At 52.7% G+C, this 539,285-nt stretch overlaps 10 protein-coding genes and 6 long non-coding RNA genes across 58 annotated transcripts; 8 read left to right on the top strand and 8 right to left on the bottom strand.

Annotated features, from left to right (window-relative positions):
- The first annotated feature begins 120,067 nt into the window (after positions 1-120,067).
- Positions 120,068-133,474, top strand: LOC139176116 (uncharacterized). The gene is made up of 3 exons (XR_011560610.1): positions 120,068-120,307; positions 120,788-120,968; positions 128,323-133,474. It is a non-coding gene; the product is annotated as an uncharacterized lncRNA (long non-coding RNA).
- A 61,254-nt stretch (positions 133,475-194,728) lies between these two features.
- LOC139187213 (uncharacterized) lies at positions 194,729-197,983 on the bottom strand. The gene is made up of 2 exons (XR_011570804.1): positions 196,230-197,983; positions 194,729-196,111 (listed from the first exon to the last, which is right to left on the bottom strand). It is a non-coding gene; the product is annotated as an uncharacterized lncRNA (long non-coding RNA).
- Positions 197,984-203,909: 5,926 nt separating this feature from the next.
- On the top strand, positions 203,910-227,853 carry B3GAT1 (beta-1,3-glucuronyltransferase 1). Of its 5 annotated transcripts, XM_070767562.1 has the most exons (9): positions 203,915-204,207; positions 208,063-208,373; positions 210,811-211,283; positions 217,187-217,279; positions 217,388-217,534; positions 222,870-223,378; positions 223,922-224,218; positions 225,053-225,152; positions 226,124-227,853. In XM_070767562.1, exons 4-8 carry the CDS (start codon positions 217,276-217,278, stop codon positions 225,137-225,139), a joined length of 1,044 nt encoding a protein of 347 aa, XP_070623663.1. In that variant the 5' UTR covers positions 203,915-204,207; positions 208,063-208,373; positions 210,811-211,283; positions 217,187-217,275; the 3' UTR covers positions 225,140-225,152; positions 226,124-227,853. The 5 variants fall into 5 exon arrangements, with proteins under 5 accessions (XP_070623665.1, XP_070623663.1, XP_070623662.1 ...); XM_070767561.1 differs by lacking the exon at positions 210,811-211,283; XM_070767560.1 differs by lacking the exons at positions 208,063-208,373; positions 210,811-211,283.
- A 1,546-nt stretch (positions 227,854-229,399) lies between these two features.
- Positions 229,400-269,480, bottom strand: LOC109569945 (beta-galactosidase-1-like protein 2). Of its 2 annotated transcripts, XM_070767559.1 has the most exons (20): positions 269,343-269,480; positions 259,115-259,162; positions 258,556-258,753; positions 256,838-256,906; positions 256,365-256,460; positions 254,301-254,409; positions 245,497-245,589; positions 243,903-243,984; positions 240,247-240,317; positions 238,363-238,447; positions 235,962-236,099; positions 235,506-235,586; positions 234,923-235,029; positions 233,765-233,905; positions 233,536-233,607; positions 233,277-233,355; positions 230,902-230,989; positions 230,607-230,718; positions 230,253-230,369; positions 229,400-230,124 (listed from the first exon to the last, which is right to left on the bottom strand). In XM_070767559.1, the coding sequence occupies exons 1-20, from the start codon at positions 269,423-269,425 to the stop codon at positions 230,038-230,040; spliced, it is 1,956 nt and encodes a 651-aa protein (XP_070623660.1). In that variant the 5' UTR covers positions 269,426-269,480; the 3' UTR covers positions 229,400-230,037. The 2 variants fall into 2 exon arrangements, with proteins under 2 accessions (XP_070623660.1, XP_019831310.2); XM_019975751.2 differs by lacking the exon at positions 259,115-259,162.
- An 8,659-nt stretch (positions 269,481-278,139) lies between these two features.
- On the bottom strand, positions 278,140-311,324 carry GLB1L3 (galactosidase beta 1 like 3). Of its 13 annotated transcripts, none has more exons than XM_070767552.1 (23): positions 309,982-310,261; positions 309,456-309,835; positions 305,519-305,632; positions 304,956-305,087; positions 304,590-304,802; positions 295,625-295,693; positions 295,044-295,139; positions 294,382-294,490; positions 293,587-293,679; positions 292,141-292,222; positions 290,999-291,063; positions 288,105-288,189; positions 286,545-286,682; positions 285,789-285,869; positions 285,153-285,259; positions 284,074-284,214; positions 283,709-283,780; positions 283,197-283,275; positions 282,717-282,804; positions 281,894-281,914; positions 279,969-280,085; positions 279,802-279,860; positions 278,140-278,746 (listed from the first exon to the last, which is right to left on the bottom strand). In XM_070767552.1, the coding sequence occupies exons 3-23, from the start codon at positions 305,539-305,541 to the stop codon at positions 278,607-278,609; spliced, it is 2,010 nt and encodes a 669-aa protein (XP_070623653.1). In that variant the 5' UTR covers positions 305,542-305,632; positions 309,456-309,835; positions 309,982-310,261; the 3' UTR covers positions 278,140-278,606. The 13 variants fall into 13 exon arrangements, with proteins under 13 accessions (XP_070623653.1, XP_070623652.1, XP_070623655.1 ...); XM_070767551.1 differs by having other exon boundaries at positions 281,890-282,005; positions 309,982-310,260; XM_070767554.1 differs by having other exon boundaries at positions 281,894-282,005; positions 309,982-310,259.
- Positions 279,795-281,738, top strand: LOC139176114 (uncharacterized). The gene is made up of 2 exons (XR_011560609.1): positions 279,795-279,892; positions 281,084-281,738. It is a non-coding gene; the product is annotated as an uncharacterized lncRNA (long non-coding RNA).
- Positions 305,625-308,509, top strand: LOC139176113 (uncharacterized). Its single transcript, XR_011560608.1, has 2 exons — positions 305,625-306,058; positions 308,089-308,509. It is a non-coding gene; the product is annotated as an uncharacterized lncRNA (long non-coding RNA).
- Positions 311,325-313,888: 2,564 nt separating the features above from the next.
- On the bottom strand, positions 313,889-348,023 carry LOC109569186 (beta-galactosidase-1-like protein 2). Of its 6 annotated transcripts, none has more exons than XM_070767545.1 (21): positions 347,817-348,023; positions 345,851-345,949; positions 345,567-345,764; positions 339,198-339,266; positions 335,078-335,173; positions 333,627-333,735; positions 330,578-330,670; positions 329,579-329,660; positions 328,668-328,732; positions 322,476-322,560; positions 321,378-321,515; positions 320,379-320,459; positions 319,860-319,966; positions 319,210-319,359; positions 317,486-317,554; positions 317,015-317,102; positions 315,825-315,912; positions 315,390-315,501; positions 314,859-314,975; positions 314,691-314,754; positions 313,891-314,173 (listed from the first exon to the last, which is right to left on the bottom strand). In XM_070767545.1, the coding sequence occupies exons 2-21, from the start codon at positions 345,946-345,948 to the stop codon at positions 314,166-314,168; spliced, it is 1,917 nt and encodes a 638-aa protein (XP_070623646.1). In that variant the 5' UTR covers position 345,949; positions 347,817-348,023; the 3' UTR covers positions 313,891-314,165. The 6 variants fall into 6 exon arrangements, with proteins under 6 accessions (XP_070623644.1, XP_070623646.1, XP_070623643.1 ...); XM_070767540.1 differs by having other exon boundaries at positions 313,895-314,173; positions 319,860-319,903; positions 347,665-347,856; XM_019974487.2 differs by having other exon boundaries at positions 313,900-314,173; positions 347,665-347,855.
- Positions 348,024-363,236: 15,213 nt separating this feature from the next.
- On the bottom strand, positions 363,237-377,060 carry ACAD8 (acyl-CoA dehydrogenase family member 8). Its single transcript, XM_019974867.2, has 11 exons — positions 376,900-377,060; positions 372,865-372,965; positions 372,307-372,476; positions 371,626-371,735; positions 371,237-371,313; positions 370,841-370,978; positions 367,673-367,808; positions 367,494-367,591; positions 365,071-365,223; positions 364,799-364,901; positions 363,237-363,706 (listed from the first exon to the last, which is right to left on the bottom strand). The coding sequence occupies exons 1-11, from the start codon at positions 377,009-377,011 to the stop codon at positions 363,654-363,656; spliced, it is 1,251 nt and encodes a 416-aa protein (XP_019830426.2). The 5' UTR covers positions 377,012-377,060; the 3' UTR covers positions 363,237-363,653.
- A 45-nt stretch (positions 377,061-377,105) lies between these two features.
- On the top strand, positions 377,106-381,761 carry THYN1 (thymocyte nuclear protein 1). Its single transcript, XM_070767539.1, has 7 exons — positions 377,106-377,432; positions 378,589-378,770; positions 379,704-379,772; positions 380,110-380,202; positions 380,630-380,725; positions 380,934-381,126; positions 381,576-381,761. Exons 1-7 carry the CDS (start codon positions 377,399-377,401, stop codon positions 381,620-381,622), a joined length of 714 nt encoding a protein of 237 aa, XP_070623640.1. The 5' UTR covers positions 377,106-377,398; the 3' UTR covers positions 381,623-381,761.
- A 328-nt stretch (positions 381,762-382,089) lies between these two features.
- On the bottom strand, positions 382,090-398,847 carry VPS26B (VPS26 retromer complex component B). The gene is made up of 6 exons (XM_019974868.2): positions 398,419-398,847; positions 389,920-390,076; positions 387,121-387,285; positions 385,175-385,350; positions 383,965-384,107; positions 382,090-383,571 (listed from the first exon to the last, which is right to left on the bottom strand). The coding sequence occupies exons 1-6, from the start codon at positions 398,639-398,641 to the stop codon at positions 383,425-383,427; spliced, it is 1,011 nt and encodes a 336-aa protein (XP_019830427.1). The 5' UTR covers positions 398,642-398,847; the 3' UTR covers positions 382,090-383,424.
- A 111-nt stretch (positions 398,848-398,958) lies between these two features.
- On the top strand, positions 398,959-459,588 carry NCAPD3 (non-SMC condensin II complex subunit D3). 4 transcript variants are annotated; one of them, XM_019975430.2, is made up of 34 exons: positions 398,959-399,592; positions 400,528-400,682; positions 403,258-403,420; positions 404,720-404,904; positions 405,466-405,633; positions 405,740-405,801; positions 405,991-406,078; positions 408,237-408,370; positions 409,999-410,071; positions 410,793-410,918; positions 411,045-411,297; positions 411,665-411,721; positions 412,016-412,066; positions 422,700-422,773; positions 423,298-423,432; positions 424,184-424,404; positions 432,446-432,637; positions 432,948-433,045; positions 433,133-433,248; positions 441,310-441,417; positions 443,443-443,557; positions 443,849-443,959; positions 444,617-444,855; positions 444,961-445,040; positions 451,071-451,208; positions 451,352-451,485; positions 452,196-452,395; positions 453,958-454,068; positions 455,686-455,808; positions 456,232-456,368; positions 456,483-456,604; positions 457,876-457,974; positions 459,053-459,221; positions 459,298-459,588. In XM_019975430.2, exons 1-34 carry the CDS (start codon positions 399,529-399,531, stop codon positions 459,401-459,403), a joined length of 4,407 nt encoding a protein of 1,468 aa, XP_019830989.2. In that variant the 5' UTR covers positions 398,959-399,528; the 3' UTR covers positions 459,404-459,588. The 4 variants fall into 4 exon arrangements, with proteins under 4 accessions (XP_019830989.2, XP_019830988.2, XP_019830987.2 ...); XM_019975429.2 differs by having other exon boundaries at positions 422,697-422,773; XM_019975428.2 differs by having other exon boundaries at positions 411,977-412,066.
- On the top strand, positions 425,522-429,754 carry LOC109569749 (histone PARylation factor 1-like). The gene is given in 2 exon segments (XM_070767522.1): positions 425,522-429,137; positions 429,140-429,754. Coding segments are annotated over 2 exon segments (1,299 nt in total). The 5' UTR covers positions 425,522-428,350; the 3' UTR covers positions 429,652-429,754.
- Positions 459,589-459,762: 174 nt separating the features above from the next.
- On the bottom strand, positions 459,763-491,283 carry LOC109568748 (uncharacterized). Of its 17 annotated transcripts, XM_070767524.1 has the most exons (11): positions 490,546-490,684; positions 489,871-489,960; positions 489,093-489,213; positions 486,334-486,431; positions 485,104-485,247; positions 481,371-481,427; positions 475,704-475,823; positions 471,189-471,306; positions 468,517-468,673; positions 467,978-468,166; positions 459,763-467,863 (listed from the first exon to the last, which is right to left on the bottom strand). In XM_070767524.1, the coding sequence occupies exon 11, from the start codon at positions 462,164-462,166 to the stop codon at positions 461,222-461,224; it is 945 nt and encodes a 314-aa protein (XP_070623625.1). In that variant the 5' UTR covers positions 462,167-467,863; positions 467,978-468,166; positions 468,517-468,673; positions 471,189-471,306; positions 475,704-475,823; positions 481,371-481,427; positions 485,104-485,247; positions 486,334-486,431; positions 489,093-489,213; positions 489,871-489,960; positions 490,546-490,684; the 3' UTR covers positions 459,763-461,221. The 17 variants fall into 14 exon arrangements, 15 of the variants coding, with proteins under 15 accessions (XP_070623625.1, XP_070623630.1, XP_070623624.1 ...); XR_011560604.1 differs by lacking the exon at positions 490,546-490,684 and having other exon boundaries at positions 489,871-490,247; XM_070767529.1 differs by lacking the exon at positions 489,871-489,960.
- Positions 490,691-500,052, top strand: LOC139176112 (uncharacterized). Its single transcript, XR_011560607.1, has 3 exons — positions 490,691-491,072; positions 497,294-499,456; positions 499,965-500,052. It is a non-coding gene; the product is annotated as an uncharacterized lncRNA (long non-coding RNA).
- Positions 496,745-532,127, bottom strand: LOC109569233 (uncharacterized). 2 transcript variants are annotated; one of them, XR_011560606.1, is made up of 7 exons: positions 531,841-532,127; positions 530,770-530,823; positions 524,863-525,006; positions 517,784-517,840; positions 506,431-506,547; positions 499,908-500,151; positions 496,745-496,943 (listed from the first exon to the last, which is right to left on the bottom strand). It is a non-coding gene; the product is annotated as an uncharacterized lncRNA (long non-coding RNA). The 2 variants fall into 2 exon arrangements; XR_002182320.2 differs by having other exon boundaries at positions 500,034-500,151.
- Between the last annotated feature and the right edge of the window lie 7,158 nt (positions 532,128-539,285).

The following is a 539,285-nucleotide window of genomic DNA, read 5'->3' as shown; positions in this document are numbered from 1 at the left end:
GTGGGGCTGTTCATGACAGCTGCCCTCAGGAAAGGACCTGGGGTGAGTGCTGCAGAAATCAACTGCAAACACAACCAACTTTGAAGAGGCCAACTGCAAGGTTAATTTTCCCCACACCATTTAAAGTAAAAACAAAAATAATAAAATCCCCAAATGGCCAGAGAACAAGATGGTCTATATCCCTAAATAGGACAGGGTGACCAGTCAAAGCGACAACAAGAGATCCAATCTCACCTGTCAGAACGGCCATACTCACGATTCTACAAACAATAAACACAGGCGAGAGCTAGGGGAAGAGTGAACTCCTACATGCTCGTTGGAATGGACATTAGCAACAGCTGCTGGAAAGCCTGTGTGTCCACACTCCAGAAAGCAAGATGTCAAGAGAGCACAGCCCATGATTTGCCATACTCACACCTGGGCCTATATCCCAAGAAAACCACCATTCAAAAACACACATGCACCCCACATACACTGCAGCACTGCTTACAATAGCCAAGACAGAGAACCAGCAAGATATACCTGGACAGATTAAAAGTTAAAGAAGATGTGGTACATATATACAATGGAATATTGCTCAGCCATGAAAAATGGCCATTGAAATTATGAAATTATGCCAGTAATAATCACAAGGATGGACCTTGGAGGAATATAGTCTAGGCGAACTCAGCCAGACCAAGAAAGAAAACAGCATATGATATCATCTCTTCTAGGCAAAATAAGAATAATAAAGGAACAAATTTACACCACAAAAGAGACTCTCAGAATTCAAACAGAAACAGAAGTTTCCAAAAAAAAAAAAAATGTGAAAGAACAAGGATGAATTAGGAGGTCAGGGATAACATATACACGGAAATCTGTATCAGTAATAGACAATCCAGAAGGATTCTCTCTTTCCTTTCTTCCTTCCAAACAGACACAGAAATTTGTATTTCTAACGTATACAGAGAAATCTCTATCTGTAATGGATAATCCAAAATCATTATTTCCTTCCTTCTCATCACATGTACACAGAAATCAGTATCTCTAATAGATTTTCAGGAAGAACCTGATATTCATTCAACACAGGATACTTTGCTCAACCTTCTGCAATAACCTCTATGGGAAAAGAATCCAAAACAGAACAGATAAGCTGCATGTATATGTCATTAGTGACTCACGTGGCTGCCCTGATAAGCCATCTGTATATGTCATTAGTGACTCACGTATCTGTGCCCTGATAAGTTGCATGTACACGTCATGTTTGACTCACGTGGCTGTGCCCTGAGAAGCTGCGTGTACATGCCATTAGTGCCTCATGTGTCTGTGCCCTGGTAAGTGCCGGGAGCCAGCGTGAGGAACTCCGCCCATGGCAAAGGTCATGAGGAAGGAGACTCGGCATACGCAAAGGCGGGCTCGGCATACGCAAAGGCGAGATCGAGCCTCAGGAGTCCCCCTGGAAATTCTCGAGCATCTACCCCCAAAACCAGAGTCTGCCTACTTTACTGCTTTGTGCTCTCACCTACTCCTCTGACAGTCACGGGGCGGGGGGAGCGGGGGTGGCTATCCCCGACCACCTTTTCTCTGAAGGAAATCAACTTAGAGCTCTAGCTAATTAGCCTCCTGGGCATAATAGGAGTGTTTAAATCCAAACCCCTCAGATGGCTCTCTAACTGGCCTGACAGGTTTACCCAGACTACTATAGCTATGCATACGGTTGTTTGCAGTCTTCCAACCACAAGAGGCATGGGGAGCTTAAGATATTCAAATAGTATAGAGCCTCTCAGAGAGTTAGAAATTGTCAGAATATAAATAGTAGAAGATTTCATTGTTGAGCCAATGCTTGCTGCCAAGTTTCCACATCCCCTGTATTGTATCCTTGGAAGTGTATTAATTAATATAGTTGGTATGGAGAAAAAATAAGTAGTGGCCTTGGTGTAAACAACTTCAGACCCTTAAGGTAATAAATTCTTTCCTTTGTTGTAAGCCCACTGCACCTCTGCCCTATAGGAATGCAACTTTATCTAACACCTTTGGAGGATGGCGCCAAACTTTAAAATAATTACTCTTAGAGAAAATAAGTCTTATGGTTGACAAACCTTTGTCAGAGTCATAAAATGTTAACAGGCCTTCTGGCCAGAAGATGATGTAAATCACCTAAACCATTTGTATACGATAAGTTTGCAGAAAAGAAACCCTGGTTTCGATAAGGATCAAAGACTGCTGACTTTGCATGATTTCACACCCCCTATTATCCTCTATGTGCAACTTACGGTATAAAAGCCCCTGTTGAAAATAAAGCTACAGACCTTGCTCACCAAAGCTTGGTCTCCCCATGTCATTCTTTCTCTCACCTTCTGGCTGAATTCCCATGTGGAGCGTAGAGGCTCGCCAAGCCTACTAATTTTGCCTGGGCTTCTAAGATCTGACCGGGGAGGCCTTAGTGTCTCCTCTCCTTCAGGAGAACTAGAGGACGCCTGTGGCCTACGTGGGTGGTGCAAACTCCTTGTCTTGGAGTTCTATTGGTTTTCCACGTAAACCAAGTTATGCAGCCTCTTTTCTCCACTGAATTTTCTCACTGAGCTATCCCTATTTAACCACTCTTTATATCTCTAATTAACACTTAAGTAAGCTATTGTCTCCTGATCGCCGACTCCGTCTCCCCTTCGAATTCCCTGGATCCGCTGGGGCTGGACCCCGGCAGGTAAGCTCCATGTACATGCCATTAGTGACTCACGTGTCTGCACCCTGATAAGCTGCATGTATATGTCATTACTGACTCACGTGACTGCCCTGATAAGCTGCGTGTACATGTCATAAGTGACTCGCGTGTCTGCACCCTGATAAGCTGCGTGTATATGTCATTACTGACTCACGTGACTGCCCTGATAAGCTGCATGTATATGTCATTATTGACTCATGTGTCTGCACCCTGATAAGCTGTGTGTATATGTCATTAGTGACTCACGTGTCTGCACCCTGATAAGCTGCATGTATATGTCATTACTGACTCACGTGACTGCCCTGATAAACTGCATGTACATGTCATTAGTGACTCACGTGGCTGTGCCCTGAAGACAAGCACAAAACTACACATCAACTATACTCCAACACAGCACAGGCAGGAGACTAGAGCAAAGGAATAGAAAAGCAATGCCTAGCTTATCCCCTCCAAGCTCCCTGACTTGGGCAGCTCTCCCCTTCAGGAGCCTCAGCAGGCTTGTGTCTCATGTCTGGACTCATCTGGGGTTGAGGCAGATGGGTTGAGACAACCAAAATTTTAAGAGATGGGCAACCTTGAAATTTTGGCTGCACTATGTACAACGCCACCGCCGCCAAGTCGCTTCAGTCGTGTCTGACTCTGTGCGACCCCATGGACTGCAGCCCACCAGGCTTCTCCGTCCATGGGATTCTCCAGGCAAGAACACTGGAGTGGGTTGCCATTTCCTTCTCCATGTACAACAGCCAAGACCAAAAAAAAAAAAAAAAGTTAATTGTAGAAGCACAGGTGAAGGGATACACAATGGGGTACACATACATAATGGAATACATCTCAGTCATAAAGAAGTAGGAATAAATGCCAAGTCCAGTGTCAGGATGGAAAGCAGAGATGATCATTCCAACTGAAGTAAGAGAGACTAGGATAGACTAGTATCATATGACATCACTTCCAGGTGTAAAATAAAGATGGATACAAATGAACTTACTGCCCAGAGACATAGGCTCACAGACTTAGAAAAGAAACTTCTGGTCATCAAAATATAAAGATGTGGGGCAGGAAGAAGAGAGCTGCTTTAGAGCAACATATGCACACTACTACTGACAAAACAAGCGACCAGGACCACCACGTAACAGAAGGAAACATACTCACGCCTTCATTACCTATAAGGAAAAACCCGGACAAATCATATATGCATCTGTGTAGAAGCGAAACAATTTGTCATAGAAGGAAAAGGAAAAAACAAAACACGAGACTGTAATTCACCTGTATGCTCCAGATCAAATGAAGGGATGAAAGCAGATGAAGCAGAAAGGATACCCCAACGCTATTCCCCTCAGGGCACAGTGACTTGCAGTGCCACATCCCTGGAGCCCAGCTGGTTTGGGTGCCAAGGCTGGAGTGTCCTGGGGCAGAGCAAGCTGGGAGCATGTGGCAGGCAGTGAAGTTCCTGATTCCCTCTGGAGAGACCCCCCACCTCCAGATACAGGCAGAATAAATGAAAAGATTGGAAGTAACATATGCACATTTGTATCTATCATATAGAGGATAAAAGTATCTACTGAACAGCATAGGGAAGTTTACTGAACACACTGCCATGACCTATATGCAAAAAAAGAGCTCTAAAGAGAATAAGCATCTATGTATAACTGAATCAAGTTCCTGTACACCTGAAACAAACACATCATCAGAAATCCACTCTATTCCAATAGAAAATTGCAAGGAATTTACAGATTGAAAAAAAAAAAAGCATGCAGCATGAACAAGGGCTGCCGCCTTGTGGCCATTTTCTGTAATAACACCATGAAGAGCTGTGCAGTTGATGTGCTCAGTCTTGTCTGACTCTCTGTGACCCTATGGACTGTGGCCCGCCAGGCTCCTCTGTCCACGGGATTCTCCAGACAAGAACACTGGAGTGTGTTGCCATTTCCTTCTGCTGTTGGGCATTTAATATTCACAAGTACCCAGGGACTGTAAGTAAAAACAGTTGCCCTCGGAAAATGTCCTAGGGGTTGTCATCAAAAAGGAATCCAAGAGAAGGCAGGCATTAAAGAAGCCAATTTCAAGATGTAAGTTTAATTCAGTTTTTTTTTTAAAAATCACATGAAAAATGTCAACATCATTTAACACTAGAGAAATACAAATCCAAGCTACAGCGAAATATTACATCACACTGGTCAGAATGGCCATTGCCACTCTACAATCAATGATAGAGAGGGTGTGGAGAGAAGGGAACCCTCCTGCAGCATTCTTTGCAATCACACAAGTACATCCAATTGGGACCACAGTACGGATGTTCATTTGAAAAATAACACAGAAGTACCTTAGGACCCAGCAATCCAACACCTGGAAATAAATCCAGAGAAAACCTAAAATTTAAAAGCATGGGTAATCTTCAATCTCGGTTCCACTAGGCAAGACAATAAAGCAGCTAATCAGAGAAGGACAGATGAATGGATACAGAAGATGAGATACACACGCAGAGCAGCATCACTCAGCCGTAGAAAGGATAGTATCATGCCATGTCCAGCAACAAGGAAGGAAGTAGAGATGATCACAGAACGTGAAGTCAGACAAAGGACAACTACCATAGGGCATCACTTTAGAGGCAGATTCTAAAAACAGACACAGATAAACTTCTTCACCAAATAGAAAGGGCTCCACAACACAGCAAAGCACCTGCTGCTGCAAAGGCGCTTCAGTCGTGTCCGACTCTGTGCAACCCCATAGACAGCAGCCCGCCAGGCTCCTCCATCCCTGGGATTCTCCAGACAAAAATACTGGAGTGGGTTGCCATTGCCTTCTCCAATGCATGAAAGTAAAAAGTGAAAGTGAAGTCGCTCAGTCATGTCTGACTCTTCATGACCCCATGAACTGCAGCCCACCAGGCTCCTCCGCCCATGGGATTTTTCCAGGCAAGAGGACTGGAGTGGGGTGCCATCACCTTCAAAGCACCTAATGGTTACCAAAAAGGAAAGGTGGTGGGCAATGAGAAATGAGGTGTAATAATCAGTAAGGACCCTTCATCAACCCTGCATAATAAACTATATGGGAAATGAACCCAAAAAAGGACATGTCCACATCTCTGCAAAGGGAATCATGTTGATGTACACCTAAAACAAAGATAAACACAACACACACACACACACACACACACACACACACACACACACACACATCCTACAACATTGTAAGTCACTTATACACCAATATGAAATACAAATTACAAAAAGAGCATGCCGACTCTATTCCCCTCAGGCCTTGGTGACCTGGGCTGCTGGCACATCCCTGAAGCCTGGGTTCCCAGATGGACTGTTGTGGGGCTGACAGAGCTGGGAGAGATGTGCTGGCCAATGAGCCCTGCCCCACAGGCCTGCGTGCCTGCTCCCCTCTGCACCAGCCCACAACCTCCAGATCCAGGGGGTCCTCCTGCACCCAAAGGATGTGGAGCCTCTGGGCTGGAAGAACTATGAAAAGGCCCCTGGGCTCCATGTCTCCCAGTGTTGGGGTTCCCACCTCCAGCCTCCTTCCTTGGGGTTGCCCCACCTGTGGTGAAAGCACCCTCCAGAGAGTGGTGTTGCAGGAACTGGGATGTGTCCAGGGGATGGGGGTGAGGAAGGCAGGAGGAATGGGAGACAAGCCTTGGGTGTTTCTTCCAGCACTTTCCATTCTGACAGTTCAGGAACAGGACTTTCCCTAAGGCTCTGGTTCCCCCAGACAGGGTTGAGCATAAAGATATGCTGCCACCTTGTGGCCATTTCCCATAACAACAACTTTGAAACCATTGCGGATGGGCACTTAATGTACATTAACAGGGCCTGCAGGGCTGCAAGTAAAAAACACCTGCCCTCAAGAAATGTCTTAGGGGAGGTCACTGGAAAAATATTCAGAATAGGGCAGGATTTCAAACTCACACAGTTTCAAAAATCATGTCAATATCGCTAAATATGAGAGAAATGCAAATGAAAACTTCAAGTTATCACCTCACACCAGTCAGAATGCCTACAGTCAGATGATACTCTACAAACAATAAATACTGGAGAGGGTGTGGAGGAAAGAGAGCCCTCCCACACTGATACTGGGAATGGCCAATGGGAGCAGCTACTGTGGAGGACACCGGGCAGAATCCTTAGCAAAGAAAATCAGACTGAAATTACAATACTCCTAATGCCACATACAAAAATTAACTGCAAATAGATTAAGGGTCTAAATAAATGGACAGATACAATGAAACTCTTAAGGAAAAAAGCAGAACACACTTTGACATAACATGCAGCAAGTTCTTTTTTGATCCACCTCTTAGAATCAGGACTATTTAAATAAAACAGAAATAAACAAATGGGACCTAATAAACGTTTAAAGCATCTGCACAACAAAGGACACCTGCAGTGAGAGAAAAAGACAACCCTCAGGATGAAAAAAAATTCTGGCAAAGGAAGATACCCACAGGAATTTGTCTCCAACACACACAAACAACGTCTGGCAGGAGGAAAGACCAAGAGCTTACCGCAGCACTGACCCCTGGGAGGGCCATGCGACCCACTCAGAGAAGAGCACGTTACCAAGAGAAGCCCACCTCAGCCCCAGCCCCCGGACCTCTGAGCACTGACATCCAGACACAGGCACAGAATTTTCTAGGCCAGAGGCCAGGCCAGGTCTCTACCCAGGTCTCCATTCCCAGCGCACACAGGACAAGGCCAGGCCTAAATGCTCTCACTGTAGAAGCACACAGTCTCATCTAAACATCATCAGTGTGGACAGCACCTGGGCAGGTCTGAACCTACCTCGTAGACAGACCTTCGTCAGGGTTCAGTTCAGTTCAGTCACTCAGTCGTGTCCGACCCTGAGACCCCATGCATCGTAGCACACCAGGCCTCCCTGTCCATCACCAACTCCTGCAGTTCACCCAAACACCTCCATCAAGTTGGTGATGCCATCCAGCCATCTCATCCTCTGTCATCCCCTTCTCCTCCTGCCCCCAATCCCTCCCAGCATCAGGGTCTTTTCCAATGAGTCAACTCTTCGCATGAGGTGGCCAAAGTACTGGAGTTTCAGCTTTAGCATCATTCCTTCCAAAGAAATCCCAGGGCTGATCGCCTTCAGAATGGACTGGTTGGATCTCCTTGCAGTCCATGGGACTCTCAAGAGTCTTCTCCAACACCACAGTTCAAAAGCATCAATTCTGCGGCGCTCAGCTTTCTACACTAGCTTAAAGCTGCTCTCCCAGGAGGCACAGGTCACACACATGCAGGGTCTCTCACTGTTGAAGGGCGCTCACCCTTGCCTGTGAATTAGGATGCACATTTCTTGACCAAGAAATAATCAGCAAGCTCCACCCTTCACACACATCAGGGGAGGGTGAAACTGGAAGAATCTGTGTCATTGAACATTCCAACTGGCAAAACAAAGTTACCAATTGCTTTGGCCACGTGAAGGTCAGTGTCTCGCTGTTTCTCACCGTTCGTTGCACTGAAGGCAGGCAAGGCACGAGCAGGGAAGCTGGAAGAAACCTTGGGGAGCGTAGGAGCCACAGACTTGTTCATTCTCTCCTGACTGGCACAGCGGCTGTAACAGCAGACGCGCTGTATCCTCTGGTCTCCTGGAGATTCAGAGGGCGCAGCCGTATCGTAGCCGCAAGGGTGTTTCTCCTGGAACTTACTGATGTTTACAGAGCAAAAGTGGTCTGCGGTACCCTGTGAAGTGCGTGCGCTGTGCTGTGAGCGTGCTCAGCTGATACAGAGCCGTATATTTAAAAAACGTGGGGCCAGAGTGAGAGGCAGTGGGCGAGAGAGCCTGATTACCACCAGCTTGGCTCGTTTGCTTTTTCCTTTGTTCAGGATCCAGGAGCCGGGAATTTTTTAGAGTGCAGCCCAGTGTCGTGTAAAGACACACAGGATGTGGCCTGATTCCAGCATCCCAGCCTTCCAGCAGGAGGTGGCCCCTCTGGAAACCTTTTGGAAAAGTATATTCTTTATCAGAATAAAAATGTGTTGTTGAAATTTCAACCATACTAGTTATTATTTGCAACTTAACACATTCTTAAAAGTGTGGCACCCTGATTTTTACAGTTCCCATTGGTTCCATTGATTCAAATTTTCCAGGTAGAAACAAGCCATCATTTCAAACTAGTTTCTTCTAATTCTGTTATTTGTTACTATTTCACACTTGAAAAAAAATAAAAGCAAATTCCTGCAAACAATGAGTGACTCAAAGAGCACAGGAGCCGCAGGTACTTTTTCTTCTAACAGTTTCATTTCTCTTCATGAAGAAAACAGAAAAAAATGCCACCCTCCCCAATTTTTTGCTTCTCTGTTCAAAATGAGCTAAAATGAAATTGATATTCATATCAACAAATAACAGTTTTTGAGGTTTGAAATGTCATACCAGGGAGACAGGGTCTGGAGAAAAGGGAACGCTCCTACACTGCTGGAGGGAAACCACATCCAAAAAATAAGGCTAAAATTCAAACTGGATTTAATTATAACAGTGTGTGGTTACATGGAGTATGAATCAAGGGTCTACATATAGCAGGCAATATGTGAAGGCAAATTTGATATCTCCTATGTGAGAGTAATTGAGTATTCCAAATCCTGAAAGATGATGCTGTGAAAGTGCTGCACTCAATATGCCAGCAAATTTGGAAAACTCAGCAGTGGCCACAGGACTGGAAAAGGTCAGTTTTCATTCCAATCCCAAAGAAAGGCAATGCCAAAGAATGCTCAAACTACCGCACAATTGCACTCATCTCACACGCTAGTAAAGTAATGCTCAAAATTCTCCAAACCAGGCTTCAGCAATATGTGAACCGTGACCTTCATGATGTTCAAGCTGGTTTTAGAAAAGGCAGAGGAACCAGAGATCAAATTGCCAACATCTGCTGGATCATGGAAAAAGCAAGAGAGTTCCAGAAAAACATCTATTTCTGCTTTATTGACTATGCCAAAGCCTTTGACTGTGTGGATCACAATAAACTGTGGAAAATTCTGAAAGAGATGGGAATACCAGACCACCTGACCTGCCTCTTGAGAAATTTGTATGCAGGTCAGGAAGCCACAGTTAGAACTGGACATGGAACAACAGACTGGTTCCAAATAGGAAAAGGAGTTCGTCAAGGCTGTATATTGTCACCCTGCTTATTTAACTTCTATGCAGAGTACATCATGAGAAACGCTGGGCTGGAAGAAAAGCACAAGCTGGAATCAAGATTGCTGGGAGAAATATCAATAACCTCAGATATGCAGATGACACCACCCTTATGGCAGAAAGGGAAGAGGAACTAAAAAGCCTCTTGATGAAAATGAAAGTGGAGAGTGAAAAAGTTGGCTTAAAGCTCAACATTCAGAAAACGAAGATCATGGCATCCGGTCCCACCATTTCATGGGAAATAGATGGGGAAACAGTGGAAACACTGTCAGACTTTATTTTTCTGGGCTCCAAAATCACTGCAGATGGTGACTGCAACCATGAAATTAAAAGATGCTTACTCCTTGGAAGGAAAGTTATGACCAACCTAGATAGCATATTCAAAAGCAGAGACATTACTTTGCCAACAAAGTCCATCTAGTCAAGGCTATGGTTTTTCCTGTGGTCATGTATGGATGTGAGAGTTGGACTGTGAAGAAAGCTGAGCGCTGAAGAATTGATGCTTTTGAACTGTGGTGTTGGAGAAGACTCTTGAGAGTCCTTTGAACTGCAAGGAGATCCAACCAGTCCATTCTGAAGGAGATCAGCCCTGGGATTTCTTTGGAAGGAATGATGCTAAAGCTGAAACTCCAGAACTTTGGCCCCTCATTCGAAGAGTGGACTCATTGGAAAAGACTCTGATGCTAGGAGGGATTGGGGGCAAGAGGAGAAGGGGACGACAGAGGATGAGATGGCTGGATGGCATCACTGACTCAATGGACGTGAGTCTGGGTGAACTCTGGGAGTTGGTGATGGACAGGGAGGCCTGGCGTGCTGCGATTCATGGGGTTGCAAAGAGTCAGACACGACTGAGCGACTGATCTGATCTGATCTGATGCGAGAGTAAAGGTTTTCTGTCAGATCTGCAGCTGATATGCACAGATTCTTTAGAATACTGCAGGCATTTTTTAGAATTATAGCTTTGTCTTGATACATTGCTGCTGCTGCTGCTAAGTCGCTTCAGTCATGTCCAACTCTGTGTGACCCCAGAGACAGCAGCCCACCAGGCTCCCCCGTCCCTGGGATTCTCCAGGCAAGAACAATGGACTGGGTTGCCATTTCCTTCTCCAATGCATGAAAGTGAAAAGTGAAAGTGAAGTCTCTCAGTCATGTCCGACTCCTAGCGACCCCATGGACTGCAGCCTACCAGGCTCCTCCATCCATGGGATTTGCCAGGCAAGAGTACTGGAGTGGGGTGCCATTGATACATGGCTAGGAGTGGGATTACTGAATCATATGGTTTAACTCTAGTTTTTTGAGGAATCACCATGCTGTTTGTTCTCTACAGGGACTGCACCAGTTAACATTCCCTCCAACAATGTGGGAGGGTTCCCTTTTCTCCACACCATCTGCAACACATGTTATTTGTAGATTTCTTAGTGCTGGCCATTCTACCAAGTGTGAAGTAGTACCTCATTGTGGTTTTTATTTGCATTTCTCAAATAATTACCAATGAGGAGCATTACAGGATGATTCTTTAAATGTCAGATGTGGGAAGTCCATTAAGTGTAATATGTCAACGTGACAATTTTTCACAGATAAGGATTTATTAAATAGTTATTTCATTTCTTCTTAGTTAACTATAGGGACATAAGTTATCATGTTAATCAAGATGATGCATCAGTTATGCATCTCTGAGCAGTTTTAAAGATGTGCATTGCTCCCTTCAAAGGGAAGGCTTGTGCTGGGACTAAGGTCCACCTCCCAATGAAAGCTGTTCCTTGAGCAAGTTCAGTCAGTGCAGGGGGTAAATGGTGAGACCACCATATCACCTGACACTTCCCGCATCTCAGGCCTCAGTCTGACCATCCCATCTGAGGTTGAACAGTTTGTCCTGGTGATATAGTTTGAACTCTTTCTGTATGTCTAGGTCAATTGTTAATAATTTAGGATTAAACTCAGGATTCTATAGGATTCAGTTCAGTTCAGTTTAGTCGCCCAGTCGTGTCCGACTCTTTGAGATCCCATAAACTGCAGCATGCCAGGCCTCCCTGTCCATTACCAACTCCCAGAGCTTACTCAAACTCATGTCCATCAAGTCGGTGATGCCATCCAGCCATCTCATCCTCTGTCGTCCCCTTCTCCTCTCCTGCCCCCAATCCCTCCCAGCATCAGAGTCTTTTCCAATGAGTCAACTATTTGCATGAGGTGGCCAAAGTACTGGAGTTTCAGCTTTAGCATCATTCCTTCCAAAGAAATCCCAGGGCTGATCTCCTTCAGAATGGACCGGTTGGATCAACTTGCAGTCCAAGGGACTCTCAAGAGTCTTCTCTAACACCACAGTTCAAAAGCATCCATTCTTCAGCACTCAGCTTTCTTCACAGTCCAACTCTCACATCTATACGTGACCACTGGAAAAACCATAGCCTTGACTAGATGGACCTTTGTTGGCAAAGTAATGTCTCTGCTTTTGAATATGCTATCTAGGTTGGTCATAACTTTCCTTCCAAGGAGTAAGCGTCTTTTAATTTCATGGCTTCAGTCACCATCTGCAGTGATTTTAGAGCCCAGAAAAATAAAGTCTGACAGTGTTTCCACTGTTTTCCCATCTATTTCCCATGAAATGGTGGGACCGGATGCCATGATCTTCGTTTTCTGAATGTTGAGCTTTAAGCCAACTTTTTCACTCTCCACTTTCATTTTCATCAAGAGGCTTTTTAGTTCCTCTTCCCTTTCTGCCATAAGGGTGGTGTCATCTGCATATCTGAGGTTATTGATATTTCTCCCGGCAATCTTGATTCCAGCTTGTGCTTTTCTTCCAGCCCAGCGTTTCTCATGATGTACTCTGCATAGAAGTTAAATAAGCAGGGTGACAATATACAGCCTTGACGAACTCCTTTTCCTATTTGGAACCAGTCTGTTGTTTCATGTCCAGTTCTAACTGTGGCTTCTGACCCGCATATAGGTTTCTCAAGAGGCAGGTCAGGTGGTCTGGTATTCCCATCTCTTTCAGAATTTTCCACAGTTTATTGTGATCCACACAGTCAAAGTCTTTGGCATAGTCAATAAAGCAGAAATAGATGTTTTTCTGGAACTCTCTTCCTTTTTCCATGATCCAGCGGATGTTGGCAATTTGATCTCTGGTTTCTCTGCCTTTTCTAAAACCAGCTTGAACATCATGAAGGTCACACTTCACATATTGCTGAAGCCTGGCTCGGAGAATTTTGAGCATTACTTTACTAGAGTGTGAGATGAGTGCAATTGTGCGGTAGTTTGAGCATTCTTTGGCATTGCCTTTCTTTGGGATTGGAATGAAAATTGACCTTTTCCAGTCCTGTGGCCACTGCTGAGTTTTCCGAATTTGCTGGCATATTGAGTGCAGCACTTTCACAGCATCATCTTTCAGGATTTGAAATAGCTCAACTGGAATTCCATCATCTCCACTAGCTTTGTTCGTAGTGATGCTTTCTAAGGCACACTCGACTTCACATTCCAGGATGTCTGGCTCTAGGTGAGTGATCACACCATCGTGATTACCCGCACTCTAACAGCAAAATATGTTTTAAAGTTACACCAGGACACAGGGGTTACACCATGAGCCTAAGGGAGTTTCTGCAGATTTTTCTGTTCTGACATCAAGGCCCCTTCCCCAGTTTTACAACAGCACAATTGCCAGAGACTGGATGAGCTACATCATTGGCAGGGATCAGGACAGAATGAAAATGCAGGAATCCTTCTGTTAGGATTACTAAGACTGTCATGCTGACAGCACAGCCTTCAACCAAGCACAGAGCCCCTCTAAGTGCAGGCGCCCCGGACACTGAGCGTGTGTGTCCATGAAGACAAAGGCTTCTACTCGCATAGAGCCAGTTTTGTGTAATGGTGTGTTAAACTGAATTATAACTCCAAATATTTGTACTAGGGACATGTGGACTCTTTTTTCTATTGAAAACTGGGGTATTTCTAATTGAAGAGTAGTGTTTTACGTTGTGTTAGTTACAGGTGTTTAGCAAAGGGATTCAGTTATATATATATATATATATATATATATATATAGTATATAATATACATTATATATATCGGTCCATTTAGTTCAGTCGCTCGGTTGTGTCCGACTCTGCGACCCCATGAATCACAGCACACCAGGCCTCCCTGTCCATCACCATCTCCCAGAGTTCATGTCCATTGAGTCGGTGATGCCATCCAGCCATCTCACCCTCTGTCGTCCCCTTCTCCTGCCCCAAATCCTTCCCAGCATCAGAGTCTTTTCCAATGAGTCAACTATTCACATGAAGTGGCCAAAGTACTGGAGTTTCAGCTTTAGCATCATTCCTTCCAAAGAAATCCCAGGGCTGATCTCCTTTAGAATGGACAGGTTGGATCTCCTTGCAGTCCAAGGGACTCTCAAGAGTCTTCTCCAACACCACAGTTCAAAAGCATCAATTCTTCAGCGCTCAGCCTTCTTCACAGTCCAACTCTCACATCCATACATGACCACTGGAAAAACCATAGCCTTGACTAGATGGACTTTGTTGGCAAAGTAATGTCTCTGCTTTTGAATATGCTGTCTAGGTTGGTCATAACTTTCCTTCCTAGGAGTAAGCAAATATAACACAGGTATGTGTAAATACATACATGCTCTCAGATTATTAGGTTTCAGTTGTTGCTGTTGTTCAGTCGCCCAGTTGTGTCCAGCTCTTTGTGACCCCATGGACTGGAGCATACCAGGCTTCTCTGTCCCTCACTATCTCCCAAAGTTTGCCCAAGTTCATGTCCCTTGCATGAGTGATGCTGTCCAGCCATCTCATCCTTGGACATCCTCTTCTCCTTCTGCTCTCAATCTTTCCCAGCATCAGGGATTTTTCCAGTGAGTCAGCTCTTCTAATCAGATGACGTAAATACTAAAATCTTCAGCTTTAGCATGAGTCCTTCCAGTGAATATTCAGGGTCGATCTCCCTTAAGATTGACTGGTTTGATCTCCCTGCTATCCAAGGGACTTTCAGGAGTCTTCTCCAGTACCAGAGTTCAAAGGCATCGATTCTTTGGCATTCTGCCTTCTTTCCAGTTCAGCTCTCACGACCATATGTGACCACTGGGAAGACCATAGCCTTGACTATACGGACCTTTGTCAGCAGTGTAACATCTCTGCTTTTCAACACACTGTCTAGGTTTGTCATAGCTTTCCTGCCAAGAAGCAATCACCTTCTAATTTCATGGCTGCAGTCACCATCCACAATGATTTTAGAGCCCAAGAAGAGGAAATTTGCCACTACTTCCACCTTTTCCCTTCTATTTGCCATGAGTAATAGGACCAGATGCCACGATCTTAGATTTTTTAATATTTAGATTTAAGCCAGCTCTTTCACTCTCCTCCTTCACCCTCATCAAGAGGCTCTTTAGTTCCTCTTGGCTTTCTGCCATTAGAGTGATACTGTCCGTGTAACTAAGGTTGTTGATGTTTCTCCTGCCTATCTTGATCCCAGCTTGTAACTCATCCAGCCCAGCATTTCTCATGATGTGCTCAGTGTATAGGTTAAACAAACAGGGTGACAGCAGACAGCCCTGTTGTACTCCTTTCTTAATCTTAAACCATGCATGGTTCTAACTGTTGCTTCTTGACCCACACACAGGTTTCTCAGTAGACAGGTAAGATGGTCTGGTATTGCCTTCTCTTTAAGAGCTTTCCACAGTTTGTCATGATCCACACAAACTCTGGGAGTTGGTGATGGACAGGGAGGCCTGGCGTGCTGTGATTCATGGGGTCGCAAAGAGTCGGACACGACTGGGCAATTGAACTGAACTGAACTGAACACAGTCAAAGGCTTTGGTGTGGTTGAAGAAACAGACATAGATGTTTTTCTGGAATTCCCAATTTTTCTCTATATCCAGCGAATGTTGGCAATTTGATCTCTGTTTCCTTTTCCTTTTCTAAACCCAGCTTGGACATTGGAAGTTCTTGATTCAAAAAATGCTGAAGGCTAACGTGCGATATTTTAAGCATGACCTTACTAGCATGGGAGATGAGTGCAATTGTCCAGTGGTTAGCACATTCTTTGGTACTACCTTTTTCGGGAACTGGAATGAGGATTGACCTCTTCCAGTCCTGTGGCCACTGCTGGGTCTTCCAGATTTGCTGACACATTGAATGCAACACCTTGATGGCATCATCCTTTAGGGTTTTGAATAGCTCTACTGGAATTCCATCACATCCACTAGCTTTATTAACAGCAGTGCTTCCTAAGGCCCACTTGACTTCTCTCTCCAAAATGTCTGGCTTTAGGTGGCTGACCACACCATTGTAGTAATCTGGTTCATTAAGCTCTCCTTTGTACAGTTCTTCCTTGTATTCTTTCCATCTCTTCTTGATCTCTTCAGCATCTACTATGTGTCTACCATTTCTGTCCTTTATTGTGCTCATCTTTGGACAAAATGTTCCCTTGGTATCTCAAATTTTCCTGAAGAGATCCCTAATCTTTCCCCTTCAGATGGTTTCCAGTTTCATACACTGTTCATTGAGGAAGGTCTTCTTGTCTCTCCATACTCTTCTTTGGAAATCTGAGTTCAGGTGGATATACCTCTCCCTTGCTTTTCTCTCCTCTTCTTTCTTTAGCTGTTTGGAAGGCCTCCTCTGATAACCACTTTGCCTCCTTGCTTTTCTTCTTCTCTGGGATGGTGTTGTTCACTGCTTCCTGTACGTATTATGGATCTCTGTCCATAGTTCTTCAGGCATATCGTTTACTAGATCTAATCCCTTGAGTCTATTCATCACCTCCACTGCATATTCACAGGGGATTTGATTTGAGTCGTACCTGGCTGGCCTAGTGGTTTTCCCCACTTTCTTTACTTTAAGCCTGAATTTTGCTATGAGAAGCTGAGGATCTGAGCCACAGTCAGCTCCAGGTCTTGTTTTTGCTGACTGTGTACAGCTTCTCCATCTTTGGCTACAAAGAATGAAATCAATTTCATTTCAGTATTGATCACTTGGTGAAGTCCATGTGTAAAGTCATCTCTTGTGTTGTTGAAAAAGTGTATTTGCTATGACCAGTGCATTCTCTTGGCAGAATTCAGCTAGCCTTTGCCCTGCCTCGTTTTGTTCTCCAAGGCCAAACTTGCCTGTTACTCCATGTATCTCTTGACTTCCTACTTTTACATTCCAACCCCCAATGATGACTGGAACATCTGTTTTTTGGTGTTTGTTCTAGGTCTTCTAGGTCTTCATAGAACTGAACAACTTCAGTTTCTTTGGCAATAGTGGTTGGGGCATAGACTTGGATTACTGTGATACTGAATGCTTTGCCTTGGAAACAAACCAAGATCATTCTGTCATTTTTGAAATTTCTCCTAAGTACTGCATTTTGGACTCTTTTGTTGATTATGAGGGCTACTCCATTTCTCCAATGGGATTCTTGCCCACAGTAGTAGATATAATGGTCATCTGAGTTAAATTCACGCATTCTCATCCATTTTAGTTCACTCTTACCATCTTCTGCTTGACCCCATCCAATCTACCTTGATTCGTGGACTAGTATTCCAGGTTCCTATGCAATACTGTTCTTTGAAGCATCGAATTTTACTTTCATCACCAGACAATCCATAATTGAGTGTCTTTTCCGCTTTGGCTCAGCCACTTCATTCTTTCTGGGGCTATTAGTAGTTCTCCTCCACTCTTCCTCAGTAGCATATTTCAGACCTAGGGGACTCATCTTTCGGTGTCATAGCTTTTTCTCCTTTTATACAGTTCATGAGGTGCTCACAGCAAGTATACTGGGGTGGCTTAGCCATTCCTTCCTCCAGTGGATCATGTTTTGTCAGGTTTTGTCAGACTTCAGATTATTCGGTTATTCCTGTACTACAGAGTAAAGTGATGTGTTACTCACTCAGTCATGCCCAACTCTCTGTGATCCCATGGATTGTAGCCCACCAAGCTCCTCTGTCCATGGGATTTTCCAGGCAAGAACACTGGCATAGGGGGCACTCCCATCCCTCTTCTGATGTCTATGTGAGAAGCTTTCTCTGTCCCTTTTATACTTTAATAAAACTCTGCTACTCAAAAGCTCTTGAGTGATCAAGCCTGGTCCCTGGTCCCAAAGCTAAATCTTCTTCAGAGATCACAATCTGACATCGTTCACCATAAACTATCTTCTTAGGAGCTCATCTGGGATCTTCAGGACAAGCTTTCAGCTTTTCAACCTCCTCATCAATTGAAGACTTCCCATGGTGGGTTTCTCCACTTTAAGGAAAGGACTTTCTCCAAGTCTGTGAACACCTTTGACAACAACAACCATACATGATGTCTCTTCTTAATCTGATGACATCTAACACTCCTAAAATGGACCTAGTGCAACCATTTGAACCTTAACTATGGACCTAATGGTTAACTTTGCTTGTTGTTCTGTTTTTGCTGTTTGCTACCTGCATCTGTAACTGTGTAACTGGATTTCTTTCCAACCATCTGAAAGCTTTTAAGTTACAAATGGTTGTCCAGGCTCCTACAAGTGCCACAACCTCCTCCAACTATTACTTGGGGCCCCTGAATCAGAGACCTTCAATATGAGGGTTAGGAGAACATGTTGTCTCAACAACTTAGGGATGATGCCACTCAACAGCAGGAAGTAGTTATGGAATGAAAACAATGCCCCTTTCCCTTGGCAACATAATTCTCCTAAAAGAAAAAGGGGGAATGAGAGAGTCAATTCCTAGGCAGGTTGATAAGAAGTCCAGAGTTTCTGAGGAGGAGAGAGGAGTCTGGGGTTCTTGAGGAGGAGATAGGGGTCTGGAATTCTCAAGGAAGAGGAAAGGATAAACTTTTTTTTCTACATTCCTTAGTCATAGTAAGGATTATGTAACAGCAGTGTATCTTGCTGAAGGATATGTTTCTCTTTAACAAGGCCTTCTGACTAACCCTGCTGTCTTACAGTGCCTGCTGTGGGAGTAAGTCTGATAACAGCATATAAGCCCTTGCTCACACTGGCAAGGGGGGCACTCCCGTCCCCCTTCTGAGTCTGTGTCAGAAGCTTTCTCTGCTGCTTTTCTTACTTTTATAAAACTTTGCTCCACAAAAGCTTTTGAGTGATCTCGAATGATCCCTGGTCCTGCAGTTAAATCTTCTTCTTCAGAGACCACAAGTCTGGTGTCGTTCACCATAAACTATCACTAGAAAAGGGGAAACTGGAGACAAAGCAAAGGCCAGTGGTTGTGGACTTCCATGGTGGTCCAGCGCCAAGACTCTGTGCCCCAGTCCAGGGGGTCCGGGCTCAGCCTCTGGTCAGGGAGCTAGATCCCGCATCCGCAACTCAGAACCAGCACAGCCAAATAAATAAATATTTTTTAAAAAGAGAAAAGATCAATGGTTGCTAGGAGTGAGGTGAGGGGTGGAAGAGGGATAAATAGGCAAAGCACAGAGAATTCTTAGGGCATTGAAACTATTCTGTGTGATACTATAGTGATTGATACACATCATCACACATTTGTTCAAAATCACAGAATGCATAATTCCAATAGTGATGCCCAATGTAAACTGTGGAGAAGGCAATGGCACCCCACTCCAGTCCTCTTGCCTGGAGAATCCCAGGGACGGGGGAGCCTGGTGGGCTGCCACCTATGGGGTCGCACAGAGTCAGACATGACTGAAGTGACTTAGCAGCAGCAATGTAAACTGTAGACTGTGGGTGATGTACTTTAGTTAATTATAACAAATGTACTACTTTTGTGCAGGATGTTGACAGTGGGGAGGCTGTGCATGCACCAGGCGAGGAACCTTCTGTACTTTTGGTTCAATTTTGCTGTGAACCTAAAACTGAATTAAAAAATAAAGTCCTTTCAAAAAAAAAAAAAAGAATACTGGAGTGGGTTGTCATTCCCTTTTCCAAGGGATCTTCCAGACCCAGGGATCAAAACTGGGTCTCCTGCATCGCAGGCAGGTTCTTTACTATCTGAGCCACTAAGGACACAGAAGAACTGCACAAAGAAAAGGTCTTCATGACCCAGATAACCACGCTGGTGTGCTCACTCACCTAGAGCCAGACATCCTGGAATGCGAAGTCAAGTGGGCCTTAGGAAGCATCACTACGAACAAAGCTAGTGGAGGGGATGGAATTCCTGCTGAGCTCTTTCAAATCCTAAAAGATGATGCTGTGAAAGTGCTGCAATCAACACGTCAGCAAATTTGGAAAATGCAGCAGTGGCCACAGGACTGGAAAAGGTCAGTTTTCATTCCAATCCCAAAGAAGAACAATGCCAAAGAATGCTCAGACTACCACATAATTGTAGTCATTTCACTCACTAGCTAGGTAATGCTCAAAATTCTCCAAGCTAGGATTCAACAGTAAATGAACCAAGATCTTCCAGATGTACAGTTCGATTTAGAAAACACAGAGGAACCAGAAATCAAATTGCCAGCATCTGCTGGGTCATAGAAAAAGCAATAGAATTTCAGAAAAACATCTACTTCCACTTCATTGACCACGTTAAAGCCTTTGACTGTATGGATCACAACAAACTGTGGACAATTCTTCACGAGATGGTAATACCAGACCACCTTACCTGCCCCCTGAGAAACCTATATGCAGGTCAAGAAGCAACAGTTAGAACCAGACATGGAACAATGGCCTGGTTCAAAATTGGGAAAGGAGTATGCCATTGTACATTGTACTTTGTCACCCTGCTTAGTTAACTTATATGTAGAGTACATCATGTGAAACGCTGGGCTTGATCAATCAAAAGCTGGAATCAAGATTGCTGGGAGAAATCTCAACAACCTCAGATATGCAGATGACACCACCCTAATGGCAGAAAGCAAAGAGGAACTAAAGAGACTCTTGAGGAAGGAGAAAGAGGAAAGTGAAACAGCTGGCTTAACACTCAACATTCAGAAAACCAAGATCATGGCATCCAGTCCCATCATTTCATGACAAGTAGACAGGGGGAAACCGGAAACAGTGACAGATTTTATTTTGGGGGGCAGGCAGTGACTGCAGCCATGAAATTAAAAGACACTTGCTTCTTGGAAGAAAACCTATGACCAACCTAGACAGCATATTAAAGAGCAGAGACATTACTTTGCCAAAAAAGGTCCATATAGTCAAAGCTATGGTTTTTCCAGTGGTCATGTATGGATGTGAGAGCTGGACTATAGAGAAGGCTGAGCACTGAAGAATTGATGTTTTTGAACTGTGGTGTTGGGGTGTAGGAGACAGGCCTATTAAAAGGTCTGGCAAAAGAATTAAGCAATTTCACTGAGAGGACCTGACTCAGCATGTGACTTCTGAAGGAATCCAAGAAGGAACAAAAACATCTTGAAAGCAGGATGTATGCCTGGGTATAGAAAGCCATCAACAGACTGTTCCTATCTTTGGCACTTATGAGGCACAGAGAGAGTGACTGGCTCTTTGTCCTTGAGGCAGAAAAACAGGGAACAAAAGTGTTAACTGTGAACTGCACAGGGTTATCACTGATGGCCACCTGGCCTGCTATGCTCACAGAAACACGTACAAGCAGGTCTCAAAAAGTATAATAAAGCAGACTTGAGATCAGTTTGGGCACCTTCACCTTGTGGGGGTGTTGGTCCCCTAATTCCCCCTTTAATTTTCTTGAGTGTTTCTCATTCTTTTGCCAAGCCACACTTTCAGGAACCTGTGTGGTCGGGCTGGACTCTACATTGGGGAAGACTCTTGAGAGTCCCTTGGACCACAAGGAGATCAAACCAGGCCATCCTAAAGGAAATCAGTCCTAAATATTCATTGGAAGGACTGATGCTGAAGCTGAAACTCCAATATTTTGGCTACCTGGTGCAAACAGTGGACTCATTAGAAAAGCCCCTGATGCTGGGAAAGACTGAAGGCAGGAGGAGAAGGGGACGACAGAGGATGAGATGGTTGGATGGCATCACCGACTCAATGGACAGAGTTTGAGCAAGCTCCAGAAGATGGTGAAGGACAGGAAAGCCTGGCGTGCTGCAGTTCATGAGGGTCAGACTCCACTGAGCAACTGGACAACAGGGGGCAACAGGGAGGGGCTCCATTCTGGGTGGCAGGCACAGGGCCACTTGGCCCTCGTCACCCGCAGGGCCTGAGGTCAGGTCCCTGGGCTTTCCTGCCTTCATCTCCAGTCCCAGGGATTGCTCTGGCCTGGGGCCCCTGCCAGCCTGATTTCTTGCCTCTTCTTTCTCTAAGCTCAATGAAGTACAACACGTTTAAGCCAGGGCTGTTTCTCTTTCATAGTCTTTCAGTGCAGCTCCCCTCCCGACCTCACCCCACTACTTTAAATTGATCAGCTCCCCGAAACCAACACTGGCCGTCTGTCCATGTCCTTGGAGTTCCACCAACTCCATCTCCACCCCCATCTCTCTCTGGGCCCAGAGGTCTGGCCAAGGAACCTTGCGGGGGGTGGCGGGGGGAGGGGGGAGGCGGCGCTCCACCATGCTCCAGCCCCCTCTAGCGGCCTTCTGTGCTAACACCAACTCTCAGCACTTTCTCCTACCTTTGTACCCATCCCCAGGGGCTGCCCTGGCCTGGGGCACCTGCCAGTCTGATTCTGGCCCTCCTCGTTTGATCCAATCAAGGATACAAGGAGGGTGGCACCCCACTCCCTCCAAAACCCTGCCCTTCCTGGGAGTTGAGTGCACAGTTTGTACAGTGGGTCCAGGTGTGAAGGCTCAGTTGCCCCCTTGGCTTCTGCCTGCTCTGTGCAGGGAATGCCCTCTCCAAAGCACTGGTGTAGGTTGGGGCTGGCGCGCCCAGTGGGGATGACTGGGATAAATAACTGCCAGGGGCCCCCAGTGTGAGGGAACAAGCCGAGGCCGCAGGGAGCCCAGGCTGCAGATCTGAGTCCACGTCACCCCCAGGTGGCTCTGGCTGGAGCCGAGAGGTCGTGGGCCTGGACTGCCAGCTGCCTGCCTGGAGACTGCCTCCTCGAGGGGTAGTGGGCTGGAGCCATGGAAGTCACCCTGGATGTGGGGGCTGGAAAGGTCAGGCAGCTGTCTCCTGGGAGCCGTGCTCTCAAGGGAGCCACGAGAACTATCCCCTGGCACTGCCCTCCTGCTCAGGACAAGGCTCCGCGAGGTGATCAAGGTCCCACAGCTGACAGGCAGATGGAAGCTGGCACCCCTCATGCTGGGTCCAGAGGCGGACAGCCTAGGGTCGGACCAGGAGGCTCCTGTCCCTGACGCCCTGTCGTCCCAAAGGAGGTGCCTTGTCCACACAGGCGGACAAGCCTCAGAGCTCCCCTTCCCAGCGGCAGGGCAGAGGGGTCTACTTCTCTCTCCTAGGGCAGATTCTAGCGCTTGTACAAACCACGCCCTTCCCTTCTGGAAGAAGAGCTTGCTCGCACAACCAGCCTGGCTGCAGAGGAGGTCAGGCACATGGCCAGCTGAATGGCAGGGTTCCGTGCCCTGGGATCCACCCTTCTAATGTTCCTCCACCCTCAACCACTCTCCACCTGGAAGCCATGTTTTATAAGAGATACAATTGCATAAAGTGACTTATAATTTAGGAATCAATTGAAAATCACGGGCTGGCGGGTGCCTTTCGTGAGTTTTGATCACAGATTGCTGGCAGGGCTGCGTTACTGACACGGAGGCTCCCCCAGCCCCGCAGAGCCCATGGGCATCGGCAGCCAGAGGTGTCCTGTCCGGTGGAAGGCCCCCGTGTCACCCCTTGCTCCTCTGCTCCCTCAGTCCCTGTGGGACGGAGCTGGGGACAATGAGAGTGACCCGAGGCAGCCGCAGCCCCACCAGCCCAGCCCAAGGCTCACAGAAGAGCAGCCAGTCTCCTGAGCCCAGTGTCTGTCATGGGACTGCCTTCCAGCCCTGAGCTGGGGGGTGTTTCAGTTTGGAGACACAGAGCACAAAGCGCCAGCTGGGGTGGTCCTGGAAGAGAGGGAGCCAGCCCAGCGCCCACTCCCCGGCCTCAGTCCTGTGTGCACCGGACACTCCAGCTTCGTCCTGCCCGGATGCCTATTCTCCAGTCCCTGTGGTCAAACCCATGCATGGGGACCCACTTCCTTCAAGCAGCTGCCCTGACCCCACCCCTGCAGGGAGCACGTACTGTGCTGTGTGTCCTCCTGGGTCCCTGGACTGGTGACTGCACTGTCACTGGGTCCGTCTCATCTTCCCAGCTGGACTGGGACCTGCACGGTGGGCCTGCAGGGGCCGGCCACAGAGGACCCCAAAACCCCCGTGAGGAACTGGGACTCACGGGGAGGGGATGAGAGCTGTGGACAGACTTCAAGGAGTGCAGCACTGGTTAACCGCACACTGGGCTGCTTAGCGCAAAGAAAACCAGAACTGGGAAGACAAGGGGGTACAGCAGGGCCCCCACCACGTCCCAGCCCTCCTCTTGCTTCCCAGCCCGTCCTCAGGGCCTGGAGGAGGGCCCTGTCCGACTGGTCCGGTGTGGACCCGTGGGCAGCGTCACTGCGTGGTGACAGCCGGGCACACAGAGCCTGGGCCATGTGCAGCCGCCCAGGGCTTCCAGGAGCCCATGTGCAAGCGCGGGGACAGACAGCTGACACACAGACTCACCACCTAAAGTGGAAACACCTCTTCCTGGCAATCTGGAACTTACCTTTTTAAAGGCCCTTTCCTTGGCCTTCAAACTTCTGGGCTGCTGTGTCTCCTCCTGACTCCCCCTGGGATATGTGGCTCACAGGAGCATCCCCAGGACCTTAGTTGCTCAGCAGCTCCCACCATGGTCCAGCCTCTCAGAGGGGCTGCTCCACCGCCCCTTATAAACAGGGGAACTCGCCGTGGAAAGGCCCTCTGCGCGACGGTCAGGAGACAGCTGCGCAGGGACGGCCACGCCCACGCCGCCTTCTCCACCTGCCCACGCAGCCTGGTTCACAGACTCTGTTTTGCTAGTAAAGGCCTGGGAGCTCCCCTCAGTCCTTCTGAAAATGTTCTGGAACACGAGCGCAGGAAGCTAGCACACTTTCCGTATTCCTGTCCTGCAGTGCAGCTCAAGCCTTTCCCCTCTGTGGCTGTGTCGGGAGTCACGTGATAATTTTCTCAGGTAGTTTTTTCCGTTTAGTTGCTCAGATTAATTCCAAGGACCACTTGGCGTCTCTAACTGGAGCATGCACGGCCCAGTTCCACACAGGGGGAGGCAAAACAAGAGTGTCTGCAACACAGCTTCCTGGGGCATCATGTTTATTCCCCATGCTTTAAAAGGACTGTCCCCTCCCCGACTCGGAAGAAAAGACTCGGAAGAGCAGGGGAGGGGAGACGTGCTGCCGGAAAGGCCGTCCAGCCTCTGACAGTCCAGCTCCCACCCAGGTGGGCCTGTGTCAGGGCAGCATCTCCTCTAGGCCCCAGGCAGCGCCAGACCGTCCTCTGAGCCGGTCAGGTAATCCAGATATGATACTTCTGAAGACCGTGGTGGTGCGAGCCACCCTCCTGATGTGAATCCAGGGCAGAGAACACCCCGTGTTCCCCTGGACCACATCCTCTCCACGGGCATCAGGCACACACAGCGCACGCCGCCGGCACCGCCCCCACCTCGGGCTGGGCTGTGTGCACCAGCCTTGGCCTCCAGGGGCCGGGGTTCAGCATCATCCTGCTCTCCACTTCAACGCACAAGGTGTGGCCTGACCTTCCTGCCTCGCCAGCCATGAGGAACTACCCTGGGCTCACTTTGTGGTCAGGCTTCCAGCTGGCCAGTCTGCAACAGGAGTGTTTTAAAGTAAAGTTCTAGAATCTCCCAGGCACCCCTGCTGCCTTTGGCTGTGGCCGGAGTGGGGCTGGGACACTCTAGGGCTGCCCAGCATGGGGGGAGCTTCTGGAGGACAACACACCCAGAGCAGCCAGAGCCTCTGGGGCCCCAGGCCTGCTGGTGGAGGGGGATCCCCAGGGCCTCACCGGATTTGGGGGCATGGACCGCTGGCCCTCCAGGCTGCTGCCCCTCCTCCTCACAGAACTGTCTGCCCACCTCAGAGCCCAAGGGGCTCAAGCCATGCTGAGGTCAGCAGAAGGGGAGGGCCTCGGAGTGACAGGATGAATCCTGCCTGTGGCCGCACCCCTCAAGCCCATGGTCATCACCTCTGTCACCCGGGGAATCCTTGTCACAGGGCAGCTCACTGGATGGCCCGAGCGGCTCCTCCTGGCCCACGTTCACTCACAGATGCCTCGTGGGTCACTTCAAGTGACCCCTCTGTCATCGGGGTCAAGGGTTATCATTGTTTCAGAGATATTTTTCTATCTCAAGTGAGGGATAAAGTGGGAACACGGTGTTGCCCACTCAGGATCCGCTGCTGCAGCTCCCAGAAGTCCGGTCCCATGAAGGGCAGGGACCCAGGCCCCACAAGTACAGAACCACTCCCAGGCTCCATGCGTCCTGGTGAATGACCGTCACAGAAGGTATTGACTGAGCGGGAAAGTCTGTGATTCTTATGCTCAGCTCAGCATCAAGAAGTAGGGTCCCTGGCGTCAGGTCTCGTCTGCGGGCAACACCTTCTGGTGGCAGCACTGCCCAGCAGGCACCAGCTGCTGGGACAGGCCTTGGCCGCCTCATCTGCCCGGCAGCCACCATGCAGTAAACAGTCAATCGCGTCTCCTCCACTCACATACTCCATGACAAGGAATAATGTTTCTTCAGTGTCAATCACCTGGAGGAGCTTTCAAAACCCTGATGCTCTGGACTTTGCAAGAAAAGTCTCTGGAGGCTCTTGTTAATGGCCTCCTGAAAAGAAGACCACCCTCATCATATTTACCCCAATAAGGTCAGCAGCAAACTCATCATTAGAAAGCTTGGGAGACCAGGAAACAGTGGGCTGACTTATTCAAAGCACTGAAGGAAAAATGTGTCAACCAAGAATCCTGTGGCTGGCAAAACAGAGCATTAGGCCTGCCTTGCATAAAGGACACTGGACATTAACTCAAAAACAAGTGTACATAAGGGGAAAATAGGAAGTGACCACATAAGCCAAGATTCAGAGAAGACCTTAGAAGCCTTGAAGGGTACACTTCAGGCTGGTCCTCATCTTGGAGACTGCCCACAACGATCAGAAGCACAAAAACAGTGTCGGCAGACAGCAAGCCTGGGGAAAAGCAGGAACCTTATTTCCACGTTCCCACATTACTGCACTCAAACGTCCAGTTTTCAACAAAAAATCACAAGGCAGAGGAGAGACATCATCAGAATGGTGGGGCAGGAGATTTCTACTATCTTCCCCCAAAGAAAACCGATTTGAACGATTGCCCACAGACCAGACAGCCTCTGTGGAAGGCCCGGAGTCTAGCGGTGGACCTTGCCAGCGCGGTTCTGGACAAAAAATCAGATACTGGATGCACTGAGGAGCCTAAGAGTCTAACTTTTCCCATGTTGACCCCCCAACCCCCAAGGTGACGTTTCAGGACTAAAGGTAACCAGGAAGGGTTAATTTTAAATATACACTGGCTCTGCTCCAGTGACCTGAACCCTTTATTTTTATGAAGAAACATAAGGGCCTGCCTGAGGGAGTAACCTGAGCCGCCCACCTGTGAAGGAGTGTGAGGAAGTGAGGCTAACACACCTCCTGCCTGAGAGAAGCCATTCTTGCAAAGACGGATTGTCTTTTTACTCTTTCCTCACCTCCCCCCATCTCTGATCCATAAAAGAACCTGGCAACCAGGCCCTGAAAGACAGCGGTTTTGAGGCACAAGCCTGCTTTCTTCTCCGCACACTGCTGCTGCTGCTAAGTCGCTTCAGTCGTGTCCGACTCTGTGCGACCCCATGGACTGCAGCCCACCAGGCTCCTCCATCCATGGGATTTTCCAGGCAAGAGTATTGGAGTGGGGTGCCATTGCCTTCTCCTCTCCGCCCACTGGCTTCCATTAAAATCTCTTCCTCGCCTCAAACCCGCTTCTCTGGGAAGGAGCGCCCCGCCTCCCCGCGCATGCGCTGACGGCCGGGCGGGCGCGCTCGGGCATCAGGGAGCCTGGGCGGAAAAACTGCGCGTCAGCAGGCCTGCGGGAAACCGTCCACTGGACCGCGGAGCGGGCCCCGGGGGCACAGGGGCTATCGGCACGCTGCCGGGTCCTCCGGACCGACGGCCGCGGAGCTGCAGCGTTCGCCACAAGGGGCGGCGTGGAGCCGGCGCCCCCGCAGTAACAGGTGAGAGTTCCCAGCACAGCCCCCAGAGGGCGCTTCTCTCCTGAAGTTAGCCGGGAAGAGGTCACTTTGTTCAGATGTCAAGGCAGCAACACAGGGCTTCAAGGAATATGAAAAATCGAGGTCCAGTTATCAAATAAATGTCACAAGGAGGCACTGTACGGCACAGGACACAGGGTCAATGAAACTGCAGTAACTGTATGGTGACAGAAGGCTCCTGCACTTATCATGGTGGTCAGTTCTTAATACACAAAAATGCTGAATCACTCTGCTGTACACTCCAAACTAATATAATACTATATGCCAACTATGCTTTAGTTTAAAAAAAAAAAGTGTTTTTAAGAAAATTTAAGGAACATGACACCATCAGTGGAACACAGTAACTGTGTCTAATAACTGACCCCAGAGAAATGGAAATCTGCCATTTACCCAATAAATAATTCAAAATAGCTGTTTTAAGGAAGCTCAGTAAACTACAAAAAACAGAAGGACAATTCACCAAATTAGGAAAACAACACGTGAACAAATTAGACGTTCTACTGGGAGAAAAATCATTAAGAAAAAAAAGAATCATGTAGAAATTCTTAGGCTGAAGAATACAATGGATGAAATTATTTAAAATGCAATGGACAACATTAACAGCAGAATGAATCAAGAGGAAGAAGTTGTGAAGTAGCAGACAGAACCTTGAAATTATTCAAAGGAGAAGATAAAAGAATGAAGAGTGAAAGTCCTGTGAATTATTCTAACTCCCTTAGATTAAGAAAAACAATCTAAGAAGTACTAGAGTCTCAGAAGAAGACAAAGGTCAGAAAGCATATTTAAAAAAATAATGACTGAAAACGTCCCAAATCTGAGGAGAAATTTTGATATCCGAGCTTATGAAGCTAAAAGGTCACCCAAAAATGTCAATTAGTTCAGTTGCTCAGTCGTGTCCGACTATTTGTGACCCCGTGGACTGCAGCACACCAAGCCTCCCTGTCCATCACCATCTCCTGGAGTTTACTCAAACTCATATCCATCGCATCGGTGATGCCATCCAACCATATCATCCTCTGTCGTCCCCTTCTCCTCCTGCCTTCAATCTTGCCCAGCATCAGGGTCTTTTCAAATGAGTCATTTCTTCGCATCAGGTGGCCGAAGTATTAGAGTTTCAACCTCTGCATCAGTCCTTCTAATGAATATTCAGGACTGATTTCCTTTAGGATTGACTGGTTGGAGCTCCTAGCTGTCCAAGACTGGAGCGTCTTCTCCAACACCACAGTTCTCCAGTACTCTTGCCTGGAGAATCCCATGGAGGGAGGAGCCTGGTAGGCTACAGTCCATGGGGTCCCAAAGAGTGGGACGCGACTAAGCGACTTCACTTTCATACAGCCCTTGGGGATCACAGAGTGATCACTTTCATCCTCCTTCCAGAGCCCCTGGATTCAAATGCTAATCTGTTCTGAAATACTACGACAAACCCAACCAGAAAGTTTTACTAGTTTTCTGGGCATCCCTTAGCCTAGTCTAGTTACCACCTGAGACAAACGGTCTCAGCAAAGCCACCCTCTCCGGCCCACTCCGCTCTCCCTCTTTGGACCCCCCACCCCCACTCTGGACGCTCAGGGATGCAGTGAGGCCGCCCTCACCCGGGGACGCACACTGGCCAGTGGGAACGCAAGCCCGCCCTGGGTGCACGGCCCAGTGGAAGGGGCGGGGACACTGTGGAGGGCGAGGGTCCCGGGAGAGGGCTGGGTGCGGGGAGAACCCCGAGGCGAGCAGTTGGGCCGAGACAGAGCGCCCTACCACCAGCCGCAGGAGACCCCGGCGGCAGGCTGTACTCCGGCTGGGCGTTTAACGGGAACGGCCGGTACCTGGGGCGGAGCTATAACCAGGGTCAGAGGGCCAGGCCAGACTCGTGCCAGGGGGCGGGCGTGGCCTGGAGGAAACGTCCGCGTCAGCCCCTCCCTCACACCTGGGCCTGCAGGGCAGGGGCGGGAGTGCCCGAAAAAGCAGGTTTGAAGCGGAAAGAAGACGTATTCCCGCTTCCTACACAGCCCGAGTGAGGGAGCCTCGCAGCGCAACGGCTGGGGCTGGGCCGCTGGACGGAGCGCCGAGTCGCGGAGTCTGCGAGGGGGCGGGACCCGCTGGACCGAGGGCCGAGCGGCGAAGCCTCCGGGGCGGGGCCTGCGTGAGGGCGGGGCCTTGAGGGGCGGGGCCTGCGCGTGGCTGAGCTGCCCACCCTCTCTTTCCCCTGGAACAATTCCAGCCTGGGCCCTGTCCACTTGGACGGTTTGTTGGGCAGAGCTGCCCCTATTATACTCAAGCTGTACGTTTTAACCAACATCAGGTACCCTCTTAAGAGTTGTGAGAGGCAGTTACAGTAAATCCTGAGTTTTCTTCATTAAATTCTGAGGGTTTTTTTAAACCGTTTAAATGTGTTTATTGGTGCTCGGGGTTTAATTTTTTTTTTTTTTTTGGCTGTCCTGGGTCTTCGTTGCTGCGCTGGCTCCTCATTGCTGTGGAGCATAGGCGGGCTCTGATCTGTGGCCACATTACAAACACGGGTTCGTGGCTCAGAGGTTCAGGTGCATGCCGCTCCTGCTGTGATGCTGGCTGCCCGTGCCTGTCCAGCCCAGCGTGCCTCGCCTGCCCTTCTGGGGGCTGCCCTCAGCCTGCACAGGCCAGTCGGTGTGTGGTTCTGAAAGGTTGTTGCTGAACCACGAAAGACACCAGGATTCTTGGCCTCCGGAGGAAAGGAATTCGATCCGGGGCCCATGACGAGGCTTGGTCACTCAGAGCTTTTGTGTGATAAAGTTTTATTAAAGTATAAAAGAGATAGACAGCTTCTGACATAGACATCAGAAGAGGGCAGAAAGAGTGTCCCCTGTTAGCCTTTAGCAGCATGTTATATACCTATCAGCAAGCTGTTAATTAGAGAACGGAGATGTCCCTCACCCACAACATGCATTTTGAGATAACTTGGCACCAGGTGAGTCATCCCAGGCCATAAAACTATTGATATGAATCTTGAAGAAAGGCAGGGTTCCAAGCAAATAGTCTCATTAACATAGCTTAAGAGAACATTTGCATGAGTAAAACATATTGGTTTGTCAAGTTCTGAGTCTTAGGCGAGATTGATTTGAAGACCGAGTCTAGGGGAAATGCATAGTACATTAACATAGCTTAAGAAAACACCTCCATAAGAAAAACGCATTGGTTAGCTCAAGGTTTGAGAAAAGTTAAGTTCCAGTGTTAAGTTGCCAGGTGTCGTTATGGCAACACAGAATTTTAAGAGAAACCTCTTTTTAAATTTGTATAGAGAAGGGAAAAGTATAACACTAGATGTTTCCTCCTGCTACTTAAGAGCGTGATTAAAACAAATCTGACACCTGCAGCCTATTTCCTCCGTTTGGAGACCCCTGGCCTTCCTGCCTGTTACTCTCAGTTCCCTGGGTGACGGTGCAGCATTCCCATGGAGCCCTTGGGACAAGGCTGAGCTGGGCGGCATGGAGAGTCCACCCAAGACCTCCAGGGAGAGGCCAGCTCTGCACCAACACCTTGATGGTGCCAGCAGATGGATGCACCCACACTGACCCGACCACTCACGCCTCCTGACCTGCTCCCCTCTCTGCTGGGCCCCCCACAATTGGTCACCCTCCCACTGCCTGCACCCTGGGCCAGCTCTCATTCTACAAGGAAAGCCCAACTGCATGACTCTGGGCACTGGGTATTGCATCTGTTTTTCAGTAGAATCTATTCCACAATAGAGGACCTGGACTCGCTGAGGGCCGGCTGTCAGAAGGGGTCCCACAGAACTTTCTGTGTGGGGGGAAGCATCCACGACACCTCCTGGGGTCCCTGTCACCCTGAGGATAAGCCACGGCCTGGCCCTGCTGGGGCCCCTCCTCGCGCCTGGATTTGCTCACAGGGGCAGGGTCACAGTGTCAGGGAGGACCAGCCCTAAGTGACCAGGTGTGGCCAGTGTGAATTCTGCACCTTTGAGGAAGTCCTGCCAGGCCGACCCGTGAACACACACATGTACTCATATACATGGACACACTCACACACATGTGCACACAGGCATCTGTACTCCTACATTGTGCATATACACACTTATACACATCAGCACAAGGCACACACAGGCACACCCTGACCTTTCAGGCCCTTTCACCTGAGTCAGCTCTTGCACGCTGACCCACTGAGTAAGCCTCACTGGCTGGCAGGGTCCTGCCCTGGTCCCCGACCTCCTGAGCTGGGCCTGACCTCATGGGCAGGCCGTTCACTGCGAGCCTGGGGTCTAGTCTGAGTCCCCACTGTGCAGACCCTGCCTGCAGCCCCGGGGATGGAGGAGGGCGGGGTGTCACAGTGTCCGCCCTTCCTCAGGCCACCCAGTTTCAGGGCCGTTTTCTGATGGAGCCACCAGGGCCACAGGGCAGAGGCGAGCTGGCGGGAAGGACCGATCCGTTTCTGTCCTCACTGTGCCGCTCCCTTCCCTTCCTAGGATGTCAGAGGATAGATTCTGTCATAAATTCTTAGGACAGATTTGGAGCTAGCAGAGCAGTTTTTCTAATGCATTATTTAACCAGAGTGCTCACTCCGAAAACACCCCACACTACAAAATACATCTTCTTTGTAAGGGCATCTGCTGTTTCTTGCAGGCAGTTAGCGGCCACTGAATTATCTATTTTTTATTTTGCTATGTGCCTAAGACTGTTTGTTCTAATTAAGGACCACTCATGCACTCAGCAAACGTGCCTTATTTGTAAAATGAGACTTTGAGCCCTGCTGGATGAGTAGCCCCCAGGAGGGACATGTCTCAGAGTGCCAAGGCCTCACAGAGCGAGTCCAGCCCGAGCTCCCCTCCTGCCTAGAGCAGCCCTGACCCTTGAGGATGGTGTGCACAGGGAGCAGCCCACTGTCCCACTGCTGCCACTCGGCCCCCAAGGGACTCAGGGCCGCTGTGCCGGGCCCCTGGATGCTGGGCAGGGAGGGAGGCTGGGGCCAGGGGACATCAGGGCGGGGAGAGGCGGGGATTCCTTCCTGAGGCCTCATCCTGAGATTCCTTCTCACCTGTGGACTACGCCCAGGGTTCCAGCACAGATGGAAGGGGGTGGTGCTGACTTACAGTGGTGGACACTTTAAGAGAACAGCTAAGACAGGGAGAGAGAGGGGCTAAACCCTGTTCGAGTAAAATATCCAGAAGTCACACGTCTCCCACCCTTGGGACAGGGGGACATTGCACATGTGCACAAAGGCTCCTCAGTGGTCAAAAAGGAGGGGGCACCACACCGTAATATGTGATGCTAAGGGTGTCCCATAGGCCTCTGGGCTGAAATCCATCTTGGAAAAAAGTTGTGACTGCGTATCAGGGAGGGTCCTAGGGCAGGTCAGGTGTGGAAAAGAAACCAAATAATTGGCCAAAGGTAAAAAAAAAAAAAAGACCTGGAATAACTTTCCTATAAAGAACTCCTCTGGGACACCCACATCCTTTCTCTGTGTGCGTCTCTGCCTTGTTTCTGTCTTAATAACCAACTGTTTGTGTGCTCTCCCACATGAGCTGTGTCTAAATAAACTTTGCATCTGTTTTTAAGTTTTTGCCTCCTTGAAACATTCTTGCTTTCAAACCGGGGCAAGAGACAGGGGAACTTTGCCTCTGGTCTCTTGCCCTTTGCTGGTCAGTGGACAGGAATCCTGGTGCTCACCCCGGCCACCCAGGCCCAGCTCCTGGCAGGAAGCTGAGCTCTAGCATCAAGTCGCCACTCACTGGTGTCTCAGCGAGATCATGGGCAAACCCCAGGGCTTCACGAAAAAACAAACTCCCTTCTTCCCTGGGAGTGTGGTGATAAGTGCACCCCTCCTGTCTCCACTGCTGTGAGTCTTCATCTGCCCTGAGGCCCGCCCACTGGGCTGTAGAGAGGGGTCGAATGAGCTGAGCTTGGCCCTCCCTGCCCCCTGCAGTGCCACTCACAGCTCGGCTGGGACCGCTGGGCACAGGACCACTTGTCCCCAGCTCTGGACAGGCTGGACCACAGCTACCCAGCCAGGCCGGCCTCAGCCTGTCCAGCATGTCGACTGCAAGCTTCTGAGACCTGGATTTGATTCGGAAAGTGTATTAATCACTCAGTTGTGTCCAACTCTTTGCAACCCCATGGACTGCAGCCCGCTCCTCCTTCTCCAGGGGATCTTCTCGACCCAGGAATTGAACCCGGGTCTCCTGCACTGCAGGCAGTTTCTTTACTGTCTGAGCCACCAGGGCAGCCCCACATTCAGAGGACCTGCGTAAACCACGCTCCAGATGCTCCCCCGACACTACGAGGGACCATAATAAACAGCTGCTGAGCCCTGCAGGAACTAGTGGGCTCATAGGGAACCACGCCAGGGCTGAGGCCGGAGAGTGCATGTGTCCACGTGGTGTGGCCCGCGGCTCGCAGGACCTAGTGCTGCTCTGGCAGGTCTGGGCTGAGGCCGGGCCTGGGGGTGGGCCCAGGCATAATGGGCGCCGTGGCATCCCCTGGGCCCTCTGCCCCTTGGTCAGGTGCTGTGCCTGCTGCTCTGGGGGCTCCCCTGTGGGCTGCGCTGACCCTCGGGAGGGAGGAGACTGTTGGTCATCAATGCCAGGGGTCTGCGTCCGGCCCCGGCACGGTTGTGCCCCAGGCAGCAGGGCCCGGGGCGGCTCTATCACAGCTTCATTCCAGGATCCCTTGGATCAGAGCGTCTGCAGCTGCGATTTGAAAACTGTTCACGGAATAATTACACATGTAAGTCATTTCTGTTTCCTTTTTTTTTTAAGTCATTATCTTATTGCTTCTAATTAGCAGTGAGGAAATACAATTATTTATCTGCACAGTCTGGGTTTGACATCTGCATCTGGCTGTCTCTGCCAACCCTGGTGGCGGAGCGGGCCAGTGGCCGCCCTCCCGGCCCCCTGACCCCAGCGGCCCATCCACGGCTCCCTGGTATCCCAGCCTTCCTGAGCTCTGCATCCCCTTCCTGAGCTCTGCAGCCCCTCCAGGACCCTCCCTGCTGTCCCCCTACTGCGATCTCTGGGGCAGGGACTCGATTCAGTTCAGCGATGGTGTGAGCACAGCGGAGGGCAGGGAAGGAGCCTGAGCAGGATGGCCCCGCGGCCTAACACCGGCCGCCTCGCCTCCTCTCCCTGGCTCCCCGGGTGCCTGCCCTCCCTCTCCTCACTCTCTGCCACCCTTTCCCTCTCGCATCCTTGTTTCTCCTGGCTCTCTCTCCTTTCACCCTCTTTCTTTTGTCCTTCTCTGTTCCTTCTCCTGAAAAGACAAAAGCATGCCATCAAGAGTCCATGTAAATTACAAGTTTGCATTTATGATCACCTCATCCCATTTGCTATAAATGAATGTAATGTGGGCAGAAAGCCATTTGATTGAATCAGTTATACAACTGCAGCAAAGGATGGATTTGGTACCTCCATTTATAGCCAATGTTAAATCTGTGGGTGGGACAGAGCATTCCGCGTCCAATCACAGGGGTGATTTCCATCTTTCTGTGCATTAACAGTGTTTCCAAATGAAGCCGTTTTCCCTCCTCTCCTGCACACGCACCCTTCTGCTGGCACCTTGACTGCTGACCCCACAAGAAGGATGTAAGCAGTGCGCAAAGCTGCTTGGGACAGAATGAACCCAGAAGACGCTGCTTTCAGAAGAGGCTGTTTTTTCACGGCCAGTTGTCTGCCATGTGAACGAGAGTCTGACTGCAGGGCCTGTGATGCGCTGGTCTCAGGGGCGAGGCCGAGTGGAAGTGCTGAGCAAAAGGGGTGATAAGAAGGGACTCAGTCTGGAAGCTGTGGCCAGAGGGGAGCAGTCCCGGGCACCCGCCTGCAGGGGGCAAGTCTGCGGGCTGCCATGCCTACGCGTCCAGTGTTCTTTTTCTCTTGTTTTTGTTTATTGATGTTGGCATGTAACTTTGTGTACGTTTAAGGCATGCCACATTGCTGTCTGACCGCTGTGGTCGTGTTAGCTAACACTGCTATCCCATCACACGGTTATTAAGTCCTGGCCTCCTAGCGCAAGTGACGCTTATAAGCCAGTGCTGTTGCCTAGCAGCGCCACGCCGTGCTGCAGGTCTCCAGGACTCCCTTCCCTGCTTGGTGCAGTGCATGCCTGTGAACAGCATCTCTGACTGCTTGAGCCCCCAGCCTGGTAACCATCATCCTTTCTGCTTTTATGAGCCCAGTGTTTTGAGATTCCACGTGGAATTCCAAGCACGGCACTGTTACTTCTGGCCTTTCCTGAGAACGAGCCCGGCCTGGGGCTGGGGCCCTCCCTGCTTCCTGCTGCCTGCTCCCTGCGGGCTGCCCCAGGTCTGAGCGCCTTTGCTACTAGGCCTCAGGCCCCGCCCTCCTTGACCCCTGGCCTGGCCCACCATCGACGTGCACACTCAGACGTCCTGCTTGGCCAGCCCGATGGAGCTCGGCAGCTGCATCGAGAACTGGTCACACCCTGTGTTCTGGTCCCACCTGAGCAGGCGGGCACAAGGGCTTTCTGTGTCCCACCTGGTTCCCTACTCGGCCCTGGTCTCAGGCCGGTTCTGACGCACCCCAGATAAGATCTAACAAACGAGTTATTTAACTGGATTCCTCTGTCTACTGCCTCCTGGCCCTGCCTTGACGCTGAGGCCTCTTGCCCTCTCCTTCCATGTGGGCTTGAGAGGGAGCGAGCCCATGGACAGGCTGTGGCCTGGGTTTGGCTCCAGGGCATCTACGACCTTGGGCTGCCTCTGCCCCACACCTGGAAAGCCACTTTAGGCTCAGACAGGCTGCTCGTCCCCCCGGAAATGAACACAGGACAGGGGATCACACAAGTGACAGAGGCAGCAGAGGGGCCTGCGTGCGAGAACACGGACACGAGGCATCTGAGACACGCCTGCACATTACAGCCTTGTCTCAGACGCCGCGCGTTATCCAGAGGGAGAAGACAGCCCTGGCAGAATTAACTAGTGCCGGGAAAACAATTTCACACCAGCATAAACAGGACACAGACACACTGCAGAGTCCAGATATCAACCCAGACTTGACATTACAGAAAAGCAAATCAGTTATTTTCAGCATGACTGAAAATCCCGTTATTTAACCCAGTGAGGAAAGGCGAGTGTTTTGGGGCAGAGAGCTAGCTGTCTGAGGGCACAAATAGCTCCCGTCCATCTGGGCCCCTAAGAGATGCCAGGCACCTCCCCTCCGTCTCTGGGAGCAGACGACAGGGACACGGGGGCTCCCGAAGGACAGACGCAGCGCTGCAAGGGGAACGGGGTGCGATCCACGAACACCGAGAGGGCCAATTCAGAGAGAACCAAGAGGCCACAGTCCCGGGCCCCGGGAACGGGAGGTCTGGGCTCTGCCCTCACTCCGAGGGGCCGTTTCCCTGGAGAGGCAGGGAGACCACAGACCCGGGGGTCCAGGGGTCTGCTCTGGTTCCGGCATGCCTGTTTGGTTTCTGTCTGATTCACTCCAAGGGGTTTCTTTTTTCTGGGTCTGACAGGTGAGTTTCGACAGCTCCCCACTCTGCTTGGTGGCCAGAGATGGGGGCCCAGCACAGGGGAAACCCCCATGCAGACCCCTGCCCACCATGGGCCCCGCTTGTTCTGCGGAGCCTGCAGGCAGACTCTGGTCTGAGTTCTGCCCCAGGACCACAAGGCCAGGCAGAAAAAGACCACCAGGACAGGCCCCGCGTGTCCTTCCCTGTGTCTACAGCCCTGCTGCCTGCTGACTGGGGCCCAAAACAGCTGCCTTCTTCCTTCTGGCCAGTTTCACAGCTGCTTATGCCAGGAAAGTGAGTCCGCTGCTGGCCTGAAGCGGAGCCCTAAGTGTCCCTATGCCCATGAGGGCGGTCTGAGTGTGCACGGAGGACAGACGTGGGTCTGAGTTACAGACGCAGGACAGGCGGGACGGCCTCTAACTCAGAATAGGAGGCTGAGTCGTGGTGCAAGGGCTCTGCTGTCATAGAGACAGGGCTGGGGAGGCCCCAGCCTGGCCCCCATGTGACGCGAGGCTCTCAGGGAGGACGTGGGTGGCACACCTGTGATGCCCACCCAGGGACCAGAGTAGAGGCAGGAGGGAGCTAGGTGCGCGGGCTGCTGGCCCACACCCCAAACATCACACTTTCCAATGGGCAGACCCAGGGCCCTTGACCAACCCTCTCTCTGAGCCCACAGCCCCTCGCAGGCTCGGACAAGTTTCTTCCATTTCTAGCATCTTTGAGAGGTGGAAGAAACTGAGGCTCCTGGGAAATGAGGGCTGCTCTGAAGTCAGGAACGAACCTGGGGGCATGGCTAGGGGTCTCCCAGGCCTCTGCCAGGGTCTCCTGCTGTTGATGGAGCTGCAGGCGGTGGGGGCGAGGAGGGCAGGGACCACCCGCAACTGGCCCAAGGTCTGCTGAGTGCTAGCTCTGCCTGCCCACTCCTCTGCACCGAGTCTGTGTGAGCCCTCAGCTGCCTGTCAGGCCTGGAACCCTGCCTCTTCTGTCTGGACTGTAAACTAAGGGGAGCAGGAGAGGCCATTTGTCATTTTAAGGAGATCCTCACATCAGATGTTAGGGGCCTCTAATTTATTGGTGCTTCAGGATAAAATACTAAGGAAATCGTTACCTTCTGCAGGCAGCTGGTTCTGTGAGGCCTTTTAAGGCACCCAACAGTGGGAGCCTCGGATAGACCACCCGTCCCCACCCCGAAGTCCTGGTGGACCTGGCCCGCCCCTCATCACACTCTGGGTGCTCTGACCGCTCAAGGTGCAGATGCTATGAGGCGGAAGTGGGCTGCGGGGACCCCAGGCCTCTCTCCACCACACGGGAGGAGGGGTCCTCCCTCCAGCTGGTGTGTCCCCCAAAGGGGCCTCCTGGAAAAGGCCTCACAGCCAGTCATGAATACGAAGGAACATCTTCTTTCTTTTTTATCTATCTGTCTTTGGCTGAGCCAGGTTTTAGTCGTGGCATGCGGGGATCCCTGCACTGGGAGAGTGGAGTCTCAGTCACTGAATGAATAGGAAGGCCCAGGAGGCCAGGCCCGCAAGCATGGCACCTGAGTGTGTGCGTCCGGGCCTGGCACCTCTCACGCCCCAGGAGACTCACCTTGGAGACTCGGAGTGGACTCAGCCCAGGAGACGCACTTTTATGTTGGTTTCCTGAGCCCTGGACAAACCCCTCTCCCCAACGCAGATCACACCGGCCCTGGGGTGCCTGACCCACGATCATGCATAAAGCTTACTCAGAGGTCTCGTCTCCGGGGGACAAGTGAGGCCGTGTGCGCGCTGACCTGGGTGCGCCCGGATCACCTGCTCTGCCTCTCCTGCCCCAGGAAGGACCACCCCACGCCCGGGGCCCCATTCCGCTTGGCAGGAGTTGGCTTTCCTCACACCGGAGGTGCTGCGAGTGTGCTGAGTCCCTCTGCTCCACACCCCAAAGCCCTGGGCCTCCTGCGTCCCTGGCCCGCTTCCTGCCCTGTGACCAGCTCCTCCAGGGAGAGGCTCCTCCCTGCGAGGCCGCCTCCTGGACCGCACACTGACCCTCTGCCCACTGGGGCTGACCTCAGTGAATCGAGGCGCCTCCACCCGACTTCCGATCAGCGTCCCCGCAGTAATTCCTGTCCACTGACACCCCTGCTCTTTGCCTGTGAACATTCTGCAGCCTCTACTGCACCTTCAGAGCTGAGCTCAGTCCTGCAGTCGAGCTCAGGCCTTGCCTTGTAGGCAGGGCGCTTTCCTTTCCCCTCTTCCTGCTTCTCTGGCTCGTCTCATAATTAAATTGATGTAAGAGAGATGAACTGGAGAAAACGTTTAATTTGTATGTACGGGAGCCCAGAAAAATATGAGACTCAAAGAAGGGACCAAAGCAGGTAGCTGTTATTCTTTTTAGACAAAGAAATAATGATTTGTGAAAAACTGACAAGGCCAAAGGGTTTGGGCCGTGGTAGTAAGCTAGTGCGGAAGAACCAAGGTTTGTCTGTGAGTCCCCAGCTGTCTTCTTCCAGGTACGGGGCCCTTCCCGTGGAGACTATTTCCTGCTTTCAGCGGATGAAGGCGGGTCAGAGCACCCTGATTGGAAATAATCAATGTGCACAAATGGCACGTTTTGGGGGCCGGTCCTGAGCCCCATCACCATTTTTAACAAGTGTTCACTTCAACATTTTTCTTTTATAAGACCAACAGAAAGATGAGAGAAACATACATCCATCAGGCTTATTTTCTCACATCCTTTCCTAGATTAAAAAAAAAAAAGTTTCCCAACCATTTGTCAAGGCACAAAATACCCGCAGATATGCCTCTGGAACGGTGTGGTGCTGAGACTGCGAGAGAGCAAGTTCGTGTGAAGGTTCTGGTTTCCCACGCATACAAAAGTCATGCTCACAGGATGCTGTGGTCGTTAGCTCTTGAGCATCGCTGCGTCTAAAGCTTACTGCACACTCCTTAATTAAAAATGCTTTATTGCTAGAAAGGGCTAACAATTACCTGACTCTTCAGTGAGTCGTGGTATAACATCAGATTCATCATAACAAATGTCGGTTATTCATCATAACAACATAACCGACCTTTCTAACAGAAGTGGTAACAGTGAGGAAGCCCGAAATGCGGACGTGCCGGGGCAGACGCTCCCTGGAGAAGCGTCTCGAGAGGCCTGCTCCAGCGGGGCCGCCACCAACGCAGCCCGAGACTGTGAGGCGCACAGCGCCTGCGGAGCACCGCGACGCGGGCCTTCCTGTGACACGGGGCACGTGCCGCGTGCCGCCTGGGGACTCTGCAAAGCGACCTCGGCTGCCCATTCAGGGCGGGAGAGAACACGAGGGCTTCTTCCTCCCCAGGGGGTTTCCTCAGAGGCAGCCTGGAGGGAGGGCCGGAAGGGGGCGGGGCCCAGCCTGCTGCGACCCCCCAAAAGCAGGCATTCAGCCAGTGAGGCCCCGCGTGCCCCCAGATTACACCGAGGTCACAGGACCGCACCCCACAACAACTGCTGTCCTGAGTCCTGATCTGAACCAGCGAGCTCCCTGACCTGAATTAGGTAAAAATAGGCACCCTCATCAACCACCTAACATCTATTTCTGCTTTATTGACTATGCCAAAGCCTTTGACTGTGTGGATCACAATAAACTGTGGAAAATTCTGAAAGAGATGGGAATACCAGACCACCTGACCTGCCTCTTGAGAAACCTATATGCAGGTCAGAAAGCAACAGTTAGAACTGGACATGGAACAACAGATTGGTTCCAAATAGGAAAAGGAGTTGGTCAAGGCTGTATATTGTCACCCTGCTTATTTAACTTCTATGCAGAGTACATCATGAGAAACGCTGAGCTGGAAGAAAAGCACAAGCTGGAATAAAGATTGCTGGGAGAAATATCAATAACCTCAGATATGCAGATGATACCACCCTTATGGCAGAAAGTGAAGAGGAACTCAAAAGCCTCTTGATGAAAGTGAAAGAGGAGAGTGAAAAAGTTGGCTTAAAGCTCAACATTCAGAAAACGAAGATCATGGCATCTGGTCCCATCACATCATGGGAAATAGATGGGGAAACAGTGGAAACACTGTCAGACTTCATTTTGGGGGGCTTCAAAGTCACAGCAGATGGTGATTGCAGCCATGAAATTAAAAGACGCTTACTCCTCGGAAGGAGAGTTATGACCAACCTAGATAGCATATTCAAAAGCAGAGACAGTACTTTGCCAACAAAGGTCCATCTAGTCAAGGCTATGGTTTTTCCTGTGGTCATGTATGGATGTGAGAGTTGGACTGTGAAGAAAGCTGAGCGCCGAAGAATTGATGCTTTTGAACTGTGGTGTTGGAGAAGACTCTTGAGAGTCCCTTGGACTGCAAGGAGATCCAACCAGTCCATTCTGAAGGAGATCAGCCCTGGGATTTCTTTGGAAGGAATGATGCTAAAGCTGAAACTCCAATACTTTGGCCACCCCATGCGAAGAGTGGACTCATTGGAAAAGACTCTGATGCTGGGAGGGATTGGGGGCAGGGGGAGAAGGGGACGACAGAGGATGAGATGGCTGGATGGCATCACTGACTCTATGGACGTGAGTCTGAGTGAACTCCAGGAGTTGGTGATGGACAGGGAGGCCTGGCGTGCTGTGATTCACGGGGTCGCAAAGAGTCGGACACGACTGAGCAACTGAACTGAACTGGTGGCTCAGACGGTAAAGAAACTGCCTTCAATGCAGGAGACCCAGGTTCAATCCCTAGGTTGGGAAGATCCCCTGGAGAAGGAAATGGCAACCCACTCCAGTATTCTTTCCTGGAGAATACTGCATGGACAGAGGAGCCTGGTGGGCTAAGGTCCATGGGGTCACAGTTGGACACAACGGAGCGACTAACATACACACACACAGATACAGAAACGAATGTCGTTTTCTTTAAACAGCCAAATGCCAGGGGCCCACCTGCCCCCTGCGCATGCACGTCAGGAGGTTGCAGAGCTGACGTCAAGACGGCAGAGGCTGTCCAGGTTTGCCGCCCAGCCCGCTTGGGAGATTTTAGTTTCTGAGCCTCCACCTGCTTACCTTTAATGGGAACCACAGCTGCAGGTACTGCACACGATTGTGAATGTCAAATGAGATTACGTGCAAAAAAATAAACTCCTAGTGAGCATCGCCTGTGTTTCTTAATTACAACAAAAAGCTTTTGTTCACAGAGCCTGTCAAGAGCGAGAAAGACGTCCATGGCAGGGGCATCAAGGGTGGACTTCGAGCAGCAAGAAACGGAGACCGGGCCCTCCTGAGGGTGAGGGTGAGGGCCCTCCTGAGGGTGAGGGTGAGGGCCCTCCTGAGGGTGAGGGTGAGGGCCCTCCTGAGGGTGAGGGTGAGGGCCCTCCTGAGGGTGAGGGTGAGGGCCCTCCTGAGGGTGAGGGCCCTCCTGAGGGTGAGGGTGAGGGCCCTCCTGAGGGTGAGGGTGAGGGCCCTCCTGAGGGTGAGGTTGAGGGCCCTCCTGAGGGTGAGGGCCCTCCTGAGAGTGAGGGTGAGGGCCCTCCTGAGAGTGAGGGTGAGGGCCCTCCTGAGGGTGAGGGTGAGGGTGAGGGCCCTCCTGAGGGTGAGGGTGAGGGCCCTCCTGGGTGGGACCAGACCAGGTGCCACAGGACGGGGCAGGGAGACCGCCCTGGGGGCCCGGGGGTGCTGCTGGCAGAGAAGAGAGGGGGTAAACTTCCAGATGTCTGGGGAGGGAAGCTGGTTCCCTGGCGCCAGAGGAAGGTCTCAAAGGAAAACAGAGAAGGGACGGAGGACAGACAGGGCTCCCTGCACACCGCAGACCCGCTCCGGCCTGGCAGTGATGCTGCTGTGTCCTCGGGGGACCTCTGACGCCAGCTCTGAACGGAGCCAGACCCTCTGGACCCCGGCCTGAGCGCAGGCTGCTCTCAAAGAGCCTTTTTTTTTTTTTTTTTTTTTGCCTCAGAAAGAGCCACAGTGAGGGTATCGATCACAGCCGGCCCTGGGGGACGTTTTTGTGGTGGAGGGATGACCTGGAGGGGGATTGCCCCCTTCCCTGGGGGCAGCATCAGCTGAAAGGCGGGAAGTCACCGGCTGGTGGGCCTGGGGGGTCCCTGCCGGGACACACAGACGGCCTCCTGAAAATACAGGGGTCCAACAGGAGCAAAGGCCTTGGGGAGCCCCCCTCTCCCCACCAACAGGGCTCTCCCTAAGCAGGCGGGCTGGGAAGTGGCTGTGACGGCGGGCACCGGGCCCTTACTTTGAAAAAGATCTCTTGCAAATATCCCGCTTTTTTTTTTTTTTTTTTTTTGGCTGCACCTGGGGGCATGTGGGACCTTAGTCCCGAAACCAGGGCTTGAACCCACTACTCCTGCACTGGAGCCAGAATCTTAACCCCTGGAACGCCAGGGGAGTCCCATGGTCCTTACCTTTGGAACATGCAAGACCACAGTCAGAGCTAACCCAAGCTTCCCTCTGCCAGGGCCGGTAAAGCGCTGGTCGTGAGGACTGGCTGGACTCTGTGTCTCACACTGTCCAGTGGGAAATGCTTCCTTTGGTTGACCTCCCAACCACACACTGGAGCTCATGTTTCACCCCCTCCCTTCTCCTCTGAAAGGATTTTGAGCTGGGAAAATGCTGCTCTTTCCTGATTAGAGGTTTGCTTCCAAACAGTAAAAAGAAAGCCATAAAGTTAAAATCCATTCAGCAAATTAATTGGCATTGCCTAGAAAAATTAACAAGGAATATTGGAGATAGTACCTTCTCAACCTTGCAAAAAGGTTAGGACAAAGTAAGTGCCAGAGGAAATTGTCTTGTCATTGAGATGCCACGATGTATACATTTGCATTTTATTAATACAGATTGCTTCCTGAAATGACTATGGAACTTGAATATCAAGTGCAGGAACCGTGCAGTCAAAACAGCAGCTGCGTGAGGAAGGCGGCTGGGGCAGAGGGGCCTGGGAGCTGCCTTTAATGGGGTAACTGTTCCCTTCTACCCAGTAATAATGAACTTCCTTATTCTGGGTCTGGGCCAGCTAAGCTGGTCTGTTCTGGATTAGGCTTGAAGTCAGGGACAAAGAGACCTGATTAAGCAGAACAAAGACCTCGCCTGCTCCCGGGCGGGTTCTGTCCTGTCTCCGCTGGCGTATACTCGCTCCGTCCCCTTCTTTAAACACTTGTCACTGCTTGGTGTCAAAAGCCGCTGCCCTTGTCCCACTGTCCCGCGGGGGGCTCCCCATCCACGTGCCCACTTAGCAGCCTCAGTGCTCCCCCCCCGACCCGACACTGGTCTCTGGCTCTGCTGGGCAGTGCCATCCAGGCTGCAGCCGCCGGTCGTGAAGTGAGGGCAGCGGACCCTTCTGTCCACGGCCTCTCCGGATTCCGGCCTCACCACCCTCAGCATGACCTCCTATATCTGATCGTGTGACTTTCCAGTTTCCTATATTCATGGTATAGGCACTTGATTTACTCTAGGACAGATAATTTCCTCCATAATCTGCCTTAAGTCAGTGGTCTATATTTACAGTTGCTTGGTTAAAACAAAGACTCCACTTTTGGTTCAAGGGCCCAGGAAATCTGCACCAAGCTTTCTTCACCACGACACTGGTGCAGTTGAGTGTTATTGAAGAATAAGTCACACAAAAGGACAGACTGGTTCCACTACAAATTCACGACCACCCACCTCAACCCAAGTTGGCAATCTTGCTTGTTTCTTGAGTAAACACCCTCCTCTGTTTTGCTCCAATATTATGTCTGTATCCTCTACTTTTTTCAAACCTCCTTCCTGTTCTGAAGGAATTCTCACCACGAGAACTAAGGTCAGGAAGCAGGGATTCCTTCTATGCCCCACAGGAGGGCAGACATTCACTTTGCTGCATCGTCTGGGCTCGGGGTTTCAGTGGTGTCTTATTACTATTCATCTGTGAGAGTTTCAAATCTAGCCCTTCTCTCCTGAGTATAACAGCAGACCTCACTGACAACCCTAGGCCCGTTTATAATCCACGGGTCCAGCCCTGTCTGAGCCCAAGGTCGCAGCGGCTCCAGGAACGGAGGGGGCGTTAACCGGCCCTTCCTGACCTGCTCAGCCGCCTCTGACTCCGCCGCGGAAGGAGGGGGCGGTCGGCGTCCCGAGGGGGTGAAGGAGGAGGCCCGGGAGGGCGGCTGGTTCGCTGAACCCGCGGACCCCAGGGGTGGAGCCCCCGGCCCTCCGCCCCCAGCGTCCACTCAGCACAGAGGCGCTCCTACCCCGGACCCCGCGTGCTGTGACGGGCCGGGGGTCCGGGCGGCCCAAGGGGCCGCTGCGCCGTCTCACACGGAGGCCACGAGTGCCTCCGACAGCTGCTCTGGCGCCCACGAGCGCTGACGATGCTGCTGACCGTCAGGTGCCCTCAGCCAGGGCGCCAAGGCCCAGGCCACAGCCTGCCCGGCTGGAACGGACTGCTTCCCAGACAGCCGTCCCTGCCATGCCACAGCCCAGGTGCCCACGGGCGAAATATGTGGTGGGCTGACAACACGCGGGGGCAAGCCACCATTTCAGGTCTCCTCACTGTGGAACAAGCTATTTTTGTAAAGCATGCTCAGTCATCTCCATGGAAACCACATCCTCAGCTGGGTCTCACCTCAGGGATGCTGCAGTGGAGTTTGGTTTCAATATCCTTTCAAAAACGTGACTGGGGGTGTGCAGATATGTGTGTGTGTTGATTTTCAAACAAGCACATGCACACACATACAAGCATGCACACACGCACACACAGAGCATGTGTCCTGCTCTAGTCCTTTTTCCTCAGGGCTTTTACAAAGCAGATCGACTGTTGCTCCGGAAACCGGTCATGCTGCACCGTCTCCATCAGCACAGTTTCTGCGGCCTTGAGGGCGGGCTTGCATCCAAACAGGTTAACAAGAGACGGTGGGCGCAGGGGTGAGACAAATACAGAGAAGGGCCAGCAGGTGCAGGTGGTCACCGTTGATCAGCAAACTGAAGCAAAAAGGACACATTTTGGGAACCCAGCCAGTTTCAACCTCCAAGGACACTGTGTCTCCTGAACCATATTCCCTCGGCTCAAAAGCTTCCTCCCATCACCCCTCAGCTCTGGACACGGTCCCCTGCTCACACACACATGCACACACACACACACGTCTACTTAGCACATTGTTCCCTTGCTCACATGACATATGCTCACACACATGCACACACACATCCACTTAGCACGTTGTCCCCTTGCTCACCACATGACACATGCTCACACACACGTGCACACACATCCACTTGGCACACACTCCACTCAGATCTCACACATTCACTGATCCTGTGTACAAGCCCCTGAGAAGGGCTTGGATTGTAGAAAACTGGAAAGGGAAGGGACATGCCCTGGAGCATGGTAAAATGAACAGGGAAGATGCACATACAAACTCTGGGTCTACAAGTCCAGGTCACTTCACAGGAAGGCCGTAGACAAGATGGTAATCTTTCAGTGTTTCAGTTTCCTCATCGGAAGCTGGCAGTGGTAAAGACACACAATGGTTTCAGGGAATGACTAGGAATGGCCGCACACCTTCTGCAGGGGCTTCAGAAGAGGCTAGTCATGGCGGCCGAGCCAGGCCGTAGATCCCAGCGGCGTCTGTAACAGAGCTGAGGGCCTGTGACAGGCACAGGGACAGGGCACAGTGCTGCCTGCCTGGAGGAAGCGTCAACACGGTTGCCAGGAGTGAGAGAGAGTGCTCACGGGAGAGAGGGAGAGCGCGGGGAAGGCAGGTGGGAGCCGCTGATGGGGAGAGAGAGGCGGGTGCTTCTACAAGCGAGCTAGGAGACACTGAGATGCACAGGCAGGACATGGCCCACGGCGGGCACAAGCCCACGGGCTGCAGGCTGGGGTCAGCGGGCAGGAGTGTCGTCTGCTGAAGTGTTACTCTCATTTGAAAGCGACCTTGCTCGTTACTTGCGGGGTCTGCTCACCTTCAGTTGGCTACAGAGTCACCATCCTACTGTTTTATAACCACACACACATGTAACAGCATCATCCATCCCTAGAAAGCACATGAGGCTTTAAAGTCTGATTTAGTATCAAATTTTGAGAAACATGATGACTTCCCTGATGGCTCAGACGGTAAAGCGTCTGTCTACTATGTGACAGACCTGGGTTTGATCCCTGGGTCGGGAAGATCCCCTGGAGAAGGAAATGGCAATCCACTCCAGTACTATTGCCTGGAAAATCCCATGGACAGAGGAGCCTGGTAGGCTACAGTCCATGGAGTCGCAAAAAGTCGGACATAACTGAGTGACTTCACTTCACTTTGAGAAACATCAGTCTGGTGCCAGGATGCAAGATGCCACGGAGGCTATAAGACGACACGTGTGTCGGGAGGGCGGGTCTCACGCCAGCACCTCCGCCTGCCAGCCTTATCCCTGGGGGCAGAGCCTGGACTGCGGCATCGCAGCCTCGACCCTGGGAGGCCCAGGTGGGGGGCTCAGACCCCGGACTCACGGGCCCTGCACTTGTCTAACGATCAGCTTTGACCCCTCGCCCCAGGCCTAGTCCTGAGGGCATGTGGGGTGCACTCTGTAAGGAGGGGCTTGCCAGGTGTGGGTCAAACCAAACAATACCCCTTTCTCGTCCAGTACTCCATGTGCTGCAGGAAACCCAAAGGTGTGTACCGCGTGTGTGCAGCCTTCGAGAAGCTCATGGTCTAGGTGAGCAAGCAGGACGTAACACATGACAGAAATGGCTTGGAGGTTTCAGTGACAGCGGCGGCAGCGTCTTCAATCAGCGTGACCAAGTACAAAGGGAGCCCGGACACCGGCATCTCTGCTAACTCATCGGCTACGTAATCTCAGATGGGCTGCTTGATCTCCTTGAAAATGATTTTTTAACTTACAACCTCAGAATTAAAATGATTATCACTTTTTTCCTACCTGTAGTTGTGAGAATCTTGTGCCTCCCTGGTGGCTCAGATGGTAAGGTGTCTGCCTGCAGTGCAGAAGACCTGGGTTCAATCCCTGGGTCGGAAGATCCCCTGGAGAAAGAAATGGCAACCCACTCCAGAACTCTTGCCTGGATAATCCCATGGACGGAGGAGCCTGGTAGGCTACAGAACATGGGGTCGCAAAGAATTGGACACAACTGAGCGATAACTAGATAGAATAAAACTGTAGAGTGTAAGGGGTCTTCACAGCGTCCAGCCATCTCTCCAATTTCCAGGTGACGGAGATCGAGATGTGAGTTTCTATGAGCTATTTTCCAAGGTTACTGTGTGCTCATTCAGTCGTGTCCAACTCTGCGACCCCATGGACTGTAGCCTGCCAGGCTCCTCTGTCCATGGGATTCCCCAGGCAAGAATACTGGAGTGGGTTGCCATTTCCTTTTCCACCAGGGTTATCAAGCTGGCCACAATAATTGACATTATAAACTTATCGTTTACTACACGCACTCCTCCTTGAAATCCTGTGTCTAGGCCCTCCCTACTCCAGGCTCTGTGGACGGAGCTTGGACAGGGAGGATCTCAGATCTTATGCCCCTAAGAAGTCACATGGAGAAGACAGACTTTGAACACAGAGGTACAAGTGCAGTGGGGTTGCAGACAGGACCCCATGATGCCAGGAGAGACCATGCCAAAGTCAGGGAGGCTCCTGAGGTGGGACCAAGGCAGCACGGACGTGATTTTGGAGAAGCCGAGGCTAGAACGTGCCGTTTGAAGTGAAGGTCAATGTTCATTCTGTAAAAGCACCTTTCAGACTTTGGACTTAACCTCCACCCATAAACAACCACAAAACCACACATAATATATATGAACAATGAATTTCATGCACTAGGCGACAGGTGAAGGATGACTGATTCCTGAGATGTGGGAAGACGTGGCTTTCCATCTGGCGATAATTTCAGGACCTCAGCACCAGCAGACGGGGATGACAGAGCCCGGGAGCCGTGCTGCTGGGGAGATAGAGAGAGCACTGGGGGCAGGGAGAACTGCTGGGGCCAGGACACCAGCACTCAGGCCAGGAGAGCACAGGGAGACCAGCAGTTCAGTCACTCAGTCGTGTCTGACTCTTTGTGACGCCAGGCCTCCCTGTCCATCACCAACTCCCGGAGTCCACCCAAACCCATGTCCATTGAGTGGTCATAACTCTCCTTCCAAGGAGTAAGCGTCTTTTAATTTCATGGCTGCAATCACCATCTGCAGTGATTTTGGAGCCCAGAAAAATAAAGTCAGCCACTGTTTCCACTGTTTCCCCATCTATTTGGCATGAAGTGATGGGACCGGATGCCATGATCTTAGTTTTCTGAATGTTGAGCTTTAAGCCAACTTTTTTCACTCTCCTCTTTCACTTTCATTAAGAGGCTCTTTAGTTCTTCTTTGCTTTCTGCCATAAGGATGGTGTCATCCGCATATCTGAGGTTACTGATATTTCTCCCAGCAATCTTGATTCCAGCTTGTGCTTCCTCCAGCCCAGCATTTCTCATGATGTACTAGGCATATAAGTTAAATAAGCATGGTGACAATATACAGCCTTTTCCTATTTGGAACCAGTCTGTTGTCCAGTTCTAACTGTTGCTTCCTAACCTGTGTACAGGTTTCTCAAGAGTTAGGTCAGGTGGTCTGGTATTCCCATCTCTTTCAGAATTTTCCACAATTTATTGTGATCCACACAGTCAAAGGCTTTGGCATAGTCAATAAAGCAGAAGTAGATGTTTTTCTGGAACTCTCTTGCTTTTTCCATGATCCAGCAGATGTTGGCAATTTATCTCTGGTTCCTCTGCCTTTTCTAAAACCAACTTGAACATCTGGAAGTTCATGGTTCACATATTTCTGAAGCCTGGCTTGGAGAATTTTGAGCATTACTTTACTAGCATGTGAGATGAGTGCAACTGTGCGGTAGTTTGAGCATTCTTTGGCATTGCCTTTCTTAGGGATTGGAATGAAAACTGACCTTTTCCAGTCCTGTGGCCACTGCTGAGTTTTCCAAATTTGCTGGCATATTGAGTGCGGCACTTTCACAGCATCATCTTTTAGAATTTGAAATAGCTCAACTGGAATTCCATCACCTCCACTAACTTTGTTTATAGTGATGCTTCCTAAGGCCCACCTGACTTCACATTCCAGGATGTCCGGCTCTAGGTGAGTGGGAGTGATTATCTGGGTCGTGAAGATCTTTTTTGTACAGTTCTTCTGTGTATTCTTGCCACCTCTTTTTAGTATCTTCTGCTTCTGTTAGGTCCCTACCATTTCTGTCCTTTATTGAGCCAATCTTTGCCTGAAATGTTCCCTTGGTATCTCTAATTTTCTTGAAGAGATCTCTAGTCTTTCCCATTCTGTTGTTTTCCTCTATTTCTTTGCATTGATCGCTGAGGAAGGCTTTCTTATCTCTTCTTGCTATTCTTTGGAACTCTGCATTAAAATGGGTATATCTTTCCTTTCCTCCTTTGCTTTTCACTTTGCTTCTTTTCACAGCTATTTGCAAGGCCTCCTCAGACAGCCATTTTGCTTTTTGGCATTTCTTTTCTATGGGGATGGTCTTGATCCCTGTCTCCTGTACAATGTAATGAACCTCCGTCCATAGTTCATCAGGCACTCTGTCTATCAGATATAGTCCCTTAAATCTATTTCTCACTTCCACTGTATAGTCATAAGGGATTTGATTTAGGTCATACGTGAATGGTCTAGTGATTTTCTCCACTTTCTTCAATTTAAGTCTGAATTTGGCAAATAGGAGTTCATGGTCTGAGCCACAGTCCGCTCCCAGTCTTGTTTTTGCTGACTGTATAGAGCTTCTCCATCTTTGGCTGCAAAGGATATAATCAATCTGGTTTCGGTGTTGACCATCTGGTGATGTCCATGTGTAGAGTCTTCTCCTGTGTTGTTGGAAGAGGGTGTTTGCTATGAGCAGTGTGTTCTCTTGGCAGAACTCTATTAGCCTTTGCCCTGCTTCATTCTGTAGTCCAAGGCCAAATTTGCCTGTTACTCCAGGTGTCTCCTGACTTCCTACTTTTGCATTCCAGTCCCCTATAATGAAAAGGACATCTTTTTTGGGTGTTAGTTCTAGCAGGTCTTGTAGGTCTTCATAGAACCGTTCAGCTTCAGCTTTTTCAGCATTACTGGTCGGGGCATAGACTTCGATTACTGTGATATTGGATGGTTTGCCTTGGAAATGACAGAGATCATTCTGTCATTTTTGAGATTGCATCCAAGTACTGCATTTCAGACTCTTTTGTTGACTATGATGGCTACTCCATTTCTTCTAAGGGATTCCTGCCCACAGTAGTAGATAGAATGGTCATCTGAGTTAAATTCACCTGTTCCAGTCCATCTTAGTTCGCTGATTCCTAGAATGTCGATGTTCAGTCTTTCTATCTACTGTTTGACCACTTCCAATTTGCCTTGATTCATGGGAATATTACTCTCAAGAAAACTGAAATGGCCGTGATAATATTGGAAAATGTATAAACAAAGAAAGGTCAAAGAAAAATATTTATAGAGGCGTGAAAAATCAAGAAGACATACCACTTCTAAATATATATGCACCCACTAACAGAGATTCAAAATATATGCAGCAAAACCTGACAAACTGAAAGGAGACATTCTCAATTATACTTGGGGATTGAAATATTCTTTCCCAGTAACTGATAGAATAAGTAAACACAAAGTCAGTCGGGATGTAGAAGGCTTAAACAACTCTATCAACTAAAATGACCTAACTGACATTTACAGACACTCTATCTGACAAATTCGAATACTCATGATTTCCAGGTGTCCATATAACCTTCAGCAAGAGAGACTGGAATTAGGTTATAAAATAACTAATAAATTAACAGAATCAAAGTGTTACAGTATTAGTTCTCTGATAAAATGGGGCTAGATTAAAAATCAATAAACAACAATTCAGAGAACACACAGACAGAACGAAAGTGTGGTTGAGATCTCAGCAAATTGGTGGTGAATGTGTCACCCAACAGAGCTCACTGCTGGGTGTCCAGCCCGCGGGCCGGAAGGCCACATCTCACCCCTCCTGGCTCATACTCCATCTCTATTTCTCTACAGGAAAGCCACCCACAAGTGTGCGAAAATCACCACCACATGATTCCATACACAGCAGCGCCCTAAGCACCTTCAGGTGCTTGGGGTTCAGGGGAGACGTGACCTTGGGGATGAACAGACCTCCTGGAGGAGACCCGGCAGGACTCCAGCTCCTCGGATGTGAGGAATCTGCTTGGAGTCTCCAGCGCAGGACCCTGCAGGATGGCACCAGTGTGGAGCCGAGTAGGACCCAGTTGACAGGTAAACGCGGACCCCTATTCTACCCGGAAAGACCTAAGTGTCTATGACTCAGACGTGTCAGCTAGGACTAAGATTTGAGTGTCATTTCCATAGATCTAAAGATTGTTTCAATTTGATTTTTATACTTAAAACTTCAGTAGATAATATTGAAGCATATAAAATACACAAGAATAACACCATAACTACCATGAACTCATCACACAACTTAAGAAATAAAACCCTGTCAGCATAGTTAAGTCCTGACCATCAACCCCTATGTGACTCATCTCCCAAAGGAGTAACCGTCACCCTGGGTCATGGTACAAGACTGTTCACCACATGTGTATTCTTTGCATTCTTAAAGTGAACATGAATGCCATTACACTGTTACCCAAAGAGTGTGTGGGATCTGGCTGCTCACTCGCAAAAGCCAATAAACAGGTCAAGTTGGTGGAATGGAAAGTTTGCTTTATTTCAGATGCTGGCAACTGGGGGAGGGGGAGGGCAGACATATGTCCAAAGACTGAGTGCCCTACTGACAATCGGGGTGAGAGCTTTTATACAGAGTTGGGGGGCTACAGGCAGAAACAGCACAGTCATCTCTGACACTCTTCCTCAAATTGGTCGTCGGTAGTTTCAAAAGTCTAACCTAATTAAGACAGTGGTGGTGGTTTAGTCACTAAGCCAATGTCCTACTCTTGCAACCCTATGGACTGTAGCCCACCAGGCTCCTCTGTCCATGGGATTCTCTGGGCAAGGTTATTGGAGTGGGTTGCCATTTCCTTCTCCAGGGAACCTTTCTGACCCAGGGATTGAACTGGGATCTCCTGCGTTGTAGGCAGATGCTTTACCAATTGAGCCACCAAGAAAGCCCGATCTAATGAGACCTCACTGAGCAATTATCAGAATGGCCCACATCGAGCACACTGACATCACCAAAAGCTGATGAAATGTGGAGAAACAGGAACTCGCATTCTCTTCTGGTGGGAATGAAGAATGCTGCAGAAGTTTGTTGGCTTCTTACAAAGCTAAACATACACTAACTATATGATCCAATAATCACAATCATGGTATTTACTCAAGTTAAAAACTTGTGCACACAAAAAACCTGAACACAAATGCAGCTTGATGTTATACCAGCTTTATTCACAATTGCCCCAAACTCGGAAAAAACCATGATGTCTTTTAAAAGGTGAATGGGCCATCCAAACAATGGGATAGTTCAGTTCAGTTCAGTTCAGTTCAGTCGCTCAGGGATGTCTGACTCTTCGTGACCCCATGAATACCAGCACGCCAGGCCTCCCTGTCCATCACCAACTCCCAGAGTTTACTCAAACTTATGTCCATGGAGTCAGTGATGCCATCCAGCCATCTCATCCTCTGTCATCCCCTTCTCCTCCTGCCCCCAATCCCTCCCAGCATCAGAGTCTTTTCCAATGAGTCAACTCTTCGCATGAGGTGGCCAAAGTATTGGAGTTTCAGCCTCAATATCAGTCCTTCCAAAGAACACCCAGGACTATTCTCCTTTACGATGGACTACTTGGATCTCCTTGCAGTCCAAGGGACTCTCAAGAGTCTTCTCCAACACCACAGTTCAAAAGCATCAATTCTTCAGTGCTCAGCTTTCTTCACAGTTCAACTCTCACATCCATACATGACCACTGGACAAACCATAGCCTTGCCTAGACGGACCTTTGTTGGCAAAGTGATGTCTCTGCTTTTGAATATGCTATCTAGGTTGGTCATAACTTTCCTTCCAAGGAGTAAGCATCTTTTAATTTCATGGCTGCAGTCACCATCTGCAGTGACTTTGGAGCCCCCCAAAATAAAGTCTGACACTGTTTCCACTGTTTCCCCATCTATTTCCCATGAAGTGGTGGGACTAGATGCCATGATCTTCGTTTTCTGAATGTTGAGCTTTAAGCCAGCTTTTTCACTCTCCTCTTTCACTTTCATCAAGAGGCTTTTGAGTTCCTCTTCACTTTCTGCCATAAGGGTGGTGTCATCTGCATATCTGAGGTTATTGATATTTTTCCCGGCAATCTTGATTCCAGCTTGTGCTTCTTCCAGCCCAGTGTTTCTCATGATGTACTCTGCATAGAAGTTAAATAAGCAGGGTGACAATATACAGCCTTGACGTACTCCTTTTCCTATTTGGGATAGTACCCAACACTAAAAAGAAATGAGCTGTCAAGAGAGGAGCCAATCTGAAAAGACTGCCTACTGTATGATTCCTACTCTGACTTTCTGGAAAAGGTGAAGCTATGGAGACAGCAAGAAGACCAGTGGTTGCCAGGGTGTGGGTGGAGGGGATCATGGAGGATTTTCAGGGGGGTGGAAACACTCTGTGTCACCACAGTGGTGAATGCATGTCATGTCCATTCATACAAGCCCACAAAACGGACACCAGAGAGACCCCCGGCTCGTCATGGCCTTGGGGTGCCTACAGCGTGCCAGCGAAGGGGCCCTGGACGGACCGCCTGGCAGCCTGAGGGGGCTGCGTGTGTGGGGGGAGGGGCTATAAGTGAACCTCTGTACTTTCCTCTCACTTTTGCTGTTAATCTAAAAGCTAGAATAGAATATCAATTACGTGTTTCTAAAATATCATAACGTCAGCCTGGGCCCACGGGGAGCTCCGAGGCCGCACCTCAGCAGCCGCCCCCGAACCCGGCCTGCGCAGCCCCGGAGCCCCGCGGGCGCCCGGCGACGTCCCGTCGTCTGCTCTCCAGCAACCCACGGGGCCCCGCACAGGCCTGGCGTCCGCCTTCGGGGACTGTTAACACCCCCTCCCCGCTTCCAGAGCAGGCGGGCGGCTCCGGCCCTCGTCTCCCACCGGCGGTCGCAGCTCGCAGCACCCGGCTCTGCTAGAGGACGCGCGATTTTAAAACTGACAGGTATTAACTGAGCACGATGTGCCACGACCCTGTCGGTCGCTTAAGGTGAGTTGTTTCGTGAAGTCACATGTTCCTCTGGGGAATCGATTATTTCTGAGGCAGGAAGGAACCCCGGAAGACGAGCATGCACATCCTGTCTTTCCTCACAGGATGTTCTGGAAAAAACCAACATACATAAATCTAGCTCCAGCAAAACCAATCCAGCATGGAAAAAACATCAAAGGAGGCTTTGTCTAATTATGGTGGGTGGAAGCATCTGGGGAGTCATGTAGGAGGCATCCAGAGGGAGAGACTGTGAGCAGTGGTCGAGATATTTTAATTTTGATAGAGATTAGGGTCATGTGAGAGACCATGTTTGTCAAACATCAGATGTTCATCTAAGTTCTTTAATACTTAAATACATTTAAAGTCTTTAATACTTCATTGAGTATATAAAACTATTATCTCAAAAAAACCCAGTAAATATTAGTGATGTGTTAGTCACTCAGTCGTGTCCAACTCTTCCAACCCCCCTGGACTGCAGCACACCAGGCCTCCCTGCCCTTCACTGTTTCCTGGAGTAACCATCTCATCCTCTGTCATCCATTTCTCCTCCTGCCTTCAATCTTTCCCAGCATCAGGGTCTTTTCAAATGAGTGGGCTCTTTACATCAGGTGGCCAAAATATTGGAGTTTCAGCATCAGCATCAGTCCTTCCAATGAGCACTCAGGACTATTCTCCTTTAGGATGGACTGGTTGGATCTCCTTGCAGTCCAAGGGACTCTCAAGTCTTCTCCAGCACCACAGTTCGAAAGCATCCATTCTTTGGTGCTCAGCCTTCTTTATGGACCAACTCTCACATCCATACATGACTACTGGAAAAACCATAGCTTTGACTAGACAGACCTTTGTCGACAAAAATGATGTCTCTGCTTTTTAATACACTGCCTAGGTTGGTCATAACTTTTCTTCAAAGGAGCAAGTGTCTTTTAATTTCATGGCTGCAATCACCGTCTGCAGTTGTTTTGAAGCCAAGAAAATAAAGTCTCTCACTGCTTAACATGGCCCACAACATCTACTGCTCACCCAGCAAATACCAGCAGCAGCATTCACGTTAGGTTTATAGAAAATATTTGGGCAAGAATCTGTTTCTATATACCACCTGTCTCCCTTCACATGTTTTGCATCTGTGTGGGATATTACTTACAGGGGATGAAGCAGCACTGGTACAGTGTTACTGATGTGAGGGCTCCACTCCACTTCCTGCTCATCCCATCCCCTTGCCCTGAGTCCCTGCAAATAACTGACTGATCCTTTCACCATCTCTGTGATTTGGCCTTTCCCAGAATGTCATACAGTTGAAATCTTGCAGTAGCCATCAGACGGGCTTCTTTTGCGTTGTAACAGGCTTTTACGCTCCCCCTTGTCTTCTCAAGGCTGGATCGCCCATGTGTCTTTGTCTCTATTCCTGATCATATTCCATCGCACAGGTGCACCAGTTGTATCCATTCACACACTGAAGACACCTAAGTAAAGCTGCTGTAAGCACTGGCGGGCAGGATTCTGGCTGGACATAAGCTTTCACCCTATTTGGGTAAATACCTGGGAGCCAGGAAGACCGTCTTCTGAACCATCCGTGTCCCCAGCAGTAGCACGAAGGCTCTGCTGCCCCCAGCCTCGCCGGCACTGCTGGCGTCAGTGTTTGGGTCCTGGGCCTGCTAACGAGGGAGCAGCGACTTCACGCTGCTGCGTCCATCTGAAATCCCCTGATAACATACGACGAGCACCACTTTTTCATACATGGACTCACCGTCTGTATAGCTGGTTTGGTGAGGTGTCTGTTCCCACCATTTGCCTATTTTTAAATTGGGTTGTTTGCTCATTGTTGAGTTCTTTGTGTGTTTTGGAAACAAGCCTTTTATCAGATGTGTGTACTGAAGTGATTTTCTCACAGTCTGCGCTTCATCTTGTCATTCCCGTAACAGCGTCTTTGCAGAGCACAGCTGTGTTCTGTATTTTAATAAAGCCAGTCTTTCCTTTCACGGGCTGTGCTCTCGGTGTTGTATCTGAAGCACTGTCGCCAAACTCAAGGCCACCCACATTTCCTCCAGGTGCCTCTACAAGCTGTTGTTCACATTTTGCATTTAGACTTGTGCTCCACTGAGGTAGTTTTTTTTTAATAAAAGGTTTAAAGTCTGGATTCTTTTTCAGTACTGTGAATGGCCAGTGGTTCAGGCACCATTTGTTGAAAAGACCACCCCTCTTCGCTGAATCACCTCCGCCCTCTCGTCAGAGACCATGGGGTGCAGCTGCCTGTGTCCCTTTCTGGGTGACTATCGGTCAGCTGACCTCTGCTTTCTCTGACTCTAAGCTGTGGCTCCGTAGCGACTCTCACAGTCGGGCAGGGTCAGATTTTGACTCTTTTCATAGTTGTGCTGGCTGCCCTGGGTCTGTGCCTCTCCACATGCACTGTGGGATCAGTTGGCAACAGCCGCAAAACGACCTGCTGGGATTCTGACTGATGTGAGTATACTGAATCCCTGGCAACTGGGAAGGTGACCTGATTCAGAAACAGGGCCTTTGCCAGTGTAACCAAGTCAAAGTGATGTGGACAGGGTGGGCTGTGATCCCACGCGAGGCTGACCTTACTAGAGCAGAAATCTGGCATAGGACAGGCGTGTGAGAGGGAGGTCATGCAGAGATACCCGGGGCTGGGGGCAGGCCCTGAGGATGGGAGTAGAGGGGAGTTAGTCATGTCGCCCCAGGCTAAGGATGCTGTGAATCCCAGGAGACACAAGGACCAGAACTCGCAGACTGGACTTGGAAGGAGGGTGGCCCGCCAACACTCTGAGTGCAGACTTTCAGCCTCCAGGACTATGAGAGGACCCACTTCTGTTGTTTTAAGACATCCAGCTTGTGCTGCTTAGTTACAGCAGACCTGGGAAGCCAACATCCCTGGAGAAGGGAACAGCTACCCGCTCCAGTATTCTTGCCTGGAGAATCCCATGGACAGAGGAGCCTGGTGGGTTATAGTTCATAGAGTTGCAAAGAGTCAGACATGACTGAGCAACTGAGCACAGGAAGCTAACGTAATCGGGATGGCATTGAAGGATGCTGTACATCAGGTTAGGAAGAATGACACCTGAACAACATTAAACTTTCCTACCAATGAATATTGGCTCTCTCTCATTTAGATAACCCTTGATTTCTCTCATGAGTATTTTGTAGTTCTCCTTATATGCATCTTACATTTTACACACACACACACACACACACACACACCGTATTTATACTTAAGCATTTAATTTTGGGGTTAATGTAAATGGTGCCGTTTTTTACTTTCCAGTTCTTCACTGCTAGTAAAGGAAAGCAACTGGCTTGTGTATGTTAACAGTGTATTCTGCAACCATGCTACAATTATCTATCAGTTCCAGGAGTCTTTTATCAAGTCTTTGAGATTTTTTTATGTAGACAGTCATGCCATCTGTGAACAAAGACAGTTTTATTTTTTCCTTCCAGTCCTCATACATTTTCTTCCATTATTTCTTTCTCCATTAATCTTACATTGGGTAGGCTTCCAGTATAATGTTGACTACGAGCTGGGGGACAGGACATCTATGCCTTGTTCCTAATGAACAATTTTTAATTTTAATAAATCATTTTATATGCTTTCTTTCCCTCTCCCCAGTCACCATATCAATTACAATTCTTTTTTTTTAATGGTTAATGGTGGATTTGGTGTTGTATCTAAGAAATCTTCACCTAAATGAAGCTTATAGTGTTCCTTTTCATTATCTCCTAGAACTTTTAGCTTTAGATTTTGCATTTAGGGCCAAGATTATTTGTTTTGAGTATATTCTTTTAAGAGATCTGGGTTGAACTTCTTTACACGGATGTTCATATAGATATTAATATCCAATTATCCAGTACTAGTCTTTGAAAGACTCTTCTCTCTCCAGTGGTTTTCCTCTGTACTTTTGTCAGAATTTACTTGTCCATATGTATGTGGGTCTATTCTGTCTCTCTGTTCTGCTCCACTGATATTTGTATGTGTTGGTTACGATACAAAACGGCCTTGCTGCAGCTTTATGGGAAGTCTTGAAAGGCAGGTCATGTTCACATGTGAATTCTCAACTCTGTTCTACTTCAAAGTTGCTGTGACTGTTGCTGGTTCATCTTCATAAAACTTTCAGAATCAATACAGCAGTTTCAACAAAGGGCCTGCAGGGATTTTTGTTTGGGACTGCATCCACCCTAGATCAGTTTTAGGGAAATTAACATCATAACAATTCAAGATCTATACACAGTAAATGCCTCATCTGTTTGTGTGTGTGTGCTGAGTCGCTTCAGTCTTGTCCAACTCTTTGCAACCCCGTGGACTGTAGTCCAGCATGCTCCTCTGTCCACAGGATTCTCCAGGCAAGAATACTGGAGTGGGTTCCATGCCCTCCTCCAGGGGATCTTCCTGACCCAGGGATCAAGCCCATGCCTCCTGTGTCTCATGCATGGACAGGCAGGCTCTTTACCACTGTGCCACCTGGGAAGCCCCTCATCTGCTTAGTTTTCTTTAATTCCTCTCCAAAGTGTTCTGTAGCTTTTAGTGTACTGGTCTTAAAGATCTTTTGACAGATTTGTCCCTGTTTCATATTTTTTATTTTATATGGTATCTTAAAATTTTAATTTTTTACTGCTTATTTTTAGTATTCAAAAATATAACTGCTTTTAGTATACTGACACTATATTCTATAACTTTTCTAAACTTATTTATTCTAATAGATTTGGGGGATACAGATTTTATTGGAGCATCTACATTGACTATTATGTTTGTTTCCAAATAAAAATAATTTGACTTCTTTTCTAATCTGGACAATCCTGAATAAGAGTGGAGACATTAGGTATCCTTGCCTTATTCTTGCTCTTAGAGGGAAATTATTCAGTCTTTCTCCTTTAAATGTGTTGTTAACTGTAGGTTTGTTGTAAATGCTTTTATCTGTCTGCGAAGTTCCCTTCAATTTGCTGATAATTTTTATTAGGACAGAAGTAGGATTTTGTCACATGCTCTTCCCGAAACAGCTGAATGATAATGTGATTATTCGTTTTTACTGTGTTAATACAGTTAATGTGAATTACAGGAACTGATTTCCCAGGGTTAAGCCAAACTTGCATTTCCAGGTAAACCCTACTTATCACTTGGCTTGGATAACTACTTACAAGTAGTATGTATTCTATTGCGATCGTGGCTGCTTTGGGATTGATAGCACAGTTTTCATCCATCACTATTCACCCTCAAGTGGCATTATTCCATTTCACTTGTAGTATAAGAACCTTACAATAGGCAACAGCCAGCCTTGTTTGGCTAAGTGAGCAGAGCCCTAGAAGACATAAAGATATACTGCCGCTAGGAGGTGGCTGTAAAGTATAGAAAGAAAACAAAAATACAGCTATTTTTCAGTGAAAGCACCATGTTTTCTCCACGCATCAGCAAGTTTCTGGCTTTAGCTTTCTGTGTAGCGTCTTGAAAAGACACTTGGTTTTCAGGATGAAAGCAAGAGTAGGAAGATGTACTTGTTTCTCAGATACAAGGCCGGTTGCTTCTAATTTCACTCTGCTGACTGGTTGGACCCCCTGCATCTGTGTTAAACCACAAAGACAGAAATTAACACTGTACTCTGAGTTGACTGGGGCATCATCACTTCAGACTGTTGGAAACTGAAGTTGTGTTGGCGACACAGCCCCCTGGGTGTCCTGGAGCTGTGAATATGACTGTGCGATGGTGTCTGGGCAGTGGGGGGGCTGTAACAGGGCCGATGGCTCCGTTGCAGAGCATGGAATGCAGGGAACAGTAGGGGATGTACTCGGTGCCTCCTGGCGCTCAGGTGTTCCCAGAAAGAGCTCAGCGTTCCTGACAGGCTTGGTCTGAGTTCCTTCCACGCTCTGTAACCTAAGCTCTAATCCGTCTCTTCCCAGGGAGGCACTCGGTCACTACGGAGTGTCCACCTGAGGACAGGTTCAGCACCACGCTGTCCCAGGTGACGTCTGAGGGTTACACCAACTACTGGTCTCACAGTAAGCACACTTCTGAAGACGGAAAATTACACTGGCTCATCCAAACAAAGTAATCTTCTGTGGACGAGTGACATGAAAGTGGTTTTTGTTCGTCTGAACTGCGTTCTAGGTTCCCATCTCCATGGGCTCAGAGACCTCACGGGTCTAACATACCAGCGTTGACCAGCCCCTGTGCCCAACTCAGGGCAGACCTGCGATAAATGCTGATGGTCACCTCGGTCTGTACGGCTGTGCGCCGGCTGTTTACTCTTCATCCGGTTGTCAACTTCTGACTCTTAACTGGTACAGACCGTTCACACATCATGTGATTGTCGACACACTGGATTAGATCCACCACCTTGCTGTTTTCTATTTGTTCTGGTTTCCTCTGCTGCTTTCCCTCAGGTCATTTGAGCATTTGTTAACCTTTTTACTCTCTGAATTGATTTGTATTTATACCTATGTGTGTGTATGTACATATACCTCTATACGTATGAACACATGCATGTATCATACATATAGGCATGTGGTGTATTATGCTTATATACATATGTATACATATATGTTTTTAACTAATTGCCTTAGGGTAATTATATGAGGTGATGGAAGTGTGGGGGAATAATTGTGAAACATATAAGTGTATCAAATCAGTACGTTCTACACCTTAAACTTACACCTTGTTGTGTGCTGATTTTACATTCATCAACCTGGAAAATAGGAATCAGGGGACAGGCAACAGCACTGTCAGCCCCTGGGCACTGGGGAAAGCTCACTGCAGCTCGCAGGAAGGGGCAAGAGCAGCAGCCACCCCGGGGTGCAGCAGAGATGTGTCCACACTACACCAGGCAGACAGGACCACCTCAGAGCTAAGAGGCTGCCCTCCCATGACCGAGGGGCCAGGGCCTCTCCGTGGCCAAGGCATGGCTTGACCAGAACAAAAGAACCCCTGTTCACCCCCAGACCCCGTCAGCACAGGATCCATGGCACATAGGCTGCAAGAGACAGACCGGCAGAGGGTAAAGGGTGAGGACACAGCAGGCACCAGGAAACGCATCCAAACCAGCCCTCACCCTAAACACACCCTGAACACCCAGACTGCCAGGGGAATGTGAATTGCCGCTGAGCCCTGAGCATTACCATAGCAACAACACCTCCAAATCCAGCCTAGCACATAATTAGATTTGCTCAGACCCTTGCCTAGCAGACAGAGAGGTGAGCCAACTTTCAGGTCCATACGCTATTTACTTCTGTATCTACCATGCTACCCAAGAGGTCCAGATTTCAACAGGATTCCACAAGGAAGATGAAACATCCGGCAAAATACACTTCAAGGAGTCAAAGTAATCATGAGAACCAGACTCGGCTATGAAACAGATGCTAGTACTATCAGAGAGGGAGCTAGGGTAATTGTGATTAGTATGTTAGAAACTTAGCTTCTCCCAGCGCATGAAAGTGAAAAGTGAAAGTGAAATCGCTGTTGTATCTGACTCTTCGAGACCCCATGGACTGCAGCCTACCAGGCTCCTCCATGCATGGGATTTTCCAGGCAAGAGTACTGGAGTGGGGTGCCATTGCCGTCTCCGATAATGAAAAAATGGGTAATGTGCATGATCAGAAGGTTAATTTCAGCAAAGAGAAACTGAAAGAAACAAGGAAAGGGGCTAGAAGCGAAAAATAAATGACAGAAGAGGAAATCCTGTAACAGGATAATCAGAGAAAGGAACGAAGGAAAGGGAAAGGGAGGATCCAGGGATGCAAAGATAGACCAGCAGAAATGTCTCAAACTGAAAGCAAAAGACAAAAACCTAGTGTGTATGTGCTGGAGGAGGGGCGGGAGCTCCAGACGTGCTTGCTGTGCAAGGAGGTGTCTGCATAATCGGAATCCCACATGGAACGAGTGGGACAGAGCAGGAGGAATATTTAATGTAACGGCAATGGAGGGCTCTCCCAAGTGAATGACAGACACCAAGTCACACACTCAAGAATCTCAGAGAACACCAAGAGAGATGAACACAAATGAACAAATACATTCCGAGGCACGGCACAGCAAACTCCTGAAAACAAGAGACGAGGAAATCCTCACTAAAGCCTGCTGGGGGCAGGAGAACAATTGGAGGAGCAACTATGGAGTTACCATGACTCAGAAACAACACAGAACAGAAGATGGTGCAGAGACATCTTTAAAGGAGAAAAGGGGGGAAATTCTGTCGATCCATAAACCCAATTAAAATATTATTCAAACTTGAAGAATCAATAGAGACTTTTGCTGACAAAAATAAAAAAGGGGCAGTGAAAATTTATTTCCATTAGACTTAGAATCCAAGAAAAGTAAAAGGCAATTTCTCAGGTATAAATAATATGGTATCAGACAAAAATTAGATCTACGGAAAGAAATAAAGAACACAGGGAACGGAATAGTTGAAGGTAGGTGAAATTTTTTTGCCTTATTTCAGTCGTTGTGACAACAATGGACTGTTTAAAGCAAAATTATTCGCAGTGTTTGTGGTTTTACAGATTATGTAAAATGATACGTGTGAGAACAAGGAGAAAAGGATTAGTGAGGATTTAGGGATAAACCTAGTCAGCGGTCCTTGTGCTAATGTGAATGGCATCATATTACTTGAATAAAGGGCTCCAATTAATTAAAGGTATATACTATACACCTAAGCCAATGAGTTAAAAAATATATATGTAAACATATGTATATATGCATAATAATTACACCATATGCCTACATGTATATGCATGCGTTCAAATGTATAGATGTGTATATATATAAATACACATATATATAAATACAAATCAATTCAGAAACTAAAATGGTAAACGAATACTCAAATAACCTGAAGGAAAGCAGGAGAGGAAAAAACAGAACAAATAGAAAACAGTAAGATGATGGATTTAATCCAGCGTATCAATGATCACATTACACGTGAATGGTCTGTACACGTGTGCCAGCTAAGAGTCAGAGGTTTACAGACTGGACGAAAAGTAAACAAGAAGGCCCAGCACACTGCTGTGTCAGAAACCAACTTCAAAGACGAAGACACAGATAGGTTAGAATGGAACAGTCTGCAAAAAGACGAGTCCTGCAATTGTACTCGAAAGGCAGCTGGAGTAGGTCCGGGGACACGACCGTGAGGTCCGCGGGAGAGCGCCACCAGCAGGGCGCAGAGGGCACGCACGCGGTGGGAGGTCTGCTCCCCAGGGAGACAGGACACCGGTGTGCACACAGCCAGCACCCGAGCTTCCAAACACGCGAAGCAAAAGCTGCGGGAGACCGAGGCAACACAGGGCTGTCCACAGTCACAGACCTTATTCCTTTCCCAGTAACTGACGGAACAGGAAAATTGAGTATCGGTGAGGGTGTTCCTGGATCTTCTGAACACGACCATCAACGAGCACAGCTAAACTGATTTTCATAGACTCCTCCACCCAGCAAATGGAGAACACATGCCTCACACACGTGTGGGGCTTCCATCAAGACAGATCAGTTTTTTAGCATAAAACAAACCATGACAAATCTAAAAGCTCAGAGTCAAAAGACATATGTTCTGAGACCATAAGAGAATTAAACTAGAAATCAATAACAGAATGATACCTAGAAAATCCACCCAAAATGCGTGTTGGAGAAGGGAGAAATTTTCCTTACCAAAAATTTACAACCAATGAGTGTAAAAAAAAAAAAATGAGGGAATTAAAACCATTATCAGAACATCACAAGAATAATAGATACAGGCAAGTTCAGCCAATGAATGTTAGAACCGGTTGGTAAAATACAATCTAGAAACAGATGTTTGCGTAATGTGGACGTTCTTCTATCCAAAAGGTGCTGGTTTACAACAAAAAAGGTAGTGTGTTGGGGGCCAGAGTGAGGTACTCCGCCCGTGACAAAGGTCATGAGGAAGGAGGCTCGACATACGCAAAGGCGGGATCAAGCCTCAGGAGTCCCCCTGGAACTCCTTGAGCATCTACCCCCATAACCAGAGCCTGCCTACTTTACTACTTTGTGCTCTCACCTACATCTCTGACTTTACAGGGGGCTGTCCGCCACCACCTCTTTCGGAGAAGCAGTTAACTTAGAGCTCCAGTTAATAAAAACTCCTGGGCGTGATAAGAGTGTTTTAACCTACAAACTCCTCTGTAGGTTCTCTAGCCTGCCTGACAGGCTTGTCCGGCCACATGTGATTGCTCACAGCCTCCCAACCGTGAGAGGCACGAGATGCTTTAAACCTTCTAAAAACAGGTTCCTTAGAAAAGTTAGAAAACTATTAGTATAAGTATAATGGGCTGATTAGAAATTGTATTGGTGAAGGGTTTTTCATTTGTTGAGCCAATGTTTGTTGCTAAGTCTCCACATCCCCTGCCCTTACACACGTTAACGAATATATAGAAGAAATAAATATTAACCTTTGATATTAATCACGTTAGACCTTAGGCTAAGTAAATTCTTTCCTTAACTAAAACCCACTACACCGTCACCCTATAGGAATGTAACTTTATTTGGGTGGTGTCTGTTTTAAGAATAATCACCCCTGGAGAAATAAGTGTCCTGGTTGACTGACCGTTGTCACAAGGAGAGGGTCGTAAATTGTCAGCAGGCCCCCCCTGGCCAGAAGATGATGTAACACCCCTAAGACCTCTGTATACATTTGTGTGAAGCACCTGACTTTGATAAAAGTCAGGACTGCTGTCCCCACGTGACTTTTGCATAACATCTCAGTGTATAAAAGTAGACCATGGAAAATAAAGAATTGGGATCAGTTTCTCGAAATACTGGTCTCCCCATGTCTCTCTCTCTTTCACTCTGGCTGAGTCTCCATCTGGAGCGCGGAACCCACCATGCTTACTAATTATGCCTGGGCTTCTAAGATCCGACCGGGGAGGCCTCAGTGTCTCCTCTCCTTCGGGAGAACGGAAGGACGCCTGCGGCCTACGTAAGTGGTACAAACTTCTTGTCTTGAAGTTTTATTGGTCTCCCGCGTAAACCAAGCTATTCAGCCTCTTTTCTCCACTGAATTTTCCTACTGAGCTATCCTTATTCTATTACTCTTTATATTTTAATTAATATCTAATTGAAGCTATTGTATCCTGACCCTCGCCGACGCCGTCCCCGCTTCGAATACCCTGGATCAGCCGGGGCTGGACCCCGGCAGTAGTGCTTCCACCTTCTCAGCTTGGCTTCGTGTCACGTAAGGAGACACAGCAGTGCTGTCATACATTATCTCTGTGCAATCTTCCCCAAAATTCATCACCTGAGCTTAACCTCAAGAAAAAGAAAACAAACCCAAAATGAGGGCTATTCTTCACTCCCTGATCAGCACTGGTCAAGAGTCAGGGTCACCAGAAACAAGCCCACAGGGAGGAACTGTCAGTTATGGGGAAAAAGAGAGAAATGGCCACTCAAGACCAGGCGAGGCTCTGGGCTGGACCCCGGGACTGTGGGCAAGCCAAGTCCACTTAGATTCTGTTCACATGTTAATTCTCAAGTGTGAGATGGTAACAGACTCGGAGCTGTGTGAGGAGCATGTGTTATCTCCGCAAGGGCTCTGTAGTCTACAATACTCTCAAAACAAAAAGTTTAAAGAAAGAAGACAGAAAAAAAGAAAAGGTAAAAAGCCCAAAAGTGACACATGGGGAACACATAGCAATATAATATGGGCGCACGTGTGCACAGCTGCTCAGTCCTGTCTGACTCCTTGTGACTCTGTGGACTATAGCCCGCCAGGTTTCTCTGTCCAGGGGATTTCCCAGGCAAGAATAGGAGAGTGGGTCTCTATTTCCTTCTCCATAATGTGGGTACATGAGCCTAAACAGAGTGATGTTTTTATTTAGTATTAGTGATGACCTGCCAATTAAGAGACAGTGATGGTCACACTGAACAAAAAGCAAGACCAACTTACAAGCTGTTTACAAAAAATGCACATTAAATAAAAAGACACAGATGAAAAAACAAGAGTGGGAGAGTGTTTGCTATGCCAATATTAATCCTAAAAAATACAGTGAAAGTATTAATATTCAGTACAAAGAATATTACCAGGGAAATAGAGAGACATGTTGTAAAGATGAAATAGATGGTAAATTCATCAAGATGACACAATGATTTTAAATATGCATGCACCTAATACATAAGTGAAGTGAAAGGCAAAGGAGAAAAGGAAAGATATACCCATTTGAATGCAGAGTTCCAAAGAATAGCAAAGAGAGATAAGAAAGCCTTCCTCAGTGATCAGTGCAAAGAAATAGAGGAAAATAGAATGGGAAAGACTATAGAGATCTCTTCAAGGAAATTAGAGATACCAAGGGAATATTTCATGTAAAGATGGGCACAATAAAGGACAGAAATAGTATGGACCTAACAGAAGCAGAAGATATTAAGAGGTGGCAAGAATACACAGAAGAATTATACAAAAAAGATTTTCATAGCCCAGATAATCACAATATTGTGATCACTTACCTAGAGCCAGACATCCTGGAATGCGAAGTCCAGTGGGCCTTAGGAAGCATCACTACGAACAAAGCTAGTGGAGATGATGGAATTCCAGTTGAGCTCTTTCAAATCCTAAAAGATGATGCTGTGAAAGTGCTGCACTCAATATGCCAGCAAATTTGGAAAACTCAGCAGTGGCCACAGGACTGGAAAAGGTCAATTTTCATTCCAATCCCAAAGAAAGGCAATGCCAAAGAATGCTCCAACTACCGCACAATTGCACTCATGTCCCACACTAGTAAAGTAATGCTCAAAATTCTCCAAGCCAGGCTTCAACAGTACATGAACCCTCAACTTCCAGATGTTCAACTTGGTTTTAGAAAAGGCAAAGGAACCAGAGATCAAGTTTCCAACATCCGTTGGATCACTGAAAAAGCAAGAGTTTCAGAAAAACATCTACTTCTGCTTTATTTACTATGCCAAAGCCTTTGACTGTGTGGATCACAATAAACTGTGGAAAATTCTGAAAGAGATGGGAATACCAGACCACCTGACCTGCCTCCTGAGAAACCTGTATGCAGGTCAGGAAGCAACAGTTAGAACTGGACGTGGAACAGACTGGTTCCAAATAGGAAAAGGAGTACATCAAGGCTGTATATTGTCACCCTGCTTATTTAACTTATATGCAGAGTACATCATGAGAAACGCTGGCCTGGAAGAAGCACAGGCTGGAATCAAGATTGCCGGGAGAAATATCAATAACCTCAGATATGCAGATGACACCATCCTTACGGCAGAAAGCGAAGAAGAACTAAAGAGCCTCTTGATGAAAGTAAAAGAGGAGAGTGAAAAAGTTGGCTTAAAGCTCAACATTCAGAAAACTAAGATCATGGCATCCAGTCCCATCACTTCATGGGAAATAGATGGGGAAACAGTGGGAACAGTGAGAGACTTTATTTTCTTGGGCTCCAAAATCACTGCAGATGGTGACTGCAGCCATGAAATTAAAAGATGCTTGCTCCTTTGAAGAAAAGATATGACCAAAATAGACCACATATTAAAAAGAAGAGACATTACTTTGCCAACAAAAGTCCGTCTAGTCAAGGCTATGGTTTTTCCTGTGGTCATGTATGGATGTGAGAGTTGGACTGTGAAGAAAGCTGAGCGCCGAAGAATTGATGCTTTTGAACTGTGGTGTTGGAGAAGACTCTTGAGAGTCCCTTGGACTGCAAGGAGATCCAACCAGTCCATCCTAAAGGAAGTCAGTCCTGAATATTCATTGGGAGGACTGATGCTGAAGCTGAAACTCCAATACTTTGGCCACCTGATGAAAAGAACTTACTCACTGGAAAAGACCCTGATGCTGGGAAAGATTGAAGGCGGAAGGAGAAGGGGACGACAGAGGATGAGATGGTTGGATGGCATCACTGACTCACCAGACATGAGTTTTGAGTAAACTCCAGGAGTTGGTGATGCACAGGGAGGCCTGGCGTGCTGCAGTCCATGGGGTTGCAAAGAGTGGGACACGACTGAGTGACTGAACTGAACTGATCCACCCAATAATATATTTTCAAAATAAAAGAAACAAAAACAGTTAAAATAGAAAGGTTATATAGACAGCTACAAAATTATCATTAGAATTTTCAATATTCATCTGTAAGGAACAGAACAAGGAGACACAAAATCAATAAGTAGAAAGATGACTTGAATAGCACTATCAAACAATTAATTTGATCTAACTCAAATTAATAAAATGCTGCACATAGTGGCAGAATTGCATTCAGTTCAAATGCACGGGGAATATTCAATTTGATAACCCTTTTGTCAAGTTCTAAATCTAAAGAGAAAATAAATCAGTCTGAGAATATTTGTTGACCACAATATAATTTAGAAATGAGTTATGAAAATATATGTAAAAATATACAAATATATGAAAATCAAACAATATAATTCTAAGTAACCCATGTGTCACAGAAAGAAAAGCACAAGGGTAACTAGAAAATACATTGAAAATGAGAACACAGCATACGGAAACCTGTGCTATCTAGTTAAAATAATGCTACCTGGAAGTTTCTGTCTTTACATGCTTATAATTGAAAAAAAAAGACCTAGAATTGCATAAATTAAGCCTTTACAGTGGAAAAAGAAGATCAAAGTACCCAGAGGACATAAACTGAAGGGAAGAAAGGGAAGAGTGGAAACCCTCAGACTGCGCAGACATTAACACCGTAATGACTCATCATGAACAATTTCATGCCAAAAAGTTTGGTGATTTCAGTGAAATAGATTAATTTTGGGAAGGACAAAAAGAATGAATCAATATAAAATATAAAATTTGCATAGTCCTACTGCTACTGCTAAGTCACTTCAGTCGTGTCCGACTCTGTGTGACCCCAGAGACGGCAGCCCACCAGGCTCCCCCGTCCCTGGGATTCTCCAGACAAGAACACTGGAGTGGGTTGCCATTTCCTTCTCCAATGCGTGAAAGTGAAAAGTGAAAGTGAAGTCGCTCAGTCGTATTGGACTCTTAGCGACCCCATGGACTGCAGCCTACCAGGCTCCTCCATCCATGGGATTTTCCAGGCAAGAGTACTACACCTATTAAAAGTATTAAATCTACAAAAAAAAATTTCCCACAAATAAAATGTCAAACCCAGACAGCTTCACTGAAGAATTTTTTCCACATAAGTGTGAAATAATACAAATAGTACTCAAATTCTTTGTTAAAATAGACCAGGGAGAACATTTATCCAATTTATCTCTAAAGCCAACATTACAATATCAAGACCACAAAATTGTTAAAAAAAAAAAAAAAAAAACTATAGAAAGATATCCTCCATTAAATGGAAGCAAGTACTTAATAAAATATCAGCCAATGCAGTGCAGTAAACACACAAAGGAACAGGAAGCGCATGCCAAGCGGGGACTTGTCTGGGCGATGCAAGTGGGGAGGCCTGAACCCAGAGTGGGGTCTCCTTCTCAAAGGGTGCCCCCCACAAAACGTCCCTGACACGCAGGCAGCCCCTGCGGACGAAAGCCATCACCACACAAGGGCAGAGTCGCAGGTCACCGTGCAGACCAGGGAGCCAGAGACGGGAGGGCTAGCCTGGCGGGGCCACAGTCTCCAACTGCCAACTGGAGACTGGGGCTCCCTCCACCCCTGGCCCCTGGGGCCCAGACCAGCTCTTGCCTGGGTCCTGGAGAGAGGGGCATGGGCACCTCACCCCCACCCCAGGGCCTCCTTCCTGGACAGGAAGCCTCACAGGGCTGAAGCTGCCCGCTGCCCTGGGGGCAGGGAGGGGGCGAAGCTTCCAGTGACTGGAGCTTCATCCTCCCCTCACCCAGATCCCGAGCCTCCCTCACCTGTCGGTGGTCCCAGGCTTCCTTACTTTCCAGACAGTAATTCCAAGTCATCCAGACAGAGTGACCTCTCCCACGCTGGGTCCCTGGTGGAAGGCAATTTGCATCAAAGACAAACGAGAGTAACCTCAGGGCCAAGCAGCAGCAGCTGCCAGTCACCCCGCCCGCACAGTTAGCCTCATTAGTAAAAGTCAAATGTGTCAAAAGTGTTAAAATTACAACATTAGGTCCAATTATCATGTCACAGCAGTTCGGGAGGTTGTCCAGGGGGTATTCATTAGCTCAGAGAATTTCAGGGGCTCCCTCCATTGCTTCGGAGGCATTACTTTCTCTTCCTCCTGAAGATTAAACACTTCCTTCCAGGCTCTGTCTGTAGGCCGTCTCCTCCCTCGACTCTGCTGGGCCTGGCCAGGCTGGGCTGAGCTCGGGTGAGGGCGTGAGGCAGGCAGGCACCAGCTCAGCAGCCGTGTCCCCACGGTGTCCTGGATCCTGGGGCGGGGGTGGAGGGGTGGTCAGTACGCCAGCACACCCAAGCTCGCAGCCCCGCTGCCATCCCCGAGGGGCCCGGGCCTCTCTGTGCAGGCGGCAGGCGCCAGCGCAGCCTCAGGCTGTCTCCACCTGGACAGAGCGGTCACCCTAGGTGTGTGCTGGTGAATGAATGGAATCCCCCGATGAGCCCTGTGCCGCAGGGTGACAGCTCATGGCCCCAGCGATGCAGGCAGGGGCTTCAGTCTCCAGGGTGGGCACAAGCCCTCGCCCCTTCAGAAGGAGGCTCTGCCTGGAGCCCACTGCCCGCCCCGTGAACACCCATGGAACTGAGGCGAGGGGTGCTCACGGGGGCACAGAGCAGGGGTGCTATTAGCCCCCCTTTTCCGAGGAGAAAACCAGTGAAGAGACAGGAGGTGCTGGTTGTTACAGAAGCTGGAACCAAGGGTCTTCTGTGCCTCACCCAAGACCAGCGCTCGGGGGCCAGCCACATGGCTTTTGCGTGTTTGTGGGGGTTGGCTGGGCCTGGGTCGCCCCTGACATGGAGCCAAAGGGCCCCTTGAAGATTCAGGGATAGGGGAGCAAGAGCCACATGGCCCAGGGCCCTCTGCCCCGCGCCCCGCTGGTCTCCCCAGTCCTGCACGCTGCATCCAACCCAGCAAAGTCCACTTCACACCACACCGCGAGCCAGGTGAGTGCCCGTGGAAGGCGGTGCTCCTGACGAAAAGGCGCCATGGGTCAGGCTGGGCAGGGATCCGAGAGCAACAGGAACTGCATGTGAAGGTTTCTTGTGGTTTGCTTGGGATGCAGATTTGAGAACGGTGAACCCTGCTGCCTTCCTAAATCTCCACCTGTGGGGACAAGGAAGGTCCAGGCTGTCACCCGGTCACCAGGGACAGCAGGCCTCAGGGGAGCCCCAGACCCGCTGTTTACAGTGCCTGCAGCCTCAGGGGCAGCCAGCCCGCCCCTAGCACCTCTGCCCACGTCAGGCCAGCCTGGGCCACTGCCCCACCTCCTGGCCCTGAGGGTCCGGACAAGTGCTGTGTGTGGAGGGGGTTTCTCGGTCTTCACCTCATGGCCAGGCTTGACTCCTGGAGCTTACAGAGACGCAGCCAACCTGAAATGCAGTAACACAGGGGAGGGCCGGGGCACGGCCTCCTCCTCCAGGCTCCCACACTAGCTCCTCATCACCCTCTCAGGCCTGCAATCACTGCCCAGGCCTGTCACCAGCCACTCTTGGGCACACACTCAGCCTCACCTGCTTCCAGGGAGCCCATCCCTGATTCTGAGCTCCCTGAGCCTCTGGGGTCCAGGCAACCCTCGACGGGCCTCCCCTCTCACTGTGAACCTGAATGACGTGCTGCTCACCTGCTCTGCCTGTGAGCTCAGTTCAGTAGCCCCGGCCCCGCACCCCACGGTCTGTCTGCGACAGAAGACAAGTGAACAAGCCACAAAGGTCACAGTTCACGGGAGGAAGTCGGGAGCTTGTTTTTCTTCCTTACAAATCACCTTGTCTTTACATAATGGCTTTTTTCCATTTGGGAGATTACTAAGCTAAAACTTAGTTCATGAGAGATCCTTTCTTCAGAAAAACAAAACCAAAACATATTCACAAACATAACATTTTCCATGGAATAGAAGAGCTTCCTTAAGTAACCCATCCCCATGGGGGAGAAGAAAGCACCTCCTTAGGAACCCTGCTCCCCACCCTTCTCCCATCACCACCAGGTCAGTCACACCCCACCCCACCCCACCACCATCACCAGGTCAGACCTGCCCTGCCCCCTATCACCACCAGGTCAGCCCCGCCCCCATCATCACCGCCAGGTGAGCCCCGCCCCACCCCCATCATCATCACCAGGTCAGCCCTGCCCTCCCATCACCACCAGGTGAGCCCTGCCCCCATCACCATCAGGTCAGCCCCGCCCCACCCCCATCATCATCACCAGGTCAGTCCCGCCCTCATCACCGCCAGGTCAGCCCCGCCCCACCCCCATCATCATCACCAGGTCAGCCCCGCCCTGCCCTCCCATCACTACCAGGTGAGCCCTGCCCCCATTACCACCAGGTCAGCCCCGCCCCATCACCATCACCAGGTCAGACTTACCCCGCCCCTCATCATCACCAGGTCAGCCCCGCTCCCCCATCATCACCACCAGGTCAGGGCCGCTGTCTCCTCTGTGCTGACCCTCCAGCCTCATCACTGAAGCGTCCAGTGGGAACTACCAAGGGGACAAGTCCACCTCGCACGGCTGAAACTCAGCTGTCAGAGGAGCTGGCGTACCTGGAGCAGCCCGGGAGGTTGGCCAGCTCTGCCCGGGGCCCTGCTCAGACGTCCCGGCTCTGCCCAGGCCGAGCCTCCAGGCCCTCCCTGCCCTGCCACCACCAGCCCAAACCCGGGAGGCAGGGCCTTTGGCACAGCCTTGGGGAGGGGGCTTCTGTGGACCACCTCCTCCAAGTGCCGAGTCTCTCGCCCACCCCTGAGGTCCCCACAACCTTCTGGGAGAGCGATGGCTGCTGAAAAAACGTAAAGGACGGCAGACCCTTCCCTCCAGGATTCACCTGACCATGTTTCTCAGCAGTGGGCTCTCAAGGCCTCCCTCGTTTCTAAGGCAGGTCACCCGCCCCTTCACTGTGTGCCCGCCTGCTGCAGTGATTCCCGAGACCCTGCCTCATTTCCACACAGGAAAATGAGGGAGGTGGGCGGGAGACCAAGGGAAACGAAAAGGAAGTGAGCAGCTGGTGGAAGACTCTGAGCTGGGGCCTCCGGGACGCAGGTGCTCATACCTCCCGGGAACCGGAAGTGCTGTGCTCCCCGCAGCGGCCTCAGGCTGCTCTCCCAAGCTCTGCAGCCTGGCCCAGCATGGCCAGCAGCTGCCTGTGTGGTGGGAGCACCCCAGGCTCTAAGGAGCCAGGCTGCAGCCCTGTGCTGCCCGCCCCTGGTGCATCCTCCCGGCCAGCTGTGGCCACCTGCACCGAAGGGGCAGACACAGGCGTTTGTGGACAAAGCGCCTGAGGCAGATACGGAGGCGGCAGGTTGGGGGCGAGGGGCGCTGCTGACGGGGAGGCGCCCGCCCAGGCCCACCTGGAGAACCTGTGCAGCCCAGGGTCTCCATCAGCGTGGAGGCAGGCTGCACCCAGGCGCCTCCAGCCAGTCTGAGCCCACAGCCTTCCAGCTGGCCACCCGCACCAGGCCCCTCTCCAGCATTCCACCAATGGACTAATGTTTACCTTCCCTTTCCACTCAGAGCACGTGCTCACTCTTCCCACCTGGCAGCTAAGTTAGGGTTTCTGGGTCTGGGGTGTTTCCACGTTTCCAGGAAGCAGGGTCACAGCCCACTTGGTTCTGCCAAGTGACCCCGAGCCATCCTCAGCTACGATGGTCCCGGGGCAGAGCCATCACCTGCAACCAGGGGCAGCCCATCTTCAGGGACACGCGCTGCCTAGATGAGGGGAAGTGAAGCTGGCTCAGGGCTTGCAGACTCAGAGCTTTCTCCCTTGCTCTCCTCATCCAAAACAAACTCATCTCGGAGTCAAAAAGCCTCTGCTCTGCCACTCCCTGTGTCTCTGAGATTTAGCCATCACGTCGGAATCTGTTTCCTCCTCTAAACGGGGGCTATGAGGTCCCCGTCAGGCTCGGCTCAGACGACACAGGTGGAAGCAGTCTCTGTGCCCCGCAGTGCTAGTGTGGTAACAGCCGCACCAAGACGATCCCCAAACAAGGCCCTGGTCCTGTGTCGCTCCTGGGGCTGGCGGCACAGGTGGGGAAGAGCCAGGAAGAAGGCCCCACAAGGCCACAGTCTGGAAGCACCGGCGAGGTGGGAGTCAAGGGGATAAAAGTCAAAGATAATGTTAGCTCTAGTGACACGTGCTGCAGATTACACACACAGGTTCAGACAGCCCCTGGGCTGGGGTGGCCTGAGTTCCAGCAGGTCTGTGGTGTTGTGGTGTCAGAGCCGAGACCCTGCGGTCGGTCAGCTGGTGGACAGGAGCTTGGCGGGGACAGGGTGGGGGAGCAGGGACCACAGAGGGAGAACAAGGCCAGACTCAGGGCCTCAAGGACCCTGCGACAATTGAGTCTGACACTGAATGCAACCCCACGAATCTTTCTATGTTCTATGGGAGAGCGAAGGAGTCTAAGAATGTATTAAAAATTCCCATGAATTTAGGCAAAGGTGGTTCCTTAAGCATGGTGACAAATAGCCCCCAGAACCAGCTCTAGTCAGTCAGTCAGCACAGGCTGGGCGCTCAGGGACACCTTCTCTGGGACAAGCTCTCTCTCTGGAGTTTCAGAGCAGGAGCGCAGCTGCAGGCCGCAGGTAAACACACGGCCTGCTGTGTCCTCGCAGAGTCTCGCCCAGCCTCTCGGCTGGTGAGACAGGCCCCAAGGGCAGGAAGTTTTCAAAGTTCGATTTTAGATTGTTTTCCTCCTGGAGAAACTTCTGGCTCCTTGATAAAGTTTCACCATAATCTATAGTCTTGTGCTTTGCTGGGAGATAACAAAAAAAAGCAAAACACTGACTCTGTCTAACAATGGCCATTATGGGAAAGGTGTGAAAGGTCAAAATCACTATGCACAAGTTTACAAGTATTTCAAAAAAAATAGGAATCAAAACACCAAGCATTTAACAGCCAGCTGCCTAATGGGTATGCGGGGGTCTCAGTGCTCCAAGTCCAGGACAGCCCACATCAGATGCTGTGCCCTGTCCAACCTGCTCTCATCAGTTCTCCTCTAAAATACCGAATTTCTTTACATTATTTGTTTTATAGTTCAATCGTCAGTCCATCAAATGGGGAAGACAGAGACATAAAATTTAAAGTTCATTTTAAGTCCAGTGAAAGGCACTTCTAACTTCTGAACAATGGATGCATTTATGCTATTTGAAGCCATTATGTTTGGGATAATTTGTTAGAGCAGACGTAGAAATGAATACAGCTACATAAGGCAGTTTTAGAAAGCTTTCTTTGAAGAGCAGACTAAACAAAGATTTGAATTTGTAACTAAATAAAGATAAAGTGTTTTCTTCAGAAAATATTCAAAATGCATCCTGGAATAGATCTCACAAGGGAGGTGAAGAAGCCTTATCCCCCCCCTTTTTTTTTAAATAAATGTGCTCAAATCTGATTTAGAAGATTCAATTATCAAATAAATTCAAATATGAATTTTCAAATTTAGAAAATAGCCAATATATAACTAGACATTCCCAGGTAGCCTTAAACAGTAAACAAGCTAGAAAAACAACTGGGCAGCCTGGAACCTCTGTGCTGGCCTCTGGAGGGGAGAGCGGCCTCGCTGCCAGTCACGCTCCAGAGGAGCTTCCTGGGGGTAGCCACCCCTCAGCACCCACCAGGTCCCCCAGATCCAAAGGCCACTCATAACCTGGCTAAAGCCCTGCTTTAACTGTACCATCCAAGTGCCTCCTGGACACCTCAGAAGACAGATTATTTTATAAATTCTTAAAAGCACATGTGGAAATATCAGAGTGATCATTATGACATTATTCAGTCAGTTAAGAGTGCTTGGGGGAAAAATAACATGAAATAAATCTTCATTGCAAGGGCATCTTTCATTCCCAGCATGTGATTATCTGTCACTGAATCATCAGTTTTATTTTTGTGTGTGGCTAAGACTCATTTTTTCTAATAAAAGCAAAGTGTGGCGTGAAGCGAACGAGCCTGTTTCTGTAGAAACGGGGCCTTCTGCCCTGCTCTGTGTAACCCCCACCACAGCCCACCAGGACTGCCAAGGCCTCTCAGGGTGAGTCCAGCCTGAGTCCCCCCCCCCCCCCCCCCGCCACCTGGAGCAGCTCTGACCCTCGGAGTGTGGTGTGCAGAGGGGCCCTTGCAGCCCACTGTCCCGCTGCTGCTGCTGAGGCCCCGGGGTCAGGGGGAAGGACCACCCGATGCGTGAGCCTGGCCAGGGTGGACAGTCAGGGCTGGCTGGTTTACATGGTCCCGGTGGGCGGAGCCTGAAGGGAAGTGGGTGCAGGGCCGTGGGCACCCCAGAAGGATTGAGGCCAGCACAGGCATGCTGCACACAGACAGTTCTCTGCTCTCAGCCCCGCGGGGCAACCTCAGCCTTCGCCCTGCTGCAGCCACACTCGGGGTGGCCTTGGGAGAGGCTGGCGGGGGAGACCCTCCCAGTGAGCAGAGCTCCAAAGGGCACGGGGGTCACCCAGGGTGCGGGAAAGAGAAGGGACCTCAGCACAGGAGTGGAGGACGTTATGGACTGCTGGGAAGGGCTGGGCCCACTGGGTAGTGACCCTGGAGATGGGGGAACTGAGGACAAGCAGGTCTTGGGCCGAGGTGTGTGGTGGGCAAACGGGGCAGCTGTGATGGGAGACCTCCTGACTGGGAGGCGCTGGACGGCCAGGCAAACGCGTGGCCAGGCCCACGGATGTGCTTCTGCTGGAACAGAGGCTGCGGCAGGGCTGGGGCAGCTCAGGGCTGAGAGCAGGTCCCCGGGTCCCCGCTGCTGCACTGGTGCTCTGCCCAGCACCCACGCTGCTGGCACCCGGGCCCAGCTACGAGTGAAACCCGGTGACTGAGCACAGGAAGCCCACCCGCCAGAGCCCACCAGACGCCCGCCAGCACTGGGACCTGGCAGAACAGCCTGTGCTATCTGCCTGGCCCTCCTGCCCGCCCGGCCTCAGCTGCAGCGTTTCCCAAACCCCTGGGGAGTGTGTGGCTCACAGCCGAGGGTCACACACTCACTGGTCACACCAAGACGTTTACTTTCCAATAAAGCTGGTGACCACAGGGCTCCCTGATGTGTGCACCCCTGCCACTCAGAAACCACCAGGCAAACAGCTGAAATGGACTGTTGGCGGCCCACTGCGGTGCCCACCTAGAGTGGATCTTCCTGAGGGGGGCGCCCCAGGAGGCGGAGCAGACTTGGCATCACAGCCTGTCGCAAGCCCTGCACCCCAGCAGGCAGAGCGCAGGCGCCCAGGAGCCGAGCAGTGGGCAGAGCAGCTCCCAGAACTGCAGGACTGGGGGCCCAGCAGCTGGGCCTCTCAGAGGCCAGGCTTCTCCAGGGACAGAGCGGGAATCCCACTGGCCTGTTTCCAAGACTACCACCAGGCGCTTGGGGCCTCGTTTTCAGGGGCCCGTGTCCCCCGTCAGGCTCGGGCTGGGCTGCGGCTGCCTGCCCACAAGGCGTTGCCTGGGGACCCACTGGGATGCTTCCAGAAGGCACTGCTCTGCCCAGTTTTGGTGGAAATGGGGAAGGGCAAGAACTGAGTGCCAGAGCAGCAGGGGCAGCAGGGGACAGGAGCCCACGCCGGGCTGGGCGCCCAGGCCCTCCCACCGCCCTCCAGCTTCAGGGTCCCCCCAGTCAGAGGACCGCTGGGCGCGGCCGAGCTCCTCCCAGAATTCACAGGACGGGACGGGTCTCTGACGGCAGGAGTGACTCGGGTTTTGGCAGGAGGGCGTGGAGAGGGCAGACAAGGGGCAGAGCTGGGGTCTTTGGGGTAGAGGGAGGAGGGGAGGCTGGGAGGGACAGGCGCTCCCCCTCCATGGCCTCCTCCTCACCTTCCCCAAGTCTTCAACATGTGGGAAGACGCCGCCTCAACGTCCACAGCGAGAGATGGAGACACGTGAGCCAACTCAGAGCTGTGGGCCCACAGAGCTGCAGCTCAGGTGGCAGAGACAGTGAGGACCCAGCACGTGGACTCGAGCCCCAAGTCCACCGGCCACCAGGTGGACATCCAGCCAGTGACTCAGCCTCTCTGGGAACTGCACTCCTTAACAACAAAATGTGAGTGATGAAACCAGCCACCGACAATTCCTTTGCGATGAAGATCAGAAGGGAAATGTGTGAACATGTTTGAATGTGAAAATGTTAGTCGTTCAGTCCTGTCCAACTGTTTGCGACCCCATGGACTGCAGCCTGCCAGGCTCCTCTGTCCATGAGATTCTCCAGGCAAGAACACTGGTGTGAGTAGCTGTTCCAGTCTCCAGGGGATCCTCCCAACCCAGGCATCAAACGGAGGTCTCCTGCACTGCAGGCAGATTCTTTACCATCTGAGCCAATACCATTCTAGAATATTCTCCTGCCATTCCCAGCCCCAGGCACTCCAAATTTTAAAAGCCTTGGGAGTTTCCTATTGAAACCACCTTGAATCTGAGAGCTAAAAAAAAGAAAAAGACATTCCAGTGACTTACGGAGTGGGTGGGAGAGAGACTGAGAATACCTGAGGAGGTTTCAGCGCATGGGAGGCGATTCCAAGTGCCCAGCAGGGAACAGGATCTTCAAGTCTCATGGTAGTATGTGTCTGCTATTTTTAAAATTCTACCTAGTATATAACTAGAGAAAAGTTTAAATTGAAACAAGGAAAAGACAGGTTAAGGAGAAAACAAAAATCACTTTATGTAAGAGCAGAGTGAGGCTCTGGAGAAGATCACTGAGCTTGGGAAGTTCCTGCTGCAGAACATCTGTAAAAAGAGAAAAAGGCAGTTTTCTTGGAGCAGGAGGAGGGCTGCACGAGCAGGTACTGTCCACGCCTACGTTGGGGACGCCAGGAGCAAAGGGGAAACAGGCTGGAGCAGCACAATGATTTCGCTGTTTATAGTTGGTTCTAACTTGTTTAGATGAGTTCGCAGCTTTGCCTCGACACAACTACTTGAGATAACTTACAGGTTAAAGGCAATTTCTAACTTGGACTTGGGTTGGCGGGAAAGACTGGGTCATGATGCTGACCAAACAGTTCCAAGATTAGGTCCTCTTCTCGGAGTGCAGAAGGGCCTGTCTGCTCTCTGCGGGCCTCGTCCCCTAAAGGCTTGGTCCCGCAGAGCAGCAGGGAGCCCCTCACCCTGTGAACACTCCCTCCCTGATCGTCTCTGTCTTAGGATCCGAGTGGCATGATGCTAAACCCTTCTGTAGTTTCTATGGAAACCATGGGCTCTGTGGATTCTCCAGGGGCCCTGGGGCCAAGGAGGCTCTGCAGAACTGATTTTTCATGCCTCAGAACTCACCCTGGGTGCAGAGAGGTCTCTGACAGTTTCCTGGGTGGCTTCCTGGGTGACAGTACCTTTTGCTCCATCCATCAGGACACGCACAACATCTTGGCCCCTCTGCTGCACCAGCGGCGGGAGAGCGAGGGTAGGACACGCCTCCTGCAGCTGCACGGGCTTAACGTGACTTCCTGAAGGCATCGCACAGTCCTCAGGGTGACAGCCACCACGACAGCCAGGACGGCAGACAGGAGGATGGAAGGTCTGGTCCACAGACCCAAAGACGAGAACTAAGGAGTCCCCTGGAGAGCCTGTGCTGGGTCCCCAGAGCGCCAGGGCTCACCACTACACGGACAGCTCAGGTGCTCAGATCAGTCCAGCTCAGTCACTCAGTCATGTCCAACTTTTTCCAACCCCATGGACTGCAGCACGCCAGGCCTCCCTGTCCATCACCAAATCCCAGAGTTTGCTCAAACTCATGTCCATTGAGTCAGTGATGCCATCCAACCATCCCATCCTCTGTCATCCCTTTCTCCTCCTGCCCTCAATCTTTCCCAGCATCAGGGTATTTTCTAATGAATCCACTCTTCACATCAGGTGGCCCAAGTGTTGGAGTTTGAGCTTCAGCATCAGTCCTTCCAGTGAATATTCAGGACTGATCTCCTTCAGAATGGACTGGTTGGATCTCCTTGCAGTCCAAGGGACTCTCAAGAGTCTTCTCCAACACCACAGTTCAAAAGCATCAGTTCTTTGGTGCTCAGCTTTGTTTATGGTCCAGCTTTCTGATCAGGGGACTGAAAGTGTCAGGCGGGGAAGACTCCAGGGCTACTGCGTCAGCAGGGACTGGAGAGAAGGCCACCCAAGGTGACTTTGGTTTCAAGTCCTTGAGAGTCATGACATTTTAGATGAAAGGGCACATGTGGAAGCAAGTGATTTTTTTTTTTTTTTGCACGCCTGTGTTCTGCGCTCACATGAGTAAAACTGAGCTGATAGGAGGGAACTTCTGGACCATGGAAAGCCTCCAGGCTCCCCAGCCCACACTGACTCCAAGAAGAGCTAGAAATACAGTCACACACCCTGTGTTTTTAGGTCAGTTCACTGAGGCGACTCTAGACCTGGCTGCCCCTCGAAGGACACAATCTTAATTTCAGTACAATTTCCAATGATCCCGTGGCTTTCACACTTGGTGCAGCAAAATCACCTATGGATTTTTGTAAACAGGCCTGTGAATTACACCTCCTACCTTCTGATCAGAATTTTCCAGGGTGAGGCCTGGGTACAAACACATAAATCTCCTCCGATGACCCTGAAGCCCGGAGATGGGGAGTCCCTGATCTCATCTGAATCGTCCTCGGCAACGCCACGCGGAGCCCCAGGCTGTCCCTGGTGGACTCAGATCCCTGACATGACGTCTGTGAGGTTGTCAGACGGACCTGCACCCTCAGCGGAGGGTGGAGGGTGGTGCTGGGGTCTCTCTAGCACGGTGGGGGCTGGGCAGGACCCGGACGGAGCAGGGGTCTGCGAGGAGGCAGCTCAGGCCTAGAAGGGGGTCTGAGGAGCCCAAGATGTACAGGGAGGAGGCGGGGTGGTGGTCTCCTGGGCTGTAACCTCTACTCTGGAAGCCTTGTCTTATTTCCTCTTTCAAGGCGGTACTAGATAGAACTGACCCGGCAGGTGCAGTCAGGGCCCGTCTGAACGCGCGGGGAGTCCAGGCTGCTCCCGCAGCTCTGGGGAAGACTCCCTCTTCAGTCTGGACAAGCAGTGACCCCTGAAGGGGGGCGGGGAGGGGGGGGGTCTGGGTCCTCTCCTGTCTCTCCCCCTCAGGTGGGATCCACAGGCACAAAGCGAGTTCCGGCCCCGACTGCATCTGGGTGCGCCCGGTGCAAGGCCTGTGGGGGGCTCCCCCGACCCCGGGCCGATGCCTCGCGCGTCAGAGTCACAGAAACTCGGCCGGCCCAGTGGTGCCGCCGCCCACAGTCCTGCCCCCGCGTCCCGGGGCTGGGGGAGCCTGAGGCAGGCGAAGCTGGCTGGCGACCCTGCAGAGAAGCAGCCCCGCTGCTCTCCTGGAGGCGCAGCCCGGCAGAGCAGGGGGCCGCCGGCCACCCTCCCCTCCTGGATGAAGGCCGCGCCGGCCGGAGGGCTGCGGACCTTCCGTGCAGACCGACTCCCCCGGCCCCATGCTCCTGGCCCCCGCGGCCTTTGGTCCCCGGACCGATGAGGACTTTTGCTGCAAGAAACGCTTCGCAAGGAAGGGCAATTTCCACCCCCTACCCTCAAAGGTCTGAGAAGGTCTGGGCAGAGCCAAGCTGGTAAACAACCGCTTTGTAACAGTTCTGAAGGGGGTGAAAGGGTGAGAGAGAAGTCTGAGGTGCTGCCTGAAAATACCACATCTGCCGCAGAGACTTTCCCTGGAGCTGCCCTCTGCCCCGGGATTAATTTCTTTCTGCCTCCTTTGGCTCACGGGGGCTTCCCTGGTGGCTCAGACGGTAAAGAATATGCCTGCAATGCAGGAGACGCGGGCTGGATCCCTGGTTTCGGGAAGATCCCCTGGACACACTGCTCACGATTTTTCTTCGTCTGAGCGCTAAGAACAGCGACTTCGCCCTGTAGCCACCCCCTGAGAACGCCCACGTGACCCTGAGACTGAGGGTGGGGGCGCCTTCTAGTCTCAACGATCCGCAGGATCACTCCCTCCCCGACAGGACGACACCGCGGCGCGGTCACTGCGAATCCCCAGCCCGGCCTCCGGAGCTCCCCCAAGACCACCCGCACGAGAGGGCGGCCCCCACGAGGGGGCGCCTGTGCGGCCGAGGAGGGCGGCTCTGCGGCGCTTCCGCCTCAGGAATGAGGCGCGCGGAGGACCGTGCGCTCCACCTCCCAGCGCCGCCCTTCCGGGCTGTCCGGGGTTTTCAGCCAGAACGTGCGCCTGCGGTCGCTGAGGCGAGGCCGGCTCCTGACGGGCGGGCCTTTGATCAGAAGGACCGCAAGGGCTCTCGGGGCTCCAACTTCCTCAGCTTTCAAGCCCCATTAAGTTTTAATTGAATTGTCGCGGCCCCTTGCTGGAATTGTGTTTTATGAACACATTACGAAGTTGAAGGCTTGTAAAACAGAGGCTTCTGAAATAAAAATAAAAGGCTACTCAGATCCAGTGCTATTGCCAAGTGGGAACCGGGGGCCCGGGCGTGGCTGCGTGCACCCAGCCCCTTTTTCGCTCTGGAGGCTGAGCTGGGGAAGGTCCCGCCCGGGGGGCCCAAGGAACTGCTTCTCAAATCAGCCCAGCGCACTGGCCTTCCCAAAGATGGTCAGCATTTCTCAGTGGTCAGTGATGGCTTCCCTGGTGGCTCAGCTGGTAAAGAATCCGCCTGCAATGTGGGAGACCTGTGTTCGATCCCTGGGTTGGGAAGATCCCCTGGAAAAGGGAACGGCCTCCCACTCCAGTGTTCTGACCTGGAGAATTCCACGGACTGTACAGTCCACGGGTCCCAAAGTGTCGGAATCGACTGAGCGACTTTCACTTCCCTTGACCCTTGGACCCCTGCCTGCTCCCCACGCCTCATTCCTTCAAAAGGGAAACAGTCAAGGGCATGCCCCTGTGCCAGAACCTCCTACCTGAGCTCCTTGTGAAGACAGTTTACAGACTGTTTCACAGGGTGTCACGAAGAGCCAATTAGATACAAAGATACAAAGAGACAAAGATGCCGAGCGGAGAACGGGTCAAGAAATCTCAGCTCTAGAAAGGGTGAAGGCAGGAAGCAGGCAGAACCAGCGCCCGGGACCACGACTCTGGACAGACGGGCCTGCAGTCCTCCAGGTCCCAGGTCCCAACCCCCACGAGGTGGTCTCAGGGAAGCAGTGGGAGGGTCACCCGTCCAGGGGTGAGCATCTGTGCTCAGTCTTCGCTGGAACTTGTCTGATGCCCAGAGCTCAGAGCAGGTCAGGGGTGGCCAGGAAACCACATGAATCCAAGGGCAGGGCCGGGAGCTTCAGGGGGAGGCTCTTCCCAGCTGCTGTGTGAGGACCTGCTGCTGCTGCTAAGTCGCTTCAGTCGTGTCCGACTCTGTGCGACCCCAGAGACGGCAGCCCACCAGGCTCCCCGGTCCCTGGGATTCTCCAGGCAAAAACACTGGAGTGGGTTGCCATTTCCTCTTCCAATGCATGAAAGTGAAAAGTGAAAGTGAAGTCACTCAGTCGTGTCCGACTCCTAGCGACCCCATGGACTGCAGCCTACCAGGCTCCTCGGTCCATGGGATTTTCCAGGCAAAAGTGCTGGAGTGGGTTGCCATTGCCCAGGGAGCAAGAAACAGAGGGCTCCTCCAGCTCAAGGAGCCCCACCTGTGTCTCCAAGCAGGGGGGACACACTATGAGCTGCCCCAGCTTTGATGCACGTGGTGGGGGGCGGCCAGCTGCGGGTGGGGACCCCGAGACATCGGTGGGAGAGGCCCTTAGACTATGGAGGGAGGGGCCTTAGACTATGGAGGGAGGGGCCTTAGACTATGGAGGGAGGGGACCCCTTAGACTGTAGAAGGAGGGGGGCCTTGGACACGGGTGGGAGACGCTGGGGAAGGCGCAGAGCGGGGACACTGTGACCCTCGCACTGGGTGAGAGAGGAGCAGGGTCCGTCTAGACAAGAACCACGCGTGGCTTGGGGTCCTGAGCGCTTCCAGACAAAAGCAGACACATCCCGGCCCCCAAGAAGAGAAGAGGAATACCTGACTTCGAGCTTTCCCTGTGGTTACCGGCAATGAGGGTCTCCTCAAGGGACCCCGGCTCTGAAAAGCTCTGCACCAGGAGGCACGTTGGAGGCCGCTGCAGGCTTAACCCTGCGCGGAGCTCTCCCAAGCCCAGGCCCCAGTCCTGAGCATCTTTCCTGAAGATTCCGAGGCTGCAGGGAGGCAAGGGCGGAGCAAGCCCCGGGGAGGTACCAGGGAAGACCGTCTGCTGATTTCAGGGTAGATTTCCTCCCTGATTAGCTTTTATCTCACAGCCATTAGGGTAATGTTGCTATTCTTTCCCCATCACCACCCGCGGGCCTCATCTGCATGTTGTGTGATCACCTCCACTCCTACAGGAGGAGGGTGCTGGCGAAGGAGCAGATGAACCTCCCAGTCCCTCTCATGGGCGGGGTCTCCGCAGATCCCAGGAGTGCCCCCAGCCCACCTCAGACAGATGGACTGTGGTGGTCAGCTTCAGACAGAACAACCACTGTTACCTCAGGCAGGCAGAGTGGCAGAGAGGGCCCCCTGAAAGAGCTCAGGTTTGGGGTCAGGTGTCAGAAAAAGAAATGAGTTCAAATCCCATTCTGAGGGGTGAAGCTAATCCAGTTTCTCAGGCTGGGGATGGGGTTGATAGCTTCTGTCCCCTTGGCTTTGCAGAGTTGTTGTAAGGATCAACCGAGAGAATGCAGAACAGAGGGAGCTGCAAATTCTAAACAAACACCGGCCATCAGGTGGCAGAATGGTGTGGTGGTCGTGAGCGTGAATGCTGTGGGCTAGGTGTCTGGTTTGAACCCGAGGCCCACCGCTGGCAGCTGTGTGACCTTGGGTGAGCTGCTTAAGCTCTTGTGCCTCTCATACTAACTTGTAAACTGCAGGTAAATGGTACCGGTGTAAAAGGTTTTATACAGGTAAGGGCATGATATGCGCAGAGCCTGACCTGTATTAGGTGGTTCGGGGGTGCCTACCCTCATTCCAGGCCTGCTCTGGAAGAGAAGGGCACCTGTCCCGCTGCCCCACCCTTGGGGAGTTCACAGCTCCCAGAGTCCCATGGACGCAGGGTCCCGCCATCTTCCTTCCTGGAGTTCTGGTGGCCCTAAGATGCTGACACCGAACATACAGCATCTACTCTCAGAAAACCCCAGCAGAGCCAAGGCCCTGTGAAATGCATCTGGAGACGCGAGATGGGAGGATAAGGGATTCTTGAGGGCTTGCATTCAAGATACTCTGCCTGGGTTTCCTACAAGTTCAAAGATCCTGTCCCCAATCTCTGGGCATGCCATGGGTAACGACGCAGCTCATAAGGGTAGAACAGAGGGGTGAGTTTTTCCAGGCCCACGGAACACTTGCCACTATGGAGTCAGTTCAGTCTAGCTTCTCAAGGGTCAACTCAGGTTGGCCACACCGGGTGTGCCACTGTGGACAAATACGTATGGATATTAGGAAACGTGGGTGGAAATAGTTATGACAATTATCAAAATCTAGGTCAGAGTTTCATCTCAGTTCCAGACCCCAGGCAAAATGGGCCCTGAACACTTATAGTGAGAGGAAAAATGGAAGCCAAACCTCAGCTATAAATATGCATATTAACACTAAATTCCAGAGACAGTCCTGTGAGGCAGGGACACCTGCAGCTGTTGCTAGGAGTATCAGTACATTTCTATAATCTTTCCAAGAAACAAATAAGCACATTCATTAAGAACCATGAAAATATTTATATCTTGGCCCACAATGATCATACTGTTTCCTTCAAAAATTATTAGTGATGCTCTTCATGCAACATTTAAATGGAATTACATAGAAACAGCCTAGAGGAAAACAGTTACATAAATTACAGTGAGGCCACAAAGCATCTAAAATGATGATTTGTGCAAATGTTTCATGACACAGAAACAGTCACCATATAAAGTCAAGTCACGGAGCACAGGAGCAGGGTGCTCTCACTGCCAAGGGCGTGCCATTCCCAAAGGTTAGACTCTGTCGGTGCTCCAGGACAGAAGCCCTCTGTGGGGAGGACTCCCTTACCGGCATTCGGGAATTACCACATTTCCTGCAGCGTGTGTGCCTCCCCCAGAGGGAGACTCCCCAGGCACCACTCCTGGGAGGGCTGACTAACTCTGTCCTGTTTGGAGCCCCCGTGCTCCTCACGGGTCGGCTTTGTGGAGGGCAGCCAGGCTTACGCACCACCGCATTCTTCACCCAGAGGAACAGAAGTGACCATTGTGGAGAGTCCGCCAGGCCTGTGGGTGGAGACAGCTCTCTGACACCTCACCCCACCCCACCAGCCCGTTCCTGCGGCCTACTCTTCCTCTCGTGGTCCACATCACAGGAGAGGACCCTTCCTGCTCTCCCTCGCTGTGTCTTCTTGACCAGGCCTGTACATCCCCAGGGAAACAGAGCAAAGTGTGTCTGGTTCAGATTCCCCGGATGACTTCTGACGAGTATTTTCTCTGAATTGCACGCCCTCTCTCACCCATCAGTTTGCTTCTTCCTTGTAACTCCGTTGATATAAACACACTTTATATAAACCTTGGTTATCATAGAAGAGACACACATATATTGAGGAGTTACTTAATGACTATTTAATCAGGTGTTTCATGAGATTTTGTGGTCAACATGAGCAAACTCACTGAAACCACCACCACCTTGAGATCTGTGGCCACATCCAGCCATAGCTCAGAAACTGTGAACAACAGCAAAAAATATACATGCGGCCTGAGGAGTCCAAAAGGAGAGAGGAGATGTGGGAGGAAGAAGAGCAGGAAGAAAAGTGAAGAAGATACTTTCCAAATGTGCTGAAAATTCATCTCACAGATCCAAGAAGGTCAATGAATTTCAAACACACACACAGACACAGAAATCTACATCTGGGGAGCAGGCTAACCAGGGATGAGGAAAAAGTCTTAAAAGCAGTCAGAGAGGGGAAATACGGTATATTACATTCAAAGAATAAACACAGGAAATACACACAACTTTATTTTCACAAACAATGCAAGCCAGGAGACAGTGGGATAATGTTTTCAAATTACTGGAAGAAAAAAACTGTCAAGTCAGAATTTCATACTCTTGAAAACCATCTTTCAACAATGAAATTAAAGACATTTTCAGACATACAAAAGCTGGAAGAATTCACTACCAGGAGAACTTCACTATAATAAATCATGAAGTTTTGCCAGAAAGAATATGAGACCAACACGAGGAACTGAAGACTGATGTGGTTGAAATAAAACATCCCTTTCTTCTCACTTTAAAAGCCAAGAGAGTTAAAGTAGAAGTATATAAGAATATATGGTTCTCATGCTGTTACTGCAATTATGTAATACCCACTGAAGGTGGAATGTGATGTGCTAAAAAGGTATACTACAGAACCTAAGTTTTGTAACAAAAAATGGTAAGTTACAAAGCAAAACAGTACAGCTGACTGGGGGGTACGTGTGTAGGAGAGGGGAGTGGGGTGGGGCACAGGATGTCCAGGACAGTGAAACTGCTCAGTGTGACCCTGTGATGGAGGACACACCTTATTACATACCTGTCAACACCCACATAATGTGCACCCCAATGCGCCTGTCAACACCCACAGAACGTGCACCCCAATGCGCCTGTCAGCACCCACAGAATGTACACCCCAACGCGCCTGTCAGCACCCAGAGAATGTACACCACAACGTGCCTGTCAACACCCACAGAATGTACACCACAACATGCCTGTCAACCCCCACAGAATGTGCACCACAACGCGCCTGTCAACACCCACAGAATGTGCACCCCAATGCGCCTGTCAACACCCACAGAATGTGCACCACAACGTGCCTGTCAACAAGCAAACTGTGGTCTGGTAAGTAATGATGGATCAGTGCTGGTTCATCATTGGTAACACGTATCGTGCTAATGCACAGTTTTAACAACAGGTAAGTAATGATGGATCAGTGCTGGTTCATCACTGGTAACACGTATCGTGCTAATGCACAGTTTTAACAACAGGTAAACTACTTGGGGTGACAAGGGGCGTGAACAGGAATTCTTTACACTTTCCACCTGATTTTTTCACAAACCTAAAACTGCTTTATAAAGTAAAGTCTATTAATTAAAAATAGCCTGCATGTGCTCTGATATCAGGGCATGTGTTCAATACAGAACCATCCCCTTCTTACCAACCAGCCCAGGGAGTGACCCACTGCTAATCAGAAGCTGCGGTAGGGCCAGTGATCCTCAGGTTTTTCTGTGGCCTGATGCATATGTTGGCCTCCTTACAGTGTTGATTTGCTCCCGTGGCTCAGATGGTAAAGAATCCGTCTACAATGCAGGAGACCTGGGTTTGATTCATGGGTCAGGAAGATCACCTGGAGTAAGGGAATGGCTACCCACTCCAATATTCCTGCCTGGAGAATTTCATGGACAGAAGAGCCAGCAGGCTACAGCCCATGGGGTTGCAAAGATCAGGACATGACTGAGGGACTAACACTTTTGCTTTTTCACTTTACAGCTTTACTTTAAAATACTTGACTTCACTTTACTTTAAAATACTTACACTTCACTTTAAAATAAAACTAATTCACTACTTGATTAGTCGGTGGGTGAGGAGAGAGTAGGTATTCCAGGTGGAAATGCTCACAGATGCTCTGTTCCACTTGGTCTTGGAGTCCCACAGATGGGCACCCATGTGGAGCCTGGCTTCACTCAGCTCTAATTGGGAAATTTAGGGCCTGAGGTGACTCTGCCACAGCAATGATGTGCTCATCAGGTGATGTCGTTGGTAACAAATGTCTATCTTTTATTTCTAATTCTACTGCATTAATCATATTGTAATTGTTTATGTTTTGTTTTGCTTTTATTTCCCTAAGATGCTGGTAATCATTTTCAAGATAGATGGGTCCTGAACACTGAATATACTAATTAAGTCTCATGAGTAATTCACACACAGCCCCAGGTCGGGTTTCTCCAAGGGTCTGACATCACATGAACAGGTACGAACCTACAGCAGGACATCCAAGCCTCTCTACCACTTTTTCTAGAACTGTTTTAACAGCATTAGACAAGATGCTGGTTTGTAGGGACTGCCAGGACCTTTGTGGAGCAAGGGTAATGCATTTTACAGACAGTTACAGTAACTTTAACTTAAGTCATGAAAACAATTTTACATCACATTAAATACACTTAGAGAAAGGATCCCAGAGCACAAGAAATCTGAAAAGTGAGTCAAGGGTGAGTCAGCAGCCAGCACAGGAGGAACACAGTCAGGGGGCCCCTACCTCTGTCTCCAGCTTGAGGAGGTTCTCTGCCTCTGAGTGTGGTCGCAGTTCGGAGCTGGAGGAAAACAGAAGATGAGGAATCAGTGGAGAACATAGAGAACCTCATGTCAGCCAAATCGGGGACCAGGGGGTGCTCTCCTTAATTACATGGTGGTGACAAGGCTGAAAGTAATGGAAGTTAAGAAATAACAGTTTCCAAGGACTGGAAACAACCGTTCGTGTGCTGGTCTTGTTTCAGCCCCCTCTCCAGCAGGTTGACATGGTCACCTCTTCCTGTTCAGGGTAACGCTGTCCTCCTCTTTACCCGTCCTCTGCTGCTCCTTGCCCCCTCCAAGCCCTGGAAACTTCATCCCACTGGCTGGTGTCCAGTGCTGAAAGCTCTTCTAGCCCAGAGCAAGCCCCTGAGTATGATTTTACTGAAAACCACAGGCAGCGAGACTCGGCATTTACCTTCATCAGTTCAGTTCAGTCACTTAGTCCAGCTCTCACCTCCATATATGACTACTGGAAAAACCATAGCTTTGACTAGATGGACCTTTGTCAGCAAAGCAACGTCTCTGCTTTTTAACATGCTGTCTACGTTGGTCATAGCTTTCTTCCAAGGAGCAAGAATCTTTTAATTTCATAGCTGCAGTCACCATCTGCAGTGATTTTGGAGCCCAGAAAAACAAAGTCTGCCACTGTTTCCACTGTTTCCCCATCTATTTGCCATGAAGTGATGGGACCAGATGCCATGATCTTAGTTTTCTGAATGTTGAGCTTTAAGCCAACTTTTTCACTCTCCTCTTTCACTTTCATCAAGAGCTCTTTAGTTCTTCACTTTCTGCCATAAAGGTGGTATCATCTGCATATCTGAGGTTGTTGATATTTCTCCCGGCAATCTTGATTCAGCTTGTGCTTCATCCAGCCCTGCATTTCGCATGATGTACTCTGCATATAAGTTAAATAAGCAGGGTGACAATATACAGCCTTGACCACTCCTTTCCCAATATGGAACCCATCTGTTGTTCCATGTCTGGTTCTAACTGTTGGTTCTTGACCTGCATACAGATTTCTCAGGATGCATGTAAGGTGGTCTGCTATCCCCATCTATTTAAGAATTTTCCAGTTTGTTGTGATCTGCACAGTCAAAGGCTTTAGGATAGCCAATGATGCAGATGTTTTTCTGGAATTCTCTTGCTTTTTCTATGATCCAATGGATGTTGACAGTTTGATCTCTGGTTCCTCTGCCTTTTCTAAATCCAGCTTGAATATCTGGAAGTTCTTGGTTAATGTACTGTTGAAGCCTGGCTTGGAGAATTTTGAGCATTACTTTGCTAGCGTGTGAGATGGCTGTGTCTATTCCAAACAATAAACTGAACATATATCCATTATCAAGAAAAACTTAAAATTTATAGTCATGAGTATCATTTACAATTTCCAACTGAGTGGAGTTGCGTCAGAAAGAAAAATCCTTTGGGAAAAGAACCAGGGTTTGGACAGTGATGAAGAGTCATTGCCAGCAGAAAAGGTCGGGGCTGGGTGTCTTCTGCCTGAGTGATAACTCTATTTCTTTCAAGTCCTTTGGGCAAATAGGGTAGCTCATTCGCCCAATTTTATCCACAACATCTCATTCACCATGTGTCACAGAGCTAGGAATTCACTTATTAAACAAGTCTTCATTTTATGGCTTCAAATTATTCTTATTTAAAGGCAAATGTCCTTGAGAAAGGGCTTCCCTAGTGGCTCAGCTGGTAATGTAGAAGTGCAATGTAGAAGTGCAATGTAGAAGCGCAATGTAGAAGTGGGTCAAGAAGATCCCCTGGAGAAGAGCATGCAACCCACTCTGGTCTTCTTTCCTGGAGAATCCCATGGACAGAGGAGCCAGATGGGCTACAATCCTTAGGGTCACAAAGCATCGGACACGACTGAGATAACTGAGCATGCACACGCACATCCTTTAGAAAGTGTCATTTTAAGGACTATCTGTAGGGTAAGAGAGTTAGAGAAGGCAAGGTGCAGAAAAAAAATGAGACCGGCACTTTACAGGAACAGATCACCTCTAATGAGGTGAGAAAGGGCAGCAGTCAGATTAGTGAGCTGCTGCACTAACCCAAGAAAAGAGTTAAGTATATATAGGCATGTATGCGGAAAGCTACTGTCTTAAGGGAGCCTATTCATCCCCAAGGTTGTTCGGTATGAAGTTATCTCTTAAACGGCTGGGGCAAGGAATTTTAGAGATCGGCCAGAGGCTGGACCAGCTGGGAGCTAGGTATAATCAACCTTAATGTCCATTTTTTTTCAGAGAGTTTTTTGTTTTGCATAGAATGGTGGGGAGGACCTGGAGGGAAGTTTTAACTCCAGGCTATTTTGAGTCAGGTAACTTTCCTTCACTATCCAGGGGCTTCCCTGTGGCTCAGTGGTAAAGAATCCGCCAGCCAATACAGGAGGCACAGGTTCTATCCCTGACTTGGGAAGATCCCACATGCCGAGGAACAACTAAGCCCGTGGGTCACAACTACCGAGCCTGAGCTCCAGAGCCAAGACACAAGAGAAGCCACTGCAATGAGAAGCCTGTGCAGCAATGAAGACCCAGCACAGCCAAAATACATAAAATAAATAAGTAAATAAAAATTATTGGAAAGGACTATCCAGTTAAAACTTGGACACATAGGGAATGATGGGCTGTAGGGCACAGGGGTGACAGGCAACTGAGAAGAAGTTATTCAGGAATAGATCTCAGTGGAGTAGAACAGCAGGGGTTCTGAAGTAAATAATAAGAAAGAAGAGTGGAGAGCAGGGTGGCCTCGCCCCAAAGGACAGCTGCCACATTCCACTCTTTGTTATAGACACAGAGTCATTCCTCCTCCATTCACCACCCACCCCGTGATCAGGTCACTATGTCTTCTGGGGGAATAGTCTCAGGAAAGAAAGTGACACGACTTAGGTCTCAGGAAAGGAGGAATCTGATAGGTGGTTCAGATGGCGGGGAGGAGTGCGACAGAGGAGTTACCACTACGGAGAATGACGTCGGCGGTGCAGGAAATAACCGCCCTGTGCTGGCCTCTCTTAGGTCTAATGAGAAAGGAGCAAAAGATTCAAACAGACGCTTCACACAAACGACACAGGGACAGACAAGATGAATCGAAGGGGAACATTATCCGTCATCAGGAAAGTGTGACCGACAACTACAGTGAGACGGCACTTCAAGGACTCACTAGGACAGTGAACCCCGAGACGACCCCACCAAGGCTTGGCTTGCATTTGGAGAAATCACTGGATTTCTTGTATGTTGCTGGTGGAAGGTAAGGCAGTGCAAACATCTGGGAAGACAGTCTGGCAGAGTCTTGTAAGTAACACACACTTGCCATGCGACCCAGTCATTCCACGCTGGGTACTCATCCGAAGGAAGTGAAGCATATGTCAACCCGAACACTGGCACACAGATGGTTCTGGAAGCTGTACTCATTTCCTGCGGCTGCTGTAACAGGGCCCACAAACTTGACGGCTTAAAACAGTACAAGTTTATCCTCTGATCATTCTGAGTAAGACACGCACGTTCAGTTCCTCTGGACTGAAACTGAGGTTGTGAGTACAACAGCTACGCTGAGCGGGGAGGGGTCCGCGAGCCGCTCCTCCACAGGCTTGGCAGGTGCGGTGGGGGGAATCCGCTTTCCGGCCTCTCCAGCCCCCAGGGCCCTCCTGGCCCCCTCAGTCATCAGGCTGATTCAGTCTCTGCTCTGCCTTCACAGCTCCTTCTCCTCCACGTCTCGGACTCTGCCTGCCTTCCTTACAAGGACCACTGCACTCACCACGGCTCAAGTGCCCATCAGCAAAGAAACAGATAAACAAGATGCATATCCATACAATCGAATACTTTTCAACAATAAAAGGAATTACTACCTGATACAGACCAAACGTGGATGCATCTCACTAACATTACTCTGAGTGACAAAAACCAAACACCAAAGAATTCATAAGTATGATTTCATTTATATGAAATTAGAATAGGCAGAACTAATCTGTAGTCAGAGAAGTCAGATAATTGATTATTTATCGTGAAGGGTATCAGGAGTTTTCCACAAAGGTACACAGAGACATTTCTGGGGAAATTAATTTTTACCTTGATAGGGTTGCATAAATTTGTCAGAATAATTGCACTGTACATTAAAAAGTATAGATTGTGTTGTCAGTAAATTATACCTCAATTACATTGATTAAAAAATAAAAATAATTGGCTTGTTCACATCCCCCCACTCCTTTTATGCCTTTCACGCACGGACTGATCGGAGGAGAAAGGCTCTAAGTGGGGGACTCAGAGCCAGCGGCGTCCCTGCTCCGTGGGGGCTGCCGGCTGTGGCTCTGGCTCCTATGTGCAGCAGGGGGCAGCCCACTGTCTGGTTCTGACCACGGGCTGCTCCCCCCGCAGGGGCACAAGCAGGCCTGGGGTCTGGAGGCACTGAGCCACTGCGGTGGTCTCCAGCCCCCCACCTCGGGCAGTGAGGCTCCGTCCACAGGCACTGGGAGTGCGAGCAGGGGCAGCACGGGAGGCTGTGGCAGTGTGAGAGGCATGGGGACACGGGGCACCCTGTACACTGAAGCTTCTGGGAGTTCAGCAGTAGAGATGTTTCAGATAATCCTCTGTGGGAACACCACTAACAGAATATGCAACCATAGAGAGAATGATAAAGGAATGCAATGGACAACCCTACTCACAGATATTGAAAACTTGGAATGTATCCACTCCTCACAAAGTACAAACTTACCTGATATAAATCATTTGAAAAAGACATATAATTGCTTAAGAAATTAAATTCACAATTTAAAACTCCCTTCAAACAGAAATCTTCAGGCTCAAATGATTTCATTGATGAATTCTACCAAACGTCTAAAAAAGAATTAATACCACTTCTACACATTCTCTTCCAGAAAATAGAAAAGAGAGAACCTTGAAATTCATTTTACAAAGCCTATGTTACCCAGATACCAAAATCAGACAAAAGACAGTTCAAAGATACTTGAACAAGATGGAAGAATAAAAACCTCTTAATTATACCAAACACGTGTCAAAACTAAACACAGATTCAGTTCATGAGAAACTTCTCGGAAAGTCAAGAGTAGAAAAGAACTTCCTGAACTTAATACAATTGTCTACAAGATGCCAATAGCTCACATTACACCTGATGCAAGAGACTGGGCGTGACGTGGTGAGGGTGCCCGCTTCCACCTCTGTTGCCAGTGCCAGCCGGCAAAGTCGATCAGGTCCCGAGAACGTGCACGGTGGGGCTAAGAAAGAAACTAAAGCAAGAGACTACAACAAAGATGGGGTCGAGAGGTTCAGACACGTCCCCACGAAGGGACGCAGTCTGACACCAACTTTATTCAGCACCTCATATTTATACAGAAGAGCGTGAGAAAGACAAGACAGTTGACTTTTTTTCTTGGTTGGCCTATACATCTTACAAACAGTCACAAGAAATCTTGAGAGCATGGGAATGGCTCCCTGTTATTATTTCTTACACCAGATAACATTTCTCTGTGCGTGAGAAGTTTGCACAGAACTTCAGGTGCCTGCAGTAAATAAGCGCCTAATCTCTGGGGTGGCGGGACAGAGAGCTATGTTTGCAAGCAAATCCTCAAGGACTGAGGCAGCTCCCAGAACTGTGTCCTTCGGACAAAGGACCCCGTTCTCACGGGCAGCTCCCCGCACTCTGTGGTGCCACATTTCAGCGGAGGAAAGGACACAAATGTTACACAGATCAGAAAGGAAGAAACAGCACCCCATGTAAAGCATAATACCATTTACAGTCTCAAAGAACCTGCAATAGTTATGTGCAAATCTAATAAAATGTACGCAGGAATTGTATGCTGAAAATAACAAAATGCTGACAAAAGAAATTTCAAAAGATTTAAACAAATAAAGACACAGCATATTCCTGAGTTGGAAGCCACGACATAGTAAAGATGTCAATTCTCCTCCAAATTGATGTATAAGTTTAACACCATCTGTACTAAAATCTCAGCAATGATTTCGTGGATACTGACAAGATTGTTCTAAAATTTGTATAAAAATGAAAAGATACTACATAGAAGAGCTAAAACATTTTGGGAATATAAAAACAAAGTGGGAAGAAAGAAATAGGTGCAGGAGATTAAGAGGTACAAACTTCTAGTTGCCAAATAAATGAGCCACAGCTATGAGATATACAGTATGGGGAATATCAATAACTTTGTATGGTGACATGTCCTAACCAGACTTATCATGGTGATCATTTTAACATTATGGAAATACTGAATCACTATGTTTGTAACAGGAACTAACCTAGTGTTGTAGGTTAAGGATGCTTCAAAAACAAACAAATGCACAGGAAAGGAGATCAAATGTGGCTAACAGAGGTTGGGTGGGGGTACGGGGGATTGCATGAAGGCAGTCAGAGGGTGCAAACATCCAGTTATAAGACAAGTAAGTACTAGGGATGTGATGTACAACGTGAGCATATAATTAACACCTCTGTGTGTTCCATAAGAACATGATCAAGAGAGCAAATCCTAAGAGTTCCCATCACAACAAATTTTTTCCATTTCTTTAACTTTGTATCCACATGAAGTGATGGATTTTCTCTAATCTTTTTGTGATAATCATTTCATGCTGTATGTAAAGTCAAAGCACTCTGCTGCGCACCTTAAACATGTTCAGTGCTAGATGCCAGTTACATTCAGCAAAACAGGAAGAAAAAATAATGAGCACCTCCAATATTTGTGGGGAAAAAACAAAGTGGGAGGAGTCCTAAAGTAACCAAGACACTGTCACCTTGGCAGAGAGACAGACACATGGTCAGCGAGAAAGACACCCCAGAAATAGAACCACACAAATACGCCCAATTTATTGTTAATACAGTTGCAAAATCAATTCAATGAGGAAAGGTAGTCGTTTAAACAATGATGCTCAAGCAATTGAATTTCGCTGGGCAAAACATGACCCTCAATCTACACTGCACACTTTATATACAAAGGTGTGTATAAACCATACAGTTTTTATACACACGGCAATGAAAATGGATCATAGGCTTGCTTGTAAGATGGAAAACTATAAACACGTTAGAAGAAATCACAGAAAAATTTCAGGACCCACAGTTTGGTAAAGAATTACTGGATATGGCACCAAAATCACCATCTGTGAAAGAAATAAAATCCACAGATCGGGCTTTTTCAGAGTTAAAACCTTTGCTCTGCAGAGACTGTATCAAGAAAAATAAAGTTTAAGCTACAGAATGGGAGAAAGCATTTGTAAACCACAAGTATAATAAAGGACTAAGATCTAGAATATATAGAGAACTCTCAAAACTCAACAGCAAAAACAGAAATAATTCAGTTAGACAGTGGACAAAAGATGCGAGGAGACATTTCACTGAAGAAGCTATAAGATGGAACACACACATATAGAAATTCACTGCAAGGAACCATCAGAGAAATACAAACTGAGACCACAGTGAAGCATATCCACACGCCTATCACAACAGTTATCATCAGAGTCACCACACCAACTGCAGGTGAGGGTGTGGAGAAACCAAACCTCACATACACTTCTGATGGGAACGCAACATGGTACAGTTACTCCGGAACACAGTCTGAAAATGTCTTTTAAAGACAAACACTCTGGGGCCTCCCTGATGGTCCAGTGGTTAAGAGTCCACCTTCCAGTGTACGGGGCACACTGGTCAGGGAGATAAGGTCCCTCATGCCATGGGGTGTAGCCAGAAAGTTTTTTTTTAGTTAAAAATAAATAAATAATCAACCTTGGCAAGTTAAAAAATAATAATAATACTTAAAAAATAGCATTTGCTGCCTCTGGGCATTTGCTCCAGAGAATTGCAAACAAACATCCACACAAAAAACTGCATAGCTGTTTATATCAGATTTATCTATAAGATAAATAGATTATTTTTACAGATTATGTTTATATCAGATTTATCTATAAGAGCCAAAAAAACGGAGGCGAGCAGACGGCCCGGCAGTGAGTGAACGGACTGACCAACTGTGGTTCGTCCACACCCTGGGAACCGTTTGAGATGGTGCATGGTTGTCAGTTCACTCCTCCGAGGGAATAAAAGCCTGTCTCTAAACGTTACGGACTGTATGATGCCATCTAGATAAAAACATTCTTGAAATGACAAAACACAGACGTAGGAACAAACCAATGGCTGACAAGGTGGCTCAGAGGGTAAAGAATCTGCCTGCAATGTGAGAGACCCAGGTTGAATCCCTAGGTCAGGAAGATCCCCTGGAGGAGGGCATGGCAACCCACTCCAGGATTCTAGCCTGGAGAGTCCCACAGACAGAGGAGCCTAGCGGGCTACAGTTCATGGGGCTGCCAAGAGTCGGATATGAGTGAATAACTAACACTTTCACTTACTTTTTCACTTAGGGTGACTCAAGAGGGACCCTTGTGATGGTGCAACAGTCTGTCCTGGGACAGCAGTGGTGGTCACACGAATCCACACGTGGTACGCTGACAGCCCACACGCGCCTTCCAGCACATTTTGTACACTGTTGCATAAGGCATGACCTTTGGGGAGACTGGCTACAGGATACATGGAATCTCTCTGTAATATGTTCACCATTTCCTGTAAACCTATAATTATTTCAGTTTTTTTAAAAATTAAGAAAACCATCTAAGAATTACACTCTTCCATGTGTCGACTGGAGATTACCATTGACTCAAAGCTTGAGCCTCTGGGGTTTCATAACCTCAGTCCCTGAGTAAGGCCTCAGAGGAGGGCACATCCAGCAAGGAACAGGTAAAAGGGCCCAGGCACCAAGGCCCACAAACCCCTCCAGCGAGGAACCAGACACAAGGAGCAGGCACGACGCGCTCCAGCCGCGGACCTTCAGGGAGAAGAAATCTGGTACAACCACCAAGCCCGGGAGAAGCTGGACCGCAGCAGAGCAGCCTGGACCTGGGAGCTGTCCAAGGTGCTCGCGCCAGGCTGGGTGGCGGTGGGACGCTTTCCAACCCAGCACCACACAGAGACCAAGGCCGTTCAAACTGCAGGTACAGATGAGCAGCAGGGTCTGAGAGTCTTTGCACCAGAAAGAAATGCCTTTGCTTGGTCTACAGAAGCCAAGAGCGTGGGGAGACGTGGTTCCCAGATCTGGGTGTCACCGTGTATCGATAGACTGTTTATACACTCACTAAGCTGTCATCACACGCACTCAGAGACGGTTAATTTCTGAGTCTCACAAATGCTGTAACTGGATTTACTGCCTCGGTGGACACCCGGGGGCATGCAAGCCACTTGTCCTGTTCTTGCTTCACCTGCATGTCCGCTTTCTGTTTCCTTTTTCTCTCGCTCATTCCCCTTTCTCTGTCCCCTTCTTCCCCCCTGCCACACCCCCTTCTTTCCCCACTCCCTGCCTCCCGCTTGCCCCCATTCCTGAGCTCTCGTTCCCTCGAGGGATGGCCTTCAGCCTCGTCAGGTAGTGAAGGCACCATGCTGTTCATGCATCTCATGTGACAACCGTGCGTCTGAGGCCACGGGAACCAGGAGACCTTGATGTTCTTCAAGGATATGAGAAGGTTAGGGGGAAAAATATGATAGGAGGTTGCCTCTGCCAAGACCTTCTGAGATTCTCCTGCCTGGCAGGTTCATTACTTTAAGAAATGGTAACGGATGGGCGCCTGAAGTGGCAGAGAGTGACTTAATCGAGTCCCTGACCTGCCGGGAGCCAAGAGAGGAGGCCCTAGGGCTGGGCCCCTGGGACCCCCATCTGCACTGCAACACGCACCCTCTTCCGGGAAATCAAAGTGTGGCTCATGGTGAACGTCAGTTTTTTCCACTTTCCTTTCTGTGGCTGCTGCCATTTTGACTGTCTGAGTCCACAGACCCTGCTCAGCACAGGGATCCACCGTGAATAGAGGGCGGGCTTCCTTCACCGCTGCAGCTGCTCAGGTGGGAGCCCACAGCCCAGGCTCTGGACACAGAGCCTCTGATCACTTGGAAATCAGAACGACCCATCCTCAGGAGAAGTGCGACCGTGGTTTCCCTCGGGCTGTCGGTGCCAGCTGCCTACTTGCTGAACCAAAGAGTCACACCCAGCACAAAAACTACACCCTCTCCCCACTCACCGTTCTGCAGCCCAAACATCCACAAACACACGGGCAATTTCTGATAGTTCTTTTAGACCCTGAAATCAGACTTGGATTGATCTTATGATTAAAATTTTAATGCATGAATGTCCTGGATGGACAAAGGTGACCAGAGGCCTCACAGGGCCTGTGTGCATAGCCGAAGTCTTGTACACATAAGAATGTGCCAAGAAATGAGCTGATGCTGACCATTACGACATTGAGAGCCACACAGGAGGAGCAGCAGGGCTGGTGTGTTTCAGGTTTCTATGAGCTGGCGAGGGCGCAGGGGTCTAGAGATCGGAGTGTAAGGGGAGGCCCTGGCTCCACTAGAGGACCCGCATCTCCCAAACACTGGCCCCAGCTCCCCGGGTGAGACTGTAGTTTGCAGGAGGTGATACGAAGGCCCTGGCCTCGGGAGAGGAGGTGGCAGACTGACAAGGCTTGGGCAGCTGGGCGTGGGCTCTTCAGGAGCTGACCTGCCACATGCCCTTTGTTCAGAGGTTGGGGGCGCAGCCTGGCCCAGGTCTCCGCAGGACACCCAGGGAAGGTCAGCAAAGGAGAGGCACATGCGAGGGGCGGCCGAGGCAGGACAGTCTCCCAGGGAGGGTCTGGGGCTCGATGTGGAAGGGGCTGGAGGCTCCGGCAGGCCTTGAGAGGAAAGGGCACACGGCAGAGAAAGATGTTCTTAAAGGCGAGCCTGTATTTTCTGTGGAGAATCCCGGGGGTGGGGGATCGGGGAGGGGCCACAGTGACCCCGGTATGGGTGACAGGGTTCTGACCGCAGCTGTGCAGGCAGAGACGTGGGGAGGTGAGAGGTGGGTCTGGAGGCAGGTGACAGGAATTACCTAGATTGGAAGTGAGGGGTGAGAACAGGAATTGTCAAAATGATTCATTTATGGCTCAGCAACTTCTGGCTGGAGACCTTACATGACTGCCTGGTATTATTTTCTGAGACAATAAAAGTAGAAGTAAGAACAGGGTGATGAGGGAAGAAGGTTCACATTTATATAATTTCAGGTCTGCATATCAGAAGCATCTGGGCAGGCCTGGCAGAGGGCTGGTCTGGAAGCCACGGTTGGGGGCACCCCCGGGGTACCCACCCCCCATAACGTCCCCATGTCCAGCAGATGCCCCTAGATTTATCAGACGGGCCCTGGTTCCGGGTCTTGTAGGAGCCTGCTAAAGCCTGTCCCAACCTCTCAGAAGAGTCAAGAGTCAGGAAACAGGGGAGGAAACCATTGCTCAGGGAGGCTAATGCGTGACACCTGGCTGCTCAATCACCTCATTAACGAACAAACAACCAGCTCACACTTCAGAGGCCTCGCCTGTTAATCACATTTGCATCGCTGCTCTGTTTCCGAGGACACCACCAGGATAACTCGGAGCGATCCATATTTATGATTTGAAAATTGCTGACGGAATAATTACACATTAAGTAACTTCTGTTTCCCTGTATATTATTGTTTCTAATTAGCAATGGGGAAAATAAAGTCGTCATTATTTATGGATACAGTTCGCCTCGGCATTTACACCGGGCCTGCCGACCTCACGTCCGCCCCGCCGCTGCCCCACCCGTCCTGGCGGCCCCTGGAGCTCCTCAGCCCGGGGATGGGGGCAGCAAGTCCCCTTCAGCCTCCCCCGGCTCCCGCTCTGGCCTCCTCCCCCTCCTCCCAGCCTACTTCCTCAAACACTCCCTGAAGTCTCCTCCCCACCGACCCCTACCCGGCCCCCGTCCTCATAGCAATCCTGCACAGTCTCTGCCATAAAGGGAAACAAAACCCCTTCATTCTGAAATCCTGAACATTCTGACACCTTGCTACATGAATTCTTTCTTTTCATAATATGTTACTTAACGTTAGAATCCTTTTTGTGTTTGATATTTTTATTACAGACAAACGTGACTGGGACCTTTTTCTTAACAGACCTCATTGCTTTCCCAGCCCTTTTAGATCCTGCATAATAAACAGCGGGTAAAGAATCTGCCTGCAATGCAGGAGAGACAGAGAAGATGCAGGTTTGATCCCTGGGTCAGGAAGATCCCCTGAGAAGGGAATGGCAACCTACTCCAGTATTCTTGCCTGGAGAATCCCACGGACAGAGGAGCCTGGAGGGCTATAGTCCAAAGAGTCACAGAGTAGGACATGACTGAGTGGCTAAGCACATGCACACAGTAAACAGTGGGCATCCAATAATGTACAGAGTGTACTTGGATTTATTAAACTGCAACTGAACAAGCAGAGGGGAGCCGGCCCCCAGGTAACTGAAGGGATCCTGAGCTAAAAACAGTGTCCCATCCCTTCCAGGTCCCTGCCTGCCCAGTCGACAGCCTGTCCCTCCAAGCTGACCCAGCTCTCAGCAGATGAGGCATGTGGCTGAAAATTATATTAAAAAATTAGAAACCGCTGCCTCTCTCACAACAGCCAGTCTATCCAGTTAGTGTGTAACGCATTTTACCTCTCTGATCCTCAGTTTCACTTAAATAAGAACTCTGGCCTAAATTAACCTGGGAGTTGCACCTGATTAAACTATGAAATTTTTAATAAAACACAAAAGCCTGGCCGCATGGCCAGAGTGGGGCCCTGAGGGCCTGCAGGGGGCCCTGGGCAGCGGGGGAGGTTAGGCTGCGTGGGCACCGGGGGAAGTAGGCTGCGTGGGCAGAGGTAAGGCTCTGACGCCCACTTGGGTTGACAAATGCTGTTATTCTAGAAGTTTCTCAAGCTTGGAAAATAAAATCACCAGGGTCCAAGCTGGACCTGTTTGTGTTACATCCCCTTCACAAACAAGCGGAATATTCCCGAGGCCTTAAGTAACGTGCTGTGGCCACGACTAAGTGTGCTGACCTCTCTGAACTTCAGAATTTCCATCAACTACCAGATACTAGATATTTATAGTAACTATATTTCAAGGTCACTGCAAAGATGAAATGAGGTCATGTGTTCCACACACCCAGATTCAGGACTATGAAAGCATTTTCCCACTGGGAGAAGCCAGGAACCCTGCAAGAAAGGTCTGAGTCCAGGTCGGGGTCAGGAGCTGTACAGGATAAGTCTGAGATCAACTGTTGCACCAGAAAGAAGAAAGATAAACAACAATGCAGGTTCCAAAATAAAATGTTTGAAAACAAAGACATGTCACTTGCTGAAGCAACTGCCACTGGTCTAAGATGGAATGATTTTGGGCAATAAGCAAATAATGTTTGGAACAGCCTGAAATACCTCCAGTTGTCAACTATATACAAATCCATGAATTCTTAATGAAGTTTTAAAAATGACTAGAAATCAATTTTTAAAAATCAGTAGGAAAAAACGGTTGTTATGAAATCAACACATTTAAAATTTGAAATGAAATACACATTTAAATTTGAAATGAAATACACATTTGAAATTTGAAATGAAATGAAAAATTTGAAATAAAATTTTGAATTGAAAAACACATGATTTAAAAATGAAATAAAAAGAACAAAACTTTATTTTGCCTTATCTATACAAGCTTATATTTCAGGACAGAGTTAGTGAGGAAACTTTTTGGAAGAATACCAGCTTAGAAACACCAAAAGAAGGTAAAATTTGAAAATTAACACCTGAAACTTGAAATAAAAGGATGGCTCCAGTCAGTGGTCACTGATGGACGTGAAAACCACCAGTAGAAACAGCTGAGGGTGACGAGGAAAAGTTAGAATTTTACGTAACCTCCTGCTCGTTCTGCCTCTATAACTCAGCTTGCTCCCTGCAATTCTAGACCACGTAGGTCACGTGGTCTCAGAAAGTGGGGACCGACAATACTAGGAACTGGAGCTTATCTCACTCACCCTGGTCTGCTCTTTGCAACTGCCCAGTCCCTGCAAACCTGCTGAATCGTGCCTGTCCATGTAAAGGTCAGGCAACGCCCCACCCCAATCTGGACTGCTGTTCCCATGTGAAACCCCTTAGTTTAAATCAGCCTATTAACAGCTGGCGTCGTCCACTATCAGTTCAGTTCAGTTCAGTCGCTCAGTCGTGTCCGACTCTTTGCCTGTCTATAAAAACTCTGTAACCCCTTTGGGGCTCAGAGCTTTAGAGTGTTAACTCCTCTGGGCCCGCTGGCATAAGAAACCTGAGTTCTCCAACTCTGAGTTGTGGTGCTTGGGTTCTCGAGTACTGGTTTCTGCAACAATAGGAATTTTATAATGGTGGGATCAGATCAGAAGAATGATGCCTCCTTGCATTAATGGATCAATCTTTGCACCACTGGCAGCAGAGCAAGCATGAGGCAGGCTGATCCACACCACCATGAGGGTATTCCAGCCCTTAAACACGGAACCGAGTCAGAGGATTTCACCCTAATGATCTGTTTAGAGTAAGAGGGGCCAAGAGACAAGCTAGAAGCCTAAGAAGGAAAGCAAAGCCGGAATCTGTGACCTTCTACATAGAAAACAACTAAGCTTTTTCAAGAAAACAGTGGCACTGAGGAAAAACAGAGGGACCAGGGACTCTCGGAGAGACTGAAGGAATATCAAACAGTACAACCTGAGGCCTGGGCTGCTGACTGCTCCACCAGCCTCAGAAAGACGTTTCTGAGACAGTGAGAGACATCAGGAAAGGACCAGGTATTAGATGCTGCAAATAAAATGATTCTTAAATTTTAGGTGCTATAATGAAATGGAATGGAATTTATGGGGAAACAACCTGACATAGTGATAAACAATGATCTATTTTCAGAATAAATGATACGATATTGAGGATCTGCTTTCAAATACCCTGGAAAAAGAACTGTGGTGATGCCAGCTACATGGGCTAGAAAGACACACTGTAACGGCTGGAGCCAGTGGACAGGGACACAGGGAAGCATGGTCCTGCTCACTCTGTTTTTGCTACTTTTGAAGAGCTCAGTGATGCAAGCTTTAAAACAGGGAAATTTCCTGCAGCGAATGCATTTAGCAAGAGTGTAGTATATGGTACACCTTACTATAGGAAGGTGTAGTTCCGGCCGAGGCAGAAAGAGGAGAGACGGCCTCAACAGAAGTAGGTTACCTTTATTCAGGCAAGGAGGGGTGGCGGTTGGCCTAACGACCAGGCTGAGTGTGGAGAGGGATCAGGGAGGCTCCATATTTGTAGGGAGGTTTGTGTAAGCGATAAGGGAAATGTTAATCCGGCGGGATGTTTTGGGTATACTTTAGTCGAGATGGCATTTGTAATTGGGCAGGGGGTGATAAGTCTTCTGGGCAGGTGTAGGGGGTGGAAGGTTTCTGGACAGGTGGTGATAAGTCCCAGATAGATGGGACTGGCCTGGAGCATCAGGGCGGGACCTAAAGTTCTGTTTTGTTTTCTCCAAAGTTAGATGATTCAGCAAGGGCTTTTGAAACTGTTGTTTTCTTTTCTAGGCCCAAAAGACTCCTTCAAAGAGAGTTCCAGAAGAATATCTATTTCTACTTTATTGACTATGCCAAAGCCTTTGACTGTGTGGATCACAATAAACTGTGGAAAATTCTTCAAAAGATGGGAATACCAGACCACCTGACCTGCCTCTTGAGAAATCTGTATGCAGCTCAGGAGGCAACAGGTAGAACTGGACATGGAACAACAGACTGGTTCCAAATAGGAAAAGGAGTACGTCAAGGCTGTATATTGTCACCCTGTTTATTTAACTTATATGCAGAGTACATCATGAGAAACGCTGGGATGGAAGAAGCACAAGCTGGAATCAAGATTGCCGGGAGAAATATCAATAACCTCAGATATGCAGATGACACCACCCTTATGGCAGAAAGTGAAGAGGAACTAAAAAGCCCATTGATGAAAGTGAAAGAAGAGAGTGAAAAAGTTGGCTTAAAGCTCAACATTCAGAAAACGAAGATCATGGCATCTGGTCCCATCACTTCATGGGAAATAGATGGGGAAACCGTGGAAACAGTGGCTGACTTTGTTTTTTTGGTGATTTTTTTGGAGTGATCTTCAAAATCACTGCAGATGGTGATTGCAGCCATGAAGTTAAAAGATGCTTTCTCCTTGGAAGGAGAGTTATGACCAACCTAGATAGCATATTAGGAAGCAGAGATATTACTTTGTCAACAAAGGTCCATCTAGTCAAGGCTATAGTTTTTCCAGTGGTCATGTATGGGCTGTGAAGAAAGTTGAATGCTGAAGAATTGATGCTTTTGAAGTATGGCTGGAGAAGACTCTTGTGAGTCCCTTGGACTGCAAGGAGATCCAACCAGTCCATCCTAAAGGAGACCAGTCCTGGGTGTTCATTGGAAGGACTGATGCTGAGGCTGAAACTCCAATACTTTGGCCACCTCACGTGAAGAGCTGACCCATTGGAAAAGACCCTGATGCTAGGAGGGATTGGGGCAGGAGGAGAAGGGGACGACAGAGGATGAGATGGTTGAATGGCATCACCGACTCTATGGACATGGGTTTGTGTGTACTCTGGGAGTTGGTGATGGACAGGGAGGCCTGGCGTGCTGCGGTTCATGGGGTCGCAAAGAGTCGGACACGACTGAGTGACTGAACGGAGCAAGTGCCCTACTTTTGTTATCAGGCAGCTGAGAACTGGGGGCTTCTGCTCTTGCAATGTGCTGTGTTTCACAGAACCAGACTGCGGGCCTTGCTCCAGAAGGATCTTATCAGTGCTCCCCAGAACCACACCACAGCATCACACAATGTCCACTCCAGGCTGGGGCGAATGGCTCGGCGGAGATAACCCTGCCCCTACGTCTCTGCCCAGACAACAGGGTTTGTGAGTGGAGGCAGGAGCAGCCTTGACAGGGTCTCCCTGGGGCATAGCGCTCCAGAGTGGGCTGCATCGCTCCACCTGGAGGGGGGTCTGTCTGCCCTGGGATGGAAGCCACCTCTCCCAGGCCCATCCTAGAGATGTGCAGGCACCTGGGCTGCACCCTCTGCTGCTGGCTTCTGTGTCACTCTCCCCTCATCAGACCCTCAAGCCCCTGTGAGTGTGTGTGAGTGTGTTTGTGGCGGGCGATGTTAGCGGACACTCATAGTCTTTATTAGGGAAAATGCTATACATATACACAAGTGGAGAGAATACTGCAATAAACTCCAATGTCCAACCAACCCAGCTCCAATAACTATCAGCTCATAGCTTATCTTGTTTCAAATATATACTCACACATTCCTAAATTATCGTAAAGCAAATCACATCATCTTATTTTGAAGTATTTCATTATGCAGCTCTAAAAGATATGAATATTTCCTCTCAACTATTATTTAAAATTAAAACATTCTCAGTAAGTTGGTATAGCTGCTATGGAAAACAGTATGGAGGTTCCTCAGAAAACCATGGAGTTACCATATGTTCCAGCAAACCCGCTCTTGGACATACACCCAAGCAAAGCCATAATTCAAGACACGTGCAGCCCAGTGTTCACAGCAGCTCTATTTACAGCAGCCAGACATGGAAACAGCTTGAACGTCCACCGAGAGCTGAATCAGAAAGACTGGTGCACACAGTCCGCAGGGCACTACCCAGTCACAAGGAGTGAAACACCGCCGTTTGCAGCAACAGGGGTGGATCCAGGGGCTATTCAGTGAAGCAAGTGGGGTCAGTCAGAAAGAGAAAGGCAAATACCACATGCTATTGTCAGGGGAGTTTGTAACCTCCTTGGTTCTATCTCGTTGCAACAAAAATGTGAAGCGATGGACGGACCAGTGTTACATCTCTGTGTTACAGCTCAGTTTTATTTAGAAAGTAAAGGAAAATACATCCTCGAGGCGTGAGGGCATGCTAACCCAAAGACACGAAGAGAAGAGAGGCCACCAGCCCAATTTTGGCCCCTCTTTTTATATGTTTTTTCCTCCCCTGGGCCTGCCCCATGTAAACTGGGCTAGCCAGGAGTGGTGTTTGTTCTACCTGAGGTCCTCACTCCGGTTCTCGGACCTTCCTTTGTTCTATTTTTCGGGCTTTTCCCTTCCTTGTCTTTTAGCCACCACCATTCTGGACTCCTTCCTACTCTAACTGCCAAACAATATCACTTACATGTGGGATCTAAAATACAGCACAAACGAACCTAGCTATGAGACAGAAACAGGCTCACAGACACAGAGCAGAGTGGCCGCCAGTGATGGGGAGGAGAGGGAGAGGGACGGACTGGGAGTCTGAGGTTGGTAGACGCCAACTATTACGTATAGAATGGATAAAGACTAAGGTCCTATTGTATAGCACAGGGAATTATATCCAGTTTCCTGGGATAAAGCATAATGGAAAAAATATAAAAAAGAATGAACATATGCGTATATAATTGAGTCACTTTGCTGTACAGCAGAGATTGGCATAACGTTGTAAATCAGCTATACTTCAAAAAACTAAAACATCTCCATGAATATAATTATCTTTCTGAGCCATCTGTAGTTACATACAAAGGATGATCCATCCCTAAATGCTGGAGCACTGTCTCCTAAAGCAAAGCCATCCTCCTGCATGACCAAATTTCACTGGTCCCATCAGCACATCTGACACTGATATTTGCATATTATTTACATTCAGTTTTTCCCAATTGTTCCCAAAATGTCAACTAAGACCTACTTTATGAACAGAATCACAATATTACTACCACACCTATAATTACTAGCAGCAATTCCTGAAAATCAAATATTTAGTCACTCTTAGATTTCCATCACCTTTCTCTTTCCAAATTCTTTCCTTTCCTCTCTCTTTGTAGAAGAAACCTGGAAACCTGTTCTATAGAATTTCCCCAAATATAGATTTTGTTGGGTGCATCTTTGTACTCTGTTTTGAAAACACATTTCAAAGCAGCTAGACACAAGAGACTAGATATACAGTTAAATACAGATATATAGCCAGACACAAGAGACTCTTCACAGAAACCAGATATGACTTTTCAGAAATCCCACTTCACAGGTGGTACTACATATTGGGGTGGTTAAAAGTTCACTCAGATGTTTCTGTAACATCTCATGGGAAACCCAGATGAACTTTTTGGCCAGCCCAATACTTATGTCAGGTGGCTTGTGATGTCCAAGTGTCATTTGAGACTGTGCCAGGTGTTAGCTAGAGCCATTAATTTATTGAGTTGGAAAATAATAATATTCTGCAATATCATTTCTTCCTAATCATCATATACTATGCATAACTATCATATACTATGTATAAGCATCATATACTGTATATAACTCTCATATACTTCAGTTTATGTAGGAAAGGTGGAATAAATGCTTGACTTTCATCAGTGTTCAAAAGAATGGTTTTATTCACAAGCATCCTCCATGACCAACCAATTAGTTTCTGTAATGCTTTTTAACATTTCATTATGAAATCATAGATTTTAATATATTTGATATGTTTTATTTACTACAGTTATTAACCCTATTGAAGCTTAAATTGTCCCATTTTTCAGTCTGTGGGAGTCTCTTTTCCTCCTAAGTCTTTCTGATGTGATTGTATTATTCTGTGACAGCTTTCTTGTTTTCTAGGAGAACAAAGTGTTCCAGGCTCAAATGGTACATTTTCAGCCACAGCCCTATAATCAGCCATTTTCCCAAGGAGTCTTGGCTGTTTCTAGTGATAAATAATATTTAATGACAATAATTTGAGTGCTACAGATTTTCAATGCTACTGAATTGTCCATTGTCTCTAAGACTTTCAGTAGCTATAGACAATAAGTATTTATGTTACAGGGTTTGTTTTTTTTTTTAACCTAATCTCATCCATCTTACATCCGTTTCTTCCTTATGCTAAAAATCCCGGTTCTCAATGACATCGCTTTAATTCATCATTTTCTGTTCATCACTATCAGCCACAAAACAGTCAGCCAGCAGTCTAAATTAGAATGGCCAGCATTAAGAAGAAACAGAACTACTGTCTATGGGTGAGAACTGGTTTCAGCCCTTTTCTTCCCAGGATACAGCCTGTTAAGGAGATGCAATAGAAACACTGGTTCTTCAGGCCACCTGGGGCTGGGCGCAGTCACCTAAGCGCTGTTCTGCTGTGCACACGCCCCCGTCCCCTCTCAGGGGCGCACCGGAGGCTCACCCAGGGTGCTGCCTGGAGGAGGGGTCTGTTCCCCCCACCCCACCCTGCGTTTTCCAGTTACAATGAGCAGTGACCACCTCTTTCTTCAGCAGCAGCGAGGCTGAGCTAATGGGACACGGACTTGCCAGCAGGCTGCAAACCTTCAGAAGTCCGGTTTCGGACAGGTAGGTGACCAGCCCGGTGGTCAGAACACCTGGCGTTCAGTGTCCCCACGGTGAATGTCAGGCGCGCCATATGTTTCTCAGTTAAAATGACTGAAAGTTTCTGTTCAGAAAAGTGCGTGAGACACGGGAAATCACTCAGGTTCCTGTCTTTGGTGACTAGACCGACGGGTTCCGACCCTGTTCCTCACACAGTGAGCTCACCGGGCCCTGGTCAGGCGTTTGCTGTCTGGGGCCTGAGCTGCGGGTCCCCAGAGGGGCCTGGTAGGCTGCACATGCCCCCCTGAAGGGCAGGAAGGGGAGCTGGAGTGGGGGGACCAGCGTGGGGCCCCTGGTGTGAGGAGGAGAAGGGGCACCCACAGGCCCCCCGAGGGGCAGGAAGGGGACCAGCGTGGGGCCCCCGGGGTGGGAGTGGGGGGCGCAGGGGAGGAGCGCCGGGAAAGGCGCGGGAAGCTCTCCTGCCCGAGACGGAGGCCGGCCTCCAGGGACGTCGGCAAGGCCCCTGACCGCGTGGACGCAGTCTGCAGACGGTGCAGACCACCTTCCTGTCTGCATCCTCAGGACGCAGCGGCCGCCACGTGGTGGCGCCTGTGACCCCAGCACGAGCTCCTGCCTCAGGAGTGCAGCGCCAGAACTGGACTGGACGCGCGGCCCGGCGCGGCTCCAGACTCGGGAAGGGTCGCCCCGTGACGACCGCGCGCTCTGGGGCAGCCGCAGCCCTCTGCGTCTCGCGAGACCAGACGCCGCTCCGCGAGGCCGCCCGCGAGAGCATCTCGCCGCCCGCCTTCGCACCCAGGGATCGAACCCGTGGCTCCGGCGCTACCCGGCGAGTTCTTTATCGCAGAGCTGCCATAGACAAATCCCAGATGACGTTTAAGAAAGATGTGCCCACTGTTTCAGTATTTTTTCCTGCTTCTGTTTCTTTTCTCCTGAGAGCGCCAGTGATGTGTGAAGTGAAGTGAAAGTCGCTCAGTCGAGTCCGACTCTTTGTGACCCCATGGACTACATAGTCCACAGGATTCTCTAGGCCAGAATTCTGGAGTGGGGAGCCTTTCCCTTCTCCAAGGGATCTTCCCAACCCAGGGATCGAACCCAGGTCTCCCGCATTGCAGGCGGATTCTTTACCAGCCGAGCCACCAGGGTGATGTGTGTGTTGTGCATTTCATGGTGGCCCAAGGGTCGCTCAGACTCTCTCCTTTTGTTTCTTTTTTCATCTTTTTTTCTTGGCTTTCCTGGTGGCTCAGCTGGTAAAGAATCCGCCTGCAATGCGGGAGACCTGGGTTCGATCCCTGGCTTGGGAAGACACCCTGGAGAACGGCTACCCACTCCAGTATTCTGGCCTGAAGAATTTCACGGACTGTATAGGCCATGGAGTCCCGAAGAGTCGGACAGGACTGAGCGACTAACACTTTCTTTTTTGCTTGTTTCTCCTTCTGAGACTGGATGCTTTTAACAGCCTTGTCTTCCTGTTCACCGATTTGTTGTTTGCCTTCTGGCTTCTCAGATTGGCATTTAACCCCTCTACACAAAACCACAAAGCCGTTGGAAGTAATGGATGGCAGAAGACATCACAGCCACAAGAGCTGGGACCGCTGTATTACGACCAAAGAAAATACATTTAAAATCAACAATGGTTTTATAAGAGAACAGTTTTGCAAACCTGTTTCCAATTTTCCTTATACTTTATTTTTAAGAAATCATTTTTCTTGAAATAAGTTCTATTCTTTCTTCCCCAGTATTATTGAGATATAATTGACACACAGCCCTGTATAAGTTTAAGGCAGGCAGCGTAATGATTTGACTTACATACCTCATGAAATCATGACCACGGTAAGTTTAGTGAACATCCATCAACTCACATAGATAAAAATTAATGGAGTAGAAAAAATATTTTTCCTTGTGAAGAGAACTCTTAGGATTTACCCTCTTAACAACTTTCATATATAAATATAGCAATGTCAGTTGTATTTACCAGGTTGTAGTTACATCCATAGTACTTATTATTTAAACTGAAAGTTTGTACCTTTTGATTATCTTGATCCCATCCCCCTGCCTCTATCACCCACATTAGTAACCACACTGCTAGTGACCTCTTGTTCTACGAGTTTGTTTTTGATGTATAATTGACCCACAGCATTAGGCCGGTTCCTGTTACACAGCAGAGTGATTTGATATTTCTATAAATTTAAAGGTGATCACCATGCTGAGTCTAATTACCATCTGTCACCATACAAAGATATTACCTAAGTACTGACTGTATCCCCACACTGTGCATGTCATGCCTGTGACTCATTTATCTTACCATTGGGAGTTTGTCCCTCTTAGCCTCTCTCACCTGTTTCTCTCCTCCCGCTGTTCTGTTCCCCTCTCGGCAACTGCCTGTTTATTCTCTGTGTGTAATGACTCTGTTTCCATTTTGCTGTGTTTGTTCTCTCTCTCTCTCTCCCTTTTTTTTTTTTTTTTTTTGTCTTTCTCTAAATTTTTTAGCCTGGTATCGTCTAGGTCTATCCAAGTTGTCACAGATAAGAAGAGTTCATCCTTTTTAATGACTGGGTAATATTCCGTTGTATATTTGTACCACATCTTCTTTATCCTTTCATCTGTTGATGATAATTTGGGTTGCTTCCATGTCTTGGCTATGGTAAATAATACTGCAATGAACATAGAGGCGCATATACTTTCAAAAAAATAAGAAGGAAAACGTTGATCAAGCCCTGTCTCCAGAGCCTCTTTCAGTCCTGGAGCAATCCAAGCAGACGGCAAGGGTACTGGAGGTGGATGACCGCCTCCAAAACTCATGGTCCAGAGACATGGACCACTCCCATCTAATCTGAAGAGGCTGCCTTCCCACCAGGCTGGACCAAACTCCTACTTCAGTTCAGTTCAGATGCTCAGTCGTGTCCAACTCTTTGTGACCCCATGAACCGCAGCATGCCAGGCCTCCCTGTCCATTACCAACTCCCAGAGTCCACCCAAACCCATGTCCATTGAGTCGGTGATGCCATCCAACCATCTCATCCTCTGTCGTCCCCCTCTCCTCCTGCCCTCAATCTTTCCCAGAATCAGGGTCTTTTCAAATGAGTCAGCTCTTCACATCAGGTGACCAAAGTATTGGAGTTTCAGCCTCAACATCAGTCCTTCCAAAGAACACCCAGGACTGATCTCCTTTACGATGCACTGGTTGGATCTCCTTGCAGTCCAAGGGACTCTCAAGAGTCTTCTCCAATACCACAGTTCAAAAGCATCAATTCTTTGGCACTCAGCTTTCTTCACAGTCCAACTCTCACATCCATACATAACCACTGGAAAAACCATAGCCATGACTAGACGGACCTTTGTTGGCAAAGTAATGTCTCTGCTTTTCAATATGCTATCTAGGTTGGTCATAACCTTCCTTCCAAGGAGTAAGCGTCTTTTAATTTCATGGCTGCAGTCACCGTCTGCAGTGATTTTGGAGCCCAGAAAGATAAAGTCAGCCACTGTTTCCACTGTTTCCCCATCTATTTCCCATGAAGTGATGGGACCAGATGCCATGATCTTCGTTTTCTGAATGTTGAGCTTTAAGCCAACTTTTTCACTCTCTTCTTTCACTTTCATCAAGAGCTCTTTAGTTCTTCACTTTCTGCCATAAGGGTGGTGTCATCTGTATATCTGAGGTTATCGATATTTCTCCCGGCAATCTTGATTCCAGCTTGTGTTTCTTCCATCCCAGCATTTCTCATGATGTACTCTGCATGTAAGTCAAATAAGTAGGGTGACAATATACAGCCTTGACGTACTCCTTTTCCTATTTGGAACCAGTCTGTTGTTCCATGTCCAGTTCTACCTGTTGCTTCCTGAGCTGCATACAGATTTCTCAAGAGGCAGGTCAGGTGGTCTGGTATTCCCATCTCTTTAAGAATTTTCCACAGTTTATTGTGATCCACACCCCCAACCTACTAGAGGAGGAGGAAAAGGGCAGGACTGAGATGCTCCCCCTTTTTCAAGTCCTGTCCTAGTCACTCAGTTTTGGAGTTGGTCCCCCCCCCCCATAAATATAACAAAAGGATAAGGGCAGCAAAAGCACAGACCCCGGTGTGGAATCCACAGTCCGACCTCTTCCATCCTTGCCCTGCCGCTTCCACACCTGTGTCTCCAGCAGGGACTCATTCCTCCAGCCTCCTGCCAGCATTTCCTAAGACCACAGGATGCTACCTGCCTCCAGGGGCACTTTCAGTGGGAAGAACTGGAAGGTGGTACCTGAGCCTGCTGCTCACAGGAGCACGAGGACCACAGTGCTCCTCCTGTGGCCGAGCCCTGCACGCGGACCTGCCAGGCTGGGAGCCGGCACCGCCTCCCCGGAGCCCTCAGCGCTACCCCAGACAGGGTGCAAGAGGGCACTCGGGCGGCTCTGTTCACAGCCTGGACGTAATAGACATGACCAGGGTGTGGCTCTCCACAGTGGAAACAGAGGTCAGCAGTGAGAAGCAGACTGAATTTCTAGAAACGGTTCCCGCTGGGGAATGCTCCCCTCACTTCATGAGCCTCACAGTGGAATTCAAATCCCAGCGTAGTTTTAAAGGGTCAGATCTTTAAAAAGTCTCACCCCCTTCCCCTCTAAGATGAGTTCTGAGCTGGGAAAAAATTCTAATCCCTTGAAAACAGGAAATTTACTTCCAAGCCATTGATGAAAAAGCGCCCAAAGTTTTATTCTATTCAAAGGATTGATTAGAGTTGCTTAGGAGAAATTAAAATGAATGTTCAAGAGATGTTTTTAGACTTGCAAGAATATTGAGGCAGTATAAACATCAGTGGGAGAATTAGTGAGAGCGCGCTCAGTGCATTTGTGTTTTTTTGAATGGAAAATGCCGTCTGGAATCACCATAAGACTTGATATCAGCAAAATAAGTATGTTGTCAACATACTTATGCCCGTGTGGAAAGGCGGGCAAGGCTGGGGGAAGGAACCCTATGGCTCTCCACCCGCCTCCATCCGGCAGTGCTGGGCGCCAGGCAGGTGTGAGCTGCTCTGCTGAGCAGGGCCAGGGAAGTAACTGAAAATAAGCTTGTGGGTCAGGACCCTCCCCTCCCTCCTGTGCACCTGCCTTCCTCCTCCCCAGACTCACCATCCCCATCACCCAGCCCCTCCTGCTGACGCATAAAGGTGTGGGCACCTGCTTCCCCTGCCCCCCAACTCGGGGCTCCACCTGCTGTGGGACCCAGGAGCCTTACCCCTATCTCGAGGGACCTTTGTCTTTAACGTCGCCACGGCCCCCACTGCCACAGTCACGGCCTCACATTCTGTCACCAGAACCACTTGGATCCTAAAATAAAGCCACGTAACTTCAGTGGTTTATCAAAACAAACATTAGCCGTGCTCTTGCTGGAAGAATGAAGGCTTACTTTGGCACCAGTGAACTTCAGGGGGACCGTATATGTATCTTCTGTTTCACTTCCAGGCAGTAAGTTTTCCTCTAGAAAACTACTCACTTTGTCACAAACAGGACGATGACTGGGGAGAAGCTATGGTGGTGGAGCCGGATGCTCAGTCCCCACAGCAGCCTCGCCTTCTCAAAGGCGTGTCCCCTCAGGCCGAGGCTTCTCTGGGGCACGTGAGCTTTCCCTGAACCCTGGGGAGTGAATTTGAAGAAACTAAGAAGCAAATATATGGTTGCATCATATTTATCCAAAAAAATTTTAATGTGTTTTTAATTCTAAGTGAAAATCACTCAGTCATGTCCAACTCTTTGTGACCCCATGGACTATACGATCCATGGAATTCTCCAGATCAGAATAGTGGAGTGGGTAGCTGGTCTGTTCTCCAGGGGATCTTCCCAACACCGAGATCAAACCCAGTCTCCTACCTTGCAGGTGGAATCTTTACCAGCTGAGCCATGAGGGAAGCCCAAGAATACAGGAGTGGGTATCCTATCCTTTCTCCAGTGGATCTTCCTGGCCCAGGAATCGAACCGGGGTCTCCTGCATTGCAGGCAGATTCTTTACCAACTGAGGTATCAGGGAAGCCCCAGTTCTAATTCTAAGGATCTTGGCAAAGTCTCGAAGAATTCAGAGAGATCCAGGTGGGGAGAGGTCTCTAGGGAAGGGGTGATCAGTTTTCTCCTGGAAGCACTGGCCTGGCTGAAAGCCATGGGTCTAGCCCTTGACCCACTGAGCTCAGGCCAGACCTGCTCACAGGCCCCATGAGGAGGACTGAGCCCCGTCTTGTACCCAGAATGCTCTGTGACCTCGGTCCTGATGAAGCACGCAGCCTGAGGAGGGGAAGCCTCGGGTCAGAACCTGGATGGTGGAGTCAAGGCCTGTGGACAGCAGACCCCGGTCGCCCCATCTGCCCCTCAGGTCATCAGCAAGGACCCAGTGTCCAGAGATGGCCGGCCTGGGTCGTGTGGGGCTGGGCAGCCCCGATGCCAGACTCAGCCCAGTCCCCACCCCCCACCCCCACTTCGCATTTCCCACAAAATGGGGTCCTGGCCCATCACAGAGGATGCTGTGTGTGGGGTCCTGGTTACCCCACACACAGAGGGCAAGGTTATTTAAAATTTAAATAAATTTTAAAATTTATTTAAAATACGCTAACCGTGCTCCCCTACGGTTAGCGGTGTGGTCATCGATGCACTTGTCCTCGGGGAGGTGGACTGAGAAACAGAGGCAGGTGTCCATGAAGGTGGACAGTGCAGGCTGGAGGGCAGCTGTTAAGCGGGGATACTTGGCAAGAATACCTGTCCATCAAGCCTGCTTAGAGTAGACCACCAGGGAGATAGGGCTTTGCTTCCTGGAGGGTCGGAGGAGCAGAAAGTCCTCCGTCTTCACCCCATATAGGCGTGGGTGTTGGGGGAGGGGCCGTCTCAGATTGGGGGTAACCTTGCCCTCTTGGCAGATGGGGCTGCCGTGGAGCCCAGCGCCAGAGTGTCCCCTCCCTGCAGCCCCCAAACCTCTCCCTGCTCTCTCTTGGCCCCCACCCGCCACACTGCAAGTCACCCCACCGCCCCCAGGGAGAGGGGATCCCTAAGGAGGGATTATTACACCTCAACTGGCCACTCTTGGGTCACTTATGTTATATCCCTGTGTCTTTGGGTTCTGGGTGTTTTCATGTAAGAATTTTCAATGAAGCCGTTTCACTGCACAGCTAATTGGCTGTAAGACAATTTTGCTGTAAAAAAATAATGAAAATAAACGAGGTATATTAAAAAGGACATAATGAAACATGAAAAATTAACAATAAAATACTTACAAGATTTTATCGTAAAAAATGAAACTACCAAATCATATCTGAACACATTTAAAATACATGTGCTCTAAATCTACATCTCCACTGCCGCCCTGCAAATGAGAACAGCCCTGTGGACCCAGTGGCGGGGAGGGTGGGACGAACTGAGAGAGTAGCGTACAAATGCATGCATCACCACGTGTAAAACAGATTGCAGGTGGGCATTTGCTGTGTGATGCAGGGAGCTCAACCCCACGCTCTGTGACAACCTAGAGAGGTGGGATGGGGTGGGAGGTGGGAGGGAGGTTCATGAGGGAGGGGACATGTGTATACCTGTGGCTGGTTCATGCTGCTGTCCAGCAGAAACCAGCACAATATTGTAAAGCAAATATCCTCCAATAAAAAGGAAAAAAAAAGTGCTACACCCATATGATGGAATATTATTTGGCAATAAAAAGAAAAAGATGTGTGTGGATTCATGGTTACGGTTTTATTTGGGTATATCTTACAGAAACTGGTGATACTTCCCTTCTCAAAGTCTGTTATTGAGGATTTAGGATCTAATGGTGGAGGTAAGTTCTTTACAATATGAAAAAAATCCACTGAAGTCTCTAGATTTCCCTGGAAGTGAGATGAGGGATGCTGCTACTTCTTGCGAATGTGTAGAATATATGCTACGGATGATGTGTATTTGGGCTGCACTGAAATGTTCCTTCGTACGCCCAGTCCTCACAATTTACCAAATCAGTTGAGCCAGGTTTGTGCCAAATGCGGACATTCTGTCTCCGTCGCATTCTCCACCATCAAACAGGAAAAACTTTTCACCATTTTCAAGAAACGTCAAGAATCATGTCACCATTCATTTTGGGGAGCAGGAAGCACTTGGCTCTTCTCTTGCCTCCCACTTCTAACACCGTGTGATGAATTTGGTAAAACAGCGTGAGAACGCGCCTTGTACCTAAGATTAGCTGAAGAATCAATCATTCCTGCTCTTGAAGACTGCGGTGAATCCCTCGCCGCTGCGTTCACATCTGCATGGCTTGGGAAGCTTTTGCTTGTGTCCGATGGGAGGGGTGGCCGTGTCCGGGTGATTTGCTGACTGACCTGGGCTCGCTCTCGAGTACGATGGGTGTAGGATGCAGCCTGGCTGTGCAGCGCTGAAACCACACTGTTTGCCTTTCAGGACAAAACTCCTTCTGGCTGAGCAGCTGTGGGGGGAGGACTGCAGGCGGCCTCTCTGGCAGGGCCTCTGGTCCTGTGCTGCGTGCTGCCTCCCAGGGGTCGGGCACCCTCACAGGCTCAGGGCAGTGCCCACAGGGAGCGTGGCCAGCGCCAGAGGCACGGACCGCCGCCCATGCCCAGCTGCCGGGCTTCCCGGGCGACTCCTGTGGTGGCGGAGCGATTTCTCTGCAGCCTACATTCTGCCCCCTCAGGAAACTGACGGTGGATCCATCAGGGTCTTGGCTGGCTTGGCAAAGAGAGAGGAAGGAAAGAGGGGCCCAAAGCCAACTGCCCAGGGCCCCTCTGGGGGCCTGGGGGCCTGGGGTGCCCTCTGACCTGAGCCTGGCCCCCAGCTTCACAGTCAGCAGGTGCCCTGCGGCTGCAGGGAGCTCACTCTGCCCGTTTCCCGTTGCACACATTGCTTTTAAGATTCCTGAGCTGAGGGCGGTCTTCTCTGCCAGGGTGTTGTGTTGGCCTTGGGGTCACATCGTTCCACGTTGGACACAGTGGTCCTCGAGTGACCCTGTGCTCACGGGGACAAATGTAACTGGTGTGAGGAATAAGTGAAACAAGTATAAGAAAAGACTTGGAAAATCCACTAATTTTTTTTCCTTCCGAATATAAGAAACACTGAAAAGAAGAGGTCTTTGTGCGAGGCAGTTCTCCCCCTTGTCATTTCTCTGGCTTGTCTGAGTGTGGGAGTGGAATGGATCTGTACAAAGCAGAGGACGAATTGGCTTCTTTAACCAGAACCAGAGGCAGCGCACCTGGCCGGGCGCCCGAAGCATCACCAGGCTCCTGTGAAAGGCCTGCCCCTCCGGATTTCCAGCAAGTTCATCGCCGTGACGTGGAGACTGCACTGGCCACTGGCCCTGCTTGCTGTCCACCCAGCTCGGTGCTGGGTCGGCAGGACCGCCTTGTGTACTGGAGAGTAGCTCAGGACGGCTCTGTAAGTCCCTGTGCACCTACTGTCTAGCATGGCGGGGGCAGCAGGCGCACACGGCCAGAGGGACCAGGGGTGGGCGCGGGGCCAGCGAGGCCACCGGGGCAGGGCCAGGAGGACAGAGAGTGACGGGGATGCCAGGGCCAGTCCGAGCGGGAGAGGAGGAGACGTGCTGGGGCTGAGGGCCCCAGGAGGGGCCGCCCAGTGTGTGTGGGAGGCAGCGGGGGGCGGGAGGGTCGAGGTGGTGGCCCCAGGCTGTGCCCCCCTTTCCCGAGCAGCCCGTCCTGCCAGCCCCACTCCTCGGGCACATGCCCCTCTCTGCCCTGCGCTGGCGCAGCAGCCCAGCCTCCCGCTCTGCTCCGCAGCGGCCCTTCCCTCCCCCAGCACCCAGAGGTTGTAGAATCAGCCTCTCATCTCAGGGCCGTCCTGAACCGCAGCGAAGAGAACCGCACACATGCAGACTGGGTGCCTTGGCTTCACACGCAGGCCAGCCGTCCAGACGAACGAGGCGCATCGCGTTCTCTTCCCAACTGGACACAGAGGAGGGGAGGGAAGTGTTTGTGGCAGAGAGAAGTGCTCCGAGGCTCCCTGACCTGCAAAGCTCCCGAAGAGCGAAGAGTGCAAGCTGTCTGCTAGGTGCTGCCAGGAGGTTGGGTCTGCATTTCGAGTGAGTCATCTGAAATTCAGGACTTCCCTGTAAATGTTTTATAATTCATTTCATTAAATAGCTTTTTCCTTGCATTAAAGGCATTTACATCACATGCAGTGGGAGCAGCAGAGAGCATGTAGGATACAGGGACGTGCTCTGTGGGGTTCGAGTGACCTTTCAAGAGACAGTGCAGCAAGGACAGGAGGTGGCGGGAAGGCCGGCCCTGACCCCATGGCCCGAGGCGAGGGGTGCAGACCCCTGGGGAGAGTGCGGGCTCCCCAGAGCGGGCAGGCTGGGCTCCAGGCGGGGTATGTCGTGTGAAGTACCCGGGGTTTGCCTGCAGCCCGCAGCTGGGACAGAGGAGCACGTCGATGGAGCACTGACCAAGAAAAGAGGGCCAACAGCTGGAGGCCACAGCCCAGGACCCTGCCCCGCTCCTTGAGCCTGCAGTCACCCCACAGCGCACACCCACGAGCCCTGAGGGCACCTGGGGTCACTGCAGACAAACCTGCCCAAGGGGACAGGCCGGACTGCAGGGGCCTGGGGGCTGGTCATCCAGCTCCCGGGTGGTGTCCTTCCCACCCTCCCAAACCCTGTCAGCACAGAGAACGGGTGAGTCAGGGGTGCCAGGGACCCAAGGGAGCCCCTGTGCAGGGGAGCAGAAGAAAACGCCCACAGACGCCACGCCGGGGCGTCACGGGGCCTGGAACCTGCAGAGCTGGGAGAAACGACGTTATCCCTCATCTGCGGATAAGGAAACAGGCTCACAGAGTCTGGGTGCAGATCAAGGCAAGTCTGCAACTGGACACAAGACAGGACCCTACTCACCCCTCCTGTGACCCAGGGGCGGACAGCACCTGCAACATCACAGGCTTCTCGGTCATTGTCTGTGAGGGAGCAAGTGAAGTGAGCCAAGGGCTTAGAGAGCGCTGAGGATGGGGACACTGCCCCTGAGAGCTCTTTGCAGGACTGGCAGTGGCAAGGCGCGGAGCAGCCCCTGCCAGCCCTGAGCTTGCTGAGGTCCGTCTCGTTTGTTTTCTCAGCTGCGTGACAGACTACGTTTAGCAGCCCTGTTCTGTGCAGCAAGCTTTAGACAGAAATAAACAGGATGGACACGGAGAGGACACAGTATTTAACTGTGGACCACAGAGCCTGTTACGGGTCGCTGATAGACTGGACCACAAAATAAGGATTGGAACTCAGTGCAGAGACGATGGGCTGGACCTCAGAGCTGATATTCCCAAGGCTGAGCACAGAGTCACAGCACAGGGAATGGCCCCTGGGTCTCAGGACTCACGCTCCCTCCTGGGGCTGCAGAGATGCTGATGTTTGAGCTCTGTTGTCAAGAAACAAGCAGGCTTTCTCGGCCAGAGGCAGCAGGGTAAAGCTCTCGGGAGGGGACAGTGGGCGGGGTGACCCAGAAGGCCCAGGACATGCGTCTGGGGATGGGGAGCTGGCCGTGCCCCTGTTTGTGACGTAAATGTGCCTTGAACGTGCCCAGGTGCCAGGCGACGGCTCCATGAGGAGCTGCCACTGACAGAGGAAGCGTCTCGTTTGCAGAGAGTGGGGTGTGCGTGTGCCGATGGCTGTGGAAGGAAGGGGCAGAGTAACAGGGCGATTTGAGGAGGTAACAGCAGGGACGGCACTGATGTCTCGCAGAGCTGGGTGTCCAGGAGGGCGTGTCTGGGTTCCCCAGGCGGTTCCTGTTCCAGCCCCCAAAGCCCTGAGTCCTGGGATGGCCCGGATGGGTGGGCAGCTAGCAGAGAAGGCTTCTCGGAGGAGGTGGCCGCCACCCCTAAATGTCATGGGGGCCATGGACCAGCTCCCCAAGACTCGGGGCAGTTTGAAGAGGCCGCGCTGTGAGCAGGAAGGCTGCAGGAGTGCCCTCCACGCCGCCCCATGAAGTCTCGCCCCCGTCCATGCCCCAGCCCCACCCTGGGCATCAGGACAGCAGCGGGCAGCTGGGGGCCTCTGGGATGTGGTGGGGCTGGGGCTGTGCCTGGCCCCCTCCCTGGAGCAGCAGCCCCTCCACCTGCCCCTCTGGAGGGCCCCCTCACGCCTCCCTACTCCCCTCCAGCCCCAGCTCCTGATGCCCTGGGCACTGCCCTCTGTTTTCCCCACGGGCGACAGGGTCCCGTGGACGGCACTCCTGGCAGGCCAATGCTCTCCCCACTTATGGGCCACACAGCTGCCCCACCTCCCCCAGCGCTGTCCATACTGGGTTGCCGGGCTCCGTAAGGATAGGCCTGAAGCCTGACAGGACCTGGGACCCGTTCTCATCACCACCGAAACCCAGAAGCCTTCATGTCCCTCCTGGTCCCGTAGGTCCCAGGTCCCGAAGCCCCTGAGCCGCCCAGAGGTGCCCTCCCTCGGGACGGAATGGAAGAACAGGCTGACTGCCAGGAGCCCAAGCACTGCCTAAGCTTGGGGCTCCAGAGAAGCTTCTAGAAAACAGTTCCAGCCCTGGAAGCTCTCAAGATAGACTCAAGCTGCCAGAATTCAGCCACTGGAGTGGACTGTCCATCCCAGCAAGAGCTGTGGAGAGGGCCAGGGGTGGGGTCAGGGGTCGGGGCCAGGGGACCCCCAGGTCGATGTGTCAGTTCTGAGCATTCCCAGCCCGTATGGGCTCTCTGCTGCCCCAGGACTGAGCAGGCTGTGTCCCCTTGTTAACTGGAGATGGTGGCTAAGCAGCTGCCCGCTTCCTGCGTCCTGGACTTCAGAGAGGCTCAGCACCTTCAGAGAGGCCCCAGCACCTTCAGAGAGGCCTCAGGACCTTTAGAGAGGCCCCAGCACCTTCAGAGAAGCCTCAGCACCTTCAGAGAGGCCCCAGCACCTTCAGAGAGGCCTCAGGACCTTTAGAGAGGCCCCAGCACCTTCAGAGAGGCCCCAGCACCTTCAGAGAAGCCTCAGGACTTTTAGAGAGGCCCCAGGACCTTTAGAGAGGTCCCAGGACCTTCTGAGAGGCCCCAGCACCTTCAGAGAGGCCTCAGGACCTTTAGAGAGGCCCCAGCACCTTCAGAGAAGCCTCAGGACCTTTAGAGAGGACCCAGCACCTTCAGAGAGGCCCCAGGACATTTACAGAGGCCCCAGGACCTTCAGAGAGGCCCCAGCACCTTCAGAGAGGCTCCAGGACCTTCAGAGAGGCTCCACGCCTTTAGAGAGGCCCCAGCACCTTCAGAGAAGCCCCAGGACCTTTAGAGAGGCCCTAGTACCTTCAGAGAGGCTCCAGTACCTTCAGAGAGGCCCGAGTGCCTTTAGAGAAGCCCCAGGACCTTCAGAGAGGCCCCAGCACCTTCAGAGAGGCCCCAGCACTTTCAGAGAGGCCCCAGGACCTTCAGAGAGGCCCCAGCGCCTTTAGAGAGGCTCCACACCTGTGATGCTCGCTAGAGACTCGGATGTGGACAGCGTGTCACGATTCCCGACAGGCGCTGCCCAGGGTAGGGTTTGAGGGTCCCACACGGGGGCAAGTGGGGGACAGGCCCTGGGTCCCCATGTCTGGCCTGCACACGGCACAGAAGCACACGTGACAGGAGCTGAGCTGGGAGATGGGTCAGAACACGCGTGGTGTGGGCCGTGTTCCTTGTCCTTCTCTACTCGAAGCCAGCAGCTCTGCCAGGCACAACAGGTTTCCATGGAAACCACTTGGTCAGCTGGGCCGTCTCAGTGCTGCTGCCATGGAAGCATGTTGTCCTCTGGGTGATGGGCCACATTACGAGTGGGGGAGACTGTGGGCTTCCAGCTCACGTCCGCTCCCGCGGCCCACCCCCTCCTGGAGGCTGTCTCTGAGCTACTTACCGCTGCATCACCAGGCCTGGTGTTGGGCGCTTTACAGAGAGGAGGAAAGATGCTGTAAGCTGTCAAGTGCCTGGTGCGAACAGGCCAGCAAGAAGGAGCCGGTGGTCATTGTGGAATCAGAGGCTGGGGGTGGGGGGAGAGCCGCCAGGGAGGGGCCCGTAACCACCGCCTACTGCCCACCACCCGCCAACCAGGGCACGGAGGAGGCCCGGGCCCCCAGAGCCCCATGCAGACCTGCCTTTGGCGTGGTCCCCCCGTCTCCTGGCCCTGCTCCCCATCCACGCCCCCCAACACCACACACACTGCACACACCACACACATTGCACACAGCACACACATGTACACACACATTGCACACAGCACACACATGTACACACACATTGCACACAGCACACACATGTACACACACCACACTTACCCGACCCACATCATACAGACACACATCACATCCAACATGCACACCACGTAGACACCCCCACATCTGCACACACATCGCAGACACAGAGCCCACAGTTTCAGACAGGACAGGACACGCTGACCATCCCTGTGAACCAGCTTCACAGGAAGCGCCCTGGGGGTGGTGATGAGTGGAACACAGTCCTTACCGGCCACACAGGGCACATACCCAAGCAGCCTCACGTAGCTTTCATGTAATTTCGAGAAGAGCTTATTTGTTAATCGAGTTTCCAAAGAACCGCAACCAGCAACCAAACAGCTGTCTCCTGAGCACCGGCAGGCATCCTCCCAACCCCGCCCTCTTTTAAGCCTGGGGGGCTGTGGGCCCCTTGCGCCTTCCCAGTCGGACCGTTTAAGGGCACAGGGGAGCAGGGTCCAGCCAGCTAAGTGTTGGTGTCAGCCAGGAAATGTCAAAAATATGAGAGGAAAAACTGGAGAGTGAAAAATGGAATGTGAGGGCTGAGATGATGGAAGGATGGGAACTGCCTCCAGGGAGAGGAGCAGGTCTCCTTCATCGACGTCAGTCTCAGATGTGTACTAGTGTGTGTGCACTAATGCGTGTGCGCTAACGTGCAGGTGTGCACAGTGGGTGGGTGTGCACAGTGTGCGGTGTGCACCCGTGTGTGGGTATGCTCCAGTGGGTGGGTGTGCAGTGGGTGGGTGTGCACAGTGGGCAGGTGTGCACACTGGGCGGGTGTGCACCCATTGGTGGGTGTGCAGTGTGTGGGTGTGCACAGTGGGAGGGTGTGCAGTGTGTGAATGTGCACAGTGTGTGGGTGTGCACAGTGGGAGGGTGTGCAGTGTGTGGGTGTGCACAGTGGGAGGGTGTGCAGTGGGTGGGTGTGCACAGTGTGTGGGTGTGCTCCAGGGTGGGTGTGCAGTGGGCGGGTGTTCACCTGTTTGTGGGTGTGCGCACTGGGCGGGTGTGCACACTGGGCAGGTGTGCACCATTGGCGGGTGTGCACAGTGTGTGGGTGTGCAGTGGGCGGGTGTTCACCTGTTTGTGGGTGTGCACACTGGGCGGGTGTGCACACTGGGCGGGTGTGCACAGTGTGTGGGGTGCACCCATGAGCAGACGTGCACCCATGGGCTCTGCGAGCATGTGCCCTCAGCCTGCCCCCAGGCCCTGGCATCCCCCTCCCAAGCCCCTGCCCCCGACTGGTCCCTCCCTGCCCCCCGGGCCTTCACCCCCGTCACTGACCTCAGCCCCAGCTCCGCAGGTCCCCTGTGACCCTCTCCTGTTGGGAGGGGTTGGCCCACAGTGTGAGCGTCTCCTAGACCCTGGATGTCACACGCCAGCTGGGGGGACCCCTGTGAGCGTGGATGCAGGAGGCCCTGGGCCTGGGCAAGGGGGTCCTCCACCCCATGGATCCTTGGGTGAGAGAGGAAGAAACGGGAGATAAGCTAAGAGTGACGAAAGCCCTTCCATTTAGGAAGAGACGTCAGCGTTCTCAGGCTCTTCAGATGCCCGTCACCCTTCTCAACCTGCCTCTGGGTTCCACCAGGCCCTGAGAACAGCGCCCTCAGCCCTGCCCTGACCCTGGGCCCTAGACCCAGACTCGTGCCAGGAGCCCCCCAGGTGGGGAGCGAGCAGCCTCGTGAAGCATCGTCCCCACACCCTTCCCTCCAAACCCTCAGCCACGTGATAGGGAAAGGCCTGGCCGTGCGCACGGGGGCCCGGAGCTTGGCAGGTCTCACTCTGGACTGGGCACAGGAGAGGAGGAATGGAGAGGCCGCAGGGGCAGGACAGGCGTGGAGAGCGTGGAGGGCACCTGCTCCTGACTCAGTTAGACCCCAAGGGACAGCAGGGGGAGAAGGGCCCGGACTCTCAGCTGTGAGGATGCCTCCTGTCCTGAGGATGGTGAGGAGGGCCGGGGACAGGCCCCGCTGGGGGTGAGATTACAGGGGCCGGGGCCCCGCACCCCTTCTGTAGACACCTCACTCCTGGACAGACTCAGAGCCTGGTCCACATGACACCCTGGCCAGAGGAGCCCTGTGTTCGCAGTCAGGCTCTGGCAGGCACAGCAGGATGAGGGCCATCAGGGAGAGAGGACAGGCCCCCGTGACGGGGAGGATGGGCCCCAGTGACGGGGAAGATGGGCCCCCAGTGATGGGGAGGACGGGCCCCCAGTGATGGGGAGGACGGGCCCCAGTGATGGGGGAGGATGGGCCCCCAGTGACGGGGGAGGACGGGCCCCAGTGATGGGGAGGACGGGCCCCCAGTGATGGGGAGGACGGGCCCCAGTGATGGGGAGGATGGGCCCCAGTGACAGTGAGGAGGACGGGCCCCCGTGACAGGGGAGGACGGGCCCCAGTGACAGGGGAGGATGGGCCCCCAGTGATGGGGAGGACGGGCCCCAGTGATGGGGGAGGATGGGCCCCCAGTGATGGGGAGGACGGGCCCCAGTGATGGGGAGGATGGGCCCCAGTGACAGTGAGGAGGACGGGCCCCCGTGACAGGGGAGGACGGGCCCCAGTGACGGGGGAGGATGGGCTCCCAGTGATGGGGAAGACGGGCCCCAGTGATGGGGGAGGATGGGCCCCAGTGATGGGGAAGACGGGCCCCATTGATGGGGGAGGATGGGCCCCCAGTGATGGGGAGGACGGGCCCCAGTGACGGGGGAGGATGGGCCCCAGTGATGGGGGAGGATGGGCCCCAGTGATGGGGAAGATGGGCCCCAGTGATGGGGGAGGATGGGCCCCAGTGATGGGGAGGACGGGCCCCAGTGACGGGGGAGGATGGGCCCCAGTGATGGGGGAGGATGGGCCCCCAGTGATGGGGGAGGATGGGCCCCTAGTGACAGGGAGGACGGGCCCCTAGTGACAGCAGGGAGGACAGGCCCCAGTGACGGGAGGACGGACCCCCAGTGACAGTGGGGAGGATGGGCCCCAGTGAGGGGGAGGACGGGCCCCAGTGACGGGGAGGATGGGCCCCAGTGACTGGACGGCCTGCACAGGAAGGACCTGGGGGCAGAACCCAGGGCAGCGATGCTGGTGAGGGTCAGCGGGACTGGGAGCGGACCCCACATGCCCTCAGGGGTCCAGCTTTCTTGTTCTCCTAGGGCAGACCTGCCCCATCCTCCCCGGACGCCACAGCAGAGTCCTCTCTCACCCTCCACAGCTCACAGCTCCATCAGAACCATCACGCCCTCGGGAAGACCGACTTGGAGAAGTGATCTTTCCAAGGTGGCAGGGGGACATGGAGCCACCCCTCCCTTCCAGGCATGGAGCAGCCGCTGAAGCGCCTCCAGGGTGGGGCACACACAGGGTCCTCTCCTCTCACCCCAGCTTGGTTCTCCAGGAGTGGGCATCTCCTCGGGGACGCTGGTGACGTCTGGAGGCAGTTTCGATCATCAGAGCCTGGGGGTCCGGGGCTCCTGCTCCCAGGACTCCTGGAGGCAGTGTGGGTGCTGCTGAGTGCTCAGAGGGGCCCACGCTCAGCACCAGAGGCCTCAGGGTGAGAAGCCCCCGGCACAGTGAAGCACGCCCTCCCAGCCGGCGTGTCTCCCCCAGGGCAGCCCCTTCAGGCTTTCTGCTCCCCAGGGGCTGGTCCATCCCTCCAGGAACCTTCCTGGGTCGGCGGCAGGCATGCGGGGACAAGGCTCACCCACAGATGCACGTCTGTGCTCACTCGCCCGCCACCCAGCCCAGAGGCAGCACCCACGACCATTCACTATCAACCAGTAGCCTTGGGGGTCCCCTGGTGGGCCACTCCACGCTTTCTACAACAGACAGGATGGTGGGGCACTTCCCATCATGGGTACAGCCCCCGACCTGCCCAGGGACCCTCCTTGTCTGGCCAGCAACCTCCTCACTCTTCCTTTCTGAGAAGACAAGACATCAATCACTCCCCAGAGCCTCCCTCGGAAAATGAGCGAAGGACGCCGGGCTGGGCTGAGTGACAGAGGACGGCGCGGTGCTGACGTGCGACAAAGCCTCGCCAGCACCGTGACGGCAGGTCGGTGCAGCCAGCAAACTGCCCGCAAGGGCAGACTGTCTCGGCGGGATCAACCACCCCCTGGAAAACAATTTCACACTAGAATAAACAGCAGAGTGAAGTAATAAATGCGTCGCATTGTCCGGTTCTCAACCTGGGCCTTGATATAGATTAAAAACAAGTCAGTTATTCTCATCAATGACAGAAGCTCACCGTGCTTAGCAAAATAAGATGGAGAGGTCTGGGTGGAGAGCGGCCGTCCTGGGATGACCCGTGTCTCCCGGGGAGGCCCCAGTCCCCTGGCCCGAGAGCAGAGGAAGCAGGGGGGCAGCGTTTCAGCTGCAAGGGCCTCATTGTAAAATACAGACGCAAAGCACAAGAATGCAGGTGACTTTCAGGAAGCACCCCGCCTCCCCAGGGATTCAGTCCTGCCCTGCGTCCCGAGAGGGCGCTCGCCTCCTACCGCAGAGGAAGACGCACCTGCCCCCAGGTCAGGGCCGGGCCGCTGTCTGTGTCTGCAGGACATGAAACCTCCCGGGAGGCCTTGGGAAGATGTCGCCTGAATCCTAGACGCGTTCTCGTGCCTGTCAACCCGTGACGCAGACGGAACTACTTCACTTCTGCTTGTGGGGCCGATGCACTCCGGGTCTCTGGATCACTCAGGGCCGGGAGGTTTTGTGACAGAGGGAATTGCTTTGCTCAGACAAGGCCATGGTGCTCGCGGAGGGGAACAGTGACCTTGATGATGGCTGAACGCCCTGCGCCCAGTGACCACGGCCTCAGCAGTCTGCTCCCCCAGCCCACCTGTGTGATGCTGGGGGAGCGTGACTGCCCTCCCGAGCTGCTGCTCAGCCCACCTGTGTGATGCTGGGGGAGCGTGACTGCCCTCCCGAGCTGCTGCTCTGTGCCAGGCCTTGCCCACGCCCCTGCTTCCAGAGATACCCCAGCCCCGCGAGCCCCAGGCCCTGCCCCTGCAGACGGCCAGCCGCCCCCCGGCCTGTCAGCTGCCCATTGGTCCCTTTAGAGGGTCCTCACATTCAAGCCTTGGACCTCTCATTCATGGCCCTCGACGATGAAAGACCAGGAGATCAGCTCTGGCTGGTCCTGGTGGGCCCCGGGCACGGCACCCCTGGCCCATCGGGGTTCTGGGGAGCGGCCCTCCCCCTCCCAATCTGCTGGCACCCTGACCACCTGTCTGTCCGTGGGCACTCCTGGAGACACCCCCGTCCCCTACGAACGGCCTCTCATTTGCAGCCTGCACAGATGGGGAGCCCCATCTCCTGGGCACAGCCCCTGCCCTAGCCCTCCCCATGGGGCTGGTGGTCCTGCCGCCTGGCCAGGCTGGCCCTCTGAGGCCGCCGCAGGGCCGGCCACAGCCCTGTGGTCCCAGGGCCCAGGGATAGGCGTTGACGGGGCCTCAGCCATGGCCTCTTGCTTTGGAGCGCGGCCGGACGGGGCAGGGTGGGGACCCTGCTGGGGCCCCGTGCCCCCTGGTGGCCCTATCGCTCCGCAGCAGTTGGTCAGAAATGTGCCTGTGTGTCCACGAGGTCACAAGTGCCATCAGGGGCGCCCCTTCTGGGGACGAAGGAGGCCATAGGCACCCACCTGACTGAGCCCCAAAGACCTGCTCTGACCCTCCTGTCCCAGAGGGACTGTCCCCGACCTGGGCCTGGCTGCTCCCACACAGCCCATCCCGGTCGCTCCCTAGCAGGGGCTGCCGGCTGGTGCACCCCTCCTGCAGGGCTGGGGGCGACTGGGGCCCCAACATCTTCAGGCACCATCAGCCTGCGATCTCCACTACGACAAGGGACCCCGATTCTTCAAAGCTATAGACATTTTTTTTGTAGTTGTTATTCTTCTTTTCCCCATTTTGGGAGCCAGGAATCTAAAGATTAGAACATTGAAAAATAACTCCAGATAAGGGAGAATTTAGAAACTCACCACAAGGAGATGCTCAGGCTCAGGAAAGGCCTGAGGGAGCCTCGCACTTTCAGTTCTGGGTGATTCTGGGCGAAGACGCAGCCTCCAACCTTCAAACAAGAAAGGAAGGAAGACCAAGGCGGGAGCTGACCTCCAGACTGACCACAGTGTAAGAGCCAAGGGCCCACTTTTCAGCAGCAACAGCAGATCATCAGGGAAGCGAAGAAACACGAAAGTCAGTCCCATGCAAGGGAACACAAGAAACAGAGAGAAAGCGCCCGAGGAGGCCCTCACTGCTGGAGCCGCCTGCGCGCTCTGTGTCCGTGGGCCTGGCCACTGTGCTGTGTCTTTCGGTTCTAGGGGCAAGTGAGTTGAGACGGTATTTACCTTTCTCTGTCTGACCTACTTCACTTATCCCTCAACTTATCCACGTTGTCACAAGTGGTCAGATCACATTCATTTTTTATGAGTGAATACTATTCTGTGTATATGTATTTGCCACACTCCTGAGTCCATTCAACCATCGATGGAAACTTGGGCCAGTTCCATAACACGATTACTGTAAATAACGCTTCAGTGAACATGAAGTGCCTGTCTTTTCAAATTACTGTTTTTGTTTTCTTCAGATATATTTACCCAGGAGTGGAATAGCAGGATCTCATGGTAGTTCTACTTTGAATTTTTAAAGGAACCTCCGTCCTGTTTTCCATAGTGACTGCACCAAGTTACGTTCCCATCGATAGTATCCGAGGGCTCCCTCCTCGCCAAGTCCTGCCCAACTTTGATTGTTTATATTCTTTTGGATGGTAGCTACTCTGACAGGTAGGGGGTGACATCTCATTGTGGTTTTGATGTGCAGTTCCCTGGTTATTAGTGATGCTGATCATCTTTTCATTGAGTTAGACAAGGCTGTGGTCCTAGTGTGATTAGAGTGACTAGTTTTCTGTGAGTATGGTTTCAGTGTGTCTGCCCTATGATGCCCTCTTGCAACACCTACCGTCTTACTTGGGTTTCTCTTACCTTGGACATGGGGTATCTCTTCACGGCTGCTCCTGCGCTTTACTTTGGACAAGGGGTGTCTCCTCACCGTCGCCCCTCTCGACCTTGAACGTGGAATAGCTCCTCTAGGCCCTCCTGCGCCCTCGCAGCCACCACTCCTTGGACGTGGGGTTGCTCCTCCGGCCACCGCCCCTGCCCTCGGGCGTGGGGTAGGTCCTCCTGGCCGCCACCCCTGGTTGACTCATTGGAAAAGACTGATGCTGGGAGGGATTGGGGGCAGAAGGAGAAGGGGACGACAGAGGATGAGGTGGCTGGATGGAATCACTGACTTGATGGACGTGAGTCTGAGTGAACGCTAGGAGTTGGTGATGGACAGGGAGGCCTGGGGTGCTGTGATTCATGGGGTCGCAAAGAGTCGGACACGACTGAGTGACTGAACTGAACTGAACTGATCATCTTTTCATGTGTGTTAGCTGTCTGTAAGTTTTCTTCAGAAAAATGTCTGTTTGGCTCTTCTGCCATTATTTAAAATTTTTCACTGTTGTTTTGATGTTGACCTATATGAATTCTTTAAATGTTTTGGATATTAATCCCTTATTGTATATATCATTTGCGAATATCTTCTACATTTTGATAGGCTCCCTTTTCAATTTATTGATGGTTTCCTTCGCTGTGCAGAAGCTTTTCGTTTAGCACCTGATGTCCTAGACAGTTAGAGTGGGGGCGAAGGTGAGAGACCGAATGAGGATGAAGGACAAGCCCAGGGTGCTCGAGCACGGATGCTGGCAGGATGACAGCCGAGACCAGAGAGCGATCTGGACTCTCTTCCTTGTGGTTCTCGAGGATGACACGTTCTGGGGGCAACTGCACAGTGGTACCTGCCTCCTCTCAGAGGTTACTGTTTGAGGGTCTTGGGTGGGTGACAAGGCCTCCAAGGCCTCCAAGGGGCAACAGAATGTGAGGACGAGGGGTGTCTTCCGTGAGGGAAGGGAGAGACCAGATGTCAGTGGACAAGAGCCAGGCACAGGGCATCTGCATGTCCAGTGGGGGAGCCTTAGAGGGTCAGCAGAGCCTCTGTGCGAATGCATGTGCACGCATGTGTGCATGTCTGCACACGTGCACGTGTGTGCACACGCATGTCTGCGTGTGTGCCCATGCCCGCACATTCATGCACGTGCGTGTATATGTGCATGCCTGCATGTCTGCGTCTGTGTGCATGTTTGCATGCATGCATGTGCGCACATGTGTACACGTATGTGGGTTAGAGGGAGGCAGATGTCTCACTCAAGAGGGGCACAGCAGCCCCTCCCTCTCCCCAGTCCCCAACCCCTGCCTTTCCTGCACAGTCTCACTTGTGTTTTGTGTTAATTGCACTTAATATGCAAGTTTCATGATAACTTCAGGAAATAAGCTCAATTAAATGTAGATATATTCAGCTTACTGTTGCATTTTACAAATATAATTTTTCCATTGATGTTTAATTGCCTTAAAATTCTTTCAAGGTTAAAAGGGAACTATCTCTTGAACATTAGTTATTAAATTATGTAATGCCAATTAACTTGCTGAATTGATTTGAGCTTTATGACACTTTTTATTGATTGTTTGAAAGCAAGCTTCTAATTATCAAAGGATTGGATATTTTCAACTCAAAAGTCCTCTGAGACTAACAGAAAGCTGGCCTGTCATTTTGAAGGTCTTGGTTCCTTATGACCAGTGACCTGAACCCCAGTGTGGGCTCAACCAAAGGAAGCATTTTCCTGGGTGGAGGGTTCCGGGAAGCCTTGAATCTGCAGCTGGTTTTCCACGGTGTTACCCAGCTGCTCTCCAGATCAACAGCGGCACCCAGAAGTAGCCATGTGATCTTCATAGGCAAAGAGCTGCTATTTCCTCCATTTGTCCTGCTTGGAGATAAAGCACCCCGCCCCCAGGGTCTACCCCTGGGTAAACACCAGGGGTCTGCGATGGGTCCCTATAACCAGGGATGTGTCCTTGCTGTTGAATGTCCAGTGCACTCAAGAGCAGGGATTCTACAAAAAGGCATGAAATAAACTTAATTATGTGTTGAAAGTGAAAGTCATTCAGTTGTATCTGACTTTTTGTGACCCCATGGACTATACAACCCCTGGAAATCTCCAGGCCAAAATACTAGAGTGGTAGCCTTACCTTTCTCCAGGGGATCTTCCCAACCCAGGAATCGAACTGGGGTCTCCTGCATTGCAGGTGGATTCTTTACAAACTGAGCTAAGAGGGAAGCCCCAATTATGTATTAGTCATAATCTTAATTAAAAGCCACCAAGGCTTAAGCAAAAGCTAGCAAATAGCATGTTTTGAAATTGTGAAAATTTTATTTTTAATTTGTTAAATTAAAATTTATATTTAAATTATGGAAGTTTATACTTTTATAGCAGCATCATTAAAATCATAGGGAAAATTCAATGAAATGTGTGTAAAGTCATGCTCTAAAAACTACAAGCACTGTTGAGTAATTAAGCACCGAATCGAGCTATGAAGTTAAAATAATATCAGTCAGCTTCTCGTAGTGATCGTGTTTTCCACGTTGAACAGATTCATGAGATAATTATTCTGTAAAGCCTTTGGCTTCCAGAACGTGGTTTAAAATCACAGCCGAATTAATTCAGCCTTTGGCTCCTCCTCCAGCCCTCTTTTATTGACTTTTCTCTCACTTCCCAAATATACAGATTGCATTTCTGGTTTTATTAAAACTGCCCTGCTGCAGAATACTTAATGGGATTCAAAAATGGGTCTCATTTATTATTGCATAATTAACACACCCAAAAGTTTCCTTTGCCACAAAACCCTGAGTGCTTTATTACTGTATTTTGCAAAACAGAGAAGGGAAAATGATTGCTGGAGACTCTCCAAGAAAAATGTGCTAGACTCCTACTGCTCATTTATGTGAGCTGATGTGGGATTTTGGCCCTTAGTACAGATGGTCCCTGACTTACAATTTTTCTACTTTACAATGGTGCAAAACCGATACAGCTTTAGTAGAGTCTGTACTTGGAATTTTGAATTTTGGCCTTTTCCTGGGTTGGTGATATGAGGCTGAATCCTCCCCTGGAGTGCTGGGCAGTGGCTGCAGCTCCCAGTTGGTCACGAGATCATGAGGGTGAACAACCAATACACTTAAACCATCCTTAAACTCTAAGGGATTATTACTTTCATCATCATCACTGTAACCATCAGCACCACCGCCATCACGACCACGATGTCCGCCATCGCCTCCATCACCTCCGCCACCGCCACGTCACCGTCGTCCTCAGGGGATAAGGCGGCCCTCTGCGCCCCTCTGTCCCGCTGCCTCCATGCTCTCTTCACAGTCGTCAACTCAAATGTCAAAGCTGCCTCTTGTCCTGATACCTTTAACTTCTTTTCCGTGCTTATTTCTTCTATCCGTCAGCCAGGCTATCACAATCTCAACTCATATAAACAGCAGACTAATTGCATTGTTTTTAACATTTTGAGAAAAACCCTCAAATGCTGCACCTTTGTTGCCCTGACAGTCTCTCATCATTTTTAATTTTTATTAAGTTTATCTACTTATCAAAAAACATTAAAAATGAATAGACATGTGACACTTTGGAACATATTACATAGATTTAGAAATAGGTGCAGATGTAGATATGCAGATATAAAAAGGGAGAGTCATTCTGTACAATTCAACAATTAATACATGAAAAACCCATTGAAAAATGCAAATAGGCATTTCATGAAAAGACATTTGAATACCAACAAGCATATGAAATCATGCTCAACATCATTATTTATCAGGGTGATGCAATTAAAAACCACAGTGAGATACCATCTTCAACCCACTAGAATCACCAAAATGAAAAACTTCTGATGATTCTCATACCAAACACTGTCAAAGGCATGAATTAACTCAGGCATAGCTGAGCGAGTATAAAATGAAACACTCACTTTGGCAAACACTTTGATAGTTTTCTTAAAATAATGTCAAATACACATCTGACCAAACAATTCCACTGCTAGTTCTTTAGCAAAGGAAGTTAGGAATATGTGTTCACAAAATCAATTGTACAAGAATTTGTACAATTGTTTTTTTACAGCAGCTAGAAACTGAAAACAACCCAAATATCCATCAACTGAAGAATGAATACCAAATTATGGAATATTCCAGATGCAGTGCTGCTTAGAAATCGAATGCAACCCATCCATAAATGGAACAAACATTATTCTGAGTGGAGTAGGCCAGACGCAAAGCACGTGTTCTGTATGATCTCACTGACATGAATTTGAAGGACAATCGAATAAGTGAGTTAGTGAAAGTCGCTCAGTCCATGGAATTCTTTAGGCCAGAATACTGGAGTGGGTAGCCATTCCCTTCTCCGGGGGACCTTCCCAACCCAGGAATTGAACTCAGGTCTCCCGTATTGCCGGCAGATTCTTTACCAGCTGAGCCACAATGGAAGCCCAAGAATACCGGAGTGGGTAGCCATTCCCTTCTCCAGCAGATCTTCCCGACCCAGAATCGAACCAGGGTCTCCTGCATGCAGGTGGATTCTTTACCAACTGAGTTATCGGGGAAGCTCCACCGAGTATGGGCTTTGGCTTTGGTATAAAACTCAGCAGATTGGTTTCTTGGTGTAAGCAGGAAGTGTTATCTTAAACAGCCCAAGCAAGCTTTCTGGGGTGATGGAAAAGTCCATGTCATGCTTTTGCAGTAGTTTTATGGGCATGTGAAATCTCCCAAATTTATCTAACTAGCAGTTAAGATAAGTTACGAGCTTAATAAATAAACAGCATGTGTTCATGGGGAACATGATCTAACACCGGCCCTAAGTCTTTTCTGAGCAAGATGAACTGGCAAGCTGGATGACCACCAGCCACACGGGTTTATTTTACGGTTCAGCCTGAGATATTGTCTGCTGACAGCCGTGGGCATGGTCTATCACCCCTTCCCCCCGGCCAGTCACAATCGGCAGTCATCTCACAAAATAATGAGTCTGCCAGGACAGAGAATCCCAGAAGATCTCGAAGGAATCCACTTCTTGAATTTCATTTCTAACTTTTCCTTCCCCTTGAAGTGTTTCAGACCCCAGTAGCCCTCCTCACAAGACAGTGACGCGAAGTCACAGCAGGAGAAAAACATCAGCAGAAGCACCGTGACCAGCTGCCATCGGCCGAGGAGGGACGCTCAAGGGTGAGAACAGAGGGAGAAGGGGACCAAGGGGTGCCCGGGGCGGGCGGGGCACAGAGGGCAGCTGGAGAGAGGGTGGAGGAAACACACACAGGAGCCAAGGAGAGCCTCAGACCGGGATGGAAATTGGTAGTTTTGAACTAGGTTTCTGTCCCAGGCAGCATCATGACTTTGTAATAAAAGAGACGCCCAGGTATCCCCAGTAGAAACACATTGGACAGAGAAGGCCCAGACTGCTTTATGTTTTGTTTTTGGCCGAGAGGCATATGGCATCTTAGCTCCCAGACCAGGGATCAAGCCCGCACTCCTGCACTGGAAGGGAAGTCTTAGCCTCTGGGCCACCAGGGAAGTCCCTCAGTTGATTTCATTTTGTTTATTGGGATAGAGCTGCCTCAGAGCCTTGTTTTACAATAAGCAACTCCTTCCAGGATGAACACCTTTCTCTGAGACCTGTAATCAAAGCTTTTCTTTGAGGTGTGCTCTTTGTATTTAATGATCCCGGAATCTGTGACCAATTCTTCCTCTCAGAACTTTGTGGTGACATCAGGGATCCTCTGTCTCCTGCTGCTTCTGTAGATTTTCATTTCTTGTACATATATGTATGAGGAACGGGGAAACTCCTTTTGCCCATTTTAGTTTTCATTTGATTTGTGGGTAATATGTTTTCTAGAGGACTAATTTATCCAAAACATTCTCATTACTGACTCTTCAAACCCTGAACGGTGTGCAACAGGGGCAGCAGGGCTGCCGCGTGAGCCTCCCGACCGCGTTCTGGGGCCAAGAGACAGAAGGTGAGCAGGGGCGGCTGCACGTCTGTGGGCCGACTGGGGATCTTCAGCCGCGTCCTCACCCTGCCCTGGGCCAGCGCTCCGGGACGGCCCAGGAACCTGGTTCTAGGTCTGAAACAGCCTTCTTGGTCTTCAACAGTTTTCACGGGTCAGGCTCTGTGAGCCCCACTCCAGAAAACCTCAGAAGAGGAAGAGAAGGACAAGCCGTGTAAGGGGGTGGAGGGAGGCTGGGGAGAGCGCCGGTTCCAGGGGCATCCCTCCTCAGTCCCGCTGACTGCGGCCTCGGGCTCTGCAGCGTCTGTCCTAAGGAAACGCCTTCCCTGTCGCAGCCAGCGACACAGGTGGGGGCGTGGACGGGGCACAGGGCTCAGCCGCTGTCCCTGGCCCCCCGCCTGCTGGAGCGGAACCCGGGTTCTTGGGTCTGGGTGACAATATTTGGGATTGGTTCCTGGGGCTGAGAAAACTCACGCTGGAAAGAGGACTGGCCAGTGTCAGGGCCGAGTGGGCAGTGACCCGTACAGGGCCGTCTTTCCAAAGAACCTAAGTGACTCTCTAGTGAATGGGAGGTGTAGGCTGCTCCGGAAAAAGGATGCATGTGAAAAACAGCTTTGTATGACGCAAATCTCTCCCAGGATCGTTGTCATAATTTGAGAGCTGAAGAAACCTGGTGACATGCGCAACTTTTATTCTAAGATAACTTTCATTCTGTCCACTTGACAATGGCTTTTATGAGGCTCAAATGAGGTCACACACAGTTTGAGAGTAACGTTAATCTGGAAACACTTTGCAAATACTGGCCATGGTCTGTGTGACATTATTAGTATTAATCCAATCAAAAACTTTTTCTTGGAACCTCCTGAACTATTTTCTAGTGCATCACAAAACTACATGGATAAATTAGATTTAATTGTTTCCATTTTATTCCAAGGCACAGAGGGAAAATACTTGGAAATTTATGACAAAACTGGGGCTGGAATCCAGGTCAGTTGTCTCCTGAGATGGTGTGTTTCCTATTATGCTGCATTACTTCTATTCAGAGAAATTTGACCGGGAAACCACAGCGCCCTGGCTCCGTGTGCAGACAAGGGACATGGTCCCCTGGGGCAGGAGGGCTGCCCGTGGGAGCCGGGTTGGCAGCTTCTGGTGCGGGTCTGTGGGAGACGGCACAGCGTCTCGGTCTCTCCAGCACACACGGGCTTTCAGCTAACCCCAAAGCCACCAGCAGCACAAGAACATTTAACCCTGAAAGCGCCAGGCCCTCTGACAGGCGGTGACTAAGACGTGAGCGTGCTGGGGGCGTGAGCTCCGTGACACCACGGCTGGGCCTGGTCTGAAGAATCTCCACTCGGCACACGCCTGCTTATTCATCCGATGCTCCCGGTGACGAGTTCCAGAGAGAACTCATTCCTTCGTCTCCTTTTCAAGAGTCACTTCTCGGGACCAGGCCCTGTGATTTCTTGTCAACCCACAATGCGGAGACTGTAAATGATGCTGACGGCCTCGCCCCTTTCAGAGGTTGTTTATTTTTCTTCCTCATAAGTGCCCAGATGGCCCTGGCTCTTTGCCACAAAGAGCATCGGGAGTGAAGTTAAGAGCAGGGTTTGTTGGCAAAGATTTTCCTCAGCAACATGCTCACAAAGAGCCTGGAGATGGGATCAGGTGGACGGATTCTCCGCATTGGTCGAGGGGGGCTGGACGCTGGGGCCAGTGAGAAAGACACGGAGCAGAGAGGCCGGGACTCGCGTGGCAGGAGGCGGACAGATAAACTGACCGGAGAAGGAGAGGAATCGGGGCTTTATGTCAGTTGCCCTCTTCTCCCGTGTCGAAGCGTAAGTCCGTTATTTTAGGACCTGTTGTTGCCGTGTGATAAGACCGCTTCCTCCATCCTCCTCACAGCAGCCTTTCCTCCTTGTCTGACAGCAAGTTTCTCAGAGATCTGAGAGTGGGTTTCCTGTCCTGTTTTCCCACCACTTCCTCCTCTGACTTGGCTATTCCCTCCCCTCGACCTCTCTCTAAATCTGATCTCTGTCTCAGGCAGGAAATCCTCCCAAACTCAAGAAAAGCCTCCTCCTCTGCAGAAGATGGGCGGACCACGTCGGCTGACCAAACTCCAGGCTTGCGACGGCTTCTGCTGCACCCAGTGTGTTTCATCTGCTGTAAAAGTGTTTTCATGGTCGCAGTTGAGGTTACTGTAAATGTTTAACAATACGCATTTCTTGGTTTTGCAGAGGCCTGGACGGTCTCTATGCAGATCAGTGCCTCGTCTAATGTCTGTAAGCACGGTTTCTGGAAGAGCAATGGCTGGAGTCATGGATAAACTCAAAGGGGGATGAGGAGACAGGACCAAAAGGAAGCAGAGCCTCTGCAGTGAGAGGACGGACGTTCCTGGAGACATGTGCTCCACCGCCGCCTGCAACCTCGTGGGGAGATGAGGAAGCAGATTTCATCCAAACCACTGGGCGTGCTCCCCTGTCTGGCTCGGCCTCAGTTCAGGTCAGTCGCTCAGTCGTGTCTGCCTGTTTGCAACCCCATGGACTGCAGCACACCAGTCTTCCCTGTCCAGCACCAACCCCCAGAGCTTGCTCAAACTCATGTCCATCGAGTCGGTGATGCCATCCAACCATCTCATCCTCTGTCGTCCCCCTCTCCTCCTTCCCCCAATCTTTCCCAACATCAGGGTCTTTTCCAGTGAGTCATCTCTTCGAATCAGGTGGTCAAAGTATTGGAGCTTCAGCTTCAGCATCAGTCCTTCCAGTGAATATTCAGGGTTGATTTTCTTTAGAATGGACTGGTTGGATCTCCTTGCAGTCCAACAGACTCTCAAGAGTCTTCTCCAACACCACAGTTCTAAAGCATCCGTTCTTTGGTGCTCAGCTTTCTCTATGGCCCAACTCTCTCATCCATACGTGACTACTGGAAAAGCCATAGCTTTGACTAGATGGACCTTTGTCGGCATAGGAGAGCATTTTTTTTGATTCAGGTTCATCAGGGGAACCATGTTTTAGGTAGAAGGCATGGTGCACACGGGGGCCCCCAAAAGATATAGACCATGATGTTGTAAGGAAAGGGAGTGAGGAAGGACACTGCCCAGCAACCGTGCTGAACACTGCATTTATTTCTTGTAACCCTGGCAGCAATTCTGTGAAGTCAGATGTTACAGGCTGGGGTTCTCTGGACGCTCCCACTGAGATGGCATTTACCCCGCAGGATACTGATAAAGGATGATTATTATCCTGATTTGTGACAAAGGCACACAGGCAATTCAAGGGAGAAAAGATAGTGTCCTCAGCACCTGGTCCCAGACAAACTAGACACACGTGGGCAAAAGAATGTACCTACTGTGCGCTTAGAAAGGGAAACGCACTGTTTCTGTTTAACGTTTTACGCCACAGCACGTATTCTAATTGAAAAGTGAAGATCTTAGGTCCTACAAAAAGTTAACTCAGAACACGTCATAGAACTCAACATAAAATGCAAAACTGTAAAACTTCCAGAAGAAAATAGAGTGAAAACCTACCTGACTTCAGATTTGGTAATGAAAGATCAGATACAGCACCAAAAATATAATCCATGAGAGAAGGAACAGGCAGGCTGGATTACTGACATTAAAGAGTGGACCGGTGAGGCCCTGTGGGGGCAGAGCATGGTAGGGGGGAGGCGCAGGTGACCCCACAAAGGTTAACAGCACGTGGCAGAGCACCTCTCCCACTCACCAGAAAGAAAACAAAGTTCTGGGCTCTGAAAGCTTACTTTTCACCTTCTGAACTGTGAAAACCAGAATTTAGTTCCCCTTTCAGACAGAAGTGAGAACCGTGTGCACCCCTTCTCAGATTAGGATGCTCCTAGGGCGTCTGCTGAGCCCCCGTGGGACCGCTGACACCCAGGAGCCTCCGTCCCCACCCACTTCCCAGGCATTTCCAGGGAAGCCTGCAGCTGTGGGCTCACAGCCTCCCGGAACCTGGCGTCCTCGGCCTTCTCATCTGCCCTGTTAACCCTTGACACCCTCTCCACCTTCACCGGCCTACATGAAAATGGCTTTCTGCCCCACAGTTTTAAACCAAAAATGAGACATTTTCCTCTGCCCATCTTCCACTCCGCATCTCATCCTTGGAAAAACTGTGACTTGAACCCAAGAGAGGGTTTGCTTTTCAGAAGAGAGGTGGTCCTTTGTCCATGAACGTGAACAACGGAGGCTGACTGCAAATTCAAGTTCAGCCCAAGCCTGCTCTGAATGGGGCCTGCGCTTCTTGCAGATGCAGGTGAACGAGACCAGGGGTTCCCGGAGCTGAGCTCAGGGCCCTGTGCAGTGCCCCTGCGCCCAGCAGCGGGTTCCCCTCGGGCGCAGCTCTGAAGGGAACCAGGTCCCCGACATTGGGGGCCGCGGCCTGGCAGGGCGGGCAGGGAGGGCAGGGCGGGCAGGGCGTGCGTCAATGAGCCGAGCACTGCACACCGCTGTGCCGGAGCCCCAAGGCTGCTTTAACAGCACAGACCTCTCCTCTTTCACACGCATGTTGTTTGAAGCGGGTCTGAACCGGGGACGCAAGTGTGCGTCTCCTGTGTCATTTCAGATACAATCACACAGGCGGGTCTCGAGACGATAAGACACCTCACAGACCCTTGGGGTGACTCCTGTCCCTTTAATTCACGAATGTCACCTCCAATATCTCCTTCAATTCATCTTCCACGCTCTCCTGGAATTGCTTCAGTGAACTGCGTGACCGTCAGTCACCTAAGCCTCTCTGGAAAGAAGCGTGGACTCCTCACGGGTGCCCACGGCCTGTTTCTGCCCAACAACCAGCTTCGCCCCAGCGCCTCCTCCAGCCGCCCTCCTGCAGGTCAGGGCTGGCCCTCGGATGCAGGGCGTGGGGAACAGACGTCCCCTGGGCCCCGGTCTCCCCCTTCACCCAAGGGGTGACCTACAGCTCCTCCCCCAGCACCAAGAGGAGCAAGACTAGCCAGAGCCCCCAGCTCCCCAGGCCTCGCCTGTCCATCACGACCCCAGGAAAGTCACTCACGAGCTCCATCCCAAGCCTCAGCCCCTAGGGGCCGACAAGGCGGCAGGAGAGGGCCTGTGGGGGAGCCCTCTGTCCCCACACAGTGACGGGGCAGGGTCCTCTCAGGCACAGCCCTGCATCAGCCTGCACTTTCCTCCCTAGCTGAGCCCACTGCCAGGCAGCGTGTCGGCCTTTCTCACCCGGAGGAGCCGGGTGTCCAGGAGCTGCCCCGTCACCTGCCCCTCTGGCTCCCCTGTTCCGTGGCTCTCACACCCACGGGCAGTAGGAGGCTGGCCGGCCTGCCCCAGCTCAGGGGAAAGTCCTTCTCACCTCCCGTGGGTGTTCTCCTAAGGAGGAAACTCACACCCTGCCCCCGGATCTGTTGGTGTCATTCAGTCACTCAGTTGTCTCGACTCTTTGCGACCCCATGGACTGCAGCACGCCAGGCCTCCCTGTCCATCACCAACTCCCGGAGCTTGCTCAAACTTACATCCATAGAGTCAGTGATGCCATCCAACCATCTCATCCTCTGTTGTCCCCTTCTCCTCCTACCTTCAATCTTTCCCAGCATCAGGGTCTTTTCCGATGAGTCAGCTCTTCGCATCAGGTGGCCAAAATATTGGAGCTTCAGCTTCAGCATCAGTCCTTCCAGTGAATATTCAGGGTTGACTTCCCCGGGACGTGTTCAGCCCTTATTTAAGGGGTGGTTTTATCATCTGACTCAAGTATGATCTTGCTGAAATTAAAACTTTGCTATCTCCCCCTAAGCCTATCCTCCAGCAGATCTGTAAACAGAGGCTGCTGCCAGTTGCTGCCAGAGTCTGGGACACGCCTGGGGGCGGATTGCATCCGTGGTGGGAGCAACGCAGGTCTGGGGTCCTGGGAGCACTGGCACCAAACACCAAGGCCTCCAAGTCTGGGAGCCTCAGTGCAGCCAGGAGCCACCTGGCCATGCCGCTGGGAAGCGCAGGGACCCAGCGTTCCTTCTCCCTGTCCCGGGTGGACCCCGATGCTCAGGGCCCCTCGCCCCACGAGATGCTGTTCACAGCAGGGAAGGCCAGGAGGGACTGGAGGCGCCCACGTAGCATCCGATGGATCTGAGCCCAGGAGCCCCGCCCCTGGGCCCAGCGGGCTGCCGCAGGGCCTCCACCACGCCTGCCACTCACCATCACCATCCCCGAGCCCCAGGCTCCTCTCAAATGCTCCCACTGGTCACACCAGCCAGACCCTGCAACTCGTTGCGCCTCTCGTGGGGAGAGCGTGCGCCCTGGCCTGGGAGATCCACAGTGGGGAGGAGCAGCTGCAGAGTCCCTGGCACATGTCTGCCGTCTGCCGGCTGTGTGCTTCCTGCAGGGCCTCAGATGACGTGTAGACGTCGGCCAAGACCACGCTTGGCGTGTGTGGGAATCTTCTTTTTTTCTTTCTTTTTAAAATCAAGCTGAGTTACAATGTTCTGCTAGTTTCAGGTTTACAGCAAATGATTCAGACACACACATGTTGAGTGTACGCTCCTTCTCATCCTCTTCCGTTACAGGTGATTGTAAGATGCCGAATACAGTTCCCTGTGTTGTACAGTAGGTCCTTGCTACTTACCTACTTCATGTAGTGTTCAGGTCAGTTCAGTCACTCAGTCGTGTTCGACTCATTGCGACCCCATGAATCGCAGCACGCCAGGCCTCCTTGTCCATCACCAACTCCCGGAGTTCACTCAGACTCACGTCCATCGAGTCGGTGATGCCATCCAGCCATCCCATCCTCTGTCGTCCCCTTCTCCTCCTGCCCCCAATCCCTCCCAGCATCAGTCTTTTCCAATGAGTCAACTCTTAGCATGAGGTGGCCAAAGTACTGGAGTTTCAGATTTGGCATCATTCTTACCAATGAACACCCAGGACTGATCTCCTTCAGAATGGACTGGTTGGATCTCCTTGCAGTCCAAGGGACTCTCAAGAGTCTTCTCCAACACCACAGTTCAAAAGCATCAATTCTTCGGTGCTCAGCCTTCTTCACAGTCCAACTCTCACATCCATACGTGACCACTTGAAGTGTGTGCATGTCAATTCCAAACTCCTAATTCATCCCCCTCCTTTCCCTTTTGGTAACCATAAGTTCAGTTTTGAGGTCTATGGGTCTATTTCTGTTTTGTAAATAAGTTCATTGTATCATTGTGATTCCACAGATAAGCAACATCATATGATAATTCTCTCTCTCTGCCTTGCTTCACTCGGTACGATAATCTCTACATCCATCTGTGTTGCTGCAAATGGCATTATTTCATTCTTTTTCATGGCTGAGTAATATTTCATTATATATGTGCCACTCCTTCTTCATCTGTTCAGCTGTTGATGGACACCTGGCTGCTTCCATGCCGAGACCATATTTTCCTATTTATCACTGCATACACGTGAATCAGGGGCCATCACCACTCGTATCCCGAAGCCCACCCGTCTTCCTCACTGTCTCTCAGCCGCACCCCCTCCTCGTTACTGCAGCAAGTCCCCTCACATGCACATGGTAAAGCCTGTCTCTGCCCTGGGGTGGAGGGGGGCATGGTTCTGATGCAGGGTGCCCAGCATGGGCCCAGCAAGGAGAACGGGCAGCTTTTGCTCGAAAAGACCTGAACTGCCCACGGCTTTCGGACCAGGGTGTTGGAAGCCAGGTTGAGGGGGACGGTTGTGAACTTCTGAAGGGTTGGTGGTGAGGTAACAGGGTGATGTCTTGAGGATCTTCAGTGTCGGTCGGCAAGTTCCAGCCGCTCGAGGTCTGCGGTGGGCAGCGCACGTTTTCTCCCTGCTGCAGGGGGTGTCAGTGTCTGCGGCTCACAGTATTACCCGCAGTCCTTGAGGACAAAGTAAATGTCCTTGACTGTATTTAATGGCTTAACTATTATTATTTTGTCTTGCTTGATTGTCTTCCTTTGTTTTGGATTTTTCTCACCTCTCTGTTTCGATTTGCTCTCTGGAACGTGGACAAAGCCTCAGAGGCTAAAGCTTGTCTACAAACAAGAAGGGTGGTCGGGCACACAATCGGGTGGGGTCCCATCCCTGAGATCAGGCCTCAGGGAGGAGTCCCCGCCTCTCCCCTCCCTGGTCTCCCACAGCCCAGCCTCCCTCCCCCCAGTGTCCAGGGGCCCCGCACCATGCCCCTGCATCCCTTGGGAGCCTACGCGGGACAGTGGGCTGCCCAGGCCCCTCTGCACACCGTCCTCTGAGGGTCAGAGCTGCTCCAGGCAAGAGGGTGTCTCCGGCTGGACTCGCCCTGCGAGGCCTCGGACCCCCACCTCTCTGCCCACCCCCTGAGATGAGTCCCTCCTGGGGGCTGCTCGTCCAGCATGTATAGCAGGGCTGAAAACCCAGTTTCCACAGAACGAGGCTAGTTTGCTTTGCTTCATGCCTGGCCCTTAATTAGAATAAATAGCCTGAGACACACAATAAAATAAAAAATTGATGATTCAGTGACAGCTAATCGTTTGCAAGAAACAACAGATGCCCTTACAATGAAGATGTATTTCATAGTTTTTTTAAAGCACATTTAACTAACTGAATAATGCATTATAATGATCATGCTGATGTTTCTAAATACGTTTTTAAGAATGTATAATACAATTTTTCCTTTGAGGATGCCAAGGAGTTTTACTTAATTGGTGATGAAGTTAAAGCAGGAGTGGGTGCTGGCTTTTTACACTTGCCCATCACCAAGCTCCAGACAGAGGAAGGAGGACGCCCTGAGGCGGGAGGGTGGGGACATGCTGTCAGGGAGGGCAGACACAGCAGGGACTCACCGCAGGCTCCCTGACCCTGGAGGGCGGAGCAGGAGGCTGTTGGCACAGGCCTCGGAGGAGACGTCCTGACCCCAAGCAGGGCCCACACAGCTGGAGACTGGGCGAGACCCTGCAAGGCTGGGCCCAGGGCCAGGCGTCTCCAAGCAGGCATGCCCGACAGCAGGGCAAGGCTGGAGGGCAGGAGAGGGCCTCTCAGCTGGCCTGCTTCAGACCCAGGGCAGGAGCGGACTTCCCAGCTGTCCAGAGCCGCCAGACACCAGCAAACGTGGGCTAACCACCTTGCAGCCCGAAAGAGGGAGAGGGACCAGGTCTACCGAGGTCGTCCGCTGGGTACACGGGGGCCTGAATCTTTCAAACAGGCAGCAGGTGTGGACCCCTCCCTCGAGCAGCAGCCAGGCCCCGTGGCCAGCCCACCCGGGAGGCTCTGCCCCCAGGTGTGAGCATCACAGCGAGTCACTTGACCCAGAAGCACCACGAATCCTGCTGATTCTGTGATGACCTCATTGTAACTAATTAAAGACAGGAGTTCTGTTCTCATCTCCTGTCTGTTCATTTTATAAATGAAAACCTGATCCTATGACTCTCCAAAGTCTCCCACATCTTCAAATATAAACCTAATCTTTCCCGTTGCTCCAGTCTGCCCACCCCACCCCGGCCTGCGCCACCCACCTGTCACTGCTCCACCTGAGGCCGCCTCTGCTAGGACAGCCCCCCACCCTCCGCCATGGGCCCGTCTCCTGAACCTGGGGTCTCAGCACCCTCCCCAGCCCCCAGCCGTGGGCCTGTCTCCTGAATCTGGGGCATCAGCCCCCCACCACCGTGGGCCTGTCTCCTGAATCTGGGGTATCAGCCCCCTGCTGTGGGCCCATATCCTGAACCTGGGGTATCAGAACCCTCCCCCACCACCATGGGCCTGTCTCCTGAACCTGGGGTACCATCTGAGTCCGCATCCATCCTTAGCGACTGCAGACAGCTGGTGAGATGCTCTGGCATCAAAGCCCGCATATTCTTGAAAAGAGGGATTAAGTGGCTCAGATTTCATGTTTCTTGGCCAATATATCAAACTGGCACGGCCAAGAGCTCGTGGGTTTCTGTGAGACTGCGTCTTGACGGTGAAGGATGAATTTCTAGCCGAACATCCTGAGGCTCTGACTCACAGAGAGGCAGGGGGCGGAGGTGGGGGCGGGGGCTGGGCTGCTTCCCAGCTCCGTGGCCTCTGCCTGCGAGGCTCTAGCGGCCTTGGCCGTGCAGTCCCTGGAGGCGCTGCTGAACCAGGAGGAACCAGGCCGGGGAGGAGGAAAGAGCAAGGGCTCCAACTGGGGGGCCGACACCCCTAACCCTGGTCCCGAGGCTCAGAGGGGCGAGGCTGGAGGTCACAAGTGTCCAGCACTCGCAGCGACTCCTGTGGGTCGGGGTAGTGACCTGTGGAGTCGGCGCCCTCTGACTCCTGGCTCTGGAAAAGGGTCCCTCCCCTGAGGACAAGGCAGGACATTTGCTGGTGCTGATACTGACCCTGATGCTGGGAAAGATTGAAGGCGGAAGGAGAAGGGAACAACAGAGGATGAGATGGTCAGATGGCATCACCGACTTGACGGACATGAGTTTGAGTAAGCTCCAGGAGTTGGTGATGGACAGGGGGGCCTGGTGTGCTGTAGTCCATGGGGTCGCAGAGAGTCAGACACGACTGAGAGACTGAGCAACAACAGATACTGAGTGCATGTGAGGGATCTGGAGACGCTTAAAGGGAAACTGGTTCATAAACCGCTGCTCAGCACCACCCAGGACACACAGCCTAATGAACAGGGGCCTTGGGAAAGGGGGACCTGCCTCCCTGGACAGGGAGCACAGCTGCGGGGGGATGAGCTGAGGGCGGGAGTGGCCTCCCTGGGCTTAGACACCGTGAGGGGACCAGCCACACGCAGGTGGAGGGCCCGGGGCTGAGGGCCAACGGTCAGATGCAGGCGCACACAGGCCTCAGGCCTGGAGGTCTGCATCCAGAGCCAGAGCTGCAGGGCGTGGCCTTCCAGCTGAGCCTGCAGGCCTGGGCGGCGCGGGGAGGTTTCAGTGGAGGAACGGGGACCCTAGAAGACAGAACTGTCTGTCTCTCGAGGGCTGGGACCAAGAAGTGAGCCACCTCACAGGCAGGAACCTGGAGGAGTGCCCTGCAGGGCCGGACGGGTCACCCTCAGGGACCCCACGGCCGCGCCGCAGGCTGAGTCCCCTCTCGCCTCCTGATGCAGGCTCTTCTCTGGCCTGGCCGATGCGGACTCTGCTCTGGAGGCCCCAGGCCTTCTCCAGAGATGCCCTTGTGGAGGAGGAGCCCCGCGGAGGCCCTGAGGCTCAGGAATTCCTGGGTCGGCCATGCTGAGCGTGTCCTCTCAGGGCCGTTCCGGGAGCCGCCCTCCCCCTCCCATAGTGCGGTCAGCTCCGAAGCCGCCCCGCGCACCCCGCAGCCTCAGCCCCTGCCCAGAGGAGATGCCGCGGCTCCTAGTTCCCCCAACAGCAGGGTCCTCACGGGCCCGTCGGGGCGCGGGGCCTGTTCGCCCTTGTCACCCCGTCGGGTCTCACATCTGGCTTCTGAGTGCGCGCTGTGGAAGCAGGCCCAGAGCAGGTGCCCCGGGGTCTGTGCAGTCACGGAAGGCGGGATGGCGGCCCTCCTGACCCGGGGCCCCAACTCTGCTGCAGGAGAGGCGCCTGAGAGCTCGACGCGCTTCCACACCCAACGGTCTCCCCTCCCCGTTCTGCAGCCTGGTGTGGGGACAGGGTGGCCCTGAGAGTCAGGCCATGGGTGTGCTGTGCCCTGGCCACAAGCCCACTTCAGTCCCATTCGGGGCCCTGCCTGACTCCTCAGTGGAGACCCCAGGCTCCCGGCTAACCCTATCGGGCAAAGACTTGGCTGACAAAAGGCGTTGCAGGGGTTGGTGACCACTGACTCTGTGACTGCTTCTGTCTCCTGAGAGCAGAATATAGAATTAACCAGCCTTTAGGCATCATAGTTACGGGGCCTTGGGAGATCACCTGTGGCAGGAACCCAGCTCTGGAGCCCACATCCTGTCTAATGCTGCCCGATTGGGATGCCAGCCCTGGAGTGAATTCCGCCTCCAGCCCTCAGCCGTGGGCAAGTCACCCAGGCCGTGGTGGCCGGCCTGCTGCCCAGTCGCTGGGAGCTTCTGCTGACACAGTGGCATCTCCAAAACAGACGTGAGCAGATGTCCCACAGAGGGCAGGGAGTGCACAAATCTTACAGAGAAGGAAGCCTTGTGAGTCCACAAGATGCAGGTCAGTCCCATTTCGCGCTCATTCACTAAGATCTTTTATGATTCAAACAATTAGATCTGGCCCCAGCTGACATCTGCGGATGCCTCTTTGTTGAAGCCAATCAAGGCTTCAAAGCAGCTACAAAAGGAGGGGAGCTCGCTGTCCCTGAGGGATCAATTAACACCTCGAGTTTTTATCTCAGAGCTTTCTTGACGCAGCTGTCAGCTCCAATGGGACTGGTGGTGTAACACTAAGAGTTGCTTGGCCGGATTGCTAGTCTGTACTGAGCAGCAGTCAGAGGACAAGAAAGAATCGGGGTTAGTGAACACCTGCAGCTGTGCACGGAAAAAAACCCCAAAGCATCCTTAACAATCCTCTTCTAGCTCATGTATGCAGCCATAAACCTTACCCGTGATACGACACGTGATTAAAGAATGTTCAGAGACACAGATGGGTTTTCGCATAAGCTTCTACACTAACAGAAAGCATCAAAGAACTCAGCTCTGTTTGTTGCAGGCACCGCTCCCTCGGAAGGAACGCTGCCCTGGCCGCGGGGGCCGTGAGTCCCTGGTGGCCATTGTCTGGGCGTGGAGCGGGAAACACCCTGCATCTGGCTTTTCTGCGCAGTATTTGCTTGGCCAAGCATCCGTGTCGCAGGGCGGAGCAGCAGCTTCTCTTCTTCGCTGCACGCTATTCCATTGTGTGGAAGCATTACAAATCATTCTGCTGCTGATGGATTTCAGGATTTCATCTGGCATGGAGAGAGACCCCCAACAGGAGCCCCGGCTCCATAGAGGCAAGGCCAGCCCAGGAGAGGAGAGGGAGGGGTGGCACCGGCCTGTGCCCTCCCGGCAGCCAGAGCACAAGGGCCGACAGGCGGGCACGGCTCCCAGGCCTGGGTCTGGAGGGTGTGTGGACTCAGCCGGCAAGTGCAGGCATGCAGCGGGGCAAGGGCCGGGGCTGGCGGCTCCCTGAGCTCTGCTGGACATCTGACGGCAAACTGCAGCCCTGCTCCCGGGAGCCCCGAGCCTGCTGCCGTCAGCCGAAAGCAAAGGCCACCCCACCACATCCGGGTGCACCAGGCGCTCCGCTGCTGGGGCCGCCTCTGCCGTGGCTTCAGGGAGTCTCTGCGCTGAGCTGGCAGACCCTGAGGCTGCAGCACAGCAGGCAGACAGTCACAGCATCGAAAGAGCACAGCCTTGACTCTGAGACCTTTTGGGGGCACTGGGAGGTTAAGCATGGTTTCCAGAGCTGCACAGCAAAGTCACCTTTAGGGAGCTTTGGGTCATAATACATAGATGACCATAAAGAAGGCTGAGTTCCGAAGAACTGATGTGTTTGAACTGTGGTGTTGGAGAAGACTCTTGAGAGTCCCTTGGACTGCAAGGAGATCTAACCAGTCCATCCTAAAGGAGATGAACCCTGAATATCCATTGGAAAGACTGATGCTGAAGCTGAAGGTCCAATCCTTTGGTCACCTGATGTGAAAAACGGACTCATTGGAAAAGACCCTGACGCTGGGAAAGACTGAAGGCGGGAGGAGAAGGGGACGGCAGAGAATGAGATGGCTGGATGGCATCACCGACTCAATGGAGATGAGTTTGAGTGAACTCCGGGAGTTGGTGATGGACAGGGAGGCCTGGCATGCTGTTGTCCACGTGGTCGCAAAGAGTCAGACACGACTGAGCGACTGAGCAACAACAACAGACAGACAGATACGCCAGTTTTCAGACAGGAGAGGTTATTAAATTGTGGAACAGGTCCTGGGAAATCTGAATTCTTCCCAAAAAAGTGAACCTGAGGCTGACCGTTGAGGCCGAGGCTGTCTGAGGCTCAGGTGATGGACTCGAGTGGCGGGCGGCTCAAGCGGTCCCAGACACGGGTCTGGGGCAGGGTCTCCTCTGACTCCCCAGGGTCCTTCCCTTCCCACCTGGGCCCTGGGGCGACACCCCATCCAGTCCCGCCCAGTCCTCCTTGCTCCCATTCCTGGATCCTGAAACGCTAAGTGAAGCCGAGTTCTGGCTGGTGGGTTAGCGGACTACAGGGGATGATCCTGGCGCAGTTACTGAGGACGTTCGCATCTTAGCAGCCTTTCCAGAGAAGCTCCCGCCCGCTCTTATGGGGTCAGTGGTAGCCTGTCTGCCTGGACTCCCCACCCTGGACCTGAACTTTGCAGAAGCGGGCGCTTAGCCCAACGCTTCCCAAGGTTGTAACTGGGCCACGGATGAGGCAGGACCTGGACCCCTGGACGGGCAACCCAGAGACCACATCCAGCCTCGGGAGCACAGAGGACAGTAGGAAAGTGGGGATTGGAATCGTGCCTGTGCATTTTTACTTTTAATTTCAGACCCAGCTGTCTAATTGTTGTTTAGTCGCTCGGTTGTGTCCAACTCTGTGACCCCATGGACTGCAGCCCACCAGGCTCCTCTGTCCATGGGATTCTCCAGGCAAGGATACTGGAGTGGGTTGCCATTTCCTTCTCCAGGGGATCTTCCCGACACAGGGTTTGAACCTGCCTCTCCTGCACTGCAGGCAGATGGGTTCTTTATGGCTGAGCCACCCAGGAAGCCCCAGGTATCTAACTGAATGTCTCTTGTTCGGCAATGCTGGCTGAATGACAACGGGGGTCAGGACATCTCCAGGAGAAGAGATGCCGGTGTAAGAGATAAATTTTGGCTGCCAGTCTCCCATGCATGTCTGCCTCCCGTGCAGGCCCATCTCACACACCATTTCCCTTCCCCGACCGTGTCATGTCGCGCTCAGGTCGGGGTGTCCCTGCGCTTGCATGCAGGGCCCTGGGCACCTGGCAGCAGCCACCCTCATTTTTCCTGCTCAGAGGTGAGAGGAGGTCATAAATCCGTACTTCAGCCGTAGTAGAAACACACGGGGGCAGAGCAAAGGCTCCTGTGGGAACTAGGAAAGCCCATCACAAATCATCTCTCTGGAAGGATGGCTGGACCTCATCGGGGCCGGGAGTGACAGAGGAGGCGTGTCTTTCAAGGGACACGACACGCCTCAGCCAGGGGAGATGAGACTCTGGGTCTGTGACACGTTGGTCCCCAGGCCGTGCCCCACCAGCCCCCAACAAGGGCGCATGTGCCAGTTCCAGGCGGGTCACGCACACCAGTGTGGTGGGGGACACTCGCTGAGCATGTTGGGACCACGGGCTGCAGTCGGGAGAATGGGCTCGTCTTTGGTTAAAGGAGAGGGGCTGTACGTTTAGACCATCACTTTCTCATGATTCAGGCTCTGAACACAGAGTGTGAGTCAGGACAGGGTGTGTGAACCAGGAGGCCTCGGTCCATCCACCTCAGATGGCGACCCCTCCGCTCGCTGGACGCTGGGACAGGCTGGAGGCAACCCGGGGCTGTCTCCAGCCCTTCCTGTCCTGTGTGTTCAGGGTGGAGGGCTTCTGTGAGACCTCACCATTTTCTGCTCATGAGATGACGGACCCACGGGAACAGCCTGCGGTCTGGCACAGGCGATGTCCCCCGTGTGGGAGGGGAGGGCTCTCTGTCCCCTCACCTCAAACCTGGCAGGAGCCTCCTGGCCTCACGGGACTCCCCGGGTAGGGGGATGGTGGAGCCGGCTGTGAGAACAAACAGGGTCCACGTGGCCGGGCCGGGTGCCCACAGTGGAGACAGGTCCAGACCCTGGCGAGCGCCCCTCACATCTGCTGAAGTGCCCCTGTTTCCCAAATCTCCTCTCACCCTCCCATTAGGCAGCTGCAGCCAGTGAGGATCACAGGCTCATCAGACGTGGACGCAGAGCTGACCACACGCGCAGAGCAGAGGCCCCAGCCTCGTCATCCCGATGCGTTCATGGCCCAGGTTCCTGCAGGAGAACCACTGACCAGGGGACAGGGAGACCCAAACCCGCCCTCTGTAAGCTGGAGGTGCAAAGTTCTAGAGCCTGCAGATTCTGACACAGATAGAGCGTGACCTCTTTGGCCACCCTTCCCAGTCTCGGAGTTCAGGCAGCGTGTTCCCCTCCCTCCACCCAGAACAAGCTCTGAGCACTGCGCTCCCGTGACACTGACCAGCAGGGCCAGCACGGCTGAGGCTGCACCTCACCCTGTGTGGGGCCGGCCAGCACTGGACCTTGGCTGAGCATCTGCTCTGCCCTCCGTCTCTGCACCCAGGAGACAGCCTGGACTGTCCGAGGAAGCCCTGATCTGGAGGCGTTTCCTGTCCGCCTGCAAGGGCACGAGGCCCTGTCAGGCCTCCTGAGAGTCCCGTTCGGTCCAAGGCACGGGCCCCTGACAAGGCGTGTGTGTGCGAGGTCACTCGAAATGACCCCTGGGCCTCCCACCAACCTGCCCGCTGCCCCTGCCCATCCCGACCACTGTCCCAGTATCAGGGGCTCTGTGGCAGGCCCTGGGGCCCAGCCCATCAAGAGTAGGGAACTCCAGGCTGCGAGGGAGACAGACCCCCGGCCATACCAGATGTCATGCTCCCTGCGGAGACGCTGCTCACAGAGCTGAGCTGTGGCCAAGAAGTGTGGGTCAGGCTCCAGAGATGAGAGCAAAGCAGGACCACTGGCGAGAAGGGCGGAGGGAAGTGAGGGCAAGACACAGACTAAACAGCCCCCCTACGGCAGGCCGGGGTGAGTCGGCAGGCCGGGGTGAGTCGGCACGCGCAGCCAAGAAAGAGAGTTTGATCCGAGGGCGCGCTGGTCCTTACCATCTCTGGAGGTGCCCTGTTTACAGTGAGGAGGGGTGACGACCGGCTCCTTTTCCCCAGTCTGCTCTCCCTGCTCTGCCCAGCAGCCCAGCTTCCTGGGGTCTCCTCCTTGTCCCAGCGGACCTGTCCCGGCAGGGTCCCAGAGGAGGGGGGTGCCAGGGCGCTTTGAGGGGCTGTGAGCCCTAGACCTGCACAGGGTCCCGCCCTGAAAGCCTCTGCTTAGGTGTAGCCATCCCAACGCGTGACAGCTTCACTCCCTGCGTCGGCCACGTGCCCACCGGCACAGGGGAGGCAGATGCAGCTTTGGAAGGCGGGTGCAGATACCCTCTCCAAGTTCGAACCTGACGCGCAGCACCCAGGCTCCTGGCTGGCTCTGTGTGCCCCCTGAAGCCCTCTGCCACAAGCCCGCTTGCCCAGACAGCTTCCATTTGTCAGAAAGGGCAGCTTTGCCTGGTTAATCACATCGGTGCACTCAAATATTTCCATAGACTGAGTTGGGGTAACCGGCTGTCCTCAGACACCCCCCACCCCCACCCCCGTCCCAGCAGGGCTGGCGTCCTGCCCCTCCTGTCCTCGGGGTCCGGGGCAGGGGGAGCGTCTGGCTGAGCCCCAGGCACACCCTCCCTGCGAGCAGAGTCCCCGGGCCTCAGCGGGTGGACAAGCCCTTAGCGCAGGGCAGCTCCGGGATGGCAGGGGCCTGGCTGGGCGAGGGGCCAGCTCACCCCTCAGAGCCTCCCTCTGCCTCCCTGGCAGCGGAGACTGCTGAACGCCGGCCACAGGAGACGACCCAGGCCTTTGAGCACCAGCCAGAGGGGACCTGCAGAACAATTCTTTCAGAAACACCCCCATTTGGAGCCTCGGCTGAAAATGGGTTCCTAAAACTGCAGGAGAAATTGGACTCTCTGTTTTGGTGAGGAATAACTGGGCTGCTGAATCGCGGGGGAAAGGCCTCATTTCAGCATCTGGGCTCAGGCGGCAGCCCCCGTCACTGCCCTGCAGGAGACTCCCTGGTGGGGGGGGAACCTCCGCATGCCGCCCCCATTCCCTCGTGAGGGAGGGCCCCCCACCTGCCGCCTGGAAAGCCCCACCTCTGAAAGCTGGGTGCTGAATCGCATCAGCTCTGGAGCAGACCCCAATTTAGGACAAGGAGACCGTTGCTCCGTCCTCCTCCGGGGCTGAGTCTGCTGTGCCCTTGGCCTGAGCGTCGGATGTGGGTGCTCTAACGGCCCAGGGCTTGGTGCTCCCCGGGGACTGCACTCCACAGGTGCTGTTTGTGTCCAACTCTCTGCGACCCCATGGACTGCAGCATGCCAGGCCTTCCAGTCCTTCACCAACTCCCAAGGTTTGCTCAGACTCGTATCTGTTGAGTGATGCCCTCTACTTCAGAGAGACCATCCTAAACTGTCATGTTGGGTCCTCACACAGCCTCCAGAGGTGTTTAATTCTGCTTTCTCCATTTTCTCCGGAGAAACTGAGGTCACTAAGCTCTTACACCTGTTCCCAAACTATGCCTCAGCAAACGCAGAGCCACAGACCTGCCCCGAGCCCTGAACTCAAAACACCAGGCCGGCTCTTCCAGCCAGAAACCACCTCCTCTCCAGGCGTGGACGGAATGTGAATTCCAGGAGTCAGCACCTCCTCCCAACCCGCAGCTGCCATGGAAGGTTCTGGAAAGACCCTATGGCATGGAGCTGATGGATGTCTACCTCCTTCATGCACGCCCAGGCCCTGAGGTCTACCCAAAGGGCCGTCCACCCCAGCATGCTTATGCCCCGCCCACAGAGGTGGTGGGTCCCAGGAGAGACGTGTTCTGCAGAAAGTGAGATCAGTGGGGTAACTAGGAAAAGGAACAGGTCATAAATCACAAATACTGCATTCTTTAAGGCACAGATTCCAGGGAGAAAAGAATGCAGCCAGGTGAGCCGAGGACTGCATGCTGGTTTTCCCAGTGGGCAAATTTGCTGATTCTGGGCTCAGGTCAATGGCAGGAAAGAAGAGCCAGCAAAGCTGTCTGCCTTTGCTCCAGCACCAGGGGGAGGCTGGCTGTTTGAGACGCTCAGACACCGGGATGTCTGGGGGTCGGGGCGGAGACCGGCTGTGGAGGCGCTTGGAGCCCGAAGTGTGTAGGAGTCAGGACAGCACCTCCTTGCCGTTCTCAGGGAGCCAAGCCCTGCCCAGGGAAGAGGCCTCCTCCTTGGCACGTTGGCTGGCGAGGCTCCTCGTGGCCTGGGGCTGGAGTTGGGGCTCTGACCGCACTGGACGCCCACAGCCGCTGCTGAGTCATGAGCCCTGCTGTCCCTTCCTTGTGCTTCGGCCTGGGATGTGCCTTTAAAGCGCTGTCCTTCCCTCGCAATGGCGGTAGCCGGAGGTTTCATCCAGGCGGCTGCCCCTGCTCTCATGTGTGGACGGGCGCGGAGTGGGTGGGTGTGGCTGAGCTGCGCTTGCCCCTGCAGGCGGGTCCCCGTCGGCTCCGGCGTGCTTGCCCCGTGCTCGCGGGCATGTCCTCCTGGCTCCATCCTCTGTGCAACTGTTGTTACATCTTTTCCCTCCACGTCTCAAATCCCCAGGTGACTATCATCACTTTGAGTCATCACTTTGAGTGAGTCATCTGTCTGCTAAGAAAATGGACTGAAGAAAGCAGACGGCTTCTGTCTTGACCCACATGTGTAAGTTTCACAGCTCGTCACTTCCTCCTGTGGAGCCCGGCGTTCATCTGGTGCAATTTCCCTGAAGCCCAGAGAACATGCTATAGTTTTCCTTCCAGGGCAGTCTGCTGGCAACTCATGCTCACAACTTTCGTGTATCAGAAAGTGCCTTTATTTTTGCAGCCACGTTTGAGGGGTGTTTCACTGGATATAGATTCTGCGTTGACATCACCCTGTTCTTCCTTTCATTCCTTACGACGTTGCTCCATTACCTCTGACCTTCACAACCCCTGACCTCTGCTGCCTCTGACCGCCACCTTCTAGATGTGATGTTACTGTCGTGACATCATGGTCCCTTGTATGCGGTCCATTTGCTCAAACTGCTTTGGGAATTTGATCTCCATTTTTTATTTCCAGGGGTTTGCCTAAGTGTGGCTTTCTTTGTTTATGTCCTTCTAAGGGACTGCTAAACTTCAGCCTATTGGTCAAGTTTGGGGCTTACTTGGCCATTGTTTCCTCAAAGAACTGTTGCGACCACACTCCTACATCTGCTCCTTCTAGGGTCCAGTTACTCATTACGACGTGCAACATTGTCTGACTGGTTAGTGACAGCTTGCTCTTTCCTTCCCTCTCCTTTCCCCCCTCTTCTCTGTGCTTCAGGTTGCATCATTTTCACTGAACTGTCTCCTAATTCATTACTTCTTTCTTTCTTCCACTTCCAGTCTGCTGTTCAGCCCATTCGGTTAATTTTTTCATTTAAGTAACTCTGTTTTTAGTGCTGAACTTCTTTTTGATTCCTGCTTGTAATGTCTGCAGCTTTGCCAGCAATCCCTACCTGTCCATCCATTAACATTAATTTTGTAAAGTGCTGTAACAAATTGGCAGTAACCACTTTGAATGTTTTGGCTGCTAAACCCAGCACCCAGGCCATCCCAAAAGGTTTTATTCACTGATTTTACTTCTTTCCAGTGGATCAGGTTTTCCCGTTCCTTTGTTTCTCTAATAGTATTTTATTGTACGCAAGGTGCTGTGCTCACTCACTATGGGGTTCCTGGGTTCTGTTACGTTCCTCCGAGGACTGTGGGTATTTGTTCTAACAGTTAGTGTGATAGCAGCTGAGACACCTTGACCACAGTCCAGGTTCCATGTGCTGTGATGGGACCCCGTGGAAACCCCAGCCCTTTTCACAGGCAGAACCAGACTCCAAACTCAGAGTTAGAATCAAAGTGTCTCATTAACTTCATGCTTTGTTACCTTGAGGAGGACTCACCTTTCCCAAGGGGTGTCTCCCCCAAAGCCACGGCCTCCACGTGCCCTCCAAGTGCCCGGGGCACAACTCATTCCTGCTCTGGCTCAGCTGCAACGCCCCACCCAGGGCCCCTCGACCTCTGCACGCCCTTCACCCACGAACCCACGACTGTTCGGTTCACTGGTCTCACCACCCGTGCACCCCAGGCTTTGGGAGGAGCCCCAAGAAAGCCCCCACATGGACATGGGCCACCTCCCGCGGGGGTCTCTGTGCTCCAGCCCTGTAAGCAGAGTCTTACCAGAGCTCAGACCCAGCCCCAAACCAGCCCGTTTCACTGCTAGAGGGAAGCCCTCCACTCCTGCCCCACCAGGAGAGGAGACCCCAACGTGAGGGGTAAAACATCAGCTGGAGTCGTTAGATCTCCTTACACACAACGTGTGACGCAGAAGAAAGCAGACCTCACTAGGCAGGCAACGAAGTAAAAAAAAATAAAAAGCCTGCTGCTGCTGCTGCTGCTGAGTCGCTTCAGTCGTGTCTGACTCTGTGCAGCCTTAGAGACGGCAGCCCACCAGGCTCCCCCATCCCTGGGATTCTCCAGGCAAGAACACTGGAGTGGGTTGCCATTTCCTTCTCCAGTGAAAAAGCCTACTAATAGGATGAAAAGCAGACCAACAACTCAGATACGGGACTTAGCAGCAAAAAGTTTTATAGTTCAGTTCAGTCGCTCAGTCGTGTCCGACTCTTTGCGACCCCAGGGGCTGCAGCACTCCAGGCCTCCCTGTGCATCACCAACTCCCGGAGTTTACCAAACTCATGTCCATAGAATCAGTGATGCCATCCCACCACCTCATCCTCTGTCGTCCCCTTCTCATTCAGCCTTCAATCTTTCCCAGCATCAGGGTCTTTTCCAGTGAGTCAGTTCTTCGCATCAGGTGGCCAAAGTATTGGAGTTTCAGCTTCAGCATCAGTCCTTCCATTAAACATTCAGGACTGATTTCCTTTAGGATGGACTGGTTGGATCTCCTTGCAGTCCAAGGGACTCTCAAGAGTCTTCTCCAACATCACAGTTCAAAAGCATCAATTCTTCGGCACTCAGCTTTCTTTATAGTCCAACTCTCACATCCATACATGACCACTGGAAAAACTACAGTTTGACTAGATGGACCTTTGCTGGCAAAGTAATGTCTCTGCTTTTGAATATGCTGTCTAGGTTGGTCATAGCTTTTCTTCCAAGGAGCAAGCGTCTTTTAATTTCATGGCTGCAGGCACTGCAGTCACAAAATCAGTTCATTGGCACTGATTTTGGAGCACAAGAAAATAAAGTCTCTCACTGTTTCCACTGTTTCCCCATCTATTTGCCATGAAGTGATGGGACCAGATGCCATGATCTTTGTTTTCTGAATGTTGAGCTTTAAGCCAACTTTTTCACTCTCCTCTTTCACTTTCATCAAGAAGTTCTTTAATTCTTCTTTGCTTTCTGCCATAAGGGTGGTGTCATCTGAATATCTGAGGTTATTGATATTTCTCCCTGCAATCTTGATTCCAGCTTGTGCTTCATCCAGCCCAGCATTTAGCATGATATACTCTACATGTAAGTTAAATAAGCACGGTGACAATATACAGCCTTGAGGTACTCCTTTCCTGATTTGGAACAGATCTGTTGTTCCATGTCCAGTTCTAACTGTTGCTTCTTGATCTGCATATAGGATTCTCAAGAGGCAGGTCAGGTGGTCTGGTATTCCCATCTCTTTAAGAATTTTCCACAGTTTGTTGTGATCCACACAGTCAAAGGCTTTGGTGTAGTCAATAAAGCAGAAGTAGATGTTTTTCTGGAACTCTCTTGCTTTTTCAATGATTCAACAGACGTTGTCAATTTGATTAATAAAGTTGGCAATTTGATTAATAATAAGTCTGATTAATAATGCCATAAACAGTAGAGAAGATCGACAGTGTAGATGAAAAGATGGGCATTTTGACATGTATAATTGGAGCCTATGAATAAGTGAAAATGTACTGTTTGAGTATTAATCAAATGTTAAGTATTAATATTTAATTGATAGACGTGAAGTCCTACAGGATGGAGCCAAACACAAGGTTAGTGAGCAGACAGAGGAGTCAAAAGCTTGGGAATCACACCCAGGGGAGTGGGATCAGAGCCCCAGGGCGGCTCTCCGGCTCTGAGGTGCAGGCCCCGCACTGCCGCGGCCTCCTGGGGCAGCTCGGGCGCCGGAATGGGGGCTTGTGGCCTGCGGGCTCAGTGCCCGCAGCGGGTGGAACCTTCCCGCACCAGGGAGCAAGCCTGGTCCCCTGCTTGGCGGCAGATTCTTAACCCCTGGAGCATCAGGGAGGTCCTTCAAGGCTCATTTTTTTAAATTGTCTTTGTTTTTACAGGGATCACACTTTTTTTCTTCTAATGCTTTAAACATCACGTTCCATTATATTTGCCGTAGGGAGCAGAGGCACCAGCCAGCGTGGGGCTCGGGTGGGCTCCTCAGAATCAGGGCCAGGGTGTGAGGATGATGCCCATTCCCAATTTAGGGGAATGTGTGGAGAGGAGGAGAGGAGTGGGGTGGGGAGGGGTCTGGTCCCAGCCAGAGGAGGGAGCAGCGAAGACCCCACACAGCAGCAGTGTGAATAAACAAGTAAATCTTGTAACAAGCCCCTGGAAAAGAAGCACATCCGGAGAAGGAGCCTCCAGCCGCCCTCCTGAGCACCTGCCTGTGATGCCTCCCCGGGGGATGTGTCCTCCTGCTTGATTCTGCCGCCTGCCCGGCTCCAAGTTGAGAACAGAAGCAGAAATAAAGTCCATCAGAAACTCTTAGCTCCAGGGAGCCCTGAGAAGGCTCCGACGACCTGTCATATTCTACCCCGCCCCGCCGCACTCCGCCCCCCAAACCGGGCCTCCCCAGCAGGGTCAGCTGCCCCAGGCACTGCAGGCTGCACGCAGCAGAGGCTCCTGGCTGTGAGCATCCCCCTGGGCCCCCGGGGAAGGGAGCAGCTGCCTGGTCCTCATTGGTTGAGAACTCTGGACGCTCTTTGCAACATCTCAAGAGAGAAACGACTCCATTCAGGCCAGTGGAAGGCTGTCTGGGGCTTCCCTCCCCTGGGGAGGGCCAGGACAAGGCTGGGCTGGGGGAGGGACAGGCGGCCCAAGGCTGCTTCAATAAGGCTGGAGTCCAGGAGCCCCCGGTCTCCCCTGTCGCAGCAGGAACGGCTCAACCTGGGCGTGGGGAGAGTGGGTGCGGGGAGAGTGTCTGCACTTAGACGACCTGCAGACGCCTAACCCCTCTCCCCAGGCCGGGACCAGACCCCTCCCCACCCCACTCCTTCTATCCTCCCTTCCACACATTCCCCTGAATTGGAAACAGGCATCAGCCTGCACACCCCTGGGCCCTGATTCTGAGGAGCCCGCCCGAGCCCCACGCTGGCTGCTGCCTCTGCTCCCCATGGCCATCAACCTGACAGGTCACTCGGACCTCCCCTCCCCCAGTCACCTTCCCCTCCCCCACTGACCTCCCCCTCCCCCAGTCACCTTCCCCCTCCTCCACTGATCTTCCCCCCAACTGACCTTCCCCCTCCCCCACTGACCTCCCCCTCCCCCACTGGCCTTTCCCCTCCCCCCGCTGACCTTCCCCCTCCCCCACATCCTGGGCTGGCCACCCCACCAGGTTGGGGCCCCTGCAAAGCCAGCCCAGGATGAGGGCTGTCCCCTAGCAAGGCGGCCGGGGCTTTGCCCTGGGGTCAATGCCAACACCTCCTCCCCAGGTCCCCATCCCCATGGGGAGCAGCACCCCGAGGCTTCCCTGAGACCTGCTGGAGCTGTATCTCAGGCCATGTCTAAGGGATCCAGGGCCCCTGCGGGACACGGGGACCAGGCAGGTGCCAGCCTTCCTGACCCCGACATGGATTCCAGGGCAGAGCCGGCCCAGCCCCCACTCCAGGCCTCATGGCAGGCAGCTTGGAGTGTCTTTAAGAGAGAGGAGGGTGGAGGGTGGGCACACAGTGAGGCGCCTAGCCCTGAACTGCACAAACTAATGAATAAACCGCCCTTGACAGCCTCCCCCACCGCAGACAGGATAATTGTGCCTAATTTCTTAATTTCAGCGCCGTTGTTGCATTTGGCTTCTGCTAATAAGATGTAAGTATGTGTTGCGGGTTTGCGGATTTGTTTAATTGCAGGGCAGCTAAACTGCGATTGGCCAGAAGGTTAGACTTGTACTCGCTTTACTTTTGTTTGCACGAGGCCCCCAACGGCAACGGCAAGAAGGTGCCGCTGGGAAGGGCAGGCGTGCCAGCAGCCTCCCCCTGTGCCCTCTGCTCGGAAGCAGCGGAAAGCAGGTCTAGGGCGCCAGGTGGGGGCTTCCAGGCTGGGAGGGGGACCGACGGGAGGGCTGCCTGGACCGCGTCCCTCTCTGGCCACCGTGCCCTCGGGAGCCGCAGGGGCGTCCAGACCAGAGCCCTCGAGAAGCGCTGACGCAGCCAAGATCCCAGCCTCCAGCTCCTCCGGAGGGCGGGCCCCCTGCCACCGGGCCGCCCTGCATTCTGCGCTTCTGACTAGACCCTGTCCTGCAGTCTCAGGGCAGGTCTCTGCACCACCGTCTGTCCAGGAGCAGCCTCTGGACCTTTAGAGGAGGACACGAGGTGCCAGCCTCCTGCCCGCGGGGACGAACAGTCACTGCCTCCAGCCCTGCCTTCCATGGTTTCTCTGAGACCGCCCGCTGCCCTCCTTGGGTCCTGTCAGGGCTGCAGGCCCCTGGCTGAGGAGGACGCTGTTTAGTCAGGGTCAGAGCGGCAGAAGCGTCCTGTTACTCTGGGTCTCAAGGATGATGACTCTGAGAAATGGACGGTGTGCCTCTCAGGATGCCCGCCTGACCCTCTGCCCAGGTCCTCCCCCAGAAGACCCTGGAAGGAGCTGGCAGGCATCAGGGCCACTGGCGTCAGGGTCAAGCCGTCCTGACCCCAGCACAGAGGGTCCCCCCGCCCCGTCGGGCCCGTGGAAGCAGCAGCTTCTCCAGCAGCCCCTCTTGCCTCCAGCAAATGTTAATTATACATGAAGCTGCTTCCAGCAGAAGGGTTATAATTAATTTATGTCGGGACCATAATAGATTCCAACACAGACGACTCCACTGCACCCAGCTGATCTCTGCGGCTGCAGGATCCCGAAATTCATCTTTCGGGCTGCCTCCGCCTGCCCGCCCTCCGGGAGCCAGGAAGACATGGCTCCCTCTCCCCAGCTAGGCCGCCCCGGACTGTGCACCCCGCACGGGAGCTCCCGCCCGGTGACCCTCTGTGGGCCTCAGCTCCCTCGCGTGTAAAGATGGAGCCGTGGGTGTTCACAGCATCTGTGAGCACTGAGTCAGGCAGACTTCGGCAGAACAGTCAGCACAGCGTCAGAACATGCCGGGGATTTAACGAACGAGGCGCAGCAGCAGCTCAGCCCCGATGCTCCTTTCCGTGTGTGGGGGCCCTGCCGGGGCCTTCCACTGGCTGGACGCCCTGTGGGTCAGGCCCCCGAAATCGCGGCAGAGCTGTCCTGGCGGTGGGCCCTTCTTCACCCCATGGGTGGGCGTGGAGGACACATCCAGATGCTGCTGCACGGAGCCCCCTCGGGGAGCAGGGGGAGGCGGCTCCCTCCGGAGTCGGGGCTTGCGGTCCCCCAAGGCCTCGGGGATATGAGGAGGAAGGACCTCAAGATGAGGGAGACACGCCCAGGCCCCTCCGTGAGGCCCCACCCCTTCCCTCCGCCCCTCCCCTGCCCCCGCCCGTCCCGCTCCCCTCCCCATCTGCACTTCCCATCCCCGTCCTGCTCCCCTCCCCTCCCCCTCCCCTCCCCCTCCCCCATCTGCACTTCCCTTCCCCCTGCTCCCCCTCCACTGTCTCCAGCTGAGTGATTCAAGGGCTCCTGAGGCTCTGAGATGGATGCTGCCCTGTTCTGGATGCGCAGGTAATGGACGTGTGAGGCCGCCTAGGGGAGCTGCCCTTATCTCACCTGCAGAGGCGCGCTCTTCATCATCTTGAAGAATGGGAGCTGTGACCACTCTTCAGAGCCTTCAGTGGGCTGATGGATGGATCTCCGCTCTCGGCAAAGAGAGACTGTGAAGCAAGGGCTTCTCTGCTGGGCTCTGCCGACTCCCTGCGAGGAAGCGCGGGCCCTGGAGGCTGGAAGGAGGCTTCTGCCCAAGAGGACAGGGCCGTGGATGAGGCGGGGCGGGCGGCAGTCACAGACCTCCAGGGCGGGACGGATGTGCGAGTCTATCGCTGCAAGCCTTCCTCCCGGGGAAGCACGCAAGAGGAGCCGGGCCTGCGGCAGAGACTGGCCGGCGGGCAGCAGCGCCCTGCAGGCCGGCACCCCAGGGTGGGACCCTGGGCACAGAGCTGGTCCTAGACAGCACCCCCGCCAGGCCCCGGCGTCTCCCCCGCGTGACCATGCACGTGCCTGCGGCCCAGGAGGAAGCCAGGACCCAGAGGCCTGCTGTGCTGAGGGCAGGCTGATGCTCTGCTGGGGGCTGCGGGACTCAGGCAGGTGTGGCCGGGGTCTGCTTGCAGGGGGCGGGGCCTGAGGCAGCCGCGTGGACGGGGATCCAGGCTTGGCTGGTGACCTGGGGGCGGGAGGGCCCTGGGCAGCGTCTGAGAGCGCCCCTCGCCCGTGTCAAGTGAAGGAGGAGAGGGAGGCCCACTGGGCTGTCCCCCAGGGCCCGGGGGAGGGCTCACTGTCCTGACTCCCTGGGGACCCCAGCCCCGACCCCCGCCTCTGAAGCACCGGCTTGGATCCCGCCCAGCACAGAGACGCCTCTTGCTGATGGCCACCCAACTCCTGTGGCTTCGCCCCGTTTCCTAAGAGGAGGGCAGGGCCTCCCCAGGGAGGCAGGCCCCCTTGCCCACACGCGGGCTCCACGTCCTCCCCCCGGAGCTGGTCACGCCTCTTCCAGCCTCCCAGCCCGCAGACAAGCCCAGTGCGGTCATCCTACGTCAGCCACGGAGAAATCGAGTCCTTTGGTTTTCTCCTGACTAGAGATGGAAGAGCACAGGTCACAGGAGCCCCGGGGCAGGGGGCCTGGCCTGCTCCCCGGAGGCCAGCACCACTGAGCTGGGATCCCAGGGCCCCGCCTCCAGCCTGGGGGGCGGGGGGAGCAGGACCGCTGCTGTAGAGACCTTCCCGCCGGCGGTAGCCTTAAAGGATTTCACGGGAGAGAGAATTCGCAAACAGGCGCAGGGACAGATCAGGTTGCGAAGCCTGACCTTTACCCGGGTGGCTGGGGAGGATGAGAGGCCAGAAAAGATGCAGGGGCCAGCGGGGAGGAGGATTGAGGGGGAGGGGGAGGGCCGAGGGGAGGGGGTCGAACTGGGAGGGGTTGAGAGGGAGGGGTGGAGAGGGGAGGGGCGGGGGAAGGGCGGGGGGAGGGGATTGGATGGGGAGGGGAGTGGTTGAGCGGGGAGGGGCGGGGGAAGGGGGAGGGGTGGAGAGGGGAGGGGGATGGAGGGGGAAGGGGAGAGGATGGAGGAGGAGGGGGGAGGGGGGGAGAGGGATGGAGAGGAGAGGGGGAGGGGCATGGGCAGCCGTCCTGAGAGCTGCTGTCTGCCCTGCCCTGAATGGAGGAGGACTCTCAGGTCCGGTGGCCCATGGACGCATCCTAAGTCTCAGATGGGAAAAGGATGCAGATGGAGTTGGAACGTAGCTTCTTTGACTCCAGAATCCTCAACCCTTCTCCCGCTCTCTGGTCCTGCTGAATCGGCCGAGTGACCCAGCTCCCAGTTGTGCTGGGAGCCGGGCAGACAGCAACCATCTCCCTTGCGGCTCACCTGGCCCTGGGTTCCCCAGGGTCTGTCCCCTCCAGCCCTCCAGGACAGAGCCTCTTACTCAGGACTAGAGATCTCTGGAACTCCAGTTTCCAGGGACAGAGCTTCAGCTGCAGAGTGGCCCTAAATTCTGGAAGCACAGGTCACAGACAGTTTTCTGGCATTTCATTAAATATATGATCTAGGTGAGGACTCAAATAGATGATATGCTAAGTGAAGGAGGAGGCGTTGTGGGGGAAGTACAGAGTTCTTCAGGGACCACGAATATTCAGAGGCCAACAAGTTGCATAAACTGAAATACACAGACACATTCCTTGAAACATACAATCTACCAGGTCTGAGCCATGAAGAAGCAAAAATATCTGAACAGCCCAATAATGAGTAAGGAAATTGAGTAAATAATCCAAAACTTCCCAACAAAGAAAAGTCCAGGACCTGATGCATTTACTAGAGAATTCTAGAAAATGTTTAGAAAATTGGTACAAATTCTTCTCAAACTCATCCAAAAAATTGAAGAGGCAGGAACGAACATTTCCAAACTCATTTCATGAGGCCAGTATTACCCTCACACCAAAACCAGACAAGAATACTACACAAAAATAAAATTCCAGGCCAAAAATTTCTGATGAACACGGATGCAAAAATTCTCAACAAATATTAGCAAGTGAAATTCATCAGCACTTTAAAGGGATCATGTACCATTGATCAATCCTAAAGGAAATCATGGGGTCGCAAAGAGTCCGACACAACTGAGTGACTGAACGGAACTGATTGCCCAAGTGTTCTGGCTACAACTTACAGCAACGTGTTGAATAAAAGCATTGAGAGGGCAAGCTTGTCTTATTCCTGATCTTCAGTTCAGTTCAGTTCAGTGCAGTTGCTCAGTCATGTCTGACTCCTTGCAACCCCATGGACTGCAGCAAGCCAGGCTTCCCTCTCCATCACCAACTGCCAGAGTTCACTCAAACTCATGTCCATTGAGTTGGTGATGCCATCCAACCATCTCATCCTCTGTCGTCCCCTTCTCCCGCCTTCAATCTTTCCAAGCATCAGGTTTTTTCCAATGAAAAGTTCCACTTTTTTGCATCATGGCCAAAGTGTTGGAGTTTCAGCTTCAGCATTAGTCCTTCCAATGAATATTCAGGACTGATTTCCTTTAGGATGGACTGGTTGGATCTCCTTGCAGTCCAAGGAACTCTCAAGAGTCTTCTCCAACACCACAGTTCAAAAGCATCAATTCTTCAGTGCTCAGCTTTCTTCATAGTCCAACTCTCACATCCATACATGACCACTGGAAAAACCATAGCGTTGACTAGATGGACCTTTGCTGGCAAGGTAATGTCTCTGCTTTTCAATATGCTGTCTAGGTTGGTCATAACTTTCCTTCCAAGGAGCAAGCGTCTTTTAATTTCATGGCTGCAATCACCATCTGCAGTGACTTTGGAGCCCGGAAAAATAAAGTCAGCCACTGTTTCCCCTGTTTCCCCATCTATTTGCCACGAGGTGACTGACTGGATGTCACGATCTCAGTTTTCTGAATGTTGAGCTTTAAGCCAACTTTTTCACTCTCCTCTTTCACTTTCATCAAGAGGCTCTTCAGTTCTTCTTCACTTTCTGCCATAAGGGTGATGTCATCCGCATATCTGAGGTTATTGATGTTTCTCCCGGCAATCTTGATTCCAGCTTGTGCTTCCTCCAGCCTGGGGTTACACACATACACATATACTCATATAGTCCAGGATGCACACATACATATACACGTAAGTGATATATGGATAGATTGTGCAGAATAGCTACCCTAACAGGACAAAAAGTACAAAAGTCATAAAAATCAGTGAAAACATACATTTTTAAAATGAGCATGAAAGTGCAATTGTGCAAGAGTGCAAAACATAGATTTTCACACTTCTGTGAAAATGAAACATGCCAGGGCTTGTTACTGGCTGGGACAGCGGGCTGGGTGAGCAGGGCGGTGGGCTGCACCAGCGCCTCCTGCCCGTCTCATTAACCCCACCGCCTGAGAGGACCTAATCCCACTGCCCATTTCTCAGCAGAGCAAGGGGCCCAGAGAGGCTGTGCCGCTTGCTTTAAGCCACACAGTCGGTGAGAAGGGAGGGCTGAGCCGACTGCCCGGGCCCGTAGCCACCCCCCTGGAAATGTGCATGGGTGTGTGAGGGGAGCTCTGCAAACCCTTGCTGCACAGCCTCTGGCCTGTGTCTCCAGCTGCCCGCTCACCTCAGTCCTCCTAATTAACCTGGAGTCTTGGCAGGAGCCACAGTCCCTGTCCTGCCCCCGCTGTCGGGAGACGAGGTCCTCAGGGGAAGGCGCAGTTCCCGAGGCCACACGCGGCAGGGCTTCTGTTTCTGAGCTCACCCACCCCCTGCAGTCTTCGTGGCAGGCCTGGGGGCGGGGGCCCCCTCCACCTCTGTACTGGTAGACCTGCTGGGACCGTCCCGGGGTAGCACCAGACGGCCGGCAGCCAGCACCCCCTTGACAGGATGGGCCGTTCTCGGCCAGCAGCCCCGGGGGGCCGGCGTGAGAGGCGCCGTGGGCTTAGAGCAGGACAGTTGTCCGCGGGCTCTGGGGTCCAAGCAGGGGCCTGGCCTTGAGGCCCGCAGATGTGAGACTGAGGGGTGCCTTGCCTCCCCCAGAGGCAGGCTCCCCCACACGGGGCCAGGGGCTGCACTCCGCCCCTCGGGTGAGACTGGGTCTCACTGGACTCCTGGGGCCAGGCTGAGCTGGGCGACTGGAGGAAGCAGGCCGCCCATGTGGTGGTGCCACCGAGGGACCCCAGGGGCCCCTTCGTCCCCCTTGCTGCCCCCCCACCGCGGGCCACTTTGCTCCAGGCTCATAACCCACTTTATCATGAGCTTACAAAGGTCATAATGAGGCAAGCCCAGCACGCAAGGCGGTTTCCAGCTTGGGGGACCCCCTGCTCTCTGACGGGTACAGACGACCCCCGCCTGCCCCCACACCCAACGCAGCAGAACTCTGAACTCTCAGTCACAAGTGTGGGAGCTCCGTCAGGGCTGCTGAGCATAAAACAATAAATCCAGGCTCCAAATCTCAAGGGTGTTCAGGTCTAAATTTTGTCCTTGAGCCTTAGAAAGCAGACAGATCTCAACAACAATTTAGTGCACCCAGGGGCATTGGAAAAATACCCCCACGTGGGCCCTGGGAGCAGGCAGGACAGGGGCCAGGAAGCAGCTCAGTGTCTTGCCTTCATGACCACACTTTGACCTGGGTCCTACTGTCTCCATTTCACAGATGAGAAAACAGGTGTAAGAAAAGGAATAAGCAACTCACTTAAGGGTGCACAGGCCATGACAGTGATGCTGGCCTGAACCCATCAGGCTGATTCCCACGAGCTCCTTCCTGCCAGGCCTTTGGTGGAGGGAGCCCTGTAGGTCATGGAGGGCTGTGGTGGCTCCTGCTCTGCCCCTCCGAGCTGTGTGTCCTTGGGCCAGTGGATGAACGTCTCTGTGCCTCAGGCTCCTGGATAAAGAGATTGTGAGAGTAGTGCGCACCCTGCGGGGGTTCACGACAGCCCTGCAGAGGGCATGTGTGAGGTCTGGATTGCACTGCCCCGGCCGCGTCTGCCCTGCAGAGGGCATGTGTGAGGCCTGGATCTCGCTGACCCGGACGCGTCTGCCCTGCAGAGGGCATGTGTGAGGCCTGGATCTCGCTGACCCGGACGCGTCTGCCCTGCAGAGGGCATGTGTGAGGTCTGGATTGCACTGCCCCGGCCACATCTGCTGGGCAGTGGGCATGTGTGAGGCCTGGATCTCGCTGCCCCAGCCGCGTCTGCCCTGCAGAGGGCATGTGTGAGGCCTGGATCTCGCTGCCCTGGCCGCGTCTGCCCTGCACTGGGCATGTGTGAGGCCTGGATCTCGCTGACCCGGCCGCGTCTGCCCTGTGGCCCCCTGGCTGCACGCACAGTGCCACCCATGTGAGGACCTTGGTGCTCTCCCGAAACGGGGCCTCTGCCCCGGATGGAGGCAGGATGGGGAAGGGTGGCATGCTCTTAGAAGGAAAGACCCCGGAGGGGACCCTGCTCCCTGGGCTCACCCGACCCTGACCTTGGCTTCAAGATTCATCAGAGATAACTGAGGAAAGGGCCAGAGTAAGTCCTGCGCCCAACCAGAGCTTCTGAAGGTGGGACTGTCCCGGGAGAGGCCCCGAGCCCGCCCTGCTTTAGCTGAGGGCCCTGCGCTGCCCCCTGGGGACCCAGGCCTGGTCTGAACGGGCCCCATCACGGTCCTCCACTCATGCCCAACATCGGAGGGCCCGCAAAACACCAGCTGCATGCTTATGATTTCAGCCCTTCCCCAAGGGGGGCTCCCCAAGTCCCCCTCCTTGGAGAAGAGGCGGACCCCAGCTCCGGGCTCCCATGGGCCCCCATCGGGGCCCAGGCGCCCCCTGGGTCCCAGGGCTGAAGCAGGTGCTGAGTCAGGGACGGGACCCACTGCTGAGTGTCGGCCTGCGCTCAAGTGTCTGCGATAATTACCCTCAGAGCGCCAGGCTATCTCTGTCTCCAGCAGGAGGATGGATGCGGGCAGAGTCCAGAAATAGCAGAAGCAGTTAGAGGCGAGCTTCTCAGGGCATGTCTCTCCGTGAGGACCGGGGCCTGGCCAGGCCAACCTCAGCCCCGTCTCTGGGTCGGGGAGGCAGGGCGTCATCCCCCAGGCCCTCGCCTGGCTTTGCAGGGCCACCAGCTTCGGGGGGCCTCCTCCCCGAGTCCTCTGGGACCCAGCAGCCCCCGCTGGGCTGAGGGGCTCTCGCAGGGCAGGGGTCTTGGGGGCTGGAGGGCACGTAGCGCCCTCACCGGCAGCCCCGCGACTCCACCAGGACAGCCAGGTCCAAGGCCTGGAGAGCAGGTCCGCAGACGGGGTCAAGCCTGGCAGTTCACCCCTGAGCTCCACGAGCTGGGCTGAGTCACAGCCCGTCCAAGAGTCCGTTTTCTCTGCTACGCGATCAGTGGCCTGAATGTCAGCATGAGCGGGGACAGGCTGGGCGGCCCTGTGGGAAAGGCCCAGACTGGCACGGAGGCCCGCAGGCTCGGAGCGGATCCCCTGGCTGTGGCATCTGCAGGGGCCTCGGACAGCAGGGGAGCCACCCTGGAGACACGTCCACTCATGAGGCTGTGTTCACAAGGGCCAGCCAGGTCTCCACCTGCAGAGACCTCCTCTGGCCCCTGCTCTCATCCTGAACCTGGGGCCCGTTTGCTGTTCCTGTAGGTTCGGGGTTAGCAGGCCTGAGGCAGAATTCTGCCACCAGCCCGCAGGCAGCGGTTTGGGCCAGGCAGAGGCAGGGAAGGAGACCACCAGAGCCTTGCCCCCTCTGCCCCCTCCCTGCCTCGAAGGGCTGCTAGAGAGAGCTGGGATCAGTGCTGTGCAGCGTGAGCCCACAGGAGCCCGAGGGTACCAAGCGATGGCGGTGGGGGAGAACCAGGGGTGCTTCCTGGAGGCAGCATGAGCCCACAGGAGCCAGAAGGGACCCAGCAATGTGGCGGGGTGGGATGTGAACCAGGGGGCTTCCTGGGGCAGGTGCTGCCAGCCAGCCTGCCCAGGGCCCCGGCTCCCACCAGGCTGGCTCCAATGCCCCGTGCTCCAAACCCAATCCCTATCTTGCTTCTGAGCCTGGAGGGTAAGCGTGTGCCAGCCTGCTCTGCCCCTGGGTCCCCCCTCAGGCCCAGCGTTACCACCCTTCTTTCCACCCAGGGCAGAATTGAGGGGCAGCAGTCAGGGTGCGGGGAGCTCTGCCAGGCACAGCTGTGGGCTCAGGCCGACCTGGTCTGTGCAAGCTCTGGTCTCCATACAGAGGCAGGTCCGTGGCTGTCACGGCCCCAGTCCGTCTGATCTGGGGCCCCCGGGGCGCCTGGTGCCTCTTCCTAGACCGTGCTGTGCTTTCCTCTCTGGTTTAGGGGAGGGGTGGGGTGAGGCAGGGTGGAGATTAAAGGGGGTGCCGGGGGCTGGCTGGCGGCTCGGAGCTGCAGAGGTCTGTGTGGGGACCACAGGGTTCCAGCGTGGGCTCCTCCCCACCCAGGCCCAGGGTGGGGGCGGCGCTCGGGCTCCCTCTGAAGGGAGAGCCCACCCCCTTGTCTGACTCTGAGCCCCTGGTCCCCGCGCCTCTGGGCACCAGGCTCCCGGGACGGAAGGGGAGTGGGCAGCCAGGCTGGGCCTGCCTCCTTCGGCCGCGAGGCTGGTTTGGGGCCAGAAGCCAGGGGAGGCGCCGTATGCTGGGCTAGCTTCTCCTTCCCACGAGCAGCTGCACAGTCTGGCTTCTCAGAGGCCCAAGCTCTACCCCTCAGTCATAGGGCAGGCAACTGAGACCTGGACGCGGAGCCTCGGGGCTGACACCTGCCCATCCTTCCTCGAGGACCAGACCGGGCAGGGGCTGCTGAGACCACCCACGGGTGCCAGCGGCTCCAGGCAGACGGGCCCCCAGAGCAGCAAGCCCGGGCAGAGGACAGGTGCCCGAGACAGTCCCCCCCTCCCCGGCCCTCAGTGGGGAGCAGGCTTTCCTCGGATCTCCCAGGAGACATTGGAGCCAGCTATTGGAGATTCAGGGAGACAGATTCTGAGGCTTTGTGTTGAGTCAGTCGCTCAGCCATGTCCGACTGCGACTCCATGGACTGCAGCCGCCAGGCTCCTCTGCCCATAGGATTCTCTAGGCAAAGATACTGGGGTGGGCAGCCACTCCCATCTTCCCCACCCAGAGACCAAACCCAGGTCTCCTGCGTTACAGGCAGACTGTTTACCGTCTGAGCTGGCAGGAAGCGGCTCTCACGGAGGCCTTGAGAGGAGGCCTGTTCCCAGAGTCTGCTTCCAAAGGAAGGCGCGAGGCTCCTGCCGCTCGGGAGTGCCCAGGCCCGAGGACCACAAACAGGAGATGCAGGCTGTGCTCACCCCTCCTCACACCCCACACACGCACACGAGTGTGTTACAGCCTGACGTGCACGCCTCACCCCTCCTCACACCGCCCCCGCACACGCGAATGTGTTACAGCCCTGATGTGCACGCCTCACCCCTCCTCACACCGCCCCCGCACACGCGAATGTGTTACAGCCCTGACATGCACGCCTCACCCTTCCTCACACCCCCACACACGCACACGAGTGTGTTACAGCCCTGACGTGCACGCCTCACCCCTCCTCACACCCCACACACGCACACGAGTGTGTTACAGCCTGACGTGCACGCCTCACCCCTCCTCAAACGCCACACACACACACACACGAGTGTGTTACAGTCCTGACGTGCATGTCACACCCCTCCTCACACCCTCACACACGCACACAAGTGTGTTACAGTGCTGACGTGCACACCTCTTTCCTACGAGGAGGGGAGTGGTCTCGACCCTTGAAATTCGACCACATCCACACCACAAGCTTGGATTTAGGACCACAGGTATTTCCGAAGATAGAGAAGCTGAAGGAAGAAGCCTTCGCTCGTGGGAGATGGAAAGTGCCCGACACAGGATTAGACGCCCGCAGAGTGGAGCAAGGCTGCGTGTTCTCAGCGGATCCCAGGGCGGGGTCCAGCAGACACTTGAGAGTGGGCGGGGGCCCTGACTGCGGGGGGCCCAGAGGAGGAGACCCCAAGACCACAGAGGCGGGGGCTGGGCTTCCAGGCCTGCGGGTCCAGACTCACAGCCAGGCCCCGGAGGCGGGGAGGCCGAGGCCCGCTGGGGTCCCTCCCAGGTCCTTCACGTGCTCATTCACTGGTTCATTTACAGGTGGGCGCTCGGGCCCAGGCACAGGTCGGGGGATCTGCACAAACCCACCTGGCCGCCTGTGCAGCAGGGCCCCAGGCCGGGTTTTCCCTGGGACACAGCCCTGCCTCCTGACTGCCCGCCCCAAGCTGGTGGGGGCTGGCCCTGCCCTGGGTGCTGAAGCTCCCTCCCCGAGATGAGGACATGGAGACCATGAGCAGAGCCCCGGGCCGCTCCGACAGCAGAGGAGCCCCAGGCTTCTCCCCCACAGCAGGGCTTCCCCGGGGCGCCCAGGACCCCCACCGAGACCCCTCTGTTGGCCCTGCCACAGCCTCTGGGGTCTCCCTACAGGGAGGAGGTGCCCTGGGCAGTGGCGGGGCGTGGACAGCAGGTGTCCAACTCCTCCCTTCATTTAATGCTCTGAATAAAACATTATTCACAGATTAACTGAGCAGTTTCAAGCGAACAACCATTTTCCTGTGCTTTACTTTTTCATGGGTACTTTCCTGAAGAGCAAGTGCATTAATAATTGAGGGGAAGGAGCCCTTGCAAATCTCGCCATGTTTCCGTAAGGTCCTATGCACTCCCGCCCTTTTTGTCTAAAGCAATTTCAGTTTTCCCCAAAGTTGCTTCCTTTGAGATGAGTCCTGGTGGGGCTGGCTGGGGGGATGGGGACCTCCTTGTCCAGGAAAAAGCCTGGGAGCTGGTCTTGGGGATCAAGAGCAGCTGGAAGGGTGTGGGTCAGCACCAGGGGTCGGGAGGGGGCCGGGGAAGTCACAGCCAGTCCCAGACCCCGGGGCCGGCAGACCCGTGGGATGGGGCAGGGCCCGGGGACTAGCAGAGGATGGAGCCCCATCGGAGGGGTGCGGAGGGCGGGGGCGCTGTTCCCTGAAGGCCCCTCCCCGGCTCCAGGGTGGGCTGCAGAGGGTCTGTGGGGAGCCCAGCACCAGCCATGTTCTTGACCCTATGAGCTGGGGCAGCAGCCCTAGCGCTGCAGCCAGGGGGAGTCCAGCCTCAGCCAGCAGGGCCCTGGGGTGCGGAGCTCCTCGGGGCCCCGGGCCTGGAGACTCACTCCCGGATGGAGTCCGGGGCTCTGAGCACAGACCAAGCAGTGATGTGGGCCCATCCCCCGGAATCTGCCCTGCAGGCCGGGCCCTGCGGGGGATCTGAAGTCAGGGCCCCCCAGGCCGCCTTCCCCAGGGCCCCCAGCCGCAGAGGTGGGGGCCCCACACGGCTGGGAGTGTGGCCTGTGGCTTCATGCCGGCCCTGGACACTGGCCCGAGGAGCTGTGAATGCAGCCCAGGTGATCAAGCCACCCCCAACCAAAGGCAGAGGGCGGTCACGGCCACCTTCTGGGGGGCCCTGCTGGGCAGGCCTCTCAGCCTCTGTCTTGGCCTTTTCCTCCTTGGCTGAGCCCATATGTCCAGCAGATGGAGCTCCTGGAGGCCAGTCCTGGGCCTGGGGTGAGGCTCTGCCCACACTGAGAGGGTGGCCAGCCGCGAACGGTGCTCACGGACATGGGCTCCGAGCCGGAGCGGGCACCCCCACCACCTCGTCCTGTCCGCCCCTCCGGGCACCCCTGCACTGCCCCGGCCACGGGTCGGAGCCTGATGCCCCCTCAGCCTCTGCCCGCCCAGGCCATCTGCTGGGTGGCCTCACACACTCTTCCTTTCTCTTCCTAAAGTATCCACAAATAGCCAGGGATGACTTTCATGGGTTAAATGACTGGAATCCCGATTTCCTTGTGGTGCAGTTGAGCCATTCCCCACGTTTCCTGTGCAAAGTAACACGAGCCACGAAAACCCAGGCCAGGGCTGCAGCTGCTGAACTTGGAGGCGCTTCCAGCGTCACCACGCCTGTGCCTGAGTGGCCCCCAGAGCCTATGGCCGGCCCCGGAAGGAAAGTGAGTCAATCCTGCTGTGGGGATGTGTGTGGGCAGGAAGGAGGCCAGCTGGACGGCTCCTGACCTTTCAGGGGGCTCTCGACATCAGGCGGCTGGTGGCCCGTCTCCCCCAGCTCTCCGCGTGTCCTGATGGCCAGCTCATTACTGTTGACAGGACTACAACGTGCATGGTCAGCAGAGACTGGGGAGCCCACAAACAGCCGTGTGAACCTGAAGAGGACACAGGGTCTTCAGGGAAGGCGTGGCTCGTGGGCTTCTCTAGGTCTGAGTGAGAGGCGTGTTTACCCTGAGCCCCAGTATAGGCTCTGGAACGAGGCCTCTCTCTCAGATGTCTGGGAGCTCCCAGAATTTGGAGCCAGAAGATCCAGATTCTACCCCAGGCTCTGATGCCCACCAGCTCTGTGACCTCACAAAACCCACTTGACCCTGGGACTCAGTTTCTTCATCTGTGAAAAGGGAACAACACCCTTCACAGGATTGTCTCAAGGATTGAATGAAATGGTCTGTGTCATTAGCGAAATGATGGCTGGGGGAATCTTCTGTCTCACGAGTGACAGGCTCACGGGTGTGCCGACCAGCCCTCGTCCTGGGCGTCCTGAGTCTCAGGCCGGAGCTCTGAGCACGCAGAAGGGCGGAGGTGGGGCTGTCGCCAGCATCGCCCCAGCCCGGGTCAGACGCTGTCCACCTGCCGTTCCCATGCCTTCTGCCCTGTCTTTGCCAGAATCCCTCCCCTTGGCTCTAGTTCCTAATGCTGGGAGCTGCCAGAGCCCCTGTACCCCATGTCCCCAGTACAGGGGTGGGCATGGTTACAGGGCAGGCATGGGGCAGGTGGACCCTCCTCACGAAGTGGCACAAGCCAGCCATGTCCTGGCTGCTGCTGGGCCCCAATGGGGTCAGAGCGTCAGTGTGACCAAGTGGGAGCCAGGCAGCCGGAGGCAGAGAAGGCGGGACCCAGTCACCTGCTCACACCAGGCACCAGCCACACTCACCAGCAGGAGGCGGGGTGGGGGCTGGCTGAGTCTCCAAGTAAAGCGCATGGCCCTCCGGAGACACGGGGTGGCCAGCCTGCAGCTGGAGACGGCCCTGCTGTCTGCATCCTAGGGGGGAGGCCGTCAGTGCGGGACTGATTCCTCAGAGCCCGACTGTCTGCTGATAGCGTGGTGAAGCGAGAGATAAATCGTCACCCTTTGCAATCAAAGATGCTGTCGCCCTGCGGTCACCCTCTGCTGGAGGAAGAGGACCGGGGTAGAATCACCTGCCGTGTGAGCAGGGTCCAGTCCAGCTGGCTGAATCCAGGGACCCAGCTGCATGTCCACCAGCGCTTTACTAGGTAGGGTCGGGGTCAGTGTGGAAGGGGTCTGTGCTCTCAGGCTGTGTGGCCTCGGGCAAGTTGCAGAACCACTCTGAACATCAAGCTCTTCACCAGCAAAATGAACATAAGAGTAACACCTACCTCATAAGACTGTGAGAAGGCAATGGCACCCCACTCCAGTACTCTTGCCTGGAAAATCCCATGGATGGAGAAGTCTGGTGGGCTGCAGTCCATGGGATTGCTAAGAGTCGGACATGACTGAGCGACTTCCCTTTCACTTTTCACTTGCATGCATTGGAGAAGGAAATGGCAACCCACACCAGTGTTCTTGCCTGGAGAATCCCAGGGACGGGGGAGCCTGGTGGGCTGCCGTCTCTGGGGTTGCACAGAGTCGGACACGACTGAAGCGACTTAGCAGCAGCAGCAGCAGCATAAGACTGTTGGCTCAAGAAATAATGTACATGTCTGAATGCAAGTGCCACAACTGAGCACCGGGCCCCACCAGCCGCGATGACCAGGGCCCTAGCAAGCTCTTCAAGAGGACACACTCACCTTATAAAAACATTTTAGTAAGCAAAATGTTTGAGGATCTTTTTTGGATTTATGTTATTTATTCCAAAACTGAATCCAGGCACTTAACTAAATACAGTTACCAGAAATCCACATTAATGCCAGATTTATAATTTAAAGAATTATTTAAAAGAACATAAACATTTAAGAACATTTAGATATAAACCATACCAACTTTCAATTTCTGCCCTTTGGGGTGTTCTTCAGTCAGTCGCGTTCCACTCTCTGCGACCCCATGGACTGCAGCACACCAGGCCATCCTGTCCATCACCAACTCCCGGAGCTTGCTCAAACTCATGTCCATTGAGTCAGTGATGCCATCCGACCATCTTGTCCTCTGCCTCCCTCTTCTCCTCCTTCCCTTTGGGGTGAGCTAAGCAATTTCCTATTTGCAGGAGCTGGCCCTCCTTCCCAGCCCATCTGGGGTCTCACATCTCCCCTGGTGTGCTGGCTGCAGGCAGGGCTCTGACCAGCAGCGCCTTCGCTTCCTCAGAATGCGTCTCATTTGCTCTGGTCAGATGCTGTGATGGTTCCCAGTCCCCTCCTCTGGTCAGATAGTGGTGGTTCCGGTCCCTTTCTCTGGTTAGTCAGATGCTGAGGTGCCTGCCGCTCCCTTCTTTCATTACTCCGGACTTGCTTGCTCCTGGGTTCCCCTCTCGGGTGAGGGCAGTCTTCTCTCAGCCCCGTCCTGTCAGCCCCTGGAATCTGAAACGGGGCCAGACTCTGCCGTTGAAAACACTCGCTCTGATGCTCTGCCATCAGCTCCCTTCAGCTCTCAGGGAGTCCACGTGGGCACCTCCACTCAGGACTCTCTGTGCTCCAGACACGCAGGCGGAGGGAAGAAGGCTCAGACCGTGACGGGAGCGGGTGCAGAGCCCGGTCCACAGCGGGCAGCGGTGGCCCGGTGGGTGGGGTGGGTGGGGTGGGATGGGACCCCTGCTGCTGGGCCTGCCCAGATGTGGCTCTGGCCGCTCCCCAGGCAGGCGCGGGCCCCAGAGACGTGGGCAGGCAGGCCCGCCGGACCTCAGGGATGCGGGAGCCCCTCCCAGGAGCACGGCGCCCCCCACCCGCACCCCTGGGCCAGTGCCTGAGCCCGCCTGGATGGGACGGGAGACAGCGGGACACCCCCATGGCTGTGCCCCTACGTCCACTCCTGGTCTGGGCAGATGCGTCCAGAGCCCAGCTTCCCGTACCTGTAGGTCAGAGTTTATGAACCTGCTTAATTTAGCTTTTAATTCCATACAGGTTCAAATGACTAGCAATTGATTTTCATAATGGATGTTTCCTTCTCATTCAGAGAGAAGGAAACAGCTCGGGTCCTTGGGGCAGGTGGAGGGAAGGAAGGGGCACCTTATCAGCCAGAGAGCACACGCGTCACCACATCAGGGATTTGGGAGTCACGTGGCCAGGCCACCAGTCCTGCAGCCTGTACTATTTTCGGTCCACTTTAGATCAACCTTCCTTCTCCCTTGGGGACCATCAGGGACCCCTCCCCAGTAAAATGCACCCATGGGAGTCAATTCTTGACACTTGGGAAGGTCTCACGGAGGACAACTTAAATCCGCCTCGCTCTGAAAGGTTATTCTTCTCGCACTTCATCCCTATGGAGCAGGCCCCAGCTGTTATTTGATGCTGAAGACTAGAAAGTGTGGGCTTAACTCCTATGTGAAGCCCCAGCAGTAAATTTCAAAAGGAAACAATTCCAGTAGCCATGAGTGCTGTGAGGGGCCTTTGTCTTAACTGAAGAATATCTTTCTCAGAGCCCATCTGCCACCCCACCGCCTCCCTCAGTTTCTAGGTGGGAGGGGAATAAGGAGAGCTTTGTGCAGAAAGGAAACTTGGGCATGGAGACAACCTCGCGTGTTCTGCTACGGGAGATATTAACAAAACTGCACTCAGCGCAAAGCCCTCCTCTTAGACCAGCTTAAGGCTGCAAGAAGGAGCCTCCCAGGTGTGAGTGGAAGCAGGCGTGTTTACAGGGGGTGACACATGACAAAAGTCAAATCTAAACTAGGGAGCGGAATCAGTAGTTAAGCTTTAAGTGAAGATGCTGCTGCCTGGGAGCTTAGGTGACAAAGACTTCTTGGAACAGGGGCTCCGAGGAGGTGCCCACAGAGGGGAGGACGGAGGGGCCTGACTGCCCAGAGGAGGACGGAATGGACAGTGCAGGCAGGGGTCCCAGGAGCCGCGGACCCCAGCATGGCAAGAGCACCCTTGTCAGCCTTCATCTTGGGGCCTCGGAGTTTCCACCAGGGAGAAGTGACCCAACAAATGGGAGGTGGTCCTGGGAGGGGAAGGGCAGGTGCAATCCTTTGCCCACAGCTCCGGGGGCTCAGGCTTCCAGACCTTGGACCCCTGATTAGGGTCAGGGTACCGCCTCCTGAGAAGTGGGCAGGACCCTCTGGGGAGGGCCTCATCTCTTCCCCTTCCCCCTCCCCTCCCCCTCCCCCTTCCTTGTCCCCCTCCCCCTCCTCTCCCTCCCCTCTCCCCTCTTCCCCTTCCCCTCCCCCCACTCCCTTCCCCTCCCCTCACTCCCTTCCCCTTCCCCTCCCCTCCTCCCTTCTCCCCTCCCCTCCCCCTCCCCTCCTCCTCCTGCCTCCTCCCTGCCCTCCACCCTTCTCCTTCCCCTACTCCTTCCTCTCCTCCCCTCCCTCCCCCCTTCTCCTGCCTCCCCCTCCCCTCTACCCTTCCCTCTCCCCGTCCCCTCTCTCCCCTTCCCCCAGTCCCTTCCCCCTCCCCTCCTCCTCCTGCCTCCTCCCTCCCCTCCCCCTCTCCTCCCACCCCCTCCCCTCCCCCATCCCCTCTCCTTCCTACCTCCTCCCTCCCACTCCCCCTCCCCCACTCCCCTCCCACTCCTCCCAACTCCACCCTCCTCATCCCCTCTCCCTCCTGCCTCCCTCTCCCCTTCCCGTCCCCTCCCCCTGCACTCAGCTCTCTCTTCCAGACCGGATTCCAGGCCCAGGCTGGGAGCAGAGCCAGCGAGCACGTGGGTGGCATGGGCTGTCTTCCGGCATCTGCCTCCTCCCCGCCTCCCCCCAGCCCTGCTCCTCTTCGGTGTTCTTTCTCTCTCTCCTCTCGGGGTCCTTCCTCAGTGCTCCCTCCCCCACCTCACAAAGCTTGCAGACCCCCTTCTGTGGCGCCACCCCTCTGGCTGAAACTCCACCGAGGTGGCACCAAACTGTCCTCATGTGACCCAAGCCACTTCAGTCTGCACCCCTCTGGGGGAGCGCTCACAGCCCCTCTCCCTCTCCAACCTCTGAACCCTCCTGCACTAGGAGCAGCAGAGGTCACAGTGCAGCCCCAACCTCCCTCCCGGCTGTGACCTCCTCCTCGGGATGTCAGAGTTCCACGGGCCCCCTCCCCACCTCCAGCACAACCCCTGCCCATGTGGACCGGGTTCCCTGGAATGACGCCTTGCCTGGTTTTCAGGAGCTTCCTCTGCTGGACAGTTCCTGCCCCTCCTGCCCATTTGTCACCAGGCACGTCCCTTAAGAACTTCCCCAGTGGCTCAGCAGGGCCTGCAATGCTGGAGCCACACGAGGTGCAGGCTCGATCCCTAGGTCAGAAGATCCCCTGGAGGAGGGCATGTCTCCTCACTCCAGTGTTCTGACCTGGAGATCCCATGGACAGAGAAGCCTGGCGGGCTACAGCCCACGGGGTTGCACAGAGTCAAACACAACTGAGCACGCACACACACACACAGTCCCTTAGATGTGCAGGGTCCTTGCACTTCTCCCTGAGAGGACAGGTCCACAGTAGCCTCAAAGGCACGTCTCCTGGGTGTCTGGGATCCCAGAGGCCAATTTACCTGACTTCCCCCGCAGCCTCTCAGCTCCATCACTTACCACCTCTGGCCTCCCCACCAGGGAAGAACAAAGACCAAAAACGATGAATCCTGGAGATCTCTCCTCCCTGAAGGCTTCCAGGACTCAGGATGTCAGGAGTGGGGAAACCCTGAGAAACCAGCCAGTGCACAACCCACAGTTCACAGCAGGGAAGCTGAGGCCCAGACTGGCCTGAGAACCCAGAGACCACCCAGCAGTGGGTCAGAGCTGAGGACATGGCCCCCCGAGACCACTCAGAGGTGGGTCAGAGCCCAGTGGACGCGGCCCCCGAGGCCACTCAGAGGTGGGTCAGAGTCCGGTGGACGTGGCCCCTAAGACCACCATGCTGTGGGTCAGAACCAAGCACGTGGCCCCTGAGACCACTCAGAGGTGGGTCAGAGCTTAAGAGGCGGTGGGGCGTGGCTCCAGGACCCTCTCTGCACTCCCCTGTCCCTGGCTGCCCGCCCCCTCCTCACCTCCCAGCCAGGCCGCCTGAGAAGCACAGTGTCTTCAGCCTCAGCAAGCAGAGCTGGGTTCTGCTGCGGGCACACTCAGGCTGGCTGTGACTCCAGCATCCAGCCACGGGCAGCTGTCCTGCTGGACGGCCCGCCCCAGCTCCACCGGATCCCGGCACTGCCTGCGTGCCTGGGACGCTGTTGTGTAAAAGTTCTGGGCCCCGCCCCCTCCTCCAGTGAACCAACGCAGAGACTGGCCGTCACCCCTGACCCTGAGGCTGAGGCTCTTAACGCAGAAAGCACCTCAGCTCTGTGTACTCAGACCTGCCCTGGACAGTGGGGACCGCTCTCCAGCCTCACCCCCAGCCCCTTCCACCAGGGAGGCCAGCCCCTCCGGAGGGAGGCCCACGTGTGGCCTGGGGGCCGGCCTGCTGCTGCGGCCCGCTCTTTCTCTGGGCGCCTTTCTCCGTCAGCGCCATGCTGACCGCTCAGGGCCCTGGGGCTGCCACAGGAGGAACCTCCCAGAGGGTGGGGGGGACATGCACCTTGACCTCTCTCCACCGCCCCACCTCCACGTGTCTCCGGGCCAAAGGGTAGCGAGGAGGGTGGTCCCGTCACCCTCTTCTCCAACCCTGCAGACTTCACGCCAAGTCTAGAGCCACAGTCAGGGACCCGGCTGGCTGGGGACAGACACGCCCGGCCGCATGCAGTGCAGGGCGCAGAGGGCAGATCCACGGTCAGCGGCTGGGCCAGGCCCGCAGGGCCCTGGGCGCTGACCAGAGAGGGTGAGCGGCCCTGGTCCAAGGTGTCCCTCCTGGGAGGCTCGGAGCCGGCTCGTGACCCAGAGGCCCCTCTGAGAACACAGCCTCTGTCTCTGGGCAGTGGGGTGGTCATGAAGGCCTCTGTGCAGAGACAGCCTGGTTCAGAGCTAGTTTTAGCCAAGTTACTTCAGCAGCGGAGGTCTGAGACACCAGGATGCTCCAGGAGAGGCTGCCAGGGGATGCTAGAGTCCTGGCTTGCAGCCCATGTCCCAGCCTCGGGCCCTGAAGCCAGGGTACTGTGGGGAGCCCTGGGCCAGATGAGGGGAAGGCCAGTGCCCACCGCCCGGGATTTCCCGGGGAGCAGAGCCCGCGGGGGGCTCCCCCATGGCCCACATGACTCCTGGGTCCTCCTGTCCCATGTCCAGGACCACAGCCTTCCATGCCCTCGGTGGGGAGACCCAGCTGACCCCAGCCCGCAACTCTGGTTCCCTGCTGCCCATCTGGCGTCCAGAGCTCAGCCCCGGCTGCCTGCCCTGTAAGACCCCTGGGACTTCTTGGGCACTTCATTCCAGCTTCCGTGAGAAGACTTCCCAGTCCCTGCAGGACGGGCATGGCCCCTCCTGACTTCCTGGCTCACCAGGCCGCTTCAGTGTCAGTGCGGGGAGGACAGCATCTGGGTGAGGGAAGGATATGGGGAGGAGGAGATGGAGAGGGTGAAAGGGAAGAGGCCAGGCTGTCCTCTGTGACCTGTAACCTTGTCCTGTGACCTTTGACCTTGTGACTTGTCACCAGCCGGCCTGCAGGCGTTGCTCTTTCAGATCTGACCTTGAAAGCTCCCCTTAGACACAAGTCAGTTTCCCAGAGGAGAAAACAGTAATGGCAACATCCTGTGTCTCCGAGACCCTCCCACCAGACTTCGCTTAGTTCTCGAGCAGCCCCTCGAGGCGGGAGAACTTGCTGTCTCCTTCGCAGGAGAGCGCCTGCCTCCAGTGACGGAGGAGGGGGGCGATGCCTGTGCCGCAGGGCCATGGGGGGCGGTAGCTGGCCTCAGAAGGGGCGTCTGCACAGTCCTCAGACCCTCACGGGCTTCACCCGGCTGTGGCCAGGGCCTGGCAAGAGCCAGCGGCTGACCGTAGCGAGCCCTGCGGTCAGACGTGGGCTTGAGGCACAGACCCCCACCTGGGGACAGGCCGCAGCTGGGGGCCTAGGCGGGGTGGCGGGCACGAAGCCGGGGATGGGTGGGGATGAAGACAAGGCTCCTCTCCCAGCGCTGTCTCCACCGTCCTGCAGGAGCGCTGGGCCGCAGCAGAGCCGGCCGGTGCCTGCTGACGGGGGCGGTGGTGGGGGTGGGTGTGCTGCCTCCAACACAGAAGCTAGATGGGCATTTCCCAGAGCTGAGACCCCAGGAGCAGGGCCACCCCCAACACTGAGACTGCCAATGGGGCTGTGCAGCAGCCCTGGCAGAAGAGACACCACAACCCAGCCTTCATCAGCCCTGTGGTGACGAGTCCTGGCAATGGTGCAGTCTGGGCCTCGCTGAGGTACGATAAGGGGTTATCACCAAGCTTACCACTAATTTACAAGCTTTCCTCAAGCGGTAAAGCATCTGTCTACAATGCAGGAGACCCAGGTTCAATCCCTGGGTCAGGAAGATCCCCTGGAGAAGGAAACGGCAACCCACTCCAGTACTCTTGCCTGGAAAATCCCATGGACGGAGGAGCCTGGTAGGCTACAGTCCATGGGGTGGTGAAGAGTCGGACACAACTGATTGACTCTACACACACACACACACACACACAACGCTAATTTACGAGCTAAGGCAATAGGTCAAGCTTCAGGGGCCAGTAAGTAAGACACACAAATATTCCGACTTAAAAGTTCTGTCCAGACGTGAAGGACGTTGCTGAAGTGATTTTCTCACCGAAAATCAAAGCAAAGACTCCAGATGCTGGTTGGGGTGGAGGAAACCAAGTCTGCAGAGTTCGGCCTCCACCTGCCTGAGGCTGGGAAGCCCAGCTCCTGGCCCCAGTGCCCAGACGCGGCGTTGGAGCCCTGCACCCAGCGGGACCACCTCTCCAGGGCTGGGTCCACGAGGTCAGGACCCTCCTAGGCTGCAGCCAGAGACGCAGGGCCCGGCCCGGGAGCCTCCTGGAGGCCGGGGAGCGACTTCCTCCATCCCTGCCCAGCGGCGTGGCCATGCCGGCGGAGCAGCCATCGGCTCCTCCTCCCCCTCCTGGATGGCGACGGGATTGTTTTCCCTGTGGTTTCGTCTCCTTGTCTACGCAGTGGAGTCTGAGGCGGCTGGAGAGACGAGCAGGCTTTCTGTCCGTGGTTCTCCAGGCCCTCAGGAAGGGCCAGGCGGTGCTGGTCACAGCCCTGAGGGCTGGGCGGCGGTGACTGGGCGGGACCTGTAGGGTGACGCGGCAGACACGGCGCTGGCATCATGGGCATCCACGTGCTCAGCATCAGGGCCCTGCCCAGCTCGGGTGACGGCCTGCAGAGGACTCCACGGCCAGCCCTGGGCAGCGGTCACAGCCCCGGAGGCCAGCAGGTTTCGTGTGACGCTTGTATGGAGACGCGGGTCCTCTTCCCCTCGCCCCTGGGGTGGAGGGCAGTGTAAGCCCGTGTGCCCTCCCCAGCGTGAATCGCAGAGTGAGTGTGAGCAAGTGTGAGTGAGGCCCGCCCCATGCAGGCCCGGGCTCTCCATCCCGGGGGGCATGGCTGCAAGTCATCTGAGCTGTGGGTTACGCCAGGGACTCCCAACTGCTGCAGGCACATCGCTTGTTCTCTCAGCATTCTCAGCATCTGTAAGGTGGGACAAAAAGGATTACAAGCAGGAGTTTTTCTGAGACTTTAACCAGGACCAGCTGTTTAAAAGGTGCAGCCCGATGCTTGTCAGACGCCAGTTGCTGAGGTAATAGAAACGGGCCCTGCGTCTCCGAGACGCCCTGCATCGTTATCATCCTGTGGCGTTGGTGACCGGCCAGAGCCACATCCCAGCACAGCTGCTGGGCCCGCCACAGCATCTCACTGTCTCTTTTGTTCTTAGCTCTTGGTGTCGGCCAGAGGGACTCAAGGCCACAGCAGAGGACGGGTCAAGAGCCAGGCAGGTTTGCTGCTGCAGTAAGGGAGCTAGGGGCAGGCGAGCCCCTCCTGCTGAGGGTAGAGAGCGGGTGAGGGGCCCCGAGGCTGCAGCCCCAGCCCAGCTCCAGTCCGGGCAGCTCAGGCGCAGCCCCAGGGTGAGCCAAACTCTCTTCTGATAAAGTTTCATTCGGGCAACAGGCTGGATTTGACTGGGGGGCAGGGGGTGGGGGGTGCGGTTTGCTGGCCGCCGGCCTTGGGGGTGAGGAACCGTGGGGAGAGATGCACGACAGACTTCAGGTTCTTGCATCTTAAAATCCTCATCTTGAAAAGACATTCTTTTCAGACCAAATGTCCTACCAGCCTCCACTCACCGCAGGCCTTCACTTCCTGCCCCAGGCTGCTCACTCTGCATAGCGCTGGAGGCCCATATCACGGTCAAACGGGGGTTCCTGGGAGACGGAGCTTAGGGCTGCAGGCCGCCTAATATGGGGGGTGGGTGGGAGGGGGCACCCCCGGGGTCACAGGGCAGGACAGGTGGGCTGGGGGTCAGTCCTGAGCCCTCTAGGAGCCGGCGTCTCCAGCAGGCTTTTAACCTTGGCAATGAAAAACGGGACTGGATGAGCCCCGAAAACTGGCTCAACTCATCAGGTTTATTCCTAATAGAAAACTCACGCTGGTGAGCGAGCCGGCTGCAGAGAGGGCCCCTGGTTCCAGATGTGAGAGAAAAGGCAGAGCTGTGTCCTGACGTTGACGGGTGTTTTCTCCTTCACTACTTCACAGCAGACGTGAGTTTTAATCATCTTCTCTTTTGTGAGGAAGATGTAGCTCTCCAGCCCCATGAATCTCATTCTTCTCTGGAGGAGGAAGTTGTTCAGTGGCTCAGTCGTGTCCGACTCTGTGACCCCATGGACCACAGCATGCCAGGCCTCCCTGTCCATCACCAACCCCCAGAGCTTGCTCAAACTCACGTCCATTGAGTCGGTGATGCCATCCAACCATCTCATCCTCTGTTGTCCCCTTCTCCTCCTGCTCTCAATCTTTCCCAGCATCAGGGTCTTTTCCAATGAGTCAGCTCTTCGCATCAGGTGGCCAAAGTATTGGAATTTCAGCTTCAGCATCAGTCCTTCCAATGAATATTCAGGACTGATCTCCTTTAGGGTGGACTGCTTGGATCTCCTTGCAGTCCAAGGGACTCTCAAGAGCCTTCTCCAACACCACAGTTCAGAAGCGTCAATTCCTTGGCGCTCAGCCAGGGAACAGCACCCTTGTAAGACTTTGTCGTCAGTAAGAACTGCATTGCAGAAGCGAGCAGGGCATGCTCACCAGGCGCGCGTGCCCGCACACACACAAACACACACACACACACACACACACACGATGGCTACAGGCTCGGCTCCTTTAAGAGGTCGAGCCAGCACTCCTTGGAGAGCTCCTTGTGGTCGGCAGTTTGGAGAGGGCAGCCTTGTGAGACGCAGCAGGTGAGCGGAGAATAAACATCATATCTGATGACACAGTCTGAGCAAACTTGTGCAAGGCCACTTTTCAGAAGATGTATTTGTCCAGTAGCACATTTAAGATCGATAGGAATGTTGCGGTGTTTATTGAAGGAATAAAGCATTAATGATTTTGTGTTGGTTGAGGCGTAGGTTCTTTTTCTAACCTACTGACATTAAGAACACCCTCGTAAGGGGAGGAGCTGACGTCCTCGTCAGAGGCCTCCCATCTCCAGAGAAGGAAAAGCAGAGAAGCGATCTCCAAATTCTGCTCATGCATTTCCACGGGGTTTGTTTTGGTCAGGAAAGCGGGCCCTCCTGGGGGGCAGGGACGATGATGGGACCCTGCGGGAAACAGCAGTACGGGCTGGGCACTCCCGCCCCCGGGGTACACTCGCCCAGGGCAGTGCCGCAGCCCCCCCGGGCCTTCCACTGGGTGTCGCCACCCCGGCTCCTTGCCACACAGACCCAGACACCCAAGGCTCCAGCCTCCAGACCCGCGTGCGGCCTGGCCTAGCCAGATGCCCAGAGGACCGTGCAGGCAGGCTTCCTGACCTAAGGGAGTCAACCCGCACTGGGGCGGAGGATCAGGCGTGTGAGATCTTCCAAAGCAGAAGCTGGGGTGGGTCAGTTCTGCGTGACCGCAGACCCGCCCCGGAGTCCCAGGCCTCCGGTCCTGATAGATTCCTCTGAAAGTGTTCCGTCAGCTGAGCTTGTGACGGTGCAGATGGGACCCTGCAGAAAACCTGAACGCCCTGGCCCTGAACTGGGAGAGGAGGGGTCCAATGGGAAGTTCTGAGAACATTTAACCAACGTACCAAATTGACAGCTTTCTTATTACAAATGTGACAGAGCAATATGATCAAAAATCACTGCACCCAAACCTGGCGCTCTGAGACAACCTGGAGGGGCGGGATGGGGTTCAGGCTGGAGGGGACGCATGTCTCCTGTGGCTGACTCACATCAATGCATGTCAAAACCATCATGACATTGTAAAGTAATTATCCTCCAATTACAATATAAATTAATTTCTTTTTAAATTGCCAAAATAAACCTCTCTCTCAAAGCTACTCAGTTGCATGCAATTCTTTGCAACCCAAGGCAAGAATATGGGAGTGGGCTGCCATTCCCTTCTGCAGGGGATCTTACCAACCCAGGGGTAGAACCTGGGTCTCCAGCATTGCAGGCAGATTCTTTACCATTTGAGCCACCAGCCTAAGCAGCTCTTTGAACAAATAAAAATTACTGCATAAGAATGCATATTGGCAGACTTTTTTTAAATACACAGTACATAAAATAAAAATATGATACAATCTTTAGTGTTAAAGTCAGTGAAATATGCGTTAGGTGGGTGAACAGGATCTGTGGTTCCTTTAGGGAATTCCCACAGGACACAGTCTCACGAAGGTGTGTTCCCTCTTCTGATTGAGTTTGGGTTGGTTCACCAATGTTTTCTTTGTGATGATTAATCTTTGTGTCAACTGTGGTGTCCATCGGTCAGTCAGATGCTAATACAGACGCTGGGGGCTGTTGGGTAGATGTGATCAACGTTTACCTTCAGTGGACCTCAAAGAAGCAAGATGTTATCATCCATGATGTGGGAGGGGCTGACCCAGCGAGCCGAGGCCTTCACAGAGGGAGGGTTGTGCTCTTCCCTGGGCTCCAGCCTGCCCTGCAGACTTGGGACTCCCAGGCCCTGTAGTCCCGTGAGCTGGTGCCTTAGAAATCTCTCCCTCTTGGTTCTGCTTCCCTGGAGAGCGCAGATGAATGCAATCTTCTAACACGTGGTGGACAGCTGAGCGGCGTGGCCCCATGAAACAGGGGGCACGTTAGAGGTCAGTGTGGAGGGACCGTTTCTGCACCCGTGGGCTGACTGCGCTCAGCGGCTTATGCTGCAAACTCCACACCTCCCCCTGGGCCCCTTGGTTAGGCAGCCCCACAGCAGACCTGTGTCTCCCCGAGTCACCCGGTTTCCATGTGTCTGGCCCGGGCTTCAGGCAGCAGGTACCCCCCCGGCTCACGGCCAGGGCCCAGCCACCCCCGGTCTGTGGTGTGTATGACCCGGGAGGCCGAGCCCCTGTCCCGGGCGGCAGGCGGGGCATCCTCAGGCGGCCGGCCACCCCGGGGCACTCAGCATCACCGGCGCCTCCCACCTGGCTGTGGGAGGGCGGGGGGAACGCGCGTGTGAGCAGGACGACCCATCACTGTCAACCAGGCCTCGCTGACAGTTCCTTAGAATCCACAGAGTGGGTACCGGACGCGGTGTGTCGAGTGACAACCGCCGGAGATCCGCGGGGCAGCGCCCGTGGGCCTGGACACCTGCCTGCTCACTCGCAGCGCATCCTTCCACCCAGCACTTCAGACGCCTTCCTCATGTCGAGGGCCTGGCCCGGAGGCTGAGGGAGGGGAAAGTGCCCGCTGGAGGCTGAAAGCCTGCCTCTCCCAGGGCTGCCCTGATGGGGACGGAGGTGGGAAGGACTTGACCTTCTGACCCCAGTGGGGGCGGCTGCCGTGATGGGGGCGGGGAGTGGGAGACGCCCTTGGAGGACACGGGTCCATGGGTCCCCCTGCTTGTCCCCGGGGCCCTGCAGCCGGCCAGGGAGGCGGCTGGGCTCTGTCCGGACGCCCAGCGCAGATGAGGGCTGAGGCTGCAACCCCGCCGCCCTCCACCCCAGCCGTGCTCAGCACCATGGCTGAGCCCTAGGCAATCTGGGGCTGAGCTGCAGCCCAGGGTCTCTTAGACCTGCTGCCTTCCACTCCACGTCCCTGTGTCCCGTCCGCAGCTCACGGCTGGGCGTGGACGCAGCCCCACCTTCTCAGATGCCTCTCCATGTCTATTCGGGGGCCCCACTGGACACAGGCAAGTAGAGTCCAGGAGCGTCTGAGGACCTCACCACTCGGGGCCCAAGGAGCCTGGTCCCTCCCGTCCGCATAGGGCCCAGCACCCGGGAGCTCAGTCCTCCTCTGCTCCAAACAGCGGGGGGTGGGCAGCCCGGCATCTCAGGCTCCTGGCCAGCTGGGTCTCCATGGTTCCGTGCCCACCCCAGCCCCTCCCCAGTCCTCTAGACCAGCGACCTACGAGCCCTGCCCGTGGGAGGCTCCACTGCCCACCCGCTCTGCGAGGCAGGAGACCACGCACCCCAGAGACTCATGTGGAACCGCCTCGCCTCAGCCTCACGAATCAATCAGGCGGTCTCAAGCAGGCCAGGATCGTAACGAACGTCCCCGAAGACAATAAACGGAGGCTCCTCAGCCACCATCACATGCATCTTGATCCGCCTGCAGCCCAGACAGGCTGGGCCCCACCAGGCCCCAGGTCATGAGCCCGGGAGAGAAGGGTTTCCAGCTCTCTCTGGAGCGGGGAGATGGCCTTCGGGCCTGAGAGCGGCCCCTTGCTCTGCAGGGATTGCAGCGTGGCTGCACCGCATGCCTTACCTGAGCTGAAGGGAGGGGAGCGGAGGCCTTCTGTTCGCTCAGGGTCTCTGGGGCCAGTTGAAGAGGCAGCGTGGCAGAGGCCAAAGTCCTGGGTGAGTCACGGACTTGGTCCAGCCAGGCCAAGGGGGCTGCTGGTGAGCTTTGCTGCGAGAGCAGAGCAGCACCCTGACCCGTGCCTGCAGGGTCACTGAAGGTGGAAGTGCTCGTCTGCACAGGGCCCCCCAGGGACATGGGGTGCTCTCGTGAGTCAGTGACACCACGGGCCACCAGATGCACCCCAGCCCAGACAGTCATGTCCTGGAAACGGCTACCCTGTTCTTCACGGCTCAGCCTGCAGGTTGCAGGCATGTGGGGACCCGGGGCCTCCCCCTCCACCACCTGTCCAGAGCCGGGTCAGCCCACCCGAAGTCCCCGGCCATCTGCATGGATCTCGTCCCCTGGAGCCAGTGGAGGAGAGCCACGGTGGGCGGGCTGGGTCCACCGGAGGAAAGGTGTTCAGCACCTACGCCCAGACCGCGTCCTGCAGCGCGCCTGCCCACAGCCCCACTCACGGCGCCCTGAGTCACTCCTTCACATCAACAATGCTGACTTATACCCACTTTACAGATGGAGAAACTGAGGCCCAGACTGGGTAAGTGTCTTGGTCGAGGTCACACAGCGAGCAAGGGTCAGAGCTGGGCTCTAAACTCAGGGAGGCCGACTCCAGAACCCACCAGATTGTTCTTATTTCCCAGGGCCCACATTCCTCTGGAAGGGCTGGCTTTTCCATTATCACCACGTGTGATAAAGCCCAGAAGCAACAGGGCTTTAACAGAAAACAAGCCCTGGTAGCCCAGCCCAGCAAGTCAGATCTGGTCGCGGCTGGGTCTCCGATCAGCCCATCGCTGAGGGGTGCATCTGCGTCCTCACCAGTTGGTTAACACCTGCTGCTGAAGCCTGTGCACCCCTCCCACCCCAGCACCTCCCTGGGACTCCCAGGCTCCCCACCCAGCAGCTGACAAGAGACTAACACCCCACGGCCTCCATTTCTAACCTGGCATGTGAGGCCTTTTGCGGAGGGTGGTGTCCAGGGGGAATAACTGCTTGTCCCTCCTGAGTGAATGGGCCGGGCTGTGTGTGGACCCAGAAGTGGCCTGAGGCGGGCCCGGCCCACGGCCTGTGGTTAGCCCTGGGAGAGGACATCACCCACAGAGCTGGCCCCACCTCGAGTCCCCGCTATCCCCGGGCAGGTGCTCCCGTGGACGCTGTAAACGTGGGACCTTCAGGACCGGTGACAATTTTGATGGGCTGCACTAAAAATTCTGTAAAGATTCTTAAGATTTAACAAGACTGACTGCCTAACTGCTTCTTTTTATGTGTCTATAAAAGCGATATCACCAAAGCAGAGCCTTGGACAATCAATCTGCCTGTGGTCAGCGGGGAACCCAGGGTGGGACCACTGCCCAGCAGAGGTAGCCAGAGGGCTGGGGCCAGAGCTGGCCTGTGGGAAGGACATGAGGCTGGGTGGGCAGAGGGCGGCCTGGGGTTGCAGGTGACTCTGGGGGGGTGACCAGGGGAACAGAGCCCACGGGACCACAGGAGGGTTGGGAGGTGATGAGCTCCGTGTTGGGCACCAAGCGCTGAGCGTGCAGGCAGCCTGGTGCCTCGGGGGAGAGGAGCGCGACCATTATCCTTGGTGGGCGGGGCCCGCGTGGCTTCCCGGGGACCCTCAGAGCCTGAAACTGCAGGGGACGAGTCCCCTGCGGGAATGTGGGGAGCAGACATGTCACCAGGCAGCCCCCCAAGACAGACAGAGAAGGGGAGACACAGGGAGTCTGCGAGCTTTGAGCTCCACCCTCCCTGAGCCCCTGAGGATGCACCACCCCCAGAGCACTGCGGGTCCACCGCGGACTCTGCAGAGGCCACCGCTGGATGGCTAAGGCAGAGCGACCCTCGGGAGGCGGATCCAGTGCTCCTCCCTGAGTCCCTGCGCCGGGGCGGGAAGACCTGCCTGGGGACGGGCATGGGGCTGGCCCCATCCTGGGTGGGCACCTCCTTCCCGGCCTGCAGGCCCTGGGTTCTGACCTTGAGGCTGGGCGGGGATCTGCCTGTGAAGGGCTCTCCACCTGTTTCTTTCCCACCCTTTCCTTAGACCCATCAAGTCTCATCACCCCTCCACTCACCACTGGGGGAGCAGGAGGGGTCCCCAGAGCAAGCCACGAAGCTGTGGATGCTGGTGGCAGGAGAGGGCCGCACACGGGGCGCCCCGCTGCCCTGGGTCAGTGGCATGAAGGTCTCCCCGAGGGCCCGCTGCCCCAGATCGTGAGGCTCGGGCGGGTTTGTGAGGACTTGGCAGGAAGGCTGTGGGTTTCAGGATCACCCAGGAAATCGTAACTTTCTCAGGTCAAGCAGAGAGGCAGGAACACACCCAGCCCTCCCATCTTCCCATCCACCCATCCACCACGACCCCCACGTAGACAGCCCTCCAGGGGCTGACCCTGGAGTCAGACGGTTCACAGAGGCGCGTCAGCTCACCAGTGTGTGCAAACGGCTATACAAGCCTCAGAGAAAGTGCAGACAGAGACTTGATTCACCTGAGGGGCCGCTGGAACCCAGAGGGCTGGCTCAGGCCAAGACTTTGGACTCCTGGGACTAGAGGGTCTGGACCTCCCAGCCCACGTGCTAGGGGAAGTCCACCCCCAGCCAACTCCCGACCCTCTGCCCCAGGCTCACAGCACAGGCACGGGCCTCACCACCGAGGGCAGGCTTTGGTTTTCCATGCTTGCTGGGATCACAGAGGTGGCTCAGAACGGCCAGGTAGAAAGGTCCCCACGCTGCCATGCTGCCCTGGAACCTGGCCCAGGGCCTCCCAATGGGGCAGCAGGGCCCGGAGGTCACTGAATGGCTCCCAGCAGGACGGCCTAATCGGAGAGGGACTGCGGGGGCTCCACCACACTGAAGGGACCCTCAGGGAAGCAGACACTGGGAGCTCACGTGGGCTTTCCAGAAAGCAGGCAGCCTTGCGTGGCCTAGAACCCAGTAGAGGGGCAGGAATGAAGCAAGGGGCTGGCCCAAGGGGCCTGGAGATTTTGCACGGCCTCGGAACTGAGGGAGAGGCCGTGGAGCTAGGTCCCCCCGAGACAGCCTGCCCAGCCGGGTCCCTCCTGGGTCGGGGGCACAGCACCTCCCGAAACCTGGCTCGGAGGCAGCCCAGCCTGAGAAGGAGCAGGCCCAGCTCCACCGGGAGTCCCGGACTCCCCACCAACACACGCGGGCGTGGTCAGACCACGTCCCTCCAGGGGGCAGTTTGGGAGAAGAAGCCATGTGCGCCGCGGAGCCCACCCCTCTCTGCCCCGCGCAGCTTGCTTCCTGGACGGGTTAGGGCCTGCCCTCTGTCCTACTGCTGGGCACGCTACCCCCTCCGCCTGAGCCCTGCCCCAGGCCTTGAGCAGCTGTCCCCCAGCAAGGCTCTCTGCTAGGACAGGGGGACCTAGGCCATCACCCATGTGCTTTCCCGAGAGCCAGGGCTGGCGGGCTCAGCGGCTGCAGGCCCGGGACCACCCTTAGTCAGGGCTGGCGGGCTCAGCGTGGCCAGGGGCAGGGACCACCCTCATCTTTGCCCATGACCAGGCCCACAGCCGAGGGCCCAGGACGCAGCCTAGGGGCCGTCTCCAGGTGGAATCTCCCCCCAAACAGCGTTTCCTTGGCTGTGACGCCTCAGCGACTTTAAAAATAAGTTGTCTCTGTGTCTCGCTTCTCTCCGAGAATGTTGCGATCAAAAGAACAGCTTTATTCGGGAGAAAAGACACGTGACGGGACCGTTAGGATAACCTGTCTAGGCACACAGCCCTGCATCTGGGGCTCGTTTTCATTTCCTTCTGTCCCTGAGACGTCCGGTGGAAGGCCTGTGAGCATGATGGGATGAGCCCCCGGCTCTGAGAGCGTCACACAAGCTGCCGGGGGGACCAGGCCCAGGGCCCAGACCGTCTTCACAGCGAGTCAGGTGGGAAAGAGGGTTCCCCACTCCCGAGAACGGTTCCGGCACCAGGGGTTCCTGGACACTCGTCTCCATGGCTGAACACACACCTGGGCAAGCGGGAAGACGGAAACACACCCAGGCTGGGCTCCCCCGCCGAGGGCCCCGGGGCGTGAGACCTGGCGGAAGCTGAGGTCCTGCAGGGAGCTCGTGAAAACACCTGGCCATGGAGGCCGCTGGACGCCAGCCAGGGCACCGACTCCAGACACGGCCAGGCCCGATCCACCCTGTGCACAGGGGCAGCTCCGGAGGGTCCTCCCGGCCAGACAAGATGTGGACCAAGCCCTGCCTCTCCCCAACGACTCTGTGCCCGTCGAACAGAGTGCTAGTCCTGGTGCCGCCAACACAGACATCGCCGCTGAGTGCTTCCTGCTCCACAGACATCGCCGCTGAGTGCTTCCTGCTCCTTCAGCGCCTGTTTTGGTCACAGTGCTTCCTACTAACGGGGGTCAAGGCATTGCATGCAGCTAACCTATAACCTCGGATGCACTGAACAGTCCCTCAGACATTCCCAGGCTAACTTGGCATTCATCACACCATGCTGAGTGGGGTGCCCGCGGAAATGCGGAGCTAAGTCAGATACACTTGCTGACCTTGCTGGGGGTTTACTCCAGTGAATGAACGTGGACTGTGATTCACAAAAACCCAGAGGGGAAGCCCAGGGCAGGGGGGCTGGTGAGCTGGGCCTGGGAGAGCCGCTGGGGGCCTGGGGAGAGTGCAGAAGCAACAGATAATCGGAAAGAAAGGGCAGAATGTGGCGGAGGTCAAACACGTGTTTGGACAGCAGATGCCACACAGGATGGAGAAAAACACCTGTTTGAGTTGGGGTGGTTGGGAAAGACCACTCGGCCTCACAGAGAAGAGAGGCTTCTCATAGGACCCTTGGAACGAGCTGGCTTCCCGGTGCGGTTGGAGAAAGGGGAGGGAACTCCTGCCAGAGGACAAGCCGGTGATGGTGGTGATGGTGGAGATGGTGGTGATGGTGGTGATGGTGCAGAAGACGGTGATGGTGGAGATGGTGACGATGAGGACAATGCAGGTGGAGCGGCAGTCACCCTGGAAGACGCTGCTGTCCAGTGAAAGATCGATCTTTGCCTTGCTCATCCTGCCTACGAGCTAAGAGAGATTAAAATGCTTTAGTACAAAGTAAACAGTATACATATTTTATGAAATACATTTCTCTGCCTGTTTAATTGTGGGATCTTCAATAGAGGCAGAAAGATTCACTGCTCACCACTGGCATGAATGAATAGGGTTTCAGCCTTCTGCCTCAGGAGGCCCCCTGACCTCTGGCTCCTGGATCCTGCTGCAGGGAGACCAGTGCTTCCACGATGTGGTCTTGGCAGCTTTCTTTCCTCTGTGCTCCTCTGTGGGCTCAGGCGTAAAAGTAAAATGTCCACTTTTTATTGCTGAAGGCTTCTGAAGCCTGGTTATCACAGGTGAGCCTGCTGAGTTCACAAGATGATTGCAGTTCACCAGGAAATAAGGAGAACTGTCCTTAGGAATGGTCATCCCAGCATCTCTAGTGATCCTCCCAGAAGCCCTCTCATTGCTAGGATGCGTCCATCCTTCCCCTGAACTCTTAATCCACAGTGTAGGCATCCCAGTCCCTTCCAAAAAGTGCTAGGAGCTCTTAAGGTGGCTTCACGCTGGGACCTGCTGGGCTTCGCACACAGCAGTCATGGTGTTCTGCCAGGTGGTGTGTGGGTGACCACAGGTGGCCAGGCAGACTGTCAACACTGATAGGCAAAAGCTACTTCACAAGGTAGGTTTCCAGCAGCCTGATGGCCTCTGGGGACCTCTCTCCTGGATCCTGGAGCTGAGCCATGGGCCAGGTGGGCACTGACATACAGAGGGGCTGGAATCCGACAAGAACCACTTCCCACCCCCCGGCACCATGCCACCCGCTTCACAGCAGTGCCCTGGTCCCGTTTCGAGTCTCTTTAACGGCTCCTCTCCCTGGTGGACCGTAAGCTCATGGAGGGCAAGTCAGCAAACTGTCTGGAGACCAGTGGACGCCCCGTAAATGGCAGCCGGACGAGTGAACAAATGAGGGTGATTTTTTTCAAAAGGAAGCAGGAAAAGGAGAGGACACATGAGCCACCGATCTTTGGAGCTCAAACAAGGACTCAAGATGCCGCCCAGTTGGCAGAAGTGGCCACTCCCCTCCCTCCGTTCACGGCAAATGCCTGCAGAGGCCCGAGGCACGGGCCCTGCTCAGCCCATTCAGCTCAGACTCTTCACACCGCTGCTCATCTGGCTGGCAAGCCGCCCTGAGCCCCCTCCACCTCGGCAGGAATGTGGGCCCAGCCCTCCCCTGGGGCTTCCCTGGTGCCTCAGCTGGTAAAGAATGCGCCTGCAATGCAGGAGACCCCAGTTTGATTCCTGGGTCAGGGAGATCCCCTGGAGAAAGGATAGGCTACCCACTCCAGTATTCTTGGGCTTCCCTGGTGGCTCAGCTGGTGAAGAATCCACCTGCAATGCAGGAAACGTGGGTTCAATCCCTGGGTTGGGAAGAGCCCCTGGAGAAGGGAATAGCTACCCACTCCAGTATTCTGGCCTGGAGAGTTCTGTGGACTGTATGGTCCACGGGGTAGCAAAGAGCCGGACACGACTGCGCGACTTTCACGGTCAGACCTCCCCTAACGACCTACTCAAAGCCTCGTCTGCCTGTCACTTTAAGGAAGGTCCTGTCCTTTTAAGCAAACAGCTCTGGGGCCTAGAAAGGGCCGTCTGTGGATGAGAGTCCAGCCTGGTGATGTGCAGCCCTCCTGCCAAGCCCAAGGGGCTTCTGGAGTCCAGACACTGCTGGCGTCCTGATGCCCAGCACAGATGCCACTGTGGGCGGCCCTGGCCTCGGTGCTGAGGCCACATACACACACGTGAGGCTACACTGAGGGGGTGCGGGGGCTTGCTCTGCTGAAGCAGGGACTGGAGACCGGGAAGTCCAGAATGACCCTCCGTTTGCAGACAGTGGGACTGGAGAACTAGGACTGTCAGATCTGTGCTTGGACCCCGAGGACCCCCCCCAGAGTGCCCCCCGAAGTGCTCGGACCCCAAGGACCCCCCCAGAGTGCCCCGTGAAATGCTCGGTCCCCAAGGAACCCCTCAGAGTGCCCCCCGAGGACCCCCTCAGAGTGCCCCCCGAGGACCCCCCAGAATGCCCCCCGAGGACCCCCCAGAGTGCCCCCCGAAGTGCTCGGACCCCAAGGACCCCCCCAGAGTGCCCCGTGAAATGCTCGGTCCCCAAGGAACCCCTCAGAGTGCCCCCCGAGGACCCCCCCAGAGTGCCCCCCGAGGATCCCCCAGAGTGCCCCCCGAGGACCCCCCCAGAGTGCCCCCCGAAGTGCTCGGACCCCAAGGACCCCCCCGAGTGCCCCCCGAAATGCTCGGTCCCCAAGGACCCCCTCAGAGTGCCCCCCAAGGACCCCCTCAGAGTGCCCCCCGAGGACCCCCTCATAGTGGCCCCCGACTCCTGTCCTCTGCCCATCACCGCTGTTCCAGGACAGGCCACCCGACCCCCTGCAGAGACCCCACGTGCGTGCAGGCAGAGGCTGCGCTGGGTGGAGGCCTGGGTGCAGCCATCCTCAGAGGACCTGGGGAGCAGCCCCCGTCTGGGCAGGGCTCGGGGCGGCAGTCACAGGCTCTCACTGATGGGCCACTGCCGGGCTGTGTTCAGGCTTCTGCCGGCCTCGTCCTGTCACTTCTCCCCAACGTCGAGGAAAAGCTTGGTCCTCAACGTTCACAGCCCTTCCCTGCCGCTTCCTTCTTGCTTCCCAGAAATTCTGACACTTGGTTGCCTCATCGGGCCCAGACCCTTCAGCTTCTCAAGACCAACGAGGCTTCGGGGAGCTAGTGTGAGCTCCCTTTCCTAGTCCCCGAAAGTAGAGAAGGCCACCTGCAGGGTGACAAACAGCACCAGACCACGAATGCTGGGCATTCCCTGTGCGCTGCGTCCCCATCCCTTCTCTAGGCTCCGGGGAAAGAAAGAGAGGAGGGGAGGGGGAAAGGAATTCACAGGCCCAAGGAATCCCAAGGGAGGAGAGAGCCTGCTTCTGACAGACTGAGCACAAAGACCTCGCAAGCCTTTTAACACAAACGCTCTCTTTGAGAATGTGCCTGGTCAGAAAAACCTCCGAGTCTGAAAGGTACCTGTAGCTGTTTAGTCCCCTGGTTCTCCTCTTCCCCCAAGCCCCCATCACACCCGCGTTGTGAGCGAGACAGAGAGGCGGAGGCCTTGCCCACGCTCAGCGAGCTCCACAGCCACCGTCCCTCGGGATTTCTGCAGGTCTGCCCTTTCCTTCCAAAGAGAAGAGCAGACGTGGGGAGAGCCACCGGCGGGAAGCCGGAGCCGGGCCTTCAGCGTCCTTGCAGCGCGAGCGGAGCCGGCGGGTGACGGGCTGAAATCCAGGCTCCCCCGGGGCCCGCAGCCTCCTCACCTGCGCTGTGCGTCCCCACACAGAGGGTGGGCGTCGGCCCGGGGGTGCTGCCCCGGGCGTCTGGACGCCCCCTCCCCAGGGCCTGGGCAGCGGACTCAGGAGCACCCGGCACGTCTCCTGGCAGACACGAGCGTAGACGGGAGCGCGGGCCGGTCAGGCACATTCGCCTCAAGGCCCACCTCCTGCCACACTGACCCCCGCTTGCTCAGTCTTCTTTCTCAGACACACGGAGCGCCCCCAGCCCAGCTCCGTCAGCTTCCGTCCCATCACCGCTGCGGGCCTGGGGGGCCGTGACCCCGTGAGGGTCTGGGGGGCCGTGACCCCGCTGCAGGCCTGGGGGTCCATGACCCCATGAGGGTCTGGGGGGGCCGTGACCCCTCGCCTGACCCACTCACCGCTGTGGGTCTGGGGGGCCGTGACCCCGCTGCAGGCCTGGGGGTCCATGACCCCGTGAGGGTCTGGCAGGCCGTAACCCCTCACCTGACCCGCTCACCACTGCGGGTCTGGGGGCCCGTGATCCCACACGGGCCCCCTCTGGCCCCAGGATGCAAGGAGCCCCCCTGGATCCCCCTAAGCTCTTCGCCCACTGATTCTGCCGAGTCCTGCAATAAGCCTGCAGCATCAAACGCCAGCTTTGTCACTTCCTGCACACGCGGCCTTGATGGAATCCCCTGAACACCACGCCCCAGACTCCTGACCTAAAGAGGTATTTCTAGTAGAGCCTCAGCATACCAGTGCCTCATAAATGACACCTCACATCATGGAAAGAGTTCCTGCTGGTAAGGCTGCAGGTCAGTGCCCGGTGTACGCAGACGGCTGGGTCCAAGTCAGCTTTCCCGCCGGATCCCCATCACCCTGCGTCCGGCACCCAGGGCAGCAGCAGATGAGCACAGGGCCATGGGTGCGGCGGGATGTGAGCACCCGCAGGCAGGCAGAGCAGAGCCTCCCGTCAGCCCAGAAGACCCGCAGGGGGCGGGGAGGCCACCACTTCCCCAGACTGGAGCCGGATGGGCTGCAGCGGCCTTGGGCTCGCCAGTGACTGACCGCGGCCGGTTGAGGGGGGCTCCAGAGGGCCTGCGGGCGGGTCCGAGGGCAACTTGCTGTCTCTCCCCGTGCCAGCCCAACGAGCTGGCCCTCCAAGTCCAGGGTCCTCCCCACCTCCCTCAGCTGCGGGAAAACACGGCAAGACTGAAATTCCATTACTGAAGCCCGGGGCAGCCCCTTCTGTGGACTCAGGGGTTCGCTGCAGCTCAGGAAGAATGCTGGCCCCTGGACGGGGCGGGGAGCAGGTGGCTGAGGGCCTGGAGACTGGAGGGCATTCCCACTCATCAAGGGGGATGAGGACGGCCCAGAGCTCGGACCCGAACTCAGCGGAGGGGAGGCATCGGAAGGCTGCCTCCTCGAGCTCTCTGCGCAGGAGCTCAGCCAGCCCTGGCCACCGTGGGCAGCCAGCCAGCCCACGGCCCGCGTGCCCATCAGACACCGTGCGCCACGGCCGGGTGGGGGTGCACTCTGGCTGGGGGACGGCTGTGCCTTGGAGAGGCCTGCACACCCACAGCGTCTGACCTTCAGTCACGTCGGCCAACCCCCTGCTGTAGATCCCAGGGGCCGGTGGACGGCTCCCTAGAAACGGGGGTCTCAGCAATGAGACAGCCAGGGATGTCCCCCAGGCCGGCAGTGGCTCAGCTGCCTCCTGGCATCGCGGCGTGCGGCGGGGTGGGGTGGTGAGCTGAGAGGGAAGGGCCGTGTTCAGAAATCAGGGGCTCCGGCACAGAGGGAGGCCGGGCAGAAGGAACCGTCAGCTGATAAGAGCACAGTAGCTGTTGTTCATACTAAATTGGGCCCAGGTGACTGGGAGAAAACCCACAGACCATCCCAGAGGTCTGCCGGGTCTGCACTGCAGACGGAGGCTTTACGGGACCCTCGGGGGCGGCTGCAGGAGCTGGGCAGGGCTCCCGTCGGGCCAAACTGCACAACGGACACTTACTGGCTTGTCCCTGAGGACAGACAGGCCTTGCATACCAAACATGTGCGGTGGCTTTGGGGGCCTCTGGGCAGCGGGGCTCGCTCCCGAGCCCCAGGGGCTGCTGCAGGTGTTTGGAGCGAGGCTCTAAATTCAGAGGGGGAGGGAGACATTCTCACAGACCCGTCGGGCCGACAGAGAGACACGCGCGACCACCCGGTGGGGCTGGTGTGTGCACACGTGTCCACAGGGTGCGGGTAGCTGCCCCGGAGCAGGGAGGGCGTGGGTGTGTGCGTGCGCGTGAACCTGCTTTTGTGTGCATGCTTTGTGTCCACAGAGCTGTGTGTGTCCACTCACTCGGGGTGTTGCCCAAACTTCCCGCGGAAACGGGCAGGTGTCTGTCCTCAGGGAGCCTTGGCATGCTGATTTTAATCCCATGTTATGGTGTTCAGCTGCTTCTAAAAATTAAAGTGTAGAAGTTCCATAAGCAGAGCCCAGGGCTATACTGCAAGGCGGGCCCTGGGAAAAGGGTCTCTTGTCACCTTGCTCTTCCAAGAACGGTGAGCCCGGCCCGTCTGGCCACTCTCCTGCCGGACAAGGGAGAGCCCGGCGGGCCGCAGCGGCGAGGACCGTCGCGACACAGCCGGTTGGTCCAGCCCCTCCGCTGACTGCTCCTGGGAGACGGCCAGCCAGGAGGGGTCTCAGGCAGGGCCTTCAGAGTTGGCCTGAAGGCCTGGCTTCTGTACAAACTCCCCCGAGCTCAGCGCCTGGGGGCCGTGACGGACAGCCGCAGTCCTCACACAGAGGGTGACTCCTCTCTGCTGGCATGATGAGGGCTTGGCTTGCGCTTGTACTCCTCGACTCCCCAGGAAGGAGTGAAGGCCCAGTCCCTCCTCAGGGCTGCTCTGCTCCCTGCCCCCCCCACGGGAGCACACAGGGGAAGATGTATTCTGGGAGCAGGGTTGCTCCAGCTGGGGAGGAGGAAGCAGAGCAGGCCCCTGCCATTCTCGTCTCATCACAAGACCAAGAAGACCCTGCATGCAGCAGGCGGTGCTCGGGCTAGGTTTGCCATGGCCTCCGTGACGGCAGAGCGGGCTGTGAAACACGCGGATGGGAGAGGGGGTGGGGGAGGGCAGCTGGCCCTGGAGGCAGTCACTCGCCCTGTTTTCAAATGTCCCTGAAGCAGCTTGCACGGGGACCCCCTCCTCACCTCAAGACCTCAACCAAAGCAGCCGATCGCGAAGCCCCTGCTCCCGCCTGCCCCCACCGCCTCACACCCTCAGCACAAGGAGCAGGGCCGGGCTCCGTAGTGCCCAGGCCAGAGAGGGGCCAGGAGAGGGCCCCATGGTCCCAGTTCAATGCAGAAACACCCAACAGAGGGCCGGGAGGGGGCCACCAAGGGAGGGAAGGAGGCCCCTGACTGCCTCAGTCCCCTGGGGCCGGGAGGCCCCCCACTACTGGAGCTGGCCCCTGTGCTGTGGGAGAGACACAGCGTGGCCCTAACTGCACGTGTCCAGGAGGACGGCCACCTGGGCTGCAAACTCTTAAAACATGTACAAGGAAGGCCTCTCCGTCTGTGGGAACTTGACCAAAGGGCATTTGGAAGGCTCTCCACCGAGGGCTACAGCCCACACCCTCACGCACACACGTGCACACGCAGGGCTGACACCCCTAGACCGTTCGCAACACACAGGCAAGGAACAAGCAGCCACTTCCTGGCCCAAAGAGCCCTTGAAACTCTGGGAGCCTGCGCCTCTCTGCTCCTGTGACCCCTCTGCCCCCCACACCGCCTGGCCCGCGTCTTTCTCCGGGGAAGTCCAGGCTCCTCTGACAAGGAAGGTGGGGTCTGGCCTCCGACCAGGCAGCAGCGCCCCGACGGGGGCCCCCTGGGCCAGACCCCGAGGAACCCCATCTCCACGCACCAGGCACCCCTGCGGCCGGGCAGGCGCCCCTTGTCCCCACCGGCCATCTCCCTCTCCGCCCTCGCGCTCAGCCTCCCAGGCCCAGAGAACCGCCCCCGACTGCCCGCCCGGAAACAATCACCCTTTGAGAAAGGCAGCCAAACTGGGCGCCAGGAACGGCCGGGATGGAGGCGGGGCTGGGGGCGGGGGGCTCTAACTCCCGGAGCGAGGCCTGGCGGTGTCGCCCCCTCCCGCAGCCCCGCTTCAGAGCACAGAGCCGGGCCGCCTGCGCCTGGGAGGGCGCGGGGCGATACCCACCCGGGGGCCCGCGCCTCCTCGCGCCCCCGGCCCCGCCCGCGGGGATGTATAGACGGTCCGCGGCGCGGGTCCCGCCGGCAGCTCGCGCGCGGGGCTGGACGCGCGGGGCGGGGCGCGGGGCGGGGCTAGCGGTGGGCACCAGCGCCGCGGGCGGGCCGGGGGCGGGCCGGGGGCGGGGCTGGCGGCGCTGTCACAGCCGCGGCGGCCGGGGCGCGTCCGCCGCCGCCGAGGGGACTGCGCGCCGGCCCGGTCTGCTGGCTCCGGCCGCGCGCCCCGGCCCCGCGCCTCCGCCCTGCGCCCGGCCGGCTCTGCTCGCTCTGCCGCGCCCCCGTCCTCCCCGCCCGGCTCCCCGCCCCGCGCCCCCAGTGCGCTCGCGGGCTCGGCCGCCGCCTCGCCGAGCGCAGAAGGGCCGGGCCGGGGCGGCGCTGACCCCGCGGCGATGAAGGGGCCTCGGGGGACCCGCAGCCCGAGAGCCCCCGGGGCCGGAGGCGCGCGTGGCCGGGGCCAGCAGCCCGGGGGCGCGGGGACCGGCGCCTAGGGGCCGCCGCCGAGATGGAGCGCGCCGGGGACGATCCGGACTCGCCGCCGCAGGTCAGTGGCCCCGCCGCCGCCGCGTACAGAGCCCCTTTATGCGTCCGCATCGGCGCCCGCGGCATGTGCTACGGGCGCCTGTGCGCGCGCCCCTGTGTGCGTGTGTGCCTGTGTGTGTGTGTGTGCCTGTGTGTGTGTGTGTGCGCGCGCGCGCGTGGATGGTGGTGCGCGCAGCGGGGCGGCTGAGAGTCGGCCAGCATCGGGCCGGGGCCAGGAAGCGCCGCAGTCGAGGGGCTGCTGCGAGACAAGACCTGGGTGGTGCTGGCCCTCCTCGCATCGAGAAAGGGAAGCTGGTTCTCAGCCCCTGCCAGCCGCAGGCCAGGCTCTTAGCTCCCCGGGGCCCTTCCTCCCACCTCAGCAGGTGGTTCCTGGCGACCTGGAGTTGGGGGTCAGCACCAATGCTCCGGGTCCCCCAGGGTCGTCCCCAAGCCCAGAGGCTCCAGCCAGTGGCAAGTTAAGTGTCTACAACTCTCCCGCGAGGCAGGGGGCTGAGCAGTGGTGAGGGGGCCCAGCGTCAGGACAGGTGTGCAGGGGGCAGAAGGAGTCAGGACCGAGTTCATTGCCTGCCCTCCACACCCGGACTCAGGCCTGGGGCCCCAGTCCCTCCCAACCAGAGCCCACAGCTTAGGGGAGCAAACTGAGGTGTGAGGCAGCAGAGGATGGAAGGGAGGCCAGGAAGGAGGTGACGACGGCCTGGGGCTGGAGCTGAGGTTGAGAGAACCCGCCCCTGCGCACGCAGAGGCAAAAACAAGACCCTCTCCAGCCCTCTGCCTGTCCTACCCCGGCCAGGCCTAGTCCCAGCCCGGCGCCGCTTGCGTGGATTCTTGTAGAAGCTGGGCAGCAGGGCTCTGGGGCTCTCTCTGCCTGGATGCTGAGGCCGGCCTTGCAGACGGCTGGTCGCTCCAGGCTGGTGGGGGCAGCTCTGCGTGGGTGGGTGGGGTACCCACCGGGGGCTTGACATGCACTGCTGCACAGGACTGGGTGGGGATGTCCCCGGAGCAGCCGGTGACATCTTGTGTGTAGCTGTGTCAGGGTGGGGCTCACGGCTCCCCCAGTTACGGGGCTGTGGGCGTGTGACTTTACCGGATGGAGGCTCCCGCTTCCCCAGATCCACCTTCTGTCCCCCAGGGCTCCCTGCCTCCAGCACAGAGACAGAGGCATCCCCTCCAAAGCTGCTGAGCTGGGGGCTGTTAGTGGCCTCACTGGACCGAACATCGAGTCCCCTTCCTTTGTTTAGAACAAAGACCCTTCCCTCATGAGACCCTCAAAGAGACTGCACTGCACCCAGTCCATGCCCAGCACCCCCAAAGCTTCTGGAGCTGCATTCATCCCCCTCTCCCCATCTTGGGGAGATGCAGAAGGCTTGCCCGGGTGTGGAGCAGGGAGGCTTGATGGATCCATGCCCCCTTCAGTGCCAGGCGGCTGCTGTGCCCGTTTTGTGCCTGCCCATGGCTGAGCCCCTCCTTGTTGGGGTGTGCTGGCGGCTCACCGGCACGGGACTGAATGCACGCACAGAGGTTCCGGATGAGCAGCAGTGACGGGCCCACCTGAAGGGGGGCTGGTGGAGACTGGGGGCTCCAGAGGAAGAAGCGGAGGGCCAGCCTGCCCCTGGCCGCCGTCTCTGGATGCACCTGGGTTTTCCCCCATGGTTTTGAGGGGCGAGGGGAGAGGGGACACGGGTGGCTGGCCTTCTCTGGCTGTGAGCACAGGGTGATGAGGAGGGCGGAAGCTGCACAAGTGTGGCGGGTCCAGCGGTGAGCTGACCGCAAACCAGGCTCTAGGGTCAGGGAAGCGTGTTGGTCCAGCTTGGTCAGAGGAGGGGCTGAGCGGGCCGGGAACTGCCCGAGTGCCCCCCTCTGCTGAGCGCTGGACAGGAGGAGAGGCCGGGCTAGGGAAGAGAATCTGAGAGTCCGAGGCAGGTGGAGCAGCTGCGGGAGAAGGCAGACAAAGACGCAGAAGCGTGGGCGCCGGGGGTCCAGCAGAGTGGGGCCACCTCGGGCCTCCTTCCGAGATGCCCGCCTGTGTCGGCAGCCAGCGGCCAGGGCAGGGGGCCGGCCCCCAAGGAACGCGGGGGAGCGTGGGCTTCAGGGGAGCCCCGGGCAGAAGGGACTCTTTTGCGTGTGCCCACCCCCACGCCTTCTGGGGAGAAGAAGAAGGGAAGCTTGCTCGCAGCCCAGGCCTGCAGGCCAGAAGTCCTCTGCGGGGCCTGCTGAGCGTATGGGGTGAGCACGCGGAGGTGGTGCCATGCAGGGCACAGGCTGGCCAGGCCGAGGCTGCCTCGGTCTCTGTGATCGGCTGGGAGGACTTTGGGGAAAGCGGAGGCCTCTAGGCCCTGATTCCTGAACGTCTGTAGACCCAGGAGCCTCTCTAGCCAGGCTGTCTGTAGGTGAAGCACTCGAGAGGCATCAACATCGTGTCTGCATCTGTTCCGTCCCTGTGAGCCCCTGGCATCCGGAAGCCTCTGAATGGAGTAGCCGTTCTCCCACCCTGGGGCCGCCTCACCGGCCTTGCTGCCGGCTCTCCGTTCAGACCTCCGCCTCCAGGCCTGGGGCCTGGTCCTGCCCCTGCCGTTCCACTGAGGGAGACACACTGAGTGTCCCCCTGCTGAATGGCAGCAACACGGTTTCCGTGCGGAATCAGTGGTTGGTGCGATCATTGCATTTCTTGGCCAGTGTCCCCCCAAAATACGTGCAACCGACAGGAACCCCAGGCCGGTGGCCCCTTGGTGTGGGTGCTGCCAGCTGGCCAGGTGGGCGGGGGCCGCTCCAACCCTGCTCCACACTCGCTCACTGAGCACCTACTGTGTCCCGGGCCCCGGGCCAGTCCCAGGGAGGTAAGGCGTCAAGCGGGCCCCAGTCAGATCAGGTTTTCTGTTTAGCTTAGCTTTGGAAGGAAGGACTGTGTGGGTTGCCTTTTTTTTTTTTTTTTTTTTTTGCAGCTACAGCAAATTTACTTTCCTAATGAGGTTTAGCTGCAGCCAATATTAAAATGAATCTGTGCTCCCCGAGCGCAGCAGCTGACGGCAGGGCAGTGGCCTCCCCGCCAAGCGCCTGGCAGGGCTTAGGGCTTTGCCGCCCAGAAGCTCAATGGAGGGGAGTCTCAGGGTGGACCTCTAAGAGCTGGCTGGACTGGGGATGTCTTCCCTGAGATCAGAGCCCTGAGCAGGGGGTCTCCCGCCCCGCAGCTGGGAGATGGGGGGCCCTGGTCGTTGTTCATGAAGGAGGGGGAGGGGGCAGGGCCATGGGGGTCAGAGGGCAGGTGTCAGGAGGGACCCAGCCTGAGGTCCTCATGGACCCTGCGCGCTGCTGAGCGAGTGCCGTCGCCTCCTCCTCCCCCTGCCCCGTCTCGCTTCCTTCCCTGTCTCGCTTCCTTCCCTGGGGAGTGGTGAGCACTGGTCTGTCACTTGCCCGGCGCTCGGAGCCTCAGAGCCTGGCGGGACGTGGCGCAGCTGCCCCCTCCCCTGGTGGGCATCCCCCAGTCACGCCAGCGCTTTCTGCAAGCTCAGGCGCGCACGGGGCTGTGGCTGCCCCGCAGGATGGCACAGACGCGTTCGGGACGAGCCCAGCGTCCCTGAGTGCCCCTGGCAAGAGCTGCCCCGGGCTTGGCACTGCGCCTGCGAGCGCGGAGAGCGGGGCCTGCGGACGCGCGTGCTGTGTGCCCACGCTGTGTGCCCTGGGGCCACCCCTGACCCCCTGTGCCCCCGCGTGTCTTGTCTCTGAGTGGGATGATAACAGGATGCTTGTGAGGTGGGAATGAGAATCACAATGAATCGTGTTACTCACTTGGAACAGGAGCAGTAAGTGCTTTGCTCAGCAGGTATTTTTGCCTCTTTTTTTTTAAATTTGGCTGCTCCAGGCCTTAGTTGCGGCATGCCGGATCTTTGGTTACGTCGTGCAGACTCTTCGCTCCTGCGTGTGAGATCCAGTTCCCTGATCAGGGTGGAACCAGGGCCCCTGCATTGGGAGCGTGCAGTCTTTGCCACTGGATCGCCAGGGAACTCCCAGCAATTTTTAAATCATTCATTCCATGGTAGTTAACGTTCCATCTACCTACATTTGGACGACACGAAGTCTGCCTGGCACACGGAGGGGCCCAGCTGTGGCCTTGCTTCTGTCGCCCACCGCCCTGAGCCTGTCTCCTCCCTGTGGTGGGGCCGTGGCCACACGGTAAGCCCGGCACCATCTCGGGTCGTGTTCGCCTTTGCGAGTGAGCACAGCTCCCCCTCCTGCCCCCAAAGGGCCCTGCTTAGCCCCGTGCGTTCAAGATAAAGGAGCACACGAGGTTCCGGCCTCCAGGGCATCTGGGCAGGCAGGGGCAGCCAGGGTCGGGAGGGCTCTACCTGGCTCCCAGCCCTGGTCCTGAGGGAGAGGAGCCCCTGGCCAGGCAGGCCCAGCAACCAGCTGCTGTTGGCTTCCAGGCCCTGCTGTGTCGGCCGCTCGCTGCAGACTCAGTCCCAGGGGCCTCGTCTCCTTATCTAAAATGACAGATGCGTGAGGCATGTGCCCGTGTCTGGCCCCAACCACACTGCTGCCCTCGGTCAGCCCCCGTGATCAACACCCCAGGAGCAGGGTGGGGCGCCCACCTGCCGAGAGGACAGGGGGCAGAGCAAGCAGGTCTGGGAGCCAGCAGTGGCCGGGGAGACCATCTGCCCAGAGTTAGGGTTCTGCATCTGTAGATGCAGCCTTCTTTCTGCAGATCAGAAAGCTGCCCGCAGAGGTTCTGCTTCTGTTTTGGGTCATGCAGGACCTTGTTGCCTGGCCCCGCACTGTGGCCTGAGTCTAACTCTGCCCTCCCTGTCTCAGGCCCCCAGGCAGGGGGCGAGAGGCCCTCCCCCACCAGCCAGCCAGGCCTCCGCTGTCCTCCCGTGACAGCTGGCGGGAGGACGCACCTACACTGTCCTGCCAGGGCCCCAGGGAAGGTCAGCTGGCTCAGGCCACAGGCAGCGCATTGGAAATACACAGGAAACTTTAATTAGATCAGTGAATCAGCAGCCTGCATGGTGTGTGCACATAGTCTGACCACACTCTGACCACACGGTGTGTGCACACCCTCTGCCCCCAGCCTCTGTGCTGAGCAGTTGTTCTGTTTCCTTTCATCCTCTGAGCCTCTGAGGTGAAGGGAAGTGTTGCTCGCCTAACTCACCCTGTGCTGACATGGACTTTCTCTTGTCCCCGTGAACCTCCTGCTGGGAGCCAGCATCCACGCCTCCACCCCTCCCCACACCCCTGGCTGGAAACACCAGCTCTGTGTGCATGTGTGCGTGCACGTGTGTGTGTGCTTGCCAGCCTCTCACCATGCCCTGCGCACGCCTAGAGCCTTGCCTGGAACCCCTGGGGCGCGTCCCCTGGACGTGCCCGCTGTGTGTCTCGCCATGGAGACCCCTGCCGGCCAGCAGGAAGGTCTGGCGCTGGGCCCACACAGGTGCCGCCCGGCGCAGTCCCCAGTGTGTCGCTGCTGACCCACCCACGCACGGCTGTTGGGTGGCAGGTCCTTTTCTGTGGCAGAGATTCATAGAATGCACAGTTAGGTGCACCACCTTAACGGCTCTCAAGTGCTCAGGGCGCCCAGGACATCCCCACTGCGCACCTGTCCAGCTCCAGGACTCCTCATTGTGCACGCTGGAAGCTGTGTGCTTCCCTAGCCCCCGTTCTGCCCGAGCCCGACCACCTTGTGCCTCTGTGAGCGGGTCAGGGGCTTGGTCCTGTTGTGCCGTGCCTCCCTGAGCCCAGAGTCCTCCAGGTCTCTGTGTCAGAGCAGCGTCAGCGCTGGTCTCCGCTGGGCTGGGTCACTCCATGTGGAGCGTCTTGCCGGCCCGGTCCTCAGACAGGCAGGCCGTTTGCTGCCAGACCGTGGGGGGGAGGCAGTCCACGGTGGCGTCTCCCCACTGCCCTTCCTGCCCAGGGATGCAGACGCCTCTGTGCTCTGAGAACCAGGCGCCTGGAGCCCCACCTTCCCCGACAGTCCAGTGCCGACCGCAGGGCCGGCGTGCTCGACAGCCCCCGGGAGACAGGGAAGCAAGAGCATGGCTGGCTGAGGCTACAGGCAGGGCCAGCAAAGGGGCAGCCCAGCCAGGACCCCAGGCGAGGAGCCGGCCCCTTGCAGAGCCTGGGGTGGGGCCACTGGCCCCAGAGCCCGTGCATGGGGCGGCCCTCTGCACGCCCCTCGTGAGGCTCAGCCTGTCTAGACCACCGTCTGGGGCTGGCACTGGGACCCTGGGTCCCTCACCCCCCCGGGGTGGGGCCTGGGCTGAGACTAGGGACTCTGGGTCCATCACCCCCTCCCCAGGGTGGGGTCTGGGCTGAGACTGGGACCTTGGGTCCCTCACACCCCCAGGGTGGGGTCTGGGCTGAGACTAGGGACTCTGGGTCCATCACCCACCCCCCGAGGTGAGGCCTGGGGCTGAGACTGGGGTGCTGTCGCTGCCCGTTCGGGCGCCGCACCTCCTGCAACACTTCTCCCAGTGTCTCTCCCAGCGCGGGGGCGGCTGACCCCAGGGAGGGAACGGGGCGGCAGGAGAGACAGGCGGCAGAGGCAGTGAGAGCAGCCTCAGAAGCCTGGCAGGAAACGGGCAGCCCTGCGTCAACCTCCCACCTCCGAACTCAGCCCCGAGCCCGAAGGAGGAGCCTCGGCTTGCCTACCCTGGAGACGGAGGGAGACGGGGCACCCTGCCCTCCCTGGAGTCCACGCCACGGGCACCACCTGCAGGCACAGCCTCGTCTAGGGGAGGGAGGAACCGCTGTGAGAGCCGCCTGAGGCTGGCCAGGCCCAGAGGAGCCAGGGACCCTGCGTCCCGTCTCTGCCAGACGCGGACGCTCAGCTGGAGTCACGAGCGGGCTGCTGCCATCCCCGCTACGATATTCCACGTCTTGCAGCCTTCGTGGCGCTCTCTGCGGGGCAGGCCCTGCACTGGGGTTTTCCACAGACCCCTCAGCGGATCCCAAATTGCCCAACGAGCGTTGGCGAAGGAGACTCAGTGCCAGAGACACAGTGCAGCCTCCACAGCGTGCAGGGCCCAGAGGAGTCCGGAGGAGCCCCTGGCCTGGGGGCTGCAGACGGACACAGAACCAGCAAGACCGGTGGGTTCACGCAGGGTGTGGGCTGGCCGCAGAGTGTGTGGGGCCTGGCAAGCTTCGGGGGTCAGGCCAAGGGCTCAGAGCGCCAGGTGGCCTCCCCGGGAAACTTCAGGGTGGGTGGGACCCCCATGCCAAACCGCAGGCCACCAGCTCGAAGGGAAACAGGCAGAGAGAAGCAGGATGCCCAGACAGCGGGGGAGGGCAGTGGGGACAGACGGCCACGCGCTGCCACCCCAGCAAGGCTGAGCGCACCCTCGCCGGGGGCCTGCAGGCTCTGCACCCTGTCCTAGGCAGCGCGTCCTCGGACGCCCAGCCCCCGGGCCCTGGCCCCCGGCCCCTGCCCTCCGTTTCCTATCAGAGCCCCGACTCCTGCCCCCGCCCACCCAGGCCGGTGCCCGGGGGCCCCACGCGCTGAGTGCCAGCATGTCCTGAGCTGCCCCAAGCCTCCAGGGCCCGGGGCAGTGCAGCGAGCCGGGCGCTGAGGGGCAGCATGCTCCAGGGTGTTTGCTGCGGCCGCGCTGGACTCAGGCAAGGCCGTGTCCCAGGGCCAGGGTCACCGTCTGCTGCGTCCACACAGCCTCTCCTGGGGGACGTTCCTCAGAGGCCTCTGCGCCCTGAGGCCACGCGTGTGCCCAGGAACTCACTCAGAGGCGGTCCTGGCCGCGAGCTCACGTGCACACATGATGATATCACCTGGGGAGGGGGGGCTGGCTCCGAGTGGCTCGCAGAATGGACCTAGCGCCGCCGCCTCCCGAGTGAAACTTCAGCCTGTGTCCGGGGGCAGGGAGCTGGCGCTTCGGCCTCTGTGGGGCTGCATCACAATCGATGGTGCTGAGGTGCAGCGCAGTGCCCAGCTGGTGCCCAGGCTTCCTGCAAGGTGGCCAGCGGGCTCGGGGACACTCAGACCCCCGAGCAGGGCTGTGACAGGCCTCGTGGACGGGACAGCTGCCCAAGGCCCTCCCGCGACGGCTCTCATGGGGGCGCTCACCCAGGCCGGCCGCTGTTGGGTGGGCCACTCTCCCTCTGGTCTGTGTCCCCACCTGGAGCCACGCTGCAGGTCACGCATGTGCCTCGGGCCCAGCCCAGGACACCCAGGACACACCCCAGGTGACACCCTCCTGCGAGGGGCCGTGGGGCACGTGGACGACCCTCCGCATGAAGACGGGGACGTCAGTCAGGCCACTGGTGCCGCGGGTTTGTGCCATTCGGACTCCTGCAGCGCAGGGGACCACTCACATCAGACCCTTCTCCATTCTCTACTGAGTCAGAATCCAAACCCGATCCCAAGGCTATTTCTGAAAAATCGGAAGAGAAACCAAGGAGCCATTTCATACACGACCGACGGACTGTTGTTTCCTGACTCCTGGGTGGAAGAAACCTGAAGCTGTCACCGCAGCCTGTGCTGAGCGGGTGTCCTTCCGCCCCGGCCAGGGGCTGGGGTCTCGGCCAAAGCGGAGGAAGATGACACCAGGCCCGGGGTCGCTCCAGCCCCCACCGTGTGAGCCGGTGGAGAGCCCCTCCTGGCTGACCCGAAGATGGCACCAGGCCCGGGGTCGCTCCAGCCCCCACCATGTGAGCCGGTGGAGAGCCCCTCCTGGCTGACCCGAAGATGGCACCAGGCCCGGGGTCGCTCCAGCCCCCACCATGTGAGCCGGTGGAGAGCCCCTCCTGGCTGACCCGGACCCTTGGTGCTGCCCGAGGGGCCAGGTCTGCCAGCAGGAGCAGTATGCATGGAGCGGGTGTGAGCGCTCTGAGACTCTGACCCAGGCCCTCCAGGCCTGTTTCCTAGCCTGTGAAATGGGGCCAAGACTGCCCTGCCTGTCTCAGAGGCCGCCGTGGCTTGCAGAGAAGGAACCCAGCCTGCCAAGGCAGGGCTGCAGCCCCGGGGGTCGTCCGAGCCCTCCTGGGGTGGAAGGCCCCCTCTTCCACCTGCTCCGGGGGTGAGGGCAGAGCCGGGGGTCAGCAGCTGCCACGTGCTGCCCTCTCCCCGCAGAGCCAGTGGGGTGGGGAGGCTGGGGAGTGAGGCATGGGGCCAGCTGATGCATGTGGACCCTCAGGGAGGGAGCCAGTTAGCTGTGGCCTCAGGCTTGTCCTGCGCAGGGGCTGCGGGGTTGATGCTGAGTCCTGTTAGGGCTCGTGGGGTCCCATTAGGTCTCAGAGACCATCTGAGGCCGAGGGTGAGCCGGCCCTTCCCAGCGTCCTGCCCGCTGACCTCTGCTGAACTCTGCTGACCTCCGCTTGGCTTCCCTAGTCCAGCCCCAGGGCATTCGGCTCCCAGGGACAGGGGGCAGCTGCTCTCCTCACGGCCCAGCAGGGTCACCTCCACCCATTCAGGACCAATGCCCTGGCCTGTCTGTGTGGTGCAGGCAGGTGGGGGGCCCTCTCGGGGCCAGGGAGCTGCGGCCTCCCCAGAGTATGTAAGGTTGCTCCTCATCCGTCCGCAACGGCCCTGCGTGCTCTCGTCATCTCTGTGCACACTCAGTCATGTCTGACTCTGCAACCCCACGGGCTGCAGCCCTCCAGGCTCCTCTGTCCATGGGGATTCTCCAGGCAAGAAGACTGGAGTAGGGTGCCATGCTCTCCTCCAGGGGATCTTCCCAACCCAGGGATTGAACCCGAGTCTCCTGCGTCTCCTGCACTGTAGGCAGATTTTTTTACCGTTGAGCCACCAGGGAAGCCCCTTATCATCACAGAATATGGCAGAAAAAAAGAAATACAGGCGGGAAAGGAAGAAAGCCCTCGTTTCTATGAGAATTACGTTGAATGCTCTCCAAAGCTTCCATGAGGCGAGTCCGGGAAAACGTTCTCCAGGAGAGGTGAAGACCGGTGGGAAACATCATACGAACGCTGAAGGACGCCGTGCAGGTCACTCACTGAGCGTCCCCGGGTCGCGGACCACTTTGGGGAAGTCAGGTCGGGGCCGCGGGCGCTGTGCCCGGGGGACAACTCCCCGCGGGCCGTGAGCTCCCGGGACATCCTTGGCCTTGCAGGCAGAGTCGCACTGGCTGGCAGTGGGCGCTCGATCAGGGAAAGGACTTCGGCTGGGCGGTGGTCAGGGCATGCGCAGCTTGTACACAATACTCTGGGGGTTCTTCTCCCCGTGGCCTCCTGCGACCCGCCTGCCAGCCACGATCCCAGGCCTACGGGCACCATGGCCCTTGCCCTGCTCGAGGGCTTGGGGGGGAAGGTCTGTGTGTAACTGACCTCCACCAAACACACACACGTGCGCACACACACGTGCACATGCATACACATACACATGCGGCACACACATGCACACACGTACACACACACGTGTACACCTGTGCACACGCACACACGTACACAATGTACATGCACAGCATGCACACGCGAACACATACGCGTGCACACACACGTACACATACACATGTGTACACCTGTGCACATGCATACACGCACACAATGTACATGCGCAGCATGCACACGCAAACATACGCATGCACATGCATGTGCACGCACACATGCACACACGTGTACACATGCTCTCACACACATGCACACACACGTGCACATGCAGCACACACATGCACACGCGTACACACACGTGTGCACCTGTGCACACACGTACACGCACACAATGTGCATGCACAGCATGCACATGCACGCACACATGCAGACACGTGTACACATGCACGCACACACACGTGCACGCACCAGCTCTGCAGATACCTCCCTGAGTGGCAGGACAGAGCTGTGTGAGCCTCCCTCCCTGCGGGCCAGGCGCATCCAACCCCCAACCCACCACCGCCACCACCACATGGCCCCTGAATCCAGCAGGGCCCTTCCCACCACCAGTGGGACTAAACCAGCTCCTCCCCAGGTGTGGGGCGTGGGCAAGCTTTCTGCTGGAATCCCTGCAGTCTCAGAAGGCAGGCTGCCGTGAGCCTCAGAGCCAAGTTCGCCCAGCCTCTTCCGGGCAGCCTGCTTGAGGCTGGACCCCAGGCCGGCTGCCCACCACCCCTCCCGGGCCACAGCCCGCGGTCATCCTTGCAGTCCCCTCTCAGACTCGGGCCTCTGCGTCTGGGGTGCTCTGCCTGCCCCACTCCACGCCCCCACCCCAGGCCCCCTGATCCCCGCTCCCAGCCACCCAGCCCCAGGCCTGCCCCGCACAGACCCCTGCTGGCCAGCTGGCTCCCTCGGAGGCTGGGGGCTCCCCGCTTCACTTCATAACCGCCTGGTAATTAGCTTCATGACTTCGCCGCCGTGCTTATAATAGCCTCCATTAAAGTTATGGGATTTTCAAGCCGTAATGGCTTCCAAAGTAATTAATGCACAACTGGGTTTATGGCTAAGTTTATTTTTAGAGCTTTCCTGCCTCTCCCTCCTTCCCACCATAGATGTTTTGACCAGATAGACTGGACGGGATCAGAGCATCGTCCCCCTCAGGCCGTTGCCTCTGTCCCCTCCTACTCCACGGGGGATCGGGACCTGCAGGGGGCTGCCCCCCAAGGGGTTCTGGGGCCTGACCCCCTTCCCCCACTCCTGTCTGGGTTCAGGCCTGGCCCCAGCACAAGCCGTCCCCTGTGGCCTCGGCAAGCACCAGGAGGAAGGGGATGCAGGAGGACTCAGAGAGCGGCGAGTGATCCCTGGGGGAGGCCACGGCGGGGGCCGGGTGCCCAGGCCAGGCCAGCTCCCACGGCCAGATGCCTGGAAAAGCCCCAGGGGACCCCACAACCCAAGGAGGCCTCCCTGTGTGGCCTGCGGCGGCCAACCAGACCGAGGTCCCAATCCAGTGTTTGGCGTCCTACCCAGGGGCTCGGCACTGGTGGGGCTGGCCGGGGAGGCGGCCCAACACCCAGACGGGCAGGCAGCGTGGCCTCTGGGCTCCTCCTGCGGGGCCGCGGCCAGGAGCGCGGAGGTAGCTCGGGGTCCAGGAACCCGCCCTGAGCCTGCATCGTTTGACCCCAAGGCCTATCCGCCATCTGCTCCAAGCAGGCCGTGCAGACAGGCCGGGGCGGCCACTGGCGCGCACCCACCCGCCGGGAGGGCTGCAGGCCAGAGGACCAGGTCGGGAGGAGGGACGCAACGCCTCCAAGAGTCCTGCTCAGCCTGGCTCTCAGCCAGGAGAGACGGCCATCCGCCTGCCTGCGGCCTGGTGGGCGTGACCTTGGGGGCTCGGCCTGCCAGACGGGACACCTGGGGGGCCCACGCGTGGGGACAGGCGGGCTGCCATGGCTGTCCTCCCCCCAGGCCGCCCCTGTGGACCCAGAGGTGTCTTGCAGGGCTCTCAGCACAGAAGTGGGGGCGGGGGAGGGGGTGACAGCTCCCAGGAGGCTGGGAGGCAGGGCGCCAATCCCTCATCATGAGCTCAGCCGGCCCGGAGGGGAGCTGTCGGCACGCGACCCCCTCAGCTGACTCCTGAGCCCCCTCGGCTGGCCCCTGAGCTCCTCGGCTGACCCCCGAGCCCCCTCGGCTGGCCCCCGAGCCCCCTCGGCTGGCCCCCGGGGCGGCTGGCCCCGAGCCCCTTGGCTGGCCCCCAGCCCCCTCGGCTGGCCCCCGGCTGTGGCTCCAGCCTTGGCCCTGTCCCGTCCAGGCTTGCTGAGGGTGCACCCTCCCAGAGTCCACTTCCAAACACTACTGGCCAGTCCTCTGAGGACTCACTCGGCACAGATGCCTTCATCCAGGCTGTGAAACGAGGTCCGAGCACAAGGCTGTGGCCGTCACAGCCACCTCAGCCTGAGCACTCTCTGCGTCCTCCCAGAGGCAGGCTGCAAGGCCCATGGGCGTTAAAGCCTTGGAAACTAGGTGCCCTCTTCATAAACGGGCCCGGGGGTAAGCCGGGGGAACCCAGGCAGGGGTGTCTGGACCGAGGGGGCACCGCCTGTCCTCGGCCCCACGGGGTGGCACCCCAGGCCTCTGGCCAGCCTCTCTGTCCCCTCTTGCAGGTGTTCACCCCGCAGGGCTCCTGACCCACTGCAGACAGCACCCCTTCCCAGACTCTGGTCGGGCTGGACTCCGCAGAGCTGCGTCGGCAATGGGTGGGTTGAGCGGTCAGGCCCGTGGGCTGGCGTGCGGCTCCCCGTGGCCCCGTGCCTGGCCCACCCGGCCCACTCGTGTGCTTTTCTCCCTCTGCGGCCGCTGCCCAGCTCACGAGGAGCTGTGGGCCCAGCCAGCCTTGGAGATGCCGAAGCGACGGGACGTCCTCGCCGTCGTGCTCATCGTGCTCCCCTGGACACTGCTGGTCACCGTGTGGCACCAGAGCACCGTCGCGCCCCTGCTCGCCGCACGCAAGGGTGAGTCCCGCCCCGCCGGGAGACCGCAGCCTGCAGGCCTGAGTCTCCTGACGGGGTGACCGCAGCCCGGAGGCCTGAGTCTCCTGACGGGGTGACCGCAGCCTGGAGGCCTGAGTCTCCTGACGGGGTGACCGCAGCCTGGAGGCCTGAGCCTCCTGACAGGGTGACCGCAGCCTGGAGGCCTGAGCCTCCTGATGGGGTGACCGCAGCCTGGAGGCCTGAGCCTCCTGATGGGGTGACCACAGCCTGGAGGCCTGAGTCTCCCTTAACAGGGTGACCACAGCCTGCAGGCCTGAGTCTCCTGACGGGGTGACCACAGCCTGGAGGCCTGAGTCTCCCTTAACAGGGTGACCACAGCCTGCAGGCCTGAGTCTCCTGACGGGGTGACCACAGCCTGGAGGCCTGAGCCTCCTGACAGGGTGACCGCAGCCTGCAGGCCTGAGCCTCCTGACGGGGTGACCGCAGCCTGCAGGCCTGAGCCTCCTGACGGGGTGACCGCAGCCCGGAGGCCTGAGCCTCCTGACGGGGTGACTGCAGCCCGGAGGCCTGAGCCTCCTGACGGGGTGACCGCAGCCCGGAGGCCTGAGTCTCCCTTAACAGGGTGACCGCAGCCCGGAGGCCTGAGTCTCCTGACGGGGTGACCACAGACTGCAGGCCTGAGCCTCCTGACAGGGTGACCACAGCCTGGAGGCCTGAGCCTCCTGACGGGGTGACCGCAGCCTGGAGGCCTGAGCCTCCTGACAGGGTGACCACAGCCTGGAGGCCTGAGCCTCCTGACGGGGTGACTGCAGCCTGGAGGCCTGAGCCTCCTGACGGGGTGACTGCAGCCTGGAGGCCTGAGCCTCCTGACAGGGTGACCGCAGCCCGGAGGCCTGAGTCTCCCTTAACAGGGTGACCGCAGCCCGGAGGCCTGAGTCTCCTGACGGGGTGACCACAGACTGCAGGCCTGAGCCTCCTGACGGGGTGACCACAGCCTGGAGGCCTGAGTCTCCCTTAACAGGGTGACCACAGCCTGCAGGCCTGAGTCTCCTGACGGGGTGACCACAGCCTGGAGGCCTGAGCCTCCTGACAGGGTGACCGCAGCCTGCAGGCCTGAGCCTCCTGACGGGGTGACCGCAGCCTGCAGGCCTGAGCCTCCTGACGGGGTGACCGCAGCCCGGAGGCCTGAGCCTCCTGACGGGGTGACTGCAGCCCGGAGGCCTGAGCCTCCTGACGGGGTGACCGCAGCCCGGAGGCCTGAGTCTCCCTTAACAGGGTGACCGCAGCCCGGAGGCCTGAGTCTCCTGACGGGGTGACCACAGACTGCAGGCCTGAGCCTCCTGACAGGGTGACCACAGCCTGGAGGCCTGAGCCTCCTGACGGGGTGACCGCAGCCTGGAGGCCTGAGCCTCCTGACAGGGTGACCACAGCCTGGAGGCCTGAGCCTCCTGACGGGGTGACTGCAGCCTGGAGGCCTGAGCCTCCTGACAGGGTGACCGCAGCCCGGAGGCCTGAGTCTCCCTTAACAGGGTGACCGCAGCCCGGAGGCCTGAGTCTCCTGACGGGGTGACCACAGACTGCAGGCCTGAGCCTCCTGACGGGGTGACCACAGCCTGGAGGCCTGAGTCTCCTGACAGGGTGACCGCAGCCTGGAGGCCTGAGCCTCCTGACAGGGTGATCACAGCCTGGAGGCCTGAGTCTCCTGATGGGGTGACCGCAGCCTGGAGGCCTGAGTCTCCCTTGATGGGGTGACTGCAGCCTGGAGGCCTGAGTCTCCTGACGGGGTGACCACAGCCTGCAGGCCTGAGTCTCCCTTGATGGGGTGACTGCAGCCTGGAGGCCTGAGTCTCCTGACGGGGTGACCACGGCCTGAAGGCTAACTCTCCCTTAACGGGGTGACCGCAGCCTGGAGGCTGGAGGCCTGACTCTCCCCTGACGGGGTAACCACAGCCTGGAGGGAGGCCTGACTCCCCTGACGGAGTGGCCACAGCCTGGAGGGCTGACTCTCCCCTGATTGGCCAGTGGGGACCTGGGGCCAACTTGGCTGATGACTGCACCCTTGGGGGCTGACCTGGGGCTCGGATGGTGCCATGCACCCAGGCTCAGAGCCTCGCGGGCTTTCTTCTGCACCCACGCCCAAGACATGCACCATGGAAGGGCTGGGGGGGTACACCATGGGAGGGCTCAGGGGTGGTGGGCATGCACCGTGGGAGGGCTAGGGGGTGCATACCCCACAGGAAGGCTGGTGGGTGCAGCATGGGAGGGCTCAGGGTTGGGGGGCATGCACTGTGGTAGGGCTTGGGGTTGGGTGGTGGGATTTCCAGCCTGTGTTACTGAAAGCCTTTCAGGGCGAGTGTCTTCTTTTCCTGGTCAGGAAGCCCTGACGCAGCCCCCAGCCCCCAGAGCAGGCAGGGCCAAGAGCCCCAGTCTGGTGCGGGCAGCCCTCACCGTGACGCTTCAGGCTGCTCATCGCTGCAGGGGCCTGAAGCTTCCTCTAGGAGGACTGGGCCGAGCGTGGCTCAGCGCCCACTGTCCGTCGGGCGCCTGGAGCTCTCCCAGCATTTCCTCCCCTCGCTCCTTGGTGCTGTTATCTTTTTTTGGCTGAGCTGAGTGGCTCGTGGGATCTTAGTTCCCTGAGCAGGGACTGAACCCAGCCCATGGCAGTGAGAGCGCCAAGTCCTAACCCTGGACCGCCAGGGAGCCCTGCTGCTTGTCCTTGTAGAGCCGTCACCGCGGCACCTCACGAGGTCTGTCGCGTGGGATGTAACACCACGTGCTTCTGTTCTCAGCGGCGCTTTGGGCTCAGGGACGCCAGGCTGCCGCGCTCAGCACGGCCGGTCATGCCTAGAGACGGGACTTGGCGCCCTGGCCCCAGGGCAGCCGCGATGGTGACACAGGCAGCACCAGAGGGCGATGGGGGCCCTGAGGACCGGAGGCGGCGGCAACCCTGACCCAGCCCGTCTTAGGCTCGCAGACCCTCCAGGGCGCAGAGCTGCCTGCGGGGGTGTGATCACAGGGCAGGGGGAGGGGGGGGACGCTCAGGGTCCTTCCCTAGCCTTGGGCTCCAGAGCTCTGCTCGAGGCAGGATACACTAACCCTTATTTATGTCCTGGTCTGCAGCTGCTCTCTGGAAGCTTGTTTTCTTTTCCCAGTTTGACTTAAAACTCCTGCAGAAAGTCCCCTTGGTTGCCTGTGCCGGTCTCCCCACCCTGCACCCGCAGCCCGGGGGCAGGCTCCCACCTGGGCTGTGTGTCCCCAGTGGGGGTCATTAGCCCGTGGGAACTCTCCGAGAGCCGGGGACTTGTATGTCACCGCGGAGCCCAGTGCCCAGCCCCAGGCCAGCACCCACATCCACACCTGCGTGCTGACTAGAGCTGTAGGAAGCCCAGCCTCCCGGGACCCCCTTCACCCCTGCACGGGATTGCCCCCACTACCCTTTCCATAGTTGGACATCTTACTGTCCGCCTCTGCACAGGAGAGATGCTGTGAGCCCGGGCTGTGTTCCGAGCCCCTAAACCCACAAGGAGATGCAGTTATCAGCTCCCCTTCGCAGCTGCCAGTAGTGACCAGAGGCCAGGCCCCTGGCTCAGGGTCCTGTGGTTAGTGCAGAGCTGGCCGGGTCTGAGCCTCGGAGCTCGGACCCCAAGGTCTGGCCTCCAACCATCCCACCTCCCGCTGAGATGGCCCCGGAGCAGCGAGCACCCAGAGTCCTTCACGTGGCCAGACAGGCCTCGGTTGGGGGCGGGGGGCGCTTTCAGAACGGGAGGGGTGTGGGCTGGTCCCCCCATGAGGGGCTGCTGGCTCCCCACGGGGATGCAGATAAGGGAGAAAGCCTGGCCATCAGAGCTGCCCTGGCGGGAGCAGGGCACCTCCAGGGGCTCCCATGCCTGCGTGTCATGGAGGTGGGCCTCTGCCCGGCTCCACACACACCCCTCCTGGGCGCACGGCTGGGCAGGGGCACAGGCAAGGCCCCAGGGGCTGTGAACGCATGACAGGAACGTGCACGTGAGGAGACACACAGGCCCAGAGGAGCCGAGGCGGGTCTCCACCCCGCCCTTTGGCCCAAACATGGGACATCGACGGTCAGAAGGGATGGGCTCGGGATCCAGAAGCATCTTGCCCACCATGGACAGCCCCCAGGACAGAGTGCTGTGGTGAAGCCCCACACTCCACAGCGAGGTTCGGGAGCTAGATTCTGGGTCAGGCCCCAGAGCGCCTTTGGGGCAACCCCCACAGGTCCCTTCCCCCCGGGGGAGCAGGAGGGGGACAGGGAGGGGAGGACGGGGGCAACGGCCTGAGAGGGAGGCTCTGATCCTGTCCAGTCTATCTGGAACCCAGGTGAGGTGCTCCTGGACTCTGGGGCCACAGGCCGCGTGGCACCAAAGCACTAAGGTTGCCCCAGGCAGGAGCGCTAGTGCCCCAGGCTCCTCAGCAGCTCTGGGGAGAAGGGCGCGGGCAGTGTGGTGGGCGCTTCGCCACACAAAGCCTGGCACAGACGGGAGCCCCGGGTGCGATGCTGCAGCTTGGCCAGCTGCCCTTAAACCGCTCAGAGCTGTCGAAAGCCAGGCATAGGGGTCAGAAAGAGGAGGACCCAGGGCGAGGGTGTCAGGCAGCCAGCCTTAACCATCAGCGGCAGCCCCCAGGACCCCAGAGAGGTGTGCACTGACTCTCCCACAGGAGCAGAGGAGAGCCGGGCGGGCTGGTACCTGTACCCAGTACACCTGTACCCAGTACCTGTACCCCAGTACTCCTGTACCCAGTACCTCTGTACCCAGCATCTGTACCCAGTACCCCTGTACTCAGTACTTATACCAAATACTCCTGTACCCAGTACCTTTGTACCCAGTGCTCATACCCAGTACCCTTATACCCAGCGTCTGTACCCAGTACTCCTGTACCCAGTACCCCTGTTTCCAGTACCTGTACTCAGTACCCCTGGAATCAGTACTTATACCCAGTATTCCTGTACCCAGTACCCTTCTACCCAGTACCATTGTACCCAGTACTTATATGCAGTACTCCTTACACAGTACCCTGTACCCAGTACCTCAACGCTATACTCAGTACCCCTGTATCCAGTACCCTTGTACCCTGTACCCAGTACCCCTGTATCCAGTACCCTTGTACCCTGTACCCAGTACCCCTCTACTCAGTACCTTATCCAGTACCCCTGTTCCCAGTACCACTGTACCCTGTAACCAGTACCTCTACCCAGTACCCCATACCCAGTACCTTACCCAGTGCCCCTATGCTCAGTACCTTATCCAGTACCTCTGTACCCAGTACCACTGTACCCAGTGCCTCTGTGCCCAGCACTTGTGCCCAGTGTCCCCACACCCCCTCCTCTGATCTGCAGATGACAGTGGTGACCCCCGGCGCGAGGCGCCCCCTGGCACGGACCCCAGGGAGTACTGCATGTCCGACCGGGACATCGTGGAGGTGGTGCGCACAGAGTACGTGTACACACGGCCCCCGCCCTGGTCTGACACACTGCCCACCATCCACGTGGTGACGCCCACCTACAGTCGCCCGGTGCAGAAGGCAGAGCTCACTCGCTTGGCCAACACGCTACTGCACGTGCCCAACCTGCACTGGCTGGTGGTGGAGGACGCGCCGCGCCGCACCCCGCTGACGGCACGCCTGCTGCGCGACACCGGCCTCAACTACACGCACCTGCACGTGGAGACGCCACGCAACTACAAGCTGCGGGGGGATGCGCGTGACCCGCGCATCCCCCGGGGCACCATGCAGCGCAACCTGGCGCTGCGCTGGCTGCGGGAGACCTTCCCGCGCAATTCCAGCCAGCCTGGCGTGGTGTACTTTGCGGACGACGACAACACCTACAGCCTGGAGCTCTTCGAGGAGGTGCGGGCCGCGGATACACAGACCAGTACCTGTACTCAGTACCCCTGGGACCAGTACTTATACCCAGTACTCCTGTACCCAGTACCCTTGTACCAAGTACCATTGTACCCAGTACTTATACGCAGTACTCCTTACACAGTACGGAGTACGCAGATACGCAGACCAGGGAGGGCGGGGAACCTGGCGAAGGGGGAGGAGGCCTGCATGGGCTCCCAGACCGACCAACCCACCGCAGCCCTGGCTTCAGGCACTGTCTGGAGGAGGGCTTCCAGTGGGGGAGGGGAGGAGGGTTCCCCGTCCACCTTCAGTGTCCCCCCAACTCCCATCCCCCGAGTTTGGGAATCAGGACAGTGGGGGAGGGGAGGGAGTCATTTCAGACTCTAAATCGGGGAGACAGAGCTTTTGCAGCAAAGGACAAAGCACAGGTCACGTGACAAGGGAAGCACCAGCTGCTTGCAGGGTGGCCTTGCTCACAGCCCTGGCCAGTCCTCTGCAGACGCCCGCCCTGGGCGGCCCAGGTGTCCTGACTCTTCTCCCCTCTAGATGCGCAGCACCAGGAGGGTGTCTGTGTGGCCCGTCGCCTTCGTCGGTGGCCTTCGGTACGAGGCCCCGAGGGTCAATGGGGCAGGGAAAGTGGTTGGCTGGAAGACGGTGTTCGACCCCCACCGGCCGTTTGCCATAGACATGGCGGGATTTGCAGTCAACCTGCGGCTCATCCTGCAGCGGAGCCAAGCCTACTTCAAGCTGCGTGGCGTGAAGGGCGGCTACCAGGAGAGCAGCCTGCTGCGCGAGCTCGTCACCCTCAGCGACCTGGAGCCCAAGGCGGCCAACTGCACCAAGGTGGGCGCCCGCCAAGCTCGCAGCGCGGCACAGGCCAGCTCCTGCCCGCGAGGCTCCCTGCTAATCAGGGACCTGCACAGCCAGTGGACAGCCAGCCTCCCTCCAGGGTGGCGGGTCTGTGGCCCTTCAGGCAGCCACACTAAAGGTGGGCAGGGGGACGAGGAGGGGGCCCCCAGGCAGGCAGAGCCTAGGAATGAATTCCTCCCTCACCACGCATCAGCTGGGCTCCATACTTCCATGCCAGACACACCTACATGTGTGCACACACATGCACACATGGGCACATGTGTACACATGCACACACACACATGCATATGCCAGTGCACATGCACCGACATGCACAGACACGGGCACATGTGTGTGCATGCATGTGCACACACGCCCATGCACGTGCACACGAGCACGAGTGTATGTGCCCAGTACACACGCACACACAGGCGTGCACACACATGTTCGTGCATATGCTCATGCACACACATGCATAGATACGTCTTCCTACCAGTTTGGACTTCTCCAGTTGGGGACCAGGCTGGCACTTAGCTGAGCTGGAGGCCCCAGAACTGTCTCCCTCAAGATCCATCAAAAAGCACAGGGGAGGCTGAGAAGCAAGAGGAAAACTTGGGACCACTTTCTCTCTTCTTTGTAGCTGCAGATTTTCTGTTTCCAATAGATATTGTGAAGGCAGCCTATGTACAAAGAGCAAGAATGAGGGGGTAGGCAGAAATACAGAACAATGGAGAAAGTCTTGCTGGAACAGGGCTGGAGGGGAGGGGCAAGGGTGGGAGGGCGAGGTTGGGGCCGGCCCCATGTGGTCTTATGTCTCTGGACACACAGATCCTGGTCTGGCACACGCGGACCGAGAAACCAGTGCTGGTGAATGAGGGGAAGAAAGGCTTCACTGACCCCACGGTGGAGATCTGAGCCCCGGACACAGGTAAGGGGATGCGAGCCGGTGACACCCTGAGCAGCCCCCCCTCCAAGCTTGGGTGTAGAGTAAATCTGCCAAGGCGTTTCCTCCTGGTCTTTAATCATGACAGTCACGGCAAAGGCCCCATGGAGTGGAGGAGGCAGAGATGAAGTCAGTAGGTGGCAACCTCCCCGCACACCTGGGCCCCCCAGCTGGGTCCCCGCACACCTGCACCCCCCCAAGCTGGGTCCCCGCACACCTGGGCCTCCCAGCTGGGTCTCTACACAGCTGGGTCCCCACACAGCTGGGTCCCTGCACACCTGGGCCCTTCCTTGCTGCTTGGAGGCCTTCACCTCACAGCACCGCCTCGTGACGGCTCCCTGTCTCCCCATCTCATTCTGGCCACAAACCTGTCCTCGTATGAGGCCCTGCTGGGTGGACTCACCCGGGCTCTGTCTGCATGGTTTCCTCCTCAGTTGAGGTAGAAGCGTGGACTCCAGATTCTGGCCCAGTTCCCAGGCTCCCATTTCCCTCATTTTCTTCATCTGCTAAATGGGTTGTTGGGGCACCAGAAATAGTCTCTGGCACTGCCCAACTGCTGCTGCTTTTATTTGGTCCTTAAAAATCCTGTACTGAAGTAGTTCACAGGCTCTATTTACGCTTTAGAGATACAGGAACGAAACTCAGAAAAGCTGAGTGGATTGTGCCAGTAACCCGCACAGCCAGGCCCTTCCTGAGCTGGAGGCTTGCTGTGAGTGGGGTTCTCTTGGTCTTCAGGCCTCGGAGTCAGGCTGCAGCTTTTGTGCCTCGCTGGCAACAGCCCAACTGCAGGAGACCGCGGGGGTCATGACCCTGAGCATGGCAGATCACCTGGGCCACGACCAGACCGCAGTGGGTCAGACAGAGCACGCTCCCAGCTCCTCGGGCGTCTGGGGGGGCCCCGTGGACCCCAGCTCCCAGCGGCCCCCTCACGCTGCTCCCTCGCTCTCTCCCCTCAGGAGCGCCTTCTGAGACCTGCTCCTGGCCGCCTCCTCTCCCCACGCCGTGTCCCTCTGAGGCGCACTCCCGTGGACTCGCTGCCACCCTCCCTTCCCCTGTGGGGCCTTCAGAGAGAGCCCGGCCCCATGCCGGGACGAAGGACGGAGACCCTAAAGCACAGAACCCCCAGACCTGTTGTGCTCCACCCGCCCGGCAATCCTGCGGGGTCGACGCCATGGGCCCCGAAATAGGGGACTGCCCGGCTGGGACGGAGGTGAGAGCCCGGCAGAGCGGCCCCTGGCCCCATGCGGCCCCACGGCCACCGGACGGTGGTCCCCAGCCCCAGGCGTCCGGACCAAGCTGCTCCCGGGAGAGGAGGTCGGCGCCCTAGCGGGCTTTCCTTGCTCCCGCCTCCAGAGCCTGGGGCCGCCTGAGCGCCTGGCAGGCCCGGCTGTACCTCGCCTCGCGGGGGCAGCAGAGCCCCTCCAGGCCCTCGCCCCACCCCCCGCCCCGCCCCCGCCCCCGACCCCGACCCCGCCCAGCGCGGAAGGAGCCGCCTGCCCACTGCCGCGCCTGGGCCGGGACTGGGGAGGCAGACGCCCCCACCAGAGCGGCCGCCGGGGCTCAAGGTGCAGGTGGGCCAGGAGCAGAGAGAGGAAGGGCCGGGCGGTGTCCTCCCCGCCCCGGTCGGGGCTTTGGCCTAGCGGAGGGGTCGACAGAAGGGCACGGAGGTGACCTGAACCCAGAGGGCGGGAGACCGAGCCCAGACTGCTGGCAAATCGTGACTTACACACAGAGTGGGAAGCAAAACCTCGCTTATCCCAAATGGGGCGCACAGTCAGCTGGCCTCCCGTCCCTCCCCATCCCCCCCCAACCACGCAGCCTCCCGCCAGGAGGGAGGCGCTGGTCCCCCTGCCTTCCCCGCGGGCCAGCCCTCTGCCAGCCCCCTCTCATGCTCCTGACGGCTGGAAGCACAATTTTCATCCCCTGAGAGGCAGAGGAACGGCTTGCGCCCCGCCCGAAACAGGTGTTTACTTTTAACGCTAACAGCCCCCACCCTCCTGAAACTCGCTGGATGGGCCCGAGGGCTGTGGAGAGCCCGCTCCTGGGTATCGGGGGGGCCGTGGCCTCAGCGCAGCGACCCAGAGTGCCAAGCAGCATCACCGCCTGTGCTGAAGGGAGTTTACCTCCTCACCATGGTCAGGAGAGCATCCCACAACCCCCTACCCAGAGCCCTGAGCCGCCTTGCAGGGCCCCGGAACCACGGGGGTAACAGTGACCAGCTGAGTGGGTGAATTTGCGCCGGGCACCGTGGCCTCGCTCACGGGACCAACCCTGGACGCTGGGTCAGCTCGCCTGGCTGGGCAACTGTCTTGGCCAGAAGGCCAGGGCTGGTTTTCAGGAAATTGGTGATGAACCACGAAACGGGATCGTCTCTTTTTTTTTCTTTTTGGCAGATACTAGTTCAGTTGTTCACCTAACACCCTCTCTTCGCTGCATGTGTATTTATTTAGTTATAACCCTGGTGGACTGCAGCTTCCGTCTTCGTTGGGAATGAGTTCGTTATGAGCCATGGTTGGGTCGGTGACCACAGCTTGTTTGCTCCCCCGTCGGGAGTGGGGGGCGGGGCAGAGCCCGGAGGACACAGTGGGGAGGGCGGCCCCCACAGCTGCACCGTCGTCTGTTTTAATTTAACTGTATTTAATTTGTTTCGAAATTAAAAGTCAACTATGGTTTTTAACCGTCTTAACCCTCCTCCACCATGCCTGCTTTCTCATCACTTAAGCGTCCAGCCTGTACTGTGAGGTGCCCCTCTGGACACTCCCTGCTCCAGGTGCCACGTGGGCCCCGAAAGCCTTGGGGTCACCTCCCACGAGGACACGAACACAAAGCCCTGGCACTGCAGACGCCATCCGCACCAGGAGGCGGACAAGGGGCGTGGGGTGGGCGCGGGTGGCGTCAGAACGGCCTCTGGGCAGATGCGCAGAGACCGGGATTGGGGCAGAGCGCTCAGAGCGCTCCATCAGCAGGAGGCGCTTGGCAGATGGGCCCTGAGGGCAGCTGACTCTGGGGGGTGGGGTGTCAGACACGAGAGCAGGGGACACTGGACAGGCGGCCTGGGAGTGGGAGGAGGGGCTGCCAGACTTTCGGAGCAGAGGGTGGGCTTGGTCCAGCCGGCCTTCTGGAAGAATCGCTTGCCTCCTGTGCTCCCCACGAACAGGACGAGGGCAGGCGGCTGGAGACCATGGCGGGTCCGGCGAGGTGGGTCAGGTCTGGGCGCGTGGCGGGGTGAGCTGCTGGGCCAGGTACGGGGTTTGAGAGGAGCCGAGGAGAGCCAGACAGAGCAGAGAGCTTTGTCCATCGCTCCAGGCAGACTGCAGGGGTCCACGCGGCGACAACAGTGTGGGGTCATGTGACTCACACACTCACGGGAGGTGAGCAGCCAGCGGCTGGGGCCCCTGAGCTCAGACGGGGATGCACGTTGCGGAGAACAAGCCTGAAGGCTGTTGACAAGCCCTTCATGCACGGCCTCAGCAGCAAGTACGGACGGAGCGGGAGGAGGCCTGGGAGGGCCTCAGACGCCCAGCACTCAGAGGCTGGGTGAGCAGCAGGGCATGTCCTGCCTAGGTGCTTGGACGGACAAGCTGGGGTCACCGGGCAGGGAAGTCATGAAGATGGGTGGAGCCAGGGACCTCGCCCAGGAAGGGCTGCGTGTCAGGTGGCACAGGGCCATGCAGGGCATGCTCACTGCAGACCCCAGGCGTGCCCGGGTGGACTCGCACCCACGGGCCACATGGGGCCCGGCCGGGGCCTCGGCTCCTGGTGCTCAGCTCCGAGCTTCCCGCGGAACACGGGGCAGGAAGGGCTGGTTAGTTTGGACGAGATCAGGACGTGCTCTGGATACCTCCCCGCTGCCCGCCATGGCCCACAGGTTCGTTTCAGTGAGCTCCACTGTCTGCCTCCAGCAGGACCACGGGGTTCAGCCCGCCGTGACTGTCTGCCCTTGACCCGGCTTGTGGGCCCGGGGGCGGCACACTGGTGCCCCCGGGAGACCCGAGCCGTGTCCCACTCCCGGGAGGAATCCGCCCTTGGACTGGGGCTATTACAGAAGAGCCTCCGTTGGTGGCAGAAGAATGCAGGTCCGTGAGGACGCGCGCCCGCCGGCCCAGCCGCCTCCTGCCCACCAGACGGTCTGCATTCCCCACCAGCTGGGCTGACTCTGTGCCCAGCCCCACAAGCCCGTGTCTCAGCTCCCCGCACACAGACCGAGTCAGAGAGACACTGCCAAGCAGGCCTGGAATCAACTCTGTGGCTTTATTGCAACTCAGGGCAGCGAATTGGAGCCCCGCAGAGGACTCACCCCTGGGCACACCCGGGGGTCTGGATGCACATGTGGGAGGAGGCTGCCCGGCCCCGCCCCCCCCAATTCCCCAGAGCAGTGGCCTTTCCTCTCAGTGGATGCTTCGTCACGTGGAGCGGGGAGGGAACGAGTGGATGCAGGAGGTGAGGCCCAACTCTCAGATGCGACCCTGGGGAGCGCAGAGGAGGCCGCAGGCTCTGCACTGCACTGGCGTCCTCCCAGGATGGCAGAGAGACCTGGGCAGGTCGTGAAGGGACAGCGGGCTCCCCCCACCCTCCATGGACAGCACGTGCGCCCCAGCTCAGAGCTGGGGCCACAGGGACGAGGGCACGGCTGGGCCAGGGGCAGAGGAGCAAGCACTCAGGAGCCGGGCCCCACCAGCCCCCACAGTGAACAGTCCCCGTCTGGCTCAGGGGAGCGGGGAGGCGCTCCGGGAGGGAGGGCCCCTCACCCTCTCCTCGAGCCTCCGGTCCTGCAGGGCAAGGGTGAACTGCAGCCGCAGGCAGACTCCCAAGGGCGGCCGGAGCGGGCACAGGCCGGTCAGCGGTCAGCGGGGTCGCGGGCCTGGGCGGCTCAGTGCACGTACTCGTGCTGGCCCAGGTTGGGCGTGTCCACGAACTGGATTATCCGTTGCGCCATCTTTTCTTCAAAGACGATGATCTGGGGGAGATGGCCAGCCTGTCTCCGGGCGGAACGTCTGTCCTCTCCCGCCCACCCAGGCCCCCTGGGAAACACGGCAGGGCAGGGAGGGCGGGGCTGAGGAGGGGTCCCAGGGGACAAGCCCCCACCTTATTTAAGCCTACGTCCAGCCAGGCGCCTGGGAGGTAGAGGGTCTCCTGGGGCCCGATGTTCCAGTAGCGGCCGAGGTTCTGGTTGTTGATGAACACGACCCCCTTTTCCCAGCCCTACGAGAAGCAGAAGGACGCATCAGTTGGCTGAACTCAAGAGTGACAGGAGCTCTTGCCTTCCGAGGGACCAGCCAGGACTGCCCCCAGCCTGCAGCTGCCCCCGCAGGGTGCTCGGCTCAGACTGGACCCCCAGTCTTGGCCCTGAGAAGCCCGCCCAGTGCTCTCCACCAGGGACGCCACGACGGAGAGCCTGTGGGCACACGCGGTGTGCACGCCCCGGTGGGGGATACACACCTCCAGCTTCACAAAGGTGTCATAGGGGGAGTCCAAGACAGACAGGGCTCCCAGGAAGAACGCAGGGAACACGGGCTCCTCCGTCAGAGGTTTCCACTTGTCTGCAGTGAACCTGCGGGCAGACGGACAGGGAGGGGCCCTTCACGGGTCGCCTGTGTCCAGAGCCCCCGCCCGCCCTATGGCCTGTGGCAATGGTTGGGGAGGGGGTCCCAGGGACCCCGGGGCGGGGCGGGGCAGGGCAGGGGCGAGGCAGGGCAGCGTCTTCTGCCCTCGGGTGGCATAGGGCGGGACAGACCTCTGCAGAAAGCTCCTGTCCATCTCCAGGCTGTAGATTTTGAATTTTTTCAGGGGAGAATCGTTCAGATAGACATTTCCAATGATACCTGTGGGAAGGGGTCAGGACACTGGGCGAGGAGGGCCGACAGGGGCCCAGCGGGCCAGGCACATACTTGGACTGCTTCCGGAAAGTTCCAGAAAAGACTCCCCTCCCCGGAGAGGCCAGCTCCCCAGGGGTCTCTTCACACACTAATTTCTTCCCTGCCATCCCAAAGCCCTGCGAGCCAGCGGGTAGAGTCTGCCAGCCCCAGGCTTCTGGGCCTTCTGAGGGCCCGCCTGGGCTGGCCTCTGTCTCTGGGCCTTCTAATGGGGCGCCCGGTGGCATCTGCCTCTGGGTGTTCTGGGGGTTGCCCGGGGTGGCTCTGAGGGGGCCTGAGGTGGCGTCTGCCTCTGGGCCTTCTGGAGGGCACTCCCTTTGGGGTTGAGGCTTTCAATAGGAAAGGAGACCCAAATGACGGGTTTGACCAGGACATCTTAGCCTGCAGCTACTGAGGTCAGTGTTCTGCGGCCCAGATGGAGCAGACCAGTGACCCGGCCAGGGACCCCAGGAGGATGGGGGAGCAGGGGAGGCCATGGCTGCAAGCCTGAGGGAGGCCCCAGGGGTCTGGGGGGTTCTCATCCAGCTCCTATCTCAGACTGCATGAAACCCCGCGGGTTTGATAGATAAGAAGAGAGAGAAGGTTCAGAAAGCCCCCAGGACTCACCCCTCCAGGGTCCCTCAGGACTCACCCCCTCCAGGGGCTCCTAGGACTAACCCCCTCCAGGGTACCCCAGGACTTACCCTTCCAGAGGGACCCCAGGACTCACCCCGCCAGGGCCCCCCAGGTCTCACCCCTCCAGAGGCTCCCAGGACTCACCCCTCCAGGGTACCCCAGGACTCACCCCTCCAGAGGGACCCCAGGACTCACCCCTCCAGAGGGACCCCAGGACTCACCCCTCCAGGGGTCCCTAGGACTCACCCCTCCAGGGCCCCCCAGGTCTCACCCCTCCAGAGGCTCCCAGGACTCACCCCCTCCAGAGGGACCCCAGGACTCACCCCTCCAGGGGTCCCTAGGACTCATCCCTCCAGAGGGACCCCAGGACTCACCCCTCCAGGGGTCCCTAGGACTCACCCTGCAAGGGACCCCCAGGACTCACCCCTCCAGAGGCTCCCAGGACTCACCCTTCCAGGGGGATCCCAGGACTCATCCCTCCAGGGGCTCCCAGGACTCACCCCTCCAGGGGGACCCCAGGGCTCATCCCTCCAGGGGTTCCCAGGACTCACCCCTCCAGGGGCTCCCAGGACTCACCCCTCCAGGGGTGCCTAGGATTCACCCCTCCAGAGGCTCCCAGGACTCACCCTTCCAGGGGGACCCCAAGACTCACCCCTCCAGGGGCTCCCAGGACTCACCCCTCGAGGGTACCCCAGGACTCACCCCTCCAGAGGGACCCCAGGACTCACCCCTCCAGGGGTCCCTAGGACTCACCCCTCCAGGGTACCCCAGGACTCACCCCTCCAGAGGGACCCCAGGACTCACCCCTCCAGGGGTCCCTAGGACTCACCCCTCCAGGGCCCCCCAGGTCTCACCCCTGCAGAGGCTCCCAGGACTCACCCTTCCAGGGGGACCCCAGGACTCACCCCTCCAGGGGTTCCCAGGACTCACCCCTCCAGGGGCTCCCAGGACTCACCCCTCTAGGGGTGCCTAGGACTCACCCCTCCAGAGGGACCCCAGGACTCACCCCTCCAGGGTACCCCAGGACTCACCCCTCCAGAGGGACCCCAGGACTCACCCCTCCAGGGGTCCCTAGGACTCACCCCTCCAGGGCCCCCCAGGTCTCACCCCTGCAGAGGCTCCCAGGACTCACCCTTCCAGGGGGACCCCAGGACTCACCCCTCCAGGGGTTCCCAGGACTCACCCCTCCAGGGGCTCCCAGGACTCACCCCTCTAGGGGTGCCTAGGACTCACCCCTCCAGAGGGACCCCAGGACTCACCCCTCCAGGGTACCCCAGGACTCACCCCTCCAGAGGGACCCCAGGACTCACCCCTCCAGGGGTCCCTAGGACTCACCCCTCCAGGGCCCCCCAGGTCTCACCCCTGCAGAGGCTCCCAGGACTCACCCTTCCAGGGGGACCCCAGGACTCACCCCTCCAGGGGTTCCCAGGACTCACCCCTCCAGGGGCTCCCAGGACTCACCCCTCTAGGGGTGCCTAGGACTCACCCCTCCAGAGGGACCCCAGGACTCACCCCTCCAGGGGCTCCAGGAACCCCCATCCACCCTGGAGCCCCTCTGGCACAGCCCCGTGCCCTGCGGTGCTCCTGTGGGGAAGGCCAGGCGGGCGGCACCAAGACCCACCTTTGCGCTGCTGGTCGATGTTGTCCCCGTAGTTGACTCTCCCGCAGTTCTCCACCAGGATCCTCAGCGTCGTGAACCCCTGTGGGCAGCACAGGGCGCCCTGAGGAAGCCCCAGCCGCCCCTCGGGCTTTCTCGGTGGCGCCCCAGTTCTCCCTGAACTCTGAGCACGGGACAGGGTCCCTGATCACAGAGCCACACTCACCCCACCTCTGTGGCAACCCCCAGTCCCGGCCCCCTTCCGGCCCCCGCCCGGACAAACCTGGACCATGGGGATGATGATCGTCTTCTTCTTGTAGTCGAGGGTCCCCAGGAAGAACGTGTTCAGGAACACCTGCCCGAGGAGCAGGTGCGGGCCACAGCGTCGGCGGGGTCCTGGGGGTCCCGGCCCGGTACGCAGAGGGGAGGACCCAGGGGTGGGGAGGAAATGGAGGCCGCGGTGTGGGGCCATCTCCACACGTGGGAGCATCTGGGTGCGGGGTTGCCCCTACCTGTCCCCGGTCACGCACAAGGGCAGTGAGGACGCCGGACGCAGTGATTGTGGTCTCGTATAGCGTGTACCCGAAGGACTGCCCGCTGCCCCCGTTGATCGGGAGGTTCTCCATGTTGACCGGGTTCTCCGAGGTGACTGGCTGCACAGACAGGAGACGGGGGTGAGGCTGACTGAAAGAGGCCACCTCGCCTTCCAGGGCGCGGGGCACAGGGTGCGGGCGGCCTCGTGGGGTCAGCACATGGGGCGTGGTAAGGATGACCGCTTTCTATTTGCTGTCACTCGGGCAAGTGCCACAGTCCTGTCTGATTCCTCATCAGGGTCAGGGGACAGGGACAGAAGGAAGCTGAGCACAGGGGCCTGGGGCTCAGGGTGGACCCCGCCTCGGCCCCCTTGCTCCTCCATGCTCCTCCTCTGGCTCCCTGCATCCCTACCCCCTCCTCCGTGCTCCTCCTCTGGCTCCCTGCATCCCCCCCGCCTCCTCCGTGCTCCTCCTCTGGCTCCCTGCATCCCTCCCCCCTCCTCCGTGCTCCTCCTCTGGCTCCCTGCATCCCTCCCCCCTCCTCCGTGCTCCTCCTCTGGCTCCCTGCATCCCTCCCCCCTCCTCCATGCTCCTCCTCTGGCTCCCTGCATCCCCCCCCCTCCTCCGTGCTCCTCCTCTGGCTCCCTGCATCCCTACCCCCTCCTCCGTGCTCCTCCTCTGGCTCCCTGCATCCCCCCCGCCTCCTCCGTGCTCCTCCTCTGGCTCCCTGCATCCCTACCCCCTCCTCCGTGCTCCTCCTCTGGCTCCCTGCATTCCCCCCCGCCTCCTCCATGCTCCTCCTCTGGCTCCCTGCATCCCTACCCCCTCCTCCATGCTCCTCCTCTGGCTCCCTGCATCCCTCCCCCCTCCTCCGTGCTCCTCCTCTGGCTCCCTGCATTCCCTCCCCCCTCCTCCGTGGCTCCTCCTCTGGCTCCCTGCATCCCTCCCCCCTCCTCCTCCCGTCAGCCTGTCCTCTGCACTTTGAGCTGAGGCCAGGATGGAGCCCCGTGGAGACTTGTTCTCTTCATCGTCCAGCTCAGTAGCTGCTGGAAGCTCAGAGCGTCTGTGGGCCCAGCTGCAGTCCGCAGTCCGTGGCGGGGGATGAGGCCCTGAGCCCAGGGCCCAGCTTGCACTCACCAGCTCCAGGAAATTCAGGGCATCCCACAGGGACACGTAGAAAGCTGGTGTCACTGGGTCATACGCCGTCTTGGGAAGAAGGTCGGGCGGGACGGGAAGAGGGGCCCCTGCACCACAAGCAGACGGTGGGCGTCCCCAAAGGACCCAACAGTCACTGCGCCCCCAGCCACCACTGGCCCCAGCTCCTGCCCACACACAGCAGAGCACACCCCTGCCAGCCACACAGAGAACCCCCAGGAAGATGAGGGCTGGACAGGGCTTGCTTCTCACACTCTTCGAAACATAGACACCTGTGAGGAGGTGAAGCTGGCAAGACCCCTACTCAGATAACAACAGTCGCTCATACTTCCCTGTCCTTTATAGGAAGTTCCTGCACAGGGAGGTGGGGTGGGGTGGGGGAGGGGAGGATGGTGGGGGAGGGGAGGGTGATGGGGGAGGGGGAGGTCGGGGGGAGGGGGGAGGACGGGGGAGGGGAGGAGGAGGGGAGGACGGTGCAACGGAGGGAGATGTGGGAGGATGGTGAGGGGGAAGGGGAGGAAGCCAGTTTCCTGAGGTCTCAGAGCAGCGGCCAGCATGCAGGTACCTGCCATGGAGCCGAAGAACTCCCGGAGCTTTGTGTACTTGGCCGTGTAGTCCCCGGCCTCCGTCAGCACTGCATCATAGTCTGCGAGACACCAGACAGGCCCCAGGACAACGTCGCGGGAGGAGGCGGGCTCAGCAGTGGGCTCCTCGCCCCAGCAATGCCACAGGCAAGACGCTCGACGTGAGCCGCCCGTCAGTCAGAATGCCACACACACTGAACACATGAACGGCCCCAGAGTGTCCAGACCCCACTCGGCAGGCGGGAGGCCCCCAAGGGCCACCCCTCCTGGCCTGGGCTGTGCTTCCTTCCCCAGCCAACTGGTCTCCCACACCCTGGAAGCTTCGGTGACAGTCCGGACAAAACCTCGCCTTCACATGGGAGGTGCCAGCCGCTGTCCCCGAGGGACACCCCTGGAGTGCCCAGGAGTGCTGTGAGTGCCCCATCGGGGATACGCACCGTAACTGGTGACATCGGGCTTGTAGTCCTGGAAGTGCATGGCTCCTCCGATGAAGCCGAAGTTGGTGCCCCCGTGGAACATGTACAGGTTGATGGACGAGCCGGCTTTGACGATGGCCGACACCGTGTTCAAGACCTCTGCAGGGAGGGACGTCTGATGGCCAAGCGGTCACAAGCCCTGAGCCCCTGGGAGGCCCCTCACGGCTCCAGCCCGTGGCTTCCCTGACCCCAGCCGCAGTCCGTGGCCAGAGGCCCAGAGTCCAGTGCTCGGCTTTCAGTTCCCAGATGAGTCTGCCTGGGGCCAGGCTGCAGCCGGGGCCGCGCCCCCCAGCCCCCGCCCAGGGGGCTTCGCCCGCTGCTCACCTGGAGGACCTGATTAGAGGCATGGTCTGAGCGCCCCCCCACCCTACTTGGGCTGGAGAACAAGCCCACCACACGCACAGGATCAGTGGAGGAGTAACATGCACGGTTAATGAACATCACATACAGTTTGAAACCCCTGCACCAGCTGAAGGAAAAGAGCTGAACAAGGCGCTGCTGTTTAGTCGCTGAGTCACGTCTGCCTCTCTGCGACCCCATGAACTACAGCCCACCAGGCTCCTCTGTCCATGGGATTCTCCAGGCAACAGCACTGGAGATGGTCGCCATTTCCTCCTCCAGGGGGTTTTCTGGACCCAGCGATTGAACCCACGTCTCCTGCACTGCAGGCAGATTCATTACCACTGAGCCACAGGGGAGCCAAGCAAGGCCCCTGTCAGACAGCAAATGTTACCATTATTGATTAATAACACTGGCTGTTGATGAATCTGGGGGGAACCGACATCTTTGACAGTCCTCTTCCTGGAGAAGATCACGCCCGCGTGAAGGAAGCAGTGCTAGCTGGGGATTCACCCCAGGGAAATGCCAGGTGCGCCCAGCTGACGTGCAGGGAGGCTGCCTGCAATGTGGTCTGTGAGCACAGACCCTGGACCTCCTGTGTTCCTGGCACGTTCTTTGCTGAGCCACCAGCGAAGCCCAGAAGCACCCAGGTCTTCAAAACGAGAGGTCACGGGGGTGGGGGGGGCGGTCTCTGCATCCTCCAGAGCAGTGGGGGCGTCCACATCTCACAGCGCAGGAAGCCGGGCTTCTGGGCCTCTCACATCTGTCCGCACCTGCCCACACCTCCACCTGCCCACACTCGCCCACACCTGCCCACACCCTCTCACACCCACCCACACCCATACCTGCCCACACCTCCACCTGCTCACACCCGCCCACACCTCCACCCGCCCACACCCACCCATACCCGCCCACACCTGCCCACACCTGCTAACACCCGCCCACACTCACCCACACCTGCCCACACCTGCTCACACCCACACACACCTGCACCTGCCCACACTCGCCCACACCTCCACCTGCTCACACTCGTCCACACCTCCACCTGCCCACACTTGCCCACACCTGCCCACACCCGCTCACAGTCACCCACACCCACACCTGCCCACACTCGCCCACACCTGCCTACTCCCACTCACATCCGCTCATACCCACACCTGCCCACACCTCCACCTGCCCACACTCGCTTACACCTGCCCACACACACTCACACCTGCCCACACCCACACCCGCTCACACCCGCTCATACCCACACCTGCCCACACCTCCACCTGCCAACACCTGCTCACACCTGCCCACACCCACACCCGCCCACACTCACTCACACCCGGCCACACTCACACTCGCCCACACCCACACCCGCCCACACCTCCACCTGCCAACACCTGCTCACACCTGCCCACACCCACACCCGCCCACACTCACTCACACCCGGCCACACTCACACTCGCCCACACCCACACCCGCCCACACCCACTCACACCTGCCCACACCCACACCCGTCCACACCCACTCACACCCGGCCACACCCACACCCGCCCACACCCACTCACACCCGCCCACACCCACATCCGCTCACACCCACTCACACCCGGCCACACTCACACCTGCCCACACCCACACCCGCCCACACCCACTCACACCCGCCCACACTCACACCTGCCCACACCCACACCTGCACATGCACGCAGAGTGCAGACAGAGAACACCTGCACTACACACATGGACACGTCTGTTCTGGACTCCGGGTTTTTATCTCCTCTTTACACACGTCCTGTGTCGGCTGGATGCCAGTGACGGTCATTCATCACTACTCCAGAACTATTACAAAGACCCCAGAGGGGTGTCTGACCGCTCCTTCCCCTGTCGAGACAGAGGACTCTGGACGTTCTCAGGAGCTGCCTGTGCGCACAGATGCCCAGAGTGCCACACGGCAGCCAGTTCACACCATCAGCAGCTCCTCTGGAGCTCAGTCCTGCGTCAGAGGCCAGCACAGGCTGCACGGGGTCCGCGGAGCACCCACCTGAGGAGTCCAGGATGTAGTGGGGGCCACCCCACGAGTCAAACCAGCCCGTCCAGTACTCCATCACCATCTTGGGCTGACTACCCTGTGCACCAAAGGGAGTAGTTAGCTGGCACCTCCGCCCGCCCAGCCCTTCCTCAGCCACATGCTGACCTTCGAGGGAGCTGCCCAGGGGCTGCACCAACACCGCCCCAGCTCCCGGCCCCGCGCACCTTCCTCCCTCCCACAGGGGGCGCTCCTGCAGCTGGCGGCCTGGCGGTCAGGGTCCCCGGTGCACATGCACCCCCGTTCCATCTGGGGACCGCAGAATCATGGTCCACTGAGATGGTCCTGACCGCGCCACGGGAAAGCCATGGGCTCAGCTTCCTCCAGGCTGCCCCCCTCCCAAGGGGACACTCGTACCACATTTGGGTCACTAACGAGGGTCGCTAGTCACACAGGTCAGCAGTCTCCCCTGCGGGGAGGAGCTCCAGGCTGAGGGCCAGGGCTGGACTTCGGCCGACAGCCCAAGTCACTGTGGCTTGGGGCTGGCTCAGCACCAACTGTGCTGCGTGCCCTGACCTGATTGCCGGGGGCCTCTGTCCTGGAATCTGTGTCCTGAACTGGAGAACAGACGCACAGCGGCCAGTGACAGGGCTACTGGGACAGTCACACGAGACAAGGCAGCTGGAGCTGTCAGCACACACGGCCCAGCCCTGGGAGGCGCCTGGAGATGCCCACATCCACCCTCCGGTCACTGGGCACAGACTGGGGCTGGCGGGGTGCGTGTGAAACCCCTGAGCACCAGACGGGGCCTCTGACCTGAACCGGGATGGGTCCACGGCCCCTTTCTGGAGGAAAACATGCAGCTGAGCAGCGGGCAAGAAGCCACTGGTGCTGGCGGCGGGTGCAGTGGGCAGGCTGGCCGGCCCTGAGCCACCTCTCCAAGTGCAACTCCATGGTGCCCATGGGGAGCACAGCTGTCCTGGGTGCTCCCCAAACATCACCCACTTGATCCTCCAGCGGCCCTACGAGTCAGTTCCAGCACAACCTCCACTTCCCAGAAGGAGGAGGAGAAGCTGAGGGTCACAGCACCGTCTTTTCCTAGACGACCTTGAGGGCGACTGTGTACCTCGCAGGGCTCTTCCCAAGTGGGTCTCAGTGTCCCTGAGGGCAGAGGCCCTGTGGCCTCAGAACCCTGCCAGCAGGCATGGCACAGGGTGTGGGAGGGAGGGCGGGCGGGGCTGGTGCCCACCTGCGCACCTCCCTCCGGCCCGCCATCCTGCCTCCTCCCTGCCCATCCCTCCAAGCGTGGGGCGGGGCAGCCCTGGGGACCTCCCACTGCCCAGGGCTCCTGTGGCTGAGTCTCTGGACCTCGCCCCTGCCTTCCGACAGCAGCAGCTGGGATGGGTCAGGGGCAAGCCCTCCAGCACCCTAACCCCTCCAGGCGAGGGTCTCAGAGAGGACACCCGCCCACCCGCACTAAGGCAGGGGAGGGCGGCCTTGAAGCCTCATCGCCCGTGAGGCCCACTCCACACCAGCCTGATAGGCCGTGCCCCCAGCCAGCTGAAGACAACAGACAACAGCCTTTCTGGGCCCCGAGAGTCCCGGCGGGTCAAGGCCAGACCCAGGCAGTGAAGCACCTTCCCCACACGGAGCACGTTGGGGGCTCACTGAGTCCATGGAGCTCTCGAGTTCCAGGCCTTCAGAAAGGCCCCCTTTCTCATCAAGAGGCACGAACTCACCTCCACACACCTTCTGGCACCAGGCTCCCCTCCCCAGGGGCAGGCAGCATGGGGCGGGGTGGGCCGTGCATGGGGAAGGGGGCAGAGCTGAAGGCCGAGCCCCGTGGTCCCCCCGCCCACTGAAGCCCCTGACACTGACCCAGGCTCAGCGCGCACGCACCTGTGCGCCCAGCAGGATGGTGGTGAACAGCTGCAGCTCCGACTGTGACTGGAGGTTGATGGTGGCCAGCACTGCGGGCAGGAAGGACACAGGGGACAGCGATCACCCCTCGCCTGGAGGGCTGAACGCCCCTGACGTCCTCAGCTCACCAGCAAGTAGACTGACCCTGACACCGTCTCCAACCGCCGACCAAGAGTTTAATTCCTCTGTCGCCAGGAGACTTGGCTGGTTCATCTTGGAAATTCCACCACTCAGCACAGACCTTACAGAGATCTGCTCACTAAGCAGCTGTGTTTGACTTACATAATTTTCACAACCTGAGCGTGCACTTCCTTTAATTCCTCCTTCGCAGGAGCCCGCAGTCTGACGTTCACTTTGCACCCCCAGCCTCCAGCACTGGGTGACCATCTAAGAAGACTCCCCTTTTACGCCTTAGAGGAGGGCTAGTGTTCTGCCCCATCCCCAGCAAGAGTCCCCATGGCTTCCCACCAGGGAAAAGCGCACCGAGAACACTGTGTCATGTTTGACCCAGGGGCATGGACGCGGCCAGCCCTCAGGCAGACTTTGGCTCCGAGGCTCTTGCCTGCTTCCTGTCCCTGGACAGAGGGGCCCACGTGCCCTGGCCTGAGCTCTGCTGTGCCCAGGAAGATGGATGCTCATTGGGTGGTCTCCTGTGGAACGTGAGCCCTGATCACGGGGCTTCCCTGGAGATCTGGTGGGTAAGACTGTGCATCTCCTGCAGAGGCGCAGTTTCCATCCCTGGTCGGGGAAGGAAGGTCCCAGGGGCCACGTGGTGAGTTAACAAAAACCGAAAAAGAGATCTTGACAACACTGGAGAGCAACTTAACTCTAATGAAAAATTAATTAAGTATTTAAAAAGCCAAACGTCAGCTGGGACCCCGGGAGGCCCACTTGCTATGGAGAAGACCCCACATCCGGAATCTCCTCACTTAACACGAAGAGCCACACTGACAGGGGGCCAGTCTGAACCGGCCCAGCAGAAACCTGGGAGCCACAGGTCAAACCAGCCGAGGGAGCCCTGCACCTTCTCCATCCCACCCCCTCCAGAGCCAGAGAATAGGAAGGAGGGTGAGGAGGGGCGGGGCGGCCAGAGACTCGCAGAGGGCATGGTACAGGGAAACCTGGGGAGCCAGGAAAGGGGCAGGGGGGTCGTAACCAGCCTATGAGAGCAGAGGTGATGACCCACCACAGCCCAGTGGCCCCCTCCAGCCACCTCTCCCCTCACCCCATGCCTGGCCCCCTAAGAAAGCCAAGCCCCAGAGGTCCGAGCACTTGCAGAAGAGGAAGCCCAGAAGATGGCTCCTGCACCTTCCTGCCCCCAGATTCTCATCGTGTCAGCCCAAAGGTTCCCTCCAGAGTCACTTAATCCTGTGAAAGTCACCCCCAACACCCACACCTGATTCCCCTGATTGGAACGGCCACCTCAGTCCAGTCACCCCACAGGGAAGGGCACTAGTCACAGCCACTGGCAAGCAGGCCATCAGAAAAGAAATGCATTCAAGGGAAACGTGGTGCAGGAAACACAAGGATGGGGAGAAGGTGGTTGAGGAAATTGCCCAGAAAGTAGAAGGAAAAGGAGAAGACAGGTAGCTGGAGAGCCACACGGTGCAGAGGGTGAACACGTGCCTTGGACCCACAGAGGACGGAACCAGAGAAGAGGCGGGACGGCACAGCAGGGAGCAGCAGCCTCCAGGACTACTCTGTCCAGCCGACAGCCGACAGAGAGCCGAGGAAGGCGGGCTCCGCAGAGGCACAGGGCCTGAGTCACAGCAGCACGTGGAGAAAATGACGGACGACACTTCAAAGTCCCCAGACCCAGACTCCAGGGGACCTGGGCCACCATCGGGCCAGGGACACAGTGAGGGCATCGGACTAGATCAGGTTCCGACAGGCACAGGCGTCTTAGAACACCCTGATGGGAGCTTGAAGCTGCTGGTCAAGTGTGTAAGAGACACAGAGAAGAGGAGGGACAGAAAAAACTTTGAAAGAAAAGGAAAACCAATGGGTGGTTACACTGGAAGCGAGCTGGCCATGAACACCGTCCAGAACAACGATGGGCTGCCCGGCCTGTGTAAGGACCTTTACTCAGGCCCCAAGCATCGTGCCCATCAGGACAGTGGTGGGGGGACGGCTGCACCCGGCAAAGCTGCGGGGCCAGGGCGGCAGGAGAGAGGACTTGATGTGCACACTACAGGGCTCTCTGTGCAGGTTGTTTAGAATCACGGAGGCAGAGCCAAAGTGAAAGGTAAACAGCTCAAAGTGGGCACCTCGGGGCGAGGGCCGCGGAGGCTGCACCGCGTGTTTCTTTCATTGTTTTGTTTTGAGTTTTTGTTGGGGGATAACCGCTCCACAATGTTGCTGGTGTCTGCTGCACAACAGCGTGAATCAGCTGTAGGTATACACATGCCCCTCCCTCTGGGCCTCCCTCCCGCGGCCCCCTACCCATCCCTGGGTCTTCACCAAGCACCCAGCTGAGCTCTGTGCTGCACACAGGTTCCCGCTCACTGCCTATTCATACGTGCTTCTGTATAAACCTCAAGGCTAGCCTCTCAGTTCATGAGCATTTCCAAGATTTCTTTCACCTGGTGAAAGTCTTGCTTTAATCTCATTTAACTAACTGAAAAAAATCATTCTAGGCAGCAGGTACGGGCCAGGGATGGGGCCGTGGTGGAGGGGAGCCCCGTTGTGGAGGGGAGGGGGCCACGGTAGAGAGGCGGTGCCGTGGGTGGGGTCCGTGGTAGGGGCAGGGCCCACGGTGGAGGGGTGGGGCCGGGCGGGGCCCGCGGTGGAGGGGCGGGGCCCACGGTGGAGGGGGTGGGACCCGAGGTGGAGCGGGTGGGGCCCGCGGTGGAGGGGCGGGGCCGGGGCGGGGCCCGCGGTGGAGGGGCGGGGCCTGGGCGGGGCCACCAGGGGCCCCGGAGACCCCGCACCCGCCGCTCGAGACTCCTCTGTGGTCCCCGCGGCTGAAGCGCGCTCCGGGGCCCGACGCCTCAGCCCAGGGCCCGGGTCCTGTTCCCAACTGACGAGACAGCGCCGCCGCATGGGCCCCTCGGGAGGCGCGCCGGGAGGGGCTGCCCAGAGGTGCCCGAAAGCCAGTGAGAGAAGAGGCCCACGGTACCGGGTTGGAGGCTGCGGGCACTGCACGTGTCACTCGGGGCCACTGCGGCCTTGCAGAGGGCAGCGTCGGGGAGAGAGGACCACGGCCCTCGGGCGAGCAGAGGCGCTGGGAGCCGTGAGCGTGGACGCAGGGAGCGCGGCGCCGGCAGAGACCGCCGCCCCGCGGGGACAGGCCGGGCTCTCAGAAGGGCACGCGGAGGGCGCGGCGCAGGGAGACCGGGGCGAAGGCCTCTGCTCCAATAGGAGCGGCTGGCGGGGACCCAGCACCAGGAGAGAGGGGTGCCCACAGGGCCTGAGGACCCAGCTGCGAGCGAGCTGTCCCTGCCGGACACCAGCCCGTGTGGTCTGCCTGGCCTCTTTGGGGACCTTGCTGGACGCCCACCTTGCTGTCCCGCGTCCTGCCATCCGCGGGGCCCTGGGTGTCCCTGGTGCTCCACCAGTCCGCCCCTCCAGCGCCGAGCACGCAAGAGCTCAGGCCAGGGCGCCGCCCCCACCCCCAACGGCCTCCTGGCAGGTACCTCCGTCCAGAACACCGCTCTTCAGGCCGCCCTGGTTGTCTGAGGTCAGGAGCAGCTCCGCGATCCCCCGGTCCTGCAGGGCCTGCGAGGGGGTCAGACAACAGACTGTCCTTCCTCACACCTCCCACCACGTCACACTCTGACCTCTGCCCGGACCAGGCCCTGGGGCCGGGAGAAACGTGTCCCAGGAGCCCAGCCTCCCCTGGGCTTCGAGACCAGGCAAGCATCCCTTTATGCACCCCATCCCAGACAGCAGGGTCACCACCCAGTAAGAGAGACAGCAGAGCAGCTTCCTTCCCTGCAGCCCGGGGACTGGGGAAGCCTGGCCCAGCCCCACAGGCACAGGAGAATAGGCATCTGGGGCTCTGGCCAGGGGAGTCTCAGGGTGGAGCTGCGGCAGAACACGCCCCGCTGGCCTGAGCCTGCCCCAGACAAGGACTGAGCTCTCCCCATCTGGCTTCAAGAACAGCACCCTCCCCGAGGCAGCCTGGCCCCTCTGCAGGGGAGGAGGGGGACACTGGGTGAGGACCTCCAAGCGTCTGCAGGGACGGGAGGAGCCCCCAGATGGACATGACTCTCCCCGTGACAGCAGGGGTCACCCAGGACACCGGGGGCCGGAGAAGGTCTCATCAGATCAGCTGGAGGCACTGAGGCTTTCTCCACGCACACGGGGCCCGACCCTCCCAAGTACAAAATGCTGGTGCCAGTGATGTCATCACTGTCCTGTGTGCTGACCGCTCGCTGGATGCCGGAGCAGCACTGAGTCTGTGACTTGACTGCACATACAGTTGGGACAGGCAACCCTCCCATCAGTCCCAATTCACAGAAGAGAGCAGAGGCGTAGAAAAATGGATGCATCTGTTCCAGGTCTCAGCTGCCAAGCATGCTGGAGCAGCACTGAGCCTGCGACTTGACTGCACATACAGTTGGGACAGGCAACCCTCCCATCAGTCCCAATTCACAGAAGAGAGCAGAGGCTTAGGGAAATGGATGCATCTGTTCCAGGTCTCAGCTGCCGAGCGAGAGGAGCCAGTTCTGAGCAGCTGTTATTCAGTCACTCATCGCAGCCGAGGCTTTGCAACCCCATGGACTGCAGCACACCTCTGAGTAGGAACCTGTTCTTTTCGGTGTCACTCTGGCCCTGTCCTTGCCTGCTCTGCCGCACACTCGGTCAGGGGCTCCAGCCACCCGCACGCTGGAATCGGATGTCTGAGCTCCACCCCAGAGACCATTGCTTAACAGACGGCATATGGCCCCGGGGCACAGTGAGTTTAAACAATTCCCAGATGGAGCCAACATGCAGCCGAAGGAGGGGCCGCTGCTTTGAGTGCTGGGGTCAGATCAGCAACCTCCACCTCCAAGAAGGCCTCCAGGGTCCTGTCAAGGCAGTTCCGTTACTCTCGGCTCCCGCAGCACCATATGTACCAAAATCCCTGTTAAACTCAGCCAACGGAGGGCACAAGTGAGGACCCTGTTGCAATCAAGGTCTGGAGAAAGGATTTACTGCTTAGTAAACGGTGCTGGGTGACAGGCCCACACATCACACTAGAGCCCGTGGAGGGACTGCGCAGAGGTGAGCTGAGCTGACTCTTACCTTCTTGATGTAAGGCATGTAGGCGGGGTCTTTGTTGTAGGACCCATACTCGTTCTCCACCTGCACAGCAATGATGGGTCCCCCGTGCTTGTACTGAGAAAACAGAGAGCAATCAGAAGCTGAGGGTGTAGTGGGAACCGTATCAACTAACGTCACCGCACTTATCACCAATGACAGCAAAACATCCCATTCAAAAATGCAAGTCTCAGAAGGTCTGATATACAATTGAGTGACGTCAGTAAGACAGGGAGAAGGAAGCGCCAGGCCTTTGTCTCCCTAGGGAAATAACAAAAAAACAACTGCACCACTGACTAAAGTAACTTTATAGGAGCTCTGGAAACAAGCCAAATGTTTAAGCAAACAAGTGAACATCCAGTCAAGAAAAAGACACATTCAAAACGGTAGCACATTCCAGGATTTTGCTCACCTGTGTCCCACCTACTCCCTGGAGTAGCAAGGTGCAGTCAGAAGGACGCAGCCTGAGTTCCAGCCCCCTCCGTCAGGACAGGAGGAGCGAGATGGAACTTGTTTGCAATGTTCTGGGCTATTTGTGGGCTCCCTAGAGAACTAGTTTCTGTCTCATCTGACTTGGAGATCAGACAGAACACGTTGGTACAGTTTGGACCTCAGGCTGGAAGCTGCAAAAGGCAGCGATGGGTCACAGCCTGTAAACATTTCAGGGGGACTACAGACCCGTGGATGCCTGGGAGCAAGGGATTACAGGCAGAGGAATATGATAGAATATCTAAGGCCACAAGAAGAGTCCAGGGTGAGACTCTTGGAGAAATCAACATGTAAAAGCAGCTGGGGGAATTTTTTTTTAAACTATACACACAAACCAGACAGGATATATACCAAGAAAATACCTGAGAAGATCTCAAGCCTGCATCCCAGGCTGATCTCAAGGCTCAGGAGCCCACTAAACACTAAAGGTCTTTCCAGAAGACTGAAACGCTGGGAGAGGGGACGTCTTTACAAATGCCTAACTCTAACCCTCCAAAATAAGGCATACAAAGAAACAGGAAAACGTAGCTCAGTCAAAGAACAAAATAAATCTCCAGAGAAACAGTGTCTAAAGGAACTAGAAATGGTCTCTAAAGAAACACACACGCTGAACTTAGAAGACAAAGAATTTTAAAACAACTGTCATAAATATGATCAAAGAGCTAAAGAAAAACATGGACAGAAATCAAGGCAAGGACATATGGACAAAGTGAGAATATCAATAAAGAGACAGAAATGATTTCAAAAAGAACTAAACAGAAATTCTGGAGCTGAAAAGTACATTGTCTAAACAGAAAAATTCACCGTAGGAGTTCAACTGCATATTCAAACAGGCAGAAGAAAGAGTGTGCAAACTGGACGACAGGTCATGTTGAATTATTGAGTCTGAGAAACAAAAAGAAAAAAAAAATAAAAACAAGGGAAGAGGTCCTAGGAGACTTTATGCAAATCAGTAAACAGACAAATACACTCACTACAGGAAGTCCAAAAGGAGAAAAAAGGGGCAGAGATCCAAGCTTCAGTGAGATCCAAGTAACATTAAACCAGAGACCCACAGCAATACGTATTATCAAACTGTCAGAAGACAGAGATTCTTGAAAGGATCAAGAGAAACACAACTTGGCATGTGCAAAGGATTCCCAACTTTGCAGAACATTTGGTCCTGTCCAAAACATCCATAAGATATTCAATCCATAAGACATTTGGTTCATATGACATTCAGTTCATGCCAAAAGGTCTTTGAAATCTAGTTCTACCCAAAATGTCCATGAGCCTATTTGCCCCACACTAAATAGCTTGGACCTTTGAGTGTGGACCGAATGTCTGCTAACCATCCCCAGTGAGATTACCAGCGGATATCTCATCAGAAATCTTGCAGGACAGAGCCAGTAGGATACTATATTCAAAGTACTGAAGGAAAAAAAACTAGCAACTGAGATTTCTCTATGTGGCAAAACTGTCGTTCAAAAATAATGGAGAAATTAAGACATTGTCAGACAAATAAAACCTGAAGGAATACATTACCACTGCTGCTGCTGCTAAGTCGCTTCAGTCGTGTATGATTCTGTGCAACCCCATAGACGGCAGCCCACCAGGCTCCCCCATCCCTGGGATTCTCCAGGCAAGAACACTGGAGTGGGTTGCCATCTCCTTCTCCAATGCATGAAAGTGAAAAGTGAAAGGGAAGTCGCTCAGTCGTGTCTGACTCCTATCGACCCCATGGACTGCAGCCTACCAGGCTCCTCCACCCATGGGATTTTCCAGGTAAGAGTACTGGAGTGGGGTGCCATCGCCTTCTCCAATGCATGAAAGTGAAAAGTGAAAGGGAAGTCGCTCAGTCGTGTCTGACTCCTATCGACCCCATAGACGGCAGCCCACCAGGCTCCCCCATCCCTGGGATTCTCCAGGCAACAACACTGGAGTGGGTTGCCATCTCCTTCTCTAATGCATGAAAGTGAAAAGTGAAAGGGAAGTCGCTCAGTCGTGTCTGACTCCTATCGACCCCATGGACTGCAGCCCTCCAGGCTCCCCCACCCATGGGATTTTCCAGGCGAGAGCACTGGAGTGGGGTGCCATCGCCTTCTCCGGCATTACCACTAGACTTGCCTTATAGGAAATGCTTCACAGCGTCCCTCAGGTTGAAATGAAAGGATGCTAGATGAGAACTCAAAGCCAGGTGAGAATGTAAACTTCCCTGGGAAAGTTAAATATGTGAACAAATATATAATTTTAGTTTGTAACTCTATTTGTTATTCTTTGCAGGAGTTAAAAGACAAGTATATAAAAATAATTATGGGTCTATATTAATTGTTACACAATATATAAAAATACAATTTGTGATAGCAATAATATAAAGAGGACGGAGCTGTAAAAAGTAGAGTTTTTGTATGTGATCGAAATTAAGATAGTATCAATATAAAATAGAATGTCATAACTTTAGGACAGTGTATGTAATCCCCATGGTAACCAAAATATCTGTAGAATATACACAAAAGGAAATAAGAAGAATCAAAACTTGTTACTTAAAAAATTCAACTAGTAAAATCTGCTGCAAAAAAAATATCAACTAAATACAGAGGAAGGCAGTAATGAAGGAAATAAGGGAGAAAAAAGCTATAAGACATACAGTAAACAAATAACAAAACAACAAAAGTAAGTGCATCCCTATCAGTAATTACTTTAAATATAAATGTATTAAACTCCCCAATCAAAAGACAGATTTTCAGAATGCATAAAAAAGCAATACCTAACTATAGGCTGTCTACAAGACGCTCATGTTAGGTCTGTGGACATACATGGGTTGAAAGAGAAAATACGGAAAAAGATATTCTGTGCAAATAGTAACCAGAAGAGAGCGGGGGTGACCATAGTAACAAGCAACACGGACTTTAAGGCATAAACTGTTAGAAGGGAGAAAGAAAGACATTATTTAGTGTACACAGGTGTATAGATATTCATATTTGCACAACAATAAAAGGGTCAAAATAGAGGGTGCAATAATTATAAACATATATGCACCAAACACAGAGCTCCAAAGTAAATATTGGCAGAATTAAAGGGAGAAATGCAACTCTATAAAAACAGTACACGACTTCAATACTCCATTTTCAGTAGGATAACCGGACAGAAGATCAAAAAGGACACAGAAGACTTGAACAACACTGCAGACAAGTGAGACCGGACCTGTGTGTACAGAACACCCACCCACCAGCAGCACAACACACTGCCCTCGGATGCACGTGGACCACTCTCCAGGACAAACCGCAGGCCGGGCCATACGGCACGCTTTAACAAAATTTAAGGCTGAAATCATATAAAGTATCATTTCCATTACAGAAAAGATGAAAGTAGAACCCAACAACAAAAAGGAACTGGAAAAGTCACAAGACTGTGAGCGGTTTAATCAGTGTTAATCAGTGACTCGAAGAAATCTCAGGAAACCTAGAGAATATCTTGAGACAAATTAAAATAAAAACACAACATACAAACTTGTGGGATACAGTGGAGGCACTATAAACACTTTAAAATAGAAGAAAGATCTCAAGTCAATAACCTAACTTTTCGTCTTAAGCAACTGGAAAAGAAGAAACTAAACTCAAAGGGAACAGAAGGAAGGAAATAAGAAATATGAGCAGGGGGAAAAGAGAAGATTAGAAAAACAATAGGGAAAAAGCAACCAATCTTTTCTTGGTTCTCTGAAAAGATTAATAAGATTGACAAACCTTTAGTTACAGTAAGAAAAGACTCAAGTAGAAACACACAACAGGCCAAGACTGAATTGTGAAAAAAGAAACATCTGAACAGATTTACAACTAGTGAGGAAATTTACACCAATCTTTCTCAAATTCTAAACAGTTTGAAAAAAGGGAACACTTCCAAATTTACTCTATGAGGCCAGTATTACCAAAGCCAGAAGAGTTAACAGGGAAAGAAAACTACAGACCAATATCCCTCATGAATATTGATGCAAAAATCTTAAGCATAATACTAAAAAAATCAAATTCAGCAGCATACTAAAAAGATTATACACCATGAAAATGTGGAGTTTATTCCTGAATATAAGGACGATTCAATAAAATCAATGTTATACCACATTAATGAAATGAAGGTTAAAAAAAAAAACAAAACACAATTACCTCAAATGATGTTGTAAAAAAGCATTTCAAAAATTCAGCATGATTTCATAATAAAAATACTCAACAAATTACTAATATAAGGAAACTATCTCACCTTTAAAAAGGCTATAATGTGAACAGCCCACAGCCAGCCTCATACTCACTGAAACCTTTTCCTCTGAGATTAAGATTGAGACAAGATTCCTGCCTTTACCAGAGACAAGATTCCTGCCTTTATCACTTCTATTCAACAAGGTATAGAGAGTGTTAGCTAGAGCAATTAGGAAAAAAAGAGTGAAATAAGTCATCCAAGTTGGAAAGGAAGATGCAAAATTATCTCTTGTTTCCACACAATATGATCTTATGAGTAGAAAACCATGAAGATTACATACAGATACAAACCTGTTAGTTCTAGTGACCAAAACAGCAAATCCGCAGGATATGAAGCCAATGCACAAAGAATTCAATGGTTTCTATGCACTATCAGTGAAAACTTCTACATACAATAGCATCATGAAGATTTAAATATTTAGCAATAAATTTAATCAAGGAGGTAAATCTTATACACTGAAACCTACAAAGTGTTGGCAAAAGAAAGAAGATGCCAATAATGGAAAGGTACCCTGTGTTCATAGACTGAAAGATTTACTATTATTAAGATGTCACTACTACTCAAAGTAACCTACACAGTCAATGCAATCCTTGTCAAAATGCCAGTGTTTTAAAACAAACAGAAAAAGGCATCGTAAAATCCACATGGAATCTCAAGAGACTCTAAATACTCAAAACAACGCTGGAAAAAAAGAACAAAGTTAGAGGTCTCACACTTTCTGACTTCAAAACTTACCACACAGCTACGGTAATCAAAACGTGTGGTCCTGGCCTCAAGACAAATATACAGACCAATGGAGTAGAATAGAGAGCCCAGAAATAAACTCACACGTATGGTCAAAGGATTTTCTCCAAGGCTGGCAAAACCTATTCAATGGGGAAAGGACAGTCATTTTTCTCAACAAATGATGGCAAGAAAACTGGATATGCACATGCCGAAAACAAAGCTGGAGCCTTACGTTATGCACACCAGCTGAAATGCTTAACTCAGAGGAGACCATAAACCGGAATGGGAGAGCAACACCATGAAACTCGAAGAAGGCGCCACAGGGGAGAAGCGTCGTGAAATTGGAGTTTGCAACGATTTACCTGAAGCACAGGCACCACAGGGAAAAACGAGACGCACTGGACTTACGAACACCCTCAGAGTGAACACCCTCAGAGCGGGAGAAGATATTTACAAGACATACATTTGATAAGATACTGATAGACACTGAAGAAAGAACTCCTACAACCACAAAAACACACAGACCAACTAACAAATGGGCAAAGAATTGGAATAAACATTTCTCCAAGGAAGATATATACATGGACAGTAAGGACATGAAAAAATACTCCACATCACTAATTATTAAGTAATTCAAATCAAAACCACAGTGAGATACCACTTTACATCCATTAGGATGGCTTTTATGAAACAGACAGAAAACAGCAACTGTGGGCCAGGGTGTCAAGAAATCAGAATTCTGTGCATTGTCCATGAGGATGTAAAATGGTGTGTTGTGGAACACTTAACTTTTCCTCAAAACCTTAAACACAGAAAAACCATGTGACCCAGCAAAACCACTTCTGGGTGTATATCCAAAGGAAGTGAAAGCGGACCCAAACAGATATCTGTACCCCATGGAGGAGGGCATGGCAACCCACTCCAGTATTGGCCGAGGTCCAGCCCCGGCTGATCCAGGGTATTCCAAGGGGAGACGGCGCTGGCGACTATTTAAATATTCATCAAAGATATAAAGAGTAATAGAATGAGGATAGCTCAGTAGGAAAATTCAGTGGAGAAAAGAGGCTGAGTAGCTTGGTTACGCGGAAAATCAATATAACCTGTGACACCAGGTTAGCTCTGACCACGGAGGCCGCAGGCGCCCTCTCGAATAGCGGAAGGTGCCCTACCTTAGACACCTTCTCGAGTGGGTCTTAGAAGCCCAGGCAAATAAATGGTCGCAGAGGACCTCCCCGCTCCAGATGGAGACTCAGCTGGAAATTGAGAAGAAAGAATGACATGGGGAGACCAAGCTTTGGTGAGCAAGGCCTGTAGCTTTATGTTCAACAGGGGTTTTTATACCCTAAGTTACACATAGAGGATAATAGGGGATGCAAAGTCAGCAGTCTTTGATCCTTATCAAAAACTAGGGTTTCTTTCCTGCAAATTTATCGTATACAAATGGTTTAGGTGATTTACATCAACTTCTGGCCAGAAGGCTGATTAACATTTTATGACTCTTGACAAAGGTTTGTCAACCATAAGACTTATTTTCTCTAAGAGTAATTATTCTAAGGTTTGGCGCCATCTTCCGAAGGTGTTAGATAAAATTGCATTCCTATAGGGCAGATGTGCAGTGGGTTTACAACAAAGGAAAGAATTTATTACCTTAAGGGTCTAAAGTTGCTAGCACCAAGGCCACTACTTATTTTTTCTACATACCAACTATATTAATTAATACACATTCAAGGATACAATACAGGGGATGTGGAAACTTGGCAACAAGCACTGGCTCATCAATGAAATCCTTTACTAGTTTATTCTGACAGTTTCTAACTCTCTGAGAGGCTCTAAGCTATTTGAATATCTTAAGCTTCCCGTGCCTCTCGAGGCTGGGAGACTGTAAACAATCGTATGCATAGCTGTAGGAGTCCGGGTAAACTTGTCAGGTGAGTTAGAGAGCCATCTGAGGGATTTAGATTTAAACACTCCTAATGCCCAGGAACTTTATTAATTGGAGCTGTAAGTTAACTCTTTGTCAGAGAGAGCAAGATGGTGGTGGGGGACAGCCCCCGGTAAAGTCAGAGGTGAGAGCACAAAGCAATAAAGTAGGCAGACTCTGTTTTTTGGGGGGTAGATGCTCAAGAATATCCAGGGGGTCTCCTGAGGCTCGATCCCGCCTTTGCATATGCCGAGCCTCCTTCCTCATGACCTTTGTCATGAGTGGAGTGCCTCTCGCTGGCTCCCGGCAAGTATTCTTGCCTAGAGAATCCCCATGGACAGAGGAGCCTGGGGGGCAACTGTCCATGGTGTCACAAAGAGTCGGACACGACTAAGCGCCTAAGCACAGCACCCAGAAAAAACTGTCCTGGATTAGGTATGACCTTTCTGTGCTTAAGAAGGATTCTGGGTCACATCCCAGCACAGCCACCGGCCCTCAGCCCCACCCCCACCTCTGCTGCCCAGCCTACGACAGCTTACTGAATCGTCTTGGCAAGCCCATCTTCCTTGCAAAAATCTAGACTAAGAATTTTCCTAGCTTCTTGCTTCTTTCATGACTGAGGCTGCCAGATTTAGTAAGTAAAAATACAAGACATCCAGTTATAATGCTTGAACTTACAACAAATAATTTTTAAATAAGCAATGAATTTTTTAATGTAACTGCCCCATGCAATATTCAGGACATATGTATACTTAAAAAATGTATTTCTTGTTTATCTGAAGTTCACATGTAACGGGGGTCTCCTGTGTTTAACTTGCCCGCCCTACATAGGACCCGCAGTTCCTTTGATCTATGTGCTGTGAATATCCCAAACCACTGACTCACAGCCGTTTTTATCAATGAACTAATTTTTTAACTGTGCTTATTTCTCAGTGTCACACTTCTTGCTTTTACAGAAGCAAGAGTTTATTTGCATTCCTGCTTTTTCATTGGTTCCAATTATTAGATGCCACATTAAGACACTTTCTGGCCCAAATGCATTTTAAGACGTCCGTTTTGAATGATAAGCCCGCACCGTGCAGCGCCCTTTGGGAGCCGAGGGATGGACTCGAGACGCCATCAGTGGAGACTATAAGGAGAAGGCCCCCTCTTCACAGGCGAGGGGCTGTCCCAGGGGCGCCTCTCCAGCGGAGCTGGGCCCTGCACTGCGGGACGGGACGGACGAGCCGTCCCCCAGCACCCGGCGCCGCAGCCCCGCGCCCGCCCGCACCGCGCCGGCCTTCGGAGCATAGGCCCCGGCAGCGCGGCACCAGGCAGGCCGCCGCTGAGGAGGGTGGCGGCCGCGGGAAGCGCCGTGAGCTGAGAGCCTGACTGGGCTGCGGCACCGGTGCGGGGCGCGGAGGACAAGCCCAGTCTGCTCTTTTACCTGGAGCGGCACCACCCTGAGCATCAGGTGGTCAAAATAAAGGTCCACTGCCTCCGTGAAGCCCTTGTACGTTGTTCTCAGCCTCATGTCAGGGTCTCGGAGTAACCAGCTTGAATGAAAAGGGGAGGGTGATTAGTTTCACCATCTGGGGGTTTGCTCTGAGCAGGATGATGGCTGAAAGGAAGCAGCTTCAGGGAGCCCAGGGGTGACCCTGGAGGCCAGTCAGGACGCAGGGCAGACGCTGGCGCGGGCCAGAACCTGCTTTCTCCCCGAGGACCCAGCACCACTGGCCATTCTAGTTCTGAGTCATGGCCAGGTGTCTGGCTGCCAGTCAGAGGGACCAAAGCTTTCATTGAAGCCAAGGCCCATGTCTCAAGACTTTACACAACATCTCATCAAAGAGGGACGAAGAGAAAGGGGTCAGGGATCACTAGGACTGGAGGACACAGGGGTCACCTTCTGCTATCAGCAGAAAAAGCAATCCTGGGGGCCAAGAGAAGGGGTCTGGTCTCCTCTCTCTGGTCCAGCTGCTCCCCATCTGAACAGGCTCCTCAGCATCCAGAGCTCCACCTGGGGTGTGGGGGGAGGGGGAAGGGGGGATGGGTTGGGGGAGGGAGGAGGGGGAGGGAGGGGGGGGACCCTGGAGACAAGGTTAACCCTGCCCCTGGGCCGAAGGGGGAAGGGTGGGGGAGGGGGAGCAGCGGGAGGGGAAAGTGTGGGGGAGTGGGGGAAGGGTGGGGGGGATGGGAGAGGGGAGAGGGAGGAGGAGCTGGAGACAAAGAAGGCTAACCCTGCCCTGGCCTGCCCGTGGTGTTCACCCCACAGGTAAGCACGGAGCACCACTTCCAGAACCGCAGCCAAGGTGTTTTCCTTCTCATACAGATTCTGAGGAACGTTTATGTTTTCCTGCAGAAGGCCCCAGTGCTTCTCGCATCCTGGTCCAGAAGAACTGAACAGGCTGAGAAAGCCATCACTGGGTCAGGTCACTGGGTGACCGTGGAGAGACGGCCCCCTGGGGCCCGACGCCCGCGTCCGTCACAGGGAAAGCTCTGGTCTCTGGTCCCCGCTAGGACTCCGTCTGTTAGCAGCACGGTCAGCTCTACCTCCTGAGAATGCCCGCCTAGGACCTGAGCGGGGGTGCAGGGCGGCCTGAGGGCTTCAGAGCTCAGACTTAACTGGGCACCGCTGACACAGGGTTTCTAAGCCGCGGGGAGGAGGGACAAGGCTGCTCTGGCTGTGTGAGCCTCAGGGCCCCTCGCCGAGCTGAAGGCCCAGCGACAGAAGGGGTCTGGGCAGTGGGGCGGGCCTGGTTGCCCTGGAGATGAGAGTGAGGCCTTTGCACAGCAGAAGGCGGCACATGGGACCAGCCCGCTACCCTCTGGGGGGCGGACCCGGGAGAGGGAGCTAGCAGCTAGAACAGACTAGCAGCCAGACCCCTTCTCTCAGCCCCCAGGATTGACAGGCATGGACCCTGTCAACAGGAAACCCTTCTGCTGGAATGTTACTAGTGGTAGTAACACCTGGGACCAGGGCTGGCCCTGGCTCCAAGTAATCCTGCCCGACTCCTGAGCCAACCACAGGCACGGTTCTGACTTCTCTGGAGACCCCATCCCAAGACAGCTCATCAGGGCCTGAGATCTGAAGGCAAAAGATAAAACTAAAACTGCGTGTTTCTCCTCTACGTTATCAAAATGCTTGCCCTTAAAAACAAATGCTTCGTAGCACACCTAAGGAACAGGAGGGTGGGTTTGACTTCTTCCATTTTTCAGAAAGTGAGGCTCGTCTGGAGCGGGCGGGACCGGACCGAGGCCGAGCCCCACAGCAGGGCCTGGCACCTGAGAACGGCCGCCCGCGCCTGCGGCACAGAGCCACATGGAATCTGACGAGGACAGCAACTGTGACGTCACTGACGAGGCTGCCCTTTGGGGGCCACTTATTCTGAAAAAGAGCCTCAGCACAGGGTGAAACGTTCATGTAGGCAGCAGCATCAGCCCACGGGGTGCTCAGCACTCACACGAGCGCACAGGGCACCCCCAGCCACAGCCGAGGCCCAGCCCCGCTCACCTGGGCAGGCCCCCGAGGTCCACCTCGCTGCAGATGTAGGGGCCTGGACGCAGGATCACCCACAGCCCCACCTCTGCTGCCAGCAGGATGAAGGCCCTGGGGGGTTGGAGTAACCCACTCTCAGGACTCGGAGCCGGGGGGAACAAGGCCCAGGGGCCCCTACCCTCACCTGCCCAGCCCTCCCTGGGGGGCTGGGGATGCTGAGGGCAGGACGCCCCCTGCAGAGCAGAGACGCCCTCCCCCACCCCCCCGGGGTCACCGCCGGGGCCCCAGCCTGGGATGTCAGCGCGGCCACTCTGGGGAGGGACTGCAGGACTGTGCTTGGGGGACAGGCCCGGCCTGGGGGTGGCGGGGTCGTGATGGAGGGCGTGGGGCCAGCACAGGCTCCCCCCGCGGCCCCCTCTGCCCAGATGGCCCATGGGTCCCCGCCCCTCAGACCCCCAGCCCCACCCCAGCTGGGTCACAGAACCTACTCCAGGTCCAGGTTCCCAGAGAAGTCGAATGTGCCTCTCTCCGGCTCGTGGAGGTTCCATGGGACGTAGCTGTGGCAGGGAAGAGGGTGACAGGCGTGAGGCCCCCAGTGGTTCTCCACTCTGTCTCCCAGACCAGCACCTCCGTCCCTAAAACCCTCATGACGGCTGAAGATGGATTTCTCAGGTATGCCGTCTAAGCAGCGTCAGGGCTGGAATGGAGAAAAACTGGAGAGACCGGGGAGCTTGCAGAAGCAGGGCAAGCCCTCCCCCCAACGCTGCCCCCCGGAGAAGGGCAGAGGGCCAGGAGATGGGGGGCATCCCTCCCTCCCCCTTCTCCATCATCCTGTATCTTCACCAGAGAAAGAAGTAACTTTATGGGCAAAGCAGTTAAAAGTGAGGCAGGCTAAGACCTGGAACCCTTGCCGAGGTGCCTGCGCCTGGACAAACACAAAATACAGCAACAAAATACAGAGTAACTATAAGAGACCAAACAACCGCACACACGTGGGGCAAAGTGCAGCCAAGACACAGGAAGACCCAGAACCCAGCTGCCATTTCCCAGGTGCGGGGGCAAAAGCAGGGTCCATGCAGCACCCCTCCACGCAGCATCACCAAGTGGCGGACCACCTCGTCCCCACGCCAGCCCCCCGGACATCCCCACCCCCGGGAGGAGCCCCCGTTTCTGCTCTTGCTCCCCCCAGGTACACCCTCTCCTGCGACCCTCCTCTGGCCTCTGGTCAGTGCCTACTGATTAGAGTCCTAGAACCCTGGTCGGCAACAAAAGTAGGGTAAAAAGGAGTCCTACTCATCAGCACCACTCTAATGCAGTACTCAGAGTCCCAAACTCTGTCACAGACGGAGGTTCTTACCCTGAAGAGAGTATCAGGAAATGTAAGTTCCTTAAGGGGCTGCCTCTGAGTCTCCGCTGCCCCTCTCCTGGATGCCACCCACAGCAGCCTCTGGGGGAAGGCCCCTGATTGCAAAGGTGAACAGGTGGCTTCCTGCTTCCACCTCAGACTCAAGAGCTCAGACTCTCCTGCTCTTAAAAAGCAAAATGCTCAGCCCATCAGGAGCCCTGTAACAGGAGCATGTGCCCCCAGGACCAGAAATAAATGGATGCCGCTAGGTAACCTTCCTGGAAAATCACATACTTTGTTCAACTATGATGTCATGGCTCAGAACACCCCGTAACTGTCCTTAGAACTGATTTCAAAATCGGTTCATAAACTACCAAGAAAACCCACGTCCTTGACTTGTAATCACACATTTTTGCCTGAAGTTTTCATAACCCAGCCTGATCATGCACTTGGTTTCATAGACTTGGGTCCACATATCTGTTGGAAATGCTGAAAAAGACATCCACAAAATGATCAAGATTTTTTTCCCAACCGAGCACACGTGGTAACTGATTCCCCGATCAGCACAGAGGCCAGTGGCCACCGCGTGCTGACCCTGCGCTTGTTCCAGGATGGAAGCCCCAGCTTCTGAAGACGGTTCCAGAAAGCGATATGGAGACAGGTGTGCTGGGAAAGTCCACACACACCCCGGCAAGGGGGGCTCCTTCCTTAGACCCCCGGGGGTGCTGGGCTGCTCCCCCTTAGAGGCCCGCGGGAAGCCGGGCTCCTCTCCTGTACCCACGAGGGCCGGGCTCCTTCCCCTTAGACCCGCGGCCCGAAGCCGGGCCAGCTGAGAGGCGCAGGGCGCGGGGCGGCGCTCACGTGGTCAGCGTGTTGAGGCCGCAGGCCCGCAGCTTCAGGAGCCGGTCCCTCCAGTAGGCCCGGGGCACCCGGAAGTAGTGGACGGAGCCCCCGAAGATCCAGAAGGCCGAGTTCTCCAGCTTGAAGTTCTGGCCGTCGGCACGCAGCCCCAGGTGCCGGCTCCGCCACAACGAAGCGCCGAGGCCGCTCCAGTCCAGCCTGCGGGAGACAGGGCCTCAGAGCCGGCCTGCCAGCCGGGCGCGTGGGGTGTGGGCAGCCGGGCCCCCGCCTCCGCCTCCAGCCCCCGGACGGTGCCCGACGCTAGACTCGAGGCCGCCACACAGCTCACGCGCCTAGCGGTGCTCACACCCAGCCAGCGAGGAACAGACAAGACGAGGAACAGACAAGACGGCTTTCAACGCGGGGCTGCGCTCAGAAGGGAGGTCGGGGTGCACGCGGGCAGGGGTCTAAGGGCAGAGAAGCTGCCTTTTGGTGCTGGGACCGAGAGGACTCGGGGCGGACGGGGCTTCCTACAGCGGCCACCGGACACACATCAAAGCAGCAGCTACTTGACAGGTACCTCGGGGTCACCTCAAGGTCACAGCCCCCAGGCTGGCGGTGCAGATACCTGAAGAGAGGGACCAGTTAGGAACAGCGTCTGCTCAGGGACCGAGCGTCCAAGGCTCACATTCCTGAGGAGGGGGTGTGGCCGAGGGGCGTCTGGACGGGGAGCGACCACCAGGGGGCTGCCAGGAAGGTGAGTCCATAGAATGTGCCCCCGGCAGTCGGAGGGCTGGCGGGGCGGGTAGGGGGCCCTCAACGCGACACAGAACCCCACCCCGTCTCCCCTCCAGCCCGTCCCGGGAGGAGGGGAGTGGTCAGGGCTGCCTTGGCCCTGCTGTGAAAAGGCCCCTAGGCGTCTCTGGTCTTCGCATTTATCTTCAAACAGAAGCTAAACTCAAACTCGGGTTGAAAGAGGCACGTGACAACCAGCGCTGGCTGAGGCACAGCCTTGCCCGCCCAAGCCTCTCCGGCCGCAGGCATGTGTAGAGGCCACCTCTCCCCCCGCTCCACACCACGGGCTCAGGTCTGACGGGCCACAGAGCAGGCAGTGTGGACCATTGCCGCAGCCCGTGCTCCTCAGCGGTGCAGACCCGGCTGGTCCCACACCTGGTCCTCCTGAGACCGGGGCAGAAACGGAGATGTCTCCCCCGCAATGACAGTCACTGCACGTCTGCGGAAGCGAGACACAAGAGGCAGTGGCAGGGACAGCCACTGTGGACAGTCTGGAGAGCCCCTCGAAGTCTAGAAACAGAGCTACCGTGTGATCTGGCAACCCCACTCCTGGGCATGTATCTGTAGGACCGTAATTCCTTACCAGCTGAGCCACAAGGGAAGCCCAAGAACACTGGAGCCGGTACTCTCCCTTCTCCAGGGGATCTTCCCAACCCAGGGAGCGCACCGGGGTCTCCTGCACTGCAGGCAGATTCTTTACCAGCTGAGCTATCACGGAAGCCCTATAATTCAGAAAGACACGCACCCCTACGTTCACTGCAGCGCAATTTACAACAGCCAGGACATGGAAGCCACCTAGATGTCCCTCGGCAGATGAAAGGATAAAGATGTGGTACAAAGGAATATTACTTAGCCAAAAAAGAACAAAATAGTGCCATTTGCAGCAACACAGACGGACCTAGACAGTTCATACTGAGGAAAGTAAATCCAGGACAGACACATGGCATTGCTTGTGATGTAGAACCTAAGCAGACAGGTACAAACGAGCCTACAGCGTAGAGCTACAGTCACGGATGTGAAGACACAGCTATGGGCGCCGCGGCATGGGGGAGGAGCACACTTGGAGACCGGGAAATGGTCATCTGTGGGCAACTGAGAACCCATCAGTGGCTCCTTCCCCAAAAAGTTTCACGTTCCGACTGACTTAAAATCAAATTTCAAAATACATTTCCCAAATGACCACCTGCTTGGGGACGTGGAAACAAAAGCAGTATCTTTGAGAGGAGAGTCTGCACATGAGCCCTGGCCCTCCCCGGGGCAGTGCCGTCCCTGAGGGCTGGGGACCCTGAGCCCTGGCCCTCCCCTGGGCGGTGCCGCCCCTGAGGGCAGGGGACCCTGAGCCCTGGCCCTCCCCGGGGCGGTGCCGCCCCTGAGGGCTGGGGACCCTGAGCCCTGGCCCTCCCCTGGGCGGTGCCGCCCCTGAGGGCAGGGGACCCTGAGCCCTGGCCCTCCCCGGGGCGGTGCCGCCCCTGAGGGCTGGCGACCCTGAGCCCTGGCCCTCCCCTGGGTGGTGCTGTCACTGAGGGCTGGGGACCCTGGCTCCGTGGCACAGCCCTGCCCCAGCACCTGGGGCCATCATCTGTCGTAAGTGCTCACAAGGGCTGCATGAGGGTCAGACACCAGGGAACTGCAACGAAAGAGCCTGTGACAAGGCGGCCCTCACGAGCCTCGAGGCATGCTGTCCTGTGAGGCACGCAGGGAAGGGCTTAACGACGACTTGTTAAAGAGGTATCTCACAAGCAACAAAAGCATCTTTTCGCTGTTTGAAATCAATTCATTTTAACATGCTTTGCAAACAGAATAGCTTCAGTGGGTTTTCTGTGTCCCTGATATGAACAATCCCAATCTTTCCCATTTAATTCAGCTGCTGCTGCTGCTGAGTCGCTTCAGTCATGTGGGACCCCATAGACAGCAGCCCATCAGGCTCCCCTGTCCCTGGGATTCTCCAGGCAAGAACACTGGAGTGGGTTTTCATTTCCTTCTCCAATGCATGAAAGTGAAAAGTGAAAGTGAAGTCTCTCAGTCGTGTCCAATTCTTCACGACCCCATGGACTGCAGCCTACCAGGCTCCTCCGTCCATGGGATTTTCCAGGTAAGAGTACCGGAGTGGGCTGCCATTGCCTTCTCCATTTAATTCAGCATTTCACTATATGTAATGTGCTGGACGTTGTGCCAAGCCATCTTATTTCAGTTGTCCATTTCATGGTGAAAGCACTGTCCGCTGGGCTGCTGTCTGAAGCCAAGGGTTTGCAAACGCCAGACTCCACCCCCTCCCCACCTTGTGCCTGCGTGCAGTCTGCCAGCTGAGAACGGTTTTCACATTTGTGAATGGTTGGAAAAAATCAAACGAAGAGTACTTAGGGACATAAAACAGTTATATTGAATTTGACATTTCGACATCCATAATTTTACTGATAACCCACCATCCGTCTACACACAGTCTGTGCTGCTCGGGGCTCAGCAACGTTGTGATGGCAGACAGCAGGGTCCTCAAACCTGGACACACTCTCCACCTGGGCCTTGCAGGACCCTGCCCACCTGCCCTGGAGCGTGAGCCCCAGCACGGCACAAGGAGGCCTGTGAGCTCCATGGTCACCCCCAGGCCGCCTCCCGCCCCCACCTGGCTCCCGGGCCACACCTGGCTCTGCGCTAGCTCCTGCTGCTCGTGGGAGGCCTCCAGCTCACCACAGCCGAGCACGGGCTCCTGCGTTCTGACCACATCTTCCCCGGTGGTGCACAGGCTTCTGTAGCCTTCAAGCCTCAGACGACTGCCCTGCGCTCACCCAGGCAAGGACACGCAGAGCTGCATGCAGATTCTCTGCTTCACAACAGGCACACTGATCACTGACCGTCCAGCGGTGAATGCACAAATACACATACAAACACACACACACACATACAGACACCCCACTGAGCAATCATCCCACCAAGAAGCAATCCCTGATCACTGGCCAGAACTTCAACAGAAAAGCTCCTGGAGTTCCCCAAGTCACTGACATAACTTCTGTTCACAACCCCATCTCCCCAAAAGCTGTGAGGGCCTCCCCCACTCAGCAGGTACAGGGGTGCAGGTGGGGCCTCTGTGAGCCCTTGTCCCAACACAGTCCCGGCAGAAACACACACTCCGTGGTCTGCACCCCAGGGGATGACAAGTCATTGGGCACGTCTGTCTCCAGGACTGCCTTCCCCTGCAGGTCCTACACCTGGAGCTCGTTAGAAACGCAGACACGCAGGCCCTACTGGGACCTACTGAGTCTGAGTCTGCACTGTGACCATTCCCCGGGGTAGATCTGAGAGCAGCCTGCAGCGTATCCTCTGATACACGTCTGCAGAGCCTCCTCCGGGGTGGGGCTTCTCCTTACCCGTCTCTCTAGATCCTATGATTTTGGAGATTAAAAAACCTTCCTCTTGGTGCTCATTACGAGGGGTAAAATCAACACTGAAAACAGCAAAAGTGCAGCTGCTATTGAAGGCGAATGCTGGAGAAGCAGCTGCCCGAGGACTCTCTGGTAGGTAACTAACGCGTCCTCAGTACACTGATAATAGGGATGGCTGCACCAGGAAACCCAGGGTGATAAACGCCGGGTTTCTCCAAGGAAGACTCTCTGGTAGGTAACTAACGAGTCCTCAGTACACTGATAATAGGGATGGCTGCACCAGGAAACCCAGGGTGATAAACGCCGGGTTTCTCCAAGGAAGACTCTCTGGTAGGTAACTAACGCGTCCTCAGTACACTAATAACAGGGATGGCTGCACCAGGAAAATAAATGCCGGGTTTCTCCAAGGAATTGACTGTGAGAGAACGAGGTGATGCATGTCAGAGCCCCATAAACACCAATGTAAATAGTTATTAATACAGACGATGATCATCAGTGCTGCTGCTTGTAACACTAACAACCACCTCTGGCCGCGCAGCTGACAAGCCACGATCGAGCAAGGCACCAGGGCTTGTGGCAGGGCCTTCTGACAGAGGCCTGTGAGCTCGGAGCCCACAACCCCAGGAAACCCCTACTTCCTGCTGCTATCCCGTGAGCAGTTCATTCCTGATGAAACTTAAAAAAAAAGATTTATTTATTGGGCTGCTCTGGGGCTTCGCAGTGGCACATGGGATCTTCAGTTTTCCACGTGGCACGCAGAACATTCAGTTGCCACATGCAGGATCCTGTTCCCTGACCAGGGCTAGACCTGGGCCCCCTGCACTGAGGGCAGAGTCTCAGCCACCAGACCACCAGGGACGTGCCCTGATGACACTTTCCGAGGAGACCAGGGCTGCTGCCTTCCTTCCAGCGAGAGCTCCCACCTACGCTCTCTTCTGGATTCCGGTCACCTCTCTGTTGTAGGACGAGCAGGCTTTTGGTCCCGGAATGACCTGGGCGGCTGGCCTGGGCCCTGACTGACGGCTATGGAGGGGCTCCTGGCAGAGGACACGCGTCAGGACCCCTGGCAGGCCTCCCCGGGGTGGGGCAGGCTGGGGCAGGGGCCTGCCTGAGCCTCACCCCGCTGCAGCTCGAGGGCCTGAGACAGGGCGCAGGCTACCCGTTCCTGGACGTGGTCACACGTGCTGGCTGAGCGGAGGCGTCAGGGAAACAGACAGGTGTGCGGTGGCTGGCCAACCAGCTCCTCCTGTGAGATGAGCCCCAAAGCACTCCCCACTCTCAGAGAGGGAGACGGCCGATCCCACCACCTCCTTGAACGAGGCGGTTGGGATCGGTCTGAAACGTCCCGACAGAAGTTGAGTGGGTCCCCGTGGGCGGGGCGGACACTGCGCCAGCCTGGGGCTGAGCGGGGCTGGCAGGCTGCCTGCAGGCACGGCCGCCTCCTTGCCCTCTGTCCTCCGTACGCACGTCCAGACCTGGACGGGCCAGCGCCCCACGCCCAGCAGAGACGACACAGTCAGTGCCAGGGCCTGCGGCCAGCGGCACCTGCAGCCAGCAGGTCCAGGGAGGCTCACCCAGCGACGGGCTGACAAGCGGACAGGCTGGCACGTGAGCTGGGAGCCTGCGGGAACAGTCCTCCCACCCCCAGAGCAGGAGTCCCGGCTGGCCCAGGCGGGAGGGAGTCCTGCTCCGCACATAACGCACACCGGTGCCCGCTCGGTGAGGCGCCACTGAGTCTGTGTCCAGGGCTTCGCTCTAAAGATGCTCACCGTGAAAACACACCGCCGGTCCACATGGCCGTGCCTGAGGCCGTCACCCAGACGGACACGAGGAAGACACCTCACACTCTGGACTGAAATACATGCTTCTCCTCATCACTCTGAAGACGGACGTGGCCACACGCTCCTGAGGCCCAGCTTCATCAGCCACCCCGTCTCCAGAACCGCCCACCTGGGGCCTTGGGGTCTCACCAGGCTTCAGCTCTGTGCATGCCTCCCTCAGTCGGGGGTGCTGGGGGCCTGGGGAGGGATCCACCTGGTCCCCGTTCCTGGCCAGCGCCTCTGACACCCTACCCTGGAAGAGTGGCTCCTGCATCAACGGGTGAGCCCTGAGAGCTGCAGCTCTGTCCCGAGTCTGGCCCAGCTTCGCGGATGCGCTCCTTGGCCGTGTGCGCCAGGCCTTGGCTCCTGCTTTGCTGGGAGAGGCATTAACTGTTTCCAGAGGGCTGGGCCTTCCGTCCATCGGGCAGCATCCACAGGCCTGTGCCCACTGCTTCTGGCACCCCTGCCCATCCCCGTGGGAAGGACCTGGTGGGCAGGGTCGGCTGAGCACCCAGGCCCCGCAGGCCAGGCGGCAGCCCTGTCTAAAGCCCGCAGGAGTTAGTATGTGAACGAGCATCTACTAGAGGAGACCCCAAGACCCCGTCGTGCAGTTACACTCCTCATTCGGATTCAAGCACACAAGGACAGCAGGAAGTGATCAGACGCCACGGGACACCATGCTCTCACTTTGGGGAACGTTCCCACTGGCAGCATCAACAGAGGAAGTACCAAGAAGGGAAAGCTCTGTGAGCAAGCCTCCAGGTGCCCCCATGACAAGACTCGGATCTCAGGCTCGAGGAGTCAGAATAAAAGGGTTGCAGCGAACAAGTGCAGCCTAAATAGACTGCTTTCAAGGCCAACCCCGTGGGACTCACCTCCTGAGACCGACGAGAGCTGGGTCAGCTCTTAGAGGACACAGACTCGACACACAGATCAGCCAATTTGCCCCTCAGACTACAGAGCTCAGGCTGACCCAACAGAAAGAGAATCTGCTATTTACTTACTGTAAATGTCGATCAAGACTTAAAATGAGCGCCTCATAGAGTCAGAGATTCTAGTACAGAAATATCGCCACAGATGTTCACTGCAGCCTGGTTTGCAGCTGTGATGTCTTTCAGGAGGGGGTGGTTTAAATAACTGGACAGAGAGCCGCCTACAGCCGTCTCTGTACATACGGGACACCCCTGAGCATCGCCGTGATGGGGGCCGCCTCTGGGCGGGGAGATGGGAGCCCAGGGACCTCATTTTCCCCTTTACTTTATTTGAAGACTTCATCCTTCTTCCTAGATGACCTAGTCACAAAATAACCTGTGTAAGAACAACAACACAAGCTGTTCCTGAAAGGAACAGCCCCACCAACCATCGCGGGAGGCGGGGGCGGGAGCAGGGGGCATTAACCAAGGGTCTCCCACAGACCCCTGTCGAGAAGTGTCCACTCTCTTACCACGAGCCTCTAAGAATCCACCGCCCTGTCGTCCAGGAGAGGCACCACACGAGGGGGACTCTCAACATGGCCTTTGATAGCCAGACCAATTGATTTAAGCAAACAGAAAAGTGAGTGGAGAGCAGGAAACGCCCCCACTGCTGGGGGCTGGACGGGGGCCTGGTGCCCTCAGGCCCCACGTGTCCCGAGAGGGTCTCTGAGCCCCGGCGTCTCCTGCTGCTTCACCATAATAGCATTCCAGGTGACACGACAGGCCTGGGGTCGCATCATGGAAAGAAGCCTGTTTACTTCGCCAGCTCCTTCCAAGAGGAGAGGACTCCTCGGCCGAAGTCCTGATATTTGGGGGGCCGAGGCTCTGGAAGCCTCAGGGCTGGTCTCTGGGGCACCCCAGTCCCCCGATCACCGACCCTCAGCGTCCACGCACTTGCTGAGACCCCGGTCCTCCGATCACAGAACCTTAGCACCCACCCTCTCCTCTAGCACAGGGTCTCAGACACCTGCCCCCACCTTCCCCACGTGTGTCAGGGGTGACACTCCCACGGGCTGAGAGCTTTGCTGCCAGAACATGAGAGCTGGAGCATTCCAGCGGCGATGACTCGGGCCCCACGGAGAGCAGCGTCCAGAACAGAGGAAGTCCATAAATCCCGTGACCTCACAGAGGCCCAGAAGGACACGGTCCGGCACTCACGCCCTCAGAAGAGACCAAAGAGAGCGGCCTGGTTCCAAGGCTATGACTCGTGTCCCCGGGGCGCCCGAGAGGTCCTTCTCTCCCTCCCAGGGGAGGAGCGAGCTTCGGGAACCCAGACCCCAGCAGGGCGGGGAGCAGCAAAGATGACCTCCCTCGGGAAGCGATGCAGGCAGCCTGCCGCGGCTCTGGCCCTGCCGACTGTGCAGCTGACCTCTAGCTTAGAGAGACGCAGAGCTCTCGGGGGGCTAATCAGTGAGGCGCAGATTCTGAGGGAAAGTCCTGAATGGGAACCACGCCCTCGTCATACCAGGCAGGCATTCTTGTGCTTGTGGAGACGGGGAGGTTTGGAGCCGAGGTTCACCCAGTACGCACACCCTGGACCCCAAGTAACATGCCAAGCGGAAATTGTCAGCCAAGGCAGAGGATTACACCTCTGTAAGCTTGAGGGGATGCCAGCTGATGTCTGAGGCCAAACGCAACATGTGAGCGTTCTCGGGGAGATGCGAGCGCGGGGCACAGGGGCAGCAGTGAGCTTCCGGGGCTGGTGGACCCCACTCTGTCGGAGCTGCGGAGGCCGCTCCACGGAGGGCGCACGTGTCAGGGCCCAGCAGACGCACCTGCTGCCCGTGCAGCTGGCTACACGACGACTGTACCGCCATCAAGGGATTTTTTAAGACCAATGTTCAAGCTAAAAAACCAAAGGTTGAAATCTTCCTCAAAAGTCACCTCGGTCCTCTTATTTCTTGGATACGATGTCAGTAAACAGCAGTGGTTGACCATGAACCAATCCAGGTAAAAGTTTATGGGGAAAAAAAAGGCTGCAGCTAAGCAGCCCCTCCCCCCCCCACACCCCCCTCTGACCTGGAGCTCCCCGCTCTGCTGCCCGTCCCCGAATGACCTCTGCTTTGGGGGCTGCGCCCACGTTCCCAACAACAGCTGGGAGAGGCCCCACTGGGCTGATGCCCTGGCCGCAGGGGCGTCAGGCAGGGGAGGGACCTGGCTCTGGCCTCCAGACGCAGGCCTTGGTGTCCAGCCCAAGCGGGATGGAAGGACCTGAGCAGAAGGTACCCATGAGACACAGCTCGGAAGATATCAGGAGACAAGTGTTCTGGAGGGCCTAAGAGGCAGCCCTGACCCAGCCTGAGCTTCTCCGGCCTCTGTCTCGCCTGCCGAGAAAGAAGGCGCAGCAGGAAAGCCATGTCCTTCCTAAACGCGCCACACCACTGCCAGGGCAGGAGCCGCGCCCTTCGTCCCCGGCTGCTCCATGGACCCGACCCTTCCTGCCGCCAGACGCGCACACGTTCCCTCGCCCGTGAGAGCCCGGCTTCTTTACCTCCTCTCCCTCCAGACCCCAACAAGCACCTGCCCTCTTCTCGCGCCTCCTCCTGGGGACTGTCAGGGGCACTGCCTGGCCCATCTCAAGCCCCTCACAGCCATCCCCGTCCCCGTGACCTGTCTGGGCCCCCCGAGAGGGCCGCTGCCTCTCTGACCTCCAGCATCCAAGCGTGTGCCCCTCCCATGCAGCGGGCTTTTCTCCCTGGGGTGTGGTCTCCTGGATACCTGGGTGTATGCCGGAGGCTCCTGCCGCCTCTGCCTGGAGGGATTGCTCTGGAGTTTGCGTCAGCCCTGTGCCTCCAAGGGCCAGGACCAGTCCTCAAAGAGGAAGGGGAGAGATCACAGGCAGGATGGAAAAGTCTTGGGAGCAGCTGGGGAAATGAGACGCCCTGATGTTTTCTGAGCCCCAGAAAAGCATTTCCTTTTCCCAAACAATCCTGACACCTCGTTGTCTCCGAAACAAAGGTGTCACCTCAGACTTGGAAAGACGCAAAGGGAAAGAGTTCTTTCCCTCTCAAACATCGCTGTCTCCCAGAGGAAGTCCAGAGAAGTGACAAAGACACAGAGAGAAGCAACAGATGAGGGTGGCGCGCCTGCTGGAGGTCCACTGGCTCAGCCTTCAGCTTCAGCACCAGCGTCCCTGCCTGACTTCCCGCACACTGGACGTTTTGAATATGGAAAGTTCCAGGCATCGACCTGAGAGATAGGGTCACAGCTGTAAAATCCTATAAACAAAGTCGGTAGGAAAATTCTAGGCTCAGGCACGCGCACAAGTGGTGGGTAAAGCATTCTATCCCCAAACGCACCCCCAGATAACATGTTATAAGGGAATGGGGAGTGGGAGCGGGTGAGCTGGTGCTGGTAGGCGAGCGGAAGACGCATCCCGAGAACGGAGCAACCACACCCAGACTAAGGAGCTTGGAGGACCCGCGGGACAGAGACCTGGGGACCGCTCTGGGCCGGGCAAATGGACCTTACGGAGCTGGAGCTCTGACCTCAGCCAGGCTGACCAGCCTCGCAGCTCGTTTGGCAGGAAATGTGGGGACCTCGGAGAAAAGCAGGGGACCTGGGGCTCGGCAGGAGGACTCGGGACGCGCACGCTGGGCACCTCGGAGAGGGGTCTCATGGCCAGTTCGGCGCGGACCCCTGCGCTGGAGGGTGGGGAGCCCCGACTGGGCGCAGACGCCGGGGCCGGGAGTGCAGCGCCTGGGCGCCGGGGGCGCAGAGGGGCCGGGCGCCAGCGCTCCTGTCGGACGGGGCCAGGGGGCCGCCCCGTGGGGACTGCCCTGGGGGGCTCCGGGCCGGCTCCGGGCTCGGGCGCAGGTGCGCGGGACGCGGCGTCAGCTCACCTGCGGAGTACCGGGAGGCACACGATCAGCAACACCGCGCCGAGAAGGAGGCTGGGCCTCCGCCGCACACTCCACTTGGGCATCGCGCGTCCGCTGCGCTTGAGCCACCCGCGCCGGAGTCCGAACCGGACCCGGAGGCTCGGCGGGGGCGGGGCCGCGCGCCGGTCGCCGGGGCAACAAGCCGCCGCGCTCCCGGCCCGCTGGTGCTCACTGGCTGCAGCCTGAGGCCCGGCCCCCGAGGCCCCGCCCCACCGCGCGGCCTCGGGGGAGGGGCGGCGGCGTCCGCGGTTTCCGGTCCTCAGCCCCGGCTCCCGGCGTCCCATCCCCGCCCGGCGCCCCATCCCCTCCCGGCGGCCTGGCCCTGAGAGGCGCTCTGAGTGGCAGAGACACTTTGCGGCTGGAGATGTGCAAACAGGAGCTGACCGCCTGGGCGCGCGCTGCGCAACCCCTGCACACTTGAACACGCGGCTAAAGTCACCCCCGGCGCGCTGAACGGGCGAGCAGGTGCGAAAGGTGCTTCCAAAGCCAACGCAGTATTTTAAAGCAGTTCAAATGCTGAGGAGAAAAGCTTTTTAAATAGTGACTTGTCATGTGAAAGTGAAAGTCTCTCAGTCGTGTCCAAGTCCTTGTGACCCCGTAGACTATACAGTCCATGGAATTCTCCAAGCAAGAATACTGGAGTGAGTAGCCGCTCCCTTCTCCAGGGCACCTTCCCAACCCAGGGATCGAACCCAGGTCTCCTGCATTGCAGGCGGATTCTTCACCAGCTGAGCCACCAGGGAAGCCCAACTGGGGAAGGAGTACCTCACAGCTGCATATTGTCACCCTGCTTATTTAACTCATATGCAGAGTACATCATGCGGAATGCTGGGCTGGAGGAAGCACAAGCCGGAATCAAGATTGCAGGGAGAAATATCAATAACCTCAGATATGCAGATGACACCACCGTTAAGGCAGAAAACAAAGAAGAACTAAAGAGCCTCTTGAAAGTTCAGTTCAGTGCAGTCGCTCAGTCGTGTCCAACTCTTTGTGACCCCATGAACCGCAGCACGCCAGGCCTCCCTGTACATCACCAACTCCCAGAGTTCACTCAAACTCATGTCCATCGAGTCGGTGATGCCATCCAGCCATCTCATCCTCTGTCGTCCCCTTCTCCTCCTGCCTTCAATCTTTCCCAGCATCAGGGTCTTTTCCAATGAGTCAGTTCTTCACATCAGGTGGCCAAAGTATTGGAGTTTCAGCTTCAGCATCAGTCCTTCCAATGAATATTCAGGACTGATTTCCTTTAGGATGGACTGGTTGGATCTCCTTGCATGTAGTTCAAGGGACTCTCAAGAGTCTTCTCCAACACCACAGTTCAAAGCATCAGTTCTTCGGTGCTCAGCTTTCTTTATAGTCCAACTCTCACATCCATATGTGACTACTGGAAAAACATAGCCTTGACTAGATGGACCTTTGTTAGCAAAGTAATGTCTCTGGTTTTTAATATTCTGTCTAGGTTTCTTCCAAGGAGTAATCTTAATTTCTTTTAATTTCTTTAATTTAATTGTCTTTAATTTATTTAATTTCTTTAATTTAAATGTCTTTTAATTTCATGGCTGCAGTCACCATCTGCAGTGATTTTGGAGCCCCCCAAAATAAAGTCTCTCACTGTTTCCATTGTTTCCCCATCTATTTGCCATGAAGAGATGGGACCGGATGCCATGATCTTTGTTTCCTGAATGTTGAATTTTAAGCCAACTTTTTCACTCTCCTCTTTCACTTTCCTCTGGATCATCGAAAAAGCAAGAGAATTCCAGAAAAACATTTATTTCTGCTTTATTGGCTATGCCAAAGCCTTTGACTGTGTGGATCACAACAAACTGTAGAAAATTCTGAAAGAGATGGGAATACCAGACCACCTGACCTGCCTCTTGAGAAACCTGTATACAGATCAGGAAGCAACAGTTAGAACTGGACATGGAACAACAGACTGGTTCCAAATAGGAAAAGGAGTACGTCAAGGCCATATATTGTCACCCTGCTTATTTAACTTCTATGCAGAGTACATCACGAGAAACGCTGGGCTGGAAGAAAAGCACAAGCTGGAATCAAGATTGCTGGGAGAAATATCAATACCCTCAGATATGCAGATGACACCACCCTTATGGCAGAAAGTGAAGAAGAACTAAGGAGCCTCTTGATGAAAGTGAAAGAGGAGACTGAAAAAGTTGGCTTAAAGCTCAACATTCAGAAAACTAAGATCATGGCATCTGGTCCCATCACTTCATGGGAAATAGATGGGGAAACAGTGGAAACAGTGGCTGACTTTATTTTCCTGGGCTCCAAAATCACTGCGGATGGTGACTGCAGCCATGAAATTAAAAGACGCTTGCTCCTTAGAAGGAAAGTTATGACCAGCATATTAGACAGCATATTAAAAACAAAGGTCCGTCTAGTCAAGGCTATGTTTTTCCAGTAGTCACATATGGATGTGAGAGTTGGACTATAAAGAAAGCTGAGCGCTGAAGAACTGATGCTTTGAACTGTGGTGTTGGAGAAGACTCTTGAGAGTCCCTTGAACTACATGCAAGGAGATCCAACCAGTCCATCCTAAAGGAAATCAGTCCTGAATATTCGTTGGAAGGACTGATGCTGAAGCTGAAACTCCAATACTTTGGCCACCTGATGTGAAGAACTGACTCATTGGAAAAGACCCTGATGCTGGGAAAGATTGAAGGCAGGAGCAGAAGGGGACGACAGAGGATGAGATGGCTGGATGGCATCACCGACTCGATGGACATGAGTTTGAGTAAACTCTGGGAGTTGGTGATGGACAGGGAGGCCTGGCGTGCTGCGGTTCATGGGGTCGCAAAGAGTCGGACGCGACTGAGCGACTGAACTGATCATGTGAAAAGCTACAGCATTGTGGATTTTCTTTACACAAGTGTGTCTGGCACACACTTGAATGGCATGGGGACGGGTGCGAGGGGCCAACCAAAATATCCTCCGCCTTTGGGTCCACAGGTCTTGTTCTGGTCCTCACTCCTACCACTTTCAATTTTTTAATTTTAAAAAAGTCCAGATAAACCTCACATTTTAGGAAAAGACGAATAAAAGTCTTATTTTGGCACAGAATTATGTCACAAAGGAAGTTGTATGATATTAGGGCAAATTTATGCTTTCTAGCAATCACAAACCCAACTCATCCCAAGAACAAAATTCAGAGTTTACTGAAAGAAAATATGAAACGTGTCTAGGGAGGCTGATGTTTTCCACAGCACCAGAGTCTAGAAAATGCACACGCGGGCACACACGGCGCTGCATGTTTTGAACCTGTATGCTGCACTTGTGCGCAGCTCTGCACATTGAAAGCTGCTGGAACACAGTGAGGTGTTACTTCTGGAACAAGGACAAGCGCATTTACTTTGAAGAGTTTTTTTCCAGCATCAAGCAAATATTTGTCAGCTAGAGAAAGGTAAACCCAGGAGAGACAGAAAGGAAGAGACAAACAGGAAGTTGAAAGACCTGGGGCAGTGGGAGGGGTGGCTGGGCTGGCCCAGGGCCGGAGCCAGCCTCAAGTCTCCAGGGCGCAGTCTCTCCCCCTGAGCACACTCCCCAAAGCCAGTGTCTTCTATCCACTGTTTTTAAGACATAAAATTGCCTGATAGGTGTTAAGTCTTTGATAAAAGTGTGTTGGTATAATTGGAATGAGAGACAGCCCTCAAGACACACGGGGAAGGTGTCACAGGTGAGGCCCCCTTCCGCCTATGCAGGTACGTCCCAGACGCCCCACCTGCCCTGGTTCCTGGTGATGCTGCTGAGCAGCAAATAGCACAGTCCTTGGGGCTTCCCTGCTGATCCAGTGGCGAGAAATCCATGCTCTGGATAAAAGGGGCCCGGGTCTGATCCTTGGTCGGGGAGCTAGATCCCACAAGCAGCAACTAAAATTTGGCCGAGCCAAATAAACAAATATATTGTTTAAGTGAGCTAGGAGTCACACAAATTATTGCAAAAGTAATAAATGAATAAATAGCACAGTCCACTAAACACCAGGGCATCCTTAAGCTATTTAAACAGTACCAGATTCTCCTTTTTTTTTCCAGATGGGCTATAAAAACCATGAAATCCTTAGGCCAGCCCTGTGTCCTTTGTTTTTATTTATGGGGGAAAATGTGAATAACTCAGTGCTACAGAAGAAATCCTTACCCCTTAACCTGCTGAGAACTACAGACCTGTGGACGCACCCTACTCCTGGGTTAAGAACACATTTCCTTCATCAGGATTTAGTGATACCAGGACTGTACTGCAGAGCTGCTGCTGCTCCAGACGTGTTTGCTGAGGAGCCAAGACTTCGGGTTTTTAAAAGAGTAGCAAGAGGTGCCTTCAAGATACTCCTTTGCAGAATGCTTGATTGCTCTTGACCCTAAGCAGAACATGAAATTCTCACATCACTGGGCAGGGAGGCTACAGTTCAGTGACCCGGCCAATGGGGCTGTAAACAGTAGCGTGTGGGCAGATCGTACCTAATACCCGCAATGGTAACCTGCACAGGCCAACTTCCTCCTGCCGGGTGTGCAGAAAACACAACAAAACACGTGTTCCTTAAAGAACAGGGTCCTGCTGACCTCCTCCTCTCCCAGGACTCTCCTGCTGTCCCCCGCAGAGACAGGCGTGGACGAGAAGCGAGGAGAGGACGAGGAGCCCAGTTTCCATGTCAAGCTGCCAGAGTCTGGAGCCAAGAAACCATGAGTGGTGGGAGCATGGGGGACTCCTGGGAGTAAGTGAGCGTCATCTTAGCCCCGGAAGAAAAGAACGCGGAAAACTGCTGTCCGTGAGGGGCACGTATATACCTGTGGCCGATTCATGCTGCTGTTCGGCAGAAACAAGCACCGTTCTGTAAAGCAATAAGCCTTCAATTAAAAAATAAATTAAAAAAAAAAAGAAGAAAATCCTTGTCCTTGGAAAGCGAGAAAGGAAAATGGGTCCGAGTCGGGACGGCCAGTCAAGGCCGACCCAGAAAGGCGCATCCGGGCCCTGGGGGCCTGTGTGTTTGCCGGGGCGACACCGGCTGCAGTGCTGGCCTGGGCGGTTCCCAAAGGCCACTTTGCAGCTCAGCCTCTGGGCGACTGAAAAGCAAGATCTGACTCAATAGCGTCCGTTCATCCAGACGGGATCGACAGCGTTTGGGTTCGCTGTGTGCGGAGCACTGTTTTGGGTGCTGGGGAGGCTTCAGTGGCCCCTGTCTCGGAGATGTCTGCCCCGGCTGAGGAAGTGGAACAGCAAAAATGCACAAACAAATCAGTCCTGTGTGTTCAAGGCGACACCGACCCTGGGCTCTTTAATCCGCGGGAATGGACCAGAGGCCAGAGGAGGGGTCGGGGAGCCCACCGGGGCCCCTGCTGCAGCTCGGGGAGCCAGAGCAGTGACAGGGGGCTCCTCCCTGGGGGGCTGGTCCCGGGTGGGCTGGGTGTGGGGAGCAGGCGCTCCCCTCGGTGGTGCTGTGTGCAGGGACCCCGCCTTTGCGCCCAGCACCTCAGAAGCGGCAGCTGGATCGTGGCCTTTCTGTATCTCGTGGATGATTCGCTCCACCCGCTCGCAGTCACGTTTCGTCCCGTGCCACAGCTCCTTTGTATCTGTCGCTCCAGATGCTGGTCCAGGTACAAACACCACAAAAGGCCCGTGTCCCAGCCTGTCTCCAAGGCAGTGAATCCACAGCATAAAGGAAGTGACGAGAAAAGGGGGTGTTGGGGGTGCTGTGTACAGAGACCTCACCCAGAGGGCGTCGCCGAGCAAAGCCCTGAGCGGTCACCTGCGTACTGGGCTGAGGTACGGCTGGCCAAGCAGAGAGGGCCCCAGGGGGCAATGCCCGGGGGCCCAGGCCTGCGGGGAGGTCGGGAGGGGGCAGGCCTGCAGGGAGGAGGCTGGGGGAACCAGGACCCCGTCAGGCAGGCCTTTCAGAGCAGAGCTCTGACTCAGGGACTCAGGGAGCCAGGGCAGGCTCTGGGCGTGCCCTCCACCATGTTTCCAGGGGTCATCTGGATGCCAGGAGTGGGGCGCAGTACAGGAAAGGGGACCGACTGGAGGCTACTGCAGACGTCCGTGCGCTAAGACAAGCGCAGCCTGGCATGGGGAGGACTCTTTGATTCCTAGATCGTTTGTGGGGCGAGAAAAATAAGGAGGTTCGAGAATTACTCCGTCACGCTGGGCCTAAGAAAGAGGAGGAACCAGGGTTGCCATCCCTGGGATGGAGGAGACTGGGAGGGTCAGCCTGTCCAGAGGCCCAGGAGCCCAGCTCAGGCCGGCTGGTTTGACCCGCAGAGGGTTTGGTTCACCAAGGACTCTGGCCACTGTGATGCAGCGGGGTGTGGAGGGGCCGGGGCAGCAGAACGGGCTAGGGAGGAAAAGGGGCCTCGGGGGGAAGCAGACAAGCCTCCTTCAAGGATATCTGCTGGCAAGAGGAATAGAGAAATGGGAAAGCGGCTGTGGCTCATGACCCTGAGTCAACGACACTGCCTAGTTCTCATCTCCATCTCGGGTGGGAGAAGGAAATCACAGCACTGGACATGGATATGCGATCGTGATCAAAGAGATGGAAAGCAGCGAAGCAGAATGGACGTGGTGCATCTCTGCAGCCACGTCCTGGGGGCCGTCGTGGGTGGGCTGGGCCAGGGAAGCGGGCTCCGGGGTGAGCAGACAGGGCCACGCACGGCAGCAGGCCTGCCTGGTGACAGAGTGATTGCAGATATGAGCCGTGTGAGCTGTCAGCATGAGCACCAGCCGCGCTCTCCGAGTCTGTCCTGAATATCTGAACATTCGCTTTCAAATGCAGGCGTGTGTGTGTGGGAGACGCCACAAAGTGAACCATTAAAACTGCATTAAGTTGAAGTAAAATAAAGCAATGGTTAAAGATTACTGTGAAAACTATCAATATCATCTACAAAAACAACTATTAGGAATTTTCATACAGTTTTATCCGCCTGGACTATGGCTCAGAGGGTAAAGCATCTGCTTGCAAGGAGGGAGACCCGGGTTTGTTCCCTGGGTCAGGAAGATCCCCTGCAGAAGGAAATGGCAACCCACTCCAGTACTCTTGCCTGGAAAACTCCACGGATGGAGGAACCTCGTAGGTTACAGTCCATGGGGTCGCAAAGAGTAGGACACGACTGAGCAACTTTTCTTCCCCTTTTCATATACTTAAGCACATTAGGAAATAAGCTGACAGCTAACAGGAATGTTAAGAGTACAGTAGCTTTGTAAGTGTCGGAAGACTATGACATCCTTTTGAACCAAGAAGAGATATATGAAATAGATGTATCTAAAATATAATTTTTAAATATAAATTACATAGACATTAGATATTCATAAAATGTAAAATTTTAAGATATTGGTAAGAATTAAGGTATATTTTTAAAGATTGTTTTAATCACAGTTTTTAATCATGGTTGAATTGTTTTGTGTTTACCTTTCCTAACATTACACAACAAGCTTTTCATAAACTGGATTTAAGTATTTAATTTCATTTTAGCCTTGTGTCTTGGGAGACAAGCTCTTCGTTGGAATTCTTGCCATTCTTAATAAAATTGGGAGGAACTTTGATGCAGGGGACAAGCTCCCGGATGATGTGCAGGTGCCTCTATCAGGAATCGCGTTTGATCCAGAAAAAATAAACACACGGAGACCAAGTGGTGAACAAGGAGCAGGCACATCCCCTCCCCCTGGACCAGCTTCAGAAGGACACAGTTCTCACGGTCCTTTAAGACCATTTCTTACAGCTTTGAGCTTGGTCCTTGTTGTTCAGTCGCTCAGTCGTGTCCAACTCTCTGCGACCCCGTGAACTGCAGCACGCCAGGCCTCCCTGTCCATCACCAACTCCCGGAGCTTACCCAAACCCTGTCCATCAAGTTGGTGATGCCATCCAGCCATCTCATCCTCTGTCATCCCCTTCTCCTCCTGCCCTTCAATCTTTCCCAGCATCAGGGTCTTTTCAAATGAGTCAGTTCGCATCAGGTGGCCAAAGGACTAGAGTTTCAGCTTCAGCATCAGCCATTCCAGTGAACGCTCAGGGTTGATTTCCCTTAGCACTCACTGGTTGGATCTTTGAGTTTCTTCCCAATTGGTTTTCAGCTGCCAAGGGACCCTTACACCTGCCCAGACTGTGACTCTCAGAGCCAAGTTCCTTCTACGAAACAAAATATAAATACAGGAGACCTTTTCCCTGAGTTTATATTTTGCTACATACCTGTCAGTGATGTTACAAAATATATATTTTGTATCTCAGATATCTGTACAAAAAGTTTTCTTGAAGTTCAACAGTGTGTTAGACAATAATGAATGTAACTATGCTGCTTCTTTATTTTAGAGCTTTTCCACCACACTCTGCAGATACAAGTAGCAACAGAGGAGGACGTGGGAACGGTGAGTGGGTTCGTTGCTTAAGCCTGCTGAGGAAGGAACACAGCTTGAGGGGCTAGCTGTCCTGATGTGACACGTTCCTAACAGGTTATTTGCGATTCTCAGAATACACCAAGACTGAGTGACCCTCACTTGCGTCCCTCCCCTGAAATGCTTCACGTCCTTTACACCCAGCAGAGATGTGGTTAGATTGCTCCGGACGCCTAGCTGGGCTGGTGCTCCGTGTTGGATGCTGAGAACAGGCTGGTGGATGAGACACATCTGCCTCCGTTCCGGCACCACTGGGGTTCTGGAAGGAAATGGGCCCTTACGTCTTTTCTTCCTCCCGGTCTTATTGAGACAGAATTGACATCAACCTGGTACACATTCAAGGTGTGCCCCGTAATGATCTGACTCACATATGTCATGAAACGACCACAATAAGTTTAGTAAACCTCCATCACCTCATTTAGATACACAATTTAAAACAACAGAAAATAATTAGAGCAGAGATAGGAAAGCAGAAGAGTGGATCAGAGACATGATGGTCATCAAAAAAAGGACACATCTCCTTGAGCCTTAGTTTTCCATCTGGGCATAGGTCTCATGTTTGGAAATGATGTGCACATCGTATCTGAGGTATACGTTCTTGTGATCTGATGGTTCTGATTTCCGGTTTTCTCCACAGACTGCATGGGTTTGAGTCTAAAGCCCCAGAGAATAAGGTTCTTTGGAGAAGCTGTGTGGTTTATGATAGAATTCTCCTTCATCGAACCAGCCGTTCCCAACAGTGGAGTAGAAGGCAGTCTCACTTCCTCCTCCTGCCAAACAGGATGGTTCCTTCTTCCCTCTGGACACCAGATCACTTGCTAAACTTCTTGAAACCTCTACTCAGCATAACAAAGTGGTAAGTCTGGTTTTGGTGCTCTGCTTTGAGTTCAAGCCAGGTGCTGTATTTTTATTATAAGCGCAGTTGGTCCTCCACATCCACAGGTAACACATCCATGGTTCAGCCAACCGAGAATCGAAACCTACTCGGGAAAACAATTCCAGAAAATTCCCAAGGGCAAAAGTTAAATTTACCACGGGCCAGTAACTATGTATTTAGCACTTACACTGCGTTAGGTGTTATAGGTAATCCAGAGAGGATTGAAAGTGCGGTACGGGGAAGGATGTGTGTGGGTCATATGCAGATGGTCTGCTCACCGTGTTTTGTGAGGGACTTGAGCACCATCGGGGGTCCTGGAATCAGTCCCCTCAGACATGGAGGGAAGGCCATAAGGGACTGCCTCCCAGCGCTGCCATTTGAGAGAGCTGGCTGCAGTATTCATGACCGTGGGGCTTCTGTCACCAATATCTGTCCTTGACCAGTAAGAGCTTTGACTACACACAGACGGCTCAGGAGTCAAAAGACGGATGCTCCATGCCAGGCACGGTTGTCACACGCGTGTCAACAAGCACACTGTTGTTCCTTCTCTGACTGGATGACCCAGCAGACCACCACAGAGACACAGAGACTGGAGGGAAAAGCCTGAAGACATCGCTCACTGCCCCTGCACCCCTGCAACTACACACACACACGTGCACACACACACACATACACAAATGCATGCATACACACACAAATACACACACACACGCGCGCACACACACACACCAGGAGTCTGCAGACAGAACATACAGTACGCTCTCTCTTCACCCTCTCTTTGGCCAAAGACAGTTCCCTTTCTCCCAGCTGAGTATGGAGAGGCAAATAGAATGCGTTTACTTTATTTGTATCTGCCCCAGAAGCACTTCTGAGCAGATACTAAAACATGCTGCAGGTTGCTCATCTAACTGGCTCATCCATCACTGAAGACCGTGGAGACTTTTAAAGGCTGAAATCAGCATCACATGAATTTACTACAATAAAATAACGATTTCCCTGTTGCCTTTTAGGATATTTTCAATTCCTGCTACTGTAGGCAATGCTGTGTGATATTCTGCATATTGTCTTCCGCCTCAAAGTGCACCCGGGGATGGACTCGGGCAGTGCACACGCCGTCAGGACCCGGCCCCGCCCACCTGCGGACCCGGCCCCGCCCACCTGCGGACGTCTGTGCTGTAGACGCCCGAGCCGCTCTTCTCCTTCTCGAACAGGACGATCTGGAAGGACAGGCAGGGCGGCGGAAGCAAGGGTGAGCCCCGCGCAGGATGAGCAGCCCTGGGGTGCGGGCAGGTCTGAGCCCCAAAAGGGGGGCTGGGGCCACCCACCTCGTTGGTGCCGGGCTGGAGCCAGGAGCCAGGCAGGTAAAGCGCTTCCTGAGGCCCGATATTCCAGTAGCGCCCAAGGTTTCGTCCATTGATGAACACACACCCGCGATTCCAGCCCTGCAAGGGGAGCAGGCTGGAGACCTGAGAACACAGCCACTGCACGGCACAGGCGAGGCTCCCGGGCGCAGGCGAGGCTCCCGGGCGTGGAGCGCGGCGGGGAGTCCAGGGGGCACAGCCCGAGGCTCCTGGGGGGCAGCCCAAGGCTCTGGGCATGGAGCGCGGGGCGGGGGTGGAGTCCAGGGGCACAGCCCGAAGCTCCTGGGGGGCACAGCCCAAGGCTCCGGGCATGGAGCACAGAGGGGAGTCCGGGGGGCACAGCCCAAGGCTCCCGGGTATGGAGCACAGAGGGGAGTCCAGGAGGCACAGCCTGAGGCTCCTGGGGGGCAGCCCGGGGCTCTGGGCATGGAGCATGGAGGGGAGTCCAGGGGGCACAGCCCGAGGCTCCTGGGGGGCAGCCCAAGGCTCTGGGCATGGAGCGCGGGGCGGGGGTGGAGTCCAGGGGCACAGCCCGAAGCTCCTGGGGGGCACAGCCCAAGGCTCCGGGCATGGAGCACAGAGGGGAGTCCGGGGGGCACAGCCCAAGGCTCCCGGGCATGGAGCACAGAGGGGAGTCCAGGAGGCACAGCCTGAGGCTCCTGGGGGGCAGCCCGGGGCTCTGGGCATGGAGCATGGAGGGGAGTCCAGGGGGCACAGCCCAAGGCTCCTGGGGGGCAGCCCAAGACTCCTGGGCATGGAGCACAGAGGGGAGTCCAGGGGGCACAGCCCGAGGCTCCTGGGGGGCAGCCCAAGACTCCTGGGCATGGAGCACAGAGGGGAGTCTGGGGGACACAGTCTGAGGCTCCTGGGGGGCACAGCCCAAGGCTCTGGGCATAGAGCATGGAGGGGAGTCCAGGGGGCACAGCCCGAGGCTCCTGGGGGGCAGCCTGAGGCTCCCAGGCATGGAGCACGGAGAGGAGTCCAGGGGGCACAGAGCCCCTGCCACCCGGGGGGCAGCCCGAGACTCCCAACCTGTGACAGGCAGTGCTGTTTTCAAACAGCAGGGCTTCTGCTTCCAGAAACAAGGACGAAGTACTAGGGATGAACGCCACGGTTGACAACCATAAAAGCGATGCAGCTTTAGACATCTGCTTGTGATCCAAGGATATTCGAGGCCCAACACCCCGGGGAAGACAGGGAAACGGGACGGGAGGCGCCGGCTCTCCCAGGAAGAGGAGGCGAGAAGCGGAGCGGAGCCTTCACGCCTCACACACACCCAGGTTTCATCTGGAAACACTGTCAGGGAGCCTCACTGACTAGCTGCTCTCTGCACTGGGACCTGTTGGGGAGCTGCACGCTGGGAGGGGTGTTGGCAATGTTTCATTGTCCATCTCAGGGGTGATCGTACAGTGTTCACTATTGTAATAATGTGTTGCCTGTGATAATTTATTGATCTGTGCATTCATGTTTTGTGCTTTGTATTATGCAGGTGTTTACAAATAGAGGATATACCGGGTAAAAAATAATATCCTAGGAAAGGAGGGAAGCTGGAGAATACACTTTATGGAACATCCCATTAGTGTAAAAAGGTGACATGTATGTGTCAGGCAGTTACTCGTGAAACCACACGTGAAACCATTGGCCGCACCGCATTCTGGGAAGTGGAGAGGAGCTGGGGGGCGGGGAGAGAACCCACATCTTTGCTGTCTACGTATTATTATTGTTTGAACTTTTCCACTGTGCTCTGATGTGTTATTTCTTAAACAATGAAACGTTAGGAAGACTGAAACCTGCTGGAAACCTTGGTTGAAATGAGGAAGGGAAAGAACGCGGGGGCCTCCCTTCCAGACTCCACGAGGACAGGCGTGCGTGGAGGGGCACTCACTCACGAGCAGCTGGAGGAAGGTGTCCTGTGGAGAGGAGCCAGCCATCAGCGTGCCCAGGTGGAAGGCAGGGCTCGAGGAGGGGCCCCCGAGAGGCCTCCAGCGTGCAGAGCGGAGCCTGGGGGGCCACACATGAGGGGCAGGAAAGCCTTTCCCAGTGCCAAGGCCCACGCTGACCCTGGGTCACCACAGGACAGGCTGATCCCTGACCTCCCCACAGGATGGGCTGACCCCTGGTCCCCCCCACAGGATAGGCTGACCCCAGACCCCCACAAGACGGGCTGACCCCTGACCTCCCCACAGGACGGGCTGACCCCTGGCCCCCCCACAGGACATGCTGACCTTGGGCCTCCCACAAGACGGGCTGACCCCTGACCTCCCCCACAGGATGGGCTGACCCCGGGTCCCCACAGGATGGGCTGACCCGGGCCCCCCCAACAGGACATGCTGACCCTTGACCTCCCCCACAGGATGGGCTGACCCCTGACCTCCCCACAGGACGGGCTGACCCCTGACCTCCCCACAGGATGGGCTGACCCCTGACCTCCCCACGACCTCCCCCACAGGATGGGCTGACCCCTGGCCCCCCCACAGGACAAGCTGACCCCAGGCCTCTCCCTCAGGACAGGGGTTCTCTGTTAGGGGCTCTGCTGGAACCAGGATCCTAGATAACCCTGAGCACCTCACTCTGGGGCCATGAATCGTGGACCCTCATCTGCAAAGGGAGGAGTGGAAGGCCTCGAGCTCCCTGGTCTCCAAGGTTAGGCCAGACCCAGGGCCAGGACAAGGGTCAGGGTCAGGGTTAGAGTTAGGGTTAGAAGGAACGTACTTCTTGAAGAATTGCGTTTTCAGTTCCAGAGAATAAATGGTGAACCAGTTCAGGGGGATTTTATCCAGAGTAACAGGTCCGATCAATCCTGCAGCGGGGAGACAGCAGAGGTAAGGACACTCTCCGGTGTCCAAGCACAGACTCACAGTCCGGAGTCATCAGTGACCAGGGCTCAGCCCGGAAGGGCACGGACTGGCCTGACCTGCATGCCTGAGGGTCTCCAAACCACCAGGAAAGCTTCCCACCCAAGCCCTGAACTTCCCCTGGAATTCCCCAGAGGGGCAGGGTCCCCCTGCAGACAGCCAGGACGCCCCCCCCGCCGCAGTGGGAGTCGACAGGACGGAGGGTGGGGACAGACGCCGCTGGTCCCCACACCCAGGGCCCCACCTCTGCCAGGGCTCAGTCTTCCCTCCAACCCCACCCTCAATCTTCGGGTCCAAGTCACGAGGCGGGGAGGGCACGGCTGTTACCAGAGCCCACCTTTCCGCTGATTTTGAATTTTCCATGAAAAATTGACTCGTCCTTGATTCTCCACCAGGATCCTTAGAAGCTGACATTCCTGCTTGTGACAGACCAGTTCATGGGGATATATGGCCACGGAAGGCTTTCCTGGAGCCCAGTCTTCTCAAAGTCCCAGGGGGAAAACAAGCGAAGGGGAGAAGCCGAGGCCCCCCAAGGGCCCTGAATGCTGCTGCTTCAGAGGGTCCTGCCTGGCCCGCCCTCACAGACGCCTGGGGCTCAGCGGCGGTGTGAGAGCGCCGGCCAGGGGCTTGGCAGGAAACGTCCACCGGCACCCAAGTGCAGAAGCTGAAGTGCAGGACACATGAGGGCTGGGGGTGCACATAGACTCGCAGCCCTAGTCCTTCTGCCAGGACCCTGAGGGGCCCATCACCCCACGGCAGATGGGGAGATGGGAGGGTCTGCCTCAGAAACAGCGCATTTGCGCTGGAGGCCCGAGTCTAGGGCCGCAACTCGACTTTCGAGTTACATACCGTGATTGGAGGAATGTCTATGTCCCGATAAACATCAGTCAGAATCCCTAAACTCGTCTCATTCAAAAACACCTGCAAAAGAAGGGCTGGCATCAGACGGACAGGCCCACCCAGAGGAAGCGGGCAGGGAGATCGGGGTTGGGGCGGTCTCCAGGAAGGCAGCCACCAGCCTGCTGTCCACGGGCAGCCAGAAGCGGAGGCCCCAGCAGACTTGCAGCATGACAGGTAAAGTGGGCCTCTTCCACCCCAGTCAAGCCTCACACACAGAGGTGCTCAAAAGCATATCAAACAGCAAAGGGGCCCACGGCAGCCCCCAAGGTGGAGCTGGGCTGATGTCCTGCCTGCAGCCAGACGCCCAGCCCCACCTGAGCCTCATCTTGTGCGTTGGCATGGAGCCGGCCCCCGGAGCAGATGGTCATCTCATAAAGCACGAACCCGAAGGACTGGCCGTTGCCGTTGTTGATGGGCAGGTTCTCCATGTTGATCGGAACGTTAGAAGTGACCGGCTGAGAGGTGGGCAGGGAGCTGGGGTGAGAACCAGGCCCTTCTCTCTAAGACCCTGGGCAAGCTTGGCTATGCCTCCTAACGGTCCCCAAGAGCCCTTTGATGAGACTCCGTGTGACGACACCTGTGCCCTAGTCTCCACGGACCAGGAGCCTGGGGGCGGGCAGAGGGGCCTCCGCTCTAATCCTGAGAACCAGCAGCGTCAACAACCGAGTCCCAGCTCGACTGCCAGGGAGCAAAGCAACGCATCGAGCAAGCGTGCACTTCGCATCCACAGTGTGCGTGGCATGCCTCACTAGTGGCAGGAGGCTCAGCACAGGAGAAACCCTGTGAGCTCAAGAGGGAACGTCTCCCAGGGCCTAAGACGCTGTGCTCCTTGTGTTGGGGGCCCGGGTTCAGTCCCTGGTCAGGGAACTAGCTCCCATGTGCCACGGCTAAAGATCCCCCGCACGGCGAGTAAAACAAAGAGCCGCGAGTAAGACCTGGCACGGCCAAAGCAACACACGCAAAACAGATTAACACGAACAAAAGCAGAGCGGCATCTTCCAAGCAAGGCTCTCCTTCTCTTCTGCGCGGACACGGACCCTAGTCTTGGGGGGAGCTGGGGGGCCCCGCCGTCGGACGAGGTGGTGCTGGAGAGGACGCGGAGCCCAGCTGCACGGGCTGCTGGCTCGGCCACGCTCAGGACAGGGCCTGCGAGCAGGGGTCTCTGTGATCCCACTCCCCCCCAGGCCCCCCACTCTTCAGTTCACACCCGTTCACGGTCTTCCCAGGAGGCACCCCGGCTCTGCCCGCTGGTGCCAAACGTGGACAAAACGTAGGAGCATGTCCCCGCTTTCACAGAAAGCCCTGAAGGCCTCCCTGCTCTGTGGCCTCGGCCCGGCCCCAGCCCCCGTGTCCCCAGTAGCCACCCCCGGTCCCCGGAGCCCAGGGTGCTCACCCTCTGCAGGTAAGGCAGGGCCTCCCACAGTGGCAGGTAGTGAGACAGCTTCAAGGAGGGGTACACCGCCTTGGGAGTGGGACTCGGAACAGGGGGCAGGGGCCTGACTGCAAAGGAAACGGGCAGCGGGAAGCATCCCCTCCTTCCCCACGCTGCCCCGCCCTCCCCGGATTCACGCCGCGGGAGACGGGGTCCCAGCCCGGCGGGGTTCCTCAAGCTGTGAGACGCTGGGAGACCAGACCCCCTGGGAGCTCAGAGCGGGAGGTCTCTACCGGACGCTGCCCCTGCCTGGCTCCCTGGCATCTGGGAGGCGCACCCCTAAGGTGATCTCCACAGATACAGTTCACAGGGTGACTCTCAGGGGTGCATGAGGGCATCTCCATGCAGAGAGCTTTGTCAACAGTCGCTCCAACTTCTAGCGGACAAGCACCACTCTCTTCACAGAGCAGATGCTGTCCCTTAAAGGGCTTAAAAACAACGCGGCTCTCAGGTGGGAAAACCAGGGTTTGAATGAAGGCAGCCCCTGCCCTCACAAGCACTTTTAAGTTTCTGCCCATAGGGAACCCTTCCCTCTCCTACCCACTCCCACAACTTCCCGAGGATGGCCAGCCCCCCAGCAAAATGGCAGCTGAGTACCCAGGATGGACTCAAAGAGGCTCCGGAGCATGAAGTACTTGGCGGTGTAGTCCCCGGCCTCCGTCAGCACTGCGTCGTAGTCTGCAAGACACCGGCCGCCTTCTCTGGGCAGGGCCCCCCACCGGCCGCCTTCACTGAGCCGGGGTCCGCCCCCCCCACCGGCCGCCTTCTCTGGGCAGGGCCCCCCCACCGGCTGCCTTCGCTGGGCCGGGCCCCCCCACCGGCCGCCTTCTCTGGGCAGGGCCCCCCCACCGGCCGCCTTCGCTGGGCCGGGGCCCCCCCACCGGCCGCCTTCGCTGGGCCGGGGCCCCCCCACCGGCCGCCTTCGCTGGGCCGGGGCCCCCCCACCGGCCGCCTTCGCTGGGCTGGGGCCCCCGAAGTGGGTGGGAGCCGACTTCCCAGCCCAGACCACTCTGGCCATCCCCGCAGCCATGCCCGGGTCTGAGGCCACGGCCACCAGGCCTTCCCCGCTTCCTTTCACAGACACTCATCTGCCCCCAGCCCGGCCGCCCAGGAGGCCTCCGGGGCCCACACGGCACCACCCCGGGTTCTGCCGGGGAGCCCAGGTCAGGGGCCCGTGATCAGGACGGGCAGGGCAGAGTGAGAGGTCACGGTGGCCCCTCTGCGGCGAGGTCAGCCTGCTCTCTGCAGTGTGCACATCTCAGAGGGAAGGAAGGCAGAGAGAGGAGGGAACTCTCGGTGCTCAGTGTAGATCGGGGCCCCCGGCTCAGGGCGGCCGAGCCGGACAGCACTTGCCGTAGCTCGTGGTAACACCTCTGTGCTTCTCGAAACTCGTGGCCCCGTTCATGAAACCAAAGTTGGTCCCCCCGTGGAACATGTACACGTTGAAGGAGATGCCATATCTGATAAATTCAGACACGCTCTTTTCAACTTCTGCAGAGGAGGAAGACGAGAAATAGCAGAGGTCAAAACTTCAGAGATGACAGAACCTTTGGGAAAGCCACTCCTCTCTGGCGCTGCCCCACAGCCAGCTCAACCGTGTGTCCCTCAGAGTCCACGGAGATTCTAACCAGACAGCAGGCGGAATCGACCACAAGTACCCTAGAAAACTAAGCTTGTCCATACTAAGCTAGTGTTAGTCACTCAGTTGTGTCCGACTCTCTGCAGTCCCACGGACTGTAGCCCCCCCGTCTCCCCTGTCCATGCAATTATCCAGGCAAGAGTACTGGAGTGGCTCGCCATTCCCTTCTCCAATACTAAGAGCCTTTCCAAAAGTTACTTCTCCCAGAGAATTTGACTCTGAGCTACATCTATTAAATAGCAGCCTGAGAGCCTTTACATCACTTAAGGATCGCATGTCCATTAAATTTTTGAAATTATACAAATAATTCATCTATTCTTGCTAACCACCTGCTCGGATGGTGCCTCTGGGGCAGTGGCCGCCGCTGTCTCATTTGTGCCCCACGGCCATCTCCTCGCCGGCCCTAAAGGAGGCAGCCTGGCTGGAAGTTCGCCAGGTGTGGCTCAGCACTGGCTGTGCGCCTCGCTGTCCATCTGGCCGTGCTCAGCCCACTTTCTCTCAGAGCCTCAGCTCCCTTGCCTGCTGAACAGGGTCCTCATCCCTCCCCCATCACACATGGATGAGAATTAACTGATAGGAAGAAACACGCACAGTGCCCGACAGACACGTGGTCGGAAACCCGTGTTGACTGGGGGCCGTCTGGAGTTATTCTTGTTTGCTCCCTATTTTGCTGTTCAAAGCAGGCCTTTCTCAGTTACCTACTATCTTTCGATTGTTGTCTTTATTTCCAGTACAAGTCAGCTTGCTTTTGTAAATACAGTTAGTAGAAAAACACTTCTATTAACAGCCTCCTCCAGGCACTGCTCTGGGCGGTCTACCAGATCGCCACACTTCATCCTGACAACGGCGCTCCCGGGAGGAGGAGGTTTCAGGGGCCACCTCACTGGGGCCACAGAGCTGGGCCTGAGAGCTTTGCTGCTTTGGCTCCAGGATCTCCAGTCACGCTCACCTCTTGGCCCCTCAGCTGCAGAGGCCTCTGTGACTGTTAGGAGATGCATCCCGCCCTCAGAGACCGTGCGGGACCCCCCGGCAGCTGGCCCTGCCTCTTCTGTCCCCGCACCTGCTTGGTCAGGGGTGGGGGACTCATCACTGTTTACCCAACCACCTGTCCATCCATGGTGCAGCGAGCCTCCAGGGCGTGGAGCCAGTGGCTCAGGCCCCCACGCCCTCAGGCTTGGCTGCAACCCCTCCACAGGAGGTGCAGGTCCGAGAGCTGACCGAAGAGCGGGGCAAGGTAAGCGACCCTCGCAGGTCAGACACCACGGCAGACTCACCGTTCACACCCATCACCCTGTGATCGATTCCCCAGGTATCAAACCAGCCGACCCAGAATTCCATGATCAGAATGGGCTTGTGTCTCTAGGAACAAACCAAATCAAATGCTAAGTCTGATGCCAGGAAGAAGGGAGATCAGAAGATCTGAAGATGACAAGTCAGCATTTGAGGGGCTCCCTCTCCACTCGTCCCTGCTGGGCATGGACGCTCCCTGCCCCTCACCCAGCGCACCCCTGCAACCACCCACAGCAGTGGCTCCTGTTCCCCACAGGCCCAAAAACACACCCCACGTGTATTAAGACAAAGGGACAAAAAGAAACATAAAACCGGGGGTGGGGGCTGATTACCCATCTCAAGAAATCAGAAAAAAGCAGAAAATAAACCAAAGAGTAAAACAAAGGAAATAATAGCCTGATGGCTATTGCCGAGGGCATCCTGCGCTCACAACAAGGACGGCGGGGACCTGTGGCCTGGTGAGGACAGGCTGAGAGGGGAACAGCCCACGCAGAAGCCCAGAGCCGTCAGCTCTATCCGTCAGTAATCGATGGCCTGAGCTCTGATCACCAGAAAGGGCAGAGCTTACCCGGCAGTGACGCCCACCAGCCTGACCTGATGGAAACGCACAAACAGACGCAGAGCACCGCCATGCACGCGCACGGGCCACGCACCAGGAATGGCCACAGCACAAGCCGTGAGGCAAACCGTAGCAGACACGAAAGAACAGTCACACCAGGCAGGTTCTTGGATCTTCACAGCATTAAAACAGAAATCACCAACAGAATGGTATCTAGAAAATCCCCAAATGCTGACAAATTAAACAATATGCTTCCAACGGACACATGGAGTAAAGAAACAAAAATTTAGTAATTAAATCCAATGAAAGTTTAATGCTCTGAACATTTTTAAAAACATCACTTGAAAATAAAAAAAAAATACAGCATTTCAAAATTGGTGGGATGGAGCAAAACCAGTGTACACAGGAAAATTCATAGCACTAAATGCTTGTATTAGAAAAACAGAAAGTCTCAAGTCAGTAACCTAAGCTTCAACCAGAAAAAAAAAAAAAAACCCTAGTAAAAGTAGAGCAAATTCTATCCATTAAGGAAGCATAAGGTAGAAAATGTTAAAGATTACAGCAGAAATAATAGAAAAGAAAAACATAATAGAGAAAAAAGCCAAAATACGGTTCTCTGAAAATATCAACAAAGTGATAAGCTTCAAGTCATACTGACCAAGATTTTTAAAAAAAGAAGAAATACATGAAATTGTCAATAACAGGAGTGGAAGAAAGGTCATCATTACTTACAACAAAGACATTCAAAGGATACTAATGAATCATTACAAACACTCTACGGTCATGAATTCAAAGTACAGGTGAAAAAGGACAGAATAAAGACACGAGCTACTGGAACTCACTCAAGAGGGACTAACCTGAGCCATGCTGCATCCATCAGGAAAACTAAATAAAAAGCCCTCTGAAAAAGAAAATTTCAAGTCCAGATGCGCTCAATGGTGAATTTTACCAAACGGTGAGTAAGATATACTAACATTTCTACAAAATCTCTTCCAGGAGATAGAAAAGGAGGGCATTTTATGAGGTCAGCATGACCCTAATTCCAAAATCGAATAAAGGCATTTCGAGAAAAGAAAACCAAGCGTCAGCATTCCTCACGAACACAGAAGCAAAAGTCCTCAACAAAATCTGAACGAGCTGAAACCAGTATATAAAATGAGACTACCCCACAACCAAGGGGGATGCAGCCTCAGAATGCAAGCAGGGGTCAGCATTCAAAACGCAAGCAACCTGTGTCAGCACCACCGAGGCGGGGAGCAGGGCCCTGAGGTCCGTGCGCGGCAGGAGCTCCTCCATCGGGAGGGACGCGGCCGCTGTCCTCGGGGGGATGCAGCGCCGCCGTCGCGAGGGACGCGGTGGCAGTTGAGGCCACAACACGTGGGCCTCAGAGTCATCAGGCAGTATGAGAGACTGGATACCTGAGGCCCCGTTTTGATGAAAGGTCCAGAAAAGCCCATTACGGCTCCCTGGGACGGAGGGAGGGAGGGAGCTGACTGCAGGAGGAGGCCTTCCAGACAGGTGCCAGTTGCAAAACGCTGTGCTAATCATACATTTTCAATGGGCGGATTCAACGGTGTATAAATTGTTCTTCAATAAAACTGCTTTTAAAGGAACGAGAGGAAAACAGCAACAAGGGAGGCGCTGCCCTCAGCACAGCTCCCTGCTTCCAAGGAGGCCGGAGATGCAGAAACCAGTGAGCAAAGGGCTAAAACCGAGGGGACGCCCCTGGCGGGCCAGTGGTCAATGCCTGGCTTCCTGACGCAAGGGGTGTGGGTGAGATCCCTGGTCAGGGAACTAGGGACCACATGTCTCTTGGCCAAAAAACAGAAACCGAAAACAGAAGCAATACTGTGACAAATTCAATAAAGACTTTAGAAATGGTCCACATCAAAACATCTTAAAAAAAGAGAAAAGACTGTGGAGGAGGGTGGAGGCTGAGGGGAGAGCGCTGTGGCCACAACAGGGGTGTTTGCGCCTGGCAGGGTGGGTCTGCAGGCGCAGGGAGCCTGCAGAGTTCTGGCGAAGCAGAGCTGATCCCGAGCACCGGGCCCCGCTGAGCCGGGAGAGGGGCCGCCGGCCCGGCGCTGTGTCCATCCACTGCGCGGCTCACGGGGCCAGGGGGCAGAGCTGCCCAGCGCACCTCCGGGGAGACTTCTTAGCCACGGCCCCATGCCAGGCATCCACGTTCACCCCCCTCTGTCCCTTGGGGCCTCCTGGGAGGCACTCCCCGCACTGCCCGAGACAAGCGGCCCTGGTCCGGAAGCTGGGCCCAAGGCCTGTCCTTGAGCAGCTCTGCCCAGGCCCGCAGCCGCCACCTACCTGCAGCTTGTACAGATGCTTGAACGAGTCCACCTTGAACCCCTTCATGTTGATGCTGGCCAGCACTGCAGAGACAGAGAGGACGGGGGGCTGCTGGGGCTCGCCACCCCTGACGTGGGTGGGGGGCGCCCTCGGAGGAAGGGGCAGCAGCGGCTCCTCCCTTTGCACGTGGGAAGGGCTGCCACTCATGCCCTCACGTCCCTGGCACTTCGGGGACAACGTGAGGGAAGAAGGGCAGTTCAAAGCAGCCTGCTGTGTGAAGAGAAGTGGACTAGATCAAGGTCACATGACTCACGTGGACCTGGAACCCCCAGACCCGTGGTGAGCACAGTGTCCACAGTCAACACGCTCTCCACGGTCAGCACACTGCACGGTCAGCACACTCCACGGTCAGCACACAGTCCAGGGTCAGCACACTCCAAAATCAGCACACTCCGTGGCCAGCACAGGATCCACGGCCAGCAGAGGGTCCACGGCCAGCACACTCCATGGTCAGCACAGGGTCCATGGTCAGCAGTAACAGAGTGGGCATGCCACCAAGAAGGGGCCCTGGACACATGCTGCCCTGGTCACTGCCCCTGTGGCTGTAGCCTTTTGATTCTGTCCTCCACTGCTCGGCGACATCCCCCCACCACCTGCTGCCTGGGGGCACTGCGCGCCCGCGGTGACCGCAGCCGGGGTCCCAGCTGGCTCTGGAGGCCGGGCCCCACTCAGCACCGCCTCCTGCTGCTACACAGCTCCTAGGCTGGGCAACGCTTGACTCTGAGCATCTCCAGCTCCAGCCCAGACCCTAAGCCACAGAAAAACTGGGAAAGAGGGAAAGGTGCGAGGAAGAGGCTCCAGGGAGACGTCAGGAGCGAGGACCCGGGAGCCCGCCCGCGGGCACGCCACCCCCAAGCCCAAGTCCTCACCAGGCGACATCACGCCCGGGTCCACCCCCGACCCCAAGACCTCACCAGGCGACATCACGCCCATGTCCACCGCCGACCCCGAGTCCTCGCCAGGGCAACATCACCCTCGGCCCGCCATCTGGGCACTTGGGGTCGGGCGTGGGTGTGCGCTTGGCCCTGCTGAGGCTCCTTCAGGAGTCAGTGGTCTTGCCGCAGCCTCGCGTCTCCCCTAAAACAAGTCTGGGTTCCTACCTCCCTTTATGTGTCCTCTCATCACTTCCTCTGTGCTGTCCGCGGTCAGGAGCAGCCCTCCAATGCCCCTCTGCTGCAGGGCCTGTGGAGAGAGTCGGACAGGATGACATCACCCCCTTGTTTTCCTTGAAAGAGGGAAATACAAGCAAGTAGGAGGCAGATATGCCGGGGCTCAGATAGCACCATGGGTGCTAGAGAGGAAGGCCCGCGTCGGCACTCTGCACAGGGCGCTCCGCAGCTGGGGGCTGGGGGCTCCGGCCAGCCTGCCGTCTTCCCAGGGGTGGGCACACGGTGGGGGTGACCCTGGTACCCTATGGCCGTGGCTCAAATGAAGAGGTCAGAGCTGAGTCCACGAGGGAATGGGGGTTCCTACATCGGGGGAGAGACAGAGAGATGTGGAGAGAGAGATACATGGATGAGACATACAGAGATGGACCTATAGACAACAGATAAACAATAGATGTAAAGACAGATGACACACAGGCAGGTAGATAATAGATAAATGATAAGATTTATAGATAGCTAACATACAGGCAGAAAGACAACAGACACACAGACAGATGACGGACAGACGGCTGACAGCGGGAGGGGCAGACAGGAAGTCAGCGATCACTGGACACGCGACAGGAAGTGAGCAATCACTGGACATGCGACAGGAAGTCAGCCATCACTGGACACACGTGTAGACTGACAGACAGACAGGGGAGCCTTGGGGAGGGCGGCGGGACTGCGGGCCGAGAGAGGTGAGCGTCGCAAAGCCGGGTCCTGTCTGGACTCAGGGATGCACACCCTCCCGGGGAGGTGGGCCGGGGCTGTCCCATCTGGAAGCCATGCTTACTCAGGGAACACACAGCTGACAGACGCCCGGGCAGAGGACCCTGTCTGTGCGTCCTGCGCTCACCAAGCCAGCCTGGGGCCCACAGTGAGTCTACAGGCACAGTCTACAGATCGAGGAATCAGAATCTTGCTGAATGAGACGGACGTGGGGGGCCGGGGGTGACATTGGCTGCAGGGCCCCCCCACTGCGCCTGCCCGAAGTGAGCAAGACACATGGGACCCCCGCTTTACACTCACGCCCTGGTTGCTTCCTGTGGGCTGGGGGCCGAGGGTCTCACCCCAGGGAAGAGCACCGGGACCACGGGTGCCCCCCGACCTGAGACGCCCCCGAGACGGCAAAGACAGCGGAAGAGAGGGTGCCCACGTCACAGGCCGCAGCGGCACGGTCACTGCCCAGGACTCGGCACTCCCTCCACCCCGCTTCCCCCTGCCCTCCCGGCTCCGACAGGAAGCCTGAGATGGCAGGGAAGAAGCCGCACATTCACCCCATGCCAGCGCTGCCCCGGCCTCCCTGGCTGCCCTGACCGCAGGCGGATTCACAGGGACGCTGAGCCTCGGCCCCACGGCCCGGAGGGTGGGCGCCCGGCCGGAGGGCGGCAGACGGCTCACCTGCAGCAGGTAGGGCATGTAGGCCTCGTCCTTGTAGAAGAAGCCGTACTCGTTCTCTACCTGCACCGCGATGATGGGGCCTCCCTGGAGGTACTGGGACAGGACCGCAGGCCAGCGGGTGAGCCCCCCAAGCCCGGTCCAGGAGCCGCTCACTCACGGGCCTCAAACCCGTGGCACGCGGGCATCCACCAGGGGGCATCCGCCCCCCGCCGTCCACCTGCTTGGGAGGCAGGGCTCCATGCTGGCCCCTCTGCTCCCGCTCCCCATCCTCCCCCACCAGACCCACTGATTCCCATCCATGGAAACCACCCAGCGAGCCGGAGGGGACACTGGCTCCGCCCACAAGCCCCCTCCAGGGACCCCAGCCCCTGAGCCGCCGGCAGCCCTCACAGCCTCTGTTTCTCCCTTGCACCCACTCCTCAGAGCACCCTGTCGGCTGCTGAGCACCAACGGGGCCCCGGACGTGCGAGCAGACCTCCTTCAGGGCTGAAGGTGATCTCACCCACTGCCGTCCACTCTAAGTCTCTGCTCCCTGAAGCCCAGCCCACAGCGAGAAGAATGGCAGCCGCCCCCCTCCAGCCCTGCAGCTCTGCCGGGCGACCCCCGGCCGCCCCTGTGAGGGGCACACGCTCAACTCTTGAGCTGGAGCTGGGACGCTGGCTCTAGAAAAGGCGCCTCGGGGCGGGGGGTCTGGAGTTCCTGCCGCAGGCTGTCAGCGCCCTTCTCTGCGGACTCGAGCCAGGACGGCTGTGGTCCTGCAGCAGAGGATCGCGGGATGCAGCCGTCTGTCTTCACCTGGAGCAGAGCCACCCTGGGGATCAGGTGGTCGAAGTACTTGTTCACAGCGTTCACAAAGCTGCGGTTGGTGGTCCTCAGCTGCGACGTGGGGTCCTGCAGTAACCAGCTGGGGTGTGGGGTGGCAAGTTCAGCAGGCGGGGTGGGGTCCCGGGCCCACCCTCTTGTCCAGGGCCCCAGGAGCTTTCGGACCCATCCCAGGAGGAGCTGCACACCGGCGTCCTAAGGACAGGCGTTGTGAGGGTCTATGAACACTCTCCTGCCTTCTTTGTCAATTCATGAAAAACCTGTGCTGTGAGCAGAGCACAGGCTTAGGGACAGAGTTAGCGCTCCTCTGAGGCCGAGGAGTTGGACAGAGAGGAGCCGACAGCAGGAATGAAGCAGCCCCAGGTCACCTGCAGGGTGTGGGTCCTGCTCCTCAGCCAGACTACAGACACACCCGTCCCGGAGGGCAAAGCCTCCACTGACCAGGAGGCAGACTGTCCACTGGAGGGAGTGTGGACACACGGGGAGCCCACCAGCTCCAGGGATAACGGAAGAGCATCACCACCCGCGTTGCTGTGATGACAGCGAGACCCAAAACAGGCGCCATTGTCCTCGGACTGGACCAAAGGGTCAGCAGAGCCCCACCAAGGCCACAGCTCCTGGCCGGCCCTGCTCACCTGGGCAGGCCCCCAAGGTCCATCTCGCTGCAGATGTAGGGGCCTGGACGCAGGATCACCCACAGCCCCACCTCCTCCGCCAGCAGGATGAAGGCCCTAGGGGGTTGGGGTCACCAACTCTCAGGGCTCGCGGAGCACAAGGGCCTCTCGCCCAGTGCCCCCTCCCCTTACCGGCCCGGCCCTCCCTGGGGGGCTGGGGACTCTGAGGTCAGGACAACCCCCCGAAGAGCAGAGACACCTCCCGGGGTCACCGCCAAGCCCCCAGCCTGGGACGTTGGCGCGGCTGCTCTGGGGCACGAGCAGAAGGAAGTGCCTCGCCCCGGGGCACAAAGTCCTGACCGAGGGCCTGACCTGAGGCACCCAGCCCAGCGGGGACCACCCTGCGAGCCGGGCACCTGGGGACGGCTGCAGGGCTGGACTCGGGGAGGGGGGGCAGGCCCGCCCCGGGGGTGGCGGGGTCATGATGGAGGGCGTGGGGCCGGCACAGGCTCCCCCCGCAGCCCCCTCTGCCCCGTGGGATGCCCCGTGGGGCCCCGCCCCCCAGACCCCCTGGCCCCGCCCGGCCGGGTCACAGAGCCTACTCCAGGTCCAGGTTCCCGGAGAAGTCGAATGTGCCTCTCTCCGGCTCGTGGAGGTTCCACGGGACGTAGCTGTGGCAGGGAAGAGGGAAGTACAAACAGCATGCTTTTATTTCTTTCCTCCAAACTGCCAGGTCAGTCCCAAGCCCTGAGAGAGCTCTGTTGTGGAAAAAGCTGAAGTTTCCGCTGGTACTTAAACCTTGTCACACACACAGTGGTTATTTTCAGTAGGTCCTTTCTAGTCATCCACTTGTGTTCTAAGCTGCCAATAATCCTATGATTCTAAATTCCTTGAATTTATCCATAAATTATCCCACTCACCATCCTATCCTTTGTCATTTCCACTAGAAATTCAAAGAAAAGGTAAAAACTATAAACGTCTATATATATCTACCAAATATTGCTAAAAATTAATCAAAATAACAACAGACATGGGATTTCTGGGCGCAGGAGGGCCCAGAGGAGCTACTCCATGTTCAAGGTCAGGAGGGGCGGTCATGAGGAGATACCCCTCGTCCAAGGTAAGAGAAACCCAAGTAAGACGGTAGGTGTTGCGAGAGGGCATCAGAGGCCAGACACACTGAAACCATAATCACAGAAAACTAGCCAATCTGATCACATAGACCACAGCCTTTTCTAACTCAATGAAACTAAGCCATGCCGTGTGGGGCTGCCCAAGACAGGCGGGTCATGGTCGAGGGGTCTGACAGAATGTGGTCCACTGGAGAAGGGAATGGCAAACCACTTCAGTGTTCTTGCCTTGAGAATTCCATGAACAGTATGAAAAGGCAAAAAGATAGGACACTGAAAGATGAACTCTCCAGGTTGGTAGGTGCCCAATATACTACTGGAGATCAGTGGAGAAATAACTCCAGAAAGAATGAAGAGATGGAGCCAAAGCAAAAATAACACCCAGCTGTGGATGTGACTGGTGATAGAAGCAAGGTATGATGCTGTAAAGAGCAATATTGCATAGGAACCTGGAAGGTCAGGTCCATGAATCAAGGCAAATTGGAAGTGGTCAAACAGGAGATGGCAAGAGTGAATGTTGACATTATAGGAATCAGCGAACTAAAACGGACTGGAATGGGTGAATTTAACTCAGATGACCATTATATCTACTACTACAGGCAGGAATCCCTTAGAAGAAATGGAGTAGCCATCATAGTCAACAAAAGAGCCTGAATTGCAGTACTTGGATGCAATCTCAAAAACGACAGAATGATCTCTGTTTGTTTCCAAGGCAAACCATTAAATATCACAGTAATCCAAGTCTATGCCCCAACCAGTAATGCTGAAGAAGCTGAAGTTGAACGGTTCTATGAAGATGTACAAGATCTTTTAGAACTAACACCCAAAAAAGATGTCCTTTTCATTATAGGGAACTGGAATGCAAAAGTAGGAAGTCAAGAAACACCTGGAGTAACAGGCAAATTTGGCCTTGGAATACGGAATGAAGCAGGGCAAAGACTAATAGAGTTTTGCCAAGAGAATGCACTGGTCATAGCAAACACCCTCTTCCAACAACACAAGAGAAGACTCTACACATGGACATCACCAGATGGTCAACATTGAAATCAGACTGATTATATTCTCTGCAGCCAAAGATGGAGAAGCTCTATACAGTCAGCAAAAACAAGACTGGGAGCTGACTGTGGCTCACATCATGAACTCCTTATTGCCAAATTCAGACTTAAATTGAAGAAAGTAGGGAAAACCACTAGACCATTCGGGTATGACTTAAATCAAATCCCTTATGATTATACAGTGGAAGTGAGAAATAGATTTAAGGACCTAGATCTGATAGATAAGAGTGCCTGATCAACTATGGAATGAGGTTCATGACATTGTACAGGAGACAGGGATCAAGACCATCCCCAAGAAAAAGAAATGCAAAAAAGCAAAATGGCTGTCTGAGGAGGCCTTACAAATAGCTGTGAAAAGAAGAGAAGTGAAAAGCAAAGGAGAAAAGGAAAGATATAGGCATCTGAATGCAGAGTTCCAAAGAATAGCAAGAAGAGATAAGAAAGCCTTCTTCAGTGATCAGTGCAAAGAAATAGAGGAAAACAACAGAATGGGAAAGACTAGGGATCTCTTCAAGAAAATTAGAGATACCAAGGGAACATTTCATGCAAAGATGGGCTCGATAAAGGACAGAAATGGTATGGACCTAACAGAAGCAGAATATATTAAGAAGAGGTGGCAAGAATACACAGAAAACTGTACAAAAAAGATCTTCACTACCCAGATAATCATGATAGTGTGATCACTTACCTAGAGCCAGACATCCTGGAATGTGAAGTCAAGTGGGCCTTAGGAAGCATCACTACGAACAAAGCTAGTGGAGGTGATGGAATCCCAGTTCAACTATTTCAAATCCTAAACGATGATGCTGTGAAAGTGCTGCACTCAATATGCCAGCAAATTTGGAAAGCTCAGCAGTGGCCACAGGACTGGAAAAGGTCAGTTTTCATTCCAATCCCAAAGAAAGGCAATGCCAAAGAATGCTCAAACTACTGCACAATTGCATTCATCTCACACACAAGCAAAGTAATGCTCAAAATTCTCCAAGCCAGGCTTCAATATTAGGTGAACTGTGAACTTCCAGATATTCAAGCTGGACTAAGAAAAGGCAGAGGAACCAGAGATCAAATTTCCAACATGCATTGGATCATCGAAAAAGCAAGAGAGTTCCAGAAAAACATCTACTTCTGCTCTATTGACTATGCCAAAGCCTTTGACTGTGTGGATCACAACAAACTGTGGAAAATTCTTAGAGAGATGGGAATACCAGACCTGGGAAATCTGTATGCAGGTCAGGAAGCAACTGTTAGAACTGGACATGGAACAACAGACTGGTTCCAAATCGGAAAAGGAGTATGTCAAGACTGTATACTGTCCCCTGCTTATTTAACTTATATGCAGAGTACATCATGAGAAATGCTGGGCTGGATGAAGCACAAGCTGGAATCAAGATTGCCGGGAGAAATATCAATAACCCCAGATATGCAGATGACACCACCCTTATGGCAGAGAGTGAAGAATTAAGGAACCTCTTGATGAAAGTGAAAGAGGAGACTGAAAAAGTTGGCTTAAAGCTCAACATTCAGAAAACGAAGATCATGGTATCCAGTCCCATCACTTCATGGCAAATAGATGGCGAAACAGTGGAAACAGTGTCAGAGTTTATTTTGGGGGGCTCCAAAATCACTGCAGATGATGACTGCAACCATGAAATTAAAAGACGCTTGCTCCTGGGAAGAAAAGTTGTGACCAACCTAGATAGCATATTCAAAAGCAGAGACATTACTTTGCCAACAAAGGTCCGTCTAGTCAAAGCTATGGTTTTTCCAGTAGTCATGTGTGGGTGTGAGAGTTGGACTATAAAGAAAGCTGAGTGCCGAAGAATTGATGCTTTTGAACTGTGGTGTTGGAGAAGACTCTTGAGAGTCCGTTGGACTGCAAGGAGATCCAACCAGTCCATTCTAAAGGAAATTAGTCCTGAATAGTCATTGGAAGGACTGATGCTGAAGCTGAAACTCCAATACTTTGGCCACCTGATTCGAAGAGCTGACTCATTTGAAAAGAGTCTGATGCTGGGAATAATTGAAGGCAGGAGGAGAAGAGGATGACAGAGGATGAGATGATTGGATGGCATCACTGACAGGATGGACATGAGTTTGGGTAAACTCCAGGAGTTGGTGATGGACAGGGAAGCCTGGCATTCTGCAGTCCATGGGGTCACAAAGAGTTGGACACGACTGAGCGACTGAACTGAACTCCATCATTACCTGGCTGACTTGAGTGGCCCTACCTGGCATGGCTCATGGTTTCACTGAGTTGGACAAGGCTGTGGTCCATGTGATCACGTTGGTTAGTTTTCTGTGATTGTGGTTTTCATCCTCTCTGCCCTCTGATGGGTGAGAACAAGAGGCTTATGGAAGCTTCCTGATGGGAAAGACTGACTGAGGGGAAAACTGGGTCTTGTTCTGGTGGGCGGGGCCATGCTCAGTAAATTTCTAGTCCAGTTTCCTGTTGATGGGCAGGGCTGTGTTCCCTCCTTGTTGTTGGCCTGAGGCCGGAGCCTCTGGATGCTCACAGGCAAGTCTGGCTCAGTCTCCTGTGGGGTCACTGCTCCTTCCTCCTGGGTCCTGGTGGGCACAAGGTTTTGTTCGTGCCCTCAGAGAGTCTGTTTTCTGTCCTGTGGAAGTTCTGTAATCAAATCCCACTGGCCTCCAAAGTCAGATTCCCTGGGGAGTCTCAGTCCCTTTGCCGGATCCCCAGGTTGGGAAGTCTGTTGTGGGCCCTAGAACTTTCTTAACAGCGTGACAACTTCTTTGGTGCAATTGTTCTGTAAAATTGAATTTCTTTGGTGTAATTGGGCTTCTCTGGTGGCTCAGCTGGTGAGGAATCTGCCTGCAATGTGGGAGACCTGGGTTCCATCTCTGGGTTGGGAAGATGCCCTGGAAAAGAGAACAGCTACCCATTCCAGTATTCTGGCCTGGAGAATCCCATGGACTGTACAGTCTGTGGGGTCACAGAGAGTTGGACAGACTGAGCGACTTTCACTCGCACAATTCCTCTGCTGTTTGTGAGGCAGGTGTATGCTTGGTGGCTTTATGGTGGGTGGGGTTAACGGCAAAAGAGGGGGTCCTCCACGGGGAAGGTCCTCCAAGAACTGAACTGAATTGAAGTGATGGCAGAACTGACTAAGCATTTCAAGATCTCCTGTTGTGAGAAGGAATGAAAAATTGGTTTGCTCAAGACTAAATATGCCTGGAAAAGTTTATACCTAGACATTGAGAGAACAGAATGAAAAAGTTTTGCTAAATGATGCTTACAAGTGATTTAAAGAAAACTTCTAAAAAATAGTTGAAACAGAAATATGGAAAAAGATATACATGAGGAAGAATTAGTGTAGCACTCTTAAATAGCAGGCAAAGTGGATTTTAAGGCAAAGAAAACCCCTCACAAATAGAGGTTGAGAGGCATCAAGTAGTAATAAAAGGAATGAAGCCTCAAGAGGATGTGATAATCACGGCGTTGTAGGCTCTGAATACACAGCTTCAGGGAGAAGGTTACTGAACCAGAGGGGGAAAGGGTCCATCCACAGCCACAGTGGAAAGAGTTAAAATACTTCTCCACAAGACAAAGACAACAAGAGCGAAAAAGAAAGGTAAGAGCATAGATTTGAACAAGACAGGTGAAAAACTGACTCTAGTGAACACGCGGAGAGTGCGGCGGCCGACCGTGCAGAGCACGCACTTAGCACGCGAACGCGAGGTGCAGCTGTAACACACAAGCGAGGTCTCAGCCAGGCCCAAGTCCCGCCTCCTAGTCTGCGGTCCCAGGCAAACGCAACTAAATTAGAAGTTTATATAGACAAGATTCATAAATCTACAAGCTAGTTCTTTGAAAAGACTTAAAGTTTATACAAGATTCAGGAAAAAAAGTCCCCAAACTCTGGATGATGTAGAACTTCCAAGAAAGAATTTTTTAAGTCCCAGTCAATCTGAAATAGGAAAGGAAAAAAGAGTATAGAACAAAATAGGAAACATGTTAGAATAGAAAAGTGAAAGTCGCTCAGTGCTGGCCGACTCTTTGTCACCCCATGGACTATACCATCCATAGAATTCTCCAGGCCAGAATACAGGAGTGGGCAGCTGTTCCCTTCTCCAGGGGATCTTCCAAAACCAGGGATCGAACCCAGGCCTCCCGCGTTGCAGATTCTTTACCAGCTGAGCCACAAGGGAAGCCCAAGAATACTGGAGTGGGTAGCCTATCCCTTCTCCAGGGGATCTTCCCGACCCAGGAATTGAACTGGGGTCTCCTGCACTGCAGGTGGATTCTTTACCAGCTGAGCTATGAGGGAAGCCCTTTAGAAACATGAACTAAATAATAACTATTCAGGAGAGTTATACTGTCCCTAAAACCGTTACCACACAACCACAAAAGATAGTAGTCACAGAGTTTTACAAGTGAACTTTAAGAAACATTCAAGGTAAAAATACTTCTTTTGCAAAATATTTTCAGTGAATAAAAAAAGAAGATAAAGTCAGGTCACAAGTGTATTGTAAGATTGATTTAGAAACTGAGCAAGACACTCAGAAATAAAATTTTAAGTCAAGTTTAGTTACCATCATAAAGGTACATCTCTGAAATAAAACACTAGCAAATCTAATTCAGCAATCTGCATGTGTGTGCCACAGCTGCATGTCTCATAACCAAGCAGAATTCATCCCAGAGCCGTGGATGCGCTAAATATCAGGAAATAAACTTTTCAATGTAACTTACTGTTTTAACGCACTTCCCTGGTGGCTCAGATGCTAAAGCGTCTGGCTGCATTGCAGGAGATCGGGAAAATCCCTGGAGAAGGGAATGGCAACCCACTCCAGTATTCTTGCCTGGAGAAGCCCATGGACAGAGGAGCCTGGCAAGCTACAGTCCACAGGGTCGCATAGAGTCGGACATGACTGAGCGACTAATACTACTGCTTTAACAGAAGAGTGAAGAAAAACCGTATCATCCCTTCAGTGCATGCAGGAAGACCTCAGTAGAACTCAGCAATACTTTGTTATTAAAGTATCTGCACATGAGATGAGCCAGTTATCAATTTACTGCTCCTAGCCTCTAGTCCACTGTGCTGGTCAGGTTGGTGCTGACCAGCCCTGGCCCCTCAGTGAGTGCGATGCTTAGCTCTGCCACAAGGGGGCGGTGGGGACACTCGGGTGCAAAGGGCTTCTGCTCTGGGTCCAGCTGGGACCGGTCAGAGGTATGGGAACATCCAGTGGTCCCTGCTTCATCCAAACTTCAATGTGGTATAAGAATCATCCGAAACGACTGGTGGAGGCTTAACCCAGGAACGCAAGCGGATGGAAATCTTTTGGAATGAATGTAACGAATGCAGTTACCAATGTGGACGTTAAATTACGGCACCCCAGGGTGTCTGCTACCACGTTTCTGCTCTTTCCTTCTATACACGGGAAGTCCTAGATTCTCGGGACTGCCCTTACTTTTTCTTGACGTTACCAAACAAAACCCCAAAGCCTGACCATGAAAACAACAGACCTTTCGAATTGCTGGTGACATATGTCTCATCAAGAAACAGAAAAATAAAGTTTAGCGCTGGGGATCCAGTGGTTAAGACTGGGCTTCTGATGCAGGGAGCACAGGGTCAGGCCTGGCTGGGGCACTAAGGTCCCACATGCCGCAGAGCACGGCCAAGAAAAGATATTTTTAATTAAATAAGTAAAAATAAAGTTGAATAGCTATTTAGGGATCGCTGACCTAAATAACCGACAATAACTCATTCAGTTAGTCCCTGTTCCAACAATTAGAAGATTTTAGGTCAAGGGTAATGATGTTTAAGAAGATAATATAGGAAATAAATTTAGGTTACTGTCACTTTGAAGAGATAAGAAAACCAGAAAACTACAATCTGCATCATAAAATGATGAAATACCCCGCCAAGGGCACTTGGACTTGTGAGGACAAAACCTCACAGGAAGGGGTGCCAAGCTCCAGGCAGGTAACCCCGCTGCCTAAGCCGAGTCCAGTCCTGAGGAGCTGCAGGGCCTGGGACCTGCCTGACCCTCCAGGAGGCCCTCCGCGGCCACGACGACGCTCCCCGCCCTGGGCCCCTCTTCCCAGGGTGGGGGACACGGGCCCGTGTCCTGGGGCAGGGGGCTCTGGGCTCCACGGGAGGGCCTCCCTGCCTGCCGGACCCTCGGCGCATGTTCCTGGAGCTCCTGCGAGTCCGTTCCGGCCACATCCACAGACTTTCCCTCTGGACTCACTGTCACCCCATCGTCATCAGCTCCTGCTTTTCTCAGCTTCAGGACATCTGTGGAAATGGTCCCTTATGAAGGGACCGCCACTCTTCCTCTTTCAAATACGGCTTTTACTTGGGACGTGGTTTATTCTCCACCAGCCAGGTGATTGCAGGCAGGAACCTCTGCTCCACTTCCTCGGAGGCAGCCTCGAACCCCCGAGGGCTGTGGCAGGTCTCTGGGCAAAACTGACCCTGGAACCCGGCTGGCAGAGCCCTCAGGGTAGGGACCGTACACCCACAGTTGTCAGGACGACGTAAGGCCACAAAGATGCTTAGAAATCCTATCGTCGTCAGTACACCTTAACCACATCGCCTCTCAGCACACAGTCAGGTTAAACACCACGCTGACTAAGCTGGGCTTGCATTTCTTTATGACACCACCATTGGGTACTTACACGCGCTGGCACTAAGACAGGCCTTTTTCTAATATGCGATCTTAAGAGGCAAACTTCCCTGGGTTGGGAAGATCCCCTGGAGAAGGAAATGGCAGCCCTCTCCAGGATTCTTGCCTGGAGAATCCCATGGACAGAGGAGCCTGGTGGGCTACAGTCCATGGGGGTCGCAAGAGTGGGACACGAGTGAGCGACTGAGCACGCACACTCATTCCACTAAGCGCTCATCTCATAGACATAAAAATTGTTGTTAAAACAACATGCATTTAGAGGGGAAGGGATAGTTGAGGACTTTGAAGGTCACATACAAACTGCTGTATTTAGAATGGATAACCAACAGGGACCTGCTGTACAGTACAGGGAACTCTGCCGACTGTCCTGCAGCAGCCTGGACGGGAGGAGAGTTCGGGGGAGAATGGACACACCGATACGTATGGCCGAGTCCCTTCACGGAAAGTATCACAGCGTTGTTAATCAGCCATACCCCGATGCAAAATGTTTTTGGTGTTTAAAAAAAACAAGCCTTTACCTAGAAGTCTACTTTGAGCATCTGTCACAAAGCAGCTCTCCTACAGGGCCCGGGGCCCTCCTACTGGGAAGGCTCCTGAGCGAAGCCGCCTCTTTCCTGTTCCCCGTGATCCCCACCCGCGGACGCAGCCCGGCAACCTAAGCAGGACGGCTGAGCCGCACGAGCCGTGAACGGCACGCACGGGACCCCGCATCGGAGGCCCCGCGCCGCGCTCACGTGGTGACCGTGTTGAAGCCGCAGGCCCGCAGCTTGAGCAGCCGGTCTCTCCAGGAGGCCCGCGGCACCCGGAAGTAGTGTACGGAGCCCCCGAGGATGAGGAACTCGTGGCCCTCCAGCGTGAAGTAGGGGTTGCGCCCGGCTCGCTCCTCAGTCTGTATCCCCTGAGAGCGGTTCTTCAGCTCGCGGGGCGTCAGGTGCGACCAGTCAAACCTGTTGGGGGCCCAGGGGAAGAGGTGGGGGCGGGCAGAGCGAGGCTTCGGGGCCCCGCCCGGAGAGAAGGCGCTCCGGACTCCGGCGCTGCAGCGTTTCAGCCCAGGAAGGAGAAGGGGCCTCCGCCCTCCCCACCGCCCCGCTCAGGCAGACCTGCGCGGGTTTGGAGGCAGCTTTCTGCGTTCGAATATGAAGTTATTTCTGTATTTCGCCGGAGGAGCAAAACCCGATGAGACAAATGGCAGGAAAAGGACGCACAGGACTCTTCTCCAGGAGAGACGGGGGCTGAAAGGACAAGGAAACCGCCCGTGACCCCGGCAGGCAGGCGGGGCAGGCGCCGGAGGGACCCGGGAGGCGGGAGCGGGGCTCCGTGCTGCCCCGCCGCCCGCCTCACTCTGCGCAGAGGGATGCCTGTGGACTTTGCCTCCTAGAGGCCTGCGGCCACGAACAGGGCAGGAGGGGCACCGGGCCGCCCTTCTTCCCGGGGTGCTGGGCCGAGGCGGGCTCGGGCCGGGGCAGACGCCGCGCTGGGGGACTGCCGTCCCGGGCAGGTCTGGGGACCCTCGAGGCCGCCCGCCCCGGGCGAGGGCCCCAGGCTGACCGCGACAGACGGCGGGAGGCCTCGGAGGCTCCGGGCCGAGGACGGGGAGCGGCGAGGGGGCCTCAGGAAGCCCGCGCCTGGAGGGCCCATGGGCTGCGGGATGAGGGGCCTTCACCTGGAGCGCGGCGGGGAGCCCATCCCCGCGAGAGGAGGCGCCCAGCTCCCCCGACGCCGGGCCGAGGCGGAGGGAACAGCGGGTCGGACGCCTCTGCACGCAGACGCCTCTCAGCTGCGGGGAGGAACCGGAGGGTTAGGGTCATCGCCCTGAGCTTGAGTTCCAGCAGCACCCGGGACCGAAGGGCGCGAGGAGAACCCGAGGGCGGCCGCGCGGGGCAGGCGGTCAGCGCGCCCCGTGGCTCCAGGTCCACTGCGGAGACGCTCAGCAAGGAGGCCACTGGCGCGAGGGTGCCGGACGTGCGCCCCTGGGGGAGGCGTCTCCCCAACCCGCCGCAGGAGACGGGGAGAGTCACGGGGGACGGAGAGTGAGACAGAGGGACGCCGGTGGACGGAGAGTCCGTCCAGTGTCTGCAGCGAAGGCGGGGACACAGCGGAGGCCTCGTTGCTGGGCACCGGCGTCTCCTGCCGGAGGCTGCAGGCTGACCGTCAAGCCTGGTATCCGATCTGCGGAGACTGCCTTGTGCAAGGCGGAGGCGAGGTGAGAAACAGGTCATCGAGGAGCCGGGGTTCCCAGGAGGAGCACCCGAGCCGTTCTCCTAGTCCCTACACTCCGCGAGGACGCGGAGGGATTTTAGGAGAATTTCCAGGTGAAATGCAAACTTCTGGTAATTGACTGATGAAGCAGGTGCTTCGAGAGAGGAGGCGGACGGCCTCTGTGCTGGCGGCCCAGGCGAGCGGGGTAGACAGTGGGAACGTCTCCTGAGACCAGAAACGCAGGTCCAGGTAGAGATTTGAACGCGCTAAGCCCTGTCTGGAACAACTGGATTTGAAGTCCCGGGATGAAAATCTCTTTTCAGAGACTGGAAAATCAGACAGTCCTCTGGCCTTTTCTCCCTGAAGCCCTTTGCTTTTCCTCTGCCACTGGAAAGAGCAGAGCCCATGGCACCAGATAGAAATCAAGACTAGAGTTTTCCGTGAGCTTGTGGATGTTTGTTATTCTTGTCTCGCTCATCACGGGTACATGTCCATCCTTGAGACCCGACCTCCCTGAAAATTTTGTACAATGTCCCTCTTTGTCTCATTGTTAGGTTAGATGCTAGGGGCTGCCTTGACTTTCCACTCCTTAAACACAGAAGCGCAATGTTTCTTTGAATATACCTTGTTTTATAAATCTGGTTTAACAGCCACAAAACTGTATTCTTTTTTATCAAGATTGTTAAAACTATTCTAGGGCCTGTGCCTTTCCATACACAATTTAGAAAAAGCTTGTCTATTTCTACCAAAAGCCATGCTGACATTTTGATGGGAATTGCATTAGACTTTCCCCCTCCATTAGTAAGATTTAGCATCTTCACTGTGTTGAGTCTTCAAATCTATGAACATGCTGTGTTTCTGTATTCATTTCGGTCTTCTTTCACTTTTGGGGGGCTTCCCTCATAGCTCAGATGGTAAAGAATCCGCCCACAATGCGGGAGACCTGGGTTTGATCCCCAGGTTGGGGAGATTCCCGTATTCTGGCTTGGAGAATTCCGTGGACTGTATGTATAGTTCATGGGGTCAAAAAGAGTTGGACACGACTAGCAACTTGCACTTTTTGATCAGAATTCGTGTTTTCCGCGTACAGAGCCTGTGCGTAGTTCAGTTGCACACCTCGGTGCTCCGTTGTCTTTGCAGCTATTTTAAAACCACTGGTTTGTTTTTGGTGCTGCTGGGCCTTTGTTCCGCACCGACTCTCCTCTGATGCAGCGCGAGGGGCTGCTCTCCGGCCGTGGTGTGCAGACTTCTCATTGCCGTGGGTTCTCTTGTTGTAGCACACGGGCCCTGGGGCCTTCGGGCTTCAGGACTCCTGGCTCCTGGGTATAGTTGCTTCAGGGCATGTGGGATCTTCCCTGACCTGGGCCTGAACCCAGATCCTCTGCATTGGTAGGCAGATTCTTTAGCACTGAGCCCCCAGGGAAGCCCCTCTTTTGAGCTATTTTAAATGGCATGGCATTTTCAAGTTCCGTTTCAGCAAGCTTATTGTTAGCACAGAGAAATGCAGCCGGGCTTCTTGTGTAGATCTGGTATTTGTGACCTTGGTATTCTCTCCCTTTATTGTACACGGTTGTTTTGAAAACCCAGTTCCACGGGACTTTCTAAAGAAGCGGTTATGTTGGGAATTCCCCAGTGGTCCAGTGGTCAGGACCTGGTGCTTTCACTGCCAGGGGCCTGGGTACGACCCCTGGTCAGGGAACTAAGATCCCACGAGACATAATAATTAAATAAATAGAAGAATCTGGGATAGAAGAAGCAGAGCTGAAAATTGAGGGGAAAAAATCTTTTAAAATAGAAAGTCACGTTATCTGCAAATATGGTTTTTTTCTTTCCAATCTCTCCAACGTCTTTTATCGATTCTTCTTGTCCCATTGTGGCAGCTGGGGTTCCCAGTACTATGCTGAGTAAGAGTGGTGAGAACCATCCTCACCTGTTTCCAGGTTTCTGGTAGCAAGCAGTTTACCACTAAGTGTAATGTTAAGTGTGGCTGGGTTTGTATACACTGTTTATCAATTTGAAGTGGTTTCCTTACAGCCCTCTGTTACAGGACACTCGAACAGAGCAAGTCTGTGACACTCACGGAAAATACAGCACCGCTCTTGCTCGGAAACATCGACCTTCAGAGTAAGAGGGGTCAACAGGCATAGCCAGGGGTCAGCCAGGGACATGGCTGAGCACCTGCCTGCCAGTGTGGGAGACACGGGCTGGCTCCCTGGTCCAGGAAGACGCCACACGCTTAGAACAGCTAAGCCCACGTCCTGGAGCGCAAGCACCTCGAGCCCGTGCTTCGCAACAAGAGAAGCCAGGGCCCCACAGCTAGGGGCAGACGCTGCTCCCTGCAACCAGAGGAAAGCCCGCGAGCAGCAGCAAAGGCCCAGCACAGCCAAAACCAAAGTACAAGAGGATTCTTAAAAAAAAGGCGGGGGAGGCGGTAAATAAAAATGATTAAAAAGTGTCAGGTCAATGCCTGAGAGGTTTTGTTTCCAAATTCACTCACACTGGTCAAGCTTTGCTGCCAAATAATTTTAGAAGACACTTCAGGCTTTAGTGTTTTGTGGGCGTAGAGATTACGGGTAAGGGATTGTATGCGTGAAAGTGTTAGCTTTGTTCCTGGAACGTTCATAGGGCTCTAGTTTCAAGAGGCCAAATGGACAGATCCTTCAATCTTGTCCCCTGAGCCAAGCAATGAGAATAATCGAGGACAGACTCCACGTTCAGCAGCTAAGTAGAGAACTAAACTCAAAAGCAAGAGGAAGCAGCCCAGCAGCCCAGAGATCAGGACCCCTGACAGACGGAAGCGCGTGGATCATACTCAAGGGGAGGCCGCTTGGAACGGCTGCGGGGAGGGCCTCGGCCTCTAACGAAGGAGAGAGCCGTGGAGAAAGGGCGGAGCCCCGGGCCTTGGGTCGGAAAGGGTGACGGCCCGGTCGCAGCCTCTAGGGGGGGATGGGGGGGGGGGGCTTGGGCCCGGGGTGGGGTGGGGGCCGCCGGCCGTGGCCTCCCTGTTGCGCTGGCCCGCAGGGGATTCCTGCACTGTTTCTCTGTATTAGACAGTAAGTCCCCGACCGACGCACCTTCCAGCTTTGGGTTTTCACAGGTGGAAACCTGCCTGTGCACGTCCAGCTCCGTGAGTGAGTCCACGTGTGTGGTGTTATGTTGTCCGTGCGTGCGCCCTCTACACGTGGCTGTGCTGTGTGTGCTTTACCGCCCAAGCCCTGTAGAGGGCGGTAGCACACACCACGTGGGCCATTCGGTACCGATGCACAGTACGGGTTAAAGGGAACAAACTTACAAGAGGAAGTAGCAAATTTACACAACCCCCCAAACGCTGATCACCCTGGGGCTTCAGCCAGGGGGCCAGTGTGCGCTCCTGCCTAACCCGGCAGGACCCGTGTACTTACAGGGCCCCGGGTCGGAAGCAGCTCCGCATCCACGTACGGAGGTTCCCCGTTCGAAGAAGTGACCGTCTCAGGAAAAGCTCGGCTGGCTCTCAGCTGAGCTGAACCGACAGGATGCGCGGAGGCCGTCTGTGCTCAGCCCTCCAAGGCGAGGCGGCCGGAGCCTGCGGGCCACCCAGTCCCCAGGGTCAGGGCACTGCCAGGCCCCGGGGCTCACCCATCGTGCCAGCTCTGCCCACCTGTCCGACTGATGTGCAGGACAGTGATCCCGCCGAGGGTCAGGCGTCTGGTCTGGGACACGTGGACATGATGAGGAGTTCTCCTGATGCGTCACCGCCTGGGACGTTGGTGGAGGCTGCCTGGGGCTGTCTGGCCCAGACGTTCTGGAGGAGGGAGCATTTCTCAGTCCCCATCGGCCTCCTCCCACCTTCCATCCTCTGCCTTCGTTTGCTCAACCGCCTGGGACTGATGGTCCCCCCGGGGGCTGCACCAGTCTACCTACCTGTGTGCGTATGCTCCACCCACCTACCTGTTTTCCAGAGCAGTGAGCTCCACAGTGGCTATACTGTCATTACAAGGCACCTCCAGGGCCAACAAGGATGGCTGGGGCTGCCCAAGGCAGTCAGCGTCCAAGGCGTTCCAGGTGTCTTGGCTCTGCCAAAGCACCAGCCAAGGCCTTCAGTGGCGGGTGGGTGAGATGCAGGTGCCGGTCCCCTGGGCTGGGTAAGTGTGCCAGTCTGTGCTCTTCGGCAGGAGCAGCCTGGGGGGTCAGCCCGCTGTGAAGGCTGGCAGCACAGCCGCGACGCCCCAGTGGGCCCGCCCACCTCCACTCGAGCTGTTTCCCCTGTGAACCAGGCATCTTTTCAGGTGCTAAGTCTCATAGGCAAGACCCCAGCCCAGTAATTTCCCGCATGTGTGTGTGCTCGGTTGCTCAGTCGTGTCCAACTCTTTATGACCCCACGGACTGTAGCCCTCCAGGCTCCTCTGTCCATGGGATTCTCCAGGCCAGAATACTGGAGTGGGTCACCATTTCCTTCTTCAGGGGATCTTCCCGACCCAGGGACTGAACTCAGGTCTCCTGCATTGGCAGATGGGTTCTTTACCACTGAGCCACCAGTGAAGCCCCAGTGATATCTTAGGCAAAGGTATTAATAATCTGAGAGTGGGCAGAAAGCCCGCTGTGTGTGAAGTGATGCTGGTCTTTGCAGCCTGGGAGAGCTCATAGCAGGAGGCATCATTTTCATGTCATGATGGAACTCTTTGGAATTTCTCTCATAACATTGAAATTTGATTACAAGAGGACCTTTATCAGGATGAGAATGCTGGATCAGATACTCATGACTTTCCTCACCTGTCTCTCAGAAAAAAGACAGTCTTCACACCTGAACTCATGGGGACAATGACCAGAGGAGTGCATGGCCAGAGTGCAACAGGCCCCGAAGTGGAAATGTTAATCGTTGAGTCATACCTGACTCTTTGGGACCCCAAGGACTGTAACCTGCCAGACTCCTCTGTCCATGGGATTCTCCCATCAAGAATACTGGAGTGGGTTGCCATTTCCTTCTCCAGGGGATCTTCCCGACCCAGGGATTGAACTTGGGTCTCCTGCACTGCAGGCGGGTTCTTGACCATCTGAGCCACCAGGGAAGCCCCAGCAGGCCCTGAGGTGGCCAGAAATAGTAATTCTGTGAAATCGGTCTAGTCTCTTCGGGATGACTTCCAAGGCTTCTGGTTGCAGGAGTCCGTTGAGAGTTGGCATCTGTCTAGCTAGCTGGCTGATAGTGGGTTTATTGTTTTTAAATGAATTAAGCAACAGATATTTACAATTTGTTTAAAACTTCACACCTCTATGATGCTGCATGCCTATCAAAACACCCTAGATGATTCCAAGGCTGACCTGTGCCCTAGGGCCTGAGATGGTTCTTGGGTTTTGGTGTTTACATCCGGCACGCTGGTGTGTAAAGTCCGAGTTACCGTGAAAGCGTGGCCAGCTGTGTGTCCTGTCGGCTCCATGGGTGACCTGCTGCACACCAGTGGTGAAGAGCCCCTGCCTTCACGGTCAGCAGCAACAGATGCTCTGCTGGCTCTGGACACGCCTGGGCCCGTTGTTGGACATTATCCCTCCTTCCCAGAAGGTCCCGGTTCCCTCTTCCTTTCCACGGGTTTCAGGAACAGCATAACATGAGGAAACGCCCTGCTTTAAGCTGAGGGACCCTTTGCACACGGCCGTGACGGAATCCAGACACATCCAGCAGCTCCCGGAAGCCGGCGGTCTGTCCCGGGTCCCCGACGAGTTTGCTCTCTGCCCTCTGCTGCTCTGGGCAGAGCTGTCTGCTCACCCCGGGGAACAAACATGAATGTGATTTCAGAGGGCGGTGCTCGACGGCTGGGGGACAAACAGACCCACCATCCCTGTCCCCGGAACACCGTGCGCTCTCAGCCCAGTTCCAAGGTCTCTTTAGTGTCGGCAGGCAGCCACACAGGGGTCCTGCTCCCGCGGGGCCGTGGGCGCACTGGGGACCGCGGCCAAGCCACCAGCGGGGCTTTGGGAGGCGGGGAGCCTGCTGTCACCCTGTGCACCCGCAAGGGCAGTCACGGGCCGGCGTGGAGACCCGGGCCTCCCCGAAGGACGCAGGTCCCACGGGTCACGCGCGCCGAGCCCTCGGCCTGCCCCCAAGCTGATGAGAGTTCTCTTCCCCCAGGCGGGCCTCGGAAATGAGCGCAAGTCCATCTGCAGTCTGCATCGGTCTGCATCCGAGTAGGTAAACTTGTTTCAAAGCGGGGAGCCAGGGGAAGGGCTCCCACTGATAGAAACCGGCTGAGCTTCTCAAGTTGCAGAGGGGTCTCCCCTCCTTCCCCACGGGCTTGTCTGGCAGGGGCTGGGGCAGGCAGCCCCCTGTGAACGTGCCCTGGAGATGCATTCTCCTGCCAGGGCCCGCCTCCCGGCCTGCCCCGGAGGTCCGGAAACCAGGCCCCCTGAGGTACAAGCAGCGTCCAGTCCCCTTGCCGAGGTTTCCGGCACAATCTAGGTGGGAGTGTTGGACGCCACTCCGTTGTGCTCGCTGCAGTGACTCCGCCACGCCTAACTCTGAGAGGGATCCCAAAGACCCAACAATCCAAGAAAGCCGCCCGCCGACCCTACGACTCACACGGGCAGAGGACGGCTGCTCGTGTGTTTTGTTCACAAGTCAGCGGTTTTCCGTGTAAGGCGCTGCCCTCGTTATGGGGGAAACAGCACTGAAGGGGCCCAGAGGTATCTTCCTGCAGGTCCCAGGCTTGGGGAGAGGTCTCGGCAGGCCAGAGCGCGGCCACTGTGCCCGGAGGGCCCGTGACGAGGGAAGCGGGACCGACAACGATGGCGGTGTCCACCGGCTGTCACCCCGGGGGTGGGGTGCTCCTGGCACCCGGTGAGCAGACGCCAAGCCTGCAACCCGACAGCCTCGGGGGCACAGGGCGCTCACCCTGCAGCCACGAGGCCGGGAGGAGGGCTGTGCGGGCTGAGGTTGTGCACGCGAAGGGCTGGGGCTGGGGGACGGCCTCGGTCCAGCAACGCCGGAGGACCTGGGAGGCGCCTGCATTATGGGGGTGCGGCCTAGCGCCCACCGGGGCCCTCTGGGGGTCTGTGCTGTACACCTCGGGGGGTGCCCACGGCAGGGAGAGCGGCGGGAGCAGCACGTCTGACCGTCTCGTGGGGGTCTCACGCCTGCACTTCCCGAGAGCATGGGCGATGAGGGCAGCCTTGGGCGGCAGGAGGCCTGGTCCGCACCGGGCCGCTGCCTGGACACAGGGCGGGGGTGCAGGCCGAGCACTTGCGACCCTGACTCTGGTCGACTGGGGCGGCAAGTGTAGCCCCCCACCTGGCCCGACTGCGGCCACTTGGTCCATGGCTCAGAACTCCTCAGCCGCCCGCCGCACGGTGCCCACGCACCTCGTGGGGACCCCCTTTTCCCAGGGCCCGTCTGCACTGGAATCTGCAGGCCTGCTCTGCCGGGGCACCAGGCTGCCCCACACAACTGTGGAGACGGCCCTGGTGCTCCCCACTGTGGCTCAGAGCAGGGCGTGCGCCCCAGGGCAACCCCGAGCAGGAGAGGAATCCACGGGCGCTGGACGCCAGGGGCCGGGGGAGGAGCGTGGAGTGGGAGGGGGGCCGGGGGACGGGCGGGGGCGGGGTGGGGGAGGGGCTCGGGACCAGGCCACTTGGAGTCTTGAGTCTCCAGAAAGCAAGGTTTCCACAGGAATGTGGAAAAGCAATGATGTATGGAATGAGACTTGGGGAGTCAAAGGAAAAGCCTTTCTTAACACTGAAAATATAAAACATGCATGAACTGCCTGCCAATCCCTCACTTAGTGTTCATATTTTACTGGATTTCTTGGGAAGACACCTTTTGTTTCAGATTCACATTTGTGGGGTCAAGTGTGCCGAGCATCTCTTCACCACTGTCCTCAGGGGTCAACTGCTTTTATTACAGAAGCGTGACCGAGGGTTAGCTTTAGTCAGTTAGCTGTGTTTATTGTGCTGCTGTAACAGGGAAGCTGACTTATGCCAAAGGAGGAACGGGCTGGCTGGTGGGGAAGCAGACGGCAGACCCGGCGCAAGATTAGGCCTCACGGAGCTTCTGGGGTGGTCCCGGTGACTGGGTGGGCCTGGAGGACTAGCAGGCACTCAGGGCTCTGAGACGGCTCAGCTCAGCCACGCCTCGGTTAACGTCAGTCTCAGTACCCTGAGGAGGAGGGGGTGGGCGGTGTGACTTAGCTCTCAGTACCCTGAGGAGGGGGGTGTGACTTAGCTCTCAGTACCCTGAGGAGGGGGGTGGTGTGACTTAGCTCTCAGTACCCTGAGGAGGAGGGGCAGCCGGTGTGACTTAGCTCTCAGTACCCTGAGGAGGAGGGGCGTGGTCTCCCTTGGCCCCGCCCCACCCTGGGGGAGGGGGTGGAGGAAGCAGCCCGCCTCACAGGCCCTCAGGAGGAGGCGGCTTCGCACTGTCCCACCGAAGCAGCGAGGCGGGCGGGGTCAGCTCGGCGGTCCTGGCTGGGCCGCGCATCCCCCGCCCGGTGACCGCCAGGAAGGACCCAGGGGCCACGGCAGCAGGAGACACAGCAGACGCGGCCGTGAGAACCTCCATGAGAACCTCGGAGAGGCCGGCAGGGGTGGTGCGTGACCGGGACCCGGGAAGCGCGCGCAGACGCCTCGGGAGGCGGGGAGCTGCCGGAGCTGCTTACGGGGAGGAAGCCGCTTACCCAGTTGGGAGGTGTTGGTGAAGTAGATCAGCAGGGTGGACTTGAACTCCTCAAACACGATGATCTGCGGAGAGGCAAGGGTGCCCCTGAGACACACGCTCGGCCGAGGCCGGGTGGTGTGGGGCGAGCACGGCCCCGGGCGGGGAGAGGTGCAGAGCGGGAGGTCACCTCATTTAACCCGGGCTTGAGCCAGGGTCCCGGCACGTAAAGCGTTTCCTGGGGCCCGACGTTCCAGTAGCGCCCCAGGTTCTGTCCGTTGATGAAGACCACTCCTTTCGTCCAGCCCTGGAAGACATTGAAGCAGAGTTGCAAGACACACACACACCGGACGCAGAGTGCGGCCACGGCCACACTCAGCGCGCAGGCCCAGCTGCGGCCCTCGGGGGGCAGTGACCTGGAGACTGCGCTACTACCCTCGGCCCTGGCTCCCGCTCCGGGCCCCCAGGAGGGAGGCCCTGGTCCCACTCGCCTTCCATGCGCACCCACCTCAGGGACAGGTACTGCCGTGTCCCCACTGCCGTTTCCCACCCCCCCCCCCCCCAGGACACAGGGCAACAGGCAGCTTGGGCACGTTTCCTTGGCCTCCCTCCCCGCCCTGAGTCAACACCGGGAAGGGGCAGCCCCCCGGATGGCCGTGGGGTGGCGGTCTCCTGGGACGGAAGCTTGGCTGGGGACACAGCCAGGAAGACCACCACTCACCTGCAGGCTCATGAAGGTGTCCTTGGGTTGACTGCCGACTCTCAGGAGGGCAAGGAAGAACGCAGGGCCCACAGTGTGGAGAAAGCTGGGCTTCCAGATGTTGGGAAGTTTCCTAGGGAGAGTCAGCCCAGTGGACAGGTTACACGCTCCTTCACAGCATGTCAGCTGTGCCTTCGGAGGGCTGTCTCCTCTCTGCTGAGCCCAGTGTCCCCTCCCATGGCCCATTTGGGGTCCACAACGCAGCAATGAAACAGCAGACCAGGGCTGCAGAGTGGGGCAGTGACCACTCTGCCCTGGACAACTAGGAGACTTGGGGTCACTTCCTTCAGTGTTCTGGGTCTCTGCCTCTTGTGTGAACACAAACAGGTCCAGCTGGCTGGCCCCTGGTCTCCCCATCTGCGATCGGGCACCTAGAGCCAGTGGTCGGGCACCCACCTCTGTATGAATTTATTCTGCATCTCCAGGCTGTAGATTTTAAATTTTCTCAGTGGAGAACCGTTCAGATAAATGTTTCCAGTGAGACCTGCAGAAGAGGGAGAGAGGACACCGAGGCAGGGAAGCTGCAGAGAAGTGCTCCGAACCCCTGAAGGAGGATGGAGGAGGCCAGGGAGGATGGGGAGGATGGAGGAGGCCAGGGAGGACAGAGAAGGCGAGGGGAGGATGGGGAGGATGGAGGAGGATGGAGGAGGCCAGGGGAGGACAGAGGCCAGAGAGGATGGGGAGGACAGAGGAGGTCAGGGAGGATGGGGAGGACGGAGGAGGCCAGGGAGGACAGAGGAGGCCAGGGGAGAACGGAGGAGGCCAGGGAGGATGGGGAGGACAGAGGAGGCCAGGGAGGATGGAGAGGACGGAGGAGGTCAAGGGAGGCTAGAGGAGGCCAGGGGAGGACGGAGGAGGCCAGGGAGGATGGGGAGGACAGAGGAGGCCGGGGAGGACGGAGGAGGCCAAGGAGGATGGGGAGGACAGAGGAGGCCGGGGAGGATGGAGGAGGCCAGGGGAGGATGGAGGAGGCCAGGGGAGGATGGAGAGGACGGAGGAGGTCAGGGAGGATGGAGAGGACGGAGGAGGTCAGGGAGGATGGAGAGGACGGAGGAGGTCAAGGGAGGATAGAGGAGGCCAGGGGAGGACGGAGGAGGCCAGGGAGGATGGGGAGGACAGAGGAGGCCGGGGAGGATGGAGGAGACCAGGGGAAGATGGAGGAGGCCAGGGAGGATGGGGAGGACAGAGGAGGCTGGGGAGGATGGAGGAGGCCAGAGGAGGATGGGGAGGAGGCCAGGGAGGATGGGGAGGCTGGAGGAGGCCAGGACACAGGCATGGGCCCCAGGGAGGGACCATCAGTGCTCCCAGGGCAGCACTCGGCCCACTCTGCTCTCCGAGGGCCTTTCTGCAGCCTCCTCCCGGAAGAGGCAGGGCAGTGCACGTGCTCAGTGCTGGGAGAGCACCTTAGGGGGAGCCTGGGGCAGGACATGGCCCTCCTCCCCTTGAAGCCCATTCCGTCGTGCTCCCAGGCTGGGCCTCTCACTGACCGGGAGCCCCCGCCGCCTCCAAACCATGACCCGGGCCATGGCTGCGTGGGCCAGGGAAGTACCCCAGGTTGCCCTGGCGGCCCGTGGTCCTGGGCCCACCTTTCCTCTCCTGGTTCATGCTGGTCCCGGAGGCAAGCCGGCCTTGGTTCTCCACCAGGATCCGCAGCGTCAGGAACTCCTTGTAATGCTGCCCAACACACACCAGCTGGAGGGAGCCGCTCAGGCCTCTTCTGGAGACCACTGGGGCCCCCCCAAGACTGGGACGATCTCGGAAACTGGGGGCTGTCAGAGGGTGGTGCTTGGCACCCTAGACCTCAGCTCTGGGCCAGGCAAACCCTGCAGCTCCTCCTCCACCCTCCTCCCATACTGGGCCTGTCGAGAAATGAAAGTCCTTGAACATTCTACTGGAGACACTTCTGAGGCTGGTGCTCAACCCAGGGCTTTCTGAGCAGCAAACACCCAGGGTGGGACCATCCTGCCGCCCCAGGAGAAGCGCACAGCTTAGCCCTGCGCAGCCTCTGTGAGGGGCGAGCCCAGGGCCCCAGGGGGCTGGAACCATGGGGTATGTACATCGCTGGGAAGAGTCAGCTTCTGATGCGTGTCATCCAGGACTCCTATGTACTTGTCATCCAAAAACACCTGCCAAAGAGAGCGGGGAAGACTGTGGGGTGTGGACAAGGCAGGAGGGGTGAGGCACCAGGGCCCCAGGGGAGGACTAAGTCTGCCTCTGGGAAGGCGACACGCTGACACCGGTCCACAGAGAGGAACCCTGAAGGCGGATGGGCCCAGGGGTGTGAGGAGAGCCCTGAGCACCTACGGGGGCCATGGGCACTGGGGAGGGGGGCGGAGGGTGGCGGGCACCATGACGGACACCACGATGCACATGCCTACGAAGGGCCGGCAGGGGCTCCAGGGCAGAGACGCTGTGACTGTGTCCCCACCCCCCCCCACTGCCCACCATGCTCTGTCCGCCCCTGACGCCCCCACAAGGCTGCTCGAGCCCCACAGGACAGAGAAGGGCACACAAAGGGCACCGCAGAGGGTCTGAGTTAGGTCACAACTTTCCAAAAGGAGTCTGACTAGGAGACTGTAAAAATCAAAATCCACGAGTATCCAAAATGTCCATAGTACGCAGAACTAAGGATTCACATTTACGCGTACTAGGGTCCCAAGATGAGAACTACAGGCTCGACAGTCACTGCTGGAGTGAGCACGGCTGAGTGACTAAAGCTTATCCTGCAGGAGTGGCAGCCGCAGTGCACACACAGTCCCAGCCCAGGTTTGAGGAGGACACAGCCCGCCCTGCACCCGCAGGTGGGAGGAGCTGTTCCCAGACCCAGGACCACGACGGGAGAGCGGTGGGGAGGGCCTGGGAGGGGGCAGTCAGGACGGGACTCGCCCTGGGGAAGGAACTCAGGGGGCCCCACGAGATGGGGACACAGTGAGCCCTCTGAGACAGGAAGGTCAGGAACAGGGTCTGATGGCTGTGCCGCAGAATTCTAAGACTGTGCGCGACGACCTGGGTTTGCAAAGAGCAGCCAAGTGACGCGGCTCCACCAGGGAGACAAGGTGAGGGAGAGGCCTGGGCTCGGTGGGGTGGCCACGGCTTGGGTGCGGGGCTGGGGCTGCCGTTCCTCTAAGGAGCTCACGACGGGTTTGGACGTGTTGAGTCTGAGAAGTCACAGGAACGTACATCCAAGTGAAGACACGCATTCAGCAAACAGCAGGGAATGAGGGTCTGTGGCTAAGAGCTCACGATGAGTGCAGGGGGACACAGATCTTGGGATGACGGGACCACAGTGTGCAGGAAGAGCCTGCAACAGCCCCTGCACAGAGTGAGCAGGAGGGCACCCAGCGCCCAGCGCCCCTGTTTTCTGGGCAAGGTCACTGCACGTCTCTGTGGCTTCCTCGTTGGTAACAGGTACCTTAGATGGGTGTTTCGAGAACTAAACGCGCAGATCCGACCATGACGTGCCAAGGAAACATCTGGGGTCTCTGCCCGAGGCACGGGGTTGGGGGGTGGCGTCTGCGGCCCCTCCCAGGTATCCTCCAAGAGCAGCATCAAGTGCACTCAGGCTTCGGCGGGCAGCCCGCCGGGACACCCGGTGCCTTAGACCCATGGGAGCAGTGGCTGACATGTGAACACCAAGCGTTTCACTGAAGGGATCAGGGGTAAGAAACAAGGGCGGTTTCCCACAGGTCAGGAAGAGGCCAGCCTGCTGTTCAGACGTTCAGCCACACAGCGGGGTCTCGGCAGCAGAGAAGGGCACCCTCCGCCCGCCCCTGCCCGCTACCTGTCCCCGATCCTTCACATGCCCATCCGAGTTTAGGACGCCTCCTCTGGTGATGACGGTCTCGTAAAGTATATACCCAGCAGACTGGCCGCTACCTTCGTTCACGGACAGCTGTTCCATGGAGAGCGGCCCCGTGGACCTCACGGGCTCCTGCAGAGCCAGGAGTGGAAACCAGGCTGAGGGGCCTCATCACAGGCCAGGAAGCTCAGGGAGCACGGGGCCAAGTGATCACCCTGTGATGACGAGTCTGCAGCAGCCGCTCGGCGCTTGGCAGTGACCAAGAGGGGCAGGGAGGGGGGTCCCCGAGGGAGGGGATGGATGTATTGGGCTCCCAGGTAGCTCAGCAGTGAAGAACCTGCCGGCAGTACGGAGACTCAGGAGGTTCCATCTCTGGGTCGGGAAGACCCCCTGGAGGAGGAAATGGCAACCCACTCCACTACTCTTGCCTGGAAAATCCCACGGACAGGGGAGCCTGACTGGCGACAGTCCACGGGTCGCAGAGTCGGACACGACTGAGTGACTCTGCAGTAATCTAGGTCTCCTAATCTGAACTGTAGAAGGGACTGAAACCGCGAAGACTGCTTTCTGCCCCCATGTTCATTCCTTCCCCCGCCGAGTCCTGAGCTCACGTCCACGAGCAGGGGACTCACGTCGTCCTGGTGAATCAGGGTGTCCCACAGGGATATGAAGTGACCTGCGGCCAGGGGAGCGTACGTGTCCTTAGGTCTGTGGTCTTGATGCTGGAAGCTGGGAACCCCTGCAAACCACAGGCAGGAGGCTGGCTCCTTCCCCAGCACCGTCCAAGGGTGCAGCACCCTCTGCTGCCCCTGGCCAGCCTGCCCAGCACCACAGATGGTCCACGGGGGCAGGGACCGAAGGGAGGGAGTCCTCCTGCACCCAGAGGCCTGGCCCGGGCACCCTGTTGGTCAGAATCTCCTGAAAGCCAGCGGGGGAGCATGCGTGCTCAGATTCTGCCCCTTCTCCCGACTTCCACCTGGACACGCACATCTTGTGGCTCTGGGGAGGGCCTGGACCCTCTGGTTTCCACCGACGGCGGGGCTGGGGGGACTGTCTCGTGCAGCCCGAGTCCCCAGCCCCTGAGGATAAAACGCACTGGGGCGAGCTGGACTCCCCCAAGGACCACGTCTGCACCCCACCGGGGCGGGTACCTGCGTCAGGGCGAAAAAACTCTTGAAATACGAGATACTCAGGTGTATAGCCTCCGTCCTCTGTCAGCAGCGCCCCATAGTCTGAGAAATAGAAACACATTCGTCACCTTCCCTAAAGAGGCCCAACTTCCGGGGGACTTTGGCACCTGGTGCTGAGTCAAAGGGCCCTTCATGCAGCAGCTCTGGGAGGAAGGCCTTGAGGCAGGAAGGTGCCCGATGCCAGCTCCCTACACTCCCCCAGGAGGGACAGATGGCAACCCCGGGGGGTCAGGAGCCCAGGCTGGAGCCCAGCGCCGGGACCCGCTGGTTTCCAACCAGACCCCTTCCCCTCTCTCACCCTCGCTGCCTGCTTGGTCCCTGAGCAGAGTCGCAGACTGGGGGAGACCTAGTCATCAACACCCAACACCCGGGATAGGGGGATCAAGGGAATGGCTTTCACAGTGAGCCCGGAAGAACCAAGGCTTGTGGAGGGAATCTGAGTCAGCTGAGCTAAGGTGGAACCTAGAGCCTGTTACAGAGAGTGAAGTCAGTCAGAAGGAGAAAAATAGATCTCATATGTTAACGCACACACGTGGAACCTAGAGAAATGGTACCGATGAGCCTAGCCGCGGGAGGAACAGAGATGCAGACGCAGAGAACGGCCGTGCGGGCGTCCAGGCGGGCTGAGAGCCGCGTCTCCACAGACCCACGACCGTGGGTAGGACTATGGCTCGTGGGAAGCTGCGTCTCTCACCGGGAGCTCAGGCAGCACTGTGTGCCCACCTGGAGGGTGGGCTGGGCTGTAAGGATACCTGTGGCTGATTCATGCTGATGGATGGGGGAAAACCAACACAACACTGGAAAGCAGTCATCCGCCGATTAAAACTAAGATTTTTACAAAGGCTGCACAGTGGACGGACAGAGCTAAGCCACTAGCTTCTCTGCTTGCAAAGGACCCGACCCGAGACTGCAGAGGCGGGGCAGCCGTGGGCAGACGGCGCGGGACCGGCCGGGACTTGCCGTAGCTGGTGACCATAGGGAGGCGATGGCCGGGGAACGCGGCCCCGCCCATGAAGCCGAAGTTGGTGCCTCCGTGGAACATGTAGAAGTTGAGGGAGAACCTGAGCTTCAGCATCTCCCGGACACTCTCCATCAGCACTGCAGGGGGCGGGGAGGGGGGAGCGGAGCCTCGGTGACTTCAGGACTGAAGTGGGTCGTGGGGAGGGGGGAGGGGGAGGGAGGGGCCAGGCAAGAAGGGAGCGAACCCTCGGTGACGTCAGAACTGTCACCGGTGGGAGGCGGGGTAGGGGGGAAACGAGGGGAGGGTTGGGGGGTGGGCAGGGGAGCGGAGCCTCCCTGACTTCAGGACCGCATGTGGGGGGGCGGGGGAGGGAGGGGGAGGGGGGACGAGGGGGGGGAGGGACGAGGAGGTGGGGAGGGACGAGGAGGGGGGGGAGGGACGAGGAGGGGGGGGAGGGACGAGGAGGGGGGAGGGACGAGGAGGCGGGGGAGGGAGGGGGCGCCCCGCGGTGCCATCAGGGCCCCCCGGGTCTGATCTCCCCAACGTCTCTGTCTCCGGGTGTCCAGCTCGTGCCTCTGAAGCACGGAGCGACCTGTGCGTATTGGTCTAAAGTCACCGCCCCAGGAGCACCGACCCTCCAGCCGCCTCCCGCCTGTGGCTCCTCCCGGAAGGCGGGGCTGCCAGAGGATCTGGGGCCCACAGCGCCCGCTCCACGGTGGAGCCCCACTAGCTGTCCCTGAACTGCCTCCCATAACAGCTGGCTCTCTTGACTTTAGAGCTTCAGTCCAACAAAGTCACTCCAGACAGAATAATCACCAGATCACACTGACATGCGGGGAGACCCTCCCGTGTGGCTCAGACACAGCATGCTTACACAGCCCACAGACACAGACACGGACACGGACACGGACACACAGACAGACACACAGACAGACACTGAGACACAGAGACAGACACACAGACAGACACAGACACACAGACACAGACACTGCACACAGGATCCGCCCGCCCCGTCAACCTCAGGGACCCTAATCAGTGGGCGGGAGAGTCCCGCCGACACCCACCCTCAGAGACAAACAGCGCGACATGCGACTCACTGTGCAAGTCCAGAGTGTTCCGAGGAGTGCCCCATCCGTCCAGAGACCTGGCGGTGTACACCGTCATCATGACCGGGCCCGGGCCCTGCGGAGGCAGAGAGCGGACGCATTCAAGCCGGCCATCACGCGGCCCGCCTCACCCGCACGCATCCTCACGGCCCCCGACTGCTCTCAGCACAGGCCCAGCCTGGCCTGCCTCTCACGGTCTCACTGTTCCAGCTTTGGAGAAATCTCTTCATCCCCCTGACCAACCCCAGGAGAGGTCTCGTAGGGAAGCACCTGACCCAGAGGAGGCACTGGAGATGTCAAGAACCAAGTGCCAGCAATGCAAGCCCAGCGAGAATCCCACACAATCCCCGGCTCCTGCTCTGCCCTTGCCCAGCCCGAGCCATCCCGAGGCCCTCCACCACCCCAGCCTGAGCCATCCCGAGGCCCGAGGCCCTCCACCATCCCAGCCCAAGCCATCCTGAGGCCCTCCGCCATCCCAGTCCAAGCCATCCCGAGGCCCTCAATTGTCCCAGCCCGAGCCATCCCGAGGCCTGAGGCCCTCTGCCATCCCAGCCTGAGCCATACCAAGGCCCTCAATCGTCCCAGCCCTGAGCCATCCCAAGGCCCGAGGCCTTCTAGCGCCCCAGCCCAAGCCATCCAGAGGCCTTCCAGCGCCCCAGCCTGAGCCATCCTGAGGCCAGAGGCCCTCCTCCGTCCCAGGCCTTCAGGACCTACACGCTCCGCATTCAGGCTCACACACTCCATAGTTAAAGTCAACACTGCTCCTTCGAGCTCTGAAAGTTAATGCAGGCTTGGAATGTCTGCTCTCAGCGAGGGGACCCTAGCCCCCAGCCCCCCACAGCATTCACATTCCTGCCTAAGCTGATAAATGCTTCAAAGAAAGTAAGGCAAAAATAAGTAAACTAACAAAACCACTGCCAACTTCGTGACCACAAAGTCACGTGACCTTTTCACTCATTTCTGCCTGGCATCCTGTAATTTAACATTTTAAAAATATTCTACTGAATTCCGGAGATAACGTGCTCTCTCCTTTAAGGCTGATTCAAGCCTCCCAGGTGGTGCTAGAGGAAAAGAACCGCCTGCCAATGCTGGAGAAACAAAAGTCACGGGTTCAATCCCTGGGTCAGGAGGATCCATTGGAGGAGGGCATGGCAACCCACTCCAGTGTTCTTGCCTGGAGAACCACACGAACAGAGGAGCCTGGTGGGCCACAGAGTGGGGCACGACTGAGCACACGCACACAAATGGAAGCTGTGCGTCTTAAGTCCCTGCAGCTTCCTTCCTCCCAGCCCTACAGGACCCCCACATTACAGATCCTCACGTCGGGAAGGGTCTGTTACATGAGGGCTCTGGCCATCGCCCCATCCTTGGGTGGGCACTGATCCCTGCAGACACCCTGCCTTTTCAGGTGATGGTGAATTCATCACGAGACAGTATATTCCATTTCTGGAGAATTCAGATTGCAAGAAAGTACAACCCCTACATACAGCCAATAAAAGTTTTGTTATTCCTTTTACCCACTGAAATTAATTCTGTTCCCTAGTACCAGAAAGAATTTCCCCTTTTCCGTGAAAATGCTCCCAAATTTTGAAGATGCCACCAAATGAATCTTCCCCTAATGTGAGATTCACTCCCAATTCCTTCTTTCACTTGTTTTTTTTTTTTTTTTGGTAGGAACATCTATATCATATTCTCTCAACAAACGTCACTTCAGCGATTCAGGGCTGTTTACCACCGGGCTCAGTTGTGCATCCCAGACCGCGTTTGCCCTGTCGGTGCTTGCGCCCTCCTCCAGCGTCTCCCCGTTTCCCTGGCGCCCCGCAGCTGCCGCCGGCCACCCTGCGGCCGCCGTGGGAGTCTGCTGCTTTCTGCCGGGGACTCCACACCAAAGTGCCACCACGGTCGTTATTAGCCTCTCACTGTCTGGCGTATCTGCCAGGCTCAGCGCTGTCCAGGCTCATCCATGGGGTCACAAATGACAGATTTCCTCCTTTTTAAAAGCTAAATGTTTTCCACTCGATACACGTATCATTGTCTTCATCCGTTCATCCCTCCTTATACAACGGGCTTGCGTGCACACCGTGGCTGCCGTGAGGCGTGGTGCTGTGAACAGGCAGTACACGCAGATCTTCAGGATGATAACTCTGTTTCCTGCCTGAACACCTACAGGCGAGCCCGCTGCATCAGAGCTGGTCCTATTCCCCACGAACCTCCCCACAGACCTCCACAGTGGCTCTGAGGAGGTGCTTCTTTGCTACGGTCGAGCAGGTCTTAGGGCACAGTCCCCATGAGCCTTCAGAGCCGGTGTTCGAGAGCCCACTGTTCGGGTAGGAGTCCAGGAGTTAGGCATCGGGGGTGGCAAAGGCTGAGCTGGGGTCGCCTCTGGTGGCCCAGCACTGTGTCGGGTGGAGTTCTCGGCAAGAGTGCGTCTCAGCCTTTCCAAACCACTCTGATGCATGTTCTCGTTCTTCCGCCCTGACCCTCTCCTCACCGGAGGAGTTCAGAGGGCAGGGAAAGAGCACGGGATCTAGAGGCAGGAGGACTGGGTTTGAACCTGGGTTATTCTGTTAAATGACCGACCACAGATGATCTCAAAGCAGAAATTTTCCCTTTCTGAATCATGGTTTCCTCACAGGCAAGCTAAGGATAGGACCAATAGCTTCTTACACGTAAAGTAAGAGACAAACATTAAAAATGGGGAGGGGGGTGTAAACTAAACGTATATATAAATATTCTCAGAGAATGTTTTCTTAGCTTGCGTTACCAGCTTTCTCCACACTTGCCTTGTTGACCACCTGTCTCTTACCACTAAAATGCAAGCTCCCAAAGTGCTGACTTTGTGGGCTCCTCCCCTGCTTTATCCGCAAGGCCTTGACAAATAAACAGCTAACTGGCACGTTTGCTGCCCTTGTTTAGTTGCTAAGTCCTGTCCAACTCTTGTGACTCCATGGACTATAATCTCATCCAGGCAAGAAACTGGAGCGGGTGGCCATTTCCTTCCCCAGGGGATCTTCCTGACCTAGGGATCGAACCCACAACTTCTCCTAGGCAGGTAGATTCTTTACCACTGAGCACCTGGGAAGCCCAGCTGGCACACAGAAAGAAAGGAAGTGAAGTCGCTCAGTCATGTCTGACCCTTTGCGACCCCACGGACTGTAGCCCACCAGGCTCCTCCGTCCATGGGGTTTTCCAGCAAGAGTACTGGACTGGGGTGCCATTTCCTTCTCCGGGGATCTTCCCGACCCAGGGATGGAACCTGGATCTTCCGCATTGCAGGCAGACGCTTTAGCATCTGAGCCACCAGGGAGGTGACAACCACCAGGGAAGAACTGGCCCCTAGCAAGTGCTGAAAACATTTACTGGCTGATTTATCTGATGAATAAACGAACTCAGTTTTAGGACGTTATTATAGTTAGGATATCATTTGTAACTGCTGAATCCCCACTTACTATCCCATATTCTTCCTCCACCACCATCACCATCACCACCATCATCACCACCAGCATCACCACCATCATCACCATCACCATCACCACCATCACCACCACCATCACCACCACCATCACCACCACCATCACCACCATCATCACCATCACCACCATCACCATCACCACCATCACCACCATCACTACCATCACCATCACCACCATCACCACCATCATCACCACCATCACCACCACCATCACCACCACCATCACCACCATCACCACCATCACTACCATCACCATCACCACCATCATCACCACCAGCATCACCACCATCACCATCACCATCACCACCATCACCACCATCATCACCATCACCATCACCACCATCACCACCATCATCACCACCATCACCATCACCACCACCATCACCATCACCACCATCACCACCATCACCACCACCATCACCACCATCACCATCATCACCACCAGCATCACCACCATCACCACCACCACCATCACCACCACCATCACCACCACCATCACCACCATCACCATCACCACCATCACCATCACCACCATCACCACCATCACTACCATCACCATCACCACCATCACCACCATCATCACCACCAGCATCACCACCATCACCATCACCACCATCACCACCACCATCACCATCACCATCACCACCATCATCACCATCACCACCATCACCATCACCACCATCACCACCATCACTACCATCACCATCACCACCATCACCACCATCATCACCACCAGCATCACCACCATCACCACCACCATCACCACCACCATCACCACCACCATCACCACCATCACCACCATCACTACCATCACCATCACCACCATCATCACCACCAGCATCACCACCATCACCATCACCATCACCACCATCACCACCATCATCACCATCACCATCACCACCATCACCACCATCATCACCACCATCACCATCACCACCACCATCACCATCACCACCATCACCACCATCACCACCACCATCACCACCATCACCATCACCACCATCACCACCATCATCACCACCATCACCATCACCACCATCACCATCACCACCATCACCATCACCATCACCATCACCACCATCATCACCACCACCACCATCACCACCATCACCATCACCACCATCACCATCACCACCATCACCACCATCATCACCACCATCACCATCACCACCATCACCACCACCATCACCATCACCATCACCACCATCATCACCATCACCACCATCACCACCATCACCATCATCACCACCACCATCATCACCATCACCACCATCACCACCATCATCACCACCAGCATCACCACCATCACCATCACCACCATCACCACCATCATCACCATCACCACCACCATCACCATCACCATCACCACCATCACCACCATCATCACCATCACCACCATCATCACCACCAGCATCACCACCACCATCACCATCACCACCATCACCACCACCATCACCATCACCACCATCACCATCACCACCATCACCACCATCACCATCACCACCATCATCACCATCACCACCATCATCACCACCATCACCACCACCATCACCATCACCACCATCACCATCACCATCACCATCACCACCATCACCACCATCACCACCATCACCATCATATTCTGAGCGTCTGCTCTGCCCCAAGAGTTACATTCCCTCTCCATGTTCTCTCGGACTCCAGTCCTTGCAAATCTCTGTGCTTCGTGTACCATTTCCCTTGTACCGACCAACAGCCCTTGGTGTTGGCCCAGTTGTTAGGCGGCTGGATACTCAGCCCTTTGTATCTTTGCACTCTTCTCTAAATCTTAGTTCTATCTTAGACTGAAGAAGGACAGAATCAGGGAGATAACTATTTTTTTAGAATTCCAGGCATTGTCTTGTCTTGATGGAAATTAGGAGAGTGTTCCCTTCATTCTAATACTGCAGAGCTTGGACAGGTGCAGAGTGAAGCATTCAGCCACTGATTTCTTTTGGTGGTAGAGATTTGTGCACCCTCTGATTCCCCCTAATGCTTCTATTGGAACCAGCACTTCCTACTGAATTCTGTTTATTTTTGTTTCTTGTCTTTCTCATTGGACCACAGGTAAATGTGAATGAGGCTATTCATTCAAAGGGTAAAAACTTTTGCAAACTGACTTTAGGTCCATTTTGGTTTAGAAATCTCAATAAAGATAGAATGTTACCCATATTATCAGGCAGATTGCTATGGCAAAAAGTGACATCTGCTTAGCAAATTGCACCTGGAATGGGGAACAATGAGTGGTGTATAAACTCCTAGTGGGTGTCATGGCTTCCTGTGTGCAGGGTATCCTGAAACCAGAGGCTCTGTTGGCAGAGCCAGAAGCTCAGGCTATGGAGCCATGACCTGGGGCCCCAGCTGTTTCCTAGTGTTGCTCCCAAACTGGGGGGCAGGGGATGGTGGAGAGGGCATAGCGCCTGGACTGTGGGGGGAGCAGAGCCCCGCCCTTAGTGAGGACACTCAGCGCTGCGGTGCGCTCGCTCTGCCATCCTGAACCCTCCTCGGGGCTGTGGGCCAGGCTTTGTGGGCACTTTGATGCAACTGCACCTCAAACCGCCCTCAGCAGGCATTTCCAGCGTGTAACAGAGCCAAGTTTTAACTGAGCGAATCAGAGCTGAGAAGTTCCTGAACATCTGAGCCAAGTCTTCACCTGAGATGAAGGAAAACACCCCGCGCCTCTGAGCTGTCCTCACCTGAGCTGAGGAGAGGTGTTCGTACGTTTTCTGCCTTACGCTCTTCATGTGGAGGGTGGCAAACACTGTGGAGGGAAGGGGAGACCGAGCCGGGGTCAGCAGCTGGCGCGGTGCCACCGCCGCCCGCAGACGCTGCCTGTGACGCCCCCAGACGCCGCCCGCCGCTGCCCGCAGACACCGCCCGCGACGCCCGCAGACGCTGCTGGTGAAGACGAGGCCGCGTGTGTCCACAGGGGCTCGAGCAGCACCGCTCACGCTCACTGCGCCTCTGCTCAGCCTTCACCGCGAGTGACCCGGCGGACAAGAAGGGCGGAGTCACCCCGTGTGCTGGTGGATAAAGAGCCCGCCGAGAAAGCCGAGCCCGGGCGAGCGGCCGGAGACCTCGGGCCTGACTCCGGTCTCCCGGGCCCAGCGCAGGACGCTCTGTCTCTGCCACCGCGAGGTGAGCGCCACCACGGCGCCGGGAAGAGCGGGCGGAGGGCAAGGCCCGGGCCAGGCCGGCTAGAGAAGCCCACAGCACCGCTCTCCAGCTCGTTCGCGTGACCCTTCCTCCGTCCTGTGCGCCCACCCATGTTTCCCCCTGTAACTCTCCTGCACGTTTCCTCGTGGCTTTTATGCCCGGACTCTTCGCCCCACGCGCTCCCGGGGCAGGTCTAGGGCAGGACTTTCTCTGGAACCCTGCTCTCTCCCGGAGGTTCGGGCCTGGCCCAGAACAGCGGCAGAGATGCCTCCGCTGCGCCCGGGGGCCGGAGGCCAGCAGGGAGATGCGGGGCCGCGAGCAGGGCCCTGGTTCCTCATGTCGGGGCCGCGGGCGCCTGGACACGGCCTGGCCCGGGAAATGGGGCAACGGAGCCTCAGACAGACCCTCAGACTCAGCGGGCGGGGGAGGCCGGCAAAGCCGCCGTGCATACCGGTCGGTGTGTGCCCCTTCAGGAGTCCCTGGCCCGTGTCCGCCGTCATGAGCATCGTCTTGATCCCTCTGCTCAGCAGTGCCTGTGGGACAGTCGGGAAGATGAACTGTGGTCCACGGCCCTGGGGGGCGCGTCCCAAGGAGAAGGCGAGGGTCGGAGCACCAGAATGAGCTGAGGGGCGGGAAGGAGGCCTCACCACCCCCCACTCCTATTGCTGGTAAGCTGTTCAATGAGAACAGCCAAAAGGGACTTAAATGCAACCATCAGCCAAAAGGGACTTAAATGCAACGGCCTGGAATGGACACCAACCACATTCCAAAGACAAGAATTTTCATAATGGATTAAGGAAAACAAATTCTTCTAATTATATACAGAGTATGTACCTGAAGTACGTGGATACAGAAAAATCAAAGATGAAAGGGTGGGAAAGCCTGTACTATACGAACACCAACCAAAAAAGATCTGTGATATCCACAGAAGGAAAAATTACTGTGAGTCACTCTGTGCTTACGTCAGAGTCATGCAGGTGTGCAGGCCCCCGTCTGGGGGGAAAGCGTGGAAACACCAGCTGCACTTCCGTCGCCTCATCCAGTGCGGAAGAGCAGCACAACAACAGTGTGCGACTTTGTCTTTTCCCTGCAACCGAGGCATCCTCTGATTTCTCTTTGGTTTTCAAAAACTAAAACTCTGTTCTATTTGGAAGTCAACACTACAAACTCTTTAGAATAAATAACTTTTCTCTGTCCTATATTTTGAAAAAAAAAAAAAAGACAAAGGGAAGCCCCCAGCTGGGCACAGCATTGATTCATGAACTTCAAGGGCGCAGATTTACAGAGTACTCACTGTGAGACTTTGACACTTGAAAGTTCTGCATCCGTTGCTAACAAACACTGCATCCCGAACAGTACCTTGCGAGCTTAGCTGCTCAGGATGTTTGCTCCATGAATCAGCAAAGTGAGAAAAGTATGTAAAGACGGAGGAAAATGATGGGGCACTTACGTTTTTAATATATGGCATGTATCTTTTATCCAGATTATAGGAACCGTACTCATTCTCCATCTGCATGGCAATAATGGGACCCTCTTCTTGGAACTGGGGGTCAAGGAGACGAGAGTCTGAGGATGAGTCAGCTGGTGGGGAAAGGCTGGACTGACTTTCTCAATTTGTTGCTGCACACGCACGTTCAGAGTGGCACAGAAAATAACCCGCTCCTAAACTCGGCCCCGGGGCCACGGCGGTGGGGGCAGTCTCCATCACTGTCAGCAGCCACCTCGTGGGGTCAAAGCCTCCAGCACCCTGCCTTCCCCAGTGCCCCCAGGGAGCAGCGCTAACCCTAGCCCAACACCTTAAGCACAGGCTTAGACCTCCAGCCAGCCTTCCTCCGGGGCACCAGGGGAGCAGGGGTGCGGCCCTCTCCCATGCGGGCACACGTCACCCCCCCTCGGGGACCCGCTCTGCTTCCATCCCTGCACCCCTGTCTTCACTTGCCCGGTCACCGCCACAGGGCCCCATCCTCCCCTCCCACGTGGTCTCCCTTCGTGGGCAAACGGTGCAGCAGCTCTGCACGCCCCGTGACAGCCCACCACTCGTGACTCTGTCCTCTACTGTGGTCTCGCGGCCGCCCTTTGCATTCCACCCTGACCTTCTCTTTGCTAAATGCATGCAATCCCTTTTCATCCTGGTCTGATTTCTCTCCACCAACAGTCTCTCCTCCTCCGGGAAACCCTCCCTCCTGCAGCACCACTCCTGGATTCTGCACTGGCCAGCCTCCTCGAGCTCCTCTCCCCCTGCTGCCTCTTCCCCAGTCCCAGGATCATGTGGGATCCAGTCCCTTCTGCCCTCTCAGTTACGCCCTCACGCCCAGCCTCCTCCTTCCCCTTCCCCGCCGACCCCCTTCTGCGATGTTCACAGGCTCCGTCAGCCCTGTCTTTGCAACTCTCGCCAGCCTGGCGGTCGTGTTTTCTCCCTGCCCCTCGCACCTGCCATGTCCTACCCTAGTCAGTTTCACTACACTCAGCTCTGCCCTTTGCAATCTGCCCTTGGAGACACGTGGCCGCCAGAAGGTCTCCTCCTGGCACGCAAGACTAAGAAAAAGAGCGTTGCACCCTCAGAATTAGACAACACACCAACAATGAAAGGAAGAAGCCAGATAGCTCCCAGGACCGTGTGCCAGTGGGTGGAAGCGTCTACACACCAATGCCTGTGCTTGTGGCCTGGGAGGACCTGGGCAGGGAGAGCTGAAGTGGGATAGACTCGGCAAGCAGAGCGGAACCAGCTGCACTAGAGATTAGTGGGCAGAAAAGAGCCTAAAAGTTTCCCAAACCTGTGTGCTTCCCAGGGGCTCAGTGGTAAAGAGTCTGCCTACCAGTGCAAGAGACGTGGATTTGATCCCTGGGTTGGGAAGATCCCCTGCAGTAGGAAATGGCAACCCACCCTAATGTTCTTGCCTGGAAGAGCCCATGAATAGAGGCGCCCGGTGGGCTGCGATCCACAGGATTGCAAGAGAGTTGGACATGACTCAGTGACAGAGCAGCACACACAGGAACAAAGCCGCGATACTGGGAGTTGCCCGGCAGCCTATCGGTTAGGATTCCAGGCTTTCCTTACTGTGGCCCAGGTTCTACCCCTTGGTTCCCCTTGGTGGGGAACCAAGACCCCACAAGCTGTGTGGCACAGCAAAAAATAAGTAACAACTTTTTGGGTGGCTTCCCTGGTGGCTCAAAGGGTAAGACCCCCAACTTCTGCGGCTCCGGGTTTTGTGCTCACCAGGCAACCTTCTGATTACTGATTTTGTCTTGCAAGCGCTCCAAGATGGGGAATGTCCTGATCTGGGGTGCCGAGAGTGTGCTAATTTGTGCTAGAACTTTCTTTGATGATGAAAATGTTCTCTGCTCTCACCGTCCAGTGTGGTAGTGACCATCCACAGGTGGCTACCTAGCACTTGAACTGCGTATGGTGTGAATAAAGAACTAAATTCTTTATTTAGTTTTAATAGATTTTAACTGAAATAGCCACTGGTGGCCGAGGCTACCACCCTGGCCAGCACAGCTCCAGGGCCGCAAAGGACCGCCCCTGCATCTCCGTCCCCAGCTGCACACAGATGGCCCTGCAGCCACCGGCACCTCATCTGCTGGTCCCAGGGCACGCTCAGAGTCAGGAGCCAGCTCTGTCCCAAGAAGATCCACACGACCCGAAGCCTTGCTGGCCATTTCCAGGCCTGTCGCTACCCCTACAGTAGCATCCCTTTCCAGGGATTGCTGTGAGGATAAAATACGCTCCGTAAACACCAAATGCATGTCTGCCAAGTCACTTCAGTCGTGTCTGACTCTTTGTGACCCCACGGACTGTAGCCCGCCAGGCTCCTCTATCCATGGGATTCTCCAGGCAAGAAGACTGGAGTGGGTTGCCACTTCCTCCTCCAGGGATCAAATCCAAGTCTTCTATGGCTTCTGCATTGCATGGGGATTCTTTACCACTCATCCACCAGGGAAGCCCAATAGAAAGCTCGATACCTAATAGATATCTTTTGTTCCTTCCCTCTGCTCATTTGCTACCTACTTATACAGCCCTTCATGTAGTTTTCAAACCTTGCAGCAATATGGTGGCATACTATTTCTACTGAAATAATGAATGTGTATGACACCATGGTTTTGTTGCAGAGGGAGAGATATTAAAAAAAAACAAATTGCAGTTTCTACAAAATCACTGACCTAAGGTCATCTGCATCATCTATCACTTGTGAAAGACTGACACGTAGCTATCTTTAGCAGATAAGTTAAGACATTCTGAGGTCTGTCATTAAAAAGAAGACATAAAAATATACAGAGCGTGGTTCCCAGCATCCTGCCAGGAAACGGCATCCCAGTAAGACAGTAGGTGAGGAACAGGCATAAAAGGAAAAGAAGCATATTTCTTAAATAAGGAACTGGAATTAGCTGCTATACATGCTTCCTGCTTATGAGTGAAAGAAAGTAGGCTGAGCCCTGCCCAGGAAGGCAATTCAGGCAAGTACTTCCCTTGGTCACAGAGATGGGGAATCAGGTTTTACCTGGAATCCTCTAATCTTGGGAATCAGGTCATCAAAATAGCGATTCACTGCTGCTGTGAAGCCCTTGTGAGTTGTTCTCAGCTTCATATGAGAATCTTTGAGTAACCAGCTAGGAGGGAGAAGGCGAGACTCAGCCTTGGGGTGGGAGACAGCAGACAGAGACGTTCACGCATCTGAGGCTGGAGAACATGAACAGCCCAGATTCACATGGCCAGACTGGAGCAGCACACTGAGGTGCTAACCCATCTCTAAGAAAAAGTCGTCTGTGTTCTGTCCCACACATCTCAACACCTCAACGGCCACCTCTTGCCCTGAAATGCAACTGAGGCTTGTAGACGTGGAAGCAACCAGGGCAGAGTTGCTGAGCTGCAGCCCACAGGCCAGGTCAGAGCTGCTGACTGTTCCTGTCAATAAAGTTTTATTGGCACGTGGCCCACCCTTCGCTTACACGTCGTCACAGCTGTGCTCCTGAGGCAGCGGCAGAGAAGAACTTCGCAACAGACACTGTCTGTGCTCCCTGAAAGCTGAAAATATTGATCATCTGGCCTTTAAAAAAAAAAAAAAGCTCACCAAACCTTAGTCTGGTATGAGATTTTTTATAAAAATGTTTCAGAGTTTTTTAAAAAATGTTTTTAATGGAATATTATTTGGTCATTAAAAAATGAGGAATTGGTTCATGTTAAAGCATGTACAGATTTGACAACATTATGCCAAGGGAGGGGCTTCCCTGGCAGCCCAGTGGTTAGGGCTCTGTGCTGGGCTCAGTCACTAAAATCCCATAAGCTGCATGGCACAGCAGGAAAAAAAAACTTATGCCAAGAGAAAGAAACCAGGCACAAAGGGTCACATAGGGTATAATTCCATTTATATGAAGTGTGTAGACTAGGCAAATCCACAGAAACTGAGAGGAAAGTAACGGGTGCCAGGGGCTGGGGGTGAGCAGGATGGGGGTGACCGGGCAAGGGCTTTCTCTCTGAGTGGCAAAAAGCGTTCAGGAACAAGATAGTGGTGACATTTTAACACACTCGACTGCCACAAAATTGCATAGTTTTAAATGGTAAATTTCATATAATGTACATTGTACTACCATTTAAAAATGATAAGAAAAAAGACCCTCTTTGAAAAGAAATAATCAATCCAATTTTGTGCTATTATTAGTATCATCACAAAAGTTAGAACTTATAAAGATACTGATTACATGACATCGATTAGCCAGTAGCTTTCATTAAGGAAAAGAAGGATTCTACCTCTGCACCACAAGGATGAGGTGGAGATTTATAAAAAAACAAACACTGTACCATTCTCAGTATTCTAAAGTGCATTTTCTAGGTCCTGAAGCGGGGAAGGGGCGGGAGGTGTGGACCTAGGAAATCTAGAAAACCTAGGAAACTGAGCAAAACCCTCTGCTCCGACTTGCTGGCGAATAGGCTTGGGGCGCGACCATGGCTCACCTGGGCAAGCCTCCGAGGTCCAAGTCGCTCCCGATGTAGGGGCCGACACACAGGATGACCCACAGATCCACCTCTGACGCCAAGGATATGAAAGCGCTGAGGAGGGGAGCAACAGCAGCAGTCACCGAGAGCGGAGCCTGGAACCGCCGCCCTGCGTCTCCCCGAGGCCTCTTCTCTTGCGGTTAGGACAGGTGGAACCAACTCCCAGCCTGCTCACAGAAGTCCCTGCCGGAGACAGAACCCTGGGACGGGGCCTTCTTCCACACAAAGGCCTCAGTCCAGAGGCCCCAAGGGCAGCTCACAGGAATCCCAGCCAGAGGCTGGCTGCCCCCTGGACCAGCGCTGAGCCTCCTGTCCCCCCGAGGGCACCACCAGGACCCGCCCTCACGAACCACGCTGGCTCCTCCTTCCTTATCTCCCACTTTCAGCCTGCCTCTAATCAGGTTTATTCCTTGCAGTTAATATTTCTGAATGTGAGATTCCTCTTAGTTTTCACCGCTACCACCCTGCATAAAGAACTCGCATCCACCTGAGTTATTCCAACGGCTTCCTCCCTCCCTCCTTCTCGCCTCTCTTCCGATGCCGCTCCAGGCACTGTCGGCAGACTAGAATCATCCATGACAAACACTGGAGTAATGTGTACCGAGTATCAGCATCAGCACTCAATACACTCAGCTCTGCAAATGTATTAATTTCTTTGTCAACTCTATCACATAGGTATCAATATCACCTCCATTTTACAGATAAGAAAATGGGCACTTAAGGAGTCAGAGGTCACATTCTTGGGAAACTGAAGAGTTAAAAGACAATCCGCCTCCAGAAAAGAAACCTTAACTATGTTATTCTGCCTCTTAAAAATACCACCAGCATGCAAACATGAGCTTCCTGAATTTCCCGATGTAAAATTCTCCCAGTGACTTACTTCATAGCCCCTTCGGAACAGATTTCAAATTTTGCAGCACAGCACACAAAACGGGCCAAGATAAGCTTGACTGTCTCCCCAGCTCTACTTTCTGACGTTTCCTCGACTCAGAACCAGCAGGAGGGTCAGATGGCGTTACTGCCGTTCCAGGAAAATATGAAGTTAGTCCCAGGGCCCGCTCCTTTTCTCCCTGGCACGTGCTCACCTACGCATCCTGCGCCTTGCATTGAGCCGGGCTGATCCCAAGCCACCAGGACAGAAGCAGAAGCGAGTGGTCCTGCTGCCAGAACCCCTCTCCGCCTGCTTCCCGCTGCGGGCGCGGTGTGGGCGGGCTCAGTGTGGGCAGGCGCGGTGGCTTGAAAGCTAGGTGCTGGCGACGCTTAAGCTAGGAAAGGGAAAGACCCAGAAGCCCTGGTTCTCTCTTGGAAGAGCAAGGCACACTCACTGTGAATATCTATTTTAAACCTTCCCTAATGAGAACAGATCTTTATTGACAGATGACGTCGGGGTTCCCTCGCTGCAGCACGAACGTCACTCTAACTCATGTCACGTCCTCCCACACCTCTGACTGCTCCGATTGTGGCCTTGCTGCACCTTATGCCTGAAATCACGCCTGACCCTCTAACAAACTCCTGCTCAGGGTCCTAATGTACTGGAGCTATCCCTCTGCTGTTACCCGCTCTGGGCTATTCCCCTAGTTTGGGTTACGAGTCCTCAGCTGCTATTTGCCTCCCTCTAATGTCTGAGGAGGCCTTACAAATAGCTATGAAAAGAAAAGAAGCGAAAATCAAAGGAGAAAAGGAAAGATATAAGCATCTGAATGCAGAGTTCCAAAGAATAGCAAGGAGAGATAAGAAAGCCTTCCTCAGCGATCAATGCAAAGAAATAGAGGGAAACAACAGAATGAGAAAGACGAGAGATCTCTTCAAGAAAATTAGAGATTCCAAGGGAACATTTCATGCAAAGATGGGCTCGATAAAGGTCAGAAATGGTATGGACCTAACAGAAGCAGAAGATATTAAGAAGAGGTGGTAAGAATACCCAGAAGAACTGTACAAAAAAGAGCTTCATGACCCAGATAATCACGATGGTGTGATCACTCACCTAGAGCCAGACATCCTGGAATGTGAAGTCAAGTGGGCCTTACAAAGCATCACTACGAACAAAGCTAGTGGAGATGATAGAACTCCAGTTGAGCTATTTCAAATCCTAAAAGATGATGCTGTGAAAGTGCTGCACTCAATATGCCAGCAAGTTTGGAAAACTCAGCAGTGCCCACAGAACTGGAAAAGGTCAGTTTCATTCCAATCCTAAAGAAAGGCAATCCCAAAGAATGCTCAAACTACCACACAATTACACTCATCTCACACGCTAGTAAAGTAATGCTTAAAATTCTCCAAGCCAGGCTTCAGCAATACGTGAACCATGAACTTCCAGATGTTCAAGCTGGTTTTAGAAAAGGCAGAGGATATTTGGCAAAACTAATACAATTATGTAAAGTTTAAAAATAAAATAAAATTAAAAAATAAATAAATAAATAAATAATTAATGAAAAAAATAATAAAAAGAAATTCCATTAAAAAAAAAAAAAGAAAAGGCAGAGGAACCATAGATCAAATTGCCAACATCCACTGGATCATCAAAAAAGCAAGAGAGTTCCAGAAAAACAGCTATTTCTGCTTTCTTGACTATGCCAAAGCCTTTGACTGTGTGGATCACAATAAACTGTGGAAAATTCTGAGACAGATGGGAATACCAGACCACCTGACTTACCTCTTGAGAAACCTATATTCAGGTCAGGAAGCAGCAGTTAGAACTGGACATGGAACAACAGACTGGTTCCAAATAGGAAAAGGAGTACGTCAAGGCTGTATATTGTCACCCTGCTTATTTAACTTATATGCAGAGTACATCATGAGAAACGCTGGACTGGAAGAAACACAAGCAGGAATCAAGATTGCTGGGAGAAATATCAATAACCTCAGATTTGCAGATGACACCACCCTTATGGCAGAAAGTGAAGAGGAACTAAAAAGCCTCTTGATGAAAGTGAAAGAGGAGAGTGAAAAAGTTGGCTTAAAGCTCAACATTCAGAAAACTAAGATCATGGCATCTGGTCCCATCACTTCATGGGAAATAGATGGAGAAACAGTGGACATAGTGTCAGACTTAATTTTTCTGGGCTCCAAAATCACTGCAGATGGTGACTGAAGCCATGAAATTAAAAGACGCTTACTCCTTGGAAGAAAAGTTGTGACCAACCTAGATAGCATATTCAAAAGCAGAGACATTACTTTGCCAACAAAGGTCTGTCTGGTCAAGGCTATGGTTTTTCCAGTGGTCATGTATGGATGTGAGAGTTGGACTATAAAGAAAGCTAAGTGCTGAAGAGCTGATGCTTGTGAACTGTGGTGTTGGAGAAGACTCTTGAGAGTCCCTTGGACTGCAAGGAGATCCCACCAGTCCATCCTAAAGGACATCAGTCCTGGGTGTTCATTGGAAGGACTGATGCTAAAGCTGAAACTCCAATACTTTGGCCACTTCATGAGAAGAGTTGACTCATTGGAAAAGACTCTGATGCTGGGAGGGATTGGGGGCAGGAGAAGGGGATGACAGAGGATGAGATGGCAGGATGGCATCACTGACTCAATGGACGTGAGTCTGAGTGAACTCCGGGAGTTGGTGATGGACAGGGAGGCCTGGCGTGCTGCGATTCATGGGGTCGCAAAGAGTCGGACACGACTGAGGACTGAACTGAAGTGCCTGACAGACAGTCTTATTCCATAGCACAGCACATAGTCTGTGTGTCTCCAGCATCAAAGACAGTTATGAACACAGCGGGCGGGAGATACGTAGTTTTGAACAATTACTCTTACTGTCTTACGTCTCACAACTCCTACAAACTATAGTTCAGAAATTTCCTCTTGTAAGTGGAACAGCGGGGTCCCCACGGTAGATTAGAGCTGCAGGGATGCTCTACGAGCCACACGTGGGTGAAATGCACAGCAGCACTGAGGTCTGGGCTCCACCCATGACGACAGCCTCCCTGCTCAAGGGGCTGCCACTGGGGGATGGAATTATCAGGGCTTCCGGGGGATCCTCAAAGGGAAAGCAAGGTGACTCCTGCTTCATCTGACCCTACAGAGTCAAACTCCTGTCTCTGAGCCAGAGAAACAGCAACTTAAAGAGGAAACATACATCAAATCCAGGTTTCCACTATAGTGAAACTGGCCTCTTCTTGGTTCATGAAGGTTCCAAGGAACATGCCTGAAACAGAAAAAAAAGAGAAATGTAAAAACTTTGTATTTTACTATTATATAATATTAGATTATACAATATTATTTAAATGAATACAAAATGAAATCCAGCAACCAATAGTATAGCATTCACAATACCCAGTATATCCATTTAAAGTTTACTAGGTGTGCCAAACTCACTCTCCAAAAGAAACAAACAAAGGAATCCAGAAAAAAAAATTGAGCAACAGACATAAAGCCAGAAATCACATATAGGTTGAAACTGGCAAAAAAAAAAATATTAAAAAGGTATAACAAACATATACCATATCTTTAATAAGTAAATAAAAGCATGACCATAATGAAGAAAATGGAAGATATAAAAAGGATTCCAAAGAACTTCTAAATTTTAAAAAATATAATATCTGAAATCAAAAATACTCTAGATGCAATGAAGAGCAGGAAATGAAAAATATACCACTAATACTAACAACAGAACAGAAATAGGAATAGAATCCCAGGATGTTTTAAGATAGAGCAAAAGAAATTACCCAAACTGGAAAACAGAAAAAAACACTAAGTGTTAAAATGAACAAAGCATCAGTAATATGTGGGATCTTATCAAGAAGTCCAAGTCCCAGGGGGAAAAGGGGGATAAAATTATTGGAAGAAATAGGAAGTTTTACCAAATTTTGGTAAATTGATGGAAACTATAAACCTACAGTCCCAAGAACTCCAATGAACCACAAGTTGGAGGGCAGGGGGATTGACACCGTAATGCATCAGAAGCAAATAGCTAAAAAGCAATGACAAAGAAAAAGTCTTAAAAGCAACCAGAGAGAGGAAAACAAGAAATTACACAAATAATTATTTAAAAAATATAAGAACTACAGACTTGTCATCAGATAATGTGTAAGTCAGAAGATAACAAAGAAACATATTTAAAGTGCTGAAAATGAAGCACCAAACAACAAAAAAATCAGTCTAAAGTGCTTTACCCAGTGACATTATCCCTCAGAATTTAAGATGAAAGAGAAATATTCCTCAAAGAAATGAAATCTAAGATAATTCATGATCAGCTGACTTGGGGAAGTCTCTCAGCAGAAAGAAATGACACCCGGTGGGAACAGTCATCTGCACCAAGGAATGAAGAGCATCAACAAGAGGTGAACGTACACCCGGTGGGAACAGTCATCCGCACCAAGGAATGAAGAGCATCAACAAGAGGTGAACGGACGCGTAAATGAAGAAGACACTTTTGTCACCTTAAATTTATCTCAAATATAAACAGATGTTCAAACCAGGAAAAGAATGTATCACGAATTTCATAGTTTAAAACAGTAAGACACGTGACACGGCCCGGCACAAAGGGGAGATGTAGATATATGAGGGTAAGATTCTGTGGGACCGGCGCGTTATTGTTAGAAAAGAGGACAAGTTAGAATTTAGGTAAAGAACTTTCTATAAGAACTTAGGGAACAAATCCAAGATCCTTAAAAAAATGATTCAATATCCCACTTTTAACAGTGGACACATCATCCAGACAGAAAATCAATACGGAAAACTGGACCCGAGCTACACGTGAGACCATGTGGTTTTTGATGGAATTACACACAGTGATGGGGATGATAAAATATGGTGGATCATGGAGGAATCTCACAAACAAGATCTTGAGCAGAAGATCAGACACAAGAGTCAAGGCTGTACGACTCCAGGTGCATAAAGTTCAAAAGAGGCCAAAGTGATGCATGTGTTGTAACACAAGCTCCGCCCCTCCTCTGCTGGGTGGCCCTGGCTGCAGGCGATGGGCAAGCTTCTGAGGCCTGACATGGCCAGGCTATAGGAGCGTGTTCATGCGACTGAGCTCATGGAGCGCAGCGCTTATGCATTGGACACACGCCGAACTTCAAGAAAATGCGACTGTGAAAGTGAAGACGGCAATGAAGCCAGGCTTCAGCAGTACGTGGACCGTGAACTTCCAGATGTTCAAGCTGGATTTAGAAATGGCAGAGGAACCAGAGACCAAATTGCCAACATGTGCTGGATAATCAAAACAGCAAGAGACTTCCAGAAACACATCTACTGCTTTATTGACTCCGCCACAGCCTTTGATTGTATGGATCACAACAAACTGTGGAAAATTCTTCCAGGAGGAGGCAGGAGGAGAAGGGGACAACAGAGGACGAGATGGTTGGATGGCATCACTGACTCGATGGACATGAGTTTGGGTGAACTCTGGGAGTTGGTGATGGACACGGAGACCTGGCGTGCTGCAGTTCATGGGGTCGCAGAGTTGGACAGGACTGAGTGATTGAACTGAACATTACCAGTGAGGGTGTGCTAGGTAACATTCTGCACCCTGTGCCCCCCCACCCCAACAGCACTTGACTGCTGAGCTTGCATTCAGGGCTCACCACCCCTCCCCCAACACCTGCTATCTCTCGGGCTGGAATCTCACCATTCTAGCTCTGGGGCTCCAGTTCGCCAACCGCAGATCCTGGGATTTCTCATTGCACACCCACACACACCGCCCACACCCGCCCTCCACCTGCTGGCCCTGCTTCTCTGAGAAGGCTCCTAACACAGCTGATGACATTCATTCAGAGCAGATGGCCAGGGCTGAAGCTGGCTGCCGGAGCCAGGGTTGGTAGTAGCACTCTCTGTAAGTGATGGCTCACCGGAGGCTCTGTATTGATGAGCTTGAGAGTCAAAACCGGCAGAAGCCCCAGGGTTCTCACTGTGAAGGTCTAAGACAAATCCCTCTCACTTCCCACGGGGTTAGGGGAGAGTGGGTATTTTAAAGCATGTCCAGGCTCTTCTGTCCTTGACAAATGCCCGCCCTCAGCCGAGAGTACCGTTGCCAGAGCTGCAGGGGACGTTCCCGAGACGACCACCAGGAGGAAGAGGAGCACGCAGAGCCGGCCTTGCGCGGTCAGCTCAGGGCAGAGACCCACCGAGGCCGACGGCACTCGGCCTCCGCCCTCCCCTCGCAGCGCGTCTACAGGCTCCCAGACAGAAGGGGTTACAGCCAGAGGCACTCTAGGATTCAGGCCCTGCTTAGGGGGAATCTCCAGGGAAAGCCAAAGGTGGCGGGGAAACAGCAGCAAGGACGCAAGAGGACTTCTGCTGAAACCAGTTACAGAGCAGCCCCGCACGCCAGACAGACGTAACAGCTCACACTCAGGCCTGCTGCGCCAGGCCCTCTCGCCCGCGCCAGCGTGCCTGGCTTTCGACAGAAAGCTGTAAGACAGACAGAAACAAAGAGCACCGCTAAGGAGGCAAAGCAGATGAGAACCAGGCTTCGACATGGGAGACACCGTGGAATTACCAGACCGGGAACTTAAAGCAACTCTGCCTCAGGTGCTAAAGGAGGGAGTGGACAGCGGGCAAGGTGGGCAACATGAGCAGAGACGGAAACGGAGAATAAGAAGGAAGCAGGGGCACACAAGGGCTGGCGCCCGGACGGGCTCAGCTGCCACAGGCCACGGGAAGAAGGCGCGAGCCCGAGACAGGGCAGGAACACCCTGAAACGGAGCTGCAAAGAGCAAAGAACACGGGAGGAAGGAGGAGAGTATCCGAGTCCTGTGGGACAGCACCGGTGTGACAGAAGCACCAGAGGAGCTTCAAGGGAGAAAGGAAAGAAGAAACAGTCTAAGAAGTAACATTCCAACAACTTCCCAAGGGAAGCTGCTGCTGCTAAGTCCCTTCAGTCATGTCCGACTCTGCGCAACCCCAGAGATGGCAGCCCACCAGGCTCCCCGGTCCCTGGGATTCTCCAGGCAGGAACACTGGAGTGGGTTGCCATTTCCTTCTCCAATGCATGAAAGTGAAAAGTGAACGTGAAGTCGCTCAGTCGTCTCTGACTCTTAGCGACCCCACAGAAGGGCAGTTGTCAAACCACAGATCCAGGAAGCTTGGCGAACACAAAGCAGGGCAAACACATTTAGAGACCTGTATGAAAGGGCATCACAAACCACAAGCGCTGTGCTGGTACGAGAAGGAGTGGTTGTCAGTGTGTGTCGCACAGAGTGGAGAAAGTCAAGAGAGAAAAATCAATATGGTCTATTAACACACACATATGGAATCTAGAAAACTGACATTGCGGGGCAGGAACAGAGACACAGATGGTAGAAGGGCCTCGTGGGCACAGGCTGCGTGGGGGGAGGAGAGGCTGGGACGGACTGAGAGGCTGGGACTGACACACTACAGTGAAGAAAGTGAGACTGTTAGTCGCTCAGTCGTGACCCCGTGGACTGTAGCCCGCCAGGCTCCTCCGTCCATGGAATTCTCTAGGTGAGAATACTGGAGGAGGTTGCCATTCCCTTCTCCAGGGGATCTTCCTGACCCAAGGATGGAACCCAGGTCTCCCACATTGCAGGGAGATACTTTACCATCCGAGCCACAAGAAAAACCCCAACATATACATGACTATGTGTTAAACAGCCAGCTAGTGGGAAGCTGCGGTATAGCACAGGGAGCTCAGCTTGGGGCTCTGTGATGACCGAGAGGCTGAGATGGAGGGTGGGAGGGAGGCTCAGGAGGGAGGGATAAGTGTATACGTATAGCTGATTCACGCTGCTGTACAGCAGAAACTGACACAACATCGTAAAGCGAATATACTCTAATAAAAAAAGGGGGAGGGAGGAAGAGGGATGAACTGGGACTTTGGGGTTAGTAGATGCAAACTATCACATTTAGAATAGATAAAAATAAGGTCGTGCTCTATAGCACAGGGCTACCCTGGTAGCTCAGTTGGTCAAGAATCTGCCTGCGATGCAGGAGACCCCAGTTTGTTTCCCGGGTCAGGAAGATCCCCTGGAGAAGGGAAAGGCTACCCACTCCAGTGTTCTTAGGCTTCCTTTGTGGCTCAGCTGGTAAAGAATCTGCCTGCAATGTGGGAGACCTGGGTTTGATCCCTGGGTTGGGAAGATCCCCTGGAGAATGGACAGGCTGCCTGCTCCAGGATTCTGGCCTGGAGAATTCCACGGACAGTCCATGGGGTCACAAAGGGTCAGACGTGACTGAGTGACTATAGCACAGGGAACTTTACCCAATCTCCTAGGATAAACCATAATGAAAATGATTTTAAAATTTATGTATGTGTATAACTGAGTCAGTTTGCTGTAGAGTAGCAATTAGCACAACCTTGGTGGTTTAGATAAAAAAGAATCTACCTGCGATATGGGACACCTGGGTTGAATCCCTGGGTGGGGAAGAGCGCCTGGAAAACGGAAATGGCAACCCACTCCAGTATTCTTGCCTGGAGAATCCCATGGACAGAGCATCCTGGCAGGTTACAGTCCATGGGGTTGCAGAGAGTCGGACATGACTGAACGACTAACACTTTCCACAAAAACTTTTGTAGATCAACCATACTTCAATTTAAAAACTGTATATATATATATATGTAAAGACAGTGCAATCTTTTCTACAAAATGCAAGCACTGTGCTGCTGCTTTATTCTGAGATAATGTTCTGCTTTGAGTGACTCAGAGCGTCTTATAGTTTATGAAACAATGGTGATAATTTTTATATTTCTAAACAAGGACACTAAAACAGACAAAACTTGGCAGTCTTATTTCAACCACAAACGTTTTACGATTTTACCAGCTCATGACACTTTCACTGGCCGTCGCACTGATCGCGGTAGGATATCATTTTCAGGTCTGTAGCACAGTGGTTCCCTGTTTTACAGAATGTAACAGTGCGTGAAGTTTCAGTGTCTGAATCACGCTGTACAAAAGCGCCAGCACAATGAGGAAACAAGGAAAGTGATGTGTAAAAGGTTTTATGACAATTTGGGGGAAAATGCTTTGAAACCTCATTCCCCATCATTTGCCAAATTAAAATCCAAATATTTAAAATACGGGTTTTTTTTTTTTTTTTTTTCCTAACCTCACACTTTAAAAATCAAGTCACTGAAAAGGACACAAATGGAGCTCTCCAAACAGTAACGGAGGGCGCTTTCTAAGCTTGGAAGGTGGAAAAGAAGTCTGCCATGTTTGTTCTTTCTTCGCTTCAGTGAACACAGTGAGGACAATCCCAGCATTCTCCAGGCCTGATTCTCAGTGAGATGGGATTTCCCTGGCACTCATCACTGGCCCGACTCTGCCCACACGGCAGCTCTCCAAGGAGGGTGGGGCCCGCTGCCTAGACCCCCAGGACCGAGGGGACGCTGGGCTGCAGCCGCCCGGGACAGGAGACCGCGGCGTGCAGGCCGGAGCAAGCCTGCTGAGACGCAGGGCGCAGGGGCGGGCTCCACTCAGGCGGGGCCGGGAGCCCGCGACGCCCAGCGGAGGCCGGTGCAAGGGCCGCGGCAGCCCGCACTCACGTGGTGACGGTGTTGAAGCCGCAGGCCTTCAGCTTCAGGAGGCTGTCCTTCCAGTAGTCCCGGGGCACGCGGAAGTAGTGGATGGTGCCCGACAGGATGAGGAAAGGCATGTTCCCCAGTGTGAAGTTGGAGCCCCTCACCTGCAGACCCACAAGCCGCTCACTGACGTGTGAGGGCCTCAGGAGAGCCTCGACCACGCTGCAGGGACACAGGAGGCGTGTGACTCCCACAGAGGCGGGCCCGTCGCGAGGGTCTCTCCTCCAGGGCCCTGCCCTCAGACCCACCTCTCTGGGAGGCCTTCTTGCAACGCGGACGTTACCAGGAACCTGGAAGTCAGGCTCAGGAGGCCCGCCAACCTCACCAGGAACAAGAAGGCCTGCATCCTAGACAGACCGGAGGGGCAGAGGTCAGGGCCCGGGGCCGTGAAGGAGTGGCTGCCGGGAGAGGCCAGGCCTTGGAGGCCAGGGGGCTGGGGGCGGGCAGGCCTGCAAAGCTTCCTGGGTTCCAGACACTCCAAGGCCAGGTCTCCTGCTGGGAGGGAGGTGGGCTGCACAGACAGGCTCCTGCTGAACCATGGGGTCTTCAGACACCCCTGACTTTTTAGAGATGACCAAGCCTCAAGGAAGCTTTATAAACAAAATCATCTTGGGTAATTTGCCAGAGACACTTTCTGGCTGAGTGACTCTCAGGGCTCAGTGTCCAGCAGAGAACACCGGCTGGCCGGGCCTCTGCGCCCCAGTCATCTCCGCCCACCGCCCCCAACCCCTCCCCCACACCGCGGCCCATGACTTTCTTCAGGGAACAGGAGCCGCCGTGGGGGCCCACCTAGCAATGAGGGGTGTCCCTGGGGACCTGACAGGGGGGTGTCAGGGAGGTCATGGGGAAGGTGGACCCAGCTCCAAGTGACAGGCCCCAGACTCACAGTGCAGATGAGCCCCACCCTAGACCCGCTCCCCCAACAGGCCGTCCCAGGGCAGCGCATAAGGAGAGGGACCCCAAAACCGCCAGGACCCCGCCCTGGGCCTCCTCTGGAGCTCCCTGTAGACCAATGGCCCACTGAGGCCGCTCTCAGGACCCAAGTGGTGCCCAACCCACTGTGGACTCTGGGCAGCCTGCACCCACCCATCTCCCTCTGAGACCCGCCCCCACTGCCAGAACCCCTGCCCCTTCCTGCACCCCTCCCCTTCCTGCACCTGTCTCCCCTGTCTGCACCCCTCCCCCTCCCGCACCTGTCTCCCCTCCTGCACCCCTCCCCCTCCTGCACCTGTCTCCCCCTCCTGCACCTGTCTCCCCTCCTGCACCCCTCCCCCTCCTGCACCTGTCTCCCCTCCTGCACCCCTCCCCCTCCTGCACCTGTCTCCCCCTCCTGCACCTGTCTCCCCTCCTGCACCCCTCCCCCTCCTGCACCTGTCTCTCCTGTCTGCACCCCTCCCCCTCCCGCACCTGTCTCCCCTCGTGCACCCTTCCCCCTCCTGCACCCCTCCCCCTCCTGCACCTGTCTCCCCTCCTGCACCCCTCCCCCTCCTGCACCTGTTTCCCCTCCTGCACCTGTCTCCCCCTCCTACACCTGTTTCCCCTCCTGCACCCCTCCCCCTCCCGCACCTGTCTCCCCTCCTGCACCCCTCCCCCTCCCGCACCTGTCTCCCCTCCTGCACCCCTCCCCCTCCTGCACCTGTTTCCCCTCCTGCACCCCTCCCCCTCCCGCACCTGTCTCCCCTCCTGCACCCCTCCCCCTCCTGCACCTGTCTCCCCCTCCTGCACCTGTCTCCCCTGTCTGCACCCCTCCCCCTCCAGCACCTGTCTCCCCTCCTGCACCCCTCCCCCTCCTGCACCTGTCTCCCCTCCTGCACCCCTCCCCCTCCTGCACCTGTCTCCCCCTCCTGTACCTGTCTCCCCTCCTGCACCTGTCTCCCCCTCCTGCACCTGTCTCCCCTCCTGCACCCCTCCCCCTCCTGCACCTGTCTCTCCTGTCTGCACCCCTCCCCCTCCCGCACCCCTCCTGCATCTGTCTCCCCTCTCCTGCACCCTCTCCTCCATCTGCACCATTCCCCCAGGACCCCGCGCAGTAGCGGCCATCCCCTTGGCACGGTCGCCTCACATCCCTGCCCGAGGCTCTGAGAGCAGGATGGTCCTTTCCTGGACTTCGGGTCCAGCTGGAGCGCCTCTCAGGCCCGGCGACATCCCCGGGGCAGGTCAGGCTCTTGCCAGACCGACCCTGAAACCGCCAAGTCCCAGGCCGCGCCAGCGAACCTGAAGCCCAGAGCTCTTCTGGCTCCAGACCAGCCGGACCGGCAAGGCGGACGCCAAAGTGGAGTCGGGAGTGGGGCCAGCGGGGCGGGGCGAGGCCGTGGGGGTGGGGCTGAGGCCTCACTTGGGCGGACACGCCCCTCCCCCCGCGGGGCCACCGGCTTGGCTACAGCCCTCCAGGCTGGTCTGTGCAAATCCGGATTCAGGCTCTGAGAGCAGCTTTGTTATTCAGTCGCTCAGCGTGCCCCTGCCGACTGTTTGGGACCCCATGGACTGCTGCACGCCAGGCCTCCCTGTCCATCACCAACTCCCGGAGCTCACTCAAACTCATGTCCATCGAGTCGGTGATGCCATCCAACCATCTCATCCTGTGTCGTCCCCGTCTCTCCTGCCCTCAATCTTTCCCAGCGTCAGGGTCTTTTCAAATGAGTCAGCTCTTCGCATCAGGTGGCCAAAGTATTGAAGTTTCAGCTTCAGCATCAGTCCTTCCAATGAATATTCAGGACTGATTTCCTTTAGGACGGACTGGTTGGATCTCCTTGCAGTCCAAGGGACTCTCAAGAGTCTTCTCCAACACCACAGTTCAAAAGCATCAATTCTTCGGAGCTCAGCTTTCTTTATAGTCCAACTCTCACATCCATACATGACTACTGGAAAAACCATACATCGCTTTCTCTAGATGGACCGTTGTTGGCAAAGTGATGTCTCTGCTTTTTAAAATGTTGTCTAGGTTGGTCATAGCTTTTTTTCCAAGGAGCAAGCATCTTTTAATTTCATGGCTGCAGTCACCATCTGCAGTGATTTTGGAGTCCAAGAAAATAAACTCATGTTTTCATTTTCCCCCCATCTATTTGCCATGAACTGGTGGGACCAGATGCCATGATCTTAGTTTTCTGAATGTTGAGTTTTAAGCCAGCTTTTTCATTCTCCTCTTTCACTTCCATCAAGAGGTGTTGGGGGCCAGAGTGAGGCACTCAGCCCGTGGCAAATTAATATCCTATTAATTTTAATTATACCTTCAGGGGATTAATAGACGATCTTCCTGTTTGCTTTAACTTCCCCAATAATCCAAGGAGTTTTATTACACCCACTAAAGAAGGGTGCATTGGGGCCTCTACAAAAACAATTATAACAGATTCCTCAAAAATAGATTCCCAGTCTTTACGTCATCGGGTAGTTTGGGTATTAGTGGCCCGCTTGCCTGGGATCCATGACCCTTATGTGACCCTGCGCTTTACACCCCCTCCCGGTTATCCAAAGTGTTATAAGGTTGCTCCTTCAGATGAAGTGTGGAAGACCATAGATGGCCGTACTGGGTATCCGACTTGGACAACTTGTACTTATAGTTCAAGGATTGATTATAGGATACAAGGCGGTGGGAATTATACTATTCAGGACTGGAGCAACCCGAATCCAGGTGAGGATCCATTGATCAAGATAACATTTAAAGGCAGATTTGAGAATTGGAATAGGATTCCTCTTCCTTGGCCTACACAAGCCAGTAGATGGCATATTAACCAATTTGTTCCTCCTATGCTGTCGTATACAGCTAAAAGCAAAACCTATTGGCAGCCTGAGATTTGGAGAGCCCTTGCTGCTACTGCCCCCGTTTCTTTATCTCGCCCAGATAACGATTCCACTTATTCTGTTTTAGCTTGTTTACCCTCGCCTTATGTTTTCCTTTTTACTAATGACTCCAACAAACTTAATGTACGCATGAATTATTCAGGTGGACCTAACGTGGTAACTTGTGAACAATGTATGCTTTCATCCTGTTTGACCCCTCAATATAATGTTTGCTCTTTTGTGGTGTTGCGATGCCCACCCTATCTCATGATACCCGTGACGATGACCTCCCACTGATATGACAATTACGGTCTCCCTGTGTTACAACAACTACAGGATTTAACACGATTGCGACGGTTTGTGGGGTTACTTATTTTAGGAACAGCAGCTTTAATAGCAGCAATTAGTTCTGTTACTGCGGCAGCAATATCATTGACTCAACAAGTGCATACTGCCCAATATGTTGATACCATGTCTAAAAATGTTTCTTTAACTCTAGCAACTCAGGAAGCTAAGGATAGGAAATTAGAGATGAGAGTAGACGCCTTAGAAGAGTCAATTATGCATATTGGGACTGAGTTACAGGCTTTAAAGGTGAAGATGGCTTTGACATGCCACGCTGATTACAGGTAGATATGCCTGACATCTTTGAAGGTAAACGAGACAGATTTTGAACGGGAAAAGATTAAAAATCATATCGCAGGTGTTTGGAATAGTTCTGATATTGGCCTGGACTTAGGGAAACTTCATAATCAAATACAGACCTTGGAACACTTTCGACTGGATTTTACCGCCGCTGGAGCAGCTAATGACTTTTTTCATACCTTCTCTAACTTTATTTCTGGAAAAAATATTCTAATATCCCTAGTTACGCTGTCGTTGGTGCTCTAATCCTACTTCTCATAATCATTCTTCCTTGTATTGTCAGGATTCTTCGGCAGAGCATTCAGAAGCTCACGACTGAGCTGCATCTGGCTGTTTTAAGAAATAAAAACAGGGAAGATGTTGGGGGCCAGAGTGAGGCACTCGGCCCGTGGCAAAAGTCATGAGGAAGGAGGCTCGACATACGCAAAGGCGGGATCGAGCCTCAGGAGTCCCCCTGGAAATCCTCGAGCATCTACCCCCATAACCAGAGCCTGCCTACTTCACTACTTTGTGCTCACCTACACCTCTGACTTTATGGGGGGCTGTCCCCCACCACCTCTTTCGGAGAAGGAATTAACTTAGAGCTCCAGTTAATAAAAACTCCTGGGCGGGACAAGAGTGTTTTAACCTACAAACTCCTCTGAAGGTTCTCTAGCCTGCCTGACAGGCTCGTCCGGCCACATGTGATTGCTCACAGCCTCCCAACCATGAGAGGCATGAGATGCTTTAAACCTTCTAAAAACAGGTTCCTTAGAAAAGTTAGAAAACCATTAGTATAAGTATAGTGGGCTGATTAGAAATTGTATTGGTGAAGGGTTTTTCATTTGTTGAGCCTATGTTTGTTGCTAAGTCTCCACATCCCCTGCCCTTACACACATTAATGAATATATAGAAGAAATAGGTATTAACCTTTGATATTAATCACGTTAGACCTTAGGCTAAGTAAATTCTTTCCTTAACTAAAACCCACTATACCCTCACCCTATAGGAATGTAACTTTATTTGGGTGGCGTCTGTTTTAAGAATAATCACCCCTGGAGAAATAAGTGTCCTGGTTGGCTGACTGCTGTCACAAGGAGAGGGTCATAAATTGTCAGCAGGCCCCCTGGCCAGAAGATATGTAACACCCCTAAGACCTCTGTATACATTTGTATGAAGCACCTGACTTTGATAAAAGTCAGGACTGCTGACCCCGCGTGACTTTTGCATAACATCTCAGTGTATAAAAGTAGACCATGGAAAATAAAGAATTGGGATCAGTTTCTCGAAATACTGGTCTCCCCATGTTGCACTCTCTCACTCACACTGGCTGAGTCTCCATCTGGAGCACGGAACCCACCACGCTTACTAATTTTGCCTGGGCTTCTAAGATCCGACTGGGGAGGCCTCAGTGTCTCCTGTCCTTCAGGAGAACGGAAGGACGCCTGTGGCCTACGTAAGTGGTGCAAACTTCTTGTCTTGAAGTTTTATTGGTCTCCTGCATAAACCAAGCTACTCAGCCTCTTTTCTCCACTGAATTTTCCTACTGAGCTATCCTCATTCTATTACTCTTTACATCTGTAATTAATATCTAATTGAAGCTATTGTATCCTGATCCTCACCGACGCCATCCCCGCTTCAAACTCCCTGGATCAGCCGGGGCTGGACCCTGGCAAAGAGGCTCTTTAGTTCTTCACTTTCTGCCATAAGGGTGGTGTCATGTGCAAATCTGAGACTACTGATATTTCTCCCAGGAATCTTGATTCCAGCCTGTGCTTCATCCAGCCCAGGGTTTCTCATGATGTACTCTGCATATGAGTTAAATAAGCGGGGTGACAGTACACAGTCTTGTTCCCAATTTGGAACCAGTCTGTTGCTCCATGTCCAGTTCTAAGTGTTGCTTCTTGATCTGCATACAGATTTCTCAAGAGGCAGGTCATGTGGTCTGGTATTCCCGTCTCTTTAAGAATGTTCTGCAGTTTCTTGTGATTCACATAGTCAAAGGCTTTAGTCGATGAAGCAGAAGTAGATATTTTTCTGGAATTCTCTTGCTTCTTATATGATCCAGTGGATGTTGGCAATTTGATCTCTGGTTTTTCTGCCTTTTCTAAATCCACCTGTATATCTGGAATTTCTTAGTTCACATACTGTTGAAGCCTGACTGGAAGGAGTTTGACCATTACCTTGCTAGCAAGTGAAATGAGCACAATTGTACGGGAGTTGGAATATTCTTTGGCATTGCCTTTCTTTGGGATTGGAATGAAAACTGACCTTTTCCAATCCTGTGGCCACTGCTGAGTTTTCCAAATGTGCTGGCATATTGAGGGCAGCACTTTAACCCATCATCTTTTAGGATTTGAAATAATTCAGCTGGAATTCCATCACCTCCGCTAGCTTTGTTGGTAGTCAGGCTTCGCTAACCCCCTTACATGTCGCACATTGCTCTGGAAGTGAAAGCGAATAAGCAGCTGTGAGCTCCGTGCAGGCTGCCTACAGAGTGGACGCAGCTGTTTGCCCAGCTGTGTTCTTCCCGTGTCTTGGAGTACATTTCATGCCCATCACTTCACAGTCTGACTGCAAGTTCCACATCTGGGGATACGGAGGACTGACGGTGAGGGCCCTGAGTACCTGTGGGCTTGGGTGTCTTAGGAGGTTCTAGAATCAGTCCCCTGGGTTCTGAAGGATGTGTATCATTTTGTATGTGCTCCTGCAAAACGTCTATTGTTGCTTGTATGGATATATTAAATGTTAATATTTACCCACTTGATATTGATTTTAGCTCTTATTATATAGTTCTGCCATTTAAGATCTAAACATCTTCTATGGCAGTAATTCTGTAGATTACTCCATGGTGCCTATGTTTTCTTCTAATGTTTCTACAGCTTGTTTCTTCATTTAAATCTCTGGTTCATCAAAAATTGATGTTAATATAAGATGTTAATTTATATTAACATAATTAAATTTATGTTAATATAATATGTTAATATAAGTTATCCCAAAGGCCAAGGAACAGAAAGGCTTACAGATCAAACTGAAAGGTAGATGAACCTTTCCATTTTTTTCCAAATGGCTAACAGATTTCTCCCAAATATAATTCTTCCCTCATTAGTTTGCAAAGACCTTTATCATATACTAAATTCTCATATACTTTTATCTGCTTTTGATTCTGTATTTTATTCCATTTATTCCACTGGGTCTGTCTGACCAGATCCAACTTGCAAAAAGAACTTACACGGGGCCACGCACAGTTCTAAACTCACTACCTGTGAACTCATCTATCAGCTTTATCAGCTAATGCTCTTTTTATTCCTATTTCACAGATTTAGGAACTCAGGCAGGAAATTCCCTGGCAGCCCAGTGGTTAGGACTGCTCGCTATCACTGCCAAAGGTGAGGGTTTGATCCCTGGTTAAGGAACAAAGATCCCAAAAGATGTGCAGCACAATTGAAACAAAAAAGGAGCTGACGCAGAGTGAGCTGAGGTAACTGGCCCAAGGTGACGCAGCGGTCAGCGGCAGGCCCAGGTCTCGGTCCCTGCGGCAGAGTTCCAAAGCCTGTGCTACTAACCTCTGGGCCAGGCGGCGTGTACCTTAACATTTCAACGAGTTTTGTTCGGGAACTTCCTTTGATGCAATATTGGCATCGAAGGGTACTACCAACAAGTTATCCCAAAGGGCAAGGAACAGAAAGGCTACAGATCACACTGACTCAGACCACACGGTTTAGGAAATAGATTTAAAACACAGAGTGAGAAGTGAGAGATGAAGTGGTAACGCTCTTAGGATAGAGTGCCAGTGGACAGATGGACCCCGCCGGAGCCCTGTAAAGGTGTGGTTGGGAGCACACAGCGCCCCCTCCCCCAGAGACGGCTGATGGCTGCAGCTCTCCGTTCAGTCTGCAGGGCGGCCATGGGACTCATCTGCGCTCTGCAGCCAAGGACCCTGTGGGCAGCATGAGTATCCCCGGTGGGTACAGGAATTAGACCTCATGAGTCCCAAGGGCCTCACAGGGTTCATGGACACTTAGTATGTTGCAGACTGTCAGGCCTATGCACAGGGCTGGGACTAATGTGGGGTGAGCAGGGCAGAAGTTAAGGAGGGATCATAAATGTTCAGTCCAAACTTGGTCCTTCCGTCCCTCTCTGTGTTCACAAGCAGGTGATCTACCTACGTCACACAAGTCTGACACATCCTGCAGGAGCTTGCCTATGCCTCACACATCTTATGAGTCTTATCCTCTCTATTTGCTTCCTACAGATCTGAATGTTATTACACAACACAGCATATTTCATAGCTTGAGTCTGTGGCTTTGTTATTCTCTTTAAGGAGGCTTCCTGTTTATTCATGTGCTACTCCAGATTAATTTTAGAATCATTTCATCAAGTTCATCAAGTTATAATTAGATCCCACTTAAACACAAGGTATTTCAATTATTGTTCACTCTCTCTCTTCGGGGGCCTGAAAAAACTAGAGAATTTTCCTTTCTGGACAATACTGTACTTTCATTTTTATTTATTCATTAAGTTAAAGGATATTTATTGAGAACCCACTGCATTCCAGTATAGTAGCTTCCCTATAGTGGCTCAGATGGTGAAGAGACTGCCTGCAACGCAGGAGATCTGGGTTCAGTCCCTGGATTGGGAAGATCCCCTGGAGAAGGGAATGGCAACTCACTCCAATATTCTTGCCTGGAGAATTCCATGGACAGAGGAGCCTGCTGGGCTACAGTCCATGGGGTCACATAGAGTTGGACAGAACTGAGTGAGTAACACACACTCACTGTATTCCAAACACTGTCCTGTGTTACACAAGTAACTCCCATAAGATAAAAGCTGTTTTTTTTTAACATGCACCCCCATGTCCACTGCAGCACTATTGACAACACAACATGGAAGCAACTAGACGCCCACTGACGAGATGGATAGAGAGGATGTGGTACATACAGACAATGGAATATTACTTGGCCATATAAAGGACAAAGCTGGGTCATTTGCAGAGATGTGTATAGACCTGGAATCTGACACAGGGTGGTCAGAAGGAGAAAAACACACATCATGTATTAACATCATATCCATATATGTGGACTCTAGAAAACAAATGGTACAGATGAACCTATCTGCAGGGCAGGAATAGAGACACAGTCATAGAGAGTGGGCACGTGGACACGGGAGGGAGGGGACGGTGGGGTGAGCGGGAGGTTGGGACTGACACACACACGTGACTGCGTGTTGAATGGCGGCGGGGGGCAGCTGCTGCACGCACGGGGAGCTCCGAGACGCGCTGCAGGCGGGACGGGGCTGGGGGGAGGGAGACTCGAGGGAGGGGTGTGTGCACACTTACAGCTGACTCACTTTGTCGTGCAGCAGAAACTAGCACAAGCCTGGAAAGCAATTACACTCCAATAGAAACATTATGTTTTTAAAAATGTAACCAGTTGCCACAGGCAGTTCTGAACCATCTGTCCTCGGGCCACTGATGTGAAGGACAGTGGCTACTCAAGCTTTTTTATCGGGAACATGGACTGGGACTTAAAAGTGGCTACCAGACCGAGGAAGGCTCAGCTCCCACACCACTGACCCCCCGCCCCCCGCAGGCCCGGAGCCCAGACCCAGACAGGTGGAGGTCCCCACACAGTGGCACCAATGTCAGGCCCGGCTGGAGGGGCAAGCGGCCACCACAGGCCTGGTGACGCTAGAAAAGGCCCAGGGCGGGGCGGGGGGTGGGGGTTGTCAGATCTGCTCACGAGGAGCGAGCAAACCTTCACACGGCTGTACCCATGTTTAGAGGGAATGGACTCAGTTACTGCCGAGGCTGACATGGGTTCTGAGAGCTGGTGGGCTGGGGGGTTGGCTCTGGCAGGGATGCCCGCTGCCATTCAGAAAGGGGTGGGAGCTGGGCCGGCTCAGGGAGGGCAGGTGATGGGGGGCATCTCTGCTGGGGGACGGCTCCCCCCGAAGCCCGTGGTCCTCCCAGCGGGGCCCCGTGGGCAGCAGGCCAGGCAGGCCTCTGGGCCAGCACAGGGCACTCACACCGGAGGTTCCGGTCCCAGCCCGACTAGCTGACCCTCAGTGGAGGCAGGTGATTGATAAGCGAGTGCTTTCCCGCAGGAACAGTCATTTGAGTGAACCTGTGTCCTGGGCCCAGCTCTTGGCCATGCCATGACCAGTGCACCCAGCACTTGTTCAACCATCAGCAAGGGACTAGACTTAGTTGAAGATGCAAGCATTAGTCTCCCTGGACAACAGTTTGTATGTGACAGAAAACCCTATTCTCAATCAACTTGCCATCGGGGGAAAATAAGTGCTTGTAATGAAGGAATTGTTAGGTCAGGAGGAGTCTATGCAAAAACCCTTTTTTCTTTTTCTTACAAAGACACTCATTTTATGACAGGCACTTAGTGTTTGTTGAGTGGACACATAATTTAGGGAGCCATCTGATGAAGGAGAGTCCTCCTGAATCAAGGGAAACAGCAGCATTAGTGATGAAGACGAGGAGAATCCAGGGTGTCTGGAGCATGGGTGCAGCTTGGGGACCAGTGAGTGGCCAGGGGCTGTCTTCAATGCCTTAAAGAAATTAGTCATTTACAAAGACAAACTTTGATCCTTGTGAAATGAATCCTCTTCCCTTAGGCGAAATGAGCAGAACCGCTTTAATGGGACATTGACGTCAACTGCATTCAGCTTAGTCGTGCCCTTTTCTTGTCGAAAGGTGCCCAAGAGGAGGTCAATTCAGTTCAGTCGCTCAGTTGTGTCCAACATTGCAACCAGACGGACCTTAGTTGGCAAAGCAATGTCTCTTTTTAATATGCTGTCTAGGTTGGTCATAACTTTCCTTCCAAGGAGCAAGCGCCTTTTAATTTCGTGTCTGCCGTCATCATCTGCAGTGATTTTGGATCCCCCCAAAATAAAGTCTGTCACTGTTTCCTCATTTGCCATAAAGTGATGGGACCAGATGCCATGATCTTAGTTTTCTGAATATTGAATTTTAAGCCAGCTTTTTCACACTCCTCTTTCACTTTCATCAAGAGGCTTGTTAGTTCCTCTTCACTCTCTGTCATAAGTGTGGTATCAGCTGCATATCTGAGGTTATTGATATTTCTCCTGGCAATCTTGATTCCAGCTTGTGCTTCATCCAGCCCAGTGATTCTCATGATGTACTCTGCATATAAGTTAAATAAGCAGGGTGACAATATACAGCCTTGATGTACTCCTTTCCCGATTTGGAACCAGTCTGTTGTTCCATTGGAGAAGGCAATGGCAACCCACTCCAGTACTCTTGCCTGGAAAATCCCATGGATGGAGGGGCCTGGTGGGCTGCAGTCCATGGGGTCGCTAGGAGTCAGACGCGACTGAGCGACTTCACTTTATTTTTTCACTTTCATACATTGGAGAAGGAAATGGCAACCCACTCCAGTGTTCTTGCCTGGAGAATCCCAGGGACGGGGGAGCCTGGTGGGCTGCCGTCTACAGGGTCACACAGAGTCGGACACGACTGAAGTGACTCAGCAGCAGCAGCTGTTGTTCCATGTCCAGTTCTAACTGTTGCTTCTTGACCTGCATACAGATTTCTCAGGAGGCAGGTCAGTGGTCTGGTATTTCCATCTCTTTAAAAATTTTCCACAGTTTGTTGTGATCCACACAGTCAAAGGCTTTGGCATAGTCAATAGAGCAGAAGTAGATGTTTTTCTGAAACTCTCTTGCTTTTTAGATGATCCAGCAGATGTTGGCAATTTGATCTCTGGTTCCTCCGCCTTTTCTAAATCTGGCTTGAACATCTGGAAGTTCATGGTTCAATGAACTTGAATATATGCAAGTTCAGTTACTGTTGAAGGCTGGCTTGGAGAATTTTGAGCATTACTTTGCCAGCGTGTGAGATGAGTGCAATTGTGTGGTAGTTTGAGCATTCTTTGGCATTGGAATGAAAACTGACCTTTTCCAGTCCTGTGGGCACTGCTGAGTTTTCCAAATTTGCTGGCATATTGAGTGCAGCACTTTCACAGCATCATCTTTTAGGATTTGAAATAGCTCAACTAGAATTCCATCACCTCCACTAGCTTTGTTTGTAGTGATGGTTCCTAAGGCCCACTTGACTTCGCATTCCAGGATGTCTGGCTCTAGGTGAGTGATCATACCATCATGGTTATCTGGGTCATGAAGATCTTTTTTGTACAGTTTTCTGTGTATTCTTGCCACTTTTTCTTAATAGCTTCTGTTAGGTCCATACCATTTCTGTCCTTTATTGTTCCCATCTTTGCATGAAACGTTCCCTTGGTATCTCTAATTTTTTTGATGAGATCTCTAGTCTTTCCCATTCTGTTGTTTTCCTCTCTTTCTTTGCACTGATCACTGAGGAAGGCTTTCTTGTCTCTCCTGGCTATTCTCTGGAACTCTGCATTCAAATGAGTATATCTTTCCTTTTTTCCTTTGCCTTTCGCATCTCTTCTTTCCTCAGCTATTTGTAAGACCTCCTCAGACAGCCATGTTTCCTTTTTGCATTTTTTTTCTTGGGGGTGGTCTTGATCACTGCCTCCTGTACAATGTCACAAACCTCTGTCCATAGGTCTTCAGGCACTCTATCAGATCTAATCCCCTGAATCTATTTCTCACTTCCACTGTATAATTATTATGGATTTTATTTAGGTCATACCTGAATGGTCTAGTGGTTTTTCCTCCTTTCTTCAATGTAAGTTTGAATTTAGCAATACGGAATTCATGATCTGAGCCACAGTCAGCTCCTGGTCTTGTTTTTGCTGACTGTATAGAGCTTCTCCATCTTTGGCTGCAAAGAATATAATCAATCTGATTTCAGTATTGACCATCTGGTGATGTCCATCTGTAGAGTCTTCTCTTGTGTTGTTGGAAGAGGGTGTTTGCTATGACCAGTATGTTCTCTTGGCAAAACTCTATTAGCCTTTGCCCTGCTTCATTCTGTACTCCAAGGCCAAATCTACCTGTTACTCCAGGCAAATTATTATGTATTTTTTGACTTCCTACTTTTGCATTCGAGTCCCCTATGCTGAAAAGGACATCTTTTTTGGGTGTCAGTTCTAGGTCTTGTAGGTCTTCATAGAACCATCCAACTTCAGCTTCTTCAGCATTACTGGTTGGGGCACAGACTTAGACTACTGTGATGTTGGATGGTTTGCCTTGGAAACAAACAGAGATCATTCTGTCATTTTTGAGATTACATCTAACTACTGCATTTTGGACTCTTTTGTTGACTATGATGGCTACTCCATTTCTTCTAAGGGATTCTTGCCCACAGTAGTAGATATAATGGTCATCTAAGTTAAATTTACCCATTCCAGTCCATTTTAGTTCACTGATTCCTAAAATGTCGATTTTCACTCTTGCCATCTCCTGTTTGACCACTTCCAATTTGCCTTGATTCATGGACCTAACATTCAAGGTTCCTATGCACTATTGCTCTTTACAGCATCAGACTTTACTTCCATCACCAGTCACATCCACAACTGGGTGTTGTTTTTGCTTTGGCTCCATCTCTTTATTCTTCATGGAGCTATTTTTCCACTGATCTCCAGTAGCATATTGGGCACCTACCAACCTGGGCAGTTCATCTTTCAGGGTTCTATCTTTTGCCTTTTCCTACTGTTCATGGGGTTCTCAAAGCAAGAATACTGAAATGGTTTGCCATTCCCTTCTCCAGTGGACCATGTTTTGTCAGAACTCTCCACCATGACCCATCTTTCTTGGGTGGCCTTACACGGCATGGCTCATAGTTTCATTGAGTTAGACAAGGCTGTGGTCCATGTGATCAGATTGGTTAGTTTTCTGTGATTATGGTTTTCATTCTGTCTGCCCTCTGATGGAGAAGGATAAGAAGCTTATGGAAGCTTCCTGATGGGAGAGAGACGGAGGGGGAAACTGGGTCTTGTTCTGATGGGCGGGCCCGTGCTCAGTAAATCTTTAACCCAATTTTCTGTTGATGGCTGGGGCTCTTTCCCTCCCTGTTATTTACCTGGGGCCAAACTATGGTGGAGATAATGATAATGGCAATCTCCTTCAAAAGGTTCCACGCATGCACTGCTGTACTCAGTGTCCCCAGCTCTGCAGCAGGCCACCACCAACCCACACCTCCACCGGAGTCTCCTGGACACTCCTGGGCAAGTCTGGGTCAGTCTCTTGTGGGGTCACTGCTCCTTTCCCCTGGATCCTGGTGCACACAAGGTTCTGTTTGTGCCCTCCAGGAGTCTGTTTTCCCATCCTGTGTAAGTTCTGGCAGCTCTATGGCGGGGTTAATGGCGACCTCCTCCAAGAGGGCTCATACCCGGAGACCCCAGAGACTGAGACAGAACTGTGGGTGAGTGTCTCCTGTGGAGGTGCCAGTCAGCAGTGGACTGCGCAGGGGCAGGGGCTCTGGGTGCCGCAGCCTTGGGCGTGGCAGGGTTTTAGATTCATCTAATCTCTCAAGGAGGCCTTGTCAACAGGTGGCCAAAACCTTCCTCTGCATAAACATCCACACACGGGAGTGGCTGGGCTTCCTTCCCTTGGGACAGGGGCTCAGAGGGCCAGAGCGGGGCAGCCTGAGGGGCCGTGGAAGGGCTCAGACCACTGGGAGAGGCGGCTGTGACTGAAGCCACTGTGTCACCCGCTAAGGAACCCAAAGGCCCGGCGCTCCGTGCAGGCTTTGGTGCCCCAGCCACAGCCCGAGCGCCTCCCAGCCTGGCAGGTATGGCCAAGGTGGGGCGCGTGGTCCCGTGTGCCTCGCGCACCCCCCAGAGCCCATGGCAGCACAGATCCTCAGGACATCTGTTCTGCCCTGTTGGTTCCACTTATGGCCCAGATGAAAGGACACTGGCAGAGGTGAGCTCCCAGTTCACTGTGTTCTCACCACAGAGCCCACAGCCAGGCTGCTGGGAGGCTGACAGTGATAGTCAAAGTTGCTCAGTCGTGTCCGACTCTTTGTCATGCCATGGACTATACAGTCCATGAGGATTCTCTAGGCCAGAATACTGGAGTGGGTAGCCTTTCCCTTCTCCAGGGATCTTCCCAACCCAGGGATCGAGCCCAGGTCTCCCACACTGCAGGCGGATTCTTCACCAGCTGAGCCACCAGGGAAGCCCTGGTGGGAGGCTGGACTCCAGAAAACAACAGGAGGGACAGCACAAGTCACCTGTGAGACCCCAGCAGCTCACCCCCGCGCAGAAACTGCCAGATCCTCACAACACCTCCTCTGGCCTCGGGTCAGAACTGAGTGCCAGCAAGCAGTGCACCACCCACGAGGCTGTCTAAGCCCCACGGCGGCAGCACACTCTGTCTCCATCTGCCAAGTTCAGCCTCAGCACCGCTTGGATGGCTTCAAGAGCCCAGACTGCCATGCCCCATGCCCCATCTTGCCCTACTTCAATTCCTTCCCAAAATGTTCCTCTAATGGGTCAATCTCATCAGATCTTCCCTGATAAAACCCTCCTTCACTCTCCATTGCTTGCAAAATAAAACCTACTCTGGGCCTTCACTTGTGGCTCAACTGGTAAAGAATCCGCCTGCAATGTGGGAGACCTGGGTTCCATCCCTGGGTGGGGAAGATGCACTGGACAAGGGAAAGGCAACCCACTCCAGTATTCTGACCTGGAGAAGTCCATGGGGTCACAGAGAGTTGGACACGACTGAGCCACTTTCACTTGGCTTACATAACGCTGCATCCAAATTCAACTTACGCCTTCTTTGCATCCCGCTGAAACAAGTAGAAACAGCTCCCACACAAAGCCCACACCTTTCCTGCCTGAAGCTGACTTCCTTGGCTATCTTTAAGTACCACACACATCACCCAAGTTTAACTTGAATTCCTACCTTCTCCACAAATTCTGAAGCACCTGTGGCAGACTGCTCTGTCTTCCGCAGCCTGTGCTACAGTTGCAGAATCAGGCTTCTGGAGGCTGAAGCTTCAACTCTGCAGACCACCTACACTCTGCTCCCCAGCTGTACTCAGCGCAGGCCTCGGAGGACACATTCAAAACTCGGCGTAGCGAACGGTACATATGTTGCTTTCTCGAAATGCTGACATGCAGTTAAAAAATGTTCTGGCTATTTTGTTATGTAGGGATGAAATGAATTAATGTGATGATCATTTATAACAGCATTCTCTAAAAAGCCTACATCTTTAGGAATGTAAATCTGCTGTCATAAGTCATAAACAGTACTTAGTTTACAAAGCTATCAGAAATTTAAGGGACCTTTTTTTTTAAAGTTTTTGTTTTTCAGTATTTACTTGGCCGCACCTGGTCCTAGCTGTGGTGCGCAGGCTCTTCGGCTGGAGCACATGGGCCCAGCTCCCTGCCCAGGACTGAAACCAGGGCCCCGGCGCTGGGAGCAGACAGTCAGAGCCACCGGACCCCAGGGAAGTTCCAAGTAACCGATTTTCAAAAAGTCAACTTGGTCAAGCAGTGTTTTTGTTTATAATCCCCAATTCTAAATAAATGTTTAATTACATATAATAAAATTATAAAAAATAGTTGTGAAGGATTTGTTTGAAAGAAAAAAACCAACAGACCCAGAAAAGGTAGACAGTGGTAGATTTATCAATGTAGTGATTAAAAACATTTAAAAAGAGTGAAAAAGAGAAACAAAAACTCAGAAAAGAAACCTACTCAAAGCATTTATCAGGAAAGGTTGTAGGAGCTTTGAGGACCATTCCCAGACCACGTGCTTCTAAACAACCAGTCCCAGACCACCTGAGCCCATGACACTTGAGTGGCGGAGGTACAGGCGCGCCCCACTTGTGGCTCGGGAGGAGGCCTCGCACATCCCTCTCATCGTGACTTGCATTCAGAGGAGCTGCTTGAGGGTGGCTACAGGACGGTCTTGTCTTCAAGGGGCAGGCAGAGCAGAACTGACAGGAACCATCTCAGCCCCGCTCCTTCCCCACACCTCTGCTGTGGTTGGGAAGCCCTCCTCGGGGCGTCCAGGGCCCTGGGGACGGATTCAGGCCACCACCAGGACTCTGTGGGCCGGGTGAGAAGCTCCCCGCCACCGAGCGCCAGGAAGACTAGGCAGCATGTCCTCTCGGCAGCTCCAGTCCTGTGGCCCTGCCATCCTCCAGCTGACGCCGTGAAGCCGCCGTGGAGATGTCGGCCCCTCCAGCAGCCCGACTCACTCATCACCTGTTGAGGTCCTTTAATGGACCGGAACCTGGTAGTCTGGAGTAGACGATAAGAAAGTAAAAGAGAGAGAGAAACGGAGAGAGAGAGGGAGAAAGAAAGACACAGGGGCCAAAGCTCTGATGCAGCAAAGGTGTTTTATTCAACATTGTGTGTATTTATTTATACTGTCTTACAAGGTAGCTATTTTCAGCCGAGATAAAATCAAAATTTACAAGTTATCAAGGAAACATGAGGTCACCCATATGAAAGAGAGAGGATTGTAAATAATCACTTTTCATAAAAAGGAAGAGGGTCGTAAATAGTTACTTATCACCATATGGAAAAGCTAGAAGGAAATGCATACATTCCTCAGTCCCAGGGAGCAGTTTGCTGCTCCACTTAATTCCTGAATATTCAGGAATTAATAAGGGACAGAGGATTCATGACAGATCCAGAGCAGCACACAGGAAGCCTCCTGTTCAATGCTTCCTGACAGTCACCGTGCCTCCACGGGGGCGCCCACCACCGACCTGCTGTCGGAGCCCGGGGCGGGCTACTCCTGCAGCAGGCTCCTCGAGATCAGCATCCGCATCACTTCGTTGCTGCCTGCGAGAGGGAGAGGGCGGGCTGGGCCTCAGGGTCAGGGACCAGTCTGACCAGGACTGTAAACAGCAGTGCTTTTCATCTCGACAGATGTCAGGAAGAAGGAAAAACTGACTTGTAAAAAACCTCTCCTGATGGCAAAAATGCTTTTATTAGGTAAAAACAGAATAAAACAGCAGAATATACACGTAGTATAATTCTGTTCTTTAAAAGTGTATCTACAAGCACAGAAAAGGTCCAAAAAGAGTACTTCCGGTCTAAAACATAAAAGGAACCCAAAATATTAACTCAGATGTCAAAACCTGAGTGATCTTTTTAAACTTTCCTTGTGTTTTGTAATTTTTCAACAATAAATACACCAACATCGTTGGTAATCAGAAAACTGAATTTTAAAAGAACAAAAACATTTTCCCTGAAAGGGGGTGGAATCAGTTGCTGGGGGAGGAGAGGAGTTGCTTGCTTCATTTTTACATTCTTTCTGATGCAAAAAATGCTCTAGAACCCGGGAGTCACAGCTGCCAAGCCTGTGCACTGGAACCCAGGAGCCATGGCCGCTGAGTCTGCGCCCTAGAACCCGGGAGCCACAGCCACTGATCCTGCACCCTAGAACCCAGGAGCCACAGCAGCTGAGTCGGCGCTGTAGAACCTGGGAGCCATGCCACTGAGCCTGGGCCCTAGAACCCGGAGACACAGCCGCCGAGTCTGCACTCTAGAACCTGGGAGCCACAGCCTCTTAGCCCATGTGCTCCAACGACTGAAACCTGTGCTCTGCAATAAGAGAAGCCACTGCCATGAGAAGCCGGAGCATGGTGAAGAAGAGTAGCCCCTGCTTGCTGCAACTAGAGAAAAGTTATGCAGCAACAAAGACCCAGCACAATCAAAAATAATAAATAAAAAATAAAACTGACATAGGTCAAGAGCAGGGGGAGGGTGACCTCAGAGGGGACAGAGCAGAACTTCCTGATCCCCAGGCCAGTGCCCTCCCCTCCAAAGGGGCCAGGAGGGAGGAGGAAGGCAAGCGGGGCCCAGGCGGCACAGGGACAGATGCCGGGCTGAACACTCCGCCAGGGAGGAAACCATCTTGGGCACGTTTACCTTCAAGGATCTGATGGACCCGGGAGTCCCGCACATACTGCTGGACGGCATAGTCTTTCAGGTAGCCATAGCCACCATGCATTTGTAGGGCCTGGTTGCAGATCTGCAGGGAGATGGGGGTGAGGACCCTCAGGTCCCGGGAAGGCGCTCCTCCCCATGAGCACCCACATGGGCCTCTCCTGAGTAACTGGTGCCTCAAGGAGCACCCCGGGAGTGAACAGAAGGCCCACCACATCCTGGGCATCCAGGAGAGCTAGAGCACCAGCACTCACCGCAAAGCATTCGTCCGTAGCGAAGAGTTTGGCCATGGAGCACAGGACTATCGCGTCCTCTCGCTCCTCCTGCAGAGCTGTGGCCGCAGTGCGGATCATCAGCCGTGAGGCCACCAGCCTGGCCGCCATGTCGGCCAGCTGAAACTGCAGGTACTGCAGCGAGAGGGGAGAGAACCACACACACAGATGGCTCAGCACTGCCGGGGGCCCTGAGAGTCCCCTCCAAGGAAAAGCCTCAGCCACGGGCCCCTGGGCCCCACCCAGAATGTGCCTGGTAAGCTCCAAGTCCTCTCCACTGCCGCACTGCAGTCACCACCTCCTCAAGGAGATGCCCCCTGTCTACCCCTTCAACCTATAGCCAGTAAAACGCCCATAGCTCCACACAGGTGCCTCTGCGCAGCACACCAAGGTGCCCTGGTGGCCCACACCTCTGCACCTCATGGTGGTGGGCTGGGACCTGGAGGAACAGGACCCGAGGACCTGAGACCCCAGACCTTGGCCCCTGGCCTGGCAGCTGAGCCCACAGCAGCGCCCAGGACCCAAGAAGTCAAGACAGGCGAGGCACTCGAGACCCCAGCTCCACCCCTACTCCCCTACCGCAGGTGACCCTGGACAAGGCGGAGGCACCCACTATCCAGGTGCCTCCAGTGGGATACCAGCCACAGCCAGAAGCCTGGGTGCAGGGAGCAGCAGGGAGCCCGGGCAACACTCCAGGGAGAGGCCACACAGGCAAGAGGAATCACAGCCTGGGCTGCTGAACCATCCACTGGAAACCAGAAGAAAAGCCTCCGGCTTCCAGCCTGCAGGGCTGTTAGGATCAGGCAGAAAAAAGCTCTACCTAAGAACAGACTGGCTGCTTCTAACGAGCCAGCTGAAGAGGAGTAACTCACCAGTAACACAGGGTATCACAAAAAAATGACAATTCTCCAGAAACCAAACCAGTCATGGATACTGGCTCTAACTGGTGGAGAATTCAAAAGAGCCATCATGAGGAAATTCAACGAGCTACGAGATAACTCAGGAATAAAAGTAATGCACAGAAGGACTATTTTGCCAAGAACACTGACATTTCAAGAAAGAATCAAACCAAAATCCTGGAGCTGAAGAACTCAATAAACGTGATGGAGAATGCATTAGAAAGCTATGGAAATATAGCAGACCATATAATTAGAGAGCCTGAAGACAGAAACCTGGAAATGATTCGGGTGGAAGAGGAAAGCTAAGATTAAAACACAATCAACCCTACCAGAGCTGTCCCACTCCATCAGAAAGAGCAGTGTAAGGATGGTAAGCATCCCAGAAGGAGAAGACAGCGGATGGGGGTACAGAGCTCATTTACAGAAGATCTGAGAACGTCCCCTGTCTGGGGAAGGAACTGGATATACATGTCCAGCAGGCTAACAGACGACCGCAAGGCAGACAGACCGTCTCCCAGACATATATTAAACCTGTCCAAAGTCAAAGACAAAGATTCTTAAAGTCAGTCAGAAAAAAGACCATAACCTACAAAGGGACCCCAACAAGCTAAGAGCTGAACAGAACTATCCCACGATCCAGCTATTCCACTTATGGTATTTTTCCAAAAAATATGAAAACACTAATTCAAAAAGATACATGTGTCCTTAAGTTCACTGCAGCATTATTTGCAACAGCTAAGACGTGGAAGCAACCTAAGTGTCCAACAAGAGAAAGGACAAAGACGATGGAATGTGTGTACACGAGGGACTACTACTTAGCCATAAAAAGGAAGGAATTCTTCGATTTGTGAAACATGGATGGACCTAGAGTGTTGCGTTAAATGAAGTCAGACAGAAAAAGACAAATAGCACATGACTTCACTCACACGAAGAATCTAAAAAACACACAGTAAATGAAAACACCCAACAACCTCACAGGTACAGAGAACAGACTGGGGGTCACGAGAGGAAGAGGGCAGGACGAAATGTGCAAAGGGGGTCAGCTGAACGTGATGCATGGGATCAGACTTCTGGTGGTGAGCTCGCCATGGTGGGCAAGAAGCCCAGTTATAATGTATGCAGGAAACTTTAATGATGTTGAAAACCAGTGTTACCTCAATAAAGAAAAAAGAATGAAACACAAACAAGCAATCACTCCAATCCCACTCCCCTGAAATAACTACTTTTTGCATTTTCAGAGGTATCTTTGAAAACGTTTTATTAGTGTTTACATGTATCTATTTCATAAACAAAATAGCACATGCTCCTAAAATATCATGTTTCTTTTGCCATGTAATCCATCACGAATCTTCCTGCGACTATAAACAAAAACTATTATAAACGGGACAGAAAAAAGGCACAAGTTCTGGCTGCAGTGAGGGCAGAACCAATAGAGACAGCAGGGCCCCACTGCTCCGGAAGACATTTTGGAGACAAGAGCAAAGGAAGGGACACGCGGGGAGTTACCTGGCTATTGGCCAGAGGCTCTCCAAACTGCTTCCGGACCTTGAGGTAGTCTCGAGCGAGGACGATCGAGGCGTGAGCGGCGCCCAGGGAGCAGGAGGCTGGGAGGGAGGGGATCAAGGCGGCCAGTGAGTTGGGGGCCGTCGCGCCCGCCCCCCGCCCCCAACCCCCGCGGTCCTCACCAACATTGATCCTCCCGCCATTCAGGCCCTTCATGGCGATGAGGAAGCCCTGGCCCTCGTCCCCGATCCTGTTGGCCACCGGGACGGCACAGTCTTCAAAGATCACTGCTTGGGTCGGCTGTGAGTTCCACCCCACCTGGCAAAAATCAGGGGCTGTGTGGCGGCCCGGCAGTCACCACGCAGCGCGATGTCTGCTGTCCACCCGGGCCCGAGATGGGTGCTCCACCGTCCCGGGACTCAGGCTCCCGAGAACTCAGCTGAGGAGAAACAGGAAGGCCACACTTCAGTATGTCAGCTCTGACAGACTTCCCTTTCAGCACAACGTTTAAACATACCGAGGACACCTACTTCCAAGCATCTGCTCACCACACCAACCTGGTGTGGGACGGGCTCCAGAGCGCGGGAGCCACTCACACACCTTGCCCAGCGGGGCTTCCGGCGGCGTCACGCCGGCGACATCACACTGGTGACGTCACGCTGGCGGCCGGAAGTGGGAGTATTCACGCCACAGACGCCGACAAAGGCCGCACAGGAGGAGCTCTTGCTCTCTGCTTTTCCTAGGGAGCTGGTTTAGCAAGACACCCCTCAGTATGTCAGTCTCGAGCCCAGGGACGGTTTTCCACCCCTAGGACGCAGCCCATGCCCTCTAACTAGCCGACGGGCAGCCCGCGTGCCTTCTGGGGCCACGGTGTCCCCAGGGACAGCTTCACTGGGAGGCCGGCTGAGCCCCCTTCCTCACGAAGAGCTGGATTTAGGTGCCCCACAGACATAGACTGGCCTCCTTCCTCTCCGCTCCAGGAGACGCACGCTGTCAGATCCTGCGGGCATGGGGTCGGACGAGCCCTCGGCTCAGGGGCTGGCAGCCCTTCCTGCACCGCCCCCTTCAGGGCGCCCTGCCTGGGAAGGGGCCCCACCTATGGCCTTTCCTCTGAAGCCTCTGTCCAACCCTTCCTCAGCCCCTCCTATCCCTCACCTGCGCCCTCTCTCCTATCCCGCCCCCTTCAGGGCTTCTGCTGCCTCTGCCCCTCCCTGGGAACCCCACCCCCACCCCCACCTCCCCGTGGAGCCTCCCAAGGCCCCTCTGGTCAGCAGGGCCGGCCCTGACATCTTGTCTTCCAGACCCCGAGTCTGAACCCTCCCACCCTGGCTGTGGGTCTCCCTGGACACTCACCTCCCGTTCAGGACACACACCCCTGGCTGGGGAAGCTCCGGGGACCTTAACATTGAGTTGTAAGAGAACCACAGACACATGGCCGCCACCTCCCAGCCCCTTCTGGTGAAAAAGTCTCCCTCCTCCCTAGGGCAGAGAAGCCCGCTCCTCACCGCCTAGAGTCCCTGTGAAGCTGCAGCCAGAAAGATATTCCCCAGTCCCAGCCCAGAACAAGGAGTCCCTGCCTGTCCGTCTGTCTTTCATTCCAAAGACCACCTTCCCACTGCCATAGAGGAGTCCTCCCCGCTACCCGTACAAAATCTTTTCACGACTAAATCCAAGCTAAAGCAATTCCACACTCCTTTTCTGTTTCAAGTTCTCAGCTACAGAAGGTGCTCAGTACACCAAGTGGAAGCATGTACTTGTAAGAAAGATGAGCAGGAGAGAAAGCCAGCTGCTCAGGCCACAAGAGCAGCCAGATCAAGCGAGGCGGTCAGCAGGTGACCCCTCACCTGGCCGGCAAGCTCTCCGACCTCACCCCACACGGAGCCCTCTGCTCATGACCCTCCGGCCACACTGAGAAATTCTGGCTTCTTCAAACACACTAACCTTGTTTCCATATCAGGCTCTTTGCAACCACTGCTGCTTCTGCCCAGATCCCTCCTCAGGGGTGGCTGGCAGCCGGCTCCTGACCTGGCAGACTGCATCAAGTGACACCTTATCTTCGGCTGTCCCTACACGAGCAGCTCTCCTCCGCCTGTGTCACACCCGGCTCGCTCCCCTCCCTCGCACTGACCCGCCCGCTGCTCACAGGCAGCCCTACACCCTGGCGCACCGTTCTGGCCGGTCTGGCCTTCCGAATTTCCCATTTGTCGAGAGAGACGCAAAGCACAACTAATAATAAAGAGGAAAACCAAAAAGCAAAAGAAAAAATAATGTATGCTTGCAAGTGAGAGGAGACAGAGCATAAGGAGAAAAAGAGAAACTTTTTGTATAAGGAATTTATTTTACAATTTTTTTCCAAGCCCCAAGCTAGCTAGATTTCGTAATACTGCCAACAGATATCAGAAATACAAATGTGTTGAATCAGCCAACACTAGCTTTATAAGAGCAGAAACACCAGAATCAGTATAACCTGGTTCTATAATACAACGTGTCAGACTCCATGTCAGTCCATCTCAAAACCAGCCTGTCTCCCAAGCCACGTGAACACAGCTCAGCGTGTACAGAGCCAAGAGGGCACGTGTCTTACAAGTGCAGGCAGGCGAGAGCATAAGGCTTTGCACACCCAGTGCTGAGAGGGTCCGGCTTTGCTGCACGAGGGGCACGGAGCCTCTCAGGCCCTGGCAGCTGCAGAGAGTCAGGATCAGGGACGGCACGGAGCAGCCTGGGGGCCTGGGGAGCCAGCAGAGGCGGCGAGAGGCAGACTTGGGGCCATCTCTTCGCGGACTGCTGCCCGGGCCCGACTCTAAGGGCACCTGCTGGAGCTGAGGACTCGCCGGGCCAGCCCACCTGAGCAGACCCTAGCTCAGGGCCAGGGGCAGGGACGTAATCACAGGCCTACGGCTCACAGCCTGGCTGTGGGATCTGTCCATCCTGGAGATGTCTTCTCGAGGCCCAGGGAAACACCCTCCTCTTATGTTACTGAGGGACCCACGGTTACCTCCAGTAAGCTTTGCTGAGCTAAAGAAGAAAAGTGGGCCAAAAGCATTTCACTCCTGAGATCTCTAGTCTCCTGTCAGCATTTCTTCCTGGGTAACAAGTGGGCGCAGAGATAGGAAGTAAGAAATATAGGCCAGAAGTGGCAGCAGGAGCCGGTGGAGAAATCCCTCTGTTGATGTAAGCCACTGGCAGGCGCGGTGCCCTGCCAGCAGCACCACATGATGCAGTGAGGCCTGCCCCCACTCCCCGCTGTCGAAACCCTCAATGAAGCAACAGCCTGCAAAGCCAGGGCGGCAGGGCGGACCACTTGCTGGGGCGGGGTTCCCACCTGAGGCTCCCTGGCGAACCGCACTCACCTTTTTCTCCTTCTTGCCAAAGCTGAGGCCGGGGGTCCCCTTCTCCACCACTACGCAGGAGATGCCTCTGGGGCCTGGCCCTCCTGTGCGGCACATGACTACATAGATGTCAGCTTCGCCGCCACCACTGATGAAGGCCTGTGGGGTTGCAGCAGGAAGACAGCGGGTGCCCCGGTGACGGGGCAGTGGGAGGTGAGGGGCAGCGGGAAGGGGTCCCAGGACGGGCCTAAATGGGCTCAGGCCAGAGGAGAAACAGTGATGGTGAGCACTGGGACGTAGGTCTGAGGTCCTCGCCCCAGACACGGTTCACCTGCAAACATGCGGGCCAGGCCGGGCGGGTGGTGAGGGGAAGGGCTGCCACCCTGCCTGGGAGGGCCGCGGCTGCTGGCCGTGTACCTTGGAGCCATTGAGGATGTAATGATCGTGTTGTCGCACGGCAGAGGTCATGAGGGAGGCAGCGTCGCTCCCACTCCCTAGGGCGGGAGGAAGGGGAGCTGAGAGGTGGGGGTGCTGGGGAGCGGAGGGAGCCCCCGCGAGGTCCCAGCTCCCGAGAGACCGTCCCTAACGACAGACGCCTTCGATCCAGACCTGGAGAAGATCCAGACCTGGAGAAGCGCAACGTGCTCAGGGAGAGCCCCCCGCTCCCCCTCCGCACTCCCGCTCCGGGGAGCCCTGAGCCTTGTGACCTGTGAGCGTGTGAGAATGCTCAGTCGGGATGGAGACACGAGCCGAGCCAGGGCAGGCGGCCGAGGCTCCGCAGGCCCGCGGGCCGCACGCACACCCACCTGGCTCTGTGAGGCAGTAGGAGGCGAACTTCTCCATGGTGCAGAGGGGCGGGCACAGCCGGTGCCGCTGCTCCTCGCTCCCGAAGCGGTCGATAATCCAGACACACATGCTGAGCACACCCAGGAGGCCAGGGCAGAGACCGAAGGGAAAGGCAGCTGAGGGGAGGGCATGCACGCAGGGAGGGGAGCAGAGCACAGGAGCGTGGCGGGGAGAAGCCACAGCTGAGAAGGCTCACGTTTCAAGCAAAGGCCTGGATTAGCACATAGTCCGGGAGCACAGCACCCAGAGGGACCCAGGGCCAAGGTCACCTGGGCGCTGGCTACACTATCTCCGGTTAGGTTAACGGAGCTCCCTGAAAATCAAGCCGTCCTATGTACTCTCCCAAATTAGTGGAGGCTTCATCTCTGGGTTGAGGAAAAGGGAAGTGAGGCCATTTCCTAATGCAGAACTCTTGTCTGGAACCAGGGCAGCTGGCATTTGGGAGAAGGCCAGCATTCTCTAAGCAACACACAAGATGACAGATCCGAGCCAAGAGGTGGCCGCAGACCTCGCGCGAGCTGTTGACACACTGGCTCCTCGGGCGGGGGCAGGCACTACACAGCGAAACCCTCTCCTGTCCACACAGAAGGTGCCCACCGACCAACGCCAGCACACGCTGCGTCCACCGGGCTGGCACTCACTTGTGGATGCTCATGTAGGCCGTGGTGCTGGTGCAGCCTGTGGCCAAGGCTTCAAAGATGATGGAGGTGTCCAGCCGCGAGAGGCCCGCCCCTCCGACATCTGTTTGAACATACACCCCCCCGAAGCCCAGCTGCGCTGCCTTCCGCATCGTGTCCACAGGGAACAGCTCCTGTGGAGAAAAGGGCAGGGTCATCGGAGAGGGACTCACAGGCGGGCTTCTCATCCAGGGGTGTGAGGAGGGGCCCAGACGTGTGCACGCAGGAGGGGACAGAGCCCCTCGACTCAGCGCCGCTTTTGTCGCCCACACAGCGGGCCAGTTAAAATGCATTCTATGTGGACTGCTTTCTGGCACTGAAGTTTCTTTTTATCATTCCAGTACTGCCTGGGTTTTAAGAGTGCCCAAATCTTAATTTTCATCTACGAATTAAAGCGGTGGCATCTGCAGAAGGAGGCCTCGCGCCCCTACAGGACTCGCATTTGCTGTGAGTTTTGCAAGCTGGGTGCTTGGGAGGAGGCAGGCTCTTGGTGGGAGGCACCGTGCAGCTGAACGCCCTCACCTTCTGGTCCCACTCTGCCATGTGCGGCGCCATCTCCCGGGCAGCAAAGTTGAAGGCCACTTTCTGGAACTCTTTCTGCTCTTCACTTAGTCCCATGGAAGCTGTGGGCAAGGCAGCATTTACTCTGAACCAGGTCGGGGCTCAGGGGAGAGGACAGCAGGCCAGAAGCCCCATGCAGCGTGGTGGGCAGACGACTTCGAGAGCACCCCTACATGGAGCTCCGCCGCGCGCCCCCGTGAACCCGCACCTCCCTTCGGCACTCCCGAACACACTAGCCGACTTCTTTCACCCTGTTACTACTCCTTCCATTACTCATCTTTCGCTTTTCCTCCTTGTAAAACCACATTAAAAGAATAATAAACACACAGAGACCCTCACATTATGGTAAAACGTTTTTTTTCCTTTAGGATGCCCTACCTTTTCTGTATCGGAATCTGTGCCTATTTGTCTATATGCATCAACAGAGTCATTCTACAAGCTCAATCAGGAAAGGAAAATAGGTGTACTTTGGCTTACTTTCCAAACTGAGGATAAAGGCCCTGCAGCAAAGCTGTGCATTTGAGAGTCACTGAACATGGACACTGAGTCTTCCAGCGCTGAGAACAAGGCTAAGGGCCTCCTAAATCTGTCTTTACCAAATGCATTCAGAAATTTTAGTGTTTTCTTCCCCGACTATTAGTGCTTTGCGTAATTCCTTCACTTCCAGCTCTAAGCTACTTAAGAGCTAAGGAACTGACTGAGCGATACCATCAGTCCAGTTTCATCAGGATAAGTTTTTCTAGAACCACAAACGTTTTCAAAGAGATGGTACTACTCCAGTATCTCACGACAGGTGACACTCTTTAGAAGAAAGATCCCTGCATCAGCCTGACACACTGACCACCCAGTTCAGTGTCATTACTTTGCAGCTGTTCTCTAAATAGCCAGTTCTCCGAATGACGTGAACACTGTTCTTTTTCTATGTACTTTTTTTTTACCCCCAAACACTGTGTAGAGTGAATGCAGAACAGGAGTGAAACGTCAAACACAGCGACAGGCCCACTGGCCAGTCCTGTGCCTCAAACACTTATCATTTTCCCCACTTTGCAAGGTGACAGACGTTCTGCTCAGGGCAGGCCGGAAGCTAAAAGGAAAGAACCTAAGCACAGCTTGCGTGAGAAGACCACAACCTGTTGGGAATGGTGTAGAGAATGTGCAAAAGACAGGACCATGAATCCTGGGAGCCATGCCACAGAATCGTCAGCAACCTGCACAGGGCGAATCCCATTTATTTCTCCTTTGTTTTCTTGGTGCCCCTTGGAAAGGAGCCCCTGCCTCAGATGTGCTAAGAAGCCTCAAGGAGTGTCTCTTACTGCGGGAGGCACAGTGGTGGCTGTCAAAATGTCGAGGGCAAAGTGGAAGGTGCAGGCTCTTCATGGCCTCCTAAGACTCCATCCTTCCATGTCAGACCAGGTCCTGGGGGCAACGGTACAGAGCACAGGGGGCGTGGAGTCTCAGGGACAACCCCGTCCAGCACCCAACTGCCCTGCAGCCATCCTCTCAGAGAACCTGGCAAGCCCGGGCCTCAGGAGCAGCCGCCTGTGAGCCAGGAGAGAGCTGTGTGTCCCCGCCCGGACTCTCAGTCAGATGGGAGTTGTGAGGATTAAAGGTGGCATTACCTTCAGAAGTCCAAGGCAGAAACGACACTGGGCGGTGTTTTCAGAAATGTGGTTAGGGATAAACAACTCAAGGTTCCCTACTCAGGACTCAGGCCATTTTCCACTCCAGAAGAATTCGGACCGGAGGTCTACCACGGGGCAGTGCTGGGACAGGATGTTGTGAGTGCTAAGGAAACGAACAGCTGAGTGTATATGCGCTACAGAACTTCAGGCTGAGCAACAGCTCAGTACATGTTTTCAGACGCTATTAGTACTGACAGATACAAACAAGTAGTTCAAGGTGTAAAAGGTCTGAGTGCATCTAAACTGCAAGGAGATCCAACCAGTCCATCCTGAAGGATCAGTCCTGGGTGTTCACTGGAAGGACTGACGTTGAAGCTGCAACTCCAGTACTTTGGCCACCTCTTGCGAAGAGCTGACTCATTGGAAAAGACCCTGATGCTGGGAAAGACTGAAGGTGGGAGGAGAAGGGGACGACAGAGGATGACATGGTTGGATGGCATCACTGACTCAATGGACATGAGTTTGAGTAAACTCTGGGAATTGGTGATGGACAGGGAGCCTGGTGTGCTGCAGTCCATGGGGCAGCAAAGAGTTGGACACAACTGAACAATAACAACAACAAAAGGAGAACACTGCTTGGAGTAAACAAGCAAAAAGTCAAGTTAAAAAGTAAATAATACACAAGAAAGTGTGCCCAGTTTCCAGAAAACATGAGCCAGAAAAACACAACAAACCCAGGCCACAGGAAGTTTGCTGGAGCTATTGGCAGAGTTCAAGAAGCCAGTACAGAGACGCCAAGACACACACACACACATGCACACAGAAGTAGTGAAGCTAAAGAGGACAAGAACCCACATCAGAGGAGGAAAACCTTGATTGTACAGTAGTTCAAGGGTGAACAAGAGCCCAAAAAACCGAACACAGGAATCTCTGAATGCATCCAAGCCCACACCTAACCAGATCTCAACAGTTCCGAGAATCCTGGCGCCAAGAGAGCACGTGGGAAGCTGCAGCAAACTGCAATGGACAAGCAAGCAGGCGTCTGCAGGGTCTGCAACTATTAATTACACAGCTTTCAGGAGGGAAGGCTTCTCTCTCAGCCTCAGGTCCCCACTGTAAAATGAGAGGGCTGCACTAGACCCTAAGCAAGTTTCTTCATCTGTAAAATGATATATAAGATATAAGGAAACTCAGAACCCTCTTAAAAATTACTTTTCACATTAAAATGCACCAAGAAACAATGAGAAACGTTTGTTGATCACTTCCATTAACTTGATATTAGAATATGCAGAATGATACACTGAAAGGACAACTTTATTTCACTAAAGTTTCTTTTAAAAAGCTGATAAAGCAATTCATGTGTTGAAGCTACACCTCTAGCCACAGGAAATATTCTTATTTAACCTATTTGCTGCCAACCAACAAAGGTAATCCTGCTTACCAAATCCTAAGTGCAAGGACGGGGCGGGACCCTGTGAAGGTGCTTTAAAACCCTGGGAAGAAAACTGTCCTGTTCCTTAGTGTCCTTCAACTCTAGATATTGAGCTGAGGCACTCGGAAGCTGCTCTATTTGCTTACAAAAGTGTCATTTACTTTAGATTTTTTAAAAGAAAGATTTCAAAAGAAAAAAGTGTTTTTCTTTTTTGACAGCATCACAGGGTCTGGTTACCCCCTAGTCGGCCTAGGTCTCCCCTACTCCGCTGTGGGTGTGTGTCCAGTAGTGTCCGATTCTTTGCAACCCCAAAGACTTTTCTGTCTCCATGGGATTCTCCAGGCAAGAACACTGGAGTGTTACCATTTCTCCCTCCAGGGGACCTTCCGGACCCAGGGAAGCTCTGCTGCGCTGCAGGCGGGCTCTTTACCGCCCGGCCACCAGGGAAGCCCCGCTCGGTGACTCGCATGGAAATTATTTGCTAGGAGACACTCCACTCAGGTCTATAAGCTCTGGTAGTTTCCCACTTGCTACAAGTTACTTTTCTGCAGGAGTTTCAATAACTGTTTTGTAACCATAGATGTTGTTACGTAATTTATTTATATGAGCGAGTCTTGGATCACCGGAGGTTTGTTCACCGATCACAACCACCAGCTGGCTTTGCACGTCCTCACGACCTTTAGGACTTAAGTTTATGATTAACAACAGCAAAGCTCACGAGTCCCTGCGGCGAAGCCCGCCCTTACAGCAAGCAGAGGTTAACAAGGCAGCTCCGAGTGCTGGGAGAGAAGGGAACCGCAGCCCCAGGCCGCCTCGCCAGTCCCCCACCGCAAAGCGCCTGGACGGACCGGCGGCGGCCGCCGAGGGCCCCCGCCCACCAGAGCGCCCCCGGGCTCCGCACGCGCCGACCCGGGGCCGAAGCCTACCCCCGGCGGGACTTACGGTCGATGCAGGAGACCACGCCCCGCCGGGCGCCGTCGGCGGGGCCCCGGGGCCCGCGGCGCAGCCCCCTCAGCCGCGCCCCGACGCGCTGGCAGCCTCCTCGCAGCATCATCGCCGAGCGACCTCTCCCAGCAGCTCCGGCTGCTGTCTGAGCTCCCGCGACCTCGGCCGGCAGACAGGCCGCGGGGTCGCGCCGCACTGTACGTCGGGAGCTGTAGTGCGCGCCGCGGCCCCGAGGGCGTGCTCGGGCGCCTGTGGGAGGAGCCAGGACTACAATTCCCTGAGGCCCGCGGGGCCGCGGCGCGCGTGCCAAGACTGGAGAGCGCCGCGGGCGGGGGCGGGGCTCGCGGGGCCGGGCCTGAGCGTGAGGCGCGGACTGAGAGAGGGGAGCTACGGGGGCTCGTGCCGGGGGCTTCGCGGGGCGCAGAGGCTTCGCGGGACTCCGCGGAGGGGTCCAGTGAGCGCCCGAGGCTGCGGCCGTCCCGACCCGCGGGACAGCATGCCGCGAGCCCGGAGGAGGCCGGCGGGGCCGGGTGAGCGCGCCGGGCCGCTCAGCGCGAACGGGGAGGCCGCGAGGCTGGTTCTGTGATTCGGGGCCCCGAGCCGCCCCCAGGCTTCTGTCCTGGGCCCTTCTCTGCCACTCGTCCGTCCGAGCGCTGACTGTCCGGGGAAGGCGGTGGGACGAGGGCCGGCGCGCGCGGCCCCCACTCCCAAGGGAGCCACACGCCGAAGGGAAAGGGTCGGGGGGCCGGGGGCTTTGAGTCTAGCGTCGAGAATGGGTAGGAAAGCGGGGCGTCTCTCGTGTTCACAGGGTGACTGGCATTCTCAGTGGAAGGGCAGCAGCAGCAGAGCACTCAGAGGCAGAGGAAGTGCTTCCCGGAGACGGGCGAGGGTTTCGGGTTGTTGATTATCAGTGCGCCCGGTGCTTACCGAGTCCCGCTCACTGCCCAAGGGGGCCACCGGCACAGCAGGAGGGGGCCGCGTGTCAGACGGCCGTCAGGAGGGCTCACGTGGGAGCTTCCACTTAGTCCAGAGGCCGTGCAGGAGGGTCAGGCGGGTTCAGGCCAGCGTGGCAGGCTGGCGCAGAATCTGGCGCATACCCTCCAGGTGGATGGTGTGGACTGACTGCTTTAGGTTGAGCGTGACCACGAGCACAGGTAAAAACTCAACAGTTCTTAATTACCAGGTACCCACTCTGCTTCAGGCACATTTCCTTCGCTGGAGGGCAAAAGTCTCATCCATGCCGGCAGACTCCTCAGTGGTGGTTTTATCCATCTTCTCTGAGCACCTTCAAGGAGTGGAAAGGAGGCAGGCTCAGAGCACAGTGAGCAAGGAAGGAGTCTGCGTGACATAGCAGCTCATGTTCCTGAACACTGATGATGACGCCAGGCTTTTGTATTGTGCTTGTGCTCAGTTGCTTCACTCTGTGACCCCATGGACTGTAGCCCGCCAGGCTCCTCTGTCCATGGGGTCCTCCAGGCAAGGATACTCGAGTGGGTTGCCATGCCCTCCTCCAGGGCATCTTCCCAACCCTGGGGACTGAACGCCATAGCTTTAAGTTTCCTATGTTGGCAGGTGGGTTCTTTATCACTAGCACCACCTGGGAAACTCTGACTCCAGAGCAGCTGTTTTTCCTGCATCAGAACTTTCTCAGCAGGTAAGAAAGTTTTCTTTTTGTTTCTCTTGCAGACATGAAGGGGCCAGAAGAAAAACGCACCAAAACTAAGAACCTAGGGAGGGCATCAGCCCAAGTGGAGAACTCCAGCCTCCAGAAGACTCCAGTCTCTGAAGACAGTGGGGAGGCTCTCAGCAGCTACTGGCTGATGAAGTCAGAGCCAGAAAGTCGACTGGAGAAAGGCGTGGACGTGAAGGTGAGGTGCTGCGCCCACCTCCACGGTGCACAGGGGACGCCACAGGGCCCATCACCTACTTCTTGCCTCTGAGGAGCAGGGAGACGGTGGTGTGGAGTAGGACCAGCAGGGTTTATTGCCATCTGCGCTGTGACCCTCCAGCTTTTCTCTAGAGGGCCGGGCGGTCGTGGTCGCAGTGCTGCTGCCGTCACCAGAAGGGGCCACGCAGCGTGCGTGGGAGGGGAGTTTGGGGGAGAACGGGTTCATGTGGTCCTATGGCTGAGTCCCTTCACTGTCCACCTGAAACTCACCACGTTGTCAGTCAGCTATACGCCCGGGCAAGATAACAACAAAAAAAACTGGCCATAGGCCACCTGTCTGTGCTCCAGTGAAACTGTCTGCGAGTCAGGCGTGGGCCAGATGCAGCCCAAAGGCTGGTCCACCAGCCCCATGCCAGGCAGCACTTGGCCTCAGGCTGCCTTTCTCTGGCCACCCACTGTGCCCTTAGGTATCTCCCTGCCAACAGCTGGTAACCAGGGGGTGAGTGTGACTCAGTTCTCACACAGCCCAGAGACAACACAGTTGGAGATGCTATAGAAGGGATATATATTTTAATAATAGAGAAATAGAGATAACGGGATTAGCAGATTAATTACCCACTCCCCTAATCCTCTGGACTGTGAGGAATGACAGGGGGGCACAGGGCTGCCGTCTGCGTGCCTGGCATGCGCAGCTCTGGGGTACTATCCCCAGAGGCTCCTGGGCCCAGATGACAGGGTGGACAGGGCTGCTGTCTGCGTGCGTGGCACGCACGGCTGTGGGGTACTTTCCCAGAGGCTCCTGGGCCCTGCTGCCAGCAGTGCTCACACTAAACGGGGAAGAACATGTCTGCTTCCATACGTCCTGACCTGCTGGCCCAGGAGAGTTCACCAAATGACCTTGTTTCTGGCCCAGTTCAGCATCGAGGATCTCCAGGCACAGCCCAGGCAGACGACGTGCTGGGATGGTGTTCGCAACTACCAGGTAGGTGGGCTGGCAGGACCGTGAGGCTTGGGGGGAGAAGCCTGCTTCCCTCTGACTACTCAGGAGTGAAGCTGTCTCGGCCAAGGCTGCTTTTTCCCTGAACCCAAACCTGAGGATACACAATAAATACCTGAATTTCTCTGGCTGCCTGCAGTTTGAAACTGCCTGTGTTCCAGCCAGTGTCCTGATACACATCTGGGCAAAAGGCAAGGATGGAACTGAAGCGGGGGGTAGGCTGCAGAAAGGAGTCTCAGCTAACAAAGGCAGACTCGATTTCCGCTGGCTGGTGCTTCCCGCCAGTGGGAGGACAGCGCTTGTTCCTTGTCTGCTGCAACAGGCCCGAAACTTCCTGAGGGCCATGAGGCTGGACGAGGAGGCCTTCTTCTACCACAGCAACTGCAGAGAGCCGGGCATCGCGGGCCTTGTGAAGGTCAGGCATCCAGGCTGAGGGCTGATCCGGCTCCCTTCATGTGGGTCTGGGGACACAGCTTAGGTGGGTCATCGACGCCCCCCGACCCTGGTCAGGAGTAGGTGGCAGGCCTACAGCAAGGTGGGCCTGCATCCCAGGCCCCGCAGGCACAGGCTTCTCGTGGTCCTGCGCTCAGGCAGGCCGGCAGCCAGCGGACACGCGACTGTGGGTGGGGAAACCGGTGCCAGCAGCGAGCTCTGCTTGGTTGGGAGCCCACTGTCAGGGTTGCCTCAGACTGCAATATTCCCACACGTCTAAGCCCTCGCTGGCTCTGTGGCAGACAGACGGGGTGAGACCATGTAGGCCAAGAAATGGAAGCTGGACTCGGACTGAAGTCTGGCTGTGGAGCTGACTGGACAAATGACTTGAGACTCGGATCTGATTTCAGATTGTGAAGGAGGCTTACCCAGACCACACACAGTTTGAGAAAAACAATCCCCACTATGATGCATCCAGCAAGGAAGACAACCCCAAGTGGTCCATGGTAAAGTTACTCCTCTCTTTCCCAGCTCACGGATGGACAGAGGGCGGAGGCTCTGGGGTCTCTAGGGCAGGGCACAGAGCCCCGCTTGTCAGTGAGGCCACTCTGCCACTGGGGTGGAGGACGGGCGCGGGCACCCTGCCGCGGGGCCTCCTACACTCAGCTGACGCAGCTGGGTGTGCTTCCTGCCCCGCACGCCGCTGTCCTGTAGGTGGACGTACAGTTTGTGCGGACGATGAAGCGTTTCATTCCCCTGGCCGAGCTCAGAGCCCATCACCAAGCACACAGAGCCTCTGGCGGCCCTTTGAAAAACATGGCTCTCTTCACTCACCAGAGACTGTCCGTCCAGCGCCTGACCCGAGGTGAGGATGGCCCTTGTCTTTGGACCACATGCCAGAACGACCGTGAGTTCTCTCGTACTCGCTGGGGAAGCCTAAGCACAGCGGTTAAGGGCTGTGTCCCCGCCCCTGTAACTCCCACGAGAGGCGCTCCCTGGGCTGCCCAGGGTGCCGTGTGTGGCAGCAGCCAGAGCCCCCTGCCCCGTTCCCGAGGGAGCAGCTGCTGGCCTCGCACCGGAGACGACCTGCTGGACCGCTCCGTTCAGAGTGGAGGCTCCACAGACCATATCCCCCCAGGCTCCTCTGTCCATGGGACTGTCTAGGCAAGAACATAGGCAAAAACACTGGACTGGGCTGCCATGCCCTCCAGGGGATCTTCCCGACCCAGGGATCGAACCCGTGTCTCTTAGGCCTCCTGCATTGGCAGAGGGGTTTGTTACCACTGACGCCACCTGGGAAGCCCATTCAAGGGGTGATACAGACCTAATTCTTCCTCTTCGTGCCCTTTTCGGCAGAGGAGTTTGATTTTATCCTGAGCCTGGAGGAAAAGGAACCGAGTTAATGGAGACGCGGCTGCTGAAATTGACAAGATGTTGCCCCAAAGTCAAGCTACCGCAAGACGAGAGGCAGTGTGGGGAGCACGCCGGTTGTGAGCAGTGGGGCCTGGTCCTTTCTAATAAACACCCATGCTTAAGTTGGAAGCGTTTCTTTCAGTCAGCATCGTGGGTAGAACAGGTTTCACAGCCCCTTGGCCTGATGCAGGGCCCAGTCTGCTGACACGGCTGTCTCTACCCTTCCCTGCCAGCCCCTCAAGCTTCTGGTCCCACGGAGATTAAACCAGCAGTTTCAGGACAAGTTGCCAAGCTGGAATCAATCCGAAATTCCTTTCTCAGCCACGTGCTTGTCTGAAACTGGCATTAACAACGTGGGCATCACTGTTCACCAGGGCCCGCAGGCGTGGGGAGGGCAGGAGTCGTTGGCCGGAGTGGCGCGTGCAGCGGGGCAATAAAGACAGCACAGAGCCTGGTGGGCCATGGGCACGACCCTGGGCCTCCGAGCCCAGGGGCTTGCTTTAATCAGACACACAGCTCACACAGAGCTTGGTTTAAAACACAGCCACTGTAAGACACACATCAAGAAACCTGTGAACGCGCAGCGGCCCAACCGCAGGCCACACTGCCTGTCCGGCCCCTCCGCTCTGCCGGCGTCCCGGCCGCCGCCTCGCACTTGTCTGGCGCAGAGGCAGACAACGGGCAGGCAGAGAATGGAAGCGGCTGCGCTCTGGCTCCCTCAGAGGACGGGCATCGGGTGCAGCTGGCTGGGGGCAGAGGGTGGGCGGGCGGTCCTCACGGTCACGGTGCAGGCTGCCCTGGGGGGCCAGGGCTCAGCTCACGCTCTGGAAAAGCCCAGGGGCGCTGTTCTGCCCTCCGGAACCGTGGTCCACCCGAGGGACCACCTGCCCTTGCCTGGCTCTCCTGCCCCAGTGCCGGCGCTCTTCCCGACGCTGCCGCCCAAACGCCCCTCTCTCCAGTCTAGCTCTGACCCACAAGCCCTGCCCAGTCCGAGGCCCACAGTTGCCCAGATTTCCGAGGAAAAGAGGGGTCCCTCTAAAGACGACACAGAACAAACCTCCCAGAAGACAAAGATCCCAGACCCCCGGGTGCATGGTACCTGCTGACCCCAGGGTCTGCCTAGTCTTTTTAGAAGAGATGAGAGACCAGGACGGACAGCCACACCCTTAACATGACAGGCCCAGGCGTGGTGGGGCCGTGGAAGACCCCCTCAGCGTGGCAAGCACCCACATACACAGAACACCCCTGGTCCCAAGCTGTGGGGGAAGGACAGCTTCCAGGCGTCAGACTAAGCGCTGGTCCCCGGGAATGAGACAGACAGCAGGGACCAAGCACCTCGGCTCCTGGGCGCCCAAGGCCACCGTGCTGCAAACGACCACTGAGTTTTCCCCATTGCCGTCCATGTGCCACACGGACCCTGGTGTCTCTGTGCCCGGGGACGGTGGCCAGAGGCGCCCCACACCCTGTCCAGTCCAGGACCATGCTTGGGAGTCGGAGGAGGACGATGGCGGCCTGTGGAAGCGCCAAAGCACCACGTCCAGACTCCCGCGGCAGCTCCTGGCCTGAGCCCCGTCCGCGGGCCGCGCCCTCTGCAGCCCCACAGACAGCTCTCAGGGTATACCCCTCCTCCCCGCGCCCCCGTTGGGCACAGGGTCCTGGACACCCTGCCTCCCAACCCCAGCCCCTCAGGTTCTTCAGGAAAAAGGTTTACGTCAAAGACATGGTTTGTTTTCAGGCTGCGAGCGCGGGTTAGCAGCGGATCTCCCGCCCCAGCCACTTCCCCGCCCTGGGCCTACTGTCTGTTGCCGCTGTCGGACAGTGGGCCGGGGGTCCGTGCCTCCCCCAGGGGTGTCGTGCCCTCGAAGCGCTGGGAGGCGATGGCTGCCTGGTGCGACATGCTCTTCCGGACGATGTCTCCCTTCCGCCACAGCACCACCTCCTGCGGGGTGGCAGGAACGGCACGTGAGAGGGGCCTGGGGAGTCTTAGGGGGCAGGCGGCACATGGGGAGGGGCACATGAGGGGAGGCCTGGGGAGGGTACCAGGGACTCTTGGGCAAAGGCCTCCCTGGTCTCCCGCCAACGCAGCTGTCCATCCCCTGGGGCCCGGAGGGCGGAGCAGCCACGGGGGCTGGGCCTGACGAGGCCGGCTCTGGTGTCAACTGGGACCCCGTCCCAGCCGCCGGCCGCGGGGCTCGGGGTGAACCAGGCATCACAGACCCTTTCCCCGCCGCTTGGGGTGAACCAAGCAGCACAGACACCCACCAGCTCGCCCCCGGCCCCGCCCCCCAGCGCGCCTCCGCCCGCGGCCCCGCCCCGCCCCCCACGGCCCCACCTGCTGCTTGAAGTAGCGCCGCTCCTCGTCATCGATGAGCACCAGGTTGAGGTAGTAGCGCACCGAGAACTTCTTGTTGATGTCCCGCATGGTGGGCGTGAGCTCGTAGCCCGCCAGGAAGAGGCGGATGGGGATGGACTCTCCTGCAGGGCCGGGAGGGGTCAGAGGGGCAGAGCAGGCGCCCCGCCCGCAGCCCGCTTCTGTGAGGCCTGCCGCCCACTGATGGGCTAGGCCCGCTCCGTCTCCTCCTGGCTGAGCCCGCCAGGACCGGGGTGGCAGAGTGCTAACCACAGGAGGCCAGATGAGCAGCTCTGACTCTTACCAGTGAGAGAGTCCAATGGCTGGGCTGTGAGAGCCAGCTGTCCCACCTTAGCTAGCGCACTGTCTTCCCCAGCGATTCCAGTGTCAGCTCCCCCCCCCAATTGGCACGGCCCACCCCATGCCCCCGGACTGGCGGGCCCCAGCTCTCTCCACTGAACTCTGGTGGGTCTGCTGCTGTCCCTGGACTCTCCTGTTCTTGCGTGGAAAGTGAGGGAATGAGGCTATATGGCATCTCAGATCCCTTCTACCTCTAACACGGTGCCTTCCTCAGCTAAGTAGAACAAACTCAGGACAGAGCTCCACTGAGCAAGCACAAAGACACGGAGCAGCCCAAAGCCATGCACGGAGCCCACGCACGCCACCCTGCATGGCTCACAGGCCCCACGGTGCCCCAGGGAGGGCAAGCCTGGCCCGGCTGCGTGGCTGGGGATACAATGAAGCCAGCGGGCAGGATGGCCCAGTCCTGCCCCGAAGACCCTGCTCGGGAGGCCAAGGACCTGAGAAGCCACGACACCCTCCTCCCGCATGGTGTGGACTGGGGAGAGCTGCGTGAGGCCTGGCGGCACCGAGCGCGTCCACGGGAAAATGTGCATCGTGGGCATCTGCAGCACCGATAAAGAATCAGAACAATCGCTCCTCCCAGGAACCACCAGGGTCCCACCAGCTCACGCTCCACTCATCCTAGAGGTCACGCCAGCACCGTGCACAGCAGCAGGGAGTGTCCACTTGGCCAGGCAGTCCAGAGCCTGGCTTGTCAGCCTGGTGCAGGAACTAGCAGGAAGGACCATTTCGCTCCCCCAGCAGCAAGGACGGTGCAAGTGAAGACAGCACAGGCTCATGGCCACTGACCGCGACAGCGGCCCCGACGCCCCCAGCCTGGCGGGCTCACCTCTCACGGGCGCGCCGTCCATGATCTCGTACTTGGCGATGGTGTCGTTCTCATGGTACACGTTGGGGCCCGTGCCGGTTGTCTCCCGCTTGATGATGTCGATCTCCATGTGCTTGATCTTGATCCGCACCAGCAGGAAGTAGATCTTCCCTACGATGACGTCCTTCAGGTGGTACCTGCAGAGAGGAACCAAGAGGTGCGGCTGCAGACGGAATAGGCCTCCTGGATCCGGGGAGGGTGCCGCCCGCCCGGGGGTGGTGGGCCAGGAGAGCCGAGGCCACACGGGCCCATGTTGCCCCCAGGTCGCCCTGCGGAGCAAATCCCAACGCCCTGCACTGGAACCAGCATCACTCCCACTGCCATCCCACACACGCCGCAGAGAGCAGGTCCCTGTCACCCCTGCCCTTGCTGTCACCAGCATGTACTTTAGAGGCTCTGGGGTGAGAGGCTGACCCACCGGGGGTGGTGACCAGGTCCCACCAGCATGTACTTTAGAGGCTCTGGGGTGAGAGGCTGACCCACCGGGGGTGGTGACCAGGTCCCACCAGCATGTACTTTAGAGGCTCTGGGGTGAGAGGCTGACCCACCGGGGGTGGTGACCAGGTCCCACCAGCATGTACTTTAGAGGCTCTGGGGTGAGAGGCTGGCCCACCGGGAGTGGTGACCAGGTCCGTCTTCCTCCAGCGCCTGGGAGCGAGGCCCTCCCCGGTCGGGGCTGGGCTGCACCCGCTGTGGCCACTGAGAGCAAACGTCCTGAGTGAAGTTCAGGAAGGGGATGGGAGCTGGGGGCGGGGGCTGAGGACGCAGGCCCTGACCACTGGGGAGGACAGACCGCTGACAGAGGCAGGGTGTGCGCCTGGGCCTGGCCCCAGGCTGGGGACTGCCCCCATCCAGCCCCGTCTGCGCCCCCTTCCTGGGGGGGATGGCGAGCACTTAAGTGCAGCCTCCGGGAGGGATGCTGGAGCACACGCTCTCCCGGCTCTCATGGGTCTGCAACCCAGGCGCCCCTCCATGCTCAGTGGACTCTTACCCACAAGAGACACAAAGGAGCTCTTCTGGGGGCCTGGGCTCTTCCTCCTTCCCGGCACCTTTCCACTTACCTGACCCAAGCCCCTCATTTTCGGATGGGACACCCAGGTACAGGAGCTGAAGTGCCGGTAAGCCCAGCCTGAGCCCTTGTGGGCAGAACGGGATGCCGCCGCAGCCACGGGCTCCCCCTGTGGGCAGGACAGCGGGCGCGCGTTCTGGGCGCAGCCTGCTCTGCGGGCAGGGCCCGGTGTGCCCGTCCAGCCTCAGACAGGCCTGTCTCCTGCTCAGCTTGGTCTTCACTGCACTGCTGGCTGGAGGCTGCTTGTCTTTCTACGAGGTGGCTCCTCCTACACCAGGTGGCTGGGGTGCTGGTGGGCAGCACTGTGGGGGCTCCGTCCTGGGAAGGCCTGCGAGCCCCGGACTGCAAGGAGAAGGCAAAGGGCCCCTCCCAGGGGCGGGGCCGCTCCCACAGGTGGGGCCCATGGGGCTGGGCTGGCTCCAGGCCGGTGATGGGGGGAAGTGCAGCTGTCAGTCACCAGTCCTAGGAGGCCGCGTGTCCCCAGTACCTCAGGAGGGCTGCCCAGGCAGCCCCCGCCCTGAGCCTCTGGAGGCCAGCAGGTCTGAGGCGAGGCCGCCGCACCCAGAGACCCTCCTTAGCGAGGCGGGGGCTTTTTTAGTTCTGTGAGTCGAATATACATTTACTTTGCATATTTGATTTTCCAGCATTTTCAGGAATGTACTATATTAAAAAGAAAGATGCTTGTGGTAGTTTTTGAATGGTCAGTAAGTTCTGCAATTTACAAGCCCTGAGGTATTTTGACGCTGTAATAGCTGGCGTCTAAATAGCAATCTAAAGCGCTCTGGCCAGTTAAGATCGCGTCCTGCGCCCTCCCCTCAGGCGCCCGCCCGCCACTCACTTGGACTTGTTGTACTCGAACTCGATGTGCAGGCAGTCCTCGATGCCCACCTCCATCTTGATGGAGGAGTTCAGCTCGGGGTACGTGCTCAGCGTGTGCACCACGATGTCCATCTCCTTGACAACGTCGTTGAGGCGGCGGCTGATGGTGGCCCGGAGGAAGTACCTGTGGGAGGCGGGCGAGCAGTGAAGGGACCTAGGTTTACTCACCCACCGCCGCCCCAAGGACCCCTGGCTGAGTCGGCCTCTGCGGCTTTGATTCTTCTGAGCAGTCGCCTCTGGGCACCCCCTCCCAGCAGAGACGAGACACACTCCTGCCATTATAGCTGCAGGGAGTTCAAAGGCCCTTCCCCAGCTGCTCCCCGAGCCTGGCCCGGGGACCAGGGGGGCTGTACCCCAACAGCAGCCTCAAGGCCACCTGCCAGGCACTGTGTGCCACTTTTATTTCTGCAGCTCCTCCTGGCTCTTCGGACACAGGGACCATGTACTCATAGGTCTGCATGCTATCTGACAGTACTCCATGAGTGAGCATGTTTCAAGTCCCCCACAGTTAAGTGACAGGAAGATGTGATGGAGAAACCAGGTCAGCGAGTCCCCACAGCGTTTATTACCGGACCTAGGATGCAGAGATGGAGTCGCAGGCGACTTGCAGTCCCCCCAACCCCCTGCCCGGGGAGACGACCAATCGACGGGAAACTAGAGCGCTTATAGAGTGTCAGCCAGAAGCGGCAACCTGGTGCTGAGGGGAGAGGGGCCTTCAGGGAGAGCCGGCCTCAGAAGTAGAGCAGCAGAGGAGGAGAGGTCTGAATCTCTCACGCCCAGCGTGGGAGAGAGGAGACACGGCCGTGAAGGGCTGTGCCGGGCCATGGGCCAGCCCTGCAGGGAGGACTCCCCAGCACTGCAGCCCTGGGACATGAGGGCAGGCGGTCAGTCGGTCTACATTTTAGGACGACATTTCGGGACGCCGGGCGGCAGCCTCAGGAGACAGGCCGTTCTGGGTGGCTCTCACCGCTCCCTGCAGGGAGGCCTCCCCGGTGCCCCAGCCCCGGGACATGAGGGCAGGCAGGCAGTCGGTCTGCATGGCATCTTGGGACGCAGAGCAGCAGCCTCGCTGGAAATAGGCCGTCCTGAGCAGCTCTCACGGCTCTCCGCCTGCCCTCCTGCCTCCCGGCACCCGCGCGGCCCCCACTAAGCCCAGGCCCCCAAGCCCCGCCCCTGTGGGCGAGGCCTCAGAGCACCTGTCAGAGGTGGAAGCCAGCAGCCCTTGGCCTCCTCTCTGCCCGCCAGAGGCCGGCGACTCCTGCTCCAGCGTCTGGAGGCGCCCGGGACTCACCCTGGGCATGAAACTGACATGAAACTGCCCTGGAGGAGGACACGGGAACCTGCACTTTTTTTTTTTTTTTAATAATTCCCACCCCGACCAGTGAATCTAACACAGGACCCTTGGTAGAGAACCACTGTCCTGACATCTCGATCCTGCAACTTCCCACCTTTCTCCACACATCCAGTCTTTCTCCTGCTACGCTTTCCTCCTGAGCTTCTAACCAGTCCCGGAGTCGTCAGTACCCAGAGCATGCCCCAGAGACTGCTATTCAGGGGTCCTGCTCGAGCCTGCAGCTTCCTCCCCAGCCCCTGGCCTCGCCTGGACGTCTTCACCACCTCGCAGGAGCTGCCTGTCAAGGGAACACAGGCGCCTTTCCCTGCGAACGAGGTTCTCCAGGCTCTGCCGGGCCGTAGCAGGGGTCAGGGTCTGCGTCCCCTTCGAGGCCCAGCACCACTCCACCACGTGGACACACATGGCGCCCAACCACTCAGCATGGACGCTGGGGTCATGTCCACCCTGGGGCTACTGGGAACGCTGCTGCAAACGTGAGAGCACTTGCATTTGAGTCCTGCTTTCACTGCTTTTGGATTTACACACAGAAGTGGAATTGATGCATCATTTGGTAGTTTTAATATTTTGAGGAACTGCCATACTATTTTCAACATCTTTCTGACATAGGAACATCTATGAGGAATCTACTGCAGAGCATCACATTAAACCACAATAAGACCCCGGCCCAGCTTAACTGACAGTTAACTAGACAGTGCTTGCTGGTGCTGCCTCCTCCGAGAGCAGTCACAGAGCGCTGCTGAATGGGGCACCTTCGGCGCTTGGATGTCCCTGCAAAGGCTGGAATAAAAGAGCCTGCAGTCCGTCTTCTGACGGGAGAGGGGAGACCTCCCCAGAGCCCATGTGGTCCCCCACGCAGGCCCCAGGTAGGTGATGACCACAACTTGGAGCCAGAAGTCCGGGTGACATCACACAGCCCAGAGGCCCTGGGATCACTGCCTGCCTTGGGTTTTCAAGACTGAAACAAGGAAGACAATCCCCTGTACTTAAAAGGTGTGTATTCCTGTTCTAAAGCTTCTCACACTGTGCTACATTTTATCCTCTCCTGTCCCAAAAGATGCAGAGGATGGGTCTGGGATCAGAATCCAAATCTGGGACTGCCCTGGTGGTCCAGTGGTTAACAATCTGCCTGCCACTGCAGGGGATATGGGTTCGATTCCTGGTCCAGGAAGAGTCCACACGCCTCAGGGCAACTAATCCCGTGCGTCACAACAAGAGAAGTCACTGCAATGAGAAGCCCCCGCTCCCCGCAGCTAGAGAAAGCCCGCTGGCAACAGTGAAGCCCTGGCGCAGTCAAACACAAATTTAAAAAAGAATCCAAATCTGTGACCCCCTTCTCACGTGACAGGACGCAGGTCCACGTCCCGGCGTGTGCGGAACCAGAGGAGGAGGAGTCACGTCACTTACCGAAGCTTCACGTTCTGCCCGGTGTAGGACTCGTAGGGCTTCTCCACGTGCGTGAACTCGAAGTCAAAGGCCTGTGACTGCGTGACCTCTCCGGGCCGGGCCAGGTCCTTCACCAGGGACACGAACTCGTGGTGGTTGCCGCGGTCGTAGTAGAGCTCTGCGGGGAGAGCGGAGACCTCCCTACTGGAGCCTGGCCCACGGAGGGCGGCGGGGGCCCGCTGCGGAAGTGGCCCTCCCAGCCGCGGAGCCGCACGGTGGTTAGCGACCCCCTCTTCCCGCCCCGCACGGCAGCCCTGCACCCAAAGACCCTGCGCTCTGTGGAGACCCTGTCCAGGGAAGCACCCAGGGGACACAGCGGGGGGACTGCCATCGAAACACCGCATCTCTTTACACAGTTATAGCAATTCCTAAGTGTGGGAAGCGTGCTCGACTCCGTCACTCAGTCACACCATCCTCACGGCAACCTGAGAGGCTGGGTGGGCCCGTCACGCGTTTAACAGACAAGGAAACTTAGGCGCGGTGGGGCGGGGCGGGGCCGGGCCCAGCGCCCCAGGTTTCCTGCCCGGCCGTGTCTGCTCCTGGGCCCCGGGAGATCAGGGGTGAACACGAGGCAGGAGGCAGGTGAGGACTTGGAGACGGGTCCACGCGGCCCTGCTGACGGAGGGGCTGTCAGGCTACCCCAGTCTAGGCCACAGTCCCCAGACTCGTGTCAGCACCAGGACCTCCGAGGCTGTGCTGAGGCACAGATGGCTGGCACTCCCCCCCCAATATCTCCAATTCTGGGGCCTGGGTGGGACTCAGGATGGACATCCTAACAGACTCCTGCTTGTCCCGAGACCACCCTCTGAGAAGACCTCCTGCACACCCACCCTCCTCTCACACAGTCCTGCTGGCTGTCTGTGCCCACGTCACACTGCTGCTGAAGTGGTGAACTGTGCTCCAGATGGCTGCTGGAGACAAGGCCCCGGACCCCAGCGCCCCCCGTCCCCAGCTGTGCAACGGGGACACTTATTACCGACCAACTCCACGTGGCCCCAGCGCAGTCAAGAACTGCCCACCCCCCACCACAGTGGCTGAGCAGGACAGGACGGGAGCCCTGGGCCCTGGCCCTGACAGACTGGCCTCCGGCGGGAGGACGCGGGAGGCAGCGTGCTCTCACTGCATCTGCTGCTGGCTGCCTGGACAGGGGGGCCGGGACCACCCCCTGCCAGGCCTGGCCCGCACCTCTCGGCTGCCTCTCTCAGGGACAGCCTGAGCATGAGGGGCTGGGCAGACCCCAGACAGCAAAGGCCTGAAGCCCCTGACGATCAAAGCCTTCTTGGAGTCGAGAAGCCAGATCTCCTGCCTCCCAGAGCCAACACAGCAACCAGGCCTGCCACAGGGGCGCTTGGGGGGAAAGCACAGCTTCCAGGGAGCTCTCGGGCCAGCTGCCCTGGGCCCTGACAGACCGGCCCCGGGGAGCCTGTTCTCCCAAGCGGCAGGGCAGCGTCCACGTCACGGGAGCTGCAGTGAGGTCAGGCCCAGCCTGGAGCACTGCTCCCGCACGGAGCGCCCTGTGATCACAGTTTGCTGCTAATCCCCCGTTACACATGGAGCCACCTTAGGTCACCAACAACTCACCTGCCTCCCCAGGCCAGGTGGTGTCAGCAGCAGGCAGCAAGCCCACCACATGGGGGTCAACACAGACCATCAGGGCGCGGCTGCGGGGGCAGGGTGCCCTCTCGGGGGCGGGGGTGGGGGTCGGGAGTACGCACAGGGGCCAAGGGGAGAGGGGCCACCAGCCAGCCCAGACAGGGGCCTGTCCTCTGCCTCGTGCTGGTCCTTGGCTACAGGAGCCTCTGCTGACCGGAACAGGTGGAGCCCTTAACTGGGTACCTGGGTGTCTTGGGTGCCAAGCTCTGAGCTCTGCCGTGGTTTCAGGGGACAGCAGCAGGTGGAGCAAAGCCCAGTGTCTGAGGACCGTAAGTGGGAAATGCTGGGCTGATGGGTTCCGGCTCACCTGGGGGCTTAGATCCTGAGGCTAGCTCTCTACTTTGGAGTGCAATATTCCTTAAAAACATTAAAGACACCAAGGGAACATTTCATGTAAAGATGGACTCAATAAAGGACAGAAACGGTATGGACCCAACAGAGTGAGAAGAGATTAAGAAGAGGTGGCAACAATACACAGAAGAACTAAACAAAAAAGGTCTTCATGACCCAGATAACCACGACAGTGTGATCACTCACCTAGAGCCAGACATCCTGAAGTGTGAAGTCAAGTGGGCCTTTGGAAGCACTGCTACCAGAGAAGCTAGTGCAGGTGATGAAGTTCAGGCTGAACTACTTCAGATCCTAAATGCTGTTGATGATGATGCTGTTAAAGAGCTGCACTCAATATGTCCATAAATTTGGAACACTCAGCAGTGGCCACAGGACTGAAAAAGGTCTGTGTTCATGCCAATCCCAAAGAAGGGCATTCTTCCCAAAGAATGTTCAAACTACTGGACAACTGTGCTCATTTCCCATACTAGTAAAGTTATGCTTAAAATCCTTCAAGCTAGGCTTTAGTGGTACTTGAATTGAAATCTTCCAGATATACAAGATATACAAGGTTTAGAAAAGGTAGAGGAACCAAAGATCAAACTGTCAACATTCACTGGATCATAGAGAAAGCAAAAGAGTTCCAGAAAAACGTCTACTTCTGTTGGGGGCCAGAGTGAGGCACTTGGCCCGTGGCAAAGGTCATGAGGAAGGAGGCTCAACATACGCAAAGGCGGGATCGAGCCTCAGGAGTCCCCCTGGAACTCCTCGAGCATCTACCCCCATAACCAGAGCCTGCCTACTTTACTACTTTGTGCTCTCACCTACACCTCTGACTTTATGGGGGGCTGTCCCCCACAACCTCTTTCGGAGAAGGAGTTAATTTAGAGCTCCAGTTAATAAAAACTCCTGGGCGGGACAAGAGTGTTTTAACCTACAAACTCCTCTGAAGGTTCTCTAGCCTGCCTGACAGGCTCGTCCGGCCACATGTGATTGCTCACAGCCTCCCAACCATGAGAGGCACGAGATGCTTTAAACCTTCTAAAAACAGGTTCCTTAGAAAAGTTAGAAAACCATTAGTATAAGTATAGTGGGCTGATTAGAAATTGTATTGGTGAAGGGTTTTTCATTTGTTGAGCCAATGTTTGTTGCTAAGTCTCCACATCCCCTGCCCTTACACACATTAATGAATATATAGAAGAAATAAGTATTAACCTTTGATATAAATCACATTAGACCTTAGGCTAAGTAAATTCTTTCCTTAACTAAAACCCACTATACCCTCACCCTATAGGAATGTAACTTTATTTGGGTGGCGTCTGTTTTGAGAATAATCACCCCTGGAGAAATAAGTGTCCTGGTTGACTGACCGTTGTCACAAGGAGAGGGTCATAAATTGTCAGCAGGCCCCCTGGCCAGAAGATATGTAACACCCCTAAGACCTCTGTATACATTTGTATGAAGCACCTGACTTTGATAAAAGTCAGGACTGCTGACCCCATGTGACTTTTGCATAACATCTCAGTGTATAAAAGTAGACCATGGAAAATAAAGAATTGGGATCAGTTTCTCGAAATACTGGTCTCCCCATGTTGCACTCTCTTACTCACACTGGCTGCGTCTCCATCTGGAGCGCGGAACCCGCCATGCTTACTAATTATGCCTGGGCTTCTAAGATCCGACCGGGGAGGCCTCAGTGTCTCCTCTCCTTCGGAAGAATGGAAGGACGCCTGTGGCCTACGTAAGTGGTGTAAGCTTCTTGTCTTGAAGTTTTATTGGTCTCCTGCGTAAACCAAGCTACTCAGCCTCTTTTCTCCACTGAATTTTCCTACTGAGCTATCCTCATTCTATTACTCTTTACATCTGTAATTAATATCTAACTGAAGCTATTGTATCCTGGTCCTCGCCGATGCCATCCCTGCTTTGAACTCCCTGGATCAGCCGGGGCTGGACCCCGGCATACTTCTGCTTCACTGACTATGCTAAAGCCTCTGGACCGTGTGGATCACGTGAACTGGAAAAATCTTTGAGAGACAGGAACACCAAACCACCTTACTTGCCTCCTAAGAAACCTGTATGCAGGTCAAGAAACAACAGTAAGAACCAGACATGGAACAACAGACTGGTTCCAAATTGGGAGAGGAGTTGCGTCAAGGCTGTATATTGTCACCCTGCTTATTTAACTTCTATGCAGAGTACATCATGCGAAATGCGAGGCTGGCTGAATCACAAGCTGGAATCAAGACTTCCAGGAGAAATATCAATACCCTCAGATATGCAGATGACATCACCCTTATGGCAGAAAGTGAAGAACTAAAGAGCCTCTTGATGAAAGTGAAAGAGAGTGAAAAAGCTGGCTTAAAGCTCAACTTTCAAAAAACTAAGATCATGGCATCCAGTCCCATCACTTCATGGCAAATAGACGGGGAAACAGTGGAAATAGTGACAGATTTTCTCTTCATGTGCTCCAAAATCACTGCGGATGGTGACTGCAGCCATGAAAACAGAAAACACTTGCTCCTTGGAAGAAAAGTTATGACAGTCCTAGACAGCATATAAAAAAGCAAAGACATCATTTTGCTGACAAAGATTCATCTAGTCAAAGCTATGGTCTTCGCAGTAGTCATGTAGAGATTTGAGAGTCTGACCATAAAGAAAGCTGAGTGCCAAAGAACTGATGCTTTTGAATTGTGATGCTAGAGAAGACTCTTGAGAGTTCCTGGACTGCAAGGAGATCAAACTAATCCATCCTTAAGGAAATCAGTCCTGAATATTCATTGGAAGGACTGATGCTGAAGCTGAAACTCCAATACTTTGGCCACCTGATGTGAACAGCCAACTCATTGGAAAAGACCCTGATGCTGGGAAAGGTAGAAGGCAAGAGGAGAAGGGGACGACAGAGAATGAGATGGTTGCATAGCATCACCGACTCAATGGAAATGAACTTGGGCAACCTCCAGGAGGTGGTGAAGGACACGGAAGCCTGGCATGCTGTAGTTTATGGGGTCACAAAGAGTTGGACATGACTGAGCGACTGAGTCATAAAAATAAGAGCAAAAATATTTGACGGTCCCTCTTCAGTAAGGTTCTCTCTGTGCAGATCAGAGTGGGGCTCACACTGGACCAGTCCTGGCAGGTGTCAGGGGGACAAGATGCCACAGAACTTCTTGTGTGGTGACAGTGTGAACCCAGCCTCTTGGATGGAAAGTCACGGACTTCCCAACAAAGTGCATCTCAGCCCCACGAACCACAGGGGACACTTATTCACGCCTGTCTTTGCCCCCTCTTCTTCCAGAAGGTGCAGAGTATCGCAGCCATCAGATAGGCACAGTCGACAATGCACACCTGGGTGAAGGGTTAGAGAGACATGTCTGGAGAAAACCAGGGGCAGCTCAGGGAAGAGCTGGAGGGAGTCAAGGAGAAGTTTACAGAAGGGACTGAGAGCGTCAGAACTGCCTTTTAGGAAGTTCGCTCTTACAGAAACTAAACTGAAAGAAAAGGCAAACAGAGGCAGGAAGGCCAGTCAGGAGACTGCTCCACACAGAGGCGTCAGGGGCAGCGGCACTGAGGAGGGTGAGGGAGCACTGAGGCGAGCCGCCCCCCGAGCCACTGGGGGCACCGGGGGAGGCAGGACCGCTCCGGGGCCTCCCCGGTTCCAGAGGCTGAGGCAACCCAGGGGGCGTGCAGAGCAGGGGAGACGGGAGGAGTGGCAGCGCGGGGCTGGGGCAGGGAGAGAGAGGAGCGACCTGGTTCGGATGTGTCCTTGGGCAACCCGCAGAGACCCCGCGGGTGTTCAGCAGGCAGTCAGAGACCCAGGCACGGAACTCTGGGGTGAGCTCAGGCGAGGAGAAAGGCTCGGGAGACGTGAGTCCAAGCAGACAGGGCAGTGGTGGGTGTGCAGACGGGGCTGCCGGAGCGGGCCGCAGCGCAAACAGGCTGGCCTGCCCTGAGGACTGCGGTCTGAACAGGACCCATGCAGCGGCCACCAGAAAGCCGTCCCTGCGAGAACTCGGGCGATGCCTCCCGCTGGGAGGAGACGCAGGGCACACAGCAGGCAAGGCTGGTCTGGCACGGAGACCCCGGGGGCAGTCAGCAAGGCAACCAGAGCTGACTCTTCAAAGGTCCAGCCCCCGGATCCAGTCTAACAGGGGTTATGAGCGTCTGGTTGACAAGTGGCAGAGCCTGCACTTCACACACATCGATGATCTCTAGTCCTCACAAGACCCTAGTGACGTCTGCCCGTTACAGAGCCTTATGTAACCCAAGTAACCCTCTGCTTCAGCCTTGGTCACACACCAGGCTGTCCTACCGAATGCACAGGCAGAATGTACACACTTCCAAACGGGACAATGGTTTACGAGAAGAAAAATTCTGAGTGAAACAAACGAGGAAGGTGGCTGGAGCACAACATCAGCATTCTCACAGGCGGCCAGGGCAGGACCACCACCCGGCATGTCACCGGTACCGCAGACCTCAGAGCCGGAACGAAGCCCCGCCCGCTGCGTGCATCGTCAGGAACGCAAGGAAGCAGAAAGCACACGACCGCGGTGTGGGGACCTCACTCACCAGCCTCGCTCCAGTGCCTGGAGGCTGGGTCACAAAAGTCTCTCGGGTCCAGCACACACCCCACACTGCACAAAGCCTGGGCCCTAGACCCCTCACCGTTCTGCCAAGGGGATTCGGTTGCTGTCCCTGCCTTACAGGTGAGAGCGCCGAGGCCTAGGGAGTGGACAGCTTCCCCAAGGCCACAGGGTGGACTCAGGGGCCCAGGAAGAGCTGTTGATGGAAGTAGAAGAGGCTCTGAGAAATCTGAGAAGGGATGCTGTCCTGGGATGCGAGCAGACAGGAAACCAGGCAGGGCAGCCAACTCCCTTTCAGTCGGGCTGGAGTGAGACCTTGCCAAGCGTCCCTCAACAGCCCATTCCACAACTGCTGGGGCAGGGGGTGCTCTGGTTACCTTTCACAGACGGGGAGGTGTCACCCCCGGGAATGATGGCACGGCTGCTGGCTAGACGTGCCCATCTGCACTCCTAATGCAGAGCCGCGGAATCCAGTGACAACCTTAAAGCTATCATGTGAAAACACTAAATCTAAGGAGGCCTGAACTTCATCACCTTACTCACGCCCAGCACAGAATGCTGTGGGTTCATCCTGTGTCCCCAGGAGCTCTTTGCTAGGAGTGATTTTAGCGTCCACGGATGTAAGACATTTCTGTGGTTCTGGCATCTGGCTGGTAGAGGCTGGGGAGGCTGTGAAATGCACCCCCGACAACAGAGAACGCGCAGGCCCCCTGTGTGGACAGCACTGCTGCTGAGGAGCACTATCTACGCTGGAGGCATGTGAGCAAAGGGTCTGAAACCCACTCTTCGGCTTCAGGCCACGCTTACTCTGGATTTAAAATAACAAGGGATGGGTTCCTATAGGATTAGCCAGCCTTCGGTCTGATTTCCGTTAACTTAAATAGCAGAAGCCAATACTTCAGGCTGGACACTGAAGTGCTGAGCACACAGCCTTTCCCCAGGGCTCCTGTGTTTTCTGTCTCTGCAAAATAGAGAACAGATTCTGTGCTGGGATCTCAGGGAGCAACAGACAGCCTCTGAGGAGCGTTCCCAGGAAACCCCCCACACAGGGCCAGCGCAGGCGGGGGCGGGGCACGATGTCTCTGCTTGATGTCTTTTCAGCCAGCTGTGGCATTCACTGTGACCCTACTCCTGAACTACTGACACAAACTATTTCAGAAACACCTGTGCGTTTTAATAAACAGGAGAGGCCAAACAGAACTGGAGACAGCCCTGTGCTGACTGGCAGCTCCCAAATCTTCTGTATTGCTACTGTCTTTTATTGTCTAGCTGTAGCTGCTAACAATCGTGTTTGAAAACTGTTAGAGCCTTGGGAAATTCTGACCACTTAGTTCTGGGGCTTAGGAGTACCCATTCTTTAAGGAGAAGAGTGCCGCAGACTCTTCTAATCAAGAAGTCTTAGGAATGCAGCTTGTGTGGACACAGGGCTGATGCTGGAGCCCGCGGGGATGCCTTCTCAAACAGCTCCCAGCGAAGGTGCGGTAAGAGGCTGGTGGGTCACAGACACTAGAGAGAAGTGGGCGGGCCACGCGGGGCTCGGAGTGGTTGTCACGACCTGCAGGCTGGCCTAGCCGGCATGGAAGCCGAGGCAGGCCCGCGGAGCTCCGACCCAGGGCGGCTGGCAACAGAACACAGGGCCTGGGGCGGAGTGGGGGACAGAGGGTCTGGAATTGCAGCCGTGAGTGCGGGGGTTAGGGGACAGGGGTTCGGGTCGCGCCAGGAGCTGGAGGAGGGGCAGGGGTCTGGAATTGTAGCAGGGGGTGCGGGGGCTAGGGGGCGGGGACAGGGGTTCGGGTCGCGCCGGGGGTCTGGAGAGGAAGGTCAGAGGCTGGGTCAGGGGTCAAGGGTCGAGGGCGGGAGGGGGGGTGGGCCCGGGCGGGGCGGACCCCGCACTCACCGATCTGCCCGATGAACTCAACCTTGATGCCCTGGTGCTCCAGCCGCTTGTTGGGGTTCTTGAGCGCCAGGCTCACCTTCCCGGACACCGTCTCGCCGTCGTAGAAGAGGAAGTACTTGTCCTTCTTCCCATCCTCGGTCTTGTGCTCGGCCCGCCGCCTGCTATCCGCGTCGTTCAGCAGGATGTCCACATCCACGCTCTGCCCGAAGCCAAAGAAGCTCATGGCCCCGCCGGGCCGGCCGGGCCTGGGGAGGCCGGCGGGCTGGGCACGACGCCGACGCCCGCGTTCGGCGGGCCGGTGCGGTCCCGAGGGCAGGGCAGAGCGGGCGCGAGAGGCACCCGCCGGCCGCGGCCTGCGGAGCCCACCTCAGAGGCAGCGGCCCGGCCCCGGAGCAGCCCGCAGCGCGTCCGCCGCTCAGCCGGACGCGCCGGAGTGGCTGCGCGCATGCGCACGGCCCGCCCCCAGCGCGGCCACCGCCCCCCCCCCCCCCCCCCCACCCCGGGGAGCTCGCACTGCGCCTGCGCGCCGCGAGCACCGCCCCACGCTCGGCAGACAGCGGGGCGGCGGCGGCTCCTTCCGGTCTCCTGCCAGACCTGTCAAACACCAGTCCAGTAAAACTCAGACCTAACGGTATCCTTTCTAAAAAAAAGAGTCCTATCTGACTGCCTTTCCTGCCTTTAACCCGTTGACCGGTAGGCAGCTCCCCAACTCGGACGTGTACGCCTCCGCTTGCTGACTGACGGGTAAACGCGGCCCTTCGACAGGCCGGCGACAGGCCGCCTGACAGGCGGCAGAAGTGACAGTTACAACAGGAAGTGCCCTGCTTCAGCTTCTCTTCAGTGCGTCCGCCACGTAGGGAAAAGGAGCCAGAAGGCAGTATACTTGGCTCGTTTCTTTAGCCCTATATTGAAGCGACAGCTGAAAACCACCCCCAACTTCAGTTGCGTGGGCGGTGCTCTCTCCCTTTGCTCATCCGGCGGAAGGCCCTGCTGATTGGCTGCGGTCCTGCCGGCGGGGCGCGGTGGTTGGTCGGTGCTGACCCTTGACGTCATCGGGGCCTTCTGGGCGCGCGCGCCGGAGCAACTTTGAAAGTGAGGCGAGCGGCCGTCATGGAGGCTTGCGGGAACCTGGCGTGCGCCCTGCAGACCTGGTGCCCACTGGACCTCAGCCAAGGTGAGGAAGCGCCCGGGGTCCGGGTGCTCCGAGGGGTGCTGGGCAAGGGCCGCGTCCTCCTTCCGCTCTGTACTCCTGTTTTTCGGCCTTGTCCCCGGGTCTGCGCGGAAGCCTCGCAGGTGCCGTGGCTTCGGCCGCGCGGCTGTTTGTTGGCCCGAACTGACCTTCTGAACTTGGGTCCCAGGGTGCGGCTGCAGCCTCCGGGTGCCCGTCGTCACTGATCGGCAGTGGGTGTCCCCACCCGCCGCAGTCGCTGCTAGCCGCTGTCTCGAGGCTGCGTGCCCTCCCGAGTCATCTCTGTAGCCGGCAGTCTTTTTTTTTTTTTTTGACTCATATGTTTTTGAGTCATTTCATTTTGTTTGCCTCACCTGTCCCTTTCTACTGTACACTTTATTTGGGTTTATTAGCTAGTGATTTAGACGGTAAAGAATCTGCCTGCCATGTAGAAGACACGGGTTCGATTCCTGAGTAGCCAAGATCCTTTGGAGAAGGGAACGGCAACCCACTCCAGTATTCTTGTCTGGAGAATCCCACAGACAGAGGAGCCTGGCGGGCTACAGTCCGTGGGGTCACAGAGAGTCGGACGCGACTGAGCGACTTCAGCTTGGTTATAAGACTTTCACAAAGGGACAGCTGAGACAGCTTTTTATTATCTCTTCTCTAGCTTGAAATATGCAGAGGCTGGGTCTTCCCCCAAACTGTTAACATCTGTAAAGTGTTTTCCTACTTCATGTTTTTAGAGGATGGCCAACCTAATAGCCAGCTGTCAGTGTAATGAGTAACATTTTTCTAACCCTTTCTGCTTCTCTCTTCATTCTGCCTCACCTGTGTAGTATGACTTGTGCCCAGAAAACTGTTCTCTTCTTGAATGTATTTAGAGTCTAAAGCTAATTGCTACAGAACATTAGTTGACTGTGGTTGCACTTTCCTACTAGAATGGGTGGATGGAGTATGGGAACTGGAATTCACGGAGACCGAGCCTCTGGATGCCAGCATAGAAGCAGAGATTGTGCAGACTGGACTGAGCGCATTCACAGAGCTTTACAGCGCAATGTTACCTTTTGCTACTGAAAAACGTGAAGCTGCTGAGGTAAAAGAGAAAAAAACCAAGCTAGCCCTTTCGTTGTTAGAAGTGTCAGGTAAAAACCCGGTATCATCTAGAGCTTGGTCTCTGGTGTGCAGCGCAGAAGGGAGAGCGGTGTAAAGATTGTGGTTCACTTACTGGGATGGCCTCATAACCATCCTCCCAACTTATTAGTCTGTGATTCCTTTTGTGTCATGAGCATTGTTAACAAGAGCAAATTAAAGGATAAGAGTAAAGGCCAAGGTAAGGATGAAAACCAGTAAGCAAAATAAGAAAAGGTGGCGGAGGACAATGCAGTGACAACTCAGGATGCATTTGCTTTAAGGAATTGGATGTTAATCTGAGAAGTGATTAGTTGAACTAAGAAAGGAAAAAAAGAGTTGCTTTAAATGGAGTTCTACATAGTGTGACTGTTACTCTTTAGGTCATAAACTTCTTTTCAAAAAACTAAAGAACTAGAAAGCAGAACAAAGAATACTTAGGTATTAATATCTCTGAAAGATTTAAATTAACAAAAAATATTTCTGTTATTAGTTTCAGATAGCTGTTCAAAAATTAAATCAATCTGTTAAATACTCGTTAAGCATAATGCTGAGTACCACGTGCAGTACCCAGGAGGGTAACATGGTGAGGGTACGGAGCCTCTCCCTACAGGGGCATGCGGGAGAGGGAGAATGAAGCTCTGGGAGCGTGCACGGTCATTGCTCTGGCCAGAGCCTGTGCAGTGACCACATCCACGGGCGTGAAGAAGCACGGGCCACCAGCTCTATGTGTTAGAAACTGCTGTAGGACACGTTAAATGCCATCTTGGCATGGAGAAGGCATCTTGGCTTGCCTGGAAAAGGCAGCTTGCTGAGGTTGAGGTTGGGAAGGTCCCAGAAAGAAGGTAGCTGGCTGGAGGCACATTTCCACAAACGGCTGGAATGCTGACCAGTAATGAGGATTCTAGGGCAGCCTTGAGAGGGATCCTCACAATGGGGACGCACAGCAAGTCTAAGGGGATGGGGCAGGGTGGGGGCCACAGGACAGCTGTGAATGGGGTCCGTGGTAGGCTTCCAGAGTGAGGTGTTTGCTGTCCACAAGGTTCGGGTCTAAGCGTCATCCCTAGACTAAACCGCTTGTCCTCACATCTGCCTCTCGGAGGAAAGGGTTCTAGTGAGCAGTAGACCCAGGAACGTGAAGAGCGCTGTTTCAGATGGGTGTTCTTAACCAAACACAGACTTAAGGGGGGAGTGCTGTCCCCAGGGAGCTGGGGACATTATGACTGACCCCTGAATCACATGGGTTTTGGCTGCACAGGCCCACTTATACACAGAGTTTTCAGCAGTACCTGCAGGACTGCATGGTCCCGGGTGTTTCAGTCCCTGGATGCAGAACCATAGATGTGAAGGAACTGTGTCTACGGAGGGCCGGCTGTGAATTACATGAGGACTTTCTACTCGCCCCATGTTGTTCAACAGTCAATTGTGTTTTGGTCATTGATTTTTTAAAAAATGTGTGTTGTGGTGTGGTCTGAGTTATGGTTGTGGAAATTGGGGTGGAGGGCTAGAAACTGGGGACTCTTTTTTCAAAAAGAGTTAATAGAGTTTTGTGTACTGGGTCTTTGTCAGGTATGAAATGCTGCTAAGGTGATTGGGTCCCCCAGGGCCACAGTTCCAGGCAGTGGGAGGGGAGCTGAGGTGGCCTTAGAAATGAAAATGTAACTGCTTTCTTCCACAAGTTTCGTGGTGAAGGAAAGAGGTTGTAGAGGTCTAATTTCTTGAACTTTTGTGGGCTTATGTTTTTTTAAGGTGGCCCATAGTAAACCATGTTTCGTTCCTACTGTTTGCTTTATACAAATAACCTATTTTCTTATCATGTCTATAAGAGAAGAAAGCATAGAACAGTGATCAGATTAATGAAATTATGGTGTGTGCTCTAGGATTTACTTCCTCTCCTACCGAGGCTGTTTCTGCAGTCTGTTGAGCGAGACACTTTCAGGTTTTCCTCTTCTGTTCCCATTGCCCACAGAACATTTTGACTTAAAAAAAGTTTCTCTGATTTTTTTAGTTAGTAATTAGAGTAATAAATGGATTGAGGTACATTTAACATAGATGGAGGGGTGACTTGTCCGAGTAATCACTGATACAGGTGTCCCCAGAATCTTAGTGTAGCTTTCAGGTGTAGTAATTTCAGAAATACATATGCTTCAAATTTACCCAAAGTTATTTTGCAAGTTTAATTAAGGTTCTTGTATAGTTTCTTATCTTTGTGACTTTCATTTTATTTTTTCTTTTATTGGCTGAGCCACTCAGCTTGTGGGATCTTAGTTCCCAACCAGTAATGGAACCCAGACTCTCCCCCGTGAAAGCATGGAGTCCTAACCACTGGACCACCAGGAAACTCAACTTTGTAAATTTTGAATAATATGCTTTAAAATTTTCTGTTTTAGTCCCTTTGAAAATGACAGACGTTTATAATTAGGAGGCAGAATGGTCTATTCGTTTTTTTATAGAGCACTAAGCATTCAGAAGAATCAGATACAGCAAGAGGAGACTCACAGTGCTCTAACAACTGGTGCTTACTGTTTGCCCTCCCCTAGAGCATTTGGACCTTCTTCATGGAGAACAGAATTTCCCACAATGCGCTGATGGCCTTGTTTCACCACTTCGTGTATAAGGTCCTTAAGAAAAATGTCAGTGCTCAGCAGCAGGAATTCGGCCTTCACGCTGCCGGGCTGTATTTTCTGCTGTTGGAAGTGCCAGGTATGCACGTTTGGTGTGATGGGGCAGGCCTTCTGTTTGTAATTTGTCTGCTTGGTTTTGAACTGTTGTATCAATGCTTTGTCCTCACTGGGAGATTAGGTGACAGTGAATCCATGAAGCACATGGTCTGTCACAGGTGTTCAGAAAGCTGTCCTGTTTTCCTGTAAATGTGGTTTCGGATGTTACTATGCTAAGTTTATAACCCAGCACACAGTCCCAGAGGGGTAAGGCTGGAGGGGGCGTGCCACGTGCCATCGTGACATCCCTGCCCTCTGACTCCTGTCCAGCCTGAGAACAGTGCCGGTTGGAGGGATGCTGTTGCTTCCGCTGTGTGGCGTGGATGGTCGGTGGACTGCTCTCACCTGCAGGGCTGAGCACAGCTGCTCACAGTGAGGGAGCACAGCGGGGAGTGTGTCTGTGCTGCTGCCCCACCTCCTTCAGGTGGGACCCACCCTGGGCTCAGGGCGGGAGACGGTGTGGCTGAGGAGTCAGCCGCAGCTGTGGGACTGCGAGTTCACTAGGAAGAGAAAATCAAGATCAGTCCACCTGCTGCTTGTCGTTGCTTATGTCAGTGCCTTTGTAGTAAATGTTAGGGACCCACTCCATATGATTTGAGAATTGGAAGAAAAGCTATGACCAACTTAGACAGCATATTAAACAGCAGAGACATTACTCTGCTGACAAAGATCCGTCTAGTCATAGCTGTGGTTTTTCCACTGGTCATGTATGGATGTGAGAGTTGGACTATAACGAAAGCTGACCACTGAAGAATTGATGCTGTGCTGCTGGAGAAGACTCTTGAGAGTCCCTTGGACTGTAAGGATATCCAACCAGTCCATCCTAAAGGAAGTCAGTCCTGAATATTCATTGGAAGGACTGATGCTGAAGCTGAAACTCCAGTACTTTGGCCACCTGATGTGAAGAACTGACTCATTGGAAAAGACCCTGATGCTGGGAAAGATTGAAGGTGGGAGGAGAAGGGGATGACAGAGGATGAGATGGTTGGATGGCATCACCGACCCGATGGACATGAGTTTGAGCAAGCTCCAGGAGTTGGTGATGGACAGGGAGGACTGGCGTGCTGCAGTCCATGGGGTCGCAAAGAGTCGGACACAACTGAGTGACTGAACTGAACTGACTGCTCATTGCCTCGGGTGGAAGTTGAATGAAACTTTTTTGCTAAAGGTTGCTGTTAGTTAAGGAAAAGCCTGTGTTTGTTTTTTAATATTTCATTGTTGTAGCAGATATATTTCAAAGCAGTTAAACCTACCTTGCTTACTCTTCATTCTTTACGAATAGGCAGCGTAGTCAATCAAGTTTTCCATCCAGTGATATTTGATAAATGCATTCAGATTCTAAAGAAGTGCTGGCCTCAGGAATCCAGCTCGAATCAGAAAAGAAAGAAAGAGCAACCAAAGAACACTCAGGGCAGCTCACAGGAGAGCAGTAAGAGAGCAAGGCCCCACAGGAGAGAGGAAGTGGAGGTAAGAAGGGGTGTGGTCATAAGGCGTGTCTGATTCGTGTAAGAATTTATATCAAGTTAGGGTGTCGGGGGTCATGATTATGCCAAAGCCCTAGCGTGCCGTCCGCCTTCCCTCCCCTAGGAGTGGCCTCGTGGCCTGCTGAGCCTCTGTTCCCCATGCCGTCTCCCCAGCCTCCCTGTCACCTCCCTCCAGTCTGTTCCCAGGGGTGCCTTGCCGCAGGCCAGCAGGTGTTACCTTATTTTCATTAGAGACCATGGTTGAAGTGTCCAGAGGACTCATGTCCACAAGAACATCATAGAATAACATTAATTCCAAATTCTCGTGTGACTGGGGTAGAGGTTCATTGACACCAGAACCGGTAAGAAACCCAGGCAGTCTCCCTGACGTGCAAATCCAGACCCAGAAGCTGTGGTAGCCTTCATCTGGTCCAGACTGAGCTTGCAGCTATGGGGCCCAGCGTGGCCACCTAGAGTTCCACTGGCCTTCTCGGGGACATTGCAACCTTGGGACAAGCTACAAGGCGGTGCCGCACAGTCAGCTGTGTATTTCTCCATAATCTAGATGGATGAAATTACTCAAGAAGAAGAGGATGAAGAGAATATTTTTTTTTCTTCTGAAGATCGTCGTCAAATTCGAAATGTCATCTTTCAAGTTTTGAAGAACTTTATAAGGCTTCTCTCTAAATTCTCCTTAAAAGAAAAGCCAGAGTGTATACAGAATTGTGTGGAGGTAAGTGAGAATGCCAGAGACCTTGGGCAAGTTCAAAGAGTGAGGACAATGGCCAAGATTTAAAGAGTGAAAAAAACCAGGCCTTTTTTTGGTATCTGTTTTCCAGGTCTTTGTTGCGTTAACTAGTTCTGAACCAGTTCGTTATGAATTCCAGGCTACGCAAGCCCGGTGAGCAATTAAATCTTCCAGTGCTAACATTTAATTAGGGTATGATGTTTTGCTCAAGCAGAGGTGTAAATGTCATTTTATTCTAATTGGCACACAGGTAGAATTTATTCATTTAAATATGGCTGATAGGGTTAGGAGTTTATCCTAGTGAAATCACATCCATTAACTAGTCTTTTGCCTTTTTCTTAGAATTCTCAGAGAAATGAAATGTATACCAGAACTGGCCTATCACGGATTGTATTTGCTTTGTTCCCCTCTTCACAGAGAAGGAGACAAGGTAAAGGGGACGGGAGCTGAGTTACAGGGAACTGAAAGCACAGGGTCGTGCGACTAGAAACGCTGGAAGGACTCAGCGAGACGCGGTGTGAACTTGCTGGGCCGTTGGTGTCTGTGACGAGAAGCGCCCGTCAGCACGTGGCGGCCACTGCTCGCTCCAGGCTCACATCCAGGCCCCTGGTGCCGCAGGACGCTCCTGTTGAGCTCAGGTGTAAAGCAGGCTCCAGTGGGGCCTGTAGAGGAGCAGGAAAGCTGCTGAGCAGTGCTGTCACTCGAGTGCTCACCAGAGGCCTCTGGGGGAGGGTAGACAGCCACGGGGCCTTGCAGCTCCCTCGCAGGCGCCTGTGCCCCTGTGTTCCTGTTAGCGTCTGTGCCTTAGTGGATAATTCTGCTGACACTTCTGGTCAGCATTCATATCTAGATTTGCCCGCTGCTGCTACTAAGTCACTTCAGTTGTGTCCGACTCTGCGACCCCATAGACGGCAGCCCACCAGGCTCCGATGTCCCTGGGATTCTCCAGGCAAGGATACTGGAGTGGATTGCCATTTCCTTCTCCAATGTGTGAAAGAGAAAAGTGAAAGTGAAGTCTCTCAGTCGTGTCTTAGTCTTGGCGACCCCATGGACTGCAGCCTACCAGGCTCCTCCATCCATGGATTTTCCAGGCAAGAGTACTGGAGTGGGGTGCCATTGCCTTCTCCAAGATTTGCCTGCAGTGACCTTCAAAGCCACACAGCCCTAGACACTGGGGTTAGGGCTTTTTAAGCCCTAAGGTGTTACTCAACCTGAATGTCGTTAGTGCAGCAGGAGTTTGCAGAAAACATGGCAGACCAAGGCCCTTGCCTTCAGTGCCTGCAGTGCCCTGGTTTCCAGGGGCAGCGGGGTGAGGAGGCCCTGGGCACTTGGGCTCTGCACTTGGGTCCTACCCCTCGCTGCTGTGTGTCTCCCTTTGAAAAGAAAAGAAATTATTACTTATTTTTGGCTGTGCTGGGTCTTTGTGGCTGCGAGCAGGCTTTCTCTCAGTTGCTGCAAGTGGGGGGTACTCGCTGATTATGGTGCAGGGGCTTCTCGTTGTGGAGCACGGGCTTAGTTGCTCTGAGGCACGTGGGATCCTCCCGGACCAGGGCTTGAACTGGTGTCCCCTGCATTGGCAGAGGGATTCCTTACCACCGAGCCACGGGAGAAGCCCTGTGTGTCCTCCATGAGTCCTTGGTGTCCTCACCTGGACAAGGAGGATGAGGGGCTTCCCTTCCTGTGGATTTCTCAGGAGGACTGCAGGGAAGAGTGCCTTGGCGTAATGCCTGCTGTTTAGAAAACACCCCATATTTCTCTAATATTTGATGTCGTTATCTCTTCCCTGTGTTTGGAATATGTGATAACATTCACATTAAGATTTTTAATTTCTGTGCCCTTTTTAACATTGTAGAAAGTGCAGAGGATGGGAAATTACCCTTTCAGGCAGCAGCGTCTCTAAGGACAGGGTGTTTTTCATTGCAAAAGTGTTGGCCTGATGTTGGGTGACGGGTTGTAGCCTGACCTTTGATTACTTGACTCGGGACTACTCATTTTCAAAGTCTTTTATTAAGTATAAAGTGGAGATAATAATAGTATCAAGTATAAAATGGAAATGTCTTGCTGACCTCATTGAGTTGAGAGATTTCAGAGTAAGTATGGTCAAATCTCGTAATACAGAGACATGCTTAATGCAGTACCTGCCACATCCTTGGTTTCCAGTAAATTATTTTATTCACTGGATGCATGAGTTAACTTCTTGAGTAGATTATGTGAGATGATATATGGGAAGGTGTTCTCTAAGCTTCAGGTGTAATATAGGTAGAGAATCATCACCTTCCTCTTTCCTCTGAGGGGTAATCCGTTGCATTCTTTGCCCTTGCTCAGTTGCGGCTGATTCTCTGAGCCCTGATTTCTGGGCTGGAGTATAAGGCAAGCAGAGAAACTGGGTGGAATCCGGCTCATCAATCTGTAGGCAGCACCTCCACACTGTTCATTTTGTGCGGGTATGACACCTGGTCATCAACCAAAACCTGTGTCAACCTCCTTTACCTGCTGGCACTTGAAATAGCTCACTGTGGTCTGCCTCAGTTTCCAAGGCCCTGGGATTCTCTGTCATGCCTTAAGTTGCATTTCCTTTCCTCTTCCAGGTTCTCAGATACGTTTTGCATCAAATGCTCTGCATAATACTGATGGTAGAAGTGGGTAAAGGCTCCCATCACACCCCCCTTGCCATCACGCCTCCGGTTGTCAGCAGTAGGAAGCTGGCTGTCCAGTTTGTAAGGTAAAGTGCACACAGCTCAGGTCTCTCTCTCTGTCACTCACCCTCAGTCGCCTGGGCCCTGTGCTAGCCAGGACCTCTGACCCCTGTGGAACTGACACATGTCTGGGCTGTGTGTGGTTTGTGGTTCAGAATAAAGCGTATAGCAGCTCGTCTGGCTTGTGTGGTAGGGGTGGTGTTGGGAGCGGTGAGGAGTGCACGGTCCGTGGGCCCGCCTTTGAGGCCAGCTCTGAGTCCCAACTGCGGTCTCAGTGTCTGCTGCTCCAAGTCTGTCTCTGCCTTTTTGACTCTCCTCTGAGTCTCTTTCGTTAGGTTCCTTGCCACTTTTTTTTTTAACTTCTTTATCAATAATTGATAGACTAATCTTCCCCTCATGAGTCAGTAGGCTTTGCCTACAGAGTCCCACGTCTGGGCTTTACTGGAAAGATGCTGCTGCATCACAAGCTGTTCTGTCTTCAGTTTTGTCTGTCTGACAGCAGCACGGGGGTGGTGGGGACAGTGGAGAGCGTGCTCGTGAGCAGATGCGGTGCCTGGGCAGGTGCAGGTGTGGGTGTGGGCACGGGGTGCGGGTGCAGGTGTGGGGTAAGGGCGCGGGGTGTGGGTGCGGGGTGTGGGTGCGGGTGTGGGTGTGGGCACGGGGTGTGGGTGCAGGTTGCGGGTGCGGGTGCTGGCATCCAGGTACAGGCACTGTCTGACCCCTGAGCGAGCCTTTCTCCTTAAGGATTTTTTTTTAAACAGCAGATAAGAGGTTTTAAGTAGAAGCACTTGTTTTAAATTTTCCACGTATTCATGATGTCAGCAGTTGTAGTACTGTTTCTATAATGGCGTAAATAAACTTGAAAATGGGTTGAATCTGGGCACTTGAATAGCTTCCTTGAGGGTTGACTTTGGAGAAGTACTGTTAGATACTCATTTTGCTGACCTACCACAGGGTGGTACCATGTCTCAGTCTGTCATTTACTTCAAAAGGCTATATTGGAGCCTTTTTTTAAAAAGTATTATCAAGCTCTTCACAGAGAAAGTTGCCAATTTTTTTTTTAAGTTATTCATTTATTTATGGCTGTTCTGGGTCTTAACTGCTGCACGGGCCTCTCTCTAGCTGTGATGACTGGGGGCTACTCTGATCGCAGTGTGCAGGTGTCTTGCTGCCGAGCGTGGACTCGAGGGCTCCCAGGCTTCAGGGGTTGAGGCACATGGGCTCAGGAGGTGTGGCTCACGGGCTTACTTGCGCCTCTGCCTGTGGGTTCTTCCTGGATCTGGGATTGAATCTGCATTTACTGCATTGGGAGGTGGATTCTTTACCACTGAGCCACCAGGGAAGCCTTATTTCAGCCTTGATAAGAACCATGGTAAGCAGTCCAAGGATCTTGGAAGGTCTGGGCCCTGCCCCTCCCTGACTGGCTGCTGGAAGCAGTTTGGAGACCACCCGGGCTTGGGGAACGGTGTCCACTGTGACGCTCTTTTCACACTCCACACACTCAGACCTTGCTGCCAGCACAGGCAGATTGTTCTTAGTAGTTACGGTTTCTAAAATGTAGAAATGTCACTATTTTTGAGAATAGGTTCAGGGAAAGTTGTTGTTTTACTTTTATTATAGGTATAAACAGTGACTGTTTCTTTTCTTTTTAAAGTTTGCTGGTGGATGAGCTTAAAGAAAGCATGTACCCAGTCCTTCGTACTCTACTGCAGCACATCTGTGTCAAGGTACTGTTTGCTGTATTATCAAGAGTATGAAAAACATGTGAAAGTAAATGCCTGTGTGTGTTCTTAGAAATGAGTCTATATCATTACCAAGCACTGTATTTTTTATTTAGTATGTTCACTGTTCTTTTTGAGTATTTGGGGAGGGTAAAACGACTTTTTTTCCTTCTTTAGAAAACTTCAAATATATAAAGATACAGAACAGAGTAATGAACAGAATGTTAAGTGATTTTGTATAAGGAGAAACTCTACCAGCACGTAGGCACACTGGATTTTCTTAGGAAGCAGATTTCATCATATCTCTTCAGACATAAATATTGCATGCGTCTCTACAGCATAAGAACTCTTTAAAAACATATCCACAAAATATTAACACACCTAAAAAACTCACAGTAATGCCTTAATATCATCCAATGTCCGGTTAGTATTCAAAATTCTGTGAATATCTCTTAAAACTTTTAACAGTTTGGACAGATGATGCTTCACTTGAACTCTGTGGATCCTAGAGATCTGTAAACTCTGAAATTGGGCTTGGAGATCTCTTCTAGACTAGTCCCCAGTAGGTCTGAGACGTAGAACTGGGTAGTCATTTCTGTAACATGTAGACAGTTGGCACTGTTGCCAAGCTGGGTGCACTCAGTGCTTGTCTGCTTGCACCAATGCATGTGTCTCTGTCGTTGTGCGTGGGGCCTGGCGGGGCAGCTTCTCAGGGTCTGTGTTTCAGGTGGTCGACAAATCTGAGTACCGGACTTATGCAGCTCAGTCCCTGGTCCAGCTGCTCAACAAGCTTCCCTGTGCAGAATATGCCTCTTTCATGGCCTGGCTTTATGGATTAACACGCAATGCCAAGGTAGGCACTACGCCTGCGTGAGCTCCTGGCTCGAGGCTCTGCAGCTCTGTGCCTGCAGGCTGCAGCTACAGCGGCACTGTGCCTGCTTCCTCTGTGATGGGGACGTGTGCGGCTCTGCTTCACCAGGTCTCCCACCGGGTCTTCACTCTTGATGTGGCCTTGGCCCTCCTGGAGCTGCCTGAACGAGAGGTGGATGGCCCGCTGGCCCCGGAGCATGAGAAGTTCCTAAAGCATAAGTTCTTGGTTCAGGAAATCCTGGTTGCCCGCTGTAAAGACAAGGCCCCGACGGTGCGCAGCAAGGCGCTCTCCAGTTTTGCACTCTGCCTGGAGTCCTCTGCCACAGCCCCATCGGACAGCATCCAGGAGCTCCTGCATAACAGTGAGTGCGCTGAGCACCCGAGCCTGGCCTCACTCCTGCTGGTCCAGACTGGGTGGCAGAAATAATCGGAGTGCTGCGATAACTGCGGCCCCCAGTCCCCTTCAGCTGGGGGTGCTGCGGAGTAGCTCTTACGTGAGTGGTCTCACAGGCCTGTCCTTGGGTTGAGGTTGTTGGCTACAGTCGTTACTGCTTCGTGTCGTTGGGTAGTGGATGCGTGGGGCCTGTGTAATGCACACAGTGAATTGTCAGTATTTAGAGTCTGTCTCATCTTCAGGCCTGATTATCTCGAAATGGGTTCTTCTGTAAATATTTACATATGGTTTTCATACTGTGACTTTTCTCCTCTGACCTGTCTGCTTACTTATAGCTCCTGCAGTTCCAGGAGTACAGAGCCACCGACAGAGTCCATCAACAAATTCATCAGGTAAGAAAATGGGTCAATATACTGTCAGATATTGAATAATTGTGCGTTTAATTAAAGGACTTACTGAATATCTGTAATGTTTTCTGTCTGCATATTACCTGATTTAGTATTGCACTTTTTTCTTCAAAGAAGTTAAAATTTATTTCAGTAATGATTCATAGTAACTTAAATGTGTAATATGCTATGATTATGTTAATGAAAAGTATAACAATTTTTTAGTGTATTGACAGAGCCTTTTTAAAATTTATTTTTAAGCTTTTTCCTATCAGAGGCAGATACTTAACCCTTCTGCAGGTTCAGAGGTGATCCACACAGACAGCAGTGGTGAAGGAGCCAGATCTATGGGTATGTCAGATCTTATCCCTTATTGATGAGCAGTAACCAGGAGATTTCAGACAATTGTAGGTAGGGCCTCAAAACGTGGGGATTTTTTTTCAAACTCACCCTTGCTATTGGAAGATCTTTTGTTTTCCCTTAAAAGTAATTTCCATCTTATTTCCTTAATTGATGTCCTTGCACTATTCTGTATTTCATTTCAAGGTAAAGAATAAGATACGTTTCACTTGTCATGTATTTCTGTATTTCACATATTTCTGTCACACTTCAGAGAATGTTCCAAGTATTTTATTTGCTCACTGAAGTCAGTTGTTATGAACACTTGGGCTTGCTGACCAGAAAGGACCAGTTACTAGGGAAGGTGCTGCTGCTGCTGCTGCTAAGTCTCCTCAGTCGTGTCTGACTCTGCGAGATCCCATACACGGCAGCCCACCAGGCTCCCCCGTCCCTGGGATTCTCCAGGCAAGAACACTGGAGTGGGGTGCCAATTTCCTTCTCCAATGTGTGAAAGTGAAAAGTGAAAGTGAAGTTGCTCAGTCGTGTCCGACTCTTCATGATTCCATAGACTGCAGCCTACCAGGCTCCTCCGTCCATGGGATTTTCCAGGCAAGAGTACTGGAGTGGGGTGCCATTGCCTTCTCCATGGGAAGGTGCAGTAGAATTAAATTTAGTTTAGAGAAAAGTCATCACAGAAGAGGGGAAAAAAATGCACAATACTGTGGCCCTTGTTTATCTTTTATTCCTTATTACTTTTTCACGTGGCATCTTGACTGTGCTCATGCCACCCCAGAATCCACTTCTAATACATGGTAGGGAACTGTGAGTCCTGGCTTCCATGGGAAAGTGCAGAATCTGGGTTATAGTTTCTCTATACCAGTAATGCTAAAGCTGAAACTCCAGTACTTTGGCCACCTCATGCGAAGAGTTGACTCATTGGAAAGACTCTGATGCTGGGAGGGATTGGGAGCAGGAGGAGAAGGGGACGACAGAGGATGAGATGGCTGGATGGCATCACTGACTCGATGGACGTGAGTCAGAGTGAACTCCGGGAGTTGGTGATGGACAGGGAGGCCTGGCGTGCTGCGATTCATGGGGTCGCAAAGAATCGGACACGACTGAGCAACTGATCTCATCTGATCTGATCTGATACCAGTAATATAAACTGTCTTTTAACGGGTCACACATACCGTGTGGAGATTCTGGGATCCTTTCTCCCACGAACCCTGTACTTGATTCTAAACACAAGTGATGTTTGTTCTCTTTCAGTGACTTACTGAATCAGAATAATCTGGGATGGTAAAGTGTCAATGTGATTCAGGAGAGCAGAAACACACCTGGCTAGGTGGTAGAAAGACCTGGAGCTACTCTCAGGTTCTGTGTCTGTCTAGCTGTATGGTCTGTGAAAGTCACTTTTATGGGCTCTTCCTTCACCTGTATGATGACATGGCATCCTGTAGTAGAGAAAAACTACATTAGAAATGAGAGGCAGTCTGAATACCCAGGCCAGTTGTGTTACTAAAGAGCTGGATGATCCAAGACGTGGGAGTCAGCAGACCTCCCTGACTGCTTGTCACTTCTGATCCTGTAACCTTGTCTGTCCTTCACAGAGGGCTTTTGTCAGGTCTGCAGAGATCATATTTAGAGAAGTGACTTTAAAAGATAGAAGAGAGAACATGTGCAGAGAATAACTGATATAATGAGATCTATCAGTTTATTTGATAAACATGGATATCATTCCTTCCAATCTGTGCAAGGCACTGCAGGTACGAACCCTAACAAAAATAGTTCCACGTCTTAAGGAGCAGGGGGAGAGGCAGGTATGCATGTACCTAAAATCATAATGCTGCCAGATGGGTGCTGAGGTGCAGTAAAGTGCCGTGAGAATCAGTACTTATCATTGCAGTCTGAAATACCACATTTAAATGACTAGATATTAGCCTATGTTACTCAAATTCAGAGTAGTAACTCAGGATGTACTAACAGATCCCTAAAATAACTGAAGAAATTTAATGTGGAAAAATGTTGAATGTTTGCGTTAACTCCAGTCTGAGCACGTTACAGACTCACTGTTGTGCATTATCATTCAGTTGCTCAGTCGTGTGCAACTCGTTGAGACCCCATGGACTGCAGCACACCAGGCTTCCTTGTCCACACCATCTCTCAGAGCTTGCTTAAACTCAGGTCTGTTGAGTCAGTAATGTCATCCAACCATCTTGTCTTTTTTGTATAGTTCTTCTGTGTATTCTTGCCACCTCTTCTTAATATCTTAATATCTTCTGCTCCTCCTAAGTCCATCCCGTTTCTGTCCTTTATTGTGCCCATCTTTGCATGAAATGTTCCCTTGATATATCTAATTTTCTTGAAGAGATATCTAGTCTTTCCCATTCTGTTGTTTTTCTCTATTTCTTTGCATTGTTCACTTAGGAAAGCTTTCTTATCTCTTCTTGCTATTCTTTGGAACTCTGCATTCAGATGGGTATATATCTTTCCTTTTTCCTTTGCCTTTGACTTCTCTTCTTTTCTCAGCTATTGGTAAGGCCTCTTCAGACATTGAACAGGAGGCAGTGATCAAAGCTACCCCCAAGAAAAAGAAATGCAAAAAGGCAAAATGGTTGTCTGAGGAGGCCTTACAAATAGGTGAGAAAAGAAGAGAAGCGAAAGACAAAGGGGAAAAGGAAAGATATACTCATTTGAGTGCAGAGTTCCAAAGAATAGCAAGGAGAGTTAAGAAAGCCCTCCTCAGTGATCAGTGCAAAGAAATAAGAGGAAAACAATAGAATGGGAAAGACTAGAGATCTCTTCAAGAAAATTAAAGATACCAAGAGAACATTTCAGGCATAGATGGGCACAGTAAAGGACAGAAATGGTAAGGACCTAACAGAAGCAGAAGAGATTCAGAAGAGGTGGCAGGAATACACAGAAGAACTGTACAAAAAAGATCTTCACGACCCAGATAATCATGATGGTGTGATCACTCACCTAGAGGCAGACATCCTGGGATATGAAGTCAAGTGGGCCTTAGGGAGCATCACTATGAACAAAGCTAGTGCAGATGATGGAATTCCAGTTGAGCTATTTCAAATCCTAAAAGATGGTGCTGTGAAAGTGCTGCATTCAATATGCCAGAAAATTTGGAAAACTCAGCAGTGGCCACAGGACTGGAAAAGGTCAGTTTTCATTCCAATCCTAAAGAAGGGCAATGCCAGAGAATGTTGAGGCTACTGCACAATTGCACTCACTTTATATGCTAGCAAAAATAATACTCAAAATTCTGCAAGCCAGGCTTCAACAGTAAGTGAACTGTGAACTTCCAGATGTTCAAGCTGGATTTAGAAAAGGCAGAGGAACCAGAGATCAAATTGCCAACATCTGTTGGATCATAAAAAGCAGGAGAGTTCCAGAAAAACATCTACTATTGCTTTATTAGCCTTTGACTGTGCGGATCCCAAGGAACTGTGGAAAATTCTTTAAGAGATGAGAATACCAGACTACTTACCTGCCTCTTGAGAAATCTGTATGCAAGTCAAGAAGCAACAGTTAGAACCGGACATGGAACAACAGACTGGGTCCAAATCAGGAAAGGAGTACATCAGGGGTGTATATTGTCTCCCTGCTTATTTAATTTATATGCAGAGTACATCATGTGAAATGCCAAGCGGGATGAAATGCAGGCTGGAATCAAGATTGACCAGAGAAATATCAATAACCTCAGATATGCAGATGACACCACCCTTATGGCAGAAACTGAAGAAGAACTAAAGAGCCTCTTGATGAAAGTGAACGAGGAGAGTGAAAAAGCTGGCTTAAAACTCAACATTCAAAAAACTAAGATCATGGCATCCGGTCCCATCACTCGATGACAAATAGATGGAGAAACAGTGGAAACAGTGACAGACTTTATTTTCTTGGGCTCCAGTCATTGCAGATGGTGACTGCAGTCATGAAAGTAAACGACACTTGCTCCTTGGAAGAAAAGCTATGACCAACCTAGACACCATATTAAAAAGCAGAGACATTACTTTGCTGACAAAGGTCCATCTAGTCAAGGCTATGATTTTTCCAGTGGTCATGTATGGATGTGAGAGTTGGACTATAACGAAAGCTGAGTGCTGAAGAATTGATGCTTTTGAACTGTGGTTTTTGAGAAGACTCTTGAGAGTCCCTTGGACTGCAGGGAGATCCAACCAGTCCATCCTAAAGGAAATCAGTCCTGAATAGTCATTGGAAGGACTGATGCTGAAGGTGAAGCTCCAATACTTTGACCACCTGATGCAAAGAGCCGACTCATTGGAAAAGACCCTGGTGCTGGGAAAGATTGAGGGCAGGAGGAGAAGGGACGACAGAGGATGAGATGGTTGCATGGCATCACCGACTCAATGGACATGAGTTTGAGCAAGCTCTGGGAGTTGATGATGGATAGGAAAGCCTGGTGTGCTGCTGTCCAAGGGGTCACAAAGGGTCAGACGCAACTGAGTGACTGATCTGAACTGAATTGGACTCCTGTACCATGTATTAACCTCCATCCATCGTTTCTCAGGCACGCTGTCTCTCAGATCTTATCCCTTGAATCTATTTCTCACTTCCACTGTGTAGTCGTCAGGGATGTGATTTAGGTCATACCTGAATGGCCTTGTGGTTTTCCCTACCTTCTTCAATTTAAGTCTGAATTTGGCAGTAAGCAATTTGTGATCTGAGCCACAGTCAGTTCCTGGTCTTGTTTTTTGCTGACCATATAGAGCTTCTCCATACTCCTGTGCAAAGAATATAATCAATTTGATTTTGATATTGACCATCTGGTGACGTCCATGTGTAGAGTCGTCTCCTGTGTTATTGGAAGAGGCTGTGTGTTTGCTATGACCAGTGCATTCTCTTGGCAAAAGTCTGTTAGCCTTTGCCCTGCTTCATTCCGTACTCCAAGGCCCAATTTGCCCGTTACTCCAGGTGTTTCTTGACTTCCTACTTTTGCATTCCAGTCCCCTGTAATGAAAAGGACATCTTTTTTGGGTGTTAGTTCTAAAAGGTCTTGTAGGTCTTAACAGAACCGTTCAACTTCAGCTTCTTCAGCATTACTGGTCGGGGCATAGACTTGGATTACCGTGGTGTTGAATGGTTTGCCTTGGAAACAAACAGAGGTCATTCTGTTGTTTTTGAGATTGCATCCAAGTACTGCATTTTGGACTCTTTTGTTGACTGTGACGGCTACTCCATTTCTCCTAAGGGATTCCTGCCCACAATAGTAGATATAATGGTCATCTGAGTTAAATTCACCCATTCCAGCCCATTTTAGTTCACTGATTCCTAAAATGTTGATGTTCACTCTTGCCGTCTCCTGTTTTACCACTTCTAATTTGCCTTGATTCATGGGCCTAACATTCCAGGTTCCTGTGCAATATTTTTCTTAACACTATCGGACTTTACTTCCATCATCAGGCATATCCACAATTGGGTGTTGTTTCTGCTTTGCCTCAGCCTCTTCATTCCTCCTGGAGCTATTTCTCCACTGATCTCCAGTAGCATATTGGGTACCTACAGACCTGGGGAGTTCATCTTTTAGTGTCGTATCTTTTTGCCTTTTCATGCTGTTCGTGGGGTTCTCAAGGCGAGAATATTGAACTGGTTTGCCATTCTCTTCTCCAGTGGACCACATTTTGTCAGAACTCTCCACCATGACCCGTCTGTCTTGGGTGGCCCTACATGGCATGGCTCAGTTTCATTGAGTTAGACAAGGCTGTGATCAGTTTGACTAGTTTAATTTTCTGTGATTGTGGTTTTCATTCTGTCTGCCCTGTGATAGATGAGGATAAGAGGCTTACGGAACCTTCCTGATGGGATGACTGACTGTGGGATAAATCGAGTCTGGCTCTGGTTGGGGGGCCGTGCTCAATAAATCTTTAATCCAGTTTTCTGCTGTTGTGTGGGTCTGTGTTCCTATCCTGTAGTTTGTGAAAGTTGCTCAGTCCTGTCTGACTCTTTGTGACCCCATGGACAGTCCATGGAGTTCTCCAGTCCAGAATACTGGAGTGGGTAGCTTGTCCTTTCTCCAGGACATCTTCCCAACCCAGGAATCAAACCAGGGTCTCTGCACTGCAGGCGGATTCTTTACTAACTGAGCTATCAGGGAAGCCCCCTGTAGTTTGGCTTTGGCTAAGGTCAAACTGTGGTGGGGTTAATGGTGGTGATGACGACCTCCTTCAAAAGGACTTATGCCAGCATGCCTCGGCTCCTAGGACTGTTGTATTCAGTGCCCCTGACCCCGTGGCAGGCCACTATCGAGCCATGCTTCCACTGGAGACTTCTGGACGCTCACAGGCAAGTCTGGCTCAGTCTCCTGTGGGGTCACTGCTCCTTCCTTCTGGGTCCTGGTGGGCACAAGGTTTTGTTCGTGCCCTCAGAGAGTCTGTTTCCTGTCCTGTGGAAGTTTGGTAATCAAATCCCACTGGCCTCCAAAGTCAGATTCCCTGGGGAGTCTCAGTCCCTTTGCTGGATCCCCAGGTTGGGAAGTCTGTTGTGGGCCCTAGAACTTTTGCAACAGTGTGAGAACTTCTTTGGTATAATTGTTCTCCAGTCTGTGCGTCCTCCACCTGGTGGCTCTGTGGTGGGGCTAATGGTGACCTTCTCCAAGAGGACTTTGGCCAGATGCCACGCCCCCCAGCCTGCTGCAGCCAGAGCTCCGTCCAGGGCAGGCCCCTGCTGACCTGTGCCTCCGCAGGAGACACTTGGACACTCTCAGCCGGTCTGACTGAGTCTCTTGTGGGGGTCACCGCTCCTTTTCCTGGGTCCTGGTGCAGACAGGGTTCTGTTTGCACCCTCTGAGTGACTCTGGTGGGTATGAGGTTTGATTCTAAACGCAGTTTCGCCCCTCCTGCCATCCTGTTAGGGCTTCTCCTTTGCCCTGGGACGTGGGGGTATCTTTTTTTGGTGAGATCCAACATTCTCCTGTCGATGGTTGTTCAGCAACTAGTCGCAATTTTGGTGTTCTTGGAGGAGTAGAAGAGCACAAGTCTTTCTCCTCCACCTCAGAATCCAACAATGGATTCTCACTGTTGTACAGATGCTTCCAAACACTACTGTATTGCTTTAATTATGCTTCTAAATGATAAGAGCTTGACAGATGTAAAGAGCCCATGTTCCCACCTTATTTTTGATAAACTAAAATGACTTGTGTTGTTGGCATTAACTGTACATTAAAACATTTGTATAGTTACTACACGCCAGATACTGTGCTAATAAGTACCGGTGTTGGTGTGTTTTCTTTTGAGAGATGATTCATAAAAGTCACCGTTTAAAAGTATGTTGAATCCAGTGGTTGTTAGTGGTTCATAAATTTGTGTAATCAACTTCCAGAAGCTTCTCATTAACTGAGTGGGAAACCTCATCCCCACGAGCAGTCAGCCCCTGTGCTCCCCCTGTCTGTGGATCCTCCTGTTCTGGACAGTTCACACAAGTGCAACCCTAGAACATGCAGCCTTGTGCAGACAACTGCTTTGCCATCTGTTTTCAAGGTTCATCCACGGTGAGGCGTGTAGTACTGTATCAGTACTCTGTTCCTCTTTATGGCTGAATATAGTCCCTTGTATGGATGGACCACATTTTGTGTGTTCGTTCATTCTGGCATTTCCTCAAAATGTTAGACGTAGAGTCACCACATGACCCAGAAGTTCCACTCCTTAGTGTGCAACCACAAGGGAAGAAAAGAGTGAATCCATACACACACTCATACACAACATCCGCACTCACGCACCACATGGTATGAGGATGTTTGTAGAAGCATCCTTCACAGTAGCCAAAACATGGAAACAACCCATGTCCATTTATCTTTTGATTTTTGAGGTAAAAGTTCATATTTTCTACATCCAGATCCTTTTCGGATATGATTTGCACACCTGTTTTTCTCATTCTTAGGGTTATCTTTTCACTTTCTTGATGGTGTTCTAAGAGTTTTATAGTTTGAGCTCTTAACATTTTGGTCTTGGTTCAATTTTGAGTTAATTTTTGCTTATGATGTGAGTTAGGGATCCATCTTTCAATGTAAATATCAAATTGTCCAACTCTTTTCTGACCTATTGGACTATACAGTCCGTGGAATTCTCCAGGCCAGAACACTGGAGTGCGTAGCCTTTCCTTTCTCCAGGAATCTTCCCAACCCAGGGATCGAACTCAGGTCTCCCACATTGCAGGCAGATTCTTTACCAGCTGAGCCACAAGGGCAGCCCAAGAATACTGGAGTGGGTCACCTTTCCCTTCTCCAGGGGATCTTCTCGACCCAGGAATCAAACCGGGGTCTCCTGCATTGCAGGCGGATTCTTTACCAGCTGAGCTACCAGGGAATGCCACTGTGGGATATAGTGCCACTGTAAAAATACCTAAGCCTTCCAGCCCATGAACAAGGGATGCCTTTCTATATTTAGGTCTCCTCTAATTCGTTTCAGTGATGTTTTATAGTTTTCAGTGTGTAACTCTTGCTGTTTACACTTATTCCTAAGTATTTTATTCTCTTTATTTTAAGTGAAATTGCTTTCTTAATTTCATTTTGATTGCTTATTGATAGTTTATACAACTGATTTTAATGATGGATCTTGTATCCTGCAATGTTGGTAAATCAGTTACCAGCCTTAAAAGGTTTTGTGTGTGTGTGTGTGAGATTCCTTAAGATTTTCTACCTATCAGATCATGCCATCTGTGAGAACAGTTACTTCTTTTTTCTAATCTGAATGCCTTTGTTTCTTTTTCTTGCCTGTTTTCCCCGCTGGGACTGCTAGTGGAGTTGAAGTAGGGAAAGTAGACACCCATGTCTTCCGTTTGTCTTTCCCGTTGAGTGTGGTGCTAGCTCTGCGTTGCTTCAGGATGACCTTTATCACTGTGAGGAAGTTTTCTGTTTTCTGACTTTGTTGACTGCTTTTATCGTGAACGGGTGTAGGATTTTGCACGCACCACTTCTGCATCTATGGAGATGATCATGTGGCCTTGGTCCTCTGTTCTGTGATGGCATATCACAGTGAATGATCTTCCCATGTCCTCGGATAAATCCCAAGCATGGAGTATAATCCCTTTTGTATTTTGCTGGGTTAATTTAATTTGCTAATATTTTGCTGAGGATTTTTTTTTTTAATTTTTAATTTTTTGGCCCTACCACGGGGCATATGGCTTCTCGACCAGGGAACAAACCTGTGTCCCCTGCCTGGGAAGCTTGGAGTCTGCACTGCTGGACCCAAGGGAAGGCCCTTGCTGAGGATTTTATGTCTGTATTCACAAGAGATTTTGGTCTGTTGTTTTCTTGAGCTATTTTGTCTTGTTTTGCTTTCAGGATAATACTGGCTTCATAGAAGGAGGTGGAAAGTGATATAGGGATTCTAGTTTTTTGAAAGAGTTTAGGAAGCATTGTTACTAATTTTTGTTAATTGGTGTTTTTGTTAATAGTTGACAGATTCCAGTAGAGCCATCTGGTCCTGACCCTTTGTGCATGTGTGTGAAATATTTTGCTTACTAGTTCAGTCCCTTTACTTGTTACTGTGTATTCAGTCTTTGTCTCTCCTTGAGTTAGTTTTCCTAATGTATGTCTTTAATAATATGTAGATATTTAATCCAGGTTACTTAAATGTGTTAGCATAAAACTGTTCATAGTATTCATAACCTTGTCCCTCCTTCATTCCTGATTTTAGCAGTTAGACTCATCTGTTATTTTCTGTCTAGGAAAATATTAGTTTGGTTGATCTTAAATAACCTACTTTGATTTCATTGACTTTCTTTATCGTTTTCCATATTGTTTTATTTTCTACTGTTCTTTCTTGTGCATCAGCATTTCTCAAGTGTGGTTTGGGGTCCCTAAGCCTCCTTCAGTGGGCCCTTGAAGTTAGTACAGTTTTCATAGTAATATTAAGACATCAGTTACCTTTTACTCTCTGGTTTTCTCAAAAGTGTACTTTGGAGTTTTGCAGACAGAGGTCCCAGACAGGCAAAAGCAGATAGAAGCAGAGATGACAACCCAGCTGTCGTTTAAGTCTGACATTAAAGAGTTTGCAAAATGTAAATCAGTGCCATTCTCTTCACTACTTTATTTTTCAGTTAAAGTGTATGCCATTTATTTGGTATCTTAAGATGAATTATTAAATCTTTTTATAATTCTCATTTTAAGTTTCTAATTCATGTTAAAAGCTATCATCCACATTTATTTGGGAAAAAAAAAAAAACCTCTTATGAGTCTTCAGTAATATCTAATGGTGTAAAGGGACTCTTGATGAGAGGGTTTTAAAACTCCTGTTCTGTATTGTCTTACTTAGTCTTTAAAACACCCAATGGTTTACATCTTCCCATTTGTAGTAAATAGAATGAAAAAATCTAAATAAATTCATTCAGAATTTTAGTCTTAGGAGCCCAGTTTAAAGCTTAATTTTCCAGAATTTATACTCTTTTGAAATGTTACTACTCTGCCTACTACTACTTCTGCGTTATTGTACCTATCAAATAATAGGTAATTATGTGAATTTTCTTCTTTTTCTACATGATTTCATGCTGTGGTTTCTTATGATTTAAAACCAGCAAACTGGCCAGTTTTGGATTGGTGCATGCTCTCAGGAGTGTGTGCTGAGAGGCTGGGGCTCTGCTGGCCTCAGGCTGTAATGACTTCTTGGTGTTTCCTCAGCAGAAATGGGTTTCCTGGTGTCACTGAGGAATAGGGTCGGCGACGAGAAGACCAGCGTCAGGAAGTCTGCGGTCCAGGTGTGTTTTTCTGGACATTCTTTTCATACCCTCTTTTGAAGCACTAACAGCTTGAAGGTGCAAGAGACTGTTTTAAAAACTTCTGTCATGCTCAGTACTCACATTTCACTTGAGGCTAGTTCACCTTGTCCCTGGTAAACGGGAATTACGCAGATGAACTGAAGGATCCTCTGTTCTTAAGTGGCCTGCTGGATTGCTGGCTTCCTAGGAACCACAATTTTAGATCCTTAATTTGTTTTTTTAGAGTAGGGATTCTTAACCTGGGGACCACAGATGGATTTTGATAGGGTTCATGAAACCCCTGAAATGGTTTCTGAGTACATGTTGATGTAAACTATATGTCAGATTTTCTCCAGAGAGGTCTTAAATTTCCTCAGATTCTAAGAGGTGGGATGTTACTGGGAGGAGTGACAGATCTGTGATCTCAAAAATGAGAGAGTCAGGAACTTGAAGGAATTGTTCGTGTGCAGCCTGTGCTGACCAGTGCCTGTGTCGCCCCGCGGTGTGACCCGCGTACCTTCTAGGTCCTGGTGAACCTCCTAAAGCACTGCGACGTCGAGGGTCTGCAGGACGAGCTCAGCATCCTGCAGGATCGCTGCCGGGACGTCGCGGTGTCTGTCCGCAAGCAGGCCCTGCAGTCTCTCACCGAGCTGCTCCTGGTGAGGCCGGCCGCAGTGTATCTGAGGTGCCCTTCTCCGTCAGGATAACCCAGCCTAATGATGGCGCGCCCGTTAGAAACCCTCCCTAGCTGCCGTGGCCCCAGCAGTGTACAGAGAGGAGTCTCTCCACTGCTTGTGCTGGATCGCATTTCCTGTTAATGTGTCATGTGTCATGTGTCATGTGGACTAGTGCTGGAAAACGCTAGTAGTCAGCATGCATCTCACACAGAAGTGTGAAGTTTAAAATCTGTTTGGTTAGGCCAGAGGCCGACATCACTTTTTGTCCATTGAAACCTGTATAGGTGATACTGCCAAAGGAGCAGATCCACTGATCCTACGTGCAGTTTACTTCCGCCAGCTAGCTAGTTTTGAAGAATTTTTAAAGTATTTTTTCTTATTTCGCAGTAGAAGACTTTAAGCAATGCCTGGTTTGACTTTCTTCATTAGCATCTTTTCTGATTCTTCCTTGAGGTAGATATTTTTTCTCTAGATCTTGAATTATTCCAAAAAAGTACTGCTTTACTACCAGTGATAGATAATCACTTTAAGTCTAAAATGTCAGTATGCTCTGCTTTATAGTAACTGGAGCTTGACCTTGGTTTTCACTTGTATCTGGAGGGTTGGCATTTTTCCACTGTTAGGATTTGTTTGTCATTGTGTTGGAACTACTAATAACACGTCCTAAAACAGGGCTCACAGCTGCCCCGACCTGTGCTCGCACCCTTATGACTTGCTGACTTGGACTCCTCAGGCCCAGCCGCAGTGTGTGCAGATACAGAAGGCCTGGCTGGGGGGCGTGGTCCCAGCCGTGACGGACGACGAGAGCAGCGTGCAGGACAAGGCCCTGGAGTGCCTGGACCGGCTCCTGCTGCAGAGCATCCAGCACCACAGCGAGGGCCACGATGCAGACAGCGGCCAGGCGCTCGCCTGGGCGCTGCTGACGCTGCTGGACACGGACAGCCGGAAGCTGGGGTACGCTTTTCCTGGGCAGCTGCGTGTCCTCGTGGATGGGCCTTGATTTTCAGTTCCTGGGTTGATACTGGAAAATCAGCTCTCCAAATTGCTTGATATACAAAGGCTCAATCTTAGTCTCTTTCTCTTGACCTAGTTCAAGTCTCTTAGCTTTTGTGGTGACAGTTTTTGTGAAGCCTTCCTTTGCCTTTCTGAGTGTTCCCCAGCTTCGAATTGATGTCTTAATATGTAGTAGAAAGCATTGATGGATTTACTGTATCGACATTAACTTTCCACAGTACCGGTTGTGATAGATGACTTCCTAATTAGGACACATTAGACTTTTTCTGACATTTTGTTGGATTGATGACTTAATCACACCACAGTGTTCTTTCCGTTGGATATTTGTTGGTGTTCGCTGTGCAGGGAGCAGTGCAGTGACGAGGTGGCACTGCACTGATCGGTGTTAGTTTACTGCAGGAATGGCCTTTGTGCTCCTTTGCCTGTGTTCTCCTTTCTTTGCTTTACTGTGCAAGAAGTACCTCCCTACTTGTTTCTGTGCGGGTGTAGAGGAATCAGCATCCAGTGGGAAGAGTAACAGGGTCAGTGTCATAATGTTGTTGTTCAGTCACTACGTCATGCCTGACTCTCAGCAAACACACGGATGGCAGTGCACAAGGCCTCCCCGGCCTTCACCCTCTCCCGGAGCTCACTCAGACTCACGTCCATCAAGTTGTGATGCCATCCAGCCATCTCGTCTTCTGTCGTCCCCTTCTCCTCCTGCCTTCAATCTTTTCCAGGTTCACGGTCTTTTCTAGTGAGTCCATTCTTTGCATTGGGTGGCCAGAGTATTGGACCTTCAGCTTCAGCATCAGTCCTTCCAATGAATATTCAGGGTTGATTTCCTTTAGGATTGACTGGTTGGATCTCCTTGCAGTCCAAGGGACTCTCAAGAGTCTTCTCTAGCAGCACGGTTCAAAAGCATCAATTCTTTGGTGCTCAGCCTTCTTTATGGCCCAACTCTCACAATCATACATGACTATGGAGAAACCATAGCTTTGATTATATGGACCTTTTTCAGCAAAATGATTTCTTTGTTTTTTTTTTTTTTTTTGATTTCTTTGGTTTTTAATGCACTGTCTAGGTTTATCATAGCTTTCCTTCCAAGGAGCAAGGGTCTTTTAACCTCATGGCTGAAGTCACCATCTGCATTGATTTTGGAGCCAAGAAAATAAAGTCTGTCACTGCTGCCTCTTTTCCCCCTTCTGTTTACCATGAAGCGTTGGGACCAGATACCATGATCTTAGTTTTTTGAATGTTGAATTTCAAGCCAGCTTTTTCAGTGTCCTCTTTCACCTTCATCAAGAGGCTCTTCTTTAGTTCTTCTTCATCTTCTGCCATTAGAGTGGTACCATCTACATATCTGAGGTTGTTGATATTTCTCCCGGCAGGCTTGATTCCAGCTTGGGATTCATCCAGCCCAGCGTTTTCGCATGATGTGCTCTGCATAGCAGTTAAATAAGCAGGGTGACAATACACAGCCTTGTCGTACTCTTTTTCCCAGTTTAGAACCATTTGTTTTTTCCATGTAAGGTTCTAAGTGTTGCTTTTTAACTTGTATACATGTTTCTCAGGAGACAGGTAAGGTGGTCTGCTGTTCCCATCTCTTTAAGAATTTTCCACAGTTTGTTGTGATCCACACAGTGAAAGGCTTTTGCAGTGTCAGTGACGCAGAAGTAGATGTTTTTTTGGGATTCCTAGCTTTTTTCTCTGTGATCCAACAAATGCTGACAATTTGATCTCTGGTTCCTCTGCCTTTTCTAAACCCAACTTGTACATCTGTAAGTTCTTGGTTCACGTACTGCTGAAGCCTAGCTTGAAGCATTTTGAGCATTACCTTGCTAGCATGTGAAGTGAGCACAATTGTGCGGTAGTTTGAACATTCTTTGGTGTCGCCCTTCTCTGGGATTGGAATGAACACTGGCCTTTTCCAGTCCTGTGGCCACTGCTGAGTTCTCCAAGCTGGCTGGCGTAGAGTGCAGCACTTTCAGAACATCATCTTTTAGGATTTGAAATAGCTCAGCTGGAATTTCATCACCTTCACTAGGTTTGTTTGTAGTGATGCTTCCTAAGACCCAGTTGACTTTGTACTCCAGGATGTCTGGCTCTAAGGAGAGTGACCACACCTCTGTGGTTATCTGGATCATTAAGACCTTTTTTGTATAGTTCTTCTGTGTATTCTTGCCACCTTTTCTTAATCTTTTCTGCTCCCATTAGGTCCTTATCGTTTCTGCCCTTTATTGTCCCCATCTTTGCATGAAATAGTTCCTTCATATCTCCAGTTTTTTGAAGAGATGTCTAGTCTCTCCCATTCTGTTTTTTTCCTCTCTTTCTTTGCATTGTTCAATTAAGAAGACTTTCTTATCTCTCCTTGATAGTCTCTGGAACTCTGCATTCAATTGGGTATATCTTTCCCTTTCTCCTGAGAGGGTAACAGGCAGGAAGGCCAGGGGTCTCCAAATGGAGGAAATAGGCTGCAAGTGTCAGACATTGTTTTATCTCTCTCTTAAGCTACAGGAGGAAACAAACTATCGATATTTTTTTTCCTTCTCTGTACAGATTTAAAAAGAGGTTTCCCTTAAAATACTGGGTTGCCATAATGACACCTGGTTCCATCTGAACTTAACTTTTCTCAAACCTTGAGTTAACCAATGCATTTTTTTTATGGAAACGTTTATCTTAAGCTATGCTAACGTACTATGCATTTACCCCAGACTCTGTCTTCAAGTTAGGAGAAGGCAATGCCACCCCACTCCAGTACTCTTGCCTGGAAAATCCCATGGACGGAGGAGCCTGGTGGGCTGCAGTCCATGGGGTCACTAAGAGTCATGTCACTTTCCCTTTTCCCTTTCATGCATTGGAGAAGGAAATGGCAACCCACTCTAGTGTTCTTGCCTGGAGAATTCCCAGGTACGGGGGAGCCTGGTGGGCTGCCGTCTCTGGGGTTGCACAGAGTCGGACACAACTGAAGCGACTTAGCAGCAGCAGCAGTCACTATATAACATCCGGCTAAAAACTAGCAGGAGGGTATTCTTTCTGCCCCATTCTGATGTCTATGTCAGAAGCTTTCTCTGTCTCCTTTATACTTTAGTAAAACTTGATTGCACAAAAGCTCTGAGCACTCAAGCCTCGTCCCTGGCCGGAAGCTGAGAGCCCTGGCGTGTGTCGTGGCTCAGCCACAGCCTTCCACTCCCTCGCCTTCCACGCCTACTCTTTTTGGCTCAGTGGGTAAAGAAGCTGCTGCAGCACAGAAGATGCGGCCTGTGTGGGTGTGCCCCTGGGTCCAGAGGCAGAGCCTTGCTCGGCCGGGGAGCACCCGCCCTCTCCCTCCGGTGTTCTCCGTCTCGCCTCAGAGGCGGTGCCGCTGACTCCAGCACCAGGTGTGGTTTCCTCTTCCCACGAGCGGATCATGTGGTCTCTGCTCTTTGTGGGTCTGACTCCTTCCACTCAAAGAAGTGCCAGGCCCACTCAGGTGGCTGTGCAGCTGTAGCTCATCCACTGCCATTGTTGCCTGTGTGTCGCACATGAAGAAGCCACAGTTGATGTATCCTGTCGACTGCTGGCTGATGATGGATCGTTTCCGGTTTTCCATCGTGAGGGGAAATGCTGGGACTCTTCTGGGCATGTCTTTGGTGCACATCTCTGTTGCGCGTGTCCCCAGGAGCAGTGCTGTTGGGCGTGCTCTTGTCCTCCCTTAAGTCGCCGCAGACAGCGCTCCAGAGTGGTGGTGCCGGGCTAGAAGCACTTCTGAGAGCTGCAGTTGCTCCCTGTCTTTGTGCCCTCGGTCTTTCTTTTTAGTCATTTTGGTGGCCAGTGCTTGTATTTCCTGGTGGTCTTAATTTGCACTGCCATGGTGACTGATGCAGTTGAGCCCCTTTCATAGCTGGATTAGCATCTAGATATTCACATGTGTATTACCTGCCCAGATATCGTGCCCGGGTTTTTAATCAGGCTGTCTGTTGCTCTTTTGCTTGTTCACCCAAAAGCGTTCAAATGTGTAGAAACACTGTTGTGTGCATCACAGATTCCTCTCCTCCAGCCCAGTGTTTGTGTCTTTAGTCTCTTAATGGTGTCTTTTGATGAGTTCGGTTTGTTAGTGGTTTTCTTTATGGTTAATGGATTTTTTAAGAATTTTTTCCGGGGACCGGCTGGCACTGCACCCTCTTGCTGCAGGATGGTGGGCGGTGGCGCGAAGCATAGACTCTGCGGAGAGGGGCCGCAGTGTGAAAAACTGGTCAATGTGAAGAAGAGTAAGTCCTATGAAGCTGACGTGCCCAGTGACCTTCGAAAAGAGGTGGAAAGCCATTACAGGCTTCTTCTGCCTGAAGATTTCTACCACTTCTGGAGGTTCTGCAAAGGACTTGACCCTGAACAGCCAGCTGATTCACTATCTGCAAGCCTTGGACTTCGATTAGTGGGTCCTTATGATATCCTTGCCGGAAAACATAAAATAAAGAAAAAATCAGCAAGCTTGAATTTTAATCTTCACTGGAGATTTTACTATGATCCTCCTGAGTTCCAGACCATTATTATTGGAGACAGTAAAACTCAATTCCACATGGGGTATTTCAGGGATTCTCCTGATGAACTTCCTGTATTTGTCGGTACAAACGAAGCAAAGAAAAATTGTATAATTGTTCAAAGTGGAGATAATGTGTTTGCTGCAGTCAAATCATTTTTGATGAAAAACTTACAGAAGATAAGAAGAAAACTAGTCTCTTGAAAACCATAGATGAGAAACTCACAGAAGCAGCCAGAGAACTGGGGTTCTCCCTGGAGCAGAGAACTGTGAGGATGAAGCAGAGAGACAAGAAAGTGGTGACAAAGACCTTTCATGGGGCAGGCTTGGTTGTCCCAGTGGATAAAAATGATGTTGGATACAGAGAGCTCCCTGAAACGGATGCCAGCCTCAGGAGAATCTGCGGGACAATTGTGGAGGCCCCGAGCAACGCCGACAGACTGCAGGCCTTTGCCCCCGTCCAGGAGATAATGACCTATGTGCAGCTTGCTAACGATGAGTGCGACTATGGGATGGGGCTGGAGCTGGGGCTGGACCTCTTCTGCCATGGCTCCCACTATTTTCATAAAGTTGCTGGCCAGCTTTTACCTCTGGCATATAATCTGCTGAAGAGGAATCTCTTTGCAGAAATTAATGAAGCTCATCTAGCAAACAGGAGCCAAGAGGACGTGGACCAGCTCGCAGCATGAGTGGGGCTGCCTCTCTGGTGTACAGGATTGCAGAGCTTTAGTGTGAAACATGTTCTTCTGTTTTTAAGGACTACAGGAAATAAATGGATGGCAACTTTGCCTTATGATCCAGCAATCCCACTGCTGGGCATACACACTGAGGAAACCAGAAGGGAAAGAGACACGTGTACCCCAGTGTTCATCGCAGCACTGTTTATAATAGCCAGGACATGGAAGCAACCTAGATGTCCATTGGCAGATGAATGGATAAGAAAGCTGTGGTACATATACACAATGGAGTATTACTCAGCCATTAAAAAGAATACATTTGAATCAGTTCTAATGAGGTGGATGAAACTGGAGCCTATTATACAGAGTGAAGTAAGCCAGAAAGAAAAACACCAATACAGTATACTAACGCATATATATGGAATTTAGAAAGATGCTAACAATAACCCTGTATACGAGACAGCAAAAGAGACACTGATGTATAGAACAGTCTTATGGACTCTGTGGGAGAGGGAGAGCGTGGGAAGATTTGGGAAAACGGCATTGAAACATGTATAATATCATGTATGAAACAAGTCGCCAGTCCAGGTTCGATGCACGATACTGGATGCTTGGGGCTAGTGCACTGGGACGACCCAGAGGGATGGTATGGAGAGGGAGGAGGGAGGAGGGTTCAGGATGGGGAACACATGTATACCTGTGGCGGATTCATTTTGATATTTGGCAAAACTAATACAATTTGTAAAGTTTAAAAATAAAATAAAATTAAAAAAAAAAAAAAGAATTTTTTCCTATAGATGTTATATAGGTTTTTCCTATAGATCTTTTCCTATAGATATCCTGTAGGCTATGTAGATGTTTTCCCAGATAATTCCTAGAAGTTTCTTTTCTGTTTTTTTCTTTCCCCTATATGGTTTCTATCTCCTTTTCTTTGTCTGGCTTAGAGTGGCTTCCTGTTGATGGTGGCATGACTGCAGTCATCTCTGGAGGTGGAAAGAGTTGAGATGAGCTAGACCGGCCTGATGGTGAGGGTCTCCAGGCAGGAAATGGCAGCACAAAGACTGAGGCCTGACCCTCTCGGATCCTAAATGACAGGGCTGCTGGGGGATTTCTGGCCCGGCAAGCAGAGTTGGGGCCAGCCAGGGCAGGGGAGTGCTGTGCCTGGAGCCCTGCTTTAAATGCCTGCTCTTGGCACTTCTGGTGGTGGAGGGAGTCACCAGGCTCGGCTGTAGGTTGGAGCAGAGGATGTGGAACAGAGCTTCTCAGCGTCAGCATCTGGCGTGATAGACGCACAGGAATTAGTGTACCGGTGAGACAGTGGACTGCAGTGTAAGGGAGAGGGGCCCCGAGGGTGCATTGGGTGGGTCTCAGGCTAGCAGCCAGCTGTGCTTTTCAGGAAGCCCAGGTGGTGTTTGCTGAGCTGCATTCTTGTGACTGCAGTGGGTTGATACTGACTGGGTCCAGTCAGGGGGCCTTTGGGGACAGCTCAGCGCTGGTGGAGGGTGTGTGTGACCACCCTCCAGAGGAGCTGGATTTGAGCTCTTGAAACTCTTAAGTTCAGAGGACACTTCTTCCCATTCTGTTGGCTTCTTGTAGTAAATGTCATTTAATATTCTGTGTGATTCTTGTAGATAAATTTTAAAAATATTTGTCAATTCACTGTATCTTGGTTTTGGACAACAGTCAGGTTTGAATCATGTTAGTCATTTGCAGTAAAACTCTAGATAGATTTTTTAGATAAAAGCTAATTTATAAATGCAAACCATTCATTTATATGCATATGCTTACTGTGTATGGGTGTGTTTATTTCTTGTAGTCACCCTCTGCACGCTTTGAGAATTGTTTTTTTTCATTTAATGAAAAAGTTTTGCTAATCTGAGTGTGTGTGTGTTTGTGTGTGTGCATGTGCGTGCACGCGTGCGTTCCTAGCAGTAGAAGAAATTACTTGCGGAAGGAATGTATTTGTTTTTCCACTTAAATATAAAATGTTACATTGGTCTCATGAGTCATGTCACTCACTGCTATGGGAAAAAATAAAGCAAGAAATGGTCTAAAAGCAGCAGTGACACACACAGACACTTTAACATATCAGAAGAGTTTTTTGTTTTCTTTTAGAAGACTTTGAAATATGTAATTCTGCGTGGTTTTGACAGGTCATAGCAAAGTTGAGCTCCTTTAATACCACCATATTTCACCTCTGGGATGTTATTTCTCTCCAGTCCTTCCATTGAAAAAGGGCATTGTGTACGTGTTTTGTCACTAAAACCTCATAAGCTCTGGGTGTATGTATTATTGGCATCCTACCACATATGTGTACATACAAGTTTTAGAGGGTCTCATGTGTATTCTTCCCTGGTGGCTCAGAGGTTAAAGCGTCTGCCTGGAATGCGGGAGACCCGAGTTTGATCCCTGGGTCAGGAAGATCCCCTGGAGAAGGAAATGGCAACCCACTCCAGTACTCTTGCCTGGAGAATCCCATGGAGGGAGGAGCCAGGTAGGCTACAGTCCTCGGGGTCACAAAGAGTCGCACACGACTAAGCAGCTTCACTTTCACGTGTATTCTGAAACTTTATTCTTCCCTTTAAAAGTAAAAACTTTGGGGAGGAGGTGGGCTAATATACCTTACTTGGTGTCGTAGCATTTGGAAGGACACCTCGGTTGGTATCAGACGTGCCCCTGGGCAGGAACCCCTGTGTGGCTGCTGTACTGGAGGAGAGGCTGCTGCAGAAGCCCATACCCTGGACTGTGGGGTGGTCGGAGGCTGGTGTACTCACAGTCACAATCCTGCTTTCTGTCTCTTTTCCAGCTGCTATTTAAACAAGGCTTTTCATATCTGGTCCCGGAAAGATAGATTCTCCCCCACTTTTGTAAACAACGTGCTCTCCCACACGGAAAAGGAGCACTCTGCGCCCGCCTGGATGCTGCTCGCCAAGGTGGCTGGCGCGTCGCCCATGCCGGACTACTCCACTGTCATCGAGGCCTGGGAGAGGATGAGCAGGTTCGCACGCTTGTCACGGAGCTGCCACCAGACGTGAGGGAGTCCTGGACACAGGGCTTGTGTCTTGAGGAAGTGGGCCCTCTCATAGCTGTGTACATGTGTCTTTCCTTTAAATTCTGGTGTAAAAACCAAGAGGGAAAATGGAATCACTGTTAAGCTTTGATTGTCCAAGTACAGTAGGTGCCATCGCGTTCCCCCACTTGGCTTGTGGACCAGGCCCCCCCTCCCTCCATAATCCTGAAGAAGAGTGCTGTGTGGGCAGCAGCGCCTCCCGGGCTTCTGCGCTGACTCTTCTCCGCCCTCTCCCCAGCCAGCAGAGCCCCAGTGAAGACACCTTGGGGCACATCCTGTGTGTCATCCGGCACATCGCCAAGCACCTTCCTCAGAGCACCCGGGACATGGTGGCAGGTGAGTGTCTGCCGGGGAGTCGTGAAAAGGCTTGCCTCTCACTTTATTTTGAGAGTTAAAAACCTGGAGGGAATTGACTCTTTTTAGATGTTCTCAAGAAAAAGCTGAATGGATTCTGCTGGTCGACAATGTTGATCTCCCCAGCTGTTGACACTTTACAAAGCCTGTGCCGGGCAACTGCAGGGACACCAGCGGAGGAGCAGGTACACTACAGACTCGTGTGCGGCTGTCGCTCGTCCACGTGGAGACAGAGCGCTCTGCCCTGAGGCTGGGGCGTGCTCCTCAGCCAGCCTGGAAGGGCAGTTAGGTCTCTAAGGAAGCACCCATCTGACAAGCAGTTGACATTTCCCAAGGAGACCTTGGCTGCTAAAGACACAGCACCTTCAGGAGGTCACCTCCTTGGTTCTGGGCACCACTGTCTTCTAGGAAGCATGCATCCTGGGCACTTCAGTCACTGGTTCGTGTCCGACTCTTTGCGACCCCATGGACTGCAGCACGCCAGGCTTCCCTGTCCTTCACCAGCTCCTGGAGCTTGCTCAAAGTCATGTCCATTGAGTCGATGATGCCATCCAACCATTGATCCTCTGTCGTCCCCTCTCCTCCCATCTTCAATCTTTCCCAGCATCAGGGTCTTTTCAAATGAGTCAGCTCTTCACATCAGGTGGCCAAAGTATTGGAGTTTCAGCCTCAACATCAGTCCTTCCAATGAATATTCTGGGCTGATCTCCTTTAGGATAGACTGATTGGAGCTCCTTGCAGTCCAAGGGGCTCTCAAGAGTCTTCTCCAACACCACAGTTCAAAAGCATCAATTCTTTGGCTCTCAGCTTTCTTTATAGTCCAACTCTCACATCCCTACATGACCACTGGAAAAACCATGGCTTTGACTATACGGACCATTGGTGGGCAAAGTAATGTCTCTGCTCTTTGGTATGCTGTCTAGGTTTGTCATAGCTTTTCTTCCAAGGAGCAAGCGTCTTTTAATTTCATGACTGCAGTCACCATTTGCAGTGATTTTGGAGCTTAAGAAAATAAAGTCGGTTACTGTTGCCATTGTTTCCCTGTCTGTTTGCCCATGAAGTGATGGGACCAAATGCCATGATCTTAGTTTTCTGAATGTTGAGTTACTTTTTCACTCTCCTCTTTCACCTTCATCAAGAGGCTCTTTAGATCATCTTCAGTTTCTGCCATAAGGGTGGTGTCATCTGCATATCTGAGGTTATTGATATTTCTCCTGGCAATCTTGATTCCAGCTTGTGCTTCATCCAGCCCAGCATTTGGCATGGTGTGCTCTGCATATAAATTAAATAAGCCGGGTGGCAATACACAGCCTTGGAATATACTCCTTTCCCAATTTGGAACCAGTCTGTTGTTCCATGTCCGATTCTAACTGTTGCCTTTTGACCTGTATACAGGTTTCTCAGGAGGCAGGTCAGGAAGTCTGGTAGCCCCATCTCTTTAAGAGTTTTCCACAGTTTGTTGTGATCCATACAGTCAAAGGCTTTAGCGTAATCAATAAAGCATGAGTGAGTGAAGTTGCTCAGTCATGTCTGACTCTTTGCAACCCTGTGGGCTGTAGCCTACCAGTCTCCTCTGTCCATGGGAATCTCCAGGCAAAAATACTGAGTGGGTTGCCATTTCCTTCTCTTGTAAGCATAAGTAGATGTTTTTCTGGAATTCTCTTGCTTTTTCTATGATTCAGGAGATGTTGACAATTTGATCTCCAGCTTGAATATCTGGAAGTTCTTGGTTCACATACTGTTGAAGCCTAGCTTGGAGAATTTTGAGCATTACTTTGCTAGCGTGTGTGATGAGTGCAATTGTACAACAGTTTGAGCATTCTTTGGCATTGCCTTTCTTAGGGATTGGAATGAAAACTGACCTTTTCCAGTCCTGTGGCCACTGCTGAGTTTTCCAAATTTGCTGGCATATTGAGTGCAGCACTTTCACAGCATCATCTTTTAGAATTTGAATAGCTCAGCCCAAATTCCATCGTCTCCACTAGCTTGCTTTGTAGTAATGCTTCCTCAGGCCCACTTGACTTGCATTCCAGGCTGTCCGACTCTGGGTGAGTGGTGATACGATCATTGTCATTGGAGTCATTAAGATCTTTCTTGTACGGTTCTTCCGTGTGTTCTAGGAGGCGCGCTTGCTGGGCCCCTGGTCCCAAGATGGAAGCTGCAAGGCTGTCTCTTCATCCTCTCAGGCTGGGTGCTCGCAGTAGCCTGGTGGCCCCTCCTGCCTCAATTCCCCCCTCCCTCCCAGGGTGTGTAAGCGCCCTCCTCCTGGTCGGGGCTCCCCCCCCAGGCCAGAAGGTTTTGGTAGATCTCTGTGTTATTTCCCCCTAATGTCTCTGGTACCAGCGCTTCCTGCTGACAGGCCCTCTGGAAGCTCCCTCACAGACCAGTGTTCTGTGGGAGACGGGGGATTAGGTTAACTTCTTTTTTTTTTTAAATACATGAATATGCTTTAAGACAGAGTACATGGAGTAAAACTGCCTAATTTTTACATGTAAGCAAAATAAATATTATTATCCATGCTAATGCTGAATAATATAATTTTTAAATGAGATTAATTTGCTCCTATTCAAATTGACTATAAGCCTCAAAGACATGAGATGATATCAAGCTTTCTGTCTCAAAACTTTTCAAAAGAGCATAAGTATGGAACTGGAATATGGAACATTTTCTTATGAGAAAATGTCAACAGATTCACTTATTCAGAGTATCTGCTTTTAACACAGCAGAGTACTTTATCTCTGTGGTGCAAGTCTCTGGCCCCCTCAGTATGACATATGCTACTCTCCTCTGCCTGACACCCAGGATACCTCCTTGTCAGCGCTTGGGAAGCAGGAAAGAAACTGCAGACGCCTCCAAATAAACAAGGTCAGAGAAAACCTCCAAGGTTTACTTCTCACCGACACTGGCAGCTAATCTCAGCCATCATTCACTAGCTCTGCAGTGTCGGAAGAGGTTAACTTCTGAGTGCTCTCCATTTCAGTATCTCTAATGAGTCATCTTATTACCATATATTCAGTTTTTGTCATGAAATATACTCCTGAAAGTGAAGAAAGTGAAAGTGTTAGTTGCTCAGTCACGTCCGACTCACTGCAATCCCGAGGACTGTAGCCCGCCAGGCTTCTCTGTCCATGGAATTCTCTGTAAAAATACTGGAGTGGGCAGCCATTCCCTCTCCAGGTGATCTTCCTAACCCAGGGATCGTGCCCGGGTCTCCCACTTTTTAGGTAGATTCTCTACCGTCTGAGCCACCAGGTATGCCTGGATTACACTTCCAAACAGTGCTAATCATGATGAAGCAGTATAGGACTGGGGGTTATTAATAATGATTTTAGATAATTATGAATTATCTAAATAATGAAATTAGATAATTGCCGAAATATTGAGTTGGCCAGAAAGTTTGCTCTTGTTTTTATGTAACATCTTATGGAAAAACCCAAATGAACTTTATGGCCAACCAATATATTTACATTTCCTAGAATAAAAACATTATTGCTTCATCTGAGCTACCTGCCACCTTCCTATGCTTCCTTTTCTTGTATAAGCTCCTTTTAAAAAGTCCTTCCCTCATAAGTTAACAGGTATAGTAAGGCAGCATAGTGTAACTTTTTTGCTTAGGGTATGAGCAGGTTGAAATTTACTTAATTTTAAAAATGCCCAGCTCTTTCTGTGTCTGGGATTTTCCTTACTAAACTTTTTGACACTTCTTGGTGAAAAGAAATACTTCTTTTATTTTATTTCTAACCATTTATCTCTGATCCAAGAAAGTGTGTGAAAACCTTTTAAATAAGGAACATTCCCTAAGTAGGCAGCATGTGTGAATAACAGAAAACAGGTAAAAACAAAACAAAAAGATGATAATGAGGGAAGAGTGCCACAGGGAAAGCAGGGCGTGTGTGACCAGCGCTGAGGGTGCCATCCTGCTGGCGTCCGAGGCGCCTTGCTTGTTGTGGCCAGTGCTGAGGGTGCCATCCTGCTGGCGTCCGAGGCGCCTTGCTTGTTGGTGTGGAGCCAGGCCTGTGGCTCAGACCCCGGGTCCCCAGCCCTGGCTGGAGGAGGGTCTGCCCTGGGCGGAGCCGGGCTGAGAGGACGTGCTGTCTGCCCGCCACAGGCCCCGGTGCTCAGAACAGTAAGCTGGGTCCTTGTTCGTCTGTGGGGAAGGCTGAGTTCTCTTCTCATGTAGAAATGAGACTGGAAGAGTGTGGAGCTCACTGCTGTGTTAGGAGAAGGCAGGGTTTTGGCTCTGCCCCCACAGCATGGTGGACAAGGGACTGAGGCCCGATACGTCCCAGCAGCTGGGGGTGATTTCCATCCAGGTGACCAGAGCCATACCTCTGTTTCTTCTTCGTCTATAAATGAATATCCTGTGTTTTATGGAGAAAAACAGGTACCAAACACACGACCACCGAGCCAGAGGCCAGGACTGTGGGCGTGGCTGCTCTGTCGGCGGCCGTGAGCTGACGGTGCTGTGGAGCCGCAGTCAGCAGTGGGCGCAGGCGTGGACGCTGTGAGTGGCCCTGGGTTTGCAGCAGAGGTGTGGTCTTGCTGTCTGCACTGGGTGAGTCTGAGACCAGTGCCCCGTCCTCTGTCTCAGGACAGCCATCAGAGCAGGGTGGGTGAGACCCGGTGAGCGGCAGTGAGGGGTCAGAGCAGGCTAGCCGGGGCTGCTGAGGGGCCTGGCGTGTGCAGCTGGAGGAGGAAGCGTGTGGCAGCAGTCGGCCTGGCTGCATGCACATGCGACCGGAGACCCAGACGACAGTCAGAGTGACTCGGTCACTTAGGACCGGTTTGGACCAGTAGGTGGAAATTGCAAGAAGACAGACTTTGGGAAACTGAAGAAAAAGCGTTCTGAGGTCTGCCTAGACCAGACAGACTCGCCTCTGGACACGGCTCTGATCAGCGGGAGTGCTCAGGGCAGAGCTGGAGGCAGGGCGGGAGCGCCTGTGGGGACAGAGCCCGAGGCGGGCAGGTGGGCGGGCTGACCGGCAGCTCACCAGCCTCTGAAGTCTTCCTCTCAGTAGCACCCGGGGCCTGGGGACCCAGATGACTGGGACACAGCACGTGCATTCCAGAAGCTCCAGGTTGTGCTATTGATCTGTAGAGCGCAGCAGGAGCATGCACACGCATCAGGCCACGTCAGCTGCAGAAGTCTGGGTTGTGATGGTGATTTGCCAGCAGTTTGGCAAACTTTGAGTACCGCCTTGTGGTTGAGCTGCTGGGCGCTACCTGGGGTGATGGTCAGACTGCCCATTCCTAAGGCCCCTGCCGCGCAGTGGGGGAGACCCACATGTTAACAGGTAATTCCGTGGTAGAGTAAGTCCTGAAACAGAAGTGAGTATCCTTCTGATTTTTTATTGTCAGTGTATAGGAGTGTAAGAGATTTGTGTATTAATTTTGTGTTCTGCGACTTTACTGTGTTCATTGATTAGTGCTAGTAATTTTGTGGTGGCATCTTTAGGGTTTTTTATGTAAAGAATCATGTCATCTGTAAAGTTTTTACTTTTCCAATCTGGATTCCTTTTATTTATTTCTTTTTTTTCTCTGACTGCTGTGGCTAGGACTTCCAAAAGTATGTTGACTAATAGCGGCAGAGTGGGCACCCTTGTCTTGTTCCTGATTCTAGATGAAATGCTTTTTTTTTCATCATTGAGAATAGTATTTTCTATGGGTTTATCATATCTGGCCTTTATTATGTTGATGTATGTTCCATCTGTGCTTACTTTTGGGCTTCCCTTGTAGCTCAGTTGGTAAAGAATCTGCCTGCAGATGCAGGAGACCCAGGTTTGATTCCTGGGTTGGGAAGATCCCCTGGAGAAGGAAATGGCAACCCATTCCAGTATTCTGGCCTGGAGAACCCCATGGACAGAGGAGCCTGGTGGGCTACAGTCCATGGGATCTCAAGAGTCAGACACAACTGAGCCACCACCACCATGCTTTCTCGAGAGTTTTTATCATAAATGGGTGGTGAATTTTGTCAACAGCTTTCTCTGAATCTATTGAGATGATCATTTGGTTTTTATCTTTAAATCTGTTAATATTTTGTATCACATTGATTTGCATGTATTGAAGAATCCTGGAGTCCCTGGGATAAAGTCCACTTGATCATGGTATATGATCCTTTTAATGTTCTGTTGGATTCTGTTAGTTACAATTTTGTTGAGGATTTTTGCATCTATGTTCATTAGTGATACTGGCCTATAACTTTGTTTTTTTGTGGTATATTTGTCTGATTTTGATACCATAGAGTGAGTTTGGGAGTTTTCCTTCCTCTGCAATTTTCTGGAAGAGTTTGAGCCGGATAGGTGCTAGCTCTTCTCTAAATTTTGGTAGAATTCACCTGTGAGGCCATCTGGTCCTGGTCTTTTATTTATTGGAAGATTTTTTTACTACAGTTTTGATTTCCATGTTTGTAATTGGTCTGTTCATATTTTCTGTTTCTTCCTGGTTCCATTTTGGACGGTTATACTTTTCTAAGAGTTTGTCCATTTCTTTCAGATTCTCCATGTTATTGGCATGTAGTTGCTCATAGTAGTCTCTTAGAATCTTTTGTATTTCTGTTGTCTGTTGTAACTTTTTCATTTCTAATTTTATTCATTTGCGTCTTCTCCCTTTTTTTCTTGATGAGCCTTGGTGTTTGTCAATTTTGTTTATCTTCTCAAAGCACCAGCTTTTAGTTTTATTCATCTTTGCTATAGTCTCCTGTATGTCTTTTTCATTTCTTTCTGCTCTGATCTTTATGATGTCTTTCTTCTACTAACTTTGGGGGTTTTTTTTGTTCTCTTTGTAGTTGCTGTAGGTGTAAGGTTAGGTTACTTGCTTGATGTATCTCTTGTTTCTTGGGGTGGGCTTGTGCTGCTATAAACTGCCTTCCCACCCCTGCTTTTGCTGCCTCCCACAGGTTTGAGTCATCGTGTTTTCATGTCATCTGTTTCTAAGCATATTTTGATTTCCTTTTTGATTATTTTAGTGATCTGTTGGTTATTTAGAAGCATAGTTTAACCTCCATGTGTTTGTATTTTTTATAGTTTTTTCCCCTCTGTTATTGATATCTAATCTCAGAGCATTGTCAGGAAAGATGCTTGAAATGATTTCACTTTTTAAAAATTTACTAATGTTTGATTTATGGCCCAGGATGTGATCTCTCCTGGAGAATGTTCTGTGTGCACTTGAGAAAAAAAGTAAAATCTAGGAAGATGGTACTGATGATGCCATTTACAGGGCAGCAAAGGAGACGCAGACATACGACCCTGAGAGAGGGAGAGGGTGGGAGGGCGTGAGAGTGCGGCGCTGAGCGTGGAGACCACCGTGTGTGGAATGGACAGCAGGGGGAGCTGCTCTGTGGTGCAGAGAGCCCAGAGCGTGTGCTTGTGGCCGCCTGGAGGGGTGGGAGGGGAGGGGGGTGCACGGGAGGTCTCAGAGGGAGGGGACACATGTGAGCCTGTGGCCGGTTCACGTGGGTACATGGCACACACCATCACAGTGCTGTAAAGTAATCGTCCTCCCGTTAAAAGTAAACTGAAGATATAAAAGACAGCGACTGTCTGACAGTGTGGTGGCCGTCACACTGTGGAGCCGCTCGGCTCGGCCTGGGTGTTAGTGACACCCAGGTCATAGGGAGCAGCTGAGACCCTCTGCAGCCAGTTGTGGGCGGTGAGGTGTGTGGGCTGGAGATGGGACCCCTGGAAGTCACTTTCACTAACAAGAGACTCTGAAAACTTGTCTTGAATGAATACATTCCAGGAGGATAACAACTATTTTTTTTTTTTTTTTTTAGTCTGTTTATTTAAAATACACTCTTTAGTACAGCAGTTAATTCACTGTCTACATATGCCGGAAGAATTGCAATGTGTTTGTCATTGGAGGAACATTGCTGTTACAGATCTCTTAGAAATTCGGGCTCTAGACCTTCCTGAGTAGATGTCTTTCCCTCTTATAGAGCAAACGTAGAAAGAAAGACTTTACATATGCAAAAGACTTTTATATATAAAATATGTATACGTATACAAAATGTAGTATGTAGAGTGTATTTGAAAGAGTATACATATTCTTTGTGAATTCCACTTAACCAGTTCGTATTGCCAGGTCGCTAAAAGAAAGAGCAAAGATGCAAAACCATGATGGCTCGGATTTTTCATGGCTTCCAGTTTATGCATTTGGAGGCCATAGCATTTCTTCTGTGCGAGTTGTATGCCATGGGCAGTCTGCTGGATGCCTGGCGCCCCTCAGAGGTGACCTTTGACTTGCCACAGGAGTTACTGGTGCAGGCGTCTGAGGATGTGCTTGCCACCTGCGTGCGCCACCTTTCCGACATCATCCTGAAGGAGGACGGGCCGGGCCGGATGAGAGAAGACCTGATGGTGAGTGGCTGCCGTCCCCCCACCCTCCTCCTCCCGCGCCGGCAGGGCTGTGAGTGCCTCTGTGGTGTGTGTGCAGCACCGTGAACAGGAGAAGGTGTTCCTAGCCTGGTGCTTACTCTTCTTTTCTAGAATTTTTTACTGGTGACCTATTCATTTTCTTCTCACTTACTACCTGGGGGAAATGATGGCAAATGCTTCTCCCAGTTGGGTCCTGTGAGATTCCTGATCCAATAGGGAGAACACAGTGTGTGTTGTGAGCTCAGAAGTAACAGGTGAGAAGAGAGTACTCTTGCTTCTTTGGGCTTGAGTTTGATGTTTTTTAAGATTGTCTACTGTGTCTGCTGAGTGGTTTGAACATCAGACTATAGAACAGTTCCCAGGTCACATGTGAAACAAGAAGAGATGTTTGAAAGCTGGAGAAATTCCTGCCCCAGGAGCAGTGAGAGTGTGTGACATGCACCCGCTTTAGAAATTGTATCTTGAAGAGGTGCCTTTGAGTCTTTGCACACGGGGCCTATTTTCTCATCCAAGTGGCTGGCTGTCAGCAAAACATTGGTGATTCTGGTTCTGGCATCTGACGCTGTCCAGTAAGGGCCTTTCAGGCTAGGTTATCACTCAGCTGAAACTGGCCATTTTCCTCATCTGTTTGTGCAGCTCCTGTTCCCCCTGTTCAGTTCAGTTCCCCCTCGCACTTGAAGCTGGGGGTCGATGGTTATGTTTGGATATTTTGGAGGAGAAGAACCTTTGTGCTGAGACATCAATACGCTCCCAGTTCAGTAATTAGAATTATCCTAATCAATAGGAACCCTGGTGTTTTGGGTCAGAGGCCACAGTGTGTAGAGTGGCCGAGACCCAGGGCTTCTCTGGAGGGTCTTTCTCTGTTGATAAGTCTGGGATTCCCTACCCAGTCTAAGAAAAACGTGTAATATGACCAGGGAGTTTGCCTTAGTAAGACTTTTTTTCCTGTTCAATATGTCACCAAAATCTACCCTTCAGTCAAAATATATGGAGAAGTTTCCCGTATATATATTATTTACTTCACTCTTATTTAAATATAATTCAAATATTCCATCAGTCCACTGAGATACAGTATGTTCAGGTCTCTCTAAGCACACATATCATTATTAGCTTTCTTACTCTAAAAGGTCTTTATTTAACATTTTACTGTTTAGTTAATATCACCCTTGTATTTTTATGATTGAATAATTAAAACAGTGTTGCTTAAGTATTACGCTGAACATCCTCAATAAAGACACAGTAATGGTGCCTTGAGGTTTTAGTGAGTTCCAGGAGGAATCTTACTAGTAAGCTAACCAGGAGGACGATTTGAAAGTGCATTTAAAGTGTGTAGCAGGCTCTATGCTCCCTCGTCCTGCACGACCCTTCTGAGGAGGCAGAGCGCTGTCCCAGGGTGCAGGGCTGTGCGTCGGAGACGATGCAGACAGCAAAGGATTCGGTCACGTAGACACATGGTGATAGCGTGGTAAGCTTTGACGACATTCTTGATTTTTAGCATACTTTTGTGTATTTGTCAAACATATTTGTTGTCTACATTGACATGAAAGAATGCCTGATGTTGAAATTTAGAACTGCGACCTTCAACCTAGTGTGATTGGTAAGTGTGGGAGAAACGCAAGCATGAAGCCCTGTGACCATAACAATACTTGGAAAAGAAAGTCATCCAGAAAAACAAGGATGGTGTCTTGTGGGTGGCGGGATTGTGAGTCGGCTGCTCCGTGTTCCTGTTTGCTCGGGAGCACCGAGCTCATCCCTGTTATCACAGTGTACCTGCTGGCCAGCGCCCCTTTGACTTGCAGGAGTATCTGGAGGGAGATGATACAACTATGTGGTCACCCTAGTTTAGGCAGTGGCTGAGTTTTTCCAATGGCCGTGTCTTGTTTCGGAGGAAAAAGACAATTGTTTAATTAACAGGACAAAAAGAGAACTCCGCTGACACCGCCTTCATCCCGCTCGAGTTCGTTTTCCTTTGCCGCACTCTTACTGCAGAACCCATTCTCTTTGCAGGTGAAGTATGTTTTCACCTTAGGAGACGTCGCCCAGCTCTGTCCAGCCAGAGTGGACCAGAGGACCACCCTCCTGATTCTGTCTATCCTGGCCGCGTCTCCCAGCAGAGAGCCTCGTAAGGCCCTTGACGCGCCCCATGCCCTCTGCCCAGGGCCGGCCTGGCCCTGAGTGGTGCAGTAAGCCCCCCACCCCCTCGCCAGGGCCGGCCTCGCCTTGAGTGGTACAGAAAGCCCACCTCCCCTCCCTCCCCAGGGCCGGCCTGGCCCTGAGCGGTGCAGTAAGCACCCCTCACCTTCCCTCCCCAGGGCCTCGTCCTGAGCAGTGGTGCAGTAAGCCCCCCACCCCCTCCCCAGGGCTGGCCTCGCCCTGAGCGGTACAGTAAGCCCACCTCCCCTCCCTCCTGCAGGGCCCCAGGCACCCCCGGGCAGCAGTGTGGCCCCGGCCTCCCAGCCCCTCTCCCAGGTCCAGGGCGTGGTCATGCCCTCGGTGGTCAGAGCACATGCCGTCATCACCCTGGGTGAGTGAGGAGTCTTACTGGAGTCCCCAGTAAGCCAGTGATCTGAACCTGGCGGGCGCAGCCCTGCAGGGCCCTCACCGTCAGTACACGGGGGCTCCCGTGGTGCTTTTACACTGTCTGTCCATCAGATTTTTCTAAAATCTCAGAACTAAATAAGAGCAAAGTGTTCTCCAGGCCAAAAAAAAAAAGGTGCAGACACAAAACTCAGCAGCATCCTTTCCTCTCCTGACTGAACGAGAAGTGAAGGGAAGGACACAATCATGTTTGCCTAGCTCAGGTTTCAAGTTCATTACGAAACTTTTTACTTATATTGATTATGTGTATAATCAAAAATAAGTATCACCAGTTACATTTTATTGGTTATTTTCCAGGTAAGTCGAAAACTCTAAAATTCATATGTTGACCTTAGAAGAAGGCATTTGTACTGCCATAGATGAGTATCTCAGTGTGTCTGTCTCGTGTAACCTGGGGGTGGGGAGTGTATGAATTTTGAGCATCTTAATATTTAGTATGGGTCTGTCTGCCTTTGGCTTCTTTGTTTGTGATTGTTGATGTGATGTTTTAACTGTAACTAAATAAAATCCCTGGAAAGATCTAGCTGGAGAACCTGTGAGGCAGTGAATGAGAGTAGAGTTGGGGTCTGTCTCTCGGGGACAGGGAAGCTGTGCTTACAGCACGACGACCTCGCAAAGGAGAGCGTCCCCGTCCTGGTGCGGGAGCTGGAGGTAGGCATAGACGGGAACGTCCTCAACAACATTGTCATCGTCCTGTGTGACCTCTGCGTCCGCTACACGGCCCTGGTGGACAAATACATCCCCACCATCTGCACGTGTCTGAAGGACCCGAACCCGTTCGTCCGGAAGCAGGCGCTGCTCCTGCTCACGGGCCTCCTGCAGGTGTGCGTCGGGGCGGCCTGCCAGCGGCGGCCCCTGGTTGGGGTGGGGGGGGCGGGGGCGGGGTCTGAGCAGCGGAATAAGTGTGCGTCCTCCTCCTCTCTGCAGGAGGACTTTGTGAGGTGGAAGGGCTGCCTGTTCTTCCGTTTCGTCATCACGGTCGTGGACCCGAACCCAGAGGTCGCCAGGTGAGCCTCCTGCCTCGAACCAGGCAGCCGAGCGATAGGCCTAGTTTCTGGAAAGTTCTCTTTAAAATTGCTTTGGATTTGTGTCGTGTGGGATTTAGTGAGGTTTTGGCAGTTGCTAGATAATCAGTCAACTCTTAAAGTACTGAACTGCACAACAAAGCTTTAGTTTTCATGTAAGTTTAAGAACAAAAGCACCGTGGTCCTGGTGGCCTCAGGAGAAGCCCAGCCCCAAGCATACCTGCTGACGCTGCCCGTCCCAAGCAGAGGCATGAGAGCAGGGCGAGCCGTGGCCACGCCAGCTGCTGGAGCAGAAGCTGTGCCCACAGCGTGACTTACAGTCGACTTCTAGTCCAGTAGCATAGGCTTCAGACTTTCCTCTAAGTGCAGAAACTAAGGAGGGCGTTCTAGGAGTTAAGAAAGAATTGCTCAGTGTGGAATGAGAGTGTACAGTTCACAGGGCTCCTTGGAGATGGGTATTTCCTGAGTATTAGAAGGAAAGAGAGTTGCCTTGCCACTTGTTCATTCTTGTCCTTTTGGAATTTTCTTAAAGATTTCTTTTCAAGGGGTTGAGGAATGATCTCACAGAATTTGCTAACCTCAGTTGTGTTACATGAATAATGCTGTTTAAAGCAAGTCTGTAATTGGAAAATAGAGTGTTGAATGAATGGCAGGGCCTCCCACAGTTCAAAAGCGGTCTTTACAAATTCATTAACTCTAAATAGCATATAATAATGGGTCCCTCTGGTTCTAAATGGTCTTCCCTGGTTGCTCAGACAGTAAAGTATCAGCCTGAAATGCAGGAGACCCAGTTTGATGCCTGGGTCAGGAAGATCCCCTGGAGAAGTGAATGGCTACTCACTCCAGTATTTTTGCCTGGAGGATCCCATGGACAGAGGAGCCTGGCGGACTACAGTCCATGGGGTCATAAAGAGTTGGACAGGACTGAGCAACTAACACTTTCACTTTTACTTGTTCTAAATATCGTCACCAGTGGTTTACTCTGGGCTCCATGGAAGAATTTCTGTTCGGTCTCCTTTGCGTATGTTTCTGCAAGGAGGAGCATTTACCTGACAAGCTAGGAGAAGGCTGGCATGCTGATCAGCATGTCTAGAGCCATGTCGGAGGCTGAGGCTCCTGCGCTTCCTTTCTCTCTGCGTAAGTGGGGAAGGTGTTGGGCCGCTGCGCGGTGCCCTCTCACCTTCTCCGGCCAGGCCAGCCCCAGGCCCCGTGTGCCGTGGGGGCCCAGGAGCAGAGAGGGGCGCAGAGCACCGGCCCCTCCCATGTGCATTACAGCCTCGATGGCTGTGCGGAGCATGCAGTGATGAAGTCACAAGCCAGAGGGACACTAGAGGACAGGCAGGTGTCTCTGCAGAGTGCCTCTCGCCCGTTTTAGCCCTGCCTTCTGAGTTGGTTTGAACCACGGCAAAATGTGGAGCGTGATTTGAAGAGCTTTGAAAAGCTAAATTAACCTGTCCATCTACTTTTAGGCCAAAGGTCAGGCCTATCTGCTTCCTTTATACATGTTAATTTTTCCATATGTGTCTGCTAGGACAGATCTTCACAAGAGACTGTAGCGGCAGAACCCTGTGAATTTACTTTTGGTCTAGGTGGATTTCCTGACGATTCCAGCATTAGCAAAATTGTATGACTGTTTTTTAAATCAGTTTTTATTGGAGTATGGTTGATTGACAGTGTTGTGTTTCTGCTGTACAGCAAAGCGACTCCGTTGATTGTACGTGTGTCCACTCTCTTTTAGACTCTTTCCCACACAGGCCATTAAAGAGCACGCAGCGTGTTCCCCGCGCTACCAGCAGGCCCTTGTTTTGTACATAGTGGTGTGTGTGTCAGTCCCGGTTCAGTTCAGTCGCTCGGGCGTGTCCGACTCTTTGCGACCCCATGGACTGCAGCACGCCAGGCATCCCCCTCCATCACCAGCTCCCGGAGTTTACTCAAACTCATGTCCACTGAGTTGGTGATGCCATCCAACCGTCTCATTCTCTGTCATGCCCTTCTCCTCCCGCCTTCAGTCTTTTCCTGATCCAGCATCAGGGTCTTTTCCAATGTCAATCCCAACCTCCCGATTTATCCCTCCCCTCCTTTCCCCCTTGGTAGCCATAAGTTTGTTTTCTCCATCTGTGGCTCTTCTTTTTGTAAATCAGTTCATTTGTAGCACTTTTTAGACTCCACCTGTGAGTGGTATCGTGGTGTTTGTCTTTGTGTCTGGCTCCCTCACTGGTGTGACAATCTCCGGGTCCGTCCATGTTGTTGCACGTGGCATTATTCCCTCCTTCTGGCTGAGTAATATTCCGTAGTATACATGCACCGCGTTATCTGTAATATTCCATAGTATATATGCACCGCATTACCTTTATCTGTTCCTCTGCTGATGGGCATTTAAGTCACTTCCGTGTCCCGGCTGCTGTGCCCAGTACTACAGTGAACACTGGGGTGCATGTGTCTTTTCAGATTGTGGTTTCCTTGCGTGACATTTTGGATTGGTCCTAAAATATAAACCCCCAGTGTGGAGGCTACAAGCTTGTATGAGATGTACCCTGTCTGCCCACCAGGTGAGCCCTGCAGACAGCAGTCAGGATGATGGCCAGGCAACAGGTCGGCTTTCTCAGGGGGCAGGGCAGATGCTGCAGCTCTGCAGGAAGGCAGGGCTGGAAGGGGACTGCAGTGATGGGCCGGTGACGTAGAAAAGAAAGAAAAGCAGTGATTGCTCGATTTGGGAGAAAAGTGCACCACTGAGGATCCGGAGGGCTCCGTGCAGGACAGGTGAAGGGACGAGGGATTCAGAGAGCTGTCGGAACAATGGGCGGCTCGTCGACCTCAGCGGAGGCTCCAGTGTTGTCACGGTGTCTGGGTCCCTGGAGTCGATGAAGCCGGGAGGACAGGAGGCTGTGTGGAACTGAAGGTGCTCTGAGAGACTGTCACAGGCTGGCCAGGCTCCTGGAGCAAGCCCCACAGCCTGGGCAGCTGATGAGCAGCAGATCCTGCCCCCTCCCTGCTTGGAGGTGGGAAGTCTGAGGTGGGCACCAGGAAAGCAGTTTCTAGGGAGCCAGACCCCCCCCCCCCCCCCGTCTACATGGCCCGTGTCCTCACGAGGAGGGAGGGAGGGAGGAGGGACTCCAGGACTTTGTTTATAAGATACTCACCCCGTTCGCGAGAGCCTGGCCTTTGTGGGCCAGTCTCCTCCCAGATGTTCACCTCCTGATAGCACCCCCTTGAGGGCCTGGTTTCCAGCGCAGGAATTTGGGGAACACATACTGGTATGCATGCCCTAGCAGTGATGTTGGGGCTTGGAGTGGAGAAAATCAGGAAGCACTTAGCAAGCAGGTGAGGGTGAAACAGATACGTTCAGGAGTGGCCAGAGGAAAGGCTGAACCTGGTGACCCTAGGGGAGGACATGGGTTCTCCCCAGCAGCTGGCCCCCTCCCTTTCCCCCACGCCCTCCCAGCCACCTTTTGCTTCAGATCACTTTTGTCAACACATTCTGTGTGGTTTTGATAACATCTGCCCACCTGATGCGACACAGGCATCCTGGAGTCGGGGGTGTTCTTGTTTACTGGCATCCTTCCTGTCTCAGACGGCCTGAGGCCAAGGAGACACTCAGGGGACACTGGATGAGTCAGTGAGTGAAAATGATTGAGGCGGAGGGTGGGCCTCATTCCCTGGGTCCTTGAAGGACAGCCCGCTTGCTGAGAAGAGGAGGGACGGAATGGGGAGCGGTCAGCATGTTGTGGGAGCAGGACCACAGCGCACATGACAAGATACAGGCGGCAAAGCAGACCTGGGACGTGAGCTCAGGTGACAGCAGGGAGGGCTGAGAGGCAGGGCCGTGGGTCCCGCTCACGGCCGTGGTCAGCATGGGCGGGGGTCAGCGCTGGGCGGCGGTCAGCGCGGGGGCAGGGCTCCATCCCCATCATGGCGGTGGTCAGCGCGGGGCGGCAGCCAGTGCGGGGCAGGGGTCCAACCCCATCACGGCCACGGTCAGCGCAGGGAGGAGATTCATCCCTATCTTGGCCGCGGTCAGCGCGGGGCAGGGGTCCATCCCCATCTGCTCACAGTGGCGGTCAGCGCGGGGCTGGGGTCCATCCCCATCTGCTCACGGTGGTGGTCAGTGCGGTGCGAGGGTCCATCCCGCTCACGGCCGCAGTCAGCGAGGGGCGGGGGTCCATCCCCATCTGCTCATGGTGGCGGTCAGCGCGGGGCTGGGGTCCATCCCCATCTGCTCACAGTGGTGGTCAGTGCAGGGCGAAGGTCCATCCCGCTCACGGCCGAGGTCAGCACGGGGCAGGGCTCCATCCCCATCTGCTCACAGTGGCGGTCAGTGCAGGGCGGGGGTCAGTGCGGGCCAGGGGTCCATCCCCGTCCCAGCCCAAGGGCGTCCAGGTCAGGACTCTGAGTCATCCATGTGGCCTCCACCAAGCGGATACCAGCTTCAGAGTACCATGTGTGTAGGAAGACATCTGAAAGAAGAGGGACGTGTGTGTTTTCTGCTTGATCTAAGAAGGAAGTGACCACGCTGCTTGCCCCTTGAGCCTGTCGGGCTGATGAAGCGGAGATTTGGATTCTTAGTTCTCCTCGGGATGACTGCCCTTTGCTCTCTTTTTCACATGAGGTGGTTCTGATGTGTGACGTCTGCAGTGTCCCTGACTTGGTGGTGTGTTGTGTGTGGTCCCAGTTCAGGGTCCTGGGGGTGAGAAGGGCAGGAGAAGGGGCCGGCCCCCATGGGCACCATGGAGGACGCTGGTTTCGTGTGACTTTTCAGCTGACAGATGCCACACAGCCCCTCTTGGCGAGTCGGTCAGGCTGGCGGGCTGTGTGTGTCCTCGTGCGCTCAAGGCGAGTCTCTCCCTGTGGGCCTGTCTGTGCGGCTGGGCGTCCTCTCTGCTCTGGACCTGCCCTCCGCCTGTGTCCAGACCCCGAGTGTCGTTTACATTCCTGTGGAGTTGACTCGTTCAGCTGGTTAAGCCGGTGATTCCCCAGGGTGCTTGCCCGTGTGTCCCTGCCTGTACCTACTCTTGACCTAAAGCAAATGCACCAGCATCTGACGTTGAACATCTGAAAGTCCAAGTCGCTCAGTCTTGTCCTGCTCTGTGTGACCCCGTGGACTGCAGTCCGTCAGGCTCCTCTGTCCATGGGATTCTCCAGGCCAGAATACTGGAGTGGGTTGCCATGCCCTTCTCCAGGGGATCTTCCCGACCCAGGGATCTGACTCGAATTGGCAGGCCTCCTCCCCGGGGATTCCCCTGAGCAGATGGCGCTTTAGCAGTTGTGTGCTCGAGGGTGCATCCGGTGAACAGTCCGAGGTCGCCGTTGGCAGCAGGTCACTGCCCTGTTGAGGTCTCTGAGTGGCCATCTCTGACTGGCTGCGGTGTGAGCTCTGAGCAGACTGACCACGTCCTGAGCCTGGAGGAGAGCTGCCGGGAGGGCTGTCGGGGGTCTTGTGCATCCCACGGCCAAGAGCAGCGCGTTCAGACTTGTCTCCCGTCCTTCCCCTGGGGGACGGGCTCCTGGCAGCCGGAGATTGCAGTCAGCTCAAGGTGTGAGGAAATGTGGGTCTGGTGGGGCACTGAGTCAGAGCCAGCCCACGCCCGGGTTGGCCCGGCCTGGACGCCCGCCCTGTCCTCGAGCATCTGCTCGGGGGGCTGTGGGTGCTGCCCTGTGGCCCCTTGCCGCCTGGCTTGAGCGGTGGCCGCCTGTGGACGGTCCTGTCTGCCCACTCGTGGGTTTCGTGTTGGCCCTCAGGAGAGCTCAGGCTGAGGCAGGAGGCCTCGGGTGATCATGGCCGGCAGGTCCACCTGAAGGGGCAGCTTAGGGGGCTCCTGCGTGACAGGTGTGGCTGACTGACGGTGGGTGGTGAGCTTGCAAGCACAGCTGGGGAGCCTGGGTTCACAGGGCAGGCCCGGCCCCGGAGCCGCGTGTGCCGGAGAGCCGGTGCCCCCCATCGTGGCCTCTGCGGGAAGGCTCCTGGGGGCCTGCGAGGCGTCCGCGGCGTCACCCGGCCCCGTCCCTTCTCCGCAGCACCGGGGAGGTCTGCCTGGTGCATCTGCTCCTGAAGAGGAACCCGACCATATTCTACCAGCACTTCATTGAATGCATCTTCCATTTCACCGGCTATGAGAAGCACGAAAGTTTCAATAGGTTCCCCCAGTCAGACAGGTCAGTGCCGAGGCGGGGGTGGTGCGGAGGGCCCGGGGGCAGCATCACCACCAGGCACGGCGGCCCCTGGCGGGTGGCCCAGGGGAGAGAGGGCGTCCAGCCTCGCCGAGGGGCTGTGCTGAGACGGTCCTGCTCTGTCCCAGAGAGAAGCGGCTCTTCTCCCTGAAGGGGGGTAAGAACAGGGAGAGAAGGATGAGGATATACAAGTTCCTCTTGGAACACTTCACGGACGAGCAGCGGTTCAACATCACTTCCAGAATCTTTGAAAACGTCCTGGGTAGGACCGGGCAGAGGGGGGATAAAGCGTGTGGAGGGAACTGCTGAGTAGCTGGGGGCCCAGCCGCCCTGCAGCCCAGGGGCCCCGGTGTCCTCGGCCGTCGGCCCGACGTCCCGACCCCGAAGCCTTCGGCCGTTGGCCTGACGTCCTGACCCTGGCACCCTCTGCCGTCCGCCTGACGTCCCAATCCCGACGTCCCGACCCTGACACCCTCAGCCATCAGCATGACGTCCTGACCCCGACGCCCTCGGCCCGACGTCCTGATCCCCACGCCCTCCGCCGTTGGCCCGATGTCCTGACCCTGGTGTCCTAGGCCATCGGCCCGATGTCCTGACCTGGACGTCCTAACCCCAATGCCCTCGGCTGTCGACCCGACATCCTGACCCCGACGCCCTCAGCCATCGGTCTGACGTCCTGACCCGGACGTCCTGACCCCGACGCCCTCGGCTGTCAACCCAACATCCTGATCCCGATGCCCTCCGCCGTTGGCCTGATGTCCTGACCCTGGTGTCCTAGGCCATCGGCCCGACATCCTAACCCTGGCGCCCTTTGCCATCCGCCTGACGTCCCAATCCTAACGTCCTGACCCCGTCGCCCTCAGCCATCAGCCCTGCCCTCAGGCCGGCAGGCCACTGCCCCCAATCCATGCCCAGCACCACCCGCCCTGACTGTGGGCAGCAGTTCTCAGGGTCCGCCTCTGCTTCCTCCAGCCTGCTTCGCTGACGGCGACCTGCCCCTGGACATGGAAGCCAGCGAGCTGCTCTCGGACACGTTTGAAGTGCTCAGCTCGAAGGAGATCAGGCTGCAGGTGCTCAGGGCCAGAGCAGACAGGGACCAGCTGGGGGAGGAGGAGGAGCTGGCCCCTGCCAGAGCGGCCCTGCAGGAGTCGCAGAAGAAGCTCCTGTCGCAGGTGAGTGTGTTGCTCCCAGAGGGCCGGATGCCCTGTCCCGGGCTCTCCTGAGGCCCCCTCCAGCCTCACCTGAACACCCACCCTGCTCGGGGCTCTTCTCTGCCTGCGCCTGTGGCTCCGGTGGCTCGCGTGTGCCTGGCCCTGGTGTTGTGTCTGTGCACGTTACACCCACTGACGATATCTTTAGTAAGTGGGTGGGAGGTGTCCTGTCACCTTCTGGGTAAATTCTAGATGCCCATGTGCGCCCTGGCCCACAGCCCCCCACCCTGCAGCCCACTGGCTCTGGTCTCCGAGGGGCCACGCCTCCACCTGCGGGGCCTTTCCCCACCCAGCCTTCCCTGTGCTGCCTGCCCAACCAGAGTCCCCCAGACACACACCCTGCCCTGCCCCTTCACTCCCGGGCACTCCCACGGCCCTCACACCTTGCCAGTCTCATGTTGTGACACACAGCCTGTCTGGAAGTAGCTGGAGGCGTGAGCTCTTGGCCCCGTTTCTGTCGCCTGGGAGGTTAGCCTGGTGCCAGTGCAGAGAAGGTATTGGATGGTGTTTGTGGAGTGAATGCGTTTAAGCCACTTTTTAAGGCTCTCCCTAACTTAGCCTCTACTCAGACTCATCTTTATTAAATTATTTTAGTCTTGGTCCTCCTGTTTCAAGAACTCTGGTAAGTCTTTAGAAATGAGTGGATTACAAGTAAATAACATATACCGCTGCTGCTGCTGCTAAGTCGCTTCAGTCGTGTCCGACTCTGTGTGACCCCGTACACGGCAGCCCACCAGGCTCCCCCGTCCCTGGGATTCTCCAGGCAAGAGTACTGGCGTGGGGTGCCATTGTCTTCATATATACTAGTGACTTTAAATGAGAAAAGAATGATCTTCAGGTTCTGAAGGACAGTCTGGCGTGCGTGGGCCAGTGCAGTGCGTTGTGTCTACTTCTCAGAGATTTGCCGCAGACATCTGTGCTTGGCGCTCATTCTTGGTAAAGGCAGTATGTGACTACCCGGCAGATCTTCCCCTGTGTGCAGAGATTCAGAGAGGGACCCACACCCTCTCCAGGCCCAGCCCCTCCCGTGCCACCCCACATGCAGGGACACGGGTGTGCTCGTGCGGCAGGGCCGAGCCCCCTCTCATCTCGTGGAGGAGCCCGGGGTGCAGCCGGGCTGTGTGATGGGCTCGTGGGAAGGCTGGGAGCTCGTTTTCAGTCCTTCATTCAGTTGACCCTTGAGCAGGCAGGGGGTGGGGGTGCCAGCTCCTTCCTTCCCACACAGGTGAGGCTCTGTACTTACAGACGGGGCTGGTCAAGGCTCTACTGTATTTCTAGTTCTTTCTTCTTGTTTAGGAATAAGACTAGTACGTGTCTGCCTCCTGCTTTACACCATTTTGCAGTGATGGTTTCCTAGTCTCCCCAGCTGAGGTAACTTCCTCTCCAGTCTTCAGAATGACACCAAAAATAAAAAGTAAACTTGACATCATGCTCGAGATGGGCCATGCAAGAACTAGGTGAAGGGAACACGTTTGTCTTTCAGAACTTCATGCATCTGAAACAGCCTTCTTTTGTTACCACAGGTTCAAAAGAGGAATTTAATAGAAATGATTATTCCAATTATCGCCTCCCTGAAGTCTGCCCTAGAAAAGAACAAGATCCCAGCTCTGCGAGAACTCATGCTCTACCTCAGGGTAAGAGGCCTCAGGCTGTGTGATTGCCCCCCGCCCCCCAGCCCCCACTGGTCACTCAGGACCCCACAGTCCTGACCATGGGTCCAGTGTGGCTTGGAGCAGGGCCCCAGGCTGGCCTTTGACTGGGAGAGAAGACCTCTGGTCCCCCAGAAGCTCTCTCTGCCTTTCCCGGGGAGTTGGGTCTGTGTCCTGACTGACCGTTAGGTTCAGGTTTGAAGTTTCTCAGCTGCGGCCACAAACAGGCCCCCGTCTTGGTTCAGTCTGCATGGGGTGAAGTGGAGGTGCTCATCACTGACGGGAGCTCGCCCCGGCTCTGTGTCTGGGTTCCAGTCGGGGGTGAAGTGGAGGTGCTCGTCGCTGACGGGAGCTCGCCCCGGCTCTGTGTCTGGGTTCCAGTCGGGGGTGAAGTGGAGGTGCTCGTCGCTGACGGGAGCTCGCCCCGGCTCTGTGTCTGGGTTCCAGTCGGGGGTGAAGTTGAGGTGCTCGTTGCTGACGGGAGCTTGCCCCAGCTCTGTGTCTGGGTTCCGGTTGGGGGTGCTGCTCAGAGCAGCAGCCTTTCTGCCTCCTGGCCCTGGGCTCCCGAGGGGACACATGCAGACCAAGAGTGCACAGAAATGAGGTCTCAGACCTTCCTATAGAGTCTTTCAGTCATGCAGAAACACAGCATTTCCCCTTTTCGTTTATGCTGCTGTTTCCTTCTTCAAAAAATGCTCAGATTCCTTATTTCCCAAGAAGGGCTGTGGCAGGATTACATCGAATACAGTTTTCAAATACATCTTCATCCTACAGAAGTGAAGGTGGGAAAGGCTGAATGTGGAGAAAATGAGGAGTTTAGGTCACTCACACTGTCCTTGCCCCGGTGAACCTCAGAAAGGAATAAAATCTTGGGTAGCCCCCTGAAACACACGCAGACAGGGAGACCTAGCGTCTGGGCACGCTCGAGCAGGGCTGTGCGCCCGGCTTTGTGTGGACCCTGTCGGAGCAGCCCCCGCGGTTCTCGCCTGCACCTGGGAGCCCCCTGGTTGCCCGAGGCCTGGGAGGGCTCCTCCCTAGTGGTTGGGCCAGGTAGATCTTCCCTGCCTCCAGTAGTTAGGAAAAGTGGCTTCTTCCTCACGGCACAGAGGCTGGGTCCCCACCTTCGACGTTAGCCCTGGTGTGCTCACAGCCTCTGTCACTTCATGAGGAGACGCACAGATGGCCCCAAGCCTCAGCTGCATCCTGAGAAAGCCGGTGTGGACAGCTCCCCGTGCCCAGTCTAGCCAGGATGCCATGTGCTGCCCGCCTGCCAGCCTCCCGCTGGGATTCCTGAGACAGGTCCCACAGCCCTGCAGCCGCAGACAGTTCTGAGCCCTGATGGGGGCTGCTTCCAGCCAGAGTTCTAGGGGTCCATGGTACCTCGCAAGTGTTCAGGAAGCTTCCAGGAGATCAGGCTCCTGTGGTCAGCACAGGTGCAGTTGGCACTTCCTGGGGGAGAGGCGTCAGGTTCGCTGGTGGGTCAGTGGAGCGGAAACCGTCTGCTCTGAGCATGCGTCCTGCCATGTTCTAGTCGTGATCAGCTTGTGGGGAAGAGCCTGTGCACCGGCTCAGGGCGCTCAGGGATGCCGCGGTCCATTCTAGGAGGTGATGCAGGATTACGGAGATGAAGTCCAGGACTTCTTCACAGTTGACAAGCAGCTGGCCGCAGAACTCGAGTACGACATGAGGCGCTACCAGGAGCAGCTGGCTGAGCAGCAGCAGCCGGTGAGGCGGGCGGCCCCGGGAGCCGCGGGGCACAGAGCGGCCGGTGGGAGGCGGCCCTGCCCCCATCTGCCCAGTGTCACCCCGCACCCACCTTGGTGGCCTCCTGTCTCAGGGGGCACCGTCAGCGAGGGCCTTCCCTGTCACCCCTACCCTGCTGGAAAGTCACTGCGTCCCAGTGGGGGAGGGAGGTGTGCCTCTTCCCAGACAGCGCTGACCCTGATGGGGTCCTGGCTCCTTTGGTGGCAGAGAGCGCAGTCTCCCCGAGCCCCTCCTTGGGGTGGCTGCTCCCCCGGAAGCCTGGACAGCCCCATGGGCTCTGTGCGAGGCAGTGCTGGGAGCCCGGGTCTGACATGGTTTTGAAGTGAGTTCCTCTGGGCCTCCGAAGTGCTGGGAGATGTGCTCTTTAATTCTTTTCTGTGACAGGTTCTGAGCTTGGAAACAATTCCAGCTCCTGCTTGCCGAGAAAAAGACCCTGTGGCTGCCGCCGCGGACCAGCCGTTCACGCCCAGGCCCCACGCTGCGCACACGGCCGCACCCCTGTCTCTGGTGCCCAAGGACAGGTGTGTGGCGCCGGCTCAGCTCGTTGCAGGGGCGGCCCCGGCACCCATGGGCGGGGACCAAGGAGCAGGAGGGCGCGTCCGCCTCCGTGCCTCACGGTGTCTTTGCGCCAACAGGCCCGTGTCGGCGAGCACCATGGACATCCTGAGTTCCGTCAAGAAGGTCGTCGAATCGCGCCGCTGGCACAGTAGCCGGACCACGGGTCCGCTGCCCTCGGACAGTCGTCCTGAGAGCCCTGGTGAGCCCCGTGTGCGCCCACTGGCGGCCCCGGAGCTCAGGAGACCTGGGCCCTCCCCTGTCCCCGTCAGGCACTTCTGTCTGTCGTCTAAACGAGCCACTGGGACAGGCCCGGGGTCGGAGGGTGTCCAGCAGCCCTGCTCACAGTGGACGGTCTGGAGGGCAGGGTGAGGCCAACGCAGCCGGCAGCGAGGGGCGTGAGGAGGGGGGCGTGCGCGCGGCTGGCAGCGAGGGGCGAGAGGAGGGCGGCGTGAGCGCGGCTGGCAGCGAGGGGCGAGAGGAGGGGGGCGTGAGCGCGGCTGGCAGCGAGGGGCGAGAGGAGGGCGGCGTGAGTGCGGCTGGCAGCGAGAGGCGAGAGGAGGGGGGCGTGCGCACGGCTGGCAGCGAGGGGCAAGAGGGCGGCGTGAGCGAGGCTGGCAGCGAGGGGCGTGAGGAGGAGGGTGTGAGCGCGGCTGGCAGCGAGGGGCGAGAGGAGTGGGGCATGAGCGCGGCTGGCAGCGAGGGGCGTGTGGAGGGGGGCGTGCGCGCGGCCCAGCAAGGGGCGAGAGGAGGACGGCGTGAGCGTGAGGAGGAGGGTGTGAGCGCGGCTGGCAGCGAGGGGCAGGCGAGAGGAGGGCGGGCGCGCCGCCAGCAGCGAGGGGCAGGAGGAGGGGGGAGGAGGGCATGCGTGCGGCCCAGGGAGGGGAGCGAGGAGGAGGGGGGCATGCGCGCGGCCGTCCCGGGTCTCCGCGCTGGGCAGGGAGGGGCCGGGGGCTCTCGTCGGCCTCGCTCGGGCCTTGGTGGCCATGGAGCAGGGCTAACCTGCCTGTCCCTGAAAACGTAGGTATTTTTCACCTTTCCGAAACCAATCATGTCACAGTGAACATTGGAATGTAGTCTTGTATGTGTATGATCTTCAAGATTAATTCCCACGAGTATTTTTTAAACTTTTGATGGTGTAAGACCGTGGTTTCTTGTTCCTTTCACGAGAATTCCCACCTTGGCCCACGAGAGTCCACATCCTACAGAGAACCGGGTTCATAACATATCCCATTTTCTCTGCTGAGCTGTAGGCCAAAAATTTTAATTTCATTTGTTTGAATCCTAGTGAGAAAGGCCATGGTTTCTCATGCTCATCATTTGTGTGTATCTTTCTGATTACCTCTTTATAAAAACTTTATTTGGGACATTGAGTGTACTGTGTATCTTGCAAATGTTTTTTCTCCTTGGCATGTTTTGTTTCTGGGGCTGTTTGGGTTTTTGGAGAGGTAATGCTGTCCCCTTTCCTCCCAGTGCCCGTGCGGGTCTTGGAGCTGGAGTCCAGTGGAGCTGACTCGGAGTCCAGTGGAGCTGTTGACCTCGAAACAAAACGAGGGATCAGCACCCCTGAGCGTAAGTAGTCTGCGGGCACGAGCAAGTCTCCTGACTCTGCAGCGGGTACTGCGTGTGCAGGGGTCCCAGCACAGTTCCCTCATGCATGCCATGGGGCGTGTGGTCACACTGAATGCCCCTGAGTGACTGTGATGGTGCTGCTGACTGGGCACAGCTGACCGAGGCTCCTTCCAAGTGCTGCCAGTGGATGTGAGGGATTTTCAGCGCTAGATTTAATTGAACAAGGGGCAGTGGGATAGCAGGTCCCTCCTTGGTGGTGAGTCAGCTGCAGAGGCGCCGCCACCTGGCCATGCTGGGCTGTGCGAAGGGCTCCGAGCCCTGTCCGCAGTCCACACAGCAGCGGTGAGGGGCGGGAGGGGCTCCCAGGCCTGTGGCACTGCGGATGCACCAGCAGACCTGACCCCCGGCCAGGAAGGTCTCCCCAGACCTCAGTGGTCGCAGCACAGGGAGCACATTGAGCCTGGCCGTCTGGAGGGTGTGGTGAGAGCACAGCTAATTGGGACGGGACAGGCGGGGCGTCCCCGGGCAGTAGCACCCGCTCTCAGGTGTGGCCCAGGCCGAGGAGCGCACAGGGCTCTGGACACAGACGGCCCTGGGCGGGGAGGGAGCCCCACCAGCGTACGACAGCGGGGGCTCCGTGTCCTCAGCACTCAGATTGTCCTGACCGAGCACCGAGTGAGGGCTTATCCCCAGTGACCTGCTTTAAACCCGGCAACTCCCCTGAGGGCGGTACCTATCTCCCCTCTAGAGAAAGAGGTTCTCACTTTAGCTCGCGCTGGGATGCAAAGCCCAAGTTGGCCCAGGTGGGAGGGTGGGTGGCAGTGAGCAGGGGGCAGCCAGCAGGGCGGCATCTTCCGGGTGCCCAGGAGGAGCGGCAGGAGCAGGGGTCTTGAGGGGCTCTGAGTGCAGTGGGGCCTCGGGGGGCCGGGGAGGAGCCGTGAGCGGCAGCACTCAGAAGGCCGTCAGGGCTGGGAACCCAGGGAGGGAGGCAGGCCCTGGCCCCACCGTGCGCCTGCTCTTGTTCAGCTTCTCCCCTGAAGGCCTTTGTTACCCTTCCACTGAACATTCCCCCTTCCAGAGACCATCCCAAATGTCACTTTTGGCTCGGAAATCAGCTACATCGTGTCACCGGGCCAGTCGCTTCCCCTCCAGAGCAGGAGCAGGAGGCGCGCCCCAGGAAGCCGGCGGGGCTCAAGAGCTGCAGGCCAGGGGGACAACGTTCTGTGTCTGTCACTGCCCGACATGCCGTAAGTCCCCAGTCCCTGCCCAGAACGGTCCCATCTGAGGGCTGGGGCCCCACGTGACGTGTGCACTCCCCCACAGGCCCCCGCAGACTTCCCAGTGGAACGTGAAATCTCCCTCCAGAAGCGAGGACCGCAGCGCCTCCAGGAGGCCACGCCGCCAGGCCTCCAAGAAGAGGGCCAAGTGACCACCTCTCCCGGGAGTTCTCACCTGGAGCCCCGGGACCACCCACCTGTTCACCTCTGTGGCTGGTCAATACCTGGTTAAGAACTGTAACACGCCAGGGAAATGCCTTACGTATTTAATACGGACTTAAATATCCAAAAACATCCAGCTCATTCTAATAAACTCTATTCTGGTCCCAATCCAGAACGTTGTCTCTTAGAAGTCCTGCTTCTGTTAGCTGTTTTCCAGTTCCTTATAGTAAGGACACTGCTTCCTGTATCTGTTATCCAGACTGTAATATTTTTTCTATTGTTATTAAATTGCAAACTTTTTAAAGCTTCTTCCAATGCACAAAGGTTAAGCATGAGTCCAAGCTCCGAGTGTTTTTAGCACAGTGTTTTTATTGGTAGTCATTTAACTGACAAAGTGTTGGAGGAGAATAAAACCAGATCTCTCCTGTTAGGGAAAAGGGACCCACACCTTTAAGTTTCAGGCCGTCTGCCTCCTCACAGCAGCGGTCTTGGCATAGACTGCAGTCCCTGCTAGGAGAACTCTGTTTCTTACCAGAGTGACAGGAGCAGTGCTTTATGTCCAGTCCCGGGGGTGTCCCTGCGGCACAGGGGCCTTAGGTTCCGGGCCCACTTAACACTGGTGGGCGTGCGCTCTGTCCAGGAGCGAGCAGAGAGAAACAGGGTCGGCCCAGGGTTCATCCTGGATCTGCAGAAGCAAAAGCACAGGGTTTCTGTCCATGCTGCACGGGGAGTGCTGGTAGGTTGAGAGCGTCGAGGCTGTCCTAACCCCGGCTTCCCTGCTCATCTGTGTGAGCAGTTGTGTGTGCACATGTCTTCACAGCACACTCTGCATGTGTGCACGGCGGGGTCAGAGGGCAGCCCCCGAGGGATGCCCTCGCCCCCGTCCGGCGCTTCAGACCCAGGGCACACCTGACACGACGCAAGGAGGAGGCAAGTGAAGAGGCCCTGCTCCCACTTGTGTTTGTAAAGCTTTCACAAATGAGGTTTAACAGACACCGAGTGCAGGTGTGTTAGCACGAGTCTGCGGCACCCGGCTCAACTGCAGCCAAGGCCACAGCAGCGGGTGTGCCGGCCTCCAAGCTCCAGCCACGTCTACATCGTAAAGTCTCACGAGGCTTCTTTTCTGTCTGCAGCGACCTCCCCGACGCATGTCACTGCCCTCTCCTCTGTCAGAGCTGGGGCACAGGCCAGAGGCTTTAGGGTCCATGAAGTCCACCTCATCACGGAGCTGCCCCCAAGACAGAGGGCACCTCTGTCCCCACCGAGCAGAGCTGAGGGGGAAGGGCCGTCTCAGGCTGTGCTTTCGAGTCACACACTCGGAGAAGACGTTCCCCCAGCACCACGAGGAGCTGCCCTCTGCTGCTGCCAGTCCTCGTGGCAGAGTGCCCACACGCTCAGGAAAGAAAGGTCAGCGTTGTCTCGAGTGCTGAACTAAACACCAAAGCATACGAGGTGGCGACACTGAACGTAATGATGGCTGTGTCCTTCCCTGTGAGAGCCAGTGACACAGGCGTGAGGGCGCCTTCTGTGAAGCCGGGTGTGAGCACAGCAGCGCATCTGAGGCCAGGAGCGCCTGCTTGCAAGGAACAAAGGCCTCTGCAAGGCGTCCCTGATGCCCCTCGAAGCAGGCAGCATGTCGGGTGGCGAGAACTTCGTCAGTGTCAGGAAACTGCCCTGGACTTGGGCTCACGCTTCACCCCCGTCAGCTGGGCCACCGCCCAAGCCCCTCCTGCCACAGAGCAGCCTGCCGGGAGGTGAGGCGGAGCCTGCCCTGTCTCACTGCAGAGAGGGAACGGGGGTCACTGTCCTTAAGCAGATGGAAACGGGGTTGGCAGATTCGATTCAGAACTGCCTTTGCCCCTGGACGGTCTGATGAACCACATGAGAAAGTAGAGGGCGTTTAGAGGCCAGAGAGCAGGCTGCTGTGTTTTCTGAGTCAGAGCCACAGAGCTCGGAACTGGGGAAGCCAGGCTGAGGGGCCACACAGAGGACCTTTCCCCTCCCAGCCCCCTTGGCACTACCCAGGCGGACCCACGTGGTGTGTGAACCACACGGGCAGGGCTGGTCCGCCCTTGCCAGCGTTGGGCATCAGGTGGGCCGGGGCGGGCCAGCTGACCTGGGCACTCGGGAGCCCGCCACTCTGAGTGGGCCTTAGAAGGCAGCCGATGACTGCAGGGCCTGGTGGGCAGGAGGGAGCCTGACACCACCCACTCCGCGCAGCGTGCTCGCTCGCTCGGGAATGGCAGCGAGACCTGCGGACCAGATCCCTCTGGAGCACGCACATCTCTCTCCTGGGACCCGCTGGGTTTTTGGGGGACATCACCTTCCCTGCTGGTGACAGAGGTCTCCAGGCCTCCTCTCCTCCTCACCTGTCCTGACGTCATTAACTGTCCAGCTCCCCTGGGTTCTTGCAGCTGAAGCCAAGCAGCAGAGCCGAGTGAGGCCCGACAGTCCCCAGCAGTGCCCGGGGCACACTGCTCATGCCTGACAGGCCCGGCATTCCCCGCTCTGATCGTGGCTGACGAAGTAGCCCCGTGTGTAGGCACAGCGGATGCCCCTGTGATAAGGGTCAGGACGGCCAGGACCCCGACGGTGCTGCCAGTGTTGGGGTCAGCTGGAGAAGGGGAGGGGTGAGAAGACGCTGTCCCCCACCCTCCCCAGGCCTGGAGCGGCTCTGCCTGGCGGCGGTGACGCCCACCAGCTGCAGCACCCACCTGCGGGCACCGCCTGCGCTGACCAGCCTCTGGGCACATCTGGCAGCTTTCTTACTGGGAAATGGTTCCCCACAGAGATAGAACTAGGAGCCAGAGCCCCAGGGAAGAAAACCCCTGAATCTCTAGGGCGTGCCTCAGATTATTTAGTTTCAAGCGGATTAAAAGGGCAAATAGGAGGTGAGAACGTGGCCTTGCAGCCCCCAGCCGACCCTCAGGAGACCCTCAGCTGCGTTCTCATGCTTCAGGGTGGGCGCGGGGCTGCCCTGTGTGCAGATGAAAGTGCTGGAAAGCACGCAGGGGTGTAGTGACCCACGCTGGCCAGCCTGGGAGCTGCTGCTGTCCTCCCTTCTCGGGTGCAGGGTTGACTGTGAGCACACCGTTCCTTAAAGGTGCACGTGAATGCTGATTTCATAACTTCAGTTCCCAAGCTCCGTCTCTTGAGTCAGGAACTCCAGGGCACGGCCCAGGAATCGTCCTCCTGCCCCAGAGCACCTCTCCGGATCTGACAGCAGCTGGGGAGTGCCCAGGAGCAGACTAAACAGGTGGGGTGGGCCCTGCACCCGCCCCCATCCTGCCTCAGCCTCCACTGAGCCCTGACACCCAGAGGAGGAAGCACCCCAACAGCGTAAATTACTGGGGTGAGCCCTAGTTTCTGCTTCCTGCAAGATGGTCAGAGTGGATAAATTCCTGGAGACCTTATACAATTACGTTTCCAGGATTCCGTCAGTTATCAAAGTAATGGAGCTCATGATTCTTCATTAAAAGTTTCAGGATGAGGAGAGAACCTGTGGTCCGTCCTTCAGAGGGTCCTCCTGCCAGACCCGGTGGACTCCAGGGGGCAGCCGGCACCGAGGGCGCTGAGGTCCAGGGCACCAGGAGGCGTTGCTGGCCCGGGGTGCGGCTCGGTGGATTCATGCTCGCGTGTCCTGTTCTCGCAGCAGGCTGAGCCCGTGGCGTCGGGGGCGGGGCAGCAGTTCCAGCCTGAGTCCTCCTCGTGGACGGTGCTGAACCCTGGCTGGGGTTTGAGGGCGGACGGGGACCCGGCGACAGGGCTCCGGTGCCGCCCGCCTCCCCCGGGCTATATACCGAGTGCCTGTGGTTCAGTCCTGCCCACAACCCACCGGGGCCCCGAGGGCACCAGCAGTGCCTCAGCATCCCTGCGGGGCCGGCAGTCAGTCCCTGCGCCCAGACGGAATGCCCCCCAGACTCTCCTGTGCACAGAGTGAAGGGTCCCGACGTGAGGTCTGAGGCTCCTGCCTCACGAAGGTCGCTGTCTGCCCACTGGCACAGCGCCCGCAGCAGGGACGCCGGCACCCACCCTCTTCCCAGGGCTTTCACCAGAGGGCCAGCCTCAGTTTCCCACGAGGGTGAAAATCTGGGACGAAACGTAATATTAAAAAAGTAAGATCATGGCTAACGGTCCCATCACTTCATGGCAAATCAAAGAGGAAAAAGCGGAAGCCCCGACAGACTTTATTTTCTTGGGCCCCAAAATCACATGGACGGCAACTGCAGACACTGAAATTAAAAGATGCTTGCTCCGTGGAAGGTAAGCTATGGCAAACCTAGACAGCTTATTAAAAAGCAGAGACATTATTGTGCCGACAAAGGTCTGTATAGTCAAAGCTATGGTTTTTTCCAGTAGTTCCAGACATGAGAGTTGGACCATAAAGAAGGCTGAGTGCCAAAGGATTGATTCTCTCAAACTGTGGTGTTGGAGAAGCCTCTTGACAGTCCCTTGGACTGCACAAGAGATCAAACCAGTTCATCCTAAAGGAAGTCAACGTTGAATATTCACTATACTTTGAAGAGCTGACTCATTGGGAAAGACCCTGATGCTGGGAAAACTTGAAGGCAAAAAGAGAAGGGGGCGGCAGAGGAAAAGACAGCATCACCAACAGAGTGGACATGAATCTGAGCAAACTCCGGGAGATTGTGTAGGACAGAGGAGCCTGGCATGCTGTAGTCCGTGGGGTTGCAAAGAGACACAGTGACTGAACAACAGACTTTCATAAAAAATGAAAACCTTTTGTGCTTCAAAGGACACAGGCAAGTGAGAAGACAGTTCATTGACTGGAAGAAAGTCATACATCTCTGACAAAGGTCTAGGATACAAAATGTATGAAAACTTGCAATTCAGTGAATTGACAAATAAAATGGACAAAGAATTTGAATAGACATTTCTCTGAAAAGATACACAGTTAGCCGATTGAGTTGAGGAGGAGAAGGGGACGACAGAGGATGAGGTGGTTGAATGGCATCACCGACTCAATGGACGTGGGTTTGGGTGGACTCTGGGAGTTGGTGATGGACAGGGAGGCATGGCATGCTGCATTTCATGGGGCTGCAAAGAGTCGGACACGACTGAGCAACTGAACTGAACTGAACTGAACATGAAAAGATGCTCAACGACATTAGTTGTCAGAGAAATGCAAATCAAAACCACAGTGAGAATCCACACCACATCCCTGAGGAAGACTGGAATGAAAACGATGGATAATCACGCGTGTTAGTGAGGATCTGGGGAAACGCGCGGCCAAGGAGAAGTAAAATTGCACAGCCAGCGTGGGAAACACTTTGGTGGTTTCTTAAAAAGCTAACCTGTGACATCATCAGTTCAGTTGACGTACTCCTTTCCCGATTTGGAACCCATCTGTTGTTCCAGGTCCGGTTCTGAGTGTTTCTTCTTAACCTGTATGCAGATTTCTCAGGAGGCAGGTCAGGTGGTCTGGTTTTCCTGTATCTTTAAGATTTTCCACAGTTGCTTGTGATCCACACACTCAAAGGCTTTAGTGTAGTCAATGAAGCAGAAGTAGCTATTTTTATGGGACTCTCTTGCTTTTCTGATGATCCAGTGGATGTTGGCAATTTGCTCTCTGGTCCCTCTGCCTTTTCTAAATAGAGATTGAACATCTGGGAGTTCTCAGTCCATATGCTATTGGAGCCTAGGAGCTAATTGTCTACCTGGAGTTTTACACTCCATGATAAGCTGAACAGCAGTTAATGATTGTACTGGGTCTGAATGTTTTATGACCCTCCAGACCAGGGAGGCATTCTTCTGAATGCCTGGAAACTGGAACAAACACAGCTTTAGGCTAGTGGAGCCAAAAACGTTTATGTGAGAGAATTACAATGGGAACTAGAAAAAAGAACCAAGGCTCTGACTTCTACACTGACTGCCTAACAGTCTTTCCCTCACCGGGGCAGTGTAGGGGTAAGCGAGACCCTCACAGTGCTTTGTCTGCCTTGGGGGAGTTAGCCCTAATGGCCCGGGAGCGGGGAGAAGGAAGACAGAGCTGGAAAGCTGGTGCAAAGGGCTAGGAGGCCTGTAGCCTCTTCTGGACCGAGGTGCAGAGTCCGCTCAGTCCAGCTTTTGTTCCTGATTGCAGACTATGAGCCTGTCTCAGATCTTGTCTTTCTTAAGACACCTGCCGTGTTAATCACCTCCTCCTAAGTGTCAGGGCCAGATCTGTGTTTACCCAGGCCCTTCCCTTCTGGGCTGGAACAGTCAGCAGGCAGCGCTCACGCCTGGCGTCGACCCGGTGTTCCAAGGTCCGTGCTTCCCTGACCCCAGTCACACTCCCTTCCGGGTCTGGCCTTGGGGTTTGTAACAAGGAGATTTTTTCTTAATACATGCTGTTTTTCCAGGTGCTATTTCTGTGGGATTTCTCAAGGCTGTGAAAGTCCATTATTAGGAATTCCCACTGCAGGCTATGCTGTTGTTAACAGAGGATTTGATGTTAACCCGGAGGGCACTGTCTCTTGCGGTCTTAACTTGATAAAGACTGAAACATGCTTTCTCCCTGAAGGCAAGCTAAGCGACTTCCCACACGTTCCCTGAGGAATGACCACTCAGAAACCCGTTTAGTACTATCGTCGACCCCAAAAAGACTGCTCAAGACTATGGGGGTCTTACAGTTTCGCTTATTTTACCGTTAGCAATGAAATAATGATTTCGAGTCAGGATTTAAATTTTATCCCATCAACATTGTGCTTCCTCCCTGTCTCCATCTTGTTATTATTATGCCTATTTTGAACTTGTCCCTCTCCCTGGGGCCTTTTTCCCCTTTCATTCTTTCTTTTTCCCATGTGGCAATCAAGCGTATTTTATATACTACCCCATAGCCAGGCAAGCCTCAGCGCAGCGATCCCTCTGAGTTGGAAGAGCTCTGCTTCTTTACAACTTATTTCTGGCAAACAGAATCAGGGACTGCGGGCTCTAAGCTCTCCCTCTGACCGGTGCTTGCAGCAGCCACTGTGTGTGAGCCATCAGAGCATTCAGGGACTGCGGGCTCTAAGCCATCAGAGCATTAAGGTTGTTGCCACTGTCTTTGCAGGCTGAAGAAAGTCTTTTTCAAGAGTCTGTGGCTAAACTGGTGCTTTGTTGCCAGTCCACCTGGTCATGAGTGTGTGTGACACTTGGGATCATTAGTGGATCTCCGAATCCTGAGTATTCAATAAAACACAGACTTGGGACTGTTTTCCTCCCCAGAGCAACCCACAAGGGAAAATGAATTCCTGCTCCCCACACAGATTTTCATAACACAGAACAAGAGGAATACTACTTAGAAGGCTCTCTTCCCGTTGGGAGATCAATGTATCTCTAAGCCTTGACTCATCTGTATCACGGTTTAAGCACAAATTCTCCACAGCTCAGATTTGCAACATCTAAAACACAGTTTTGTTAGTTGATTCTTTGCCTTCAGGGATATGAGGTTTTGCCTCCTGGTTTGGGGAAGGTGTAGGGCAAGAACCATCTGACAGCTAACAATGCGTATCAGGCTAAGAACACTGGGAGGAGTTACTAAGCTAGATGCCTAGCAAGCATGAAATTCACATCAGTGTTAAGTATGAACATGCTCAGTATTATCCTGAGGGAATGACTTCAAGGTGGAAGTTTCTGTTATGTTTATTTTTCTCCAAATTTGTAACGTTTTTCTGTCATGCTACGAAAAGTCTTCATTTCCCTTTTCCCAATATTGAGGTTCAAGAAGCTAGCTCTCAGTCATAGACTAATGTGGATTTAGTTTCCTATGTAAGTATTTATATTAGTTTTCCTCAGGGATGTACATATGTGTATAAAATCCTCATCTTACCACTCGACAATACCGCTTTGACCATGCTTTCACATGTGTTCCTTGGTCAAGGTCACTTGCCAGAGCAAGCTGGGTTTCTGCAGTCTCGTCTGGTGGGTGAAGGATCCACTGAGGGCGGCTCAGGAGTTTCCCCCCTGTATTGTGATCCACGGGACCTCAGGTCTGGAAACAGGGAAGCTCTGATGTCCCCGACTAGCCCCAAGGGTCACGGGGATCTTCACCAGTTGCGTTCCCCCTTCCTGGTCTTGCCAGGGTTTGCTCCTCAAAGATGTCCACTCACTTTCTCCTCCTTCCTTTGGAATCCGGTGGTGTCTTCTAAGTGTATGACTTTCAGATAGGTTTGCTTCTTTTTGCTCTGGGATCTCTGCTGGGGAAGGAAGGTCCAGGCTGTGGGTTACTGGGTTTTCCTGGATTAAAGAACTCTTTAACTCAAGATGACCAGATCCAAACTGAGAAAACTACATTCAACATCCCCCACAGAGAATACAAACCGAGTCACCCATTTTACAGGATGGGGAAAAAGAAACAATGGGACAAACTTGATGTTCTTCATTCGCCATTAAACTTTTTCACTCTGGACCGAGGCCCTGATGGTTCTGTTCTTTAGTATGTAATGAAAGGAACTTCTTGTATCAAGGACCTGATAAGCAAAGTGTTAGTGGATTGATTGTTAATACATTTTAAGAAATGGTCTTAATCTAAGTCATTGAATTTTCCTACTAAATAACTTCTCAAGTTCTTCCCAGTTAAATACCTTGTATGGTGATTCAGAGACACGGCATGCGGGGGACCCACAGGGAGGACTCAGTCATGTCAAGTAAATCTAACTCATCTCTGTTCTTCTTGGCTTGTTCTTGACTAAAAACGGCAGTTCTCACTTGGACTCTCAGAGACTCGAAGCCTCTTCCTGAGTCATCTCGTCTCTGAACAGATAGGCTCACATCTGAAAAATGGATTAGAGAGGACTGTCTATGTAGGACTACAGGATTTTGGAGGTCATCCTGGAAGGGATGTGGATGGGAGTTGCACCGTTGAAGGTTTCTCCCCTCAGGAATCAACACATTTTGCTTTTGATGTTTTCCTTTTCTTTTAGGTTCAAAACCAGTGACCATGCTTTATAAACACTAAACCTCTACACCAGACACACAAGGATGTTTATTTTTTCTGGTCAGACAAATCAAATTTAAAGTATTAAGAACTTAATGCTACGCTTCATGGTTACTACGCAATAAAAGGATTTAGAATGGATGGAAAGCGCTTGACCGCTTCCCTGTAGTCAGCACAAAGCCGCACCTGTTCCACTGGCATCTGTTGTGGTGGAAGCGTAAACGGTCACAAAACGTACTTTTCCATTCGGAATTTTCTTGATGACTCTCCCTTGTTCCTCACATTCCACGGTCTGTTGGTTCTCTCCTTCCCATAAACCAGCTCTCCGAAAGAGGGTCAAGACCTAGGGACCCAGGGACTGAAATCAGCTCGCAAACTTTGGCCCGGCGCACTGAATACGACAACAGTATTACATCCTAATCGTCAAACTTATGAAGAGACTAGATCTTACTTACGCCGATCACAAAGAGAAATGATAATTACGTGGCACGATAGAGGTGCTAACAGTCACCATAATGGCGATCATATGACAACACACAAGTGTTTCAAACCCACATGTCGTGCAGTGTGATCTTATACAAGGCTGTATGGTGAAACATTTTCACTTAAAGAAAAATGGAGCACCTCCCATCACCCGTTTGATTGCATGGGTGAGAGAGGATTCTTGTGTTACTGTCTCAGCATCTCTCACTCCTGTCTTCCTCTTCTCCACGCCCCACGATTCCAGCTTCAGCCAGCATCACTCACAGCCTGAGGACCTGGGACCCAGCCCAGCAGCAGCTGCTGGGTCCATGCCTCTCACCCCTTCTCTCCAATACTGCATTTCAGCCTCACCAAGCTCCCCGCCCTGGTTAGGTTTTTCTTCTCCTTATGAAGGTTTTCAAAATTAAATAATTTCCATTCTGAACTAACCTGATACACTAGGTAAATGTGTGCAGGGAACTGAAACGATCAGATGTCGGCATTTGTTTTCTTGGGTAGGGGCTCAGCTATTTCCTTCTTCTCCTTCCTGTTCTGAGGCTGTATCTTTATTACTACGGCCCCAGATATATTTTATCTCAGCATGTGGACTGAATTTCATCCCCCAAAATACAGAGCTTAGAGGTCTTGGTCTCTTGGTCAGTTCAGTTCAGTTCAGTCCCTCAGTCGTGTCCAGCTCAACTCCCGGAGTTCACTCAGACGCATGTCCATCAAGTCAGTGACGCCATCCAGCCATCTCATCCTCTGTCGTCCCCTTCTCCTCCTGCCCTCAATCTTTCCCAGCATCAGGGTCTTTTCCAGTGAGTCAGTTCTTTCCATCAGGTGGCCAAAGTATTGAAGTTTCAGCTTCAACATCAGTCCTTCCAATGAACACCCAGGACTGACCTCCTTTAAGATGGACTGGTTGGATGTCCTTGCAGTCCAAGGGACTCTCAAGAGTCTTCTCCAACACCACAGTTCAAAAGCATCAATTCTTTCACACTCAGCCTTCTCTATAGTCCAACTCTCACATCCACACATGACTACTGGAAAAACCATAGCTTTGACTAGATGGACTTTTGTTGGCAAAGTAATGTCTCTGCTTTTTAATATGCTGTCTAGGTTGTCACAGCTTTTCTTGCAAGGAGCAAGCATCTTTTAATTTCATGGCTGCAGTCACCATCTGCAGTGATTTTGGAGCCCCCCAAAATAAAGTCTGACACTGTTTCCATTTTTTCCCCATCTATTTGCCATGAAGTGATGGGACCAGATGCCATGATCTTAGTTTTCTGAATGTTGAGTTTTAAGCCAACTTCTTCACTCTTCTCTTTCACTTTCATCAAGAGGCTCTTTACTTCTTCACTTTCTGCCATAAGGGTGGTGTCATCTGCATATCTGAGGTTATTGATATTTCTCCTGGCAATCTTGATTCCAGCTTGTGCTTCATCCAGCCCAGCATTTCAGATGATGTACTCTGCATATAAGATAAATAAGCAGGGTGACAATATACCGCCTTGATGCACTCTTTTCCTGATTTGGAACCAGTCTGTTGTTCCATGTCCAGGTTTCTTGGTAGCTGATGCCTTTAAAATGTTACCTAAATCTTTAGCCTCACTATTGGTAGGTATCCAGCCATATGCTAGATATCCTTCTGAGAGGCTTTCCTTTATTTAGGGTTATTTTAAAATGCATCATGCAAATCCCAACTGTCCCGTCAGAGCAGAGCTTTGTGAATGTTGACCAGCCAGGGCTTGCAGCTTTCCCAGCTGCCAGTCCACAGCTCTGACCTGAGGTTGTCTTGCTCTACCCTCAGGTAATTTGAGCTCATTATTTCCATTCCTTCTCTCCTATCGAAGGCTGACATACTTTCTGTGAGTTGTGAATGAGTCTGAATGCCAAGGCTGCTGTTGGCCGATCCCCAGGAGATACTGGAGCAGACAGATGAATAATCTGGTATCATTATTTTCCCAGGACCTGCTGTGTTTGATAAAGGGACCTGTTACTGCCTACTTCTCCCCTCGTATCTTCCTTCTGCTCTGAGGTGCCCGCCTCTCAGGGATCTAAACTTTACTTGATAATTAGAGGTCACACAGCCAGCGGATCACTGTCCTTAGGATTATACTTCAAATAAAACAGACTCCAGGCAGAAAAGGATGCATCTCCTACTCTACTTTCTCATGAAGATACAGACACATACACCCCAATCCTAAAATTTTATCTGAAGAGAACTGTTCATCTTCATTGCTCTATAGACATATGGAATCCAGAAAGCTGCAGCTCATATTCACTATTCAGAGACAACACGAAGTCAAACAATTCCTGCTGAAACCTTAATCCCCTTGATGGGTTCATAACAGAAGCCAGTACTTCCTAATTCACCAGATAAATGAAATACTTACGTGTTACATATCTGTGACGATAAAACGCTTCATTCCCCCATTTGATCACTTTCCTTGCTATGATCAATTCCATGATGGAGAATATCCACAAATACACAGAAAGAATCATTGCAGTTTTCTAAATACAAAAAATAACTCTATGTTCCTCACAGACCTTTACATTTGTAAAATGTTTCACATCATCAAGGTAAGACAAAATTGTAAAATGTTTACAAAATAGAAAACTTTCCCTGTAATATTCCACCATCTTAATACAATTATGATGGTTTTGACCTGTTTACATGATAACGATTGTAACAGACTTTTTGTTTTGAGTACTTACTGTATGGCTAGACATTTATGCTATGCTTTTTATATGCATTACTGCTGAGTTCACTCAACAACCTTTTGTGATTGGAAGCATTAGTCTCATCTTAGAGAAGAGTGTGACTTGAAGGGGTTAAAATGGCACAGCCCGTAGCCTGAAGGGTGGAGGGACTGAGCGCTTGCTTCCAGGTCCCCTTCTCTCCTCCCCCCACCCTTGCCTTGGGGTGTCTCCCACCCTAGTTCTCTGATGGCTCCCAGAATCCCAGGTTCAAGATTTCTGTACCTCATTTCTGTGTTTCCATAACACAGGTGTAGTTGTAAATGGTATATTATCCCATTTGTTCCATTTAATATCATGCCCTAAACATTATTTTCATTTATATAAAACCTTTATGATTTAGATACTTAGTATCTATATAATGTTTATAATATTTAAGAATATATTCCAATATCAACCAGCAAAGTTCAATGTTAAACCGTAATTACTTTTGTAACAAGCTAATACATAGAAATATGATTTATTCAAGTTTGCTACACAGTTTTGGCTCATAGCACTCTTTTCATCTTTTGAGTGATTAAAATGGATTTCAAGAAAGCTGGCTCAAGGTAAACACCACCAGACTATTCTCCGCGCGTCTCTCCACCCTGCCCTGTCAGCGGCAGCCTGCAAGACTACTCAGGCCTCTGTTCACGCTTTGCAGACTGGAACAAACTGCATTATACTGCATGTATTTATCACAAATGGTGATCTTTGTGAATATGACAGGATCGGGATGAGCAGAAATCGATTTTCTGACAGGTAATGAAGATCTGATGATCAGTGGCATAAAGTGGTCTAGGTATGGTCTCGCTTAGGTTTGAAATGATATTCTAATAATTGGAATGCCTTTTGGAAGATATGTAGGCATACTTTACATGGAGCAGAGGACAGGTGTTCCCCTAAATGCTAAAGACGTTGTTTAATTGCCACGAAGCAGGAGTGGTCCACACTGATACCTGGTCGCCCGAATGATCACCACTGAGAATATTGGATATCAATTGTTTTTAAAAAATGGTTAATTTGGGTAAATGTCCCTCAATTTCACTGTCTCACCTAACAATTTCATACAATTCCTGTGTCCACTTTATTATTTTTTAACATTATGCGTTATAACTCTTTAGTTATTTTTGATTAATTTTACCGCTAATTTTCCCAGTGAGATGACTAGGAAGTTACGATCCTTGAATCTATTTTTTAAAATAGTGTTATTGTTTCCTTACGCCTGACTTGAGTGATGTAATCCTCCCCTCCAAATTTCAGTTAAAATATTTTTGCACATGATTTATGGTGTAAAATATTTGAAACTTCATTTATATGCTGGAATGTGGGCTTAAAAAAAGCCTCAGCTATAACTATAAATATTTCAGAGTTAATCAAGGCTTGCCATTTATCTATATGAAAACATTGCTCTTCAAATTCCATTTAAAAACATAAAACTTACTACCATCTTTTCTAATTTTTACAACTTTCAGGCCCTTACGAGTGTCTTCATGTTTGAGTTATTCCAGAATAGCATATACCTGAGAATGGCCTAACAACCAATTCTTATCAGTGATCCAAGATTTATTATGAAATACTCGGAGTACATAATCTCATTAATGCTCCAGCTCTCCAGGCTTTATCTTCTGATCGAACTAGACCACTGAGAAGCAGCATTGTTGGCTCACAGTTTCTTGGCACTTGATGCAAAAGTTTTAAGAGAGTTAACACTCGGGTAGGAAGACCAGGGGTCCCCAAGCGGCAGGAAGAATAACCTTCAAGGGGCAGCCGTTCGCTTTCTTTACTCCAGATTAAAGGAGGCGCCGCTAACCCTGTGTTGCCATGACAACACCCAGCCAGAACTTCACTTTGAGAAGCTAATGGCTCACTAAACTAATGCGTTTTTCTTATGGAAATGTTTTTCCTAAACTATGTTAATGAAACTATGTATTTGCTTTGGAATCTGCTTTTCCTCAAAATCTATTCTGCCTAAAACTAACCTTTTCTCAAACCTTGAGCTGATAATGGCTCAGCAAACCAGTATGCTTACTCATGGAAATGTTTTTCTTAAACTATGTTAATGAAACTTTGTATTTGCTTGAAAATCTGCCTTTCTTCAAGATTCAAATCAATTGTTTTATGGCCAGAGAAGACTCCCCTTGCCATTCTATCTCAAAATGCACGTTTTGGGAGTGGGCTCTGGTGCAACTCTTTCAGTCTTGGGGCATTTAAGCCTCATTAGCAGCTTGCTAACAGTTATATAACGCCTTGCGACCCCGTGGACTGTAGCTGCTGGCTCCTCTGTCCATGGATTTCCCAGGCAAGAATAGTGGAGTGGGTTGCCATTTCCTTTTCCAGGGGGTCTTCCCAACCCAGGGGTCATTACCTGCTCCTCCTGCTGGGCAGGAGGATTCTTTACTGCTAAGGCACCTGAGCCCATTTTCATGGACAGAGAGGGTGGGCTGGCTGTAATGACTGAATTTCGTTTTCACTTTCCCTACCAGGGAGCTTATAGCAATGGTGACTCAAATTTGAAAATTCATAGGATCCTAAAACCTACATATTTACAAGATTATTTTCCTAATGATTTCATAAGGAACATACTTCAAACCGCATATGTTGGAATAATTTAATATGTAGGATTGAACCACCCTGAATTAATATCTTTTGTAGATAAGAAATGGTCTAGTATCAGCAATTTTCTTTCAAACTAATATATAAAACCATACTATATACTTGTGACAATGGAAGCTAATAAACATTTCCTTAATACTTGCTCACTTTAAATTAATTTCAATTGTGTTATAATTAATTTATAGATATTTAACCTCTTTCAAACTTATGTGGAATAAGATACAATATTAAAAAATAATTGATTTATAATTTATTACATCTTATAATATGTATACATGTGTCTTTCGTCAACATTTATCATGAAAACAGATTTAGTATAAAAATACGTAGCTGAGTGCCAATGGAGAAAACAAGAACTGTTTTTATCAAGAAGTTGCTACATTTCTTTGCCTGGAAAGATTCAGAAAGCTACTTGGGCAGATCTTTTCTGACTCTCTCTTGAACACTTATGAGCTTCCCTGGTGGCTCAGTGGGTAAAAAATCCGCCTGCAATGCAGGAGACCGTGGTTCGATTCCTGGGTCAGGAAGATCTGCTGGAGAAGGGATAGGCTACCCTCTCCAGTATTCTTGGGCTTCCCTAGTGGCTCAGCTGGTAAAGAATCCACCTGCAATGCGGGAGACCTGGGTTTCATTCCTGGGTTGGGAAGACCCCATGGAGAAGGGAGAGGCTTCCCAGTCCAGTATTCTGGCCTGGAGAATTCCAAGGACTGTGTAGTCCATGGGGTCGCAAAGAGTCAGACATGACTGAGCGACTTTCACTAAGAAGAACAGGTACTGAGAGCCTGAACAAAGATGCTCCTTTTGGTAAACAAAACTGGTTTTTGACAGAACTGGTTGTTGGGGATCATGTGGGCAAATTTTCACAGAGAAGCCTCCTGGGAGGAAAGAAGCTGAGACCCTGTAATTTCCAAATTGGTATACCATGAAGAAGAGGCTGTAGTGACAAGCTCCTAGTCTTAGAACTTGCTGTGTCTGATACACGAGCCCTGAACAACATGTTCACAGAACTTCAGAGCTTCGGCATCTGGGAATGAACCTGTTATGCACAAATGGTGACGCTAGCAACTGAGAACTGACTCATCGGAAAAGACCTTGATGCTGGGAAAGACTGAAGGCAGGAGGGGAAGGGGACGACAGAGGATGGGATGGCTGGATGCATCATCGACTCAATGGACATGAGTTTGAGCAAACCCTGGGAGTTGGTGATGGACAGGGAGGCCTGGCGTGCTGCAGTCCATGGGGTTGCACAGAGTCGGGCATGACTGAGCGACTGAACGACAACAACACATGTGTAGGATACGTGTGTCATACATGTGTTGTCTGCTGTGTTAGTTATCTCATGTGAGGCCCTTATTGAGGCCTTGCAGTTTTGGCTGCCTCAGCTTTCAGGATCTGCTCAGTCATTTGGAGCCACTGTTTGCGGCCATGCCAAATGGGCATTAACAGTCTCCATCACTTCCACATCAGGGCAGCACCAAAACCCTCTCAGCTTATTTTCAAATTTAAAGTCGCTAGTTGTAAAAGAAAAAAAATATATATAGATAACATGTACTTACTTCTTGCCAAAAAATCGTTTCTCTTTTAAATAAAAAGAGTGTAATTTCAAATCCGATTAGAATTAGACCAAGCACTGCAAGGAAAAAACTGCTCATGTTCATCCTTATGGCACACTTCAACTGGAACAGACACGAAATGTCAACTAGTCACATGTAAAAGAAACAAGCCGGGACGAAGTTCTCACTTTCCCTTCCTGGCATACATGTTAAAGTGGATGATTTGTTTAATATCCGACGTTTCCAGAACCAAAGTTACTCTATGGGTTCCCCAACCTCCAAATTCACCCGGATCCAAACAGCTCTCTCTGGCTTCTGCTTTGGATGTTGCATATATGCACTTCACTTACTCCTTTAACAAAAAATTCTTAAATGCTGAAGCATAATAGTGACTGATACTTTAATATCTGCCCAGACAATGCAGAGACCTTAGACCACCTAACTCTCTCTCTCTATTTCAGCCTTCATACTATTGTCGAGTATTTTGGCTTCTTCATATATTCTGAAAATTGCAAAGTATTATCTCATGGAGTCAATATTCATCTATATTTACCTACATATCTACCAATTCCTTTGATTTTTCATTGTTGAAGACATGCCATTCTGAAAACATTAAAGCCATAAACATAAAAAGAAATTTTAGGAATCCTGTAACAATTTCCAGTGGCAGTGAGGTGAATTTTGGCCTTAAAAATTGTACAGTGGGTATACAATTCTTTTCACGCAAGTGTAATTAAAATACACGTGTAATACAATGCGTACTGATTGCTCTCCTTTCGGCTCCCCTCGCTCAGCACTGTCAGACCCACGCTGACTGTCACTCCTCACGTTAGCTTTCTCCTTTCCATGCTCCACAGCAGACTGGTATTTATATGCCACAGTTTAGTAAGTCATAAACATGCTTCCCTCGGGGAAGGAAGGAGGATAAGTTCAGTTCAGTCGCTCAGTCGTGTCCGACTCTTTGCGACCCCATGAATCGCAGCACACCAGGCCTCCCTGTCCATCGCCAACTCCTGGAGTTTACTCAAACTCACGTGCATTGAGTCGGTGATGCCATCCAACCATCTCATCCTCTGTCGTCCCCTTCTCCTCCTGCCTTCAGCCTTTCCTAGCATCAGGGTCTTTTCCAATGAGTGAATTCTTCACATCAGGTGACCAAAGTATTGGAGCTTCAGCTTCAGCATCAGTCCTTCCAATGAATATTCAGGACTGATCTCCTTTAGGATGGACTGGTTGGATCTCCCTGCAGTCCAAGGGAGTCTCAAGAGTCTTCTCCAACACCACAGTTCAAAAGCATCAATTCTTCGGTGCTCAGCTTCTTTATGGTCCAACTCTCACATCCATACATGACTACTGAAAAAACCATGGCCTTAACTAGATGGACCTTTGTCAGCAAAGTAATGTCTCTACTGTTTAATATGCTGTCCAGGTTGGTCATAGCTTGTCTTTCAAGGAGCAAGCATCTTTTAATTTCATGGCTGCAGTCACCATCTGCACTGGTTCTGGAGCCCCCCAAAATAAATTCTGTCACTGTTTCCACTGTTTCCCCATCTATTTGACATGAAGTGATGGGTATGGATGCCATAATCTTGGTTTTCTGAATGTTGAGTTTTAAGCCAGCTTTTTCACTCTCCTCTTTCACTTGTATCAAGAGGCTCTTTAGTTCTTCTTTGCTTTTTGCAATGAGGGTGGTGTCATCTGCATATCTGAGGTTATTGATATTTTTCCCAGCAATCTTGATTCCAGCTTGTGCTTCATCCATTCTGGCATTTCACATGATGTATTCTGCATATAAGTTAAATAAGCAAGGTGATAATATATAGCCTTGACGTACTCCTTTCCCAGTTTCTTTTTGCTTTGGCTCAGCCTCTTCATTCTTTCTGGAGCTGTTTCTCCACTCTTCTCCAGTAGCATATTTGGCTCCTACCAACCTGGGGCATTCATCTTTCAGTGTCCTATCTTTTTGCCTTTTCACACTGTTCATGGGGTTCTCAAGACAAAAATACTGAAGTGGTTGCCACTGCCTTCTCCAGTGGACCACATTCTGTCAGACCTCTCCACCATGACCCTTCTGTCTTGGGTGGCCCTACATGGCATGGCTCATAATTTCATTGAGTTAGACAAGGCTGTGATCCAAGTGATCAGTTTGATTAGATTTGAAGACTGGCAGCACTTAATTGTGGCAGCTTCACAGGACTGCGGAAAATAAAGACTTCACTGTAAAGAACCTCACATGCACCAGGATCCATGGCAAAAGCAGGAATTTGCTAGGAGCCTAGGCCAGATCTATCTCTGGTCTTGCAGAGTCTCCTGGAGAGGCAGGGGGCGGCTGCAGCGCATTCTCATGACACAGACACTGGTGTCACACACACCGGGGAACATTCAACTGTGCAGATGCTGCTGCTGGTGGCTGCCGCATTGGCTCCTTAGTGCCAAGAACAGCCTGTAGGCTCCAGCGCTGAGAAGCCTAAGGCCAAACAACAAGCAGAGTCAGGACACAGTCATACCCATCAACAGAAGGGCTGCCTAAAGACTAAAAAGCTCACAGTTCAGTTCAGTTCAGTGGTTCGGTTGTGTCCAACTCTTGACATTTCTCCTGGCAATCTTGATTCCAGTTGGTGCTTCATCCAGCCCAGCGTTTCTCATGATGTACTCTGCATATAAGTTAAATAAGCAGGGTGACAATATATAGCCTGAACGTACTCCTTTCCTGATTTGGAACCAGTCTGTTGTTCCATGTTCAGTTCTAACTGTTGCTTCCTGACCCACATACAGATTTCTCAGGAGGCAGGTCAGTTGATCTGGTAATCCCATCTCTTTAAGGATTTTCCACAGTTTGTTGTGATCCGTGCAGTCAAAGGCTTTAGTGTAGTCAATGAGGCAGAAGATGATGTTTTTCTGGAATTCCCTTGCTTTCTCTATGATCCAATGAATGTGGGCAATTTGATCTCTGATTCCTCTGACTTTTCTAAAACCAGCTTGAGCATCTGGAAGTTCTGGGTTCACAGACTGCTGAAGCCTAGCTTGAAGGATTTTGAGCATAATCTTGCTAGCATATGAAATGAGCTCAACTGTATGGTAGTTTGAACATTCTTTGGCGTTTCCCTTCTTTGGGATTGGAATGAAAACTGACTTTCTCCAGTCGTGGGACCACTGCTAAGTTTTCCAAACTTGCTGACAAATTGAGTGCAACACTTTAACAGTAACATGTTTTAGGATTTGAAATAGATCAGCTGAAATTCCATCACCTCCACTAGCTTTGTTCATAGTGATGCTTCCTAAGGCCACTTGACTTCACATTTAGGATAACTGGCTCTAGATGAGTGACCACACCATCATGATTATCTGGTTCATTAAGATCTTTTTTGTATAGTTCTTCTGTGTATTCTTGCCACCTCTTCTTAATCTCTTCTGCTTCTGTTAGGTCCATACCATTTCTGTCCTTTATCATGCCCATCCTTGCATGAAATGTTGATATCTCCAATTTTCTTGAAGAGATCTCTAATCTTTCCCATTCTATTGTTTTCTTCTTTCTTTGCATTGATCATGTACAAAGGCCTTCTTAGCTCTCTGTGAATCTCTGGAACTCTACATTCAGTTGGGGATATCTTTACCTTTCTCCCTTGCCTTTCACTCCTCTTTCCTTGGCTATTTGTAAGGCGTCCTCAGACAATGGCTTTGCCTTCTCGTATCTCTTTTTCTTTGGGATGGTTTTCAACATTGTCTCTTACGCAGCATTACAAACCTTGGTCCGTAGTTCTTCAGGCACTCTGTCTATCAGGCCTAACTCCTTAAACCTATCTGTCACCACCACTGTATATTCATAGCAGTAGGGGCAGTCACTCTGTCATGTCTGACTCTTTGCAACTCCCTGCACCTTAGTCCACCAGGCTCTCTGTCCATGGGATTTTCCAGGAAAGAATACTGCAGTAGGTTGCCATTCCCTTCTCCAGGGATCTTCCTGACCCTGGGATTGAACCAGGGTCTCCTGCATTGCAGGCAGATTCTTTACTGTCTGAGCTACTAGATCATACCTGAATAGCCTAGAGTTTTCCCCTACTTTCTTCAGTTTAAGTCTGAATTTGGCAATAAGGAGTTCAGGATCTGAGCCACAGTCAGCTCCAAGTCTTGTTTTTGCTGACTGTATAGAGCTTCTCCATTTTTGGCAACAAAGAACATATCAATCTGGTTTCACTATTGACCATCTGGTGATGTCCATGTGTAGAGTCTTCTCCTGTTTTTTTGAAAGAGGGTGTTTGCTATGACCACTGTGTTCTCTTGGCAGAACTCTGTTAGCCTTTTCCCGCCTTCATTTTGTACTCCAAGGCCAAACCTGCCTGTTTTTCCAGTTTTATCTTGACTTCCTACTTTTGCATTCCAGTCCCCTTCAATGAAAAGGACAACCTTTTTTGGTGCCAGCGTTAGAGTGTCCTGTAGGTCTTCACAGAACCAGTCAACTTCAGCTTCCTCAGCATTAGTAGCTGGGCACAGACTTGGATTACTGTGGTACTGAATGGTCTGCCTTGGAAAGGGACTGCGGTCATTCTGTCGTTTCTGAGGCTGTGCCCAAGTACTGCATTTCAGACTCTTCTGTTGACTGTGAGGGCTACTGCATTTCTTCAAAGGGAATCTTGCCCACAGTGGTAGATACAATGGTCATCTGAGTTAAATTCGCCCTTTCCGGTCCATTTTAGTTCCAATGATTGCTAAGATGTAGATGCTCACTCTTGCCATCTGCTTGACCCCGTCCAATTTACTCTGATTCATGGACCTCACATTCCAGGTTCCTATGCAATACTGTCTACACCATCGGACTTGACTTTCACCACCACACATATCCACAACTGAGTGTATTTCTGCTTTGTCCCAGCTGCTTCATTCTTTCTGGAGCTATCAGTCATTGCCCTCTGCTCTTCCTCCACAGCATATCTAACACCTCCTGGTATGGGGGATTCGTATTCTGGGTCGTGTCTTTTTGCCCTTTCATACTGTTTAGGGGGTTCTCACAGCAAGAACGCTGCGGTGCTTCATCACCGCCTCCGCCGGGGGGCCACGTTTCGTCAGCACTCTCCATGATCTGTCTTGGGTGGCCCTGCACGCATGGCTCATGCTTCATTGAGAACACAAGCCCCTTTGCCATGACAAGGCTGTGATCCATGAAGCGGAAATCGACTCTATCTCAATTAAAAAACAAATAAAATGGGTGTATAATATTACCCACTCTGCTAGCGCATGTGTGTGAGAGAGATAATGTGCAAAAACTCGTCCTGAGGCGTCCAGCACATAGACACTATTCAATAAACCCTAACTCAATTTGCCATTATGCTCTTCACACGTACGCCTCCTCCCACGGCTTCCTGTGCCCGTGTACACGCTGCTACTGTAGTTGATATGTCAACTTGAAAGGATGACATACCTTCTTTAAAATTTCACATCTGATTCTCTGGTTTGTTTCATGCAGTCTACATTTTAATATTTTGTGAAATTAGCAAAGAATTCTGTTGGATTACATCTATTAAAAATAATTGTAAATATTATAAAACAATATTTTGCATTTTAGTATTTTGGATAGATATCTACTGTTTAAGATGCAGTGGTATCTCCTCTTTATGATACTCTTGCTTTTGACAAATTAAATAAAAAAAAATTCCTTCAATTATTTTGACTCACCGAATTTGGGGAACGCTTCTTCTCTGTTTGTATTGTTAAAACTCCTGATATGATAAACTGAGGATGAAAAGAGGCAGACATAAGTATTTTTTCATTATCATCCAAAGAATTCTTCTCACAACTTCAATAACACCCCTTTTTAGAAAAAGTAATAAGTTTACTGAAAAGTCAGTAAAATATAGCATAATATCAACTTCATTAATTGCTAAATGAAGAATCCATAACAATTTTATTACATTTGAAAATAGTTTATAAGTTTTTATTTTCACTCAGTGAGGCTGTCCTCATTTCAAACACCAGCTACAAGCTCAGGGAATTCCAGACAACCTGTACTTCCAACCAAGTGGCTACAAATATCTTGTTCAGTTGCTAAGTCACGTCCAATTCTTTGTGATCCCATGGACTGTAGTCCGCCAGGCTCCTCTGTCCATGGGATTCTCCTGGCAAGAATACTGGAGTGGGTTACTATTTCCTTCTCAGGGGATCTTCCCAGACCAAGGATCGAACCTGAGTCTCCTGCATTGGCAAGCTCCTTACCACTGAGCCACCAGGGGAGCCCTCAACAAATATGTAGTTCCCATTCTCCATCTCAGATTTGATGATTTCATTCAGAGAACTCAGGAAAGTAGTATACTTTTGATTATAATTTTATCACAAAGGATACAAATCCGGACCAGCTAAACGAGGAGGTGCATCGGATGGCCCCTGGGATGGTCCTGTGCATAAAACTTCTGTGTCCTCAGCATGCAACACCCTTGTGGCACATCAACGTGTATCATCAGCCAGGAAACTCACCTGTTCAGTTTCATTATGGGGTTCCATTATATATTCAAAGTTTGTCTTTCTGGCATGGCCAGCCCCCCAAAACTCAGGTATCATATGAGAGGCCCACTGTGAATAACAAAGATATTCTGATCACTTGGGGAATTCCAAGGAATTTAGAGGCTATCTCCAGAAACCAGGGAGTCAAGTTCTTTATTATATATCAGAAAGCTACATATGTCTTACTCACTGAAATAAGTTAGGGCTTTCTTTCTTGTATCACAATTATTTTTCTGGGTTCCCCAAAAGAGTAACCCAACTTTTAATACCTTTTGAAGTTCTCTCTCGAGCAATTTGAACTAATTTCTTTTCTTTTTTGAAGTTTCTTCAAAGGGTAACAGAAGTTTGAGAGGAATTTGCATGAAATACCAAAATTCCTATTGTAGTTCTATAATGGCCCCTGGAAAAATTATCTAGTATTAATAACAAACCCCAGGGTTTTCTTTTACAGAGCTGGAGAGCACCATTACTGGATTTATGTTAACTGGTGTTTTGGATGGAATATTTTTAACATGACTCTGTGGCATGGAGGGTAAATAAAATTGTATTAGTTTCATTTAATAACTTCTTATTGAATCTACCAGCTTTATCACTAGAAAATACAGAGATATGATTTAGTGAGTCTTTTCAATGAGTATTCAATATGCTATTGAAAACAATTTATGAACAGAAAATAGTATTTAAAAACATCTAATCTGCAGTTTAGTTTTTGAAAAGTAAGAATCACACATTGACTTGCAAAGGAACTTATCCTAAATATTTTATTATTTTCTGAAATTAGTTAAAGACATTTGTTTTTGGTGCATCAAAATAGATAGCCACCAGGAATTTGCTGTGTGGCTCAGGAAACTCAAACAGGGGCTCTGTATCAACCTAGAGGGGTGGGATGGTGAGGGAGACAGGAGGGAGGTTCAAAAGGGAGGGGATATTTGTGTACCTTTGGATGATTCATGTTGAGTTTGACAGAAAACAGCAGAGCTCTGTAAAGCAATTATCCTTCAGTAAAGAGCTGATGTTTTTTCCATTGGTAAAAACTGCACGTATGACATTAAAAAAAAAAGACTGTCCACAGAGCAGGAGCCCCAGACACATGGGGCCTCCACATATTAAGGCTCCGTGTCATATTAAGGTATGAAGAAATCAGAAAGGTAAGATATGATAGAGGGTACCATGCGGGGAATTTTAAGAGGTTTTCAAAAAGGTCTCTCTGAGAAGGTGCCGTTTAAGCTGAGATCTGCATGATAAGCATTTACTTAGTGAGTGAGCCCTCTGGGAGAGGAAATTGCTACTGCAAAGGATCGAATTAGACCAGCCGAAAGCAGCACTGGAAGAAAAGTGTCCAGAATTAGTCAACAGAAGATGCTCAGTCTCTCATCAGGATACTGCAACACCACGTTTCTCTGACGACCGGGCAGAAACTGTTACAGCTTGGCTGCGAAGCTCTGTTGCACCTGCTGTACTCACCTGGCACTGCACCTTCGAATGCCCATTTATTTCGGTCTCTACAAGATTCTTTTCATGGGAAAAAATTCAGTTCTTTGGAAGACTGCAAAAGACACCTGGAACAATTCTTTTCTCAAAAAGATAGAAAGGTTTTGGGAAGATGGAATCATGAAGTTGCTTAAAAAATGGCAGAAGGTAGTGGAAGAAGACGGTGAAAACACTGCTCAACCAAGTTCTTGGTGAAAGTGAAAAATGTGTCTTTTATTTTTATTTAAAAACATGAAGGAACTTTTTGGCCAGCCCAGTACCTCCTCTCATACAACTAACTGGTCTCCTCTCAGCTACCCTCTCACGTAGACCCGGCCTCCTCTCTACCGGTCCTCTCTTAGCTAGTTTGCCCTGACCACACCAGCCTCCCTGGTGTCCAGTGAGCCCTACAGGGCGGCTGCCAGTCCAGGCCCTGCTCCCCTTGCTCGCTCTGCCCCTGGATATCCCTGGGACTCACCGGGTCCACTCCTCCTCCAGGTCTTTGCTCAAATGTCTCTTCCTAATGAAGCTTGAATATTCTGTAAAAAACTGCAACCCGCACTCAGCTCATACGTCCTTACCTTCCCCTACCTTCCATCCAGCCCCCGCCAGTCCTTTGGATCTAAGGTGAGGACCTAGGCGTGTGTAGTAACTGAGGCCCTTAGAACGGAGCCGGGCCCACATTAGGTATTTGGTAGGTATTTGCCACGCCAGTGGCCTGACAATATTTCTGTGAGATAGGGAGATACTATTGAGAGATCTGGGGGACGGTCAAGAAGATGGACTATTTTACTCTGCTGTAAGACAATGTGTGAGTAATGCCGGAGGTGTGGGTTCGATCCCTGGGTTGGGAAGATCCCCTGGAGAAGGAAATGGCAGACCACTCCAGGATTTTGTCCTCGGAGGCCAGAGGAGCCCAGCGGGCTACAGCCCAAGGGGTCGCAGAGCTGGACACGACTTAGTGAGCAACAAGGCGACAACACCAAGTCTTAGCCATCCCCGTGGAATCCTTCCGCGTCTCTTACGCCAGGAACACCCTGCTTTCTCGTCTTTGCTCTTTTGATGAACTACTTTTAAAAGTCCCTTCTGTTGCCTGAGCAGTTAAGCTCTGGCTGTTAGCGTGCCTATTTCATCTGCAAACATGAGCCTTGTAGGGAAGCCCAGCAGTCGCCAGCCATTGCCTTCTTGACTAACATGCTCTTTATGAAACTTACCATTCCTTGGGCTCAACACTCACTTAATTAAATAGAATATTTGTATGGAAGAATTTTATATATAAATGTATCGTTTAAAAATGACTCCAACAGACACAAGAAGAATCGACAGCAGGGACTATATGTCTCCACTGATGGTATCTCTCTCGTATTGCCTGGCCACAGAAGCAGTCACTGAGTATCTTCAAGAAATGAATGAATGCTCACCAGTGAGATTATTTACTTACAAACAAGAATGTCCAAAATGGGTATCCTGATAGCAAGGCTATAGGCTTATACTCTACGGAAAGTTCTTCAAATTGTCTGGTATAAAAAAGTAGCCAGATACGTCCCAGAGCACCGTTGATCAGGCCAATCATTACTTGGACAGCCTACAAGAAAAGAATATCACAAGCAAGTACCCAGACATAAAATGCCAAGAAAGTTACAATTTGGGTGCTAGGAAGGGCTTGGGGAGGTGTAGTTGCCCTGTTTCTGAATCATAGGGCTCTCCACTACTATTCTTACTTGGCCTTAGAAATTATCAAATACTGGGGAGGATCCAAGGGGGTGGAGGAAGGTGGCAGCCGTCAAAGCACTTGGAATCTCTGTCTGCAGCTCAGGGGTCAATCACGAGAGTTGTTAGTGATATGTACGAGTGTGGTTGTTTTCAGGCAAATGAAGGTGTCAAGGGACTTATTCACAGCCCACATCAGAAGGACGCTGGCCGGAGGCCCTCGGGCCCTGAGAGAAGAGCTGAGGCTCCTAGGCCCTCCTGCCTCTCCTTCCTCTTGCCTGTTTGATGTTGCATGCACCATTCTCAGTTCCAGTTCTTTCCTCTGATATGTTTCTACCATCCCCACGCCCTTCAGCCAGTTAATGGGACAATGCTTTCCTTCTGGTAGCAGTTCTGACTTGCACTATGCCGGGGTGTGGGGGCCCACTCAAAACCAGACCTGCTGAATCTTAAGATCCCAGCCCCAGTGATCTTAGACGCTTTCCTGAGGTGTGATGTATCATCTTACAGCCCTGGTTTCTGATCTGACTCAAGGCCCCAGCAATTAGGGGGTGTGATGAAGAAAGACAGAGCATGCTAGGTTCTGTTGGGACAAAGGAGTGGACAGAGTGGCCTAGAAATTCATCTTCCCCGAAATGAATGTACAAGGAGTATGTCAAGAACACAGAGCTGTGAGGCGATCTGTGTCCACAAAGCCCTGTGGTCCAGCTTATCTCTTGACTATAACCCCTGACCTCATCATCTCCTCTAGGACCCACAGTCTCAGATTTACTTCAAACTCTTTATAAGCACACATAGATAGATAGACAAGAGAAAATCAGAGGTATGATTGCTGCAACTCATTCCATCAACTCACTTCCATTGGGTAGCTGAGACAGAGGAGTCACTGTCTCTTTTTAAAAATAGTTGGAACTTGCAACATCACGATCATTTATCCACTCAAGTAGCATTTAGTCCTTACCCCCAACATTCTGGTTTCTTTTTTCAACACAAGGTGGTCTGGTGGCATCTTATCCAAAACGTAACATAGGCGTTAGAGAGAATGAATGAAATCTAATTCTAGAAGAAAATGTAAAAAAAAATAACAATAATTATTTTCTCGTATAAGCCACTTTAAAGTCACTGAGAAATTTATTCTTGCTTTCTCTAATTTTTCACAATTAAATAACTCCCTGAGATAATAACTAAAAATCAACTTATTAATATGCTCTCTTGGACAAAGCTAAAAAGTTTTAATTGTCCTGTTAGACTTTATCCACTTTTCACCAACCTTAAAGACACTTTAAGAGTCCTTAGGATTCTTAGATGCAGACAACAGAATTTAATCTGACTGGCTTAAGCAAGATAGGGTATTAGGCACTAGTGAGCTCAGAAGATCATCGGGAGGATAAAGTAGTAGAGCAGGGCCCAAAGCCAAAGCACCAACCTAGACCAAGGAGACTAATACCCTCGTTAAACCTCTCCGCAGGACTCTGCTGCAGAGTCAGATCTTCCCTGCTCCCTGGGCCATCATCTGTGCAAGCGGAACTGGTGCCCAGTGTAGAGCAGCTTTTGTTTTTCTCTTCCAAATTAGGTTTCAGGGCATGAGAGGTGATTGGAAGAACCTCAGTCACATGCCTTGACTCTCACTACAGGGGAGGCAGCGGGACTGATTTATTTACTTTTTCGATTCAGCTTTCGGAAAGACAGCTTTCACAATGTAGCAACCAATAAAAAAGAAAAGATGTTCAAAAGTGGTGGCAGCCACGAATGACTGACGCCTTTGGGGGTATATGGTCCACTCACCACAGGTTCATCCTCCACATCTGCAGGAACTGTTCCCTGATCACATCTGATTGGAGGGGGCGGCGGAATCTGCCTCCAATCGCATCCACCAGTGCCTCTTTCCCAGGAATTGTATATTTAGAACAAAGTTAGTTTGTTCTAAACATACAATTTAATCTGGGATTGTCTCTTGATAAGAATATATAAACTCTTAGAGAGCACTGACATGTTCTACTATATGGGCTGAAAGGATATCCAGAAGAATCAGAAATGAGGAAAAAGAACAAGAAAACTGATGACTTTCAACTTGTTAATTCCAACCCTTTCCTGAAACTTAGAGGCCTGTTTGCTCTTGGGTGCTGGATGACATATACATGGCCTTAAAATACAGTTTGCTTTGCTTTGCTTAAGCTAACATGGGTGTTTTCTGTCACTTGCAATCAAAGTAACTTTGATCTGTGCTTTGTCTTTCCTATGGCTATCATCCTATGACTTTGAGAACTCATCTGTGCTTTGTCTTTCCTATGGCTATCATCCTATGACTTTGAGAACTCATCTGTGCTTTGTCTTTCCTATAGCTATCATCCTATGACTTTGAGAATTCACTTTTTGGTTATCCAAAATCTGATGGATCTTCATTCTCTCCCTGGTTTAGATTTTTTTCCTCAATCTTTTGTCAGTAGCTAACTCGATACCTAGGTTCTTGATTTCAAAATCTTTACTTACATTTATTTCTCTTCCAATTTACATCACCCATCAATTCTCAAGGATGAATTATTAAATAGATGCACCAAAGGCGTGAGAAACAGAGAAAACGGAACATATCATTGTGGGACAAGCAACAGGTGTTTGGCTCGGATCTCGCTCATGGCAGCCACGGTGCTCAGGGCTCAGCTTCGTCCAACTCTTCGCGATCCCATGGATTGTAGCCTGCCAGGCTCCTCTGTCCACACAATTTTCCAGGTAAGAGTACTGGAGTGGCTTGCTATTTGAATAGTAGTGGGATCCCCTACTCAAAGGGATTGTCTCAACCCCGGGATTGAACCCGTGTCCCCTGTATTGGCAGGCCGATTCTTTACCACTGAGCCAGCCGGGAAGCCCTTATGTCAATTACTAATTGACCCAAATCCTACTCAAATATTTCTGAGAATTCGTTTTCTGATCCCACAGAGTTGGTTTGAGAGGCAAATACTAGGAACTGGCACATACTTGAAAATCAAAATGAATTCATAGTTAAGTGTTCTTTCCTATTTCCCTTCAACCTTCCTCCGGTTACTAGAGTGTGAGAGCCCACTCCCCTGTTACAGTTTGGGATACTTTTTTCGATATCTGTTCTCTATCTTGTTAGGAACAAGTTCATTGATTATTTCATGTAATTATTTAAAATCATTCCCTTGAATTCAGTATCTGCCATCATGAATTTACCCCCAGGTTACCACAGCAGCAACCCCAGTGCGCGCCCACAGTCATCAAGTCACGGAAAGCTGTCTGTGGACCATACACCCAGCGCGACAGCGGCGCTGCCACGCTTGTGACCCCACGAGGCCGGGAGCCGGAGGCCCCCGCCCGCGTCTGCCCTACGACTCCAGCAAGGTGCTTCGTTGCAACAGCGCAGCTTCACGACCCCCAACTGTCTGATGGCCCAAACTGGGTACACCCCCAGTTACAACTCACTGAAGAAGAGGAAAATACAAAACAATAACCCAGCGACCGCAGGGGAGAAACCTAAAGCCTTAAATCCAGTCTCTGGCCTATGACCACAATGACGTTTCTAAACTGGGGATCAAATGTGGAAATCGCTCACTTAAGATCAGTGGGTCCTGGCTCCCTCAGGCTGGGGGCTCTTTCCGCTGTGGAGGGCAGGGTACGACCTGACCTCCGCTGTCTTCTCCCTGCGCGGCACCCCGTCCGTTCCTGACCGTGGACATTTTCACTACCAAATATTATTACACTCACATCTTTAAGCATCTTCCTGTATACATCTTTGCTGCTGCGAAGCTTCACACAGGCTGCAGTGTCTGGCTTTAGCAATGTATTTGTAAATTGTTGGAATTTGATAATTGCTTGGTAAATCAACCTGACAAAATAAAATTCTGTCTGTTAATCCGTTACCACAAGTAGATAGATTTGTTTACGCCAGTCATGTAACCTATGTTTGGGAAGGTCACCCTTACAGTGTAGTTTCTCTGGCATTTATTGAATTAAGTTTGGGCGTCCCAGGAGATTACCACAAAGACAAGTACAGCCATTCTCTGGAGCAAGTGGATTCAAGAAAAAAAGAACAGGCTGACTAGGACATACAGCATGTACCAAGAGCCTGGGGCAGAGGAAACAAACTTTGGTTTTTATATCTAGTGTCAAACTGAACGTCTATGGGCAGGTCAGCTGATTTGCAATAAGTAATTTCCAGAAGAACCACGTTTCAATTCTCTGTGGCCCATTTACATAGCTAGTGGGAAGCTGCTGTATAACATAGGAAGCCCAGCCTGGTGCTCTGTGACCACCTACAGGGGTGGGTGTGGGTGGGGTGGGGCGGCTCAGGAGCGGGGGGATATATACGTACGTGTATATATATGTGTGTATATATATACACACACTTGTATCTGATTCCCGTTTTCAGCAGAAACAAACATTGTAAAGCAATTATCCTCCAATTAAAAAAAACAAAAAGGATCCTCCCAAACAAGGCTTATGAACTCAGCTAAGAGAGAGCACAGTCAGAGAGCACTCTTACCTTGCTGTGTTTGGAAATCAACCATTCCTATCCTCAAGAATATGAGTTTCTGTTCATGTATTTTTGATTGCAAAACCGAACACCCATCTCCTAAAACCACAGAAAACATGGGAGTGCGGTCGAAAGGTGGGAAGCAAGAGTCACTGTTGCCACTCCTTGCTCCGTGACCCTGGGATCCCCAGGTCACGAGACTGTATTCTGTACAGTAGCCAACTTGCCTGTATCTTTGAGGATGCTGTGTGTGTAAAATGGTTGAGTTACCGAAAACACGCTTTGAAGAGGGGATATTGAAAGGAATAAACAAAAAGCAGCAAATGAATACTTGGGTTCTTCCCAACTGTACGTGGTTTGGGAAGCACTCTGGCCGTGGGGTTACTGGGAACATCCTGGCCCGCCCCACCCCGACCCCCACCCCCGACCCCCACCCCCGACCCCCACCCCCATCCTCCACCCCCACCCCCATCCTCCACCCCCCCACCCCCATCCTCCACCCCCCACCCCCACCCCCGACCCCCACCCCCGACCCCCACCCCCATCCTCCACCCCCACCCCCATCCTCCACCCCCCACCCCCATCCTCCACCCCCCACCCCCATCCCCCATCCCGACCCCCACCCCATCCCACCCCACCCCATCCCCCAGCCGTGTAAGTTTATTCCCAGCATCAGCCACCCACCGACCAAGGGTCCCGAAACTCCCACGCAGGCCCACAGCGGCGCGACGCTGCAGGCTGTGCCCGCGGGCCTGGCAGCCGGTACCCGGGGGCGCAGCTTCCCCATCCCCCTCCCGGCCCAGCTCTGCGGTTGCGGCCCCGCTGCGCCCGGCTGCGGGGGGCGCCGCGCGAGGGCCGCCGCGGACTCCAGCGGGCCCGGGCTCCAGGCCGAGGCTGCGGCGGCGGGCGGGCAGCCTCACGGACCGGGGCACGCGCGGAGGGCACGGGCCGCGTGCTCACACCGTCGCCAACGGCCCGGCCCGCGCGCGCGCCCCGCACCTGAGGGTCGGCGGCGCGGGGCTGTGGCGCCCGGGAGTGCCTGCCCGAGGCCGCGCGTTTGGCATGATTCGAATGAGGTCCGCTGACGGCGGTCGGTCCTGTTGATTCTTTTGTGGGGCGGAGACGACAGCAGTGCTGAAACCGCACTGGCCCACGCGACAGAGCTTTGAAGAGGGAAGGTTTTACATATTCCACCGCCTTTATACAGTCAGGTACGCGCGCGCGCGCACATGTAAACGGGCAGGCAGGAAGGTCGTTCCTCCGGAGGGCTTTTGATCCAAGACCCGGAGCGTCTGGGCACAGGATCTCGCCGGCCGCGGGAGGAGGCGCCAGCGCCAGGCGAGGCAGGGCGTCTGCGGGGCGCAGGAGCAGGCGAGGCTGGAGCAGGGAGCGAGGAGCCGCGGCGGGTCACACGGGCCTTCCTGGGCTTAGGCTTTACCTGTGAGTGGGATGAGGTGCATTTGAAAGTTTTATGTTTAACATTTTATCGTGGACCATTTCACACATGCAGGAAAAGGACTGTGGATCCCATGGAGTCATCCCTCAGCCTCAACGATGACCCTTGGCGGCCTTGTTCTATCAATCGTCCCCTTCTTCATATTTTTCTGGACTGGGCAATACATCATTTCACCTTTAAATAGTTCAGTATGTGTTCTGAAACACACTGTAAAGAGTTCTTGTTTCTTTTAAACAGTATCATTATTAAACCTAATAAAACAGTAGTTTCTTAAAGACTACCTCCTTCCTGGTAGCCTTTGAAACCACTGCCTCAGGAGAACGGTAGCTGTGAAAACCAGCAGCCTAGCTCGCTCGTCACTGGAGGGGGGAAAACAGAGTTAAACTCCCCCAAAGCCTTTCTGCCAGAGAACTGTCACTGTTTCACCAGCATGGCAGCTCCTTGGAAAAGCCCTAACCACAGGGATTATCTTAATGTGGTTCTACTCAGACCGCGTTCAGTGACAAAGCCCTAATCCAAGGTATCTGTGGAATACCAGTAGGAGGCTTTTTAAGAATACCAGCTGCCAGGTTACTGAGGAAGCAATACCAGTAGCAATATTAACAAAAATGATGCTGGACAAAAAATCTACAGTGAAAATTTAGGGAATCATGTGTTCACAAGTGCCCTGTAGAGTTCTGACGTATCCCTTGAAATCAGTCAGCCTCACACACGTTCAGGGTGTGTGTGTGCCAAGGAAAGAGCTGGGAAAGCCCTAATTTCTGGCTGACCCTGAGGCTCTGTGTGAGCAGAAAGTGCAGGCTAAGGCAGAGTTTTAAACTCTCAAAATCTTGAAGGAATGAACCGGCACACTTACACATCCCTTCAGCAATGGGTGGAAAACTTGTAGGTTCAAGCCACTTAAGTATGTCTCATTCCAGCCATTAGCTGACCGCCAAGGTAATCAGGCAGGGACATCAGTGTTGTCACATGAGGAAGGGTACAGACTTTACAACTAGCCCAGGCAAGCCAGTAAACAAACAGAGACAAGAAATTTTAGAGATCTAGTGAAAACTCTCAGGATCTGGCTTTCAAAGTTGCCTTATTATTCAGAATGTTCAATTTTAAACAACAAAAAAATTATGAGACATACAACAAATTAGGAAAATATAGCCCATACATAGGAAAAAAGGCATTAGCCAAAAGTATTCCTGAGGAAGTTCAGACAACAAGTCTAACAAAGACTTTAAATCAGCTATTAGGGATATATTCAAAGAGCCAAAAAAAGAAGAAGAATAAAAGGAAATGTACAAGAAGTAGAGAAGAATGTCAGTAGGAGACTAAAATTATAAAAATAGAACCAAATAGAAACTCTGGAGTTGAAAAGTACAATGACTGCAATGAAAAATTCACAAGAGGGGGCTCAATAGCAGATCTGACCTGCTGGAAGAAAGAATTAGAAATCTTCAAGCTAGGCTAACTGAGAGGATATAGGGTGGTGAAGAGAAATAAAAAGAATGAAGAATGAGCAGCATCTCGGTGCTCTTCGGGGCACCGCCCGGAACACCAGTACAAGCACAGGGGGGAAGTGAGAAGGCAGAGAGAGAGGGGCATGCAGAAGAGCTGGGAAGACGGTAGCCAAAGTCTCCAAACTGTGATGAAAAACATTAAGCCAAGAATCTCAACAAATTCCAAGTACAGTAACTCAAGGAGATTCATATCTAGACACATCAGATTCAACATAGCGAAAGTCATCTACATCAAAGAAAGAATCTAGAAAACAGGAAGAGAAAAGCAAGTTGTGTGCAAGAGATCCAAAATGAGATTAAATAGCTGCTCTCATCACAAACTGTGGGGATCAGAAGATAATGGAATAATATCTTCAAAGTGCTGAAGGAAAGGGAATATAAAAATGAATTTTATATCCAGCAAAAGTAAAAACAGCCCTTAGAAACTGGGGAAATTAGACATTCCTACACACATAAAAACAGAATTTATTGCTAGCAGATCTGCCTTAGAATAAAAATTAGAGAGAGTACTTCGTGCAGAAAAAAAATTCTAGACATGAAATTAACTCCATTTGAGGAAATAAAAATCATTTATAAAGGTTATTAGATAAATAAAGTCAGTATAAATATATTTTTGTTCATAACTTCTTCTCTTATATGATTTTAAAGATAATTTTGTAAAGCAATAATTAAGAGGGAGAATATTCCTAGAGTAATGAAAATAAAGATAAAAATAAATAAAATGACTACACTTAGAAGCTTTTGCACAGCAAAGGAAACCATAAACAAAGTGAAAAGATAACCCACAGAATGGGAGAGAATATTTGCAAGTAAAGAAACCAACAAGGGATTAACCTCCAAAATATACAAACAGCTCATGCAATTCATCTATTGATATATACATTTAAAAAACCCAATCAAAAATAGGCAGAAGATCTAAATAGGGATTTCTCCAAAGCAGAAATACAGGTGGTCAAAAATCACACGACGTGTGTACACGTATGACTGAGTCACTTTGCCGCACACCTGATGCTAACACAACATGAAGATCAACCAAGTCCCGATGGAAGACTTTAAGGAGAGTCCCTGGGGGGCGGTCACGGCTCATTCAGAGTGTACCTGGGGGGACGATCACAGCTCATTCGGAGTGTACCTGGGGGGGCTATCACAGCTCATTCGGAGTGTAACTGGGGGGGATGGTCACAGCTCATTCAGAGTGTACCTGGGGGGACAATCACAGCTCATTCCAAGTGTACCTCGGGGTGGGGGCGGTCACAGCTCATTCGGAGTGTACCTGGGGGGGGGCGGTCACAGCTCATTCGGAGTGTACCTGGGAGGGGGGGCGATCACAGCTCATTCGGAGTGTACCTGCGGGGAAGATCACAGCTCATTCGGAGTGTACCTGGGGGGCGGTCACAGCTCATTCGGAGTGTACCTGGGGGGGGGCGATCACAGCTCATTCGGAGTGTACCTGCGGGGAAGATCACAGCTCATTCGGAGTGTCCCTGGGGGGCGGTCACAGCTCATTCGGAGTGTACCTGGGGGGGGCGGTCACAGCTCATTCGGAGTGTACCTGGGGGGGATGGTCACAGCTCATTCAGAGTGTACCTGGGGGGACAATCACAGCTCATTCAAAGTGTAACTGGGGGGGGGCGATCACAGCTCATTCGGAGTGTACCTGGGGGGGTGGCGATCACAGCTCATTTGGAGTGTACCTGGGGGGGGGGTGGTGGCGATCACAGCTCATTCGGAGTGTACCTGCGGGGAAGATCACAGCTCATTCGGAGTGTAACTGGGGGGGGCGGTCACAGCTCATTCAGAGTGTACCTGGGGGGACAATCACAGCTCATTCGAAGTGTAACTGGGGGGGGGGCGATCACAGCTCATTCGGAGTGTACCTGGGGGGGGCGATCACAGCTCATTCGGAGTGTACCTCGGGGTGGGGGCGATCACAGCTCATTTGGAGTGTAACTGGGGGGGGTGGTCACAGCTCATTCGGAGTGTAACTGGGGGGGATGGTCACAGCTCATTCAGAGTGTACCTGGGGGGGATGGTCACAGCTCATTCGGAGTGTACCTGGGGGGACGATCACAGCTCATTCGGAGTGTAACTGGGGGGGGCGGTCACAGCTCATTCGGAGTGTAACTGGGGGGGATGGTCACAGCTCATTCAGAGTGTACCTGGGGGGGATGGTCACAGCTCATTCGGAGTGTACCTGGGGGGACAATCACAGCTCATTCGGAGTGTACCTGGGGGGACAATCACAGCTCATTCGGAGTGTACCTGGGGGGGGTGGTCACAGGTACCTGGTACCTGGAGGGTCACAGGTCACAGGTACCTGGAGGGGGACGATCACAGCTCATTCGGAGTGTAACTGGGTGGGGGGCGATCACAGCTCATTCTATGGGTTTTGACAAGGCTACTTAGGCAACTCAATAGGGAAAGGAGAGGCTTTTCAAAAAATGGTGCTGGGGTAGCCGAACATTTACATGCAAAGAATGAATTTAGATCCCTACCTCACAACACATGAAAAGTTAACACAGAATCGGTTAAGGACATAAATGAAGAGTTGAAATTCCAAAATGCCAAAAAAATGTTAAGATTCATGACCCTGAATTGATCAACAACTTATTAGATATGATACCAAACTCAGAAGTGACAAAAGAAAAATATAAATTGGACTTCATCCAATTAAAAACTTTTTGTGTAGCAAAGGAAACCAGCAGGAAAGTGAAACGATAACTCACATAACAGAAGAAAATATCTGCAAATCATACATCGAATAGCACAAGCTCCCCTGGTGGCTCAGACAGTGAAGAATCTGCCTGCAATGTCGAAGACTGGGGTTCGACCCCTGGGTTGGGAAGATCCCCTGGAGAAGGGAATGGCTTCCCACTCCTGTGTTCTTGGCTGGAGAATTCCATGGACAGAGAGGCCTGGAGGGCTGCTTTCCATGGGGTCACAAAGAGCCGGACGAGACTGAGAGACTAACACGCTCAGATCCAATAAGGGACTTGTATTGGGAATATGTAAAGAATTCTTAAATGGAACAATAAAAAGCCCCCAAAATCTAATTAAAAGCTTGGTAAAGGCACATTAAAAGCGGCTCAACATCACTGATCATCAGGGAAATAAAGCCTGATAATAATCAAAACCATAATGAGCTATCATTCACACCTGTTAGAATGGCTGTTACCAAAAATGACCACAAGTGTTTCGTGCACTGTTGGTGGGAATGTCAGAGAAGGCAATGGCACCCACTCCAGTACTCTCGCCTGGAAAATCCCATGGATGGAGGAGCCTGGTAGGCTGCAGTCCACGGGGTCGCTGAGGGTCAGACACGACTGAGCGACTTCACTTTCACTTTTCACTTTCATGCACTGGAGAAGGAAATGGCACCCCACTCCAGTACTCTCGCCTGGAAAATCCCATGGAAGGAGAAGTCTGGTGGGCTGCAGCCCATGGGGTCGCTAAGAGTCTGACACGACTGAGCGATTTCACTTTCACTTTTCACTTTCATGCACTGGAGAAGGAAATGGCACCCCACTCCAGTACTCTCGCCTGGAGAATCCCAGGGATGGGGGAGCCTGGTGGGCTGCCATCTATGGGGTCGCACAGAGTCGGATACGACTGAAGCGACTTAGCACTCCAGTACTCTCGCCTGGAGAATCCCAGGGATGGGGGAGCCTGGTGGGCTGCCATCTATGGGGTCGCACAGAGTCGGATACGACTGAAGCGACTTAGCAGGCGGGAATGTAGGCTGCTGCGGCAACTGTGAAAAGCGGTATGGAAGGTCCACGTGACCCAGCAATTCTGCTCCTGAGTAAACAGCCAAAGAGTACCAGATAATTATGTGAAAAACAGCCAAGACTTGGGTTGTCTGAGTGTCCAACGACAGATGAACGGATTAAAAAATGTGCTACCCAGCACCTCTCCACACAGAAAAAACAGCCACACTTACCAGTTTAAGCTTTTATTAATGGGGGAAAGGAAATACTGAGATGAATTTAATTAAAATGTATTTTCCCACCAGCCTCTTGAATAAAATGAAGTTCTTCATTCGCCACTACATTTCCCTCCTCGACTGAGGTCATGATGGCTCTTTAATGTGTAGGTAAAGGGTCCTCTCTGCCGTGCACCTGAGGCAAGTTAGGTGTTAGTAAATTGATAGTTAATATACTCTAAAATAAAGAACTACAGAATTGGGGGTAGAAATTTGGAAAGCGCGCTAACTGGAATACTCTCAACACTGAGATTTTAAAAGAATGCCATATTTTTTGGTTTCCTTCCTTCCCTCCCTCCCTCTCTTCCTTTCCTTCCTTCCCTTTTGCATCTCTAGGCTGAAAGCCAAAGACCATGCAGTGCAGAGAGACAGATTCCAAAATACAGATTGATCCTATAAGAACATATATTTTTCTTTTTTAAAATTATGAATGTTCTTAAATTTTAAAATGTTTTTCATTATTTTTCAAATTCTTTTCCCACTTAGGTTACTGAAGAATACTGAGCAAGTTTTCCTGTGCTGTGCAGTGGGTCCATGTTGGTTGTCTGTTTTAAATACAGCCGTGTGGATATATCAATCCAAACTCCTGGTCTGTCCCTTCTACCCACACCCGCTCCTGGAACCATAAATTCACCCTCTGAGGCTATGGGTCTGTCTCTGTTTCATAGACCAGTTCATTTGTATCCATTGCTTAGATCCCATGCGTAAGTGATATATTTTTCTTTCTCTGTCTGACTTACTTCATGTAGTATGATAATCTCTAGGCCCGTCCATGTTACTACAAATGGCACTGTTTCATTTTGCATGGCTGAATAATATTTCGCTGTATGCGTGGACCACGTTTTCTTTACCCATTTCTCTGCTGACGGACATCTAGGTTGCTTCCACGTCTTGCTATTGTAAGCAGTGCTGCAGCGATCGCTGGGTGGCACGCACACTCGGTTTTCTGTGGCTGTATGCCCGAGCGTGGCGGTGCTGCGCCTTACGCAGCTCTAGTTGTAGTTTTTGAGGAGCCTGCACATTGCTCTCCACGGTGGCTGAGCCAGTTACGTTCCCACCAGCAGCGCAGTGGGGCTCTCATTTCTCCACACCCTCTCCAGCACTTACTGTTCGTAGATTTTTTGATGGTGGCCATTCTGACTGGTGGGAAGTGGTATCTCATTGTAGTTTTGATTTGCATTTCTCTAAAAACTAGTGGTTTTGAACATCTTTTCGTGTGCTTCTTGGCTACCTGTTCGTCTTCTTTGGAGAAATGTCTATTTAGGGCTTCTTCCCACGTTTCGACTGTGTTGTTTGTATGGTATTGAGCCACGTGAGCTGTTTGTAAATTTTGGAGACTAAGCCTCTGTCGTTCACATCATTTGCAAATATTAAGAACATAATTTGTCTACTCAGACTAGATTACATTACTATTTAGCACAGTGTTGCTTATGTATCACTTTATCTATTTGAGTAGAAAACTATACTTCTCACATGTTCATGTTTTTTTTTTCTCTTTTCACGAGACCCTGATCATATAGCACAACATTTATTTCTGAAATAATTCAGCCCAATCTAACTTCTTGACCCCCATTTCCCACCACTCACCGCCACAGAGATTGTATTTTAGCTTCACGAATGCACTTACCATTCCATGATGTTCTGTGTACAATCTTAATCTGCAGATTGCCTTGCTTAAATAATCTTTATTTTGAATCAGTCTGATAAAATTAACTAGAAGTAGAGAAGGAATCATCAGAAAAAAATTTTGCCTTGGATTTTACAGTTTCTCTTGATACTCAAGGGCTGCATCTCCACTTGTACTGCAAAAGGCATTTCCTTTTAAGCATATGTGAGTTGGGTGTTGCTCCAGAGAAATTCAGGTTTTGAAAGCCTAATACCTCTTGATCACTGGCTGCCTTTCAGTAAATTTTATATAAAATTTTCCTTCTGATTGCTAGTTTTTGAGATCCTCAAAAGGACGTCATTTGGGGAAGTTTCCCCATATTCTTACATTCTATAATTTCTACCATTGTACTTACCATACAGTGACACTTTTGCTTGAGAAAAAAAAATCAATAGTGTTGGGTATAACTTTTAGCTTGGAGATTTACCTCTGTTATTCCCACTGCTTCATAGCTTAGACCTAAGGTTTCCTTGGCTTTTCCTTCATTTCTTCACATTATTTGGGCATTTTGTTCTCCTTTCCATTATCCTATCAGAACAGTGGCTGACTTGATCTCAGATATTTGTGCTTCCGTATTTAGTTAGCAATGTCTATTCTCAACTGATGCTTGAAGTAGAGGAAAGTATTAACTAGGTATCAGTGTTCTCACCCGAGTATCCATGATGTCCTAGAACCAGAAATATTTGAGACTAGGATCTGCTTTCCTCTTTTTTTTCTCAACTCTCTTGTTCCTTCTTTCAACTCCAAGATTCCAGGTCCTAGCCATTCAATTCTTTCTTGTTATTTCCTAAATCTCTCTATGTCTCTGTTGTAGAACACATGGACGAATTGCTGTGTTTTTAATGTTAACTTTGTACTTCTGAGTTGTTCTTAGGATTCCGTTGATCCTTGAGCCTGGACCTGTGCTATGGCCACTGGGAGGAAAGGGCAGATGCATCTTCCATGAAAGTTCTCTGATTCTGTGATGGTGATGTCAACTGGAGGTAAAGTTTGCCCTTTAGATGTAAAGTAGTAGGTATGGAAGAAGTAAGAACATAGCTTTATTTAAGAGTTTTATTATCTTTTCCAACTTCCCAGTTAACACCCCCAAATCTTGTTTTCTGAACCACTGAAAATACTAAAGGTCCTGAGCTTTAAGATTCAACTGCTCTAAAATTTTGAGAAGTAAAGTTACGAGCTTCAGCATTTGAATATCCCTATGCCTGATAACAATCTTTATAAAGTTTTTTTTTGTTGTTGTTGTTTTTCAGAGGACTATCTATTGAATTAAACAGACCTGAGCCAGAAAATCATGTATCTTTTATCTTATTCTTTTATGAGATGTGAATATTAAAATATCCTGTAATATAAAACACCTTTGCTACAGAAGGTTATCTATATTTGCATAGAAACCCATGTAGTAAACAGCAGTTAGGGCCGAGTGTATTCAGTTACCTATAATTGCAGCTTAGAGATGACACCGTTTACAGTTAATTCTGATCAAAACCTTAGTTCTTCAAACAGGATTCACAGCAGAAGACAACACTTTCTGATTCACCAGGGGAGAAATGAGATGCCTACCACGTCTTCGTCATCTGCTGTATTTCGCTTTGTACAACCAGTTGATCAAGGTCGATGTCACACACAGCTCCAAAAGGGTGAATAGGAACAAATAGTTTGAAAGGATTTTACCAGCTCTCTGTTTTCAAAAAGAAAATGTCATTCTTAGATTTCTTTACATGTTAGCACTTAAAAAAATAAAAGTATAATAAAATTTCAGGAAGATGAAAAAGAGAAAGAAAAACTGTTCATTATATTCTCGCACCCTCAACCACTATGGTTTTATATATATATATATAAAATTACATATAATTATATATGGTTACATATACATACGGATACATATATATACCATACTATGGTTACTAGTTAATTAACTAGTTCCACAGCATATATTAGCTTCCACTTTGATGAATTTTTCTTATTTCTATAATGAAAATGATTTTACAGTAATTGGGATATACAGTATACCACGTATACCACATCAATACATGGTTACATGTACACACGTCTAGTCACGGCTATGGTTTTCCCAGTGGTCATGTATGGATGTGAGAGTTGGACTATAAAGAAAGCTGAGTGCAGAAGAATTGATGCTTTTGAACTGTGGTGTTGGAGAAGACTCTTGAGAGTCCCTTGGACTGTAAGGAGATCCAACCAGTCCATCCTAAAGGAAATCAGTCCTGGGTGTTCACTGGAAGGACTGATGTTGAAGCTGAAACCCCAATACTTTGGCCACCTGATGCAAAGAGCTGACTCACTAGAAAAGACCCTGATGCTGGAAAAGATTGAAGGTGGGAGGAGAAGGACACGACAGAGGATGAGATGGTTGGACGGCATCACCGACTCAATGGACATGAGTTTGGGCAGGCTCTGGGAGTTGGTGATGGACAGGGAGGCCTGGCGTGCTGCAGTCCATGGGGTGCGGGGGTTGCAGAGTCGGACACGACCGAGCAGCTGAACTGAACATATATACATATATATTGATGATAACTGATAACTATTGAGGGTGATTTTAAGGTGACAGATTTCACCAAATGAATAATAAGAATCATTGTGTTTTCCTCTGTTATTGGGTATATTATCAGTACATTTTCATTGAGGCTAATGGACTTCTGAAGAAGATGGAATTGAGACATTTGGGTTCAGTGTTACAGAATTTATTTAATGGAGAGATGTTTAAAATCAGGCCTGTCGTTAGAAAAGGGTCATAAGAAGGAAGTGACAGTGAAGGAAGAGGAGGTTTGGATTGGTGACTTAGGCTCAACACAAGGACTTAGGTGTTGGGGGTAGGCGGAACAGACCCATATCCTTGCAAGGTATTTGGGTTGGAAACAAGAATACAGAATCTGTAATTCTGAAAACCAAAACCTGAAGGACCCTTGTGACAAGGCCACCATGGGTTATGGGGATGAGTTTTCAATACTGACACCATTTAATAGTATCTGAACCCATGACTTCAGATGAAGGTAAATTGGAAGTGGTCAAACAGAAGATGGCAAGAGTGAACACTGACATTCTAGGAATCAGCGAACTCAAACGGACCAGAACGGGCGAATTTACTCAGATGACCATTATATCCACTACTGTGGGCCAGAATCCCTTAGAAGAAATGGAGTAGCCCTCACAGTCAACAAAAGAGTCCAAAATGCAGTACTTGGGTGCAATCTCAAAAATGACAGAATGATCTCTGTTTGTTTCCAAGGCAAACCATTCAATATCACAATAATCCAAGCCTATGCCCCAACCAGTAAAGCTGAAGAAGCTGAAGTTGAACAGTTCTATGAAGACCTACAAGATCTTCTAGAACTATAACCAAGAAAAGATGTCATTTTCATCATAGGGGACTGGAATGCAAAACTAGGAAGTCAAGAGATCCCTGGAGTAACAGGCAAGTTTGACCTTGGAGAACAAAATGAAGCAGGGCAAAGACTAAGAGAGTTTTGCCAACACAACACACTGGTCTCAGCAAACACCATCGTCCAACAACACAAGACAAGACTCTGCACATGGACATCACCAGATGGGCGATACGGAAATCAGAGTGATTATATTCTCTGCAGTCGAAGATGGAGAAGCTCTATACAGTCAGCAAAAACAAGACCGGGAGCTGACTGTGGCTCAGATCATGAACTCCTTATTGCCAAATTCAGACTTCAGTTGAAGAAGGTAGCGAAAACCACTAGATCATTCAGGTATGACCTAAATCAAATCCCTTACAATTATACAGTGGAAGTGAGAAATAGATTCAAGGGATTAGATCTGATAGAGTGCCTGAAGAACTATGGACAGAGGTTTGTGACATTGTACAGGAGACAGAGATCAAGGCCACCCCCAAGAAAAAGAAATATAGTATAAAAGGCAAAATGGCTGTCTGAGGAGGCCTTACAAATAGCTGAGGAAAGAAGAGATGTGAAAAGGAAAGGGGAAAAGGAAAGATATACCCATTTGAATGCAGAGTTCTAAAGAATAGCAAGGAGAGATAAGAAAGCTTCCCTCAGTGATCAGTGCAAAGAAATAGAGGAAAACGATAGAATGGGAAAGACTAGATATCTTTTCAAGAAAGAGATACCAAGGAACATTTCATGCAAAGATGGGCACAATAAAGAACAGAAATGGTATGGACCTAACAGAAGCAGAAGAGATTAAGAAGAGCTGGCAAGAATACACAGAAGAACCGTACAAAACAGATCTTCATGACACAGATAACCACGATGGTGTGATCACTCACCTAGAGCCAGACATCCTGGAATGTGAAGTCAAGCAGACCTTAGGAAACATCACTACAAAGTGAGTGGAGGTGATGGAATTCCAGCTGAGCTCTTTCATATCTTGAAAGAGGATGCTGTGAAAATGCTGCACTCAATATGCCAGCAAATTTGGAAAACTCAGCAGTGGCCACAGGACTGGAAAACGTCAGTTTTCATTCCAATCCCAAAGAAAGGCAATGCCAAAAACTGTTCAAACTACTGCACAACTGCACTCATCTCACACACTAGCAAAGTAATGCTCAACATTCTCAAAACTAGGTTTCTACAGTACGTGAACTGAGGACTTCCAGATGTTCAACCTGGATTTAGAAAAGGCAGAGGAATCAGAGGTCAAATTGCCAACATCTGTTGGATCATAGAAAAAGCAAGAGAGTTCCAGAAGAACATCTACTTCTTCTTCATTGACTATGCTAAAGCCTTTGACTCTGTGGATCACAACAAACTGTGGAAAATCCTTGAAGAGATGGGAATACCAGACCACCTTACCTGCCTCCTGAGAAATCTGTAGGCAGGTCAAGATGCAACAGTTAGAACCAGACGTGGGACAACAAACTGGTTCCAAATCAGGAAAGGACAATATTCAAGGCTGATATTGTCACCCTCCTTATTTAACTTATATTCAGAATACATCATGCGAAATGCTGGGCTGGATGAAGCACAAGCTGGAATCAAGATTGCTAGGAGAAATATTAATAACCTCAGATATGCAGATAACACCATCCTTATAGCAGAAAGTGAAGAAGAACTAAAGGGCATCTTGATGAAAGTGAAAGAGGAGAGTGAAAAAGCTGGCTTAAAACTCAACATTCAAAAAACTAAGACTCACGGCTTCTGGTCCCATCACTTCATGGCAAACAGATGGGGAAATAATGGAAACAGTGACAGATTTCATTTTCTTGGGCTCTAAAATCACTGCAGTTGGTGACTGCAACCATGAAATTTAAAGACACTTGCTCCTAGGAAGAAAACCTATGACAAACTAGACAGCATATTGAAAAGCAGAGACATTACTTTATTGATAAAGGTCCATATAGTCGAAGGTATGGCTTTTCCAGTAGTCGTGTATGGATGTGAGAGTTGGACTATAAAGAAAGCTGAGTGCTGAAGAACTGTGGTGTTGGAGAAGACTCTTAAGAGTTCCTTGGACAGCAAGGAGATCCAACCAGTTGATCCTAAAGCAAATCAGTCCTGAATGGTCATTGGAAGCACTGATGTTGAAGCTGAAGCTATAATATTTTGGCTACTTGATGTGAAGAGCTGACTCATTGGAAAAGTCCCTGATGGTGGGAAAGATTGAAGGCAGGAGGAGAAGGGGATGACAGAGGATGAGATGGCTGGATGGCATCACCGACTCGATGGACATGAGTTTGAGCAAGCTCCGGGAGTTGATGATGGACAGGGAAGCCTGGCGTGCTTCAGTCCATGGAGCTGCAAAGAGTCGGACACAACTGAGTGACTGAACTGAACTGAAGCCATGACAGTGGAAATTACAGGTATGCTGGGGGACTCCTAAGATGTTCCAGGATGTATCAACTAGAGGTATAGAGTCAGTATTGAACTTAAGGCTCCCAATGTTCTTGAATAAATTGAGAGAATAAACTGGGATTGGACCTCAACAAGATCTCAGATTTATTGCTAATATGAACAATGGAGGGTCAAGAGATGAATTTGAAAAATGAAACAGTTAAGGTTGTGATTGTATTCCAATCCAGTAAAATGAACATTCTTATTATGTAAAAATAATCTGAAGCAATATGCAGAGGTTTACATTTATTTACAATTTCACTTTAAGTTTTCCTTCAGGGTAAGCATCATAAAATATTAACATCCTGTACACCAATAAGACAGTTCTTTGATGTGCCATTTAATTGATTTCTCTTAAGGGTCAGTTTCGTGTAGTAAAATAATTTGGAATTTAAGCCACCCTGATTAGTTCATCAGGATGGCCATCCTGACAAGTTCAGCAAGGGACCAGCCCTGTGGCCCTTAGCAAGTAGTTTAACATTTCTTAGAGTTGTTTCTTAAAGTGAATCAGACATAAACCATTCCCTGAAGAAGTCTGCTATCCCAATTACTGTAGCCATTTTCATTACGTAGAAATAAGAAAAATTCAGCAAAACGCAAACTAACATAAGTTTTGGAACTAGTTAATTACTCAACAGTTTGGGATTTTGAAGTAAGGAGCTGCTACTGCTAAGTCACTTCAGTCGTGTCCGACTCTGTGCGACCCCACAGACAGAAGCCCACTAGGCTCCCCCGTTCCTGGGATTCTCCAGGCAAGAACACTGGAGTGGGGTGCCATTTCCTCCTCCAGTGTGTGAAAGTGAAAAGTGAAAGTGAAGTCGCTCAGTCATGTCCGACTCTTAGCGACCCCATGGACTGCAGCCTACCAGGCTCCTCCGTCTATGGGATTTTCCAGGCAAGAGTACTGGAGTGGGGTGCCAGAGCATGCTGAAAAAACAGGCAATATCCAATGGGCTCTATTCAGAAAAGTTGGTTTCTAGGTCTTGGTTGAAGGCCCCGCTGTTTCAGCCTCTGTCAAGGCCTGGGTAGATGGGATAGAGCAGAAGAGGGAACCTACAGAGAAGGCTTCAGTTCCTACACAACTTGCTTAGGACTGACTTCCATCTTCTTTCCCCTCTTAGTTTCTCCTCTGTGTAGCAACAAACCTATACAGATAAGAGCATGTATGTCTGCCCAGCGTCCCACATGCATCGAAACGGACATACACGGATACTGAACTGCAAACACAAACATACTTAAACAGACTCACAGAGACCTGCTGACAGACAGACACGGAGCAGGCAATGCAAGAATGTCCACAGCCATGTGCACAGAGGGCCGAGTACACCTGTGTTCCAGGCTGCTTGCATCCACAGGGCTTAGCTTTATTCTGTCGACAGACTATATTGACAAAATATATACAGCCCGATAGTGAACGTAAATTCTCGGATATTACAAGTACATAGGATATTATTTCCTTCACTCAAGATCAAATCTTGCTATAATCACCTTGATCTTCTAAGGCCTGAGAAAGTTGGCCTCAGAGATGCAGGTAACTGAGAGGAACTGACCTACCTATCATAAAACTATCTTGGTTACAAGGTGGGGCTGGAATTCAATATAATGGTAAGTCACTCGAAATATATCTATTAACGTTTATGAGACATTCCATGTGGTCACTCGTGGTTTTGGGGCATCTGAGGTTTAGGAATGTGGTATATCCTGGTGGCGAGTGGTAAATTATCTACTCGCCAGTTCAGGAGATGCAGGTTCAATCCCTGGATTGGGATGATCCCCTGGAGAAGAAAATGGCAACCCACTCAAGTATTCTTGCCTGGGGAATCCCACGGACAGAGCAGCACGGCGAGGCTACCGTCCACAGGGCACAAGAGAGTCAGGCACGACTCAGTGACTAATGGCAACAGCAGGTGCAGGAATACAGGCCACAGTCCGAGCTGTGCTGAGAGCAGGTGCATGCGCAGAAAAGTGCGCTACTGACGAAGGCCGGTGCATGCGCAGAAGAGTGCGCTACTGACGAAGGCCACCTCCACATCTTGCAAAGTGCATACTCTGGTAAATCACTAAAGGATTTAGAATGTAATTGTAAATTTGTGATGAAATTCTCATAGAAACCCGGTACTTACATGTGGCCAAACAGATTTTTTAGCTAAACCAAAGATTAAAAATTCAAGACATAGTAAAAGCAGACCGATCACTGCGCTGCAGGCACTCAAGACATTCAATACTATAGAACAGGTCATCTGAAACAGATAAGAAGAGTCACCAGGTCATTGGAAGTTAAGTATATTCAAGTAGAAGATTTATATAAATTCTGATCTTTCCAGAATGGTAAGGTCATTAAAAGGACAGTCAAAACTGCAGATTTTTCAGAATATCAGTAAGACTGAACTTTTGATGTGAAAGTGAAAGTCACTCAGTCCTGTCTGACTCTTTGCAGCCCCATGGACTAGAGCCCGCCAGGCTCCTCTGTCCATGTAAGTCTCCAGGCAAGAAAACTGGAGAGGGTAGCCCTTCCCTTCTCCAGGGGATCTTCCCAACCCAGGGATCAAATCCAGGCCTCCCGCATTGCAGGCAGATTCTTTTACTGTCTGAGCCACCAGGGGAGCCCAAGAAAACTGGAGTGGGTAGCCCTTCCCTTCTCCAGGGGATCTTCCCAAGCCAGGAATCGAACCAGGGGCTCCTGCATTGCAGGCAGATTTTGTAGTATTTATATATTTATTCCTTCAAGGACAATAACTATTGAATGTCTTATCTGTACCATGCAAACAGTGCTCTTTGTGAATAAAGAGATAGAAAAGACATGGTCTCTGAACTCAAGGAGCTTTCAGACTAATGAGTAAGACAAACAAGTGCATGTTAAATGTGAATAGAATATTAGAAAGAGGTTAACTCTATAAGCAAAACCAGAGTGCCTCCACGGGTCAGATAACAAGGGAGTTAATATTCCAGGAGTTTGCCATGGTTCATTTTATAGTGCAAAAAAGGGGAGCTGAGGGAAACTGTTAGAGAGACAGATGCTATCTAGATAGAGATTTAGGGTTTTATCTTGAAAAATCGTGGGAAGTTACATTGCTGGGCCGGCCTACTCTGGTTTCAGGCCATATTCTTTTCAGACTATGTACTCAAGACAATATCTATGGAAAATGCTGCTGCATAATGACATTTTGTTCGTGTATGATGTCAGAGAGGTGCTAAGATGTGATACTGCTATAGGAGACATTATCGTATCCTTATTTTATTGTCCTAATTTGCATCAGTAGGATTTACTTTTATCTTACATAAATTAGATAATGGGCAGGATAAAGTAATGGATTCTGGAACTTATTTCACCAGATAGATTATAGTTTATTGCTGTCCATGGTTGTACAGTGATCTCAGCTTATTCTTTTGGAAAAAAAAAATCTGCTTTTAAAAAGACAATCACAATGAAATAATCATTATTTCATTCTTATAATCTAGATGTTCAAAATCATTGCTTAGTAAATTATAGTACAGAAATATAATTCAATCTTGATTTTTAAAAATTGGACTGTATTTGCTTTACGATGTGTTAGTTTCTGCTGCACAACCACGAGACTCGGCTGCGTGTATACGCTATCCCCTCCCTCTGAGGCCTCTGCCCAGCGCCCACCCCAGCCCTCTCTGGCACCGCAGAGCGCTGAGCGGAGCTCCCTGGGCTGCGCAGCAGGCTCCCAGCAGCGATTCCGCGCCCGGTCGAGAATGTCTGTCAATGCTCCTCTCTCAGCCCGTCCTGTCCTCCTTCCTCCACTGTCCCGACTTCTGTCCTCTAGGTGTGTGAGTCTGTTCCTGTCCTGCAGTAATTCATCAGTGCCATTTATTTTTAGGTTCCATGGATATGCATTAACGTACAATATTGTTTTTCTCTGACTTACTTCACTCTGGGTGACAGACTCTAGGCTCATCTGCATCACGACAAATGACCCAACTTTGCTCTTTTTATGGCTGAGTAACATTCCACTGTATGTATGTTCCGCATCTTCCTTATCCAGTCATCTGTCAGTGGGCATTTAGGTCGCTTCCATGTCTTGGCCATTGTAAACAATGCTGCAATGAACACTGAGGTACATGTGGTCTTTTGAATTATGGTTTTCTCAAGGTATATGCCCAGTGGTGGGACTTCTGGGTCATATGACCATTTTATTTATTTTTTTTAAAGAACCCCCATACTGCTCTCCACAGTGGCTGTATCAATTTACCTTCCCAAGAGGAATTTACATTTACAAGAGGGTTCCCTTTTCTTCATATCTTCTCCAGCATGTACTGTCTGTAGACTTTTTGATGAGGCCATTCTGACCGGCGTGAGGTGGTACCTCACTGTAGTTTTGATTTCCATTTCTCTCATAATGAGCAATGTTGAGCATCTTTTCCGTGTTTGTTGGCTATCTGTATGTCTTCTTTGAAGAAATATCTGTTTAGGTCTTCCGCCCATTTTTTTTTTTTTTTTTTGACTAGGATGTTTGTTATTTTTTGCTATTGAACTACATGAACTAACTGCTTGTATAGTTTGGAGATTAATCCTTTGTTTGGAAATATCTTCTCCCATTCCGAGCATTGTCTTTTAAGTCATGTTTATGGTTTTCTTGGCTGTGTAAAGCCTGTTAAGTTTAATTAGTGCCTCTTAGTTCATTTTTGTTTTTATTTTCATTACTCCAGGAGGTGGGTCAAAAAGGACCTTGCTGGGATTTATGTCAAAGAGTGTTCTGCCTGTAAAGCATAGGCAGCATAAAACTCTCTAAGGGTTTTAGAGTGTCTGGTCTTACATTTAGGTCTTTAATCCATTTTGAGTTATGTTTGTGTATGGTGTTAGGTAGTGTTCTAATTTCATTTCTTACATGTAGCTGTGTGGTTTTCCCAGCACTTCGTATTGAAGAGGCTGTCTTTTCTCCGTTGTATATTCTTGACTCCCTTGTCATAGATTAGCTGGCTGTGTGTGGGTTTATCACTGGGCATGCTGTCCTGTTACACTGATCTGTATTTCTGTTTTTGTGCCAGTGCCTGCTGCTGCTGCTAAGTCGCTTCAGTTGTGTCCGACTCTGCGACCCCACAGACGGCAGCCCACCAGGCTCCCCCGTCCCTGGGATTCTCCAGGCAAGAACGCTGGAGTGGGTTGCCATTTCCTTCTCCAATGCAGGAAAGTGAAAAGTGAAAGCGAAGTCACTCAGTCGTGTCCAACTCTTTGCGACCCCATGCACTGCAGCCTACCAGGCTCCTCCATCCATGGGATTTTCCAGGTAAGAACACTGGAGTGGGGTGCCATCGCCTTCTCCGATGCCAGTGCCATACTGTCTTGATTACTGTAGCTTTGTAGTATAGCCTGAAGTCAGGGAGCCTAAATTCTCCAGCTCTTTTTATCTTTATCAACATTACTTTGGCTACTTTAGTTTTTGTTTCCACACAAACTAAACTTTTTTGTTCTAATTCTGTGAAAAGTGCCAGTGGTTATTTTTTTTATATAATTTATTTATTTTATAATTGAAGGATAATTGCTTTACAGAATTTTGTTGTTTTCTGTCAAACTTCAACATGAATCAGCCATAGGTAAACATATATCCCCTCCCTTCTGAACCTCTCTCCCATCTCCCTCCCCATCCCACCCCTTTAGGTTGATACAGAGCTCCTGTTTGAGTTTCCTGAGCCATAGAAAATAGACTTATGGACATCAGGAGAGGGGAGGAGAGGGTGAGATGTATGCAGAGAGTAATGTGGAAACTTATGTTACCATATGAAAATAGCCAATGGGAATTTCTGTATAGCCACTGGTTATTTGATAGAGACACGACTGAGCGACTTCCCTTTCACTTTTCACTTTCATGCACTGGAGAAGGAAATGGCAACCCACTCCAGTGTTCTTGCCTGGAGAATCCCAGGGACGGGGGAGCCTGGTGGGCTGCCATCTGTGGGGTCACACAGAGTCGGACATGACTGAAGTGACTTAGCAGCAGCAGCACTTAATTTGTAGATTGCTTTGGGTAGTATAGTCATTTTTATAATAATGATGTTTCCAATCCAAGAACATGATATAATCTCTCCATCCTTTTGTTTCATATTTGATTTCCTTCATCATCATCTTATAGTTTTCTGAGTATGAGTCTTTTGCCTTCTTAGGTAGGTCTAATCACAGTCATTTTATTCTTCTTGTCACAGTGGTAAATGGGATTGTCTTCCTAATTTCTCTTTCTGATATTTTGTTTCCAGTGTATAGGAATGCAAGAGGTTTCTGTGTGTTAATTTTATATCCCGCAGAGTCACTAAACTTTAACTTTACTAAATTCACTGATTGGCTCTAGTACTTTTCTGGTGGCCTCCTTAGGGTTTTCTATATATAGCATCATGTCCTCTGCAGAGAGTGACCGTTTTACTTCTTTTCCAATTGGATTACTTTTCTTTTTCTTCTCTGACTGCCATAGCCAGGACTTCCAAAACTATGTTGAATAACAGTGCCAAGAGTGGACTGACACCCTTGTCTTATTTCTGATCTTACAGGAAATGCTCTCAGTTTTTCGCCATAGAGAATGATGCTTGCCATGGGTTTGTCATAGTTGGTCTTGATTATGTCAAGGTAGGTTCCCTCTTTGCCCACTTTTCTGGAGAGTTTTTATCATAAGTGGGTACTGAATTGTGTCGAAAGCTTTTTCTGCATCTATTGAGATGATCATATGGTTTTTATTTTTCAACTTGTTAATGTGGTGTATCACACTGATTGCTCTACGTATCTTGAAAATCCTTGCACTCCTTAGGATAAATCCCACTTGATGGTGTTAATCCTTTTAATGTGCTGTTGGATTCAGTTTCTAGTGCTTTGTTGAGTGTTTTTGCATCTGTGTTCCTCAATGGTATTACCCTGTAATTTTCTTTTTTGTGTGATATCTTTGGTTTTGGTAGCCGGCTGATGGAGGCTTCGTAGAATGAATTTGGGAGTGTTCTTCTCTCTGTAATCTTTTTGAAGAGTTCGAGAAGGATAGGTGTAAGCTTTTCTGTAAATGTTTGATAGAATTTGCCTGTGAACCCAGGTGGTCCTGGACTTTTGTTTGTTGGAAGATTTTTAGGCACAGTTTCAATTCCATTGCTTGTGATTGGTCTGCTCTTATCTTCTTTTTCTTCCTGATTCAGTCTTTAGAAGGTTGTACTTTTCTAAGAATTTGTCCATTTCTCCCAGGTTATCCATTTAGTGGGCATACAGTTGCTTGCAGAGTCTCCTATGATCCTTTATATTTCTGTGGTATCAGCTGTTAAACTTCTCCTTTTTCCTTTCTAATTTTATTGATTTGGGCCCTCTCCACTTTTTTCTTGCATCTGGCTAAATGCTTATCAATGTTGTTTATCTTTTCAAAGAACCAGCTTTTCATTTCATTGATCTTTTCCATTGTTTTCTTAGTCTCTATTTCATTTATTTTTGCTCTGATGTTTATGATTTCCATCTGCATTGAAATGCAATGCAGTATCTTTTTCCATTCCCTCATTTTCACTCTGTATGTGTCCCTAGGCCTGAAGTGGGTCTCTTGTAGACAGCACATAAATGGGTCTTATTCTTGTTTCCACTGCATCAATCTGTCTTTTGGTTGGAACATTTAATCTATTTAAGGTAATTGTCAATATGCATGTTCCTATTAGACTTTTCTGAATTGTTTTGGGTTTCTTCTCGTAGGTCTTTTCCTTCTCTCGTGTTTCCCACCTAGAAAAGTTCCTTTAGCATTTGTTGGAAAGCTGGGTTGGTGGTGTTGAATTCTCTTAGCTTTTGCTTATCTGTAAAACTTTTGCTTTCTCCATTGAATATGAATAAGATCCTTGCTGGGTAATCTTGGTTGTGGATTTTCCCCTTTCATCGCTTTAAATATATCATGCCATCCCCTCTGGTCTGCTGAGTTTCTGCTGAAAAATCAGCTGATAACTCATGGGGAGTCCCTTGTATATTTGTTGCTTTTCTGTGGCTGCTTTAATATTTTTCATTGTATTTAATTTTTGTTTGATTAATATTTGCCTTGACATGTTTCTCCTTGGGTTTATCCTATATGGGACTCTCTGCACTTCCAGGACTTGGGTTGACTATTTCCTTTCCCATGTTAGGGAAGTTTTTGGCTGTAACCACTTCAAGTGTTTTCTCAGACCATTTCTCTTCCTCTTCTCCTTCTGGGACCCCTATGATTCTATTGTTGGTGCAGTTGATGTTGTCCCAGGGTCTCCGACACTGTCCTCATTTCTGTTCGTTTTATTCTGCTTCACCATTACGTCCTGCAGCTCACTTATCCATATTTTTTCCTAAGCTATTCTGCTGTTGGCTTCCTCTCGTGCAGTTTTCATTTCAGTTATTGTGCTGTGCATCACTCTCTGTTTGTTCTTTAGTTCTTCCAGGTCCTTGTTAACATTTCTTGTATCATCTCAATCTGTGCCTCCATTGTGTTTCTGAGGTCTTGGATCATCTTTACTAATATTACTCTGAATTCTTTTTCAGGTAGATTGCCTATTTCCTCTTCATTTATTTGCTCTTGTGGGTTTTTACCTTGCAACTCCATCTGCAACATATTTCTCTGTCCTCTCATTTTGTCTAAATTACTGTCTGTGGTCACAGTTCCTCTTGCTCCTGTTGTCTGTTCCCTCTTGGGTAAGCTTGGTCCAGGAGCTTGTGTAGTCTTCCGAGTGGGAGGGGCTGGTGCCTGCAGCCTGGTGGGTGGTGCTGAGTCTTTTCCCTCTGATAGGCGGGGCCACAACAGGTGTGTGTTTTCAGGTGTCTGTGAGCTTCGCACGGCTTTAGGCAGCCTGTCTGCTGACAGGCGGGGCTATATTCCTGTCTTGCTGTTTGGTGTGAGGTGTCCAGCTCTGGAGCCTGAAGCAGTGGGTGGAGCCAGGTCTGGGCATCACGATGGCTACTCGCTCACGACAGGTTTGGGTACAGTGGCCACGGCTCAGGTGTGTGTGTGAAGTGCCTGCGGTGCCAGAGACCAGCAAGAAGTGGCAACAAACTCTTCTCTTGTCTAATATTATTGATCCACAATATTCTTTGCATGTGTAAATTGTCTCCAGGAAGATGACCTCTCTCAATTTCGCATTAATACATTGGAGACTTCAGGAAACAAAGAGGAGGCGGCGGGGTCAGAGGTTCCAAAAGTCAGTCCTCTGAAGTGGTCCTGGATTTGTCCTCAGGGACACCATCCAGAAGGCAGGCAGTGGGAAGGCCTGGGGATCTTTATGAAAGGTCAGAAGCTCTCACCTAAAGGCAAGCAACTCAGAAGCGCCGTCGTCCTGCAAGAGCTCAGGAATCTTCAAGGTCTCCTTTCTTTGCTGCAGACTCATGTTAACCGCCCCCCCACCAAATTATGGTGAGCATCCCCCTGAATGTCAGTGAAAAGACTGAGAAAGGAAGAGATGAAGGGAGAAGAGGTGGTGGTAGAAAGCTACTCTCTCCTTTAGTTTTGAAGGACAGTTTGCCTGGATAAAGATTTTCTGACAGTCCCCCCACTCCCCCAAGCATTGAAAATGTCATCCTACTGCCTCAGTGTTCTGTGACTTCTGATAAAGCCAGCTATAATATTATCTAGGGTCTCTTGTACACTATAAATCATTTTTTCATTTGCTGCTTTTGAGATTTTTCTCTATTCTTGACTTTCAATCATTTCAATTTTGGTAAGACTATATGTGGATTTTTTCAAGCTTATTCCATTTGGAATCTATTGATCATCTTTAACATTTAGATTATTATTTTTTCATCAAGTTGGAAAATTTTCTGCCAGTATTTCTTCAGATATGCTTTCTGTCCCTTTTACTTTCTCTTCTGTTTGGGGGATCTCTATTATACACATACATTCGTATGCTTGATACTGAGCTTCCCGGGTGTCTCAGTGGTAAAGCATTCACTTGCCAATGCAGGAGATGCGGGTTTGATTCCTGGGTCGGGAAGATCCCTTGGAGTAGGAAATGGCAACCCACCTCAGTATTCTTGCCAGGAGAATTCTATGGACAGAGGAGCTGGTGGGTACAGTCCATGAGGTCACAGAGAGCTGGACGTGACAGAGCAGCTGAGCACACACGTGGCTGATGGTGGCTGGTGGTTTTGAGTCCGTGTTCATTTTTCTTCATTTTTCCATCTTATGCCCCTCTTATTAAATAATCTCTACTGACCTATCTTCACGCTTTCTGATTCTTTTTTCTGCCAACTCTAGTCTGTTCTTTATTTCCTTTAGTGAATTCTTCGTTTATTTAGTGCTTGCCCTTTTTAATTAGAGTATCTGTTTTTTTTTTTTTTAACAGTTTCTGTCTCATTATTGGTATCTATTTGGTGAGACATCACTTTTATCCTTTTACTTCTTTAAACATCATTTTCTTTAGTTCTTTGAACATGTTTTTAACAGACGATTTACTGTCATGGACTATAAGGTCCAAAGTCTGTGCCTCATCAGGGACACTGTCTGTTGGCTGCTTTTTTCCCCCTCGAATATGTGAAATATATTTCAGAGTCTTTGCATGCTTTCTATTTTAAATGGACATTTAACATCATATGTTGTAACAAATTTTCCATTAGATTCCTCCTTTCCCATCCAGAATTCATGATTTTTGCTGTATTTTTGGTTGTTGTTTTCTTGTTCTTGCTTATTTGTTTAGTGACTTTCCTAAATTCATTTCCTACAGTTTTGATCTGGGGTCTCTGAATTCTCTTTTTGGAAGAAGTTCCTTTAAAAACTCCTTCTTTATGTATATGTATAATCGATTCACTTTACCGTACACCTGAAATGAACACGACATTGTAAATCAACTATACTGCAAAACGAGACAGAACAAGCGGCTTCCCAGGGGTTACCGCTGGGCCAGTAGAATTTAATGCCTTTACCAAGGGGAACCTGTGTGAAAACACACACTTTAGAATTTCAGTAAGTTTAGAACACAGTCTTAGCTTCCACTTTTTGCTTGCCCAGGGTTTCAGAGCCAGCCAGGATGGGTGTTTCTCCTTCCCCAAGTCTTTCCTCTTAGACGTGGATAGTCTTCCACATGTACACAGTATTTTTGATCTCTAAGAATATGCTGAGGCTTCTCAAAGCTCCCTGTGAATAGTTTAAGGTGTATAGCATAATGATTAGACTTACATACATCATGAAATTATTATTGCAATGAGTTTAATAAACACCCATTGTCTCATATACATAGAAAGTTAAGGAAATAGAAAAAAAATACTTTTCCTTGTGATGAGAACTCTCAGGATTTATTCTCTTAACGACTTTCATATATGGCATAGACCAGTGTTAATTATATGTATTTACATATATGTCAATTATACTTCAATAAAACTGGAAGAAAAAGTTTAAATTAAAACTTTAAAAATGAAAAAAAAAAGCTCCCTGTGGTTTTCTAGTTATCAAAGATTTTCTTTTAAATTTCTGACCAAGCTTTGGTTCATTGCAACTGAACTCACAGCTTTATGCAGCTGCGCTGTAGTCAGTACACTGATATTATTTCAGTACTTTCCTTGTGATAGGACTTTGTTTTCACTTTGTATCTACACAAATAGCCGCAACAGCCTGGGGACAGAGATTTTCAGATTGCTGTAAGTTAAGAAAATATCGACTGTGCCCAGAGAACAATGATTTTAAGAGAGCATCAGAGGATGTCAGTCCTCTCAGCTGACTGCAAGACTAGGCTTTTCCTGGCTACTGTGCCAATGAGCTGGGGATTGAGGTGGAACTGGGAATATCTCCAGGTTAAAACATCACAGATCTCTGTTTCTTGACACTCAGTAGTGTCACCTGGATAGACAATTTTCAGTTTTTACTTTGAGTTTGGTTAATGTCCACTGCATTTTAGTTAATGTCCATGGCATGATGTCCATCCCATCACTTCATGGGAAATAGATGGGGAAAGAGTGGAAACAGTGTCAGACTTTATTTTTTTGGGCTCCAAAATCACTGCAGATAGTGACTGCAGCCATGAAATTAAAAGACGCTTACTCCTTAGAAGGAAAGTTATGACCAACCTAGATAGCATATTCAAAAGCAGAGACGTTACTTTGCCAACAAAGGTTCGTCTAGTCAAGGCTATGGTTTTTCCAGTGGTCATGTAGGGTGTGAGAGTTGGACTGTGAAGAAAGCTGAATGCTAAAGAATTGATGCTTTTGAACTGTGGCGTTGGAGAAGACTCTTGAAAGTCCCTTGGACTGCAAGGAGATCCAACCAGTCCATTCTGAAGGAGATCAGCCCTGGGATTTCTTTGGAAGGAATGATGCTAAAGCTGAAACTCCAGTACTTTGGCTACCTCATGCGAAGAGTTGACTCATTGGAAAAGACTCTGATGCTGGGAGGGATTGGGGACAGGAGGAGAAGGGGACGACAGAGGATGAGATGGCTGAATGGTATCACTGACTCGATGGACATGAGTCTGAGTGAACTCCGGGAGTTGGTGATGGACAGGGAGGCCTGGCGTGCTGCGATTCATGGGTCACAAAGAGTTGGACACGACTGAGCGACTGAACTGAACTGAACTGAATGCCCACCCCAGGTGGCACTAGTGGTAAAGAACCCGCCTGCCAATGCAGGAGATATAAGAGACCCTGGTTTGATCCCTGGATTGGGAAGAGTCCCTGGAGGAGGGCATGGCAACCCACTCCAGGACTCTTGCCTGGAGAATCCCATGGACAGAGGAGCTAGGTAGGCTCAGTCCATAGGGTCACAAAGAGTCGGACACAACTGAAGTGACTTTGCAGGCACATGCATGCACTTTGAAACTATTAATTTTAGGGTCTTTCTTTTTTTTTGCTGACATTTTCCTTGTTTTGAGGGAGACTCAGGGACCTTAACTTGGAGGCATGTGGTTCCAGGTGGGAGAGTGAAAGCTGAGCCGTGGTTCAGACCACAGCCCATGACTGGGGGTGGGGGGAGGTGGGGGGAGGGCAGAATGGAAGAATGACATCGTAAAGTTGCTTGTGCTACCATCCCAGAAATCAACCTGCCAGCAGCAATATTTATAGTTACTCCAATTTCTTATCTTTCCATTTTACTATCCATGGACATAAAACTAAACACTATAGGAAATCAACACATTCCAGACTCTTTACAATATCTCAAACATATTTCCCATCATACAATCAAACCTTCCTAGAAATATGAAAAAGAAGAAAGAAACAGGTAATAACAGACACTGGATCATTTCAAGAAATCCAAGTTCAAGTGTGATAATCAACGTTTTAATTTACATTAAATGATTTATCATAATAGAAATTTAATTCCATGATTAACTTCATACATCTTGAATTATTTTTATGGCTAATGAAATGTAACAAAGATTTCAGTAATTGGAGTATATCTTTTTCCTTTTGATAAAGATTCAGTAGAAAATTAAAGTTCTTATATCTTAACAATCTATCCTTCAAAAATTTGGGTAGGTTTCTAGTGATTCAGAGTCAATGCTACTTCCTTATGGACTCTCATTTTGTCAAGTAAAATCATTTTTAGAGTTGCTACCAACATTCTGACTTACCAAAGACCTTGAACGCCTCCTCTCAAACAGTACTGTAAAGATTCCTGACAGCAAAAACTGGAAACAAAAATCACATTTATTAATACCCTGTCATTACATCTCCATGTAATAAACTTAAAAAGCAAGAGAATTCTGGAATGCCATAACATGAAGAGTATCATATTCAGCCTTTTGTGGGACCATTGAGAATATCATGGACCCCTTAAGGTGAATTTATGTGGCAAAAAGACTGTCAAATTTAGTTAGTTTTTTTCAATCACAATTTATTGAGCCCATGAATTACAAGAAAATGCATCTAGTTGATGAACTTACTGCTAAACATGCTAACCTTGGTGATATCACACGCAAGTACTTTAAATATAATGCTGAAATCTTTTATTAATAGAAAACATCACATTTACGAAGTATTTGATTCACTATATATATTCAAATGCAAGAATTCCATAATGTCTTCAATGAGTAGCTTGTTCTGTGACTTTCCATCGATCCTAAAACTTGTTAGAAAGATGGCAGTTATGGTGCATCAGAAATGTATTTTTTCCACTCGTGCAACTTTAATGTATGCATGGAAACTTTCAACAGCATTTAAAGAATAACTATTCAGTTAGTAGTGAAGGAAAAGGAATATTCCTCCCCCCAAATGGCACCACTAACATGCCAGTGCACGCGTGCACTCACTGCACACGCTTGCACTCACTGCACACGCGTGCACTCAGTCTGACGCAGTCGGGTCTGACCACGCACTCTAGTCTGCCTGGCTCCTCCGTCCACGGAATTCTCCAGCAATAACACTGGAGGGGGTTGCCAGCTCCTACTCCATGGGATCTTCCTGCCCCCGGGATCCAATCCACACCGCCCGTGTCTCCTGCGTTGGCAGATGGATTCTCTACCAGTGAGCCACCTGGGAAGCCCAACATGTCAGTACCAAGAGCATTCTGGGGTCAGAAGGGTATGCGTTTGAGTTCTTGGAACTGTGCTTTCTATGACACTCAAGAGAAGTTATGTGGCTTGTCATTAAGTCTTTCCTTTTTCATTGGTAAAGTGAGAATAGTGTTTTCTAAGTCGTGTTACTAAGCGGTTATTGTAGCAGTTATATATGAAGTAATATGCTGAATTATTTGTAGTCAACTTGGTCCTACAGTATCCACCTATGACTCAGAACTACATTTTCCAGAATTAATTTCTGTTATTTCCAGTTACAATAGTGTAAGAGAAAATCTCAAGAAATATTTGGAGGGTATAGAAAGGAAGCAGAAACTGTAAGTTTCAGAAGATCATAGTGATCAGACATGGAAGCCATGGCCTCTTTTTCTCTCCCTCTCCTCTGTTATATTTTCATGTTATCTTTCAGAGAAAGCAATTTCTAGATGGATCCATGATCTTCCCTTTGCAACCCCATTCTGGTTCAAGGTTTAATTACAGAGCTTCCAGATTTAATTACATACAATCTGCCTGCAATGCAAGAGACCCTGGCTCAATTCCTGGGTGGGGAAGATCTGCTGGAGAAGGGATAGGCTACCCACTCCAGTATTCTTAGGCTTCCCTGGTGGCTCAGATGGTAGAGAATCCACCTGCAATGTGGGAGATCTGGGTTCAGTCCCGGAGCTGGGAAGATCCCGTGGAGAAGGGAATGGCTACCCACTCCAGTATTCTGACCTGGAGAGTTCCATGGACTATACAGTCCAAGGGGTCGCAAAGTGTCGGACACACCTGAGCGACTTTCACTTTCAACTTGTCCATTCATGCTGGCGCCTTGTGAAAGTGAGTGCCAGTTGCTCAGTCGTGTCTGACTCTGTGACCCCATGGACTGTGGCCCACCAGGCTCCTCTGTGCATGGAATTCTCCAGGCAAGAATACTGGAGTGGGTTGCCATTTCCTTCTCCAGGGGATCTTCTCAACTAGGGATCAAACCCAGGTCTTCTACATTGCAGGAAGATTCTTTACTGTCTGAGCCACCAGAGGAGCTGGTGCCCTAGGCAGGAGCAGTTAGTGATCTTTTTTTTATGATCCTCTAACCTTTCTTTCCACATCTCTTCCTACATTTACAAAGGTTCCAATTCTTATTCTAGTTTCTATATTCCCATAAATATTATGGTAGCCCATTTCTCTTTACAAAACCCTGCACTTAAATAAGTACCTTATCATAAGCCCCCACATTTGGACCAATGGTAGATAGTATTAATTTTTATTTCTGTTACATTTGTAAATCCACATACCTTCCTCAGGATTCTTTCTAGTATTTTGAAATGGGTGCTACCTTTGTCTTCCAGCTACTCATCTTAGCCATTCTACATACAGCAAGAGAACACTCTGTTCTCAGCATCCTGGGCTTCCTCCATTTGAGGTGCTCATTCCAAAGTGTCTCCCAGAAAATCAACAAAGTCTTGAAAAAAGAAAACAACCACTAGAGCAGTGTTTTCTTTTTAAATCTCTGGCAAAATCAGACTCATAAAGGAAATTATTGTAGCTATTTATCACATGTTGCCGAGGCTGCTTCTGAAGGACTGAAGCACGTATGCACATTCTCTCTTGTAGCTCTATTTCTGATTGATGAGAAATTAAGACATCGAAAGGGTATATGAGCAATAGTGAATGCCAACTGATTTATAGGTAGATAATCAACTGCTTCAAAGGTGTTGATTCCCAGTTTAGTGGGGCTCTGAAGGAGGGCTTATGGCATGGAGACCAGTTAATGGGATGCGGTATGGCAACAGGAAAACCTTGATCTTAAGGGACATAACTGACTTATGGCATTTCTGTCTCCTCTGTTAGTACATTTGTCAGGTAAGGACTAGTGATATGGTGACATGTAGAATAGCTGGGGGACACCTTAAACACACGGGCTTAAGAAGGTCTCGAAAGACAGACGTCAGCGCTGAGATGACAGTAACCTGAAGTCCTGAAGACTAGAGGAGATTTCCAGGGAGAGGAATACAAACACTTACAGAGGAGAAATCTTTACTGGTTTAAGGAAGAGAACAAAGACCAGCACGCCTGGAACATAAAGGGGATCATCACTCCTATCAGACTGCTCTAGGATCAACTGTTAATCTTGCAGAAGTATGCTGTTTATTTTCTTTCTAACGCTAACATTTAGAGATTTTAAACTAATTGCTTTCTTGTTAACTTTTGTCTCCTCAACTGAGAGAGTGAGATCTATGAAAGTGTTGTTGTTGGTTTTTTGCCAAGTCATGACCAACTCTTTGTGACCCCATGAAATACAGCACACCAGACTCCTCTGTCTTTCACCATCTCCCAGAGTTTGCTCAAGCTCATGTCCATCAAGTCAGTGATACCATCCAACCATCTCATCCTCTGTCATCCCCTTCTCCTCCCGCCTTCAATCTTTCCCAGCATCAGGGTATTTCCCAATGAGTCATCTCTTCACATCAGGTGGCCAAAGTATTGGAGCTTTAGCCTCAGCATCAGTCCTTCCAGTGAATATTCAGAGTTGATTTCCTTTAGGATTGAGTGGTTTAATCTCCTTGTAGTCCAAGGAACTCTCAAGAGTCTTCTCCAGGACCACAGTTCAAAAGCATCAATTCTTTGGCACTCTGCCTTCTTTATGGTCCAACTCTCACATCCATACATGACTACTGGAAAAACCATAGCTTTGAGTATATGGACCTTTGTCAGCAAAGTGATATCTGTGCTTTTTGTATGCTGCCTAGGTTTGTCATAGCTTTCTTTTCAAGGAGCAAGCATCTTTTAATTTCATGGCTGCAGTCATCGTCTGCAGTGATTTTGGAGCCCAAGAAAATAAAATCTGCCACTGTTTCCACTTTTTCCCCATCTATTTGCCATGAAGTGATGGGACTAGATGCCATGATCTTAGTATTTTGAGTGTTGAGTTTCCAGCCAGCTTTTTCACTCTCCTCTTTCGTCATCCTCAAGAGGCTTTTTAGTTCCTCTTCACTTTCTGCCATTAGGATGGTATCCTTGATAGCTCAGTTGGTAAAGAATCCGCCTGCAATGCAGGACACCCTGGTTTGATTCCTGGGTTGGGAAGATCCCCTGGAGAAGGGATAGGCTACCCACTCCAGTATTCTTGGGCTTCCCCTGTGGCTCAGCTGGTAAAAAATCCCCCTGCAATGCAGGAGATCTGGGTTCAATCCGTGGGTTGGGAAGATCTCCTGGAGAAGGGAAAGGCTACCCATTCCAGTATTCTGGCCTGGAGAATTCCATGGGCTGTATATAGCCCATGGGGTCTCAAAGAGTCGGACACAACTGAGCAACTTTCACTTTCGCTTTTCATCTATGAAATTAGAGGTACTTTTTATCTTACTTCAACTTAGGTGTGTGTCTTGTTCATTGTTTTATTCAAGTCCCTAGAACAGTTCTTACAAATCGTGGCTGTCCAGTATGTTTCTTTACTGAATGAATGAAAATATAATTTAAACAATGTAATTCATTTTAAAAATGAAGTAAACAATCAAGTGAAAGCACTTTGAATAGATGCCATGTCTTCTGATTCAGAGTTCATCTTCAGCTAGCTCCCAGATGATAGACACCGTGACACACAACATCCTGTGAAACACCAATCAAGATCCCTTCAGGTTCATTTGGTGTGTGTGTAGATTACAACCTGATTCCAAAATTTATATGGTCAGGTGATACAAGGATAGCCAAGATAATCCTGAAGAAGAACAAGATGACCTATACTGATATTAAAACTTATTTAAAGACAGTGTAGTGAAGACACTGTGATATCATCATAATTACAGAAAAATAGGTTCAGAAATGGATTCAGCCCTATGTGGACATTTGATTTATAGAAGCAAAAGAATCTTCTTCCCAATAAGTGAAACTTTTGAAAATCCATATTCTCTAAAAATAAAATTTTATCCCTAATGTATATCATAAACAAAAATAAATTCAAGGTAAACTGGAAATCCAAATGTAAAAAGGTAAAACAGTTTAGATAAAAATAACTTCCGAATCTAAAAGCAGAAAAAATTGATTAAATTAGGTATAAAAAGTACTACCTACAGAGGGAAAATTATCATAGTGGGTAACACTGAAATTAATAAATTACTTAATTGAAAGACATCCTTGAGCCACAGAGTGGAAATGACGATTAGAATACATAAACTGATAAAGAGTTTGTGTCCAGAATATATAAAGAATTACAGCAAAGAAGTACAAGACAGAGAGAAAACCCAATTAAAAAATGTGAAGAAACTTGTATAGGTACTTTTAAAAGAGGATGTCAAAATAGACAATAAAACACTTCTCTACCTCATTAGTTAGCAATGCAAGCTAAAACTACAAGTTTAAAAGCACTAACCAGAAAGGATAAAGTGAGGAAAACCGAAATACAAAGCACCGCTGAGGCCGCGTGCGCTTGTGTGCTCAGCAGCTCAGTCGCGTCCCCTCAGTGCGACCCTGTGGACTGCGGCCTGCCAGGTGCCTCTGTCCACGGAAATTTCCAGGCAAGGATCCTGGAGTGGGTTGCCGTTTCCTCCTCCAGGGGAGATTCTCTACCACGGAGTCATGGCGGGAAGCCCTGAGACTCTTTGAGGAAGCCCACGGAGGATACAGAATGACAGTAATTTACTGCCTGCTGAAGAGGATGTAAATTGGTAAAACTACCTGGGAAAAGTTCAGCATTCAATACCAACGTTGAGTGTGTGTGTAGACCTAAGACGCTGCAATGCTGCTTTTGTGTATATACCTAAAAGTGATGCCTGCACACGTGCAGCTAGAGGCGTGTGCAAGGAAGTCACTAACAGCCCGCACTGGGAGTTCTGTAATACTTCAAACTGGAAGCGACCCAAATGTCCATTCATTAGATTATATAAGCCACAGGAGATGAATGCAATGAAATATTAATCAGCAATCATAATGAATGAACTGCAGCTATATCACAGCTACATCAATAACAAGGCTGGATCTCACAATCATAAGTTAAGCAAAGCGGCCAAATACAAAATAATACACACTGTCTGATTCTACTTACATAAAGTTTAAAAGCGCATAAGAGTGATGTATGATATTAGAAGTCAGGTTAATGGTTAAGATAGGAGGGAGAGGTTATTGATCGGAAGGGACATGAGAGGAATTTCTAAAGTGCTGGAATTTTTTTTATCTGACTTGGGTGTGAAAGTGAAAAGTGAAGTGAGTAAAGCTATAGAACTAAAAAGAAAGAAAGAAAGAAGCTGGGTAGGGTGAGACAAAATGGAATTTCCGGTACCAAAGGGAAATGGGTTATTGTTTTAAACCGAATGGTTCAGGTAGGCCTCATTGAAAAAGTTATTGCTGATAATCGATTATTATAGTGGGTTGGCCAAAAAGTTCATTTGGGTTTTTCCATAAGACCTGATAAACGTTTGTTTCACCCTACCCAACATTTTCTTTCTTTCCTTCTATAGCTTCATTATCTTCTAACGTTCGACTCCTGGCTAGAATAAAGCTCTGAAAGGGCTGGGATCTTTGCTTTGTTTACTGATGTATTTCATACACCTAGAACAGATGCATGATACATAGTATTAGTATGTATCAGTTGAATGACCACATTTCAAATGCATTATTATTATCACTCAGCATTTTGTGGGGATAATAGCATATCACTCACCATACTATCAGACATAATAAAATCTACTTTAGAAACTTCTGTTCAAGTCTACCAAAGGCTTCTTGGACAGTAAAACAAAAGATTTCATTTTCATTTCCCAGTACAAATTCTATATATTCCACTATTTCCATGGCAATAATGTTCTCTCACCTTGCTGGCCCCACTGGAAAAAATAAATGCCCTGTAAACAGTGGAACAATCACTACCATTTCCTGTTTCCCAAAATGTCCCTTGTTCAGCTTGCCACTATTTCCCCCATCCAAGAGCATGTAAAAAGCGGATCTTTAACAAAACAGACTCTCATTATAGAAGAATTTTACTGGTATGATCTAAGTTTTTTTTTTCCATATTGATATATGCTTTCCCACTAGATATAAGAATAAATCCCTTGAAAACAGATTGTGCATTTTTAGTGTAGCTGTCTCTGATATGCGACACAGCTCAGAAACAATCATCAAACGAATACATTAATAAAGAACGATAAAGGAGTAGATTATTTACTCACAAAAGCTGCTGCCCAAAACGGGAATCCTGACAGTACTGCAACAGGAAGATATACTTTTTGAAATGCTAGAATTTGTGTGACTAACAGATATGTCCAGAGCACTCCCAGGGTGTGAACAAACAGACCAGTCATTATCTGCAAGGCCTGAGGGAGAAGAACACCATTACTTACTTCTATTCCAGTCCAACCTTTCAAAGAACACACATCAAGAAAACGCCCAGGTGGAGAGGGAGAGTGACAACCTAACATAATTTTAGGATTTTCAACGTTTAACTCAGATGAGGAGGGTTTGTTAATATTTCAGAGCAGTTTGCAGATACAGTTACTATATGCATGTCCAATAAAATTGTACTAAGAGCTCGTTTATCTGCTGCATTCGAGGGGCTGTAGGGCACGAGCCCTGGAGCCCTGAACGTGCTGATCTCAACACTCCTCAGTCCCTGAATGTGGTCAGCGATCCTCACCTGCAGAGGCAGCTCGTCGGTTTTACAGACCAGAGTTGGACACGACTAAAGCGACTTGACCTGGCATTGCTGACCTTACCTGCCTTTCGCTCATGGTCCCAAAATTGGGACTTGGACTTTGATTCCTTCTGTTTTGCCCACCCATCATGCCTGCTTTTGATGGTGGTTGTCAGAGTCCTGGGTCCTGTATAAAGAAGAGCTAAAGAAAGAGCAAACCCTTGAGTTACCTGGTTTTCTACAGCTCTTCCAGGGGCCTGTTACCTGGTGTGGGGATTGTGGATGATTTCTGCCCACTGAAGTCAGGCTAAGTATGACAGCTTCAGAGCCACAGGAGAAGGGAAAATCTAAGCTTGCTATGTAGAGCCCCCTAACATCTCGCTGGAGGGCCTTTCAGCTGGTTTTCAGACAGATGTTTCTCAGCTGTGCTGCTTCTACCACAGCTGAATAAGCCACCCCTCCCTGCTCCTGTTCATCCACCAAACATAGGAATTTAGCTTGGAAAAAAAACAAACTAAAGGAGTTATACTGGCATTCAGAACCTAAAATCTCTTGCCTTACTATATCTCATATTTTTTTAAATAATTTAATTTCTTTCTCTTTTTTTGGCCACACCTGTGTGGCATGAAGAATCTCAGTTCTGCAACCAGGGACAGACCTGCGCCTCCTGCAGTGGAGGAGCACAGAGGCTTAAACGCTAGATCGCCAGGAGTCTGTGCAACTCATGTTTCCAGAATGTCCGGGTAAACCGATGTCCTTTTCCTCAAAAAACATATCCTTTTAAGCAGGATAACTTCAGCTTGAAGTCTGCAGCAGGCGTCTGTTCTGGTCATGTGATGATGAGCAGACCTAAGAAGCGGCTAGTTGGTGCGATACTCCCCTCACCTGGAGAGTAGTACTCTGACAGCTCCCCGAGACGAAGCTATGCATTTAGCGGCACTTCCGGCAGGCTGCAGCAGAAGAGGCAAGGGGACACTGCATTCGACAGGACTTTTCCCACTACTGCAGTGGCCAAGAGTTTTAGCTCCTTGCTGAAGCTGGAATACACTGTTTTCTAAAGTCTGAGTTTAGAAGATCGAAGGATTTAAAAAAAAACAAACAAAAAACTTTCATTTCCAACTAATTATAGATTGCAAAAAAGTACAGAGGTCCTGTGTGTGCTGAACCTGGAGGCTCCCGATGGTTGCGTCACTGCCTTACAGACCAGAATGCGGAGATGGCTTGGCTCGGTGTGTGCTTATGTGCTGCGCCAAGGTGTCACGTATGCTTTTCTGTCTCCCACCACCATAATCACGAAACAGAACTTTTAAATTACTACAAAGGTATCCTTCATCCCACACCCCTATAACCACTCTCCTTCCAACTTCCTTAACGTCTGGAAGTCACTAGTACGTTTTCCATCTCTACACTTGTCTCATTCTGAGAATGTTACATAAATTGAATAATTCAGCATGTATCTTTCAAGACTGACTTTTTCCATTCAGCTCAACGCCCTTGCAATCCATCTAAGTTGTTGTGGGTCTCAATGCATTTTCTTTCCTCCATGATATGGATGACTATAGTTTATTCAGTTATTCACCTACTGAGGTGATTTCCACTTCGATAATCTCCACACTGGGGGCTCCTACAGATAAAACCATTGTCTTCTTCTTCTGTACTGTCTTTGGTTGTCACATCAGAGTCATACTGGCCTCTTCAAGTAATTCATGAAGTGCTCCCTCCTCTTCTGTTTTCTGAAAAAGATTATGAAGAACCAAGAAGCATTCCCTCCTCTTCTGTTTTCTGAAAAAGATTATGAAGAACTGGTGTTAAGCATTCTTAAAATATTTGGCAGAATTCTTTGGTGAAATATCCAGGCCTGGCAATTTCTTTTTTAAGAGTTTTAAAATTACAAATTCAAGAGCATTTTATAACTTTCTATTTCTCTGTATCATTTTCAATTTCTTTTATCAACATTTATCAACATAATTTTCAGAGTATAGGTCTTTCACCTTCTTGGTTAAGTTTATTCCTAGATATTCTTTTTGATGTAATTTTCTTCCTTTCTTTTTTTGATTGTTCATTATTAATGCACAAAAAAGAATTAGATTTATGTATATTAATCTTGTATCCTGCAACTTTACTGAAATCATTTAGTATTTTTAATAGTTTTTGGGCACAGATTTAGGGTTTTCTCTGTATAGCATCATGCCATCTGCAAATAGTGAGTTTTACTTCTTCCTTTCCAACTTGGGTGCATTTTCTTTCTTTTTCTTAACTGATTTCTGTGGCTAGGATCTCCAATACCATGTTAAATAGAAGTGGTAAAAATGGATATCCTTGTCTTATTCCTGATTTTAGACGATAAGCTTTTAGCTTTTCACCATCACATATGATGTTAGCTGTGGCTTTGTCAAAAATGGCCATTATGTTCAGTTATGTTCCCTTTATACCCATTTTGATAAATTTTTATCATGAACTGGTGTTAAATGTTGTTAAATGCTTCTTCTATGTATATTGAAATATCATGTGATTTTTATCCTTTTTAAAATTGCAGTGTATCGTATTGGTTGACTTGCAGATATTGAACCATCCTTGCCTCCCTGGAGTACGTCCTATCTCATCCCAGGGTATGATCCCCCCACAACTGCACTCTCTCCTTGGCAGCAGCAGCCTCTGCCTTAGCGTGGAGCAGTGCAAGAGGGGTCAGAGTGGGGTGCTTGGCTTAGATCCGCATGTACACTGGGGCAGCTGTGGGATGCCAGTCAGGGTCCCAGGCAGCTTCAGCATGTTTGGTCTGCCCTGTTCTGTGATTAAGTAAGCATGTGAACACCCTTTACGAGCAGAGTGGAGGTTTTTCTCGGCTCTACTGCCAGTCTGGAGCTGGTTTTCAAACGTGCTAAGGGAACTTGCCCTCCCTGGGCTGGCTCCCGGTTTGGAGTGCCCGACTCGTGGTTTCAGTTGCTCATTTCCAGAGAGGGTCTCTGAGCCTGTGTGACCCCTCTCTCTCGGTGCCGGCCTCCTAGAGACGTGGATCCTGACCTGCCCTCTTCTCCTCCCTTCAAACCTGACGTTGTGTGCTTCTCCCTATAGCCTTGGCTATATAGGAGTTTTTCTGCCAGTTCCAGTTTGCTTTTGGTGAGAAGTACTCTACATGTAGATGTATTTTTGGTGTGGTTGTTGGGGGCCAAGAGCTGCATTGCTTCTGCTCTGCCATCTGGATCTCCTCTCACACGGAATAATTTTTATTGTTATACTTAAAGTTTATTGATTCTTTTCTCTGCCCTGTCCATACACCCGTTGAACTCATCCAGTGAGTTTTTTTCCAGTTATTGCATTTTTCAGTTATAAAATTTCCATTTGGTTTTCTTTCTTCTATTTCTTTTCTTTGAATTTTTATCTATAAACTTGCTTTTAAGTATGTTCATAATTGCTTGTTGTTACATTTTTCTAACAGCTACTTAAAAACTCTTATCAGATAATTCTAACAACAGTGTAATTCTGATATTTGCATCTATTCATTGTCTCTTCTCATGCAGGTTGAGATTTTCCTGGTTATTTTTTGGATGAGTGATTTTCAGTTGTACCGTGGACACCACTTTGCAAATAAAGGTCTATACAGTCAAAGTTATGGTTTTTCTAGTAGTCATGTACAGATGGGAGTTGGACCATAAAGAAGACTGAGCACTGAAGAATTGACGCTTTTGAATTGTTGTGTTGGAGAAGACTCTTGAAAGTCCCTTGGACTGCAAGGAGATCAAACCATTCAATCTTAAAGGAAATCACCCCTGAATATTCATTGGAAGGACTGATGCTGAAGCTGAAGGTCCAATACTCTGGCCACCTGATGTGAAGAGATGACTAAATGGAAAAGACCCTGATGCTGGGAAAGACTGAAGCAAAAGAAGGGAGTAGCAGAGGATGAGATGATTAGATGGCATCACTGACTCAATGGACATGGATTTGAGCAAACTCTGGGAGACAGTGGAGGACAGTGGAGCCTGGCGTGCTGCCTTCCATGGGGTTGCAAACAGTCAGACACAGCTGCTGCTGCTGCTGCTGAGTCGCTTCAGTCGTGTCCAACTCTGTGCGACCCCATAGACGGCAGCCCACCAGGCTCCCCCGTCCCTGGGACTCTCCAGGCAAGAACACTGAAGTGGGCGCCATTGCCTTCTCCAGCAGACACATCTTAGCAACTGAACAACAACCCGGCTGAGAAAATAGGCTCTCCTTGTTTTTGTTGTTTATTTTTTTGTCTGTGCTTAATGGTGTTTTTGGGTTACAGGCTTCTTGAGCACCCAGTTCTGGAGATTTGAAGAAAAACAAACAAATAAAATGCCCCAGGAAACTCACCACCATGTCATTCTTTGGGTTTCAAGGTCCCTAGCTCTTCTGCCTCCTGTGAATCTTTCAGTCTTCTTTGTCCCGAGTTTTAGCCGTAACTAGCGGCGGGAACAGAGAAAAGTCTATCTACTCCACCTTGTCCGAAGCTGGAAAGTAGAATTAAATGCGATCCAAACTCTTAGGTAATGGTAGCTCTCATTAGCAGGACAGTAACGTGACCAGGAACAGATGCATTCTCAGAAACACTTTATTCCTTCTCAATAACCATATCAGATCACAGAAAAGGGGGTTAGGGATCTAGACCTTTACATCATAAAACTGGGACTGAGGAGTGGAAACTTGGGTTCATTGTCTGCTTTATGCAATGCTCTTAGTACAATTCTTGTTGAGGTCAGGTAGATCTTCAATAAGGGAAGGCAATAATAGAATTGAGGTGTCAGAAACATTCCTGGACCAAGCTTTAATCCTGTTGGTTTAACTCCTAGTCTGGTTCCACAATCCAAAAATGTGGGTGGCTAATGAAAAAGGATGTAACCTGCTAGATTTGATGAGCTGATTGAGATAACAGCGCTATGTCTGTAGGATGATTTCGAGAACATAGTGCCGTCATGATCACTGTCCACAATGCTGGACGGTCTGCAGATTTTCCTGAATACTGTTTCCACAATCTGACCATTTCATTTGGGACCACTGTCATCACCAGCTCAGCTTAAAATAATTTATAGATGCCAAAAAGGGATTTTTATACCTAGTTCCAGACTCAGAGTATTTTTCTTGGGAGTATGACTAGCTTGCAGTGGTTTCGGGTTATTTAAATACAGTTGATAGACTCATAATTTTTGCTTTATTTAACTTTAATATAGTTGAAACTTTCTGGTGGCATGTGGAGAATGCAGATATTATCACATAATCATTTCAGGACACTCTCATTACCTCTCTTTCACTTGGGGAGTTCATAATGGAGGTGCTTAGAGTCCTCTCCTTTTATATTTAGATTCATGCTGCTGCTTGACAGAAAACAACAAATTCTATAAAGCAATTATCCTTCAATTAAAAAATAAATAAAATTTAAAAAGAAATTGCAACATTTTAGTCATTTGCTTAAGTAGCCTTTAGTTCTTACCCCCAACATTCTTGCTTCCTGTCTTATCCACAAATGATTTCCTGGCATTTTTCACTAGGATACAAGAGAGAAATGAGAAGATAAATGCTTCTTTTCTATAGGAAAATACAGAGACAAATAAGTACTAATTATGTCCTTGAGTAAGATGCTTAAAATTGAGGGAAATTTAATCCTACAGCTGCTCATTTTTCACTGTTTCATAATTTCCTGAGAGATGTTTTTCATCAAACCGCCAGTATCACCATCTTGAAAAATCCAATAATTAGTTCTCAAATACTTTTGTTCATTTAACAACCTTCAATAGGACTGAGTGTGTGTGTGTTAGTTGTTAAGTTGTGTCCAACTCTTTGCAACCCTATGGACTATGGCCCACCAGGCTCCTCTGTCCACGGAATTCTCCAGGCAAGAATACTGGAGTGAGCTGCCATTCCCTTCTCCAGGGGATCTTGCCAACCCAGGGATTGAACCCACGTCTCCTGCGTTGCTGGCAGATTCTTTACAGTGTGAGCCACCAGGGAAACCCAAGTAGGATTGTAAAAAACAGTTTATGGTGGTTGCTCCAACCCGTCAGTCTCTCTAGATATTACCCATGTCCCCACATTTACAAGGTCAAAAAAGTTGGATTTTTTGTCTTGCTGAGTTTCTCATGGCACCTGGTTCACTTCTTGCCTTTAGGTTATGTAATCATATCTGTTCATACAATACAATAAACGAACACATGTACCTTCGTTTTGCTAATGCTAGTAAGATTTTTTTTTCTTGCAACCAAATTGTCTTTTTTTAAAAATCACCTTGTTCTCTAATTTTTCTCACATGGCAATCTACTCTCACAATCTAATCTCCCGAATCTCCAACATCTGGCACCTTTTCTCCCCTTTCAACCTCTTTATTTTATAGCCATATCAGAAATACAAGACTTTGTCTTTAAATTCTTCACTAATAAACTTTTCCTTCCATTTACATGAACTCTTAAGGTTTGAGTTCTCTTAGCTGGCCTGCTGAAGCCTGAAACCGAGACGAGGTAGAAAAGTACAGCAGAAAGAGCCAAAGTTGAGTTCAAATTGTCCTTACCAATATCCTTTCTTCTTTCACGGGGGGATTCCTCAGCAGCAAAACCCCTCTAGGATTGTGCAGGGGGTCAAATAAGACTGGTACGAAACGGACACTCAAGAAGACCTTGGGTCGGGAATGCCCGCCCTGGGCATGGTCTGCACCAACCGTGGGTCCCTGCTCACTGCATCACAGGGCGAGCCACGGGGCGCGATCTCGGAGGCGGAGCCCTTCGTTCCGGACCTAGGAGCCCGGGCGGCAGCACTGGCCGAGCGGGTCCTGCCTCCTCGGCCGGCCCCGCATCCCCCTCGCGCGGCTCCAACGCAGCAGTTGTGGCCGAGAGGGCGGCTTCCGGCGGCTGCGCGAGGGGCCCACGGAGACGCGTGCGCGGTGCGGCCTCGCCGGGGTGCAGAGTCTGCGGGTGCCCGGGCCAGGATGAGGATGAGACGGAGGGGCAGAGGAGAAGGGAATGGCAGCCCACTCCAGACCTCTTGCCTGGAGAATCCCATGGACGGAGAAGCCTGGCGGGCCATGGTCCATGGGGTCGCAGAGAGTCGGACACCACTGAAGTGACTACGCACGCACGTAGGCGCTAACAGAGACAAAGCCTTTGCTGCCTGTGCCGGCATCACGCTCTGCGTTTGTGAGCATCGCAGTCCGGGCCACGCCTGATTATTCCCTGGCTGCTTCAACAGAGACGTCTCCATCAAACACACGTCTCCTCTCCCTCTTCTGCTAGGTTTGTATTGACAACAGTCTTTCTGCTTTTAATCTTCACAAGCTGTACCGGGAAGAGAACTGCTCAGCAAAGCTGGGTTCTAGGTTTTATTAGACGCATGGGTGCTTCAGCAAAATATTTATTTTTCCTGTTCCTTCGGTTGTTTTTCTGTACAATGAGATAATATATTTTCTGTGTACCTCCCGTGCTCACACTAAGTTACTCTGAGAACTGAAATAGGGTTATACAAGTTTAAAATATGCTGTAAACAGGTCCCAACAACTAATATATTAGAATCCTAGCTTGAGAGCCATCTCCATGATGCCATGAAACTGGGTACCATCAGTTCAGTTCAGTCGCTCAGTCGTGTCTGACTCTTTGTCACCCCATGGACTGCGGGCCTCTCTGTGTATCACCAATTCCTGGAGCTTGCTCAAACTCATGTCCATTGAGTCTGTGTTGCCACCCAACCATCTCATCCTCTGTCATCCCCTTCTCCTCTTACCTTCAGTCTTTCCCAGCATCAGGGTATTTCCCAATGAGTCACCTCTTTGCATCAGGTGGCCAAAGTATTGGAGTTTCAGCTTCAGCATCAGTCCTTCCAGTGAATATTCAGAACTGATTTCCATTAGGATTGACTGTTTTGATCTCCTTGGAGTCCAAGGAACTCTCAAGAGTCTTCTCTAACACCACAGTTCAAAAGCATCGATTCTTTGGTGCTCAGCTTTCTTTATAGTCCAACTCTCACATCCATACATGACTACTGGAAAAACCATAGCTTTGACTACATGGACCTTTGTTGGCAAAGTAATGTCTCTGCTTTTTAATATGCTACGTTGGTCATAACTTTTCTACCAACAAGATGGTACCATGGAGAACTTTAAAAAAAAAAAAACAAAAAACTCAGCACTCTGTAAAGGCCATAGTAGAAATGAATAAATGAACCAAAATGTTTTCTATTCAAACTCCCTCAGTTTATGTTGAGCTCCAGCTTAAGAATATAAATGATTTGCTTTGATGGCTAACTAAAGATAACATTATGGTAGGGAATGTAATTAACATTTGTTGAGGCTTTAGGTGCTTGATATTTTATATATTATATAATTTATTAAACAAATTATGAATACCTGTTAAGCATCAATAAATGTTAGGTACTATCCTACATATTGGGGATAAAAGCAGTGAAAAAAAATATATTCCTGCACCTTATGGGGCTTACCTTGTGAGACAGTTCAGGGTGAAGGGAAGTGATGAATGTTAGTGTTAGGAAGTCATGGAGGTGAACTGGATCCAGCGTAGGAGGTGAAGAGTGACCAGAAAGGTACCTGAAGAGCCCTGTAATCTAAGAGAAGAAAATGTAAAATTATGCTAAGAGCCTCCTGGACAGTCAATTGATGAGGATTGAGCATCGCTCATTAGACTTTGCAGTATGGAGGTCACTGCTGTCCTTGCCAATAGTTTTAGGGGCAAGTTCAGTTCAGTTCACTTCAGTTCAGTCCTCAGTCGTGTCCAACTCTTTGCAACCCCATGAACCGTAGCACACCAGGCCTCCCTGTCCATCACCAACTCCCGGAGTCCACCCAAACCCATGTCCATTGAGTCAGTGATGCCATCCAGCCATCTCATCCTCTGTCGTCCCCTTCTCCTCCTGCCCCCAATCCCTCCCAGTATCAGAGTCTTTTCCATTGAGTCAATTCTTTGCATGAGGTGGCCAAAAGTACTGGAGTTTCAGCTTTAGCATCATTCCTTCCAAAGAAATCCCAGGGCTGATCTCCTTTAGGATGGGCTGGTTGGATCTCCTTGCAGTCCAAGGGACTCTCAAGAGTCTTCTTCAACACCACAGTTCAAAAGCATCAATTCTTTGGCACTCAGCTTTCTTCACAGTCCAACTCTCACATCCATACATGACCACTGGAAAATCCATAGCCTTGACTAGACAGACAGACCTTTTTTGGCAAAGTAATGTCTTTGTAACATTTCATACCTGGTTTCTTGTGGACATTTGATTGCTGAATCTGGGCTTTCTTGATTAGAAATGCCATTTGCATATATGGAGTGCACCATAATCCTATAAATAGCTTCCAAAGCTGAATTACCATTTTAGAATTCTCTACTGAATTCCTAGTCTCATATTTCCAAATTCCTAATAAATGCTTCTACATAGATTTTCCAAAAGCACTTTGGATAAAAAACAGTCCAATCTAAATGCATCATCTGCTGTGATAAACCTTTTCTTTCCCATCTATTCCAGCTAACTCCCAAGCCTCAGCACTGCTATCACTTGCAAATATAACCAATCTCCAAATTCTTTTGATATTTTCTTTCATATACGTCACAAACTTTTTGCTCCTTGTCTTCATCTCCCATATTCTAGTTGTAATATGCATCATCTCTCCAGTAGAAAATTGTAGTAATTGTCTAACCTAGATATCCCATTTTTAGTACAACAGCCACCTCAGTTACATTCTTCACATTCCCACTGCAAGAACTAACCAAAAGTCTGTTTGCACAGTACTCCATCACGGACCAGCTGGAATTCAGTGCCTTAGCATGTCGTTCAAATCATATTTTATTTTCCCCTTGTTGACTGTGCAGCCTCACTTCCCACCTTCTCTCCACAGACACCGTGGTTCATTATCAGACCACTTTCCGTTCTACAAATAGGCCATGCCTGCTTCCTTTGGTCCGAGCAGGTCAAGCAGCCATTGAATATGAGCTCATTTTGACCGAATCTCTATTTTTGAATGAATTTGGTTAAGTCTGGTCAGTAGGGAGATGCCATCATCAGACATTAGAACTCGTGTATGTGTGTGTGTAGCATTATTTTCCTTTTTCACTCAATTTCAGGGTCTGGCTCATAATTTTTAATGACTGAAAGCATTTTGTTTTCTTAAAATGTGTGTGCTTAATGCCAGTTCAGATAGTTTGAGTTCTTAAACATTTGGTTGATTAATAAACTGAGGTATTATGGTCAAATTTTCTGTGTGTTTTCTTTTCCTTTATTGGTTTCTTGTATAGAATTGTCTCTCTGGGAAGTTTTTTCATATTCCAGATACTATCATCTTTATTGATGCCTATCCCTGTTACCTGACACATTTGTTATGAGTAAAACTGAAGTCTTAGGCCTAACTTGGTGAGTGTGATATCCTATTCTTCTAGACTAAAACTCATAATTTTATTTCTTCACAAAATGTGAACTGTTTTTACATCCTATCTTCTATCAATCACTGTGCTTTGAAGTGAAAGTGAAAGTCACTCAGTCGTGTCCGACTTTTTGCAACCCCATGGACTACACAGTCCATGGAATTCTCCAGGCCAGAATACTGGAGTGGGTAGCCTTTCCCTTCTCCAGTGGATCTTCACAACCCAGGGATCAAACCCAGGTCTCCCACATTGAAGGCAGATTCTTTACCAGCTGAGCCACAAGGGAAGCCCAAGAATACTAGAATGGATAGCCTAGTATTGTTTATTTGTGCTTTTATATGAATGAATTTCAGAATTGGGACTGCTATTAGTCTATTCCCGTGAGAACCTAGGGTTAGAAATAATGACTGTCTGGGGAACTGTGGTTTGATCCAGACGTGCATGCTCTACCTAAAAGTAGGCCTGTTTTCTCATCTGGTTAATCTCATCCTAATCCCCTCTGCTGCCCAAAGGCCCAACCCTCAGCCCTTCCTTCAGTTCCAGTGTTCCCAGGTGCCAGAACTTTTCTCGTAAGTTCCTAACCGCCATACTCCTTTGAAGAAAAGATGTGCTCTCGCTGCTGGATCCTGGCATTGCCTTTGGACTGTCCGTTAAGTGTGAGTCTGTGACACGAGCCTTAAAAACAGTTGACATGGAAACTAACTGTTGGATAGCAGTAGTAGCGTTACTCACTCAGTCGTGTCCAGCTCTTTGCGACCCCATGGACTGTGGCCCGCCAGGCCCCTCTGTCCATGGGATTCTCCAGGCCAGAATACTGGAGTGGGTTGGCATGCCCTTCTCCAGAGGATCTTTCCGACCCAGGTATTGAACCTGGGTCTCCTGCATTGCAGGCAGATTCTTTACCATCTGAGATACAGGGTAGAGTTCATCAATGAAGCTATCTGGTCCTGAGATTTTGTTTTTTGGGAGATTTTCGATTACTGATTCAACATCCTTGCCTGTTACTGGTCTGCTCAGATTTTCTATTACTTCATGATTCAGTCTTAGTAATCTGCAGGTTTCTGGGACTTTATCCATTTCTTCTAAGCTATCTGATTTGTTGGCATGTGATTGTTCATAGTATTCTCTTATAATCTTTTATAATTGGTATTAGCTGTAATGTCTTTTTATAATTTTATTAATTTGAAGCATCTATTTTTTTCTTAGTTTAGCTAGGACTAAGAAAAATTGTCAGTTTCTTCAAAAATCTTAGTCTTGTTCATCTTTTCTACTGTCTTTCTAGCCTCTTATTTATTTCTGCTTTAATCTTTACTATATTCTTTTTATTGACTTTGGGTTTAGTTTGTTCTTTTTCTGTCCTTGAGTTGTAAAATCAGATGTGTACTTGAGACCTTTTTAATGCAGGCATTCATTTCTATGAACTTGCCTCTTACAATGGCTTTCACTGCATCCATTTTAACATGTTGCATTTACACTTCTATTTCTCTCAAAATATTTTTTGATTTCTTCTGATTTCTTGACACTTTGTTTGCTCAGAAGCATTTTTTCATCTTGTGTAAAATTTCCAGCTTTCCTCAATTTCTTTGTAGTTTTATACCATTGTGATTAGAAAAGATATTTGGTATGTTTCAATATTCTTAAGTTTGTGAAGACTAGTTTTTTTGACCCAGAATATGATCTATCCTGGAAAATGCTCTATGCCCCCTTGAGATTGTATTCTGCTGCTGTTGGATATGATCTTCTGTATATATATGTTAGGCTCAATTGTTCTAAAGTATAGTTCAAGTGCATTATTTCCTTATGGACTTTCTGTCTGGATAATCCATTATTGCTATTAATTTCATTGCTGTCTGTTTTTGCCTTGAGATCTGTTAATGATGTTTAATAGATTCAGGAACTTCAAAGTCACACTTCAGAGGAGCATGCAAATGGGGATGTGAAGGATTTGTGATCATTGTGCAGCGTACCACTTACCAGTTCTCTCTATATTCTTTCTCTCGGCCTGTATGAAAACTTAACTTTCCCCTAACCTAAGAGCATAAATCATATATTAGCATATGCTCTAGTGTCTACATTTTCATATCCTGTTAAGTATTTTTAACTTCCTGCAATTTGGCCCAAGATATGAGTACTGAGACTTTATTATTTGCCATTTCCATTACTGACTTATTTGACTAACTTGAATCCCTATCTTGGAACTCCCTTGGTTTCATGATACTATAATTCCTTAATTTTCTTTTTTTCCCCTATGACCACTTCCCAGATTCTGCTGCATCTTCCTTCTGGTCATGATTTTAAAGCTAGTTTTTTTCAGAGCTCTTCCCTTCGTATTCTTAACTATTCACTCAATACTTCCATCCTCTTTGGTTTCATCCATCCTCATACTTTTAAAAACAACTGAAATTGTTAGTCGCTCAGACATGTCCAACTCTTTGAGACCCCATGGACTGCAGCCCGCTGGGCTCCTTTGTCCATAGAATTCTCCGGCAACAATACTGGAGTGGGTTGCCACTTCCTTCTTCAGGGGATCTTCCCAACCGAAGGATCAAACTCGGGTCTCCTGCATTGCAGGCAGAGTCTTTACTGTCTGAGTCACCAGGGAAGCCCTTAAAAATAATTGGGCTGAATTAAATATCCCAGAGGCTATCCATATCAAGTATACAGTTAGATGAATTAAGCAAACTGAAAGTCCACGTGGCCTTCACGCAGTTTAATAAAGAAGACATACTGTCTCTTGAGAATCGCTCACTGGCTCTGTGGCATCACAACCCATGTCTTTTCTGTCTTTAACTTCTGTAAGGCTTATAGTGCAGAGAGGTCCCAGGAGTCTTCACCAGTATCCCAGGGGTTACGTCGTATGCAGTACAGCAGTGTTCAAACTGGGCACTTCACGCTGGCCCTGTGTGTGTGGTCCTCTGCCCTTTTACCAGGTATGCACAGATTTCCTCTGCCACCTGAAGGCAGAGTGTTCCAATGAAACCGTTTGCAGCTGAAACAGCGTCAAGTGAAGACTCAGTTACCTTAGGATACATCTTACTAACAGATTCACAAAATAAATCTAGGTAAAGCACAGATGCTCAGAGACACAATTCAAAGCCATGGTGACTTGATGCTGAGATGCTGAGTGTAGCTCTGGAGAGGGAGCTTGGCAGCACCTCTCTTGCTGCTTGAAGCGCTTGCTGCCTCTATAAGAGCTTGCTGCAAACTAAACGCTGGAGGCTATTTTCGCTTTCTGCCTTTTTTTTTTTTTTCATAAAATTGAAAACTCTTCAGATTTCTTTCAATTAGGTGAAAACAGGTTCTAATGTAAGTCTTTCATAAACGTGAACATAAAGTGAACTTTTAAAAAGCGGGGGATGCCTGCAGAGTCGTGTGACGTCTAAAGCGATCAGATACAGAACTATTCCTTACCACAAAGATGGCCCTCAAGCTGCTCCTTTGCAGCCACACCCAGCCTACCACCCTTAAAGCAGTAATCTATTTCCCGCTATCTCCGTGTTTGTCACTCAAGAATATTTAGACAGTAGACCCTTGAGCAACATCAGGGATTGGTTTCGAGACCCACCAGGGCCCGCCAGGCTCCTCTGTCCATGGGGATTCTCCA

This window comes from Bos indicus, chromosome 15 (genome assembly GCF_029378745.1).
Source record: "Bos indicus isolate NIAB-ARS_2022 breed Sahiwal x Tharparkar chromosome 15, NIAB-ARS_B.indTharparkar_mat_pri_1.0, whole genome shotgun sequence".
Lineage (NCBI taxonomy): Eukaryota > Metazoa > Chordata > Mammalia > Artiodactyla > Bovidae > Bos > Bos indicus.
The sequence above is the reverse complement of the archived record's forward strand: the minus strand, read 5'-3'. Positions and strand labels throughout refer to the sequence as shown.

Bases quoted from the DNA above. Each gene is read 5' to 3' on its own strand.
- B3GAT1 (XM_070767560.1), top strand. The intron at 217,535-222,869 runs GTGAGTCCCGCC...TCTGATCTGCAG, and splicing joins CCTGCTCGCCGCACGCAAGG to ATGACAGTGGTGACCCCCGG. The intron at 224,219-225,052 runs GTGGGCGCCCGC...CTGGACACACAG, and splicing joins AGGCGGCCAACTGCACCAAG to ATCCTGGTCTGGCACACGCG.
- LOC109569945 (XM_070767559.1), bottom strand. From the start codon at position 269,425: ATGCCCAAGTGGAGTGTGCGGCGGAGGCCCAGCCTCCTTCTCGGCGCG. The intron at 238,448-240,246 runs GTGCGTGCGCGC...TTTGGTGCACAG, and splicing joins CCATCCTGCTGGGCGCACAG to GGTAGTCAGCCCAAGATGGT. The intron at 230,125-230,252 runs GTGGGGGCTTGT...CATCTCCCCCAG, and splicing joins TGGACGTAGGCTTAAATAAG to ATCATCGTCTTTGAAGAAAA.
- GLB1L3 (XM_070767548.1), bottom strand. From the start codon at position 305,541: ATGGGCTCCCCGCCGCGCTCCAG. The intron at 294,491-295,043 runs GTGAGCAGGGCC...CCCACACCCCAG, and splicing joins GACCTTGGGGGCCTGCCCAG to CTGGTTACTGCAGGACCCCA. The intron at 286,683-288,104 runs GTGAGTCTGCCG...CCTCCTCTGCAG, and splicing joins CAGGGTGATGGGTGTGAACG to AAGTTGAAAAGAGCGTGTCT.
- LOC109569186 (XM_019974487.2), bottom strand. From the start codon at position 347,747: ATGTCGCCGGGCCTGAGAGGCGCTCCAGCTGGACCCGAAGTCCAGGAA. The intron at 335,174-339,197 runs GTATGTTTCCTC...TCCCCTCCTCAG, and splicing joins AGTGGAAACCTGGATTTGAT to CGCTTTCATATCCTTGGCGT. The intron at 315,913-317,014 runs GTGGGCCCAGGA...CCTCTTCTGCAG, and splicing joins CATGAACCAGGAGAGGAAAG to GTCTCACTGGAAACATTTAT.
- ACAD8 (XM_019974867.2), bottom strand. From the start codon at position 377,011: ATGATGCTGCGAGGAGGCTGCCAGCGCGTCGGGGCGCGGCTGAGGGGG. The intron at 367,592-367,672 runs GTGAGGACCGCG...CCTCCCTCCCAG, and splicing joins TGGCGGGAGGATCAATGTTG to CCTCCTGCTCCCTGGGCGCC. The intron at 363,707-364,798 runs GTAAACGTGCCC...TCCCTCTCGCAG, and splicing joins GGTCCATCAGATCCTTGAAG to GCAGCAACGAAGTGATGCGG.
- THYN1 (XM_070767539.1), top strand. From the start codon at position 377,399: ATGCCGCGAGCCCGGAGGAGGCCGGCGGGGCCGG. The intron at 378,771-379,703 runs GTGAGGTGCTGC...TTTCTGGCCCAG, and splicing joins AGAAAGGCGTGGACGTGAAG to TTCAGCATCGAGGATCTCCA. The intron at 380,203-380,629 runs GTCAGGCATCCA...ATCTGATTTCAG, and splicing joins GCATCGCGGGCCTTGTGAAG to ATTGTGAAGGAGGCTTACCC.
- VPS26B (XM_019974868.2), bottom strand. From the start codon at position 398,641: ATGAGCTTCTTTGGCTTCGGGCAGAGCGTGGATGTGGACATCCTGCTG. The intron at 384,108-385,174 runs GTGAGCCCGCCA...CCGGCCCTGCAG, and splicing joins GGACGGCGCGCCCGTGAGAG to GAGAGTCCATCCCCATCCGC. The intron at 383,572-383,964 runs GTGGGGCCGTGG...GCCACCCCGCAG, and splicing joins GGCGCTACTTCAAGCAGCAG to GAGGTGGTGCTGTGGCGGAA.
- NCAPD3 (XM_019975427.2), top strand. From the start codon at position 399,529: ATGGAGGCTTGCGGGAACCTGGCGTGCGCCCTGCAGACCTGGTGCCCA. The intron at 405,634-405,739 runs GTAAGTGAGAAT...TCTGTTTTCCAG, and splicing joins GTATACAGAATTGTGTGGAG to GTCTTTGTTGCGTTAACTAG. The intron at 412,067-422,696 runs GTATGTCAGATC...GTGTTTCCTCAG, and splicing joins TGAAGGAGCCAGATCTATGG to CAGAAATGGGTTTCCTGGTG.
- LOC109568748 (XM_070767524.1), bottom strand. From the start codon at position 462,166: ATGTGCCCAGAGGCTGGTCAGCGCAGGCGGTGCCCGCAGGTGGGTGCT.